This window comes from Equus asinus, chromosome 11, assembly GCF_041296235.1.
Source record: "Equus asinus isolate D_3611 breed Donkey chromosome 11, EquAss-T2T_v2, whole genome shotgun sequence".
In the NCBI taxonomy this organism is placed as follows: Eukaryota; Metazoa; Chordata; class Mammalia; order Perissodactyla; family Equidae; genus Equus; species Equus asinus.
In genome coordinates this window covers 19,324,919-19,901,634 of record NC_091800.1, presented here as the reverse complement: position 1 = coordinate 19,901,634, position 576,716 = coordinate 19,324,919, and the positions used below count along the sequence as shown (strand labels likewise).

At 37.4% G+C, this 576,716-nt stretch overlaps 5 protein-coding genes, 1 long non-coding RNA gene and 1 pseudogene across 9 annotated transcripts in view; 3 read left to right on the top strand and 4 right to left on the bottom strand.

Annotated features, from left to right (window-relative positions):
• Positions 1–30,283: 30,283 nt before the first annotated feature.
• NHLRC3 (NHL repeat containing 3) lies at positions 30,284–42,852 on the bottom strand. Of its 2 annotated transcripts, XR_006532380.2 has the most exons (8): positions 42,515–42,850; positions 41,933–42,085; positions 41,472–41,619; positions 39,156–39,356; positions 37,223–37,314; positions 34,481–34,593; positions 31,997–33,636; positions 30,284–30,665 (listed from the first exon to the last, which is right to left on the bottom strand). XR_006532380.2 is itself a non-coding variant. In XM_014830421.3 (7 exons), exons 1-7 carry the CDS (start codon positions 42,596–42,598, stop codon positions 33,384–33,386), a joined length of 1,044 nt encoding a protein of 347 aa, XP_014685907.1. In that variant the 5' UTR covers positions 42,599–42,852; the 3' UTR covers positions 31,098–33,383. The 2 variants fall into 2 exon arrangements, 1 of the variants encoding a protein (XP_014685907.1); XM_014830421.3 differs by lacking the exon at positions 30,284–30,665 and having other exon boundaries at positions 31,098–33,636; positions 42,515–42,852.
• Positions 42,853–43,657: 805 nt separating this feature from the next.
• Positions 43,658–70,178, top strand: PROSER1 (proline and serine rich 1). Of its 2 annotated transcripts, none has more exons than XM_014830419.3 (13): positions 43,658–43,796; positions 47,017–47,082; positions 47,761–47,829; positions 50,861–50,955; positions 51,977–52,070; positions 53,938–54,048; positions 55,847–55,930; positions 57,193–57,271; positions 57,895–57,990; positions 62,438–62,482; positions 65,788–67,573; positions 68,055–68,205; positions 68,835–70,178. In XM_014830419.3, exons 3-13 carry the CDS (start codon positions 47,812–47,814, stop codon positions 68,955–68,957), a joined length of 2,682 nt encoding a protein of 893 aa, XP_014685905.1. In that variant the 5' UTR covers positions 43,658–43,796; positions 47,017–47,082; positions 47,761–47,811; the 3' UTR covers positions 68,958–70,178. The 2 variants fall into 2 exon arrangements, with proteins under 2 accessions (XP_014685905.1, XP_014685904.1); XM_014830418.3 differs by lacking the exon at positions 43,658–43,796 and adding an exon at positions 43,891–44,029.
• Positions 70,179–85,681: 15,503 nt separating this feature from the next.
• STOML3 (stomatin like 3) lies at positions 85,682–97,867 on the top strand. The gene is made up of 8 exons (XM_014830416.3): positions 85,682–85,865; positions 86,807–86,889; positions 89,455–89,655; positions 89,737–89,809; positions 93,039–93,121; positions 94,630–94,833; positions 95,435–95,569; positions 96,889–97,867. The coding sequence occupies exons 1-8, from the start codon at positions 85,682–85,684 to the stop codon at positions 97,111–97,113; spliced, it is 1,188 nt and encodes a 395-aa protein (XP_014685902.1). The 3' UTR covers positions 97,114–97,867.
• A 10,627-nt stretch (positions 97,868–108,494) lies between these two features.
• On the bottom strand, positions 108,495–284,956 carry FREM2 (FRAS1 related extracellular matrix 2). Its single transcript, XM_044777268.2, has 24 exons — positions 279,539–284,956; positions 274,750–274,839; positions 210,795–210,941; positions 196,092–196,322; positions 183,864–183,989; positions 182,494–182,745; positions 154,556–154,705; positions 153,180–153,389; positions 151,266–151,463; positions 150,071–150,235; positions 149,327–149,509; positions 140,078–140,208; positions 138,021–138,179; positions 136,436–136,739; positions 133,827–133,958; positions 132,380–132,711; positions 122,136–122,328; positions 120,558–120,662; positions 119,048–119,175; positions 118,824–118,958; positions 117,942–118,068; positions 116,890–117,077; positions 116,532–116,678; positions 108,495–115,257 (listed from the first exon to the last, which is right to left on the bottom strand). Exons 1-24 carry the CDS (start codon positions 284,715–284,717, stop codon positions 114,745–114,747), a joined length of 9,525 nt encoding a protein of 3,174 aa, XP_044633203.2. The 5' UTR covers positions 284,718–284,956; the 3' UTR covers positions 108,495–114,744.
• Positions 284,860–364,624, top strand: LOC106826784 (thioredoxin-dependent peroxide reductase, mitochondrial pseudogene; annotated as a pseudogene).
• An 87,415-nt stretch (positions 364,625–452,039) lies between these two features.
• LOC123288713 (uncharacterized) lies at positions 452,040–527,013 on the bottom strand. 2 transcript variants are annotated; one of them, XR_006532222.2, is made up of 4 exons: positions 526,959–527,013; positions 523,585–523,672; positions 455,282–455,321; positions 452,040–452,946 (listed from the first exon to the last, which is right to left on the bottom strand). It is a non-coding gene; the product is annotated as an uncharacterized lncRNA (long non-coding RNA). The 2 variants fall into 2 exon arrangements; XR_011506865.1 differs by lacking the exons at positions 523,585–523,672; positions 526,959–527,013 and adding an exon at positions 489,120–489,246.
• A 46,512-nt stretch (positions 527,014–573,525) lies between these two features.
• UFM1 (ubiquitin fold modifier 1) overlaps positions 573,526–576,716 on the bottom strand; it is a 14,364-nt gene continuing 11,173 nt past the window's right edge. The window contains exon 6 of the mRNA XM_014834288.3: positions 573,526–575,664. Coding sequence (XP_014689774.1) covers positions 575,597–575,664 — 68 coding nt within the window. The 3' untranslated portion in view covers positions 573,526–575,596. The remainder of the gene's footprint in view (positions 575,665–576,716) is intronic.

The following is a 576,716-nucleotide window of genomic DNA, read 5'->3' as shown; positions in this document are numbered from 1 at the left end:
GGACAGCTAATCTTCAACAAAGGAGCCAAGAGCATATAATGAAAAGAAAGTATCTTCAATAAATGGTGTTGGGAAACTGGACAGCCACATGCAAAAGAATGAAAGTAGACCATTTTCCTACACCATACACAAAAATTAACTCAAAATGGATTAAAGACTTGAATGTAAGACCTGAAACCATACATCTCCTAGAAGAAAATATAGACAGTACACTCTTTGACATCGATCTTAGCAGCATCTTTTTGAATACGATGTCTACACAGGCATGGGAAACAAGAGAAAAAATAAACAAATGGGACTACATCAGACTGAAAAGCTTCTGCAAGGTGCAGGAAACCATCAACAAAATGAAAAGACAGCCCACCAAATGGGAGGAAATATTTGAAATCATATATCCAACAAGGGGTTAATTTCCAAAATATATAAAGAACACATACAACTCAACAACAAAAAAATGAAAAATCCAATCAAAAAATGGACAGAGGATATGAACCGACATTTTCCCAAAGAAGATATACAGATTGCCAATGGTCACATAAAAAGATCTTCTAGATCACTAATAATTCTTAGGGAAATGCAAATCAAAACTACCATGAGATATCCCCTTTACCTGTCAGAATGGCTATAATTAACAAGACAAAAAATAACGAATGTTGGAGAGAATGTGTAGAAAAGGGAACCCTCATACACTGCTGGTGGGACTGCAAACTGATGCAGCCACTATGGAAAACAGTATGGAGATTTCTCAAAAAATTAAAAATATAAATACCAGGGGCTGGCCTGGTGGCATAGTGGTTAAGTTTGCATGCTCTGCTTCAGTGGCCCAGGATTCACAGGTTCAGATCCTGGGTGCAGACCTAGCATCACTCATCAAGCTATGCCCTGGGGGTATCCCACATAAAATAGAGGAAGATTGGCAACAGATGTTAGCTCAGGGCCAATTTTCTTCACACACACACACACACACACACAAAATAGAAATACCATATGACTCAGTTATCCCACTACTGGGTATTTATCCAAATAACTTGAAATCAACAATTCAAAGAGATTCACGCACCCCTATGTTCAATGCAGCACTATTCATTATTTGTAGCCAAGACATGGAAACAACACAAGTACCCAACAACTGATGAGTGGATAAAGAAGATTTGATGTGTATATATACAATGGAATACTACTCAGCCATAAATAGACAAAATCACCCCATCTGCAACAACATGGATTGACCTTGAGGGTATGATGTTAAGCAAAGTAAGCCAGACAGAGAAAGATAAACACTGCATAATTTCATTCATATGTGGAAGTTAAACAAACACATTGATAAAGAGCACAGATTAGTGGTTAACAGAGGGGAAGGGGGTTGGAGGTTGGGCAAAAGGGGTAAAGAGGCACATATGTATGGTGACAGATAAAAATTAGGCTATTAGTGGTAAGCACAATGCAGTCTATGCAGAAACTGATAAACAATAATGTACATCTGAAATTACACAGTGTTATGAACCATTATGACCTCAATAAAATAACTGAAGAAAAAAAACCAGACGTCAAAGAAGAATCATTATGGAAATTAAAAGGTATTTGGAACTGAATTATAATTAAGATACTATGTATGAGTACTTGAATGGCCCAACTAAAGTGGTACTTAGAGGGAAATTCATAGCATCATGCAATAATGGAAGAATCTAAAAATAATGAGGCAAGCATACACTTGAGCAGTTAGAAAAAGAACAGAATAAACTCATAGAGAATAGAAAGAAGGACTAGAGGCCAAAATAGAAAACAAAGATATTATAGAAAGAATCAACAAAGACAAACACTGGTTTGTTGAAAAGAAAAATGGATAACTCTGGCAATACTGATTTAAAAAAAAAGAGGAGGAAATTGCAAATAAGCAAGATTAGGAATGAAAAAGAAGACATGAGTAGAGTATAGCAGATATTAAAGAAAGCATAAAAGAATGCACATTTATGGTTGAGTGTTCATTATGAAGCCCCAATTTATTCTCTCTGGGCTTCAGCTTTGCCTCACTGGCTGCTTCTTTTTTGGTTGGCTCTATCTGATATTTCGCTCTTCAAAGCTGAATATTCCATTTCTTAGTTACAATAAGCTCACCTTCTAGTCTATAGAGGCTTGTGCTTGTGGAATCTGTACACCTCTCCAGTCAATAGGGTTGCAGAGAAATACTTAAGTATTCAAACACAGAGGCTCAAAGGAAAGGAAACTCTCACCCAACCATAGTGTCCCCTTGTATAATCATATAGGTTGTCTTCCTTTCCTCATTTCCACCCCTAGTCCTCGTTGCACCATTGGCTAATACCCTTATGGCCAGTTAGAGGTTACTTTTTCCCAAGTCAATCTCTGTACTAATCTTGAGGGTGATAACAAACAATTTAATTTTGGCAGTTTTGGAGATCTGGAAAAAATAGATTTTCTTTCACTCTATGGTGCTGATGAGAGCTCAGAAACTGTAGCTATAAAACGAAAATAAGGTAGTTTCTGCAGAAATTCCTGTCCAACTGAAGGGGCCTACTACCATTTAACAGGGAGATTACAGAGCCAAGGGACATGGTTAGTAGATATCACAGTTGCTATCTCAATCTAGGTCTGTTGGGTCCAAATACTGCTTCTTTTTCTGTTACTTCCTTTGAGGTTAAATCTTGATTTCCTGTGATGCGTTGTTTCTATCTTTATGTGCTATTTTTGTTCTCTGTGTTTTTTGTGACTGCCATTACAACTTCCAAAATGATACCAACAGAGGTGTCTCTGAATAATTTTACACTAAGGAAGGCTGTCATTTATTGTTTTATAAAACTCTAAATGCATAGTGCCCTCATCAGGCTCTGCAGGCACATAAAATAAAACTTTCTCATAGTGAGAGCATATTTTCTACATAGTGATCTGTCCCTTCACTTGAAAAATGAGAGAAAGAGAATTGGACCAAACATTAACCCTTTCAGCCTCACTTGAATAATGGACAGAATAGTACAGGGATAGACATTCCCTCCTTCGGAAGTACCTAAATTATTTACTCTCAAGGATCACAGGGAGAGCTATCATGTCTGGTAACTGATGACTACCGGTTTCTGTAATGCAACAGAAAACCTAAAGGCGCACATTAAGAAAACTGAATTAACAATGACTTCAGTTCTACCTGAGTTTGAAATCAAGTCAATGCAGCTTTGTGTGGTTTAAATGAGAGATTTATACTAATCACCACTTTATTTTTATGCTATGAAATCTCTGTGCCTATAAATGTACTGATCTTCAAAATCTCAAGCTAGTGCAAGGAGGGATGAGGTCATTGTAGGGAATAAAGTAGGAAGTTACAATAGGGAAGTAGGGAGAAAATGAGTATTTTCCCTTCCCTTGCGGCATGCTCTCTCTTACTTTCCCAATTCAGTGGAAGAAGCTTATGGCATAAGGAAAATTAGGGTGAGCTCCACACCCATTCTGTAGACTCCCATCCCTTCCAGTGTCAACTCTTTCCAATTTTTAAACTCTACCTTCCTCTCAGCAAACATTTCCAGTTCTCTCTAGTCTTAAAACCAGACACATAAATGCATTTAATCCTGCATCCTTTCTAGCTAGCTACCAATCTATTTCTTTTCTCTTCTCAGGCAAGCTTCTTGAAAAATTACACTCCTTATCTCTCCTTCTTCCCCTCCAATTGATTTCTCAACCCACAGCAAATTGGCTCCAATTTTTCCTAATTGCTTAACTGAAATTTCCATTACCAAAGTTACTGAGAACCTCCTCTTGCTCAACTCAATGGGCACTTCATTTGACCTGGTCTCTAACATGTTTATGTGCTAACTCCATCTTCTTCTTGAAATTATTCTTCTGGCTGCTATAACTTTTGTCATGTTATTCTCTTTTGGATTTTCTCCCATCCTGCTGGCTGTTCCTTCTCATTGTCCTTTGCTAACTTTTCTCTCTTACTCTCTTCTTAAAACTTGCTCTTAGACTTTGGTTCTCAATCTTCTTCTATTATTCTTTCCACTCTCTGATTTATCTCATGTACTAGTTTAGTTTCCACTTCTTCCTAAGCAAAAATGTCTCCCAAATTCCCATCCTCAGCCCAGACCTCTATCCAACTGCCAGTAAGACATCTCGTGTTAAATATACCACAAGCATCTCAGGTTGAAACAATGTCCTAAATTAAGTTCATTGTCTTTTTCTCCAAAACTGTTGAGAATCTTCAATTTCTTTTTTCAGAAAACGAAAACCAGAAATCTGGAATCATTCTAAAGCCCTGTCCCTCACTCTCTTCATCCATTTCCTTGGAATCCAAATTTCATAGATTCTGAAGTCCATAAGGTCACTCATTTTTATTTTTTCCTTTATACCCAACTACCTTAGTTCAGATCTTCTTCATGTCTGGCCTAAACCACTTCAGCGACTTGGAGAATCCCTACCATTAGTGATCTGTGCCCTGTATCTTCCTTCCCAAATATCCTCCCCACAGTGACACTGTGACCTTCCCAAAATAGTAAATTTTACCTTGATGTTATACTTCTGTTTCACACTTCTCCATGTCTCCCAACTTCAGCAGTCCCCAAACATAAGTTCAGGGACTACTGTTGGGCTGTGTTCAGTAAGTTGATTTGAGGGATGGTATAGAGGAAAAGGAGAAATATGTATTTTTTAAAAACTATCACTAGAGGATTCTAATACACAACCAAGTTTGAAATTCTCAGGAAATTTCTGCATGGAAGTCTGGAGTGGCTGATGGTCTTCCCACCATGCCTGTGCCTCTGTGGAGGGGAGCTACATGAGAATGAAAGAAAGCAGCAGTGATGGATGGAGAGAAAGTTGAAACTCCTGGATACAGTTGTGCCTGGAGCTAACTGAAAACCCCTTCAACTTCATAGTTTGGAAGATGGTGGCATAGGAGGATCCTGAGCTCACCTTCTCCCACGGACACAACAAACCTACAACTACCTGTGGAACAATTTCCTCTGACAAAGATCCGGGAACTGGAAGAAAAGAATCTCCACAACACGAGACAACACAGAGTGGGGTGGAAGAGGCAGAGATACTGTGCTGCTGAGGAAAAAAACATACCGCAGTTCAGCACTTCATGGTTGGGAGTGATCTCAAAGGTACGGAGCTTTTCCTGGAGAAGTGGGGAATTCCAGCTCCACATTAGCCACCCCAACCCTTAGGTCAAGCACAAGAGAGACGAGATCCCAAAACATCTAGCTTTGAAAACCTACGCCCAGGAAGACCACACAACTTCAGGGGAAGGAAAACCTGCTCTTAAAGGGCCCATGCCAAGACTCACTTGATCCAAAAACCAGCACAAAAACACTAGATAGACAAGTGCATAGTCCACTGGTAAAAAAACACTCACTCGCTAAGTTTAGAGCACATCCCAGAGAGGCCAGAGGCAGCCAGGCCAACCCCCCAGGGACTAAAATACTGGCAGGAGCCATTAATGTGACTTCGTTCAGCTGTGCTGACAGAGATGCTGGAATGTGGAATCCTTCCTCTAGCTATTAGCACAGGGGCCCGCCCTGCCCACTAGAGCACCTGAGGCAATCCAGTGAAGCCAAGCAGTGCAGGCAGCCCAACCCAGGGACTGGCCCTGCCCACCAGCAAGCCCAAAGCCAATTTGTGTCACTGGCCCTTGCAAATAGCCATACAGGGGATACACCCCGCTCATCAACATGCCTGAAATGGTTGTGAAGGTTGTGCACTGCCACATTGCAGGCCTGCCCTGTCCATCAGGACACCTGAGGCAGTTGTGCAGCTCCATGTTCCTGGGCCACACAGCCAGCCTGTGCTGGGGGCCTACCCCACCCAAGAAAAAGCTACCAACAGCCACAGGGTGTATAGCCAGCCTCACCAGAAACTTTTCCCATGTACCAGTGCACCAGAGGCAGCTGAGTGCTACCAGGCCATGCAGTCAGCCACACTAGGGGCCTGTAGCAGTTGTGCACTCCTGTGCCTAGCAACCAGCCACACTGGGTGCCGGACTCACTCACCAGCAAACTTGGAGTAGTTGTGAGCTACCAGACCTCAAGGCCAGCCATGCAAGGGGCTTCCCCTTGCCCAATAATGGGCCCATAGCAGCCACATGTGGCCAGGCCTCACAACCAGCCAGACCAGGATTCAGTCCAGCCTATCTGTGCACCCACAGCAATAGCAGTCCTACTACAACAGAAGAGCCCATGCATCCTATGCATGGGACATCCCTGGAACATTTAGCATGGATGACAAGAAGGGAGCATTGCTGGGCCCCGTAAGACATCTCTTACATAAGGCCACATTTCCAAGATTGGGATAATTAGCTGATCTAGCTAATACACAGAAATAAGGACAGAGATGTAGGAAAAATTAGGAGACAAAGGAATATGCTTCAAATAAAAGAACAGGATAAATCCTCAGAAGAACTGAACAAAACAAAGATAAACAATCTACCTGATAAAGAGTACAAGCTAATGGTCATAAGGATGCTTACTGAACTGGGGGGAAGAATAGATGAACACAGTGAACACTTTAACAAAGAATTATAAAATATTTTTAAAAAATCAATCAGAGCTGAAGAATACAATAACAGAAATAAAAAGTTCCCTAAAGGGAATCAACAGCAGAGTAGATGACACAGAAGAACAGATCAGTGATCTGGATGACAGAGTAGAGGAAATTACCCAAATTGAACAGAAAAAAGAAAAAAGAATTTAAAAGAATGAGGACAGTCTAAAGGACCACTGGGAAAACATCAAGTATACTAACATTCACATTATGTGTCCCAGAAGGAGAAGAGAGAGAGAAAGGGATGGAGAACTTATTTGAAGAAATAATAGCAGAAAAATTCCCTAACCTGGGGAAAGAAACAAACATGCAGGTACAGGAAGCACAGACAGCACCAAATAAGATGAACCCAAAGAGGCCCACACCAAGCACATTATAATTAAAATGTCAAGAATTAAAGATAAAGAGAGAATCCTAAAAGCTGCAAGAGAAAAGCAACAAGATACATAAAAAGGAAACCCCATAAGGCTATTAGCTGACTTTTAAGCAAAAATCTTACAGGCTAAAAGGGAGTGGCACAATATATTCAAACTGCTGAAAGGAAAAAACCTACAATCAAGAATACTCAGCAAGGTTATCATTCAGAATGGAAGAAGAGATCAAGAGTTTTTCAAACAAGCAAAAACTAAAAATGTTCATCAACAGAAAACCAGCCTTACAATAAACGTTAAAGGGACTTCTTTAAGTAGAAAAGACATGGCCACGAACAGGAATAAGAAAACAAACAAAGAAAAAATATCACTGGTAAATGTAAATATATAGTAAAGGTAGTGAATTGACTGCCTACAAAGCTACTATGAAGGTCAGAAGACAAAAGTACTAAAATAATCTACATCAATGATAAGAGGGTAAGGGGCATAAAAAATTAACAGATGTAAAATCTGATATTAAAAATGTAAAATGTGGGGGAAAGAGTAAAGGTGTAGGGCTTTTAGTATGAAGTCAAACTTAAGAGATCATCAATTTAATATAGATTGCTATTTACATAGGGTATTATATATGAACCTCATGGTAACCACAAACCAGAAACCTATAATAAATATACAAAAAATTAAGAGAAAGGAACCCAAGTATAACAATAAAGAAAGTCACCAAATCACAAGGGAAGAGAGTGAAAGAAGAAGAAAGAAACAGAGAAAAACTACAAAATATCAAGAAAAAAACTAATAAAATGTCAATAAGTACATATTTATCAATACTTTAAATGCAAAATGACTAAATGCTCTAATCAAAAGATATAGAGTGGTTCAATGGATTAAAATGCAAACCCATATACACGCTGCATACAAAAGACACACTTCAGATTTAAAAACACTCACACAGTGAAAGTGAAGGGATGGAAAAAGATACTCCATGCAAATGGAAGTGAAAAGAAAGCTGGAGTAGCAATACTTAGACAAAATAAATTTTAAAACAAAACTATAACAAGAGACAAAGAAGGACATTACATAATAATAAAGGGAACAATGCAACAAGAAGATATAACACTTGTAAATATCTATGCACCCAGCACAGGAGAACCTAAATATATAAAGCAAATATTAATGGACATAAAAGAAGGAATTGACAGTAACACAATAATGATAGGGGACCTCAACACCCCATTTACATCAATGGCTAGATCATTCAGACAGAAGATCAATAGGAAAACACTGGCCTTAAATGATACATTAGATCAGATGGAAGTAATAGAATATATACAGAACATTCCATCCAAAAATTGCAGAGTACCCATTCTTTTTGAATGTACATGGAACATTCTCCAGGAAATATCACATATTGGGCCACAAAACAAGTCTCAATAAATTTAAGAAGATTCAAACAATATCAAGCATCTTTTCCAATTGCAAAGGTATGAAACTAGAAATCAACTACAAGAAGAAAACTGGAAAAGTCACAAATAGGCAGAGATTAAACAAAATGCTAGTGAACAACTATTGAGTCAATGAAGAAATCAAAGGAGAAATAAAAAAATACCTGGATACAAATGAAAATGAAAACAGGACAGACCAAAACCTACAGGATACAATAAAAGTGGTACTAAGAGGGAAATTTATAGCAATGGAGGACTACCTCAAGAAACAAGAAAAACCTTAAACAAATAATCTAACATTACACCTAAAGAAACTAGAAAAAAAGAACCCCAAAATCAATAGAAGGGAGGACATAAAAATCAGAGTGGAAATAAATTAAATAGACACTAAAAGAAAAATGCAAAATATCGATGGAACTAAGAGCTGGTTCTTGAAAAGATAACAAAACTGACAAACCTTTAGCTAGACTCACTAAGAAAAAAAGAGAAGGCTCAAATAAATAAATCAGTAAGAGGAAAAGGTACAATACCACAGAAATACAAAGTATTATGAGAGAATACTATGAAAAGCTATACCCAACAAACGGGATAGTCTAGAAGAAATGGATAAATTTGTAGAATTATACAACATTCCAGAACTCAATCAAGAAGAAATAGAGAATCTGAATAGATTGGTCACTAGTAAGGAGATTGAAACAGTAATAAAAAAAAGTCTCAAAAATAAAAAGAAGAGGCCAGGACCAGATGGCTTTCCCAGTTAATTCTACCAAACATTCAAAGAAGATTTAATACCTATCCTTCTCAAACTCTTCCAAAACATTGAAGAAAAGGAGACTTTTCTTAACTCATTTTGTGAGGCCAAAATTACCCTGACACCAAAACCAGACAAGGACAACAGAAAAAAAAAAATTATAGGCCAATATCACTCATAAACATAAATGCAAAACTCCTCAACAAAATATTAGCAAATCGAATATAACAATATATTAAAAGAATCATACACCATGATCGAGTGGGATTTATTCCAGGGATGCAAGGATGGTTCAATATCAGCAAATCAATCAATGTGATACACCACATTAACAAAACAAAGAATAAGTAACATGATAGGGGCCAGCCTGGTGGCGTAGTGGTTAAATCTGTGCACTCTGCTTTGGTGGCCCAGGGTTTGCAGATTCAGATCCTGGGCACAGACCTACACACTGCTTATCAAGCCATGCTATGGTGGTGTCCCACAAACAAAAAAGAGGAAGATTGGCAACAGATATTACCTCATCACCAATCTTTGTCTCCCCCGCCCCAAAAATCACATTATAATCTCAATAGATGCAGAGGAAGTATTTGACAACATCCAACATCCATTTATGATAAAAAAAAAAAACTCCTCAATAAAATGGGTATAGAAGGAAAGTACCTCAACATAATAAAGGCCCATATGTGACAAACCCACAGCGAAGATCATACTCAATGGTGGAAAACTGAAACCTCTCCCTCTAAGAACAGGAACAAGGAAACCATGCCCAATTTCACCCCTCTTATTCCTTATAGTATTGGAAGTCCCAGCCAGAGCAATCAGGCAAGAAAAAATAAATAAAAGGCATCCAAGTTGACAAGGAAGTCAATTGGTCACTATTTGCATATGACATCATTTTATACATAGAAAACCCTAAAGAATCCACACAATAAACTATTAGGAATAATAAACAAATACAGTAAAGTTGCAGGGTACAAAATCAACATATAAAAATCAGCTGTGTTTCTATACACTAACAACAAAGTAGCAGAAAGAGAAATCAATAATATAATCCCATTTACAATCACAATGCAAGGAGTAACCAAGGAGGTGAAAGATTTCTACACTGAAAAGTATAAAACATGGTTGAAAGAAATCCAAAAAGACACAAAAAAATGGAAAGATATTCTGTGCTCATGGATTAGAAGAATTAACACAGATAAAATGCCCATACTATCTAAAGCAATCTACAGACTCAACACAAACCCTATCAAAGTCCCAATGAGATTTTTCATGGAAGTAGAACAAAGAATCTTAACATTTATATGGAACAACAAAAGATCCCAAATAGCCAAAACAATCCTGAGAAGAAAAGAACAGGGGTCGGCCCGGAGGCGCAGTGGTTAAGTTTGCACGTTCCGCTTCTTGGCAGCCCGGGGTTTGCCAGTTCAGATGCCGGGTGCAGACATGGTACCGCTTGGCAAAACCCACGCTGTGGTAGGTGTCCCATATATAAAGTAGAGGAAGATGGGCATGGATGTTAGCTCAGGGCCAGTCTTCCTCAGCAAAAAGAGGAGGACTGGCAGTAGTTAGCTCAGGGCTAATGTTCCTCACAAAAAAGAAAAGAAAAGAAAAGAACAAAGGTGGAGGCATCATGTTCCCTGATTTCAAAGTATACTACTAAGCTGTAGTAATCAAAACAGCATGGCACTGGCACAAAAACAGACACACAGATCAACGGAACAGAATTGAGAGCTCAACAGCTAATTTTTGACAAAGGAGCCAAGGACATACAATGAAGAAAGGATAGTCTCTTCAATAAATGGTGTTGAGAAAATCAGACAGCCACGTGCAAAAGAGTGAAGGTAGACCACTCTGTTATACCATAAAACCAAATGCACTCAAAATGAATTAAAGATGAATATAAGACCTGAAGCCATAAAACTCCTAGAAAAAGACACATGCAGTATGCTCTTTGACATCAGTCTTAGCAGTATCTTTTTTAATATGTCTCCTCAGACAAGGGAAACAAAAGAAAAACAAACAATGGGACTACACCAAACTAACAGCTTCTGCATGGTAAAAGAAATAATCAATAAAATGAAAAGACAACCTATCAGTTGGAAAAGATATTTGCAAATCATATATCTGACAAGGGGTTAATATCAAAAATATATAAAGAACACATACAACTCAACAACAACAAAAATCCTGATTAAAAAATGGCCAGAGGAAAAACAAACAAACAAACAAAAAATGGCCAGAGGATCTGAACAGACATTCTTCCAAAGAAGATACACAGATGGCCAACAGGCACATAGAAAGATGTTGAACATCACTAATCATTAGGGAAATGCATATCAAAACTACAATGAGACATCACCTCACACCTGTCAGAATGGCTATTAAAAAGACAAGAGGGGCCAGCCCCATGACATAGGGGTTAAGTTCACTCTGGATGAGCCGCTCATACTAATGGGAATGTGACCCAAGTGGTACCCTGTAGCTCTCAGGACAATTGAGAACCACTGATCATTAGGATCGAGTCAAAACCCAGCAGGTACAGAGAGTTCCCTATAATCCAGCCACTGACTTAATTCTCTGTTCCATCCCCCACCCTCTCCAAGAATCCTTTGTTCCAACCATACTAAGCTACTTATAATTCCCTAAATTTGTCATGCTATTTTTGTATCTCTACATTTTTGCAGATGCTCTTCCCTGGTTCTGGAACACATTTCTCTTCTTCTACCTGGAAAACTCCTACTCATTCTTTAAACTATTTTCAAGCTGCTTCTTTGCTAAACATTCCTAGACTCAGGAAATCAGAGCTAATCACTGCCAATTTATGCCCATATTCTTCCTTGGACATATTTCTATTATTGCACTTACACTGCATTTAACTCTTTTCTTACAGACTTCTATTTCCAATTAGCCTGTGAGATCCTCAAAGATAGAGACAATATTGTTGACATTTTTGAGTCTCTGGTACCTGAAACAATATATCTGTTGAACAAATGAATTCCTCCAAAGAAAATCTTCCCCAAAAATCAAATGCCTAAATATTATAAAATGGAGCTAAATGGCAAGGATTAGTCTTTGACATAAATTAATTCCAATAAGGCAAAATCTTGATTAGTATCAACCACCCATTTTTCTGGTGCCTAATCCTTCCTCTTCAATCTGATGCTCAGATTCATGGGTCATTTGCCAAAGGGTATAGACATTTATCTGGTGAGACTCTGGAGAGTCTAGTGTTTACACTGTTTATTTTCCCAAGGACAAAACAAACAAGCAAAAACAACTACCTGAGTGATTTCCATCAAGGATCAACTGGTGTCCATTGAGAAACCTAGCCAGTACAAGCCAGGCACTGTACTTGGCATTGAGCACACCAAGATGGAATAAGTACAATGGAGTTACACCCAAAAATCTATTGGGGCATAAAGAGATATTTGATTACTGCTGCCTGAAAGACTATGCCCAGTCTATGAATTCATAGAATGTTAGTTTTTGGAAGCCAAAAGGTGACTTCTTAGATAATAAATGGTTATTGTTCACAACAGAACTTGTATAAACAAGATGGCAATAATGCTTTTGTTAATAGTTGTCCTCTATTTATGGACAGGAGACCAAGCTGTGATAAATGCCAATAGTGGAGACCACAGAAAGCCATGATGAAGTAATCAGTGGATCCAGACCTATGTGAAGTTGGTTATTGATAGATTTAATCATTTTTTAGATCAATAAGAGCCCTCTGCGCTAATTACATTTGGCAGTTGGTAAAAGTATTGACTGAGCCTGGATTCCTGATGTGAAAGTGGAAATCACAATGTACTTTCTTCATCAGTGAGTCATGTTGACTTTAAGGAAGGTAGAATTTCATCCAACCTTATTTTCATGAAAAAAAAAACTTTATTTTTTATACAAAAGGAAAGTGAATCCCCAGACAGATCAAAATAAATGATTCAAAGTCACATATTGGCAGTCACTTTCATGTTAGACTCCAAGCCCATCCTCTTTTCACTGCACCCAAGCTTGGATTGTCATAAATAATTGACAGGATTTACAAAAATTGTTAGTGAAGTCAATTAACTGACTGATCATTTCTGTTCCAAATATGCTGTGGCCCAGCAAATGGTGCACCAATATGCAAAAGCTCCATTCCATCGACACTCTTACTGTCTGAAGCTTCTTACGAGACATAATATATGAGTAATTCAGGAGGAATAGTAATTTTTTCAAGTGTGTCAGGAAAGCAGAGCTGTGGTTTAAAATTTCAGGCAGCTTCAAGAGGGGACAAGTAAGTGAAATTTCTCATTGTGATTTCTATCTTCACAGGAGAGCTTATGACCTGAAAGATGGAGAAAATGTCAAGAATTCTGCTTATTAGCTGTTAGGCACGTACCAGCCAGTAGTAGGAATACCCAGGCTCTGGAGACAGATAGACCTTGGTTGAAACCCAGCTCAGTCACTTTCTACACTTGAAACACTGGCAGTTTCCTTATAAATGAGAATGCTAATAGCTGCCTTGTGGGGCAGCTGTCAGGAGTAGAGGGAATAATATATGAGAAGGAGCCTGGGATGGGATGTTCTCCGTGAGCCTTTGTGCCCTTCTCCTTTCTGTTGTGAGGCCCCAGGCCTACCCCTCAGGCTCCAATCGATCTGCTTCCCGGTCTTCTCTTCTTCCTAAAACCCAATTTCAAATGAGGTGAGTGAGGCACTCAGCTTGGGCACAAAATTTGAGAGTGCCAAAGATACAATAATCAAGATAAATAACAGTTTAATGCAATATTTCTAAAAATCAAAAAAATGCAAAGGAAAAAAATCCCTAAAAACATCATAAAGACAATATCAACATTTTAAATTAAGCAAGGATTTAACCCTCCACTTGCACCATTTAGGCTTGATTCCCTCATCCTAATACCGGCCCTGTCAGATCGTGTCTTTATTTAAGCCCTGGGTCTCAGCAGCCTTTCCTCTCCTTTTGGAAGCCAAGGGATCCTCTAGCCTTAGGGCTCAACTGCAGTCCACTGGTGTAATGAGAGGCAGGCTCTCGAATGTTCCCCTTCCCTGTTACTCCCAAAGGCAAGAAAAAAGGCTCTTTTCATCTTATGAACTTCTTTGAAGAAATGAGGGATAAGACCAATGTGAAATAAAGAAGCCCGTTCTATCTGTTAGGAGCCACTGAACAGACCCTAGGACCCATGACCCTGGCAGGTCCTCTGGTAGAGAGAGTAAGAGGATGATGCTAGACTATCTACATCTCCACCCCTCACCAGCTCCACGACGTGGGGAAGGTATTTAAACTCTGCCCTGTACGAGCTGTGACTTATTAGACAGGTCCCTTTAGCTCCACTGCTTACTAGGTTGTGATCTTGGTCAAGTAACCTGAGCTCTGCCCTTATTATTCGTGCCACCTTGGGAAATTACTTAAGCTCTACTCATTACTAGTTGTGCCACATTGGGCCATTACTTGAGCCCTGTCCCTTACTAGCTGTGCCATCTTGGGAATTTCCTTAAGTTCCCTGTACCTTAGTTTTTCTCACCGGTAAAATGAAGACAATAAAGGTACTTATCTAGTGGTTATTGTGAGTGGTACTGATAGCTGATGTCGTATCAAATATCCCAATAACACTTTTGTTTAAAACTTGCCTTTCATATACTTCTAAACAGGAAAAGTAGTGTTCACTTTTGTCTGTATTAATTATAAGCTGTTGTTTCTACATAGATAGTTATAGGCCTGACATACCCAATTGGTGCAGGTAATAATCTTTATGTGCCTTTTTCAAATTAATTTAAGATTGACTTTAAATTTAATCTTCAGCCATTTCTTGAGGAGTCGGAGCCTTTATTGATGAGCTGAAATCTCCTTGTCCTCATTTTCTCAGGTAGAATCATCCATCATCAGTCCTATTAAGAACTTGAGAGGCTGAAGACGTTCTAGTCTATTTTTTGTCTACAGTGAACTTGTCTTCTGCCTCGAGAAATCATACCCTAGAGTGTACCCTGCATTACATTCCGTAAAGCCCATAACAAATTGGGAGACCGGGCACAAAGTAACTTGACAAAATATATCGAGAGCCGTAAATTAAGGAGGATCCAAAATGCCTTACTGTCAGAGCTACAAGTTGATGAGGTTGATGTCTAACGAGATTATTCCCTATACAAAGGAGAGGGACTTCTTCTAAGTCTGTGCCTGATAGAAGTGTTTGATATTCTGAACCTTAGCTGCCTGCCGTTACTATACTAATTCGGCAAGCTCATGTTGCATAATATATCAACTGATCATAGAAAGTAATTTTTCTTAGTGCAAATCATTCTTACCTATCACCTTTCCTATCTTTCACACATGCCCAAACTTCCTCCTCACTAACCAAGCTTTCCCACTTCTACCCCTTCCCAACCCTTAAGTGTTCTCTTCAAACTGTTTAGCCATATCTACACTGCTTTTCCTAATACTGTATTTCTTACTAGCCATATGTGCCCTGTAATCCCCAGTCCTTATTAATGCTGACTTGCTGCTTTATCTGCACTGCAAATCATTGCTAAAGAAAGTAAAGGAAATGAGAACACCTGACATATTCAATATTCTTGCTCTCTGATTTCAGTTGGCAATGAATTCATTCACTTTGTACTTCCTGGCATCTGCTAAACAACAGCTGTCCAAACCCCCTTTACTGAATCTTACACCCAAACGCTTTACTCACCACATGTACTTGCAGATCCAAGTTACAGAGCAAGTATTCTCTCACCTATCATTCCTCCACCTAAAAATACCTTTTTTTTTGTTTTGATCCTCCATTCTCCAATCTTCTATTTTTTAATCAAATCTATTGAGGTTTAAATTACATTCAATGACATTAAAATTACATTCAATTACATTAACTTACATACAATTCATTTTAAGTGGACAGTTTGATGAGTTTTGACAGACGTATATACTCATGAAACTACTACCAAAATGAAGGTATAGAGTTTTTCCATAACGTGAAAAAAGTTACATCATAACCATTCACAGCTAATCATCAACACCTATCATGGCTTCCGACAAAGACTGATGTCCTTCTATCAATATAGATTTAATTTTGCCTTTTCTAGGATTTCATGTAAATGAAACCATACGGTATGTATTCTTTCATTTCTGGCTCCTTGTACTCAGCATAATGTGTTTGAGACTCACCCGCATCGACGGATGTGTCAATAATATTTGTAAATAAAGTTCTAGTTGAATATATCATCATCCGTTCGTTTACGCTTTGCCTACGGCTGCTTTCATGCTACAAGAGAAGAGCCGAGTAGTTGGTACAGACTGTATGGCCCACAAAGCCTAAAATATTTACTATCTAGCCCTTCACAAAAAACGTTTGCCAGCTCTTGATCTAACAGAGAGTTTGTATTTCTTTATTACTCTTTTAATGTCTACAGGATCTGTAGTAATGAAACTACTTTCATTTCTGATATTGGTTATTTGGTTTTTTTCTTCATCAGTACAGCTAGGCGTTTATAAATTTCATTGATCTCTTCTAATATCTAGCTTTCGCTTTCTACTTAATTGATTTCCATTTATTTCTTTATTATTTTCTTCACCTATCTTTGGTTTAATTCGCTCTTCTATTTCTTTTTAAGATGGAATCATAGGCCATTGATTTTAGATTTTCTTCTTTCCTCACATAAATATTTAAAACTAATATCCTGCTAAGCACAGCTTTAAATGCATTTCACATATTTTGACTTGCATTTTCATTTTCATTTACTTCACAATATTTTCTTATTCCTGCTGTGATTTTTTTCCGTGACACGAGTTATTTATAAATATAATATTTTATTTCCAAATCTTTGGTGATTTTCAGATATTGTACTTTTTTTATTTTTAATTAATTCTCACATGGTCAGAAAATATGTTATGATTCCAAACCTTCTAAATCTATTGAGACTTGTTTTCTAGCCTAGCACATGGTCTTAGTGACTGTTCCCTGTGCACTTAAAAAGAATGTGTATCCTGCAATTGTTGTAGGTTGAGTTCTATAAATATCCATTTGATCAAAGTTGATAGTGTTATTCAGATCACCTACACCTTTACCGATTTTTTTGTGTGTCAGTTGTTCTATCAATTGCTGAGAGATGGGTTTTAAAATTTCTAATTACTATTTGGGATTTGTCTATTTCTCTTTTATTGTCAATTTTCCCTTCAATGTATTTCTGAAATGCTCTTTGATTTTTACTCTTTCTGATAAATTAATGTTTTTTTAATCATTATAAGCTTTTTCTCTTTATCCCTGGTAATATTTCTTGTTCTGAAGTCTACTTTGACTGACAGTAGTATAGCTGCTTCAGCTTTCTTATAATTCCTGTTTGTAGTGGAATATCTTTTTTCATATTTTCACTTTTAACTATCTTGTCTTTATATATAAAGTTCACCTCTTGTATTTTCTTTAATTCAGTTTGACAGTCACTGAATGTTAAGTGGTACTTAAACCATTTATATTTAATGTAATATTTAATATCACTAGGTTTAAATCCACCATTGTGTCATTTTCTATTTGTCCTATTTGTCCTTTTGCCTCTTTTCCAGACTTCTTTTGGAATTGACTATTTGTATAGCATTTTACCTGCTTCTGTTGGCTTATTATCTATGCATTTTTGTTTCATTTTTGGTTACACTAGAATTTGCAATATTCCTCTTTAAGTTGTCGGAATCTACTTTCAAATGATATTATACCACTTCCCATATTCTTAAAACATTATGTTTTCACTTCTCCCATTTCATCCTTTGTGATAGTTTTGTCATACTTTTTACTTCTACATGTTATGTAAAGACATTGATACATTGTTATTAGTCTTGCTTTAAACAGTCGTTTATCTTTAAAAGAAGCTTTTTAAAAAGAAAAAATGTCTTTTATATTTAAGCCACAAATTTTCTGTTTCAGGTCCCTTTTATTCTTTTGCATAGATCCAATTTTCTGACTGGTATCACTTTCTTTCAGACTAAAGAGCTTTGTTTAATATTTCTCGTAGTACAGAATTGATGGCAATGACTATTCTCAGCTTTTATTTGCTTGAATTCTCTTTTATCTTTCTTCACTTTTCAAAGAAACATTTATTGGATATAGAATTCTAGATTGACCTTTTCTTTTCTTTTCGGCAATCTAAAGATATTCCATTGCCTTATGATTTGCAGCCGTTCTTATGTTTATTCCTACCATGTAATAAATATACTCTTTCCTCTAGTTTCCAAAAACACATTGCTCATTTTCTTCTGAGCCCTTACTAGCAGCAGCTTTAAAATTCAAATTTTTATTAGATGATACAGGCTTTCACTACTGTGTTCAGTTCCTTCTTAAACCTTGCCAGTTGTGCCTTTAATGTCATACTTCTACCAATAGTCTAAGACAATATAAGCTTTTTTTTATTGTTATCATGCTCTTCAAAATTTTTCCAGCCTCTACCTACTATCCAATTGCAAACATATGCACACACTTTTAGGTATATGTTAAAGCAGCAGTCCACTTCCAGGTACCAAATCTGTATGTTTCCTGAAGCTGTGGTAACACATTATCACAAATTTGGTGGCTTAATACAACATAAATTTATTCTTCCACAATACTAGAGGCCAAAAATCTGAAATCAGCATCACTGGGCCAAAATCAAGGCCCATGCAGAGCCACACCTACTCTGGTGGTGCTAGAGGAGAATCCATTCCTTGCCTCTTTCAGCTTCTGTTCTTTCAAAAAGCTGCTTCTTTCAAGGCTGTTGGCATGCCTTGGCTTATGTCCGCATCACTCCAGTCTCTGCCTTCATGGTTACACTGACTTCCCTTCTGTGTGTCAAATCTCCCTCTGCCTCCCTCTTACAAGTATACATGCGATGGTATTACGGCCTACCCAGATAATCCAGGATAATTTCCTCATCTCAAAATCCTTAATGTAGTCACATCTGCAAAGTCCTTTTGTTGCATATAAGGTAAGATTCACAGGTTCTGGAGATCAGGACATGGATATACTGGAGGCAGGGAGGAGTCATTATTCAAAATACCACAACCACCTACTTATTTGCCTTCAAGTGAAATGGTTCCTGTCATCCTAGCTTCATTGAATGTCAGTTGGACACACAAAACCAGCAGTTGTGAGAAAATAACTTTCAAAGGTGGATCAATGAGGAGAAACAATAGGAAACCAGGTTGGAGACATCTGTGTAAAACGTAATGTAGGATATAGAATATTTTTGAAGTTTCTTTTAAAATTCAAACAGTGTTTAAAAAGTGTTTCAATATCTAGGAAAAAAACCAAAAGATTTTTGTCTATAATTGGATGAGGAGGAAGTGGGAGATGGTGTAAGAGTCATATCTTTGCGAAGAAAAATACGACACAAAAAAGAGAACAATGCTGAAAGTCACCAGAGGAGTCTGGATACTCCAGTGATTCCCAGAATTCTGAAAAAAAGAAACAAATCCAGAATTAGAGGGGGAAAGGGTGAAACAGTGACAGAAGAAGAAAGGCAAGGAGAAAGGAAAAAAGAAATAGGTCTCAAGAAAAGAGGCAAGGGCAGGCTGGTGGGAAAATCCTACCCACGGGCCTAAAATGGAATCCAAACAGAAAAATTGAGAGATCATTTCACCTGAGTAGGTTAAGCTGGTTAAGGGTATACTGAACTACTGATACAAGGTAATGAGATTCATTCATTTAGTCAACATTTGACAAGTGTTTACTGATCACCTACTACGTGCCAGGCACTTTGGTGCTAAACAAAGCAATCATCTCAGCCTTGATAAAGCTTATATAGTCCAGTGAGGGGAACGGGTGATACAAAAGCAAAAAATTAAATGAGCAGGATCAGAGAATTACAAAAGCTATGAAGAAAATAAAGCAGGCTAAGAGAATAGAGAATGGCAGGAGTGGATGCTTACTTAGAACAAATGCTCAGGATGCATCTCTTTGAAGAGGTCGTACTTGAGCAGAATCTGAAAGAGTATATGATTGAGCCAAGTAAAGATCTGGAGTAAGGCTGTTCCAGGTGGAGAGGAGAGCAGCTAGGTAAATAAATGGTGGTACTATCTACAGTGAGACAGGGAGAAAGGAATCAAATATCTATTTTGGACGTGGTAAGTATGAAATGACTATTACATGTCCAAGTGGAAATGTCAAGGAGGCAACTGGATATTCAAGTCCATAGCACAGAAGAGTAGTTTGGACCACAGGCGCTAATTTGGGAGTCTTCAGCATAGGGATGGTAAGCAAGTTCATAGGGCTGGATATGGTGGGGTGAGTAAATTTAAAAGTCAGGAAGAGAGATGAAACCAAAAATAAGGACACTTGGAGAGAACTGTTGAGGTAAATGGAAGTCCACGAGAATGGGGACCCCTGGAAGCCACATGAATAATGTTTCAAGGATATGTAATTTGGAAATTCAGACTCCTAACTTTACAGTCAATCTTAATCATCTTTACCAGTGAAATTTACTCATACTATATTTAAAATAATTCTATTCTGAATTATTAGGGAGTGATAGACTACATTGGCTTTCAGGAAGGAGATGGAAAAGGGCAAAAGGGAACCTGAAGGAAGTGGCCTAAAGAAATTTGCCTAGGAGAGTTGCATTCTAGAAGGGTAACTTCCTAGTTTTGCTTTATTGGGTGTGACTACAAAGCAGATGAAAATCCTTTTGGAGTATATAGGATAATATATCTCTCCCAAAATTCCACCTCATAAATGGTCTCATTATTTTCATATTGATCTCTTCTGGAATTTGTTTACATAATGCATAGTGCATTGGTTCAACAGGTAGACTCTGCAGCTGAACTGTCTGAGTTCAAATCCTGGCTCTCCATTTACTTTTGGGAGAACTTGATCTCTGTCTGTAGCTCAGCTTCCTCATGTGTAAATGAGAATAGTAATAATACATACTCACAGGGTTTCTGTAAAGATTAAATGAGAAAATACACAGTGTTTAGAACAGTATTCAGTTCAGAGTACTATGAACGTTGTTATTTAGTTATAACTATAGGACCATAAGGGTATCTTACATTCCTACAAGTCTTTCCCACTTCAAGTTATGTGATAATTATCTTTCATGTGGACTCACCCTCTTCATAACCACCATTTCAAAAGGCCACATAATGGTCTATACAGAAAAAACAGGTCATATTTTACTCATTGATGCTTTATAACACTGTCAGTGGCTTCTAAATTTTTGCTATTTAATTAATAAATATCACATTGTGAGATATTCCTTAGTATACTCACACACGTGTGCATATTTGTCTGGGCATCCCTCCAAGAGAGAAGCAGGTTAGCACAGTGGTTGGGGCACAGGATTTGGAGCCGGACTACCTGGGGTTTGAATCTCATCTCTGTCATTTACCAGCTGGGACAAGTTGTCCATCCTTGCTGTGACTCAGTTTCCTCATCTAATGAAGCCTATTTACCTCAAAGGCCATGGTGAGGATTAATGAATTAATGGATGGAACTGCTTAAAGCAGGGCCTGCTAAATAGTAAGTGTTCAATAAAGGTCAGCTGTTAGTTTATTTTGAAATACTTCTTAAAGTATATTACTTTGTAAAAATACAATTACTAGCTTAAAAGTTACAAAATGTTTATAGCTTTTAACACATTACTAAATTAAATCACCAAAACATCGTATGTTATGAACATTATGTGACAGTACCATTTCACAACATCCTAATCAGCATTTACTACTACAATTCCATTAAAAAATAATAACAATAATTCATCCGGGGTTTTCCTTGCATTTATCTTATTCTTAAAGAAAGGGAATATTTTTCCACTTTTATTTAATAGCCATATTTCCTTTCTTAAGATTTATCTATTCATGGACTTCGCCCATTTAATTATTGGTGTCTTATTTTTCTAATCACTTTACCTGAGCTTTCAAAATAGTTACTTGATGCTAATATTTCATTTGGTCTTTTGCTTGTCTTAATTCAGTTCCATTTAAGTCAACTTTCAGTTTTCCACATCTTGAGGTAGCCTTCTTTCATACACATGTATGATAATTTTCTTTAGATTTTGATGTCTTAAAATATACAAAGTACTTGAGTACAATGCAAGTTTTCAAAGACAATGAAAATCTAATTTAAGTACTAGATGTGCTTTGTGTAAAAAAGTATTGCCTAGGACAGAAAAGAATGTGAGACATGATAAATCATTAATGGGTTACGATCAGTGTACCTAATCTTTTAATCAGGAAATGTATCACTTGACAAGGAGGAAGGGCAGACAGACCAGCTGAGCTGACAGAACACTGCAGAAGTGACAGACCTGGGATCCATCCCAGCTTTTCTACTAACTTCTGCCTCTCAGATTGCTTGTCGGAAAAATGTAGGGGGTCAGACCAAATAGGTGGTATCTTCAAGACTTCAGTTCAGCTTCATGCTCTTCTTCAAACATCCAAATTCAACTCATCATTCCAAATTGAACTCAGATGTCACCTCATGTATGAAGCCTCACATGACTCTTAATGTTCAATTATTCCCTCATCTTTCCTCTAATATTCTTGATCCATACCTCTACCTAAGCACTGTTCAACACTTGATCAATATATATGTCTCCTCCTCTAAATCAGTAAACTTCCTGAGGGAAGGTACCACATCTTATTCCCCAAAACATTCAGTGCCTGCTATTCAACATGGTACTGGAAGTCCTAGCAGATGCAATTAGGCAAGAAAAAGAAATAAAAGGCATCCAAATTAGAAAAGAATTAAAATTATGTCTATTTGCAGACACGATGATCTTATATATAGAAAACCCTAAAGGTTCCACATACAAAAAACTATTAGAATAAATGAATTCAGCCAAGTTACAGGATACAAAATCAACACACAAAAATCAGTTGCACTTTTATACACTAATAAGGAACAATCTGAGAAAGAAATTAAGACAACAATCCCACTGACAAAAGCATTGAAAAAATAAAATAGTATAGGAGTAAACTTAACCAAGGAGGCAAGAGATCTACACACTGAAAAGATTTACACATGTGAAAAGATCTACACATCTACAACACGTTGCTGAAAGAAATGAAAGAAGACACAAGTAAATGGAAAGATCCTGCGCGCATGGTTAGAAGACTTAATACTGTTAAAATTTCAAACCATCCAAAGCAATCTACAGCTTTGATGCAATCCCTATCAAAACCCCAAAGGCATTTTTTTGCAGAAATAGAACTATCCTAAAATTCATACGGAATCTCAAAGGACTCTAAAATGCCAAAATAATCTTGAAAAAGAACAAAGTTGGAGGCCTCGCACTTCCTGATTTCCAAACATATTATAAAACTATTGTAATCAAAACAATATGAACTAGCATAGACAGACACATAGACCAAAGGAACAGAATAGAGAGCCTAAAAATAAAACATGTATATGGTTAAATGATCTTTGACACAGTGCCAAACCACCTAATGGGGAAAGGACAATCTCTTCAACAAACGGTCGTGCGAAAACTGGATATCCACATTCAAAAGAATGAAGTTGGACCATTACCTTATACCGTATACAAACATTAACTTAAAACAGATGAGAGATTTAAACATTAAGACCTAAAACTATAAAACTCCCCTAAGAATCATAGGGGGAAATCTTCATGACATTAGATTTGGCAATGATTTCTTGGATGACATCAAAAGCACAAGCAACGAAAGCAAAAATAGACAAATGAGACTACATCAAAAGTAAAAACTCCGGGGCCAGCCCTGTGGCTAAGTGGTTAAGTTCACACACTCCACTTCAGCGGCCCAGGGCTTTGCCGGTTAGGATCCTGGGTGCAGACATGGCACTGCTCATCAGACTATGCTGAGGAGGTGTCCCACAGAGCACAACTAGAAGGACCCACAACTAGAATTTACACCTACTTCCCTGGGGGCTTTGGGGAGAAGAAGAAAAAAATAAGATTGCCAACAGATGTTAGCTCAGGTGCCAATCTTCAAAAAAAAAAAAAAAAAAAAAACTCCTGCATATCAAAAGAAACAATCCAAAAGTCTACAGAATGGGAGAAAACAAATGCAAATCATATATTTGCTGGGGGTCAACATTCAGAACATATAAAGAACTTCTACAACTCAACAAAAACTCAAGTAACTCAATTTAAAAACGGACAAAGGACATAAAGAAACATTTCCCCAAAGTAGACCTAAGTCAATGGCCAGCAAGCACATGAAAAGATTCTCAACATCATGAGTCATTAGAGAAATGCAAACTAAAATTACAATGAAATATCACCTCACACGCATTAGGTTGGCCATTACTTTAAAAAAAAAAGAAGAAAATAAATGTTGACAAGGATGTAGAGAACCCTTGTGCACTGCTGCTCAGATTGTAAAACGGGTGCAGCTGCTATGGAAAGCGGTACGAAGGTTCATCAAAAAACTAAAAGGAGAATTACCATACAATCCAGCAATTCCACTTCTGGGTATATATCCAAAAGAATTGACAGCTAGATTTCAAACAGATATTTGTACATCCACGTTCACAGCAGGATTATTCACAATAGCCAAAAGGTAGAAGCAGCCCAAATGTCCATCAACAGATGAATGGATAAAGAAAATGTGGTACATACACACAATGGAATATTCAGCCTTTAAAAATAAGGGAATTCTGTCACCTGCTACAACACAGATGAACCTTGAGGACACTGCTAAGTGAAAGCAGCCAGTCACAAAAGGACAAATACTGTATAACTCCACTTCTCTACGTGGACTAGTCAAAATCACGGGAACACAAAGTAGAATGGTGGTTGCCAGGAACAAGGGAGAGAGGGAAACAGGCAGTTGTTCCATGGGTATAGAGTTTCAGTTTTTCAATATGAGAAAGTTCTAGAGATCTTTTACATTAACAATGTGAATATATAGTTAACACCACTGAACTGTATACTTAAAAATGGTTAGGATGGTAAATGAATTTTATATTGTTTTCTACCACAATAAAAATGAATAAACAAAAAAATCCTTCAGTGCCTGGCACAGGGCACGCATCAAAAGAAACAGCACATGAACAGAATTTCTCCTCCTCAAGGCTGATAACCCAGCTTTACTATCCTTATATTTAGATATAAGAAACAACCAAATGTTCTGTAATTACTCTAAGGAATAAAGAGCCCAATATTAATCATGCCAAGACTAACATCACTTGAGGAGAGGGGGCAGATTTCTTTTAAAGTTCAAGTGAAAAACACTGAACAACCCACTTATGGGTCAATTTGTTCAGTTACCTCCATTTTTGTAGCTACCTCAATCTGGTAGTGTCAGGCTAGGAGTGTGACCCAAAAGCCTGGGGTAGGGAAAGATCTGTGTTGTTTATACCCTGGCATGCTAGTCCAGAAACTCAGTTTGTAACAGACCTAGGAAATGATTTATTCTCATGGACAACTTATTTATACATACATTTATATATACAACTTATTTATAATAGCACTATCACATAGAGAGACAACCAGACGTCATGTCCTCCTGACAGAAGAACATACCACCACTTAGAGAAGTCTTGCCCCCCAAATAATCAAATCTTCATCTGATGAAGCCTCTAGCGCTACCTACCAATTTACAGGAACTACAGGAGACACAGCGACATGTTAAATGAATCCATGGGGATGAATCAACAAAATCCAGACTCTGAGAAACTATGGAAGAGATGACTGCTTTCTTTAAAGAACACATTATAAAGGAAAAGAAAGTGAGATCCAGAGCCGAAGCTAGGGAAGGTAAGAAAAAAGAGGAGGAAGAGAAAGAACCTTCAGATTAAAGGAAATTTAAGAAACAAATCAATACATGGAATTTATTTTGACCCTCAGAAACAATTTTATAAACATGAGGTAATGAGGTAAAACTAGAACACTGACAATATTTCATAATATTAAGGAACTCTTAATTTTGAAGGTGGTAGCAGTGAGTTTAGACAAATTATCATTACATTTTAGAACATGCTGAGATATTTAAAGATGAAATAATATGATGTTGGAGACAATTCAAAATAATGGGCAGGGAGCAAGTATGCAGGAATATCAACAAGATGACATGGTCTATGAGTTGGTAAGTGTTGAAATATTTCATAATATAAAGTTCAAGAAAAAAGGGAGTATTATTTGGACTAAGGTTTATTATCTAGGCTTTAAAATACAAATAAAGATGAAAACTAGTGTAATCATCAGTAAAGGTGTAATAACTCAACATTACCAGTATGAAGCTGTGATTGCATTTTATTGCCTTCCATTTGATTTTTAGGATGTTTGAAACAATTACTGCAAACCCCTCTGTGGAACTCAGAAATAATCTATGTGAGAAAAGTTTGCATTGAAACCTGAGCTGTTTCACATGAAAAATGACTTCTTCTCAGGGAAAAAAAAAATGATAGCAGAACAGGTAAGTTCTCAGAGGTGAGCTGATGAAATAAATACACACACACATAAATACTTAGCTTTTTGAGAACTGTTGTCCTTAGTTCTTCACAGACTGACTTCACTTTTATTTGGAAAAATATTTAACAGAAGATTCAACTAACTAAATATTTCAATGTGAATGATAATTTTTAATCTTTGAGGTTAGTCTGAAATATTAGAAACACTGCCAAAAGGTCACACTGGATAATCCATGAACTTAAGGGGTTGGTAGAAAAGGAAATTTATACCAATGAACAAGGAAATTGAGTGAAAAGAAATTATTTGTTATTATTATGAAAACCTAAAGTCACCTGCTGTGCTATCCAAATTTTAAAAATCAAGCAATAAAAATATTGAAAGGTGTGTAGTTATCTTTATTTTCAGAATGGTATAGCTAGAAAATCCAAATACCTATAATAGCTAATTAAAATTAGTAGGAGTTTAGTGAGATGAATAGATATATTTAAAAAGAATTGATAACTTGTCTCTGTACCACCAAAAGCTAATCAGAAATGGGAAAAAAGTCCTACTCTGGTAGCTACAATTAATAAATGCACAGGATAAATTTGACATAGGAATCTAAATATGTCTCAAAATAAATACACAGGATCTAAATTGAAAAAATAAAATATTAACAGACATAAAATAAGACAGAAAAGCAGTATGACACTTTTCTGGATACAGAATCTCAAAACCATAAAAAATATCCATCCTTCCCAAAATTAATGCAGATTAATTTAATACTGAATTTCCTAGGAATGCCTTTATGGGTAAGAAAACATCCAATTAACAGTGGCTTAAGTAACTAAAACATTCAATTATCTCACATAAAAAAGAAGTCTGGAGAAAGGAGCTACAATGCCAGCACAGTAGTTCCCCAACCATAGAAACCCAGGCTCCTTCTACCTCTTGGCCTCCCTTTGGAATACTGGTTTGCTGCTTTATAGTTCCAAGAAGACTGCTGCTATGACTTGAACTTGAATGGATAATTCAATGAAGAAGAGAGAGGGTGGTGGTGCTAAATACACCTACTCCTTTTTTTTTTAAATCAGAAAACCAAATGATTTTCCAGAAGTCCCCCAGAAGACTTCCATCTATATTGCACTGGCCAGAACCACATCATATGGCTACCCCTAGATGCTAGCAAGCTGAGGAAGCAAGCACCTAGCTCTTTTAGTCTCAGCAGTGGTGGAAAGTAAGGGAGAAGGTTGGGAATGGATGTTTATTTAGCCAACCAAGTGTTAATACACACTACAAATTCTAATCAGAATCTCCGTTTTTCATTCAAACTCTTCTGTCTCCTCAAGTAGAATGTAAATTCCAGAAAAGGAGTCTTTATCTTGCTCACCACCGTATTCCTGGTACCTGACATGGAGTCATCTATTGGATGAATAAATAGCTTTCATGCGAACTGAAAACAGCTGTTTTTAAAAACAGTCATTTCGGGGATGGCCCCGTGGCATAGTGGTTAAGTTCACGTGCTCTGCTTTGACCGTCCACGGTTTGCAGGTTCAGATCGTAGGCGCAGACCTAGCACCACTTGTCAAAGCCATGCTGTGGAGGTGTCCCACATAAAATAGAGGAGGACTGGCACAGACGTTAGCTCAGTGACAACCTTCCTCAAGGAAAAAAAGAAAGAGGAAGATTAGCGACAGATATCAGCTCAAGGCCAATCTTCCTCACAAAAACAAACAAAAAGGCCACTTCTAAATGACAGATGCCTTAGTGTATTACAACTATAGCTTTAGTTTTCAATATTGCGACTAAACACAGAATTATACAATAGGGAAGGTCATCTGGTCTTACCATCTTCCCAATTTAAGACTCTCTGCCAGAAGGCAGCACGGCTGCCCATCTCTGGCTTAAATACCACAAATGAATCTCTTAAAGTTTGGTGAGTGCTTACTGTGTCAGGGACTGGGTCTAATGCTCCACATCCATGATCTTATTTGTATTCATAATAACCCAATGAGGAAAATACTGTTATCTCTATTTCACAAATGAGAAAAATGAGGCAGAGTCTCAAAAACAATACAGAAAGTAAGTAGCAGGCCCTGGATCAGAACAAGGTCTACCTAACTCCAGATTTTGTGTTGTGAATCACTGAGTTTAACCATTTCCAGTATTAACACAGTCCATTCCACTAACCATCTGTTTGCTAGAAGGTTCTTTTACAGGCCTGGGCCAGTTGGACACTCTATATTTCTATTCACTGACTTAGTTCTGGAGGAAAGCTCATTAAGTCTGTTCACTCCACTACATGATCACCCTCTGAAGATCTCAGAATTATTTCCAAACTGTGTTATTTCGGTCACCTGCTTTCAGATTAGAGTCTGTTTGTAGGATTCTCTCTCAAAATGTAGCATCCAAAAGGAAACCCAACACCACCACCACGGTTACATCAATCTTCCCTGAGATTGCAACAAGTTTTCTCTTAATGAGGCTTGTAACATTTATGGCCAAGAAACTTTCCAAATCTTTTTCAAACAATTTGTTGCCAATCCAGGTTTCTTCCATGAATTTTTAAATGTACATACTTACATTTAGCCACGTTAAGTTTCAACGAATTGTTTTGATCCAGTTGTTCTGATCTATTTGGGCATAAGGCCCTTTAGATCCTCACTTACACACACACATACACCCCACAAAGGAAAAACGAGATAAATTTTAAAAATTAATGTTGATTAAAAACAAACATATACGTAATTCTTAAATCCCTTTAAGTAAAAATTACTACTTCAGTTAAATATAGTAAGCATCGAAACATTAAAATACCCCGTACACATACTATGAAGAAAAATCTTATAAAAATGTTTAACTTTGGGGACTGTGACCATTTGTACATAAAAGTCCTATGAAAAAAAATTTCATTAACACATATCAGTAACTGATTCTGGTAAAGAATGAATCTGAGACCCGAACCATGCTACTAAAATTTTCTTTCTTGAGAATGAAATGGTAAAACTGAGAAGCAGGTATGATATCAACTTGTTATGACACATGCAATTTAATCTACCTTTGTAAAGATTTTATTCAAAAGACTCAACCTACCTAGGACACGCTTGTTTCATGTTATGTATCTTTTCTTTATGAATTACATAGAAGCAGAATTAAATCATAATGTGATTTCATTGTTTACAATGCAGGAAACGAGTTTCAGAAAGTGCTATTTTTCATTGCTCAGGTTCCACTCAGTTCTTACAAAGGGAGTATCTACATGTCATTAAATATTTACAGGGATAATTTACTCTATAAACTCATGGATTCTATGGATAAATGCCTGGTACAGAAATGACTTGGCCTCTTTGTAAATAATCCATTTTTCTTATTTGTAAGAGTCAGCAACCACAAGGCAAAATTATTTGGGGAAAAAACAGGGAGAACAAGAATAATTCTCCGCTAGCATGAATGCATTTTCTATTGTGCTAAACTCATATTCAGGTTATAGTTTAAAATGGTTAAAATGAGCTATTCCCTTCTGGTTGTTGGTTTGAATTATCGAAAACATTTAACCTTTTTTTTTTTTTAATGTGAAAATGTCCAATCAAACAGTAAAAATTTCCAAAAACTCTTGGAAAATAGGTCACCTATAAACCAATTTCCTCAAAATGTAAGCAAGTTGAAGAAAAACTAAAAGTGGGACTCTACTGCCCTCTTTTGTATTAAGGATGTAACACAACACAAGTGCCAAACACGATCCCTCCTAGGAGGAATTAAAGGCCACGGCTGCCTGTCTTGTTTTCCCAAAGGCAGTGGACTCTAGGGCAGAAGCTACCTGCTTAACTGCCTTCACACAGCTGTTGTTTCATATATTTTTGTTGAATGAAAAAATCTGATGTATTCTCACTTTTTAAAAAAGTTTTTTATTTGATAACTACTGAAAATTTAGAGCAGAGAGGAAAACAATTTAAAGTCATAAATTTAGGATACCATTTTTTTACGACTCTGATTTATTTTGGTGAATCTAAGGAGCAAAACTCTGACAGTTTCCAGTTTTAATATTGGCTATCCAATCTATCCTGCTTTAAAATCCAATGATTTTTAAAGGTAACAAAAGGGAAAGAAAAGTTAGGACTTTATCACCTTCAGCTGAGCAGCCACACTGTCTGAAGATGTCATTTAATCTGTTCTGTGACCCAAGCACAAATTATACAGGTCTCCTTAGTTCACCATCAGACTGCACGCACGTCTTCTCTGAGGGACAAACAATCCATTTTAAAGACCCAATGTTACAGTGGAGGTTAGGAAAGACACCCACCATAGCCTTTGATTTTCTAATACAGAACACCCTCCCCCCTCCCCAGAATAGATCTAGAAAGTAGAGGAATACGGAGGTTTCATTTCTAACACAAAAATATAGTTAGCTAGTTATTACCATTGTTTGTACCCATCCACCATCTCAAAAGCCACGTTAAGCCTTCTAAGCAACCTTTAGCAATATCTGTGCACTTCAGCCTACACTTCACATGTGAATGAAGAGGAGGATATTCTCTCAGCACCATCCTAGGATTTCACGATTGTTGCTCACATCAATGGATAGATCACAATTGTTGAAATGACACAATGGAATAAGAAATTATAAACTGCTTTGGTAACAACAAAATCAAACTGGAGTGCCAAATAATATTACTTTTTCTTTCCAAAATTTTAATTTGTATTTTTTAATAGAAAATACAACACATTTCTCATCCATTTAACCAATTCATCCAAAGGAAAGAAGTGAAATACTATAAGTACGCTAGTAAAATAAACACTTAAGCAAGATATATGGAACCAATATTTTTAGCAAGTTTTATAAGAATCTGGTATAAAACAAAGTTAAATACCACATTTTTGAAATGACAAAATCAGTTTACCTAACCTGCATTCCTTCAAAGAGACATTTGCACTTCTCATCCTGGCTTAAAAACAAATGAAACCTCAAATTACTTTCTTTCATCCAAATCAATTTACTATACTCTAAACTGAGTAAAGTTTTGATACGTTTTTTTTCTTCTTCTTCTTCTTCTTCTTCCTCTTCTTCTCCCCAAAGCCCCCCAGTACATAGCTGTATATTCTAGCTGTAGGTCCTTCTAGTGGAATGTGGGATGCCACCTCAGCATGGCTTGATGAGCAGTGCCATGTCCGCACCCAGGATTCAAACTGGTGAAACCCTGGGCTGCTGAAGTGGAGCGTGCGAACACAACCACTCGGCCATGGGTCCGGCCCCTGATACATTTTGATAAAAGCAATGAATGCAAATTTAAGGCAAACCTGATAGTTGCTATCAGGTAAACAGCACATTTAGAAGGACCTTTGTTAATAAGATGGTTTTAACGTACTCAGAGCTATAGATCCTAAAGGGCACATGTGTACCTATTGCACATCTGATCCTCACAGCGTTCCTCAAAAACAGACAATGATGTTCCCATTGTACTGAAGAGAAAACTAATGCAACGTACGTAAGATCACACAGCTGGATCAGTTGCACAAACACACTTATCAAGGCCTTGGAATACAGGACAGCTTCCTGTTGGTAGACTTACCTTCCTAACTGCATCATGGTATAACCCGAGCATCAACACAAGTATGAGTTCCTCCAGGTCCAGGAAAACAGACTCCAGTCATGACAGGCAAGGAGGAGAGTCAGCTCCAGATTCCTCAACTGCTACAGATTTTACAGTAAAACTCCAAGATAAAGAGGGAGGCCAATATGAGAAAATGGGAAGAATGATCTGAAAGATCACAATATGGCAAGGATCCACCAAAACCTAGAATAAACTAGAAGAAACTGAAAAAATGGTCTTAATTGGGAAGCCAATATTCAGACCAAAGGGATAAAAACGAGACATGGAAACAGAACATAGGAAATTATTCATCTTAATAGCTCAAAGCGTTTGGGACATATTCCCACATAAATAATTTCAAAACTTCTTTGAGGTAGACAAATGTTAGGAATGAACTAAGTTCATGTAAAAAAAGAAAAAAAAGTTAGAAGAAGAAAAAAGAAAGGAGGAAGCACTGAGCACAGGCCCTATTTTTAAGGATATCTGTAAAAAACATTCCAGTTATTTGTAAAGATCCCTTTCAATAAAGTGCTGATTAGACTCTACCCACTTTCTTCCTACATTTAAAGGCTGAAATTAAGTGTCTTCCAGCTAAAGGACCAAAGTCAAGTTGGGCTTTTAAAAGCAAACCTACTAAAAGTTCACAGCAAGCTTATAACTTTTTATAACTTCTCTACTTGGAACCTGCTGTGTTTTCCTGCTCAGTTTCCCAAGTTGGAGCTCAAATCGACTTCCCCTGCGAAGTTGCCATGATTCCCTCAGTCAGATGTAACCCTCCTCCTTCCAAAAGTCCCACTATTCCTGTGTGCTGCTGTCACTGTGTTGTGTCTGTACGCTTGTGTCCCCACTGGACTATAAGCTACTCAGAAGGCACACAAAGAAAACCTGCCTCTTCATTTTTGGATCTTCAGTACCTAGCACTCGGTGGGCACTCATGAATCCAGAGCCCATCGACTCAGTCTCTCGAGCAGTTCATTTTACACAAGGTGAACAAACTGGAGGTTTGTAGTTCTTCCCATGAAACTCAATACATTACCCTGCAACCCATTTTTATTCCTGTTTTCTCCCCCCAGGGAGAATTAGTCTACTAGGGCAAATAACTAGGTCAACCTTAGTACCTCTTTATGACCCCATATTTTTAGAGTTACATTTCCTTCATTAAAATATCCCTATGCACTTACAAGTAAAACTAAGTTGCAAGAATGGCAACAAAATACACGATTCTTAAGGACATAAGAACAAATTTTTCTGACACTGGGTCAGCTACAAATAAACAAATTCTTGTGCTTGGACATTATTTTTAAGTATTTCACAATGAATTTGAGAATCTGAACTTCCACTTGAAACATCTCCAGGAAAAGAAACATTATGAACCAAATGACAGGAAATAGCTATTCAAAGGGACATATTTTTGTACTTGTTTTGCTCCAATTTCTGCTACAAAGATTGCTCCAGTCTTCCCACTGACGTCTAAAAGATGAGGTAAAACTTGATCTGCTAGTTGGATTGTGCTGATCACAGAACAGTCGCCGATGCTTCCTGCTGGGGGTGCTGCCACAAATAAGAGCCTGCTAAGGTTCAGCTGGGCTACAATCAAGTACTTCCCATCAAGGGTAAATCTATGGAGAAAGACAGTTTACATAATAAATTTAGGTAAAATTAACATAAACATTTACTTTTTCAACATTCTTATTCCCTACAGAGCAAAACAACAGGAGGGACCTACTGGCTGAAGAGTTCTTTTAAGGAGAATTTAAAATTGATCTAATACTGTTTATGAGGGAATGAGAGATTTGTGATGGTAGACACAGCCAAAGATTAGCTTAAACTTTTAAAACATAACAATTATCAGAGTACCACACAAAATGAAACTACGGGAGAACTGATGTCAGCCTGGATCTGACACTATAGACTCAAGATTTTTATTTTCATTTTATGTTTAAAAATTTACCAAACGTGGGCTGGCCCCGTGGCCGAGTGGTTAAGTTTGCGCGCTCCGCTGCAGGCGGCCCAGTGTTTCGTTGGTTCGAATCCTGGGTGCGGACATGGCACTGCTCATTAAACCACGCTGAGGCAGCGTCCCAAATGCCACAACTAGAAGGACCCACAACAAAGAATATACAACTATGTACTGGGGGGCTTTGGGGAGAAAAAGTAAAAAATAAAAATCTTTAAAAAAAAAAAAGAAAAAAAATTTACCAAACGTATCTCGAGGGTAAAGGCTGTGGGACAGGTCCGGCATATATTATCTCTGACATTTGGACCCCACAGTGCACTGGGAGTTAAACTGCTTTCACTCTGCCTGGGATTTGAAATACAATTACATGTTCTCTGCACACTTGTCTCCTTCCCTTTTTCCTTGCTTAAAATTAACAACAGATATTTTAACTTTCAGCTAGCTCTTCAGAGAAACTAACATAAACCAAATAAAACAAGCGCTTTAAAATAAAAAGAAACAATTACCTGACTGAAGAAGGTCCCTCTTCCGTGAAACAATTAGTCCATGCTCCTAACCACTCCCCAGTGTCTTTATCAAATACTTGAATTCTTTTATTTCCTCGGTCAGCAACCCACACCTAAGAAACCAAAAAAGTGTTTACTGGAAAAGATCCACATTATAATGAGAAGAAAGAAAAAAGAAAGGGGAGATGGAGAAGAATGAAAGTTTATTTTCATTAGTTTCACATACATTATCTCATTTAATATGTAGAGGACTCCTAAAAGCTCCATTTTCAGACAGGAAACTGAAGTTCAGGATGGCTAAACACCATGTTTGAAGTGAGCTTACAATAAATGGGAGAGTCGCTTACGCCACCTGTCTTAACCCAAAGCCTATAATGCTCTGTCTGCTAAATATTTGAATAACTAAAAAACTGGAGTGCTCCACTATAATGCAGAGGATTAGCAGATAATGAGAAGTGACAGCATTCATTCATTCCTCTTACAAGCATTCACTGTCTCTGAGTCCTGTCAGCTTGTCAGTTTCTGGGCCAGGTACTAAGACAAAGACAAAGAAAAGCAGCCCCGCTCCTCAGGAGCTCAGGCTGGGGAAGCCACGGATTCACTCCTATTGCAGCATCATTAAACCTCTACCCGCTGTTTACTAAGGCACGTCCAGAGTGCAGAACCACTGAAAGAGGAAGCTTGGGAGAGTTCCGTAACACACAAAGAAGAGGCCACCAATAGGTTTAACTTAGGTTTGCTATCAGCTGTAATGAGTCATTAAGTAAACTGTTATAAAACAGGAAGGTAGAGTCATTCTAAATGACATTTCATGTACTGTATTTGATGTATGCAACCTATGGCACACAAACGGTGAAACAGTTTTTAATGACAGATGGCTAGGGCCGTGGAGAGGTATGTAAGAAAGGACTGGAAGGGTGGGCCAACTCTGCTGACCTCTACACTTCCCTGCTTCAGGATCTCTGGACTTCTTGGGTTTATGGATTCAGGGCCTATTTCTTCAGGGTAACCCTGACTATATCTTTGTTAATGCATGTGAGTTTTGATAGCTACTGAACTCATCTCCAATCAGAAACAAAGACTCATTCTATCACTTTAGAAAGGTTGTTGACCCTCAAGTAAGGTAATTTCTCAAGATCTTTTCCTGATCTTTACTAAGGATGGGTTTCCTTAAAGATTTGGGGATTACTGTCTTAGATAAGTGATCAAGGAGGAAATATAGTTTAGACCCTAGGATTGAATGACACTTCATATTGTTAGCATTATCTTTCTTACTCAATAGATTTAGATTATGAGAAATTTTGTTTAAGAAACAAGTCTAACTCTGGAACTAATGAACTTTTCATATAGGGTTGGAGTGATGATTAAATGAGTTAACCATGTAAAGTGTTCACAATACAATAGTGTTGTTATAAAAATACAACTGTGCAGAAATCAACACTCTTGTTCTTCATCACTCAGTAATGGCAGAGTAACCCCATCAAATGATCTTCAAGGCCTCTCAAAAGGACATTCCCCACCATGGTGAATTTACCTGGGTCTAGTTCTTGCATGCTCAGAAACTTGATCTTGTTTTTATCCCACGAGGGGAGTAGTTAACCAGGCTCAGGAGAGTCGTGTGTAAAACCAGAACTCCAACTTTTTAGTTCCCAATTTACAGAGAAAGTTCGCATGTTCAGTTATCTTCCTATCTATGATGGGAAATACTTGAAGATTTTATGATCAAAACATTCTCATTTTGTCAACATAGGAAGCCAAATCATAATCAGAAGGCTGCTTGCCTAGCACAGAAGCAGAAGTGGAAATGGATTAAATTTCTAATGGCAAGAAGCCAAGATAGTCTGATGCATCCATTGTGCACCAAGACATTTAACAAGCAGGTACAAGATGACTACTATATGCCAGGCACTAAGATATAAAGGAAAACAGATTCAGTATGTGCCCTCACATAGCCTAGACTCTATTAGGGGAGATAATTAAATGATTATATTATAGTATGATAGTTACTTACTAAATTTGGGAAGTACAGGCTATTATAAGAAAACAGAAGGAGAAACCAATACAAAACATCTCAAGTCGGGGGTTAGGTTATAGGAAGGTAACCCCAAAGAAGTGTATGCTTCTTATGTATGCTTAAAGACGTATAAAAGCAAAAGAGGTGGTAATGGATAGGGGTGGATAAAAAAGAAATGGATTGAAATTTGTTGATTAAAGCTTTCTGTTCCCCAGACAGAGTGCAGCCAGTGAGAAGGAGTTTGCCTGGGTGGCTCTTTTTCTCAAGCTTCCAAGATTAACCTCTCCCATCCCTCTTTTGATTAATACATTCTAGAATTAATTTAATTTAGTTTAATTCTGGAATTAAAAATACATTCAAACAGTGTTTTCCTAGTAGAAAGAAGACTCTTTTTCTCAGGTAATTTTACTTAGGTGTTGTTTCATCATTTGTTCTTTACCTTTTAAGTGACACAGGAAATCTATTCTGCTCATTCTAAATATTTGGAGAGACCCTTCATTACAGGACTCAAACACTTATAACAGTTTGTGGATATATTCAGCCCAGAGGAATTGTCCAGACTCACTGAGATACACACATCCACTAGCATACATACATACCCAGAAGTCCAGACACGCACGTGTGCACCAAGATGCACACATACATGTCCAGGCACATACACCTAGGCACACACACACACACACAGACTCAGACACACAGGTCCAGATACAATGACATGGCACTTTTACCCGACCAGCTGAATCAAGTGTAACACTGTGAGGTATGTTGAACTTAGCAGGCTCTGTTCCGTTTTCTCCATGCAGCCAAAGTATCATGAAATCTATAAATGGTAAACATATATGGTCAGAGCAATATATAGAATACCTTATGCATTCGCATGTTATATTTTATGTCCTAAGTTGTAGACAAACTATTCAATTATACCCCAAGTTGGTTATGCTTTCCTGGCTTTCTGAATATATATCTATTTGCCTATTTCTTATGCTTTACAAAAAAAAATTTGTTCTCTACTTCAAGTAATTAATCTACTTCTTTAATGACTATCTCCACTTGAATTTTTTCATCACTTAAAATCATTATTTAGAGTTCATGTCAACCTCTCCCTCAAACTGGTTCCACTTCCCAAATAATCCGATATTTAGTATTACCATTCCTCTGAGCTTAAAAATTCACACGATGCTTTTATAGTTTATCTCCTTTAGTACCCCTGTAGTGGGTTGAATTGTGACCTCCCCCGACATACAAAAAAATGATGTGCCCAAGTCCCAGCCTGCAGTACCTGTGAATGTGACCTTATTGGAAATAGGGTCTTTGCAGATGTAATTAAGTTAGGGATCTTGAGATGAGATGATCCTGGATTTAGGGTGGACCCTAAATCCAACGACTAGCATCCTTATAAAAGAAAGGAGAGGAAGATTGAGACACAGAGACACACAGAGAAGAAGGCCATGTGAAGACAGAGGCAGAGACTAGAGTTATGCTGCCATAAGCCAAGGAATGTCTGGAGCCACCAGAAGCTGGAAGAGGCAAGGAAGGATCCCCCCACTAGTGCTTTTGAAGGGAGCATGGCCTGCCCTATAGATTTCAGACTTCTGGATTTCAAAACAGTGACAGAAGAAATCTCTATTTAAGCCACCCAGTTTGTGGCAATTTGCTACAGCAGCCACAAGAAACTAATACACCTATATTCTATCTGTCTCCTAAATTTGGTTCTTTCTTTCTTTCACAGAATTTTTTAGATTCTTACTTTATCCCCATCTCACCTCCCTCTAACACCAACCAAATTCAGTTACGGGGTGATAAAGTGACCAGACAGCCTCCAAATGACAGAGCTTATTGCAAATATATCCTGATATAGTATTGTGTCTTGTAAAAACTCTGCTTCTATAACATCATTTTCTTACTAAAAAACCTCAAAGTCTCCTTATAGCAAAATTATGGCTTCAAAATCCTCAGATCAACTTTCAAGGACATCGTAAATCTTATTTTCTACTATTCAAAAAGTACATCCTGAGCTCCTTTCCTAGAAGACCTGCTAATTTTCACCTGTAGACCTTGCGTGATAAGGCCTTGTAAAGGCTCCTCCCATCCCTCTCTTCTCCCAGCAAAACCAGTTGAGTTCAAGAATATTCCCTTCATGAACTCTTGTCCTACTTCTCCAGTCAAAAGCAGCCTCTCCTTCTAATCTGATTCTACTTCAACAATCAGTTTCACAGAGTAGCATTTAACTGTTTCGTCTGCAACAGATCTGCACCTAGGACACTACTGAGGACGCAGAGCAGGGAATACAATAAAACACTTGCCGATCCATCACCCTGCAGGCCACCTCAGCTCTGAGATGCCAGGTTCCTAACCTCTCCATTCGTAATTATACAGGATAACCACTTATTTCTTGAGCCCACTACAAATTCTCATACTGCCTCTAGTTCATTTTGAAGGAAACATCTAGATTTTGGTGAAAAATAAACAAGCCTAATATCAAAAGCATTTATTATTGGTCATTCCACACATCTGTTCTGATTTTTTCCTAGTAATACACTAGAGGCCTTTATACACAGCTTCATACACAACAGTTATAATATTATACCAAGTATCCAAACAAATTAAAGCCAACTTATTAAGTAATATTCTTACAATAGCACACAAAAACAAGCCAGGTACCTTGGGACAATTTGATCAATCTGTTATTCAATCCTCCATCTCCATCCACAATGTACATATCTCCTGTGTCCTCTACATATAATTCTGCAGGGTTATCAAATTGCAGGGGATTCAAACCAGTGCCTTTTTTGCCTGGGGTACCCAAGACTTGAACAAGATCACCAAAGGAATTGTACTTTTTGATAGTATGACCGTAGGATCCTACAAAGACAGACATGCACATTTCAGAAATATAACCACTGTATAAACATTTACATTTTCCAGGTAAGTTGAGCACAAAAATTTGATAGAATTAAACAGTAATAAAAAGTTAGTAGGTTCAGATAATTAAATGTTATATTTAACAAGCAATAGAGCTTCTTCATTAGTTACAGCCAAATCTGTTCATGAATTAAAAGCTCAAATACTCCAAGTAGATTCTAAATTCAAATAAATAAAACCAAAAAAATTGACTCCTTATACGGAAAGCTTATACAGAAAGATATTAAATTATTGGTACACTACTTTCTTTTTTTAATCTTAAGACCCTGAATAAGCATTACTTGTAAAAGGGAATCAAGAAAGAAATGGAAAAGTAACAATCCATATTTGAAAACTGTTATTTTAGTCATTCACGTGCAGATCTCAAATTTTAGTATGTCGGCAAATAAGTTCTTTATAATACATAATTTTTTAAACTATAATTTCTATATTTATTTCCTAGTGGAAATAAATTCAAAATTCAACACATTAACTTTTCTTTCCTGAGGAAGGAATAAATCTTTTCAAATCACTAGTAACTTATCTTCTCACTTACACTAAAATTCCTTTGAGTTAAAATAATCTTACAAGCATAAGTATAAAGTAGAACATTAATGAATGGGGAAAAACCATAAAGCAGTTAACAGCTATCATCTTGAAGGCACACCAAGAGCAAACTAACTGGTAGACATTTAAAAGATAAACTGGATACACTGAGCTTACTGGAAATAAAGTAAATCAGCTTGCATTACAATTCCATCTTGAAAATTGTATTTATTATTATACCTGATTTAGAGGCTTGAGCTAAAGTTTGTAGCAATAACAAAACATTATTAAAGAAAGTAAATTTCAAAGTTTCTACAAAATTCACAAAAAAATACAATGCTAGTAAATAACGTTTTTTAAAAATGGCTGATTTGTAGCCAAGTTTTTATTAAAGGGAACTTATTCCTTTGAAAAATGGGAAGAAATGCAAAAACTGTCTTCAGATCTGCGTGTGGAAAAACGAGCCATAATGGAAAGAATGAAGAGATCATGTGTGTTCTATTTATTTCTGGGAATCAGTGAAGTGTTTTATAAAAAAAGGATCACATGAATGGAACAAATCAAAAGTAAAGGGCTTTAACACTGAATCCTGAAAAAAAAGAAGTGAAAATAGTCAAACTTCCTTACAGTATTACAATGAACTCATAGATAATCTAGATTTTTGGGGTTTAACTGGAATGTTACCATCTAAAATACAGCTTGAAATAAATGGGGTATTGGCTGATGCTCAGAAGTCTTTAGGGTTCTGAACAGATGTGGTAATGGCACTTCTTACAAAAATTGAGACCTTGTTAATTCCAAAATGGTATCTGAATTAGCCAGAACTGGGGAAACAAGATGTCCTTCAAGCCATGAACAAAATTGAGCCAAGGAATACTAGAAATATTGCCCTTATGATCCCATTGCTTCCTGAGACCCTGAGATAATGCCAAGTTATCTCTGGTACCGTGTTGTCTTAAGCCACAAGCACATGCAAACAGCTGTCTCTAAAAACTGATCTCCACAGCTATAAATTCCACTGTGCTTACTTTGTTTTTCAGCACATTCTACTAAAACTATTTGATGGAACAAAGATTTCAGACACGCTGCAGTTAACACCAGCAGTTTCTGCAAATCTTCCACTGTGGGCAACAAAGCAGTTCAGGTTTCTTAGCACAATCTCTTTTGAAAGAGAACTGGTAAAGGAAAATGAGTGGCAAGGATTCCATTCATTCGTTTTTAGAGACTGACACTTTATTTGGCTTCATTGAAGAGGTTTATAATTTTTTAATCTTGGAAGAGCAAGTGATTCTTTAAGAGGAAAAGTCCCTTGATAAGCTAAAGGAAAGATCATAATAATTAGAGTTTCCTTGTTAAACGTCTTAACTCTACAGAAGTACAATATAAAGACTTTTAGAAACAAGTGATTTAATGAATCATTAAAGAAATTACAATTAGACTCAGCAACTTTGATGTTAAAATGTACAAGCAAGAACATGGGCAAAGATGTGATTTCTAGCAAGATAATTTAATAGACGTTACTACACATACCACTTCCTACATCTGTGATCCAGACGGATTGTTCATGTAGTGTACTGGCTGCAAATATACCATGAGGTGTGTCAACTGTATAATTCCAGGCTCGTAGGAAACATCCGTCCTCTGTGAACACTAACACCTTTGGGATGTTATCCCCTCTCTGAAGGTATACAAAAATAATTGCTTAGATAGAATCAGTTTTAAGGAATTAATCTTTATCTTGACAGAGAGAAACAAAAATTAAAGGTTAATCAAGAAATTCAGTAATGTTTAAAAACCCAGCTTCAAAACCTAACGATATTAATATCTATCAGACTCACAACCAAAAACTTTACTTGAAACCAACTCAAAATACAAATTCCACAACTGGCATTATATAAACCGTTATAGATGGTTACTTAGTACAGTAAAACAGAAAGGCTGTTATTTCCTTCCTGTTCATAATTTTTAAAAAATATCCCAATTTTACTTACTTGGGCTACATAAACCAATCCGTTGAGGGAGTCAACGGCAACACCAAACGTTGCTCCAGTAAAGTATTCTGAATACTCAGGCCAATCCACATCCAGGCGGTAAAGAATTTCCTCAGTTCTCCAGGAAACTTGAAAAGCAAAGTTCCTTAAAACCTTAAACAAAATCAGAAGATTAAGCTTCAGTTTACACTCTAGGTTAAAAAAAAGGAAAAAAAGGCTGATTTTTAAGCATGCTTTGACATCTGCCACAGAGGTGTTCAGACTGCTGGACAGAAACGATTCGGAAGAAATAGGCTTATACGTCTAAACACTAAGGCCACCCCAACACACACCTGCAAATTCGTTGAGGATGTAATGGGAGCTGGAAAAGAAGAGAAAATAAAGAAAACGGAGATGTACCAGATACAAACTGTTTAACACTAAGAGACAAGGCAACACGTCGGTGGTTCGGCCCCCGGTGCAGCTTTTGGCTGAAGGTAGTGCAGGAGCCAGGGTCCGGCACCTCCATCCCACGACCGCGGTGTCCCCTCCTAACAGTGCTGTCCACACAGCCGACAGCCATTTCCTCACTACTCAACTCACCGGAGAGCCACAGAAACGCGAATGCAGGATCAGACATGCAAGAAAAAACCCCGCGCCGGCCGCGCAGACCCAGAATTTCGCCATGACAAGACGGGAAGCCTGGCGACGGAGGAGGGTCCGCAGGCGGCGGGGAGCCGCCAGGCAGGCTCAGGTCCCAGCGGTTCGTTGCTGCCCAGAGTGTCGGCCAACCGACCGGCCAGAAGCTCCCACCTTCAATCCCTCCTCCCTGGATGTGCGGGTTCGATAACCCAAAAGGAGCACAGACCAGCGCGCAGCAATTCAGAACTCCTGGTTCCGTACTCCCGGCGCCTTCCCCGGTCTCCGCCCCCATGTCACGTGCCTCTGGCTGACCCAATGACCACATTCTCCCGCCCCTCGGGGCGGTCCCCGCTGAGGACTTCTCCTGTCCCTCAAAACAAGGGCGCCCGTAGATATGCCTTAACCACTCGATATTCATTTTTTTTAATTCAGATTGAAAAATCAGAAGCTAGCACACTCAAACCAGAGACATAGGGATGTAACCCTCAAAAAATGATTTCCAGGCTCTGGGAAGGATTTCAGCCGTGTCTGATTCCAAGGGATCCAGGCATCCTCCATGGATACCTACGTTCCCACACCAGGACCCCCTCCATGGGCTTTTAGGAAAGGGTGGCCTAAGCTGGCAGCGCAGAGTTGAGTTTACTCGGGCGCGACGGGTTTCATTACAGGACCCCCATGAGCTGGTGGGAACCGTAGGGGTAACCGAGAAGGGCTCTTGGCGCTGCTGGCCCTGCGGTATTCGGGAGCTCCCCTCTCCGAGACCGTGCCCCACTTCGCCCGGCTCCGGGTGCTCTCCAGCCGCCGGCCCGCTCCCGGAAGCCGTGGCAGCTGGTAACAAAGAGCCTGCCAGGCCGCCGCTGCCCGGGCCGCGCGACCCACGAGTCTGGCGGAGCTACTGGGGGTGAGCGCGCGCCAGGCCATGAGTCCAGGATTGTGGTGGTGAGGGGCGGCGGCCAGCCGTCGAGGCGCTGGTGCGGGTCGAGAGGCCGGTACCTCCCTTCTCACGCCCGCAGGACATCAGGTGCCTCTGCTCTCCCGTCCACTCCGCCCGGGAAAGCGGCTTCAAGACCTTCCCTTGGCGGCGCCTGGCCTTCAGCTGCAGGGGACCGACGCTCAGCACCGGCTGCTGAACCCCGGGTTTCTCTGCGGGACTCAGAGGACCCGGCTCTTCCCCGAGGCGTCCCGAAGCTTTGTGTAAAGAAGCTGGGGAAGCCTGACGCTTTTATTTTTAATAAAAGTTTTTGTAAGTGTCCATTTTTAGGAATTTTTGCAGACTTTGAAGTACTCTCTACCTCTTCGTATCCTTTCTCCTGCTCCTGGAGTCATTTTCCTCTTCGGCTGTTAAATATTTTTACTATCAGAGCTGACCAGGGATGAACGTTTTGTAATTGAAAGTGTAGCTGTTAAAACCTCGTCGAGATTGTAGTCAAGATGGACAAAAAGTCCTTTGAAACGGTGCTGGATGAAATTAGAAAGGTAATTACACTTAAATCCGTAAATCATTGTATGCGCTAGGAATTCTCGTGGTTTATTCTCTTTGAGGGACTGCGTGCAGATTGTCCACAAAGAGGTTTAAGGATTGCAAACTTGGTTGGAATTTCGGCGTATACTGTAGGAGGTGATATCTTGATACATTTCACGATACAAATAGAAATTAAGTTAACTCTAAACTTCCTGAGAACTAGTGCCCTATTGTGGAAATTATATTCAGAGAGTCCTCGGTTTCGAAGCTGGCTCTATAAATCTTTAATAGCTCTGCCCTTTTGGATAAGTGATTTAATATTTCTGAACCGATTCCCTCATCTTTCGGTAACACAAGAGTGACTGAAAACTAGAGGCAATACGTAGAAGGTTATTTATAATGGTAGTTATTATTCTGACAAGCTTTTCAAACCTGAGATAGACAGACAATATTTGTTGCTTGGACCGGACAAAATTAGTATCCTAATGAAAAATGTAGCGTTAAGTTTAAAGTCATATTCCTAGGAATGAACTTCAATAACTTGAATTTCAAAACTTTTTTTTCTCTTGCTTTCCAAGTTTTTGCTTCTTTTTGCGGCTGTTGTATGTAGCCTACCTCCCAGAAAGAACCAGACAGAAAAAAATTTTGGAATATAGCCTTGAGCCTAAGTACCTCCAGCACAAAAATAAAGTTTAATTAGGACTGGAAGATTTTACTCTTCCTTTCTTATGCTAGTACAGGGTCCTTTGCTGACAACTTCCGGGCAATTATCTCGCCCTTTCCCTATCTTTAAGACCCTAGACTGATGCGGAAAGATTTGTTCGTTGTGCTCCGGTGCTCATTTATTTCAGCTTATGAAATTATTAATAAAGTTGCCTGTGGACATGCTGTTTTTCTCCTTTCGCTGTAATAAAGGAAAATGTTTTTCTAAATCCTTTATAAAGGCTTTTTCAAATTCACGTTAGCTTCAAATTTACGTATTTGACGATATTGAATGTTCTTTTTTGAATAAAATTTCTCTTGCAAGCCCAGTTTGTCCAATTAAGATTTGCAATAAAACCTCAGCTCGCTACTAATGTGTTTAGAATTTGCCAAAATTTGTTCATGAGCTGATATTTAACTGTTTATAAGAAAATAATTTGTGCCTTTAGGTAACCCAGATTTCTACTTTTGGAAGATACAGGGTGTCACTTTGCACATTTTCTCCCTTCTAAGCTGTGAAAAGATCACATAGTAAATACTAATAAGGAGAGCAAGAAATTTTCCAGAGATGAAAATCATGTTCACACGAGATGGCAACTTAAGTCCTTATTTCTGGTCTGCAATCAAAATGTCTTTTGCTGTTTCTGCCAAATAATTAGATGCATCATTATTTTAGTCTTTTAAAATGAGATAAAAATATAGGCATATCTAAATATAAGAATTATTATTGGTTTTTTAAAAATTGCTCTTAGACTTTGTAAATGTAGGTCAGTTTAAAGCAAGTAATCTCTTCCTGCGTGTCATCGTAGGTCCATAGTTAATACTGGCTGTCACTACTGTCATTTAAAGCAAGGGCATGTAAGAAGACACTAGGAAAAGAAATAGGAAGGGGGAAGAAAGGGGAAAAGGCAATGTTGAATTTGCTCTTCAAACAGAAGGTAATTATAATGGCCAGTAACTATTGAGCACTTGCTGTGTATGCCTGTTCTAAGCGCTTTCTCCCTACATTATTTGATTTGATCCTCCTAACAACCCGTGAGGTGTAGGTTCCATACTCCTCATTTTACAGATGGCACATCTAGTCTGTGAGGTTAACTAGCCAGCCCAAGGTTACCCAGCTGGTAAATATTCAAACTCAGGCAGTCTGACTCCAGAGTGCCTGCTCTTGTGCCTGGGAATACAGCTGGACGCCTGAGGCACTGGTGAAACAATTGAGAATGACTTGGCATCAACACAATCCAGGATCTGGTCCAGAAACTTGCTTTTGACTGTTTCCAATAATGATAATGGTAAACTCCCGAGAGTACATTATCCAGAATGCCATTTCCCCCCCTTTTTCAGTGAAACTGCTGAGCACCCTGGATGTTTTTCTCCGTTGCCTTCTTATAGTATTTTCTGCTGGCAGAATGATGTATGTGGACAGTACAGTTATCATTGTTTTATAGTAAAAGTAAAGGGATTAGTTGATTTTTAATGATTAATAGTTACCGAATCGTGATAGTCTGATGTGTCCATCTCTAAGTTTGGCGAGTAGTTGCCAGGAGAGCATGTGTGATTTCAGGCTCTAGACAGGGCTGGCTCAAGGCCACCGAACTCCCTGAACTTCCCACTGATGGAGGCCCTGTGAGGAAAGGAACCAGCATTTACCAAATATCTCTTATGTGTCAGATCTACTCTTGATTCTTAATCCTCACAGTAACTCTGAGGCCAGTAATGAATGATATTCCCTTTTATGTCAGGAGGTTCTGAGGGTAATTAAAATGCCTCTCAAGGGCCCCAGTGCCAGTTAGTGGCAGGCATACAGTGAGTTCAGGGCCTCTCTGGCTCCTTGGGTTCTCATATCCTTGTAGAAATACTGAGAGCCTCAACCAGACCTTGTCTTATGTTTCTCTGCCACTTAGCACATAATAGGTGCTCAGTAAATAATTGTCTGATGAATGAGTAATGTCATACATTTAATCTTAAAAATGGCAGTTTGGTTTAATTTGGGATATTCGGAGACTAACTACATTTACAGTAATTCTATATGTAATTTCTATTAATGTCAAATCTTATCTATTGCAGTTCAATTCCCTTTCTTTGTAGGAGTGAATAGGGAGGCCCAGGAGGTTTTCCTGCTGTCTCAGTCTATCCCTTACACCATGGGACCTAGAATGTCATGTCACCACAGTGACTTTAGCTGCCTCTCCATGCAGGGCTGAAGAATGTCTGCCAGTGTTTGAATTGCTTAGGTAGTTCTGATATATGCATTTTACTGTTCTGTTTACATGTATTAATGCTGTTTTTCTATGTTTTTTAGGCTGTTTTGACAGAGTACAAATTAAAAGCAATTGAATATGTGCACGGATATTTTTCTAGTGAACAGGTATTCTTCTATTTGTTTAAACAAGAGTCTTTTTTTTTAACACTGATGTTCTGGTTAATGTCTGTTGGTGGTCAAGTTCAGAATTGCTCTTACTTTGTTGCTGTTTTTATTTAGGTACTTTAGAAGCTTTCGGCTTGGGTAGAGAACTTTACAGAATTTATAGCTTGGGTATTTTATAAACATACCCACTCTCACCACAATATCATATACATGATTTTAAAATGCAGTGTCTAAAAAAAGTAGTCCTTTATATTCCTAAGCTGACATTTTATCTCCATCTAGTACTTTTGCAACCTTTATTTTCTTTAGGTACTTTCTTTTTCCTGTACCTTTCATTTTCCTTTATTTCTAGACCAGTGCTGTCCAAGACTGTGATGATGGAAATTCTCTGTCTGCACTATCCATTATGGTAGCTCGTAGCTTCAGATGGCTGTTGAGCACTTAAAAATGTGGCTTGTGCCAGTGAGGAACTGAGTTTTTTATTTGCCTTGATTTCAATTTAAGTAGCTGTAGCTGGCTACTCTGTCAGCACAGTGTAAACTCTGGTGCCATGTTTATCCCTCATCGTCTGGGCCCACACAACGCATTTTGAATAGTAATTCAAAGTGCTGAAATAAATCTTTTAGAAATGTTTGCAAACAGATTGCCATTATAAATAAATTAGTTCTTTGCTTTCAGGTGGTTGATTTACTGAGATATTTCTCCTGGGCTGAGCCTCAGTTGAAGGCCATGAAAGCATTACAGCATGTAAGTAATTTTATTTTTTCTTGGAATGTAGAAATTAAGTATGTTGAATTCTCCCATAGTTTTCCATAATTCATCTCAAGTTGGAATTTTGTTTGCATTAGGAAAAATGACTCTAAATTTCGTTATACTTTGATTATTCAAAAAAACTGTTAAAAAATTAAAAATTCCCACCCAGTAAATTTAAATTGTATGTACTATACTATTGGATTGTATACCAATAAGTAATGTCTGATAACGTTTAATCTTTATTTTTTTTTAAAGATTTTATTTTTTTCCTTTTTCTCACAAAGCCACCCAGTACATAGTTGTATATTCTTCGTTGTGGGTCCTTCTAGTTCTGGCATGTGGGATGCTGCCTCAGCGTGGTTTGATGAGCAGTGCCATGTCCATGCCCAGGATTCGAACCAACGAAACACTGGGTCGCCTGCAGCGGAGCACGCAAACTTAACCGCTCGGCCATGGGGCCAGCCCCCTTTTTTTTTTTTTAAGATTGGCACCTGAGCTAACATCTGTTGCCAATCTCTTTTATTTCTTAATTTTTTTCTTCTTCTCCCCTAGGCCGCCCAGTACGTAGTTGTATATTCTAGTTGCAGGTCCTTCTGGTTCTGCTATGTGGGATGCCGCCTCAGCATGGCCTGATGAGTGGTGCTAGGTCCGCGCTCAGGACCCGAACCAGTGAAACCCTGGTCCATTGAAGTGGAGTATGCGAACTTAACCACTTGGCCACAGGGCCAGCCCCTGATATGTTTAATCTTAAAAACAACAATTTGGTTGAATTTGGGATGTTCTGAAACTCCGATTATGTTTACCGGAATTCTATATGTAGTTTCTATTAATGTCAAATCCTGTTACAGTTCTGTTCTCCTTCTCTTTAGGATTGAGTAGGGAGGCCCAGGAGGTTTTCCTACTGTCTCAGTATGTCCCTTACAGCTTGGAACTTAGAAAGGTATAATGTCATGTCACCACATGACTAATTGGCAGATTGAAGGAGAAAATATTTATAGGCAAGCAAAACATAGGATTTGGATTCTTAAGTGTTTTTACGTACTTCTTTCTATTTTTAGATATCTTCACTCTCTTCTATTTAGTCTGAGAAGAATAGTCAGACAGGTTTATACTTACATTCTTTAGACCAACACTGTCTAAATGACTGTTCAGCGATGGTGGAAGTGTTTTGTATCTGCACTATCAAATATGGTAACCATTGACTACATGTGGCTCCTGAGCGCCTAAAATGTGTCTAGTCTGCCTGAGGAACTATATTTTTAATTTTATTTAATTTTAATTTAAACAGGCTCATGTGCCTACTGGCTGCCGTATGGACAGCACAGCTCTAGAGCCTGGATTAACAGTCATCTAAATCAAACAGGATCTGGCTATATACAAAGATTTTCCTCAGAATATCAGGCATGGATAGCTTTAAGGGAATCTACAGATCCTTAACATCCTCAACTGATTTGCCTAAGAAAGTGTCTGGGTCTGTTGGTGCTCTCCTCTTCAGTAATTGCTTTTTTCTACTCTATTAAAAAAAAAAAAAAAGAGTTATCTCACCTATCCACCCACAACCTGGGGGTGAAAATTTTTCCCCAAAGACCAAAGAGAGAGTGCAGTCTCCTGAGGGAGAGCAAAGCAGAGAGCTTCTGTAAGAAATACTGACGGGGACCTTGCCTTGTTTTATCAAGCAGTCTCATGACTGAGCTCTGAGGGCTGTTCATCTGTCCATTTACCTTAGAATTAAAATTCAGAGGTTTGAAGGCCAGAACAGGAACAGCTTAATGCATTTATTTGAATTAAGTTGATTGATTGTTTTCACACTGAAGACTGATTTTGACAATTAGGTTATAAAATAGAATTTTCATAAATTAAATGAGCTAAATCAGTAGTTCCAAGGTTTTTACAAATATATAATAAATTTGTATATAAGGAAATCGAGTTTTTGCAAATATTTAAACTTCCAGTAAAATTTTTAGATGTCAATTTAAAAACATGCAAAGGGTATATATAGTTTTACCAATTCTTTTGGTGGTACATGAGTAAGTGTTTGAAAACCCCTGCTCCAAATTTTAAGAATCTATTGGGTGTTGACTCTAACTGATCTTTTTTTTTTTTTTTAAGAGTGGTCCTGAGCAAACATGTGTTGCCAGTCTTCCTCTTTTTTTTTCCCTTCTTCTCCTCAAAGCCCCTCAGTACATAGTTGAATATATTCTAGTTGTGGGTCCTTCTAGTTGTGGCATGTAGGATGCTACCTCAACATGGCCTGATGAGCGGTGCCATGTCCACGCCCAGGATCCGAACCAGTGAAACCCTGGGCCACGGAAAAGCGGAGCTGCGTACTTAACCCCTTGTGGCCCCTAACTGATCTTCTTACAGTGACTTTGCTTTTGAATTTCCACCACTGTTACCATAAATCTGTAAATTGGCAAAATCTTCTAGCTGCTTGTCAAAAATAAATGTACCCTAGTCAAGTAAATTATGTAACGTTCCCCAGAATCTTGGAGTGCCACAACGCACGTTAACAGAGGACTCTTAAGAAAGTTCTGCAGTAAAGAAACCTGTTTAACCCATCTTTCCGCTAACTGATGTGAGTGTAGTACCCTTTTTTAGTAACACTATTCGCTGTGGACCTCACTGTGGGAGATCCTGATTATGGCGTACCCAGCACGCTAACTGAGGAATGTCATTTTTCCTGACTTCTCAAGTGGCATATTTCCCATATTTGTAAATATCCACTTTCTCTATAACCTTTCTGAGGAAAGTAGTACGTGTAAATATTTTTTTTTCCCTATAGATGAAAACATTGAGAAATGTGGATAAAAAAAGAGCATATAGGAGAACTTAGGTCTTCAGGTGAAATAGTTAACTTTGAAAAAGGCTAAGTTTGATTCACATAGTTGTTAGGGCTTACTTTTGAGTAAGCAGTTTTCACCTCAAATATTTATATTAAGAACATTTAACTATAATTCCCATAAAAAGGAAATTTCTGGCATGAAAATTTCTCATGTTGAAAATAAAATTGTTTTTATTTTAATAGAAAATGGTGGCTGTTCACCCAGCAGAAGTGGTCAATATACTCAACTGTTTCACCTTCAGTAAAGACAAACTAGTTGCTCTTGAACTATTGGCTTCGTAAGTAATTCTTTTTCTTTTTACTTTACTGAAGAAAATTTGGAAGACTTTTTAAATGTCTTGTAACTCATTCGTGTGTGTTAATATGTCAGAATTATATTAATGAATGGAACTCTAATAAAATCTATGAGAGCATAGAGCTAAATTCTTATATCTAAATATCTAGTGTACTTATTACACATGGTTATTGCTTACAAAATAATGGGGCTTATCGAGATAATTTATTTTGATTTGTCTGCATTTCAGTGACTTGCTTTGCCGTCCTACTCTGAATAACTTGAAAGGCTTCTTGATAAAGCCATAGGTCTTAGAGTTAGATGGGTTCTGCCACATTCTGACAACATATATTTTGGCTTAATATGTACTTATTCTTTCTAGACCTTATTTTCCTCAATTGTAAAAGTAAGGATCTCACCTATTTAGTAGGGTATGTGAATTTAAAATACAGTAAGATATGTGAAAGTACCCGTCACAGCATTTAATAAATGGCTGGAATGAGCATAAGCTCAAAGAGGAATGGAACCTGCTCTTCTGCAGAATGGAAGAGTCTGTAAGTTGCTGTTTCTTTATAGCACATGCATTTTTAAGTCCCTTATATATTTATACATATATATTTATAGATGTCCACAAAAACACAGAATAAAGCAAAAGATAAAACTTCATTTTTAGATCAACCGTGATTTTTCTGCATTTAACACCTGGATTTGTTCTATTGCCATAGTTCTCCTAACACTCATTGAGAGGGTATATTTTCAAAAATCTCAAAGTATTGATTTTTATTTATAGTATTACTTTTGTTACTTGCAGGTAACCAGATAAACCTCAGTTCAATTATTGTATTTACCATTTTTATATAAGCATGTTGTTTACATTCACCAATTAAGAGTAAATAATCATACTTTGCTTCTTATGTCATGGGGAAAAGCTGATTCAAATATATTTATAGATAAACAAAAGTTGTTGGCCTCTGTATGTATGTTCAGTTTCTTAAATGAAAAGCTAAATTTTATTTCCTCGGTAGGAACATTGTTGATGCACAGAATTCTCGTCCCATTGAAGATTTATTCAGGATCAATATGTCTGAGAAGAAACGGTGCAAGAGAGTACTTGAACAGGTAATTTTCTCAAGATTTCTATATAAATGGTACATTGGTTTTTCTGAATGTTGATGAAGAAGAAATGTACCAATCTTACTCCTATATTAACTTTGATGAATAACCTGACTGCTGTTATGCGATGGGTTCAAAATGACATCCCTGCCATCTATGGAGGAGGAGCAGAGCTGGGTGAAGGGGATGCTGGAGGATGAAGAGATGGCTTGAGAGTGAGAAGCCAGTTTGCCACTCAGCTTGAGACTCATGCAGTGTTTATTCTCTGTCCCTTGGTAACTGCCCTGGCTGCAAACTTTTGTCTTTAATTTTATGTGTTTAGGAACTTTTAAAATTTTCTTTGTCTTCAGGCTTATGTTAATCAAATTCGTAAGAGATGAGTAATAAAGCAAAAATCCAGTTTATTTAAAATCTCTGAGTGAGAGAAATAGTCCTTGTCCAAGCTTAGAAAACTTGATTTGTCATTTAAAGTAGTTGTTTCTCAGGATTGTGGTGGCTGGAAACTGAATTAGTAATTGGAAACCTGCTTGAGGAAAACAGACTGCTCTCCCGGGGCCTTGCAGCCCACTCGTTTCTAATCCTCACACCCTCTGCTCAGTTCAGGGAGAGGAGAGAACTTTGCTTTAGTCCTGAGTTATTGTAGCCGAAGCAGGATGTGAGCCCACGTTTCTTTACTTGAGTAACTTCTTCATTGATTTTCTTGACTGAATTCTTTAAGGCATCATGCATTGACTGCTGTAGTTTTCTTCCTTATAAAACATTCTGATCATGTCACTTCCCTTCTCAGAAATAATCTAGGCCTGAGTGTTCTGTGGAATGGGCCCTTTGGTCAATGTACATTAGTGCAACTTTTCTGGGAGGTAAGCTTGAAGAGCTTTTAAAATGTTCATATCTTTTGACACAAAAATTCTGTTTCCAGAAATTTATTCTAAGGAAACAAATAGAAATATACTTATTCCTATATATAGTCATTCACCCTGGTGCTATTTATAATAGCCAAAATCGAGATGATCTTTAGGGTTGGAGCATTTAGTAGGGGGCTGGATTATATAGCTAGTTATGTGTGTCTTGAATGAATTTATAAAACCAGTATACCTCTACAACAAAATATAAAACATACATGCTTGTAAAATATAGCTATGTAGACATAAATTGATATTCGTATAATATAATATAGATCTATTGGAATGTATGTCACCTATTATAGTGTTTTCCTTCATTGAATAAATATTTAGTGAGCACTAAGTCAATATGTGTTAGGCACCATTTTAGAATCTGGGGATGCAATAATAAACAAGTTGGACCACAGTCCCATCCCTCAATACATGTCGTCATTATGTGGAACACCATATACCCAGATAACTCTTGCTTTTTCAACAGCACAGCTCTTAGACACCCAACATCTCCTGTTATTTGTTTGTTTGTATTTTCTCCACTAAGTTATAAACTTTTTCAAAGCAGAGACCACATCTCTTTCATCTCTGTCCTCTTTTTGCCTTGCCCATGACATGAGCTTGGTGTTTGTAGAGTTGGACAATGGTATTTCTTGGTCTTTGGAGAAATGGGACATAATAAATAGTAAATGGACTTTTTTGCACACAGTTTACAAAATCCACTGTGAAAATACCTTTGTATAGGAGTCTGTTAGTTGTGACGTTAAAAACATGTTACAATTTTGATAATTGCATTTAAATAAAGTGATTTTACCTACTAATTGGGGCATATTCACCACTGTAAGTGCTGATTGATATATGAACAGATTGAGTGTGATGCTATTAATTCATGTTTTTTTAGCAGGGCTTCCCAATATCCAGAGTAGTTAACTTTATGAGTTTATTTGATTTTTAGCCCCCTCCTCTTTTTTATGTTACAGGCTTTCAAGGGGGGCTGCAAAGCTCCTCATGCCATGATCTCTTCTTGTGGAACAATCCCAGGAAATCCATATCCCAAAGGAAGACCTAGTCGCATAAATGGAATTTTCCCAGTAAGCATACTTTTATGGCTATTTATGAAACTTCTTGTGGCTAAATATGAAATTTGTCATAGTAATGATATTTAAAGAAAATGCCAGTTGATGATGCTTCTACAAAGGAAAGAAATTTTATTATATTAGCAACTTAATTCACAGAATCACCATTGATTGAAAGTTCATATATAAACTACATTAAGGTATTTGTGTGAAATGTACAGAAGAACAAGCCAAACGTAAAAGAGGATGATTGTTTTCTTTTTGTATTTTAGAAGCACTGATTTACATTTAGTAAAGGTGCATTTCTCAAATTCTCAGTATTCCTCAGACAGCTTCATAGTTAAGTATGTTTAAGTATGTTTGGGAGACTGCATGCAGTGTTTCCTCCCTAGAGAATCATGTTGCATAATAAAGGCTCTGAGAAGTCCTGTAAGAAGGAAACTTGCTTTTGTACCATCCAGTGTTCCTCAAACTTCTTTGCAAAATAACTTTTTCAAAGAATGTTATATTTTTATTGTGATGTAACAAATAACCCTAAAACTTAGTGCATTAAAACAATAAACTCTGATTATCTTGTACAGTTTCTGTGAGTCAGGAATCTGAGAGAGGTTTAGTTTGGTTCTGGCTCAGGGTTTCTTGTGAGGCTGCACCCATCTGAAGGCTTCATTGGCGCTCAGGACTGTGCATCTGAGGTGGCTCACTTACATGCCTGGCAAGTTAGTGGTGGTTGTTGGCAGGGGGTCTCTGTTCCTCACCATGAGGACTCTTCCACAGCGCTGTTGAGTACCTCATGCTGTGGCAGCTGCCGTCCACCAGGGCAAATAATCCAGGAGAAGGCAAGCAGAAACTGTCTTCTCTTCTGACTTAGCTTTGAAAGTCAAATGCCGTCATTTTTGGAATTTCCTATTTGTTACACAGGTCAGCCCTATTCCCTCTGGAAGGTGACCATATAAGGGCATGTAGAAGGTCAGGATCACTGGGGACTATCTTGGAAGTTGGCTTCCATACTAGTGTGTATGTTAAGGGACACACACTGTTAGGGAGATGCATTGTAATAGTCTGTCAACTTATTCTTTTTTTTTTTTTTTAAGGATTTTATTTATTCCTTTTTCTCCCCAAAGCCCCCTGGTACACAGCTGCATATTTTCAGTTGTGGCTCCTTCTAGTTGTGTCATGTGGGACGCCACCTCAGCATGGCTTGCTGAGCAGTGCCGTGTCTGTGCTCAGGATCCGAACTGGTGAAACCCTGGGCTGCCGAAGCAGGGTGTGCAAACTTAACCACTCGGCCACAGGGCCGGTCCCAGTCAACTTATTCTGATCTGTTAATTATAGCAGTCTTGAATGAGGTCTCATTTGCCTTCGTACAGTATAAACTATCACACTTAATGCTTATAGAGAACACTGTTTTTTCTTGTCTGTTTTCAACTGTAATACAGGTACTCTTTCTGACTCTGAGCATTAGACATACTGTAGCATTGGAAGTCTATTTCTGGTTGCTCCTATTGTGGCGGGAAAAAAATGAGAACATACCTTGTCCTGCCCTTGTGTCATCCCCATGTGTATTGCGTGTTTCCTTCTGAGTGCCCCTGTGCAAGTTCTGAGGGGCCTACGGCAGAGGAGGCTTCCTCAGCCCTTGTCAGGGTCATGCGCCCAGCGCAGAATTGAGTCTGGAGTCCAAGTGCATAAACTCCTACCAAGTTAAGTCCTTTTCTTCAGTGTAACACAGTAAGGAGTGTTTTTGTTTCATTTTCACTTTGGGGTTTTTAAAAAAGTCTCAATTCTCTTTCTTTCTTTTTCTTTATTTTTTAAATAGGGGACTCCTTTGAAAAAAGACGGTGAAGACTGTACCAATGAAGGCAAAGGAATAGCTGCACGGATTCTTGGACCATCCAAACCGGTATGTTAGAAAATAAATCATGAAACAGTTCTTAACTCTTCCATGTAGCTTTCTGTCTGTTCAAAATATGAATTCTGGTTTGGTGTTGTAAAGTTCAAAGTATACGAGAAACTCTAGGAGAGTGAATGGTCTAGCAAAATAGACTATAATTAGTTAAGAGCATTCAGGGCCTTTTGAGGTTTAATGTTTTATTTTAAGATGAGACCAGTCAAATCGTTTTTATTTTTTTCTCCAGCCACATTCAGCTGTTCTCTTGGAGGTATGGAGTATGGAGAGTTCACTTTAACTAAGGTTGTGATTTGACCAAATTAGTATTAGTGAAATAGTATTAGTGAAAGAAGAATGGAGTGGGAGGATGAGAGTATTTTCAAGGGAGTGATTATGATGACTGATTGGAATATAAATGGAACAGAAGACAGCCCCATGAGTTGAAGGATTGTTGGCGTTGAAGTACTTGAGGCCTCCACACAGCCATCTTGCAGTCCCTGCCTGTCCACTGACAGGAGCTCCAGTGGCAGTTGCTTATAGCAAAAAAGTCACAGATCATAGTCCTTGCACCAGACTAATACATCGTACAGGGCCACCATTATGAGAGCTACAAAGAATCCGGATCCTTTACCACCAGTGGCTCCTCTCTGCCTTGAGGGCATGAGTGCGCACTCCCTCCAGCAGGCACATGCTCTCTCTCTAGATAAAATTGCAGTGTTTGGTGTTCCTTCAGCAATCTCTGGTTCTCTAGAGACCAATTGTTTGAATGCTCTGTGTTACTTGTATAAGTTCCGTCAACTATGAAATAAGATTTGTGGCTTTCAAAAGGCAAGAAGACTAAAATACCGGATTCATAGTTCCAATCTACATTCTACTAGAGTTGTCAGAATGTTGAATTCCAACGCCTAGCAGATTTCTTGTGTGACATGGGAAGAGGTAGCAATTCTTGGATTAACCTAGGCTGGTTCAGAGAGCAGTATGCTGTGTAGGATGAGGTCTGACCCTTCACTGGAGATGATTTAATGCTGAAATAAAAAATAAACACCTCCACAACAGTCTTTGTCAGGATCTACCACTGAAATTTATAGAAAATACATTGGTTAAAGCAAAGCAATTTCCCTCATTTGCCATGTGTTAGTCCAGTAGCATTTGATATGCTGGGGCATTTTTAGCCGCTTAGGACTAAATGTTTTGAAAGACAAGTTGTACTTGGTTTTGCCAGGAGACCACTTACTTGATTTTCTTGTAACTGCTGTACCTCCCTCCTCATCTAGCCTCCTTCAACATACAATCCACATAAACCTGTTCCCTATCCAATACCTCCATGCCGGCCACACGCAACCATTGCACCAAGTAAGCTTTTCCATTTTTGCTATTTTTCTTTTTGCTCTTTCTTTATTAAATTGAAAGTAAATGTTGGTATATGTACTTGGGAAACCTGGAGCACTTATGAAGTATGCTATGATGAGTTTAATTTTGCACACAGTCAGCTACTAGTGTCTTGGTCTACAACATTACAGCAGATAAAGTTTATTTAGGATAGTTTCCTTTTGATAAATGAATTATAGATTATTTTTAAGCATTATTTACTATTATGGGTTTCTGCTTTGGTAAATCATCTTGAATCCTGTTCTGGGAGTTGATGTTCAAAGATATCATTAATGCATTTAACTTAAAAAGGTCAAGTGGGTGCGCTTGACAGAGAGGACAAACAGTGTAAGTATGGCAGGTTCTGCCTGCCATGCCATTCACGGTGCTTATGCCTGCACTGAGCTTGCAGTGGGAAACGGGAATCTCCAGGAGTCTCATTGGATCTTTTGTTTTCACCTGACCCTAGACCCAAACCTCCGTGTAAAATACAACTCTTACATAACAGTTTTAAACATAAATCAGGTAGTTGCATTAATACAGTTTGAACTCCTAGCCACAGGATGATACTAAATTATATATTTTTTTCTGTTATGTTTTTATTTTAGGTGCTTATAACAATGCAGGTCTGGTACCATTAGCCAGTGTCATAGCTCCAGGTGTACCCCCTCCACCTCCATATACTCCTAATCCAGTAGGAACAGGTAAAACCATGTTATTATGGGGTGTTAAAAGTAAATAACTTATTCATCCACAAATGTACACTTGGAGGGGACAGTTGTTTGACATGGTGTGTCCTAATAGAGGAAGCCTGATGGTGGATCTGAGTGTGCTACACAGGTTCCACTAGAGCAGCCTAGGCCCACACGTATGAACATGAGCAGGTTGTAGAAATAAGAACTATTTCTCATGAGCAGGGAATTTTGACACGCTATGGAGAAGTATGATTGACTTAATGAATGTCACCATTTGGGCAAATTACTCCTACCATGGGGAGGAAAGGCTCATCAGAAGGTGCCCAGAAGGACTTAAACCCTTCCCTGGCACTTTCCACTTCAGCCTGTTTCTTGGGTCTATTGGGAACATGGGATATGAAGTATAAATATTTTTCTGTATGTTGCCAAACTGTTCTCCAAAAAGACTGTACCAGTTTATAGCTGCCAGTGAGAGTGTATGAGCGTATAGTTTGTTCACACCCTTTCAACATGGGATATTATCAGTTCTTTAACTTTTGCCCATCTGATAAGGCTGATTTAGCTTGCATTTTCATTTGTGTGTCTTTTATAAAAGTTTAATTTTTATTTTGATTAGTTATTGTGTATTTGATTCTTCTGAGTTTTGTGGGTTTTTTGCTTTCTTGTTTTTTGGGGGTTTTTTTGGCTGGGAAAGATTCACCCTGAGCTGACATTTGTTGCCAATCTTCCTCTTTTGTTTCTCCCCAAAGCCCCAGTACGTAGTTGTATCTTCTAGTTGTAGGTCCTTCTAGTTCTTCTATGTGAGTGCTGCCACAGCGTGGCTACTGGGACAAGTGATGTGGTTCCACCTCTGGGAATTGGGCCTGGGCTGCCAAAGGGGAGCACGCCAAACTTTAACCATTAGGCCATCAGGACCAGCTCTGATTCTTCTGAGTTTTGTATGTCTTGCTTAGGAAACCCTGCCCCATCCAGTATGGAAATATCGTCTATATTCTCTAGTTACTTTTATAGTGATTTTTTTTTTAAATGTATGGCTTTTAATCTACTTGCCATTTATTTTTGTATGTGTATAAATTAGGGATAGAACTTGAGGTTTTTTTTTGCTCCCCTTCCTAGGAACTCAATTACTCAATAGCATTTAATAAATTCTTTTTCTGTTTTACCAGCCAGAGTGGTTCTGTAGTTTGCAGCTGCATACTCTGATAAGAGTTGCAAAATATCTTTTCCAAAATTTATCCTTTTACTTCTTGCCCTTGTTCGTGGTTCCTTTTGCCCTTAGAGTTTTACATGTTTTGCATAGTCGAATAGAGACTATAAAAAAAAAGCTAGAACAGTGTTAGCTTGATTCAGATCTTCTTAACCCTAGGTAGTCTAGGTAAGTTAGAGCTTGTGAGACTCCTATTCCACCTGGAATTTATTTTCCTATAGGGGTGAAATAGAGGTTCATCTTAATTTTTTTTTCAGATAGCCAGTCTTACTAGCACCATTTATTAATCTATTTTTTCCACTGATCTTAAAAAGTACGTTTATCTTAAGTTTTCATATACACACATGATTCTAATTCTGGGTTTTTTATTCTATTCCAATCTAGTTATTTTATGTTGTGGTGATAACATATTGATTTGATTGGCAGATTTATACTGTGTTCTGATATCTGATAAGGCAAGCTTTCTCTCACTATATTGTAATATTTTTCTTATCTACTTTTGGAAATTCATTCTTTCATCTGAACTTTAAGATCATTTGAAACCATTGAATTTAAGTATATATACTTATATAGTAATTTGGGGAGAATTGACACTCTAATGATATTAAATCTTACCATTCAATCGTACTTAATGTTTTTGTTTTTTTGTTAAGGAAGATTCGCCCTGAGCTAACATCCATTGCCAATCCTCCTCTTTTTTGTCTTTTGCTTGAGGAAAATTAGAGCTGAGCTAACATCTGTGCCAATCTTCCTCTATTTTTTTGTACATGGGACACCTCCACAAGTGTGGTTGGTGAGTGGAGTAGGTCCATGCCCGGGATCCAAGCCCACAATCCCAGGCTGCCAAAACGGAGCGTGCAGAGTTTTAACCGCTTGACCACAGGGCCCGGCCCCATACTTAAGTGTTTTTCAGTATTCCCTGCTCTTCCCCACCCCGGGTTATTTTATCTCTTTAAAGAAGATTTATGGTTTTCTTCATATAGGTTCCTTGCCATAGGTTTGTCTCTAGGGATTTTAGAGGCATTTTTTGTTAGAATTATAAATGGAGTATTTCATTTCTAGGTGCTTATTACTAATTACCTATTCTAGTTTTCTTTTCTTGAAAGTCTCGAGTTTTCTAGCTATAAAATAATATCAGCTGAGTTATACTTTACTATAAAATGTTTCTTTTTTTCTTGGCCTTATTGGCTATTAATATTGTCCTAACCCCTTTTTGCTTTCATTTTAGGGTTTTATTTGGTAGGCTAGTTGGTTTGTAAATTATATTTATAGCTGGATGCTGCTTTCTAAACCAGTGAGGAGAGACTTAATAGGAATTTGCAATAATCATAAAAATTACATGTTTGTTCTTCTCCCCTCCATTTTATTTTTGTATTCGTTATTATTCTTTTATCCTAGTTTTTCATTTTCCTTACTTTTGTTTACTTCCATTAGTCAAATTGCTGTTTTATTTTGTAACAACTCTTCTCTCTCTTTGCTCCCACCCAAACTTAGAAATTTTATCTTTAATATTGCTAGTGATTATCTTCATATTCTTAATAGTTGTCAGTGTACAAAAAACTAAAGAAAGCTGTTCTGTTCTCCACTTTTTGACTTCCATACCTCCTCTCCTTTTTCATCAATTTGTGTGTTTTGTTGGAATACTACACATTTTTTCTTCCGTGCTTCTAAACTTACATGGGTTCTTACTGTTTCTTCTATTCTTTGATTCCCCGTTCTGATATGCTCATTCTAATTTTTTTTTAGTAGAAAATTTCTCTATAATTTCTTCCAAAAGGGCACATGTGTAGGGTTGTGGATGAGAAACCCAATTCCAGTTAATTTTCTTTTCTTTATTAGAAGCTTGGTCTTTTTCTATAAGCTTACAAAGAAAATACTTCCTATCTTTAGAGTTCAGAAATGTCTTTTAATCTTGGAGTTCAGATATTGCACCAGGGTGCTAGGGGTCTATCTTATCATTAATCTTTCCTAGAACTCTGTAAGCCCTTTGGATATGAAAACTCAAGTCTTTAAGGCTTAGGAAAGTTTTGTTTTTATTATTCCTTTATTACTTTTTCATCTGTTCTTTTTTCTCCTTCTGGCACTCTTATTTTGTACTGTATTTACCTTCTTAGTCTCTTACCTATTCATTTATAATATTCTTCTCTGTATTTTTGCCATTTTAAATGGGAGTTTTTTGTTTATTTCCAACTAAGTAAGTGAGCTGTCAGTAATATTATTCTGATTGTCGCCATTCTTTGCATTTATTCATTTGGAGTCGGATCCTTTTATCTGGAGTCTTCACCTGCTCTGCTTACTTTCTTGCAGTATTATGTGTGTTTGTGTTCCTAATCTGCATCACAAGTTTTAAAGTTCTTTCTCTTTTATTGGCTCTCCATTGATAGACACCATCCGTTCTGGTTGTTCATTTGTACTAAGTCCCTTACACAAGCCATGATCTTTCTGTGCTCACCATGTCAGGCTGGAGGCCTCCCTGTGCACCTTGTGCTTGTCACACTGCTTTCTTAGGCAGTTATTGTCAAGCCACAAGAGGTCATTTTTCTGTTGTGTCTTTGACTAATGGTCTGGTTGGACAGGTCCTTTCCCATGTGGGTGGGGAAGAGCACACTTTAGCTTGTCAGTCTCACAGGCTTCGAGTCAGCCTCAAGTAGGGTAGTTCTCCTTGACAGCTTCTAGCCTAGGACCTTTTTCAGAAGTGAGTGCAACAAGTGGGGAGGGCCACTTTCTTTCTGTTTGCTTGGGTGATCCACAATGGCTTACAAGATTGGTCCCTCAGATGGCAGTGGATTTTGCACTCAGCATCCACCTCCTGCTTCCAAGTCTTCCCACTGTTGTAGTGTTGCCCAGAGGTAACGGTCAGCCTAGCCAACGACAGTGGTTCCTCTCTCCTCTCCAGGTGCAGGCTACGCTTTCTCCTGGATGCCATGCTTAGGCCATCATCTTTCCAGAAAGTGTTCTTAAATATATCTATAAAATAACGATGTTTCTTTAAAACGTGATATGTTAAGGAGCAGTCAGTGGGAGGTTGGTGGGGATCAATTGCTCATAATCCTGTAAATCTTCGTATAGTTACTACTATGATTTTTGTTTATTTCCTTTTTTTGCCATAGGTATATGTTATTTTTCCTAACATAGTATATACATGCATATCCTGGAGTTTTCTTTTTTTGACCCCAATTTCTGATTATTATGGTGGTGAATAATTTGGTAAAGCTTGAAATCAACTTTTATTTGTTTATTTTTATATAGAAAATGAAGACCTTTCCAATCAGTCAAAACCCACACAGAATCAAAGTAAGTACCTGGTTTGATCCAGAGATAACCGATGTCTGTCCTGGTTGTCTGTTATTCACTGAGAATGATTTGAGTTGAGTATATTTGGAATCTTAATACTTTGGGGAATGTTCCTTGTTAAAGAATTTAACTAATCAATACTTACTAAAAGTGGCTTAATAGTGGTACGTTTTATACACACAACTTGAAATGCACATATTAACTGGATTTAAAATTAACTATATGCCTTTGTGTCCTATTTGTAAAATTTGCCATGTAATCAAAGTGCTATGTGGTATTATATCCACATTTGCTTTGCATTATGTGATATTGGAAGCCTCATTTCTTTTTGATATAAACATATATGGTGATGAAAACTGTTTTTGACAAATGCTATGTCAGATATCACTTTTACATTTGATTATTTCAGTAAGCATTTGGGGGTAGCATAACTTAATGTAGGAAAGAAAAGAATAAGGAGTGCCAAAGCAGAAAGTAGAATTGACAGATACTCAGGGCAAATCTTCCTCACCAAAAAAAAAAGCAAACCTGAAGATGAAATGTGGCCTACATAATACCCATAATGCCTGCAGATGGCAGCAGCACTGCAGCATTTTATTGTTGCCCTAGCTGAGGATATGTGTGGTCAGGAAGATGCTTTCTGTTGTGAAACAGAATCTCAGATCAGTTGTTGTGCAACAAAATAGCACGTGAATCTAATCATAGTGCATGATTAGTCATCTCAGTGGGATCATTGTATTCATTCCCTGAGAATGGTGCCTAAATGGTGTTTTTGAGCTGGTAGTTTCTAAAGGAGGTAGCAGAGTGGCGTGGGCAGAGCACTAAGTGAAATGTCAGGATGTCCAGTTTCTTATCCTGGCTCTGGCACCACCTAGCCTTGTGACCTTGGGCAGGTCATTTAATTTCTATAAAAATGGGATTAAAGAAACTTCAGTCTTTATACTCAGCTTCATTAATAGATCTGTTTTTGAAGGGAATAAATAGGTGTCATAAGTACCCTTGTTAGGAATAGCATACTTTGTTTTCCTGTGCTATGTTATGTTAGCATGATTAAGGTTTTCCCTTTTTGAACCACATTAAGAAACTAAAATAAAGACAAACTAGTATAGCGGATAAGAGCATGGGTCTGACAGACCTGGGTTCAGATCTCGGTTCTACCACTTCCTAGCTGTGTGACCTTTATTATTATTATTATGACTATTATAGTAAGATCTCACTTAATGAGATCTATCCTCTTAACAGATATTTAAGTACACAATACAATATTGTTAATCCTAGGCACAATGTTGTACAGCAGATTTCTGAAACTTATTCCTCTTGCATAACTGAAACTTGATACTCTTTGACCACCACTTAATAGCGACGTGATCTTTTAACAAGTTGCTTAATCACACCCAGCCTCAGATGCCCATCTGTGAAATGGAGGTGTTAGTACCTATCTCACAGGGTTATGTGGGGACAAATGACATGATGGATGTCAAGTACTTAGCACAGGATCTGACAGGTAGTGTTTAATGGTTAACAACCAAATTAGATGACAGGAAAGTAATATTTATCATGGTATGTTTTGGAGGTTTTTGAGTTTGTTTTTGTTTTGTTGCATTTTGACTATAGGCACTATGATTAACAGTGTGTGGCTTTTGTTTTATTATATAAAAAGATCTCCAACAGAGGCTACTATAAAGAACCTTGTGGGACAGGTTGGTTTTACCTTGCAATCTGTCATTAACTACAAGGTCCTCAGTGTGTAGTTAAATAAGGTAGTGAATTCTCAAAGGTTTCCTACCAATGTTGACCTAAATAATTTTTCGGTACATTATTTACAAACACAAAACTAAGTATATATTCCTTGTGCTTCTAGTTCTTATAAAACAAATCAAGTACAAACAAAAGTACACATCCATTTTCATATATACTCTAAATTTAAAATGATAGCTAGTCTTAATTTTTTGAAAGTAAGTTACTGCTTATGACACAAATATGGTACAGACTTCAGGCCTTTTGAGTTTGAAGTTTGTATATTTATATATTACTGTTGGTCAATTCTTCTACCATATTGCTTTCCTAAAACAACTGTAAAATTTGATCAGCCTAATATGGCTCCTTTGGCCATCACTTAGTACAAATGTATTGTATATACGCCATGTCCTCTTTTCTTTTCCTGTGGTGCCTGTCATGGACATCGTGCATTACTTCATTGGCCATGTCAGCTTCCTTATGTCAAAAGTCTTCATTATGCATAGATTTAAAAATTTAAGTCTTAGTCCATGAAAATGTCTTTCCGTTATCACTGCAAAAGAAACATTCTCTGTTTACAACTGAAACAGACTTCAATGTGAGTGTAGCAGCAGATGATTGTTATTATGACATTAGCTACCTGAGTCATGATTTCCATTTGGCACCAACAAGATCATCAGAGGCTAGCATCATCGGTAAATTGATTTAGAGAGGAAACTCAAATCATCCCCTAAAATGCTTGTGTTGATTATTGGTAGAGTTTATCAGAATAAAAATATTGTAGCAAACTGGAAGTCTTGAGAAAAAGTACTTGGATGGGTTTGGGAACTATAGTTGAGGTAATCATGATGTATCCTGTGCAGCAAACACTTACTAAATACAAGGTGCCGTGCACTGTGCTGGGTGCTAAAGCTCTGAAGATGAATTGGATACAGCTTTTGTCCTTAAAGGAGCTCCTGGGACACGCCAAGTAAAGTTAGCAGTTAAGCTAATGTAGAGGAGTCAGTGTGAGAAAATACTTGGGGGAAAAACTATGTAGATTGATAATTTGGAGTATTAAGTTCAACTCCTAGAGTGGCAACAAACAATACTCGAGAGGTGGGGTGAATCCTGGAATGCCTCGTATGCCACTAAAAGCGAAGTGATATCCGGAAAGCTCGTAACAGGGAGAAATGACTTGTATTATTACCCTAGACAAGTGGTTTGAAAGAATTCATGGTGAAGTCACCACACAACATTAATCCCAATTACAATAAATTCTTTGATTTTTTAAAAATTGGGAAGATATGAAAGGAAAGCTCATTTGCCAACTTCTCAAGACTTCCTCACTGAATTGGAGGACTGTTCTGAGCAGTGTAGAAGACAACTGGTTCTCCCTGAGGCTCTGTGGTGAAAATCAGGATAGTGGAATCTAGCAATTTATGCATTGCAATAGCCCTTTTTACCTGATTTTCACTGATTTTCTTTGATATTTGTTAAATACTACAAAAATTTTTATACATTTCTTTTTAGTTAAAATTTGACATTTCAGCATAATGATCAACTCTTTCCTCTTTTTCCCCCCACAGCATTTTCTACCCCAGCAAGTCAACTCTTTTCTCCTCACGGTTCTAATCCTTCAACACCTGCTGCAGCTCCCGTCCCCACTGCATCCCCGGTCAAGGCAGTATATCATCCAGCAGCATCAGCCACTGCCACCATTTCTGGGATGAATGTGCCAAATACTGTCCTTCCTGTGTTCCCAGGGCAGGTCTCCGCAGCCATTCACACACCTCAGCCATCAACGCCAAATCCAACGGTTATCAGAACCCCATCACTGCCTGCTGCACCTGTTACTTCTGTCCACAGTACAACGTCTGCTCCTGTTCCTTCAGTATTTTCTGGCCTAGTTCCACTGCCAGGTCCTTCTGCCGCTCCTGCCCCAGCGCCTCAGGCCACATCTACACCTCGGGCCACCCCTGCTTCCCATGAAACATTCGCTTCTACTTCTGCCCCTTTCACTGGCCTCCCCTTTTCTGCCACCTCTACTGCTCCTTCTACCAACAACCCAAATTCTGCTTCATTGTCATCAGTTTTTGCAGGTCTCCCTTTGCCCTTAACACCAACATCCCAAGGTGTGTCCAACCCAACTCCTTCTGTAATTGCCGGTGTTTCTGCTCCCAGTGTTGCCTGTCCGCTTGGTGTAAATAGTCCTCTTCTATCTGCTTTAAAAGGCTTTCTGACATCAAATGATACCAATCTAATCAACCCTTCTGCTTTACCTTCTGCTGTCACAAATGGTCTGGCTTCTCTGTCTTCTCTTACTAATCAGAGCTCTGATTCTCCTGCTTTAGCCGCTAACAAGTGCTATGCCCCGTCAGCCATTCCTGCCCCACAGAGGTCTTCCACTCCAGGATTGGCCATGTTCCCAGGCCTGCCCTCTCCTGTGGCTAACTCAACCTCCACTCCCCCTACTTTGCCTGTACAGTCTCCTTTAGCGACTTCTACATCATCTTCGACTTCAGTGCCAGTTAGCTGTGGTTCCTCAGCTACCCTTTTGCATGGCTCCCACCCAAGTAACTCAGACCTGCACATTTCATCAACCCCTGCTGTAACAACTCTGTCTGTCATGATCAAAACTGAGCCCACGAGTCCTACTCCCTCGGCCTTCAAAGGCCCATCTCATTCTGTGAATCCCTCTCATGGCACTTTAGGTTTATCAGGGACCTTGGGTCGTGCATATACTTCAGCATCAGTGCCCATCAGTTTATCTACTTGCCTTAATCCTGCATTATCAGGGCTCTCCAATTTGAGTACTCCCTTGAATGTTTCAAATCCCCTCTCCTCTATATCCCTTCCTCCACATGGTTCCTCCACCCCCATCACTCCAGTGTTCACTGCTCTGCCTCCTTTCACCTCTTTGACCAATAATTTCCCTTTAACTGGCAACCCGTCTCTTAATCCATCAGTATCTCTTCCAGGATCGTTAATAGCCACCTCATCTGCGGCTGTCACGTCCACCTCTGTCCCTCACCCTAGTTCTACAGCGGCCGTTCTCTCAGGGCTTTCTGCCTCCGTGCCAGTCTCGGCAGCACCTTTCCCCCTCAGCCTGTCCACCGCTGTCCCCTCACTTTTTTCAGTCACCCAAGGACCTCTGCCGTCTTCAAATCCCCCCTTCCCTGGCTTCTCTGTCGCTAACACCCCCAGCGTCACCCCTGCTCTCCCTTCGTTCCCGGGGCTGCAGGCACCCTCTACAGTTGCCGCGGTCACGCCACTTCCTGTTGCTGCCACAGCCCCATCACCAGCTCCCGTCCTCCCAGGATTCGCTTCAGCATTTAGTTCCAACTTCAACTCTGCCCTTGTTGCACAAGCCGGGTATGTGAATAGTTTAGAAATGGGATAAAATCATTCTTTACCAAACTTGTAGGTCATAGTCTTACTTTTAAGTGATTCAAATGAAAGTCAAAATATGATTGTTTGGTGGTGCTAAAGTATATTTTTCTGGGCTAAAACTTCACTGCTCAAAAAATGTTTTGTGGTTCTTCAAACCTGTTAAGATAAATATGTAAAATATTAATGGTGGCTCAGTTAATTTAGGACTTGTATTTGGTAATTTAACTTGACTATAAAACAGCAAAAAGTATTATATGCAAAACATAGACTTACTGAATTCAGAATAATTTATAATAGAAAGTAAGTTTTACATCAGCACATGACTGACTATTGTGGTTGCTTCCAACAGAAACTCTAAGATTTTTTTTTTTTTTTACATCTTAAGATCTTATGTTTGATAAATGTAGAAACTGTAGTTTTTATGTCTTACCTGCAGTTTGACCTGTTCTATCTGTTGTTTTAGCTTATCCTCTGGACTTCAAGCTGCAGGCAGTTCTGTTTTTCCAGGCCTTTTGTCCCTCCCAGGTATCCCTGGGTTTTCCCAGAATCCCTCACAGTCATCCTTGCAAGAATTACAGCATAATGCAGCTGCACAGTCAGCATTGTTACAGCAGGTAAGCAGGCAATGTCTGGCATAAATAAAATGGTAGCATATGGAACAGAGCTTCTGTAGCGATACCATTGCAATACCAATTGTGATATACCAACATTGGCAAAAAAAGTTATGAGAATGTTTAGAGATTTGATAATTAGTTCTTCCAAAGTTTTCAAATTATGCTTGTCTTCCTTCAGAAGGGTAACACAGGTGGTGGAATATATTCATCCGCATGAATCGTTTTTCCTGCTTGTAGAGTTTAAAGTCTCAGTTTGACGATTTCACAAACGGCATCTTTATACATGGCAGTTAAATTTTAGCTTGTCTTCCACAATTTAAGCTAAAATAATGGGCCATTAAAGTAAATTATATCTAGAAAACCTATTGATTTTTTTTAATAAATAGAAATAAATAAAATAAATAAAATAAAATAAAAAGAATATTAAATATTTTAATGGCATTTCTATGCATATCCTATATCTGAAGAAGTTTTAACGTTTTAATCTCAGGAAGCTGAGCAGACTTGTTTTGCCCCAGACTTTTTCTTTTCTTTCCTGTTCTGAATATCTAGTGTGGCACAGACGAAAGCAGGTACAGACCTGACTGAATCTGGTACTCTGCTAAACTGCGTGTTCTTCTTTCTGTTAGGTTCACTCAGCTTCAGCTCTGGACAGCTATCCAGCTCAGCCTGATGGGTTTCCTAGTTATCCTTCAACGCCAGGAACACCATTTTCTTTGCAACCAGGCCTGTCCCAAAGTGGGTGGCAGTGAATATATTTTAATTTGTATTCTCTTTTGGAGCAGCATCACAATTGCCTAAGGACTGCACTGAACAATGTGACAAATGTGAAGGTGACCAGAAGTCAGAAAATCAGGATAATCCTCGGGAAATTGGGAGAAAAGTTTAAAAACCACGGTTGCATTTTTTTTTAATGGTTTTAAGTATGAACACTCCCCTTTGTAAATATACTGACAGCAAATTGTATGGGAAATAGTATTAAAAAACTGTTTGGGGACTTTTCACCTCCCACCTGATGAAATTTTGAGTCGTGTACGTGATCTATGTAGGAAGAATACTAAAGAGGAGGTTGAACTCTTTATAGCCGAATACAGCCTTAAATCTGCTCGTATAGCATCCACTGACAGAAGTAATAGTTGTGCCTCAGACTTACGGGTTGCCTGTGGCCCTTGGTGTGCATGAGTGATTCCTGTTAGCATCATTGGAACTCTGTACTCCACATGTATCCACAAAAGGGAACTGGAGACCCACAGTTACTTTTCATTTCTGACATTAATGATCATATATATACTGCTGAATTTAACTCAATATATTTCAGGTAAGTGAAAATGGTGCTTATTATAGTCTTTAGAATGACTTTCAGGTGTTTTTGACTAAAAATATGTATCCAGAACTACTGTCTTACAGAAATACAAGTAAGGCTTGTGATAATTTGCCTTCAAAACTTTTTTCTTAAGCTCAGCAGTATCCAAATGAGTGAGGAACATTTGACTGACTCTTGGGCCACCTCTATTGCTCATTCTGCTCTGGAAGCTCCTGGTGAATGTTTACAATTATGGGATGTAGTATTTCTGTTTGTACTTAAAGTCAAATGCTCATCAAAAATAATTGTGTGACAACAGATAGAGAAGACTTGCTCTGTTGGTAGATATGCAGTGTGTACTCTATTTAAGCATCTGTGGTAGTTTAACATGATTGAATGTCATTAATTTAAGTGTAATAACTGCCACGTTGAGAGGAACGGGGGAGTAGGGAGAGTTATTTCCAATCCTGTGATTAAAAGTGTAAACTAGAATCTACTGTAGTACATTTCAGCATCGAGAAGTTTTACTTTTATAAAGATGGTGTCTGGAAGATGTTGCTAATGTATTTTCCTTCAACATGGGGAACAAACTTTTTAAGTATATTCATAAATATTCCTGTATGGTTAGTTTTTAACAATTTTTTAAAATAAACTTTATGGATATGACAAATATTTTATAAGCGTTTTATTAAATACTTGGATAGGCTTTTTAATTTTTTGTGTGTGCTAGATATAAGAACATTTTTGTCCAAATTTAGTTGAAACTCAATATATACTACTGATCGTTCATCCTTTACGTAGTATTTTATGTGAAAGTTACATTATTACAAACACCTGAATCGGACTATTTATGCCTTTAATTATCCTCAAACACAGAATGTAACCTCATGCGTAGTCTGATACCAGTTGCTAGAAGTTGGCATTTGTTCTTTTTTAAGTCTACACTCATAAAAGCTTTTGAAGATTATCTTGTATTGCTTATGTATGTTGTCCATTCACTCAGAAAAAAGCTATTGAGTAATCTTTCTATAGTGATGCTACTACCAGGTTTATTCTGTCCTATGAGCCCATTATCATGACAGCAAGGAACTGTATCCTGTTCATCTCTTAGATGTATTCCTGATGTCTTGCACATATTGGACACTTAAAGGTTTATATAAAATGAAAAGAATGTTTTGGAGTATTTGCATATAATTACTAGAGACTGGTTTTATCTATCTCAGAACCCTGTGAGATAAGTACTAGCAACCTAATTCATGAGATAAAGAAACCAAGGTGTAAGTCACACAATGGGAAGTGTAAATTTGAACCAGTAAATTTGGCATTTACTACCAATAACAGGCTACTTGTACCACCAAGTGCTATGAAAATACATAGGGAGGGTGAGTACCTTACTGCCTAAGGATGTCCAGAAAGGTTTCTCAGTGACATTAAAGTCTTAAAGGATGGGCAAGGATTAACATCCTTTTTAAAGCTGCAAAGTGTGACACAGTAGCATAGTAAAATAATCACATAACTGGATGTAGTTTGAATGATGTTTGTAGTTCAAGTGAATCTAAAAAACAAGGGAGGGACGTGATCACAAAAGACCCTGTAAGCTGTGCTAAGGAGCTGGGCATTTGTTCTGTGGTCAACAGTTTGGAAATTTATCAGAAAGCACTTTTTAAAAATCAGTTAGCCTGCAACAAGGAAGCTGGATTGAAAGTAGTAAGATGGATGGTTATTGCAGAAATCCAAAAATGAAGAGGATGAAGATTGGCTTTATGAAGAGGGAATAGAAATGGACCTCTCCATTGCCTTTCCATAGAGTCCCATGGTCTGTTTAGGATTTGCAAACATTGTTAATTCATATAATTGATTAATTTTAAGCCTTACCCCACGTGATTTGCCTGATGAGTTTAGTCTGTGCATTTATAAAATGCATTTAGTGTCACAGAATTTTTCAAAAGACTTTACTCCAAATCGAACTTAATGAGCCTTTGTTGTTTTTAAAGGTGATCGAACATTAGTAAACAATGTCTAATTTGGATCAGTTAAAAGATTAAATATTCGAAAACTTTGGCAAGTAAATTGGGAAGGATGAGCAAAATTAAAGTATCCCCAAGAGCTTTGTATTCAGGAAGGACATTATGATACTGACTTTAATTTACATTTAAACGTTAACATATGCCCGGTAAAATTTCATGGTAAAAGGTAAACGGCATCAGTGTTTGTAACTCCTAATTGATGGAGAGGGAAAATGGAATAAGAAAAAACATCCAGAAGAAGGCACAGAAAAGTTGAGGAAATGAGAAGCACACAGTAAGATGTTAGCTGTACTTCCCTGTATGTTGTTAGTATCACAACCCTTGTCAATGGAAAGGAGGCAGCAGCCTCAGAAGGCTTCACAGCCTAGTTCCACTGAACGTACTCTTCCAAGAGAACAGAAAGAGAAGACACGCCTCAACTCGTCCCTATGGACCAATATAACCTTGATACCAAAACTCAGACAAGACTAGTGTGAAGAAAAAATGCAAGTCAGCCTTATGTCAACCTTACCCAACATAATACTAAAACATCATAAAATATCAGCAACACAGAGCATTTATTCTTAAGAAAATGATATACCATAATCAAGTTGGGTTTATATCAGGAGTGTAAGAATAAAATAACATTAAGAAATCTAAAGTCCAATTCATCACATTAACAAATGGAGAAAAACCATTTTCTCAGTCTGTATAAAAAAAGTTTGGTAAAATTCAATCACCGTAATGAGTAAAAAACATGCACACACTTAGCAAACTAGGAAAAGAAGGAAACTTTACCAGGTAAAGAAAATCTATAAAAGTATCTAGCATACGTTATTCTTAATTATGAAATGTTAGAAAAATCCCTTTAAAATCAGAGACTGATCAAGTAAAATGTAATTCAGCATTGTACTAGACACCCCAGCTGGTGTAGTAAGGTACAAAAACAAACTGAAAGGTGTCACGATTGGAAAGGAAGATGTAAAGCTTAAAGAGGTCGATTTTACAGATTTACAGATATGCTCAAAAAGTTGCATTTTCAAATATGTGCAACAGGAGAAAACGATTCAAAAAAAATTCTAGATAATGGAATACTATTCAGTGTTAAAAAGAAATAAGATATGAAGCCATGAAAAGATGTTATGGAACCTTAAATGTTTATTACCAAGTGAAAGAAACCAATCTGAAAAGGCTTCCCTATGATTCCGACTATATGACATTGTGGAAAAAGCAAAAGTATGGACACAGTGAAAAAATCAGTGTTGCCAGGGCTTGGAGGGAGGGGCAGGGAAGGAGGAATAGAGCACAGAGGATGTTTAGGGCAGTGAAAATATATGATACTATAATGATGGATACATGACCTTATACATTTGTCCAAACCCATAGAACTTGCAGCACCAAGAGGGAACCCTGAGGTAAATTGTGGACTTTGGATGATTATGATATGTCAGCGTAGGTTCATCAATTGTAACAAATGTACCCCTGTGGTAGGGATGTTGATAATGGGGGAAGATGTGCCTGTGTGGGGACAGGGGGGTTATGGGAAAGCTCTGTACCTTCCTCTCAATTTTGTTGTGAACATAAAACTGCTCTAAAGAAATAAAGTCTTTAAAAAGAGAAGAAAACAGTGGCGTGTTACCCAGAAATAAATCCAACAAAAATGAATAACAACTTTATGGAGAATTTTTTTTTAACTTTATGGGATACTTTAAAGAAAACCTATTGAAATGGAGGTTACACAATCATCATGGTTACAAATAATAGATACTTTAGGATGTCGCATCTCTCAATCTCTGAATTCAATGCAATTCCAATAAAAATCCCAATAGTTTTCATTAAGTTTTATAAGCTTATTCTAAAATTTATACAGAAGAGCAAAGGATGAACAATAGCCAAAACACTTCTGAAGACAATAACTTGCTCTGTCAAATACCAAGACTTGTTATAGAGCCATAGAAACTAAGACAGTGCAGTATTAACGGGGGATAACAAACTGATAGTGGAGCATCATAGCCCGGGAAGTCCCACTCACATGGAAACAATTTATAATAGATCAGTTAAGGTTTGGGACTGTTAGAAGGCACTGTGATAATTGGTTATTTATATGGAAGAAAATTAAAACAAATGCCTACACTGCACCATGCACAAAAAGCAACTCTAGGTGAATTAAAGACTTAAATTCAAAAGAACAAATAACTCTAAAAACTTTCAAAGAAAATACAGGAGAATATCTTTAAGACCTTAGAAAGGGAAGGATTTTTAAACAAGGCACATCAAACACTAAATATATTGAAATTTCATATATTTGTATCAGTCATCATAAAAAAGATAAGCCACACTGGGAGACTATATCTGCCACTTCTGTAACTGTCAAGTATTAATATATATAGAAGTATATAGAAAGTATATATACATATCAAGTATATATATTTATGAAGACTACCTATAAGTCAGTAAGAAAAAGGTAAAAAAATATTAAAAACAAAAGACATACGTACCAAGAAGAAAACATGAATTGTAAATAGCCATGTGAAAATTGTTCGGCCTCCTTAAAATTCAGGGAAATCTAAATTCAGATTATTATGAAATACTATTTTACACCGACTAAGTTGTCAAGTATCAAAAGCTCTAACAATATCAAGTAGTATCAATGATGTAGAACAAGAGGAATACTTGTACTCTGCTAGTAGACGATTAAATTTATAAGAACAAACCAGTTTGGAAAACAATTTTGAAAAATTTTTCACAACAATCTTCTACAGTTGAAAATAATTCCAGCAATTTCATTCCTGAATGTGTACACCTTGATTTTAGGGCCTAAAGAAACTCTTGCACATATATGTATGCACCAGGAGACATGTACAAAAATAGTCATGGTAGCATTATTTGTAATAACAAAAACTTTAAAGTATTCCAAGTAAGTAAGTGAATTGTGGCCTATTTACACTATCATGTGTTAAGTAGACTGAAAAAGAACAAATAATAGCTTCATGCAGCAATGTGGATGAACCTTAAAATCATAATATGGAGCCATAAAAGCAATCCAGTATACTACATGAGTATTTTTACATAGGTCAAAGGCAAAGAAAGCTAAGTGATATTATTCAGAGATATATACATGTGTGATTTAAAAAACTTTTAAAAGCAAGAGAATAATCAACATAAATATGGATTGTGGTAATGGGGTGGTGGGGATGAGACTTAGGGGAGAATACTCAAATAGCTTCCATGATGTTGGTCATCTTCCGGCTTGAAGGTTGGGTAGTATGTTCATTGCTGTTCATTTTATTCAATAAATACACACATGTGCATTCATTATGCCATACGTACATACATTGTATATATTATTTCACATGTATCATCGAAATTTCCATAATAAAAATGTCTATTCAATACAATGCTTTCTAATGGGTAGAATATTGAATTGGAAAGAAGGGTATGCAGGTAGAGATGTTTAGTCAGCTGATACTTGAAAATATTTATTATTCTGGAGAGAAGTCTAGGCCAGATACGCAGTTTGGGAAGTTATCACTATAAATATCCTTACAGATCTGTTGATTGAATTTGTTCTTTGAAGATGTAGATATTCAAGAATTAGTTATATGAGAATGAATAAGATAGAATGGATGATGTTTATTGGTGAAAAGTTAGTGAAATCAGAGAATTCCATCATTTAAAGAAATGGCAATGTTTTCCTAAGGGAGTAGCAAATATCCTGGAACATACATGTGCATCTTAGCAAGAAATGATGATGGATGACATCTGGTGAAAGAGTCTTCCTGAAAGCAGAAGCTTGGGAAAGGATAAAGGTCCAAGGCCAGAATGGATTATCTCAAGATAGCATTTGTACTCTAAGATGAACATTCAGGGAAAATCAAATATATAATAGGGACGGCATCTTGTTTATATGTCAAGAGTGGGAATAGAGATAGGGCTTTTAAAAACATAGCTGTCCTCACTTCAGGACTTTCCCTAGTTCCAGAATTGGCAGAATGAAAGTATAGAAACACACAGAGAAATCTTCACTGGGAGTGCATTCCAGTAATTCTCTATCTGCTTTATTCCCCCATCCTCACTCCCCTATAGTGGAGGGGAGAAAATTCCATTAATGTGGCCCACAGATGATGAGAATTCATCATGTGAACCTGACGACTTATATTTTAGACAAAGGAGAAGGATATATTGAAAATGGGCTCATGTTTCATTCGTTTCCTGAGGCCCTCTTTGTTAGGGACCCAGCTTGTCAACTTATCATAGGTGTTCCTTACGTGTTGAAATCACTCTTGCTTTCTAGGCTGAGATATTTGGAACATTTTGTAGGAAGAAGAACAGTTGCTTAGTCATCTTCCAAGGGGATGTATTTGTTACAAGTGCCCTGGAGGCTCTCTCCAGCTGCCACCAGGGAACAATTATTGTTACTGTTGTTTTGAACCTTCTACCTCAGTCTGGTGGTGCTCGCGTAAGTGGTATGTGGCCAATATTAAGGGAAAATGTGTTTAGAAATTAGCTAAACGAGCACTTCCAAAACACTTTGCTGCGTAACTGTAGAGCGTCATCCAATTCAGGGGGAAAGGGGCTTCCTGTTCCAGGCAAAGATTGTCTACAGCTTAGTCACAAGAAATTATGGAAACAGGAAGTTTTCCTGTTGCTCTTTCCACGAGAGGTTAGTCCTCAGGTGATGATGACATGGTGATCAAGTAGAGACCAGGAAGAAACAAAATGGAATCTATGGATAGTACAGGACCAGGAATGGGCCTCAAATCTTCAAATTTGAAACAAAATGGAGTAGCAGGAAGAGAAGAGAAGTGATCAATGTTTTCAATCAATTACTAATGAATCTTCCATTTGCTTGAAACAACGGGAAAAGGGAGATATGGTGAAAATTAACACAACACTCTCATTTTAGAAAGAAGATAGTTGAGTCCTGAGAAATACAGCTCAGCTCTCATTCATGGTAATCATAATTACCATTTATTAATGCCAGTCATTACTTTGAGTACTTTACACGTAATATTTCATATAATTCTCACATAGCCAACTTTGGTAGAGACCATTATTGTGCGCATTTCACAGATGAAAAAAATGAGACATGAAGAGGTTAAATAAGCTACCCAGCGTCACACAGCCAGTTCATGATAGAGCCAGGATTTCTCTACACCCAGGCAGAGGGAGCTGTGAGTCCGCCTTCCCCACTATGCCTCTGCCACCATTTCCACATCAAGCCATAACCCAGGACGTGTGAGAACAGTGCAGAGGCAAGGATTCTGCAGCAGACGGTCACTGATTCTGCGTGTGCATGTGCATCTGTTTTAATCTGTGTTTCTGGTCCCCAACCTCCTTTCCCAGAGTTCTCATAGTCCTCATTAATTCTTCTAATTACAAACTGTGGATGACAGCCATGGTTATTACTGTAATTTGAGTTTGTGGAGAAGGCAACTAAGATTATCAAGTAGTTGGCAAAAGTAACCAACAATCTGGGAGGTTTTATAAGATGAAGTTGCTAAAAAGAAAGTAACTGGATAATTAGAGAAGAAAGACTAGAAAAGATGCCCTGGGAAAGAACAGAGTCTATTTTGTTTTCACATGCAGGAAAACAAAGTATTATTTGGAATATTGATATGAGAAAGATGAGCATCAGAAAACTAGAAAATCAGTGCTTTCAGTATTGGAATAAGTGCAAAATTGTCCTTGATTCCAAGTGGTATGATGAAAGGACTCCTGGAATAGCAGCCTGGGGATCTGGATTCGAGAAAGGGCTTTGCCATTTTGAGCTGTTATCCTTGACAAACTACATTGTTGTTATGATTAACAAGTATCTGTTGGGTATCAGCTATGTGCCTGCATTGTTCTAAATGCTGCAGGTGCCATGGTAAAAAATCACAGACCTAGTCACTCCCCTCATGGAAGTTATAGTGTAGGGCAAGGGGTCAGCAATTGTTTTCTGCAGAGGAATCCATAGTAAATATTTTAATCCTTGCAAGCTATACAGTCTCTATAGCATCTATTCAACGCTGCAGGTGTGGTGCAAAAGTGACCATAAACAATACGGAAACAAATGGATGTGGCTGTGTTCCAATAACACTTTATTCACAAAAATAGGTTGCAGACCAAATTTGGCTAGCAGGCTGTCTTTAGCCAACCCCTAGTCTAGAGGAAGAAACAGACATTAATAAAATAATTATGCATATAGTAACATGTGCAAAGGCCCTGTAGCAAAAAGGACATACATAGCTTTAGTGAGATTGATAGAAGGCAAATGGGATTGTCGCTAAGTGAGGGAGGGGAGTTCATGTGACTGAGGCCGGAAAGGGAGGCAGGGGCAGACTAGCAGGGTCTTTGATGGGATACTTAGGATTTCAGTCTTTGCCAAACTAACAATTGGCAGTCATTGAATTATTTTAAGTAGGATGGTGACATGATCACATTCAAGTTTCAAGAGATCACTCACTGTATTATGTAGAATGAATTGGTTGAAATGTTCTCATCTGAAACAGAAGGATGGATACGCCTTCCCCGTGTATCAGACAGGTCACTGTAGTGAATAAATTACAGAAGTTGTGCGGAAGTGTTTTATAAAATATAATTGATGTAGAAAATTACATAGTGATATTTTATGGGAAGCAACACCATCAGGTATATTCTTCTGAATTTTCTATATGAACAAAGGCAGTCCAAACTCAAGAAAGAAATCCTTTTGTTTATGTTAACTGGCTGCCTTCACCAGGGTGACGACTCCTTAGGGTGCACACGAAAGAAAAGGAACGTCTCTCTCTCTCATTCTGTCTTCTCCTCTTCTACTCTCCCAAGCACACCAAGGGTGCTGTCTGGAGCCTAGGCCTGGCTCCAAACCCATGAAAGTTGGCCAAGTATAAAAGCTTCTCAAGAATGAGATGGCTCCTGGGGCGTCCTCCCCTGAGAAGCAGGATAAAGAGAATTTAGTGGGTAAGTTCCTTTCTCCTGCTTTAAGTCAATTTTATCTATATTAGGCAAAGGAGAGTAGTGGCTTTATAGAGAGTTACAGAGTAAGACTGGGGTAGATTAATTCACATTGAGATTGGCTTCAATTTCATTTAGAGCCCAGGATTTGGGATTCATTGCTTATTGTGATTTTATTTTCTTCTTGAACCGTAGTCTCTAACTTGCTCTTTTTCTTCGGTGTTCAATACAATTTGTATTTATCTTTGCATTCATTTTTTTTGCATTAATTAGTAAAGACATATTGAACAGGCTGAAAATTTACCCATTTTCAAATATCATCTGATGATGCTGTGATTAAAAAAAAAGTTGGTTTGAGTTGTACCACGTCTGACACATGGAGAGAAGTTAAGGAAAATAAAACTTAGCCCATAAGCACCAACAACTACCTTGAATATTAATGGCTATTCTGTATTACAAAGCATTTTGCTTACATTGTATTTTTAAATCCTGCAATAATTCTGAGGTAGATGCTCTTATAATCTCATTTTGTGAAGGAGAAAAGTGAGTCTTGGAGAATTAAAGTGATGATGATGATATGCATGTGTCCTAACTGATGCTCTATACCTTATGTTGCCCAAGAAGTCATGGTGCGAGTTAGAAGGAGAGAATACATTTGGCATTATCAGTTTATAAAAGAAAAAGTATACATTTAGAGACATTTACCTGCACTAGAAAAGAAACTTCTCTTGAAGTAGGCCTAGCGACTTCGATATGTCAAAGGCAGTAACTATCTGGAAGTGCAAGGGAGGTCTTTTCAAGAGTATCCTTCATTATCTTTTTAAACAAGAAACGTCATGAGACATTTTCACTTCCATTTGACAGGTGAAGACATGAGCTGGGTAAATGGCATGGTTGAAGCTCTATCACCAGTGAGATATTTAAAAGTGTTCATGGGTTTACTTGGTTTTGATTTTTTAATATAATGAAAAACCTTCACTGTCACAGAACAAACAGAAATGGGGTTTATAATTTACAACTTCTGATTTCGTCTGCTTTTGGCAACTGATGAGAGATGTAATATCCATCACTCTCGGAGATTTGTGGGATAAGTTTGCCCTTGCGTCCTCTCTCTTGGATACATTCACGAGACATTATTCAGTCCTTCAAGCTGTACAGAAATGTCCACTCACAAATGTTGAGTGAATTAGATGAATAACTGAGTCCTGATGATCGCCTCCAGCAGGAGCCTTCTGCAGTCCTGTGCCACTGGCTTGTACCAGCTTTTGAAAGGCACTAGTAGTATGCATCTCTTCCTAACTCCAAGTTCAGTGACGTCACAAGGCTAGATCAGAATTTTTAGAATGCTGTGAATTAGGGCATTTCCCCCCAGAGTCTTAGTTGTTAAACATTTACTAGCAGACCACTACTTATTAGCCTTTGACATTCTCCGTCATCTCGTTCTTTTTTTCTTTCTTTTTCCTTTAAGAGTTGAAGTGAAGTTAATTGGAATCTCTATCATCTAAATCTTAGAAGTTCTTCTCAACATTAATATACAAAAGAATCTCCCTGGGGAGCTTTTAAAAAGATTCCTAGTCTTCACCTCTAGAAGTTCTGGTACTCTAGGTCTGGGATGGACTTGAGATTTGGAATCCAAATAAGTTCCCAACCTGGTGAGGTTGCCAGACGGAGACCACACTTTGAATAGCACAGTATTTCTTTTTAGCAATTCCGCATTTTTCTGAAAAATGTTCCTTGATGCAAGCTGTGTGCATATTTCAGAGAAAAAGGCAATAGGGAAGATGCTTTACTGGTGATGAAAAGGTAATGTTTTCTCGTAGGGTTTCACTTTAGATTTTATGTTTGATGCTTAAAATTCTTGATTCTCTAGAGAAAGAACCAGGGAGTTGCTGAGACTCTGTTTTACTGACTCTATCTCCACAGGCTTGGAAGTGAATAGAAAGAGGGGAGAATTGTTAACACTGCACCCCCAGGCCGTGGGAAGGTGATTGTTCTCATTCCACACACCTTTTATGTCTACCCTGGGAAGCATCTGGTCTTTCTTGCTCTGAATACACAAAGGACTTTATTTTTAATTGACAGATAGTTTTTTATTTTTAAATTGCTTTTTAAAATTATAAAGGTATCAAAAATTAAACTCAGAACAGTTGAAACTAGTCATACTTCCACGACTCAGAATTAATCACTCTTAATATTTTGCTTAATTTTCTTCCAATATTTTTTCTATGCATAAGTTTTTATTAATTAGGACAATACAGTTCTTACAATTTTGCTTCTTACTACTTCTTTCTTTTAACATTATACTATAACAATTTTCTCATGGTTTTGTAAATTTAAAAAAATATTCATAATATGATACTGTGTAGATATATCATGCTTTGCTTAATTTTTTCTCCATTGTTGTACTTTCAGGGTGTTTTTGATTTATCACTGTTATAAAGAACACCAGCATGAGACTGTTTGGGCATAAATCATAAGGACAAAGTATTTGTACTTGTTGCTGTTGGGAGTGTTGTTATTTCAGACAGAAAAGGGAGGGTGAGAGAGAGAATGATGCAAGGAAAACATTTTCTCTTAAGTTTCTTCTCACAATGGTAGGGTGAGGGTACAGTAAATTGGTACATATGAAAGAGAAAATGCAAGGCCATATGGTTTTCAGCTTAATTGACTCTCTTGAGAGCAAATGGAATCTCCTCTAATGGATCGTTATTTCCAGACAAGAAACTTCAAACACATCAATAAATCTGCTATGTTGCTGAGCATCATTCTTGACATTTCAGTGTATTTAGTGTGCCATTCACTTCATTCATTCAGTGAATGAATTCAGAATCTACTGTGTAGCAGGAGATGGAGACAGAAAAATAAAGTGCCTGCTCTCAAAGCACTAGAAATCTACAGGAAAGACATACAAGTTAGCTAAAAATTACAATTGTCATGGAGGAAGACAATTCCTCTACCCTCTAGGTCCTTCTGGCTGGGTTACAAATTAAATTGACATGAGACAGAAAAACAGGAGAAAATCAAACAAAGTTTAATAACATGTATACATGGAAGAAAACCAGGAAATCTGAGTGAGTCTCCAGAATGGCCAAAGCCGTCACCTTAAATACCATCTTCAGCTAAAGACAAAGGAGGATGTTGGGGGTAGGGGTGTCAGTTATGGGAAGTTACCAGAAAAAGGAGAGTAAACAAGCGTAAGGTTATTATGCAGATTTAAGTCCTTGTCTTCCGCATTGATAAGAGTTTCTAGAGACAAGGTCATCCCCCCCTCTTCCTGGTACAGAGAGGGAGACACCTTTACAGGTGGAGATTTCCCTTACAAATAAATGTCTCTTACAAAGGGTAACTTCTACTTGGTTTTTGAGAACTTCTCCCATGTCTGCAGTTTCTGAAAAGTAACCAGCCCAAAATAATCCTCATGCCAAAGAGACACACCTTGAGGTGGCAAATTCTACTCCCCTACACAATGCACTATGAAAGGTGATGCTAGAGGTTGTATTAGAATCTCAGAAGAGCATCACCCAAAGGTGGAGGTGAGAGAGAAAAATATTCCTAGAAAAAAAGGTGTTTGAGCTGAGCCATGTGGCTGGGTGAGAGAGGAGAATGTGGGATATGAACTGGAAGGCTGGAGGACACAAAGGCCCTTGCAAAGGCACAAAGATGTGCATGAACTTTGGTGCTTTCTCTACTGCAGGGAGTGTTTATGTGCAGTTAGCATGCAGCTTAGTCATCTAGATCCAGAAGTGAGAGACCAAAGCACGGCCCCTTGAAAAGCTGAATTATGGATGCCCATCAAGCCTGGTCTCTGAATGGCAGGCTTGGGAGTTGCTGCTGCATCTGACTGATGGAGATGGAGCCTCACTAGACTTCGTCATGGGGAGGCTGCAGGGCAATCTGCCTCTGAGAGGAAATCATGAAAAGGGGCACACAAGGGGGCTTTGATTGTGTTGGCAATGCTTAAATTGTTAAGCTGAAGGGAGGGGTATAAGGTATTAAAAACACTATTATTACATCTTTTTGAATATTCTATTTCAAAACATATCTTAAATATTTCTCAAAAGGATCAAATGGTAAAAAGGAACTCAGTTTAAATGCATCCTAAAGTTCATGTAACTACATCCGTAAGCACAGATCATCCTTCTGTGGTTGAGATGTACATCTGACAGTTTAGGAAACCCATAGGATTGTAGGATTTTTTGGTCATACGACCAGCGATGATGATAAGATCATCATCCGGCTCTGATTTAGTGGTTTTGCACCAAAGATCTAGTATCCCTCTCTCTCTTTTTTAAGGTTCTAAAAGTTATCTTAAAGAACTTATGAAGTCAGCGGCTAGATTACTTTAGGAGGTAGAGACCTTCAGGGGTTAGGGTTTTATTGTATGTTCTCCTTAAAAATGTAGTTCTTGCACATATAGCGGAGCCATCATCTGGATGGACCAGAATATCCACAACAGATATTTAGAATCCTACCTGGTAAAAGCAAAATAAATTTAAAATAAAACAAAATAGTGAGTAAATAGTCACAGCAAAAATTGCACCAAAGTTAAACAGTTAAGAAAGACTTTAGCCAAGAACTATTGCAATAGAGGAGAGAGGCCAGAGCTCAATCTAAACCAACTCCACTGAAACAAACCAGTCTAGGGTTTTTAAAGGCTGGAGTGAGCTAGTGGAAAAGTGCTGGAGAACCTTAGGGGGTGGTCATAGGCCATCTGTGTTTACTAATAAACTTACATCTTTATGAGTGGGGATATTTTTACAACTTGGAGCAAGGTGCCCACTGAAGTTAGCCTCCTACCCTCCCACAGAGAGTGGAAGATGGGAGTGCTATCTTCTTTGATGATTACATTTCAAAAGAATAGTTGCCAGGTCCTTGAGAAGATAGTCCTGGATTATAAAACTGGCAAAAGACTTTAAAAAATATTTATATCTCAAAGAGGCAGAGAAAGAATCTACAAGGATAAGTGTTCTAAAGAAAATGCTCTAAGAAAAGGGAAATCAGGGGCCTAGGGTCAGAATAATTGATTTAACATTTAATCCAGCCGAGGGAATTGTTAGGCTGTGTTGACCAAAATACAGCTCTAGGAAAATCCTAGGCAGTGGCTTGGCTGACTAGAGGGCCTCCTGATAGGGCTAACAATTCCTTTCCACGTAATTTACTTAATCCTCATAACTAGTTATTATCGTGTTAACAGAAGAGGAGATAAGACTTAAGCAGGTTAAGTGACTTGCCAGATGTCCTCTAGCTCTCAAATGGAGGTGTCTCAATTAGAATGTATGGCCCTTTGACTCAGGGCCTGCACTTTCCATCCCTGCTCAGCATTGTGTCTCGTCTGTCCACAGGCTTCCTTTGCTGAAGGTTTTCCATTCTTTCTCTCCTCTTCTTTCGGAGAATGCAGAGCAAACAGTGATTTTTCCATCCTCAGAAGTAGCCTGACCTTATATTCTCCTATCTTTATTTGAATTATTTATTGAGGTACAAGATACAATAAATGCACAAGTCTTAAGTGTTTGGCTTGAAAGATTGAATATACAAATAGACAATGACTGGACCATATATAAAAAAAGAACTTTGGTGCACAACCTGCAGCAGCCAGCCACAGAAACCAAACCCTTATCAACAATAACCAGCCGAAGAAGCCAGCCTGCAATAAGTCAGACTTGCAAGAAGAACCAGATTGTCAACTCCAATAACCATACAGGAAGTAAACAATAACTTTGGTAACTATCGGCCCAGAATGGCCAGGACTTGATTCATAACTAACAGCTTCCTCATTTTTTTGTCCCTGCTTCCAACTTAGGACCAGTCAGAGCACCCAAATGCACACTAACCAATCACATAGGATGCCCCGCTTCCAGTTAGCCCACAGCTCTCCTAGGCTCACGGCCTCCAGACAGGGCGCACCTGGAGTCTCCTCTTTTCTTCTCTAAAGCTTCCCCACTCCTCTGCTGCCTTTGTGTCTCTACCAAAATGCAGGTGATGGTGGATGACTCCCTTGCTACAGCAAACTCAGAATAAACAGCCTTTGCTTTTCTCATTTGGTTGGTCTTCTTTTATTTCCACAGGCTCCATATGTGTAAGTCTGTGTAACCACCCAGATCAAGATATGGGACATTTTCAGCACCCTAATAGGTTCCCTCATCTCTTCCTGGATAACATCCAACACCAGCAACCCCACTACCCAGAGATAGCTACTACTCTGACTTCAAATGTAATAGATTAGTTTTGCTTGTTCTTGAGTGAAGTGATACAATATAAGTGACATCATACAATGTGTACTCTTAGATATGGAATCAAAAAGTATGTACTCTTGTGTGTGTCTGGCTTATTTTGCCCAATATTTTTTCTATGAGATTAATCCATACTTTGCATCTGGCAGTAGCCTCGTCTTTTCTCTTTCTAGTAATATTCCTTTGTATGAACATACCACAACTTTATTTATTCATTCTCCTGTTGATAGTTTTGAGAGGTCCTTCATTTCTTGGATTTTGTGAATAAAATTTCAATGAACATTCTTGAATATGTTTTTCACTGCAATCAGCACCCATTTCTCTCAGGCATTACTTAGAAGTTGAACACTGAGTCATAAAGTAAGTGTGTGTTAGCTTCAGTAGATATGTCCAAATAGTTTTTCAAGGTGATTATATCAGTTTACACACGTGAGAGCTCCAATTGCTCAACCACCTTGCTAAAATGTGCTATTGTCAGTCTTTAATGTTTGCATTCTGGAAGCCATGTATTATTATCTCATCGTGGTTTTAATTTTCATTTCCCCAATGTGTAACATGCATCATTCTGTTTTGGTGTTTTTAGAATGTCGTAGGACCTAAGTGGCTATTTCTGCTTAGGGAGGAAATGGTTATTTACAGTAACAGAGATCTGTGGGCAAGGGTTGCACATAGTATTGATCTAATAGTTAAATACTGTTAACCAAGCCAAAGTCGTGAAGTAGGCAACCAAGTCACATGGCCTGTTTTTTTATTTACTAAAATTCATTTCCACTTCCAACACCATCTAAGTGGGGCCAGTGATTTGGAATATTCTCCTCTCCTTCCTGGCCTCACACAAAGTTATCAGTCTTGCCTGGAGTGTTTATCCCTAATCTGAAAGGATGTTCATGTCTCCACTGGTGCTCTGAACTGTGTATAAGAGCCAAGAACAAAGCTCCAGAGGCACACGTCTACAAGTGAAACTTGGTTTTGCTTTACTGCTGAAGTCAATAAAGGTAGACATGAATTACTGTCAGTTTGTGGAACTGGTGGGTACCACCTTACTTAAGGAGAGATTAAATGATGATGATGACAACACTAACCAGGAAGCTTTCTGGCTGCAAAATGAAGGGTTGGCCTTGGTGAGCTCTGAAGTCCCAAAGTCCTTCTCCCAGCGTCAGCAGCACTGGGCCTCAGCTTCTGTGGGTGATGGCTCTACCTTTTTCTTTGCTGATCGAGGGAAAGATGTTGACTAAACATTCTGCTGTTCTTTGTCACAGCCACATGCAAGCGGGAATCTCCGCTTATATCACCAGCTGTACACTTCCTGGAAGGAAGCACTGACCACACAGCAGAGCACTGACCACCCGTCCCTATGGGCTCATTCCCCTCTAGACTTGAACTCTTGATGAGAAATTCCTCGTCTTATTCTTCTTTGTATCCTCAGCTCTAGCACAGTGCCAGGCATACAACTGGTAAAATATTTGTTAAATGGATGAATGAGAAAGCTGGGTCAATTTGTTGTGGGGTGGCAAAATCCAGTTGCCCACGAGGAAGTAAGCGTATGATGATGGCTTTATGACATTGGGATAATTACCCACAGAAATTGCACATCTATGGATTTGGACAAAGCAGGAGATGATTAGATGTGCTCAGTGCTTAGTGGCTAACAGAGAGCTTGTTGGCCCCTTTTCCTTCCACCATCCCCTCAGCCTCAAGGAAATGCTCTGGCAGGAGGCCTGTGTAGGTTGAAGCACAGGTGGTATGGAAGATTTCCGAAGATCCTTTGTAATACAATCCCTGCATGTCCTTTCAGTCAGAATTGTAATCCTCAAATCCACTTCTCAGCACAGCATCCCGGTTTTCACTGTGGGAGGGGGTGGGGTGGGGGAAGGCTGGCTGAAAGATTTGCTCTGCTGGAAGCTGCAAAAGCAGCCTTTATGCTTCCCCCACTGCGCAGCTCTCAGGCTGAGCTGCTGGAGCCCTGCGGGGAAGCTGACAACAGTGCTCACAGCCTCACTTTAAGTGGCAACTAATGACATCCCACAGGCTCCACAATTCTCCCCGCAGCAGTGGCCTGGGTCATTCTAATGCTCAGGTGTAAATCTTGGAAGATTAATCACGTCCTCATCTCCTCTCTCCCTCAGAACATTTAGTACCTAACAGAGCCTCGCTTGCATTAATGATGCAAGGCCTTGATGGGACCCCCGAGGAGCTCCTGCAGGTCAGGGTAATTTTCTATGTGACAAACACTTGCTTATGCAGCTTGGTGTTAAGGCTGTAGCTACTCTGGAAATGTCTAGGGCTTGCTCAGGGCCTAAAACATAGCTGGTTATGCTTGTTAGATTCCCAGCTGCCTGTGTGCCCTGCATTGCTAAAGTCACAGCCTGGAGCACCTCGAGGCTCCTGAATACGACATACTGCAGTCTCAGCAGGGAGGGAACACACCAAAGGTGGCAGGAACTATGCTACCTTCTCAGTGCTTTTATCAAGATTCCAGGAAAGAGCAAGTTGTTCCGGAGAGGCGTGTACCAGCACAGTATTGCAGCCTCGTTTGTAAAGGGCAAAATTGCCAGTAATCTTAATGTCGCTCGACAGGAGAACAGCTAAGTAAACTGAGAGGCAGGTTTAGGATGGAATAGTAGACTACTGTTAAGAGGAATGAGGTAGATGTACATAATGGCACAGAAATATCTCCAAGATATATTCAGTTAAGAAAGAAGTAGAAACTTAGATACAGTGTGATGCCATTTCTCATATAATCTCAAATCTAAACCAAAATTTTTCTGATTGTAGATACATACATTTAAATACATAGGAATGACTCTATAAGGAAGTACAGATAACTATTGATATATATTGATAATACATGTTATATATATTGCTAATATATTGATTACTATGGAAGCTTGCTAGATAAAAGTGAACTGAGGAGAGGATGGTTGAGGGGACTTTCGTTTTATCTGTATGGCTTGGGCATATTTTTCTTTTTGCAATGAGAATGTACATATACAGGCTGTGTCATTAATAATAATAATAAAGCACTAATAAGTAAAATACAACAAACATTCTACGAGAATGCACAAAACGCCTTTCCACTCCGCAAAGCGATAGTTTGATCCATCTCAATGTGGTCCAAGGGTTTGGAAGGTGATATTTTAGGACTTTAAACTTTAGTGTATGCAGACAAGCCCTTATTGTTATTGAGTATATCTTTATGTGTATTTAGAGCCTATAAAAGGACATTTGCACACAAAAGTTTTTAATACTAAGTATGTATCTAAAACTTAGATACTTTTCATCTGTCAGAATGTCACAACTGAGAAGACCGGACATGTCTAGTGAGGACAGGGCTTGTGAATAGGCACAGTGTCACAGTGGACTGTTGGCAACGGTGGAGTTTGGTACAAAACCTTTGGAGGGTATTTACCGTCTATCGAAATTATAAATACTAATCCCTTGGACCTAACACTTCCACTGCTAAGAATTTATCCTATGCAAGTGCACAAAAACACACACTAAAACTCATTCATCACAGCATTGTTTGTTGTTTCCTAGAACCCTCCTAAATATTCATAAATTTATAGGCTGGGCACCACCAAGTCAGTAGCAGTAAAATGGATAAGTAAGGATGGATTTGAGGTGGTATTGGTTAGACTTCGTGACTTCTGCAGTTGGGTAGGGAGGAGGCAGTGATGGCCCTGTGTCTCTAACCTGGACAAGAGCGTGGATGGTTAAGGCATTCACTGAGATAGAGCCTAAGGTGTTTGTGGGATGATCTGGGAGATGTCTAGTAAATACAATTAGCTCCAGTGCTTGTGTGGAGAAGGTGAATCAACTGGAGGAAGTCTAGTGGGGAGGATGGGGTGGTTGTCAAGGAGAAGAGAACGAAATGAACAAGGTTTAAAAAGAAGGTGAAATAGTGAATATAACAAATTCTAAAGTAACAGGGTCGGCCAGACCTGCATATTTTACAAACAAGAATTCCAAGATTTGAGACTTGATTTGAACTTAGTCCCATGTTATTGCAAGGCAATACTCATTAAGGCAAAATGTCCCTGTTAACGTAATATGTGATTAGCAAAAAGACATCTAAGGTAATGAGCCAATGTAACAAAACTCCATGAAAAGTCAGAAATGTAAAGTATCAACGTCTGGCAAGTCTCTGTAATATCTATCAATCTGTAAACTGGAATAACAGTAGTAATACACATTGACTAATGCAGATGTTGATGTCTGGGCCAAGTGTCAAATAAAAATAATTTCATTTAATCCTCATCAAACACTTCAAGGTAGGTAATTTCAACCCCCTCCTACAGACAAAGAAATGGAGGCTCAGAAAGACTGAGTGGCTTACCTGAGGCCACAGCATTGGTAAGTAAGGGAGCTCTCATAGAAACTCATACCTAAAGACGCTTCAGAATGTTTTTCCTTCTGCCACAGTGTCTCCCTTTAGGGATAATAGTACTTACCTCTCTACCTCAGAGGTTGCCTTGAATTTCACCTGGAGCATTCTGCAGGCCCAGGGATCTGCCTTTTAAAATGGCACCTTGATGATTCTGATGTGGGTAGTCGATGGATCACACTCTGAGTAACACTGTTTTATATATTTTGAGAATAATAAACCATGGCATGTAATGGCAGTTATTATTGTCGATTGCTATGAGACTCTCCTTGGAAGGGACAGGTTTATTTTAATCTAAAACCTTGAATGAATATTTTTTGTTTGTGTGTGTGTGCATGTTTCCTGCATTCATGGGTATGTGTGGATTTAGGTTGCTTCCTGTCCCTTCAGGCTTGGCCAGCCCTCTGGGTGGTTTCCTCACCCACACGACTGGATGCCTGTTGTAAGAGCCCCATCACTGACAGGCTGATTCCTTCTCATTTCCTAGGCATCAACAGTAAACAGCTTGGTGTGTGTGGCTGGATCCTGTTTTTCCTTTCTTTGCTGCTGATGATCATTACCTTCCCTGTCTCCATATGGATGTGCTTGAAGGTAATACCCTGGGAAATAAATTGGGCTCTCTATAGGAGCTGATGAGCCATTAAGACTAAACGCTCTCCCTTCATCTCTTAGATCATTAAGGAGTATGAACGTGCTGTTGTATTCCGACTGGGACGCATCCAAGCTGACAAAGCCAAAGGGCCAGGTAGGACACCAGCGCTGCCCCGACAAAGATCATGGGCACCTCCTACTACTCCTCTTGCCAGCAATATTTTCCCTCGCAGTGCCTATTGAGACACAATAAAAACTCACAGGAAGCTGGATCCCTCGCCTTTCTGTACAATTGAAGGATGCTGTCCTCTTACGCAAGTTAACGGGAGTGACCGCTAGACCAGTAGTTGGAGAGTTAGGAAATCTGGACCGTTTCCTAACACTCCTTCTGAGAGTTTCAGTGAATGTGAGCAAAGAATGACTCTGGTTACATTGCTGGATGTCGCTTATTGCCTGGGCCACTAAGAGAATGACAGAAGAATGAGGGGAGGGAGTAAATGGCCGAGGGAGGTGATTAAGTTACTCAGGGAGAGTATTCAAGGAGGTGGTTGTTGATTCTCACTCTTTGAAAAGAGCTAATGGAAAAGTGAAAGGTAATTTCCTCTCCTGGCAAGTAGATTAATGGAAACAGAGCTGGAAGCCATTGTACAACTTGTCTGTCAAACGTAGTGTTTATTTCCGTCCTTTCTTCACAAACTTAGAATGAAAAATGTCCCAAACTGTTTATGTTGTAAAAGGATGGGATTTTTTTGGGGGGTGCAGTGGATTCAGGGGCTAAAACTCCCTAGAAGTAAGCTATTGACTTAATACCCATAACCTGAGGGTATATATTTAGTTGAACTATATGAAATAGCTTACATTTGTTTTTGACTGATAAAAATGGTAATTTCATATGATAAATTCTGATATTCTTGAAAAGACAGGCTGTCAAAAACATCATCTTAGAAGACACATGAAAAACGACAGTTATTAGCTATGCTTCTCTAATAACACTTATTTTCTGCCCCTTATTGTGAAATGTTTGCGTAAAATCATTCTCCTGCCCATGGACAGTCAGACCTCTGGGAGCAGGAACTTTCTTACACACTGGAACTGTCTGTCTGTGCTGCACTTGGCCGTGCACGGTGGCAGGCACTCAGATATCTGTGACATAAAAAAAATAAGTGAGAGTCTTCAAAGGAGAAGCTTGTGAAAGAGGCTTGGCCATTTCAAGTCATATAATCCTACTTGTGCAATTTCGTAAAGGATCTAAGAGAAAGAAGCCAGACGGGACTTATTATGGATGCTCTTAGGAGTTTGTCAAAACAGGAGTGTTAGAATCATCCAACTGAGGTATAACAGACAAGATTGACCTCTCCCTGGTTATGTTGCATCTGGTGGGGCTAAGACTATAAATGAGAATAAAATCGGATTTGGGAGAAGTAGAAGAGCCATAACCTGGAGGACTCTAGAGAAAAATTTATCTCTTTTAAATGAATTTTCCCAGAAGATTTTTCCACTAAATGTCCCAGGATAACTACTCTCGTCATACGTGTCTCTGGGGCTAATGAGTTACCTCAGAATGTCACAAACCCAGAGGGAAACAAGCCAAATTGCTAATGGAAAATCTCTCCACTTTACTAAATAGTAAATTATTGTTTAATAATAAAAGTATTAATAATAAGGGCTGCCACTTCTGGAGCACTTCATACATACCTGGCTCAGTGTTAAGTACTTTATTTCATTATCATGTTGAATCAAGCTTAATCTTCACTACCATCTTACATATGTATATATGTTAGGTAACTAAAGCTCAGAAAGTTAGGTGAATGTTCCCAGGTCACAAGCTAGTAAGTGGTAGGGCTGGGACTTAACTCTCTCTAGTTCTCGGGGCCGTGACGTTAACCAGTGACCTGGCACTGAAAAAGGAAGTAAATTAGGCAGTAATTCTCACCACAAGTCTCAGAAAGGTTTAGAGACCAAAACAAAGAAAGCCCCTTAGCAGTGTTTTCTGTTGATGCTACCAGCCTTTGCAGGGTACTCAACCTAGAAACTTATTTCTTCTTTGAAAATAATAACAATAGCATAAAGTCTTTCTGGTGAATGAAAATGGAGTGGTGTCCTTTTCTTGCTGCCATGCCTTGTGGTTCTAATCTTGGTAACTCTCGCTGGAGAGATCATTCACCAGGGGAGTGCTAAGGAGTCATAGGCTCCTCAGACGACTTTTCTTATCCCCATCCTTCCCCCACCCAGCCCAATCCAAATACTTCCCAACTCAGAGGGAAATAAAAGTACTTACAACTGGAGAGTGCCATTGTATTTGAACTAGAAGACAGCTATGGAGAAACTATAAGTTCCACAATATAGTGGTTTTAGGGAATCTGAAATCCTGGGAAGATTTTAATTCTAACATTCCTTCAGTACTACTGTAGAGGAATGAATGTTGACAGGCACTGATTTTCAAGGTCAAAAATCTATTACTCAATCGTTTATACAGAGACATTTAATACAGGGAAACTAATTTCCAAAATATCCTTTTAAATTAATGTTAAATTCAACACTTAGATAGAAGTAGATTGAGTATTTTATTTATTTATTTATTTTATTTATTTGGAAGATTAGCCCTGACCCAACATCTGCTGCCAATCCTGCTCTTTTTGCTGAGGAAGATTGGCCCTGAGCTAACGTCTGTGTCCATCTTCTTCTATTTCATATGTGGGACGCCTGCCACAGCATGGCTTGATAAGCAGTGCTAGATCTGCACCTGGGACTCGAATTGGCAAACCCCAGGCCACAGAAGCAGTGCACACAAACTTAACCGCTACACCACCGGGCCATCTCCTAGATTGAGTATTTTGAGAATAAAATCTAGAGGCCGGCCACGTGGCTGAGTGGTTAAGTGTACGCGATCCGCTTTGGCAACCAGGGTTTCGCTGGTTCGGATCCTGGGCGCGGACATGGCTCCGCTGGTCAGACCATGCTGAGGTGGCGTCTCACATGCCATAACTAGAAGGGCTCACAACTAAAAAATATACAACTATGTAGTAGGGGAGTTTGGGGGAGCAAAAGCAGGGGAAATAACAGGAAGATTGGCAACAGTTGTTAGCTCAGGTGCCAATCTTTAATCAATCAATCAATCAATCAAATCAAATCAAATCTAAAAATTAAATGTCAAAAGTCTTTAGCTTTTTACCAAAGGATTTTAATTCCTAGGGAACCACTTTTCTTTAGTCATTGACAGATGGGAAGAAATAATTTTCCCCAAAGTTGTAGGTGTACATATTGAAAATCATATGAGAAACGTCTATAGTCCCATGAAAATATTGTCTCTGATAGCTAGGAGATGATTTGTTGTAGTTACTTTCAATAAGGTGAAATTTTAACCCTCATTTTCTTTTTCATAGGTTTGATTCTGGTCCTGCCCTGCATAGATGTGTTTGTCAAAGTTGACCTCCGAACTGTTACTTGCAACATTCCTCCACAAGAGGTAATACTGGTTAAAGATATGTTACTAGAAATAAGACCAACATCTTTCCCATTACATGGACAATTGAAATTTTACAGTATGTTTGTAAACTCTAAGGGGGAGGATGAACTGAATTTCCATAGAACCCTGCTTCAGGAGGCCTACGTGGCTTCTCAAACTACTGGGCTTTGTTTTGTCAAGTGAGATTGAAGCCAGGGCAAGGGCTGCGTTGCTAGAAGACACGGAATGACCGAGTGTGAGAAAGCCTGAGAGAGGAGAGAGGAGGGATTCAGCTGGCAGAGAAGCTGGGATGGAGAAGGGCAGAGATGCTCAGAAGAGCCAAATCAATCATTGCACAGAAGAGCTGAGTTTAATTTGGCGGAGGGCAGTGGTCAGTTACGGTGTTATCCTCCCCATCACCTTCTCAGAAGATTTTTTAGTAATATCTGTTTCACTCATCTCTGCCTTAAATTTTTTTTGTGTTTGGATGCAAGAAAGCAGGGTGGTTGTGGGGAAAGAGCAGACACTGTCCAGGGCCCACCCACATTTGCGTTTCAAACAATTCTTTTCAATTCTTAAAGTATTGCAAATAAATGAACAGAAACAGTAACTGGGCAATAGGAGAGAGAAACAGTTACTAATAATCATGTCACTCTCCGATAACCAACTGCTGCAGGAAGAAGAAAGAGCATGTGAGTAGGCCCTAGGATGTGGGAGGGCAAAGGTGATGAGAAGAAAGGAAATCAACATTTGTGAGTAAATGTTAATTTTCTTCTCTCTGGTCCAGTAAACTCAATCAAGACTCAACAATGATGCCTTGCATGCCACCGGTGGGAACTGCCAAGTCCTTACTTTGGGGTTCAGCCCCAGCCATGAGACAGTTTGGGAGGCTCAGTGACCTATCCTGGGCTTTTTCTGGCTCCCTAATAGACAGTTCTAGGCAGGAGAAGGGAGTTCTAGGTTCTGCTCCTGTGGTTGCTACCAGAAATTTCTCATTTGCTCCAAAGCTCCTCTCTGTGTTGTTTAAAGTGATTCCTGCAGAGCCCCTATATAAAGCTAAACTGATTTTTCTTTATTTGAATACAGTGCATGATCTCTGGTGCCATCTATGTTTTCTATGCAGCACTGCTGTTTGTCAAGTCTGATAAAAACTGAAAACCAAAAAGATTTTGGTTAACAGGGAAAACAAATGAGGTAGCTCTGTTTAGAAGGTAGAATTCCAGCAGGTTCTACCGAGATGTTTTGAAACGAAAGTGCCTATTGTCGTTATGGCAAATCAGGGGCTTCTGCCTACGGAACATATGACTTCCCTGAGAAGAAGCGACGCTGAGAGGTACAGACCGCACATATGTAGGAATTTTGTTATCCACTAGGACGATTATATTCAAGCCAGGACGGGTTTTTGGTGGCTGCTGGCATGAGTTGTCATTAATGCCGTCCTCCTGTGGAGAGGCTCTCAGGCTGGCTGACACTTTGTCTATCGTTGCAAAAGTCATAAACATGTGATTTTCCCTGTTCTTGCTCTCCAGATCCTCACCAGAGACTCTGTGACTACTCAAGTGGATGGAGTCGTCTACTACAGAATCTATAGTGCTGTCTCGGCCGTGGCTAATGTCAACGATGTCCACCAAGCCACGTTTCTGCTGGCTCAGACCACTCTGAGAAACGTCTTGGGGACGCAGACCTTGTCCCAAATCTTAGCTGGCAGAGAAGAGATCGCCCATAGCATTCAGGTATAGACACCAAGAACTAATAGCCTACATCTTTAATTAATTCATTTTTTAACTCAGTGATTATCAAAAGTCAGCAGTTCAAAGCATCCGCCATGTGCATGCATGTGTGCATGCACACACACACACACTCACACACTCATACAACTGCTCTAAACAGATGGGCTTCAGAGAGGTAAACTGGCCCAATGATTCACAGGTGCAAATGGCAGAGCCAGGACAAAATCCAGATCTTTCTGAGAAGTCTATGCATTGCTGCCTGCTTGGTGTCAGTGACAAGAAAATTTGGGGTGTTTGCTCAAATCTCGACAGATAGCATATACTTCATTAGGGATAGTTTAGGAGTGAATCCTGCTGCGAGACCATCCACTAAAAGATCTATCGAGTTTTGTTCCTGAATCCTTCCTGGGATTCACTTCAATTCCAGGAAGTGAGCAATAAGAAATGCTCTTCCTTTTCCCAAACTGTCTGTCTCACTCCAAATGCTGTGAACATAAAACGAGAAGGAGAAGAGGAATTTACCTTGCAGATGTGAGACATATCAGAAATGTACATCACATCACCTGTCATCTGATCAATGTCCTTTCCTTTGATTTGGAAACAGACCATACTTGATGATGCCACCGAGCTGTGGGGGATCCGGGTGGCCCGAGTGGAAATCAAAGATGTCCGGATTCCTGTACAGCTGCAGAGGTCCATGGCGGCCGAGGCCGAGGCCACCCGGGAAGCCAGGGCCAGGGTAAGGACTACTCTGTTGACTGCTGCCTCGCCTTGGAGCACTCAAGGATAGAGCTTGAATGGAAGAGCAGGCCCCCTTAATTATTTTGATAAGAAAGGGTTTCTTTTTCACAGTTTTTACTGAGAATTTGCCCCTGAATTAAAAGGTAATGGGCGGCTTGATGTACCTCGAGGAAGCTTGGTAACAGGTCTTAGGTCAAGGGGGCACTTGGCAACCTACTCAGAGACTTAGCAAGGTAGGTCCCAACGCTGGCTGCCCACCAGCGTTTCCTAGAGAGAATTGAACTCAGCAACCACCAATTCCCAGGCCTCACCTCAGACTCCTTGAGCAGCATCTCGAGTGGGCCCAGGACGCTGCATTTTATAAAGCCAGCGATCCTGGTGTAGCCAACTTGCTGCTCGTCTTTTGAGCATCAACATTCTAATATGTTAAGTGTACTGGATGAATTGAGGGGTGATTATATACGATCCAGCCTAGAATTACAAACACCCTGGCCTTAAGTGTTCTTGCATCTGTGGGATCTATAGCCTTCATGCCTGTGTGGATGGGTTTTCTGAATTATCAGAAACCAATTAAGACTAGAAGACTTTCATGTACCCTCTTCAGAATCTTACTTGTGAGCCAATAAAGGTTTCCCCTGTGCTCATTCCTTATCCATCTCTGTTTTATCTGCTAAGCTCCAGCAGCTTCCAAGCGGTGTACTCAGCTATGACAGATGGGAGGGTGCTTTGCACACGGGCAGTGAGAGAACTGGAAGAGGAGCGGAGTGCTTAAGAGACTCCCAACTAGCAAGCGTTATCAGACTGGCACCTGCTGCTGCTTGTAATCAAGAGCAGAGAGAACTTGAGACAATGCTTACATTGTAAGAATGAGACTCAGTTGGCAACAGAATGAAATTAAAAACTCTCCTACGATAAGTAAAAATGACAGAAAAAAGCCAGTAGGAGGCTTTGCATTTCAGACTTCTCTAAAAACTCATGCAGTGGGTGGTGAGGCTCTGAAAGGAATTCAAGAGCGTCGCTAGGGTGGAGGGCCCTGTGTTCGTCTGGGTTAAAGACGGCGCTTTTATTTTGTTCGAAAATGAAATCTAAGGAGTCGTAATTTGTAACAAATCTCCCTGCTTCCTGCAACCCCCTCAAATTTCTCTAATCACATTAGGATGTGCAACTCTTATCCTTGCCAAAGAAGTAAGTAGATGAAACAGGTGCGGCAAAGAGGGGACGGGGCTGGAAGAGAGGTCTTGGTTGGACTGCAGAAAGAAAGCATGAGTCATGGTTGTAAACTTTGACTTCTGAACTCTTTCGTTTCTGTCTTTTTAGGTCCTTGCAGCAGAAGGAGAAATGAATGCTTCCAAATCTCTGAAGTCAGCCTCCATGGTGCTGGCCGAGTCCCCCATAGCCCTCCAACTGCGTTACCTGCAAACCTTAACCACCGTAGCCACTGAGAAGAACTCCACCATCGTGTTTCCTCTGCCCATGAATATACTAGAGGGCATCGGCGGTGTCAGCTATGAGAGTCCCCAGAAAGCTCCCCCCAGAGCCTGAGGCCTCCTGAGGTAGCCAGGCATCACTTAGGGAGTCTTTGCTGTGCAACACCCAGCAGTTGGAAGTGTTGAGGGTTTCAGCACTATTCAAGCAGAGTAACTCCGCAGCGGGAATAGCATTAGCAGGGAAATGCTATATAGGCTGATAAAAAAGTAAAGCAAAGAAGAGAGCTGTGTATTACTTTTGTTTTTAAGAACACTAACAACTTTGCATTATTCTTATGATAGTTAGTAATTGTCCCTGACTTATAGCGGGAACTTTCTTGCTGTAGGGGGAAGAAATCTTTGGGTGACTGTGACTAAGATTTCAGAATTACTTTTTAACAGTTTTGAGAAGCTCTGTAGACGATTTGTAAAGTAACATAAGTCTCATATTTATGCTAAATATTTGCTTTATAATTCCAAACTAATTATTTGCTAAATCTCCAATAATTACAAGAAAACCCCACAATGCTTAAAATCATGATTGATTTTGATGTTGAAGGCTAAAGAGGTGCTGAGGCTTCCAGGCAGACTTAGCACCAACCCCAGGGCCGGTTGCACTTGCACTCCTGCTGTGCTGCGCCTGCCAGGCTGTGCCTGCTGGGCGTGGTGGCCAGTTCTCAGCCTCCCGCACCTCAGTCAGGGGGTGGGACCAGACACGGGGAGGCCGCCAGCCCCAGTCAGCTTACCTGCTTACAAGGGAGAAGGCTTGTTAAAGGTTGAAATCAGTGGGGAACCTCATTCTGTGGATTGCTTGTTTTCACTCTACTTTTAGTCCCAAGAGCCATAAGTAATCAAGAATTGTTTGTAAACTCTGTTCTCCCACTCCAAGAAAAACCCTGTTAAAAATAAAGAAGCTGTAGAATGTGGATGTGACTTATTTAAAAGTTGCTTTCTTGGAGAGTATTCTGTTGCCATGGTGCAATTTTCTTTTGGGATCCATTTTGAGCAACGGGCTAGAATTTTTTTAAGTTACCACTTATTGAATGTCTGCTATGTGTCACACTGTGCTCAACCCTTTATGGATGCTAAGAAGTCTCCTTATTTTACAGATGAGAAAGTGATGTCCAGGGGTTAAATAACCTGTCCAAGATGCCTCAGCTAGTGAATGTTGGGTTAGGATTTAAAACCAGGTTCCGCTTCCAAAGTTTCTGCTCTTACACATTGTTTTACTTGGGGGAGGTTCAGACATGGGGGTGGGTAGAGCCCTTCCATTCCCTTTTTGCCTTCAATACCTATCTTTTAGGTTCTGGAAGTCTGGATGCCCACTATAGTTTCCACTGTGTCCAGGACTGTGAGAACTTGCACACACATGTCTGTACACACTCCCCACACACCTCCTGCTCCTTTTCACACGCCACACATACTGCCCATGTAACACCCTCACCTTCACATTCCCCTCCCCAACACACATATGCCCATCTCTGCTCATGGGCCCTCCATGTGCTCCTCTCACGCATATCTGTAAACACATAGACATTATCTGCATATAAATGCAAAATGGGAGTCATACTGCCTTTGGTTTTGCAATCCGGGTTTTTTTTCCATGAAACCATATCGTACTTGATGTGATTTTTGGACAATTCACAGCTTATGAATTGTTTAGTACTGTCCACTGATTCTATGACTTTAGCATTCATTTTTAACTCATTCAAGTTCGTATTTTTTCCTTATAAGCTCAATACTTGCATTCTCACAAGAACTGAGGACAGACAGAAACCTATCATAGCTCATCCACATCAGCAGAATCTGAGTCCATGAAGTCACACCATGTAGACAATTAACAGGTGACATTACATCTTATAAACTATGGTGCAGAGACTTACCACAGACTAGGGCATCTCTGGCATTGAGGACCACCTGAGGAGAGAGCCCTACTGGCACAGGGACATTTTGCTGGCTCACTGCAAAAATCTCTTCCTAGCATGTTCCAGAATTCCACAATTATTCATTCTTTTGGTTTCAGTAGTTGCCCTAAAAATGCACATCTTTTCTGTCATCGTGCAGCAAACTCTAAACCTTGGTTCTCCTTGGAGGTCTTAATTCTCTCGCTCACTGGAAGTTCTTTTTCAAAATGCACAGCCCAATCACAACCCTGTGGGGTGGGAATGGGGGTGTGAGAGCTATACCAGACTCTCTGGGGCTGGGGGGGGGGGTATAGTGTGAAAGTTCTCCAGGAGATTTAAATTAGTGCACCCCTTCCAGCATTCAAATATTCACAATATTTCAAAATATTGTGCATTCCTAAAAAAACTTAACTAAAGTTATTTTTATTCTTGGGATATTAGCAAGATAACCATGGTCTTTTGAGCCATATTCACTTTTTTTCCCAGCATGAAGAACAGAAATGAACTTTGTGTTTTTGCTTCTTTTAGATTGGGCAGATAAAGGGATGATATTGATTGTATTTACAAACTAGAAGGTTCCTCAGAATTCGGTTGCTAACTCCTTATTAGTATGGGATTTTTCTGCTTTTAAAGGACCATCATTTAACATCTAACATGGAATTCAGAGATGAAAGTTTCCGGGTAGGCCTTCTGGGTCCAAAAATGGAATCTACATGGCTCATATCTTGCCAACCCACTCATGGTAGTCAACACAATTTAAAAATTAAAAGATGTTTTAGACTTTTTATCAGGACAAAATTTGCTTCCTTTCCTTCTCTGAGGTATGGCCCAGGGAAATATACTTTCACACGTTAATGTACAGCCTCCTTGTCTCAGGTCTGTGCATGGATATCATGACCTTCTACTCCTAGGCTTGACATGTTGGTGGAAGTGGACCAGTAGCAGCAGAAGCAGAAGTAACAGCAAATGTCCAAACAAACTAGATACTGTTGGTACACCTATGAATCCTACAAGTTTCCATACTGACCTCGGTGTTCCAAGGACCTCGATGTTCCCAATACACATAGACAAGCTTAGTATTGTCCTGAGTTAGCTTTGTTTAATGCTCTTTGTTAGGAAACTTGCTGGTCAGTTGGGGTAAGCTTCCAGATCCAGGAGGGCAGGTGGGCTGATTCTTTCATGGAACCTCCTATGTCCCACTTGTTGAGATTCTGAAGACAAAAATCTCTCTCAACCTATGAACTGTGATTAAATGCACAAACTGGGAACCTGTTTTAGTTTAGGTTCCCTCAAAAGCAGGCCATGACACAAGGATTGGGTCTAAGTAATTTATTGGAGAGCCTATTCCAGGAAGTACTCTGAGGGAATGAAGTGAGCTAGCAAAGGGAGGTAAGCCAATTAAACTTTTGTTAACAAATAATTTACTGCTGTGGGCCACTGGGGTTCACATCTCAGAATTATCTCATTGAAGGACAAGGATGCTGTGACATATAACCACCAAATCCTATCCCTCATTGGTTGAGAACGTCAGAAAAAATTGTGAATGTTTGAACTGGGCAAAAAAGATTAGTGGATGTTTCACCTAGCTCATTGATCCAGGCCATCTCTGTCTATGATGGTCCTTGAGTTATTTTATGAGTCTAAGTTGTAGAAAATAGATAGTGATGCAGATAATTCTTATCCATAGACATGCAGTGAATGCAATTGACTATAGCCCTGTGGATATTGACCAGTTTGCATCTGTTTATAAATTCACCTCAGATTCTTTGTCTTCACACATATGCGTGGCACTTTGAGTTCTCCTTTGAACCAGTTGGAACATCTTATTAGTTCCCTCATCAAATAGTGATTTAAATAAAATTTTTGACCCTTGTTCATTTTATTTTGTATGAAAGTCATTATTTTACCTTTTTTTGGGAAACTTATCCTTTAACAACGGTAGCACCCTGGGGCATTGACTCCCTGGCAGGCAGCGCAGCCAGAGAAAGCCCCACGGAGAGACACAGGAAGCCTTTGGTATTTATAGGTACTATCTGCAAGTGATCTTCTGGGTAGGTCAAGGGAATGCATGGGGACCAACAATATCTGCTGTAGAGACTTAGCAAAGCTTTTAAAAAGAGCACCTTTTCCATCTCCCAAGACCAGGACTTATATCTATTTTGCATGTCTTTTCAAGGATCTCTTTTTAGTAACGGCACGTTGGATTATGGAATAAGAAATTACAAATTTTCAGATGTCTTTCATAGCCATGTTCATTTGCTTTACCAAAAGCAAATCTTTTATGATATAAAGTCTCCAGAAGGTAAGGGCCTTATAAACAGGGCTGTTATTCTGATCACTATTATATCGCTAGCACCTAAACAGAGTCTGGTACACAGTGGGTACTCAATAAGTAAGTATTCTTCTAGACACTGTGACGTGGGGTGCTCTCTACCAAGGTTAACTGGAAAGCTTTTACGTTTTCTTTGAAAAAGGGAAGTAATTCCTCAAAATAGGTAAGTGATATAAACTGGCACATTTGAAGCCTCAAGCTAGCTGTGCTTTCTGGAGCTATTAAAATTGACTAATGACTTCAGTGAGGATGATGGTAATAAAATACCACTTTCCAGAAGTCTTCTGTATCACATATGGTCTCCTGACAATAGAATTACAGGCCACTGAATGTTCAGACTTAACCTGATGAATGTTATGACAGAGAGATTTAGAAAGGCATTGTATGGTTCACACAAACACTGAGATTCATAGCCATCACCACTAGAAGAGAGAGATGCTGACAGGCCACTTCTCTGAGCATTCTCTGGCTTCTACATGATCTCTTCCCATCGTATAAGAGTAGGACAGTCCTAGGGGAATTGCTTAGTTTCCCTAGAAAACTTTAGTTTTCCTTAATCTGTTTCAAGCTCTGGGGCGCCAATGTTAAAAACTACACTTCCCAGACCTCCGTGCAGCTACCATTATGGAGGATTATTAAATTCATCCCACGAAAGGCACAGGTGTGTGGCCTGAGTTTGGAACCAAATTTTAAGTGTGGCGTGTGACACATTCATTTTGCTAGTGATGATCTAGCAGCACAGCGTGGCTCTGCATCCAGTAATTTTGGTGGTTACCTCTTCACCCCAGATAGCAGCAAAGGCAGTGTATTGCTGCAGCCAGAGGGGCAGGAGCAGTAACAGCAGTAGTTAAGCCAGCAAGGCTGTGGTAAGAAATGAATTTCAGAGGCTTCACAGAAAAGAGGTTCATTTCTTTCTCATACAACAGTCCTGCGGGGAGGGGCTCAGTAGGCTGGCTTTCCTCCATATGACCTTTCGAGGACCCATGGCAGCACATGAAAACCTCCCACACCTCCATGCTCTTTCCCTGGACTGGGATTTCCATGCCAGAGATTACCTTGAAAGTCCATGTCTTCTCTTCCTTCCATTCCCTTCTCTTGCCTCCTATTTTTACCCTCTCCCTCGGAGATACCAAGCATTTCCATGATTTCAATGGTATCTTCCATGCATATGATAAATTAGTTTCTGTTTTTCTTAAACTCTAGATATAAATTTCCCACCTTTAATAATGGAACTTTGTATCTTACTTCAAACCAGCTCATTCCCTGTTGTAGCATTGCTCTGAGGGGAGGATGGTTACGTTTACTGGGTACACATTTTACTAACCAGAGCATACAATACATGCTATTTACTTCTATACTAATTGGGGTAATTAAAGCTAACTGGTGCAATAATAAAACCCCATTATCTCAGTGACTTAACACAAGAAAGGTTTATTCCTTACCCTCGTGAAGTTTGATTTGGGGCAGGTGACCTTCCACCCTTGTAGTAACTCCATCTGGAACAAACAGCTTTGAAGGCTGTTATGTTGGGAGGAGATGGATGGAGAAGCACATGTCCCTTCCATTCACAGCCCATTACTCAGAACTGGTCACAGGACTCCAACCTAACTGCAAGGGAGGGTGGGGTATGGAGGGAGGCACTTAAATATTTGACGAGTACTGATTTTGTGTCATAGTTATTTCTCTGAATCAGATTAAATCTGCTCTGAGCCCCAACCTGTCTTTCTTCCATAGGATCATTCAAAACTTCCAAGCTTCTGAGGCCAAAAATGTGGGCTTCCTTCATCCCTGGTTATTACAATTTTTACCATGCTCTTCTGGCAATTCCATGTTGTTGAGCACTCATCCCCAGGGTATAACTGCTGGGCTGTGCTGCTCCTAGTGGGCTCTGAGCCTTCACAGAAGTGCTCCCAACCAGCTGCTGAATCAGCATCACGCATCCATTCCTCCACGCAAGGCTGTGTATGCAAGTGGGATGCCAGTCTTTGCCCTTCTGCCTCATGTGGTCTCTGTTATTGCAGAAAGCTCAAAATTGCAGTCAGGTTCAGCATTTCTGCTTTCCTAATATGTCATTCCTCTCTCTTCCTTCCCTTTCTGGGATCATAATGATTGATCTCTGAGAAGAGAGTCTGGTGGGGTTGAGAAAAGGATATGTTAAAAGCAATTAGTATTATTCCTAATACCTCACTCAACACTTATATTTATTAATGGCATCATCCACCTGGCCATCTAAGCTTACCTTGACATCATCTTTGACCTTTCCCTTTATCTAGCTTCTCATTCACAATGTCCTATTGATTTGAACTCCAAAATGTCTCACATTGTTCTTTGCCCTTCCTTTTCTATCCTCTTACCTTTATTACCTTATACACAGGTAACCATCTATCTTTTTTTCTAACTTCATTTTTCCCATATGTGTTATATAATATTATCTAGTACCTAGTTTATGTTAAAATGTCCCCAATTGTCTCAAAAATATCTTTTTTCCTACGAGTTGCTTGAGTAAGAAACCAAAGCTCTCACAAAGAGGGCGTTTGTTTCACAGGCCTCTTAAGTTTCCTAATCTACAACATTTTCACACTCCCCTTTTCTTTCTATGTCACTTATTGTTGAAGAAACTAGGTCATTCTAGAATGCCCTGTTTCTGAATTTTTTTGAAGTTTAACGTTTCTTTATTCCCCGAATTTCCTATAAACTGGTTAATTAGCTCTGGAAGCCTGAGTCCATTCAGTTTCAGTTTTGGCAAGAGCTGGCGTTGCTGGGGTCTTCCCCTTGCATCGCATCAGGGCACACAGTGTCTGGCTGTCTCACTTTAAGTGATGTTAATTGAGTCTCCAGTTGTAAAGTTCCCCATGAATATTTCTCGTAACATTTTTAATATCTATTTTGCCTAGATACATTATTCTAATTGAGTTACAAATGTTTTTTTTTTTTCTAATTCAGTCTTTCTCCATTAGCTGAAAATCTTTTATAAAGAACCGTCTTTCCTCAAACTGTTTGGTCACTCAACAAAAAATTGAGAGTCTACCATATACCTGATCACTACCAAGCTCAAAAAACTATTTTTTATATTGATCACGCTCCTTAGTTTTAGCCTGTGATCTCAAGTTTTTCAACATCCAGGCACAAGCTTCCTTTCTGTCTCATCCTTCATTTTGAATTAATACATCTAATTGATAAGCTGTTCAAAGCTGATCAGACAGCTTATAAATTAAGCCCACCTTCTGGGTTCTCTTTGTTCAAACCCAACCTATTCTTCAATCTCCATTCTCCATGGAGGCTTCTTAGTACACCTGCAGCCCCCTTCGTTGTCTCCATGGCACTTACATGTTTTGGTTATTTAGTGACGTCTCACACAGTTGTATTGAACTGCTACTTATTACTTAAGGTCTTCTAGAGTTCTTTACATGCTAAGTCTTTGTTTCCTCAATTGGACTCTATGCTCCTTGAGGCCTCTTAGTAGACTCGGTCTTATTGATTTAACAGTAACATATCCCTCCCTGATAGGTAAAATTTAGGTAACATGGGTCTTCTAAATTCAGTATTGAATCAGTATGTTAGCTTGCCAACAGGTGGAATCCAAATAGCGCTGATAACCATCATGAAATGTCAGAAAGACAATAAGGCTCTAGGAAGGCAAACAACAGAAGGACCGCCTCACATTTTTCTTTTTAATGAGAGGTGCAGCTTTTAGTAACAGAAAGAAATGTAACTGAGTACAGATTTGAAGATAGCGTAGTGTTTCATCTGGAGAATTTTTGTGAAATTTTATTTCTGTGAATCCAGCCTAATACAGAGCCCACACTCCTCCAAAGAAATCTCCCTGGATTTTATGAAGTTAATAAAATATCCAAACTTTCTCTAGGCCAGAATGTCTTGGTCTTCTCTAGGAGTCTGTCAAAATAAAATCTATTTCCTAGTCAAGTATCATATAACACCATTTATTCTCTCTTTCTAATATGTGTGAAATAGCTAAGAAATATAATAAAAACCTTCTTGCTGAAATCAGCTTACAAAGTCGTTGAGTCAACCCTGTGGCTTTTTCTGTGTTTTGTCCCTTTATTGAGTTGCTTAAGGAAATAGTAATATTTCTAGACACTTTCCTGCAAATAAAAAAAATCAGGACAGCTTGACTGATGCTGGGAAAGCTGGAATCTGGGAAACCATGGGGTAAAATTCCAGAAGCTCCATTTACCAATGTTACAGAAGAATATAAACTTGCCCTCACTATTCCAGGGGTGGGGCCCTACCTCAGCCTTCATCTCTGAACCTGTGGGCTTGCTCAATCATCAACAAAAATGCATGGCGCACAAAGATTAGGCTATTCAGGTCCAGGAAAGAGAACACAAGCATGAAATGTTTCCAGAAGTTTTTCCATCTTCTTTTTTAACCTATCTAGGTAAAAATTTCTATGACAACAAAATTTTTGCTTGCTTGCAACTTTATAACATCTCCGTTAGAGAAAGAAAAAACCCTCCTCAGAGCTCTAAATCACAAAAGAAAAATGCAAATTGGATGCTATCCCTGTCAATCATCGTAGGCATAAAAGAGGGAGGCAGGTACCTCTAGAGAGAGAAGCATAGTCCACACTACCTTCAGGGAGCTTGTCTCTGTGCTAATATTTATTTGTCTGTCCCTCCACGGAGTGGCAGGGACAGGAATAGGGTGTATAGGGATGGTCTTCATTCTTTTTGGACCTTTAAGTTAAAGAAGAAAGTCAACTCACTAGCAGAGTGTGGGAAAAAACAGCAATTCCGGGAAATATGATTAGTAATTAATCTTAGTTTGGGTAGAAATTCGAATTGGGTTGAAAATCCCTTATGACTGTCTCTTGGATATTTGGACCTTGCATTCATTGCCTGATAAAAAGAACTTATTAATTAAGTGGAAGTTTGGCAAGAGAACCTCCCCTGTTCATTGGCCAAAAATTCATTCACTGCAGATTTCCCCTGAAACATTTGAAAAGGCCCATCCAGCCACCTGCTTCTCCTTGAGTCTTGTTTCTCTGCTCACAACTCCTGGAGGACCTGCCATGGCTGGACTGATGGCCCAGATGACTGGACACAGCTGGGACAGAAGACTCCTCAGATACTTTGCTTTTCCTTCTTTGACCCTTTTCTGAGGGACTTGAGTACTGCTTGAGAGGAGGGAAGAAATGGTCTAAAATTTTACTAACTTGGCTTTGGTTTTGAGCCTTTGTCCTTACTGCTCTGGTGTTGGGTATAATTAAACATCTTGAAGTTGAGATAAAAGATCCTGGCCTTTCTTCTAGAGTCCACTTAACTCTGCCCTCCAGACAGATTCAATTCTAGCCAATTCCTGGAGACTTTTGCCTTTTCATATGCAAAGCAAGCAAATCCAGAACCCATAATGCAACCTTCTCCTTTGTTAGACTCTTTTAGGGCTCTCACACTCTGGGCTACTTTCCATCTTCCCTAATCACCCCAGGGCCATGTACTGGACAATTAGGGCAGCCCCTATTCCCTGGAGCCCACTGAAATTGTTCAGATCCGCTAATCCTAAACCTGTTCACCCTGCCTTGCCTGTTCCTTCCCACGGGAACCACCATAAAAGCCTTTGCCCACATTTTCCTCTTGTTCTCTCTGCCTCCTGACTGACCCTGGTGCTTCACTGTGTGACCTGCAGTGTAGTGTGTCATCTCTTGAGATCTGTGAGCATAATAAGCTATCTTTTCAATGTCAGTTGTCTCCTGATCTGTGGGCCTCATTCTACCCAAATAATAGTAAAACCTACATAAACAGTGACTTATGAGCCTGGAGTCCTCATTTCCCTAGGGGACTGCTTTTCTCTAATTCATCTACACTGAGCCAAAATCTGTTTTAATGTGCACAAAGTTCCCCCAAAATAACATACTGTGTGGGTTGTACCAATAGGAAATCACACATCTATAAATTATAAACAGAGCTTCTTTGATTCAGGACACTGCCTGTGAGGCCTTCTTCTACGACCCTTGGGTATTACCAGTGCCTCTCAATTTAGTGGTCTCTTTAGAATTCTAGCCACGTGGTAGGGGTGGTGTGGAGGGGATGGGGGTCCCATCCTCATCAAAAGTGGCGGAACGTTGTCAGGCCAGAGCTATTGTGTAGTCTAATGCAGCCTATGTGCTTCTGACTCATTGTCTTCTGAATGGTTTCAACTCTGAGGAAGGCCTAGGGCGATATTTTGACCTCTTTTTGCATATGGCCTTCTCCAAATATTCTTTCCCTGATGAGTACCTTGCATGCATCTCCTCCTGCCCCAACTTCCTTTGGATATAATCTTGCTCTGTCCAATAATCTTCTCTTCTACATTTTGCCACTTTGCAATTAGTCACATTTAAATTCCTAGAATGAGATCTTAAAATCCTGAAATGCTCTTGGGGCCATTGGGAATGGGATGTTCAATGATTACTGTCAAACTTCCTGTGCGGCAGTTTACTGGCTTGGTGTGGGGCTAGGGAGGAATCAGTACGGTGTCGGCTTAGAGTAGCCTGACTCTGTTCCTGATGATTTCTTTGCTAGTAAGGTCCACCTTGATTAATTCCAGTTTGGAGTGTTTTCCTTAAACTGGGTGCCTCTTCTCCCTAATCTTGGAAGTGTTGGAAGAGCTTTGAAGGAGTTCTTTTTCCTCCACTCCACTTTCTTTTGTGTATTTTGCCCTTTTCTTGGAATTATTCCTCAATAGCTGTAAGAGGCTGTCTTTGCATTTCCATCTGGTGTTAAATAGTAGTGGCTGCATATTAAAAATCTGTTCTTGTAATAAATTGAATGATTATCAACCTAGGTAAAGTTTGCATGAAGGTGACTAGTCTACCGCGGCAGTAAAGGACTCCCCGCCAATGGATCAGATCAGTTGATTCATCCCCATCAGTCAACTGGGCAGGGTTTCGTAACTGTAGCAGAGTTCAGTCACTCTGCTCCCTGGGACAAAGTGTTAGTCACCTAAATAAGTTGTTTATTCTAAACATACGTTGCCCCTGGTAGGCCTCTGGCTGTCTATGCTGAGCAAGCACTAAGATCCTGCAGGTAGAGCTTGCTGAGGGGCAATATGTTACCACCAGCATCCAGGTGGTAGTGGAAGCACATGTCCCAGTCTGGAAGCCTGCAGAAGCTCAAGCCTCCAGAACCAGCACGGAAATAACTGACAGTCATTGCAGGCTACAGGAATTCCACGCTTTTAGTGTAAATAAAAGTTATAGAATGCACCACAACGACATGGCCATTTTAACACATTTACATTTATATGGGCTTTATTTTCATTAAACACATGATATATTTTGAGGGAGAACAGGTATAGTTATGAAACACAAGTAGTAGCCGAATTATTTTAGACATGAATTAAAGACTGAATGGCTCCAAATTACTTGCATAATTGGATTCCCGTGGATAAACCTCAATATCCAGCAAATATGTAGCATCCTAGGATATATATGAAAAAACTAGATCCTGTTAGTTTTTGAAGAATTCCCGTGGGAAAACCGCAAAGGCTATTAAGTTCTGAAATAATTCCATTACACACAGATATGTCACTCAGTCAACAGATAAATATAAATTTACTGAGCATTTCAGAGGGTACTTGAGAAGGAAGCAAGTACTTGATACAGTTATAAAACACAGAACTCCTTGTCCAGGATAAAGTTTTCTTTTATAGACAAATGGGCTTAAAAAAATATCTTGCCAAAAACTTGAGTTCCTGAAGCCACAGAGAAAGACTCTGCTTTGTACTTATTTTTGTAATATGCTTAATTTTGGCCCCTACAGAAATGATCTTTTATTCTTACCAGTAATTGCCTTTCTATATTTTAAGTGACTTTCATTATAATTTTCTTTATTTTTAATGTTAGTTTTTCAAGTTACATTTCTCTCTTTTCTCTCTTCCTTTTTAAGGCACAATACTGACCATTCTTTTGTGAGAAGTACTCAAACATTGGGAAAAAAAATATCTGTAGTAAAAATTCACTTTGAGTGTTTAAGTAGTCACGTAATCAGTGTAGGCAGCTGGCTAATAGTAAAAGAGCATTTGATAATTATAATTTTAAACACTTCAATGCTGTTAACAATTTAACAAAATTCTTTTTGCCATTTATTTCATTGCAAAGTATTCAATCATCCAAAACAACTCTATATATGTGATCTTTGACCTTTTATTCTTACTCAATTAAATCCTTTAAGAGATCTTCTTACATCTTAAATGTCAATGTTGAACCTCCACTAAGAGAAATCGAGGCACAGATTGTCATCACATCCTTCAATATGATGCTGTTGATCTTTGTCCAAGGAGTTCTTTTGTCCTTCATCCAAAAGCCTTAACATTTTAGAAAGGAGGGATACTGCACAAACGCTGTGCTCACTCACCAGCTTTCAGACGAATGAGAATGCTAATTACGCAGTGAAAATGGTATTGGTTTGAAAACTAAAACGGAAGCATTACTGAAAGAATGAAAAACAAATCTCAGAGAAATAAACCTAGTCAATTAAAAAAAAGAAAGCAAGGAAAAAAGAAAGGGAAGAAAGGAAAAGTAGATGTTATTGTTAGAGCAGGTTTTTTTGATGCCCTTGTTCTTTAGCAAAACATAATACTGAAAAAAACATACACACAGACAAAAAGCAGGGAAAAGGAAATAAATGCACTTGAAAGACAAGGAAAGAAAACACAGTTGTCTAAAAGTTTGCAAATTCAATATTCTGATTTTTCTCCCAATCAAATTACATCAAAAGAAAGTCTCACGTTAGTGTATTTTGTTTTATCTACTTTAGTTCAAGAGAGAGAGTTAGCTTTCTTTCCCTATGTAAAAGTTTTCTGTGTAATCTTTCTGGTAAAAACTTTAGGACAATGCTATGCACTTCTATTTTAAAATCTCTTATCAAAATCAAAATAACTATCCAATCTCAAAGTCTTTTTTCCTAACATCAAAGGACATGAAACAAGGAGAAATAGACAGTGAGGGATCCCTTTAACTTGTGGATAATAATTTCTACATCATTACCATGCAATATGGGAATCAATCCCAGGAAAAATCTTAAGGAAATATATTAACCTTTGAACTAATGTCAAAGAAACTCCCACGATACTGCTTCCACAAAGATCACTGTTTATCTTTTTCAAAATCTTCATATGGGCCATTTCAGTTAGAACTATGTTTTTAGGGTCATCTTTTTCTAGAAGTGAGATAGATGTTGGTTGTTGTTATATGCATGTGTGCCTGTGTCCCTGTGTGTGTGTGTGTGTGTGTGATAACAGTAGTATTTATAGTTTCCTGCCAAATTACACATTTCTAAGCCTGGGCAAGTTGTACTGACTGAACATTTCAGGCCACGTGATTAGTGAAGACACGTGTTTTTATCCTTTTATTATTGCTTTCATGGCTAGAAAAAATGAAAGAATATCAAAGAATCATAACACGCTTGTTTTCAAATTAATACAATTATGTAAATTTCAAATTTGTAAAACATTTCCATCTTTAAAAATATTTTTCTTTTTCCTATTAAAGGACTAAATTGGTTTCCAAGTCAATATTAAATAAATATTTTCAAAATAGCAGAAATCAAATTTCCAACTTTTAAAATGTAAAGGTCATTACATTTTGTTCTGTTATTGTTACTTTAACCTTTCTCAATCAGGGACTATTTTAACCCTTAGCACTGATTTTTGTGAGGACAGGCTCTCTGTGATTTTTCACACAGGTCCATTTTCATTTTTCAAGTTAATCTTGGTGTTGGCACCCTGGAATAGAATTAGAGGTAAAAGAATTTGATAAAGAAGCTCTTTTGCTACTTACAAACTAAATCCCTTCATATCGAGCCTAGAGTTTGGTCCTTCTTATCACAAATGCTATGCAGTAGCACGGTAGCAGAATTCTAGCTGACCTCCCCTCATATCGTTCAAACATTGTAGATGCTCATGAGAAGTGCTGATGATCTTAAAGGACTAACGAAGAGTTTATGTGCTGTATCTCATTCTGGGAATAAAGTGGTTCTGTCTTCCATCAAGAGGAAACAAACATGCAGGGCCACCCACATCTCTGCAATGCACCTTCTCTGTGTAGGTCTTGGCTCCTGGACCAAGAACACACCAGGCATATCTATGAACCACAACTTAAAAATCTCTTGAGAGCAAGTAGAGTTCACACTTTTTCATCTAAAAGAACCCCACACGTTGTGGAACATTCTGATCACAGATCTAATACAAAACATTTCCAATCAGTAATTTAAGGGAATTGTCCTTCACAAACCCACCTAATGCAAATCTTGATCCCTTTAATCCAAACAAAGAACCATTTGATTACAACCTGCCAGGAAGTCTGGGAGAGTAGCTTGGTTTCTACTAATTTTTCGAAGTGGCTAATCCTAGGTGAGCCTTCAGTAAATGTTAACTGAGGGAATGAACTGGAATAAATAAAACCATTATTAAAACACAATGATGTATTCTAATGCTTCATGGTTCATATGCTAGGAGTGCCACTAATACTTAATATTTATTTTTGTGTTTTGGGTTTACTATGCGATATCACAAGACTTTGTTTTAATTGGGGTCAGAAGCTGCTGAGTATCTAAGGAAGTATTATTGCTTACATACTGTTCTCTGTGGAAAGTTATTTTATGCATTTGTTCTGACAGTACCAGAATAATTCTCTAAAAACAAAATATTGAAATGAGGGTCTGTTTTATTGAAGAATACAGCATTTTGTCTGATTCTTTTGTCCACTAAAAAGAGTTTTTTATGATTAATCTATATTAAATCACGTATTAAGTAAATAGATATTAAGAAAATGATTGCAGAAATGCAAGTACTTTATACTTGAAGCTGTATCTGCCTATTTCACACAGACTCTCTTTTTCAAGGTGAGGAAGGCAAGGAAGAAGAAAGAAGAGAGAAAGAGAAAAGGAGATGGGTAGAGAGGGAAAGATTTTTTTTAGTAGGAAAGAATAAACATGTTCCATATTTTATAAGCTCTCCTATTTACATATAGAAGTCTTGGGGCCAGCCCCATGGCCAAGTGGTTGAGTTTGCGTGTTCTGCTTTGGCGATCTAGGGTTTGGCTGGTTCAGATCCTGGGTGCGGACATGGCACTTCTCATCAAGCCATGCTGAGGAGGCATCCCACATAGCACAACCAGGAGGACCTACAACTACAATATGCAACTATGTACTGGGAGGCTTGGGGGGGAAGAAGAAGAAAAAAAATAAAAAGACTGGCAACAGATGTTAGCTCAGGTGCCAATCTTAAAAAAAACAAAAAACTCATTAGAATAACTCATTGTAGAGTGAAATTTGGTATAAAACCAGCCTGGCCCAAAAGCTCAAAACAGACGTTATAATGATGCTTCACTGATTACTATATTCAGTGACAGAGACCCTCAAGACCGCAGGATAGTCAGGCTTTGAAGCATCTTAAGTACTAGAGTAACAAAGTCGATTGAGAATACTTGCTCTTATAGTGTACGTAAACTGAACCCTTTGCTAAGTAGTAAAAAGTCCACGCACTATTTGAAGCTGCTTAACTCATGCTCATTCTTATACAAGTGATGAGGTAGCTAAAGGAGTAGCTAAGCATCTGCTAGTAGGCAAAGCAAAAGAAAAGGGGATAATTAGAAAGTATTAATATTTATTTGATAAATGAACTCCTGGGCCATACGGTACTCTATTTATATAAGTCCTTTGGGGGATGTTTGAGTTGCAGGTGACATTTGTAAACTCCTCAATGGAAGGAGACTACAATCTACTCTATTCTTTAAAAGGCTTTGAATGTTATGTGCAGAGCTGCCTCAAAGAAGAGAGGCAAGTATTAGACACTTTTTGCCTCTCTCTCAGCACCAGGTAGCTTCCTTTTTTCAATCAAGTGATGGTTGGTGCTCACAGACGCCAACCCTGAGGAGAGGTTGTCTTTCCAGAAATCTCCATGACTAGAAGTGAAAGGGGATCCCAGGCAGCTCTTGAGGGTTACTCTTTAGGGATAGTCCTTTTTCTCCATAACTTGTTTTTGTTTGAAATGCATTTACTAGCTTTGGGAAGATTGCTCATTAAACTACTGACATTTTCCCTTTCCAACCAAAATTTCTGCCATTTGGTGGAAGCACGTTTCTCAGAAAGGCAATGGGATGATTGCCGAGCAAACTCACTCAAGTTCTTTGCTTTTTAACACCGTAGGGAGCGCTACAAATTATATTTTTAGACTCTGAGATGGACCTTACTGCATCTGTTCACGGCACTGGAGATGCCAGAGACTGAAGCTTTCTTCTTTGATCAAAGAAGAATATGATCAACGATGCTGGCCACCTCCAAGGCCATCCCTGGAATGACAGTTGCAGAGATTCCCATGGTTTGGACCAGATGCTGATTAGAAAGCTAATAAAAATCTCCTATGGCCAGTTTAAGTTCTAGATATCGTTGCATGATTATGCTACTCTGAGGGCTAACTTCATGTATTATCTGTCAAAATGTTCTTTTATTCTAAAAAAAGTATGTATAAGAGGCACTTTGGTTAAACATATCATATATTAATAAATACCACTTTCTCCCCCCACCATCTGTAATGATGTTTCTCATTATCATTTATGGGTTCAATACTGCAAACATCTAGGCTCAGTTCTTAGAGAACATTGTCTTGTAAATGTAAATCTCACTCTATGGCATTTCTTCATCATCGAAGTGTCACCAACACTCTCATTTCCTACAAATGTTGAGCACCAATAAGGTATATGATCATGCAAGAATTTTGCTCTTTCTCACTATCTACCAAAACAGAGCAGTCTAGAATCAATCTCTTCCAGACTTAGCATATTCTTTGGTTTAATTTAAAATTAAATAAGCAAATAAAACAAGGAGGGTCTGAAGAGAATGAGAAACAATTCAAATCCAAGTTAGTGAGTTACTTTCCCTCTACCTTTCCTTCTATTCTCTCCCAAGTAGTAGAAAAGGTGATTTGTGGGTTGAGCTACCCTTAGTCGTAATTCTATGCTGTCTTCGCCTATTAGAAAACTTGTCATAATGAACAGTGTTTATCATTCTTCCAGACTATCAATTAAAATCTTCCTAGTAACAAACTGTTATACAATGAATAAACAATGTGATAATTGCACCTTCAAGGTTCATACTAATATAGCAACAATAGACTCCCCATAAACTTCTGAGAGAGTCTCTTAGCACCTTTGAATAGGTTCATCTCCACTGTGTAGAGAAAATGCATAAAATGAGAAATACATTCCTCGCCGTCCATCTACGGCTCCATGTATGTGTGAATACATTGTTGCTGCCTTCTGGGCAAGAGGAAAGATGTGGTCTGCAGTCTGAATTTGTCCTTTGATGCATGAAAGAGTAGACAGAATTCAAATCAAAGTTTATTAGTACAGTCAAGTCCTCTGAGCAGCTTCATCACAGAAGTCCCCAACTTTTCGCCATTTACCAGAAGCATTTGGGGTTTTATTGTCTTTTCTGATGCACTTGAGGAAAAGGTTGAATTCCACCTGCAGTCATCAAACCTCTGAGCTGTCGCTGGGGTGGCTCTGCGCGAGCATCATGGGCTCGCTGCTGCCTGAGCCCTTCGGAGCTTCCTTCCTCCTGGCACTCTTCTTGCTCTTGCACATCATCACTGGGAGGGCAGTGAGGCAGAGGGTGAGTAATCCCACAGCGATGCCTCCCACGATCATGACCAGGCTGACCTCAGAGCTGGGGCTGTTGAGCTCCCGGGGGAGGACACCATCAGGAGGAACTCGCCCTTGGGGGATCTGCTTCTTGTTGGTGCGGTCCAGGGCAATGTGCTGGATGTTCGTTCCTCGGTTGTTTTCAGCACCAATTTCCCATGCCAACGGGGGTGTGCTCCGCATCTCCCTCCTCTTCCGGCTCTTGGTATTTGCCGGGGGCTTCCCTTGAGTCACCAGCGAGTGGTACTGGTCTTCCACACTTCTTTTGCCAATGCCTCGGTTGGTGTTGTCTTTTGACCTTACTGTGTAGATCGTGTGTATGTACCATTCTCTGCCCAGAGCAACCTAGAAAACACAAATCTGTCCGTTAGAAAGTTAAATACTACACCAACCTAATTTGTGACTATTTGCAAAAGAAATCAATGCCAGAGATAATAAATGATAATTTAATTTTGTCTTCAGAATTAATAGACTTAATATTTTTGCATGTGTAGTATGTGCAAGGCTTCGTGTAAAGCACTCTAGAAAATATTCTGTGCACTCTTGAGGGAGCATGTGCTGGTACGTATTTGCTAATCTATGACTTGCAGTCACAGAATGTCAGAGCCGTAAAAAGCTTCAAATATCATATAGTCTAACTGATTCATTTTAAAAAATGAGTAAATAAGAATAGATAGTATTTAAGTGACCTGCCCACTGTCACTTAACTAGTTAGTGGCAGAGGCAGGACTAGGGTTCAGTTCTTCTGAACCTCAGGACTCTTTTCCAGTATGTCTTGCTGCTTGTTTACATGTAAGACCATAGAAAGGTCAGTTTTTCTGTTTTTCCAGGGCCTGCAAAGAGAGGGGATTTTCTGATGGCCCTTTGAAGCCTTCAGGATTTAGAAGAGGTCAAATGCTTTGAGTATTAACAGTAAAAATGAAAACAAAAAATATCATACTTCAAATTCTTGTTTGAAAAGATTAGAACAACAAATATACGTCCTTAAGTTTCCCTCTTTATGTTGAATAAAGATAAGACACTTCTCCAGCCCATCCTGGCCAGACAATTTTCAGTAAATATCATAAGGGGGCACTTGCTTCCCTGAGGATTCACAATGTGAACATATCTCTGAATTTGTCTCATTTGTCTGCTCAGTGTTGTTAGTTGCCTGTGTCTCTTCCATCTCTGGAATAGGATTTTCCATCTTGGTTTACGAAGTCTTTAAGAGTGGAGATTTATGTGCTCTGCACAACTGTTTCTCTAAGTCCAGCCATTCATACAAGATCACTTTGATAAAGATGGTCATGAAAAGTCCACAGGAAGGAAGTTTTGAACAAGAAAAGTAGAGTTCCCAACCATCAGACTTAAATTTATATTCTGGACTGAGTAAGGGTCTTTATTACACATAGACTTAAAATAATATTAATACATTAATAAAAATAATAATAGCTGGAGTTTATGGAATGCTTGTTACCTGCCGAGGATGGTCATGTGTGGTTTACGTGCATTATCTTATTCAATATTTACACCAACTAATGCAAACTGCCATTTCCATATGAGACATCTGAGGCATTCAGATGTGAAGTAACTTGCATGTGGTTACATAGTTATGGTAAGCGAGCTTCTTATTGGCCCACCTGAAAGAGGGGCGTTGAGTCAACTTTAAATCCATCAGATCCAGGCTGATTCACTAAGAGAATAGCTTCAGGGTCATCCACTGCCAGTTTGGCATTAAACAGAATGTTTCCGAAACTCGTGGCTTGTGTCTCTGGCTGAGCTTTATCCTTTAAACAATAAGGAAAATGAGGACTGCTGTAGATAATACCAACTTTTGCAAGCACAGAATGTTTTCCTATCAGTTTTGTGCAAGTACAAATTACCATAAAATGTCATTACTTAGATTCATTTAAAAAGATGCTGTTCTTTTAAAATAGAAAGACACAATGCTTAATGTTGAAAATCTGCCTAGCGCACTGTTTGGGTCAAAGCACTTACCACAATTTTAAATCTATATAAGAGTGAAGGGGAATCAGCTAAGCAGCCATACTCGGCATTCGTTGGACTATACTTGGGAACATAGCCGTCAGCTCCAGTGCACAGGAACACCTTCTCAATGCTGCAGTAAAAGGAATCACCTAGATTCTGGACAGGATCTACCATGACACGACCATAAATTATGTCACCTGAAACAGAGATGTGGAAATGTGATTTCTGTGAAGTGATAAGGTGTGCCTATGTGACACTGCAAATAATTTGTGACAATAATGACACTAGATAGTATTCCCTTCTCTTCCTAATCTGGCATCAAATGTTGAAGACCTTTTGTGTTGTCTTCAGGAGCTGGTCCACTCCCAGACCTCAGATAAGACCACTTCGTAGACTGACAACAAGTGACTAAAGATTTATTGACCCTCACATGCTCAGCCAGTAGTAGGAATAACATCAGGGCTTGGCCTATAATTTAACATTTATAACATCCTATTGTGGTTAAAGTCCAGTTTACATAAATAAATTAGTTGGCAAGATGAAGACCAATAAAGTGTAGAATAACTTTATAAAAGGAAACATTAATAAAAGCCAAATTAGCTTTATTTGATTTTGACAGAGGGTTGAAGGAAACCCCTGCTATTTAATCATCTATTTCACAGATATTACTGAACTCCTACCATGGGTGGTAGGTATTTTGCTGAGAATTCACCAGAACAAGACAGGCACAACCCTTGCCCATAAGGTGTCTACAATCTCATGTAGCTGCGCTATTTGAGTCAATGCAACTTGAAAAAACATTCAAGACAAAAAAGCCAGACTTGTTCCAAAAGTCACTCAGGTAGGGGATATAGAGGTTGACTTCTCCAGAATAAAAAACCTCCTGCGTCATATATCCAATTTCGGTGACCTTCCCAGCCCCACCAAAGTGATAAAGGCCCAGTAATATTCTCAAAACCATACAAGAGGTTATAATTTTACCCTTCACACATGATCCCCAAAAGCAAAGGACAACAGATACAACGGCAGACAGACAGGCCTGTCATTTGTAAAAGTGATACCTTCTGCAAAAGCAACATCACTCTCTTGCCCAAATCCCATGGATCCGTCAGACAACCAAAGACTCTTCTTGGAGAGGAGGTACATTTGGGTGTTCAAGCTAAACTCAGCTGCCACTGGATCACTGACCTAAAACCAAGTGTAAAAGTCCTTTTACGTGTTGTTGATGGTTGTGGTGGGGCACAGACACATTATTCACAGACACACACACTCACTGAACACTGACACGTAGCATACTGAACACAGCACTGCAATTTTGATGCCCAACCAAGTCAGCTTAGGGAATTGTAACACTGGCTTTGTCCTTCTTGAGAAGGCAAAACTAGCGAGGTTAAATCATTTTTTGAGTGGGACTAAATAGCATCGCTTGAGCTTATTTCCATCGATTTACCAGGGTATTTAAAGGACTTGTAAATATCATGGTCTGGGCAGGTCAACATCAGCATAAGTTCTCGGACAACAGGTGCCATCACATTTTTTTAAATACATAATGGCTATTAGGTACTTTGAAGTGGCACGAACTGCAGGATATTTATTTTCTTTGAAGATCAAGAATAAGATGAAGAAGCGCAGAAGAACTCTGGGGAAAATTCTTGAATCTCCAAGGCAGCAAACTCCAGGAGACAAGATAAAATCACATAAGAAAAAAGAATAAGCCTCGCATACTCTTAAACTATGGATTTTATATACTGAACCCACAACAGATAAAGGGCAATTCTTCCTTCCTTTCTTCCTCCCTTGCTTCCTTCCTGTTTGACTTTTTTTTTCTCAGCACATACGATTAAAGTCATTGTGTGAAAATTTTTTTTTTACTGATAAAAGTAAACCATGACTTTAACAAAGTGCGATGCTATAAGTCATGGGGAAAGAATTCTATGAGACACCTGTTGGAATCGGATGTCAAGGTCAAAGGTGACAGGTTCTCTGGGGTTGCAGGTGACTGGCAGGCGGTACTCCTGATGTGATGGAGTGGTGCATGGCAGCAGTTTGACAGTATAGGTCCCTGAGTAGTCACGTACCTTTGAGGAGAAGAGAGGACATTTAGAAATCTGAGGTGCATTCAGAGGCAGCAGAAAAGGAAAGTTAACTAAGAGCCTTAGTGACTTACTGCAAAGTCAGACACAAAGCTCCATTGCTGGATGGGCTGGTTATAGGTTGGTTCACTCCTTAAGAGACGCAGGGAAAATGTCAGGCCTGGATGATCAGCTGAGATGATCATTGAGCTTGTGAAGGACGCTAGAAAAAAATGCCAATAACAATAATGGTATAGCAGTTAAAAAGTGCCTAACGGTTTAGAGTTTTCAAAGTACTTTATGATGCAGTCTTTGGTTTTGTTCTTATAATAACCTTGCAAAGTAGCAGAGTTGGTCTAATTATCTTCATTTTGCAGATAGAGAAACTGGGCTGAGTGTGATATGTGACTCTCCCAAGATCACATAGCTAGGATGTGTGCCTTCTGATGCCTAATTCAGTGCTTTTTCCACTCTATAATTCTGTCAAAAGATAATTGTGCAGAAATGCTCAAATAGTTCAGGCTACTTTCCCGGGAGGCAGGGCAGAGCAATAAAGGCTGATGTGAATGCATTTATTGTGCACGGAAGCTATGAGCTGAACTTGAGTCTATTAGCATCCACACAACCGGGCAAACCCAATTTATAAATGGAATCTAACTTTAATTTGATTGCTTGCAATCGTGTCTAAACAAAGGTTCAGTTTATTAGAAAGGTAGACATGAGGAAGGAAACTGTGAAGACCAGGAAATGCTCATTTTCCAGGACTGTCAATTACAGTAAAGCAAAATGATTCTTTTTGGTTCTGTATTTCTTATACTCAGTCTCGTAAAAATACAATGAACCCTCTTTCTCTTCCCGAATTTCCAGCCCTATTCTCTCTGTCGTTAGAGCTCATGCCCAGCAAAAGGAAGGACGTAGAAGACAGTGATTGAACTATTTTCCCTTCCAATCTGACTTGAGTTGGCACACCAGTAAAATACGCAAACCAGTTTAGTAAGACTGAGAGTCAAATAAAAAAAAGGATTTCTAATGAAATGTCCTTTACATTAAAAAAAATGCTTAGTCATGGGACTTTAGTGACTGCCACCTTACTGATATTCAAAGCACAGTCCACCACAGTTAGTCAAATTACATAACCAATACTCGCTAAAGTAACTCATTAACGTGTCTGAAACTTGAGTGTGATTGTGAAGTGACACTTCTAGCTCTATTATAAAGTTTCTTATTACAAAGTTGCTTGCTGAACAAATGACCTAAAATTCAATTTTGTGTAAAATGGAAGTGAAGTAGAGAAGGGGATTGTTGTTGCTCTGCTCTTTAAGGAAAACTCCATTTAAAATGAACTCGGTAGAGATTTCCTTTAAATTTACTTTAATCATTTTGTACTTTCTCTGAAAACCTCCATAAATAGTGATGATTTCTGTGGCTTATGAGATGTAGCTGAACAATTATCAAGCCCTCATGTAGATAACTGTACATATGTAATTCGGTTGAAATTAAGGGCTTCTTCTAAGCTGGTAGGGAAACCTGCTGAAGCGTGTGTGAATACGCAAAAAGTATATCCTGTTGTATGGGGAGTGGCTATTAATGGATAATGGGGCTTACCAGGATGTGACAGCACAAACAACCCGTGGAATTGAGCCTCGGTCTTGAAGTTAACGACCAAGCGACCCTCTTCCCCGATGCGCATGCTGGTCGGATAGAGAGAACCTACAACGGAATAGCGCACAAGAGTGGAAATGCTGGTGACCAGGCACTCCTAATGTACAGGATTTCTTCCAAATATGAATTCAGATTCCTCTCATTTTTGAGCATTCTAGCCAAAGGCTATTATCAGAAGAATTTTGAGTGATGAGAGGCAGAGTATTTTTGTTTTATTTTGTTTTTTTTCTAACAAGAAAAGGCGTCTAGAAGGGAGGCAAAATAGAATTAGGTAGCACAAGTGAGGTCAATATGAAAGATGTATACAGAATGATTACAGTAGGCCAAGATTTTTTTTTAAAGCTTTAGTTTGCATAAATGAAGCTATAAATTGAGAAACCTGATGAACTTCTGGAATTTTGAAGATTTGGATATGTAGGTGGAAATGGCTTTGTGTTCTCCAGAATAATTGGAAATTTTATAGGCTTAATGAAACCCTGAAGCTTTCCCAAGAAATTCAGCAGTTTGACCAAAGTAGACTCCAGAAACAAGGAGACATGAGCTCCTTACATAGAAGTTGAGAACCACAGGACGGGTCCGCATCAAGATTCATGTAAGTGTACATTTTCTAAGGCAAGGTATGAAATTAAACCGTTTGAAATAACCTTGAATGATTGTTCAGGGTGATTGTATTACCCTTCACATAGCTTTAAGGTAGTTTAATCTGTTTAAGACAGTAGATTTTGAGATGCACTATCACAAATATTTTCCCTCGGGCTCACATAATGCAGGTGTGAAGCTCAGACATGCATGGAACCAGAACAGTAGGATATGCCTGAAAAGAAACAGCACCAATTCTACTACTGGGTTCATTAGCTTTACATTTGTGGACTTTGAATTATGATTCTGACATGGAGATTGAAACCAAGTTTTGCAGATGCCTATGGGCCTAACAGTTAACATCACTTAACACCATTGTTCCAAGACATTCAGCTAAAGTATCAGAGAATGTTAGAATTTTGAAACGGAAAAAATAATAGAAGTCTAGCTTATCTTTCAAAAGAAATTGAGTACCGTAAAGATTAAGCAAATTAAGCAATATGTTCAAGATCACACAGCTAATCAGCTATAGAGCCAGAACTAGAATCCAGGATGCAATTTATACTGGACTTTAAAACGCATCTCCCATTTTCAGAAACAAAAATGTGTAACTTTTCCTCTTGGGTTCATTTCTGTTTTTCAATTGGAACTTCTTCTATCCATTTTCTAGAACCTAGGGAAATATATAGACTATGCTGTGTAATGTATAAATCTGCATGAGATGTAGACATTATATTTGACAGCCATATATTATGCAAAATTTGAGCTACTGATACGATTCAGTTAAAATAGTTTTCCATTACAAAAATGAAGTTATCTTGAAATATTGAATATAAAAATACATTGAAAGTTGCTTCTATTATTTTAAGCTACAGTAAAAAAATCTTCTCATGTAATTTGAATAGGTAAGAAAATGAATTTTCCAGTTCTTTATTAACCCACCTTGGAGTTCTGCTTCTGGTGGGCTGCCAATTCCATCATTCCACAAGATGGCAGTGTCATACACAAACGTTAGACGAAGCTCTGACTTCAAGTCAAAATGCTGCCAGCCTCCTACCCCAACGGGGGAATGGAACACGTAGGAAACATACAGAGGGACTCGAAGAGTCACATAGGACTGCACTAGGTTTAGGACCTAAAAACATAAAATGATGTCTGTCAACACGATTCAGTGTTGTTAACTAAAGGAGCCTAATTTTGTATAAGCCATTTTCTCCTTTCATGTAACTGAAGATTTTGAGTAATCACTGAGGAAAGGAAATGACAGCATTTACAACATTACTGTCCCCTCACTTATTCTGGGGCAATTAAATAGTTGTTACTATATTCACTTCCTTTGCAACAAAGGATATGTAGCAGAAATCTTTAAGATAAACTGCACTATTTTGAGCATGCTATACTTATATAAGCCGTTTTGTTTTATAGCAGCTTTATAAAGATATAGTTCACATCCTATATACTTCACCTATATAAAGTGGACAAATCAATGGTATTTGATATATCCAGGGAGTTGTGCAACTTTCCACAATCAATTCTAGGACATTTTCATGACTTCCAAAAGGACTCCTGTACCCATTAGCAGTCAGCCCCCTGTTCCCTCCGCACCTCCATCTCTGGCAACCACTAGCATACTTCTGTCTCTCTGTGTTTGCCTATTCTGGATGTTCCATATAAATGGAGTCATACAGTATGTGGTCTTTGGTGACAGGCTTCTTTCACTTAGCCTAATGTTTTCAAGGTGTGTCCACGTTGCAGCATGTTTCAATACTTTTACTACTGAAAATCACCCCACTGTATGCCTATTCCACATTTCATTTATCCATTCATCAGTTGATGGACATTTGGGCTATTTCTAGTTTTTGTCTACTATGAATAATACTGCTGTAAGGTATTTTTTAATTATTATATACAGGAAGATGAAATAAAGCAGGAAAGATCTGGGGAAGCGAATATGTTTAGTAATGACATGGAATATTTAAGATGTCTCAGAAATAATTAGTCGAAATGAAGCAACTTGCTCAAAATTTATGCTTTCCTCTTTCAGGTATTTTGCAGGTGGATTGGGGGTCATGGAGAATAAACTAATATTTATTTATTGAGCACCTACCACATTTCAGATATTCTGTTAGGTTCATAATAAACGTTATTCCACATTTTCACGCTCTCCCATAATTATATTTATGCGTGGATGATTGGATGAACCGATGGATAGATGATGGATAGAAAGAGAGAGAGAAGAAAATTGAGACTGAACGAAATGCAGCAAATTTGCCACGGAATTTTATAAGCCTCTGGAGTGGCTCTGCCGATATTAGAATGCAGCTGTTGGCCCATACCTTTTCTGCTCTATCTCAGTTCATCATATCCCAAACAAGGTTGAGGGTAGTCCTAAGATCACCTAACAAAGGTTATCATATGTAATTCTCAAAATAGCTCTACAGAATAGTAAGACAAATACCACTGTCTTCTTCTACACAAGAGCAAACGTGGGTCGGACCACACTCCTCAGAAGTTCTAGTCAGGCTTTCTGATACAAGTCTAGTTGCCCTTCCACACTGAGCTGGCAACAAGAATCAGAGACATGAGTTAAGGAATAATTTAAGTCATGATAACTATAATTTGAGACAAAAGTAAACTCCTCAAATCACAAAAATGATGACTTGAATCATCAACAAATATACATAAAAAGAAAACCATCAATCAAACAAATTATTTGATTCCTAGCTGTGTAGTGGCTAGAATGCCCATTATCTGCTGACTTGGCCAGCAGGAGAGGGGCCTTGCAATCAAAGTCCTTGGAGATAGTTCTTTTCTATTGGTGGATATTATTGCAGTTATTGAGAAATTGATCTTGAAGTGCAGGTTAACACTCTGATAGTATACTGTAGAGTAAGTCATTCCATATGCCACTGGCATTATTAATATTTCATCCTGTGATTTTAATAAATCATCATTTTTAAAACATTAGCCCTTAGCCATGGATTTCCAATTAAACTTTCTAGGTTCTAAGAATAATTTTTGCCAACATTATACTCTATCCGCCAAATGTTACCGACTATGCTATTTTGGAGAGAACTATTAACATTCACTTCCAAGGAATAAGTTACTTAGCATCCACCTCCCACACTAATTCTTATTTAACTTCATTTGATTCTCATGGTGCCCTAGAGTTTGATCATTTGTGGACATGGAATCAGCATCTTATGGCATTTTCTTGTTCACCATGGCTGGGTCTTCTGTCTGCTTAGAATTTCTGTCTAGAGGAGCTGGAGCCTAAAGGGAACTATGTGCATCACCCAGGTCACCTAAGCATGCCTTCCCATAAAATTGAAGAATGCAACGCAATCAATCTAACTTCTACATGTCATCTTAATGAGCACTTAACTTTCTTTCAGTCTGTACCACAGGACTTTTTACGGTATTGATTTAAACTAAAAGAAATATATGTTAAGTCTGGTATACTGCTCCTAAAGAAACTGTGACATGATGAGTGAGTTTATATGTCCCTACTGATGCTTAAGTTTCCCCAGTGAAGGCAAAAAATACCTTAAATTCCATATTTAAAGGGAAAGTGTAAAATTCAAATGTGCTGGAAAGTTAACACACTGATATAAATTTCTACTACTACTACTAAGTGGCCAATAATGGGCAGTGAGTATATATTTGGGGAGGTACTGCCTACTGAAGGGACAAAAGAAAGTCTGCTGATCTGTGTCACATAGGTAGGAAAGCGGACAAATAGGAAGAAAGAGGCGTGCCCCAAAAGAAGAAGGATACTCATAATGTTGCCTAAGGTGAGAACTAGCGCTGAGGAAAATTACATTAGATTTAATTCTTCACTTATTTTGGGCATATAGCTGAAGCGATCCAACTTACATATTATCTTACTGATGTTTTAAAATTCCTGCAGAAGTAAGCAGTATATATGTACTAATAAAAACTAATCTAGATTTATTTTATTCTTTTGCAACTTTCACTTGAGCAACGCTGTATTTCACATGTGTTGAACTTAAGCCACGAAAAAGGTAATTGGCAAGCCAAAGATTATTCAGTACAATTAGGACTGACATTCAAGGGTCTAGACCAGCACTGTTCAATAGAAGCACAGTGTGAGCCACACATGTATTTTAAATTTTCTAGTAGTCATATTTAAAAAGTAAAGAGAAACATGTGAAACCAATTATAACAATATAGTTTACTTAATCCAGTATATCACCGAATATATCAAACCTATTACATTTTAAAGTGTAACCAATGTAAAATATTTTAATGAAATATTTTCTGTTCTTTTTTTGTACTAAGTCTTTGAAATCTGGTGTGTATTTTACACGTACAACATATCTCAATTCTGGCTGGCCCCATCTTGAAAGCTCAATAGCCACACATGGCTCATGGCTACCATATTGGACAGCACAGATTAGACTCTTATACCCAAGGTCTTTTAATTAGACCACACATATTGAAAACAATAATCATTTAAAAATATTTTACAATCATGCATCTACTCCCACCTTCATGCAAGATACATGGTTTGTGCTTACTTCAAAGATTGAAAACAGAGCCGGAGCTGTTAGAATTTTATCTGAGGGCTCCCACTGGTGGGGATTTCCCACTGGTAGGAATTTCTTTCTGTTGCTGCTTTTGTTGCCAGAAGTGTGTCTACATCACCAAGACGGTGGTGTCTGTGAATGTGCAAAGAAGGCTCATAGATCTCAAAAGCTTGAAATCTCAGTAAAGTGTATACTTAGCAACTCAGTTGAGGACATTGTCTTAACAAGTTCGAATTCTTAGCCAAGGTCTCTGAGTAATAGCAGTCTACACATCCAGGAACACTTGGAGGAAAGCGACTTTGGCTTCTGTCCAATTACAAGCCTTTCTGAAGGTCTGTGGTATCGGATACTCACGAGGGAGACCCCGGGATGAGGGAGGGTCAGTGCTGGTCCAAAAACTCTTTAGTATTAAGGGCAATTCTATGAGATATTTACAATAATAGGATTAGAAATAAACTGACCAATAATAGAACAATGGTTAAATAAGTTATGATGGCACACCCACAAGGCGAAGTATCATGGAGCTATCAAAAGTGATGTATCTGAAGAATTTTCCCTGTCATGGGAAAATGCTCACAATATGTTAAGTTAAAAAGCAGTATACAGGGGCCGGCCTGGTGGCGCAGCGGTTAAGTTCGCATGTTACGCTTCTCGGCGGCCCAGGGTTTGCCAGTTCGGATCCTGGGTTCGGACACGGCACCGCTTGGCAGGCCATGCTGTGGTAGGCGTCGCACATAAAAAGTAGAGGAAGATGGGCACGAATGTTAGCTCAGGGCCAGGCTTCCTCAGCAAAAAGAGGAGGACTGGCAGTAGTTAGCTCAGGGCTAATTTTCCTCAAAAAAAAAAAAAAGTATACAAAATGGTATAAACAATACTACACTGCTACTATTAAAAATGTGTATGTATATTGAAAAGAGACTAGAAAATATGTGTGCATACGGTGATAGTAGGATAATGAGTGAGATGTTTTTTCTTACTTTACACTTTTTTAGTTCTCCAGCTTCCCATGGTGATATCATCACTTTCATTTAAGAAAGTCACTTTATTGAAAAATTAATTGACAAATTTCACAAAATAGGAAATAATATGCTTCATGAAAGTTGTACATTTTGGATTCTTCTTGCTATTTCTTGCAAAAATGATTTAGCATGGCATACATGTAAAAAAGAGTAAATCTGTGTACTAAGTAAAAAATAATGGGATGAAAAGAGATGACTTCTAAAGCACCAAAGCTTTGTTTCTAAATCAAACACATAGCAAAAAGAAAGGAAAATTATTCCTTGAACCAAGCAACTAAGAAAAAACATGTTTACTCTTCCAAAATCATACCATGTCTTTTCATAAGTTCATTACAACTTCATGTTTCAAGTGCAAACTGTAATTGAAGTTGCATTTCTGCAGCTTTTTCATGCTCCTTGAACCATGTTATTAGTTGCCGTTTACCCAACAAAGTGAGAGTTAAGATTCTGACCTTGCAATACAGACAGCCAGGCCGAGGGAAGGTGGAATGAATTGAGGTCTTCTATTTTTAAAGGAAGTTGTTTTCAAGAGAAAAATTGCCAAAAATATCCAAGAGTTTTAAAAACTTAGTTTAACTTTAATAACTATTTCGCATCACAAGTATTTTTCATTGTATACCCAAACAATTTAAAATTTTATTTACAAAACACATCATACAAAAAGGTGGAGCAGAATTATCTGCTTTTCTTTTCCTGCTATTTATCTGCTTTTATATTTTAGAAATACTATTAAAAATGATTTTAACATTGAATATCATTAGAGAAATTCCAAGTTTCTTTTCCTTGGCAAGTAAAATTCTTAACTTTTATAAGAGTGAGGATTTGACTCTTATAACTCTACTTTGTCGAGGGTCCTCACCAGGGACCTAGTATGGTTCCTGGCACAGAGTAGGTGTTTATTGGATATTTCTTTAATGAATGAATGTGCAATGAATAAGATGGCAAAAAGCATAAATAGTCTTAATATCAGCTAAAGCTATACTAAAATAGTCAAATTGCATAAAACTTAATAAAACTTCCTTTGCTGTTAACAGATAACTGTCCTGAATGTTTCAGCTGATTCCTTCAGTTTGGCAACTCTTTTTATAAGTTAAATAAGCTGAATGTGGGAGGTTAGGGAAGGCAGAAAACCCTGTCAGGGTGTGTTAGAAGCCGCTTTTCAATCACTAAGAAAAACGCAGGGACTTGGCAATATTTCATGGCAGTAGCTTTAGCTACTAAGAACACATGAAGAAAAAACAATCAATTCTTCACCGTGTTGTTCCGCACAGAAGCAATTACCAGTTAGGAAAATTTGTTTGCACGGTAATTACCTTGATCTAAGATGCCAAGTCTAGAGAAGGACTGGAAGAGGGAAAGTAGCATCTGTTAGATGCGTGGCCAGAGCTGTGTAGAATTGGCAGCCGACAAATAGACCTGAGCAGTATTGGTTTCCTTCGGGTGCTGTTGTCCAATGGAATGGGCAATAAAACTATGAAGTTCCTCTCAAGAAAGTTTAGTCCCTGTTGATGGTTTACCTTTGTTTTTGCCCATTTTCCCATCCTAAATGCAGAAATGTAAAAGTTTGTAAAACTCTGTGCAAATCTAAAGGAGAAGGCATTCACCAAGCATTTAGCTGCTTTCCTTCAGGTGCTGTCTTGTGAAACCTGTTTTCATTTCAATCTGCTCTGCCAGTACTCAGAGGAAGCTGTAGACCACTGGCATTAAGGCGTGCATTTGCATAATTTCCCCAACAGTGGGTGTCTGTGTAATCTGGCACACATCTGCATGACCACTGTTGGGCAGCGTTCTTACATCAAGAACAGAGAGAAAAGTTCATTTGCCTTTCTTGTAATCGCATCTGTGACCGTATCCATTCCTCACATTCACTCAGTTAAGTGACTTTTAATTCAGTCAATTACATGTCCAGGTAAGTATCATGATGTGGATAAGAGCAAAGTCCTACAAGTGAATTGAATTTGGGCAAGTTATGTGAATTCTCTCTGCTTCAGCTTTCTCATCTCTAAAAAGAGGACAAAATTAGTACTTGTCTTGTAGTGGTGTTGTGAGGACAGAATTAGTGGAAGTATGTAAAGTACACAGAAGGATGGCAGGCACAAAATAAACGTTAAATAAATGTTAGCTAATACTGTTGTTATCATCATTACTGTTATTGTTAGTACTATATTGGATATTTTCTCTTCTTCTCTAGAACCCAAAACTAATGGGAGCAAAATCAGGGAAATATCTCAAAGAGTTAAATTTCTTCTACTTTAATTTGTATTTTCTTTTCCCTCACCTATATTTAAATAATGTGTGCTGGCCGGGGCAGGTGGGGATATAGGAAAACATCATTAGCTAGGGGAGAAGTAGAAGTTTAAACCAAAGGAAGAAAGCAGGGGAAAATGAGATGGCCATCTCTGAGCTTCACTCTAAGAGTAAGCAACATGTTTTATTAGATTGTATTGCTATTTAGTTCACCCTGAGGCTTTTAGAATTTTATAACGAAATCCTGAAATTTCAATGATTCACACTGAATCTGGTCATCTCTATTATGTTGATCATCATGGTTAGTCTATTAAACAATCCGGGGGCCAGCCCTGTGGCTGAGCGGTTGGATTTGCACTCTCCGCTTTGGTGACCCAGGGTTCGCCACTTCGGATCCTGCATGCAGACCTGCGTACCGCTCATCAAGCCATGTTGTGGCAGCATCCCACATAGAAGAACTGGAGTGACCTGCAACTATGATATATGGCTATGTACTGGGGCTTTGGGAAGGAAAAAAAAGGGAAGAAAATGGGAAGATTGGCAACAGATGCTTCAGGAGCAATCTTCCTCACAAAAAAAAAAAAAAAAACACCCAGGGCAGAGAATGCTACTCTTAAGATCTAAGCATCTCACTGTATGTAAATTAAAAGAAAAAAGAAAAGCAGAACAATCCTTCCAGAAGAAACTCACAACAAACTGGCCATCCTACTTAAGAAGGTAACATAAACCAGTTAAGAACTGGATGGCTCAATAATTCTCACAGTGTGCTCTCTGTTATTCCTACTATTATGTAACATAAGCCTTTCAGGCAGGTGAAACTTCACCGAAACCTGTAGTCGCCAGTTTTCACTTAAGGGAGTAGAACCATTGGCAGCTCAACTATAGAAGCAGAGCAACGACTTTTCTAGCTAGCAGAGGAACTGGGAAGAGAAAAACACCAAACTTAAAGAATTAACAGGGGAACTGTGGTTAAAACAACAACAACAACAAAAACCTGGGAACATAAATTCAGTTTAGCTGAGTGTTTTTTTTTAAAAAGATTTTATTTTTCCTTTTTCTCCCCAAAGCCCCCCGGTACATAGTGGTGTATTTTTAGTTGTGGGTCCTTCCAGTTGTGGCATGTGGGACACCGCCTCAGCATGGCTTGATGAGCAGTGCCGTGTCTGCGCCCAGGATTCGAACCGGCAAAACCCTGGGCTGCCGAAGCGGAGTGCGCGAAATTAGCCACTTGGCTACGGGGCCAGCCCCAGCTGAGTGTTTTATAGTACAGTTTGGATGGAAAGATGAGCACATTAGAGGGCAAGATTTGCATTCAAATGCCCTTGATACATTGGAGAAGTGGGCAGATATAATACTACAAGGCTTAAGCGGGATAAGTGCCAAGTTTTCAGTAGAGAAGGTTCTCTGGGTTACATATATAAAAGATGGAAAAGTGCTGCCATTTTTCAGAGAAGATAGAAAACATTCTGGAGGATGAAAACATTCTATAGACTAGATGAGACCCCCAGAGAAGCTCCAAGTACGAAGGGATTTTTACCAGGGAAGAACTAGAACTACAATGTAATCCTATTACTATATCCAATTTTATTTATGCCAATAGATTCTGTGACTTAAGCAAGATCCTAAGAGAACAGCCACCAGAAAGAAAGCAGGAATAATTAATAATGGATTGAAAACAAGCTCTGTGAGAAAGAGCTAAAGGAACTGAGATATTTGACCTATAAAGGAAAAGGCTGACGTAGCTTTAATATGAGTCTTTATTTTTATTCTGGGGATAGGGCTTTTTTTTCTTTCATGTTTCTTTCAGGTGGCAAAGATAGGCTGGGGAAGAGGGGCGGAAGAGGTAACACTGGTGAGGGCGTAAGTGACTTGCCCAAGGACATGCAGCTAGAAAACATCAGAGCACATTTGGGTCTGCATTTGCTTGGTTCCATTATCCAGCCTCTCTCCACTGTTCCATGCTGTCTTCCTGTTGGTGTTTTTATGTGGGACTTTTACTAATCCATACAAGTTTCTGAATATTTTTCTGCTTTTAGAGGAGGTGGTTAAAATAATGTCTCACTACCTTGGGGTCCAACGTTCCCAGACAAAATATATGACTGCCTACCTGACATAACACCAGCTGAACTTGTCAGCTTTCACAGCTTTGCTGTGGGATTAGACAGAGAGTGAGTTATCATCTACTTTTCTCTTGCTACTACATGTTTTATATTTTAACACCACAGGAATATAGCACAGAAAAAATTCGTCTTGGCTAAATCTTGAAAGACATGATGTATTTTGGGTACCTTTCAACACTTTAATGTATAATCCTATTTATATAAACTCTTTGTTCAGTCCTGATAGGACAGAGCATAGCTTTTAGTTAAAATACTCATTACAGCTCTAAACTACACCCTACATATTTTAGATTCTCTATTACAACTGCTATCAGAGCCCTTGCTTCCCTATCATTTTAACAACAACGTTGTTGATGATGATGGTAGTGAGGAGGACTGTGTGTGTGTATTTTATGTGTGAAAGTCTGCCTGTGCAGTATGAACAGGAGTAGAAACAACAATAAGCTTTTAATGAAAACACTTTAGATTATGTTAGTGATGAAGAAATGAAAGAGAGGGAGGAAAAGGGAGAAAACTGGAAAGAAAAGAGGAGAAATGAGGATAGAAGGAAAGATAGATGGTAGAGGAAGAAGAAAGACAGTAAAGGGAGAAAAACTAGACTGACTCTGAGGATTCTAAATCCTCATTTTATTTATTTATTAATTTTTTTGTTTAAGGAAGATTAGCCCTGAGCTAACATTTGCTGCTGCTCCTCCTCTTTTTTTTGCTGAGGCAGACTGGCCCTGAGCTAACATCCATGCCCATCTTCCTCTACTTTATATGTAGGATGCTTGCCACAGCATGGCTTGATAAGGGGTGTATAGGTCCGCACCTGGGATCTGAACTGGCAAACCCTGGGCCGCCAAAGTGTAGCATGCAAACTTAACTGCTGCTCCACTGGGCTGGCCCTGTAAATCCTCATTTTAGATGGTTTATGAGACATCACAGGCATATATATACATATGTATGTGTATATATATGTATATATATACAAGATATGATAATGTATACTTTGAAGAGTAATTAGTATTTGGATTTCTATAAAATCAGAACAGATTTCGAGCATTGCTAAAAAAATACATATATTTTGACACATTCCAGTAGACATGGATTTTCACACCACTCATGCCAATTCTCTGGTCCCTCTTGTACCTAATGACCTACAACACCAAGATGGAAGACTAGAGTCAGAATTTAGTCTAAATCCATGTAACTGAACAAAAGCAACCAGTTTATCCAGTGGCCAAAGCTCAGATGTTAAAAGTCCATACCTGCCCATCTGTTCCGATGGTGCCTCCACAGTCAGTGAGAAGTTCCGACATGTCGTAGTAGCTAACAAACTCCCATAAACAGGCCTCTAGGTTCAGGTTTCGGTAGAAGCGTAACGTACTGGAACCCCTGATAGATGAGCTGTACTGGTAAGGATACGTCTCTCCAACTATTTCTGGATTTTTTGTAGCATCAGTCAAGAAACCGTGGTGGGTCTTCACTTCAGTATAATCCAGGAGGTTGGAGCACTTGTGGTTTCCAACCCTCGTGCCATCAGGACTGAGGGTGAGCTCAAAGTTGGACAGCTCCTTGGTGGAGATCACAGGGAGCATGCCTACGAGGAAGCGTCACCATTGTTACCATTCTTGCCACCAGTAAAGGGCTTAGAACACTTCACAGTTTCCTTATCTCTTGAGATGACCAGTCTTATAAAACACTCCAGAGCAGTGATTATCAAATGGTGTCCTAGGACCCCTGGGGGTCCCTGGAATTTTTCAGGAGATCTGTGACATGAAAGCTCTCATCAAAATGATCCTAAGATATTATTTGACTTTTCCACGCTGATCCTCTCACTGCCATGGGTCTGTTTTTCCCGGATGGTTTCCTCCTCAGCCCTTTGCACCCCTGAGTCACATGTCCCACATGAGCCTAGGATGGCGCGGTCAAATGTGGGACCAGCATTATGCTGTAAAGTAAAGAGGCACAGATTCCTGCCCATCTACCCCCCCACCAGGACAAATTTGGGTTTGTAATAAGCAGACAAAGCAGAATTATGTCCTTTTTCTGAGAGAGAGAGTTTCTACCTTGTAGTTCTCAATACTTCCTAATATCTCCTCTCCCTTACCTACTTAAAATATAACTAACACACCAAGTAATAAAATTAATACTAACAACTTACTTCAGTATAAAGTGAACTGAGTGGAATACAACTTGACAATGTCTGCTGTGCATGGGGAAATGTTCATAAAGTGTGGGTAAGGTCACTGACTCACAAATTCTGGCTCCACTTCCTTTTCCAGAGAAAAGGAACACAAAATACAATATTGTTAGTTGCATTTTTCATTTTATTTTAGTGCCTAGGAAATGTCTTAGTTATTGCAATAAATACTGGGATAGCTCTATAAAATTCCAGCTACGAAATATCAAATACATGTTGAAGGTGAGCACTGAGATACGCAAAGGCTTTTCTGTAAGTCCACTTAGATTACTAACCAGTGTTTTGTTTCATTGTATTTGGACATGTATTAAATTTGTCTAATTTTAGAGAATGCTTAAATTGACAGACTTTTTAAAAAACTGGGCAGAAAGAAAGCAGAAACACTTGCAAGAAGCAGGAGCAGCAGACTGAGCAGTAATTGTCTGCTTGGTTATTTAGTGTGTTCAGTAAAATAAACCAGGTAGTGAGAAGCCCAAACCACCTCCACGGATTTGCTTACCCAAGTCACCTACCATCAATGTGTGGCATCGTGACAGTTAGCTTGATAAGGTTTGCGTACTCCGGGTCCTCGGGGCCTGTGTAGCGCAATTTAGCTGAGAACGGCTCTGCTCCCACGATCCCTGGCACCCGGGGCTGACAAAGACCTCAAGGAAAAATGAACATATTTATGCTAAAAGAAGATAGACAAGACCTAAAGAATATTTTTAAAATAGGCACTATTGAGCCTGCCGCAGAGGCCTAGTGGTTAAGTTCAGCATGCTCTGCTTCAGTGGCTCAGGTTCAGCTCCCAGGCACAGACCTACACCTCTCGTCTGTCAGTGTTCATGCCATGGCAGTGGCTCACATACAAAAAGATGAAGATTGGCAGCAGATGGTAGCTTAGGGACAATCTTCCTCAGCAAGAAAAAAGAAGGTGCTATTATTTTTCTACATACTTTAAAATTCTCTGTGGACTAAGGGCATTGCTGAGAGTAGACATCATAAGGAAGCAGAAGACCATAGTGTGAGAAGTACTCACAGTAGACAGTTCAGTGCCTACTTCTTAACATTTGAGGTATTTTATAAAGTTTGAGAAAAAATAGTTATTGTTCAATATAATTTAACATGTGCTGGACATTCTAGGTTATGAGTATATTCACAAAATCATTTTAATATAAAGTGTGAACAGACAGTAAAAATTATTAAAAGGCAATAGAAAAAAGTAAGTGTAGTTTAAGTGAATTGGATGTTTACCCTAGAATGATATACTTATGACTAGTTATAAAATATACATTATTTATAAGCAAATAAAACTAAAAATGCACTCACTTTTAAAACAAAGAATGTTTTAGAATCAGAGAGCAAAATGTATACAGTAGAGTTTTCTCTCTACATATAATTTCTTACAGTATGTGTATTATATTGTTATTACATATTATAAATTATAATTTATAATATACATACTGATACACACATACACATACTGATACACATAATGATATAAAATTATCATTTTATTTCTATCTATCCATCTATCATCTCTCTCTCTGTATCTATCCATCTATCTATCTATCTATCTATCTATCTATCCATCCTCTCTCTGAGGCCTTCAAGAATTTTGACATGAAAATCTTCCTCCAACATTTGCTTTAAGAGAGTTGTGATGTTTTCATTTTAATATCACAGTAGGGACCAAGATGCTGGATTATACTTTCAAGAGAACTGGGGAATATATAATTTCTTTTCTATTTGTACAAAACAGAGGGAACAGACAGGTACTTAGAATAAAATCAGAGGCAGGCCCCAGCACCTGGTCTGTCTGTTTTATTAATAGGGGAACTCATTTTAAGGCATTGTTTATTTATTTATTTTTTGGTACCAACACAATAGTTTGTTTTTAAGGCAAATTTAAAAACTATATGTTTTAATCCTAATAAAAGAACATGTTTCTTATACAGGCTATCAATACATATTGATCCTGAATATATCATGGTGGGAGGTGGTACATATAACTTTTCTTTATAGAACAAAGTAACTTCTAAAATGTTGTATGCATACGGAAGTTTTAGAAATAGAATCTTATAAATAGACTGTTCTATTAAAAATCTAATTTAAAAATTCTTCTGCAGAGTGAAGGATTTGTTATAAAGTAGATTTCCTGTCTTTTCAGTGTTGTCTCCTGCTACATCCTATTCTCCACCCACAATGTGTCTGGGCTCCTGGCCTGAACATCCCTGGTAATAACAAGGTATGGGCACTGGTCCATAGCTCTCTACCTGGATTGTCCTTCCCCTCCTGCCCCCAGCAAACTCCTACTCATCCAACAACCAGCTTGGAGTGCCTTGGCGTCACATATTGTCCTTGCACACCATCCCGCTTCATCTCCTGATCCTCTCTCCTCTCTCTCTCCCATGGTTCCCTACTTCTCTGCTTGTAGTTCCCAGAATAGTCCAGGTGCTTTCATGCTTCCGTGAGTCATTACTCATGCTCTTTTTCTCTGCTGTTTTCAAGATTCAGCTAAGCACCTCCTCTGATGAAACCTTTCCTGACCCACTCAGGGAAGAAATAATCACTCCTGTTTTTGCACTTTGAGCCTTGCCCAGACCTAAAATTTGTCTGTGTCCTCAACTGAGTATGAACTCCTCAAGGACAGGAATATTGCCTTATTTTTCTTATTGCCATCATAAAGTCTGGCATATAATAGGTGATAAAAATAGAATGAATAGGGGCCAGCCTGGTGGCATAGTGCTTAAGTTTGCGTGCTCCACTTCGGCGGCCCAGGGTTCACAGGTTTGGATCCTGGGTGCAGACTGTCAAGCCACACTGTGACAGTATCCCATATAAAAAGAAAGGAAGATTGCCACAGATGTTAGCTCAGCGACAATCTTCCTCAAGCAAAAAGAGGAAGATTGGCAACAGATGCTAGCTTAAGGCCAGTCTTCCTCACACAAACACAAAAATAAATAAAAATAAATGGAATGAATAAATATTTGTTTTCTAAATAATATTTTTGTAAAAATGGGATTTTATAGGGTATTAGAGAATACATGGGGGCATTTGGAAGAGGTAATAACCAGAGTTAGACATTTATAATATTCCCTGGCATTCCAGTGGTCTTCGTGTGAGAATGGCAGTGCATTACCTTCTTCTCTGCCGATGGTTATAATAGGACTCATCAGCTCCAGGCCCTCATTGCCATTGGCATTCACGGCGCGAGCCGCACACTGCACCCGGGAGCCAGGCTGAAAGTATATGGAGTCTAAAGTGATCATCTTGGATGATGTAAAAAAGGTGTCAAAGTCCACTTCTCTCATGGGGCTGGTCACACCATCAGGGCCAGCGGGAGCACTAATCAGCCATCGGTACTGCGTCAAAGTGTCATTGATGTTCTCACTTGCACAGATAGAGCCTGTCTTGTCATAGTCTGAATATTTAGGGTTGCAAGCCTATGGAAAACAAACAACTATGTTAGGGCCAGGGTACAGAACAATGTGGAAAGGATCCTCTCAAGTTCTCTCTAGTATAGTGTTTTCACTGCTGCTTTTTCCATTTCTACATGCTAGTCATGCAACTTTCAAATTCCTGTCCTAGCCAGAATAGCTTTTATGAACTCTAATCTTCCATTTCAATCAGCTTCCATTTCTACCTCTAACTTGATACGTGTAAAACTGCTATTCATTTCATCATCTGTTGAACCCTCGGAGTTGCCAAATCATCGTTGTTCTTTCTCCCTCTCTCCTCCTCCCCCCACCTCTCTCTCATCTTTCCCCTACATCCAGTGGGTCAGTGAACTTGGTTGCCTCTTTCCCAATGTTTCTTAAGTTGGTCCCTTCCTTCCCCTTCCCAGACCCACTTCCCAGTCTAATTCAGACCCTTTCTAGACAAGTGACGCAGCTGCCCTGCTGACACGCCAACATAATCCCTCTTTTCACACCATTCTTCCTTGCAAGAACTCCCTGCTACCCAATAAACAAAGCCCACATTCCTTAATACAACATTTAAAGACCTCTATGACTTGGCACCAAATTATTAGGTTAATTCAATAAACATTTATGTGTACCTATTATATGTAGGTCTTTATACCAGGGCTGTTGTTATGCAAAAATAAATATGTCCCAGTCTTTGCTCACAAGGAGCTTACAATTTCGAGTTAAGAGAAGGCACATAAAAAAGTGATGATAATATGCCATTTTTAAATGCTGTTCCTCTAAATGTATCTTATGTTGCAATCACTTCTTCCTGGAATGACCTTCCCTTATCTGACTCTTATCTTAAACTACTGAAATTCCACCAGACCATCCCAAGCCTTCCTTCACACGTGGAGGCGCAGCCTTAGCTAGTGTGCATCATTCTCATGATAATAACAGTCACATCTTGCCCTATAGTAGACTGAGTGATTCCTGTATATTTTTCTCTTCCTTATTTTTAAATTCCTTTAGTGCAGAGTTCAGCACATTTATTTTTCTATCAGTGACAGACCATGAGATAACATGAGATAACACACTGTGTACATCAGTTAATAAACCTCTGTTAGATAAAGGAAGAAAAATCGGAGCTTTATTTGATTAATGTTTTATTTTCCTTTCCAAAGTTCAAAACTTAAACCTTTTAGTATTTTCCCACTTTAATTTCTTCATGACAAAGCCAATACTATATTGGTTAATGTTTATAATTATTTTAAATAATTATTTTACAGTTTTCCTCAATTTTGTCAATTTCCTACTCACTGTGATACAGACGACAGGATAGCCAGACATGGGTCCAGCACTCTCTTTAGCTCTGGAAGTGTCATCATACATCAGTAAGGACACAATTTGAGGGACAGAAGGAAAAGTGACATCTGCCATACTGTTCATTTCTTCTATATACACAATAGCTTTGGTCATCTAGAAGGAAAAGATGTGATTACTGAAATATTTGACTCTTGGTGCTTCTATTGTACAGGACATTTCCTATGATGCTAGATAAATCTTTGGCCTCATTATGATGAAAACTGTCACATGCAGAGCCCCTGCAGAGTGACAGGCCCCATGTAGTTTGTTTCAGACAACACTGGCACGTTGGTCATATTTTATACTTCCCTGGGTTGCCCTGGGTTGGCAGCCTGAGTTGGCCACTGGTCCACTAGGTATTTGAGCTCTAATTTTTTTCTCCAAATTGTGATGATAGCTAAATCTGTCTGGGTGTTATGAAGTGGAAGATCCATGAAAAAGTCAATTAATTGACAGTGGAAGGAAAGTTGAAAGGCACTCTGAGAGAAGGCAGATCCTAGAGGTCATGTGATAGCAGGGCCGCACTGAAGTGGACGCCAGAGAAAAGCAAAGCTTTAATGAGCAGAGACCAGAAGCACAGCCTGAAGCATAGGCAGAGGGAGAAGCTGAGTCACAGACAGAAGAGGAACCTGTGAACATCTTGTAGGGTAGCAGAATTTGCCATCACAAGATGTGTCTCTTTGGCATGAGGATTATTTGGGGCTGGTTATTTTTTTAAAAAACTTCAGACATCATCAAAGCTCTGAAAGCGAGGTATCAGTTACCCTTTGTAGGAGATATTTACATTTATAAGGGAAATCTCCATTTGTAAAGATGTCTCCCTTTCTGTACCAGGAACAGGAGGATGACCTGATCTCTAGAAACGCTTATCAATGTGGAAGGCAAGGACTTAACTCTGCATAATAATCTTACTCTTGTTTACTGTCCTTTTCTGGTAACCTCCCATAACTGTCTCCCCACATCCCGAACATCCTTCTTCATCTTTAGCTAAAGACAGTATTTAAGATGATAACCTCAGCCCTTCTGGTGAGTTACCCAGTTTTCCTGGGCTTCTGCCATGTATACACGTTGTAAAGCTTTGTCTGATTTTCTCCTGTTTTTCTGTCTCATATCAATTTAATTTGTAACTCAGCCAGAAGGACCCAAAAGGTAGAGGAATTGTCTTCCTCCCCTAGAATCTGCTCCTGGGAAGGTGACACAAACACCTTGCTGATAAATTTTCCTTAGCTCCTGAATAAACTTCCAACATCCAACTAAATATCACAGTTTCCAAATCTATTTCCATGTAAATTCTTAAAAGGAGCTTTTATGTGTTCCTTTCGCCCAAAAGAGTTTAATACAATGCTCCATAAAAGTAACAATAAAAGACATTTTTTATGTAATTAAGACTTTAGTTTTAAAAGTTACTTTAGGTTTAAAGGTCACAATTCTGTGAAAACTATGTTTATCTTGAAGAAAATTTGTTTGCTGATATAATATAAATTAAAGAAACAGAAAAAAGTGTTAGGACTGTAGCATTTTGGTCATTGAGGTTCTGGACATCAATTTAATAAAGCTAGGATGAGTAGCTTTATTAAATTGGGAATTTAACAAGTGGGAATTTTAAGGGTTAGCAAGCTAAGCTTTGTGAGTTAAAATGTGTGTTTTAATGAGTTGTAGTACTGAATTAATTGTCTCATCTTTGTGCTCAGATGATGCTTTCTCACTGGAGGTTAATCTCAAATTCAATTGTTACTGAGACACGGGGAGGGTAAGTGGGCTGGTGTGGGGCTCAGTGACTATAGTTTTGGGGTTTCTATCAACAAGAGTTTTCAAAGAAAGAGATAAGAATTTCTTGATTATGATCTAACTGGAAGAAAATTTATTTAGGAGGTGAAAAGGGATTCTGTGCATCTCCTCTATATAAAGCTTGTCCAAAGTCCCATTACTTTATTGTACACTATGTGATGCTTATATGCATTATCCTTAATGAAATGCTGGCCACGAATTTATATCCACATTTTATTACTTACCTGCGTCTCTGCTATCATATTTTCATCAGGTTTTAGATGAACAGTGAAGGCCTCTCTCATCTCTCTTACCCCATCGAAGATTACTTCAATTTCAACAATGTGCTGGGTTTCTCCTTCTTTAAATTCAATTTCTATAAATGCAAAATCACATGTAAATCTTTTACATGTGAATATGAGAAGTTTTTGTCAAGCTTTTTTGACAAAGGCTCATAATGAGAAATACATTTTACATTGCGGCCCAGTATATTTGTGTGTGTGTGAACCAAGTGGAATAAAAAGTTTAAACATATCACCTATTCTTACTATATTCATTGCTCTCTAACATTTTCTATTCTATTCCATTTTATCCAGAAGAAAATTCTAATCAGAGGCTACTAAACTGACTTGTTGATCCACAGTTTGAAAAAATGCTGAGTTATGGAATGGAAAATCAACAGGTCGAATATCAGGACATAAACAGACGAAATTGCCTCTCATTTCCCAGAATTTCTAAACCAGTAGGACACAAGTCAAACAAATATGATCATAGGTATTAGCAAGTGTGAATAGTATTTACATTATATCTAGAAAAGCTGGATATAAAATTGTTGAGATTTTTAATATCATATTAAATTATATTTTTAAAAGACTTCTTTTTGCTGCTGATGTTAATCTCGAAAACTGAGAAATCTTTTTTTAGATAAATGTTAGTGGTATTTTTTCTCGCACCCTTGTCCCTCCTCACTAGAAAGAATTGCTTCATTGTCACAAAAACTAAATCCAACTATAAGAATGCTATTTTTAACCACCAATTTCAAAATTAATAAAACATTAAAAATTAATTGATTTTATTGAACTTATGAGTAAACAGCTGACCACACTATGAAACTTAGATAAACTATTTTGTTGGTTTTACCATACCTTTTGAGAAACCAGCTCAGAAGAGAAATAAAGAATATAATGAATAATCATTCCAATTAGAGAAGATAACAGATGCTGCTTTCTGATGTGATTGCAGTTCCAACATTATAATTCTAAATTACAAATCTTTTAAAATGTGGCGGAAGAAAATGTATCTCCAATGTATTTTTCTTTTCCTACTTCTATTTTTTATTGTCAATTATGAAAAAGTAAGCCAGATTCATCTTTAAAATTTGTTCTGTTTCTAGATACAGCCATGATCCACATTAGCCTTAGCACATTCTACAGTCTGGGCTTTCTCATACCCTGAGAGAGCTTATGGTTCTTGTTCCAGAGGATGAAAGTGGCTGATCATCTGGCCCACCACTTTGTTTGCTTTGACCTGTGTGATGTATTAAAAATTAGTTTCTAACATTTAAAAATCTGGGGATTTGATAGGAAAATACATATTTTTTTTTTAGTTCTATTTCATTTTTCTGCCTCCCAACTGGCTGTGGTCAGCTGGCTACGAGAAGAGTCTTTTCTCAGCAGCCAATGGACTTTCCAGTTCAATAACATTTCCATCACTCCATTTTTCCCTCACTTCACCCTCCCTTCACCCTACTTCACCCATTTTCAATGCTTGTCTTAACCCTGTAAGCATTCTAGCTTTGTAACCCTCTGAATTATACAAACCCAATCTCTAAGAAGTTAAAAAGTTAAGAATTTATTGTAAATTCTTAAATTATTGTTTTCTTAAAGTACACTTGCTAGATGATAGATGGTTACGTTTTCCCAATCACTTTAGTCTTTGTCATTTTAGAAAGTTTTAGCACAAAATAGATTTTAACTTCCATTCTGCATTTAATTTTTTCTGTTTATTTGCAAAGGACTTACCTCAGTTTAGACCATAAAAGGAGAAATTAGAATATGCTTCAGAAAAGATTACTAAATTTTTATTATAAACAGCATGTTGACATTTATGAGATAAAAGAGACATAGATTGATTTAATGTTATTTAACTTTTTTAACTTCATTTGTTGGTTTACTACATAGATATAACTTTATTTCTGTTTTAGCAAAAAGAATTGTTTTATTTCTAAAAAAAATTTCTCTTAATGGTCATATTGTCCATATTTAGAAGGTGTTTCCTTCATGTCAAACCTACTCATTATAGAAAGACTTATTTTTTATTTTATACTTTAGTAGCTAATCAGGGTTTTTTCCTTCTCTTTTTTGACTGTATGTGATTTATTTCAAACATATTATCATTCTTTACATAGAGAATAACCTGAGGATAACTTTGAAGCTGTATAGTAGTTTATCAAATTTTTACCATATATGCATAGAAAATACAAGCTCCTTGGTAGAAGACACTACTTTTTTCTATTGTCTCATTGAATTTATTATTGATTCAGTAATAACTATCAGTGACTTTCTAAATTTTGTTCACAAGTTAGGAGATAAAGAAGAATGCCTAAAGCTCTGTGATCATCAGGAACTAATGATTGTTGGTAGTGAGAGGTAGGAAGCTAGAAGCAAAGAGGTAAGTAGAACTCCAAATAATTCATAAACTTAATTTTGAACATCAATTTATGTCTAGTCTGTCAGCCAATAATTCATAGACAGAGAGAAGATCTGATTTGTTTTAATTACTCTTAAAAGTAGGTGGTGAGGAGAAGTGACTTCAGCATCATGGCAGTGAGCTCTTCTTTAGACTCTCCCTCAAAGATACAATGAAAAGGACCCTCATAAACCAACAAAGGACATTCACAAAACACAACAGATGTCTGAGAGATCTATGCAGTCATATGTCTGATAGTGGAGGTGCTGGACTCCCAGGAAGGCAGTGTAAGGAGGAAAGGGAATCTCCTTTCCCTCCTTGAATGTCAGTGATCTGGGACATGGGACCACATATGGCTCTGAGAGGAGAGGGGGAAAGGGCAGCCCTCTGTGGGAATGCCTTCATTCTTGGATCTGCCTCTCAGCCAGTGGGAATGCTCCACACCAAGGAGGACAAGCAATTTCAGGGGCGTCTTCACCAAGCCGAGCACCCCAGGAAGGCAAACAATGAATGCAGAGCAGAAGCACCTCTGGGATCATACATGAGAAAGAAAGTGCCCCTCCCCCCACCTGTCGAACAGCTCAGCTGGTCGACCAGACTAAGAAAGCCCAGCCAGAGCACCTGTGTGCCTATCTGTGTGAAGCATTGACAGCCAGCAGGCAAACACAAATGAGTCCAGTCAGCACAGCTTCCAAAGGACAGGCACAGCTGCCAGGGATCATGGCAGGCTCAGAATACACAGCACCTCCTATCCCCCACCAAGTGGCAACAGGTGGAATCTGAGACCAGACACTAGCACTATGCAGCAGCACACATCCACCCCATCAAATAGCACGAAGAGGTATATTAATGGTCCAGACCAGAAGGACAATGACAAGTACTCAGAAATCAATCATGAAGTCACAGAAATTTACCATCTAAATGACAGAGAATTCAAAATAGCTATTATAAAAAACCCAATGAGTTACAAGCAAACTCAGAAGGACACTTCAATGATATCAGGAATAAAATTAATGAACAGAGGAAATTCTTCACAAAGGAGATGGAAACTATAAAAAAAAAAAACAAGCAGAAATGTTGAAGATGAAAAGCCAAATGAATGAGATAAAGAAAAATCTGGAGTCCTTAAATAACAGAGCTGATACTATAGAGGACAGAATTACCAATTTAGAGGATAAAAATATAGAAATGCTCCAAATGGAGGAGAAGAGAGAACTAAGACTAAAAAGAAATGAAGAAATTCTCTTAGAAATACCTCACTCAATTAGGAAATGCAACATAAGCATTATAGGTATTTCAGAGGGAGAATTTAGGGAGAAAGGAGCAGAGACCTTGTTCAAAGAAATAACAGCTGAGAACTTCCCAAACCTGGGGAAGAAGCTAGAATTACAAGTAAATGAACCTAATAGAACCCTTAATTACATCAATGTAAAAAGACCTTCTCTAAGGCATATATTAGTAAAACTGGCAAAAGTAAATGACAAAGAAAAAATATTAAGGGCAGCAAAGCAGAAGAAAATAACCTACAATGGAACCCCTCTCAGGTTTCCAGCAGATTTCTCAGCAGAAACATTACAGGCTAGGAGAGAGTGCAATGATATATTGAAAATTCTGAAAGACAAAAACTTTCAGCCAAGAATACTCTACCCAGTGAAAATATCCTTCAGCTACAATGGAGAAATGAAAACTTTCCCAGATAAACAAAAGCTGAGGGAGTTCACTGCCACAAGATTCCCTCCCTACAAGCAATGATCAAGAAGGCCCTCATATCTGGAAAAAAAAAAGAGGAAGATTTACAAGGCTGTGAGCAAAGGGATAAATAGACAGAAAGATTCAGAAAATTGCAGCTTTCTATCAGAACAGGTTAGTAAACACTTAATTATAACATTAAAGACAAAGGGAATGAAAGCATAAAAAAAACCCTTATAAACACATCATTTTAATCACAAGCTCACAACACAAAATGGAATAAGTTGTGACAATAATAATGTAGATGGGGAAGAAGAAATGGATGGAACCTGTTTAGACTAAGGAAATAAGACGTTATCAGAAAATGGACCATCTCATGTACAAATTCTATTATACAAACCTCATGGTAACCACTAAACAAAAAATCAGAACAGAGATACAAATGATAAATAAAGAGAAAATGGAGGAAACCATCATAGAGAACCACCAAACTGAACTGGCAGTCAGAAATATATGGGACAAGAAAGAAGGGAAATACAGAACAAGTGGAAAATAGGTGATGAAATGGCAGTATTAAGCCCTCATATATCAATAATCACTCTAAATGTAAATGGATTGAATTCTCCAATCAAAAGGCACAGAGTGGCTGGACAGATTCAAAAACAAGACCCCACTATATGCTGCTTCCAGGAAACACATCTCAGCTCTAAAGACAACACAGGCTCAGAGAGAAAGGATGGAAGACAATACTCCAAGCTAGTGGCAAACAAAAGAAAGCAAGTGTTGCCATACTTATATCAGACAAAGTAGACTTTAAGATAAAAAAGGCAATGAGAGACAAAGAGGAGCAGTATATAATGATAAAAGGGATCCTCCATCAAGAGGACATAACACTTACAAAATATGTGCATCTAACACAGGAGCACCAAAGTACATAAAGCAACTATTAACAGACCTAAAAAGAGAGATTAACAGCAACACAATAATAGTAGGGGACCTTAACACCCCACTTACATCAATGAATAGATCATCCAGACAGAAAGTCAACAAGGAAGTAGTGGAATTAAATGAAAACCTAGACCAAATGGACTTAGATATGTATAGAACACTCTATCCAAAAACAGCAGAATATACATTTTTCTCAAGGGCACGTGGAACATTCTCAAAGATAGACCATATTTTGGGAAACAAAGCAAGCCTCAATAAATTTAAGAAGATTGAAATCATATCAAGCATCTTTTCTGACCATAATGCTATGAAACTAGAAATTAACTACAAGAAAAAAGCTGGGAAAGTGACAAATATGTGGAGACTAAACAACATGCTAGCAAACAACCAATGGAACATTGAAGAAATTAAAAGAGAAATCAAAAAATATCTGGAGACAAATGAAAATGAAAATACACCATACTACCTCATATGAGATGCAGCAAAAGTGGTCCTAAGAGGGAATTTCATAGCAATACAGGCCCACCTTAACAAACAAGAAACATCTCAAATAAGCAATCTTCAACTACACCTAACCGAACTAGAAAAAGAAGAACAAACACAGCCCACAATCAGCAGAAGTAGAGAAATAATAAAAATTAGAGAAGAAATAAATGAAATTGAAACAAAAAAATAGTAAAAAGGATCAAGGAAACTAAGGGCAGTTTCTTTCAGACGATGAACAAAATTGACAAACCCTTAGTAAGACTCGCTAAGAAAAAAAGAGAGAAAGCTTAAATAAATAAAATTAGAAATGAAAGAGGATAAATTACAACAGATGCCACAGAATTACAAAAGATTAGAGGGAATACTATGAAAAACTATATGTTCACAAATTGGACAATCTAGAAGAAATGGATAAATTCTTAAACTCAAACAACCTCCCAAAACTGAACCAAAAAGAAATAGAGAATCTGAATAAACCAATCACAAGTAAAGAGATTGAAACAGTAATCAAAAACCTCCCAAAAAATAAAAACCCAAGACTAGATGGCTTCTCTGAAGAATTCTACCATACATTCAAAGAATATTTAGTACCTATCCTTTTGAAACTATTCCAAAAAGTTGAAGAAGACAGAACTCTTCCTAACACATCTTATGAGGTCAACATCACCCTGATCCCAAAGCCAGACCAGGACAACACAAAGAAGGAAAATTACAGGCCAATATCACTGACGAACATAGATGCAAAAATCCTTAGCAAAATATTGGCAAACAGAATACAGCAATACATTAAAAGGATCATAGACCATGATCAAGTGGGATTTATACCAGGGATGCAGGGATAGTTCAACATCTGAGAATCAATCAATGTGATACACCATATTAAGAAAGTGAGGGATAAAAACCACATGATCATCTCAATAGATGCAGAGAAAGCATTTGACATGATCCAACATCAGTTTATGATAAAAACTCTCAATAAAATGCATATAGAAGAAAAATACCTCAACAAAATAAAGGTCATGTGTAACAAACCCATAGCCAATATTGTACTCAATGAGGGAAAACTGAAAGCCATCCTTCTGAGAACAGGAACAAAACTAGGGTGCCCACTCTCACCACTCTTATTCAATATAGTACTGGAGGTTTTGACCAGAGCAACTAGGCAAGAAAAAGAACTAAAAGGCATCAAAATCGCCAAGGAAGAAGTGAAACTCTCACTGTTTGCAGATGACATGATTTTATAACAGAAAAGCCTGAAGAATCCAATCAGAAAACTATTAGATATAATCAACAACTACAGAAAAGTTGCAGGGTACAAAATCAACTTATAAAAATTAGTTGCATTTCCATACTCTAATAACAAACTAAGAGAAAGAAAACTCTAGAATAACAAACTAACAGAAAGAGGACTCTAGAATACAATCTCATTTATAATCACAACTAAAAGAATAAAATATCTAGGAATAAATTTAGCCAAGGAGGTGAAAGACTTATACAATGAAAATTAGCAGACATTATTGAAAGAAATCGATGATGACATAAAGTAATGGAAAGATATTCCATGCACATGGATTGGAAGAATAAACATAGTTAAAATGTCCATATTACCTAAAGCAAACTATAGATTCAATGCAATACCAATCAGAATCCCAATGACATTCTTCACAGAAATAGAACAAAAAAATCCTAAAATTCATATGCAGCAACAAAAGACCCTGAATAGCTAAAGCAATCCTGAGAAAAAAGAACAAAGCTGGAGGCATCATAATTCTTGACTTCAAAATATACTACAAAGCCATAGCAATCAAAACAGCATGGTACTGGCACAAAAACATGCACACTGTTCAGTTCTGTTCTGTTCTGATCAACGGAACAGAACAGTAAGACCAGAAATAAAACCACACATCTACAGACAGCTAATCTTCAACAAAGGAACTAAGAATGTACAATGGAGAAAGGAAGTTCTCTTCAATAAATGGTGCTGGGAAACTGGACAGCCACATGCAGAAGAATGAAAGTAGACCATTATCTTTTGCCATACACAAAAATTAACTCAAAGCGGATTAAAGCCTTGAAGGTAAGATGTGGAACCATAAAACCTCTAAAAGAAAGCTTAGGCAGTACACTCTCTGACATCTGTCTTAGAAGGATCTTTTCAAATACCGTGTCTACGCAGGTATGGGACACAAAAGAAAAAATAAACGAATGCAACTTCATCAGACTAAAGAGCTTCTGCAAGGCAAAGGAAATCATGAACAAAAAGAAAAGACAGCATACCAACTGGGAGAAAATATTTGCAAATCATATATATGAGAAGTGGTTAATCTCCAAAATATACAAAGAACTCATACAACTTCACAACAAAAACCAAGCAACCTGATCAAAAAATGGGCAGAGGATATGAACAGACATTTTTCCAGGGAAGATATACAGATGGCCAACAGGCACATGAAACAATGTTCAACATCACTAATCACTAGGGAAATGAAAATCAAAACTACAATGAGATATCACCTTTTGCCCATTAAAATGGCTATAATTACCAAGACAAAAACAACAAACGTTGGAGAGGATGTGGAGAAAAAGGAACCCTCATACACTGCTGGTGGGAATGGAAATTGGTGCTGCCAGTATAGAAAACAGTATGGAGATTTCTCAAAAAATTAAAAGTAGAAATACCATATTATCCAAAGAACTTGAAATGAACAATTCAAAGAGACTTATGCACTCCTATGTTCATTGCAGCATTATTCACAATAGCCAAGACATGGAGGTAACCCAAGTGCCCATCAACTGATGACTGGATAAACATGTGGTACATGTATACAATGGAATACCACTCAGCCATAAAAAAGACAAAGTCATTCCATTCGCAACAACTGGACACACCTTGAGGGTATGATGTTAAGCAAAATAAGCCAGACAGAGAATGACAAACACTGTATGATTTCATTCGTATGTGGAAGATAAACAAACAAGTGAACAAAGAGAACAGATTAGTGGTTACCAGAGGGGAAGGGGGTTGAGGGCTGGGCATAAGGGGTAAAGGGCACATATATATGTGACTGACAAATAATCATGTACAACTGAAATTTCACAATATTACAAACTATTATGACCTCAATAAAACAAAATTTCAAAAGTAAGTGGTGAAATGGTCCAACAACTTGAAGAAGGAGATGCACAGATGAAAGGCATCTGTAATGGGCTTCTAAGGCCCAGAGAATTCATGTCTCAGCAGTTGCTATTTCACCCCTCTTTTAGTGCCCTCCACTAATAAAAAGTTTTCTAGCTTGAAGTTTTAAATTATTGGCGTTCTATAAACTAAAATAGACTATCATCTCAGCTATCATGCACATTTTCAATGTAATAGAATATTCCAGGAAAGTTATTATCTAATATCTGATTACCATAATGAAGTAAAACCTATTGAACGTTAAAGCAGATTCAAAACAGAGATCATCTAGCCCATCTACTCAAAATTTCCCTAATACATATACCCTTTAAGTAAAAAAAGAAAATCCTGGAAATAAATTTCAGTGTCTTTGTTTTTCTGAAGGAGATTAAATTGAAGGAGTATGTCTATTTTCATCTCAATTGGATATTTCTCTTCTTTTTTTCAAGGGCGCCAGCACACAGTATGAACATGACCCATCTGGAGACAGGCCTGGGAGCCCCCGTACCTTCTGAGACAGGGTGATAGTCTTCTCCAGAGGTGGCTGAGCCATCCTTGGTGTGGACTCTCACGGTGGAAACCTTCGACGTGTCTCCTTGGCGAATCACTGGAATTTTTATAATCACCGACTGTCCTGGTTCTTTGGGTTCGCTGACACTAAATTTCGTTTCTCCAAACTTAATAATTGTCTCTACAATTGTGGGAAATACGGACAAATTAAATTGTAAGGGGAATGCTTTTTCTTCATTTATGTTTCTTCCGTATGGGGGGAGCTTAATTATATTACAGTCCTGGCTTCTCTCTGTCCCCTCACCCCATATTACTGGTGAGTTAGGTGAAACTGAGCACGAATAGCCCACCTCCTTCCTTGGGAATTAACTAGCTCCCAAAGAGCACGTGCTCTGGGTAGTCTCCATATGCCAACAATTTCATGGGAGTGAGCTACGGAGAGTGGGAGGGGAGGGAGGACACTGTTGGCTTGGGACTAACTGCACCCGAGGGTGTATGAGGAGGGCAGGGCAAGTATGAATGCCTGGGATTCAGACTTTAGATATAAACCACATTCTCCAACATCAACTTCCAGTTTTGATGGTTTATTTCATTCACCATTTGGCTTAATCTTTTTCCTATTTCTCAAGTACTTTAAAACCCTAGACAGAAAGAAGGGGTTATTTTCTGAGCCACCTAAAACTTTAACATAGATGGATTTCAGTTCCCAATTTACAGTTGAGCACAAGAAATGATTTCTTACTATCAGCATCATCTCGGATCCTTATCAGAGTTTCATTTTGTTCACCAACTGCAGCCCCAAAGGGAGAGCTGCTCTGTGGGGTGCCGAGAACCAGGCGGAGTTCCTCTACCTCCTCATACAGTGAGTCGTCCATCAGCTCAAGGATACAAGGCTTCTCTGTCTCACCTGGAACAATAATAACGACAGCAGGCCAATCATATCCCATAGGCCGAAAAGGATACATCTGCAATTAGATGTGAGCGCCACAAGGGCAAGGATATTGCTTTCCCTGCTCTATCAATGGTGCAGAGAACACTGTCTGGCATGTAGTAAGCCTTTAATAAATATTTACTGAATGAATGACTACCATGTTTGAACATATGCAACAACAGGTCCCTATTTATACAGGGAATTTCTTCAATGTCTGTCTTTAAGTTCTGTCACTCATCTTAGAAAGCAAAGGGAAAAAAAGCAAATGCCAGTTTTGTTTATGAATTTCTAGCATTATGATCAGGAAGCAAATTTAGAAGGCTTGTGCTGGTTGGTCATTCTTAATTTGGCCACAGTACTAGTTTCTAATACAATTATTGGATCAAAGTCATCAAACATTTTAAGACTCTGGATACATGCTAAAGTGTGACATCTATATCCTTCCATTTCTGTCATTTGAACACTATCTCTGAGCACTGTGAAATCTATACATTTGATATGCCCTTACCCACTGAATAAGTTTTTTTTTTTTTAGGGGTGAGGAAGATTGGCCCTGAGCTAACATCTGTTGCCAATCTTCCTCTTTTTGCTTGAAAGTTGTCATTGAACTAACATCTGTGCCAGACTTCCTCTGTTTTGTATGTGGGATGCTGCCACAACATGGCTTCATGAGTGGTATACAGGTCCATGACTGGGATCCAAACTTGTGAACCCCAGGCCACTGAAGCAGAGTGTGCAAACTTAACTACTATGCCACAGGGCCGGCCACCTCCACTGAATAAGTTTTGAATAAACAATATAGCACATCACTGGAAACTAATCAATAAGCTGATAAAAGGACATTTATTCAACCTGTTACAATCTACCTTACCTTATGATCATTTAGTGCACATAGAGCCAGGTCATGAGCTTGTTGAATCAAGAACTTGTATTTCCCTAATATACATTTCTCACCAAAAAGTTGGCCTCCTCAAACTCCAAATAAAAATTTAAAGCCCAAACTTACCAGGGAGGAATGTGATGATCGAGATATCAGTATTTGGGCGTTCTTCAAAGTCCATCATCACTTGTGCAGACCCCTGTCGCGTGTAGCATCTCACTGAAGACCTGTACTGGACATCTCCACTCCTGTGGATCATTGCAACTATCTGCCCATCATTTTCATTTCCAGTATATACTCGTTCTTTGAATTGCATCTTAGGCACTGAAAAAACAAATACAGGTATACCTCAGAGATCTTGCAGGTTCAGTTCCAGACCACCGCAATAAAGAGAATATCACAAGAAAGTGAGTCACGAATTTTTTGGTTTCTCAGTGCATATAAAAGTTATCTGTATACCATACGGTGGTCTGGGAAGTGTGCAATAGCATTGTGCCTAAAAAAACAACATACGTATCTTAATTAAAAAATACTTTAGTGCTAAAAAATGCTAACCATCATCTGAGCTTTCAGAGTCGTAATCTTTTAGCTGGTGGAGGGTCTTGTAAAAAACTCAGTATCTGCAAAGTTCAATACGGGGAAGTGCAATAAAACGAGGTATGCCTGTAAATGTACAGATGAACGAGAGCAGAAATTTCCTTAAGGAAAATGGCATTCCAGAAAATATGGTTTAGTGGAAAGAACAGTGGAACAGAAGCGAGAAGAATTGGATCCCAGTCTTCACTTAGGCACTTGCCAATGTTTCAGCCTTGAGCAAATCACTTAACTTTAAGTGTTTTGATTTCCTTATCTTTGAAATTTTGCTCTGCCTATTTTGTGGAGCAGTTAGATGCAATGAAATACTAAAAAGGGGATAATACCAGCAACTTTAAGATATCTGTATCTATATATGTTGCTCAATCATGAGCTTTTCAGAGTTTCTTGATATGAATAGCAGTAAATATTGTGCACATAATTATAAGCACAGTTTACACAGACTGTATTGGAAAAATTGATGAGTATAATCTCATATATATATGTAAGATTTTTAGGTGACACCTATGCTGGGTCAATTAAATACAGGTTTCATTGACAGCAGGTTAGACTCCTCCAAGCAATGTCAAGATTATCACAGTTGAAGACTATTTAGAATTCCCTTGTGATGACATGTCAGAGAGCCCTGCCATGTGTCTAGCAGCTGGTTGTCTCAGAACAATGTTTTTGGCACCTTATTAGAGAAATTTCAGGAGTGTCTGGGTGTAAGGAGATGACAGAAAATGTCTTGTGCTGAGAAATGGAGAAAGACCATTGACACTGAAAGGTCTGTGCAACTCCATGAAGTTCCACTCATCTGTAGTAAAAGAACTCTTAAGACACAATCAAGATATCGAGGACAATCTCATTTTCTTTTTTTTTTAATTTGAGAGGAAGACTACATGCTTTCTTCTGAGACTATCTAATTCTATCAAAATGATCAGGAAGAGGAAGAAAGACATGGTCAGCTAGGGTATTGTTATGGGTTGAACTGTGTCCCCTCCAAACTCTTAAGTTGAAGACCTAACCCCCAGTACCTAAGAATGTGACCTTATTTTGTGATAGGGTCTTTATAGAAGTAATCAAGCAAAAATGAAGTCATTAGGGTGGGCCCTAATTCAATATAACTGGTGTCTTTATAACAAGGGGAAATTTGGACATGTAGACACACATAGAAGATGATGTAAAGACACATGCGGAGAAGATGGTCATCTACAAACCAAGGAAAGAGGCCTGGAACAGATCCTTCCCTCACAGCCCTTAGAAGAACCAACCCTATTGACGCCTTGATCATGGACTCCAGCCTCCAGAACTGTGAGACAAGAAATTTCTGAGTCCGTAGTACTTATTTACGGCAGCCTTAGCTAACTAATACAGATATATAAACTCTAGTTTATCATTTTACTAACATTTATATAAACTCTAGCTCATCATTTTACTTATCATTGTAAATTAATAAACACTCACAGTCTGAGACAGAGTCATTTATGGACACCGTGGCTTTGCTGGGCTCGCCGAGGGCGGCATTCATAGGCATACGAAGCACCAGTTCAAATTTCTCAATTCCCTCCAGCACTGGTTGTCCAAGATCATCCAGAATGGTAACACGAACAGTCTGCATGTTGACTCCAGGTGCAAAATCCAAGTTTCGACTGATTCCCACATAGTCTGTTCCAGCTATGATAGTAACAAAAGAATTATTCAATTGAGAATTGACTAAATTTGAACAAAATTATGAGAAGCGAATTATGTAGATTTATTTATACTATTTAGCAAAATAAAGACCAGTAGCTACAAAATAAAGATTAGTATCTACATTTGTTATTGAGACAGTAGATCAAAGACTAGGTTCTGACCTTTGTTCTACCTATGTCTAACTAAATTATTTCAGCTCTAGTTATTTTAGCTTTCTGTCTTATAGTTCCTCCATCTTTATTTTGGAATTCTCAGATAGAGCTAATAAAAATCAGGTCTAAAATAGTTAGCATATCAATCAAATATACAATTATCATGAATTATATATAAAATATATACATTTACATTTGGTTAACATTAGTTAAATATCTGTATTTATTTTCTGGAGCTACTACAAAACATGCATGGTGTAGATGAGTGCATGCATGTGTGTGTGTATGAGAAAGAGAGAGAGAGTTTGCATTGTTGGTAATTTAGAAGAAGAAAAAAAGAAATTTCTTTTCTTTTCTTTTTTATTGCTGTAACATTGGTTTATAACATTATATGTTTCAGGTGTACATCATTATATTAAAAAGAAATTTCTAATCCTATGCTTGTCCTAAACTATATGATCAACTCATTGGAGATGTAGATACCAGAATAAAAGGCAGGCATGTGCCAACTAGGATGGCTTTTATAATGAAGTGTGGAAAAAGCCTTTGCATTTGAAGTAGTTATGAAGACACTTGGCTAGCATAAGGAGGGAGCCAAGTTAGAGATGCGTACCAGCATGATACTTAAATGTCATTAGATTTCCGTGAGGGTGGCCGGTATGATTATTCTTATAGTACATACCATGTCATAATATTCAATGATGTTAGATTTACCAAGTGTAGAGAACCAATTCATGCAAATACAGCATTAGAATTTAGAGTCTTTGACTTATGTATTTGTAACTTAGCCTCTGATTCATGGCCCTTAAATGTATTTTCTCACAGTAGTAAACAGAGCCTCAATTTATCTACTCCATAGAAATAATTCCAGAAAAAACATCCGTTCAACCAGATTGTGTTAATAAGAGTAAAGTATTTTAGCTTTAAAGTATTTTGTGTCAAGGTAAATTGAACATTGTGGAACAATCAAAAGAGGTGATGGAAGAAACTGCTTACCTTCAGCAGAGGGAGGATCTGTTTTCCGAGATCTCACTGTGACACTAGAAGACCTGGACAAGTCAGTCCCCGTCCTCCACACCCGCACTTCCACATAGCCGGCACTCTCATCCACAGAGTACTGGACATCGCCAAAGTAGAAGACTGGTTCTGTTAAAAATGAAACAGAAACCATTTCTGTGATTTTTATTTTTCCACATCAAACTCAACGGACGTAGTTCCAAAGAAGAGTTAGCTTCATCTTATTGATTTCCTTATATCATCATATTTTTTCCTTTCAGTAAGATAACACCTCTTTGATCTGTAGATTTATATAATTTGATGTCAAAATGTCTCTGTTGAAAATATATATATATATGATAAAGTGCTTAATGGAACATTTTCATCTTGAGGCATAAGAGCTACTTTGTCCCCTGAATGTAGGATTATAAATGGCTTCTAAATATACTTCTTGTAAATTTAGCAGGTAAGATTAGAACCAAAATGAAACAAAACGCATAAAGTTGAAATTTTACAAGTTTGGTCTGACTCCTCATTTTATCATCTCCTGTTGCATCTTCACTCTAGAGATTATTTGCATCACGACATCTTCTGGTCCATTAGATTTGGCCTTAATCCAGTGTATTTGGGACTTTTATAATCACCACATGGTTAGCACCTACTGGCAGAACTAGACTGAATATACACAATGGCCAGTCTTGAAGACTTTAGGAAGACCAGGGCTAGACTGTAAGTTACCTGGGGCTTTGGGGGTACCCTACACCAACTGAGGTTCCAGTAGAGAAATAACCTCATACCAAGGGGTTTACATTTGCCTTAAACACAAATGAAAATGACACGACTTAGGTCATTAAAGTAGGACACAGACTTTGGAGACTTGCCTTTTTCTTCAGTATTGGTCATGAATTGAACTAACAGTAGTCACCTGTCTGATTCCACCCCTGACCAACAGTCTACCTTGCGAGACAGCTGCCAGAAGGTATAGCAGTTAGCTGACTAACAAAGAAAATGGAGAGACAATTTGGGTACTTACTTAAAAAAAATTCTGAAATATTTGTAGGCTGACAGGAAGTTACAGAAATAGTATACAGAATATATACTTTACCTATCGTGAGCTCATTGTATAAGCAACCATTAACAAGGATAAATCAATTGAGTGTATACACATAATAAGGCGAATAGCCCTTTGACTTGAGACATTTTAGTCATCTGTGTGTGGTTTTACAAGATTCAAAAGGACTGAGTCTAAAAGGACACGCAACTCATCAGTGTTCTTCAAAACACAAGGCCTTTAAAGTGATGACCGTCATTTTTTAGAGCATCTAATTGAATTACCAAACACACAAAATTAAACAAAACCCTACAATCATGGCTCACACCCAAAGGAAGTCCATTTTGTGCACGGCTCAAGTTATTAGAATTCTTTATTTTCCTGTCCCAAATAAATTATGTTTATTAAAACTCGAAAATTGTGTTTTCTTTGTTTCTTCCTATGGGGCGCATTATAAAAAGCATATAGGTCCCCTGAACTCTTGAATAATACAAAACCATCCTTGGAAATTTTGTTTAGGTATTTGGAATCACAGGGCCATAAATCTGACTAGAGTCAACTTCACCTCCTTCTCATCCTTTCCACGTGGATGGTGTGAGGGCACGTGCGTGTATGTGTGCAGGTGAAGGGGAGCTCTTAGTAACCTCAGTCAAGGCAGACCTCAAATACAAGCCAGTAAATTCCTGACATTTCTCATGTCTAAGCAGGGGCAAAGGTGAAGACAGAGCCCAGAAAATGCTTATTTTGACCAGATGGCCAAACTAGGCACATCTGTATGTCTTTTAAAAGGTTTTTATAATTATCATGGAGGCCTGATCGTCTGCATCCAACAAATGGTCTAAGTCTCTTCACATTCCTGGCAAACCACATCACCCTACAGATTAGGTTTCTGAGTTATGGAAGAGAGTTGTGAAATGCAGTGAGGGGGGACGTCCTATTTAATAATGATACCTCCCATCTTCCCACCTCCTTACTCCTCACAGATACACGCTAGGAGTGGAGCAGAGTAAGTCATGTAAGTGAACAGAACCGTTGAAGACCAAGGGGGCTACACATCGGAAGTGAAACTGCGTTCTGCACGTGTGTGTTCACACTCATTCTGTCAACTGTAGGTCAAGTGTTTTTATGTTATAGCACAATGTGTAGTTTATAAAAGAAAAAAAAAAGGGGAGTCCTGTGAAGTACTCCGAAAATTTTATCCAAGATGTTATTCAGAATAAAGAGTAATGATAATAGTTACGATATATAGCACATTCATTACATGCCTGACATATGTGCTTTATATGCATGTGTGTGTGTGTGTGAGAGAGAGAGAGAATGAGAGAGAGGTGGGGGGGCGTGGCACATGCAAGAGTGCAACAGATAATAAGAGTTATGTGAATGATGCAAACAACGTTATCATATTGCCTATTGTATACATAGTACATTAACGTTTGGCAAAAGAGAAGGAATGGAAAAAAAGAGTTTTAATCCTAAATCTCTCAATTTTACTAAAGCAGATAATAGAAGGCATTAGAAAAGATATTTATTTCTTTAAAATGAATGTTTTGATTATCGATAGATTTAAGTTATGTGATTTCTTTCCCTTCTGTGCTCACTCATAATGGCTGAAAAATTGGTCTATTAATCAATTGCAATCATTGTAAAGTATAATGTGATTATGATGAGATAAAAACAATTTAATTGGTTTTATAAGAAAAACAGTTCTTGTTAACTGCCCCTTTTTATGTCATTAATTTAAAAAAATAGCTAGACATCAGCACCTTTACAACTTTTCAGTTTAGTTGAGTGAGAACTGAAAAGAGTAAACATTATTATTTCAATTTATTAACACCTTTTCAAAAATCTCTAAAATTTAAATATTCTTTACAATTGTTACCATTTGGACAAAATCTTAGGTCATATGAATGAGTTAATCCTTCAAGCAGTGAGTTGAGTTATAGATATCACTCAAGATGAATGATAAGATGTTCCTGGAGCATTTTAATGGGTCCTAAGCAAGTAAACAGAAGAAAAGGATAAATGAGTGAAGACTGTCAATGGTTGAGGGATATCTATGCAAAATTCAGAAGAATTGCTTGTTCTGGCAAATTATTATAATTTATGAATAAGATTTTAAACTCACTCTCTTTGATAACATTTTTGTTTGTTTTTGTATAAGAGCTTGTTTTTTCTTAAAAGTTTAGTAAACTGTAGACCTTTGTCTATTAGCTTCGTAAATACTCACATTACAACTTCAAGTAAATTAGAAAAGCCTATTCAATTCAGTCTATTTAATCAGATCTCAAATACGCACTGTGCCTTGTAAGTTCACAGTCTTAATGGAGAAAACAATCAGTGGCTGATATTATTACCTGGAATGAGAGAATGATCAAATAAAGCCATGTATCCCCCAGCCCACACCCACAAGATACCATAAAGCAGTCATTCCTCATTGCTCTATCACCCACAGATGACACTCCAGAGTGCATGTTTACTCCCTCTCTGCTGAGGAAAGATAAGTCATGTCCAAATAGTGTGAGCAGTACAAGGGAGGTTTTAAATTGGCCTAGTGAAATAGTTTGAAATTCATCAGAAAAGCCAAACTTTCTTCTTTGTATCCTTTGTGGAGTTACACTTTTAACTAAAGGGCGAAGATCAAGGCATTGGCTCCAGAAGAGTCTATTTTAGCTCATTAAACATTAATACCTTTAATACGCTTTTCAAGGTTGGGAATACTTTCGCTACAAACAGCACAGATAGGATCACGCCTGTTGCCTACAAACGAAGTTGATGAGGAGGCTTGGCAAGCCATACAACACACACACCTGCAGCAAAGACAAAGGGAAAATAAGTCTTTTTCCCCACAGGGAAAAAGTGAACTCTTTTTTTTGGCTAAGTCTGGTCTAGATTGATGTTTACAATTACATTGTGTCTCATGAGATGAAAGGAAGAGGTGCTGGTAGTAATTGCTATCTGGAGCCAAATCTTATTTACGCTCATGTGCGTGGACCATCAGTCAATTAAGCTTCCTAGCTCTAACTAACATGTTTGCTTAGCATTGAATGAAATAAAAGCTTTTATGCTGCGTTTTGGTTCAGGGCTGAAAATAATACAAAGGAACCTCCCTGAATTACTTCCAACTCAGATCTCTCTTCTGAGCTTTGGGCCTTGATAACTGGTTGCCTACTCAACCCTGTGCCATGGGCGCCTCAAGGTAAACTCCTTTCAAACAGAGTCAGCTGAGTCACCTCCCCTCCCCACTCCCTGGTTTCTCTCTGTTTCACTGCCACTACCCTGGATGCAGCATCACCTGCCATTTGAATTCCCCCAACAGCCACTTAACCAGGCTCTTAATCAAAAAGCCCGGACCCCCAAAGCAAATCTCATCACGGTAATCCCTTTGCTGAAAATCTTTCAAGGTTTCTCATTGCTCTTAGGATTGTTCACAAACTGCTTAACATGGTTTACAAGACACGGAAACATCTGGTCTCAGTTTGCCTTTTAAATCTCACTTTAGCCCCTTTTCTACTCAATGATCTGGTGTCTTGAAGGTCTTAAGTCTGCCACTCCCAGTCTTTGCTATCCGCGCCATTGCTTTGACCACGCCTCCCTCCTCCTTTCAGGCTAGTGTTTAGAAGTCTCTTCAGCTGTCAAGTTCCCTGCCCTTCCCATCAAAGCCCGCCCCCCTCTCCACTGTCACTGCGTGCTTGTATCCGCCACTGTCCCCGAGCTCGGCAAGGGGAGGAATTAAGCCTCCTTTACTCACTGGCTTTCCCCAAAAGGTAGCATAATCAACATCAGGCAGTAGATGCTGAATTAACATTTGCAGAGTGAATGAATACCAAGTAAAATAGAATCATTCATTTGTCAGAGCAAATGAATAAAGACATCTTTGTGGTGGGCGAGTTAGAAGAGAACACTCAGCATCAGGCAGTGGAGTTAAGAAGCCTCAGAAGGAGGAGCAGTGGTTGTCTTTGGAGAATGACTTTGCAGGGCTGCCCTTCGAATCTGGAGGAAGTCCACGGGGCAAGGTGGTGGGGGGGGGGGCACTGAAGCTCAATAAACTCAAAGAGAAAGGGCTTTTTTCCTTTTCCTTTTTAATACTTTGCCACTAGGCCTTTCTAAGTTGAAGGTGTGTTAGAATTATCCAAGGAGATTTAAAAACACAGACGCTAGGCCTGCCTCCAATTTACCAAATCAGAAGTTCCAGAAGTGCCCCCAGGCGCAAGTGTTGTATTTTTTCTAATAGACTATATATTTTTAGAGCAGTTTTAGGTTCACAACAAAACTGAGCAGAAGGTACAGAGATTTCCTCCATAACCTCTGCCCCTAGGCATGCACAGCACCAGTGTTTTTAGACACCTTTGGGAGTGTCTGCAATTTGCATGTTCTAGCTCATTTCAGTGTCTTCAGCAAATAATTAATTGTTAGTTGCCACACTAATTGTTGAATTCAATATCTTACTTCATCCTCACAACCACCCTATGAGGCATGTGCTGTATTAATCCTCTTTTCACAGATAAGAAAATGGAAGGTTAGGGAGGTTTGTCCAAAGGCGCACATCAGGGAAATAAATGGTAGACTAGGATTCATACCTAGATAAAGTCTGTGCCCCTAACTAAGCTAACTAACCTTAAACAAGGCAAAAAAGCAGTCACAATACAAAGGATTCTCACAAGATTTTAATCGACATGATTTTTACTCAGCAACTCAATATATGAGAATTTATCATATAGAACTAACATAAACGTACAAAGATACATACACAAGAATGTTTATTGTACTTCATTTGCATTAGGGCACAATTGGAAATAAGTCAAAATCCACCAGAGGGGATTGGTTAAATTACAGTTTATTAATGAAATGAAATACCAGCCTATGAAGTTAACTTTTTTGGGGGGGTAAAAAAGCTAGTGGAGACATTGACACCTGGTTAAAGGCAGCTTTGTGATTTTATATCTTACACTCTCCACTTGGTCTCATCAGCAGCAATGATAGATTAAAAATTAAAGGTAATAATGCCATTTCTTTTTGGTGGCTTTGAGGATTTTCCCTTTTATTGTTAATACACTCTGTAAGGAAAGAGAGAGCTATGCCCAAAACAAGATAAACATCTCTGTGAATCAAAAATATACCAGAACATCATAGTGGTGAGTGGAGTCAAAAGTGAATGGTTCTGCTGGTCTCTAAGTCCAGAGATAGGCTATGAATCAACAAGTGAGCCATGGAGATCAAAAAAAATATAATTCAAGAGTGAGGGCAAAATATAGATATTTTAAGGCATCAGAGATGAAGGGGTTTCACCCACCTATAGATACACACTGAGAAATTGCAAAAAGCACAGAAAAAAAGCAAATTCAAAGGAAAGAACTGTGGACGCCAGAAACTTGGTTGAGCAATCAATAAGATATGCTGGTAAATCCAACTAACTACTGACCATAAGCACAAGTAATAATCATAATTGATATTTTTCAACTTAATGCTGAAACTAAAATTTGAGACAATAGTAAGGAGGTTATAAATGGAGGAATTCAGCGGGCATCTAAACTATCTTCAGTCTTTGTCTTATCCAAGACAGGGAACTTTGTTAGACGGGCAGAGAGTATCTTTGTTAAGATTACAAGTTTCCACAAAAAGGACAGAAACCAGCAGAGAATCAAAATAACAAAGAAGAAGGAAAACTTGCTTGACATAACAAGAAGCTGTGAAGGAGGGCGGAAAAAAGGGAAAAATCTATAAGCAGAACCCCCAAATAAAAATAAAATAAAGTTAAAATTATATTCCATAAATAAAACAAATGTAAATGAATTCAGTTTTCCTGTTTAAAACAGTTTGTTAGATTGGATTAAAAAACAAAACTACATATCACTTATAAAAGACAGCTGTAAAACAAAACTACAGGAAAATATGAAAATATAGTGATATAAAAAGCAAATATTAGGTCAAGAGGAACAAAAGCAAGTGGTGTAGTAATACTAACAAAAGTCCAAATATAATTTAACTAATATATATAACACAATTAAAATCATTAATAAAGATGAACTTTTCATAATACAAAAGGACAGTCCACTAAGATTATATGCTGATTTGATTTTGTATTGAAATATACAAAGCAAAAATTGACAAGACTACAGGAAAATATTGATTAATATACAATTATAGTGGGTTTTTTATTGCACAATTCTCAGAAAACAACTCTCAGTAATAATATACAAAATTACAACATAACTTTGTTTAGTGTATATATTTATTCCCGCACTCCAAGACAAAAGACTAGTATCTAAAATGAATAAAAACTCTCATAAATCTATGACAAAAATCCTAACAGTAAATGGAAAAATTGGAAAATTACATAAACATGCAAGTCTCAGAAAAGGAAACTTGTCTTGTTATTTGTACGTAATCTTATTAGTACTCAGGGAAGTGAAAATTAAAATAACGAGACACTATTTAATACTCATAAGATTGGCAAAACCTAGATAGTTCAACAAGACAAGAAAGCAGACATTCTCAGATGTTGCTGGTAGGAAGGTAAATTGACTCAATCCCTTGGAGAGATTTGGTAATATCTGGGAAAACAGAAATTGTCCATCCAGCACGACCCAGCAATTCTATCTTTAGGTATATATCTTAGAGAAATTCTGCTCATGTATACTCAGAAATATTTACAAGTATGTTTAATGCAACATTTATTTATATTTACAAAGCAAAGAGAAAACCGCATCAAAATGACCAGATCTTAAAAACGCAATGCTGATTTAAAAAAAGCAGCAGCAAATTGAAATAGATACATATCCAATTAATGATCATTGCTGCTTTTGGGGACTATGGAAGCTGAATGATAACAGAGGGGACTTATATTTTATGTATAGTGTTTGATTCCTTTAAAAGATCTGAAACAACTATGAAAAATGGTAACAGTGGTTAATTTTAGATACAGCGCATATGATGCTGTATTATTTTTTTACGTTTCTGTAATGAAATTTTTTTACATAGTAGTTACAGAATGGTATGCATAAAATTATTCCATTTTATTAAAATGTACGTATGTATTATTGACGCATACAAAAATAAAGAATATATGTCCAACTGCTAACTGGTTATTTATTAGTGATGGGATTATGGGAAAATTTTACCTCATCTGCTATATATTTCTCACATACATTAATTTGCATTTACATTTAGTTATTTTACATTTAACTTTTGTTTTCAAGTAGTATCTATTACTTTTTAAAAAGGAAAAACAAAGAAGAGAAAAAAAAACCTTCGATGAACTGCCTCCTATAACATCTTAAAATTGATACCATCTTAAAAAATTAGTTTTAGAGAATTTTGACTGGGTCTTTCTCTACTTTTCTTTCAAGAAATACTTTAAATATGTAAACATACATTCTTAAGAAAGACCTCATATGTAGTCTTTAAAAAGTATTTTCAAAATTCTTGTTGGAAAAATAAAGTTAAAATTATATTTAAGGAGAACGTTTAAGAGTATGTATCAGTTTAAAGGCATGTTTTGACATTTCTTTTTCTTGCCAACCATAATTTTCTCAGAGAGAATAAAGAAAAGTCAGTACATGTTTAGAATGCTGATAATTTAAGGACTGAATCTTTCCAAGATTTCAGCTGAGAATACATCATGAGCCTTTCTCCAAAAAGATGGTGCTATCAGAGAGTCTACTGTCAATCTAGTTTCACTCCAAACTTTGATTTTGTCTTTTTTAGGGTCAATACAAGTTTAAAATAAAATTTAAATGTCACAGTCATCAGAATTTTCCATCATCCAGTAGAATTTGAAGGCAGCTTCATGAATGTTCTTTATTCAACAAATATTGTTGAGCACCCTGACTTCTAGGACAGTGCTTTTAAACTTTGTATTTTTGTTTCTATTCTATATGATATCATATATAAAGGAGGGAAGGGAAGGAAAACAGGGTAAGATCCACTAATTGATTTCTTAACTCAATGGGATATAATTTACAATTTCCTAAACCCTATTCTTTATGGCAATGATTCCCAAAGATGGTCACAGATCTGTGTTGCAAGTCCCTGAGGGGTTTTTTAAACATAGATTCCTGGGTCCCACACCAAATCAACAACATCAAAATCTCTTGGAGTCAAAGATTTTAAACTGTCTCAGGTGAACCCGATGCCTACTGGAGTCTGAGAATCACAGTCATTGCATCAGCGCTTTGGGGGCCCCAGGGGTGGGGTTGGGGGACGGTGGAGGCGGGTGTGGGGGGAGGGCGGCGCCGGAGCGCAGCGAGACATCCCAGAGAAGAAAAACGTGAGCTTGCAGACTAAGCAGGGTTTGAAAGCAGCGAAAGGGAAGGGCATCTCAGGCATAAGGAATAGGAGGAGGAAAGGCTTGAGCACGAGTGGTGGGTTAGGAAGTGGGGTGGCTGAAGCATACGAAACTGCGGGACAGGGCAAAAGGTGAGGGCAGAAGTTAAGGTTAGAGCCACTTTTGTCTGTGTAAGTTCGTGCATTCCACACCAGGAACTACAGAAAATGGGGAGTCACTGATAATCTTTTAAGCTTGAAGTGACACAATCAAAGCTCGATTTGTACAAAGAGAACTACGGTAGATTGAATCAGGGAAGGACTAGAGGCAGGAGAACCGTTGAGGGGAATGTGCAATCCAGGTCTTAAACACGGACAGTGAAAGTGAGAAGACTGAGGACTCAGATCCAAGAAGCATTTCAGCAATAGTGACAATGCTTTGTGATCAATTAAATGTGGAGGGCAATATCAACGTGGACGATTAGGCAATATCCAGCTGCCCATTTTTAAATCGTGAAGGATATTCATATTGTCATTCATTGTGCCAGTGCCAAGATTGCTCTGTTACACAATCATTCTCCCTACTTTATTTGCTATCTTTCCCAGTACTCTTGTATGATATAATTCTTTAAAATCATCTAGGTGAGAATACCTACATGCTCTGTTCTCATCTGTGAATCCTTCTTTGAGGGCAGATGAAAATTCCCAATTATTCTTTGTGGTTAAGGACCCAGATGAGGCCATCTTCTAGATTTTCAGAGATGATATATTTAATTAAACTTAAAGGTTAAGAGTTAGTGTTCACAATTATTTGGGAATGCTACTAAAAAGAATATGTTTAGCCAACATTATATCTATTTTAAAAGACAAAAGCAAAGACAGTTGCAGAGGAACAACTTTTGAGGTTGAATCACTGATGGAAAGTAGTCAAATTGTGTGATGTGGGTAAAATGGATTTCCTTCCAAACTTATGTATTTCACTTATGTCTTTTAGTTTTCAGACAGCATTGACGTAATTCTTTTGACCAAAAAAAGCAATGAACACTGTACTAACTTAACAGGTGAAATTAACACACTGAATATGAAATCTAAAAAAAAGAAAGAATAGTGAATACATTTCACTAATGCCTCCATTCCTATACTATACTACAAATGACATAGTAGGTCCCAAAGTGCTCTTTTATGTACCATAGTGTTTGTATTTTTCTCTATTGTTAATAATAAACATTTGCCTTTTATGTAAGATAAAAAAATGAGGAATAATGATAAATGGTTGAGGGCTTCATAAGTTAATGGAAAATTTTGATATATTTACTTCTAAAGCCAAGTTAGAAGGAAACTTAGGAAGAGTTCCTTTATAATCATAGGCTGAATGGGCCTCATTTCTGAGAAGACTCGTATCATCAGCCGCTGTCTATAAAGGATATCTTACGCACCTCTTATTATCGATAACCAGGTATTATAGGCTATGGCATATTTAATTCCGCCATCTATCTATCCTTTCACAATTAAACAGCTTTTCTTCATAAGACTTCCTGGGTTATACTCCTCAGTGAATCACTTTCTAGTAGTATGGCCTTGGGCAAATTACCTAATATGTTTGTGTCTCAGTTCTTCATCTGTAAATTTGAGGATAATGACAAGACCTCATGGGTTTATTGTAAAGACCGAATGAGAGAATATGTGTAAAATGCTTGGAGCAGTGCTTGGCATGTCACAGGCTGTCAAGAAACATTAATCATTATTGTCACTACATAATGCAGATTCTTTCTAATCATGTCATATATTTTGTTACATCTAAAACTGAGTAATGATAAATCCTAGGCAAATAAGTGATATCTTGCATATGTGAAAAAGGATATTTACTAAAGCATGTCTGTGGTAGAAAAAGATCTGAAAAACGACCTACATGCTCATCGACAGGGGATTGTTAAATATGTTAGAGACATGCTGTGGAATACTATGTAGCCATTAACAAGAATTAGCAGGGTTTATATGTACTGATGCAAAAAGCTTTTCATGATGTTGTTATTTGAAATATGTATATCATCAGGTAATATGTATAATATGATCATGTAGTAATAACAAACATTTATTGAGTATTTTCAGTGTGCCTGAACTGTTGTAAACACTTTATATATATATTTTTATATAAATGTAAATAAACTCATTTAATGTTTCTAATAACCCTTTGAGGCAGATACTATATCATCTCCACCTTACAGATGAGGAAACTGAAGTCCAGCAGTTCAAGATCAATAGTCAATAAGTGGAAAGGAAGTCAGACTGTCTGCCCCTAAAATATGTGCTAGTTGCCACTTCACTATAGCAATAATTACTTCTAACCAAAATGAAAAGAAAATGTGTGCGTGTACCTGTGTATGTTAAATGACATATCACACCTAAGTGACCTCAGGCGAGAGGTGTGGGTTTGGTGAGGGAGATGACCAGACTATTGACATTTAGTTGATGTACTTCTGTTCAGTACTCATGTAATATTTTTGTAGTAAAAATATTAATACTAAATAAGTATTAATCTGCATAACCTACCTCTTTTAAACCTAAACTCAAAATATTAGATTTAAGAAAAATATTAATTTTAAAGCAGAAATTCTCTCCTCTCTTGTTAAAAATCTTTAAAACATTTTTTACTCAACAGATTCTGGCATCTTTACCAACTTGCTACAGTATTTCATAGTATTGTGGGTGAGTATGCTTTCTAGGGAACTGAGTAGTTACTGCACTTAAAAAAACACACTATCTAAGAGTTGCAAGGTCCTGCAAAGTTTGTGCCTTTCCATTCTTCCATGTAACTGACTCCCAGTTGACAGCTGTCAAGCAAGTCCTGCCTTCTCACACTTCTCACACTTCTCACATTGCACTTTTCAAGCTGTATTCAAGTGACTCACCCATTCATTCATCTCCCTCATTAGACAGAAACTTTCCCAAAGGCAGAAATCATACAGTGTTCATCCATAAACTCCACTGAGAAGCATGGAGCCTGGCATATGGGAGGTCGTGAAAAAATGTGCAGAAACATAAGCTAAGACTGATACTGCTTCCAGAGTGTCTAATCAAAAGCAATCATTTTGGCTCTAAAGCTCATCTTGTGAGAACACACCAATTAGTATTATGCTTAATGCAACAGTAATGTTACAATATAATAGCTACATTTACCTTTGCAAGTCACATCAGAGTCTTGAATCTTTGTTATATTGCCTATAGTGCTCACAACAGCCCGAAAAGGAAATTATTCTTTTTATCTGCTATTTGCAAACAAAATGAAATTGAGTCTTAGGGAAGTTAAATAATTGGCTCAAGGTCACATAGCTAGTATGTGGTGGAAGCAGGATTCAAACGTACGTTTTAAATATTACAAAATCTGTACTTTTTTCACTAAGTAGTACTTTCTCTATAATTATTAAATATCTAGAAAAGTGAACATTTTTAGCATATTTTCTTTAAGGATGTGTAATGAGAATCTGCTTGAGTGACAAATGGAGGAACACAATATTCTATGTAAGAGAAAATTAGAATATGTTATGAATCAATATTTTTCAGTTGTGAAGATAAATTTCTGCATTAAAAAAAAGATAATACCCTCATAGGAAGAGGAAAAGAAAATGAGAGGTCACCTTATGCTTAAACTCTTCATTCTTTTAAAATTGTTACTGCTCCGAAAATCACCAATGAGAAGGTATGTGTGTACATTTTATCCCTGCTGATTAAAGTGAATTACATATGTAAGATTTCAGAATCAATGGAGACTTTGACATCAGGGTGATTTATGTGGGAATCCCAACAGCTGAACAAAGAAGGATTATGACCAACATGGTGTCAAACACAATCTGTGTGAGGTCTCAGGAATAAAAGCATGTCGTCGACACTTGAAAAATAAATAATCTTGACCACAGACTGCTCAACAATTGACACTTGAAACATGCCTGCAGGCGGCAAAGGAAGGGACTCCAGAATAAATAGCTAACACCACTCCATTTCAAGCTGAGAGGAATGTGCTCCTCTTACAATAAATTCTTACAATAAATTGTAAGAATTCTCTTTCTGTTAGTAGCAGCCATCAACTCTGCTCCATTGCTTCCTAGTGTAGTGCACGTAAAAGGGTCCCAGGGGTCTTCCATCCTTCTGTGGTATGGTGGGGAAAAAACACAAAACTGTCCTACAAGCCAGGGGAGCTAGTCCCCTTTCAGTCAATGCCTGACATTGGGGAAGTCACCCTCTTTGGATCTTGGATTTCTTGTCTACAATATGGAGATAGTGCAACCCGGCCCATGCAAAATCAGATCACTAAGCTTTCAGGTGTATGCACATTCTTCTTGCCCTTCTCGGAGACTGTTGTTTTTCTTGTCCATGTGATACTAGGTGGCAGTTACTTCTGTCATTCAACATTCATGCAACCCCTTCATGCTTACTTTCTGCATTCTTTATTGAAAAGAAAACAGTTGCTTCCTTGCAAGGGAAAATAGAAAACCATTCTTGTCTCATAAATGGTTTGCAAACTAAGGAGAAACCACAGACCAAGATGATAAAAATGTAGGCATCGTGATTTTCATATGGTGTTAAAATTTTCTCAGTAATATGCATGGGTCCTATGATAACCCTTGTTTAATCATTTAAACTTGTGTTTTGTTTTAATTTATAGAGAATGAAAATCTATCTAATATTTTTAAAAAGTAAATAAAGGCACTCCTAGGGTACCTCTCCGTGCATCCTGAGTTAGGGTTGAGGGGCGGTCACGGCTGAGCCGTGTGAGCTGTGGTTAAAAGGTAGCTCAGAGAGGAGGTGGGTAATGGACTTGGACAGCTAAATAAATGGCTTATATGGGGAAACTTAAAAGCCAATTCAGGGCTATTAGTCTTCAGATAAACATAACGTCACTAAGAAGCTCTTTGGCATCTCTAATCTAACATAACAGCTGGATATAAGCTGGAGCAGGCAGAGCTTTCCAGAGCAATGACAATGCCTCCTTGCAACCTTTAGGTGGGAGACTAACCACTGGTTTTCAGAGAAGGATTTTGGAAAATTCAAGTAAGCTAAAAGGCACATATTTTGTTCTTAGAAGTTTCAGCATTTTATAAACACATTCAATGTATTTTTTTGATAAACAGAGCTCTATTCTTTTTTGTCCAATTCTTTTTCATATTCTAAAAATGGTAAGTAATGGTAAGAATATTAAGAAAAGTCACCCTGGCCAGCCTGCCTGCCTCCAGGCGTTCATCCATCCATGTATTACGTGTTCATTGCACATCTATTATGGCCCAGGCTCCATGCTCTGTGCTAGACATACTGGCGTCAGAGACACAGCCCTTGTCTTTGAAGAGTTTCTGCTCCACTAATTGAAACAAAGTAAACACCATTCCACTGTTGTTTTGGTAACAATAATAATGGTAGTTAAACATATTGGTGTTCTAAGTCCTTTACATACATTAACTTATTTATTCTTCATAAGAACCTTACGAGGTAGGTGCTATTCTGAGGAAACTGGGCACTGAAAGGTGAACCATCCTATAAGATGGAGTCAGGATCAGACACCAGGTAGAACGGCTTCCTAAGCATAGCCTGCCTCTCCATGTATGAGGTAATTCTAATGGCTTGGACTGTGCTACCTGATTTTACTACATTACTTATGTTACAAACTGCGTATATCTCTTCACTCTTTCTTCTCAACTTAAAATCATCATAAATAATCTTTCCCTCAATACTACCACACCTTCGTCAATAGCTATAAGTACCACTATTTGACCTTAAAGTTTCTCCTTTCTTCCTTTCCCTTGAAGAATAACTTGAAAGAGTACCCATTATTTTCACTTTTTCAGCTCCCATTAACTTTCACACTTAGTGGTACCTGGCTTCATCCTCCAGAACACCCCAGAAATACTCTCTCCAAGTTGACTGGTGCTCTTCTCTTTGCAAAATCCAACTGCATACTGCAAATCTTTGTTCTTTTTTTATCTCTGCAGAATTTTAGTGTGGACCACACCTGTCTTCCTGAAGCTGTTTATCCTTTTCCTTCTATGATACCGCTCTCCCCTGGTTCTTCTCTCATGTCTCCCTTGTTCCTTAATCATGGCTGTTTTTTTAAAGGACAAAATAAGAAGATGGTCATAGAGTGCTTAGCACATAGTAAGCGCTCAGTTACTATAAGTTATCACTATTATTAGCAGCTAGATTTTGAGGCATTGCTATGAGTTACCAGGTGAAGTATGAGACGGTGGAGTGGGTGACTTTCCAAGCAGAAGTAGCGGCACAGAGCTAGAACAGAGGATGGGTGGACAGACTCACATGCTTGGGGACTGCAGAGAATGTGGCATGGTACGGTATGCTGCTCCAGGTTGTGCTGGACCTTGTGTGCTACGCCAAGGGGTTGGAATCTTATTCTAGAAGCTATCACATGAGAGGTGTGTTCAGTTTTAAGAAGGGGAGGGATGCGATAAAATATGAATTTGAAGGCTCTGATCGATGGATAGGCTGCGGGGTGGGCAAACTGGAAGTGGAGAAACTAGTTAAATAGCAACTGCAAGAATCTGGGCAAGATATGAAGCTGGCTTGGATGAGGTGGTGGCAGTTCAGATGGGGGAAGATAGTAAGGATATACTATTCAGAGATTTATTTAGAGGAGGCAGAATCAAAGATTTGGGGTGAGGAGTGAGAGGAAGGCACCTGGTACTGGTAGAACTATTCACCAAGATTAGGAATACGGGAGAAAACCAGGTTAGAGCAAGGACTAACGGCTCTACTCAATTTTCTTTGTTTCTTCCTGATTTGCTTTGATTTCTTTCAGAAGCTAAGGCACTAGGTCCATGGTAACCCGTGTACCTATATTACTTTCCTTTCACTGTTTAAAAAGAAAAATAAGCAGCAGATTCCATACATAAGTTTATTATTGGGTCTTCAGTAATTATAACACAAGGTTTGATGGAGTTTTCCTCTCCACAGAAATGTCAAGGGACGCAATGTTTTGAACAAGGTAATGACGCTTTCCTCAGAGAATTAATCAAACCTCTTCTCCTGCTAATAGTTTATTTGTCTTCTCAGTATATTGAACTTGATCCAGTACATTTGCTATTTAGCTGTACTGACGTTTTAAAGAACTTCAAAATATGTATTCTGGACCAATTGCAGCGAAAACATGCAAGCTAGATTCATTGGAAGGAGAGTGATCCTCTGGAAAGTGGGTATAAAACTCTGTACCTCTTTCAACCCTGCTGTGGGGTATAGATAATATTTCACCAGTTTACTGAGCTGGAGACCATGCACCCTAGACCTGCAAAGTGTAAAGCCAACATTTATACTATTTATAATTTTATCTTGTATTTATAAGATCATCTTGCAGCGTTGAGAATGTGAAAGACCCTATGGCTTTGTCTTTTTAAAGCTTTCCCTGGCAGTGAGTGTGGTCCTGAAAAGTATCCCTCTGAATAAGTGTGATTCTTAAAAAGAATGAGCTTCTCGTTGGCATTGTGACCACCGTGCTTTAGCTTTGTGGCACACTTCCTGCGACTGTGAAACAGATTGTTTGTCAAACACCCTCAGGGAAGCTGAAGCTGAGATATATTTCAGTCCTATGAGGTGTAAATTGAAAGCTATTTTTCTCTCACAATGCCTATATTCTGCCTTTTTTTTTTTTCAAGAAATAGCTAATAAAGCTCTACCAACCATTTTCTTTCTTTTCACAGGACTGTGTTTGAACTCAGCGACTGCTGATCTGAACTGTGACTTGACTCATCCCTAACAGTGCAATTGTCTTCACAACTGAGAGGCTGTCCTGGCCCAAGGGGAGATGTGACAATGCACATCAATTTGTAAACTGCCGACTCTCATGACTCAGTCTTCCCAGGTCTTTGTGTGGAGGAGACCCGGCCTTTCCGGAACCCGAGGCCCCACTGGATGCCCCTTTGAGAGTTCCCATTGCGTGTGGAGCCTAGTTGTATCATTTGCCATTTTGTATCTGTTAGCCTGTTTCTTTGTGGGAATCCTCTAAAGACTGGGCCCGGCTTGTTCACCACTGTGTCCTCAGTGCCTTGAAGAGTGCCCTCCACTTAGCAGCGGTCTAATCAATATGTGAAGTGAGGGCGGGACAGATCTTTGGTCTCTTTTCTCCTAGCATAGCATCTGGCACATTAGAGATGCTTGAAAAATATTTAAAATGAATAAATGTATGAATATATATAACTTCAAATGTCTGTTTCAATACATCAGAACAAAGACCTGTTTCTTGGAGAAAGGATGAAGAAGATGCCTTACATGAAGGGAAAGCATGAAGGGAAAGTTTTATCCCTAACTTTAGGTGCTTCAAATTGTCACAAATGGCCTAAAGAAAAGAGGCACTTTGAGTTGTAGCCACATTTTATAATCCCAATATAGATTATTATTGGGATTATTTGTAGCATGACGTAGTTCACTGGTTTTATCAAATGATATTAACCGTATACTTTACTGGGCAATCTTGTATCTCTCTAGGTCAACAGCAAGGTTCTCCACATCATTTAAAGGAAGATTTTAGGTCAATTACAAGAAAGGTATGTATAAGAGATTTACAAACTAGGAATAAAGGGAGAATAAAAGAGATTTGAATGTCTGCTAGAGTAAGATAAAATGAAGACCTGTTTCTGAGGGAAAGCACAAAACCTATCTGTGTCCTGCGAAAGGTAACATCTACCTGTGAAGAGAAAGGAGGGTACATGCAGAACCTGGCCACCCTGTAATGACCCCTACTTCCAGGAGAACTACTTCCGGTTGGTGACAGATTTTCTAAGGAAGCAGACTAACAAGTTTCACATTTCTACTCTGACCAATTGGTATTTCAACAGTGTCAGAAAATAGTACATATATTCTCAATTTTTTCCCTTAATTTTTCATTCTAATACTGTAAAAGGAGGGGTTCCCATCAGTTCAGTGATGAATTTTATAAAGCACATATTTCAACATCAGACCATAGGTACATGGTGCATTGTCTGGACTTGCTGAATAAATAACCACACCTCTGCAAGTTCATTGCAAAATTTCACGGACTCTGGCCTCTCTTTACATCATGGCGCATGCAGGTCAAGACTCGGAAGTACTCTGCTTTCAGCCAAGTTGCTGCTTTTGGCTTACTGGCATTTTCTTTGTGCTTTACGATTTCAACAAAAGGATACACTAGACCTCTGTTGCTGATGAATAATTAGGAATTTCTGATGCTAACAATAATATTTATTGAGAGACCTTTTCCAATTATTCAGCCTCGTATGTATCTATTGTTTTTTCAGGGTAATATCTTTCAATAACTTTAAGTTTACAAAAGCTGAAGTCCCATATCTGAGAAATTGTTTTTCAGATTTATGTGATTTTTAGCACAAAATGGAATTCATCTGTGACTGAAATCTTGAGCTTCCTATAAAATGTTTAGTGATCTGCTTCCAGAGTTTTAGTGATAATAAATCAGCAATATTTATCCTCTGACATCTACAGGATGGTATTACATGGCCATCATTCACTCTCCTGTGTGGAAGAGATGGGAGTCAGGCAGATAGTGTTACCATGAAAAAGACAAAACACACACAAGATGGCATTTATCCACAAGGATATGACAAGAGAGCCCAAAGCTAGTCCTTCAGAAGGGCAACCCCTTCCCCAGGGCGGTTTGCTAAATGATGTGGAAAAAGCAATGCTGTTTCTTGTCCAATTGAAGTACCAGACTGCACCGGTATGCTTTCCTAATGACCTTTGAGGAATTATAATTGGTAAAAGGTGAACCAGAATAGTTCATGTATAAGAAATTAGCCTAATATTTGTAACTGTTAACATTTTAATTATTCTAGAATCCTCAGGTGCTCTATGCATATAAAAGTATACAGTTTGTTTCATCTTGTAAAGCTTTCTATTAGGATACTTACTACTATCTTTGAGTATTGTTGTGTAGAATCAGAAGGCAGCTGTGTATATTAAATACACACACTGCCCGTATAACATGAGGTGGAACCATAGTGGTTAATGCCATGGACTCTGTGGTCAGCCGGGCGAAACGCGTGCCAGTTGTTTGACCTTGAGCAAGTTACCTAACCACTCAGATGATGAAACTGAGGCATAAGATAACCTTGCTCATAGTTTGTGTCTGTGTATTAAATGAAATAATCAAGTAAAAGGCTTAGTACACCTAAGAAGGTGCTCATGCTAGTTAATTTTATTATATGGCATGTGTCATATCTACGAAGCCCTGAAAAATAAAGACACGAGTTAATTTAATACCATGAACAGTATAATCCTATTCAAAACTGCAGTCTTAATATCTTAGAATCACTCTTGCAGACTACACACCTGCAAATTTACACTCCGTGAATTTAAGAGCTTATTTCTGGGGTAACTGGCCCTATGTCCTGGCACAGCTCCACGTGCTCACTTTCTTGTGGGCCATAAGGTCATTCTTCAGTGTAAATTACATAAAACGGTTAGCTGTCCTCATAAAGAACTCTGGAGCCCTTGCCTTTTTTGGTAACGGCGGTGAACGTTTTTATGTGACTAGCAGGAGAGATTCAAGTGGCTGCTTGCCAAGCCTGTGTGTGTGCAGCGGAACAAAGCTCTTAATGCCTTTCCTGCTGCGAGCAGTGCATTGTATCAACAGCTTCAAAAAGACCAGGGGAGTTCACAGCAGCACAGTAGCAGGGTCCTACAGAGCTACTGACCATAACAGGTTGAGTCAAATGCACTCCCGTTGCTGACGAGCCCACTCCAGCAGCCTCGGACCCTTGCTCATTTGCCTGCATGTAAATATGTGCCCCTGCACCCCAGCCCCTTGTGGAGCTGCTCCCTGTTCACAGCTGGGCTCCTGAGCTCTGAGTCCAGCCGGGTCCAGAATGACGTAGAGAGGACTGGGCATTAGGACCCTGTGGGTGCTCCCCAAGTCCAAGCCTGGCAAGTCTCTCTTCTCTGGATCCTCCTCCTCACACTTAATGAATGGCTCACCCATTCACATGCACAAATGCTCTTTTTCTTCCTACCTTCTCCCACTCATGAGTTTGTAAAAATTGAGTTAATCCTGTAATTTTGCAACCCCTCTCCTGAAGCCATTACAATTTAAAAAAATGCTGTGAAGTGACCTCTTCATCATAAAATGGTTTGAATTTGACTGCAAGGATGTATAAAACGAGGGAACTAAACCACAGTATTTTAGTTTTTAGTTATTTTACAAAGAGGCAAAATTTAAAACCGGTTTGTTAAAAGGGCCTAAAGATGTACTTATTATTGGACAACTCCAATAATGTACTTAATTTTCCACAATTTTCTTGTTATATGACAAGTGATACTTAATTACTATTTGCAACTAAAAGCCAAAATAATCTGTATATTAATATTTAGTAGAAATATATTCTAATAACCTTTCATTATCCACTTTACATACTTATATTTATCTGTATTTATCATCAATATAGATAAAATCCTCCTGGTCCGTAATTGCCCCTTTTCACCCTCCCCTCTCTTTCTTCTAGCTCTCGTATATCTCCTGGTTTCAGTTATCACCATCAGCTGTGCAGCACAACTCTTGAACTCCAGCTTGGTTAGTTCCATATTCATAGAGGCTTTTGTCCAGTTCTATTTGCATATCCTCTAGGTAACTTGAACTTGGCATTTTAAACAGAATTTCTTGCCTTCTTCCTTTCCCTAGACTGGTTCCCTCTCCTCACCCCGTATAAAGACGGGTACCTCTATTCTTTGAACCTGTCAAGCAAAAAAGTTTTAGATACACATTTTTTAAACTCCCCACATCCCTCCTCCCTACACCAGGTCCAAGTCACAGTAGGTTTTTCTCAGCAGGGGATCGTTTCCTTTCCAGCCTCCATATCCTCACTCGACACTTCCACTTCCCTTTTTGGTTCCAGTTCTGTTCATTTACGCTGCTATCTAATTAACAACCTCCAAACACTGCTCTGATTATTGCCCTCTCTTGTTCCAAAACTTCCCGTGCTCCCTACCAAATAAATTCAGAACTCCTTATCTCCTTCAAAGGCATCCACAATGTGCTTCAAACCTATTTTTCAGACTCTACTGCCAAGGATTCCCATCTTTCTTTTCTTAGCTAATTTTTAAAGTGTTTTCATACAGAGCATGTTATTTGGTCCTCACAAAAATTCCGTGAGTTAAGAAATTCAAGTAATAATATACGTATGTTTCAAATGAGGAAAACAGGTAGAAGAAGAAAAGTGGAGTGGTCAGGATTCCTTGACTAGAAAGCAGCCAAAGGGTATTATGGCCCAGATCTCCTAACACACAGTCTAAGGAGCTGGGACTCAAGCTTTCTCAGAAAAGATGACCTGGCCAAACTGGGCTGCCCACTGCTCCCCAAAGCCTGTCTCTCCCTCCTGCTTTCACTCACGTAATCTTGGAATACTTGCGTTATTCTCCATTCATCTAAACCCTTTCTCTCTGTTAAAGCCATTAGCTGTCCCACCTCTGACTCACAGAACGATCATACAATTGTTTTTCATCACACTTTGCCTTCTTAGTCTCCTTTTTACTGTGTCAAATTATTATTGAAATAAATTATTCTTATTCAATCTCTCATATACTTTTCTTCTCCTGAATAGATTTTAAGCATTGTGAGACCCTGGTCTGTCTTAAATGTCTTTGTAGTTCCTAGCTGTTACACTTTGCAAGTGCACAACAAATATTTGCTGTGTGTGAGTGTGGTATGTGAGATTAGATTTTTTTACATGGCAAGATTTTTCATATATACTGTTTTACTTTACCTTACTTTTGTTTTCAAAGAGTGTAATATCTGCATCATTATATCTGATATCCTTCCCATGTGGAAAAGCTGGTATAATCTTTATTATTCCTGCACTCCTGCAATGCCTCCCACAGAGTAGGCACTCATTAAATATCCATTGCCTTTCACTGAATCCTTGGCATCATCAACTATATTAAATAGTCTATTAATGGCTGCAACGCATTAATATTCTGAGTAGTTAGAAATTCATTTCTCCATTTCTTGATTTCTAATATTGTTCTAACTCAAGCATATCAAATACAGAATGTATTTGTTTTGTCAAGTTGTTAGTTTAATTAAATTTGGTCATTACTTACAAGGACTGGCCTGGTATTACTTAATTGGAGCTGACATGAACGCAAATAATAGTATTCAAGAAGAAAAAAGATGGTGACCAGGTCTTTTAGCTCAGCATAAGTGAATAAAACACATTTCCCCCACACACCATACCATGATGTATTTTCCTAGCACTAGAAATGTTTTCTTCTTTGTGGTACTCCTGTTGTTGAGAAAGTTTTCTGATGTCAGTAAGCTTTTGAACAGCACCAAATTGAGTTACATTTACCATAGTGCTCATCATGCCGCCTTTTACACGCCCCTGGCTCAGATCGGGCGTGCTGATTTTCCCAGGGTGGTTGAGGAAGCCAGCCGCTTTAGCTAAAACCCCTGTGGGTTGTCACACAAAAGCGGAAAATGGATTCAGCTTGAATGTTCGTCCACTAACTTCTAAAGACAGGCAGCAAAGATTAGGGAGATGTTGTTAGCATTGACTTAATACTCTTTGTAATGAATGAAAGCTGTAGTATTAAAGTAACCTTTCCTGAAGTCCTGAGGACTAAAGACATAGATGCAGGATGTTTAGGATAGCTGCACAAAATGACAGCATTCTTTTTACGTCAGTGTGCTGCTCACGTGTAAGTCTCTTCCAAACACGATGAAGATTTTAGCTATTTCTTAAAGATGCTACACAGATTTTATCAGAATGTATTTCTGTACTTTGAGGGCTGCTCTACTCTCACACCATTAAGCATTAGTCAACACAGAGAACATCACTGGTCCCAGCTGCGATTTTCAGACATTTGCACCTAAGCAAAGTCCACTTGTGGTCTAGGTCTTGGTCCTCCACTCTGCAGGCACAGAAACATCATCTTACCATTTCACTGAGGAATAATCTGGCTTTGGAGGATCAACTGACTTTTTAAAATTCAGATTGCTCTGAGTTACAAACTCACAAAGGATTTTTTTCTTTTTGGTCAGGGAACAGCTGGTTGGTTGATTTATCATCTGGTATACCCATTACCACAGAAATGGATACAGCAATCAGCAAAGAGTATGGAAAGTTGTGTGGGATAGCTCACCCAGATTGTGTAACTGACTTGAACATTCTCCCTACTCCAATTATATAATTTTTAGTGACTGAAAAATTGGCCACCCTCAGAAACAACGTCTCCCTCCAACCAACGTTGATCTATATTTAGATTATTCTTTTCTAGATTTCTATGACAATTGCTTCCTTTCAGTTACATCATTAGGTATTATTTATATTTTAACCCCCTTGATGAGTTTCAGAATTCATTATAGCTTAGAGGAGAACACATGCAATCTAAGTTAAACAGACCTAAATTTAGGACATATATCCAACACTGTACATCTGTGTGATCTTAAACAATTTTTTTAGCCTCTCTGTCTAGTTTTTTCATCTATCAAATGGAGAAGATACCTACCTATTTCATAGAGTAGTTTTGAGATTTAACTGGATAATTCATGTAAAGCCCTTAGTACATAGTAAGTGTTCAAAAGTGACGACTGTTAGTATGTATCTCTATTATTGTGCATGAATGAACTTTGACTTTCTCCCCACTAACTGCACATTCTTTCTTCTCTCCGTGATGAACTGGTGAAAGTCTGCACAGACAGTACATTATGGCTAGCAGAAGTGTTTTCATTTATAAACTATGTACATGATAGGCAAAACATCATCATAAGATGTCAATTTCTAAAATGAAAAAGTATAGGTAAAATTAGTATCCTCACTTTGTTCACAGAAACAGAAGTTTAGAGACATTAATAAAATTTGACTGAAAAGCTAGTAAGACATGGAGTATTCCAACAAAGGTGATCACAAAGCAAATACTTCTAAAATAAGCTTTGGGTTTATCTTTCCTATTATTTAAAAGATGAGTGAAATATTTGCATGTTGAAAAAAATCCCCCAGATAGACTGGTTAAAAGCTCTGGTTAAGCAAGAGGAATGAAGATAATGACCCAGCTTGTCGCATGCTAGATATTACCGATTTAAGAATGTTTTATAGCATTCAGACACAGAAACATGTTTGATTCTTGGATTCTTTTCAGCCTTTTCTCTGCTGGGATTGTCATACCCTTATACTGACCTCTTTCCTCTTCGCCATTTCCCATTCTCTGCTTAACATTCATGAAATGCACTCATTTTTTTCAAAATATGAAAATTGAGTAAAATCAGTCCATATTATGAGTCATATGAAGGCCATTTTTGCATGTCCTCTTAAGCAGTCTTATCTTCTCCCATGACTTGTATTATTATCAATAGAGATAACATGTAACTTAACGTCTCTAGCACACAGCTCTGTCCTAATCTCCAGATCCAATCTCCATTAGCCTGCTCCATGTCCAGCACTTTGAAGTCGTACAGACTCTTCAAACAAACATGTCCTAAATGAACTCATTGTTTTGTCCCTAAACCGCTTCTGCTCCTGTTCTCCCTATCTCAGTGAACTGTACCGTTCTTAACCCAACTTCCCCGGCTAGAAACCAAGGCATCATTCTTCGGACTTTCCTGTCCTCTATCCCTTCATGTCCAGTCAATTACCATGTCATGCCCATCTTCCTCAGCACTATCTCTTGGATGCCTTCTGGTCTCTTCATCCCCATAAAATCACCCTTTTCTGGCCGCTGTCACCTGTCTCCTGTATTCCTCCAACAGCCTCCTGAGGAGTTCAATCTATTCTCTACATTTTAGCCAGTGCAGAGTGTTATTTCTAAAATGCAAATCTGATTTTGTCATTCTACTTAAAACCTGTTAGTAGTTTCCTATTTCTATTTCAAAATAAAACACAACTCCTTTAGCTGGCCTCCTGGCCCTGTAAGATGGACTCCTTGCCCATCTCTCCAAACTCTTCTTTGTTATTCACTCTTTTGAGCTCACGATTTTTGTAATATCCAAGCCTTCAGTTCCTTGGAGGCATCACACGCATTCAGCCTGTGTACATGTGAGTTTTTCCTCTAGGAAAACTTTCCTTCTCCCTTCACCGGGTTACTCTGATATTGTCCTCAAGTTTCCACTAGGAAATCATGTCTTTTTAAGAAGCACTTCCTCAAGCTGAGCTGGCAAAAACGTTCTTTCTCTAACAGAGCACTTAGTACATTTGTTTTATGCTCATCTGTTCTCTTTTCTGTGTACCCCCAAAGTCTGAAAAAGCCCATGAGTTTAGAGGCTATGGTTCCCGTTTGCTTTGGCACCTAGCAACATGCTGGTACAGAGGCGCTCAATTCACATTTTTTGAGTGAATAGATATATGAATGAGTGAATATTGGATTCTCAAAAATATTTGTTGAACAAATGAATAAATATTTATTAAACTGCAATGTGACATTATCCAGAGATTCCATCTCTTGATTTACTCCACCCGGGAATCTTTAAAGTGGCAAGTGTCTTCTTCCAAAGCTAAATATGTGCTGTACCTTATTAAGTTAAAAATTTTACATTGTGAATTTATTTAAAATAGGGGACACCACTGTATTTGATTATAGTTAATCGTGAATTTCTGGTGGATTTTTCTGTACGTGAGTGTGTTCAATGTGCATTTGCCTTGTTTCTTCCTCACAGTGAAGAAAGCTTTCTGAGGGTGGGCATTATTTATATACAGGACTTTTGAGCTATTAAACAGGGGAAGGGCAAAGGAAGGAGGAATGAAGGCGATTGCTGACGGCCTTCCTGACAAACTGCTGGTCCACTGTCTGCCATGGTACCTGCACCCTTAAAATCAAAGCCTGTGGCACCAAAACTCCCCAGCCCGCTTCTGGGGCAAACAGACCCCTGAGCTCCAGCTACCCCACTCATAATACCACCTGTGCTGTCTATACCAGGGAATGGGAAAGCTTAAAGGAAACACTGATAATAATAAAGTATTTCACAAATATTATGTGATAGTAGATACTATAACAATGGTTCCACAACCTTGTCACCACTAGGGATGGATTTTAGAGGCAATGACAGCACGGAAAGGTCACGTATTTGGGGCATGGATACTGACTTGGCTGTGTGCTAGCTTTGCAAACTCAAGTCAATCTCTGGCCTCTCCGAGTCTTGTCATATGTGAAAGAGGAATAATGACGTCATCCTTCGCTGTTGAAAAGATTTAGCAACGTACATGTGAAAATGCCTGGTATCTAATAATGGTTTCTTTCTGTACCTTTATATTTTCTCATGTGTGTCCCATAATCTGTATGGGAAAGTTTTTTTGCCAACAAAACAAACTGAACTAAAGTAATCGTTAATTATATTTTCTATTTTTAAATTAAATCTATCTTTGTCTTTCTATCTATCATAATAGAAATAGACATCTAGATAGCAGATAGGTATTTAGTGTGGACTATTAATTCTGTTTTGGCTGACATCCAAAATACTCGCTTCCTCTCTAAGATCAACTGGATTTAAAATAAAAATTCCGTACTTTATTTAAATACAGAATAGGATTGTTTATCAAACTAAGAATCCAAAGCAGCAGGGGATTATCTAAGTTTAAGGTAGAATCAAGACTTTCTTCAAATCCCTCTTGATAAAATCCTTCCTAATTTTCTTCACCAATGTTTTTAAACCTTTTCAGGAAAAAATGGACTTTATTATCTATTTCACAGGATTGTTAGGAGGAGGATGTACAAAGGACCCAGTGCTGTGCTCCACACAGAGGATGAGCTCACAAGACACGTCACTACCTTTTTAGCTATCACAGGCCCTCCTGGGTAGGTTAGTCTCAACTTCTTGAGTTTTCAGATAGTTCGGATGAGAGTCTTTCGACTCTCCTCCCACTTCTTTCCGAACCAAAAGATTCACCCACCCAGTTTTGTCCGCTTTCATCTACCATGAGGAAAGATCAAGAGGGAAAGAAAAATATGCAAGTCCTGGAGTCCTCTCTCTCCGCTTACTGCTCTCACTTCCCTCCCAAGATTCCTCTCAATCCTTCCTCTTGTTCTCTCTTTTCTCCCCAGATAGCACAAACTGTTTATTGAGCCAGGAAGATTAAGACCCTTTTGCTCCTTTTTTCCTTTCAGAAAGAAGGATTATCTGATGGTAATTTACCTTCCCTCAGGAAGGGTAATCTAACAGAAACCTTCCCCTTTCTGGAGCAGAGATCTGCCCACTGGACTTCGGTTCCCATATACTTATTACCTTTCTGGTTATTCATTTAACAACTTTGATGCATTTCTTTGTTAAATGAGTTGAAACTCTGAGATTAAAGTTACAAAATATAAACTTTTCAAAGCAAAGTGAAACAAACAAAAAGGAAATTAAGTTTAGCAAAATTGCTTCAATTCTTCACCAGGAAATTTTAAAAGTTTAATTACCTAATGGTAAATGATATTGTAAAAGAAACTGTACAGAGGAAAAAACACACGTAGATACGACTTTTGCCCTTAAAACCATTAAATTAAGAACACGAAATTGATTGATGCAGTCAACTTTGAAATTACTCACACCGTAAAATCAAGCATACAATAAATGTGCAAGCTATAATTCTTTTACATTCTTGTTTTTCTGTCTAGAAGGTTGTGCGTGATGTTGAGCTGCCTGGTAGGAGGAATAATTTTCAGGTAAATTAGTACTTACCATCGTCTTTGTCAGGAACGATTGTAACCCGAGCCTCTGGGAACTCTGATCCAATTCTCCCGCCCATGGGCATGCTCAGACGGACATGGAATGTTTCCTCCTCTTCATACAAGGAGTCATCAATAATGACAATGCGGCACATTTTCTCCCGCTCGTCTTTGTCGAAGCGAACAACGCTGGTGTGGTCCTCAGGTCTGGATATGTAATCAGAATAGGACAGCACGGATGTGGGCACAGTTCCGCTTGCTGTTCCTGGAGGCAGAGAGAATCCAAAAGGTGTTTCTGTAGAACATGTTACAAGGATATTTCCAGCAACAGTTATTTTCCTATGCAGCATTTTAATGGTCAATTGGTATATGTGAACACCCTTGGGAATTGCAATAGCACCTACATCCTGTTCCAGCATCATGAGTCAGCTTCATAATGGTCTCAAACATACAACGAATATGACTTTTTAAGTGTTTTCTCCTCTCCCTCCTGCCAGTGGTCTTTAGAACAACAGAATATTACAAAATAATAACTCCTATTGTTCAAATGCTTACTGTGTGCAAGCAAAGAGCCAATTTTGCATGCAAAAAGCATGCAAAAATGCAAAAAGCATTGCCTCATGAATCCTCTCAGCCACTCTAGTGGGTTTTACACATTTGGTAACTGAGGTTTACAGAGGTTAAAGCACTTTCTCTGGGACCCAGACCCCAAGGCTGATCCTGAAGTCTGCAATTTCAATCACAATTCTCTATCACCTTTCAACTCACATACATTAATGGAAATTTTAACAAATGTCTGCTCAGATATCAACAGCATATATGACTTTTTCTTTTGCATTCTTAGAAAATCTACCTGTATCCTAGAAAGATGTTTCCTATATTAATGAACGTTATATATTAATTTTGACTTTGTATTACATAATATCACCTTTCAGAGGATGCTTACCCATGAGCAAAACAAATATTGTGAAATTTGGTTGAAACGAGTTTCAAACTAGTTTGAAACTAGTTTCTTTTCCTTGGGTATGCATTTCTTTGCCTCTATTTTTGTTTTTTAACAATAATTTCCTTCTACTTGAGCAGGTTTGGTGGGGGAGGGGAGCTTCAATTTCTTGCAATCCAAAAGGACTTGAGTATTAGAATAAGTAACCAAGTAAATCAGAAAAATTCTTGATAAGCAGCAGCATTCCTTGCAGGCCCACTTAGAGGAGTCCTCAAAGGTGTAATAGTGAAGGAAGATTCTGGATAAATACTTTTTTTTCTTTATAAAAATTATAACGATAAAGCATACCCTTCATGGCATAATGTTACGGCTCCAACATGTTAAAGAGGTTTATTTCTATGTTTGGGGGGACATTTCAGTTCCTTCACAAATCGAGCTACCTTGCTGCGTGTAACAGATCACCATCAGCTCCTGGCTGGCGTCTCCACTTCTCCTAATGGGAATGAACAGTTCACCAACATCTTCTTCAATGGCGTATTCAGACTGGGGAATAAATACAGTTGATTCTAAGGGAAAAACACAATCACAGCCACTATTATTTTTGTCTGAGCTTCTTATCGCTGAAATAATCCTATGCAAATTAAAATTGCCTTAATGATTGATTTTTTTTCCCCGTCCTTCACAATGAGAAGAAGGAAAGAGAGGGGAGAAGCAGGTATAAAGTGTGCAGGCTCTGGACCAGTGAATTCTTAACCTAGAAATAAAATCCAGCATTGCTTTTATCTCCAGTAATTGCTTTTTTCTCAATTCATAAGTCCTGCTGACACACTTCCTTTAAGTCCGACTTTGTTCTCTGGGCATAGATTAACACCTTCCAATGGAGTGGCCGAATTTTAGACCTCAGAAGGCTCCCGTCCCCACTCCTTACAGATGAGCAAACTCAGGCTCACAGAGTTGAATTTATTTGCCAAGGAATCTTACTGATGGAGTCAGGATTAAAACTCAGATGTTCTAACGTTTACTCTCTTGTTCTTTTTACCCCAAATCTGTTCCTTTTGAATGATTAATGATCAAAAATATAATAATGCTTTTGTTCAACAAAAAATGCATTGTTCAACACTTGGTTTTGTGGGGTTTTTTTAAGCAGCAATTCTTTTAGAATTTATAAATCTATTTACTAGCTGTAAGGACCATGTCTGTGGTTTTCTCCCCCCCCAGAGGATAACAATAACACACCGTATACATTATATTTATATAATATTTTAAGTCTCAATGATTCATTTTTAAGGTAATTGAAAGGTCCACTAAATAATACAAATGGCATAATTAAATTGTTTAAAGATACAGTTCATTGTAAAAGTACGTTTAGTTCTGTAAAACATTTAGTTCAACAGTTTGACATGATAACCTCCAAACAGATACTTTGGTATTTCACTGAGAGTCTGTTTCACTGAAATTCTCACATACACACAGAAAACACTTCATGGTTATTTTTAAAAAGCAAGCCACACTGCTTTTGATGATCATAAAAGGTCACTGGAATAGCCGATACAGGCCCTTGAGATCCACGTTCCACCCTTTTCCATCCTTCCTGGTGCCCCAGGACCTGGCCAATATGAACCCACATCAGAGGTTTCCCTTGTGTTCTGGCTTCCAGTGGGTCAGCCAAAGGAGAGAACAGGCCGGAGCTTGGAGGGCAAGAGCAGAGAGAGGTTGGCATTCTTTCCCCTGGCTCCCCTTATAGCTCCACAGCTGGCTGCAACCCCCAAATAAAAGTCACAGTGCCTGCCATGGTCCTAGCTCACTCTCTGGGTTCCTCTAACTTCTTCTCTCCCCCCTCAGGCCTAGAGGTGGTAATGGCGCCCACGCTTACAGCCTTGGGGGCTTTCCGACACCTGGCAGATTTCCAGTCCTTGCTCTCACCTTGGTAAACAGTCATGTTATTAAATTCTTTTTAAACTACTCATTTTGAGTGTGTCATTTGTTTTCTCCTGGGACTCTAATACACTAATTTTTAAATTGGCACCTTAAAGAGAAAGATCTGTGGATATAAGATTTTATAGCTAATTATTCATTTATAAAACATCGATTGGGTGACTTCTACTTGCCAGACACTGTACTGGGAACAGAGGATATGGAAGCAAAAATAATCCCTGATCTCACGGAGTTTTTATTCTAGTTGGGGGTGAAGAGGAGGAAGAAAATAAGCAAAAATAAAAGGAAATATATAGTATGTCAGGAGGCGACAAATGGTATGAAGAAAATAGAGTGTGCTGAGAGGGGACAGGGAGGGCTGGGGCGGGGTTTGTGCCGTGACAGGTCTGCTTTATACAGGAAAGTATCTCTGATGGAGTCACATTTGAGCCAAGATTGCAAGGTGGTAACGAGATGCCCTATGCAAATAACTTAGCGAAGAGAATTCTAGGCCAAGGGATGAACAAGTGAAAAGGGCCTCAGACCAAGTTGCACCAGGTGTGTACAAGGAATGGCCAGGGGGCCAATGTGGTTTGAGTAAATTGGACAAGGAGGAGAGAGCAGGACATAGGGCCAGAGAAGTGGTGATGGGATGGGCGGTGGGCAGATCACGTGGAACTTTCAGAACCATTGGAAGGACTTTGGTTTTTACTTAGAGCAAGATATGGAAACAAACAAAGACCCCCAGTCAGATGAAAACAAGTGAAAGCTATTTACTCAGAGTTTGCTCTAGCTCGGGAGTCAGCCACTGTCAACTGAGTTCTGGCTGAGATTCAAAGGTAGGCAGAGGAGTGGGGAAGCTTTAGAGTGGACTAAAGGGAAGGCTCCAGCTGTGCCCCGATTGGAGGCTGTTGGCACTGGGAATCTGTAGGCAGGCTAACTAGAAGCGGAGCATCCTATGTGACTGATTAGAGGAAGATATTTGGTTTTCTCCGGTTAGTCTTAAATTGGAAGCAGGGACAAAAATTACGGAAGCTGTCAATTATCGATCAAGTCCTGACTATTTTGGACCGACTGCTACAGAGGTTGTGGTTTAGCTTCCCACTTGCTGTAGGTTGTGGGTCAGAATTGTATTTCAATATGTGGTCTGTCCGCTGTCTGTTTATATATCCTGTCTCTCAATATGACTATGCGAAGGCTTTGAACATGGGGATGCTGTAATCTCACATATTTTAGGAACATCATTTTTGGCTGCTGTGAGATAAATCGACGCTGGGGGGCAAAAGCTGAAGCAAAGGGCCTGGTTAGGAGGCTTTGCAACCATCCAGGGAAGAGATCATGGAAGATTGGATCAGGTGGTGGCAGTGGTGGTGGCAAAATATGGCTGTGTGTAGGACATATAAAGGAAGAGCCAAAAGAGTTTTCCGATGGATCAGATATGGTATGTGAGAGAACAAAAGAATCAAGGATGATTCCAAGTTTTGTTGTCTTGACCAACTAGAAGGATGAAATTGCTGTTTATAGAGGTAGGGAAGACTGTAGGAGAATCAGATTTAGGGGTGGAAATCAGGAGTTCCATTTTGGACATATTAAAATTGAGGCATCTTTTACATATCCAAACTGAGATGTCAAATTAGCCAGTTGGGCATACAATCCTGGGTTTCAGTGGCGAGGTCCAGATTGGAAATATAAACACGGAGTTCCTGGCATGTTGATGGTATGTGTAGCCATGAGTCAGAATAAAATCACTTAGGGAGGGATTATAGATAAAGAAGACAATGGATCCAGGAACTAACCCTGGGGCATTTAGAGGTCAGGGAGATAAGGAAGACTGAGAAAAGGAGGCTGAGAAGGGGTCCCCATCAGGAGGACAATCAAGGGCGTGTGGGTACTGGAGGCCGAGTACAAAAAGTGTTCCAAGAAAAAGAGAGGGATCAGTTGTTTCAAATGCCACTGACAAGTCAAGTCAGTTGAGAACCAAGAGCCTGTCATCAAATTTGGCAAAGGGAAGTAAGTCACTGGTAATCTTCACCAGCACTGTTTCAGTGCAGTGGGGAGGACAAAAGCCTGATGGAATGGGAGAAGAGAAACTGGAAGACAATAAACATAGACATTTTCTTCAAGAAGTTTTGCCTTAAATGGGAACAAAGTAGCATCTGGAGAAATATCTTATTTATTTTTAAGATGAGTGTTAGTAAGGGCAAAAATTACTCCTACTATCATGAAGTAGGATTTTACCAAACATAAAATTTCAACATAGAAATAATCATAACACTTCAGTACAAAGCAATACACAAAGTGCCATGAAATATTCAAGTATTCAATGAGTTTCAATGAGTGTCTTTTCATTAACTTACGGAAATTAACTCTGGTATCCTAGGTTTTGGCAGTCCTCGGATCATTTACTCCACGACATTAGTAAGAAATATTACAGAAAATTTTACTTATTAAAGTTTGATGTGGACTGAATGTTTCTGTCCCTCAAAATTTAAACATTGAAGCCCTAACCCTCAATGTGATATTTGAAGGTGGGGCCTTTGGGAGGTAATTAGGTTTAGATGAGGTTATAACGATGGGCCCTCATTATGGGATTTGTATACTTGTAAGAGGAAGAGAGAGATCTTTCTCTCTGTCCATGCTTATGCACACATGCACCAAAGACAGGCCGTGAGAGCATGCAGCAAGAAGGCAGATGACTACAACCATGAAGAGGGCTCTCACCAACCCCTGAATCTCTGGCACCTTGATCTTAGACTTCCAACCTCCAGAACTGTAAGAAATAAACAACTGTTGCTTACGCCACCCAATCTATGGTATTTTGTTATAGTATCTGAAACTGACTAAGAGTTGATCATACATAATATTTATTCTATACTGCTAATCTATACTGGCCAATTTTTTCTCAAATAAGTTATTCATAAAAGTCCCATGCATGAGATTTTAATTTAATACCTTGAGTACCTAAGTTTTGGATCCTCCTACGTCCTATGGCCCACGTAGTTTTGATTAAACAAGCCAGAACTTCTCACCAGTGCCAGTAGGGTTAAACTATGAATACAGAAGAAAGCTGGGTGTCCAGAGCTTGACCCTCACTCTGGAATCCACTCCTACACTTGGTCTGACAGAGAGTAAACAAGCCCAGCAGCAAGTTTAGGTCTGCTGTTGACCTAACTTCTGGCAGCAATGTGTGGTCTGTGGGAGAAGCTAGAAAAGGGTATCAAGAAAGACTCCCTGGCAGGCTTTCCAGTTAACATGATTTTTCAACTTCACTTTATGTATGCAATAGAAGCTTATATGAAGACTGACTCAAGTAAGCATAGTTCTTTAAGTGTAAAATCCTGAAAAGTGGCATTCTTGTTTATCCTTAAAAAGTTTTAGCTAATACAATATGGGGGGTTCTTACTATTTGCTAAGCCCTATTCTAAACACTTTACATGTATTGGCTAGTTTTATCCTTGCAACAGCTCTTTCAGGTAAGCGCTGTTATGACTGTCATTTTGCCTCTGAGGACATGAGGTACACAGAGGTTAGGTCACTGGCCAAAGGTTAGGCTGGTAGGTGGTGATTCTCCTATGTGAACCAAGCGGTCTGTGTCAGAGCCACGCTCATAACCACCATGCTCTACTCCTAAAAGAACCCTCAGGGCGGCAGGAGCATCACACACACCAGAGAAAAACAAAAGGCTAAACCGAGATGATGAAAGAGAGATACAAAGTACTGCCAAAACGGACAGATGGCAGGTTCAGCAGAAGCAGAGGAAAGGAAGCTACGAACAAATATTTTGAGAATTCCTTTAAAGATCCAGTGTGTTCATAGGAATTATATATATATTTATACATATAAAATTATAAAAGTATTATGTAAAGTATATAACATGTATCATATATATTTTAATAAAGCATTAAAAGTACATAACATACACAATAATATGTCTATGAAAACAATACCTGTATGATATAAAAGTATATAACATGTCAAATCCCATTAGCACATTAGGTTGCAACTCCAGCCATCTCCGGAAGGCATTCATTGAGAGACAAAGCAAGGGTGATGTTACAGAAACAGCAAACCCTCTGCTAAGTAAATACAGACAGAAAAAAATGATAGCAGGGGCATCCTCTCAAATATTAATGGTGGTTATTTCCACGTGGCAGGACTGCAAGTGACTTTTCTTTCTTTGAATCTCTCTGACTTTTTGACAATGAATATGTGCTACTTTCATATTTTCAGACTAGTTTCATTACTCTTTATTTTGAAAGATAAAGCTGAATAAAGTGAGTGCGTTCTTTATTAGTCAATGTGACTATATTGTAAAGAGGACTTTGGTAACTGCAGTTTTTATTTTTAGGTTTTGACTCTGCTCTAACAGACAAAAAATGACTTCTCAGAAATAAAGTAGTTGTAGTTACAGTGGAAAGAGAGTGATCATGCTGTTCTTTTCGCAATTGTACTGAACAGATTAAAAAAATAAAACAGACTATGCTAAAAACATAATAGAACAAAATATCTTCTAAAAATCTTCGCTATAATAAAACAAAGAAGGGAAAGAAGATGCAGTGTATGGATGAAGGCACAAAGTGTTCATCATCTTTAAAAAGTTTGACACATTCAAAAATAACTTGGAAAATATTCCGGTCCATCTTCAGGCTACCGCAGTGCCCTTGGACTGTCCAACAAGTAGTACTGAATGTGGAGTCCGTCAGTGATGTGTCTGAACAGCTCTCTCATGTTCCTCTGGTTATGATAATCAGTGTTACAAGTTCACATCAGGATACTATGAGGTTCAAATATTATTCTGTAGCACTATGCAAACATGCTGGTTAGAGTTAATCTTTGGGTAATCTTTGTTTCTACCATTAAATGTCTTTCTTTTGTTAACGTAGAAATTTTCAAAAAATTTTGCATCACTAAAATAATTTTATTTTGCACCACCTTTTTCCTTCTCCACCTTTTGGTGCCAGAAATGTGCAGATGTGGTTGTACTCTCATGTTTGGTTTTTTTTTGGTGAGGAAGATTGGCCCTGAGCCAACATCCATTGCTAATCTTCCCCTATTTTTGCTTGAGGAAGATTGTTGCTAAGCTAACATCTATGCCAATCTTCCTCTATTTTATATGTGGGACGCCACCACAGCATGGCTTGATGGGCACTGTGTAGGTCCGCACCCTGGATCTGAACCCATGAACCCCAGGCCACCGAAGTGGAGAGCATGAACTTAACTACTACACCACCAGGCTGGCTCCAGATGTGGGTGTACTTTTAACAAGTGTTTAGAATTTTTTGTTTCTCTTAAGATGATGACCTGTGCTTCATAGCAATAGAGTCCAAAAAGAAAAAAGCTTTGACATTCACTGAAGTTGAAGCCCTTTATGCTTTCTTTATCATTTTGGTGTCATCAGCTGCATCTGACTATCAATTCATTAATTCTACACCTTCAGTTTTGGCACACACATCTCATAATATGAGCTAGCCAGTGATTTCCCTATGTCAACATTGCCTGTGGTGCAAAATTTTTAAAACAATAATTAATGTTTGGATTTTATATAATAGTCAGCTATTTCATATAATAGTCAGTTTATGTCATCTGAATTCTACCTCGTGAAATGGGTTTCGTTCACTCAACACACAAAAGTCTGCCTTTTCTTTGTATCCAATAAGATTAGAGTTCTTGAGATATAAGTTCTACCTTCCTCTAGAATAGCGTGTTTATTCTCCACTATATATTATATAATATTAACCTAATCTGGTCCCACCCAAAATCCAAAGTGAATCAAATATTTAATCCACTAGTTCATGGCTATATTTTGGTATTATAAAGATATCAGAATGAGCCCATTTCACTCAGAAGTCTGCAGACACTTCAAGTATGAAAACTAAATAATTGCATAAAATACAGGCTTTAGATATCTATGCTAGGTAGCTGTGCTCAAATATCTATATTTGAGGTTGTCTTCTCCTAATAAAGTACATAAAACTCAATTCACTCTGGTTAGAAATTACATGGAGTAAAAAAAGAATGAGATCTCTATATAAAATAAGAAGTTTTAGCTCTCACATATTTTCCTCTTAACAGAAATGAAAATGTTTAATATTAATTAATATTGATATGCTTCTAAGAGTGAGGAGAGACAGTGTAATTTCTGACTGTTAGGGAACCTAATATATAGGAAGTTAAGGATCTTTGTCCCAGGTTAGATACCCCTCCTATGGGTGCTGATTGCTCCCTTATCTGAGCACATAGCATTCTGTGTTGTTAATTATAACAATTTAGTGGAATGTAATCACCTAATGATATGAGCCTTCAGGCTTAGTGTGCCTTCTTCACTCTAGCTCCCATATTCCTAGCTCTTAGCAGACTTCCTGGCAGATAGCAGATGCTCAAGAATCATTTGTTGAACATATAGATACATCATGCAAGGGATGAAGTGGTCTTGATTACCTTCCTAGATCACTGGGTTTTATTCACCTATACTAATACATTGAGGCTTGATAGATGAAGAGAAAGGATAATAGAATGAGAAGAGAAGGAACTACTTTGTTGTTCTTGTTTGTAAATAGGTGAAACAGTGTTGCTGTGGCAAAGTTTAATCATGATTTGACTCTGGCACTTATCAGCTGGGAGACTTTGCAGAAATAAATTCTTTGAGCCTCAGAGATCTCATTTGGAAATTGATAAATAAATCACAGAGTGGTGAACATAAGGTTTAAATGAGATAAGGTTGTAAGTTTCCTAATGCAATGTTTGGCTCACGGTGGGTACTCAACATGGTAGAGACTGGGATCATGATGACTATCTTACTCTTGGCCTGTGGAATAATCCTTTTTGACTTCTTAGGGTTGCGTTAGAAAAAAATGCAGGAGGAATAGTAGTGGCCTGAAATTTCCTCGAAGACCTCCTTGTCTCACGGAAATCCGCTATCTGCTTTGGACTGCAGTCCAGCCAAGCTGCAGAGGATCTTTTAACGGAAGACAATTGTTACCACTCAGTAGAATTTCGCAGAGGAGTGCCCATCCTCTCAGATGGCGTGTAATCTCACCTATCTCTGCCAGTAGTAAAGAAAACCAAACAAAACAGCTTCCAAGTGGTTGATTTTGGCAGAGACTAAAGGATGGCTCTATTTCTCAGGTTCTTCATCCAGAAAATGAGTTAAACATTTCATGCACTTTAAAACCTCTCCCAGCTGGAACTTTCTATGTGTATATGCAAAGGAAGGAGATCACGAATCAAACTGAAACAAGGGAGGATAGCAAAGGGATAGAGAAAAACAAAGGAATGAGGTAAAATCATGACAACAAATAGCAGATTTTCCCTGGGTGTGCACCTGGGAGCCACAAACATCCGGAGGCTTGGGAGGTATTACGCAAGTATTACAAAGAGAGGTTCACATCTCTGCTCAGCGTCTGTTCTCTTCTTATTCTATTACTCTATTCTTATTCTCGGTCTTCTATTTACGAGGAAATGGAATTTATTGATTTATTCAATAAGTGACGAGACCTATTTGTCTAGGAAGTTATTGATATCCATAATCATGGCAGGATGGTCTATCCCCTCCTTTGTGCTCCCACAGCATTTTGTTGAGTAGTAGGAAAAGTCCCTTTTCAGTCCTCCATTTTCATGCAAAAAAAAAATATGTCTGTTCTAGATAAAAATGTGGGCTTCTGAAGGCCATCTGACAGTCCAACTGTGCCTGGGTGGCCCCTCCTTGATTGGCAGGGGCAGGTAAGAATCAGCATGGCTATTGCCATTCAGGAAATTTAGCTCCATTCTATTCATAGCCACCCCAGGGCAGTCAGGCATGAGGACTAGGGTGCACTTGCGCCAGCTCTCATTGGTGTCTGCCCTTCGAGGCAGGCTGCACCCCTGCACAGATGATGCAGGAAAACATGACGACTGGATCCACTCATTAGAGAAGAGTCAACTCTACCCATTAAAGAGTAATGGTTCCCAACTAGAGGGTCTCAACCATCAGGAGGCATGAGAAGTATTACAGAGCATGTATATGAGCACAGAGTATTGTCTCAGGATAAATAAATACGCACCTAAGTGTATGCATTATTTTTGCAGTGGATGTAGATAATCATGTGTTGAATAAAATGTATAGTCATTTAAAATCTTTATCTAAATCATAACTATGCAATTTAAAAAATATAAATGGATAGAGAGTATAAGAGTAAAATTATGAACATGTGAGAATCCAAGATGAATGGATGTATATGTATGGTTGTGTCTGTGTAGCATTTATGTTAATAAGTTTTTTTCTCATAAAATTTGAGAACCAATGTTCTAAAATGTTTCACATGTTTGTCACATGTGAAATTGAGAGTGTCCTATAAACATCAAGCATAATGCTTACAAGGGTATATATGGCTACAAGGTAGTGAGGTAAAAGAGAGTGACTGAAAGAATGTACATAATGAATTAAGTACATTGTCTGGCACATAATAAGTGCTCGATGAATTTAGCTATTGTCATTATCAGTACTAGTTATGGGTAAGTAAAGTATTGGGAAAAGTATGTACTTGCACATGTTTACAAACTGGCTAATAAGTAGAAGCAGTTCCCAGACTAAAATAAAGCAGAGTTGGTTATTCCCTCTTCTTGCTCCCCAAGAGCTTTGTTCATACCTTGCTGTACCACACCACACTCTGTTGCAATCACTTATTTATGGTTCCCATTACACCACATGCTCTTTGATAGAAGGGATGGTACTCTATTATCTTCACATCCCCAATACATAGCACTGTACCCAGCACAAATATAAGCGAGGTACATCTTAATACATACAAAAAAATCTTGTAACATGTCCCAGAATTAGCATGCAGAGGGACAGCTTACAGGCATAACGGTTCCTAGGGCTAGTGAATTTATACGTGAAGAGTTATGAGAAAGTGTAGAAAGAAACAATCAACATTTCGAAATGGTTGGGAAAGTGGAAAAAAAAAGGATTACTTAATCTCTTAAAATGAAATCTAACATTATATTTATGATATTAGAAATAAAAACAGTATTTGTACTGAGATTTATGTTTTGTAGAACTCTTTCCTAAAAATACTACAACATGAGAGTAATTAATTTTTCTTATTTTGTGCACTGGGAAACTGAATCTTAATAAAAGCTGTTTGATTTGATTAAGGTCATACAACTAGAAATGGTAGAGTTGGGATTCAAACCCAGGTCTTGTAAGTTCAAGACCAATGGTCTTCAACAAGACGTGGACGCTACCAGGTATTATGGAACACTTGTCAGTTATCATAGAAATGATCATGGTCTGGAATGAATAGGGTTGAATTTCATCTAGAAAATTCTGAGACAACTAAGATCATCATTACATGAAATGAAATTGTGGCAAAGTTTTATTTGGTAGTGTATAAGAGTATAGGCTTATATAAGGAATGTGTATGTGTGTGTGGGTGTGTGTACTGTGTGTATGTATTTTGTTTTTAATCTCCCACTTCTCAGATGTATTATGGGTATAGAGCATAGAGTGTCACTCTGGGCTTATATATAGGAAGGCACAAAAGAGTTTAAGTCTTATTCCTTAAAGTAAAGTATGGCAATTATACCAATTTGCAAATAAAATACCAAGAAATGGCTTCAAACAAACCCTAACTAATGGCCAGTTTATATGTATTGAAGCTTGTTCAAAAGAGAGGAGCTTTATTATGCTAGCACTCATCCAAAACTCAGGACTAGAAGAAAATTTAATTATTTATTCCTAGATAATGCAGATAAAATTAAGTGCAATTAAACACTAACTGTTCTTTAAAGGAAATTATAAACATAATTGAACTTCATATTTACCTAAAGGAGAGATGTTGGTTAAACAAACACAGCCAGAGCACCAGTTGTCTCAGCCTCTAATTACGCTCAGTCTTTTAACCCAGAGATTTCCATATACGTCTACATTTCCTGTACTTGGTAGATTGTATCTTCACAGAACATTTAAGAGTTTTCTGACTGACAAAATAAAGTAGGCTGGCAGTTTAAAGGAAAGTCATGTCTGGCTTCTGACAGGATTTCAGCTTTACAAGAGTGTCTCCAAGCTTTGTACAAATGCCAGCCCTCAAAAAGCCATTCAACCTTTTGTTCCTGACCTCACTGAGACAAGCCAGGACTGTGGAAGCATGGCAGGGGGAGGGAAAAGGTCCAATTACACACAAAAGCAGTGAGGTTCACTTTTACTAACATCAGCCAAGGGTGTGCATTGACAAGAAAATGTAATCTAATAGAAATTAAGCGCAATGATTCAAGACACTATTCACCAAGGAGTGGGGGCAAGTTGGGTGGGTATTATGTAACAAATGTGGGAACATATGGCCAAATGAAAATCTTTGGCTGGTGATTACATAAAGGAAACTTGAATAATTAAGTGTAATATGGGGAACATGGTCTAATTCTTAAGCCATTTGTTTAAAGAATATTTTTAAAGACACTAAAAAGACTTTAAAAAGTAATAAATTAATTCAAGAAAAATGACATGAGCAATATTGCTTCTAAAGGGTAGAATTATAATAAGAAGAAGAACATGATGATAATTCTATGCATATTCCTAGTTCATTTACTTGAGAAAAATATAGCTTCCTTTCATGAATTTTTGGGTTCCCTCTCCCATCGGCATACCTGAGAATATGGAGAGATTAATCTAGAAAGTTCTCTGTATAGAAAGTCCAAATATTAAATTTAAAAATTCTTCTGTAAGGTATTTTGTCACAAAAACCCAACAGCAACACAAACAAGTTGGTGATAGCTCTTACCATCTCCTGGGTCAACGATCTCCACCGTGGTCACTGCAGGGAATTCCAGGGCAGCCAGCACGGGCTCTGAGAGAACCACCTGGAAGGTCTCAGACTGTTCATGTTCTCCGTCACTGATGATCCGCACTCTCCATGTGGCCCTGGTCTGGCCTGGGTTGAATTGCACTTGTTTCTGTGCTTTGCCCTTGAAATCTTTGTCTTTTTCTGCAGTTCCATCTCTTGTGGCAATACCTTCACAGAAACATAATATCATTTTCTTAATTTGACTTTCAACTGGAATATTAAGGTTTTCCAGGTTGTTAATCTTTTGTGTGTCACTTTATCCCGCAGTGTGAAGTAGATCCTGCTCTGATTCCATGAAGTGAATAATCGGATACGGGTCCTACAATAATGTTCTAGTGGAGGTTCATGATTCTGCTCTACTCTTGCCCCATTACGATTTTGCTATATATTCTTTGACCTAAGTTTGTGTTAGAACCTCTTGTAAAATAAGGCCTAGTAAATTGATATTCACATTGTACAATATTCTTACTGTTCCTACAAGTTCATACAATCCAAAAACTCCACATTTACCTTTGCATGTGTTATACTGCATGTATCATATTATAAGAAAAATTCTCTAACTAGAAAATCTAAGCCAATAAGAGACTCTGTGAATCTAAGAATTCTTTGATAATCTAAGTCATAAATGGCTAAGCATAATAATAAAAAATTATAAAATTCTCTAAACATTTAATGGAACTAGGACCCTTAAAAGAATCTAACTCAGTATTTGTCAGCATGACCATTGCCAAGTTCTTCTTTGTGGAACACTCCAGAATTCCATGAAATCATGTGAAGAGAATTGGAGAGCTAAATATATATGGTTATTATGAGCAGTATGTTTGGCTTACTCTGTTGGTTCACTCAAGGTCAATTTCAGTAAGCTGGAAAGGTTGAAGGATCTCCGAGTTTCTAACTACATTACAAGAGGATCTTCATCATTCCTATGCCAAATACTTAAATTATAGAATATGTGATCTATAAAGCAGTAACAGTCAACAAACTCAATATCATAGGAAAAATTATAAAATTGGAGTAGTACTTGTACACGTATATCCTTAAGTACTGGATCAGGACCTCTTAGTGAGTCAAGTTAATAGAATATTTTCAAATATATTTATTTAAATATTGGCATTTTCAGAGAAGTTGGTAGGAAACACAGATTTAAAAAGGGAAAAATATAATACTGTGACTATTAGAATTAAAAAGTCTGCAAATAAATTCTCATAACATTTCTCATTTAATTGAAAAGATTATCTTAGTTTTAGAAAATTTCTTTTGTTCTTCAAACCAGAAAGCAAAACTGGACCAAATAGGATCCATTCAACCACAAATATTCATTGAGTGCCTACTATATGCCCCACTCTGTTCTAGGCACTGGGGCTGTAGCAGACAATAGCAGACTCAAAACCCCTGCCACCATGGTGCTTATGTGAGATTAGTTTGAATATTTATTTCTCCATCTGAATAGATCACTGACTGTTAGTTTCATCTTAAAATGAAGATGAAAATAAATATTTCATTAAAATATTTGTTTTATAGATCTCAGAAAAATAACGGAAATCTAAACACTGCATTTTTTCAATAGCAGGTAAAACATAATTTATTTAATGGCAAGAGAAAAAAGGGCACAGAACCAGGACTTCCAGCACTACACGTTCTGATGAATGTTGCAGACTTCCTGTTAGCTCCCTGGTTCCTAATGCACACAGAATAGTTGTCAACACCTCTAGGATCCACCAAAATTCACTGCCAGAGTCATGATGAAAGGAACCATTCTCGCTGAGGTTCCAACACAGCTGCTACTCATGGGCCCATCCATCTCCAGTGGCATGACTAGCGAAAGAATGTGTTAGTTGCTTTCTGACAGCTACTGCCCACTTTTCTGTTTTGTTTTGTTTCATCGACAATGCATTATTTTCCTGGAGATTTAAAACAGTTAAAAGCAAAAAGGAATCAGTATAAAAACAAGGAATGTCTACTGGTTCCAACTAGTCATTCTTAGTAAATGATAGTCAAGTCATCCAACCTCATAAAAAATAAACTGTAATATCAAACCCCAACCATAGCTGCAACCCCCCTCCCCCCCATAATCTTTCTGGTGGGTTTCATAAAGGATTCTCAATCCGATGTAAACTATAAATGGACAATATCTTTGATTCACCAAGCAAAGAGGAATGGACTTCTATTTTATGAAAAACATTGTTGTCTTAAACTGTTTGACATGCTTCCCAAACATGAGATAAAACTAAGAAGGACATGTCATCTTTTTTTAAAAGGTAAAATTAAACTAAGATGGAATACTAAATTTGCCTTGGGTCAAAAATAAAGATTTCCTTTTATAATTAACACAAGTACCCACTCTGAGGGCAGTGCAACCTTGTCACTGAAAGGTGGTCCATGGACCAGCAGCATGAGCAATGTTTGGGAGCTTGTCAGAAAGGCAGAATTTCAGGCCCCACTCACCCCAGACCTACTGAAGCAGAATCAACACTTCAGCAAGATCCCCAGGGAAATCTTACATGCATTAAAACCCGAGGGGAAGTAGACACATATTAAATACCTCAAACCTCCACAAGGCCCTTTTACATAGGCACCCCATTTTCATAAAGGATGAAGAAAGGTACATAGATTGTGGAGGAGACAGAGGAGTCCATACCTTAATCTAACATGGGAGATGAGACAGTGAAGCACACTCAACGTTCAAAAAACGCACTTATCTAGAGATACAAATATTCAGCTGGCCAACCACACACATTATAAATAAAATTATTAGATGAGTAAAAAGAATTCTGGAAGTCCAAAAGTTTAAAAATTGGGCTTAAATGTATGCTTCTTTATTTCAAAAAGAATTAATTATGAAATAAGACATATTACCTCGATTCACGAAGTGAAACTACAATCGTGCCTTTTTTTCCCTCTGACATGGAGGTTAAGCAAGCTCCTTTTGGAATGAGAGAGTAGATTTCAAATTCTACCTCAGTCACCCGGTGGCTATGGGATCATAGGCAAGTTGATAACTTCCCTCAGTTGTAGGGGGTTTAAGAAACACTATGGTGAGGTAGTTAAAAGCATGGGCCCTGGAGCCAAATCTCAGCTCTGCCCCTTACTAGCTGTGTAACTCTGGGCATATTACAACCTTTCTGTTTCTTTACCTGTAAATTGGGGGGGGGGGTATAATGACACTCTTCTCATGGGGTTGACTATGTAAGGTATTGAGAACTAGGCCTGGCATGTAATAACTCAAGAAATGTTAGCTTTCATTATCATAACTTCATAGTCCATTATCTAACAGTGTTTGGCACATAATAAGCACTCGAGAAATATTAATTGAGCTGATGAATAAAACATTGTTTTAAGGAGCAAGAGAGATAGGGAAAGTATTTAACATGGTTAATGAAGTATCTTGCATTTAGTAAATGTTCAATAACTAGTAGAAATAAGATCTTTGAAATTCAAATACTTTTGTGATATGCAAATACATGTTTAATTTATTAATAGGTTATAATAGTTATAAAATGAATAATCATCTCTGAGAAAATACTTATACAAATTTCATGTAATTTATGATTTACTAACATGCTCATGAAGGTAAGTGACGTTCTGCCTTGAGCTATAATGCAAACCGTCTAATTCTAAAAGTCATATACGAAAGTGGAAGTTGTAAGCGAACAGTTACATGAAACATATTCATTGTAGAATGTCTACCAGGCTACCCTTTACTTTAATCTGACGTCCATTCCTAGCCCTGGCATGACTTCTATTACCATCTTCAATGATTGATGGGTGTGGGCCACACACAGAAGTCTTTCCAACTTTCTATCACTCCAGGTTACTAAGTAACTATCTGAGGTTAACCAAGTAGAGCTATAGAGCCTTCACAGACTTCCTGGTACTGATCCCTACACTTGTGGGAAATAATAGTTCATTGAAAAAATAACTTTCAGAAAAAAAGAACTCTCGTTTGACATTTTAGCATTTAGCTTAAAAAAAAGGCAATGGAGAGAAAATCAGAAAAGATAGTTTAAAAAATATTTTTCAATTATTAACTTTCCCATTGCTATCAAGGGGTATTTGTAAGTGAGTAATTAAGTATACCCATTGGGAGTGGGAATTCAGATAAAACACAAATAGATGAAAGCATCCTTAAGATTTGATAAGGCATTCTGGTGTTTAGTTATTATTTTCTCTGACTTATTTGTCATATTTTCAAGCACAAAGCTCAGTTAAAGGTAGTCTCTCACTGGCAATAAGTAAGACAGGATCAGATTACTGATTTGCAGAGCACATGTAAGTGTGCAGAGAGAACAGACTACTAAAAGAGAGAGAGCAATAGGAGTTCACTCTGCTCTAGAAGGTTAAACACAGAGAGTGTAAACGACAGTCTATGAACAGGCACATGCAAATAAAGAAGGTGGAAGCTTATTCCATGCTCATGGATTGGAAGAATAAACACAGTTAAAATGTCCATATTACCCAAAGCAATCTAAAGATTCAATGCAATCCCAATCAGAATCCCAATGACATTCTTCACAGAAATAGAACAAAGAATGCTAAAATTTATATAGAACAACAAAAGACCCCAAATAGCCAAAGCAATCCTGAGAAAAAAGAACAAAGCTGGAGGTATCACAATCCTTGACTTCAAAATATACTACAAAGCTATAGTAATCAAAACAGCATGCTACTGTCAGAAAAACAGTCACACAGATCAATGGGATAGAATTGAGAGCCCAGAAATAAAACTGCGTATCTAAGGACAGTTAATCTTCGACAAAGGAGCCAAGAATATACAATGGAGAAAAGAAAGCCTCTTCAATAAACGGTGTTGGGAAAACTGGACAGGTATGTGCAACAGAATGAAAGTAGACCATTATCTTACACCATACACAAAAAATAACTCAAAATGGATTAAAGACTTCAATGTATGACCTGAAACCAGAAAACTCTGAGAAGAAAACATAGGCAGTGCGCTCTTTGACGTAGGTCTTAGCAATACCTTTTTGACTACTATGTCTCCTCAGGCAAGGGGAACAAAGGAAAAAGTAAACAAATGGGAATACATCAGACTAAAAAACTTGTGCATGGCAAAGGAAACCATCAACAAAACAACAAGACAACCCACCAATCGGGAGAAAAATATTTGCAAATCATATATCTGATAAGGGGTTAATTTCCAAAATATATAAAGAACTCATGTAACTCAACAACAAAAAAATGAAAAATCCAATCAAAAAATGGGCAGAGGATATGAACAGACATTTTTCCAAAGAAGATATACAGGTGGCCAACAGGCACATGAAGAGATGTTCAACATCACTAATTAGTAGGGAAATGCAAATCAAAACTACAATGAGATATCACCTCATACCCATCAGGATGGCTATAATTAACAAGACAAGAAATAAGTATTGGAGAGGATGTGTAGAAAAGGGAACCCTCATACACCACTGGTGGGAATGTAAACTGGTGCAGCCACTATGGAAAACAGTACGGAAACTTCTTAAAAATAGAAATACCATACAATCCAGCTATTCCACTACTGGATATTTCTCCAAAGAACATGAAATCAACAATTCAAAAAGATTCATGCACTCCTATGTTCATCACTGTATTATTTACAATAGCCAAGATGTGGAAGCAACCCAAGTGCCCATCAACTGATGAATGGATAAAGAAGATGTGGTAAATATATACAATGGAATACTACTCAGCCATAAAAAAGGACAAAATTGTGCCATTTGTGACAACATGGATGGAAATTGAGGGTATTATGCTAAGTGAAATAAGCCAGACAGAGAAAGACAAATACCATATGATTTCACTCATATGTGGAAGATAAACACACACAGATAAGTAGAACAGACTAGTGATTACCAGAGGGGAAGGGGCTGGGGAGAGGGAGAAAGGGGCACATATGTATGCTGACAGATAAAAACTAGACTATTGGTGGTGAGCACAATGCAGTCTATACAGAAACTGATATATAATAATGTACACTTGAAAGGACACAATGTTACAAACCAATATGACCTCAATAAAATAACAAAAAAAGAAGAAGATGGAAGCAGAGCTGCCCCAGCTGCATGCAGGATGACCCTATAGGTGGACCAGCCCCCCTGGAGCCAGAGTAATCTTGGGAGATCAGCAGAACATAGCGTGAAAATTCCTCTTCTAAAGTTAAAAAACAAAAAATAGAGGCCAGCTCCATGGCTTAAGGATTGAGTTCAGTGTGCTCCACTTCAGCAGCCTGGGTTCTTGAGTTTGGTTCTGGGGTGTGGACCTACACCACTCGTCAACCATGTTGTGGCAGCAACCCATATATAAAGTAGAGGAAGATGGGCACAGATGTTAGCTCAGGGCTAATCTTCCTCAGCAAAAAAAAAAAAAAAAGCACATTTTAAAAACAAGGGGTAATTAATATCCAGTACCCAAACATCAGGGGAAAGCATGGGGACCAGGTGGTGATTGTGGCTGTGGCAAGGATATAATGTGTAGTATGAGTGTGTGTGTATGCGTGCATGTGTGGTGTGTGTTTGGTACGTGCAAGCGCATGCTCTTGTGTGTGTGTGGTATGTGTGAGTGCATGCTCTTGTGTGTGTGTGCTGATAGGGATCTACTGTTTAAGGCTTTTAAATTTCAGGGACCAGTAAAATTTCAAATAATCATTTTGGAGACAAACACAGGGTTTTCAATTTTTTATTTGGCCAACGTTTTCCTAGATCCCTACCTTAAGTTGATACTCTCCCTCCATGAAAGCTTTTACCCCATGAAAGTGTTATTAGCCCAGATGCTTATAAAACATAGGGTACCAAAAATAATATAATTCCTTGGGGTGCTATCATTTTTCACCAACATACCAAATATTTTGTGCCAATTATATTACTGCTTAAAATTACCACTATATGCTCCTTTTCTTCTTCCCTTTTTCCATTCTACTGTCCATCATTCTAACGCTTGCTTTGAACCCTGAGAATGAGTACCACACCCTACGGATGGCAAAGCAGAAAGCTGGAAAGAGCCTGGCTTGTCAAAAACTTTGTGGAGCAGATATAAATGTCATCATAGAAGAGCCAAGATGGCGCCGTGAGTAGTCCTCTTTGTCTCTCGTCCTTCGAGTCTACAATTATTTGGACACTTATCGCTTGACAAAGGATATCCAGACAGCATCTCAGGACGTCTGAGACACCCACGCGACTATACATCGGAAGGCGGATGGACTTTCCTCTGGGAGGAGGTGGAAATAGGTGAAAACTCTCCGACCCCGACGGGCAGCCTAGTGCCCGCAAGCAGCTTTCTTCCAACGGACGCCCCCAGAGGATCCACACACATCTAGGGCAGGAGCGAGAACACAACAGAGGAGCGACGGTGGAAACAGGTGACCAGAACCCTACCTAAACCCCCTGCAATTACTCCTAAATGCAGAGGGAAACTTTGGAGTTGCACACCTGAGCCCGCGGGGAGAGTCTCTCCCCGCCATTGGCGGGGAGACCCAGCCTGGTGCTCGGGGCGCCCGGAGGGTCCCAGAGAGAGACACGGAGGGCACGGAGATCTCCCAGCTGCCGTTGCCCGCCCTGTGGGACTAGGGATTGCCGGAGATCTCGGAGAGGACCGGGGCGGGGGGAACTTTCAAAGGCCGGTTCTGCCACCCGGAGGGGAAGCGCCGGAGCTCCGCCAGGCAGCAGACAAAACTCTCTGTCTGCCATTAGCAGAGGGGCCACGCCCAGCATTCACGGCTCCGGCAGAGGCCTGGAGAGAAGCCCTGAGGGCGGGGCAACCCCCAGCTGCCGTTGCCTGCCCCGTGGGTCTAGGGATTGCCGGAGATCTCGGAGAGGACCCGGGCGGGGGGAACTTTCAAAGGCTGGTTCTGCGACCCGGAGGGGAAGCGCCGGAGCTCCGCCCGGGCAGCAGACAAAACTCTCTGTCTGCCGTTAGCAGAGGGGCCATGCTGAGCATTCACGGCTCCGGGAGAGGCCCGGAGAGAATCCCAGAGGGCGGCGCGACCCCCAGCTGCCGTTGCCCACCCCGTGAGGCTAGGGATTGCCGGAGACCTCAGAGAGGACTGGGGCTGGAGAGAGTTCCAGAGACCCAGCTTAGTAGCCTAGGGGGAAACCCTACAGGCTCACAGCAGCCTTAGGGAAAGCCTCTGCACAGCACCAGTAGAAGGCACCCAGCCGCCAGCCACAAGGCTGGAAGACCCCAGGGCAAAAGCAGCATAGCTAGTTGTACTAACCACAGACTGTAGAAGATGCCAATAGCTCTCCTGCGACCCATAGAGGACAAGTGAGATTTGGTGGGTGCCGACAGCAACGGAGCGACAAATATAAGTGATCCCACCCCTGGCCGCTGGAAAAGCCCATAACACCGTTGCAGACCCCAAGGAGAGAGCACATCTAGGTGGGCTCCAACAGTAGGCACCTGCAGCCTGAAGCCCCCCTGTGACGGCCCCCACGGCAGAGGAGGGAATCCAAAGGGCCACTGTGGCTACGAAGAGGGGCCCAGGCCCAGTTAGCAACTACGGACAGGGTTCCTGGTTGGTGAAATATAAACAGCTGCTCCTCCCACCGCAGCAGCTGAAACAAGTGAAAGGAGCAACTAAACTCTATCTCCATGCGGAGGCACAAATCAACAACATCAAGCAATATGAAAAAATACATTAAATCTCCAGAACAGAAAGAAAGCAACAAATACACAGAAAACAATCCCAAAGAAAATGAGATATATAACCTAAATGACGATGACTTCAAAACAGCCATCATTAAGATTCTCAATGAGTTAAGAGAGAATTCTGACCGACAACTCAACGAGTTCAGGAGCTATGTCACAAAAGAGTTTGATACGATAAAGAAGAACCAAACAGAAATATTGGAAATGAAGAACACAATAGAGGAGATTAAGAAAAATCTAGATGCTCTGAACAGTAGGGCCGATAATATGGAGGAAAGAATTAGCAATTTGGAAGATGGCAATATAGAATTGTTGCAGGCAGAGGAGGAGAGAGAAGCAAGACTTAAAAGAAATGAAGAAACTCTCCGAGAATTATCAGACACAATTAGGAGATGCAACGTAAGGATTATAGGTATACCAGAGGGAGAAGAGAAGGAGAAAGGGGCAGAAAACCTATTCAAAGAAATAATGGCTGAGAACTTCCCAAATCTGGTGAGGGAGATGGATCTTCAGGTGACAGAAGCCAATAGATCTCCAAACTTTATCAATGCAAGAAGACCAACTCCACGGCATATAGTAGTGAAGCTAGCAAAAGTCAACGACAAGGAGAAAATATTAAGGACAGCCAGGCAAAAGAAACTAACCTACAAAGGAACCCCCATCAGGCTATCAGCAGATTTCTCAGCAGAAACTTTACAGGCTAGAAGAGAGTGGAATGATATATTCAAAAATCTGAAGGACAAAAATCTACAGCCGAGAATTCTCTACCCAGCGAAAATATCCTTCAAATACGATGGAGAAATAAAAACTTTCCCAGATAAACAAAAATTAAGGGAGTTCATTGCCACAAAACCTCCTCTTCAGGAAATCCTCAGGAAAACCCTCATTCCTGAAAAATCCAAAAAAGGAAAGGGGCTACAAAACCAAGAGCAGAGGAGATAAGTAGAAGGACAACAACAGAGAGTAGCAGCTCTACATCAGAAGAGATTAAACCATGGGACGAGAAACAAAGGAAACTGAAGAAAACCGGAAAACAAGACACAAAATGGGAGTGGTAGGCCCCCACGTCTCAATAATCACTCTAAATGTAAATGGATTGAACTCCCCAGTCAAAAGACACAGAGTGGCAGGATGGATCAAAGAACAAGATCCAACAATATGCTGCCTCCAGGAAACACACCTCAGCCCCAAAGACAAACACAGACTCAGAGTGAAGGGATGGAGAACAATACTCCAAGCTAATAATGAACAAAAGAAAGCAGGTGTCGCTATACTAATATCAGACAAGGTAGATTTCAAAGCAAAACAGATAAAGAAAGATAAAGAGGGACAGTATATAATGATAAAAGGGACTCTCCACCAAGAAGACATAACACTTATAAATATATACGCACCCAACACAGGAGCACCAAAATTTGTAAAGCAACTCTTAATAGAACTAAAAGAAGACATCAACAACAATACAATAATAGTAGGGGACCTCAACACACCATTAACACCAATGGACAGAACATCCAGACAGAAAATCAACAAGGAAATAATAGAATTAAATGAAAAATTAGACCAGATGGACTTAATAGATATATATAGAACACTTCATCCAAAAACAGCAGGTTACACATTCTTCTCAAGTGCACATGGAACATTCTCAAGGATTGACCATATTTTGGGAACCAAAGCAAACATCAATAAATACAAGAGAGTTGAAATAATATCAAGCATCTTTTCTGATCATAACGCTATTAAACTAGAAATCAACTACAAGAAAAAAGCAGAGAAAGGTGCAAAAATGTGGAGACTAAACAACACGCTTCTCAACAAACAATGGATCATTGAAGAAATTAAAGAAGAAATCAAATGTTATCTGGAGACAAATGAAAATGAGAACACGACATACCAAATCATTTGGGATGCAGCAAAAGCAGTCCTAAGAGGGAAATTCATCGCAATACAGGCTCACCTCACTAAACAAGAAAAAGCTCACGTAAGCAACCTCAAACGACACCTAACAGAACTAGAAAAAGAAGAACAAACAAAGCCCAGAGTCAGTAGAAGGAGGGAAATAATAAAAATAAGAGCAGAAATAAACGATATTGAAACAAAAAAGACAATAGAAAGGATCAATGAAACAAAGAGTTGGTTCTTCGAAAGAATTAACAAAATTGACAAACCCCTAGCCAGACTCACCAAGAAAAGAAGAGAGAAAGCGCAAATTAATAAAATCAGGAATGACAGAGGAGAAATCACAACAGATACCAATGAAATACAAGAGATCATAAGAGAATACTATGAAAAACTATATGCCAACAAATTGAACAACTTGGAAGAAATGGACAAATTCCTAGACTCCTACAATCTCCCCAAACTGAATCAGGAAGAAATGGAGAATCTGAATAGACCAATCACAAGTAAGGAAATAGAAACGGTAATCAAAAACCTCCCCAAAAACAAGAGTCCAGGACCAGACGGCTTCTCTGGAGAATTCTACCAAACATTCAAAGAAGACTTAATACCTATTCTCCTCAAACTGTTCCAGAAAATTGAGAAAGATGGAGAACTCCCTAACACATTCTATGAAGCCAACATCACTCTGATCCCCAAACCTGACAAGGACAACACAAAGAAGGAGAACTACAGGCCGATATCACTGATGAACATAGATGCAAAAATCCTCAACAAAATTTTGGCAAACCGATTACAGCAATACATCAAAAAGATTATACACCATGATCAAGTGGGATTTATACCAGGGACACAGGGATGGTTCAACATCCGCAAGTCAATCAACGTGATACACTACATCAACAAAATGAAAAACAAAAACCACATGATCATCTCAATAGATGCAGAGAAAGCATTCGACAAGATCCAACACCCATTTATGATAAAAACCCTCAGTAAAATGGGTATAGAAGGAAAGTACCTCAACATAATAAAGGCCATATATGATAGACCCACAGCCAACATCATACTCAATGGACAAAAGCTGAAAGCCATCCCTCTGAGGACAGGAACAAGACAAGGGTGCCCACTTTCACCACTCCTATTCAACATAGTACTGGAGGTGCTGGCCAGAGCAATTCGGCAGGAAAAAAAAATAAACGGAATCCAAATAGGTAACGAAGAAGTAAAACTCGCGTTGTTTGCAGACGACATGATCTTATACATAGAAAACCCCAAAGAATCCACAGGAAAACTATTAGAAATAATCAACAACTACAGCAAAGTAGCAGGGTATAAAATTAATGTGCATAAATCAGTAGCATTTCTATACACTAACAATAAACTAACAGAAAAAGAACTCAAGAACTCTATCCCATTCACAATCGCAACGAAAAGAATAAAATACCTTGGGATAAACTTAACCAAGGAAGTGAAGGATCTATACAATGAAAACTACAAGACTTTCTTGAAAGAAATAGGCGATGACATAAAGAGATGGAAAAACATTCCTTGCACATGGATTGGAAGAATAAACATAGTTAAAATGTCCATACTACCTAAAGCAATATACAGATTCAATGCTATCCCAATCAGAATCCCAAGAACATTCTTCACAGAAATTGAACAAACAATCCTAAAATTCATATGGGGGAACAAAAGACCACGAATTGCTAAAGCAATCCTGAGCAAGAAAAACAAAGCCGGCGGAACCACAATCCCCGATTTCAAAACATACTACAAAGCTACAGTGATCAAAACAGCATGGTACTGGTACAAAAACAGGTCCACAGATCAATGGAACAGAATTGAAAGCCCAGAGATAAAACCACACATCTATGGACAGCTAATCTTCGACAAAGGAGCAGAGGGCCTACAATGGAGAAAAGAAAGTCTCTTCAACAAATGGTGCTGGGAAAACTGGACAGCCACATGCAAAAGATTGAAAATCGACCATTCTTTTTCACCACACACCAAAATAAACTCAAAATGGATCAAAGACCTAAAGATTAGGCCTGAGACAATAAGTCTTTTGGAAGAGAATATAGGCAGTACACTCTTTGACATCAGTTTCAAAAGAATCTTTTCGGACACTGTAACTCCTCAGTTGAGGGAAACAATAGAAAGAATAAACAAATGGGACTTCATCAGACTAAAGAGCTTCTTCAAGGCAAGGGAAAACAGAATTGAAACAAAAAAACAGCTCACTAATTGGGAAAAAATATTTACAAGCCACTTATCCGACAAAGGGTTAATCTCCATAATATACAAAGAACTCACACTGCTTAACAACAAAAAAACAAACAACCCGATCAAAAAATGGGCAGAGGACATGAACAGACATTTCTCAAAAGAAGATATGAATATGGCCAATAGACACATGAAAAGATGTTCATCATCGCTAATCATCAGGGAAATGCAAATCAAAACTACACTAAGATATCACCTTACCCCCGTTAGATTGGCAAAAACATCCAAAACCAAGAACGACAAATGTTGGAGAGGTTGTGGAGAAAGAGGAACCCTCATACACTGTTGGTGGGAATGCAAACTGGTACAGCCACTATGGAAAACAGTATGGAGATTTCTGAAAAAGTTAAAAATAGAAATACCCTATGACCCAGCCATCCCATTACTGGGTATCTATCCTAAGAACCTGATATCAGATATCTCAAGAGTCCGTTGCACCCCTATGTTCATCGCAGCATTATTTACAATAGCCAAGACGTGGAACCAGCCTACATGCTCAGAAACTGATGATTGGATAAAGAAGATGTGGTATATATACACAATGGAATACTACTCAGCCATAAAAAAAGACGAAATTGGCCCATTCACAACAATGTGGATGGACCTCGAGGGCATTATGTTAAGCGAAATAAGTCAGTCAGAGAAAGACGAACTCTATATGACTCCACTCATAGGTGGAAATTAGTATATTGAGAAGGAGATCTGATCGTTGGTTACCAGGGAAAAGGGGGGGTGGGGGGAGGGTACGGAGGGGGAAGTGGTGTACCCACAACATGACTAACAAAAATGTACAACTGAAATTTCACAAGCTTGTAATCCATCATAACATTAATAAAAAAAAAAATTACCACTATATCTTCTTTTCTCTATGGTACACTTACATGAAATTGAAAGTGAGCTTAAATTGGAGTTGAAAAAAGGTTTTATTCATTTGCTTTTGACTCTCAATTTTATTTAAAAGAGGTAAAGCAGCAGAAAAGGATTAGTATTTAATATTTTACTATTGGTTACAAAAGAAAAGTCACAACACATACTTTTTCTTTCTTTCTTTCTTTTTTGTTTTGGTGAGGAAGATTGGCCCTGAGCTAACATCTGTGTCAAACTTCCTCCATTTTTGGTATGTGGGATGCCGCTACAGCACAGCTTGATGAGAGGTGTGTAGATACACAACCAGGATCCAAATCTGTGAACCCTGGGCCACCGAAGGGAAACATGCAAACTTGACCACTATGCCACCGGGCCAGCCCCACAACACATGCCTTTTGTGTAGTGTTGGGGTTCTTGAAGTTTTAATGACCCACAAGAGCATTCAAATGCAACAAACATATAGTAAATTACACTTCAATGCCTAATAGGTTATTGAATAGTTTTTTGTTTACTTATTATTAAAGCAACTTTCGCAAAAGTTTTACACTATTTCAGCAGACTTTTATCCGTAAATTATAGATTTGTCTAAGCCTATTCTAACATCTAGTGACATTTTAAATGTTTTAACTTACGAGTGATTACTGCCATGTTTGTAAAGTTATTTTATACCACAGAAAGATCATATGTAGGTAGAAGGTTTGAAGAAGTCTATATTTTGGTTACACATTTCCTATGTTTGCAGCCTTTTGTCTCTATGATTTAGCCTTGACACACAATTTTTGGCACGTTTCTTTAGCACTTAAAGAACCTTTAAATGTTAACATCTCCCTAAACTTTAAACTAGAGCAGTAGACTAAACATACTTTAATCATTGTAAAATTAAGAACTTTTGCTAGAAGAATGGGATTTTGAGACAGAAGTGCAAATTAAACTTACTTATAAATGAAGTCTCTCCCAAGTAACCTCTACGTTTCAAAACGATATCTAGAAATTTGGAGTCCTCATTGATCAGGTAATATTCCTTTTCGAAGGAGATCCATGCCCAATTCAGACGAAAATGCTGCTTGGTTAACCTGTTTCCGCCTGGAAAACAAAAATTTAAAGCTCCAAATTAGTGCTTTGTTGAATGAGTGATCATAAAAATTCCACAGACTACTCTAATGATGCGACTCTAAGAAACACTAAAGCTACTTGGTTTGATACACAACTCCGGAGTGCGTACACGGAGGTACAGCGACTGTTCAGCGACTGTTATACAGAAATACAATAGCTGACATACCCTCGACAAAATCCCGTGATCTTTCGGAGAGCAAAGGAGATGGGGAAGGAGCGTACAACTACTAGAAGCAGTTTGGTTCAATCATAAAATCAAGTATCCAAGTTGCAGGATGACTCACTTCCCACAAGGTGCCGCCGGAGAGCAAGTTTTTCTACAGGGGAGGCTTGCATGGCTCATTTGGGAAGTTACACACACAACTTCACAAATACCTTTTTCTGGTTCACTGAGCAACTGGGTGGAAGGCTTTAATTATAACCACTTAAGAAAAAACAAATATCCTTTCTCCGCCTCCCATCCCCACTATATTCCGCTCCATTCCTTCGAGCAAACAGACAGCTCTTTTCATTGATTCCCTTCTACTCTGGAGATAAGACTTTCTCCTCCCACCTTCCCACCAAAATGGAGCTGGGCGCCCATCAGGAGAAAAGAAACCTTGTGTGCTCTCTAACGTGAACGCTGCTGTGCTAGGTGAATGAAAGGAGAAATGCTTATCAGCTGATCACCCTGTCCTATCCTTCTGCTTCCTTTGATCTGCAGCAATTATTTCCGAGTAAGGTGGGGTTTATAAACAAAGGCGTCAGTAATTTCTTTGAAGTCCTTCTGTAAAAGGGTGGAAAAAAGCCCAAATAATAAACACAGCTAGAGGCACAATTTTAACTCTAGTTTCTTCTCTTCTGAGTTCACAGAGGGAGCGCTACAATAGAGAAAAAGAAGAGGCAGGAAAACATCAAGACTTTAATAGACTGAGGGCAAAAAGTCTACATAAGGAGAAACAATGAATGAATAAATACATGAAAAAACTGCAGCGACTTTGAATGATCAATTGACACGTGCTAAAGATTAAAGAAATACCTAGTACAGCCGAAATTATTGTAGAGAAATTGGTTTTCTTGTTGTTTCAATTGTAAATTAGCACAAGCCTTTTAGTTACATGGCAATGTGTGTAAGAGGCAAAAAGATGTCCATACCATTAGATCTTTTAAATCCTTCTGTGGGACTTCTGCTTTAAGAGAAGCAAAAATATATTTGCAAGGAACTATTCATGGCAAGATTTTCTAGAATAGCCCCTGAACTGAAAAACGTAGAGTTTACTTCATTGTGGTAGACGAAATCAGTGAAATGTTGTTCAGTGATTAAATAATAAATATGCAATTTTTGTTGAAATTTAAAAACACAAACAAATGGTCTTGATGCTGTGAAGGTAGCTATGTAAAATGGGGCTGTTAGGTGTTTTAAATTGAGGGGATTACAGACCTTTCAATTTTTTTTTAGTTCATGTTTAAATATAAGATATAACTAGATTGGAGAGCAGGAAGTCCACCCTGCATTTTGTCCTTCTGAACATATTATGCCTAACATCTCCTGGACACTGGGCGCTGTTCTGGAGAGGAGAGGCCGTGGGCTGGAGGCTCCTCAGGCCTGGAATGGAAGGCCCACTTCACTTCTTATCTGCTGTCTGACTCTGAGCAAGTTTCTTCTCTAGAACTCTGTTTCCTCATCTGGTGAGTCAAATGCAGTAACATTAATTAATGCCTGAGTCTGCTGTGAGGATCAAGCGAGATAACCCATATATGCACATGCACAGTGTGGTACATAGATAGCATCATTCAACAAGTGGTAGCTCGCGCTCTCCTGCCACACTGCACATGCTCAGCTCCACCCTGCATACCTACTGCCAGACTCTTAATCTGCCCTAAATCCCCTCGCACTTAGTTCTCCTTGTTGCCTTCCCTACAGCTGCTGCAAACATCCAGGCAGCCCATCTTCGCGGACCTCCAGTTTCGCCCTGACCTACCCTGTCTTATTCCCATTGCTTTCTAATCTGCTCACTCCGAGGTCCAGCCAAGAGTCTTGCTGCTCCACGGACTTGCCACCCCCACTCTTCCTGTCACCTCTGTCTTCTTGCCTAAAATGATGACCCCATCATTCTTTTGCTCACACTTTCCACTCCTCAAAGACTCCCTGTACCACCTCCTTCGGGAAGCCTCCTGCAGTGGCTCAGACCCTCTCATCTCTCTCATCAACACTTAGTCTTATTATCTTTAAAAATATATATTTTTTAATTATTATGTTTGTTCGGTTACTTGGGACATTTCCCCATGAAAGTAATAGAGAAGAAAGAATAGAATAACATTTAATCAATTAAATTAATATATAAAACATCTCTGATTTCTCAACTAATTATTACATGGAAACAACTTTATGCCACACTTCTGAGTCATTTAGATTGCGGCTCCAGCAAGTCCCAGATTTTATTCCAGACTTTCTGTCATGCTATCTCAGCCAGGCCTTGTCCATTCTGTCACCTACAGCTTCACATCCCATCACTTCTCCTCGTACGGAAACATCGAGTCACATCCAACTTCTCACCGTTTTCAGAACCTGATGGGTGCCTTTGCCCAGAATATCCGCAGCTTCCCTACTCCTCGTAACAGTCTGTTTAGGTCCAACACACCTCCCTACAGCTCAGGAAGCCCGGCTTAGCATGCAGTGTGTGCTTGTACATCTCCGACAAGAGTCCTTGTAATTCTGTCTCTACATGCATGTGTCTGCATCTAACCGCCTGAGCCCCCCCAGCACAGGCACTGGCCACGTTCATCCTTCTGGGCTCCAAGTGCAACGCAGTGCCTGGGACACCACGAGGACTGAAGACTCATTCCTTGACTGGAGAAACCTATGGAATAAGTATGATCTTTAGTAGTAAAGTGGCTACTTTGTGACTCCTGTTTATTTTATTCCTTTCTTCATAACAGTTTTCAGCTTACACAAACAAAGTGCATACTACAGTCCTATGTGACTTGTGTTAGTCCTCTGACCAGTTCAATAACACTTATGTTTAACAAATATATTGTATTTTATAGCTCTGTATACTTTATTCCTGACTATTTCCTTCCCCTATATCCAAGAATAAGAGATCACTGAGGGTATGGTTTCACTATTTCTCAAAATTTTGACAATTTTTAGCTAATTTTGAAATTTGATTCTAATCCTTTCCTGAGATCTTCCAAAAAATGTCATTCTTCTAAATATTAGGTTTTAAGAATATTGAGTCAATGAGGCCCTCCGTGGCTGCTCTGTGCACAACAGTGGGCCCCCGTGCAGGCCCCAGCACTCTCCAGCCCTTTTCCCGGGACTCATTCTCTGCGGTGCTTCCACAACCTCACATGGTACACGTGCCGATGTTTCTGTTTGTTCACATCCTGTCTCCCCCTACTGCAAACTGTGATGCAGGAGGACAGGGAGTGCATTTTGCTCACTGTTAGAAAAACACCTGTTAAATGAATTCAACACTCTGATGTTCTCATTGAAAGATGTTTGGTAGCGCTTTGTCTATCAGGCAGTATAAATGTCCTATGTAAATGCAACGTAGCTCTTTCGTACTGGATCTTTGTTAAAAAAAAATGTAATTGTTTTTAATGACATCCTCTCTGAAATGTCCTGCATACTTCTATTCTCAAGCACTGTGTAAAGATTTTAATTGATTGTCTATAACTGTGAATTACTAGAATTTGTGTTTATCTAAACGACACCTCCGGGACTTATTGAATGGTCTTGGGCGTAGCTCATTTTATCTCCACCTACAGATTTATAAAGCTGATTTTCTGGGTGGTGCTTATGTTCTGGAAGGATGAGGGTGCCAGGTTACTGGTTAATCAGGGGTTTCGAGTGACACACACTGAACAAGTTTGCCAGGATTTCATATGTCTGCCACCTTGAGATTTTATTTGAAATAAAATTCAGAAACAATACTGAGAAACTTTACCTAGTTAGACAGTGACATGCGCCAGGCTAACGGTTTTAGATGCTTAGCATTCACTCTTAATGGGGGATTTTTTTTTCTCTTTTGGTGAGGAAGATTGCCCCTGAGCTAACATCCATTGCCAATCCTCCTCTTTTTGCTTGAGGATTGCCCCTGAATAACATCTGTGCCAATCTTCCTCCATTTTGTATGTGGGATGCTGCCACAGGATGGCTTGATGAGCGGTGCATAGGTCCACACCTGGGATCCAAACCCGCGAACTCAACCACTATGCCACTGGGCCGGTCCCTAAATGGAAAATTTTTAAGTATATATTTTGCTAGAGAATATGAAGTTAAGTGTATAAAACTTAACTCTGAATAGAATTAAATACTAAATAACTACTGATTTAAATACATGTAAATTCTATCGCATTTCAGAATTTCTAAAACCTTAGGTACTGCTCAGCATGCAGGAGTGACGGAGGGATTGGAGGAACTAATCGGTAGTTTATTGTAACTCTTGTTATTAAAACTGACCTTGCTCAGTGGAATTCTATTTTCTCTAAAGAATGGGAAGACATGTTATTTCTTCACATATTACATACCGCGCAAACTCCTCCAAAACCTCAATAGATGGGAGTAAGCAATGTTGCCACTTTTAATAACAATAGCCACAGCTCACTGAAAGTAAAATTTCAGATAAAGTTAAACAACTTAAAAAAATGACAGGCTTTTCCTTCAATGTGATTCTTTGCTTTTCTAAAATAGATTCTGTCACCAATGATGCACAGGGAGCTAGTCTCAGTGTCTCACTGGAAACAAATTAAAGTCCGTAACTTGTGTCGCACATCCTACAACAGGTGCCTGACAGCTGATAAGCACACTCCCAAATGCTTTGTCCCCAAACTCTGACACCAAAGCCATTAAGGTTTTGATGAAAAGACCTCTTTTGAAGTTTTCCAGCTGGTCTTTAGTCGTCTTCGTTTTCTTTTTCAATGGGAACACAAGAGTTTTTTTAGAATAACAAAGAATCACATCGTTCAATTAACCCTCCCTAAGAACACAGGGCTGCCTGACTTCTCTAAAGACAAAGCATACATCTTCCATGTGAAACTAGTGTCACAATTTTGACTCATACTTGATAAAGGGTAATTTCTGCATACCCACTTAGCTTTGAAAATCTTTTTCAAAATTTTCTGACAAAATTTTTCTTGGAGAAAAATTAGTTACCAATAGAACATAATCCTGTTGGTAATATTTTTCTAGCTTGCTAAACTTCCATTTGCCCAGAATAAAGTTCAGCCTGGAGGCTGAATTGGAAATCAAATATACAGCTATTAAAAAGCTGGATATCACTCTTTAAATCAGCGAAAGAAATAGATATTTATACTAGAAAAGATTAAGCTAACAATATTACCTAACTTCTTGGGAAAGTTAGATAATTTGTCTTTTTTGTTTTTTGGGCTTTTTTTGGTGAGGAAGATTAGCCCTGAGCTAACTTCTGTGCCAGTCTTTCTCTACTTTGTATGCGGGATGCCTCTACAGCATGGCTGATGAGTGGAGTAGGTCCGCACTCGGGACCTGAACCTGTGAACCTAGGCCACCGACGTGAAGTGCACGGAACTTTAACCACTCAGCCATGGGGCTGGCCTGATAATTTGACTTTTAAATAGACTTATTCTATTAGAAGATAAGGATAGTTATTAGCAATCATGCAACTACCGTCAGCATCAAGGTTATTAATCACTGTGAGAATCAAAAATTAAAGTTGAAATAAGAAATTTATTTCATTGCCATTTCTTTGCTAGGATGATCTTCTTTAACTTCACTTTGCCTTAGAACTTTCCATACGAGAATCTTTGAGAGCTCCTGGAATGCTGTCCTGTGGCCCTTAAAGTCAGGTGGATTTTACTGTTTACTGAAAACCACCAAGTTGAAGCCAGCTTGCTCTTAAACATCCCTGCCCCTGCCCCCAGGAGTTGACATTCAACTGTGGGAGACGACACAAGTACATAGATAATGTGAATAAGCTAGAGATTGACAAGTGCTGTGAGAGACACTGAGAATGAGCTGTGGGAGTTCACAAGAGCAACAGATTACTTTAACCCAAGGGGATCAAAGACAACCTCACGGAAGAGATAGCGTTTAACTGGAGACTTAAGTACACGATGGTATTTGGACATTCGGAAAGATGGGAGGAAGGTGTTTCTGGAAGATTAAGTACAAGAACAGAGATAAGAAAGGCAGTAAAAAGGGAACTTCAAACAATTCAATTTGGTAGGAGCTCAGGACATTTACTAAATAGTTCTGTCTTTCTCTTTTTCCTATTTAAGTGATTGGATATTAAAGACAAAGAGGGAGTGGTCAGGATGGATCCAAAATCTGCTCTGGGAGGGGTGACAGTGGTGCTAATCCCACAAGTCACCCTGTGACCCAGACACCCAGAGATGAAGAACCTTGACCTCAGGGCAGCTGTGCCTTCCTATGACTGATGGAGCTCCTGAAGAACTGGGAGACAGACCCAGAAAAGTTGTCAATAGATTTTATAATTTTGTAGACAACTTAATAATTCCAGCGATTGTTTCAGTCCAACAGTAAGCTATTCAAAAATTGCTGCCAATGCAACTTTTGATAATTGATATATTATTTTCTCCCTCCATTCTGTACACACCCACCCACACCATTCCCACCACCATTCATATTCTGAAAAAGAGGCAGCACAGCACAAGGGGTCAGATCCAGAAAGAAATATAGAGAATATATATAGAATGGTATAGAAAGAGAATTAGCATGACAGAAGACCCAGAAGTGCAAAGAAATAGGCCCAGCACATGTTGACCTCTATTGGATAACACACTCATAGTCTTTCAGGCTATTCTCAGGAAAGGCACCTCTAAGCACATGCTTCATAACTAGAAGCATAAATGGAGCCATGATATCTTGGTAGTTGCCACATGAACTACATGGAATAGAGCTCAAGTATGGATTAGTTTGCACTCTGCCCTCTATTCTTCTGTAGGCTCCAAAGATAAATTGCTAGATGATGTGGAGGTGGAGATGGGCCTGACAAGTACACCAACATTCACCTTAGAAGCCAAGAGCATCACAATCTGCTTTACTACACGTAGTTTTGTTCCTTAGGGACATTATTTGGTCATATATAACCCATAATGGATATACAATGGATATTTGTACATGAGGTTACAAAGACTTGAATTTCTGTTCATCTACTATACCAGAGGCTGATACACAGTCTATCCTCATTATTCCTGGATTTCACATTTGTGAATTTGTCTACCTGCTGAAATTCATTTGTAACTCCAAAATTGATACCCGCAATGCTTCTGTGATCATTCGCAGACACTTGCACAGCAGCTTTGAAAAATTTGCATCACTTGATGCTCTGCCTTCTTGTTTCAGGTCTCATACTGTAAACCAGTGTCCTTGTCACAGTCTATTTAGTGCCAAATTTTTCACATTTGTGTGCTTTCTCTTGGTGATTTTGCGGATTAAAATGTCTCCCAATTGAACCCTCATACAGTGCTGCTGGGAATGGAAACTAGAGCAGCCACTACAGAAAACAGTACGGAGATTTCTCAAAGAATTAAAAATAGAAATACCATATGACCCAGCTATCTCACTACTAGATATTTACCCAAAGAACTTCAAATCAACAATTCAAAGAGACTTATGCACGCCTATGTTCATTGTAGCATTATTCACAATAGCCAAGACACAGAAGCAACCCAAGTGCCCATCGACTGATGATTGGATAAAGAGGATGTGGTGTATTTATACAATGGAATACTACTCAGCCATAAAAAGACAAAAATCATCCCATTCACAACAACATGGATGGACCTTGAGGGGATGATGTCAAGCAAATAAGTCAAACAGAGAAAGACAAACACTGTATGATTTCACTCATGTGGAAGATAAACACATAGATAAAGAGAACAGATTAACGGTTACCAGAGGGAAAGGTGGTTGGGGGTGGGCATAAAGGGTAAAGGGGCACATTTATATGGTGACTGACAAATAATAATGTATAACTGAAATTTCACAATGTTATAAACTATTATGACCTCAATAAAATAAAATTTAAAAAAGTATATCTCCCAGTCACAGTGCCAGAGTACTGTCCAGTGTTCCTAAGCACAAGAAGGCTGTGGCATGACTCACAGAGAAAAGACATGTGTTAGATAAGCTTGTTCAGGCATCGGTTACAGTGCTGTTGGCTGTGAGTTCAATGTTAATGAATCAACAACATACTGTGTATCAAATTAGGTGCCTTTAACGGAAACACACATAACACAAGGTTATGTATTGATTGGTTAATAAACTGTTGTGGTCAGAGGCTTGCATGGAATCTAACTCTGTATTTCCCCTAGGAGCTATCATTCAGTATTCGCAGTGATTGTGAGACTATAACTACCGCAAATAACGAGAATTAATCATATTTACTCAATACAAGTCACAGTAAGTTAGTCTTGGGACATGACAAAATGGAGCACAGGGAGTGGAAAAATGTTCCACCTCCACACACGTTTTTGCCTCTCTTTAATCCACCTTCTCCCCAGTACATGTCCAAGAGTGTGAACTGGAAAGAACCCTCACTCCTTCTCCTGTGGGCAGCCTGGCCGCCCTCCAGCCATCTGCCCCTGGCCACGACAGCACTAGGCTACAGACACAGTCGTGGCTCAGGCATGAAGGGTGTACTGGCTCCCACATGGCTACCTGCCATAATTTGAGAATATACAAAGAGAATTTATAGGATAATATTTAACCTATGGGAAAATAATATACATGGGATGAATTCTGATGTGGAATAACTCCTAATCCTGCTGGAAAAATCTTAGGATAATTTGTTCTATGGTCTCAGTTTAAGTAAAAGCCCTCATCAGAGATTCATGCCCATCTATGCTTGTTTGGGGAGCTGGAGTAACAGACCTCATGGAAGCTGATTTTCTTGGGCTATAGGGAGCCTCTGGAGAGAGAACTCATCACAGTAGAAGTGGATGTGTCAGGCACAATAGACTGTACAAAGTCTTAAACATCAGAGCAAAGTAGGGATTCACATGTAAGAGTGTTACTCATCTCTAACTCATGCCCAGGCTCCTGGATGACTGTTTGGGTCTCAGGAAAGAAGAAAATCCTAACTGGAAATTTAAGGAGATGCTCAATTGACCTTTCTTTCATACTAGGTTCCAAGCAGCATTCTTCTGGACATCCTTTTCCTTCAAAAAAGGTTAACAGGAAAGATACCACACAGCTCTGGTACCTACTCCCAGAGGCTCCTGAGGCCACAGGCAGATCCCTGTTATGGGAAGGCTGGACATAGCAACTGGGATTCCTGGCAGAGCTGTGGCAGTATTGTGGGGCTGGGCTTTTGCAGAGAACACCTACCCCTGGGCAGAAGCATGGGTTTGGACCAATCAGGTTTGGCACAACACAGGCACTGACCAATCATAAAAGACACTGGCCAAAAATAACTGGAACTCACTAGAGTGCAGGTGTAAACTGGCTGAATGTCAGCTTAGCCTTGGGGACCATGAAAATGCTTGGGCAGGAGAGCGGGACACAGTGAAGACCACGGTCAGGGTGATTTTGATAACATGTACATTATCTCAATGCATCTCACAATAACCCTGCGAGCTGGGCATTTCCACGGCCTACGGATGAGGTAGGTGTCAGGTTAAATCACTCACTTTAAATTCCTACAGGTACAGTATGTGACAGATGTAGGATTCAAATCCAGCCTTCCAGTATTCTTTCTATACTTCCTCTGAGTAATTAGATTACTTCAGTTAGCTCGATATTCTGTTTACAGGCGACTCTAACTTAATTTTAATGTGCTTTAACTTAATTTATAAATGAGTGCTATTGAAGAGAAGCAAAACTGATGATCTGAGTGCATTTCCCTCTACTATCAGCAAATCCTCTTGTGCTAATGAATAAGTGAGGCCGACAAATGGTAAGAATTAAGCGGGAACAAAAAGGGTAAGCAAGTCAGTTTTGAAATATTTGAGACTGAATCATAGAAAAATTAACACAAGCTAAGGGTGAGACCCTTTTGTTTTATGGATAAATTTGAGACTACAACCAAATGCCAGGGAAGCTGGAAGGAAAACACTTCTTCCAGGCTGAACGATGTGCTCCATCAGGCCAGGACTGGGTCAGAGCGGGCCTGCCAGAGCCTGCAGGAACCCCCCACATTTCTGTAAGCACAGCCCCCCCCAACTCCATCCCTAGAAAAAATGAATATGCTTATTTTCTGCCCCTGTAACAAAAAGAAAAGGAAAAGGGGAGGACCATGAGTTTATACCTCCTAACCTAGGGCTTAAAAATATTTCCTTAATCGAATGTGATTTAATTGTGCAACACTTTGCTTTCTTAATTAGAAGTTTAAACCCAGTGGAATGAACGTCTTCCCTGTTGGTATGCACGCCTGGGATATGGAATTCAGGTGTCCATCTACAGAAAACAAAGGAGAAAGCAAACACATCGACAACAGGCATGTTACAGGATGATCCCGTGCAGTCTATATTAAAAGCTAATTGAGTCATCTTCAAGCTGTAACATGAGTGGCCAAGGAAGCTTTTTTTCTGAAAGTGTAAGTGTGAAACTGTATTTCAAACAAGAATACAAACTAATTCCAGAAATAACTATGTTGGTGAAGAGTACAAATACAAACTCCCAGCATTTTGGAGCAGCAACGAACACTGGACAGCATCTTTCCTCACCGCTCATTTTACCAAGACCCAGACAGGCCGTGGTCTGAATAAGATGGCAAAGCAGCTATTTGCAGAAGAGGAATAAATTCCCAGGGTTTTTCACACCTAGTCTAGTGGTCTTTCCATTTAACAGACGGTGATCTCAAATATTGTTTTTAAGCATAAAATCACAAAAATTGTGTTTAAAACAATATGAAATTATGAAGTATATATATTTTAAATTTGGGGGGATTTATTTCTCTTTAAAGTAGCCCAGAAATAATTTTCTATCCTATTTTTTCCATCAACAAATAGAAGTAAAATCTAAAAAAAAAAACCTCTATACTTTCACAGAAACAATAAGCGCTTTATCAAAAGCTGAGTTAAGTTTGTCAAGAAGATCCACACCCTCTCCCGCCCCCGGGGAAGGGAAAAAAACACAAAAAAACCCACCTGGTGTAGCGAGACTTCATGCATGCACTGCCTGGAGCAACATACACATTTATTAGATCTCTGGCAACACATTCTTAAAATAAACTTAATAGCCTTCAGGTCTCTGTTCAAACCAGAGCCTAATTCCTTTTGTGGCGCCAGACAGCTCCCCCACCCCAAGGAGACTCTGCAGGGAAATGAAAGCAGAGGCTCTCCGGGCACCTCTCAGAATAACCGGTTTAGCACCATTTAGTTAATTCCCTGTGAAGTGAGGTCGTTTTCTAATTCCTATTTACATAACAGCACCATGCACATTACCATAAGACACAGCCATTACAATTAACAAGGATTACAGCTGGAGGTGTATTTGGGATTTTCTTTTGAAAATGTGTTATATCCACATCGAGGCAAAAATATAAAAGAAAAACTCCCCAGCAGTGCTTTAATCTGCCTGCTAAAAAAAGAGCAAAGCTTCTTTATCTTGATTTGTTTCTATTTTTACCAAAATTTAAATTTGATGGCTGGGATGGAGGGATTAAGGTAGGATGGGAGCACAGAGTCATTCTATGAATTAAAATATTGAGAGTGAATTTTAACTTAGAATCCTAGAATGCCAGAGCTGAATGGGAACTCCCTGAAGATATTTTTAGTTTAATCTGTTGTTGTTTTTAAATCTGACTTGGTAACATGTGCTTAGGTATTTTTTTTTCAACAGTAAAATCAAGATTTGGAAGTTTTAGATTTCTAGATTTAGGATTAAAAAGAAATATGGGGAAGTACACCTGGTTACCTGGCTTTTGCTCCTGTGACATACTAAAAAAAGTCTTGTCATTGAGGTCTGTCAAGGAAGGAAGCAGAAAGACAGGGAAGGAGGAGGGAAAGACAGAGAGAGAGAGAGGACGGAGTAGAATACCGTCAATGCCATATATTTGTTTTTCACATTTTCTTCTCATTTATTTCAGATTAGTTTTACAAAGCTGGCTTTTGTACTTAACTTGCAGAATTATTTAATCAGTTAAACCCTTTGGTAACTGCTCTGATCCCCTTAAATTTATGCCTGAGCTACAAAGGCAGCCCTCCTTGGTGATTTTACTGTCTCTGATTAATATAAAATATTTACATATTTAGCTGCCAAAAGAAAAAAAGCATAATGAATATAAAGACAAGTTCGTTTGGCTGTAGAACCTCAGAGCTCGTAGGAAAATAATGTACACAACACACAGCAATTTGTGTGTTTGGATAGAGCTCTGTGCTGAGCAGGCAGCATAACGATGGTTCACATATAGGTCATTCTACAAGACTCAGACTCTAGTAAGGAGGGTAAACCAAAGACCATACATAAACTATAATACAAAACGTAGGGTAAAATGGTGAACATATAATACCTGGGGCTCAGAGCGGGGATGGGAGGACATTCGAATGGGGAGACCATGAAAGGCTTGGCGCAAGGGGCACTGTGGAGGGACAAGGAAGCATGGTGCCACTGTCAGGGGAAGGAATTGCAAGAAAACAGGCACAGGAGAAGGCCAGAACTGTGTGGGCAGCAAGAAAAGAGTCCAGCTTTGTAGGGTTTGCAAAAGCAAAGTGGAGAAGGAGGAGATAAGCTGGAAAGTGAGGGGGCCAACAAAGGAAACTTGGGGCAGAGAAAGACATAATCTCAATTCTGATTTCAGAAATATTAATTTGGTAGACTTATTCAAGGATTTGTTAGAATAAAGGTGGACTAGGAATCAAAGATATCATTCACAAATACCCGCCAAATTAGGTTTTCTGCCAGTGGAAGAGAAAACTTATATGATGATACAAATGAGTCTATAAATACTGCCACAAGAAAAAATAAAAGTTTTGTCTCTAATAAAATAGGAATCTTTAGCATATTAACATTTGTCCATGAACAAATAAAATGGCTAAGCAGAAATGCCCACCATAAGCAGCCAATATCAAGAATACTTAAACTAGCAGAATGGACACAAACTTTTGCCAAAGAGCCCCATCAAAGAATTCTTTGTTAAAATTTTTTTGGCAACTAACTTTGTATGAATGGAAGTCAATAAAGAAGAAGGACTCTCTCCTCTGAATTTTAGCAAAAAGGTCTATGGTCTACACTTTTTAATATGTATGCATTAGAAAGGCACTGATGTCTCTTTAAAACTGGAAAACTTAGTGTTCTGTTTAAAAATAATTTACAGCTTGGATATTCTTGCTTTCAAACTAAAAGTAACTTTCCAGTTAGAAAAAGTTTGTGTGTTTAATCCACTACTCCTGTCTGTTTAAACAAAAGTGCTTTTTTTACTGAGGGACAAATATACTATTAGTAATCAGATGTCATTATTAGTAGTTAAGGTATTTCAGTAATCCTTCAATGGGCTTCCAGGTTAAAAACTTTTAAATAAATATTATCAGCAAACTTCATGAGTAATTTTCATAATAGGCATTATATAAAATAAATCAGGGTGAGAAACTAAGACTTTTATTTGAAGATCCTAAAATTTAGGCCAGCTATGTACTCAGAGGTTTAAAAATCAGGCTTTATTTAAATGTACATAAATTCTGAAGTTCTAACAATTTTTCTTTCTTTCTTTCTTTTTGTTTTGAGTCCTTAAGAAAATGGTTTAAAGGAAGGTAGTCTAAGAGTTCATTTATTCTGAGCAGTCAAAAAGAAACAATGACTAGATTTCTTGGAGGAGTTTTGGATGTAAGCGTCTATTTGGTAAAAATCCAAATGCATACCACAGGTAAAAGTTTCTCTGTCTCTCAAAAAAAAAAAAAAAATGAGGATCAGTGTGACAGGATTTTAGGTCAAGATAAACTGCATTTTTCTTCATCTGGTTAATATACAATGCTGGTAGCATTTTATGAATCTTCTGAGCATTTCAGACAATGATTACTGCAGAGAATTCATGGGTTGCAGAAACATTTTTAAAGGCTTCCTTGGAAAGCCAATATGTTGACTCTACAACTCATAACACAGTTTAAACTAGTATTCTCAGTGGGGAGGGGTAAGTGATTTTGCCCTCATGGGGACATTTGGCAATGTTGGGAGACATTTTTTGATTGTCACAATGGGGAAAAGGGAGAGGATGCTGCTGGGGTCTGGTGGGTAGAGGGAGGGAGGCCAGGGACCCTACATGGCACAGGGTAGTTGGACCTCTCCCTCCAACAAAGAATTAGAATTATCTGGCCCCAAATGTCAACCGTGCTGCTGAGAAACCCTCGTCTAACATTACATTCTGATGTATCAATGTATATAAGCTAACATCAACATATTATCTGACTTTTCTCTCTAAATTCCATTTTTTTAATGAATTGCTAATACAGGTAGTCAAATGATAAACCTGTCTCCTCTTCTTACATAAACATGCAGAACTTTTCAAGTCCATCATTGATGTGGGAAATTTCCTAGTACAGAGAGTTTATTCTCTTGTAGGAAATAGTTGAGCCAGTAGTTTTCCTACTCAGTCAGAATTTATGGCTAATCCCCTGGGAAGTTAGGGGCGAGGATCTCGGGGAATGCACCAAACTGTGCCCAAGTGATACTGCATGCATGATTTAGAATTTAGTATAAAATCAAATATGTGGGCAATGATTTCCATTCTAGAGCTTTCCAGCAGACTAGGCTTCACTAGAACATTTTAGAGTTGACAGTATGAAGTAAGACGGCTTCCTAAGGTTACTGCAGGAACGCGAAGCTGGGCATTGAACACAAGTCACCCAGCTTTCCATGCATTTTTCTACCTGAAAGGAGAAATGCTACATATTCAAGTGCACATGTATGCCAGTATGTATATCTGTGTGTGCACACACACACACAGACACACACAGACACCCTTTCATATGCTTTTATAAAAAATGAAAATACTGCTCAAAACATTCTCCAGAAATATAGAGCACACAGCCCCAAAATACATGTTTCAACCTTACTTTTCCAGCCCCAAAATACATGTTTCAAACCTTACTTTTCCTGTCTGTTAACAGGTATTAATTTTTTAAAAAATCACTGAGTCAACTAGGAGAGAAATAGCCTAGGATTAAGCTATGTAAACATAATTCTTTACTGTAGGAATTCTTAAGGCCTTTGATATGGGAACGTACACTGAGCATGTACAAGGAAGGGACAGAGCATGCAGCATTTTCCAATCTCATTTCGCGAGGGAACTCATTCCTGAGGGTACCATGTGAACCTCTGCTCTACAGAATGCACTTTGAGACAAGTCAGCGTGGAGTATAAACCATTTAAAATCCAGATATGACTAGAGAGTCTTGCACAGTATCAATCACATCCAAGTAACATAATTTTCAATTGTCCACATTTTATACCAAAAGTTGGAATTGTACTTCATAATCTTGAGGAACAAAAACCATAAAGTTAAGGGATGTCTCCCTCCTATCGGCTACACAAATTCTGGTTCAAGGTACTTCCATCTCCTAACCCAAACGGTAAAGTAGATATGTCAGCTTGCAGAATGCCAAGAAAAATAAACTAAGTTCAAGTAAACACAACTGACTACTGGTATACTTTTTCCCTAGAAAACACATTTATTGCTGGAGACACATGCTTTCCTTTTGTTGAGGCTTAACACTACAGTGCCCCAGCCCTGTTTTTTAATTAGTCAAATGTGGAATTAGATGTCAACAGAGACAAAGATTAGAATTTTTGGCAGGTTCCAAAACACAGCTAAAATCACCAACAATGCACAACGAGCCACGTCAGTCTCCCATTTCCAGTTGGATATTATTCCCTGTGGATATTTGAACCCTATGATCTGCCCGGCTCTGATAAGGGATTTAAAGGCTTACTCAGAAGAATGCCTCTGAAGCTATTAAAGCAACCAGCACGGGAAGAACAGGCTAAGCTGGGTTTTGGATAGAGGATAATGCTGTGACAAAAACGTTAAGGCTGATAAACAGATAAAAAATCTGAAAGCACATTGTTCCCTAGGCTTCCTCATCCCCATTAGTCCCCACTTCCCATGGGAACGTCAATAAATACAACAGCCTTGTACTCTTCAATTCTAGAAGGCAGCAGAAAGACATTTTTGAGTCATCAATTCACATCTCAACTGGTTGCTGTAATATTAACCAGTTCTACTGGAAAATACCTTTCATTCACTAAAGAATCAAATGAAAATGAAAATTGTTAATTAACTCCACTATTGGGCTATATATGTAGAGAAGAGTATATATATCAGGTGCTCTGAAGATTTAGGGCAAGAAATGAATACACACACACACACACACACTCTTTGGGCCCTCAAGAAACTGATACTGAAAATATTTACAAGAGAAAATACACACAAACAGAAAACCACACCTTGAGTACCTTTTAAAGAAGAAAAGGAAAACTATCTTTCAAGATTATAGAAAATTCTCGGAATGCTTTCTTAAGAGAGGAAAATCTCATAAATATCTTTTAGAACCTTACTGATAACAAAGTGAATGAGACAGCGGGAAACATCTATATTTCTTCTCTGTTCTACTCTTGCTTCTCTTTTCTCAACATGAGAGGGTCAGTATCAGTGGGGGATGGGAATCAAACCAGGAAATACCTGATAGAATTTATAGAAGCTGGACTTGAAAAATTTATATGAAGCTCTCACTCTTTTCATGCCAGCCCTCCAGCTCTGCAATTTCCCTTCTTTCTTCCTAACCTCAATTATAAACACCTTTACCTGAACACTATGTGTCAGGTATAGGACAACTTGTCTTAATGAGCTTATTCAGGCTAAAATATGCATAATTTTATCTTTTCAAGATTTCTTATAACAAAGGGCTCCTTGATATCAAATATTCTTCTAGTAGAGGAGATATTTTTAAGCACAGGTATTCCTTGAATCATTGCCTACTCTAGACCATTACCCTTAGCTAATCTTCCAGGGAGTACATTCATAAACTCACACGGTTGGCTCACTTCATCTTCCTACCACCACCCACTGGCCAGCCCCTATTCTTCACCCGGTCATTTCTAGGGAGAGGGTTTTGGCTAGAAATGTGATCTGGGTATTGTGAGTATGAACATGGACATTTTTATGTGTTATGGCAAATCTGGATAAGGACCCTATCACTCTTTACACTCAACACACCTAGACAGCATTACAGATCTTTCACTGGGAAGAGTCTGAAGACATATGGTAGCTTCTTTGGTGCACAGGTTTCTCTACTTCTGAACTTATTTGCAAAACATATAAAAAAGTTAAAAAGGCTTGGGATGTTGTTATGAAGGAAAAAAAGTCCATAGTTATTGAGCCTATGTTTAGAGTTCCTAGTTAGCCTAAGGGGTTTAAAGGCCAAGTTAGGACAGATGAGTAGAGACGAATGCAACTATAAGAGTTCTACAAAACTATACACTTGCACATCTAATACTGAATATTTCTGCTGTATGCAGTGAGGCAAGACTCCTAATTTGTATGGTGCAGGGATCATGAGAGTGAGAAATGGGATTAGATTCTGGACTGGCCTTGTCAGCTTCCTGGTTTCGATTTGTGCCCATGATATGTTGGAGAAAAAAAAAATCCAGAAGAAGAAGGGGGCATTTATAAGAAGGAGACACGGAAGTAAGCCTGGTGTGTTCAGGCTGCTGATTAATCACCACCTCTTGACCTTCATAAGCAATCATATCAGAATGAAAAATAAAGAATGATATTATGAAACGTTAGAGGACTTACCCAAAGCTTTTATTAAAAGTGAGGTTGAAGTATAAGTAATTTTACTTAAATGAGGTGTTTCAGGATTGGTTTTGCAGCCCAGATTGTAACTTTTTAAAAATTTTACTTTATTGAGGTCATATTGGCTTATAACATTATGTAATTTCAGTATGTGTTTTAGTATAGACTTCATCATCCTCACCCCCAATAGTCTAGTTTTTATCCATCACCATCCATATGTGCCCCTTTACCTCTTTTGTCCTCCCCTCATCTCCTCAGATTGGAACTTTTTATGAAGATGTGTCACAAAACATGAATAGCATGCTCAGCAATGCTTTTTTTTTTAAGGTAACTATAGTATTAAAAAACTTACTTCAGTGGTGAACATGATGTAGTCTACACAAGCATTGAAATATAATGATGCATGCCTAAAATTTATATAATGTTATAAACCAATCTTACCTCAAAAAAACAAAGAACAAAGAACTTACTTCAACAGAATTCAAAATAATTGGATCAGATTAAAACCTCATTAATTTACGAATATTTACTCCTCAGTCTTTCAGATTCTATATACTACTTATGTGTTCCTTATAGTTCTATTTTCCATACAGGCGTTACCTTATTACTTGAAGATTATTGAGCCATTCTTCCTAATTAATATTTTAATGGCAATGAATTAGTTTGCTTTAGAAAAAATCAAGATATAATCTGAATGTATACAGTTTTACTTCTAGTGAGAAACAGGTGATTCAGTGAGCTTCAATGTCACATTAGTCTCTATAAAACTAAATAAACAACGGCTGTGACTATCTGTTACTGCATCATGGCATCCGTGAGAAAAAGCACTATTGAAAATCTGCCTAATCACCTGGATGAGGAAGGTGGCATTCCTTTTTAATGACAGAATTGGCTTCTTTTATATGGAATTATTTTGGATTAAGTTTGGTAACAAGTTGGAGTCATTCAGAGAAAAACTAAAGGTTTGCCACTACTCTGTACTTGAGCTATAATAGAATATTTTAGATGTCTTTCTTCAGACTTCACAGAGGTTCATAGTTTATATTCTTAGCTGAAAATCTTTAAATTCAAAAACATCTTTGGGTTTACTCTGTTCATTTTAACTTTTTTCCACCTTTCCCTTTCCATTATAAGAATTAAGGGAATTTGTCTTTATATGTTTTGTTTTAAAAGTATTTCACTGATCTTCAGCAATATTTACCTGTAATTGTTTCTATAAAAATACATACATTGCTAGCTATTTTATTAATCCATTTATTATACAAGTAATTATGAGTAACCATGAGGGACTAGGCACCATGCTTGGTTCCAGGGACATGGATATAAAAGGCAAGCTCATGATGTAGTAAGGGAAAAGACAAAGAAAGACATCCTTACTGTTCTGTGTGGTAAGGATTGAGATATTGGAGGGCAAAGGGTACGGTGGTGGTTTAGAGGATGCACACAGTCTTGAAGACTCTGGAATGCAATTATGAACAACTGTTATTACACTGCTCTGTAATAAAGTGATGCCTCATGGCTTATTGACAGGTACAAGATTTCTATGCTTACACTAAATAGCCCCCATTGTGCCATTTGAGTTTCTGAGCTTGTTTTAAAATAGATGTTTCTCTTTCTTCCATTATTGTAAATTGTTTGCTGTCACTTATGTTATTAATGCTCCCTTGCTTTAGTAGACTCTCTATCCTCACCCTAATGTTATCCTTGAGATTTGCCAGGGCCTTAAATAGTGAGACAAACTGAACTACACATGCTCCAAGTGAACCAAATAGGAGAAACTTTGCCACATATAGTATTTTTAGAAATAGCATAATGGTAAAGCACGGACCATCCAGAAGGGGAAAAACCTGGGTGGAAAACTTGCTCAAGTACGTCAAGTATAAAGTTGGCTGGAGTACCCCTGGATTGTATAGCTTAAGTGTAGATTGGGAGAAGAGGAGACCCCCACATAGAAGCATACCTTTGAGTAACGTGGATGAGACAGTGCGTGGACTTAGAGGCATCAATTTTGTTCATCAAAAGCTTGTTTCATCTAATTACTCCTTCTTACCCCCCAGATAGATAAGTTTGCCAAGTATGTTGAGTTTTATACATGTGAAATGTTACAGTACTTGTGGTCCTAGCTCAATGTCTAAGTTATCCTAGAAACACTAGCTCAGACCTTGCTACATATAAAGGAAGAATGTGATTGCCGTGACCCTGGCAATTATACAATTGCAGTAACTCACAAATGTTGATTCTTGCCAATGTAGAAGATAGGGGACCAAGTTAAATCTTTATTTAAGTTCTAAACTCAAAACTCAATGGAAGGGGCCAGCTCGATGGTGTAGTGGTTAAGTTCGTGCACTCCACTTCGGCAGCCCACTCACCAAGCATCTCACGTACAAAAAATCGAGGATGATTGGCACAGATGTTAGCTCACAGACAATCTTCCTCACCAAAACAAACAAACAAACAAACAAACAACTCATTGGAAGAACCGTTGTAATGTAGTACAGAACAAGGGTTGAGGCTCACAGTTAGAAGATTACATATAGATCACACACAGACACTTCTAACCTCTTTGGAAGCCTGACAAAAATTGTAATGCTGTAAATAGTAAAATGACATATTCTCCAAGAACAAAGAGAACAGGAAAGAATGCAAAAGCAAAAATATTTGAAAACTGGAAAGCAGATGGACAAGTGTAACAGACTCAGAAGAACACAGAAAATAAAAAATGAAATCAGCATTGGGAAAAGCCCAGAGACCTAATTTGTACCTGAGGATCCTAAAAATGCACAGAAATTGATGTTACCAGGTAGTTCCTCACAGCTAGCCTCCGTTTTATGGCCAAATTCACATTCCTGGTACACTTTCTAGTCCATATAATTTCTCTATATGAGGAAGCTGATCCCATTTCCCATCTATAAATGGGATCATAAGAGTATCATACAAATGAGGGAATTCTGCCTCATGAAACACAGCAGAAATACCCATCATTAGATTTGCAAGGTCATGTTCTGTAGAACTCTCATAGTTGCATCCGTCTCTATTCATCTATCCTAAATGGGTCTTTAAAACACTTATCCTGAGTAGGAACTCTAAATATAGGCTCAATAGCAGGTAAAGATATTTAAAACCTGAACAGTTGAGAACACTGAGGAAGAAATGTTGACAGACAGGAAAATGACTGCCTAATTGTTATTGTAAAGTGCTACTTTGCCTTACTTATTTCAAAAATTCAAAAATATATTTTTAGTGGTTTACTCATAATGCATTTTCAGTCTTGGATCAACATGTATTTTTTTCATCATCAATATTTATTAGGTAAACAATAGAAAAAAATAATCAGAAAACCTCAGTGCCTTCTCTAGCTCCAGACAAGCATATTGGACTTCAGCCCCACATTCACGTACTTGGCTTAGGAAGACTTTACATTGGCGTTTTGACTAAATGATGCCCACTTTCACATCCTCACAAAAGTGCATGCAGAGTCGCAGCTACATAACCTTCCATGTGGATAATTACCTTCCATGACTGATGAAAGCAGCTGCTTCAACTCATGTAAGGGAACGAAAACAAACTTTTCAAAAGGTTAAGTGTCAGGGAGCCCATTAAGTGAAGTGCTGTTTAGGTAATGACCATCTCTGATTTGTGCTGTTTCTGAGGAAAAACTAAAAGCGAGTATCCTCAGTACCTTAATTAACTTCTGACCACAACTTCCTGGGAACAATAGAGGGCCACACTGTTAGTTGTTTGCCATATACTGCATTTTACACACTCAAGAGCTGACTTCAATTGTACATGTATGTTGATTTTTCAGAAAAATTTATTGCACCCAAATTTGTGGTATTTCGGTGACTCACTTCAGGGTACAAAAAAATGGTTTTCATTAGAGAGAAATTCTGCTTATTTGTAACTTGGTGGCCTTAATCTTTCTTCTGTTTGAAAATGTGTTAAAAGAGCACAGGATACTCCTGGCACCTGCTCATCTTTCTATTTCTTAACGTCTAACATTGCTTCCTCCCAGTCCCCTCCCAGTGCTGAATTCAGGCATGAGCCTCACTTATCTCTTTTGTGGCCATACTGCCCTGTCTCAGGGTGCTGAGGTTTAGTAGAGGAAATGCATGCTTTGGAGTGAGACAGACCGGGGTTTGAATCCCAGCTCTGCCAATTACTCTGTGTAACGTGGGATATCTTACTTAATCTCGCTGTGCCTCAGTTTCCCACCTTGTAACATGGGGATAAGATTTTATAGGTTAAGGATTTGGAGCTAATGAATATAAAACAAAAGTGTATATTCTTTTGTATAATTATGGAAGGTTTTGTGTGCGTGTGTGTGTGACGTGTATGTCCACTGAGTGTTGCCTTGTTGAACTGTGAAACTTATTCTTCCTTTTCTAGAGAAACTGTCTTCCTCATCACTGTTAGGGCAGGCAAGGAGTCAAGAGTTGTAATCCAATTCTCATTCCTATCTGCCTCTAACAATAACCACCAATAATGAAGCAAGCTTCCAAATGAATGCTGTGTGTAAAACTTTTCTAAACCCTTAGTACACAAGACCTCAATTTTTAAAGAGGGATTGCATACAACCGTGTTTCTATTTGCAATTAAAATTTTAATTACCATCAACCTTTATTGATGCCCACAGGGTCAATAACATTCTACTAAATTTTTCATCATGACTGGTGCTGTAACAAAATCAGAGAAGTGAATACAGAATGATCCATTTGTTTCCTTATGAGGTATAGTGCTTGCAAATAGAATACTGTTATTTTCTTTGCCTCTTTTGTTTTTGCAATGAAGGATAAGCACAGAGAGCAACATGATCATTAGATTCACCTATTGGCTCCAATTAAGCACATCCACAGTGCATGTATTTTCACGTTCACTTGAGAAGCAATAGCTCCTGATGGTGCACATACTGGTAAAGCCTCATTTCAAATTGTGCATGTTTAAAAACCTCACTTCACTTGCTGTCACTCATTTTTTACTTTGCTACCATTCTGTAATGTTTGTAAATCAAAATAATGTATCCCTATAACATGAACATGCAATGCGTAATGAAAATGTCATTTTAAAAGCATTTTTTCCATGCCTTATTAAGTATTTGAGCAAGCTTATTCTACTACTTACATTTCAATGAGTTACTTGTTTACTCATATAAAAACATATTAATGAAGGACATATTAAAAATAGATTACTGTAACTCTCAACAGGAAGTTTCCCAAGAGTTTATAAAACATACTTAAAAGTTTTTGTAAAAGTATGGAATTTGTTTGTCTTTGAACTGCCTTAGAGAATCAAATGAATAAATTCTAAAAGTGGAAAGAACAGTTGAAGAACTACGATCCATCTTGTTATTTTAGACAGACTTAAATGTAAGCCACTCTAAACTGAAGGACAAAATTGTGTTGGCATCAGCAGTCAACACCCTTTTCTGAATGTTCTCAGACCTGAAGTGTGTATGTAGATTGGAGGTTCTGATACAAATAACACATTTTCTAAGCTAACGAAAAAAGCAACTTTAAATTATGTCATAATATGTTCCAACCGCTTTATCATTATCAATAAACAAGTCCAGCCACGCATTGTCTAACCTAATAAGACCGGGAATCCATGTGTGCAGGGGATAGGTGCTAAAAGAGTGAACGCAGGAGAGCCAGGGAAGGAGGGATGAGAGGGGACTTCGTGGAGAAGTTGAGAGTTTAGTTGAGTCAGAGAGAGGGATGATCAGAGCAGGCTCAGGCTTTCTAGGAAGGAAAACAGCAAGAACAAGGGAAGGCATCTATCGGTGGGACAATGTGATTTCAAAGTCAAAGACTACACACTGCATCCTAGTCTCTTCACCTTCTTTCAACACTTTACCCATATTGCAGTAGGTTTTCTGGTCCCACTAAAATGGTGTTTAGCAAGGTCACCCATCAAATCTTAGTCATCAAATCCATGGGGCAGATTTTAGTGCTTGTCTTCTTTCATCTCTTCCCAATATTTGCCAATTTTTAAAGTCATATTCAATTCTTTTTGAAACTCTTTTAACAATAATAAGAGATGGCGATAATCATTACTACAACTATCACTAATTTATAATTTCTATTACTACTAACACTCCCTCTACCAACGGCAATTATTGTTTACTTACTGTGAGCTAGACGTTGCCAAGTGCTCTCCATATATGCTGCTACCTAATCCTCACATAACTCCTATGAGATAGATAGGTTATCATACCCATTTTCAAATCAGGAAGCTAGAGAGGCATAGAGGGGTTAGTTACCTTGCCTAGTGTGATACAACTAGTATTTCTGGAACCAAGGTTCAAAATTGACATCACTCTCTTTTAGTTTTATCCCAAGCTTTCTGGATGTCTCATGTCAGTTTCCTTCATGAGCTTCTCTTTCTCAAGAAATTCTTTAGCTATTTGCTTCTCCCCAGGGTTCCATGCTTAGCAATCTGCTGCTCTTACACTCTGTGTCTGACTGATCTTTATCCATTCTCATGGCTCCAGCTCCTACTTGTACTTCAATTACTTTAAAATCTGTAGATGCATCCAAACCACTTTGATCAGCTCCTGACCAAGACATGTCTGCCTCAATGTCCCACAGGTACCTGGAATTCACATATGTCCCAAACTCACTATTATTTTCTGCAAAGCCACTTCTCCCGCTACGTTCCGTATGGTAGAAATTAGTGCTTTCTTCCTCTCAGCTACCAAAGCAGAACACGGAGTCATAGCAGCTTCTCTCATTCACTCACCTCCATATTTAATCAGCCACCAAGTCCTAAACATCTCTGGAATTCATCCCCCCTTTCCTTTGCAATGGCAACTTCCTTGTGTCAGCCCCACATATTCTGTCTGCCATGGCTTTCTATCTTGTATATCTGCCTCCCATCTCACAATCTTTTACCCACCCTCCAACCTCCACTTAACTCCCCAATAATCTTCATAAAACACTAGCCTATATGATACCATTTCCATGTGAAAATCCCTCACTAGCTTCCTTTTGACTTGAGGATAAAGTGTAAAACCTTAAAACGACATATAGGAACCTTCATTGTCTGGCCTCTCCTTACAGAATGGGTATCATTCCCCTGGTGCCTCCATGCCAACTGGTCAATCACCCCACACCATCTGCTAGTCCAGAAACACGATGTGTTCAACTCTAACGAAGACGTAGTGAACCTCTATTACATACTCAGCACTGGTCTATACTCTTTCCTTCAGTGCTATATCCTGTTTTCCTAGAAAATTCTTGAGAGCCACTGTGTTTTAATTTACTATTAGTTTTGATTTTCAAATTACAGTTCAGAACTGGTGTGTACTCCACAGATCAAAACAAAGTTTTCTAGTAGTTTTATGTATGCATGATAATCTCTGCAACCTGCACTTTGCCATAGGCATTCAAGAGAAATATGGTAACATTGTTTTATTCTTTCCTTCAGGTTTGTCTTGGATACTGTTTTTAATTTTAAAAAAACTAAATAACAAAAACACGTACATTCCAACCATCTAGTGTCAAAATAATAACTGTTTAGAGGGCTTCTTGGGTTCTTAATTGTTCAAAAACAATCTATTCATTATTTTATTAATTTATTCAACAAATCTTGAAAATGTGCGATGTGTAAGGGGCTGTGTCGGAGGTAGAGGACACAAAAATGAAGGAAATAGAGCCCCCAAGGGAAAATGGACAGAAATACCAGCTACTGAAATGCCCACACATGCACAGGACTCTTGTGGGCAGGCGGCACAAAGAAGTTGCTTTGGATTAGTCACTAGTGGTTTCCAAGAGGAGACCATGCTGAAGTTGAATCTTAAGCAACCAAGAGGACTTAGTTTAAACAGAGACGAGAGTAAGGACATTTGAGCCAGAGAGACCACCAAATGCAGGGGCCACTAAAAGTAAGCTATGAGAGAGAAAGCAAATAAAAAAGAATTAAGGAAGGAAGAAGAAAAGTAAACAGTTCATATGTGAATTACCTATCTGTATATCTTCTGTTGAAAGTTAACACTATGTATTGGTTAATGGAATTTCCATCAAAGGGAAATGTGTTGGTTTTTAGCATCAAGATAAATTTCTTTCCATGATGGTTTTCCTTATTTATTTAAACTAGGAATATCCACTTATCTTTTACTTTGTCATCCCAATGAATGAAGTTTAACCATGAATCTATGGGTCTGCTTCTCCCATAAGCCACATGCTCACAACAATCTTGCTATAGAATATTATGTTGTATACCTAACAGGAATAGAGAAAACATACTGCCATAAACAAAGCCTTGGTAGGGAGTGTGGAAAAAATGGAAACATTTCATTGTAAACCATCAAAGAGGTTTCACATGTTGAAATAGCACAAAATCTTACAGTAAAATGTAAGTACATTTTTCTCTCTAGCTTTCCAAAAAACAATGCCCACTCCCTGGTTACAGAGAGCAGTTTTAATGATATTCCGATTAATAAAATCATGACACTTCTAAACACGTTCCCTTCACATAACCAGTCTCTCAACCCCTATTTCCTGGCATCTGCTTTTAGGCTCATTTATTTCCTTTTGAAACAATTTTCTAGCACCCTAAGGCCAGAAAACATAAGCCAGTTAGAACCACTTGCTAAAAATCATTCTTACAAATAAGTTACTTTCTAGTTAAAAATTATCTTTCAAGGCTTGAGATATCTTGTATCATTAAGTGAACCTCTGAGGCAAAGAAAAGCTTGACTGAATAAACAGTGCAGTCTAGTCTAGTTCTGAGGGCTGGTGGCTGGGGGCACTCAGGACACATTAACACGGTTTCATGCAGCCAAAGGGAGCCATATTGCGCACTATCTGTTCCCCCACTGACTGCTCCTCTCCGTTCCCTGGAGAAATGGGGACTCCAATTTTCATACCGACAGGACTTCTGTGACTTTGAGGAGGTCAGGTGAACTAAATCCCGCTCTCCTATTCTCATCTCTTGGAAATATGGGTGGAGAGAGCTGCTCCGATGGGGAGGCAGCGAGCAGTCAGTGTTACTTCATCGTTCTGGTGCTCACAGCTCCCTCACATGCTCACCTGCCTGGAGCAGTGTTTGCAGTAACAGAAATTCAGCTGCTGGGTCAACTCTAAAAGCCACTCCATTCTGACTAACCAAAACATTTTTGGGACTCGTCACAATTGTGTGTTAAGCTGTTTTGTAACAATTATTTAAGTTGTCCTAAGTAGCTCCTGGGCAAGCATTTTTAAAAAGCTCTTGCTACAATTTCCTGCTGTGATGACAGGTAATTACTATTTTGATAGCTGGATTTTTTCTTGTTGTTACAAAGAATAAAAACTGAAAATGGAATGACAAAGGAGTGGTTATCTTTTCACAGATATAATCAGAGAAAACCATCAGAGACCGGATAATTCCTTCCTTTAATGAATTGCACTTTCAAACACAGCTGTTACTGGATGTATGTGCTGCTCTCATAGGTTTTTGCTTATCTAAGTGAGGCCACAGAATTTCTCAACTAAAGGACACATTTATAATTTGCATTATAAAGACTGTTGTAAATTGAGATGATTTTAACATCTTTTACAGAAGGGTGAGTCTCAATTTCTAAGAATTATATCTAATATGAAGACATTAGAATTCTTCATAAACGAGAAAGTAGTGAGGAAGGATTTTCTTACTATACTTCAACCAAAAGGACATTTCATCACAGATTGAATGCAGAATCAGATTTGAGAATTCAGCTGTATCCTATCAAGCCAAACATTAAAGAGATTTCTAAAACTGCACAGCAACGCCACTCTTCTCACTAAGATTTGCATTTAGGAACACATATTTATTTATTTATTTTGGTGAGGAAGATTGGCCCTGAGCTAACACCTGTGCCAGTCTGCCTCTATTTCATATGTGGGACACATCCACAGCATGGCTGACGAGTGGTATAGGTGTGGGCCTGGGATCCAAACCCACGAATCCCAGGCTGCCAAAGTGGAGTGAGCGAACTTAACCACTATGCCACCGGGCCGGCCCCCATAGTTATTTTTAATAAAAATTTTATTTAATATGTTATGGGCTTATTGTTATATTTAAATGAATTAATATGTGAACACTTTAAAATTTTCTCAGTTTAAATTATGGTATATATCAATAGATATATCCCAGACAAAAGGTCTTTGAAGTCCTCAAGAATTTTTAAGAGTGAAAAAGAGGTTCTTTGTCCAAAAAGTCTGAGAACTGCTGCTACACAATATGCACACACAGTCAGTTAATCACAAAAGGCTCCAGCATCAAGGAAAAATCTTTTAACTGGCTATATGTATAGAAAATACTTCATAGTTGAAAAATGAATACATTTCTTTCTGCAGATTCGTGATAGCGTCTCCTTTCTCATATTGCCCTATGCCTCCTGCCAGGCTCAAAAATGAGTGTTGAACATGTAAAGCTCAGTAGACATATGTGACCATTGAAAAAAATAGAGTACCACATGCTACTTTTTATAAATCAAAACCTCTTTTGGACTGATTTCTTTCACTTAGTTTGCTCACTTAGAAATGGCTTTTTATAACAACATAAACAGGTAATCCTAAGATGATCTAGTTTATAATGTAAATGATTGCTTTCCTTGCATTCACTTATACAATCTAATTTAATTTATGTTTATTTATATGTATATTTATATTTAATTTATATTATTGATTTCTCATATTTGTTTCAGTGAGTTACTTTTTCTGGCTTGAGACTAGAAGATTCATTTTTATCATTAGTTGAGCATTAAAGACAGTTCTGTATAAGACATTTCGTCATATGTAGGCAGCTTATGTTTCCATAAGATAAATATCAGAGGTATTTTGTCCAATAGTTTTTTAAAATAACAAGACAAAGGAAAGGAATATGAACTAAAGAATGATATCATGCCTCTGTTTCAATCATTATACCACTTGCTGGAGCTACATATGGATTAAAGACTCTTAAAAACATTTTTTATTGCAAGAAAAATCTGCTACTGTAACGTTTTCCTAACACATTCCATTAGTAGTTAGTGAAAACATTTTAGTGGGTGAGTCAACCAGTGTTTTAACAAAAGGAATAGAAGAGAAAATGTCCACTTGCTGTAGATAGTGAGGGTAAGTATGATTTCAGGAAACCTGCCGTGCTCTTTCTATCCCTGTTCTATGACAGGCAAACACTTTCACGCACTTGAGCCTTTCTGTGGTCCTCCACTGTTTTGCCTTCATCGAATCTGCTCATCCTCAGAACGCCACTCCCCCCCCCCCCACCCCCCGGCAAAGTCCTCTCCAACAGATATTGCTCTGTTCCTACTCTCCAAGCCCCACAAAAAGTGGAGGAGGTGCTACTCCATTCCTTATTCCTCAGTGTCTCTTAGAAACTGGCGGTTCCACTGTCAGCCCTTGAAAACCCTTTCCCTCTTCAGATGCCACATTTGAGTCTAGACCTTTGAGATACCCTTCCTCTTGACTTGGTGACTCTTGCAGCTGGTGTATGGTGTTCCTCTCTCTGTCATCCACTGCCATCCTATCTAAGTACATCAAATACTCCATGGTGAAGCCTTCTTCACATTGTCCTTGTCAAAAATCCTCTTCTGGCATCAGTTTCAGCCATAACAGTTCTCTAACCATTGTCACTTACTGAAACAATATCCCAATAATACAACAACGTTTCTCACCATTTAGCAAGTCAGCAAGACCACCCTCCCCACAGGCTCCTAAGTTCTGCTGGAGGTTTCCTAAAGCACGTTTGATAATGTTCTCTGCAGATTCACTATGAAGTCAGAACTAAAGTTTGATGAGATTTAGCAATCATTTCATTAATTTCTTGTTAACGTCTATTATTACTCTTGTTAGGATGATTTCTTCCTTTTGAAACATCTATCTTCATCAGTCCCTTCAGCGAGCTTCTGTGATATTTTGGAAAGAATTACACAGCTAACATAAATTATGACATTTGAACCCAGTCTGTCTGACACTAATGTCAGTTCTTTCCCCATTTCTACACCACTTGCTGGCAGGGGCTATGTCTTAGAGATCTTTGAATCACCATATAGAGCCTAGCATAAAGCCTTACACACAAAAAGAATTCAACAGACAGTTCTTGAATCAACAGACAGTACACTCTAAAAATAATGGCTTTAACAACTAGACTAGTTTATTAAGTGAAAACAAATCACAAATTTTAATGAATATACAGTACTAAAGTTTTATTATTAGCAGCAATTTCTGTCAATTAGCAACATCCATGGATTAGCAAAACCTAATAAGGAAAACTTAACAACCTGGCAAGACTTGATAGGAAACATGAATTAAGTTCTGATCTATATGTAGTCAATATTAAAAACCTAATAGAAAATTACCTTAAAATTTTCCACTTTAAAGGACTACTAAGACATAAAATTTTCTCCAACTTAGTTCCTTTCTTTTAAGAGGATTTTAATGAAGCTTAGGCTTTAAGTACCTTTAATATTACATATTTCAAAATGGAAAGGGATAATGCATACTTACATATTCCACCCTTCTGAAGTCGCCACTTTAACTGAATGTGAAGTAACTGGTGGTATGAACTATTTTAACATTTCAAAGCTCTAGATGACACATCTAAAAGTGAAAATTCAGAATCATCTGCTTTATATCAGGTATCAAATGCTGTTAACTCATGGGATCTCTTTTTGCTTCCACTGTAATTATTTGCTTGGTTTCTACTGTACACTTAAAGTTATATTTTTTGACTTATTTTTTCACAGACATCAACAGTGCCTGCCTGATTGAGGCCATCTATTTGTAAATCACTCTACTCTGAGCAAATACTTTATTTTGCAGGTAGTAATGTAGGTAAGCTCCAGGAAGACAGACTTGTCTGTTCCTTTCAGAATTGTTTCCCAGTGCCTTGAACACAATAAATAAAGAGGAAAAGTGGTTATTGAAGAGTTTTCTTTTCTCCTTGTGAGAATTCATAATCTGTAGCTTGACCACTCTTTCCTGTTGGTCCAGGACCCTTCTGGTTTACATCAGTTGTCTTGGTGTCCAGTACGGTTAGTGCCCCCTTTCTCTCTCAAAAGTATCCTGGCAAGATAATAAGTTATATTGTCCACCTGACTCCCTCAGAAAATGACATAAAGGCCCATTTGTCAAGCAAGTGTGTCCAACTGAGGACTTGCTGCCACTTTTCATTGCCATCTTATCATTTCTGGGACCCCCCCCCACTGACATCTATAAGCTGTTTTTAAAGCCAATTTAGCTAAGAATAATCTTTAATCATTTACTTCACATATTTTAGTCATTACAATGCTCTTGATTTAATATCTAAAGTAGTTACTAAGTAAAATAAAATCAGTTAAGCAGAAAATCTTTATTTCCTACAATTTCTAGAACTTAATAGATTTCTCAGTCTTCTTTAGCTATTTTACTTGCCACGCTTATGGAGAGTTCTCCTATATACAATTTTTAACAGAGCACAGTTAATAAAAAATAAAAAAGGTATATAGAAATTGAACACTAAGTATTACGCTTTGTGTTTGAACTTAGATCCAAAAAGAAAATTGTGGATTCTTTAGTTTAGACAATATTTATAGGAGCATTAGTATTTCTCAGCAAAGATATAGGTGACAACTGTGGAAAAGAAAAACTTATGGAAAATTAGATTGCATAAGAATATTTTTATAGCCATTTTTGTGTATTTGAGCAAGGTTTTTATACTTCAAAAACTTGAAGAAAAATAGCGTCTTTGATCTTTCTCTCTAATATACAAACAACGATATTTTTGGCTGTTTCTCTCATCTTATCTGCACCTATAAGATGAAGGCAAGGAGGCTTATCTTGATGACAAATCACAGTCCAATAAAAACGTTTTAGTCTTGTAAGAATAAGATATAAACACATCTCAAAACACATAGGTGCAAATAATAGGTTTGGGGGAAGGTGGGGAGTGAGGGTGAGCTGCCTGAGGAATAGGTCAAATATAATTCTCTTACTTTCTTCTTGCAACTCTTTCCAAGAAAGTGCCAAGTTTTAATGAGAATCTCCAGCAATCCAACATTCCTTTCTCCCAGAATGGAGTACTGATTCACACTGATAGAAAAGCAAAAGCTCACAGAAATCCCTCCATCAAGTATGTGAGTGCCTTTACTAGTTGCCAAGGCACCAAGTTCACCTTCCCTGTACATATTCCATATATTAAGTTCTTAGATTCCATTTGCATTTTTACCGCTGAATAATGGTTAACAGAGAGAATCACTTTATAAACAAAAAGAAAGACCATTTATAATGAAGTGTACAGCAAATCCATCCTCCATTTTTTTTTAAACAAATGCACCTTAAGCATACTGGGACAGTCTGCTGGAAAATAAGAAAATTCCAGTTATAGCAAAGACCTTGTCACATTGCAGCTAGACCTAGGCCTACCACGAGATGTGCACAACAATGGAATCTCGCTTTATTTGACACCAAGCTAAGGCAGTGTTCTAATACTCTTTCTAAATTCTTGGCCATCATGGCTTCTTCCCGGTATCACTCCTAAACAATTATCCTAACAATTATTTAAAAAAAAAAGAGAGAACTTGCTCCTCATGTTTTTGCTGTCTTCATTTATCAACTTCATAGACTTGTAGCTTTATTCTGACAATTGCCTCTGTTTTATCATTTAACAAATCTGGATAAAACTATAGTTATCCAATGTAAGATACTTTACATTTACCACCAGACTAGAAGATAAGACTATCATTTTTCTCAATATTGCTAATTCATTATATGAAACAAAATTTTAAATACTCTATAATCATGCACCTTTGAAAGAATCATATTAACGACAGTTTCTCACAAATGTTAACCTTTAGGTATGACAGAGCCCACATTTAACACTTATGCAAAGGTCTGAAGAAAGCCTCAGTTCATGGATCACACATACTGTGCTTGTTGTAATGCATCACTCATGAATGAGGATAGGGTTTTTAAAGAAGTATTCTTTGGTAAAGAAAGTTGCATGAGAACTAAATCCAAGTCCTTTAGTAAGACTGAAGATGCCAGAAATAAAAGTAGTCCAAATTCCTAGTTTGGTCAAGAATTTAGTGATAATCATTAAAATAAAATTTTAAAAATCGCAATCCTGGTGATGTTGCAGTAATAGAAATTATATGCTAATATGTTTCTGAGGCTACGACAAATTCATATTATCTTTTTGGACAGCAATGTGGCAATATATTTCAAAAATGATATACAAGTTCTTATCTTGATATTATCTCATAAATAAAATAATTCAGAAGAAAGATGTAATATGCACAAAAAAATTCATCATTCTATTCCATAATGTGCATCGTGAGCTGTGTTCTTTGGAAGACCTATTCCACGGTATACTAATCGGTGTCATTTGAAAAGGAAAATGTCTGTGATCAAACGAGTATTGGAAATGCTGAGTTAAGGCTTTCTCTTCTTTAGAACTCTTAAACTATTGTGACTCTCTAAGAGGGGGATAAAGTAGGCAGCATTTCCCAAACATGAAACTCTTTCTTCATGGAATATCTCATTTTGTAAAACATATCCATGGAAATGATAGGATGGGGAGTCTTTGTGGATGTTCCTTCTCCAACACAAAGCCTTTGTTCCCTATTATGTGACCTTCTGATTAACCTACATGAGGAATACCAAAGCTCCCACTCGTCGTTAACTCACTCCTGTAGTATTAATGCTGTTCAGTGAGAAATGGTAACACTGGCAGTCCTGCCAATGACAACAGGTGCCCTGGTCCTTATGAGATAGAAAACGATCAAGTAGGGAGAAACAGGAAAGAAAAAGAATACACAATGTTCTGCATTATTTATGATATCATGTGTTCATCAGAGCAAAGCTTACCCGAGGATTCTGGCTGTGAATATACCGTGAACTATCTACTTGAATCTAAGCATATCCTAAACCTCTACTTGCCTAATTTTCTTCATCCAAGAAATGGGCCAACCCCAGATCCAAAGTGTGTTTGTAAGGTTAAATATGACTTGCCTGAAACTTTTGGCAATGTTAGTATTGTGTAACTAGCTACACCTAAGCCATACTCATATAATAAGCTTGGATTAGTTGTAATTATAATTAAAGAGGAATATAATTAATTTTATAGTTCTGAATTGTTCCATTTTTTTATCACTAAATTATATAACAAAATTATGAAATATTATTGGCAGAAGCAAAACAGGTCTGAAGAAAGAAAGATATTGAGAAGCTATGCAGTGCAAAAAACATGAGGACATGGCAACACCTATGATGTAGATAATAACTGCGCCATTGAAATTTACTTGGTGGCCATTCATTCATTCACTCACTAGGTTTTATTGGTAGCTTACTCTGTGCCAAGAGCCATGCTAGGTGCTAGATAAAATGGTGAACAAACATGGTACCTGCCCTCAGGCAGCTTACAACATTATATCTGTAAAAGAAAAGTTTTCAAATGCATTTGAAGAGCGGAATGTTGATCTGCATTTTTTATAGCATTTTAAATAAATGAATAAAACAATATACTACCCAGAGGGATTCTTTTTAAATTACTTAGATTTATGACATAGTAAAGACTTCTATATCTTAGACTGAAATCTAAAACCTAAAATACCTATGATTTAGAGGTGTTTTGGTGCAATAGAAGAAAATTTTTGGTTGAGTACAGCTGAAATTGTACCTAAGACATAAAAACTACCTCCAATAAGCTTCAGGGAATTAAAACAATACTTTCTTTGCACCTTAATTAAAGTAAGTAAAGATTCTTACTTAGGCCTGACAATCACCACCTTTCATTTGACTATTTTAATTAAAATACCTGGCAACTTGGCAGAAGTTTTACCGATTAACTGAACCACCACTTAACTCTTTTAGAAACATCTATCAGATTCCAAATTAAGGTGCAGCAACAGCGGTAAGTTCATTATATGCAGAATGGATACATATTTTTATTTCTTGCACCCACAATCATACATCTATGCTAAAACATCACATAAGAACAGTTTGGGCAACAGAACGGGGTGGGGTAAGCAGCTGCAATTTCTTTGTCTAAGCTCCCAACAGCCATGATCTTTACTAGTGCGGAGCCAAAGAAACAGTAAAAAGAATATTTCCAGTGTCTCTTTTGGATGCATTTTCTAGCATTTACCAAACGTATCTAGGATAGTGAGTAGTTCTCAACTTTTATCTATTCCCCTCCCCCATGCACACATTTAAAAATTCATATCTCTAGCCCTGTATTAACTATATTTTCTTATTTTCTGTATTTTTGATGCTCTGGCATCTGAGGTCCTGCTGACTCGGCAGAGACTCTCTCTCTCATGGCTAGCTCATTCCTACACAGAGCAAATGACCCCCCTGGCAGAATGCCTTTCAGAAGCAAACCAATCAGCCCAGAGCAGGTAGTCTGAACCAACTCCTCCATCTGGCTCTTACACTCCAGGGGCAGTATTCCTCTGCCCTAATCATCCCAGGGTCAGGCACCTGACAAGAGACAGCCCTTATACCTCAGAGTCTGCTGAAAGTATTCAAACCAGCCAGTCCTAAGCCTGCTTCCCCTGCCTTGCCTTGCCCATGGAAACCACAATAAAGGCTCCTACCCATGCTTTCCTCTTGCTTCCTATGACTCAAGACCAACCCTGGTGCTTCCCTGTGTGACCCAGTGTGGTGAGACATGCCCCCTTTCCTTGGGAACTATGAGTAAAAAATGATCTTTTCAATGGCAGTCATATCCTGATCTGTTGGCGTCACCATATGTGAAGAATAATAAAACTTACATCTTAAAACAGACCCAGACTTTTGTGAATTCTACACCTCCATCTGAAATTGAATACTTGACATCTCATTCATAGATATCTGAATCTTGACATGTTTAAAGCACAACTTCATTTTCCCCAAATTGTATCCCCCACATCAGTAAAAAACCTTGTCATTTATCCAACTATATGAGCCTGAAAATGCCCAAAATCAGTTCTCTATAGATCTGCAAAAGTAAATTAGATGAATTCCTTCAGTTGCTTAAAAACCTTCCATGATACCCAATGTATTTTAAATGGAATTGATGGTCCTTAACAGGGTACACTGCGCTGAATTATCTGGCTTCTGCTCAGTTCCTCCACTTGCCCTTCAGTTCACTCTGCTTCAGCTAACCTGTTCTTCTCTTAGTTCTGAAGAAGGGAAGCTCCTTTCTACCTCAAGCCTTTGCAGAAACTACCCACATTGTTCCTTCTGAGTGGCTCACTTTCCCTCAAGTCTTCCCAGGGCTAACTCCTTCTCTCCTATGATGGCTAAGCTTGAACACAGCTCAACTGGGGCCTTCTCTGGCCATACCTTGGAAAGTTTAAGTACCTCCTACATTTACCCGTTTTCCCACTATTCTCCATATCACCCACTTGTTTGTTTCCTTTTCTTTTTCGATAACTCATCACGATCTATAACCATTTAAAAATTTACCTGTTTACCTACCTACTGTTTGTATGTAAGAACTATGAAGGCAGGGATTCCTTATGTTTTCTTTATGTTCTAAATCTTGTGCCTAGCATTATACTTGACACAAAATTGTCAGATAATGAACAGTTAATGAAAGAATAAATAATAAATGAACTTACGTGTATGCATTCCCATTTGCCCACCCATATTACTGACTGTAGCTTATATAACATTGGCTGGGTGGATTATGTGCAATTCCCTGAAATCCTAGTTATAGCTTCATCCTTTTCTTTCCTTCCCTAAAAAGTATATTTCAAAACAAGTATAATTTGCATTTAAAATTTTTCCATCTCAGATCATGTTTCCTTTTCCCCCAGAAATATCCCTAGATACAGGTATGGAGCTTGTCACCCAGGTCTGTCCATCAAAGTGCTTTCTGGTTCGTGGATGGGCATATGACCTTAGCTGGCACGATTCAAGTAAATCTCAGATTTTTGTGAGAGCTACTGCAACAAAAGGCTTGCTCTTCCCACTGGACTTGACCGTGGATGGTGTGAGGCTGGAGTGCTGCAGCCTTCCTGCCATCACATGGCCCCGGAGAATGAGGCCAAACAACAAAGGTGAGCTGAGCCAAACTGAGAAACAGAAAGACCCCAGGTCTTCATGATGGTAGATTTAATCACCCCTGAAGTTGCTTATTCTGGCTTTCAATTACATGAACAAATAGATTTTGGCTTAAACAAATTTCAATTTTAAAAAAAAAATTTGTTTTAAATTTTAGACCCTTTTATTTCAGATGATGCTACAGGACCACCAACCTATAATCTTCCTGAGGGTGGATGATCATATTAAAATAATTCTATCCTTTTTTTTTTTTTTTAATTTTTTTAAACTATTTTTTTTTCCTTTTTCTCCCCAAAGCCCCCCGTACATAGTTGTATATTCTTCCTTGTGGGTCCTTCTAGTTGTGGCATGTGGGACGCTGCCTCAGCGTAGTTTGATGAGCAGTGCCATGTCCACGCCCAGGATTCGAACCAACGAAACACTGGGCCGCCTGCAGCCGAGCGCGTGAACTTAACCACTCGGCCACGGGGCCAGCCCCAATAATTCTATGCTTTTAACTTTTTTCTTCTTGGGACTGAAAAAATATTCCTTTGCGCAAATATTGTACTCAAATTTAAGGACCTCTTACGAATATGATTAATCCTAAAAGTTTTCACGTACCTCTGGGTTCCTGTGATTGTTATTTAGTACAGGATAGAAAATATTGCTGTGGGAATTATTATAAATATGGGAACATCTTCGTTTAATAATTATGAAGTTTGGAAGAATGAAGAATATGTGATAAATATAGCATATTATTGTTTGCCTTTAGTTTTATGAGATTAAAACTCTTCTACAAACACATATATTCTTTTTTAAGTGGTGTTTCATTTTTTCTTATGGAAGAAAGGCAAATTACAACACCAAGAAGGAAATTCACTAGACTAAAAGCTATGTTTTTCTCTACAGTCAGGAAACAATTACCTTTATTTAATGATTTATATATATTTACTAGTAGAAAAAAAAACAAACCAAAACAATCCCCTCAAATACATAAGAAAAACTATGTTTTTCTCTACAGTCAGGAAACAATTATCTTTATTTAATGATTTATATATATTTACTAGTAGAAAAAAAAACCTACCAAAAAACCCCGCTCAAATACATAAACCCAATGTTTTCAATATTCCTGAATAATTTTATTTTAGAAACATAGGAAATAAATCACATCATTTTCTTCCAGGCATAATTAGAGAAGTAAAAGGAAAATAATGTATTCTTTTCAGTGTCATATGCTCCGAATTAGTACTTAATATTCAGCTAATTGTCGAGTATTTATTGAGTAGTTAGCCTAGGGTAGCAATGTTTCAACTCCATGTATCAGTCACTTGAACATGTGTCAGGTGTCGTACCAGACACTTTACATATTTATCTTTTTTAGTCCTTAAAACAATACTGAGAGGTAGATATTCTCCCATTTTGCAGATTAGAGGCTAAAGATTACAAAAATTTATTTGCCTAAATCGAGCAGCTAGTAAATGACTAAACCAGCATTAGATCCTAGATTTTTCTGATTCCATAGAGTTCCATTCTTAATCACGACACCATACTACCAATATTTTGGAAGGATTATTCCAAGACCTTCAGAACCGATTTTTAATTTTAAGTACAACAGAATGGCATTTTTCATTTTAGAGTCATTATCAAGGGTGGATTAATGCTAGTCAACAATGTTGTTCCTTATCATGATCCTTAATTAAGATTTAATTGACTCTAGGTTGTGAATGATAATCTTTTTTTCTTATATATCAACAAAGAATAAGGGAGTTGAAAAAGAAGCATGACCTATCGATTTTTAAATTCTAATTTGACAAAATTAAAGAGATATTTGCCATTTTAATACAATTTGTACAGAAATATGTAAGAGTCAATTTAATTCAGCAAATATTTGTTGCAAAACCATGTACAAGGTGTAGTACGAATTACTGAGGTGAATAAAGGTGTATCTCTGTTTCCAGACCGAGTTAAGAGTGAGGGATGAGGTAGGGATAAAGAGGGAGCAGGAAGGTATTCTAGGCAAATGGAACATCCTGAAGAAGAGCACAGGGATTAAAGGATAGGGCGTTTTCTGAGAATATAAAATTCGCCAGATGTTGACATATAGTTTTGTTGGACTGGGAATAGAATAAAATAAAACTGAAAAGATAGATTTGATCAATCTCATGACAGGGCCTTGAATGTCACATTGAGAAGTTTGTACGTGATACAAGAAGGCATCAAGGCCCCGAGAGAATGCTACACTTTAAATATATGCGTTGGTGTGTGTGTCTGTCCTATTAATGATATTTTGTACACAAATATTATCAGTATTATCATTAATTAAACTCTTGCATAAAACTCGACTCTACTACCTAAGTACAATTTCATTAAAATTTCTCTTAAATCCCTTTGTCTTTAATTAAATTTTAATATTTTCGTAGATTTCAGAGCAGGACTTCAGAAGCTGCCAAGTAAGCAAAGCCCAAGAAACAATTAAAGCTGCAGAAGTCTTAATCAGCTTGATGGAGAACACAGGAGATGGAATACAAAGGTTTGTTTGAGACAGAGAGATCATAAAAAGGCTTCCTTTAAAAAACAGGAAACCTATAATGTATGGTAACTGTTTAAAAAAAAATTAAAATGACGACCTGCAACTAAGACAGACAACTATGTACATTTTGGGATTTAGGGGGGATTTGGGGAAATAAAGCAGAAAAAATAAATAAATAAATAAAAATGAGAGAAATATCCATTGACTATCAGCTGGCTTAGGACAAATGATCTAGATATTAATGGCTATTATGTGAATTAATATTTAAGCAACATATCTTTATATGAATCGATTTTAGACAGAGCGAACTATTCCTCCTTTAGTTATCTATGTTATTGAGGGGAAGGGCAGGGATGGAAAAGAGCTGAGGGAACATTTACTACTCTTTAGAGTTAATTGGTGTTTTTGATCACTTCTAACAGAAAGAGCCCTGGGAGACACAAATGAGTGATGATGCTACTATTATAAGGATAATTCGTATTTTACATAAAAAAACTAAAGTGCTTTATAACCTCTGGTTCTTTAAATGATATCTTACAAATGATAGTGATAAAAATTTCTAACTTTTGGGCTCTGGAATCCAATACTCTATCTCTGGTGTGAATTCCGACTGTCACATGCTGGCTGTGGGATCTTGGTTAAGCTAATTTATCTTTCTGAGTCTCTGTGTCTTTAAACTATGAAGTACTTTATCTTATAATGTTCTAATGGGAATGAAGTGAGATAATGCATCAGGCTCACAGCAGACATTAAGCCAAGGTGAGTTCCCTACTATAGGCATAGCTGACTTTCCATCCAACGGCCATTCCTTCTTACTGTCCCTCCCAATGCCATCCCCAACTAGTTACAGATATAACAAATAGGACAGGAGCAACAATTTAAGGGGCAATCTTGGAGCATGGATGTGCTGGGTCATCTGACTCAGCAAGTGAGTAAGTCTAAAAGAAACACAAATCTAACTCCAGAAACATTTAGAATTGTAATGAACACAGTGTAGCTGAGCAAATAACAGGGCTTCTACCGCTCTTGGTTTGCATCCTGCCTCTCCTACTTCCTGTATGGCCTTGGGCAAGTTATTTAGTTGTATCTCAGCCTCCTCATCTGTAAAAATGGGGATAAATAAATAATGGACTTTCCTCTTAGGATAGGTGTGAGAATTAAATGAGCTACTACATACAAAGCACATGGAGCAAAGCCTACATTCCAGCCCTACAGGAAGTAATGTGACCGATCATTTTCTCAATTCTCTCAGAGTGGTGCACGGCGAGTATCTGAAGAAGTCAATTCATTTCATACAACAAATGCTTTCAGGCATTAGCGATTAATTCTCTCACGGAACCCTGGTTGAGAAGGATAGATATAAAAATAACAACAAGTATTAGCTGTTATTGAAATTCTCTTTAGGAGATAGGGAAAGGAGAATTACGTCATACCACACACACAGCAAGGATCCTAAAAATCCTTTCCACATATTTCTCAAAGAAAAGTTTTTCCTCCCCACCCCTCCCCCAATTCACCAAAAGCTAACACAGGAAACATAAGCAGGGGCAGGGGAGGGATTGTGAATATCCATAATTTAATTCAGTATTTCCAAAAATTTCTTCTTATCACATTTGACAAAATGAAAAATTTATGCATGCGTTAAGCTCTACATGGTGCTTACTATGTGTCAGACACAGATATTAACTCATTTAAGATGAATAAACACATTGACTGTGGCACACCCCCATGGGCATCTCCAGCTGGGTTTTAAATACTTCAAAGCTTAAATTTTCAACATCCAGCTAAAACTTTTTGCAAACCTCTTCCACAGATTGTCAGAAATGAATAATCTAAAGTACTTGAACTCTTGTGTTTGATATTAACTCTGGGTCATAGATTGAATGTTTAAGGTCAAGTAGACAGGCAGTAGGATGGAAAAAATACTACCAGATATAAACCCTGCTTGATTATCTACATCATCCTGTTAGAAGAGAGGTTCTAAAATGTGCTTCCAATGTCAGCAGCATTGGCCTTGCCTGAGCCCCACCCCAGACCTACTGAATCAGATAGTCTGGAGGTGGGGCCCATCAATTTGTGATTCACCAAGCCCTCCAGGATCTTTAGATGCAGACTAAATTTGAGAAGCACTGCTCAAAGAATCTTGACCTAGCTTAGTCAGTTAAATCAGTGCTAAAAAGGAAAAAAAGAGATCAGAATTCCAGGCAGGATTTAGAACCTCCTCTCCCCAAGTCAGTGTTTCTCAATCTTGGCTGCATTTTGAAATTACTTGAGGAGGTAAAAAAAAAAAAAAAAATACCAAGGCTTGTGTCCTGGCTCCAGAAATTCAGATTCCTGGGACTGGCTTGGGTTTTGGATTTTTACAAGCTCCCCAGGTGATTCTGATACCTGACCAGGATGGAGAATTTATTCCTTCTAAGCTGTAGGTGTATACAGGAAGGATGGGAACTGTCATCATCTTCATACTGTGTATTTCCAGGCTTTTATTCTCTGGCACTAGTAGCTTTTGGAACCATAAGGAGAAAATGAGCCTGTATTTATTCTACTAAAATGTAAGGTAAATATTACTTAATTTACCGTTACTTAGGATAGTACTTGGCAAATTTCATCAAAATGACTGGATTCATCAGTGCTAAAATGTATTGTCAAGAGCTAGACTAGTCTCAGAAATAAGAGTTCTGAAACAGTTGATACTTTTTTCCTGCAGCTTCACCATCTGTCGATCGTTTATTGCTTGAATATGCATAGCCTGACCAATTGCTCTTTCTGATAAACTTTGCTATTAAATTGCCTTTTCGATCAGTATCAACAAATGTCCTCTTTGATACACTCACCTTTGGTCTGCCACAGGTTTGGGGACTGTTCTGCATTAAGCCTCAGCTTGTCACTGTCACACAAGTGACAGAGCTCTTTGGCCGGCGTTGCTCCTCTCTAGCCCGGGGGGCTATCTCTGCCGATCCAGCGCTTCTCAGAAGAGCTATCCACTCTGCTCTCTTCATCCACGGCTGCTCCTGTGCTCTCTCTCACCCTCCCTGTCCCTACCCATGCTCTCCACTGCTCTCTTCCCCCTGGCGTCTTGTCAGTTTCTCACTTTCCTCAAGTTCTAGGGACATCTGGACTTAGTTTCAATGTCCTGTCATCCAATAAGCATTTTTTTATTCTGCACCTACCAAACATGATTACTTTAATAATTATAGCACCTCTTTTCACCAAAACTCATGATCAGAAATATCTCTGTCCACTTCCACTCTTGAGGATACCTTGAATAGGACAGGATCCATATTGAGGAGAGTAATATACATCTTAGAAATAGGACTCTTTCTTTTGGACCTCAACCTTCTGGGTAACCCATCTCCCTTCTCATCCTAGAGACATCAGGAGGCCCCAGGCTGTCTAGATTCAGTCTTTCTCCCTCTCTTTTGAACCTGGTTGCTTTGTCCTGGTTTCTTTATTGTCTATCATTTTGCCTCATGAAGTATTTGCGAAACACTTCTCAGCATCTTCAATTGGCAGTTCAGCTGGACTGAGGACTTTAGCTTTCTGACTCTTAGGCTGTGGGCTGGAAACCTACCCTTACCTTGGTTTAGCTCAGGTTCAATAATCCTGCCTGGGTCCATGGGACACGCCAAGTCCTAATTTTATATGGGTATGATTCAGATAACTTTTTCTTTAAGTCATTTAGATCATTTTGCTCTGAATTTATAAACCCAGGCATTTGGATGTCAGTATCTACCCAGAATAAGAGACACAATTGGTATCTGCTAGAGCATGTGTAAGCATTATAGCTGTAAGCAATGTGGCTTGTACATACTAAGAGCTTAATGAAATTTTGTCCAACTGAATTGACTACATTTAGCATCAATCTCTGTAGACAAATCTCCATCTCCGTTCTAGTTGATAGTGGGCCAGTTGATTTTCTTTAGAGTTAAACTGTCAAGTATCAACAAGACAGCAGTAAATAAGGATTAAAAATACATCAAAGTCATAACGTTGTTTGTACATGCCTCATATGCTTAAGTAAGGGGGAAATACTACCACTAAGACTAGTTCTGGACCAAATGATGTAACAGGCTAGAAAGAAAATTGGCATCATTAAACATCCCTTTTTAATGAGCTTCTTTAGTATCCTTTTCCTTTACTTCCTGCCCCTGAAATGTTCTTTATGTAATCAATAGGCTGTTGATAAATCTTACCCTGAGAACCTGTAATATCTGAATTTTACATGGGGGTTCTTGATGACTTTTGCATAGGAACTTCAAAGAAACTAATTCTAATGATGGAATTTCAGTTATTATGGCAGGCAGTGGGTTAGCTATTTTTGCATAGGAGGATCTATCTTGTGCCTGTTAAATTCCAACAATATGTGGACAAATTTGGTCTTGACTCATTGCTTGGCTTATTTCCTGCAAATAGGATGACTTTGGTAGGCAGAATAATGGCTCCCCAAAGATGTCCATGTCCTAATCCCGGAACGTGTGAATTTGTTAGTTTACGTGGCCAAGGGGAATTAAGACTGCATATTGAGTTAAGGTTGCTAATGAGCTGGCTATAAGATAGGGAGATTATCCTGGGTTATCTAGATGAGCTCAATATAACTGCAAAGGTTCTTTTAAGTGGATGAACAAGGCAGAAGGTCAGCATTAGAGAGATTTATGAAGATGCTACACTGCTGGCTTTGAAGATGGAGGAAGGGACCACAAGCCAAGGGATGCAGGCAACCTCTAAGAGCTGAAAAAGGCAAGAAAACAGATTCTCCTCTAGAGCTACCAGAGGAACACAGCCCTGCCTACACCCAATAAAACCATGATTTTAGCCCAGTCAGACCCATTTTAGAATTCTGACCTTCAAACTGTAAAACAATAAATTTGTGTTGTTTTACGTCACTAAATTTGTGATAATTTGTTACAGCAGCAATAGGAAATTAATACAATGACTCTGAGAAATTTATTTTAATTCTTTGAGTCTCACTTTCTTCCTAAGTAAAATGGGGATAATAGAAATCATTGCTCTTAGAATTTTCCAATGAGTTGACTTGGGTAAATTGCTGGCCACAGAGGAAGTATTCAATACACACTGTTTCCCACCTCGTCTCTATCTGTTGAACCACTACCCACCTGCCACCATAAATCTTGCAATGATGGCTATATTCAAAACTGAAGGCAATTAACAGGTTTCCATAAAATCTAAGATTTTATAGAATTATCTGTTAAATGTATTAGTGTAATTTTTTATAGTTAAGGAGGGGGAGGAGAAAAACTGGTAGAACAAGAGCCATTAGCAAGTACTAAAGAAACTGTTTATATACAGCTTATCACTGGAGGATGTAAAATGACTTCTGAGCCAGTAGATGCTCTGAATAAGCACGTCGGGAATTCAAAGTTCAAAAGATCATTATAAACCATACTTTCTCTCCATTAATACTAAAAGGAAAAAGGAATGTTAAAGGAGGTCTTTGTCTCATCAACTCTTCAAAGTGGCAAGAATGCAGCTTGATTCCACCTGTTAGCAGTGGAAGAGAGAATATAGATGGATCCAAAATTATCCTCTCACCCCTCGAGTAGGGGTGCCATATTAGTAACATTAATTGCATTGAAGTCACTCAATAATTCATTTCTTAAAAATATAGACTTTTAAATAATGTCTGCAGTTGTTTAGATAAATAATAGAATATAATTACACAGTGAGACACAAAACAATCATTAAAAACATTGTAGATTTCTATTCACTATTCTAGAAAGATGTTCTAAACGTGCTTTGACATGTGAAAGCCAGCATTCAGACTAGTATATGTTAAATGATGCTTTTTTTTTTTTTCGGTAAAACACACAATATGAAAAGATACACAGTGAAATGTTAATCATGATTCTCCCTGTTTAGGGAGATTATGATGATCTATGTTATTTTTAGTTCTGAATTTGCTAATTCTCCTACAAGGAATATATATAAAGAAAATCTCTTGTGTAAAAAGAAAACCTTAAGTAAATCCTATTGATGAAAACTCACTGTAATAGTCTTTCAGGTAGTAAAATGAGAATATTTTCAAGGAAAAGCCCTTAATTTCCCACATATTTATAAAGATAAGGACTTAACCATCTTTACCTGCAAGGTCATTTTCTCAAGTGAAGCTAGAATCATAGAAAGTTAGAATTAATATCTAATCCAGTCTCACCCTATCTAAGAATCAGTTTTAACACCTTTAACAATGGCCTTTCATTGTCTTGACTTGACTTGACTACTTCGAGTGACAGGAAGATTATCATAATGTGACAGCTCACTTTAATCTCAGGCAGTGCTTCAAAGCCAGACAAATCATAATTTTTTTCCCTGCTTCCAGACTTTGGTTCCAAACTTAAGGGATTTAAAGTCATTTACAATAAAAGCTCTCTTAATCTGGAGGCACGGCATTGGGAACAAATAAAAAGAACATTTAATTCAAATTTATGTGTATATGTGTATGTGCAAGTATGTGTGCGTGCATTTGTGTGTTGGGAGGGCAAGAAAGAGCAGATATGGTTCCTGAGGCAACAAGATGGGGAAGGATATGAGGAAAGGTGAAAGAGAAGGAAGATACAAAAAAATGTCTATGCTGAGAATATGCTGTGTTGATGTCATGGAACCAAAAGATGCGTCCTAATGGTTCTGAGGCTGTGGGAGTAGCTGGACGCAGGCTGATAAGAATTTTGTTTATGCATCTATTTTTAATTGGAAATAGCAAAGCACATTGCACAAACTTCTAGTAAGATGGATCACAGGAAAACAGTAAAAGCTGGTAGTGAAGAAAAGGTAGTAGACCTTTGTAAAGGTCTTTGTCATGAGCAAGAAAAGGAGACTCCCAAATATTCAAATCATATGGAAAGAGCTTATTTCTAGGTTTCTTAGGGACCCATTCAGCCCAGTTAGGCAGGACGTGAAAAGGAGAAAAATGTCACATCTCCCTAAATGTCTCCTTAAACTATTTTAAAATAAATCATTTACTCTCTTGTTAAAATTGTCTTAAATCAATTCTTCTTTTTTTTTAAAGATTGGCACCTGAGCTAACAACTGTTGCCATCTTCTTGTTTCATTTTTCTTCTTCTCCCCAAAGCCCTCTAGTACACAGTTGTATATTCTAGTTGTGAGTGACTCTGGTTGTGCTGTGTGGGACGCCACCTCAGCATGGCCTGATGAGTGGTGCCATGTCCCGACCTGGGATCCAAACCGGCAAAACCCTGGACTGCCAAAGCGGAGCGCGCGAACTTAACCACTCGGCCATGGAGCCAGCCCATCAATTCTTGATTTACTATGTAACTTTGGAACTTAAAAATTCTAAGCACAAATTATTTCAAGTAAGAATTTATATTCATGTAGCACTTTATAGTTGGCAAAAAATTTTCATTGACATTACTTAATTTAAGCTTAGATTAAGGTTAAATATTGCAAAACGTATTTTTTTTATCCATATGTGGGAAACTGGAGATTAGAAAAATTAAGAGATTTGACAAAGTTACAGATAATAAATGGTCAAGGCAGGATTTAAACCTGTTTTCTGGATTCTAGATCTTGAATTCCTTCTACAATACCATGGATTGTAAAAGATAAATGTCTTAAAGCCAATTAATAGGGGCATTATGTACATTTAAATAGCACTACTTGGGGCCAGCTCCGTGGCCTAATGGTTAAGTTGGTGCACTCTGCTTCAGCACCCTGGGTTCAGTTCCTGGGTGTGGACCTGCCCCACTCGCTGGTAGCCATGCTGTGGCAGCAACCCACATACAAAGCAGAGGAAGATTGGCACAGATGTTAGCTCATGGTGAATCTTCCTCAAGCAAAATAAATAAATAAATAGCACTATTTTCTGAAAAACAAATGCCTTCTACTAAAACAAAACACAACTTGGTTCATTAGAAGTGACTATTGGCAGATTGAAAATCTGATTAGGATCTAGAAACAAATCAGGGCTATTAACTTTCCCATAGGCTTCCCTGGCAAGGCTCGGTGTCTGGTGATCTCTGAATTATCCAGTAAGGGTCACACACATCTCCTTCTGCTCCTGGATACAGTCTATTAAGCCCTCTCACTTTATCTAAAGAGAGATTCTGCTTTTATCCTCTGGGCAATGGCAAAGGAATCCTGCCTACAGCTCCTGAGTCCTTCCCCATTTTGAACCATTCCTTTTGGTATTTCGTCACTATTGAAAGCATCGCAAAATGGGACAGGGTTTCTGGAGTGCAGATTTTCCTTCCTTTGTTGGATTGGTTCTCCTTATCTCTCATGAGAGGGATTTGGTAAGGCATGTTTAAAGAAATATGGCTTCAAAATTTTAAAGATGAGGCTGTAAAAACTACTCTGAAACCTACAAACATAAATTTTGAGCAAAATATTGGACTAATCTCACAACTTTGAGCATTAAAGATACAATTGAACGTTTTTGATCAACAAGTGATAACTTCACTTTCAGGTGCATTTCATGTTTCTTTATCTGATGTAATTTTAAGAGAGGTTCTTATTTCCCCTATGTCCTATGGATGCATCTCTTAACCCAGGATCCTAATTTCATTTCCATCATTGATAAACATGGGGCTTAACACTTCATGTACCCAGATATTTTTATGGAGCAAGTTCCTTCATTTGAATATATTCCTTTTGGTCACTATACACACAGCACTATGCTTTGCACTCCTCAAGACACAAATAGGACTGTGATGAGGGATCCGCCCTGAAAGAGTTTATCATCAGAAACACAACATCAACAACTACAAGGCCCAATGCGTTATAATAAATTCTTGAGAGTGGTATAGACCAGAGTTTCTCAACGGTGGCACTATTGACATTTTATACCAGATAGTTCTTCATTGTAGGGGGCTGTCCAGTGCTTTGTAGGAGGTTTAGAAGCATCTCTGGCTTCTCTACCCATTAGATGCCAGTAGCATCTCCCACACCCTGAGTTGGTAAGTCAAAAACGTGTCCAGACATTGTCAAATATCCTCTGGGGTGTCCCAGAGAATCCTCCGCAGTTGAGAACTATTGGTATAGACAGAGGAGGAAGAGCTTGCTTTGGGTTGGAGACACCTGACAAGATTTCATAGAATTTAAGGCTTATGAGTGACACTTTAAAGGCAAGTAGAAAAACATGAAATTATACTTTTAAAAAAGGGATAGCATAAATAAATGTGTTGACTTGTCAAATTGTTAACAAGTATAATGATGAGAAATCTGTTTGAGGGAGAATATAGGTGGACAAGAGGAGATAAAAAACAAGAGATTGGTTGTGGCTATAGAGTGGTTGCCCTTAAATGTATAGCCTCGGTTAATGACTATATAGCATAATCTGGTCAGTATATAAAGGAAGAAAATTGAAGCTTTTGAGCAGATGATTGACCAAACAAAATGATGCCAAGGAAAGATACATCAACAGCATTAGTATATATCATGGACCCATTACATTATATGTTTGCTTTCTTTGTGTCACGTAGTCCTTTTAACATTGCCGAGAGACTGCTACATTAGAACTATGTTTTCATTTTTACAGATGAGGAAACAAAAGATTAAGGGACTTGTCTGATGTCACTCAGTTAACAGGCGGCAAAGCTGAGAGTTGGACCTAAATTTTCTGCATCCAAATCCAGGGTTCTTTCCATTAAATTACAAAGGCAGAGACTTCCTCTGTGAGGCATTTTGTTCAGGAGGAATTTGAAGTTGGGCAGACTGGAGAGGGGAGGTGAGTTAAAAACTACTAGAAAACTTCCATAACTCAGGGTACTAGGGTGGCACCCACAGGAGGCACAGCAAAGAGGGTCAATGAGATAGTACAAATGAAGAATAGCAGGTTTTGAGGACTAATTAGATGGAGGATGGAGGAGGAAAATTAAAAGATGTTTAGATGATTGCGAGAAAAGACATACCATTTAAAGAAATGGGGACAGAAGAAGAATGGCATGTAATACAGCTGCCTAACTACTGTGAGAATGAAATGCCAAATTAAGCTACTACTTAGGATAAATTCAGAATGTAATAAAATATTTTCAGCCTTTTTTTTTGAGGAAGATTAGCCCTGAGCTAACTGCTGCCAATCCTCCTCTTTTTGCTAAGGAAGACTGGCCCTGAGCTAACATCTGTGTCCCTCTTCCTCTACTTTATATGTGGGCCACTTACCACAGCATGGCGTGCCAAGCAGTGGCATCTCCGCACCTGGGATCTGAACCAGCGAACCCCTGACCGCCGAGAAGCGGAACATGAACACTTAACTGCTGCGCCACTGGGCCGCTTACAGCCTTTTTTAGGTTATTGCTTAAAAGGCCAATTTTGGAACTAGTAGCAGGAATATGTTAACTTATTAAAGTATAAAACTGGTTCCCAAATGGTGATATACTAGGATCCCACAGAAGTCTGTGTGTGAGTGCAAGTGTGTGTGTGTGTGTGTGTGTACACCTGCCTGCCTTAAAGTAACTGATGCGCTGTCTGAATTCTAATTAATAAAGATACTGAATGATCACTAAAATACTAGAAGGGGTTTATATGGATATATTATCCTTGGGGAAGAAATAAGAATATGGCAGAACCTATATTAAGCTATGCTAGTAAGGGCAAAGGAGCTTTAATCATGAATTCAGTTGTATCTTCTATTTACAATAAAAAAAACCTGGGCCAAGTAACACAATCACCATGGATTAAGCAAGCATCTAACAAGGCAGAATCATGTTTTCCAAAGCATTGCAGAAAAGCCCTTAAACAGCATATATACCAAATGCTTCCTGTCGGCCCCGCTTGCATCTAAATACTTAACCCTCAGTCTCAGAAATCCACAAGATAAGCCGTTTTTTAAAAAGCTGTTTGTGGTCACTGCTGATATTTGTGAATAGTAATAACAAAGTGTCAAATGCTCTTTTTTAATCCAAGTTTTATAATTACATGGACTCAATTCACTTCAGTTTCTAGAATAATTTTTAATTTTTTTTAGTAAGCAAAAAGACTTTTTAAAACTAACTGTACATAAATATAATAAACTGATGATTTGATCAACGCAGCAAACCTTTAGGAATCTTCTATTTAAAAACAATCCTTTCTCTGAAGTCTCAAAATCAAATGCTATACAGTATTTATAATTCTAAAGTCTCTACAACAGATAGTCTTCACCACATTCACTGCATATATTTATACAATGAATATTTAATCAAGCAGGTGAAAACAGAGATTCATAAAGATGGACATTTTAAAAAAAACTGATTTATTTCTAGATACTTTTACCTGATCACGTCTTTTAGCAACATCATTTATTTAGAAAAAATCTCCAGGATAAACACTTTGCTAATCTACTCTATCTTTTACAATGTTTCCTTTCTCCCAAATTAAATGAAACAGATACCAAGTGTCATTTAATTGACTTTGTACCTTTTCTTATGGGTATTGTCTTTTACTGTGTGCATCCTTGAGGCAGAGATGGAGATGGGGAGGGGGCCAGCAGCTGTCTCTGCTTTGTCAAGTGATGCAAGAAAAGGGGGAGTGAAGTAAGACTATTAAGATAAGGGTATAAACTCATTCCATTTTCAATGGTGTCTAGAACATAAATCAATAAGGTTCAACATGCTTATTATAATAACTATGTCAAAGAAATGGCAGCATCTACAAATGCTGAAATGTCTAAAAGCTAAATCTCTAAACTAGAAACATATCCAGACACATACATGTAAGAAGAGAATCTCCATTTTATAACAAGCAAGACAAAGAATTTGATGTCACCAGAAAAGCCTATGCAAAGAATATTGGGAAAGTATGTGTTCATATGTACCTATGTGTGTTTGAAAGATATCTGAAAGTAAACACACGCTTCTGTCTATTTTACATTTTTTTAAATGGCTAAGATTATTCTATTTTCCTTCAGATTCCTCTCTTGACTTCTGAAGTTACTCCACATACAACTTTAAGAGAAAATAGAAACCAGCAGTTATTTACATTCAGCATTTATTCATGACTTCACTCATTAAGTATTTAATGACCTCCTACTAAGTGCCATGTGGAGACTAAGCCTGGGACAAGGAGACATGAATATGACCAAAGCAGCTCCTGCTGTGGGGAAGCTTTAGAAACACAAATGTATGTGGAGGGTTCCTGTACAGAGTGGGACACCCCCAGCTGGTATACTGATTGTTAAAACGGCAAACACATCTGTACTGATTAATAAGTAGACAGAGAGATTATTTAAAACTTTGCAGAGTCAGAATTCAAGCCCAACACGTCTAGAAGAGCTCACATTATTAATCAAGATATTACGTCACCTCTCATTGGTCCTAAAGTACTAAGTTCCATCTAATTAAACCTTGCATTCCAGTGAACAGTTTTTGTGACTTCATCTATAAATAGAGATATTGAATACATGGGTCTCATATATTTTGCAAGACTTAGGACTAATTTGGACTGATTTCATTCAAAAAAAGCTGAGTCATATTTAGCACCATGAACAGTATCATTGATGGTAAGAGCAATTTTCTACCAATTGAGGTTACAAGTCACTCAGCAATAACCAGTTTAAGAGCAAAGTCATTGGAGGAGTTTGATCCCATGTCAAATCAAGGCCCAGGGAGGGTATCCTTCAGCTTGTGAAAGATGCTTTAAATAAAAGGTGACTCAAAGTAGAAGATTTTAAAATTATTAGTGATTTGATGTGTGATTTGTACTACAACACTTATAAGCACTTTTATAAAACATATATATACATATATTATACTGCATAGTGTATTACCAACCTTCTACATTATACTATTATTATTTGTGCTGCCACTTATATCACTTGGTAAGCAATTATATATATATGTGTATATACAGATACATACTCCTATGTATGTGTATATATTTTTACAATTGACTTAATTATTTACATTATTATATAGACCAATATATGGATATATAAATCAACATTTTCAATGTGATCCCTGGGTACAAACATGAGTCATTATGGGAACACAGAGGAGATACTGTGTGACCCTCAGGGCAGGGGCAGAAAGACAGGGGCAGAAGAAGTCAGGGAGAAAATGTGCTCTCTGAACTGAACCTCACACAGAGACAATGGTAAGGACCTGAAAAGAAAAGAAAGGCAGGAGGGCATGAAATACCAAAGCACGTGCGGGCATCCTGAGCAGGCCAGGTGGCTAGATGGATCCGCCTTGCTCAGCTTGTACATCAATAAGAGTCTGAATTTTATCCTGTGCCTAATGAGAACATTGAAAGCTGGGAAGTAAAGATGGTATCACATTTGCACTTCAGAAAATTAACTGTGGCAGCAGAGAAGAGGATAGAAGCTTTTTTAAAGATAATTTAAAAATCACATTTGCATTTTAGGTAACTATGGAAACAGTATATCTGCATCAGAAGAGATAAAGAGGTCCATTAGAAGAATTAAGTTAGAAAAAATTTATTCATTTAGTCAATGAACATTTATTGAGGCATGAGGATACATCAATGAAAAAAAGAGGTAAAAATCCTGGCTCTGAGGGATATCACATTGTATTATAATGGGGGAAAATGGCTAACATTTATACGGTGCTTACTCTAGGGCCAGTCATTATTTTAAGCAGTTTATATTTATAAATCATTTAAGATAAACCTCAGTGTGGTTCTAATGGGATCAATAGCCATGGAGTTAGTGACGAAATTGCATTCAACAGAAACTCAGGAAGCAGATAAAACTGACTTGATTTAGTGACTGGATGGACACGCATGGTGAAACAAAAAGATTCTGGAGGTTTAGGCAGCAAGAACAACTTTTTCTGAAATGGTTAATAACAATGTCTTAAACGGTTAAATGTAGCCTACCTTTCTAAATTCTACAGCAATGAAGCCATGCACTTAATTTTGGGCTATTGTTACATAAAATAAAGTAAATCAAGAGAAGAATTGTGGGAACACAAAATGGTTCTTTTCTGACTCCTGGATTTCTGAAGTCTACTGACCAGTTTTACCACTTTAATTTCAATTTCTGAAGTGGCTCTCTTGAGCTATGCTTGAAAACACTGTTTTCAGTGTTCTCAATTTATGCCTCTAACAGCTCTATAAGTGGAGCTGCAGGTAGCAGGGGGGCATTACCAAGATGAAATGATTAGACCTGTCTGCACTCAGGAGACCAGCAAAGAAACGCAGAGAGAGCACTTCTGCTCTCTTAATCAGGAAGAATGCTCTCTTAAAACAAAAAGAGAGGAATTGCGTCCTGGATTCCTTCATCAAAAGACACCACGAAGGGTGCTATTTTCCAAGCTTAGTTCAAAATTAACATGAAGAATAAAAAATAGTTCTAAATTGAAACCAAACACAGCCATATAATTATTTTCCCTTAATCTTTTTCTTTTAATTTCTTAGTACCAAGAACACTAATACCCTTTGCAAAAAGTGAGTCTTATGTTAAACGGTATTTGGCCATAACTGAATAATTTATTCCGGAAACTTCTACTGAAACAACAATGCAAGAATTTTAAATGTAAACCACCTGAAGATACACTATTTTCTTAACATGATATTTATTCTCTCAGTGAAAAATTGTTTATATACAGCTGCTTGGCAATGGAGTTTTTGATTCTTAGGGGCAGAACAAGATGAATAAATTAATGATCTTAGTAAATTTATACCAACTTTTCTAAAACAGAATGTTAAGGAAAAGAAATTTTTTCTCAATTACACGAACGTTTTTGCTCTCAGGAAATATACATTATGAAATCAATTTATATTTGTGAAGCAAGAACCAAAATACCTATATGTGTTCATGTGTGGTTCACTTATTCATCACTTTATCAGGAAGTTAAACTTTAATAAATCTTATTTTTTCTTATTTTCAATCAGGATTAAGTATGACATTTGTCCTTTGACCTCTCTGGGATATTGCAGAAAGATACATGGCTTTAATACTTATCAGGTAGAAAGTTTGTTATTACAGCTGTTAAATAAAATCCACATATTATCCAGTCATTATTTATAAGAACATTAGAGGTCCAAAATTTTAAAAAGCAGATAGTTTTCCTATGCTGTCACAGGAAAATAACATTTTACATTCGTATTACATGGAATCAAGAAGTACCTGCTTACTACAGTTCATTCACACAAGCAATATTCAGTTTTTAAGGAACATGTTAGGAGTAACATACATATTCACAGCACTTGTTTTCCAATGGCCTTAATGGAGAATTTCAAAATATATGCTCTTCTTATTACCTAAGTTTACTAGTTTTCTCAAAGGTACATTTGTTTAATTGCTTTTTCCCTTACAATATTGACTAACTGGAACATCTGTCAGCTGAGGTGACTACAATATTCTACATATACTAAATACATTTAGTTGATTCCAAGACCTGAATAAACAGGGTATTTTACCAATGTCTTCATTCTGTTGTGGCTCAGTGTATTAGACTTGGAATCAAAACTATCCTTTGAACCACATTCTTTGAACCAGACTTTTGGGAGTGCTATATTTTGGTAAAAGCAGGTTACTATATTAAACCTTCAAGCCTATAAAATTTATATTTCCAGTCTTTATAAAAGAGAACTAAAACATGCAAACTGAGCTCAGGAGATACAGTGTATTCCACTCCCATTATTTGACTATAGGGAAAATTCATTACTAGTTTAGTGAAAATCTTAGTTTAGCTACTTAGTAATAGTGAAACAACTTTGGAAGCATTCTCAGCCTTAAACTCAGATATGCAGAAGTATTCATCATTTTCCCACTTGTATCCCTGTATCTCCCATCTCTCCACCAAAAACAGTCAGACAAACTTTACACACAGCTGCTGTGAGAAAGGCAAGAGGAAGGAAGAAGAAAAGGAGAAAAGGAGAGAAGGAGAAGAAGGGGAAATAAGCAAGAAAAATAAAGCAAAAAAAAAAAAAAAAAGAGAAGAAACACAAAGAGGAGGAAAAGCTCTGGAAATCCTTATAGCAGCAGCTTCAAAAGCAGCAGTGCTACCTGCCCAGCCATTACTATGTGACAGGAACTGTGCTGCATGAATGATCCTATTTCCATGAATTATCCTACTTAATCTTCAAAAGAAGTCTATTAGCTAGGGCCTATTATTGTTCCACTTTACAAATGAAACCAAATCTAAGAAAGGTTCAGTCACTTGGCTCAGGGTCACGTCACCAATTTATTCCAAGGGGCAGAACCAATATTTGTTCCAGTTCTGACTCCAAAGGCTGTGCTCCTAATATGATGGAAGGGAAGATAAGAGGGTCAAGAGACCAGCCTTCCTGTACACACATTTCAAAGAAGTAAGACCTCTCATAATTAATATGTTCCAAGTGACCTCTTAATTTCTTCCCTTAAACTTTTCCCAGTCGCCCTAGTCTTTTCCATCTCAATGAATTGCACCACCACTCTCCACTGGCCAAGAAACCCAGAACCATGCTTAAGCTCTCCTTTTTCCCTCATCCCATAATCCAATCCATCAATAAATCCTATAGCTTGAGATCCAAAATTATACAAGCCTGTCGTCTTCCTTCTATATCACATCTGTCTTACAACATCAGCCTCACATTAGTCTCCCTGTTTTCCTTTTGCTGCCTCCCCTTGACTCTCTACAGCTGCAAGAGCCATCTTCTCAAAACATAAATCGGAACATGTTACTCCTTTGCTTTAAAATGATTTGGGGTGTTTCCCTTTCCCTTAGAACAAAATTTAAATTACTCCCCTGGGTTTATAAGGCTCTGCACAGTCTGGCTCCAGTCTAGCTCTCTAGCATCTTGTGCTGCTCTCTGCTTTGTTTATTGAGCGCCAAGCATGTTGGTGCTCTGTCGGTCACCTGAACACACAAAGTTCAATGCCTTCGCACGTGCCTTTCCCTTTGCCTGGAACATTTCTTCCTCTCTTTTCCCTGTGGCAGCTTCATCTCATCCTAAGTCTAAGCCTAAATATTGCCTTTCAGAGGCCTTTCCTGATAGTTGCATCTCTATCTTGGGTTTAATTATAACCTCCATAATAGTTTAAACAGTGTATAAATGTTTTGTCTACTATTTTATCATCTGTACCTATCATAATTTCAGGTCAGAGATCATAACTGTTATGTTCATCTTTGTTCTCAGATCCCAATAGATGCCTGAAACCTAGTGGGTGCTGGAAAAATACTTGTTGAATAATTCAATAAATAAATGAATAGGAAATCTTTTTTTAGCAAGTAAGATTCACCATAGAAACTCTGAAACTTCTCTTAATTGCATTCTTGCTCTCTACTGTATTCTCACATGTTCTGGCAAATATAGAATCATACCAATTACAACTGTGCACTAGACCTTTGAATATGACCTTCTATTTCTCCTAGCCACCCAGAGCAAACTTCAAGAGACAGAATGGGATTTTATCAAGTTATGTAATATATACCACCAATAAATATTTGATTTGAGATTATGGTATTTTAATGACCTATTAAAGATCTGCTTAGTTGTATTTTTTTTTTCCAGGGAAAGATTCACCCTGAGCTAACATCTGTTGCCAATCTTCCTCTTCTATTTTTTTTCCTCTCTAAAGCTCCAGCACATGGTTGTATATCCTAGTTGTAAATCCTCCTAGCTGTTCTATGTGAGCCGCCACCACAGTGTGGCTACCGACAGACAGTGATATGGTTCTGCGACCAAGAAGTGAACCCGGGCCACCAAAACAGTGAACGCCAAACTTTAACCACTAGGTCATCAAGACTGGCTCAAGATTTGCTTAGTTTTTACAAGGTAATTATCATTTGTTTTGAGAGTAAATATAGACTCATGCTAAACCTCTAGAAATGTGTATAACAAGGATTCATATTCACTGAAAGATTTAACTATTTAAGAAGTTTCCTCTAAACTAAAGCCAATAAAAGTAGTATATCCATGTGATATATAATTCTGGGAGTCACACTTTTAAAGGCAGGGATCTGGCACAGAATGACCTGGAGAGTTGAACTGTTCTGCAGTGCTCAATGAAAACAGAAAGGCTTACAAACGTTTAGCTACAGTAGCCAACAGCCCTTCCCAGCATCTATATTCTAGTAGATCTTGTGCTCTTTTACAGATTAAATATTTGTATCAGTGCCTGACATTACCTCATCGTCTTATTATAACTCCCTAAGGCACTGGTATCTTTCCTCTAGTTCTCATGTCACTAGCAATTAATTTTACTGCCCAGAATGCTTGCTTTTTTTCTCTACGCTGAGTATGTCTGTATAGCCTTAATACTTGTACTCAGCTCTCATTCTCCAACTTACTGCACTTTTTATTTTTCCAGCCCTTGCTTTAAATTCAAGCTAATTATCGTAATGACTTCGCCTTAAACTCTGAAGTTACTAGTTACCTTCAAGAAAAAACCTGTGTTCCTTCTAACTAGAATGAAGTGTTTCCCATCTCCTTGTGTCTGAGCATTCAACTGTCAAATACGGACTAAAAATCCAAAAGCCTCAACCTTAACTGACATTTCATACACAGAAATGACTTTGCAACTTCTTCTACTATGTCAAGATGCTATTTATATCTTTCAATAGCATATGAATTAAGGATCTTGGTGGATGGAAAATTGGGCACCAAAATGCATAATCAAAGACAGAGGCAACAAATGTCTGGCTATGGACCAAATATGTTAGATTGGCCAACACAAATATCATGTCTGATGCCCCAGTTTCAGTGCCAAAACTAGGAGATGGAAGTCTCTTAGACTGGGCACCCATGTCATATAAGAGGTCAAATGAGGAAGCCGCCAAGGAATTTTCAAAACAGAGAAAAAGTCAGGCTCCTCCTATTCATTATATCCAACTAGATGGCCACATATCCTAATTCTTATGCCCGTCAAGAAATATCTTGGATCTGATGCCGAGGCCTTGAGACTTAAACAAACAAACAAGAAAACTAAGAAAATTTTACACCACAACTTTTTAATGAGGCCTGAGGATACTTTATGCTAACGCATATAATTTCTCTACCTGCTATAATGTTCTCCTATATCACACGAGACAAAAACTTAGGGTAACTAAAAATACTTAAGGTAGTGGTACTGACTTTAAAATTTCAGTGATTTATAGAAAATTTTTATTTCCCTTTATGTTTTAAAATTGTATAATTATTTATATAAGATCCTGTCCATTTTTTTTCTGAAAAGAATTAAGAATAACGTGAGCTCCAAACTGGTAGTTAATGTGAATCTCTTCCATCCTAAGTATGTTTCACTGAAGATTTCAAAAGAATTTTCACAGCAGTTGGTTTCACATGTTTAAAAATGTGAAAGCTTTACTAACAATCTTTCTTGGTGCCACGGGGATTTAAATTAATGCTAGGATAAGGGGATGTTCTGCAGGAATGCAAAGGGTCCACTGGGGATTGTTTATAGGAGCTTTTCTTAGAATACTATTTAACTGGTCCTTATATAAAAAGGGAACTTCTTTTTCCCACGTATCCATTCATTTTAATATTAATTAAATATTTGCCATGTGTTCAAACCTGGGTAGGCACGGTGGCACAAAGATTAATGACACTTTTTTGAGGTGAAGGATTTCCTTCTCTACTAATGGAGGTCTTCACAGGAGCAAATAATCAGAATACAACATTCTTGCTGTAAAAAAGGGCAGGAATAGACGCACAAAGGAGGGTGTGGCTAACTTTGTCATCCTGATGCAGGGAGCAACTTTGGAGAGGAAATGACATTTGAGCTGGGCGCTAAAGAGTGATTAACAGTGATTAGGGTTGAGGGTGGGGCATAGCTGGAATAGTTCTGAAACTGGCTTTCACATCACAATAAAGAGCCAGAGGAGTTCTTGGAGAGAAAACTAAAAACGGACAACAGCACTTTCATGCTAGAATACTCTACCGGAAAATTACAGAGTTGCATGCTGAGAAGAAATTAGATAAAAAGATGTTCTATTATGAAGAGGATAAAAGAATACATGGCCTTTCCTTCCCACAAAATTCTGGAGTAGTAGATCTGGAATTAGAATTCAAAGAGACAATTATCAAAGGAAGATGTATTTTCCAGCTCTGTATTATTATATGAGTTACCCTCATGAAGACATAAAGGGGGAAACAAAAAGAAATGGAAGATGATTTAGCTAAGTCTATAGGTGACTGCTACACATACTCACAAATACACAAGCTCCCTGGACGAAGCCATAGATAACTGAAGCACAGTTCCTAACTTCAGGGTTTGACCTCATAGATTGTCACTATGAATTCACAAGTCTCCATTGGTCCTAGAACACCTGGATAGATGGCCTATTTTGATATAACATGTTCGTCTTCTTCACTAATATTCCAATAAACATATTTCATAACTAAATGATCATTTTAAGAATCACACTATGATAGACTTCATAAATTTTAAGGGCTTCATAATATTTCTTTATGCTGTTGCCATTACTAAAAAGCTTTTTCTAATTTTATTGGATTTTTAGAGTAATTTCCAGATTACTATTTTTTTACATGGTGGCACCTGTTTCATCATAATCCCCGTATTAAGTGACTTTTTCTTTCTTTCTTTCTTTCTTTTTTTTTTTGAGGAAGATTAGCCCTGAGCTAACTGCTGTCAATCCTCCTCTTTTTGCTGAGGAAGACTGGCCCTGAGCTAACATCCGTGCCCATCTTCCTCTGCTTTCTATGTGGGACGCCTACCACAGCATGGCTTGCCAAGCAGTGCCATGTCTGCACCTGGGATCTGAACCGCCGAACCCCAGGCTGCTGAAGCTGAATGTGCGAACTTAACCACTGCACCACTGGGTCGGCCTCTAAGTGATTTTTAAAGTTTCTTTGTAATTGCTAAAATAAGTATATAATGATACCTGAAGTTTGATTTGATTTGTGTTTATTTAAACTTTAGAAAAATAAATATTTTTCCATATGTAGTTTTCAAAAAAAGAATTTCAGTATGATACCAAAAAAGAATATTATAAATTTTAGGACATAATGACCTTTAAAGTAGTGTAAAGTAAAAGTTCACACTCCAGAAGACACAGAATTTTTGTTTATCAGTAGATCCTACTCTCATTTCACTCTCATCTACTAAACATTCCTAAAAACTTGGTCTGGAGAAGCCAGAAAAGTTTGAGTTTCCCCCCCTCGTATGCCTTTCCTGAATAAGTGAAGAAGCTACTGTTTGGAGAAAGAAGCTAGGACTCAGATAGGCCTCTAACTTCATGGGTATGCAATTGAGGGAGGTCAGTTACTTATTTCTGTGACTCAGTTTCCTCATCTGCCAAATAGGAATAATAAGTGGGTTTTTTTTTTTTTACAAAGCTCACAGGAATGCTATGAAGGCAAACTTACATAAATAACAACAAACCATATATAAGGTTTAAGATATAATTGAAAGAACCCCTAAGATATAAGGATCTGTGTGTGCCTCTGTGTGTATGTGTGTGTGTGTGTATGCATGTGCTAGATCAACCAAGATTTAAGTCCAAACACGGTGGAACTCCCTGAGGTGAAAATTCTGACACAATCTATTCTTCAAATACTGTAATCTTTACTCTTGCTATTTGGTAATTGTCTCAAAGCTCTCTAAAATCCAAAAAGCAGTAACTCTGTCCTAAGCACCACCCCAGTTTTTGGTGGGTGGTCCTAATCCATTAGCACATCACAGTGGGTAGTCAGGGTCTTATAACAATATAGTTAAATCTGAAACAAGAGATTTTAGCTTTCCGTTTTCCTCAATCTCTTCTCCTACTTTTGACTCATGAAACCAAAAGTTATATTTTAGTTTTTGGGTTATTCAAGGATTATGTTTGCCCTGGGAATTTCTTTAGATAGTCACTGTCCTACAAATCAATCTTGTTGACTTGAAGAAGGTGAATTTAGTGGATTGGATAGAGAATTGCGAGTAGAGAGTTCTTAATTTTATGCCATGGTTCTTTGACTTGCTTCCCAGATGTGAAATACGAGAAGCAGTTCACATATTTCATGGGGATGGTTTATGGATATGCATACTATCATTGTATAAAGTAAATGATAATAAATCACTATAGCTGAATTCAGTAGACTACCTACTGGTCCAAAAAGTCTGTCATCACCTAAATAGGAAGAGTAGGTACACTTGAGAGAGTTCTGTTACTTCCTGGATGGATGGATGCTTTGGGGAAGTTATCTGGCTTCTCTGAGACCTAGAGCCATCCAAATGAAAAACAAGAATAATGCTTGTTCATAGGATTCAAGTACCTGCCATAATTCCTGAGACACAAATATCTTTGAGAAGTGTCAAACAATATAAATGTCTTGATAATCATGTCCTCTATTATATGAAATTTACATTGTTAAATCTGAAATTTTGAAAATAAATGTTCATATTACAGCCTACAAAAAGAGATCTTTTCTAGAGTATATTTTGATCAAAATTATTGACTGTATTACTGGAAGAGGTATATAGTTCGGTCAGAAAAAATTCAAAATTCTTAGGATAATATTGTTTTTATACAAAGGAAGGATATCTTTATTTTTTGTTTTACCACAAATACTGCAAATATTTTTTACTTCTGTTTGGCAAAATACCCCACACTTCCCTGAGAGGAGAATTTCATTCTAAATACTCTGTAAGTTTAAATAGTATGGCACTTCTCATTCAACCATTAGAATATTTTTCAAGACAATGCAAAAATCCTAAAAGTAACTATCAGATTAAAACAATTTTGAAACATATATGCAGTTTTTTATTTTTTAATTTTGCAGGTCTCTGTGTTTATTCTGTTAAAAGGGAGTTTTCTTACATCAGGGGAATTAAGATCAATTCTGTTTCACAGATAGCTTGCCAGAATGAACCCCATAAGAAATACCCCAACAGTGGGGAGGAGGAGGATAAAGAACAGTATCTCTGGATTTTTTTCTCTCACATGAGACTCTACTTCTGAAAAAGTTCCTGAAGTGATTTGGTTCCTATTTCCATAAACACACGCTTTAGTGGCTCAGCCACATTTTCAGCAAATCCAAAAATAAACCCAGTCTCTTCAGCTAGTCATTCCTCACTTAATATTTTGAAATATGATACTCCACGATGTTTTCTGAAGTTTGAATACAGACCAAAGTTTTAAAGTAAATGCTACCATTTCATTATAGATAGATAGATAGATAGATATGCATAATGAGGGGGAAAAACCCATAATATTAAAAAAATACAGGATACAATGTCTTACAATTGTAGCCATTAGACTTCAAACTTTTTCGTAATTTTAAAGTATCATACATTTGCTATTGAGATTTATTCAGTTAAACGAGAGATAAACATGGTGCCTTGAACCAATAATTTAGTCCTTAAATTTTGATATACTACACAGATTTGAATTATTTCAGAGTCTTACTCTGAAGTTTACTGACAGTAGAATTTCCCATTTGAGCAGCAGGATTCAGCAAGCAGATTATTTTTTTTATAAGCTGTGTTCCTTCTTAGAACTTCATTTCATACTAAGATTCCTTTTATCAATATGTAGAACACTAAACTATGATTTGGTTGCTATAAAAATAAATGCATTAAAATTATTAAACATCTAACTTACAGTAGAAATTAAATAGGTCAATCCAAGTTAACATACTTTTTTGTCTCTCTGGCATATACCCAGTAGATTTCATTTTTCAGAGCTGCCATTATTGGACATAATAATGTCCAATATTGTTTGGCTATTTTAAACAAATGCTAATGCTTCAAAAAATATGAAGGGTACACATGTAATGGCTTTGAGATAGATGACATAATAGTGTGTTGTTGTAAACAGCATCATAAGGAAGCAGATGACTGAATCCGAATCACTTCTTTTCTCCCACTCTGTTCTCACTCACACATGTTCCCCCACTTCCTGTGTCCTGTTCACACAACACACACACGTCCTGAGGTTCTTTTACTTCTCCTGAGATCATGCGAGAACAAAAACATCTTTATGACCAATCTGGGAGGGCAGCTTTCTCCTGGCCTACAGGGTCAGGAAGAGAGTTGAAAAGACTGAGCGGCAGTCAAGGCTATCAGGGAACAGTGACAATAATACTGCTCAGGAAAGAGATCACAAGGCATACCCTATTCTCTGCTGTATTCCTCAGACTTCACCAAGGAACATTTTAGCTAGACTAAGTCACAAAATCCCCCAAACTAAGAAAATCATTAGACATAAGGAGATTGGTGAGATAAAACATACATTTATTTAGCACTAATTCCTGGGTGAAAGTAACACATTATCTATCCACTAGCATTAGTCCACACTGCACCCATGTGCAAATTAGGAAAGGGCACCTTGTACTAATGTGTACATGAGCAGACACACCCAAGTAGACACATGGCTTCCAAGCGGATCTGGGCTGAATTCCATCATCCCCTTGTCACCTTAAGTGGCAGCCTCATGCAGAGCATAATCTGAACAACTGGACATGGGAATCCTATTTATATAGATCTTTCTCTTTAGTGATTTACAAATCATAAGAAATAACTAATATAACTAGAATATTTATGTACAATTATTGCAGAGTAGTATTGTGTCAGATTGAGAATGTAAGCTTTTCTATAGCAAATATCAAATGTATTCAGTATAAATTAAGGTGAGCATAAAATGACTCGATACAGATTCCTGGTAATGAAGTTGTCAAAGAGCAACCAATAAAAGTCACCCTCCTTGTTTATACTAGCAGGAGAGTGGAATACTTACCACCATCTTCAACTGTAAAATGGAACATATCACTTGTGGCACTAGCCCCTTCTCTTAAAACATAGCATATTTTCATGTCATCAATGTCAGCTAGAAAAGAACCAAAGAACAAGGTGATTAATTCCTAGGGCAAAATTCGTGACTCATTTCTTATGGTAAATCCTATTGGCTGTTACTTTTCTGTAACCACGTTTAGGTTTCCTTCTTCTCCTAAGAGAAACTGTGCTATCTTATTTCTCATGCCCTCAAGCCCCTTGATTTCAGCTGTCCTGTGGAAATCTGATCCCTTATGCAGATAAATAGAGTGCAAGAATTAGGTTATAATAATAGCAAGGTGTTGCCCCTCCCAATGGTATCTGCATGTTCATGCACCAAAGAAGTGACTGTCTAAATCAGGAATGTCAGACTCCATGACAGGTGGAAAGGGAGATATTTTGAGGCATGGCAGATTTCCTGGCACTGTTGAAACCACACCCTTGGCCGCCCCGTAGGACTGGCCCTAAGAGGAAAGAGCTTCCTCTGCCCTCCCTCAAGCTGACTTTTCTTACCCCTTGTGGTATAGCGGGCTGATTTTAAGCTCTGCAAATTTCGAAAGAAAAAATCAAGGAGGCATTTTTTTAAAAATCCCACAGGTTGAAATAACTGTCAGGACCCAATGTCAGAGAGAACTTAGAACAGAAAACAGCTAATAACAGCTGAAACCTTACTCATAGTAAACGTTATTCTGCTTCAGAAACGTTCTTTCCATTGCTTCCTACTCTAGATCAAATTCACTGGCATAGTTTGTTTTCAGTATTGACTAGTATACAATTTTAAAAATTTATTCATCCATTTTACCAGTTCTATTCCTTAATGATGCCACACAGACAACATAATAAAAGAAAGATTCCGTTCTGTGATATTCACAATAGATCGTTACTTGATCTGGGCCCATTAGCAAGCAGTTATTTCCATGGCTATGTAAAATTAAAATTGTAGATAAAAATTGCTTCAACAATGGTACATAATGTCTGTTTGTCTTCTGTGTGCTCTATGGTTTTTTCATCTTCTAAGAGCTCAATTAAGTTCATGCCATGGATTTTAAAGGTATTATATATAAGGAAATGATTTGAAAGAATAGTCTTAAGTGATACAAGGTATGAGAATCAACAAATTATTCCATAAATTTCTAGAGCTCCACTTTACAGGTGTGAAACGTACACTCTACCTTGGCTCATACAGTTTTGAAAGGTGAGTTGCTTAAAATCAGACATCTGAAGAGGGGGAAATCTGATTTAATAGTTAATGGTACTTCTTGCTAATAGAGGTACTTGGAGGTGAAGCAAGTTCCAGATGTTTTGATCTCCCTCAGCATTTCATTTCTAACTTTAATTTCCCCAATTACCACCTAGTGTCATTTTTATCTTTCTGCATCGCTACCTTTTCTAGAAGACTGAACATTTCAGGGATTTTTTAAAATCTTAACTTCCCATAGTCCTTTGCTCAGGGTCTAATATTCAGTAAAGGCTCCAGTGTTTCTTAATTTATAATGAAAGAGCCCACAGGTCTGGTGGCCCACACGTGCACGCCCACCTTCGCAGGTCTGATATTTCTGCAGGGCTAAGGAGCGAAGCGCCCTGCACAGCTCTTTACCTGTTTACTCTTACAACTCTTAACTTTTACAACCTTTAATTTGTCACTAAGGAATGAAGTGAACTCTGTTCTGACTACACATCCTGGGCATAAGGACAATGTCCTCTGGTCACATGGGGAAGACACTTTTTCAACGTTTCCATTCCTTCTTTAGTTTTATAAGAAAATCTAAAGGCTCTGTTATGAGCTAAGAAAAAACTGTTTAGTATAAACATGTTTGGTTTCATTGAAATAAACTACAACTTCAAAACTGATTTTTAAGAACTTTTTTTAAAGCAAAGAGTATATAAATGTAATTATATGATGCTCACGTCAGATTTTCCCTCTAAGTTGGGGCATGCAATATTGATTACCTGGAACAAACTAAAACCTTTTCATTCTCTTTAGAACTCTGTTAATAATCAATGGTTTGAAAGAGAGACTTTTTAAAAATCTCAAATAAATAAAGACTTTGATCATACCACTGTTATTCTACAGGAATCTCTAAAAATAACATAAATATATTATAAATATATATAAACACTCACTTCTTAAGACACAGAAGTATTAGGAAGATAAAAGCCTGGTAGCCAAAATGTCATTTTTTTAAAGTAAACATTTAACAATTAACTAGATTTTCTTTTAATTGTTAAACCTGCATCAAATTTATTTCAGTTTATCTACACAATCATTCCATGAGGTTTTTTAAAATTCTAAATTCATGAATTCACACCTGGTGACCACACCCTGGCTCAAACTCTGGGGAAATTTCTGAAAGTGATTTATAAATTATCTCCCACAAGATATCACCATGTACTTATTATAGAGAAAAAAAATCCAGGTAGTTGAGGCAAGAGACTTTGACCTGGGGTGGAGGGGCCAGGGGCACCTCAGCAGAGAGGCAAAGTTTGAAATAACGAAATATTTCCCTACTTTGTCTAATTCTACCTTGTTAACTTTTCCTAACAACAAAATATAATCAGTTTTAGGAATGAATTCATTTTTTTCTCCTGGAGACCATTTAGTCAATCAATTTGAGAATAACCTTCTCTGACCACGTGCACCAAATTGACTCAATTCAGTGCATTGAAAATCCATCAAAACATAGTTTAGCTTATCCCTTCATTATAAAACAAAAACAAAAAGACAGCGTAGTCCTCACTCTAGACACAGTTTTCATTTCCCCTCTTGGGAGAGCAGCATCGTAGCCCCAGGATGGAGCTTTCTCCATTTTCGCTCACTTATTTAATCTCCATAAATAACTGTTATGAACCCAGCTCCAGCCTCAGCTTGTTCAGAGTGCTGTGTGACTAAAGACCAATAGGTTTCCCAGTCAATGTTTGGTTTCTTATTGGAATGTGATCATTTCTCTTAAAAAGATAATGTTAAAAATGTATCTTCACTTTTTATAATAAACTTATAACTACTCTGTACTAATGACAATAAAAAGTAATCATGGTGAGTCAAAGTCAGTGAGAGATAGAGCAACAGCCTGTAATGAAATAGCATAATTTTAGGGTTCGATATTTAAAAAATAATTGTCTAATATTTTGAGCTGTTGGACTTGGTCCACAGCATTTAAATTAAATCATTTGCCTATCTTCAGCCAAAAATTCCTTTTCTAAAAATCTCCAAAATCAGATTCCTTTTTCAGGTCAGAGGAGAGATTTGAAGTAACATTTTCTATCCTCTAGTATATTCCTCTCATGCTCTTCACTTTCCATGAAAATAAACCAGTCTAAGATTGCACGGCATCTCTATCCTCACAAAGCCTTCCCATGAAGGTTTCCTGCTGGTCTGGCCTGACACTTGGCACTCTAATGTTTTCCCGTCTCTGCAGACCCTAGGATAGATTCAGGCTTCCAGCCAAGAATCAGGAGGTTGGAGTGTGGGGCTATTTGCCAGCATCTAAAACAGAGAAACAGTTCACTTTAACACTACACTTTGCAACCTCCTTGTTTATTAAAGCATTTGTTATCTAAGAGTACGACACTGCCACAGAAAAGGGACACCCCCACTGGGATGCTTTGGGGCTAAACTCCACCTCCATCCACTGAGCCCACATCAGGTAGATCTAGTTTCCATTGACATGGTGAGATTTTCATGAAAGCAACCCAAAGCCCTTTGTAATGAAAGTCACACGTTCTAGAGAACAGAGCCCTAACTTGGAATCCGGCACCCTGAATGGGCTTCTCCACTCAGTCGCTGGCTAACTCTGCAGAGGTCAACTGCCCTTCCTGTCTCAGACTGTCCACACACAAAGAAAATTCAGGTTAGAAAAACGCTTTAGCCTCAAGAGTGCGGATGCTTGAGGTGACCAGTTGTTTTGTGTTTGAAACGGTACAGAGAGGAGGTTTGACATGAGGAAATAATTCCCTCTTTCTACTATTAATCTTGTTAACATACTTTCATGTTCTTAATAATGAAGTGGATGTCTATTTTGGTGATGGACATGCCTTCTTATACATCATTAAGTGTACTCTCTCTTTTTGTGTGTATCATAGTAACATGCCTTGTCCATATATTATTATAAATCTAGATAGGTGTTTACCTCATGTCTTTGTACAGGTGTTTACCTAAGGCATAAAATATTATAAAAGAATTATAACATCTGCAAAGTAAATATAAATACATCTTTTAATTTTAGTTACAAAGTTCCTAACAACTATACCAGTATTAGAACAATGTTCTCAAAAATTAATCAAAGTAATGTAAGTTTGAAGGCTCCATTTAAATGGTAGGTGATAATAATAATAATAAGTGAATACATAGCCCTCAGAAAGCACATCTTTCTCTAAGGTGCTAACTGCTTCCTGCAGCCCACAAAACAGACTGCTTAGAGGACTGATGTGGCACAGGGAGCAGAGCTTGAAAGCCTGTTTCAATTTGAATTCACCAAAGCCTGGCTCCTGCTTTGGTAGCTTACCTTGCCGCAGTCAAAATACACTGATACTCCCTCTACTGCAGGTCATATGGCAAGTGGGACAAATGGCAAGAAGGAGGCTGCTCTCTCAGGAAAGAGAGTCCCTGTAGTCTCCTCTTCCTTTTATTTCCCTTCCTTCTCTTCTCTTGGACTCTAATTTGATGCTCTAATTATGAAGTTTTCAGGGACAGCTATATCCTCAGGAAATAAGACTGGAATGTCCTTTGGTTACAAAGAAAGAAAAGGGAACCATACCTTGTGTAAACTGAGTGACACTGTGGTTGCCTTTGCCCAGGTTGAGGAGGTATCCATGTCGAGGGGCCTCTGTCACAATAAACCTAAGAGAAAAACGTAAGCTGTCTCTGTCCTCCACTTTCAATATTTTGCTTGTGATCATGAACCCCAAGTGGCCAGTGGCCAGAGTACGGAGTGTAGAGGCCCCTTTGTTCACTGCAATCTGGGGGACACTATTGTCAACGGCTAAGACCTGGATCTTCATCACTTGGGGTCTTCTTGTTTCAAATACTGTGTCAGGAAAAACATAGAACTCTGTATGGGAACCATCAGTCACTGTGAAGGAGAAGCTGTCTTCACTTGACTCAGAGCCATCATGCCTGTAGCTGATTAAATTTTCATTCAAGTCTTGCTTGGTGAAAACCATGGCAGGTCTAGTGTTGTTGAATAAGAGTTGACCATGAACAGGCACCTGAGTGACGGTGAATTTCAGGAGTTTGTCAGGTGTATCTCTGTCTTCGACAGTGAGTTCAAAAGGAGTGATCAGCTTGTTTTCACCTTCGCTGACAACCAGGTTATGGATGGTGACCACTGGCTTTTTGTTGTCCACATCACTAATGGAAATACGGAATGTCCGGAAGACAGGGTTATGTCCATCAGTGACTTGAAACTCAAAACTGTCCATCTTCACCTCATCATCAGCTGTGTGGATGTAGTAGATTTTGTTGCCAGCCAGCTGGAGCTGAGTAAATGATGCAATGGACACTCCAGGTTGATCTGTGCATTCCAAGTGACCTCTCATAGGAGCCCTGGTGATGGTAAAAACTAAGTTTTCATCAGGACTGTTCAAGTCACTAGTGCTTAAGAGGTCTGTTGTGAGGGTGACCTTACCACCTTCTTTCAAGGACACTCCCTTACTTATCACATCAGGGAAAACAATGTCAATGCTTCCAATAGACACATAAAAGTAGCGATCTATGAGGGGATTTATTCCATCAGTCACATCAAATTTAATTAGATCCCGAATGCCCTCTTGCCCAAAATGGACATATTGAATTAAGTTTCGGTCCACTTCATCCTGGGTAAAATTCATGCCCAGTGTGATATTTTCAAAGGCACCTGTAGGTTTTTGTCTCTGTAATAAGCCATGTCCTGGCCCATAACGAATAATATAAACCAGGGATTTGTCTTCAGAATCTAAATCAGTTGCCATTAATATTTTGTTGTTGATAATTTTGGTTTCCCCAATTTCTATTTCTAGTCCATTATTGATAGTCATTCTGGGGGTCTCATCATCAACAGGGATAACAATAATGAGGACCATCTTTTCCACAGAGTGCTTACCATCTGTTAGTTTAATCACAAAACTGTCTTCCTGGGTCTCAGAGTCATCATGCTCATAAATAATGCTGGAACTCTCTATGATCTGGTCCAAGGTGAAGCTTTCGACCAAAACTGTGCCATTTATCAGCTGGTTCATGATGTGACCATGAGTAGGAAACTGGGTAATCGTGAAAGTTAAATCATCTGGGGGAATGTCAGCATCAGCAGCATTGAGGATGGGCGTGTCAATCACCAGACTCATGCCTTCCATCACCATAAATTCTCTCATAAATATCTCTGGCTGTTCATCATTGGTAGGAATGATTATAATCGGGAAAAAATGTCTCTCTGAAAAGTTAATGCCATCAGAACAACGAAAGATAAACCGGTCCTCCACAGGTTCCACTCCTTTGTGAACACTCTGGACATAGTTAATATGACCCTGCCTGAGATCTTTCAGAGTGAAGGCACTTACGGCAATCCCTGCTCTGGATTTTTCAGAGCCTGGTGCTGGTGAAATGTTTTCAACATAACCTGAGGTAGGCTGAATAACTATAGTGCACAAGATGTCATCATTTAGGGAATCAATATCTTCAGCACTTATATGCACTGAGGTTATAACACTTTTATCACCTTCCATTACTAGAAACCGCTCACCTAAAGAAATTTCTGGGGCCTGGTTGTCGACAGGGAGGATGGTCACCCACACGGTAACTCCTTGGATAGTATTACCACCTATTCTCCATTCTTGAGACATATCCGACAGACTTAGGTTGAAAGAGTCCTCTTTGGGCAACAGACCTATCTCACCACTAGTGTGGGCATAGACGACAGAACCCTCCAAGATGTCCCTTTGGGTAAACTGCTCTGCTGGAACTCCGTTGACTAGGATTTCTCCATATAAGGGTGGATCTTCCAAGAGGAAAGTCAACATCAAGTCATCAGTGTCCTCATCAGTGCCCTTGATAACACTGGCAGTGATTTCAGTAGCCCCATTTTCTAAAACATCTAGATAGGACCCCAGAGTGCCAGCAGGAAGGCGCTGCATGGGCATCTCCTCCTCCACTGGCCGAACATTCACTCTGAGAGTGATGGGCACCACGTGGTGTCTGTCGCTGACCTCCAAGGAGCAGCTGTCAGTCAGAGACTCGCCCCCATTATGGGCATAAGAAATCTTACCCTGTTTTATGTCCTCCAAGTGGAAAATCCCACCTACATGCAATATTTGTCCAGATACCTTTATGTGGCCATGTTTGGGCACCTGTGTGAGAGTGAAAGAGATGTGGGCTACATCAGTGTCCACATCATTCACACGCAACTCAGTCTCACTCAGGATGTGGTAGCCCTTCTCTTGAACAGTGAAGCCGGTGTTGAGGATCTCAGGTGGTTGGTTGTCCACTGGCTGAAGGTAAAGGGTGAAGGTTCCTGGAGCCACATTCCCAGCTCGGTCCTCGACTTGGAATTGGAACTGGGCCACTCGGGCTGCCACTCCCAGTTCTTGATCTGGAGGTCTGTAAGCAATTTTATGGTGGTTGATCTGGGCTTGTGTAAAATGGGCCACCACAACTGAAGGGTTATCAGTCAGGACCAAGGTGCCCAATGGGGCTGGTGAGTGGTTTTCATCTGTGTCCATGGGGGGCTGAGTCACCGTGTAACGTAGTTCTCGGTCATCTGTGTCCAGGTCAGTATAGCGCAGCCACTTCTTCCTCAGCGGTGTGAGCTGGGATTCCTGCACCACCATCCGAAGGGGACAGCCACTGCCCAACTCTGGAGGGAGGCGATCCACGGGATGAATACGTATCACAAACCTCTGTAGGCCAGACTGATTTGGGGGGTCATGGTTATCCTGGACTCGGAATGTGAACTGGTCCATCACTGGCCCAGGACTATGGGGCCCAGAGTGCCTGTAGAACAGCCTCCCCTCCCTTATGTCCTGCTGCCGCCACTCTGTCACTGTTTTCTCATAGAATTCTCCCTGTTTCCTCCAACGGCCCCTGACAAGCTCCTCCTCCTCATGGGGAGGATGGGTTTGGCGGAGAAGCAGATGCCCTGTGGTTGAGGAGGGCGACTCGAGCACAAAAAGTAGCAGAGAGTCATCTGAGTCCATGTCAGTTGCACTTAGAGCGAGTGGCAGGATGGGCACTGTTTCACCCTCTGCCAGTGTCAGCCCCGTGTTGGCATTGAGGACTGGTGGCTGGTCATCCACAGGCACTAAGGTGATAGGGAACAGGAATTGCACCTGGTGCCTGCGTCCTCCATCCACCATTCGAAGTACGAGGTTGTCACTCAGTGAGCCATCTTTGTCATCGTGATGGTAGACGACCTGGCCAGCTGCTAGCTCAGCTACCGTAAACGTCTTAGGGGCAGAGCTGCCACTGGAGGCACCCAGAAGGACAAGGTGACCATGCCGGAGCCCAGCTACCACCTCCAGCTGCACTGCCTCCAAGTCGTCCTCATCACTGATGACTAAGTTTTGTGGTCCATTGCCTGCAGGGCCCGTGAGGGGCCGAGACTGGCCTTCGTAAAGAATGAGACCTGTGTTCCGGGTGACCACTGGCGCCATTGTGTTCATGGGCTTCACCACTACCATGAAGGCAAAAGGATCTGAGGCTGCTCCTTCCGGGTCCACCACCTCCAACTCCAGTTCAAAGAGACGCTCCTGGTCAGAGTCCTCAGAGGGGGGCTGGTAGGCAATCTTCAGGAAGCGCAGATCCCTCTGAGTGAAGGAGGAGAGGGGCAGGCTGCGATCATCAGTGCTCACTAGGTAGCCCTGGCCAGGCTGGAACGGAGAGGTGAGATTGAAGATCAACAGGTCCGGAGTAGACTCAGCATCCTCAGCGGCCAGCATGTCTGGGGTCAGGGCGGTGAGTACAAACTGGTCCACCTCCATCATCATCATGGCCACAAAACTGGGTTTGGGTGCGGTGTTCTCGGCTCCTCCTCTGATTCTGACTAGCACCTGGAAGTGCTCACGTTTCAAAGCAGGGCTGCCCAGAGGAGATCCTCGAGCGCGCAGCTCCACCACCATGGGCACCCAGTCCCTGTTGGGTGAACGGCTGGGGGCTGTGTGGCGGTAGCGGACGCCTAGCTCCTGGAAAGCTTTGCAGTCCATCAAGAGAGGCTCCTGGGCGCCCCCCTCGCTGGCTCGTCCCGGGACCTGCGGGTAGTGCAGGAGTTCCCCGTAGCGAGGCAGCGCGCCCAAGCCGGATAGGATGCCCACGCGACACTCCTCCGTCTCGGGCTGGTAGGCGAACTCCAGGCTCCGCGCGTCCAGGGCATTGCTGATTCCCAGCAGCTCCTCCACGACCAGGGGCAAGTTCCGAGTCACAACCTCCAGCTGGGTGAAAACCACCTCCACCTCCAGCACCAAGGGTAGCACTGCCGCCCCACCCGGCGCGTCATAGCGCAGCTGCAGCCGGACGCGATCCCGCGATGGGCTGCGCGCGCCCAGGTGCGAGTAGCGCACCTCTCCAGGGCCGAAGTCGCAGGGGAAGCGCTTGGGACTCAGGCGGCCGGGTCGCTGGGCCAGCGCATCGTTGTCTAGCACGGCCACCGTGCAGCGGTCCCCCGGCTGCACCTGCAACACCAGGTCGTGCAACGGATCCAGCCAGACCTCACGGCCGAAGGGTACACGGAGCCCACGGTTCGCCAGCACTATGGCCTCCTCGGCGGGGACCCCTGCAATCCCCGCGAGATCCGGGGATAGCAACGCCAGGCCGGGGGCCGGGAGCTGTGCGGGGACGCAGCTTACCAGTGACAGGAGAAGCAGCAGCACCAGCAGCAGCCGGGGTGGCGGCAGAGGCATCGGCTGAAAACTGGTGGGGTTGGCTGCATGGCGCACGCGGGAGGAGATCGCAGGGGTCCCGGCTCCGTGCATAGTCCGGGTGTTAGGGATCAGACAGGTCAGCCTGAGATCGCGCAGACAGTCCACGGGAAGATAGCGAAAACTCCTCCGGAAAGTGCCAGGAATTCGGCACGCAGCCTGCGGAGTCCTGCTGTAGCCGAGGCTGGGCCCGGGGATGGGCGCGTTGCGCGCGCGGGCCGGGCCGGAGCTGCCGCGGAGGAGCCTAAGCCGTCCCGGCCGGTCGGGCTCCGCCGCTTGCAGAACTGAGTCCCTTCACTCCTTCTTCTCAAGTCCCGGGACCCTGGGCTTTGAGGGAAATCCCTCCCCTTGCACCCCCTTACTCCAGTCCTCCCAAGAGGCCAATCGTCGGTCCCGGGAGGAGGCCCCGAGTCGAGGGTTGGGTAGTGATTTCTGCCAATCAGCTTCCAGGGGCCGAGGCAGGGAAACCGCGGGGAGGGGAGGAGATAGAAGGCGCAACAGGTTGTCCTGGAAGTGAGGGGACCAGCGGCCTGGAGCTGCCCACCTTAGCTCGCGCTCGGCACTGGGCTGCTAGGATTGGGGCTCCAGCGGGGGAGCCGGAACACGGCGCTTGGCTGGATTCACTTCTTCGGCTGCCTGCGATCCACGATTATCCATTTTAGCTCCCATTCCCCCAATTCCCTGGAATCCCGCGCAGAGGTGGCTGCTTCGCACCGAAACTTCTAAACAGAAAGGAAGGTTAGACGCAATGCCACTTGAGTTTGTATCGAAACCCAGAGCAGTTTGGGGAGAAACGGACACATTTGCAAAAAAAAAAAGGACGGCTGGAATTAAAAGCCAACGCTAGCGCAGCTTGCGCCTCTCCCTCCCTCCCCCTCTCCCCCGCTGCTGCTGGCTCCTCATAAATTACAATGGGCACAGCGCTTGGATTGGTGAGTTTTTAGCAAGCCCCTCCTTTGCAACCAAAGTTCACAGAGTAAAAGGAAAAAAGGGCATTTGGAATGCGTGAGAAATGCAGTCTGATCGGAATAGGGAGACTCGCACCAAAGAATAAGTTCTAGGGAATGTAGCCCGAGGCTCTCCCAGAGCCGCCGCCGTTAGGGTAGCTGTCATTAGAGACGTTCCTTTTCTCTTCGTAGTAATTAGACCAAGTACAAACTAAACCCACTTGTCAGCATCACATTTCTTTGCATGCCAGGAGAATTGATAAATATCCGGAGGGCGAACTAAAATAGGTTAACTCCCGTTTCAGTCAGCCGGTTTTGAAGTCAGAGCTTGATCTCTTCCTGCCCCCTTGTGTTTGTCCAGTTTCAGAAGTGTGTAGATTCCCCTTCTGAAAGGTTTTCTGACTGCCCCCACCAACCCGCCAAAAAAAAAGAGCAACCTCTCACAGTGAAAACCCAACCATTTTCAGGTTAGCTTCTTGAGCAGTCTTGCTTATACTGATCAAAATGATCTGTCTTGCATAATGTTCTTTTCTCTGCAATAATACCAATCAGATTATTAATTGGAATATGGAATTGGAGTAATGGTCATTCTGCTCTTTTCCTGATTAAAGATATTTTAGATTTGAGAAAGACTGGAGTGTAAGAAACTCTTATGCCCCTTTAACTTTCAGTGTAAATTGAAGCTATAAGATGCATATGTGGGTGCCTTTCAGTAAGAAGCATTTATCCTTTTAACCCTTTTGTGCCTTTAGCCTGAGCTCCTCCGGTCCAGGATTTTGATCCCTGCCTGACCCATTGAGAGCTCTTTTCCAGACCACAGCACAACCTCTGTACATAAGTGTTACTGGGAGATGTCAGATTCTGCTTCAGGAAGCCGACTTGGCAGTGTCTGCCCCTGGGGGTCAAGAGATGGAACGTTTTGAAATCTTTCAAAAAGAAGCCAGAGAGAGAGAGACAGAGAGAGAGAGAGAGATTAATTTAAAGAAGCCACTCATCCAAACAAATAACACTTAATTAATTGAATATTAATTGAGCTTATTCTATATATTTTGTACTTTGGGGGAGCTTTTAACTCCCTCTTACAACTGGTGAATACATTCCACAATTTAGTACGCAACGAACATCCAGGAACATAGAAAGGATATGGCTAATATTTTAAACATATGAGAAAATCCCCATCCAACTCTTAACCAATTTCCAATTTGCTTTGGCATCATTATTTCATCATTTATTGTGATTATTATTGCACACAGAATTCAAATTGCAGTGGCAAGGGGAAAATTCTATTATTTCCTGTTAACGAACAAAACAAATAGGAAGATGTCAAGTGAAATAGAACATCAATTTTAGAGTATGGTTCTTTATATATTTCAAATTCTAGTTATGTGTTTTGATGGCAAAATGTCAGGTGGAAGCAAAGTGGCCCCATTCAGCCATTGTGACTCTGGGAATGTTCAGACCAGAACCAGAGCAACAGCCTGAGCCCTGAAGCTTCGAAGTGGCTCTGGGGTTTTCCTTTCTTCCTTTTAAAGTCCAGCTCTGTTTGACTTGCAAGCAATGATAAGATCAGCATTTGAAGTATGGTAGGATGCCTGAAGGGCAGAGTTCAATGTTTGTTTCACGGCGAGAAAAATGGAGGTCCACATTTATTTTTAGGTAGCCTAAGGAGATCAATAAACTATAATCTTTTTTGACTTTTTAATTTAGCCTACCTTGATTTAAGTGATGGAATCAGTCTTAGGAATTATTATTATTTTTTCGGTAAATGTCTTAGTTGTTTGGGTTTCTTTAATCACATAAAAGCAACACGTATTGTTATTTTGCATTGATGACCGTTGATAAAATAGTGAAATATTAAATTCCCGTCTGAAAGCAAATCTTATTGATGATGATGATCTCTCTTTAGGATAAATACCTTAGTGTTAAAAGATTTTTATACCTAAATTAGCAAGAAATAGTATTTTATGGCCAATGTTCTCAATATTATAAGAGATAAAATAAGTTGGCAAATTTGTAGTTTTTAAAATCTGAGCTTAATTCTTCATATCTTACTTTCTTAAGCCTTTAAACGCTTCCTGTCTGTACTGTGAGCAAAATGTCCTTTAAAATAAATTCTTAAATTTGTTTAGCATATGCAAAACAACCAAAATGTCTCCTCAAATCAACTTAAAGCTGAAAGCATTGGTTGTTAAAAGTCAGATGATTTCTGACCTAAGGTTAAGCACCAGAGAACTTGTTTCCTTAAATAAAGGAGGTAATGTGATGAATTTAAGATGAAAGGCAAGATATTCAGGCAGAAATTGTATGGCAGGTCTGGAACTCTAAAGTCTTACCGGAACTAAAGAGACACCTGGTTAAATTTGGAGTGTTACAGAGTCATTACGGAGTTTATTTCACTTTCCTTGTGTTCCTTTACTGGCTCGTATGACTCCAGTAGAGGAGACTGTCTCATAGGCACCTTGGAGGTACTTACAGATGAATGATTGAAGCTTTATGCCAAATATTTTTAATAGTTCTCAACAGAATTTTATTCTCCGATATCTCCAAAACCGTGGCTTGCCTATAAACACCAAACTTGACTGATTTCAGAGCAGTGCTGAAGGGGTAAATAGCTCTGGGCTGACTGACTAAGAGTTGGACTCCAGCCTGGGCTCTAACATCCACTAACTATGTGATTTTCAGCAATTCTCTTTGTTTTGCAACTGTGATCTCCTCAACTGTAAACCAAGGGACTCAGGCTTTATGACAAATTCCCCTATGGTACCCCTTTGGTTTCGGTGTTTGGTGCCAGACCAAATTTATGGATGACCTGCCATTTTGCTTCCTCATGTTCTGTGGTCAGAGGCCATAGTTTTCTTTCTTGCCAAAAAGACAGACTCTGTTAATAAGAAATGTGTCGAGGCCAGCCCAGTAGCCAAGAGGTTAAGTTTGTGTGCTCCACTTTGGCGCCCTGGGGTTCACCAGTTTGGATCCTGGTCACGGACATACACACTGCTCATCGAGCCATGCAGTGGTGGCATCCCCCGTAGAAGTAGAATTGACTTACAACTAGGATATACAACTATACACTGGGGCTTTGGAGGGGAAAAAAAAAAAAAAAAAGATTGGCAACAGATGTTAGCTTAAGGCGAATCTTCCTCTCCAAAAAGGAAACAGAAATGTTTCACTGCTACTCAGTCAGAAAACTTAGAACCCAGAGCTCATATCCATTGTCAACAGATCAACTGTTCCATTAAAAAATATATGGAACAATTTTTGCATTTATTGACATGGGCAACTTATATACAACATCATTAAAAAACTATTTTTTAACCAACGAGAAAATTAAAATAAAACTCTAGAATATAAAATTAAATTAAATTTCATTATGAGGATAGGTGAATTTTCAAGATGGATTTATTATTAGGTAATACACATAGCATCACAAACACCCAGATTTTCCAGACAAATCTATGCTCAGATGGGCATCTACTATGGGGAAGAAGAAAGCACACAGGACTAGGAGCCAGAAAACCTTGTTTGGAAGCTGTTTTTCCCACTTGCTTGTTTGAACCTAGGACAAGTCATTGTCGCCATCTTTAAAAATGTGATTGGAGAGGAGGCAGGGAAAGTGAAAATACTGCCTTGACTATCCTTATGAAGTTACTGGAAAGATAAAATAACAAAATTCTTTGTATTTATATGTGTATATATACATATATATGCAAAGTGGAAATGAAGAAAAATGGTCATTGTTTTCAAACATCTTTCTATATCTATAAATATATAGGTATGTTTACTTTATATGCTATTTAGATAGATAGAGATATATTCCAAATTTTTACTAAGTAAAGATGGCAAACGGTTTCTCTTGGTTTCTTCTTATCTTGTTTTCTGGACTTATTTCTTGATATCTTATTAGTGAAAATTGAAACGTTCAATTATGATTATAATAACAGTATATATTAATTATATCTATTAATTGTTCTATTAGTTTTCCTCTCTTGCTTACATTTCTAATCTGTCTAGTTGCTTTATCTTTGGTTAAAATCTTGCTTAATTTTTCCTATTTTGTAGAAAACAATCTCCCTCCGTAGCAATACTCCTCAAACTATGCACACATCCCTCTCTTTCTGAATCTTTCTGAATCATCTTTATCTGCTCTTTCAACTTTCTCACCAAACAGGTTTATAAACTTCCTGTAGGATGACATTCATCCCACAAGTTATCTTGACCATGACTCCCCTTACTCTCCACAATCAATCATTAAATTGGAGGGAATCTGTCTCCACAATGTCTTTCACAACTCTCTTTCCACTCCTATCTGTCATCATCCTAGTTCAGTTCACCAATGTTTTTCATTTAGCTTTCTTCAAATCCTATCATCATTACTGTTGTATCTGCCCTTTTCTACGTTACTCTCGATAAAACAAAAGCCCATCCTTTATCATAGCATTTCCCTAAAATCTTTTCTGGCTTCCCATTGCCTATCGAATGAAACACGCTCTCTTCCTTATATTTCATGCTAAGCTACACATTGTTTTGACATTGAACTTGCTGTCTTGCTTCTGGAACTTTTCTCATCTCCCATGTTTTTACTTTTACTTATTACTTCACTGTGCTTCTCCTAGCTGTGAAGTTCTCTGTATCTTCCTATGGGAATCAATCAGAAATTTGAGAACTGTAAGAACCTTATAGACCATTTACTATAACTTCCTCATTTCATAGATGAGGAAATTGATCCAAGGAGGTAAAGACCTGGGAGTGGATCTGGAAAGGAAGAGAGATTCCTGCCTCTGACTGCAAGGCCAGTGTCTGCATCTTATTTTAAGCTCCAATTCAACTTTTTTTTATTTATTTTATTTTATTTTATTTTATTTTATTTTTTTTATTAATATTATGATAGATTACAACCTTGTGAGATTTCAGTTGTACATTTTTGTTAGTCATGTTGTGGGTCCAATTCAACTTTAAAGGATCATGTCAAATACTTCCTCCCCCAGGAAATCTTTGTTCACCTACTCAACTTAGTACAAGCTATGCATCTTTTGACTCTGTTTCACCACCCTCCTGCCCCTGCACAATACGTCCTTGCGTATTCTCTTATGTGATCACTCGTATGGTATATTGTGTTGTATGCATCCGTGTTCTTGTGCCCTTCAGTGTTTTGAAAGCATCTTGAGCACACAGCCTGCATCTTGCTCATCCTTTACCTCCATAAAGCCCTTAATAAGTACTCATTACATGAAATTAGACCTCATTTTATCCTTTCCCAAGCAATTTCAGTTGAAAGAACTCAGCTAGATTTCACAACAGCTTTGAGAGGTAGCCAGGTATATTATTCAGTTTTCTCAGTAGTAGCTAAAGTAGACTTTAGCTGAATTAATCAAAAAGGAAATGAGAAGATATTGGGTCACTCCCATAATTTCTGGGGAGGCAGTAACATAAGGCTCAGAAATGTGAACATGAACCAAAAAGCCTAGGCTACTAGAAGCAAAGTTTCTAGTTGGTAATGGTCTGCTGGGCACTGGACCCTGCAGGTAACACCCCCTCTACAGCCAACACTGGGTGTGAATCAGCCTCCCCAAAAGCACTGCTGTTGCTCTTGGACCCAGGGCATCACTGCAGCCACTGACTGAATGCATTCCCTCTCGCTGTCATTGTAAATTCGAAGGTCCAGGCAAGACTGGATTATCCAAGCACAAGTCACGGACCCACACCCCAGCTGCCAAGGGCGCAGGGAATGTGTCTGGCCTTTCTGACCTCCTGGTGTTGAGTAGCTCCCTTACCACTGTGGGATTTTCTCATCTAGAAGAAAGAAGTTCACATTCAAGGGAGCCAAATACAACTACTGCTCATCATAACAGCTTAGGTAGCAACATTACCATTTTATAATTGAGAAAACTGAGACATAGCAGAGTTCAGTGATTTTTTAAATGAAATTAAATTAAATCAAATTAATTAGAATTCAAGTAGTCTGACTACTACTAGTTTGCTCTTTCCTTTACATTCTGAAATATGCCATTTTTTTACTTTTAAGAACATTTGGCAAAACTTGCTTTTTTCACGCTCAGTGAGAGTTCCTGCGCCCTGCAGAGAGGGGGAAGTGGTCCCTGATAACTTATCTGCTGACAGGCTCTGGTAATGGGGATTACTGGGTGCACTCACTTGGGAACCTGCTCAGTCCACACGGTTGTGAAAATTCTTCTTGTTGAGGAAGTAGCAAATGGAGGAGGGAACGGAGTGAGGCCAGGTCAGTGTGGCTGCAAAGGCCTGAGCTGAGCCAACAATTAGAACTCTCTGAGGCCTGAGGTTCAACATAAAAGCCTTGACTTGGCACCATTTAAAGTAGTTAGTTTTCCCAAATATTTGGCTGTGTCATGTTAAGATCTTTTTTTAAGCCAATAATCCTGGGGCATTAATATCCATGGATTTTCCACCTGTAAGTTTTCAAACAAAACTCAGAATGAAGTGGAATTTAAACACAGTTCAAACAAGAGATCACAACCCAGCAGAAGCCAGAAGAACTAAACAAAGAACAAATAAGGGAAAAAGCTCTTCTCTGATGGGGATTTATTTTTATTTATTTTTTTAATTGAGTTAATGATAGGTTTAAATCTTGTGAAATTTCAGTTGTACATTAATGTTTGTCAGTCATGTTGTAGGTGCACCACTTCACCCTTTGTGCCCACCCCCCACCCCACCTTTCCCCTGGTATCCACTAAACTATTCTTAGTCCATAATTTTAAATTCCTCATATGAGTGGAGTCATACACAGATTATCCTTCTCTCGCTGGCTTATTTCACTTAACATAATTCCCTCAAGGTCCATACATGTTATTGCACCTGGAATGATTTTGTTCTGTTTTACAGCTGAGTAGCATTCCATTGTATGTATGTACCACATCTTCTTTATCCATTCGTCTGTTGATGGGCACTTAGGTTGCTTCCATGTCTTGGCTATTGTAAATAATGCTGCAATGAACATTGGGGTGCATAGGACTTTTGGGATTGCTGACTTCAAGCTCTTTGGATAAATACCCAGTAGTGGGATGGCTGGATAATATGGTAGTTCTATTTTAATCTTTTGAGGAATCTCCATACTGTTTTCCATAGTGGCTGCACCAGTTTGCATTCCCACCAGCAGTGTATGAGGGTTCCTTTTTCTCCACAACCTCTCCAACATTTGTTACTATTAGTTTTAGATATTTTTGTCATTCTAATGGGTGTAAGGTGATATCTTAGTGTAGTTTTGATTTGCATTTCCCTGATGATCAGCGATGATGAGCATATTTTCATGTGCCTATTGGCCATCAGTATATCTTCTTTGGAGAAATGTCTGTTCATGTCTCCAGCCCATTTTTTGATTGGGTTGTTTGATGTTTTGTTGTTGAGTTGCAAGAGTTCTTTACATATTATGGATATTAAGCCTTTGTCAGATATATGACTTGCAAATATTTTTTCCCAATTAGTGGGTTGTTTTTTTGTTTCAATCCTGTTTTCATTTGCCTTGAAGAAGCTCTTTAGTCTGATGAAGTCCCATTTGTTTATTCTTTCTATTGTTTCCCTTCTCTGAGAAGGCATGGTGTCCTAAAAGATCCTTTTAATACTGATGTCAAAGAGTGTACTGCCTACGTTTTCTTCCAGAAGCCTTATGGTTTCAGGTCTCACCTTTAGGTCTTGATCCATTTTGAGTTTATTTTGGTGAATGGTGAAAAGGAATGGTCAATTTTCATTCTTTTACTTATGGCTTTCCAGTTTTCCCAGCACCATTTGTTGAAAAGACTTTCTTTTCTCCATTGTATGCCCTCAGCTCCTTTGTCAAAGATAAGCTGTCCATAGATGTGTGGTTTTACTTCTGGGCTTTCAATTCTGTTCCATTGATCTGTGCACCTGTTTTTGTACCAGTACCATGCTGTTTTGATTACTGTAGCTTTGTAGTATGTTTTGAAGTCAGGGATTGTGATGCCTCCCGTTTTGTTCTTTTTTCTCAGGATTGCTTTAGAAATTCGGGGTCTTTTGTTGCCCCATATGAATTTTAGGATTGTTTTTTCTAATTCTGTAAAGAATGTCATTGGGATTCTGATTGGGATGGCGTTGAATCTGTAGATTGCTTTAGGTAGAATGGACATTTTAACTATGTTTATTCTTCCAATCCATGTACATGGAATGTCTTTCCATCTCCTTATATCATCATCCAATTCTCTCAGAAAGGCCTTGTAATTTTCATTATATAGGTCCTTCACTTCCTTAGTTAAATTTACCCCAAGGTATTTTATTCTTTGTGTTGCCATTGTGAATGGTATTGTGTTCTTGAGTTCTTTTTCTGTTGGTTCATTACTGGAGTATAGAAATGCTACTGATTTATGCAAATTGATTTTATTCCCTGCAACTTTGCTGTAGTTGTTGATTACTTCTAACAGTTTTCCAATGGATTCTTTGGGGTTTTCTATATATAAGATCATGTTGTCTGCAAACAGTGAGAGTTTCACTTCTTCCCTCCCTATTTGGATTCCTTTTATTCCTTTTTCTTGCCTGATTGCTCTGGCCAGGACCTCCAGTACTATGTTAAATAAGAGTGGTGATAGAGGGCATCATTGTCTCATTCCTGTTTTCAGGGGGGTGTTCAGTTTTTGCCCATTGAGTATGATGTTGGCTATGGCTTTGTCATATATGACCTTTATTATGTTGAGGTAGTTTCCTTCTATGCCCATTTTGTTCAGAGTTTTTATCATAAATGGCTGTTGGATCTTGTCAAATGCCTTCTCTGCATCTATTGAGATGATCATGTGGTTTTTATTCCTCAGTTTGTTGATGTGGTGTATCGCGTTGATTGATTTGCGGATGTTGAACCACCCCTGTGTCCCTGGTATGAATCCCACCTGATCTGATGGGGATTTAAATTTTAAAAAAATTTTATGGGATGACTTTTGTAGATTTCTTATAGCAATCCTGTTTTTTGATTATTATTAATAGGCATCCATTGAAGCATCCATGGTCTCCTTGCAAGATATGACATGAGATTTAACAAAAACCTCTCTGAAAGAGAGCGCTCTCTCCTGGCTGCTTTCACATGGATTAAGTTCCATAAAACAGAGTAAGCTAAGGGATAAATTTAAATTTAAAAAAACTATCTAATTTTAATATGAGATTAATAGAACATATACTTCTAGAGAAAAAAAACCAAACCTTTATTTTAATAGCTTCAAAAGAAAATTATAAAGTCATTACAAAGAGAAACAATTACAGATTTATTTTCAGGAATCATTATTTAAGATGAATCGGTTCTTGAGAATGATTTAATTGGTAGGCCCCTTAAAATTTTCCAAAAATATATTTTTCTTTCCTTTCTCATTTATTAATCAGTCTCTGACCCCATTTTTCAGAAGTTTCCCATCCTTGACGTAGAATGATGCCAGCCTTGCTCCTGCCAAAGCCCTGCCTAGGATCTCAAGTGGTGTTCCTAAATCACTTCCCGGAGGCTTGGCCCTCTTACCTTTTGGCAGGTCTCCCAAATTCCAGTTCCCCATCCCCTGCCTTCCTGTCTAGACTGCAGCATTTAACTTTTGCCATCTAGGACAGATGGTCACTTGGCTGCAGCTACAAATCCTCCGATGACAGAAAGCCTGCTACTCCATTTGGAAGTCAAGCTCATCACTGAAAAGCTGTCATTATTAGAGTCTATCCTTCTATAAAGCTGGAAACGGCCTCCTTGTGATTTCCATCTATTCTCTTCTCTGGCATGAGATGGATTCTATCTACTCCTTCTTCCACATGACAGCTCTTCAGGTATTTGAGGTCAGCAATCACGCCCCCATCATGTTATCTTTTCTGCAGACTAAATGTTGCTGCTTCACTCAACTATTCCATGTGACACGTTTCCCAGACCCCTTGCTATTTTGTTTGTTCTGTTTTTCAGTGTCTCTTTTCAAAGGTGGCACCAAGACGCAAGCACAGTAGCTTTCTGGGGAGTGGGTAACTGATAAGTGACTGAGCTGGGATTTTAACCCAGGTAGCACAGCTGCAGTGACTGGCTTTTCCTAGACTGCGCAATCTTGTCTGTCAACATTGGGCCTCCATTGTTTGTGGCTCAAAGATATTTCAAAGTAAAGCAAGCTACGTTATCCTGCTAAATGTATTTGGAAACTGCAGAAGGAAATTAACTGCAAAGATCTCCAGCTCCATTTTTGCCCCTTAAATTCTCAGGAAAACAAGCATAACAACAGCAACTAAAATTAAAAGGGAAAAGATAAAAAATAGAAATGCTAAGTTATGGAGGGTATATACACTGTTACCACACTTGTTGGAAAGGAATTTGTTGTTAATATATTGGCTAGTTTCCATTGAGGAGACAATATATTTATCCTTTCAAATAGTTATTGCAATTTCAAGAGTTTATTCTAGGAACTAATCCAAAGTTGAAATGAACTCTATATAAATAAAGGCGCTTATGGTAATATTACTGATTTAAAAAAAATCACAAAGAAAAACTAAGAGTCTAAAAGGAAATGGAAAGAAATGAAAATGTAATATATTGGTTCATTATATTAGTATGTATCAAAATGATAATTATGTGAGATAGTGACTTGGAAAGTTTATAATATTATGTATACTAGGATTGTAATATATAAAAGTAAAATATACAGAGAAGAACTGGAGGAATATGTAAAAAGGAAAATCATTATTGGGCTATACTGGTGGGTTTATGGCTAACATTTTTTTCTTTTTAGTTGCCACATTTGTTGAATTTATAAGAAAAGAAATTTAAAAATTAAAAAGTTTATTTAGATTTGTCTTAAAAATTACATGAAAATCTTTCCAAAGGTGAACTGAAGCCCCACTCTTGAACTGAATTTGTACAATAATTCAACACGCTTCAGCATGGTTCCTCAAGACAGATATTGAGCATGCTACAAATTGTCATTCTTCCCCTCCATTCTCTTAAGATATTGGCTTCCACATTAATAGCAATTGTTATAATGAAAACAGCGTATACAATGTGCTTTATCAATGTGCTAGGTTTTAAACACTGCTGCTAGAAATGTATACATTTTCTTACCTATTATAAAATGTTACGTGGACTACCTCTAACACATTTACAAATAAGTCTTTGCTGTGTTAGGAAAGTGAGTAACTTGTAATTGAGGGCACAAAATGAAACATGGTATTGCTTCATAACCAGTGTTAATGATCATATATCTATACCCAATAAATATATTTCTGTATGAATAAAAATTTTTCAGTAAAAAATATTCAAAATAATGTTATTTATTGGGCTTTAAAAATCCTAGGAATATCATTTATGTGGCACACTATCTTCTACACAGAGTAATATTGGAAATGATTTGTAGATGCTAACTCAGTTACTTAGTGATTTCTAAACTTGAGTACCAGAAGGGCTTACTGTATCTCTTTTCTCTTCCTAGCTTTAAACCTGTTTTTGTGTGTGTGACCTTAAAATGTTATGTAATTTCTGTCCTTCATTTTCTTTGATTATCTTTTAAAAAACGGTTTTTCATAGAACAAGTTATACCATCATAGCCTCATGGTAAGGATTACTATATGTATGTTACTTTAAAAGCAGTTTTTTAAGTATAATACCGATATCCCAAGATTTTCAGTAAAAATTCATATACTATCTCATTCTTTGCAGCCAAGGTCCATACGGAGGTTGAATTATTCAATGAATTAGCCAATCTGAAATACTTAAACGTGTAGATGTAATATATACTATTTAATTTCTTACATACAATTAAAATTGTGAAATTAGATTTACTATTGAAAAATTTGAACTCTGATTCAATTTAGCTTTATCAAGATGTGTTATCACAGACATCCATCTGTATGCACAAGAAGTTACAAAATGAATGTAAAATGTAGGGCTTAGAATTAACTGGGAACTCGCTTTACACAGTAAGGTAGGACAATGTCACCTTTCTATAAATGAGCTGATACTTTTGAGTCACAGACTATGGCTCTGTCCATACCTGTTACCATGACTTTAGCAACTTCAGGTCCCAAGCAAATGAAACAACACCAGGAGATCATTTCAGGTTAATATGCTTATTAACAAGTGCTTGTTATTACTATTCATAATATTTTAAACTAGGTTGCTAGGGTCTGATGACTAGGGTGGCTGCAGGAATAAAGAGAAATAAGAAAGGTTAGAACATTTGGAAGTAAGAATATGTTCATAACAAGTAATTGAAGAAATAATTTTTGAGTGCTTACTATGTGCAAGGCAAAGCAGCTGAGATTTGGATGGATAAAGGAAGGAGGTAATTTCTCATTAATGAAAATAGAAGTTACATACAAGAAAATGTGTCCATCTCACTTTAAATGAACAAATTCATTTTAACTTAATACTAAACCTAATATTAAATCTAATTAATTAATTAAATCTAATACAGTTTTAAAAGTAACTTAACTTGAAACAAATTTTCCTAATTGTTGGTTGATTTTCTTGTAAAATGTAATTTTGTTCTTTTTTACTACTTGTAAGAATGTTCATGTTTCTCACCTTCCTTGTTTTACAACTTAAGAAAGCTTGCTAGAAAAATTGGAGATTGGAAGAACAGGAAAAGTGAACTCTAGCAATTTCTGGATTTCCTTAGAGTTTTCAAATTCATATTGATTTGAACTTAAGGCACCTGCTGTTTTCCATAACTTACGTATGATACTTATTATTGACAATTTCTTGGAAGAAAAAGTAGTTTTTTTACTTACCTTTCAATTATTTTCTCTGATGTTTTCTGACTTAATGCATCCAAATCAGTATATAACATTGATAAGATTAATAACTATTTCTTGCATGCCTATTATTCATGATTTTGAGCTTAGAGACGGTGATTAAAATCTTGTCCCTACCTTTAAGGATTTGGCCATCAAATTGGACAGACCAGACCAGAATACTTAGAAGGAAATTAAGGAAAAATTAGAAGGGAATTAAGAATAATGAATACTTAGATAAAGAATATTACAAGGTAAACTAAAGACTGTAATTGTTCAGAAAAAAAACAGAACGTATTTGAAGTAGGAAATGGGAAGATTTATTGAAGGAGGTGGGCTTGAGGTGGAAATTGAAGGACGAATTTGGATAATTGAAGTAAAAAAGGAGAGCCGATAGGCCAAGGGAGTACGTGAGAGAAAGTTCAGAGTTGTGGCTAAGCCTACACCTTAGTAGTAGATAGTCATGGTGAAATTGGCCTATTTAGTGGTATAAAGAAAAGCATTGGTCCATAGGCTGTAGTCGCTCATGCTAGAGAGTCAATAAAAAAAATTGTATTAAGATTTGAAAACTAAACGAACAGTAGCTGTTGGAGAATTTGAAAGTGATCAATAATTAAAGTAGTATCTTAGGAAGATTATCTGGCAGCTAGCTCTCTGTAGGGTGAATGAAAACGTACTGCCTAGGGCGTCATTACAATGGTATGAATGGGATGGAATGAATACGGTGGCTGCAGAAATGTGGAGAAAAAGGATAGGCTAGAACGTTTGGAAGTAATAATGTGTCCATAGCAAGTATTTTGAAGAAATGACCATTGAATGATTACTACATGCAAGGGACAGAGCATAGGGAAAGAAGAAGAGAGAAGAATCAAAGACAGCTTGAGGGTTTCCAGCTGGAAGAGAGGAACACTGATTTTCCAGGGAACAGAAGTGTAACTGTTAGGGCTCTAGCATGTGGGAGGACTCACTGGGCCCAAAGAACTGGGACTCAGCGTGACCTATGCAAGAGATTTTGCCCCAAGTTTTTTCCAAAAAAGCGTGCTTTAACATACATGTGTACACACCCACATCTACCAAACTGTCATCAAAGAAAGGAAGGCTCTAATTATACATAGAAGGCTGCTAAGTTTCTTTGATCTATTCCTGGTATGAAATTGTTGAGCTCAAAGATACTCATAACAGGCTCTGGTTATGGAGCATTGTTGTAATGTCTCAAACTCCAGTGAGCATTTTTCTTACAGCTCTCTGACCTATGATTTTAGACTTTGAAATAATTTAATTACAATATTTTAAAATATATGCCTTGCCACTTAAATTCCAGAAGTTAACTTTTTCTTTTGATTATGTAGCCAAACTAATATTTTTTGGCACATTCATACTTATTCTTCCTAATGCCTCAAGATTCTTGCATGTTCTGGTCTGTCTGTCTGTGTATTTGAGTACAGCTTTGCAATGTGGGTGGATGGTTTTTGTAAAAATGTGAAGTTAAGCTAGATGCATCTTAACCCAGAAAAAAAAAATATATCTTGGGTTTTGCGTTTTATCTAGAAACATATTGGTTTTATAGGTATGCTGATATAGGTGTATGATACTGTAGAAGATTATCTTTTTCACCTTAGGCCATGGTGGCATATCTGACTCTAGCTGCTTTCTGTTTGTGTTCCCCAGAGCATGCAGCTTACAGTACTCACAATGTTATTGTTTCCAGACAAGCTACTGTGGGTGCTTAAAAATAATATTTTAGGTGCTGATTCTGCTATGCTAGCTCCCGAAGTAGGAGAGATATTAAAGGAATAATAGAAATACATACATACACATATAATATAAAAACATGTATTACATATATTATATTACATGTAATAGAAATATAAAAAGTTTATAAAACATCCCTTATTTTGAGATGATATTACTATGATGTCATCTGGGAGTTCCTGTCATTGAAAGTACTGGTGTGTTACAACTATAAATATCAACATATTTCACAAGGCTTCTGGATAATATTAGATAGGGGAAAACCAGGCTATTAAAAGAACTAATTAATGCCTCCAAATAAAAGAAGACTCTAAATATGGTTTCTTTCTTGGAATATGTTGCATGCCCCTAACATTGGTGATGTGAATAAAGGAAAACAGTTATTGGAACATCAGAATCCATTTGACTCCTCCAATAAGGTGGAATCAATTCTTTGTCCAATATCATGGAAATAACATATTAGATTTTAATAATACCAGAAAAATCTTAACAATTGTATGAGAAATGGTGGCTCCGATTTACTTAATTTCTTAAAAACTAGCCATAAAAATCAGGAAATCCAGGAACGGTATATCAAATACAATATTCCACTTTGCTGATGGCATTCATCACAGAGTCATACATTACATGTACAATGCTAATCAGCTGAAGCAAGGATTCTGAGCTCTGTGCTTATCCCTCCATAGGTTGAGTTAAATTCCAGGGAGTACCCAGGGCCTACTGGTTTCATGAGACACTGAATTCATCATGGTGTAGCTCCTCCTGAGGTGGAGAATGACAACCAGAGCCCATCACAGAATCATGGAAACACTTAAGGTAACAGGGTGATGTGTCAAGGCAATGAGATGTAATACTTCCTTTTTGGGGGATGGGGTGGGGTGGTATGTCCTCCTCTTATTATAGGATGATAGGACAGAACATTAGGATTGACGCAGACAGTATCTAGTTCATAGCAAGTACTCAGTGAAGATTCATTGAATGAATATTGCATAAATGTTCTTGATGCTTAAGTCATGAAGATAAAAGAAAACCAAAACCCTGTCGTATGAAGCTCACCATTTACCTGGGGAGAATGACAAACAGTCCAACAGTGAGAGACCAGTGGGTAAATATTCTAACACAGCTATGCCCTGGGTGCAATAGAAGAAGGGTGGAGGGAAACCTCATCTCTGCCTGTGGGGACAGCAGGGCAGGAAGTTTTCATAGTGAAGAATAAAACTGAGTTGAGTCTTGAGGAAGGGATTTGTACATGTCCATCAAGTGGACAGGCTGAGGGGCATCTCATCACTGAACTCGATGCCCTTGTGGCTGATTCAGGTACTTGCCGCTGGAGCTCAACTGGACACCTGCCCTGCTGAGCCACTAATTGCAGAAATGCCTTAGTTCCTGTTCTCAGTTTCCACTTGGATTGATACAGCTGGTGCCCTCTCTCTCCCTTTCTCACGTACTGATGCTTTGCTTTAAGCTTCATTTGCTATACTCTAATTTTCTGCTTAACTCAGCTCATGTCCTGTCTGGCCTGATCCTCTGCTCTGAGCCCTATTTTTGACAATTGATTACTTTTACTTTCCCAGTTTCAAGAATGAGAGAGTATGACAACTGTCACTGTCAGAAAATTCCAGGGTGACAGGTGTCCTGCGACTTGAGAAAACACTATCATATTTAGGGAAAAATGTATTACACTGAATTAGAAGCATTTATCTATGCATTCAAAACAATTAATAGGTGCATACCTCTGTACTTGGAAAGAGTGAATTGTTGAGATAGTTCTTACTGGAGAGTCAACTGTGAATTCTTTCTTTTAGAGTTCCTTTTCTTCACCTTGCAAGTTAGAATATTGTCCAAAAACATGTAATAAGTGACTCTTCTGTGTCACACACTGTTCTGTGTGCAAAAAGATAAAGCTACTTAATTGACCTTCACCTTTGCTTCTTGTGCTAGTTCAGTTGTTCTCAACCAGGGGTGATTTTTACCTCCAGGGGACATTTGGCAATATTTGGAGACATTTTTAATTTTTCGCAATTGGGGAAAGGGGTGTGGTGCTACTGGTATCTAGTGGATAGAGACCAGAGATGCTGCTAAACATCCTAAAATGCACAATATTTCCTGTACAACAAAGAGTTTTCTGGCCTGAAATGGTAATACCCCCACAGTTGAGAAACCTTGTTCTCCCCTTGTGTATAGGATGCTGTTGGTGCCTCGCACAGATCCCCAAGGTTACCTATCTCCCAGCTGCTTTGAGTGTTGATTGATAACCACTCATTCCCATCCCCTTTTCTGAGAATTGCCCTTGGCCAAACAGGAAACACCTGAATAGACAGGCTAAGACTCCCCTCACAATGTGATTTGGATAAAATCAAATGCTAAGTATGTGTTCCAAACTCTCCACTCTCTAAGTGGCTTGGTGGTGACTTGTTAACTTAGTAACCTGAGTTTCTTTTTATTCCACCTGATCATGGGTAAAAGTTAGATTGTGTGTGCATAGAGACACTACTGTCTCTGAATCATTTCCTCTCTTATGGACCCATTCTCCTCCCTTAGAGAACCAGAAAAGGATCCCATTAGAGTTTACCCTCAGTTATTTTGAGAATCTCTGCCGGTGTCTCACATCTAATCACAATCTCTTTGTGAAGGATCTTTTCTTTACCTTTGCTATTGGTGTCACCTGTGAGACCTCTGATTTTTTGCCCAGAGGACCATCTCCTAGAACGTTCTAGGTGACAACATGATTCTGCCTTTCAACCACCCATTCATCCACCCACCCACCCATCCATCCCTGCATGCATCCACATATTTATTCAGCAAATGCCATGAGTGTATTTTTTTGCTGGGCAGAGAGACTGCAACTGTAAAAAACACAGATTCAGCCTTTGCCCTCGTGACAGCGATTGTCCAGTGGTGGAGACTGTTAAGAAATCAGACTACTGCAACATAGACTGTAAAAGAATTATGAGACGACCGCCAATATGAAAAACACAAAGATGAGTTTCTTGTTTACTGTAGTAAGAGAGAACTATGCTGCTCAGGCATAGCATCTCTGAGCAGAGCAGACTGTTGCTCTTAAATCTGGTTTAGGGAAGGAATGGAGTTCACAGTTTGGCAGATTTTCAGGTGGATAAGTAGGCTGTTGACATCATGTGTAGAAATATAATTACTCACATGAGACTGCTGTGGATTGGTTGGCACTCAGGCGAGTTTAGAGGACTGAGTCTGAGTTTATTTCTGATTGGCTGATTCCTGATTGGTGAGGAGCTGTTACTGATTGATTAGCTTGCAAATTATGTTCCCTGAGGCAAGTTGTCATTGATTCAACTGATTTTAGAGTTCTGTTGGCTACTCATTACCATAGCTCTAGAACAATCAGCCTTTTCCTGGGAATAGAGAATGATTTTTAAAAAATTCCCAAAGGAGGTTCATCCCATGATGGGATATATGAAGCATCCTATGGTGTCACTAAGTTGGAGTTTGTGGGGTTCATGAAGATTTTCAAGAGGAGGTGACATTTAGAACTCAGAACTGCAGGAGGAATAGGAGTAAGCTCAAAGGAGTATGCAAGGAGTCTTGGAGCCTTGCTCCTTAGATTCCTATGTCTTAGTCTCTAGATTTAGTAAATTTTAAGGCTGGTTTTAAATATTTATATACTATATAAGAAAATAAATTCCCCTTCTCCATTTTTTTTTCCTTAGGCTATTTTGTGTTGACTTTCCATGAATTGCATCTAAAAAGTCTTACTAATAAAGGATAAAATTTAACTGTTATTAAATAGTTCCATTGAATGAAGGCTTTTGCTACTTAATTTAGTTCATGGGAAGTACTTGGTCAGTCCTGGGTAGAGATAGAAAATCTTTTAGCATCACTTAGGACCCACTTTCACCAGGATACTAACTTAACCTGAACATATCCTATGCTTTTGATTTTATATATACATGTTTTATCCTTGCTAAGTTGCCTCAGTCTTCAGTGTATTTGTGAATTGAATGTTTAGAAAAAAAGGAGGACTGAGTTCTTTGTTTTTCTGTTTTCTGCATCTTGGTTATGACTATAGAATTACCATAAAAAGTAGAGGAGAGGATTTTACTTCTCATCACTTAACTCTAAAATCTTTTTCCATGATCAGCTTAAGTCAGTTTTTAGAGTTGTCCGTTTTTAGCACAAAGATATAATAATCTGAAAATGCTCAGTTTTAGATGGATTGTAGATGAATATCTTTTCCAAAATTGGGCATTTTTTAAGATATTAAACTCATCATTGAATATTAACTATCATCATTCAGGATGCAAAGTGAGATGTATAATAGAAACTTGGCTGTGTAAGTGACATCGCTGCAAACAGAGAGACACACCATGTACTCTCAGATGCACTACCAGGAAAGAAATATATGATATATATGTGTTTTTTTGAGAGAAAGGGACTCCAGAAAATACTCGAAGTAAAGCTTTGACTTCAGTAAAACCAAAGAGCTGGAAATATAAAGAATAGGAGAGACATCGGCAGTCAGCGGACATCAGTACAGCCATCACTGGGCTGGGGAGAAAGGACTCACCCTGAGTCATAACAAGCAAGGGCCTGAGTGCACGGTTCCTGCAAGTTTTTTGGGGTGGGGAGGTGACTCTTTGGCGGGGGAAGAAGTTACTGTCACTGTAGTTCTACTTTATCCACATCAGCTAGCACAGCAGGAGCACAATTGATAATTCTGTGTTTTTGCCAAGACTTTTTTCAGCTAACACTTTCCTTGTATTTCTAAACAAAACCAGCTTTTGAGTTTGGAATAGGACCTTTTGTGCGGACCTTGTTATTTATTGTTTATGGCAGTACTTGCTACATTTTTGTGTAGTTAACCTTCATGGCAATTTTATCAAGGCTTTGACCCCGTCCTTGGACAATGCACATCTGCCCATTCCCACCTAAGTTTGCTTTCCGTTTTAGGGAGTTCTCGGATATGAACTTCCCACCCCCCAAGTTCATTCTTGGAGTCCAGCAGTTCATGGATCTTAGATCTAGAACACTTGCTCCATGGAAACTAAAAGAAGAGGCAAAAAGAAGGCTAATGACTGAAATTTCAACATAGAGATTAAAATGGAATAAGGCCTGGAAATAGAAAGAAGTGACAGAGAAGGCCAGTAATAGAATCTTTTTAGATTTAATCCCTCTTCTGAATCATAAAATTCATCCCACATTGTCTTAATTTCCTCTGAGTCTTTTTCCTTCCTTTCCTTTCCAGAAAGTTTTGAATTTTAAAACTATTAAACTAAGGTTGACTGATGTCAGAACAATCCTTCTAAATAACCCTTGATTCTTCATAAGCATACTCAACACACAGTCTGTTTGCCCTGGCACTCAGCTTCAGTGTGGCTCATGCAAATGTTCAAATGGTAGTGAAAAATGGAAAAATGCTCTGTGGACATATCAGGAGTTTCTTCATTAGGGAGTATGTTGCCTTTGTTGCCCAGCTTTCATTAATCTTGATGAATTCATTAATTTATTTCAGGACTGTGGGCAGTTTACTTAACTTCAGGGCTGTTGCCTTTCCCACAAAATGGGAAACCCTTTCCCTTATATCACCTGGTGGCTGGCACTGTGTGTCTGTCTTTGCGTCTCAAGGGTTTGAAGGATCTAAGATTTCTGGTACCACTGCAGGCAAAATACCATTGGCACATATTTGACATAATTCATTCTTAGGCAGATTTTATTATGTAAACAGCAAAATGACACACCATCAAGTTTGAACATGTAGGGTGCCATTATTCTCTCTCCACCCCTGCGTGTCTCTTTCTACCTTAGGCTGAAGAAAAGAATTGCTGACAGTTTGAAAAGGAGAGCCGTGTTTCTAGAGGCAGATAGAACGCAGGTGTGCTGCACACTGTGGGGGATGCAGCAAACGCTTGTTGATGAATTGTGAGTCTGCAGCGAGTTAGCCAGGTTGCAAAACTAATTCTTGCTTCCAGGGACCGGTCTTGAGTTTGTATTATTCATTCACTCAAGCATGCTAGGCTCTGAGCATATATGGTTGAATTAAAATAAAACCAAACCAAAACTAAACAAAACAAAGCAAATTGTCTCTGTCATAGGAGACCTTACAATGAACACAAGACAAAGGAAAAATAAGCAAGTTGTAAACTTTATCGCATTATGGAAGAAATGCAAGATGCTATGACTTTACTAAAATTTCTCCCTTTTATAGTGTGGAAATGCAATGACATCTAGAGATTTAAGGACAGAGTCCATAATACAATCCCAAAGGAAAAACACTTTTTGCACGTTGGTTTCTGTATGTGCCTAATAAAGGTAGGAGTGTTTTTGCTGCTGTTTTGGGATCTAACATCTGCAAGCATTAGAGGCTCTAGTAGAGGGACCACTCTGACAACAGCAGCTAGAGGTGGGGAGCAGTGCAGCAGCCAGACAGACGTGGTGAGGAGATTTCAATATTTCAGGGGAAAAACTGCAAGTGAGTCAAATGAGGGAAGAGTAACAAGGATAGAAAGATTTGAGAGAAATAGGGCAGCTGAGTTATTGTGCAATTTAAAGAACTGAGAAAAAATTGCTATAACTCTAAGTTTCTCACTTTCAGTTTTTGAGGACATGGCAGTACCACTTTCATTTACAGGAAAACAGGAACCTGAAAACAGAGAGTGGCAGGAAAGGGAAGGCACACTCTTTTATGGAGCGCCGCTCATTTAATTTTCATGTGATGTCAAAGGCTAATTTGCTCATTTCAAACCATGTTCTTTCAGCCTGAGGGAGTTGTGGATATAAAATAACTTTGATACTCTACCGCTTAATTTTGTAATCTGTTAAATTCTCGATTTCCTCATAACGTTGGTCTCTTAGACGATTGTGAGAATTAAATGAGGTAATGAGTATTGCACCCGAGGTGGAATATAGACCACTTAAGCTCTGCTCCTCTTGTCTTTCCCCCTTTTCTGCTATAGACTTCACCAATGTGTTTAGTCAACATCAGACTCACACTGTTCCTGCTGGCATTCTATGGAGATGTGTGAGTGTGTGCGGGTGTGTCCGTGCATACAGATCATAGATTTAAACTCCCTGAGGGATGATTTTTGTCTGTGTCAGGAAAGTCCCTGGCATAAATATGTGCTCAGTAAATGTTTTTTGATTAAATAGTTCTGCTTAGTTTTATTAACAAATTCTTTTATTGGCTTCATAATGTCCTGAATTAACACAAAGAAAAAAACAAGCAAAGCAAAACTCTATTGACATTATTAGTGAGAAATATCAATATAAGCCCATCACCACCCAGAGCAGCTAAATTTTAATATTTGAGGGAAGCTGAACAGCATCCCTAACAGGAGAGTGCCGAAGTAGAGTCTGTTCCTATCTGTGTCTTCCAGGTGTCACACAGATTGTAGGGAATTTCAGCGTTTCTTTCAGGAGAGAGGGAATATAAGATGAGAAGAAACAAATATATGCATGTGTGTACATAAGGGGGGATAAGATATGTAAGTTAGGCTGCCACTGCCCAAGGGTATGGGATAGCGTGAGAAGAAGAGATGAATGAAGCCTATCCCTGCATCTTATCTCTGGACCATGCACACACCTGGGCAGAAGGACAACAGTTTCTCAGAAATTTATTCTATTTGGAGGATTGGAAACATTTTGTGTCTCTTCAAAGGCTACACAGAAGCCCACTCACCTCCTCCTGACTTGTACCCTTACCCTCTACACACATTCAGGGCTGGAAAACCCCAGAGGAATTCATCAGTGTCTCAACACCCTGTGAGAAAACTTATATTCTGAATTTCTTTGGAAGAGGAAGGAAAAAAATCTTCAGAGTAAGGAAACTACCTCTCAGGGCTCGTTTCATGAGAGCTAAGCTTTTGCATACGGGGAAATGACATGAAAGTCCTACAGATCACAAATGCAGAAAGCAAGTTTCTCTTGTCCCTCCTGTTCATCTTTCCATTCCTAGAACCTAGAATAGTGTCAGACACATCGTTAGTGTTCCCAATTTTTGTGAATGAATAAATTTCACCCCGTTGTCCTCACCCCCTTGAGTGATGATGGGACAGAGGTTAGGTGCATCACATTGAGTGTTTATCATATAAAATCACCAGCAAATGTTGAAAAGCACCATCATGTGTCTGAAAGATAGCCCTCCAAAAAGGCAAGCTACATATGAATGTTAGCGTGTAAACCTACAGTTAACGCCTACAATGAAAAAAAATGTATTTTCCATCTGTTCCCTTTGGGAGAAAAACTTCCCACCCAGCTTTAATGTGAAGACAAAATTGGTTCAGTTATTACTTCCAGAGTGGAAAAGGTTAAATACGCTCCCATCTAAGTTTCTCTGTGTCAGCTTTCTTTTTATCTCAACTGTAAGAGTTACTGCCTCTAGACAGCTGGGGTCTTGCCCAGGTCTTCAGTTCAATGATTTATACAGACTCTCATAGTAAGAAGAGGGTTTGGAACTGATTCAGTAATCAGCTGCATTTGTTTGCAAAGCGTGGTTGGCAGATAAAATAGAGCGCTTAGAAGAAAGGACGGTGGAAACTTCTGCTCCCTGTTCTCTTCTTCCAGAGAGAATAGAAAGAAAAATACTGCACGCCTGTTTATTTAAAGCATTTTTTCAGGGCCTTATGGAAGAGGTTAGAACACATGAGGCTATTTCAGTTTTTAATTTTCTTTCCCTAATCTATTCACTGATAAAGAGCAGAGCTCAGTATAAGATATCGAGAGTTTCCAGATTTGAAAAGTCTAGACGAATCAAGATTTAAAAGAGGACAATTAACGTGCTTGCTAGTGTACACTTTTTCCATTCGCTACCCTCATCCTCAGCTGTTTTTCATGAGGGTAATAAAACGTGACAAAGCCTCAATCTTGTTATCAACATTAAAGTTGAAGGTAGCTTTGCAGACAGCTCTTGGGAAAGAGAGAGCCTGGATCTTTGGATAATCCCTTTATTCTTTGGGTGTATGCCAAGAAGCCACAAAACTGACTTTCAATCTCAAATTTCAGTTTAAATTCTAGGTTCTGTGTGAGCCCCAAATAGCTTGGATAATTTGTTTTTTCTTCTGGGTTCCCAGGGACTAAAGAATGAATAAAGAGAATGATTTAAGATGTTTTGTATTGTTATATATTGTCTTTCTTGTTTCCAACATAATCTATTTTTGTATATTTATATCTGTTTCTGTATTCATTTTATTGTAGCATTATCATCCACATATGTAAAAATACAATATTACAATGACTTCTTAATGTCTTACAAATACCCAAAATATCTTAAAATATTCAATTTTCAAAAATAAATACTCAGTCTTTTATAAATTTCTCTTTTTTCTCTAGCTCACCTAGCCTTTCAAAGGCCTTTGGACAAAGCCAATCATGGTGTAATGTCATATCTATGGAGGCTTGGCTCTGATACATGCTGCCACTTCAGAAGTAGCTGCCAGTGCAGGGAGGAATTCAGTGATGGGCAGGTCTACAGGAAATAGAAATATGTAATATTGTAGGTCTCCCTCTAGTACTTGAGTCCAAATTAAAGCTCCTAAAGGGGTAGGGAGATTTCAGATTCAAATTTAATAAGAGCTAAAGTAGACAACAAAGCTTAAGTATAGTCAGTTACAGTTCATTCCATGGCTTCAATTCCAGAATGGGAAATGGACATACATTTAAGCATAAGTCCAAGCATATGGACTGGGCATGCATGGAAGGTGAGTATGTAGTGGGAGTGGGAGGAAACGGGGCAAGGGTGTGGATTGGAGAAGGTGGCAGGTGAGGGATATGCATACACTTCGAGCAGCAAGATTAATTATGCTCTGCTCCTGCACGTTGGCGTGTCTAAACCTATTGGAATGCAGACTGCCATCGTGAGGGCTGGCTTGGTATCTGAGTTGAGCAAAACCTGAAAATTCAATAAAGTTAATGCCTGCAGAAGAGAGGAACTGGAGAAATTAGGCACTAACTAGTTCATCTTGGAAGCAACCCAGGTCAGAATATATGACTTGGGTGTGTGTGTCTCTGGGTGCATGTGAGGAATGCCCTTCCTCCACTCATCGTTTGTTTTAATATCCTTCAACTCATATAAATATGTAAATGTTATATCTGTCCCAAGTGTGATAGAACAAAAAACATGATAGTCCGTGAAATAGAGAAACCTCCGTGTGGTTCTGTTTGTTTTGTGACAGTGTAAACAGCATAATATTTTCATCAAAATAGAAACTAAAAATCATGATACACCATGTGCCATCTCAGAGATGTTTACTCTTAATGCATCAGCCCACGTCCCATTAATCATGAAAATTCCTCTCCTTATTTTGGGTGGAGGATGTTATTATTTATACCTTTTGATGCTTCTCACCTGACTCAGTATTCTCCAAAGAAAACAGATCTCTACTCTACATCAGAGACTTCTGGTTGTCACAAGTTTCCATTTTTTCTTCTTGGTCGGGTATAAAAAGCACATTTGCAGCTTCCCTTGAAGTTAGGTTGGTGCCGTATGACTGAGTTTGGCCGTGGGATGTGGGCGGAGGTGAGGTACCTAACTTCCAACCCTGGCAATTAACCCTATGTGAGAATCTCCTCACTTTCTCCCACGTGGGGATGTTGAAAAGAAGAAAGGGGCCTGGATTGCTGATCCGCTGCTTGGAGTACTGCTGCCCGGATCACATCCAACTACTGTGTGATCAAGAAATCCATTTTACTGTGATAAACCACTAAGATTTGGGGGCTTGGTTTAGCCTAGCCTAGAGTCAAGAGCGACAATCTCACTTGTTAGAGGGACATACGCAAATTTACTGAGATCCATTCTAAAGAAAAAATCATCAATGTTAGGGAAGGGGCAGTTACACATTATTCTTTTGGATGAACTGGGAAACAACAGATTTGAATCCTAATACCAAATGCAAATAACCTCATATTCTCTAGTGAATTCTTTATTTATTACTGCATAACAAATTGCACCAAAATTAGCAGCTAAAGACAATAAACATTTGCTATCTCCAGTTACAATCAAATGAGATTACAATCAGAATGTCAGCCAGGGCTTTAGTCATCTAAAGGCTTCTCGGAGCCTGGAGGATCCATTTGCGAAAAAAATCTCACTCACGTGGCTATTGACTGGAGGTCTCAGCTTCTCAACCGGAACTCTTACTATGACTGTTCACAATGTGGCAGCTAATTTCCCCCAGAGTGAGGGATCCCAGAGACAGAGGTAGAAGCCATATTGCGTTTACAACCTACTCTTGGAAGTGACTTATCATATGCGATACAATTCTGACTCTAACTTCCCTGAGTTTGGATACATTCACAGGTTAAGGGCACAGTCTCCTACAAGGTTGCCCTCAACTTCAGCCACCAAGCGCGGAGGTGCCCATGGCACCTGCACTTCTGATGAACCTGCTACACATCCGTGGGTTCTTACTATCCCCCTAGGTGCAATAATTCATTAGAATGACTCACAGAACTCAGGAAAGCATTGTATTTACAATTATTATAAAGCATATAAATCAGAAGCAGCCAAATGAAGAGATGCAAAGGTTCTCAAACGCAAAGCTTGCACGTCTTCAGAACACATCAGCCTGGCACTATTGTTGTGTATTACTACCCAAGGAGCTCACCCAGCTTTTTTGATATCCATGGGTTTTATTAAGGTTTCATTCTGCAGGCTTGATTGATTGAATCATTGACCACTTGATTGAAGTCAGTCTCATCCTTCCCTTTCCTCCCAGGAGATCAGACTGATCTGTGGCTCAAAGTCCCAATGCCCTAGTTACCTGGTTGGTCTTTCCAGCATGGCCCACCCCCACTGTGAGTCACCTCATTGGCATAAGCTCAGGTGTGATCTGAGGGCCCCACTGGGAATAACAGACAGTAACCCTAACTCTTTGTCCTAGGTACCAGCAATGAAGGACAGGCAAATTGTTTATTACACAACACCATACTTCTGCCATATTCTATTTTCATACAGGCCAACCCTGATACAGTTTGTGAGGGGGCTAACCAAGGGCACAAACACCAAAAGGCAGGAATCATTGGGAGCCATCTTAGAGATTGGCTACTTGACCTATACAAACAAAATCAAATTATCCATATATCATATTTGGATTTCTTACAAAATATTATTGGGATTCCTAAAGTACTTTCACATAGTTGGCCATCAATAAATATTTTTTGGTGTAAATTAAAATATAGCAAATCAAAATGTAAATTTTGTCTTTTGGAGAAATGAATTATGTTTAATTTAAAATTATATTAATTACACTTATTTCACAGATACAAGTACTTCAGAAAGAACTAATGGAATTTTAAATTCGCATTGGTGGGGTAAATTTTTTTCTAACAATGTTACATTGAATATAAATCAAGAAAGTAAGCTTTTGTTGTTTTTTCTTTTTGAGGAAGATTAGCCCTGAGCTAACTGCTGCCAATCCTCCTCTTTTTGCTGGGGAAGACTGGCCCTGAGCTAACATCCGTGCCCATCTTCCTCTACTTTATACATGGGACAGCTACCACAGCATGGCTTTTGCTAAGCAGTGCCATGTCCGCACCCGGGATCCAAACTGGGAAACCCCGGGCTGCTGAGAAGTGGAATGTGGGAACTTAACCACTGCCCACTGGGCTGGCCTCGAAAACAAGTTTTTAATAAGAAAGCTTTGTAATCTATTCTAAGAGAAATGAAGGGGGAACAAAGATCAAATTAAGGAAAAAACCAGGATCTTTTCTTTCATTTGGCCCTCATTTTCAGATCAATATGTCTGAGTTAAGGGACATTTTTCTGCTTAGTGCAATCAATTTTGCTTCCTTTCTAATATGACATAGAAATTAACTTTAAGCATAATCTTTTCACTTAATTACAAAGTAAAAGGATTTAAGGAAAGTTTAAGAACAACCAGAATTAATCTTTAACCGAAGTTAAAATAGCAGCTCAGTCATGTGGCTCAATAATTAATGAATACAGTACATTTAAATAAATGTGGCATCTTTATTTCTTTAATCAGGAATTTAAACCAAATGACTTTAGATACTATCATGTCAGATGCTTACAAAATTTAACTAAGTGTGCCCTGTTTGAAGATGAAGTTGTAGATTTAATTTATTTTATTCCCTATGGACATATTTTTTGTGGTCCTCTGAACGGAATCTTTTCCTCATTGGAGCTTACCGGTATAAAACTTTGTTTAATTCCATTGACTCTTGTTTTGATAAGTAGCCTTTGAAAAATAACCTAAAGGACCAGAAAGGAATATGCTTTTTTATAGAAGTTATGTCTTATCTTGACCTTTACTGATGAATAGCAGAATTATTATAAAGTCAAAACAACCCATTCTTTGCCTTTTTTCCTTTGTGCAGTAAAGTAAAATACACAATGCAATAGAAATCCCTCAAGAAATACAACTTCAGGGTTTAGAGTTGTCTTTTTAGGGAGTTATCTAAAACATAAACTAGCCTATTTTTAAGTCATCTTGGATTGACTCTCAGCAATTGTCTGGCAGCGTAGATGAAACATGGATAGAGGACGTTAGGGGCCAGTGGGGCTTATAAGAATTATTTTATTTATATCCATGAGAAAACAAAGATCAAGGGTATTTAAAAATAAATCAAGCAGGCAGTGGAAGAACCAGACAATTATGACTTGATGACAAAAGAGGCATTTTCTTGCCGGGATATTCAGATAATGGATTATTAGTTCCCATGAAAACAGGATTCATGTCTCAAGGCTTCTCAGTTTAACTGTAGTCACTGAGCTGTTTGGATTTAGTAGATTCTGAGATATATTGCTATGCATCTCTTTAAGATTTCTTTGCGAGAGATATAAAGAAACTCTAGTGGAGCCCAAGAATTTAAAAATCTGTGAAAAATCTCTTTCTTTCATCTGTTATCATTCTGATGAAATCTAGGCATCTCCCCTGGGAAATAGATTGGTCCACAAGTGCATGATGGCATGAATTGCAGCGGCAGGGATAGGAAATAGAGTTGAGTCTAAAAACTACTTTAAAAGACATCCCATCTCTGGTCAGGAAGAGCTATTCTCAGAAGAGTAGATTAAATGATGGTATCTGGGCCAGAACTCAGACCATCTAAAAAAATCACTAAAGGCAGCAACAACTATTTTTTGATCACTTACTATATATAAAGTTCTATACTTTGTGTAATGAAGAAATAAAGAGGCATAAAAGACACCTTTTATACTTTTAAGGCATTTTAACAATGGGTAGAAGGATAATTCATGAGTAAAAATAATTAAAAGTGGAGCGAATGATACTGGAAATAGGGTTAATGTTTGAGTAAGTCTATAGGCAGCGAGATCTCTGAAGTAAGAGAAGAGAGTTCTCTGATTAAAGATGAGAGAGAGATATTTACACCGGTTTGATTGGGACAGAGGAAATCTGAAGGTGATTAGGGCCAAGAGCCTGAAAAGGTAGGTTTTGGGGATACTGTGTAAGGTTGTAAGAGAAAAGTGAAGAAATTTAGTCTTTTTCTTTAGAAAACAGGAAGTTCTGAAAGATGAGTATTTGCAAGGGATTAATAAGGTGGCAACCTTGAGAATGAGGTGTAGGTAGAGAAATGGAAGTGTAGAAAGTAGGAGGCTACTGGAGTAATTTAAGATTAAGAAGACAAACTTTTATGATGGCGATTATAAAACGAATCATATGAAATTACTGATATTTGACCATTTTCGATGCACATAAATAGAAACTTCATATGGTTCAATCTAATAAGGTGAAGAATCATTGAAATTTAATATTTGAACAAAATATGTGTAGATGACTTGGAAAAAGATACTACCACAAACAAAAATAAGAAAATCAGGGAAGGAAAGCCAAATGGTATGCTTTTATAGATGAAATGATGAGATCAAATTGAAAAGTCCAATTCTAAATATATTGTAGTTGAAGTGCCAAAGTGGACATGTCCATTGGCAGTTGAAGATCAGGACTGGAGCTCAGGGCAAAGTCAAGGATGAAAATGTGGATTTGGAAATTCACCCTCCAGGAAGGAGGCTGTTGAGGCCAGAAGAATGAATAGGATCTCTGATGAAGGGAAGATAGAGTGAGAAAAGAAGATCAAAGACCCAAGTTTAAAAGTGAGGAGCAGATAGAGAATCAGTGGTCAGAAGTAGAAGGGGAAATGGAGTGGTTCAATGGGATCAGACACAAGGTAAAGTGAACACTGATTATTGGATTTGATGATTAGAAGATGACTCATAATCTTTGGGGGAAGCCAGTTTAGTAGTGGAATGGAGGTGAAGCCAGAATGTTTAGGAAAAAGGAGGCCATGGATAAAGGTGGTAATAGCCTTCTATGGAAAAGGGGACGGTACCAGCCTATAAATCTGCCTAGATAGAGCAAAATTCACCTCACTCCATGACTTCCACCCCTAAAGAAGGATGAAGCGGTGATCTTTTGCAATTTTGTACATGTTTGGGCTTGTCTATGGCACTTAAAGTCATTTCCCTAAGAGCACTCCAAAATATAAATAGATGAAACTGTCTTAAAGAAGTTACAATTTACGATTAATGACAGCCATGTTTACCGTATTGCTGTTGATCATGTTCTTGTGTATTTCCACCCTGACCTCAGCTGCCAGGCCTGCAGCACTCACATCCAGGTGCAGGATCCTGTGGAGGCAGTTTGTATAGTGTGAGACTGCCAGGGCCCTGGGACCAGGCATGGAGATAAACCCCACTTAAGCTGGCACACGCAACTGTGGCCTGGAAGAAACTCCTTCTTGTTCTCGTTTTTTTAAAACTCAGAAATTCACTCCAATGCCATCCATAGCAACAATCATCACTCAATAAATGACCTTATCAATTTCAATTTATATAATCTCTTTTCTTCTTCTTCTTCTTCTTCTCCCCAAAGCCCCCTGGTGCATAGTTGTGTATTCTAGTTGTGAGTGCCTCTGATTGTGCTATGTGGGATGCCGCCTCAGCGTGACCCAATGAGAGGTGTCATGTCCATGCCCAGGATCTGAACCTGCGAAACCCTGGGCTGCCGAAGTGGAGCATGTGAACTTAACCACTCGGCCACAGGGCCGGCCCCAATTTATATAATTTCTTTGTAAGACATTGTCATATTTTTGATTCCATGGTTATCACTCCCATTTCTATCTTCTACATGTTTTAATTGTTTGGGTTGCTGAAAACTATTTTGAGAGATTTTATGGGAGGAACTACATCAGCACCATGTGGAAATCACACATAAAGCTTACCACAATCTGGAGAATGTGAAGATAATACGGAAATTAACTAGATGACATTCACGTTGGCATATTCAACTGTACATTGAATCCTGATTTCCACCATTGAAATCCTTTAGGGACTGCTATGCTAAAGAACATGGTCATAAGTTATTTTTTCCTGGCTTTGGTATGATTATGTTTGTAACTTTAGTATTAAACTTTTCATCTAGACTCAAAGTAAACTTTAGTCTTACATAAACATATAGCATTAACAGAAATTTTCTCCTGGTAGCCATCACACAGAAATAGGACTCTATAGACTTTTTCTCCTTTATGCATAATACCCATTGTGATGCTGCAGAACTAGAAGGCCACACTCTCTGCCTCCTGAGCTACACCATGATCTTGACTGTTAGGGAGATGGCTTAAGACAAGCCTGGACCAGAGCCGGAAGGAGTGGATGGGAGACAGAAGGGCATTCTACTAAATGTTTATGATAATTGTGTTTTTCGAAAATAGACTTATTTCTTACTTTTATTGATGAATGTCTAAAGTGAAGCATGGAGATAGATTCAACATTTTCTTAACATAAAAAGAAAGAGTTAAGATTAAGATATGACATTTTACCATGAACAACATCATTAGAATTTACTCTTGAGAAGAGAGATGTACAAACGGAGTTCAGATACGGGTAAAATAATTACCTTTGGTCTTTGAAGAGTTTATAATTTAAGCGCCTAGCCAGAGCACATCAGTCTAAACAAAAGCCACAGAAATCTATGTCATGGTAAGGAAAAATGCAATTTAAAATTAACAGAAGATGAACATAGTTTCTTCTGCCTTTCAATGGGGGAATATGGGGTCAGTAATCATAACTGCGCCATTCAGTCAACAAAATCTACTGACTGCCTACTGCATGCTGGCTGCTGTTGTAGACACTGGGAATGCAACAGTGGAAAATTCTTGCCCTCATGGAATATAACATATGTACTTATGTTGCTCCTTCTGTATGCCGGGCACTAGAAATACAAAGAGGGATGCTTCTCAGCCTTAGCATCACAGTCCCGGGGGAAGACAGACTTAAAAACCCGGAGGTAAGTGCAGTAATACAATGTACCAAACAGAGACACCGTTACTCAGAGAAGGTCGTTGGAGGGAGACATTTATTTAAGAATATTATAGGAAAATTGCTGCCTTAAATGAAGCCCGTGAAAACTCTTTAGCTAAAAGTCTGGATGCTCAGAAAATACATATGGTATAGGACATCAAATTTAACTCTCGTTTCAGTTTTGAGATTGGCAAAGCCAAGAAGGGTGAGCGTCAAGTCCCCTTACGGTCTAAGGAACATCTTATGCAGGCCTTCTGTTTATGCTTCCCCTTGGGTGGTATTGGTTCAGCCATGCTGAATCAATTTGTTCTTTATTTGTTCTGTGTAACAAAGATGCCCTCTAGGAATTACAAATAGAGAATTTAGTTTAATGGACTCCACTTGACTATTCCAAGGTTTTTCCATCCTTGGTGTGCATGCTGAGTAAACAGGGTCTTTTAACAATAATGTCGTAACAAAGATTAGTTTTGCTTGGTTGTTTTGTACATAACCAAGGTGCTAATTACTGTGAGAAGAGAGGTTGATAAATTCCACCACAGTCTATCCTTCATTACCTGGTTATGCCCTTCTGGTTACATAACCATTATTGGTTTCTTTAGCTAGACACAAATGTCTGCCGGGGTTTTATCCGGTACGTACCAAAGAGAAGACCTAAGCATCATAAAAGTGTTCACCCCGACCTTTTCTTCGGTGTGCTTCAAACAGTTCCTTTAAATAGTGTTTGATCTTTTTTTGGTAAAGTTCCACAAACCAAATAAAAATACAGCTAGTCTAATTTTACAAAAGGCATTTGTAGTTATTACTTAGTCCTCACAATTATTTTAGAAAACAAAACATGTGTCTTGGTTACAAGAAACAGCTGCCACCTGGAAAGGAGGAGCGGACTGCTGTTCTTCACTCTTGGCATCAGATCAAGGTTCCTATTCTTTTCCCAGTAACTTTTCCCACTAGATCAGAATGAAATGGTGAAAACCATTGCATAAGAAACAATGATTTCTTCCATTAGTGTTTTATTGGTGGGTGTACTGGTAGAAACAAAAACTTCATTTGATCTTTGTTGCGTTTGGTTTTTCTTTCTTAGATGACTGGGATTTAGGGGACCTGCTGCTTTTGTTTGTTTGTTTGTTTGTCTTGGTAAGGAAGATTGGCCCTGAGCTGACTTGGGTTGCCAATCTTCCTCTTTTTTTCTCCTCAAAGTCCCACTACATAGTCATATATCCTAGCTGTAGGCCACTCCAGTTCTTCTATGTGGCATGCCGCCACCGCATGGCTTGATGAGTGGTGTGTATGTCCGTGCCCAAGATCTGAACCAGTGAATGCCGGGTCGCTGAAGTGGAGTGCACAAACTTAACCACAGGGCCAGCCCCAGATGATTGGGATTTAAATATCAGCTTTTTTGGTCTTTACACCGAGTGGGCAAACATAGTAGTGGGCAATACTGCTGGTGTCCTAGCACCAAACTGTCCTATAGTCATTGTATTCTTCACCACCAGTGCATATGCAGTTATTAATGCAGAAGCAGACATCAGATTCAATTGTCTTCTATTAACACTAGACATTGAAAGATTTGCCAGAAATTTAAAACAATGCCAATTTTCTCACTATTTTTTTGCTTCAGTTTGGAAAAAGTAGTTATTTTTCTCAAAAATATGTTTACTTATGTTAACATCTAATGGGTTTATTATTGTTATTTTTAAATAAATTAATAAATACAACCTTTAAAAATTTCTCAGATTTAGTTTCTAATACAGTAAACATAAAAAAGATATAATCTGCATAAATAAAAGTTCTGTGAGGTCCTCAATAAATTTTAAGAGCATGAAAGAGCCATGACACCAAAAAGGGTAGACGTGCTTTTTCAGTATTTTGTGGGAATAACCAGGAGAGAGAATTTAAAAAAAGGAAAAAGTGGAGAAAATCAGGAGGGATCATCATGTAGCTATATGTCAAGATTGTGTAAATGACTGGAACATTGGTTAAGATGTCATTCTGGCCTTGGTGTTGGGAGTTCCTGACATCCAGCTAAGGTATAATTCATATTGCAGAGGTATTGATGGATAATTCAGGAGAATAATTTGTGAGCCAACGTAGCATAGTGTAATCTTGTGGAAGTTGGAGTCAGAGTACCTGAATTTGAATTTGAATTTGAATCTCCCCCTTCACCATATACCATTTGTGTTCTCACTAGGAAAATTATTTTATTTCTTCACGTCTTGGTTTCTATTTGTAAAATAGGAATAAAAAATATGACAAATTACTGCTTAGCTGAATGCATAATTGTATGGATTGAATGAGATGATAGATTCAAAGTGATTAGAAGTATGACGGCATCATAGCAATCATTCATTAAATGATTCCTATTCAAAACCACTTCCCACTTACTGTGTTCCTCTGCTTGCTTTCAGTATTTAGTATTTTAGTTGATCACTTAATTGCCAATGTAAACCTCCGGTTTTGTTTTTTTTAATTGATGAAACACTTCTCTAATGCTCTCTAAATGGTATGTAAGTACACTACAAGAAGTGTTTAGGATGTCAATTACTAACGCTTCAGATAAACAAACCTGGAAATTTCCAACGTGTGATTCCAATAAATCAACACCATGTAAAATATGCCTAGGAAAGTAACATACACACCAACTTAATAGGCAGAGAGACCATGCCTAATACCTAAATCCTTAATTTTCTTAATGTTCATAAATCTTTACAAATAGATTAGGACCTTGAGACATTTTTCTTGGGTTAGGGAGTTTTGGGAAATAATCCAAGATTTATAATACCAGAAGAGGAACATTCTTCAACAGTGGCAGGGACGAAAAGATTAACATAGCAAACAGGGATTTCATAACGAAGGTTATTCATGTTAGGATTTACATTAAACTAACTTGCCATGTGTTTACCATTTTTCTGTCTTTACTCCTAGTGTTCTTTTTACTCCTTTTGTTTCTACTGTCCTCACGTCCAGGAGTTGGCAGAATCAACTGTCTTGATTGTAAGAAATGGGGACCTTGCCTTACTTTACACCAGCGGAGATGTATCAGGAGAGAAAATAATCGGAGGAAAGCATCTTCATAAAGCTGACCTTTTGACATCAGTCTTTCAATTTGTTTTGCTTCATAGAATTTGCTCACAACTAACCTTTCATGCATAAAAACTTCTGCTACTTTACAGGAATAAGGGAAGAATGAGATTTTGTGCCTTATGGGGAGAACAGATCTGCCTTCAGAGATTCATGGTAAGATCTGCGGCGGTTCATTCCACAGATAGGTTGCATTCATACCTATTCAATCCCATAAAGACAAAAGGAGTCCTTAATAAAGCTGGTCAGCTGCACAGACATTGTCAGCTAAATGTAGAAGTAGACAGATATTGTTTTATGCTATTAATATATTAGAAGGCTAAATGGACCCAAATACATTTTTAAAAGGGTTCTGTGCCCCAATCCATCATTCTCTCCGGTGAACATTTTTTTAGGTCACTCCCAGATTTCTAAAGAGAAACGTAAGATTGTATTCGAATGTTATCTCTAGTGGTATTATTAAATCTGAGCTCTGGAGGATCAATTTTCTGGCCTTAGATTTAATAACAGTTTACTCAGTCTTCTGACTGTCTAGTTGGTGAAGCAATGAGACCAAACTGTGTGAGATTTATTGTATAACCTTTCTTCTAAGGATCTTAAACTATTTTATTGTTAATTGATTATTTCACAGAAGTATGGCTTTTAAAATTCCTTTTGCTTGAACTTTATTCCTTATTTTTATTCCCCCAGTTTTAATTCACATCTCTCATCTGTTTCTTACCTTTTTTGTATATTTCTTTTTCTCTGTTCACTTCTCTACTCTGTCTTCGTATTCATTTAGTTGGACTCCTAATTTTACCATCTATTTTTATCTCCTAAATGCTGGCCAAATTTCTTCTTTCTTTTCCTCTAAGCTACCCTTTAAGAAAGTATTTAGTGGTAATTAGTTTAGACACAAAATTGTATTACAAAGATAATTTAAAATGTTTTCTTCTAAGTTAAGAAAAACAGAGGCATGGTTTAAGGTTAGGAAAAGATTAGAAATACTTTTGAGTGTCAGTGGAAGAAAACTTCTTTCAGAATGTGAATAAAGGTGACCTTCTAATTTTCTAGTGTTTCTCAGTAGTATAAGTATTTGAATGCTGACATTCATTTTGGATTTGAGAGTTTAATAAGCAAATAATCAAAGCTTAGCCATAAAGAGTTCATATCCCTAGTAACTAATGAGTATTTAATAAATGTTTGAACTGAACTGAATTGTTTGTTGAAGTCAGAAAAGAAATTCCACATGGGCAGTCCTCAAGTATACTACTGTATCAGAGCTCTGGTTCAAGGTTCAAATGCAGATCCTTAAGCTCAAATGGAATGATTAATGGCTCTCGTTGCATAAATACATAAGCTAGGAATGCTGAACGTTGGGTACATGCCTTAAAACCTATGGAGGTAATGACCTGAAAGGCTCTATTGCAATTTTGTTACTTGGTTATTGTTTATATGTTACTTTAAATGAATTAAAGGGCAATTTCTTCGTTATGACTTTCTGATTACAAAATATGAAGATGTTTTGTTTAAAACATTTGAATATACAGTTTTAGTTCTCTGTTAATATAAAGCTTTCTGAAATGATTTTAAGGAAATTTATTTTTAAAAAATATCCATGGTCTCAGAATCTCTTCTCTAGAGTCCAATTATAGCAAGTTCTTTGTCACTAAAAAAATAAGAGCCAAGATAGAAATTTTTATATAAAAGTATCAACATTATCATTTGATGTGCATCCCTGGTATCAGAGAGAGTCAATCAGAGAAGCAGACCCAGTAGGAGATATGCATTAAGACATTTGTTGCAAGGAATTGGCTTATGTAGTTGTGGGAGTGCTAGGCAAGTTCCACATCTATGGGGCAGGCTGTCAGGACAGGCAGGCGCGAAACCTGGAGCTGAAGTTGCCATCTACGGGTAGAATTTCTTCTTTATGGGAGCCTCAGTGCTCCTCTTAAGCTGTTTCAACTGACTGAATCAGGCCCACCCAGATTATTGAGTATGACCTCTCTTACTCAAAGTCAACTGTTTACGAACGTTAATCATATCTACGGAACACCTAACAGCGACACCTAGATTAGTGTTTGATTGAATAATGGGGCACTGTAGTCTAGCCAAGTGGACACCTCAAGAGACCATTACACCCAGAAACACTTCAGTTTACTTTTAATGACCCCCCTTATTTATTGCCTTATAGTGGGTTCTTTTTGGTCCTTTTGCTGTCTTATAGTTCTATATTGTGTTGATGCAAAACGTTTTTGTTTTTTTTTCAGAAAGGCTTATTTTTCCCAATTAAGAGCAGTTGTTCAAAGCCTACTCCCTCTGCTCATAATACTGTATCCCAGCTAGACAGCATGATCATTAACTCAGAATACATTAAGTCTCTGCTGAAGCCTTATGTTACATTAGGTACTTTTTTTTTTTTTTGAGCAAGTTTAGCCCTGAGTTAACATCTGCTGCCAATCCTCCTCTTTTTGCTGAGGAAGACTGGCGCTGAGCTAACATCTGTGACCATTTTCCTCCGCTTTCTATGTGGGACGCCTACCACAGCATGGCTTGCCAAGCGGTGCCATGTCTGTACCGGGGATCCGAACTGGCGAACCCTGGGCCGCCAAAGTGGAACGTGCGCACTTAACTGCTGCGCCACTGGGCTGGCTCCTCATTATGCACTTTTTAAGTAGGACTAAATATATAGTCAATTCGTTCTTGATATTTGTAACTTAAGAACAAAAAGTGAGCGTAAATACATACCTAAACTTAAACAAATAAAATGTATCTCATGTTTTTGTAAAGGACCTTATGCATATATTTGAAGAGTAATGAAGAAAGACATGTATTCATTGCTTGTTTCTGGGAAGCATCCTGAGCTTATAAGTGGTCATTTAAAATCATGCAGTCCTCAATATTTGTTGGGTATCTACAGTGTATAGAAGTGGGCTCAAGACATCTGGGAATTTACAAACTAACTGGAGAGACAGATCACATTCATTTGAAAGATAAATAAGAATGAAGTCAAAGACATGTGCAAACAAGTCCAAGAACAGATTTCCTATGTTAGTATGAGGTTATATTTGCAATTTTGTGGTAAGAGTTGAATAGCACAACATTGAGTAATGCAAACAGACTCAAAGGGTTTTGTTTGTTTTCTTGTATAAAACATGTCAACCATAGCAATCTTGGAGGGCATTTATAATAAGCATTACTGTATCTATTAGTGGTGAGAATCATCCAAGGGCAGGAGGTCAAAATAGTCATCTACAATCAATGTCAGCTAATCATATTACAAAAGCCAGGACGACAATCTTCTACACCAATAGCATTTGTACCACAGTTCATTTGACATCTGTGTGTCTCAGGGATTTGCTTAGAAATTTAAGACATTCTTGCTCAGCAGTTAATGGATTCCACGGTCTATTTCAATTCATGTAAGCACTATTTTTATTAAGCAATTCCTAATGCCCCATACTTCACAAATTACACTCTGTTCCATCTTTAATTTGCCCCAGCCCACACACACACACGTGCGCGCGTGCATAAACCACCCATGCATGCTTCTTCCTCCAGGTTTTCCACATCTTCCTGATATTTCCTATAATTTCTTTGTATTTAGTATTCTGCTGGAATCTCATTTCTTCCATGAAGTGTTTACTATAAACTCAGTGTATAAATTTGCTCTATTATATGGGTTTTATATTTGGTATTAATTTTATTTTGGTTTGGTGTCTCATTCATACAAATATAGTTATGTGTGTTCTTTCTCTGATAAAAATACTTAAATGTTTTTAGTGGTGATGATGTTTCGGTATCTATTCCATGCTAAAAATACTACTGTATTCATGGGAAACAGCTATTATAGAATTTAAATTATTAGCATATGTATTTAAACACTATTTTCTTTGGGCAGAGACTGGATATCCTGTATACTTGGTATTGCAGGTTATAAAATTAACGTATAAGAATAAAGACACTAATAATTGGGGCCGGCCCCATGGCAGAGTGGTTAACTTCGTGTGCTCCGCTGCAGGCGGCCCAGTGTTTCGTTGGTTCGAATCCTCGGCGCGGACATGGCACCGCTCATCACGTCACGCCGAGGCCGCGTCCCACATGCCACAACAAGAAGGACCCACAACTAAGAATATGCAACTATGTACCAGGGGGCTTTGGGGAGAAAAAGGAAAAAAATAAAATCTTAAAAAAAAAAGAATAAAGACACTAATAATAATTAATACTAGGGCCGGCCTTGTGGCTCAGTGGTTAAGTGCGCCCAGGGTTCGCCAGTTCAGATCCCGGGTGTGGACGTGGCACTGCTTGTCATGCCATGCTATGGTAGGCATCCCACATATAAAGTAGAGGAAGACGGGCATGGATGTTAGCTCAGTGCCAGTCTTCCTCAATGAAAAGAGGAGGATTGGCAGCAGTTAGCTCAAGGTTAATCTTCCTCAAAAAAAACAAACCAAAAAACCCAATAATTAATACCAATTTCAACACATAGAGAGAAGAAGGAACTTTCTGGAGTGACAGGAATATTTGATTTGTTTAGAGTGTGGGTTACATGAAAGTATATATTTGTCAAAATTCATCAAATATTACATTTGGAGTTTTGCATTTCACTAAATGTAAATTACACTTTAGTAAAATTTATAAATATAAAAGAGTGGAATACTGGAAGAGTTAAGCTGAAAAGAAGGGATATCTGATACCAATGTGTATTATTGAGGTGTTCCCAACCTTGCCATGGACCAAATTTAGAGAAACACTGGAAGGGAATTACTAGATTGAAGTGGTACGGCTTTTCAGTTTTCAGTCTCCTGGGCTAGCTTTGTTTTCTCCTAAATGTTGCTTCGCTCTCGTCAACAGCAATATCGAGAGGAGCTCTCTGAGTGGAGGAAATATATCCAGGATATGACAGAGGAATAAAAAAGGGGTCCACTGGTTTGGATTTTAGAAATATGTTTATTTCACAAACAATTTTCAGAAACATAAGATCTAATTGGCTGCATATAAAATCTAGTAAAATAGACATTTATAATGAGCATGAAGTTTATAAAAATACGATTTTCTTAAATTTGAAAATATTTTTATTAACATATAAAACTAGGGCAGACTAGTGCTTGCCAGGAACATTTAAAGCTAGAAGACATCGTTTATCTTTAGCCCTCTGCCTAGAATAATTTCTTCTCACTTTTCCTTGTGGCAAACTCTTAATCATTCTTAAAGACACAGAAAATATTACTTTTCCTGTTAAATATCCTAGATTTTCACTGAGGTAGCCACATCTTTGCTTCCCCCAAATTTCCTCCTCTTTCTCACAGAGCACACATGATATTTTTATGTAATTATGTTGGATCACTTTTGTTTCTCCAATTGAACAGCAAATTCTCAAAGATAGACTATATCTTACTTCTCTCTTGTATTACTGCAAGTCTGTATGCAGTGCTTGGGACAGAGCAAATGCTTTAAAATATTTGTTGAGTAAACCAATTTTTTAATTGAAAAACATATTAGGGATGATTTTTACAGTCTTTCCAGCATAGACCAAAATAGAATGCCTCAAAATGATAAATTTTTTTGTGATAAAGCTTGATATAAAAGGAGAAAGTGGATGTTTGGCTGTTGGGTCAGATTATTAAAAGCTCTTGATTGATAATTTAGTTCAAACACATTTATTTCTTGTGGTAACAATACACCCTCTAAAAATACATCATCTTGTTTCCTTGCCATACCATTCCCTGAACTCTGTGCTTTAAATCAGACAGAATTCAGCGGGCTCCCATTTTTTCTTATGCTTGGCATGCCCTTCTTGGCTTAGGAAACTCCCACCTACTCATCAAGACTAAACTCAAATATCTTCTCTTTTTATAAGTCCTTACTAGACCTCCCTGGAATACTCATCTGTACCTTCCCCTAATATCCAGTAGTAGTTGGATATATTTTAATACACCCTTGTCACTTTGCGTTTATTTAATTATTCATTACTACTATCAGATGGTAATGAACTCAAAGCTCAACAAATATTTGTTACGATTAGAAGAAAGGAGTCAATGGGCACCCATTTCTACTCCTAATATTCAAAATAAATAACTGGGAGATGAAAATCATGGCAAGGTGAATTTCCTCTCAATCTGTATGAGCCTAAAAAAACAGCAAGAGATGAAATTTAGATATAATTATATAAACTAATATTGGTTTCTCTTTGGATTATAAGACCTTGGCCAATTTATTGTTGTATCCCCAGGACCCAGGATAGTGCTTGACACATAGCACAAATCAATAAGTAATTATTGAATTAATAGATAGATACACATATGGGGGAGTTACAACTGAGATTCTTAAGGTTGATTTGTTTCATGATCCCATTTGACACATTTCCATGAAATACAAATGAGTGTAATGTCTATGTGACCGTCAGTTCTAACACTATCCTGAAAATTTCACAAGTGCTAACCATTGGGTCTCCAGCACTTACAGATGTTTATTAACTACTTTTTGAATATTGTTAAATGCTGAAGTCTAGGCATTTACAGAATAGAGTTTTGCTTTGGTGTAAAAGATAAATTCTTACTTACATCTTCTTTCTAGTTATCTAAATTATCTTTCTAATAAAATTGAATTAATATCAGTCCATTAAATGGATTATTTGACACATTGAAGAAGGGATAATAATACTTTAAGTCAAATATCTTGATAGTCACATAACGAAATAAGGTATAATATTTATACATGTTATTTAAAGTTAAATGCTTAAAAATTTTAGAAACTGGTAGTTAATTTAATTCATCCAGAAAAATGTATGTGTATAGTCCAGTGTAGTGCTTAACACATTCTTATGATTGAGTTAAAAAAGATAATTTACTTAGTGGCAAAAGTCTACATTTAGAATTGCAAAGAACAACCCCAAAGAAACAAAATCAGAAATATTCCTTTTATCTGGAATGTTTTGAGTTTTCCTTTAATACGAACGTCGTGGCTGGGTGTTAGCTACACTTATTAAAACTATACGCCCTTTTACACAATTTCTCTTGTCAATTCTTCCTTTAATTAACTTCATTGGAAAACAAATTAGTTTCTATTCTGAGTTTTCTCATCTAAGGAAGAAAGGAGAGGATCATATAGTTGCATCTTGTAAGATCAGAAAGCAGAAGTACATTGAAGATAATTGAATGTATTTGCACCAAATAGCCTGGGATCTGTAGGAGTAATAAAATCTGTTAGATTTAAATAAATAAAGTCATCTAAAAAAAGTGAATTTTGATTCTTTTATGAAAAGTTCAAGAGTAGTCAGCTGTTTGATTCTGTGGATTTTGGATGCTGAGGGTAGTATCTAGAGCATTGGGATGGCTTTGGATCATCTTCTCCCTTCTACAATCAGGAATAAAGGATTCAGAAAAAGTGAAACTTCTCATAAGGAAATTTAATGGGATTTCTTATTACCTGCTAGAATGAAAGATGATTGGACTAACTGCAGGAAATATTAAAGGATTCTTTCTTAAAAAGTGAGTACTTTAAAATATTTTCAGGATTCAATTGGCTTTAAAGTGATTGAAGACCTTCACAAATAAAAAGTTACCACTGAAAGGAAATGATGAGGCAGTGGAGTGCCTACTTGAAAGCACCCTTCTTGGGGTACTGAACTTGCAACAAGTCTACCTGTTCGTTATCAGTTGTGAGATGTGGTCATTCAACCTGACACATGAAAGTGAACTGTCGTAAAGAAATAACTATTTTCTACTTTCCATGCCTTGAATATTTTATCTCTTTTTCAGTCTATAAAAGTTACACAGTGTTACAACACTAACCACCCACAAAATGGTTACATAATTTCTTGTTAAAACTCTTAGCATTGTCCAAGTGGTTAAAGTTCGCATACTCCGCTTTGGCGACCCAGGGTTTCACGGATTTGGATCCTGGGCGCAGACATGGCACTGCTCCTCAGGCCACGTTGAGGAGGCATCCCACATGCCACAACTGGAAGGACCCACAACTAAGATATACAACTATGTACCAGGGGGATTTGGGGAGATAAAGCAGAAAAAAAGAAAAAAAGATTGGCAGCAGTTGTTAGCTCAGGTGCCGATCTTTAAGCAAAACTCTTAGCAAACAATGGGGATTAGGTGGTCAAACCTTCACTTTGGTGTCTAGATTAGCAAATTAGCTCAGAAGAAGAGCAAAACAAAACCCAAGAACTCTGTCCTGCAATGTCCTACTGATTAGGATCCTAACAGAAGTGAGTGTGGAGAGGATTCAGGGAAATGAGGCAGATCTTTTGGAAAAAGTGATGGGCAGAATTGACAACACCACACCACTTTTGCATATGGAAAATAGCACCGCTATGGGTGACATAGTTCACATGGAAAACTACGTCATGGAAATGCTACATGACATCAAGACAAAGATAGTCACTTATTCTTTATCACAAACTATTCATTTAATATGTTCAATCCTTACAGATGCCTTTTGAATGAAGGTAATTTTGAATAGTTTGGCTGATTGTGAGTGTGTGTATGTGTTGAGGGAACAACACAAATATAGATTAAACCAGGGTCACATAGCACAGGTAATAACTAGTCCTCCTTGCCAGCTCTTATTTACAAGCTTTGCACAACCTTGGGCAAACAACTTCTCTGTTTCTTTAACTGTAGTAGTACCTACCTCACAGGTTCTTAGGACAATTAAGTCAGTCAATAGATAGAAAGTGCACATGCCAGCATCTGGCACATAGTAAGCACTCAACTATTTACTATTGTTATTAATTTCTCTACCTCCTTACATTTGGCAACTCTGCAGACTATTCTCTATTATCCAAGAATTGCTAAATGGGAAGACTTTTGAATCCTACCTCTCTTCACCATCTCTATCCAGTTGATCATCAAGTTCTGCCCTTTAATCTTCCACAATCTATATATTTTCTTATAGTGTAGAGTTCTTTGCAAATTGAGATTTTACCTTCTTTACACATCATGATTAAGAATGTCAACAGCCCAAATGCAGCAACATCCCTTGCTCCTTTTTTCCTTTGCTCTCAAATCCATTTGTGTATTTTCAAATCAGTTCTTCCTGGAATCCAGACAAATTCTCATCTGTCCCTGAGATTCATTGTCTTTGCTCCATTCTGAGACTGGGATGCTGCACTGTTAACATGTGGGCATTGATACTGCCTCTAGCCCTTAAAAACAAAACAAAACAGAACTTTGTGTTTAAAAAAATTAAGATAGAAATAACATGATTAGAAATTAGAACAATACAATAAACATACAATGAAAAGTAAATCTTGCTTCCTTTGCAATTCAAATTTTCTTTTTAAGAGCAAATATTGTTATCAGTTTCCTCCCATCCTCCAGAAATATTCCTGCATATGCAGGCATTTATACCTCCATTTTTTGTGTTCAAATGACAGAATATTGTATACACTATTTTGTACTTTAATTTTTCAATCCTTGTTTATTTTGCACTTTGACGTAATTTAACTTTTATTTTAACCAATATTGTAAAGGTAAATGGTTTCAAAAGTAAATTAGGGAGCTGGCCTTGTGTTGCAGGAGTTAAGTTCACAAGTTCTGCTTCGGGGGTCCGGGGTTCACTGATTCGGATCTTGGGTGTGGACATGGCACCACTTGGCAAGCCATGCTGTGGCAGGCATCCCACATATAAAGTAGAGGGAGATGGGCACAGATGTTAGCTCAGGGCCAGTCTTCCTCAGCAAAAAGAGGAGGATTGATGGCAGATGTTAGCTCTGGGCTAATCTTCCTCCAAAAAAAAAAGTAAATTAGTTCTACTAGGTATAAAATGAAAAAATAGGATCACCTACCTTAGTTGTGATTTTCACTGCTCAGAGGTAATAGTTCTCAACTCATATAGCTGCTTCTTTGGTATTTTCCTCCATATTTATAAATATAATGCTTCTACTAATACTTCTGGATTTTTCAGTTGAAGGTATCAACTAGATGGCTTTTGAAACCTTGTCTATCTGAAAAAGATCTTTATTATACTTTCCCACGTAAGTGATAATTTTGGTGGTTAGAAATAATTCTCTGAGCTTTTAAAGCATTGCTCCATTGTCTTCCAGTTTCCAATGCTGTTTTCAAAAGCCTGATGGCACTTTGATCCTTGATCCTTTGATTTTGATCATTCTTTTCTCTCAGTAATTTTTCTAATTATCTCTTTAAGCACAGAGTTCTGGAATTTTTCTGATGCTGTGTTTTCATGCAGGCCTTTTATTGTTTCGGGAACTCCCCAGTCTTTTCTGTCTGGAAACTCACATGCAGGTCTGGGGAATCATATCTCCTCTCTAGTTTTTCTTGTTCCCTTTCTGAAAGTCTTCTATTTTGATGTTGATCCCTAATTTTCTTCTGTAATTTATATTTTTTTCTTTTTGACTTTTTCTTCTGTTTTCTGGGAAATTTCTTCAGCTTTGTTTTCCAACTCATTTTTAAAAATTGTTTATTCTTGTGTAGGGGAGCAAAATTTGCCACTCCAAAATGTGTCTCTTTGGCATGAGGATTATTTCATGCTGAGTATTTTGCAGAAATAGAAGACTTAGGAAAGTTTTTCTTTTTACTTCCCCCTTATCTGCCTAAAAGAATTTAGATAGAGGGCCTGTTTCAGGAAGAGAGCTATCACCAGAGATTACTACAGAGAACATGAGTGAGGTGTGCTCAACTCGGGGGGAACGTAGCAAGGCCTGCTTGTTCAAAGTCCTCTTTGTGTCCCTTGGTCTCTGCATAGCATGGCAAACACTTATTTACCAAACATTTGCCCTTAACATCTTCTTGTAAATTGGTAAATTGTCTTCCTCCCCTTTGAAGTCCCAGATCCCTAACACCCTTCTGTTTAGTTTGGGATGGCTATAAGCCTTAACTGCCAGACTGCCCATGGGTCTCATATTCTTATGAGGCCCCTGTATGTACATAATTAAATTTGTTTTTTTCCTCTTACTCTGTCTTATGTTAACTTGATTATTAGACCAGCCAAAGAACCTAGAAGTATTGAAGTGTCGATGAAAATAATCCATAACCCATCTATAAATGAAAATTTGGGAGAGTTTATTCTGAGCTGAAATCTGAGGACCATGGCCCGGGGCCTTTCTTCCTAAAGGAAGAAAGGGCACCGAAGAAGTGGGGTGCACAGAGTGGTTATATACCCCCAAACAGGATGTTTCACATATGATTGAAATGTCCCTCCCACAATAGTCACAAGATTGCCCTGTCAGCACAGCGCTTGATGGACACAGCAGGTAGTGGGTCTGCTATCTCAGTGGGTGTAGCAGGAAGCAAGTCTGTTGTCTCGAGCTGGGTGGTCACAGGTGAGCTCAGCAATCAGTTCCTAGCCTAAGGAAAGATGCTTAATCCTTAAGGAAATGCCAACGTTGGGAGGGGGAGGGAAGTTGCACCTTTATCTTAAGGCCATTTGTTCTTGCCATAGTAAATGTTTTAAAGCAGATATGCAATGCGTGCTCAACAGCCACAGTCAGGCCCTTTTGGAAAGACAAGGTCAGGCTGAATTAGGTTTACACCAAATGGCTTCCTCATATACTCCAATATATCCTATTACTTGCCATTTTTATTTGTCAGAAGGAAAATTTTTCCTTCCTGACACCCGCTATCTTATTTTCAAATTCCCTGAGTTCTTTTATATTATCAGAATACTCCTTTTTAAGATCACATTCTATTTCTAGTTTAAGAATACCACATATTCTCTTATGTCTATATCTTATATCTAACTGTGTTTGTTCTATAGTAATACGCTCTACTGTGGTTGTCATTGTCATTGCTGTTTTCTCAGCATTTGTTAGTCAGGATTTCCCTTCCAATTTACAAGGTTGGTTAAAGGGTAATATATCAGGGAAATAAATGGCAGTCAGCCAAAACTAATTTTTTTCTCAAAGGTTATTGCCAAAATAAAGCTCCGGAAATCACATAAAATCTAATAGCACAAGCTGTATAAGGATATATAAGTAGGTCACTTTCTTTGTAACCCTTTGAAATTTGTAATAAATTTAAACTTCATATATATGAACATAGACTTTGCTCAAAAGGATTTAAACTGTTCAAACGAATCCCATCTAAAGTACGTGTGGCTAGTGAATCAGAGAACATGCCAAAGGGCATCCAGCATCTCTGGCAAATGTCTGTTCTGAACGGCATGTCATTAAGAACAAGTTGAGCAAGTTAGTCCACTCTCCATCAATGCATGTTATCAACAAAGACCCATTAAAGTTTAACTCCACATGATGGGACATTTGTGGCTGAGCACATTGAGGGCATGTGTAACACAGGAAATGCATTTTCAGAACAGCTGCCAGCACACATTTGGTAAACAATGTTTGTGTCTACTCTAACAAGGTTGAGAGATAAGACATTTGATATAAATAGTGATAATCTTCATTTTAGAAAATTTTAAGTGCAATTTCAAATGAAGGAAAACCTGTACACAATAAAAATATCACTTATTTTTAGCATAAGTTGCTATTCTGAATGCACTGCTTTCCAAGAATGATTTGAGTATAAGGATTTGGGAATGAGGAAGCCTTTAATCCATATATTGTTATTAAATTATCATCACAACCACAGATAGGTATTTCACATTTGATATAACTTTGTTAGTCTCTTAAAAATTATAAAATATCTTAATGTAAAAATTTAACCAAATTTGACTTATTTTTTAAAACATTTAGTCATTAATAAATGTATTTCATTTCTATTCAAGTCATAAAAATAGTCAATGAAAATAATTTATTCTGCAATTCTGATTTCTGAAATGCTAAGTTAACTGAATGCTTAAATAAATTTAAGTTTTGATTAGACCTTTGATGGTAGGTAAATACAACTTAAGTGATAGAATTACAAAAGATCATTGCAGTGGAGCCTAAAACCCAAATGCAATGATGATGAGAAGGGAGAAGTGAATTCTGAGGCCACAGTCTTTCCCCAGGGCTATTGCAACTAATGATTCTGTTTTGTCTTTTTTTTTTTTTTTTAATAACAATGAGCCAAAACATCCAGAGGCACAGATTATACAGTTTAAGTTCATTAGGTAGCATTTTATCTTTAAGTCAATTAAAAGCCCCTAGAGACATCCTAAAAGGAGCAGCATATTCCAAACAACATCTGAGAAAGGGGCGTGTAAAAGATGAACCAGATGGAAGAAAATTGTAGGTCAGAAGCTGAGAAAATGATAACAGAGGTCCAGACTCAACATGGTTAAACCCCAGAAGGGCGTCCTTGATGAGATAACATATAAGGTTGCAGGAATGATTATGAAAAATATGAGAGAGAAATGTGGTAGATTGAACACATGTGTTTTCCTCTATTCCTTCCTGAAACGGCACTAAAATGATGATAAAGGGATTTTTCTTAAAGCATGCATCCGCAAGGACAAACAGAAGAGAAGAAGTGGCAGCAGCCAAATTTTGGCAGCTAGAAAACACATGAATGAGTAGGAACTGACTTCACAGACTAAAGGTAGCCAGGACCTGAATTAGAAGCAGACAAAGGCCAGCAGCAAGACCATCTGAGCTGGAGAAACCCAAAAACCACAGCATTGAAAGTACTATGTACCTCTGAAAATAAGGACTAAGTTAAGAATAAAGCTAAGATGTGCTAATGTCCATGTAAGTAGCAGTTAGCCCCCAGCCAAGCAACCACTCAGGAAAAAGACAAATGAACCTCTCAGAAATGTTTAGTTAGGGATAATGTGAGGCCAGACACCAGGCTCTACTGGCAAGGGAGTTAGCCATTGAAACTGAAAAGTGGGAATTCAGTGGAAAATATTCATAAGAAAAGTAAAATCTCCTACCACTTTGCCCAGTCAACTCTGAGAAAACACTGACTGACATACTTTTCATCCTTCCAGGCAGAATTGAGAATCCCTTTCTGGGGACATCAGTCAGATCAAGAGAGAAGACATACAGATACTGACTGTTAAGGGCTTCTCCAACAGAATAACCCAGCCAGATCACCCCACATACCACCTGAGAGGCCCCCTCCAACACACACACGCACACACACAAACACACACACAGAAGTTCTGGTCAATTTCTAACATGAAAAACAAAGGCCAAAGTAATAATAAAAAAAAATAACTCAGAAAAGAATAGAGAAAATGCAAGTAGCAGAAGAAAACTTCCTCAAACCATAAGATCCTACATATTTGGATTCTTCAATCTAATGAGACTTAGGGGGAGGGTGGGGATGTGAGGGAAGGATGACCTATAAATGAGGCACTTTTGCATACTTTTTTTTTAAACAAATATATCTATGCAACTGCTCTGTGCCAGGCACTGCCCTGGGCCCTGGGGGCATTGAGACAACAAAGATATGAAGCTCACATTTGGTTTAGGAGGTGGGTGGGTTATAGACGTAATCTGCTTTTTCATGTTCTTATATTGGACCAAAGTCAAGTCCATCATATATTTCCAGTGAGAACAGAACCAGACAGAAAGGACAAGAAATGGAAAACTAGAAGTTTTTCAAGACTTAAAAAATGATTTTATCTATGAGTTCTCAACATGGATAAAATCTCTCAGATTAGAGACTGAAAATCTTATTTCCCCTTAGGGTAACAACCATACTAGTAAATGATAGACCTAAACTGAATTAAATGCCCTCAGGATTATAGGAGTTGATGCAAATGCTGTCCACTTTTGAAAACAGCATGAAGAAAACTGTTCTTCTGAATCTGCTTGTCTTACCTTTCTTTAGCCAGGGGAACTTGAGAGGCCGTAAAACTCCCACATTCTTGCTCAGTAATCCTTCAAGAGTCGGGACCTAAACCCAGGCACACCTTATTGACCCTCCTACTCTTCTCTGTCCAAAAATAAAACTATTTTCAATTCAAGGCTTTTCCCTGCTGTGTGACCATCTGAGAACCTTAAATAGGAGCAACGTTTAAGTCTTCATGACATCATTACCTCCCTCCCTTTGCACTTTTTATCCATTCTGCATCATGAGTTTCAGAGGGTACAGCTAGCACTGAATGGTCTGTCTAAAAGAGATGAATAAAATTTAGTCCAAAAACATTTTTGAGCAAGGAATATTTGCCAGAAACAGTGCAAGCTGTTGGGGACATATAGGGAACCAAACAAATATGTCCCTGCGGTTATGAAACTTCACTAGTGAAATAGACATTAAACACATAATGGCATAAGTAATTGGCATTGTAAAAATCCCTATAAAGGAAGCACACAGGACACTCTGAGAAGGCAAAACCATGTGACCAAATTTAGATTGGGGAATCAGGCAAGCCGCTTTTGTAGAGATGATTTTTCAGTTTTAATTTGAAGGATAGTAAGACATCATCTGTCACGACAAGGTAACATAAGAGGAAACTTGGCTTTGATGTACTCATGGGACATATTATCTTTCTAGGAAGCCAAATGTGAAAATATTGTTGCTGATGCAAACCTTCTTCAAAATTATATGAAATGAAAATTCTCGATCCGTAGAGTGACTCAAAGTGGTGACTTCAATTAAAGTGATAATAAAAGGAGGATTAGTCATCACTTGAATTTTGTTACCAAAATAGCTTAATGCCATCTGTAGCTCTCGTTAACCTCACTGTGGAGTTCGGATAGCCTTATGAATAAGGAAAACATCTCTCTGTTACTCCGATGATGCTTGATTTAAGCTCAGTGCTATTTATGGTGTTTATAGCCCCTGCAGTGTGTATGCCTTTGTCTTATCTTTGCCAGAAATAACCTTGCATTACACTCCATTGATATAAAGTCTTTGTATTTTATGTGTGAGACTAAAACAAAGAAAGTGTCTTATTTTAACATTCTGGTTATTTTTCCCATACAAAATAATTCACAACAATTAAAAAAAATGAGTAACAATGAGGCAGTGTTAACAATGAGATCCTGAGGACAATGGCGGGCTACTTGGGGGTGGCTTGAACTGAATGCTAAAGATTTAGCATTTTGGGGTGCAAGTTAGGAAGCAAAGAAAACAATTCTAGCATGGAAGAAAGAACAGGTGCAATGTGCCTCACAAATAAATTCTCACCCCAACTCCTGCTCTTTCTTGCTTTGCATTCAAAAGCCATCAAAATTCAAAATTTCATTCAAAATTTCATTCAAAAGCCACCACATTCCTACTTTCTAGTTTACCTCTTTCCTAAATTTCCATCTTCCATTTTGTCTCATTTATTCTCACCTTTTTCAAGCATCTCCATGGCTTTGAAATCAGATTCCTTTACCCTGATTTTAATATTGTGAAATACCTGAACCATAAATGCTATGTTCTTTAGAAATAATGTGTGTGATAATATTTATGGCATAACATGTAGTGATCAGTATCTTGAACCAAATAAATTAATTCAGATTCAGTTTGGAGAATTTCAGTCCTGTTTTTGGTGAGTTAGTAGCATTTGGAAAATACGCAAGTTCCTGATTTAAATTGTTGAACTAGATGCTGTGATTTAAAAACAACATTTATTTTACTAATTTTTTTTTGTCAAAACAGGTGGAAGACAGTAAACTGTAGCTCCTATTAACACCTGCTTTGGAATCAGATGAACCTGAGTTCAAATAAATGGGACAAGAACCTCCATCTATTACTTTATCATGATGACCAAATCATTGGGAGTATGTGCAGACTTAGTAATGTGCAGGAAAAGCCTGCCCCCCAGTATTTGCAGGGCTTGGGCCAGAGCACAAATGGAGACTCCCATCTCATATGTTTAAGTATTTATAAATTATAAATGATGCTAACAAACTCTTAAATAAAAATGTCTTCTACCCTTCTGCTTTAAATACATCTTCATAATGATAATATTCAAAAATACATGTAAAGGTGTGTTTTTTATATGACCCCAAATTGGCAAAATAGCAGACAACTGAGTTTTTATCATTATGTGTCTGGAAGTTATGCTGATGGGTCAATGAGGTTTATGTGAATAATAAAATAAAGACATACATAATTTATAACTATTATTTTTATTCTACAAAATTTATTTTTGATGTCGTTTTAGCAAAATCACTAATTATGTTGTTGTAATCAAGATTTTCATGTAAATTGTGTTCTACTGTCAGTTATGATCTAAGGAGCAAAAAATAAAATAGAAGGTATTTCTAGCCAAAGGATACATATTTATGTATGTTTTCATAAAAATCTAAGTTTTATTTCAGTTTTCAGAGAAGTTATTTTTCTTCTTCTCCAAGCCAAACTTATCTTTTAAAATTCAAAGGTAAAATGCCAATTATGATTAGTTAATATCAAGTGTTTAAATCACAATCATTAAATATAACTAAAAATTTAAAATTCATTCTTTTGAATATGTAATTGCATCTTATTAAAATTTTACAAGAACAAAATTATTTGCAATTCTAGTGTTCTGTGCCATCCAGACACCATTTCACAGAACAAGCAGTGTGCTGCAGCATTGGGGTGCATCTCTATCTGTTCAGCAATGTTCTGTTGGCAGCTTGAAATTAATTATGGGAGAAATACTTAAACTATGAAAATTGGCCCAAACTAAAAATTGGGGTCTTTTCCCCCAGAGAGCCAGTTATTAAATATTTGCCACCTTACTACTAAGTATAATGTTTCACTCACAAGAAGCCTAAGATGTGAGCAGAACTTCTCAGAGGTAGGAAGTGGTCAACTGAATTGACTGCTGTGAAAGGTTGAGTATGATGAATGAACAATATCTGTAAATGTGTTGACAACAGAATTCTTAATTCTTTCACAAGAGAATTTCAGAGGACAGGTGAGGAGGAAAGACAGACTGGCCTGTTTGGAGAGTAATGGGGAAAGTGAAGAAGCACAGATCTGAGGTATAAATAAATCTTTCATGAAGTGTGGCCACAAGGGAAGCAGAAAATTGCCATGGTAAATGGAGGGTCATTATAGTTCATTTAAGGTGAACTATCACTGACAATCTATAGTATTTTACATTAATGAGAATTTAACACTTGGGATAGTTGAAAAGCAAATGTTTATTACAATCCATGTCATAAAATTTTCTGATGGGAAAAGCTTCCTCTGGCAACAATAAAATTGTGTTACTTAGACCAAGGAAGACCTAAGAGGTTGGAACTGTATTCAGAATATTTATATAAAATTAAGCATCATTTCAAAGTACAAGGTACAGCTAAAAGTAGTTTCATCTTAGCTGAAACTGAGTTGCATAGCCCTTTAATTATACATTTGTTTTGATCTACATTAAAGAGATGGATTTTGGAATTGAACTGTATCAAATTGACAACCAGTGTCTATACAGACAGAGAAAAAACTGAGTCAATATCTTAGAAATAATGACAAACACTATTATTAGTAGTAATAATACCCCTGAAGTTTTAAATTAATTAATTAAAATAATGAAGATAATAGGTAACATTTATTGAGTCTTACTGTTTCCTGGAACTGTGTCAAATACATGTATCTCATTTTCTCTTCATAGTAGCATCTCCAAAGCATTATGAAGCGATAACTGTTAACTATTCCCACTTTACAGATGATTAGAGAGTTTAAGTAACTTGATTAAGCGCAAGAAGAGCAAATTTGAACTCCAGCAATCTTGCTGTTTCCAGATCATTCGTAAAAGAATGTCTGGGCTTTTCTTTTCCAGGTCAAGGAATTGGCTATGATTTTTCCTCTGCTATAAATCATAAGATCCTTGAGTATAGAGATGGATTTTTTTCGTCTTGTTATCCCATCACTTAGCAGCATAGTTTCTGTAAACAGCACATACTTAACAAACATATGTTGTCCCGAAGTTAGTTTAGTGATAGAAACTGCCTCAATTTTTTCTATTATTTTTACATGAAAATACAGGAGCTATACAGCATTAAACCTAAGCAGCAAAGTCAACATTCAGAAAAATCTGAATGAAGTTCTAAGTCTTCGAGAATGTTGCTATTGTAGCCCACCTGGGAACTTTGCCTAAAATCTCAGTTCCACCCCTGTCATTCCTGTCTGAATATTATGGCCTCCTTGCAAAGCTGCATTGCTAGAAGCTTATCTTCTCAAACGTAATCCATTGACAAATGAGACTTTGAAAAAGACTAAACATTCCTTTAAATCAAAGACAAAAAGGTGATCATATTGAGCTTAAGAGAAAAAATATGTGGCTGAGAATACTATTGATACAGTGTCTGTGAGATCGCTCATGCATTATGGAATCTGTGCATATTAATTTCCAATGTGATTTCTCCTAGCAAGTGAAAAAGGATAAGTGTTATATCTGAACCAAAATTATCTTCTATGAGTAAAAAGACTCCAAGTTAAAAAAAATACTGTGGTGGACAAATAGGAAATATGAAGAGAGAAGTCAGTTGGATAGGCTCCATCTGTTCATCAGTTAAGTTGGGTCCATCATTCATTAAAGTATTTATTTCAGAAGTTGAAAGGAATTTCAGTTATGATTTAGGTTGCCATGTATCCATGTTACAACAGGATGACTTGGAGTTTCTCTGATACCTGAAGAATGCAGATAGTGCCCGTGAAACCTACAAGGAGAGTCTGGGAACAGATCAGGGAAATTGGCATTTGTGTAACTTCTATTAGAAGCCAGATATGTACTAGGGTTGCTAACATAAGCTGTCTCATTTCATTTAACAATATTCCATGGAGCCCGTAGATTTCACAGTTGGAGCACATATGAGTGGTCATTTCAGTTGCAAGGATCAGTGAATCTCTCTGGCTAAGACAAGGAAGGGTCTAATAGTTCTAAAAGTTGTATAAGACCCTTAGGAACAGTTTCTAAAGCATCTCTCCACTCTACCTTTGACTCAGCTCTCTTAGGGTCTGCATTTCCTGGATCATCTTGTCACTTCCCTCTGTTGTCAAATCAAACAAATCATTCTCTACTCTGTCCATATTTCCTCTATCTATGGTTTCTATTGATTAATAATTCAGCTCATTCATAATCATTATATTGTTTACAACTTTTATTTTCTTCATGATCTTTTAGTTTTTCTCCCGGTTACTAAATTTATTTTTGTATGCTTATTTAAAGTTCCAAGCAGGAACAATCTGACTGACATAGCTCTTTCTTATTTGGGCAGAGGTTTTTTGAACTCAGGTTACTTCATTACCATTGGCGAGCCTATAGATGAACAATCTTTAAGACAGATTTCCCAACCGCAGTCCAATCAGTCGGGATCAGAGAGGGTGCCAAAACAATCCAATGGGGAAAAATAGTCTCTTCAACTAATGGTGCTGAGAGAACTGGACATCCATATGCAAGAGAGTGACATTAGACCCTTACCTGACACCAGATACAAAGATGAACTCAAAATGGATTAAACGCCTAAACATAAGAGATAAAAATATAAAACACTTAGAAGAAAATATAGGTAGAAATGCTTATAACCTTGGAGTAGGCAATGATTTCTTAGATATGACACCAAAAGTACAAGCCAAAACATGTAAGTCAACTGGACATCATCAATAGTAAAATCTTTTGTGCTTCAAAGGACGCCATTAAGAAAGTGAAAAGACAACCCACCGAATGGGAGGAAATATTTGAAAACCATATATCTGATAAGGGAGTCGTGTCTGGAAGATATAAAGAACACTTACAAATGGGTAATAAAAAGACAAATCCAACTAAAAAAAATGGCAAAAGATATGAGTAGACATTTCTCCAAAGAATATATACAAATGGCCAACATGCACATGAAAAGATGCTCAACATTATCAGACATCAGGGAAATGCAAATCTAAATCACCAGACACCACTACTCCTATTAGGATGACTATAATAAAAAACATAGACAAGCAGTATTGGTGAGAGTGTAGAGATATTGGGATCCTCCTACACTGCCGGTAGGAGTGTAATATGATACAACCATTTTAGAAAACAATTTAGCATTTCTACAAAATGTTAAACATAAAGTTACAACGTGATCCAGTAATTCTCCTTTTAGGTAGGCACAAAAGAGAAATGAAAACACAAGTCCACACAAAAACTTATAAGTGTTCATAGCATTGTTATTCATGACAGCCAGAAAGTGGAAATAATACAAATGCCTATCAACCGATGAATGGATAAATAAAGGATGGCATATTTATATAATGGAATAGTTTTCAGTAACAAAAAGAAATGATGTATTGATACATACTACAACATAGATGAACCTTGAAAACATTATGCTAAGTGAAAGAATCCAGTCATCAAGGACCATGTACTATGTAATTCCATTTATAAGAAATGTCCTGAGTAGACAAATCTATGGAGACAGAAAGTAGATTAACAGTTGCCTATGCCTGGGGTAGATGGGGAGGGGTGTTGAGGGTGACAACTAAAGGATATGTTGTTTCTTTTTGGGGTAATGAGGATGTTCTAAATTTGATTGTGGTGATGATTGCACAATTCTGTAAACATAGTGAAAGTCACTGAATCATACACGTTAAATGGGTGAAGTGTACAGTATGTGCATTATATCTCAATAAAGCTGCTTTTTAAAAAAATTACCCTCTTTGAAATATTTATTAAATATTACCTTTAATCTGTTCCTCTTCCAGTTGCCGTCGCAAAGTCAGCGACTTAAGCTGGAAAATTGAAATGCATCTTAAATTCTTTCCTCTCACTCATGCCTCAATCCACTTAGACCACATCTATTCATTTTCTAAGTCTCTTAGATTTGACCTCCATAATATCTCTAAATCCTTTCTTTTCACTCTATCTTTATTCCCACTGTCATAATTCAAACTGTAATCATTTTATTCCCTGGATTGCTGCCTCCTTCTCCTGTCAGTTTTCCTTGTTTCTAAGCTGGGCCTCCTCCATGCTACTGCAATGATGATCTTTTTACAACATGATTATGCCTGTAGCAACTGCTTAACATGGCATCAATGGCTCTTTAGAGCTTTCAGGATAAAGTTCAAAATCCCTTAGCTTAGCGCACATGGCTCTTCATGAACTGGTAATGCCCCTTTCTCTACTTCTCCAAGCTAATCCATCTTTCCAATCATATGGAACTACTTGAAACATCGTGAACTTGCCATTTGGTTTTATTTTTTTAAATTATTTTATTTGATTTTTTAAAACTTTTTTGGTAAGGAATTTTGGCCCTGAGCTAACATCTGTTGCCAATTTTCCTCTTTTTGCTTGACGAAGATTGTCCTTGAGCTAACATTTGTGCCAAACTCATCTATTTTGTATGTGGGACACTGCCATGGCATGGCTTGATAAGTGGTATATAGGTCCACACCTGGGATCCACCTGGGATCCGAACCCATGAACCCCAGGCTGCCGAAGCAGAGCATGCAAACTTAACCACCAAACCACTGGGCTAGCCCCGCCATTTGGTTTTAAATCTGCAGGTCCTAGCACATTTACAAGCACATCTCTGTTGAGTAAACAGGTGAAATAAATGAGAATTCATTACAGATACGAATGTTACCGTGTTCATATATTAGAAACTCTTCTCTTATATGTAGTAGTTTAATATCTAGAGTCTTTAGACTCTAGCCCCGAAAAGAACCAAATCAAGCATCACGTGGGTTGAGCATTTTTTTTATTTTAGTGTGTCATCATGAAATAGGTATGTATTGGGGTGGGGTGTGAGGAAGAAAAGGAAAAAGGTTATTGAGAGAAAGAAGCCAGGCAGAGGTAATAGTTGTTATGGGTGGAAGAGGGAAACTATGTGTCACCCAGAAGCTGTGTCCTCTCTGAGCTTTGAACAGAGCCAAGTACATTGCCAATGCTTTGAAAATATTAATATCCCAAGGAACAAATTGTTACTCACTCTAAGCGAATTTACATTGTACTAGGACATTTTTCAGTTTTAGGGTGGTGTCTTATGAAACTAATCCTTTTAATCTTTTAGGTGTTTCTATTATCAGCAGCATAGATCTTTAGCTTATGTTAATAACCAGATTGTTTAGCTGCATCTTGAGCAATATCCAGGTTTGCTCTCTGTTCGTTGATTCTGTGTTGTTTTTCTTGAGTATAGTAATGACTAATCCCAGAGTGGTTCCAGGGGTGACCTATTCTGGTCAGGTCATGAAGATTGATACCGAATTTTGATAAATGGACTTTCAGATGACTGCAATGTCAAGATGGACAATATTTCTAGCACATTTTTTTAAACTCCCTTTTACTAACTGACTAACATTGGGTTGTTCCTTGATTTGCCAAGAGTTATGTTTTCATATAGCCAAATCAATCAGAATCAACTGTATTTGTGTTTTATTTTGTTTTGTTTTTAGTGATGAAGACGGGCCCTGAGCTAACATCTGTTGCCAATCTTGCTCTTTTTAAAAAAGTTTTCTTCCCAAAGCCCCAGCAAGTAGTTGTATATCCTAGCTGTAAGTCATTCTAGTTCCTTTATGTGGGACACTGCCACAGTGTGGCTTGATGAGCAATGCGTAGGTCTGCGCCCAGGATCCCAACTGGCGAACCCCAGGCTGCCAAAGTGGAGTGCGTGAACTTAACCACTTGGCCATGGGGCTGGCCCCCAGAATCAACCATACTAATGATCATTTCAGAAGTATCTTCTAAATATTTCTATGAACCAAGAGTCAGTTTAACCCAAACAGATGATCATCAGATGTCTCTCACTTTTAATGCTGGCAGACTGTCACAAAGTTAGAGTAATGGCTCTCTTTTGATAGTTTTGTACTTTATCTTTGAAGATTTAGAAAACTGAAATTCAGAGACATCGTGTAAAAAGATAGTTACCCTTTGTATATACAATAATAAGACAGAAGAAACCATTAATTAGACAGATGAATAGGAGAAAATGTTATTCCAGGCAACTGAATGGGATTTTTCTGCTAGTTCTCAAAAACTGAGACAAAAGGTGTTTTTTTGTGCATTGCCCTGAAGGCAAATAAATAGAGATTCTCTTATAGCAGAGAGGAAGTCAATTTTAGAGCCAAGGGCTTCCTAGTCTATTCCTTTCTATCTTCACACATTAGTATATGACATACTTGAGTAACTGTCTTTCTTTTCAATGTCAGTGTCTTTGAGTGTCTAAAGAAAGAATCATTCTGAGACATTGAACCTCTATAATTAGGACTGATATATCAATAGCAAATATCATGCAGTCTCCATTCCTATGACACTGGGGTAAGGCTCTTTCAAAAACATTTCCAAATGTTTGTGTTATCCTTGTGCTCTCAGCATGAAAATACACACAGGCACACACACATAGACTCTCTTTCTGACACACACGACTTGTGCCCCACACACCCACACACATTGTTTTTAATACAAAGTAGTATTTCCTGGGAAGTCATAGTTCAAAGGGCTGTCTCCTGTCTTTCTCCTCCAGATTTCTTGAAAAAGTTCTCAGAAACCACGACATCAACCAAAAATCTTGATCTTGTTTGACCCTTTTCAAAAAGTAAACTCTTAAAAAAGTTATGATGGCTCATTTAATTCCCATCATTTGAATCTACTGAAACATTTGAACATATTGAATATGAAATTGTGGAAAGCGAGTATGGGATTTACCTATTTTTTTAATTTAAAAATTAAATTTTAAATTCAGAATATTGCTATTCTTGGACACTTACATCTTTAAATTTTTTATTAGACATGGAAATATTCAGCTTGAGACAGTACTTCTTTTCCCTTATTCTTACAGCAGGGAATCAGTGGAGAAAAATGAAATCTTAAAAAAGTGCCTGGTCCAACTTAGAAATGAGGGCTGTTTTAATACTATGTGAAACTGGTACTTCCAGATTCCGGCTGCATAAGTGAGTTACAAAGCAAAGAACCAATTGGTTAAGAAAAATTATCTGATTCAGCTCCAACAATAGAAATTTATCCTACTTACATAATGTTAAATTTACACTGATGTTTTGCCCTTTTTTGCTTTTATACTCCCTTTTAAAATGGCCTCTAAATATCAATAATTTTTAACCTTCTCATTTATTTCTCTCACAAATTTCATAATTGTGAAGTTGCTGCACATTTTTCTAATATTTCGAAATGCTCATATAGTTATGATCTCTGTGTGCCATTTTCTACATAGAGAAATCAAATGACTAACAACATGTATTATCTACCCATTCAGCCGCCCCCCCCACTGTCCATCCAACACTGACAATGTGCCACACACTGCTTTGCACTGGAGAGAAAAGGAAATATGAGGGGGCCGGCCCTGTGGCTGAGTGGTTAAGTTCGCCCACTCCACTTTGGGGGCCTGGGGTTTCGCTGGTTCTGATCCTGGGCACGGACATGGCACTGCTCATCAGGCCACGTTGAGGAGGTGTCCCACATGCCACAACTGGAAGAACCCACAACTAAAATTTACAACTATGGGGGGATTCGGGGAGAAAAAAGCAGGAAAAAAAAAAAGAGAAGATTGGCAACAGTTGTTAGTTCAGGTGCCAATCTTTAAAAAAAAAAAGGAAATATGAGACAAGTCCTTTCTGGAGGCCGACTGTGAACAGTCAAGCATAATGCTATTTGTAAATGGTAACAAATATATGGACAAAGTATTAGGCAGCAAAGAATTACAATTCAATGTCATTATCATTATGTTCAAATTTATTTTTGTTTTTTATTGCTCATGTCACTGTTTGACATAATATTATTTATTTAAAAATTTTATTACTTTTATCCCAATAAAATATTAGCTCCATGAGAGTAGAATGAAATCTCTCTTTATAATTGCTGTAGCCCAGTATCTAGAAGAATGCGGGTCGCATCGTGGTTGTCCAACAGCTATTTGTTGGATGAATGAACAAATGAGTGAATGAATACAGATGTATGCAATCAGGTGTGGAAGTATTTGCACTGGCGTGGTGAGGCTGTGGTGGTATTTGAGCTCTTATCTTCTTAGAAACAAGCAAGCATTCACCGGGTGGGTAAAAGAGGAAAATATCACAGGCAAAGGGTGGGGAATAGGCAGGTTTATGGACATAAGGAAGATCTGGTATGTTTGGAAATTGACAGTCATGTTTAGTCTAGCTGAAAGAGAGGGTGTATCAGAGAATGAATTGGGTTATATTATGGTGGAATAAAGAAAAGGAATGAATAAATTAAGGGATTTAATGATAATGCAATGTATGGAGATGAACATTTTATTTATCAAGTCCCTGGAGATATGGTTGGTCATAATTTTTATCTACTATTCTGCAATTTTATTATTTGTTCTTATTCTATTCTCCATTTTTTCCTTGTAGTATATTTTTTAGTTATTTGCCAATTCCTTGGTCATCAGGGAAAGTTAAATCCTTTTGTCAGAGGAACAAATCATCAGACAAAAGCCATGTACGGTTTTCAGATTTCTGAAAGAGGTCTGTTATTGACAGAGCACAAATGCCCTCACTCACTGTTACTTATTTCATCTAACTTTATGTGTCAGGTACTGTTCTAGACCAGCGGTCAGCAAGCTTTTTCTGCAAAGTTGAAGCTTTACAGACCACATATGGTCTCTGTCCTAATTGCTTGACTCTGTCCCGGTAAGGTAAAAATAGCCATAGACAATATGTAAGTAAATAAATGAGTGTGATTGTATCCAATAATACTTTATTCATGGACACAGAAATTTGAATTTCACTTATTTTCATGTTTCACGAAATCTTCTTTTGATTTTTTCAACCATCTGAAAATGTAAAAGCTTTTCTTTGCTCATAAGCCACATAAGAACAGCACATTTAACTGTGTGTGGGCCCTAGTTAGCTGATCGCTGCTCTAGACACCAGGAATAAAAAAAAAAAAAAATTAAAAACCAAATGAAAAAAATGTCTCTACTCACATGAAGCTTACATTTTAGTTGGAAGAGGCAGCCAATAAGCAAAGACAGTTGTACACGCTATGAAAAAAGTGAAGCAGAGTAAGGAGAATAGGGATTGACAGGGGTGTGTGTGTGTGCCTGTGTGTGTGTGTGTGTGTGTGTGTGTGTATGTGTCTATGTTAAATAATGTAGTCAGGAAAGATTTCTCTGACAAGTGGCATTTGACCTCGTGAAATGAGGCCGTGAGCCATGAGGATACCTGGGGGAAGAGGGCTCAAGGAGAAGAAACAGTAAACGTAAGTTCCTGAGGCAGGATCATGCCTAGAATGTTCTAAAAACAGAAAAGAATAGCAAGGCAGATGCAGCAGAGTAAATGAGGAGTAGAGTGGTTAACAGTAGGAGATAATGAAACTGGTGTACATCAAGAAGGAAAGACAGAAGACAAGGACATTACAGACAGTCCTGCCCTCCCTAGGTCCAGTCATCCCTGAAGCCAGGACTCGCCTATGGGCAATAAAAGGCCCTTTAGCCATTAAGATGGTTTAAATTGAGTGCCTTTGCGAATAAGGGACTCATGTTGTATCTCTAAATATTTAAAAATCAGAAATTGCAATAACACATATATGCTGTTTGACGGCTGACATTTCTAGATAATTTTGAAGCTCCCAGTCACAGGCATAAACTCCAAGTCTTATTTCTCTGCCTCAATCTTTCTCTCTCTTTCCAGTCTTAAGATTCAATTATTTTATTTTAAATACAAGGAGGATTTGGAAAAGGAAAAGTATAATGACTGAATCTACAGCAGGTACTTATCAATAGATGGATGAAAAAAATGAACAAAAGAATGAATGAATCACTATGTTAATTTTAAAAAGTGCTATTCATTCATAAGGGAAAGTAGTATCATTATTCTTTCTTTTTGGACACCATTCATGAACATACTCTAAAGCTCTCTCTTTTTTTTAAGATTGGCACCTGGGTTAACATCTGTTGCCAATCTTTTTCTTTTTTTTCCTCTTTCTTCTTCTCCTCAAAGCCATCTCCCTACCCCATCCTCCGTGGTAGGTAGTTGTATATTCTAGTCGTGAGTGCCTCTAGTTGTGCTATATTGGACGTCTCCTCAGCATGACCTGATGAACTGTGCCATATCTGTGCCCAGGATCCAAACTGGCGAAACCCCGGGCCACCAAAATGGAGTGCGCAACCTTAACCACTCGGCCACGGGGCCAGCCCCTAAAGCTCTCTTGATTAACATGGAAGACACCAGTTAATGCTTATTATGTACAAATATGTGTACACTAATACATGATTGCCTCCGGTCCACTACTGATCCTCAAAGGTAGTATCAGGACCAGTAAGGTGACAAATTTTATGGGAGAAGGAACTTAGTGCAGTTAAAACATATATTCTCACAATCATTTATTTTGTTTTATTATTCTTTAAATTTTTTGCTGAGGAAGATTCTCCCTGAGCTAATATCCAATGTCAATCTTCCTCTTTTTTTTTTTTTTTGTTTGAGAAAGATTAACCCTGAGCTAATATCTGTACCAGTCTTTCTCTATTTGGTATGCAGGATGCCACCACAGCGTGGCTGATGAATGGTGTAGGTCCACACCCAGGATCCGAAGCTGTAAACCTGGGCCACAAAAGCCATGGGGCTGGCCCCTCATTTATTTTATTTTAAAAAACTGTAGTAAAATATACATAACATAAAATTTACCATTTTAAGTCTACAGTTCAGTGACATTAAGTACATTCACACTATTGTGGACGATCACCACCATCCATCTTCAGAACTGCTTTTGTCTTCCACAACTAGAATCCTGTACCCATTAAACACTAACTCCTCACTCCTCCCCCCTCCCAGCCCCCGACACAACCACCATGCTACTTTCTGTCTCTAAGAATTGAACTACTCTAGGTACCTCAGTAAGGTAAATCATATAGCATTTGTCCTTTTGTGATTAGCTTATTTCTCTAGCATAATGTCCTCAGGGTTCATCCATGTTATAGCATGTGTCAGAATTGCCTTCCTTTTTAAGACTGAATAATATTCCATTGTATGTATATACCATATTTGGTTTATCCATTCAGCTGCTGATGGCCACTTGGGTTGTTTCCATCTTTTGACTATTCTCAATAGTGCTGCTATGAACATGGGTACAGAAACATCTGTTGAGTTCCTGTTTTTAATTCTTTCAGGATATATCCAGAAGTGGAATTTCTGCAGCATATGGCAATCCTATTTTTTATTTTTTCTGGCAATCATTTTTATATCCTCTTTTTTTCATTTTTTGTATGTGTATTTTTCTTTTTAATTCATTGAGGTTGAACCTTGAATCTAATGAAATAATACCTCAGTTATTTTAAGGGAATGATTTTAGGAAGTAAATGCCAAAAAAAATTCTTGTTGGCAATTAGCAAATCTCTTGCAAACTATACATAATCCACTTGTTTCATTCAACCAACCCATTAGAACTAGTCATGGAAGTAGAACTTCATCCTGCTAAGAATCTCTGCATGTGATGTAACAATTCTTGGAATCTTGAACTAAAACTGAAAAGAAAAATCAGGCCGTGCAAGATAAATTGAATAACATTTAATTTTTGAAAGGGATTTTTTTTTTTTAATGATTGGCACCTGAGCTCACATCTGTTGCCAATCTCTTTCTTTTCTTTTCCTTCTCCCCAAAGCCCCCCAGTATATAATTGTGTATTCTAGCTGTAAGTCCTTCTGGTTCTGCTATGTGGGATGCCGCCTCAGCGTGGCTTTGATGAACCATGCTAGGTCCACGCCCAGGATCTGAACCAGCGAAACCCTGGGCTACTGAAGCAGAGCGCACATACTTAACCACTTGGCCAAGGGGCTGGCCCCTGAAAGGGATTTTAATGGATAATTTTCGTGAAGAGGGATCCTTATTATTGCTAGAACTGGCTTTCAGCTGACAATACTGTTTTTTCTGAGCCTAGAGCTCAGTTGGATAGCACAAGTCTGCCCTTGTATTCATGCACATACAAACTGCCGATAATCGTAATTATTGTGAATGCAAGCCACAAATGTTTATTGCTTACTATGTGCCAGCTATCATGCTAAACATTACACGTTGCTGTACGAAATACAATGGATCTGCAAGGCAGCCTTTTACAATTGTCGTTGTAGCAGAATCTGCTTCTGTTTACCGATATTCTTTCCTCTTAAATGACAGCGCTTCTGCCTTTTAGCTGGACATACTACTGCCCAGTCAGAATGCATTTCCAAGCCTTCCTTACAGCCCCATTGGGCTAATAGAACAGGAACAGAAGTGATTTGTGTGATTCCTGGGTCATGTCCTTAAAAAAGAAACGTGTGTGTACTTCCCTGGCCTTAGTGAGAGCTGGAGCAGCCCCCTGGAATCCAGAGGCAAAAACTATGTGCTGAGGATGGCAAAGGCACCTGTCCGGTCTGTTAACTCTGGACGATTACACAAGAGAAACAAACTTCTAACTTGTTTAAGACATCACATTCTGGGGATTTTGTTTTAGTACTTAGGCTGTAAACTACTAAAATTTATTTGCAGATGAGGAAATGTTAGTTAACCTGTCTAACTCACTCAACCAGGTTTGGAACACTGCAGATCTGAGCCCAAAGCCCATACTGTTAATAGCTATGCTAGACAGCTTCATATCTGGGAACATCACATATACCACATTCCTCTACCACTTCAATTTCCACACAGCAAAAGCGTGGGCTTGTTGCATACATCAAGGCAGTGAGAGAAACAAGGTGCATCTGGTAGGGAGGAGTGCAACTAGTCAGGATGTCTGGGATGTAACAAGGTTGTCATAGTGGCCAGTGCCCAGATTTAAGAAGTGGAGACAGGACTTTAAAAGCAGTACTGCATGGCCAGGGAAATGAGTTGAGGCCATAACTATTAGATCTTAGTCAGTCAGGATCCATGAACACTTCTGCTTATAGCACCCACATGCTTAAAATTCTTCAGTGTTTTCCTATTGTCCTCATGGTGCAGACCTAAAATTCTTTAGCTTGCTATGCAATCTCTTGCCTAATCTCTTCCTAACTTATCTCTCTAGGCTCATCATCTCTCCATCCTACCTCTGTGCTTCCTATGGCCCAAGAGCAGCGAAGTATTCTTCCTTGAATAAATGCTTTCAAAACAGCTTTGTCTTTGCATGTCTCCTGTGATAAGAATGGTCTCTTCTCTGAGCCTTCTCCCTTTGGTAAACTCTTATTCATCCCACAAGTCTCTATAAGTATTACTAGGCTTGTGAAGTCTTTCCTGACTCTCCTAGGCTTAGTTAAGGACTGCTTCTCTGTGCTGAAAAGTATCATCCACAAATTTACATCATAGCCCTTGTACTGTGGTAAAGGACTCTGGGCTTTCTAAGAGTAAGAAGTTAAATTTCTAATTCTAGAGCTCAGGAAAGTGCTTGGCAAATGAAGGTGTTAGATAGAAGAATGAAGGATTATATTAAGGTATGGCTAGTAGATCAATATCAAATATAAAATGAGTAACTTATTATACAATCCACATTAGAGATGAGAAAAGGAGAAATAGTTATCATATTATTGTCTTACTTTTCATTTGTACATATCGAATATTGAAATGCATTAGCACTTTCATATGTAGCAAAATGTTTAGATTAGCCTGCCAACAAAAAAATGCTATCTTTGGACAGAAAAAACAATTTGACCGGTGAAGAGAAAACACACTATTTGTTTATCGAATATTACTATTCAAGAAGGAAAAATAAAGCAAAACAAAACAGTGTGATTGAATTCCAATATGTGAAGAAAACAACTCTTTCTGGACTTTTCAGTTGTATTTGGTTATTTGGGTGTTAGTATAAAAAATGGAGTTATTCTGGGTTCTCTTTTAGAATTTCTCTCATTTCTGTAAGTTAGAAGACGTGGCACTACCAGCAACTTAACAAAATACTAATCAACAATGTCTATAAAGTATGTTGTTAGAAGCTGTCCACTGGAACCCTCCTTATGGAATGAGAGGTATTGATAATTAGTGGTGTTAACTAGTGTTAATTAGTTTGTAACAAAGAGAGTTGAAATTCTTGATCCAACAAAATCATCTTTTCAGGATGCACTTTCTATTTTGAAAAGAGATGCATGAAAGTTGCTATATCCCAGCTTCTGTGCCTTAATGATCTTTCCTTTCACTGGAGCTGCCCAGGTCTTACAAGTATAAAGACTGACGTTTCCATTAATACCAGAAGCAGCAAATACTGGGGACCTGGTGAGTATCCTATATTATAGCGTTGCTGGAAAGGATACTATTTGCCTTAGAGGGCTGCATGGGGGAAATGGACCATGTGCCTTTTTTTTTCTTTTGAAAAAGATTAGCCCTGAGCTAACACCTGTGCCCATCTTCCTCTACTTTATATATGGGACACCTGCCAGCATGGCTTGCCAAGCAGTGCTATGTCCACACCCGGGATCCAAACTGGCGATCCCCCAGCCACTCAAGTGGAATGTGAGAACTTAACCACTGCGCCACCAGGCCGACCCCCCATGTGACTTTTTATGGTACAACTAACTCTAGGATTCTGACCTTGGATAAGGATAGAAACTGAGCATTTGATTTTTGTGAATCTCAATCTTTCTCATGAAGCTGTATCAATCAGAGATCTCTTTTGAGGGACAGCTAATAAAAATTTATACAATTAAAAATTTAAAATGCCAATATAATAGAAAATATAAAAGTTAAAGTAAACTTGAACATTAACACAATTAGTTAATTTTTTGAAAGACCTCCTTTTTGAAAATACATTGTGAAAATTTTCAAAAACTTCTGCAAAGTTGAAGGAATTTTACAGAGAAGACCTGTATATCTACCACCTAGTTTCTACCAGTTGTCATTCTACTATACATGCCATACCATCTTATTGAGGCATTTTAAAGTAAATGCAGACATCAGTATACTTTTCCCTTAATACTTTGACATGTGTATTACTAATTAGAGCTTAGTATTCTTTTTACATTTTTAATGCAACATTTATATAAAAGGAAATGCAGAGATCTTAAGTATACATTTCCTGAGTGGTGATAAACATATACATCTATGCAACCAAAACTCTTATCAAGATATAGAATGTTACCAGCTCTTTAGAAAGTTTCCTCATGGCCCTTTGTAGTCAACTCCTGCCATCACTCCTGTAGAAGTAACTGCTGTTCTGATTTTTTTCCACTAGAAATTAGTTTTGTCTGTTCTGGGACTTCATGTAAATGTAATCATGTGATTTGCAGCATTTTGAGTCTGGCTTCATTGACACAGCATAATGATTTGCGATTCATCCACCTTGCTGCCTGTATCAGTAGGTCATGGCTTTTGATCACAGAGGTATATTTGATTGTATAGCTATGCCACAGTTTGTTTATCTATTCTCCTATTGATAGACACCAGGGCTCTTCCTGTTTTTTGGATATTCTGAAAAAGCTCCTCTAACATTTCTATGTTTTTGTGAACATGATTTTCTTTATATTTGAAACGATGGAGGATATTGTGATGGAGATTACTGGGAGGCAAAAGTTACTCATTGGGCAATTCATGACACCTCTGTTGGTACCCAAGGAAATTGTCTGATTTCCTACATAACAGCTAGGACCTGCATCTCTTGTCTTGTTCCTGCAGCCTCATGCCCCAGGACTGGGACTGACAGCTCATCTCCATTCCTTAGTTTCCCCAGCTGCAGTACAACCTCCATCTGATATAACCAGCAAATTCACTTCTCACTCTTAAAGCTGTAGGCAGTCCTAGTTCTTTAGACTGCATATTGATTTAGGCTCAGAAACAGCCTGGGGAATGATCTCCCTTGTGTGGGACTTGGTTTAGAAGTTAGTCTTTTCTCTTGTTCTCTTCTACCTCCCACTGCCAGCCTGACATTTGGTAGACAACAAGCCTTGGGTTATAGAAACTCCTTCTGGATGCCCAAGTGTAGTGCCAGGAATCCTAGTCCCATAGTTTCTAACATGTAGAATAACAATTATTTAAATAAGTCAAGAAAAGTTTGAGAGAGAATAGCAAAAGCATATGGTAGCCATTAGAATAATGCACATACGAGATATTCCTATTCCATGCTTATTTAATTAATATATGTGAACATAAAATAAATTAAACCTTAACTGTTTGGATAGAGTAGATAGAATGCTATTTCTGTTTTCTGCATTTATGTCAACAGCACTTATAATAATGCCTTGTGTATATTAGATGTTTGATGAATGTCCACCGAACTTATTAATAAATGAATGAATGTTAAGTAGGTCTTCCCGAAACGGCACAAGCTAAGACACAGCAAACATTTTTCCCTGTTATCTGACTGTGGCGGTAAGCTGCAGCTGGTCAGAGAGCTGACAGATGCTGTGAAAGATGCAGAGGTATCAAATGTCAGAGCATGTTTGGGAGCAGGCTGTTTCACATGTCATGTATCAGGTGTGAGTGGATTAGAGAGACTGTTCATAGCAGTTTAAAAAATATAGTTTCTTTTCATAGTCCTGTCCAACAGGAAAAACCATGAAAATAAACAGCATTGAAGTTATTTACATGAGATTGAAGCTATAACTGTATATAATGATAGTACTGAATTGTGGTTAATTCTTTCAACTGATTTGGTAAGTGAATGCCATACAAATGCAGAGAAAGATCATTCTTTGTGAATCTTATAAAACAATAAACATGTTGTGAATTAAAAACTGAAAACAGCTCAATTACTACCCCCAAAATTGTTAATATCACCTCAGATTGAAGACTTAAACACAGTATGAGAGGCCTAGCAATTCATTGGAATACAAATAGGAAAAGGGAGGGAGAGAAAGAGAGGCAAAGTTCCAAGCATGCCCTCAGCAAAAGAGAAAGGGAGTTCTGATAAAGTGTGACAAGAGATTTTAAACTCCTGAGGCATGCAAACAGCCAGAATCAATGCACCACTGGTCTTGATCGGGACAAGATTACATCTGCCTTTCCTGTATCCCGTCCCTTAGGTGCCTGTCAGGAATGCCTCTATGACTATGGATCAAAAGGCAACATTCCCAAATAGGTGTATAAGTAAAATGACAGTGGTCGTAATATATATTAACCAGCACACTTACAAGCACCAATACTTATCACAAAGAGCCTAAGAATTCAAGACTCTGTAAAGTATAGATAGACATAAATTAGTTCAAATTAAATCTCTAATTTTCTGTAAATTTTCTCTATATTTCTATATATAGCCGTATGTATTTATATTAAGCTAAACATGAGTTCATACTGATGTCTCCAAAACTAATCCATTATCATGCACATAATTCTAGCCTTTTTCCTTGTGGAATAAAATATCCTACACATAACAGATTTAATTTAATTAATTAATTAATTTTTTTTGAGGAAGTTTAGCCCTGAGCTAACTGCTGCCAATCCTCCTCTTTTTGCTGAGTAAGACTGGCCCTGAGCTGATATCCATGCCCATCTTCCTCTGCTTTATATGTGGGACGCCTACCATAGCCTGGCTTTTGCCAAGTGGTGCCATGTCCACACCCGGGATCCAAACCGGCAAACCCCGGCCCCCGAGAAACAGAACGTGCGCACTTAACCGCTGCGCCACCTGGCCAGCCCCCTATAATGGATTTTAAAATCCAAACCCTTAATTTAAAATGCTCTAGGGTCGGCCCTGTGGCTGGGTGGTTAGGTTCGAGCGCTCCACTTTGGTGGCCGGGGGTTTCGCAGGTTTGGATCCTGGGCGGGGACATGGTGCCGGTCATCGGACCATGCTGAGGCGGCGTCCCACATGCCACAGCTGGAGAGACCCACAACTGAAAATACATGACTATGTACCGGGGGTTTTGGAGAGAAAAGGGAAAAATAAAATCTTAAAAAAAAAAAAAATACTCTGAGCACTTTAGAATGGACCTGAGCTTGTGTGGGGTCTCTAGCAGAGGGAAATAGTCATAGCCATTTGCCTGAATGAAGCTCTTCTGCTGACTAGGAAGAGTATCCTCTTCTGTAGAGTATAAACTTTCTGAAAAGATATATGGTCAAGTAGCTCATCTCCGGCAATTAATCAAACTTGTTGATTATTCTTTCACATTACTGTTTCTTAAACCTAGAAACCCATCAGAATCAACCTGTGGATTAAACAAAAGAAATAGCAAAACGAAACAAAGCATTCTACCCCAAAGTGATCGAATCTGATTATGACTCCAGGGAATGGTCACAGAAATATGTCTCCTAGTGAAAAACTCTATGTCCATAAATTTGACAACTTAGATGAGACTGACCAAGTCATTGAAAGACACAAACTACCAAAACTCACACAAGGAGAAATAGATCATCTGAATAGGACTATACCACTAAAGAAATTTAATTAATACTTAAAAACTTTCCAAGAAAGAAATCACCAGGCCCAGATGGGATCACTGCTGAAGTCTACCAAACATTTAAGGGAGAAATTATACCAATTCTCTACAATCTGCTCCAGAAAATAGAAGGAGAGGAAATACTCATGCAATGAGGCCAGCATTACTTTAATACTAAAACAAGATAAAGACATCACATAAAGGGAAAACTAGAAACCAATATCTTTTATGTACACAGCTGTAAAAGCTCTCAATAAATATTACTAAATTAAATCCAACAACGTGTAAAAGAATCATATGTCACAACCAAGTGGAGTTTATTGCAGGAATGCAAGATTGGTTCAACCTTTGTAAATTGATCAGTAATTCATTATATCAAAGTAAAACCATGTGATTGATGAATATATTTAGTACCTTGTTATGGTGATGGTATCACAGGTATATGTATATGTTCAAACTCATCAAGGTGTGTACATTAAAAGTGTACAATATTTTTGTATATCAATTATACCTCAATAAAGCTTAAAAATAAAAGAAAAAACATGCAATCACATCAATAGATATGGAAAAAACATTTGACAAAACCCAACATCTGTTCATGATAAAAACTCTCAGGAAACTATAAATAGAAGATAACTTCTTCAACTTGACAGAAACTTGTGTTATTAAAACAGGAAAGAAAGGGAAAAAAGAAATGAAAAGTAAACGCTGACCAAGTAAGACTTGATAAAATAGTGAAGTTTTAAGATATTGACATGTTATTGATATCAAGGATGGTTTGACTACATTGAATAATGAGAAATATCAATTACATTGGTTAGGTTGCTTCAACAATTTGTTTCCAGTGATATTTTGTCATTATATTATCTTTGCATCTTGAAAATTTACTTGATGTTGTATGAGGAACAAAGGTATCCAGTCAAATAAGAAGTTAGTTTATTTCTTCCTTATTCTTAGCTAATGTGAATATCTTCTAGCAATCTCAATATTGGGACTTCCAGTTGTTATAGAAGTGTTAGGAAATAAAACCAGAAAAAAAATTTAAACTGTTTTGAGAATTACTTTATTACAATCTTAAGAAGTTGTTCATTTGAAATGTTTATATAAAACTAGCATATGGGCTCAAGTACTTCGGTTCCTGCTCTAAAAAATTAAGAATTCTCTTTTTTTGGTCAGAGGTAAAAGAGCATTTGTTGGAGAGATGAAGAAGATTCAGAAGCCCTTTTCTCTACTTCAACTCTTTGGTCCATGAGGAGGGGAGACTTTCCCATCTCTCTATTCTCATTTTTATGGCTTTTTCCCAAAGCACAAGGAGTTGACAGTTTAATTCACTTACCCTTGAAAATATTGGGATTTCACATCATAGCCCACAAGTCAGAATCCTCTGACTCGTGAAATAGCAGTTTAACCTGTATTTCTACAATATGTGCTCAGTTTTATTTTCCAAATAATGCAATCATAAGTTAGGGGTGGAGGGATGACTGACTTTGGGAGGAGGATAATGATTTAAGCCTTGGATATACTGGGCTTGAAGTAATTGTCAAATACAGTAGATAAGTCTCAAAAGCATAATACATATGTAGGAACATCTCAAGAAATCTGGGATTAAAAGTAAGGGTCGGAGATACAAGATTGAGTTTCAAGACAGTAAAACCGTTTTGTAGTTGGAAGTCTTTGAATAAAGAAGTTCTAATCTTAGACTCTGGTCCCAAAGAATGTAGGGAAAATATAAAGGAATGTAAGAGCTTTTTACTCTGACTGAATAATAAAAAGTGGTAGCATCCTAGAATGCTTCTGAAATTTAGAGCCACGGAGGTATTCAAGTATCCTTTTTGCTTTTGCCACTGAGAGTTGAATTGTGAATGCTTCATTTTGTTTTAAACTTTGTTACAATTTGTATGTATTTTGTGACCCTGAGACTTGATCTACTTGAACGATCTTGTATAACAAATCCTTGGGAACTAAATGAAGGAGCTGAAGAGAGTCGTACAAATTTGAAGATCAGTACTTTAGAATCATTAAGGTCTTCTTGCCTCCAGACCACCACAAACTCTACAGTCATTATGGGAAGTGTATAAGGTGTATAATAAGTAAAGCTTATTTCAGTTCCAACTCTACCACTTTCTAGCCATATAATCTTAGGCAAATCACTTAAGCCCTGTGAGCTTCAGTTTCCTCATCTGTGAAAAGAGGATATAAATATTAATATGTTATTAAAATACCACCCAGTTAATAAGAAGTGTTACAAAACTAGAGAGGAATTGTTTGTAAAAGAATTGTAAACCTGAATACAGCATGTGAATGTTAATTGTTGGTAATTCTAAATGATTTCCTGAGAAAGAAGTTAAATATGTTTCTTTGTTAAATATTCCAGCCATTTAATATTCTGTAAGGGACCTGAAAAAATGCATACACATAAAAATACACTCAGGAATTTCCTTTAAGAATTGATTAGACATCTCAGAAAACTCTGACCTCAATATTTCCCTGTGTACATACATCTCTCTCTAGCACTACATTTATTGTTTTCTTTCTGAAATTGCATCATCATACGGTTTTTAGTCAAACTGCGTTTAGCAAGACTTACCAAATCTGTTCTTTCTATTTTTTCTCAGCATTCTCTGGGCATAGCCTTTGGGTGATAATTGCATCTTTTCTACATAAGGCATATTGCAAGCTCAGTCTGACAGGAATTTATTTATAAGGTCCAGTTAAATGTTGGGATGAAAGTCTTCAAAAGTTAAAGGTTAAGTATCACAGTTTCCTTAGGGAGACAAAATGTATTAACGATATGTAATGCCAGCATGAGGCAGAATTCGAGCAATGCCTTCTCAGGACAATGTGCTAGAGGATAAGAGGAAACATGTTCAAGAGACAGTCACTAGACCAGTTTGGCTGAAGCACAATGTGCCTATAGGGGCTGTCAGAGACAAGATGATTAAAACAGGATGAGTCCAGGTTGCCACAGGCCTTAAATACTGTGCTTAGAAGTTTGAACTTAGACTGTACATTTATTTTCTAAGTGGAGGAATAATATGATCAGTTGTAGGCTTTTAAATCAGAATCCACTGATGAATTAAGTGAGAGTCAAAATAAGAATCTCTTCTTTCCCTCATTGGCCCTGCAGTACCTTTACTTTTTATCATCCTCACTGTTTTCCAAGGTCTTCAAATGAGAGCCCCATAAAAATTGGCTCTTTTGTCAGCCCTTCAAATCTCTCTCTACGGCGCACACTGTAGAACAAGCTTCTAAAAGAAAAAGATGCAGTGGGTTAGGCTCTCTACTGAAAAATATTAAAGCTCTCTGTAGGTAAGACAGAGGCAGGGTGAAGGAGAGCAGCATAGAGGCCCTCATGCAGCCAGCAGGGCATAAGGACAGGCTGCATGTCACTGGAACCATGACATCTGTGATCAAGGAGACAGTAACTTTGAAAGCCCATTATTTAAAAAAAAAAAAACTTGAAGGTTACATAGTACTAAATAACAAGGCTATAGCTTATGAATTATTTTTTGGATAATTTTTCTGTAAAATTTGATTACTTTTTGATAACACCTTGTTGAGTAAATATTTGAGATAATAATTGTAGCAAGGGTAAAGCAGAAAAAAACTTCTAAAGGTATTTTACTGAAGGGAGCCATAATTGGGCAGAAAGAGTTTCGGGCTGGGAGGCAGGCAGTTTGAGTTTCTGGTTTTAATTCTGAATTATCTTTGGGTAGCTTTAAGCAACATGTCATGCTCAGTTACTTCTATAAAGAGGAAAAAGAGGATGAGATATGGGGACACTATTGATCTCTGAGATCTCTTTTACTTAGAAGGGCAACAAATTCTAGGCTTTTATGAGACTAAAGCCTCAAGCACTTTAACATTTTTGGAATGTTTAACTGCTTGATGTTATCTCCATATGAGAGAAAGGAACTTCTCAGTACAACATTGTATTATTTCACTAATTTTGATGTTTTCTTGTCGATTTCATAATTTTTAAAAGAAACTTTATATTTTTAAAGTTTACTGAGCACAAGTTTGTCTTAGTTCCTTTTGAAGTGAATCAAGTGTTTCTCTATTATTCTAAATTATCTGGAAATTCCTGGAAGAATTTCTGCGACATATAGCACGGTATTCCTTGCATTCTATCGGGGTACAGCATTCATTCTGAAGATGAACAATCCATGCAGCCGCTGCCTCCTCAGTGTTTCTCCTTTAAGAAAGGAACATGGCTAGTTGTTTGCTGTCCTAGTATAAGTATTTAGAACAAAAGGACAACAGGAACAACATTTCACTTTTTTTTAACAGACTTTATTTCTTACAGCAGTGTTAGGTTCACAGCAAAATTGAACAGAAGGTGCAGAGATTTTGCATAAACTCCCTGCTCCTGCACATACATAGCCTCCCCCATCAGCAACATCACCCACCAGAATGGTACGTTTGTTATAACTGATGAACCTACATCAATACATCATTACCCAAAACCCATAGTTCACATTTATGGTTCACCATTGGTAGTGTACATTCTATGGGTTTGGATAAATGTCTACAACATGTATCCCCCATTATAGAACCATACAGAGTAGTTTCGCTGCTCTAAAATCCTCTATGCTCTGCCTGTTCATCCCTCCCTGCCCGCTGACACCTGGAAACTACTGATCATTTTACTGTCTCCATAGTTTTGCCTTTTTCCAGAATGTCATATAGTTGTAATCATACAGTATGTTGCCTTTTCAAACTGGTTGCTTTCGCTTAATAATATGTGGTTAAGTTTCCTCCATGTCTTTTCATGGCTTGATAACTCATTTCTTCTTAGCTCTGAATAATAATGCCTTATCTGGATGTACCAGAGTTTATTTATCCATTCACCTACTGAAGGACATCTTGGTGCCAAAGCAGCGAGTGACAAACTTTAACCACTAGGCCGTCAGGGCTGGCTCCCCATTTTTTAATTGGGTAGTTTGTTTAATTATTGTTAAGCTTTGAGAGTTCTTTGAATATTTCGAATAACAGTTCTTTATCAGACATGTATTTCATAAATATTTTCTCTCAGTCTATAGCTTGTCATATCATTCTCTTGACATTGTCTTTCACAGAGAAGAAAGTTTTAGTTTTAATGAAGATCAGCGTATCAATTATTTCTTTCATGGATCCTGCCTTTGGTGTTGTATCTAAAAAGTCATCACCAAACCCAAGGTCATCTAGATTTTCTTATACATTATCTTCTAGGAATTTTATAGGTTTATTTTTTACATTTAGGTTTGTGATCCATTTTGAGTTAATTTTTGTGAAGGGCATAATGCTTGTATCTAGATTCATTTTTTTGCATGTGTATCTATAGTTGTTCCAGCATCTTTTGTTGAAAAGATGATCTTTTCTCCATTGTGTTGCCTTTACTCCTTTGTCAAAGATCAATTGACTATATTTATGGAGATTTATTTCTGGGATCTCTATTTTGTTACATTGATCTATTTGTCTATTCTTTCACGAATAACACATTGTCTTGATTATTATAGTTTTATAACAAGTCTTGAAGTTGGGTAGTGTCAGTCCTCCAACTTTGTTCTTCTTGAATATTGTATCGGTTATTCTGGTCTTTTATTTCTATATAATTTCTGGATTCAGTTTGTTTATATCCACAAAATAACTTGCTGGGATTTTGTTTGGGATTACATTGAATCTACAGATCAAGCTGGGCAGAACTGATGTCTTGACAATATTGACTTTTTTTTCCCATGAACATAGAATATCTCTCCACTTATTTAGGTCTTTTTTGATTTTATTCATCAGAGTTTTGCAGTTTTTCTAATGTAATCTTGTACATATTTTGTTAAATTTATACCCAGGTATTTTATTTTTTTTGGTGCTAAAGTAAGTAGTATTGTGTTTTTAATTTCAAATTCTACTTGTTGATTGCTCGTGTATATGACAATAATTGACTTTTGTATATTAACCTTGTGTCCTGCAACCTTGCTATAATTGCTTATCAGTTCCAACATTTTATTTCATTGATTTTTTTGGATTTTCTACATAGATGTTCATGTCATCTGAGCAAGGACAGTTTTATTTCATACAGTTGTTCATAGTATTCTTTTATTATCCTTTTAATGTCCATGGGATCTGTAGTGATGTCTCCTATTTCCATTCCTGATATTAGTCATTTGTGTTCACTCTCTTTTTTCCTTAACTTGGCCAGAGGCTTATCAATTTTATTGATCTTTTTAAAGAACTGGCTTTTGATTTCAATGATTTTCTCTATTAATTTCCTATTTTTAATTTCATTGATTTCTGCTCTAATTTTTATTATTTCATTTTTTTTGCTTACTTTATATTAATTTGCTCTTCCTTTTCCTTGTTTCCTATGGTGAGACATTAGATTATTTTTTTATATCTTTCTTCTTTTATAGTATATGCATTTAATGTTGTATATTTCCCTCTAAGCACTGCTTTTGCTGCATCTCACAAATTTTGATAAGTTGGGTAACATTTTACATTAAAAAAACTTTTTTTCTACATAAAGGCTAGCACAGCGGCTAGCCAATTGTAGGCATTCAATTAACATTTGTTAAATTCTTCAATTGCCTGTATGAGTGAGTGAATGAATGAATAAGTGCCTCAAAAACTTACTGCTTTTCTTATCTATGAAAAATTCTGAAAGGTTACAAAGAATTGATCACAACTAGTATACATCCTGCAATAAAAGATGGTATATTATTTTCATCATTGACTTAGAAAACTAAGATCCAGAAACATCTTAGCAAACCAAAAAAAGAAAAAAAGAAACCCACAAACAATTTCAAAGTCAGAGCACTTCCTCATTAAACAAATTCACGTACCCTTGGCGATTGCTTTAGTTAGAATACTATCATTTTGACATTTGTTGATGTTTAATGTGGGAAGCTGAAATCTTAAATCCTGTGGGTTGAGGGGTATATATGCAATTTCACATTTGTAGCAAAATAAAGCAGGTACATTATTGTCTAATATATCTGGATATTCATGTTCCTCAATTCATGTATTTTTGTTAAAGTATGGAAATTAGTCCTACTGCTCGACATCAATGTTAAAAATATATTTAAAATATTTAAATTTTATAATGTTTTCTGTAATAGTATTCATAAAAATTTATATAATGTACTATAAAACATTTTTGCTAAGAAGGTTTTTTGGGGTTTTTTTGGTGAGAAAGTTTGGCCCTGAGATAACATCTGTTGCCAATCCTCCTCTTTTTGCTTGAGGAAGAGTGTCACTGAGCTAACATTTGTGCCAATCTTCCTCTATTTTATGTGGGATGCCACCACAGTGTGGCTTGACAGTGGGTGCTAGGTCTGCTCCCAGGATCCGAACCTGCAAACCTCAGGCCTCTGAAACAGAGTGCACAAACTTAACCAGTATGCTGCCGGGCTGGCCCCACTAAGAAGATTTGTAATTTATAATATTCAAGATAGGTTAATTGCAGTGTCAAAGAACTCCAAAGTTCAAGTGGCTTAACACAATAAAAGTGTCTCATCTTCTTCTCCTGCTGCAGAAAAGATAATGGCACTGTGGGAAATACTCTGAGTCTTGGTGGCAACCAGTAAGCACCAGTTCTTGGGAGCATTTCTGCTTCTGCCACCCTTAGGCCTGATACTTCTGGAAGAAAGTGATTGATTGACAAACATATAGTGATCTTGTTCTGGTCAAGCAAAATTTACCTTTAGCACCAGTTCCTCAGATCATGCTCCTGCTGTCAGCCAGTGTGGACCCTCTTTTAGTGGAATAGCTGCAATGGAGAATTCAAAGAACTAAGCTTTCATGACTTTTAAGGGGAAATATTTGGTGCTTTTCTTTTATCCTTTGGATTTCACCTTTATGTGTCCTACAGAAATTGTTGCCTTTGGTGATTAAGCCAATGAATTTCATGATGTGAACTGTGAAGTTGTTGTAGTTTTGGTGAGTTCTTTCTTTGCCATCTTGACTGATAAATATACAAAGGAAGAAAGGCAGTTTGGGCCACAAGAACATTGAAGTCTTGTCAGATCTGACTAAACAAATTTCCTGAGACTACAGTGTGCTGTCCCTGAGAGGTCTTGCACTAAGAGGTCTCTTCATGACTGACCCCAGTGGAGATATGAAGCATTCGAGTATGAATATCCTCCCAAGGCCAAAGCATAGAAGAAACCTTCTGCTTGGTGAAGGCATTCCAGTGTGTGGGGGCCCATAGAGAAGTCTATCTTGAAACTGGACGCTGGATTCTCCTACAATCAAGCTGAATCTAACTGCTTTCCAGGAATTTTTAGAAAAGGTAAATCAGTAGCTCATTTCATGTGCACCTGAAGCTTCTCATACCAGAAAAAGGACTACAGGTGTACCTCACTTTTAGCATTTCAAAAATAATTACTGATAGATGGCAAAAAATCACTTATCCTTGTATTCATAAATATTACTCTAAATGTTTTGCTTTTGCAACATTGGCTAAGGCTTTTTAACTCAGTTAGTTGCTAATATAAGGAGTCTTCTATTGGTAACCTCTTAATGGCTAGCTGGTTTCTGTAGTTCTCCTAGTCTCTTGCCTACCTCTGGGATCATATCTTTAAGGGGAAAAGGAAACATTTTTCTTTCTTAACCTTACTTGAACTTTTGTGTACACCAAGTTAATATAATAAGCATTGAAAGCTTCTGATCAAGAGCCTTGAAGTTTTCTTCTTAAATTTCTTTGTATTAAACTCAATTTTATTTTCAGGCAACAAAGATCATAATTCTAAGTTGTTAGCATCAATGGTCTAATTTAATTCTTGCAATGGCTATATATGTGATTGAAAGAAATGTGAATTGTGTTTTTAAAAAACACTTTCAGGAGCAAAGTGACTTAAATGATCAGACATGATCCTCAGCTCTGAGTTTTATAGTTTATGTAGTTATTTTACTTATTTTATTTATGATACTATATTTATTTATTATAGTAATTTTAAGCTTATTTTAAGCTAGATGAGTTAGTCTTTTAATACATTTCTAGGTATTGATTGGGTATATTTATAAAGGATATTTATTGAATCTAGGGATTTGCATTTTGAAATCATTGAAGTCCTCAATGTAAAGTACATAATACAAAATAAACATTTTAAAAAATGTGCTCCCATCACAGTCCAGTGCAGAAGGACAAAGCTTCGGCTGCTTGCCTTTATCCAGAAACTCGGGCTCCCTGCTCTGTGCCTCTGCACTCTAGAGTGTCAAGATCCTATCTAGTTATCTGGACGGGGGGAAAAGATGTGGAGGATCTCATCAAGGTTTTACAGCCAGGTGATCTTCATCTCCAACTTCGCAGAAATCTAATCACATGATTCATACTCTCTAAAATTTGAGAACAACAGTCCTTATGCTGTGGTACGGACTGTATTGCATCCCCTCCAAAATTCATAGGTTGAGGGCCTCACAACAAAGGTGACTGCGTTTGGAGATAGGATCATTAAGGAGGTAATTAAGGTTAACCGAAATCATGAAGGTGGGGTCCTAATCCAATAGGACTGGTGTCCTTATAAGAGGAGGAAGAGAAACCAAGGATGTGCACAGACAGGGAAAAGACCATGTGAAGACACAGGGAGAAGGCGACTGTCTGCAAGCCAGCGAAAGAGGCCTGAAGAAAAACAAATGTGCTGACACCTTGATCTTGGAATTCCAGTCTCTAGAACAGTGAGAAATAAATTTCTGTTGTTTAATACCCAGTATATGGTACTTTGTTATGGCGGCCCTAGCAGATTAATACTCTTTGTTACCTTAGTCACTCAGAAAACTATGTATTGTCCTAACAAAAATTTTTTGACTTCCCCTTATATATTTCATAAATTCTTATCTTTCCTTCTATTTCTACTACTACCTTATTTATAAGTCTTGTTCCATATCTGTCCCATATGCAACCTGACATTCTGCCAATCAATGCCAGGCTGCTAGAAAATTCTGTCTAAAATGTATATGTAATCATATCTCCTTATAGCTTACCACTCTGTCAATCAATACCAGGCTGCCAGAAGGTTCTGTCTAAAACGCATATGTGATCATATCACTTTGTAGCTTAAAATCCTTCAATGGCTACCTAGACTTTTAGATAAAATCCAAATAACCAAGTACAGGTATCATGACCTCACGATCAAATACATGCCTGCCCACTTCATGTCATTTTCTACCACCTCCACAAATAACCCATGTGCCAGCCATGTAAAACTGCCTGACATTCCCTGAACACAATCACTATTTTTTACCTTATAGATGTTATCTTCACAAGGGAAATCTCTCCATTTCTGTACTTGACTAGTTCCTACTGGTCCCAAGGTTCAGCTTAGGTTTAATCCCCTGGAACATCATCTCTGAATTGCATTCTCCTCCCAAAGTTCTGATTTAGATCTCCCTTCTTTGAGTTTCAGTAGTAAGGTCTATTCTAACACTTCCCATATTTCTTCAGTGTTTTTAGCTGCTTTCCTTACAGACTGCAGCCTTTCTAAGGGCAGGGATTCTGTCTTTCAGAATAAATACCGAATAAAAATTTTTTGCATGCATGCTTGCATGAATCCATGATCATTTATTTGTGCATCCATGGCTTTTAATCAAAAGGAAAAATTCACTACAGAGATGGAAATAAAGCTCCATCAAATTATAGGGATAAATCCATTCAGATATCCAGCACTTTTATTCAGGTTGTCTTTGGTTGGATTTCAAAACCTCAAACAAAGATTTATTACCACCTGCTTTCCTTGGAGCATAATAATTCATGTTTGTGTTGGAAGTTACTGTATCATTTTCTTTGAAGAAGCCAAATTCATTCATCCATCTCATTGGGCAACTCCATGAATGGAGAAAGTAGGAATGTGTGGTCTATGCGATTTTTTTAAAGCGAGTGGTGTGTTTTGTTAAATATCACATCCATTACCACCCACTAGAGTCAACCACAATTCAACAGTAATGAAGATTTTTAGACCACCTGGGTTAGTAGTTATGCTCACCTCTTTTAGACCAGGTGAACCTAAGAAGGAGAAATTAGTGAACAAAATGCATGGAATTATTCCAAAGGAACAAATATTAGAAACAGGTGTGAGATACTTCCTAGGGAAAATGAAGCATTAATTCATTCTAACTGGCAGTGGACCATGTTATATTTCCTGAAGAATTAGCTGCCTTAAAACATTTTGACAAAGGAATTAATTATAAATATTGCTTTTTCTTTTTTTGTTTCTAGCCAACTATTTCAAAGCAGAAAGAATGCATAAAAAAATTTTAGTCAATTATAAAACTGCAAAAAATGTTTTCTTCTCCATTTATTTCCCAGTTAAATCATATTCTCTGAGCATAAGCTTATGCGAAGCATGTTTTTCTTACATGGAAAGCTTATAATCTGTTTTATACTTGTCCTATGACTCAAGTCTTATAGCAAAATGTCACAGTATCTAAAGTTTAGTTTTACGTATTTTTTATGCCCTGCTTGATTCCTGAAAGGATTTGTAGTTGTGGCATTGAATAAGCTGCTCGTTGAATACCTTAGTTTTAATTACTTTACATGTCATTTAAATATTTAATTTAGTATCTGGGAGAAAAGCACTTATTTTTCCAAAATTTAATTATTAATTAAAAATTACCTGTTTGATTAGAACCTAGTGGTTATAATCTTATAATGTCAGTAAAATAGTAATCCCTGTAAATATTTACATCAGAATGACTATCTCTCCAGTTCCTCTCACAATTCTTCCTAGTGATCTACTAGCAAATGTTTGCTTCCCTTTGTGGCAACTTTGGGTTTTTCTGGTTCAGAAGTCCAAGTTCCTAAGGAAGACGTGCTTCCACCAGGAGGTACAACAATGGTTTCATAAAACTGGAGGCTGAGATTTCCAAATGTCTACTTTGTGCTCCTCATGATATTGAACCAAACATGTACAAAGAAGGTTACTGACTGGCTGGGGTGATTGGCACTAGCCGCTGCAAATCGAGCTGCTACTGCAGAATGGTTTGAATAAGATAGGAGCACACAAAGTTTGAAAGGCACAAGGCTTGGCATGCCAGATTGAGATTTCATACCTTAATTCAGTAAGCTTTGAGGATCTGTAAAAGGATTTTATCATTAGAGCCAGTATAACCTCAAATTGCTCAATTGTTAATCTTTATAGAAACTTATTTGAGATTACCACAAGAAAGTCTTTAGTTAGAATGTGGTAGGTCACCATTGAACATCATTAGAACTGGATTAATTTGGGATTTTGTGAAAGAAACGCGAAGAGAACAATTGGTCTATTTCCATTCTGTGCATATATCATTTGATTTTTCTGCTCTGAATTGTTCTCTCTCTTCTACAACTTTTGCTTCTACACTAACTCATTACATTAAAAAGTCTAGCTTTGTGAATTCACTAAGTACCATGTAAAAAGTTCTGTACAAATTTTTGATTCGTGACATTCCTGTTTAGAGCTGCTGTTCAACTTAATTTTCACTTAGTATTGCTGGGTAAATTAACTCTGCATACTTAGTAAAATTCAACTAACATACAGTAACTGCATTTTGGAGTTTTCAGTTTATGAATGTGCATCAAACATAATAATGACATGCATTGCAATGAAATAAGCCTAAAGTACAAAAAATGGAAATATTTAAAGGACCTGAGTCAATTTCTGGATAGTCATGATTGTATTAGAGTGTTCATTGTACTCACGTTAATTTCTCTGATAATATTTTAACGTTGCTGCTACTAGCAAAGAATCTCCTAAAGATTTTGGTACAGCTATATTTATTTATGTTTTAAAAAATACTTTAGTAGGGGCCGGCCCGGTGGCACAGAGGTTAAGTGCGCACATTTTACTTCAGTGGCCTGGGGTTTCCCAGTTCGGATCCCGGGTGCGGACGTGGCACCGCTTGGCAAGCTGTGCTGTGGTAGGCATCCCACATATAAAGTAGAGGAAGATGGGCATGGATGTTAGTTCAGGACCAGTCTTCCTCAGCAAAAAAAAAAAAGGAGGATTGGCAGCAGTTAACTCAGGGCTAATCTTCCCCCCCACAAAAGAACTTTATTAAATAAGTTACTGTGTGCATTTCAGAACTCAGTAAATGGAAGAGGGGGGAAAAGGATATCATCACCATCACATGACCATTAAAATACCATATTTAAAGGAGAATTTGTGACTAGCATATCCTCTTTCATCTACTATCCCATGCCATTTTTCTATTCTTTTTTTTAAGAAAAAATCTTTTCAATAATTGTCTGTGGATTAGACTTGAATGTAAGATCTGAAATCATTAAATTCCTAGAAGAAAACAAGAGCTTGATTGGTCTTGGCAATGATTTTTTGGAGTTAACACCAAAAGCAAAGGCAACAAAAGTAAAAACAAACAAGTGGGACTATATCCAACTAAAAAGCTTCTGTATAATAAAGGAAACTATCAACAAAATGAAAAGGCAACCTATAGAATGGAAGAAAGTATTTGCAAATCATATATCTAATAAGTGGTTAATATCCAAAATATGTAAGGAACTCATACCATTCAATAGGAACAAATGAATAATCCGATTAAAAATGGGTAGAGGATCTGGATAGACATTTTTCTAAAGAAGACATATAAATGTCCAACAAGTACATGAAAAGGTGCTCAACATCATTAATCAGCGGGGAAATGCAAATCAAAACCAAAATGAGGTATCACCTCACACTTGTTAGAATGGCTATTATCAAAAAGACAAGAAATAACAAAGGTTGGCAAGGATTTGGAGAAAAGGGAACCCTTGTGCACTGTTGGTAGGAATGTAAATTGGTGCAGCAACTTTGGAAAATAGTATGGAGGCTCCTGAAAAAATTAAAAATAGAACCACCATATAATCCAGCAGTCCCACTTCTGGGTATTTATCCAAAGGAACTGAAATCACTATCTTGAAAAGATATCTGCATCCCTATGCTCATTGAAGCATTATTTACAATCGCCAAGTCAGGGAAATAACCTAAGTGTCCATAGATGGATAAATGGATAAAGAAATTGTGGTATAAATATGCAGTGGAATATTAATCACTATAAAAAAGAATGAATTCCTGCCATTTGTGACAACATAGATGGAACTTGAGGGCATTACGCTAAATGAAATGTCAGACAGAGAGATAAATATGGTATGATCTCACTTACATGTGGAATCAAAAAAAACCAGTTGAACTCATAGAACAAAGAACAGATTGGTGGTTGCCAGAGGTGAAGGTTGAGGGGGTGGGGGAAATATGTGAAGGTGATCAAAAGATACACACTTCCAGTTATAAGATTCATGAGTTCTGGGGATGTAATGCACAGCATGGGGACTATAGCTAATAATACTGTATTGTATATTTAAAGGTTGCTAAGAGAGTAGATCTTAAAAGTTCTCATGAGAAGAAAAAAAAATTTTCTAACTGTGTGGTGCTGGATGTTAACTAAACTTATTGTCATAATCATTTTGCGATATATACATATATCAAATCATTAGGCTGTACACCTAAAACTAATACAATATTATATGCCAATTATATCTTAATTTAAAAAATTAAAAATTGGGGGCTGGCCCCGTGGCCAAGTGGTTGTGTTCGCACGCTCCACTGCAGGCGGCCCAGTGTTTCGTCAGTTCAAGTCCTGGGCGACGACATGGCACTGCTCATCAAGCCACACTGAGGCAGCGTCCCACATGCCACAACTAGAAGGACCCACAACTAAGAATATAGAACTATGTACCAGGGGGCTTTGGGGAGAAAAAGGAAAAAAAAATCTTTAAAAAAAAATTAAAAGTTAAAGACACCACTATCTCTGATAGGCTGGCCAATAACGGATGTACATTTGTCCAAAATTTAGGATAGGATGATTAAAAATGATCCAGATTCAACTCTCAGAATCTTGCATTTCTGCTGGTCTGCCAACTACCTTGATTATGTTACTAAATGATGTCCACTGCCTGGAAAAAAAGAAAAATTGTGCTTGCTGTCTGCATTTTCCTTCTTCCACTCCCTGGAATCAACTTCAGTCAGATTGTTACCCCAACACTCCTCAAAACTGCTCTTGTCGAGGTCACCAGCGACTGCTCTATTGCTGAATCCCTCATCCGTTATCAGGCTGCTTCCCAACACAGATGGTCACTCCTTTGTTCTTGGTCCCCAGGCCACCATTCTCTCTCATTTGTTCCTGCCTCACATCTCAGGCCCTTCTCAGTCTTCTAGTGAATTCTATGTGTTGGAATGCCCTAGGGCTCATCCAGGCTCACTGATTTAAATAGCACCTACACTGATGACTGTCAAATTTATACCTGGAGTCTAGAGACTACCCCCAAATTCTAGACTGAAATACCCAAATACCTATTTGACATCTCAACTTAGGTATCTAATAAGCATCTAAACATCATGTATCCAGAGCTAAATTATTTCTCCTGCCTTTCCCTCCTGCTCCCTCTGCCGAAGCCACATTGACCTCCTTCATGTCTCTTGTACCTGCCAAACATCTTTCTACTTCAGAACCTGCTGTTTCCTCTGCCTGCAATGTTCTCCAGCGTGTCAGTCAAAGTCAAAGAGAAGCTGAACAAGTAGGATAGAAAGTTCTTTATCACAGTAAATTGGCAATTGTGAGGGCTGGCTGAGCAAGTCTGAAAGTCAGGAAGGGAAGACTATAGACAGAACGGAATTTGACAGGTATGAGCTGAAGCTGTTGTCCACAGGCAGAATTTCTTCTCTCTTTCTGGAAAGTGTCAACCCTGCTTTTAAGGCATTCCAACTGTGTAAGTCAGGCCCACCCAGATCATCCAGGATAATCTCCCTGGTTAAAGTCGACTGACTATGGACTTTAATTACATGTGTAAAATGACTTCATAGCAGCACCTAGATTAGTGTTTGAATAACTGGGAACTGTAGCCTAGCCATGTTGACATATCAAAAAAGCCATTACACCCAGATATCCTCATGGCCCTTCCCCTTATTTCCTTCAAAGTTCTGCTTCTATGGTATCTTATCAGAGGAATCTCCCTTGGCTATGTTCTATTGATAACATGCCATTCTCAGGCAACTCCCACTCCTACTTTCATTATTCTACTATTTTTTTCTTGAGGCTCTTACCTCTATCATCCATTTTACAAACCTGTACAAACATGAACCACATATATGATGGTGGTCTCATAAGATTAGTACCATATAACCTAGATGTGTACTAGGCTATACCATCTAGGTTTGTGTAAGTATACTCCATGATGTTCACATAATCACAAAATTGCCTAACGATGCATTTCTCAGAACATATTCCCATCGTTAAGCTACACATGACTGTATTTTTTTCTCCCCTTACAGATTGCAAGCTCTGTGAGAATCTTTGTTCTGTTTTATTTTATTGTTCTATCCTCTGTTACCAAACAAATTCTGGGGCAGGGTAGATAGTTGATAAAAATATGTTAAATAAATTAATGAATGATATGTAAAAAAGAATATGTAATTTAAAAGTACAGTTTTGAAGATAGTTATTGCTTTCTCTGAATTTACCATTTCCTTTTTTGAAATCAAGATAAGACAGTAACAAAAATAATTTTCTACTAATGACTATGTATAATTCAACTACACAGACACACAGTCTTTCGTTGATGCCTCAAATGACCTGAATTAAGAATGTTATGCATAACTGCATTATACAGACTATCTGTGACCCTGACCTGTATAATGTTTTGCTCTCCAACATACAAATTGGACTTTAAGAGAACTAGATAAGTTCAATCATCATAAACCAAGAAACTTAAGGTTAACTCAGTAGCTTTTTTTCCTCATTTCTGACCTTTTGCCCAAACATGAATTTTTGTGGATCCCTGCATGAGAAGGAGATTCTTGCATTCCAGCTGTCTTAAAACTGCTCTGAGGTTTCCTGAAATCAGCTCCATTCCACTAGCCAGATGTCGACAGTCCATGTCCATACATTTGTTTGTTGATTTCTGGTTTGTACTCTGAACTCCCAAATTATGTGTAGATTCTTCTTAGGTTTTGAGAGATATAAAGGAATCAGAGCTTCTTTTTCTTACTGCTAACCTTTTCTCCTCTCTGCTATTTCTCTTACTTCCTGAGAGCATCGCTTGGCACTCTCTTCTTACAGGTGGTCTTCCATCTACCACTAGCACTAAGGTGCATTCATGACCCAAGCCATTAAAGGCAATCATGAAAGAAATCAATGTTCTGATCATTCATTTAATCATTCTTGTTTGCCAGACCCTGACACTTCCTGGAGACTAGCATTCACGTTTTTATAGCTAAGATGGAGTCAGGTACAGATTCTCAACATACTTGTGATGATAGTATTTTAAGCAATATGTCAAAGCATTCTTTGTACACCCTGCTGTCATTTGGATGCCTTGCTGCTCTGTGTCCTGGGAAGAGGGCAAGGGTCTCCTTTTATTGTAGGCTGACAAGAAAAGCAGAGTAGAAAAATGATAGAGGGGACTCTGACTCTGCTTGTGACCATGGATGTAAATGCTCCTTCATAGAACGATTCATTTATTTACACTGCTCAAAACAAACAACACATTTTAAGGAAAAGCTGGGAAATGCAGACAAACATTTCAAAACAGGCTGTGTCTTCATCCTCTGACCTAATGTTTTAATATGTCAGAATAGTATCTTTCACATAAGAGAGCATAAATAGAATGAAAACTGGTCAGACAACTTGCCCCTGTCAGCTTTCAAAAATATGTGAAATGACTTATTTGCTGATGAAATTTTTATTTTCTTTTCATGTGTGGCTTTGCATTCCTAAAGAGGCTCTGAGAATATTGCCCTTGTAATAGGAAATAAAAATTAGCTGCTTTGCATACATAAATCAAATTTATTACATCCGAACCTTATTCATCTCTGTAGCAAAATGTAAAGCAAGACATCAACTGCTCAATTATTATAGATATTAAACTTCTGGTTAGTAGAATATGACTTATCTTTTTATTTATTTATTTATTTTGATTTTTTTTAGGAAGATTAGCCCTGAGCTAACATCTGCTGCCAATCGTCCTCTTTGTTTGCTGAGGAAGACTGGCCCTGAGCTAACATCCGTGCCCATCTTCCTCCACTTTATATGTGGGACGCCTACCACAGCATGGCTTGACAAGCAGTGCCATGACCACACCCGGGATCTGAACCGACCAACCCTGGGCTGCCAAAGTGGAATGTGCGAACTTAACTGTTGCACCACTGGGCCAGCCCTGTTTTAATTTTTTTTAGTAATATATGTTTTTTATTTAAAACTATCCCTATACATTCTAAAATGTAATACAGTGAATTGTCTTAACTGACTATTCAGGTCTCCATGATTTAGGGACCAAGTGAATGTATCTTAATTCTGAATATTCTCTATAACTACATTGCAAGATTATTTTAGTATGAAATTAAAGACAAAACTCTATTAGAAAGAAAACTGTAGAATCTCTGCTGGCTAGTAGACACAATGTTTTAAATAGGTGACGTGTTCAGACTAATTTCTTAAATTTCATGTTTTCCTGACTTAAGATAAAATTGTTAAAAAGGAAAATTATCCTGATTGTAATTTTTATTCAAAATGACCAGACAAGGAACATCCCCATAGCAGCATGATTAAATTACGGATGGTCTGCCAATTTTACCACATGTTGTTATCATATGAGGGAAGCCATCCACACTTCATCCAAGTGGGATCATTTATTTCCTTTGCTACATCCTGCTTTTGAATTACATACACTCCAGACATGGATAGACTGTGTCCGTGCAATGTTTGTTTGTTGTTTCTTGTCTGTTCTCAGAACCACAAACTATGTATAGATTGTGAGAGATGGAAATGAGTCAGATTTTTTCCCGCATTATTTACATCTTCTCTCGTAGGACTCTCTTTGAATTTGCTTTTCTCTCTGCTTGGAACATTCTTACCCCAAATAATTAAATTGCTTGTTCTCTAATCTCCTTCAGCCTTTGCCCAAATATCACCTTACCAGTGAGACCTTCCCTGACTATTTTATTTTAAACTTTAAGCCTTTTCTAAAGTATAGTTTTGACAAAGGTAAAAATCATGGGTCTGATGCAAATAAAAGTCAATAAGTATTACAGGTTTTACTTAACTCATTAGTTAATGAGGGAACCAATAAGATGTTCAGACAAGTTCAAAAGAGAATCTGAATGGATGTATAAATGCGTGGGTATGTGTATATACATACATACATACAGTCATGAATGCTGAAGTGAAGTTGCTAATAAATGCAAAACTAGCAAATATTCCATCGAACAATACAACGTTTGGGGTGATCCTTCCTATAAGGTAGAAATCAATGGAAACTCCACCAGACAAAATTTATTTACATTGCAATGGACAATAGTTATTTTCATTACTACTATTTTTCCACAAGGTACTTTCTACCCCTACAATAGCCTTGTCCACAACAATCAATGAAAAGAGCACATTCCTATGTTCACAGGACTTGGGGCTAGAGTACGAAGGAAAATCTTAGCCTTCCAGACTTCTCTTCCCACCTCAGCCCCCTTCTTTAGTAATACACAGATACATGCCTGTGGACACCCCAGGCCTCAAGGCTCCAGATGGGCACATACCCTTGACTCTGCGGATCACTTGCCCCAAGAGGAGGTGCATTACCAGTGAAGGAACAGAACAGGAGCCTCTAAAACTTGGAGTCCAGAGCAGGAACCCAGTTGCCCACGGCCGTCTGCCATGCTGCATGTTCTACTTATTTACTTCTTCACTGTCATCCTTCACTACTCTGTAAGTTCCATGTGGTCAAGAATTGTCTGTTTTATTCACACCTGCCGTTCTAGCTCCTGGAAAGATGTTTGACAGATAGCAGTTGTCAATAAATAGGATTGAATGAATCCTCATCCTCAGCACAGTGCCTGTCACATATTCACAAATACATATTTCAGGAAAGAATGACGATTTGAACAATAACAGTGTCAAAAATCTAATTCCTGGAGGGTAGAAATTTTTTAAAATTTAATTTTACAAACTAAGATCTGATATAGTGATACATAATATCTTTTTTTTTTTTGAGGAAGATTAGCCCTGAGCTAACTACTGCCAATCCTCCTCTTTTTGCTGAGGAAGACTGGCCCTGAGCTAACATCCGTGCCCATCTTCCTCTACTTTATATGTGGGATGCGTACCACAGCATGGCTTTTACCAAGCGGTGCCATGTCTGCACCCGGGATCCGAACTGGCAAACCCTGGGCTGCCAAAGTGGAACGTGAGCACTTAACTGCTGCGCCACCAGGCTGGCCCCACATAATATCTTTTTAAAACAGCATATTGATATATATAATTCACATACCATACAATTCACCCATTTAAAGTATACAATGTAATAGCTTTTAGTGTATTCACAGATATGTGCAACCATCATCACAATCAATTTTAGGACAACATAAAAGTTTTTTAACAGATTTTTAAAAACTGAAATATGGATCTTCAATCGTTCTACTGATGAATATATAGATAGAACAGGGGCCATTTTGTAGAATAAATTTTAGTTATGTGTCTGCATAACTGTAGCTAAAGGCTTAAAGTTTGCAACCTCTTCATAAATTTTCTGAACAATGAAAATTGCTTGGAAAAAAGAAGCATCTCAAGTTTTAGATGACCTAATTTGAGGTATTTTGTAGTCTATTGTGTCTTTACGATTCTTAAGCCAATAATTCCTATTTGTCCACCGCAGGTGCTATTTCAAGGGCTATGAGATGATGCCAAGGAGTTATTACTTCAAGTGGTCTTGAAAATTTCTATGATTCTTTAAACGAAACAAATTAAAAATTATCTTTAACAACTGCAGTATACTTTTAAAAATGAACAAGGAAAATGTAAAATATTTGGGCTAATATTTTTGATAATATTCAACCACCATCTTTATTTCTTGTAGCTGCTTTCTTGTTCCTTAATCACCCTGTGGCCATCCCTCATGGAAAGTGAAGCATTCATTCTTTCAGAAAACTCCTGACACAAAGAAGAAATTTCTTTGAGTTTTAAAATCAGTACAGTTTTTTGAGTTCCTAGGAAAATTGTAGCCTAAAAGCAAGTCCTTTTGATTTGTAAAAATGAGACTTTGTTAAGTCAGGAAATGTTTTCCTTTAAATCCTGAAAGCCAAGCCTGGGGTACTGGAGCACAGAAGTCTTCACAAAGAACCGCAGAGTAGGAAGGATGAGTCACTAAGACAATTGCTTCTTGAAAGGCAGCGGAGAGCCCTCAGGACTAGGGGAGTTGAGAGAGAGAAGAGCCAAGGTCATGAATCTTCTGTCAGATCGGAAAGCCCAGGAAGTAGGATTGGGCTTTCAATCAACTAACTCACTTAGTCCAAACTCTCAGTTATATGGTGAATACAGTGGGGTAGGTTCCGGTCAGTTAAGAACATCAAGTTTAATGCTGTTCTCTCGTGGGTGCTGCCGGGGAAGTGTGCAAGCCTTTCAATTACATGGCATCCACCAGAACATGGTGCAGGAAGCACCAAAGGCATTGATGCACAATTAAGAGGGAGGGTGTCTAGTGGGTAGGCCTGGGGGCAGCCCACCAGGACTACACTCTCTAGTGTGGGGACAGAGAGAACAACTGAGCATCTGCTTTCCTAAGTGAGGGTGCAGAAGTGATTAGAGCCTGAGTGTATTGAAAGAGGCCACAGGGATGGGGACCCTACCACTGAAGGTAATGGCAGGCTCCATATTCATGAGCATGAGGTGCCAGCCCCATACTCACGAGACCTGCAAAATACCAGATCTCAGACGTGCACAACAGATGTGTGAGTTAGAGTCAGAAGAAATCTGTTCAAAATTTGGTTATCAATTTCTGTCTGACAATAAGTTTATTATTTAAATTCTGTGAACACACCTCTTTTAATTTAAAAATTGAGGCTAATACATCTTCCTTATAGAGTTGTTTGTAAGATTTAAAAATGAGGTACATGTGTTTGTGTACGTGTGTGTGTATGTATGTGTGTGTTAGAAAATATCTAGCACTGTGCTAGACACGCCACAACTAATCAAAAAGTTAGCAAGAGAGTCAGGGCTAGAATCCTGAGTTGCTCCAAGCGTACCTCTGTGAAGAAAGGCAAATAATGATTTAATACACTTAAGCGATTAAGCCATCTAGTCCATTCTTCACCACAGATGCTGAAAGTGGCAATATGTATACCTTTAACCTACCTCTTTCCTTTCCCTCTTCCTTTGATGAAAGTGATAGTGACATCTATGGTGGCCATAATTTAGAGAATGCTTAGGTCTTGGATTTCACACAAATGAGTAATTCAGCCTTGAAATATTTAAGAGTGTCTGTAAGACAATTACAAGATTATCTTTCACTAAAAAGCAAAAAAAGCAAAAAGGAGTAAGTGTAAGAGTCATAATTAATGTATGCAGTTACCTAGTGTGTCATCAACAGCATCTCTACCTCACAGAATTTAGAGCTAGAATCTGCATCACATGGCTGCAGTGGCACTCACTGTGGTAAGTAGAAGACAAACTATCCTTTTAAGACCTCTCCTGTGGTTTCAAATGCAAGTTTGAGCAAAGTTTGTTTTTGGCTGTATGTTCTATAACATAGTGAGACTAAGGGGAACCACAAACCCATCATCTTGGTGCCTAAACCTAAATAACATAAACTCTCCTTAAAACTTAAACTACAGTGGTAATTAGCAAATAAAAGCCAAATGACCTGGAAACTGAGATGGAAGAAGCAGTCTTTTCTTTTTAGAAATCCATGAAAGGATTTAATAATTAAAAGCATGATAGAGGAGGAGTCATATGATACAATTTATCTAACTTTGTTCCCTGTCCCTTATCTTCTTTAAAACTTACATTAATGTCCCTACCTCATCCAGAAAACATTTTTGTGTAACCCCACCTAATTTTAACCCTGCCTTTATTTAGGATTCTTTAACATTTACGTACACAGCTTGTACTATTCTCTATTGAATCCTACTCTGTAAATATGTTGCTTGGTAAATATGTCCCTTAGTTATTTTATGGATGTATTTCCTGCCCTTTCTCTTTGATTATATGCTTAATGAAAAAAGGAATAGTTTCCTTTTTTTAAATTCATTTGGTATGTATTTAAATTTAATAGACTTTTTATTCAGAGTACAATCCAAAATTAATTCATACATAAGGCAGAAATATATTTTGAGAACTTCTATAATGAAACTCATTCATATTTATTGAGCACTGAAGAAGAGTTCGTCCTCTGTTAGTTTCACTTTTAAAATTATCTTAAATATAACTTTTTAAAGTAATACAGAGTTTTGGAACAAATTTCTAATATTATGAATAAGTAAAAAGTTAGAATTTCTCCTTCTCCAATATCACTCCTTAGTTAGTAGTCTGGTGTATGGTTAGAATTATTTTCTTTGCTTTTTTCTTGTTTTAACCCAATACTATTCTGTTCTGCTACTTGCTCTGTAAAATCTCATTGGATGACATTCTCATCTCCAGGTACTCTTTTTCCTCTCAGTAGCATAAAGAATTGACAAAACTGGGAATAAATATTTTATTTCTAACAATTTGTCTGCTTAACATGTTCCTTGGATCCTTTAAATTGAAAGAAAAATCAGCTGGGAATTATCTTTTGTCAGAGAATGAAAAAAGAAACATTTTGTAATTGGAGTAATAATAACATTTATTTCCTTTTTTTTTTTTTTTTTTTGGTGAGGACATGTGGCCCTGAGCTAACATTGTTGCCAATCTTCCTCTTTTTTTTTTTCTCCTCAAAGCCCCAGTACATAGTTGTATATCCTAGTTCTAAGCCCTTCTAGTTCTTCTACGTGGGACACCGCCACAGCATGGCTTGACGAGAGATTTGTAGGTCCATGCCCAGGATCCCAACTGGCAACCCTGGGCCCCCAAAGCAGAGCACGTAAACTTAACCACTACACCACTGGGCTGGCCCCTGTCACTTTTCTAAGAATTCTGTTTTCATAGACTTAGAATACGAGTCACTAGCTGCAAATGGCACCCATAGTCATCTGGCCCACTCAGTCATTCAGTGTGGGAATCCATTCTACAGAATTAGTCAGCAGGTCATTGTTAAGCCTCTTTGAACTTCTCTAGTGATAAGGATTGTATTACTATATTACCTTCCAAGGTAGTCCTTCCTTTTTCAGAGATATCCAAAAATTAGTTCTTGTTTCTTTTTGGTTTTTGGCTTTTTTAAATTACTTGGTGTTTCTCTACCTGCAGCTTTTATTCATTGGGTTTATTTTAAATCAGTGTCTTATTAGACAAATATAATCCTTCTTTTCAAGGCATATTTGAACATAATCATCATCTCCCTCCTGAATATTCATTTTTTCCGAGATAAGCCCCCCCCCCCAATTACTTCAACAGTTCTTGATGTCGTGTGGTCTCATGTTCACCAACCTGGGGATTTTCTCTTGCTTATATTTCTATTTGACCATTTTCTTCTTAAAGTACAATACTGTAACTGAAGATAACAGTTCAGATAAACTCTAAATGCTTTCAAGTAAAGCAAAAATTTCCTCTGTATGTTTTACTTCAAACTCCTAATTCGTTACAGAATAATTTTATGGTAGAGATTTAAGATTTAGATTAAATTCACTACTAACACAATGTGGGTACCTCCTTTCATCATTTATTTCAGACATTACTTTGTGACAATAGAGTCTTTTTAGTTTACAAAGAACCTAAAATTCAGGTAAGATGATCACACTGAGATATAGTTAAAGCAGAAACACACAGCTCCAAACGCTGCTTTCTTATGTAGAACCACCTGCTTTTCTTACAACATCAAAGGAGACACTGAAATGTGAGCTGTAGATATGAAGCTGCCAAATGTTTTGATAAGTTACTTGTCATTTCTTTAATTTCACTGGAAGGAGTAATGTGGGAGTGTGAGAATTCATGCTCCAAAGCCGGCCTTTTAGCAACATATAGCATAAGTAGAGAGAATCGGTTCTGATAATGTAAGAGGGAATGCTATGTTAATGCCTTTCTCTAACACATCCTGAGATATCACTTCTTTCAATGCGAAGACAGTAAAATAACACTTGTAATGATTGGGCCAAAGTCATCATGGACTCAAGAGATCAAAAACTTCAGACCTGCAATTTATTACTGTAGGCTACAGAGTCTTTACTAATTCATGTCAAACTTGGCTTGTGGACATTTGTCTTTCTTTCCACTTTTTAGTAACGTATAGTAAATATTCAAGATTTACAGTGTCAAAACTGTGATTAATACTGAGTACTGAAAAATTCTTATCTAGTAGAAAACATATTTTAACAAATCTCATGTATGGTATTTTGAGTTGGCAGTTAATGCTTTGAATCTTTCATCATCATAATTTTCAAGTTAAAGTATTGAAAATTATGTTATTTGAGTTAATGGTCTTTTATTGTGGCAAAAGAAACATTCTTAAGAGAATCACATGTTTTTCCCCCATTGGGAGAATAAACTCAAAAGACGAATCAATTTAGAGTTAATAGAGAAACTTTGGAGCTAGGTAAAATCTTAACAGTCACCTAGTCCAAACTCTCAAGTATACAGTGAATAAATAGGAGTACAAAAGTTTCATAGTTTGTCCAAACTCACATGGAGGATTAACAGAATTTAGGTTCTATGATACCTAATGTAGTAAACCTTGTTTTACAAGATTGGAAGACAGAGGGAAATTAAAGATGTTTAGATAATCAACACATTGAATAGAAACACAAAGCATGGAATCATCTTTTCATTGAAAAGATAAAATAATCCTTTATTTCAAGAATTTCTCAACTAAATAGCCTGTGGCAGAGAGGAAAGAGAATGGGCTTCATAATTATATATAATATTAATCTTGTCTTGCCATTTATCGCTCATGGGTCATTGGGCCAATTAATTAACCTTTCTGAGCTTGAGTTTCCTGATCTTTTATAATATTACTACTCTCCCAAATAATTGAGAGATTAGATAATGTACGTAAATAGCCCAGGAGAATGCCTAACATGTGGTAGGTACTCAATACACAATATCTTCAATTATCTTAGTTTATCCACAATTGATTTTTCACTCTTGCTAACCTTATTAATCAACAGTATAGCCATTGGAAAAGAGATGTAATGGTGAAATTGCTAGAGAATTTTGATTTTTACTAACGGCATCTTCTAAGATAACAAACCAAATCTGACCTAAAGAAAGTGCTAGGAATATTTGATATTTCTGTGTCAGAGCTTTAGTAGACTTCACATTCTGTTTAATGTGCTCTGTTTTATTATGGTGATGATGATATAATTATGATGTGGTCTATAAGCAATGGCTTCTATTTCTTGAAATATGGTCAGTTTAATTTCCATGCAGTTTTGTTTTTCAGCTGTGAGAGTTCTCCTCCTATGTGGATAACTAAATTAGAAATCCTTTCCTAGTTATACGTCCCTTACTGCAGGGTAACTCATCTTATCTCAAGGAAGGATAGAGACGGAAGAAGCCATGGCAGTTTCAACAATCAGACATGCACTGAGGTTTACTATGTTCCATGCAGTAAGCAAGTTGACCCAGAGTCAACAAAGGGAAGTAGGACCATAAGAATAACCTGAAAAATAAATTCCTCATTTAAGGGTAAGCAAACACTTTTGGAGAGCTATTGGACCGTGAGACCTGGGCATGACATTTAAGCTCTCTGAACTTATCCCCTCCTCTCCTACGCTCACATCATGGTTATGAGTTTTAGGGGTTTGTGAAAGTGCTTTGTAAGTTGTCTAATATCGTTATGTAAATAAAATACAATACATCAAAATCAAATGTCATAGTCAAAAGGTATAATCAAAAGGCTATAAATATTCAAAAGAAGACATGATTAATTATGACAGGAGACATAGGGAAAGGCTTATGAGAAATTGAACTTGAAGAATTAAATACAACTTTGAAGGAGGACGAGGTAGAGGAAAGGTAATCCATGCAGAATGAACTCTGTGATCAAAGAGAGAAGGGCATGAACGTGTGGGGCATATTCCAGAAGAGTGAACAGTTGTGTCACTGGAGTCTTGAGTGTGTAGGAGACAGAGGGATATAGAGATGAGACTGAGAGTAGAGATGGGTATCGGATAACAAGAGCCACACTAATGATATCCACACTATTGAATCGTACATCATTCTGTAACAAACATGAGGCTGTTTCTGAGTTAAGGCCATGACAGCATTGCGTCTGTGTTTTGGTGGCAGTGTAGATGTTGGCTAGGAGAGGGGAGAGATTCTGTTGTGGGATATAGTGATCTATTATAACAAAGTATTAACAAATATTTGAACTCAGAGTGTGGTATTGTGAATAGAAAGAAAAAGAAAAGTAAAATTGACTGGGTTCAGGGTTCCATTGAATATAAAGGAAAAGTAACCAAAGATGATTTCGAGGTTCTCACTTTGGTGGAAGGAGGCTATGGAGGTGCCATGAATTGAGATTAGACACATTGTAGGAGGACGGATTTGAGGAATTAGACTGAAAGTTCCTCGAGTGCAGGGACTGAATTAGTTATTCGGTCGTCAACATAGTCCAGTGGTTGACATGTATTTAGTACTTTGTCATTTCTTTTGAAGAAAGCAGTGAGCAAATGCACGAAGAAGGGAGAAGATAAGTGTACAGTTCGGGACATGTTGAGTTTGTGCTGTCATCCATGTGAAACTAAGGCTCCTCCGAACTTCTTCGAACTCCCAAAGCATATGTTTGAATATCTGTCTCAAGCGGTTACCTTAGCTATCTCAGCTTTATAGCTACTTAGGAATAGGTCTAGTCTCTTTTACAAGACTATAAATACCTGGGGGTCAGAGTCCATATCTGATCTCCAGCTATCTATTCAATAGCCTTTCAAAAATAAATGTCTAGAAAATAGTTGAAATATTGAGTCTGAAGCTTAGAGAGAGGTATTTCATGTCTTTGATTTCTCTATATGTTTCTTTAACTTAGCAGTACTTTAATAATAGTTGGTGATTTATTTGGTGTGGTTTACACTTGACCTTGCTAACATATTTAGCAAGTAGCCTTGTTCTTTTTGTTAATGTGTAGTGATATATGTATGTTATGAGACATAATCTGCTAAATACCATTAGCTCATAACAACAATTAACGCCCTACATGCCCGCCTAAAATCTCTGAGAAGGTTATTTATGGAATTTCTTAGACAAGTACGTTTTCGAAAGCATTTCTTTTTTAAAACTATTCTCACAATTTAGGAAACTTTGGAAAGGAGACTAACACAAAACAAAATAAATTTCGTTTGGATTCCGTGTTATGTTATTATCTTTGGAGCTGACCTTGTCTTGACACCTTTACAGAAACTGGTGTTGCTGGATTCTCTTCAACAAGGTGACTTTGATAAAGGCCATGCCTCCCTTCAAGCCCTAAAAGTTGGTCTGGGGAAAGAAATCATCCAGAAATATGATGATGAAAAGCTCAGCTCATAAATCCAATAGGCATTTTGTCAGTAATGCAAAGTCCATACTGATGACTACTATTCTCAAATTCTGAAAACAAAGAGACTAACTTAGGGGTTAAACTTATAATTATTATTACTATTTTTTTACTTGACAAAGATTAGCCCTGAGCTAACATCTGTGCCAACCTTCCTCTCTTTTCTATCTGAGTCACCACCACCGCATGGTTGATGAGTGGCGTAGGTCTGCACCTGGGAACTGAACCTGTGAACCTGGGCTGCTGAAGCAGAGTACGCTGAATTTAAGCACTACACCATGGGGCCTGGCCCTTATCATAATTTTCATAGTATATAAAGTGATGCCAATTTAAAGTTATTTGTTTCATTTCTTACTGCACAAAATTTAAATTTCTCAAGTAATTTGTAAATTAGCAACTTTCACAATTCAGATTGCTGTAGTCTGAAAATTAGTAGACATCACTTATATCAGCACAGCAGAAGGACAGTACAGACATAGAGTGGTGTTTTAAGGTAATTTAGGTAATCATCCTCCAAGGCAGGCCCTTACCTTGCCCTAATTTTAATGGGAAGAGTTTGGGCCATTCAGGTTAAACTAATTGCCTCAGTTGAAATCTAGCAACTGTGCTGAGCTTTGGAATTGAGAGTTGCTTTGAGTTTATTTTATCTCACAATCATAATGCTTGTGAAAGTGAAGGTTTTCATATAAATATTGATACCATTATATAAATTAGCATGCTTTACTTCAGTATTCAAAAAAAGATTGTCTTTTTTTTTCAAGTATCTAGAATTTATTTTTGAGTTAGATTTTAAGATTGCTCTCTCCAGCAAAGAGGCTGACACTTGAAATAGAAATAAAAGGAAAGAAGCGATATAATTTGAGACATACCTGAGAGGATTAGGTTTTACAGGCCCAATCTTCCTTAACATGGTTATTGCACAGAAAGGTCAAAGCAAAACTGCTACCCTCTTTCTTTAACTTTTTCTTAAAGTGATTAAAAAGTGCCTTGACTGTTTCTTATGCTATCTTTGTCTCTGTCTTTTTGCTACCAACTTTTATTATGAAAATTTTTAAATATGCAGAAAAGTTGAAAGATTATTATAATAAACTCACATATCCTATTTCTATATAGCATTCAATCACATATTCAATCTTTATGAAAATTTTTTTTGTATTTGCTCTATCATCTATCTATACTATATATACTGTATCATATAAAAGTAAGTGGAAAACATCATAACACTTCACTCAAATACTTGACCATGACTCTTCTAAGAATAAGGACAATCTCCTACATAATCACAATATCGTTGTTAAGAAATTAAATAATAATTGTATGATATCATTAAATATCTGGTCTTTATTCAAATTTCTCCCATTGTTCTAAGAACGGCTTGTGTAGATATTTTGTTTAATCCAAGATCCAGTTGAGATTCAGGAATTGCATTTGGTAGTTATGACTCAGTTTAGAAGTAGCCCTTCTCATTCTCTTGCTTTCTCTCTCTCTCTCAAATTTTACCTTGTGGAAGGAGACAGCCCAGTTTTCTTAGAATATCTTACATTCTGGATTTTTCAGGTTATTTCCTCACTAATCATTTAACTTCTTTCTGAATCCTGTTAGGTCTAGAAGCTTGATTAGATTCAGGTTAAATGTGGGGAGAAAGAATATTTCACAAGTGGTGTTGTGTACTTCATATAATATCAGAGGAAGACTCCTACTGTTAAGTTGTCTCGTTTTAGGTAATGCTTATTTTGATCAAATAAGATGGTGACCACCGTGTCTCTTCCTTGTAAAAGTACATTTTTCTGGAGGCACTTAGTTAGCAATTGTGGGTGACATTTTACCTGTTGCCAAACAATCTTTCACCTATTGGTTTTAGCATCCATTGATGATCTGTATCTGTATCAGTTATTACATTGGAGGTTGCAAAATGGTAATTTTTTAAAAATTCTATTTCTCCTTCTATATATGCTAGATGGTATTCTTCTGTAAATAAGAACTTTCCTTCTTTCTTCTTTCTCTCTTAATTTTTTTAGTATCGTTATACTATGAATTCCCAATTTTAATTTATTCACACGTTAAAGAAATTACATTCAATATTCTTTTTGATGCAATGCACATATTGTCCCAAATTTGGCCGGCAGTAGCCCCTTCAGGATAGCTCCTGAGCCCTGTTATACATGATCTCCTTAGTCTTTGAGTATTTCCTTATTTTTTGAAGTGAAATATCCCAGGCTTACTCTCTACCTCTCTTGCCCAGACCTGGAATTGGTCATTTGTCTAAAGAGTTGAGAGTTTTTTTTTAGTGGGGAATGGTATAATGGCAATGGAAATGCACCACTCAGATCTCCTGCTGTGGGAAGCAATTGACTGACAGTACCAGGTGCTGCTCATCTGAACCCATCACCAAATTCATGTAGAGGCCAGGCTTCCGATGGCTTCATCCAGCCCAGGACTGAGCACAGTAAGGCTATAAAGACAGGCTCATTCTGCAGGATACAGGGCTCCTCTAACAGGTAACTTTTGCATGAGGACTCTCAATTGGCCTGGCTAATCTTTTCTTGGAAACGTCCAAGGCTCTTCCTATAGGATCGCTTTCCTTCCCTACCTCTTTCCCTCTGCATACCTCAGGCCTGTATCCTGTTTGGAAGACTCTCCCTGCCTTCTTCTGCTCCCTCTCCTGATAAATCTCTTGCACATCTAATCCAGTTTTGGTGTCTTCTCAGTGGATCCGACTTAACGTGATGACACTTAACAAAAATCTGGATGCTAGGGTTGATCATTGCTATAATGAGTCATTGCTTCTGGGTTTTTTCCATGGATAGAGCTAGGAAATCTACTTTTCAAAAAATATGAGTTTATATTGCTATTTCCAATTCAAATTTAACAATATAGTTTAATTTTTAAATTTCTTTGAATCTCTTCTCTTACACTGAAAATCAGGATCTCTGGTAACTTTAAGATATTTACTTATTTGCTTTATCCTGTAATACAACTGAAATAGTTTCAAAATTACATATCAATAGCACTACTTTCACTAAACATAGAGTCAAGTTTAAGATTTCTTTACAGTTATTTTTACCCTCAGAATACATGCCACAAGGGATCTACAGAGTACTATGCTCAAAAGTCACTTATCATAAGTCTTTTCTCCATATGTCGATGTTAACAATGTTGTATACAACTAGGTTCATTTGTTTTCAGTTTGTGTTCAATTTTAGAGTTTATTTTTTCTTTTTGATTTAAATTTAGTGTTTCAATATGTAAATCATTTAGAGGTTTAAAAGTCAAAATTATATTAAAAATATACCTAAAGCAAAAACTTTTTCCACTCCCTATTTCCTTCATCAGGTTTCTATCCACATCCTATGGTTGACCATTTTCATTAATTTCTATTTCTCTTTCCTGTGTTTTTTTAAACAAAAACAAGCAGATTTTATATATATATATATATATATATATATATATATGTACATGTATATATAAATGTTTATTTTTCTTTCAGTCTCACACAAAAGGAAGCAGACTAAATACAATTAATTGTGTATCCTTGAAAACACTCCATTTTCTTTCCTAGAGGCTTTCCCTTTTCTTTCATATGGCTGCTTAGACCTTCCCTCCTGGACATACCATAATTTATTCAATCCCCACTACTCTTACAATAGTCCTGTCATAAATAGCATTGCATGTAAATTATTTACATGTTTATGAAGTAGATCCTTAGAAATTACAAGTAGATTACTTGGCAAAAGGTATATGTGCCTGTAACTTTATTAACTCTTAGAAAATTCTCCTCCACAGGGTTTGTACCGTTTTCTCTTCTGCAAGCATGTATTTGAGTGTTTATATTCTAAAGTTTTACCACAGTTGCATTGCCAAGTTTCTTAATATTTTTTAATCTAATAGGTGAGAAATGATATCGTAGTATAATTTGTTTGCATTTTTCTAATTATGAGAAAGGTTGATAATTTTTTCCATACATCCAAGGCTTTTTGCTTTTATTTTTCTGTAAACTGTCTGTTCATTTTTGATTATGATGTTGTCATCTTCTTGTCTATTTTTAAGAGCTATTTGTATCTCAGGGAGATTAGCCATTTTTTTCTAATGTAAACTGCAAATATGGTCTCAACTTGTCATTTGAACTTTGAAATTTTATAATGAAGTCAAATTTACCAATCTTTTATGTTTTCTCATTTTTGAGCATATGTATGATTTAATTATTTTATATTTAGAGCTCTAATGTAAGGACTTTATTCTTGTGAATAGTATGAGATATAGATATAATTTGTCTTTTTGTACATGGCTGTGTAGTTGACCTAATATCGTTCGTTAGGAAATCCATCCTTTGTCAGTGATTTGAGATGTCCTTTATAAATACTAAATGTCTGTGGTAGGCAGAATACTAGTCTTTCAAAGGTATCCATGTCCTACCTCCCAAATCTGTGAGTATGTTACTTTACAGGGTATAGAGAATTTGTGGGCATGATTAAGGTTAAAGACATTGAGGGGAGGAGAGTATCCTAAATTATCCAGGTGGGGACAATCTAATCACATGACTCTTTACAAGAGGAGACTCTTTCTTGGCTGTTGTCAGAGAAAGCAATGTGATGACAAAATAAGGGTCAGAGAGGTGCTATATTGCTGGATTTAAAGATGAAGGAAGAGGTCCGCAAGCAAGTAATATAGGCAGCCTCCAGAAGCTGGAAAAGGCGAGGAAATGAATTCCCCCCTAAAGTCTCCAGGAAAAGGTGCAGCCCTACCTACACTTTGGTTTAGTCCTGTGAGACCCACGTTGAACTTCTGACCTACCGAGCTGCAAGATAATAAATTTGTGTCGGTTTAAGTCACTAAGTTTGTGGTAATTTGTTGCAGCAACAATAGAAAACTAAACCATATGTACTTTGGCTATGGAATTTTTGTTTTGTTCCACTAATGTCTGTCTTTTTGTGTTTAACATTCTGCTCTCTTAATGTTAGATTTTGTGGTATGTTTTAATATGTGACTTAATTCTTTAAACTTGAGAGAACATTTTAATTAAACTGGACTTATTATGCAACAGTAAACTTCATAGTGGGTTGACTTCTTACTATTTTCTTATAATGTTATTACCAACTGAATTGTTTCGAATGTTAATAACGTGAACCTATGAAGCACTATGTCTAAGAAAGAAAGGGTTTAAAGCCTGAGCCTCAAATATGGAGCTCACTTCTTTGAGGAATCTTATGGGAAAATGCAGTATCAAGGAAAGTCAGAGTGAGGTACATGAAAAAAATACAAATGCCAAGAATAATTAACAAAATAAATTTAAAATCACTGGGCACCTATTTCCCAGGTCTTATGCCAAAGATAAAACAATGTATTCCCCATAACTTGAGCTTTCAAGAAGTTCACAGTCCAGTGGGGAGACAGGTAATTTCAGTACCATGTGATCAGCGCTATGGCAGATGGGAAAGAATCTTAGAGAAGGTGATGCCTGTAAGTGGGGAGGCATTGCCAGACGAAGTGAAAAGGGAAGGTGATGGGGAGAAGGAAAAGTGAAACTCTGTGTTATGATGGGGAAGAGGCCAGGAGCACCTGGGGAGAGGACAAAGTTTTGCCATGTTAGTGGATTTGGACTGTAATTCGAAGGCACACAGCAGAGAGAACAAGAGACCCACCAAGAACTTGAGAAGATAATAAGGATACCAGGAGAATGAGGTGTCTCTGAAGTCAGTGAAGAGAGAGTGTCAAACATTTCAGAAGGGTGAACTAAGATAAAGAGTATCAAGTATCCACTGGCTATAGCAACAAAGAAATCACGGATAACCCTGGTGAGTGATGTTACGATAGAGTGGTGAGAGGGAAGCTGGTCTGCAGGAGGCTGAGGAGTGAATGGGAGGTGAGGTAGTTGATGAAAAAGAAAGAAGGGCAGTAGCTGGAATGGAAGGTGCGGTCAGGAGACGTTTTTCATTTGTTTGTTTTTAATGTAGAGAGACTGAGGATGCTTTCATGCTGGTCACATGGAGCCAGTAGAAAGGAAGAGGCTGGGGTAAAGGAAAACAGGACGGAAAGAGTAAAACAACCAAGCATGGATAGAAGGAAGGAAGAATCTTCAGTAGAATGAGAACCCTTTCCTCTAGAGAGAAGCAGGAAAATATGGGTAGAGATGCTGGGCAGTTTGTAGATGGCATGACAAGAAAGTGAAGAATTATTCCTCTAACGGACCCCGTTTCCTTTGCAAAGTAGGAGTTAAGGCCATTTGCTGAGGTTCAGACCTGGAAAATAGTAGGTGTTCAGTAAATATTTCTCACATAAATACATATGTACATACATACACACATATGTAAATACATAAATAAATAAATGAAAAAATAAATGCGAGAGAGAGGAGGACAGTTGGGTAGTAAGTTCTAGTAAAGTTAAACAAGATTTTCAGCTCTAGAGAAAAAGGGAACTTCCCAGGATATGAGACGATGGCAACTGAAGGCCCAGTTAAGACAGATCCCCTATGAGTCAGACACACTCATGAGCAGAGGTTGTTGTTAAAAGTTTTTGAGAGGACATGACCTCTGGTTGACCTTGTCCTTGGAATGTCAATTCCGATACATGTGACTGAACCCAGTTAAGGCCTCTATATAAACTCTTAAGATTCTGGTGGGTGCGTGCTAAGATCTACTCATCTGCTGGCTGCCCAAGACAAGCCTTGTATAAGTTCCCTTGCTTTTTAAACCTGCCAACTATCAGTCTGGAGTGGTCTGCCTCTTTCTTCTGTCTCTCCTTGCCCCCTGTGTACAAGGGGTCATTTTAGATTTCACCCAAGGAATTCCCCACTTTGCAAACCAACAGTTGTGTGATTGTTTTCCAGCTGTGCCTAGCAGCCTTGGCATTGGTAGCTGCAGTTTCACAAGCATCTATGATTGGAAGCAGGGCAAGACAGCTGAGGAAAGAGGCAGGCCAGGGAAAAAGCAATTGCTCCGGGATTCCAGCTTCTTTGAAGGAAGTAAATACAGGTAAGGTTTTTAGGTTTGGGGATAGCGGAATCAGAAGTGTTGATGAGGTAGAAGAATTGGTGTTATATGAATAATAGAACAAAATAGTCATAATTACAGTAGGTTGTAATTAGTCTGAATCTGAGAATTATGAAGAGCCATTCTGGGAGGTGATATTAGCTAGCTTGGAATCACAGCTGGGGTACCTGTAGTGGAATGGAAGACAGAGGTGAAGACCCTTGGAGATCAAGAGGCTGGTTTTCCGGGAGATATGTGTTGTCAACAATGATGTTATGGGCCAGGATGATGACAGGACTTGGGAGGAAAGACAGACAATATGGCAGGTACTGAAGTCTTTGATGAAGGGCTAAGTGTGGAGCGGTGTGAGGTGGTGGTGGGGAGACTGATCAGCTGATCGAAATTGTTAGGCAAATTATGAACATTTGTAGCTTATCTTTAATCTAAAATCCAAAAGTCTAAAAGTTCAAATCTTGGTACATATCTGAGAATAATCTCATATAACTGGCAGCTAGTTAGAAAACCTTTCCAGAAATTTAAGACCCACCACAAATTTGTTCTCTAGTTCTATTGCTCATTGGTCTGAAAAATTGGAAGTAGGAAAAAAGCAACCTCTGAAAGTCAAGTGAAATATGTGTTTTCTGCAAAAAGCCCGAGTGGACTAGCTTTGTCTGGGTACAAGATGAAGTTTTAGTGCTTTACACTTAATTATAAGCAAAGTATACCAAGGACACACTTGCCCCCAGTGTTAATGGTGAGAGCTTCCTTCCGTTGTTCTTTCCAATGAAGCAGCCACGCACAGAGCCCAGTGCTTTCTCTTTACCTGTTTCTGAGTTCACTCTGAAACATGATTGATTTCCTTATGTTTGGAAACTGAGTTCCTAGCACAAGAAAATGTGCACTTATCAGACAACAAGAATCCAGAATTCACCTGCACTTGGTTGAATTTTTGAGAGTTAGGGACAAAATCTTAGGAAGCACGCAATAAAGTTGGCTCTTTTCCTTAAGAATTTGGAAAGTGTAAGGGAAAAAGGAAACGAAAAGAAGAATACCGTAAGACGGGTTAGGATAGGAAAAAGGGGATTTATAAGACCTAGAAATATTGAGGCCAGGAGTAAAATAGAGATGTGTTTGCTTTAGTGGAAAGGAAATTAGAGTCTTGAGTTCAAATCTTAGCTGTGATACTTCCCGACCATGAGATCTTGAAAAAGTTATCGAAGTTCCCTGAGCCTCAGTTTCCTCAATCTTTGAAGTAGGTGTAGTAACACTCGATGAATAGGGTTACTGTAAAGATGAAAACAAGAGCCTTTAGGGGAAGGGCCTAGTGCTGAGCCTGTCATATTGGAGGGGCTCGGGAGTGGTTTGCTTCCTTCTAGGGATGCTTTAAGGTCATGGAAAGGCTACTAACTTTTCGCTGAGAACTAGTTAGCTGTTATTTTTTAACCATTTTAACCATCTGATTTTTGTTAAACTTGATTGATTTTCTGTTAGGAAAGACCATATAGCATCAGGTATAGCAACCCAAGACAGCTAAATTCCTATTGTTGAATACTGTGGATACAGCAGCAGTGGCCCAAATCAGCCCCAGAAGGGCTGCCTTACTGATAAGCAGGTGGAACCGAACACCCAGCCAAAGAGCTTTGCTTTCTCCTTCTGCCACCACCTGATTAGTCAGTGCACATTCCTGCCCAATCTCGTTGGAGATTTGAATTACACATTGTTTGCTAAACCTGACGCTTGGCCAGAGAGGTACTTAGTGGCACTTATGAAAGAACTAGCGATCAAATGACACAACTTTGCCAAAGCATCATTATCTTCCTGTTGAGTGATATTTCAAGCCTCGCTGTGCTTCTGGTTCCTTTGAAGTATGTGGTCTCCAAGTAGGGTTCGCCTAAGATGACCATGTTTGAAGACTACGAATAATGACTGGAAAGCATGAGGTCGCTGCACACTGCTACCTTCCAACAGAAGGGGAAGGGGGCTTACTTTGAAGTTGGGAATAAGTGCTAGTCATTGATAGCAAGCCTCCGCACGTGGAGTGTTCTAGGAAACCCCTACTTCAGATTCCATTTCTTAAAATATCACTGAATCACTTATACTTTGTTATTCTCCTTTTATACTTAAAGAAATTGGTTATATATTTTTAAAACCTCATAGAAAGGAAAAATAATTAAGTATTTGATATCATTTGTATTTCTCCATTTAGGATTTTTTAAAATATTAAAATGCATATAGTAGAAAATTCAACTTTAATAATGTTGATGAAGTAAGTAAGTCACTTACTTGGGAATAAATAAAAATTTAAAAAAATATAGATCCAACTATTTTGTCCTGAATTTAAGATCAGTTGTTCACAGGAGATATTTCCATGTCAGAAATGGAAATATGCCCTTCCTAGCTAATATCTTAGAATCTTCTCTTCATCTTGACTTATATTTTGCAAAAATTTAATGTGTCTACCATGTTCCAAACACCATAATAGCTATATAAAATAAAATAGAAAAATGAATGAGAAACAGTCTCTGATCCCTAAGTTTATATTCTGATGGGGGAATAAAGACACCAAGAACAAGTCAAAATTCAAGAAGCAATGTATTTGAGTTATAGACACAACATTAAAGAAAGACAGAAGAGAAAATTCTTAATTTCCCTTAGGGAACCAAGGAAGGCATCCTTGAGGAGGTGAAATCTGAAGTAAAATTTTAAGGCTATATAAAAGGTTATGAGACAGATAAGCATGTGGTGGTGGGTAGTGAGGAGAAGATAATATTCTGGGTAGAGGAGAAAAAATCCAGAGTACATGTGTTTTTGAGAATATCAAGGAGTTAAAAAACACTGTAATGAACCTTGTGACTGAGAAATGGAAGATGAGTATGAGTACAAGGATAAGATTGACCAATCATTTTCTAAGTTCTTAATTCCTAAATGGCTGGTCATTTATGGTGACCAGCAGAGGGCCTTCTCTGAGTGGAGAGTGTCCAAGGGAGACCTCTTGGTCAAGAGAAACACGTGGTCTCTCTACCACAGGTACGTGGTCGTCAGCCTCCCCACTTATTTTAGGAGAAATTGACAATGAGGTTGCCGTACTTAAAATCCTTGTAAACTCTTTTGTGTTTTCATTTTTATTTTTTAAGTAATGAATTAGGATATTTTCTAGATGAAGAACTAATTCTCCACTGCATTTCTTTAGAAATATACTTTTTAGCTTTATCTTGATGATTAGAGGCTGTAGAGGATATGTTGTGGGTACATATGTGATATTGCTGGTGTACTATTATAATCACATCAGTGCTAAATTAGCAATGTCTTGTATTATTTATGAGTGGTTATGACATGTACTGTTATCCCTTTCACACACAATTTAAACTGAATAAATAAATAAATAGTTAACCTTTATTTACTATTTAGCGTCTAACCAAAAATTTGCTAAGAATTTTATAGTTAGGATCTGACTCAAGTCTCATTTTCCCCTGATTTTAAAATTCTTATTATATATAGTTATTATATATTATTATTATTACTCATTTTACAAATAGGGAAATTAAAACATAGACTGATTGAGTACATACCCAATGTCACAAAGCTGGTGTGTTCCAGAGCTGGGATTGGAACCCAAGTTTTTCTAAAGTCAGAACTGTGGTCTTAACCATTATGCAGTATGGAATTTTACTGTCACTTCTAGGTACAAAGATAGCTATAAGACTTGAATTGTATCCTATTACAGTGGGCAAGACAGGAACTCACTTCCAGGTTATCTGATTCCTAATGCCATGCTCTTTACACAATATGCCATAAAATACATGAACAAGACAAGAAACAAACAAACCTACAATTAAACAACCCCCCAAAATATTCACTGTGTATTTATTTTATCCTGAGTTCTATCAAGTGATAGACCTGGTTATAAATAAATAAATTCTAAATAGCTTAATTGGATAATGATACTCTTTAAGAATGGGACAATATGCTAAAATTATTCATAATCCCTTTTTTGTTTTGCTATTTGGGATCTTTATTTTTAATGATTTCTGTCTTCATATCCAGTTACATTCTTATTTAGAAGATTTGTAAAGTGAAAACTCAAAAAGCAAATGTTTAGTGTAAATATCAGACATAAAAATGATATATTTAAAGATCAGACAATTTACTAGTACATTCCTTGTTGGGGATTTTGTAAATGCCAGAATAAGGCAGCAAGAAAATCAATTAAACGACTTTAGTCATAGGAAAAACAACAAGCTAAAGAATACAGAAGAACAGTAAATCATATTTAGAGGCTCTTCAATTAGGTATCACTGTTAGCCCACTCTTGTTCTATAGGCTGGTTCAGCTGGATGTATTGATCATTGGTGGCTATACCTGTCTATAACTGTCATTCAAGACCCTAATCTGCTTCTTTTTTAAAAAGACCTTCAGGAATAGGACATCATAAAAGATCTCCTAATCATAGCTAAGGCTTACGTAATGCTTACTATATGCTAGGCACTATGGCAAGAATTTTACAAATATTAATTTATTTAATGCTCTTAAGAACTTTATGAGGTAGGTAATGTTGTGCACCCATTTTACAAATGAGGAAACTGAAACACAGAGAAGTTACACAGTTTGATCAAAATCACATAGCTAGTAAATGGTGGAGGTGAGATTTGAACATGATAGTTTGCTTCTAAATTCCAGGTCTTAACCATTATACTCTTTTCCTGTAAATGGCAGTCTGGTTTCAAATATTAGTTTCAACTTTGACAACTATATAAAGCAAAGTTAACAAAATGAAGAAAATTTTCTTGCTTCTAAATAGAAATTCTAAGTAGAATTTCTTTCAAATCATGATAACATATTATAATGCTGAAGTTCTATAAAAAATGAGTACTCACAATGTATAATTTGATCATCAAATATTGGTTTCAGCATTGGCAATACTTAGCAATATTTAGATACTCTTCTTAATTTTGGTTCTTATAAAGAAATGCCATAGATAAGAAGCCGACTTAAAATTTACACATTTGCAACTCAGGTGTGCAGAAATTTAACATTCTCAACAGTTCCAGTTTGCACCCATGACAGAAAAGGCTGTATCTGGTCATTTAAATTAAATTCATCTCTTTCAATTTAAAGCCACTTTTTTCACAGACTTTCTCGATAATTTCAGGAGCCTCTTCTCAAGGGCTTTCCTTCCTTTCCTCTTTCTGGAGAAGGAAGAAAAGTTGGGAAACATTGTGACAGCTGCTGAGAGGTGTCTGTCCTGTAATCTCTGTTACCACTGAGATGGGTCTCCTATCTGGGCTTTTCTGTTGGCCTCTGTTCTTGCAGCATCTGCTGCTGTACTAGGACTCACGTGTCCTTGAGAGCTGATATTTGTGTTCCAATCCTTGGCCCCTAGTCTTGTGGTTCGGCTCTTTTCTGCCTTCCTTGACTTCACCCTCTCTCAATCAAAGGCCCCTGTTGTCACTTTCTTGCTGTCTCTGTTCCCTCCACTACCTCATGTTTATTCTTTACTCAAATACACTTCTTGCCTTCCTTGCAAACACACTGTCTTTTATGTCTCTTTTACTGAGGTAGAGTTATATATGGATTAAGAACAGAAACTCTAGATCCAGGCTGCCAGTGTTCAAATCTCAGTCCCACGACTTAATAATTTCATGAGCCTGGGTTAATTGCTTGTTATCTCTGAGCCTGAGTTTTCTTATCTGTAAAATGGAAGTTGTAATGGTATTTCCTTCATAAGGTTGTGAATATGAAATGAGTTAATATAATTAAGCACTCTGAACAGTACCTGACACACTATTAAATTCATCATAAATATTAATATCATCGAATATAGTGTCCCCTATGCTTGGAATGGCATTTTTCCATTTTCCCTTCTGCCTTTAAGATACATCTCAATGTCATCATTTTTCAGAAGACTTCTATGAATAACACCCAGAGTTTTTTTTGTTGTGGCCCCGTAAATATATAGTCCATAACTTTGATATGGCCTTTTTGACATTTTTATTTGTATTACTTACTTCCTCCATTAGACTGACATAAATGAGAGAACCATATTTATCTATGTGTTTTCAGCATTTTTCACAAGGTATAGCAAAGAACAGGCATTCAGAAATATTTATTTAATATACAAATATGGTGAATTTCCCTTGCCTTCATTCAGTCTAAAGTAATAAGTACTAGCTTCTCTGGAGTGTATACATACACACTCCTTGAGAAATTGTCCCTCAGATGACTCAACAATGTGCAAACAGTAAGGCATCTTCTGTCCTTCCGCTCCCCTGGACCTCATATCATACGAGCGTCCCCCGCTCTCGCTCTACTCTAGCCACTCTTGCCTCATTCTTGAGCAGGTCAAGCACATTTCTCCAGGCCTTGGAGATGCTCTTCCTGCTGCTTGAATACTCTTCCCCCAGGGAGACTCACAGCTTGCTCTACATTCAACCCAGTTATCTACTCAAATGGGAGCACCACCTCCCTACCCTTCCTGTATCCAGCACTCCCAGGAGCCCTGCCCTGATTACTTTTTTCCCTGAATCATTTAATATATTATTTAAAGTATCTGTTCATAGTCCATGCCCTTCCACCAGAATGTAAATTTCATGATGTCCAGGGCATCATCTGGCTTGGAGCAGTGTCTGGCAGGTAGTTATTAAATGAACAGATGAAAGGCAAATAAATGAGTGAAACAAGGTGTGGAGATTAAGAGCATGAAACCACTTCTCCTCTCTGAGATACCCTCACGACAGCACAGTTTGCAGCAGTCCTGCAGCAAATCTTTAACTCTTCGATTAAGACCCTATTCTCACCAACAAACTGACATTTGAGGTTTAAGAAATGACACGATGTCTGCTTTCCCTGCTTGCCTTGGTCTCTTCCCCAGCATCCGTCTGTGATCAGTGGAGACAATGTGCTTTGTATTTCTCCTCTACATTTTTTTCTCCCACCAGATGGCACTATGCCTTCAATATTTAAAGCTACAGCTATGTTTGGATTAATTTTCTTTGTTCTTCTCTATACTATGTGAGCCTTCACACTTAATGAATGGGTCCCATTTCCAAGATACACAAACGTTAATGACATATGCTGAACTAACAGCCCTAAATACTACTCCTCTAAAATGAAAAAGCAGCTGAGCTACATTATATTTTATGAACTATTTATAACAAATACGAAAGCAGAAAGTACATTAGTTCACATCAAAGAAACTTGATTTATGTAAAGACTAAAGTGCAAAATGTTACCACATCCTCACATTGCAAAACTAAAGCGATACAGAGGTGATAAATCAGGACTGAGGTGGAATATATGCATATACACACACTGTATGTTTTACATGATATAATATCCAGCTAAATTTGCTACAGAACTGACTCCTGTAACTTACATTGTGGGGCATCCCAATTGCTGGAAAATTTCATGGAAGTTCTACGCTCACGGATGACAAATTTGGCATCACTGCTTTTATGTAAAGAGAGAGGCACATTAGGTGTGGGCTTATGCTATTCAGATCCAAGTTCATGCGTACATACAGAAGAAATACAGAAACCCATATGATTGTCCCCTAACTTACATGGAATTGTAAATACCATGGGTAACACGCTTTCCAAATCTTTGGTTTACTTAAAAAAATGTTTTCAAAGTAGTTGTAATAGTTCCCAGGTTTCATAATGTATTTCACAGACAGCAATTTGAAAATCTTTGAAAGGATTTAAAAATGTCTGGCTTAGAATCATCTCATTAAGGTGTAAAACCAATGCTTCTTGGAAACTCTAAGTTATACTTCATCTTACTGCTACTTTCAGAACTAAAATTTCTTTGAAGGCAAGTTTGTAGTTTCTTATAGATCTCTCTGTCAGCTTCTCTCGACGCATGTTTGGTCCATGAGAATATTAAATACTTTTAGTATATTTCTGGTAAATATTCTTACTCTCCTGGGTAAGAAATACAGATTCTTCTCTTTTTTAGAGTAATAAGAGTTTTAGATTAGCCTGTTGTAAGTCCTTCTTAAATCAGTTGCTTGATAGTTAATAAATATTTTATCTTCTCTGTATATTTAAACTTAATTCATATATTCAACTTAAATATGAGGAAGAAAACTAAATCAACAGTACATGGTGCAATACTTAAATTAATGCTAATTTTTGTCTGCCTTAGTTTTAATTCATGTATATAGTGCAAAATGACTACCACAATAGGGTTAGTTAACACCTCCATTCCCTTAACATTTTTATTTTGCAGTGACAACATTTAAGATTTATTCTCTTAGCAACTTTAAAGAATATAATATAATATCTATGGTCACCGTGCTCTATATTAGGTCCCCAGGACTTATTCATTTTATAACTGAAAGTTTGTACCCTTCACCAAATCTCTCCATTTTCCCTCTCCCCTCCAGCCCCTGGTAACCATCATTCTACTGTCTGTTTCTATGAGTTCAGCTTTTTCAGGTTCCACATATAAGTGATATCATATAGTATTTGTCTGTCTCTCTCTGATTTCACTTAGCATAATGCCCTCAAGATCCTTCCATGTTCTTGCAAATTATAGGATTTTCTTCTTTTCTACAGCTGAATAACACTTATATACACATATGCATACATCTCGTCTTCTTCATTCATGGATTCATAGATGGACACTTGGGTTGTTTCCACATCTTGGTTATTGTGAATGATGCTGCAATGAACATGAGAGAGTGTATCTCTTTGAGATCCTCATTTCATTTCCTTTGGATATATATCCAGAAGTGGGATTGCTGGATCATATGGCAGCTCTATTTTTAATTTCTTGAGGAACCTCCATACTGTTTTCCATAGTGGCTGCACCAGTTTACATTCCCATCCACAGTGTACAAGGGTTCCCTTTTCTTCACACTTTCTCCAGCACTTATCTCTTGTATTTTTAAAATAGACTTTTTAACAGGTGTGAGGTGATATTTCATTGTAGTTTTGATTTACATTTCCCTAGTGATTAGTGATGTTGAGCATCTTTTCATGTATCTGTTGACAATTTATGTGTCTTCTTTGGAAAAATGTCTATTCAAGCCCCTTGTTCATTTTTTAACTGGATTGTTTGGTTTTTTTTTTTTTTGTTATTGAATTGTATGAGTTCTTTATATATTTTGGATATTAACCCCTTATCAGATGAATGGTTTGCAAATATTTTCTCCCATTCCATGGGTTGTTTTTTAATTTTCTTGTTGTTTCTTTTGCTGTGCAGGAGTTTTTTAGTTTGATGTAGTCCCACATTTGCTTTTGCTTTTGTTGCTTGCGCTTTTAGTGTCCTTCAAAAAATCGTTGCCAAGGCCAATATCAAGGAGACTTTTCCCTGTTTTCTTCTAGGAGTTTTATGATTTCAGGTCTGATTTAGTGGTGATTGTACAATTATGTTTGGTGAACTTTGCTAAATTGTGTAAAAGAACATACTGCAACACAAGAATTAAAATGAGGGTGACTTCTAGGTTTATTATAGTGACTTGACCCTTTGAATAATCTTTCAGGGGAAATAATGAATAAATATTTATAAAGATTTGGAGGTGATAACTGTATCTTATTGGTTCCAAAAAGATATATAAAAGACAGAGAAAGCAGTGACGGAAAGTTGTCAATGGCACTTCTTTGATATCGTATTTCATTGATCACCCTTGAGCAGAATAGCCATATTCCTAGTTGACCACAAATACACAAAACACCCAAGGGAATGTTGGTTTCTAGGAAAGGAGATCCTAGAAAACTTCTTCCTCTCTACCCAACCTCAGCCTTTTTCCTCCTGCCTGTCTTATGTTACTGGGAAGATGAAAGAATGCTCATCTAGATTCTAGAACGTAGGCCGACTGAGATATATAACCTAGCAGTCAAATCCTAGAGGGAGAATTATAAATACAACTATACTGATTTAATATATACGTGCAGACATTTTATTTATTTCTTTATTATTTCTTTTTCTGGCCCTCTTGGGTGTGTTTTTGCAAATCACAGGAGTAAAATATGAGGCTGTGGTTTGGCTTTGAACTGTGAATAGACAAAGGAGCTCATTTTTCCATCTTTGGTTTGAGGTTCTCTAGGATAGGGTTGCACAAAACTTTTCCCAGGGTGCATTTTTGCAGTTTTCGCTCTTCCCTTGCTAGGCTGTTCGACCTTTGCATGATGGTGTAAGTGCTGCACCCAGTTTGTCTGACTATTCAAACATATCGTTATATGCTTACTTAGCAGTTTAGAATAATTTTATTTGAGGCAATTTTCATGGTATTCCATGTTTAATATGCTCTTACTTAATACCGAAAGTTCAGCCAAGAGAATGAATATTTGTGGAAGCCTAAGAACCACCAGACCTCAATTCCTCTACAATAAATTTTTTTAAAACTTACTGTCATTTTTTAACAGTAAAAACTTTCAAACAAACTCTTATGAAAGACTCCAAGAATTCAAAGTGAATTATTATTTCCCTGGAACCCGAGATCTTCCACTGGAACGCCTTTTGAAAACCATTGTTGTAGTGATTCTGGAATCTTTGGATTGCCCAGAATAACTGACTGCTGCAGAGCTGGACAAAATTGCTCTGGCTTCCTGTTGAACAGCTTTAATTGGATTACACATTGCCAAGATTATATTGGCTTATGTTGAGAGATAAGAAACAGCCCTGTATGTGCTGCTTTAATCTTGAAATTGCTATGCGTTATATTGCAGGGCTTGTTACCTATGAGATTCACTTTTCTTTCTAGTCTTACTGTAGGGAATAGTTTGTTTATATCTGATAGATTCTGTAGATAATATGACTGATTATGTCTATGGAACCATAGAAGCATATTTCTGTTTCTTTGGCAAAATGTAACTAGGGTTTGATGGTTTGTAGCAACCTGATGTTGCCGAGAACGTGTCTTTCATGTTTTCCTTTCTTCTTTGCAGGGTTTCCAAATCTTAGGTGGGCTGCTTCTTAAGATCACATTTTTTTTATGTGTTAGGTTAAGTTTCTGATGTTTTCAGCCACATCACCTAACTGAGCCATACCAAGAGTGTGTGTGGTATGCATGTGTGAATGCACACACACATGCATAAATACAAAGCACACTTATTAAATATGTACACATATATTGCATACATGATACATCCACTTATATAAGTATATGCAAATATTTATATATAAAGAAAAATGTGAAATATTAATCATTGTGATCTCTGATCATGACATTATAGTTATCTTGATATACTTTGTTATATTTTTTAATTGTCTTCAAAGACATTTTATTTTAAATCATGAAAAGTGATACAGAATTTTAAACTATCCCTATATTATTTGAAAATAAATATAATAGAAATTTATTTTGTGTGTACTATAAAGAAAGATTGAACTTACTATTTTTCTAAATAGTTAATTAGTTTTCCCAGCATCATTTTGGAAAAAATCCATAATTTCCCTATTAATATAAAATGCCAGCTTTATTATATGCTAACTTCCTTTTATTGTTTATCTGTGCTAGAAGCTGCAAATTGTCTAGCCCAGCATCCATTCTCTGCTTCTTCCATAGAAAGAGAACTCTAATTTTTTGCTAGGCAAATTGCCACATAAATGAAACTCTGTACTTTCTAGTCCTCCTTGCAGCAAGATGTGTCATATGACTGCGTTCTGGCCAATGAGATGTAAGCAAGATGATCTGGGCCATCTAGAAGGGCTGGTTAAAGGAAACTCACTCATTGCAGAGGAACTGCTTTTTTGTTCCTTTGCCTTTCTTTTTTCTTCTCACTTGCAGCATGGAAATGCTGGATGATGTGCCAGCAAATGTCTTGGACTAAAACATACCCTGGAGGATGGAAGCCACACTTGGAACGGAAGTCACACAGTGAGAGTGTCCAGATAGAAAGCTTCAGTTTTTGATGACAGGATGGAGCTCTAAACTCTCTAGTTCTGGATTTTTTTTAATGTGAAATAGAATAAATAGGTGTCTGTCCTATTTACACCTCTCTTTCCGGCTTTTCTCTTATTTCCAGTTTCAGAAATTCTTCCAATCATTTTGAGCTATTGTATTCTAACCATTGAAGCACTTTAATGCATCTTAGTGCTTTAGATATAACTGACAGTGTAACTTCTCTGCAAATCTTTTTGAGTATTGTAGCCCAGTTTTTCAATTACACAAACTTCAGTAATGTTTTATAATCACAAAACATTTATAAATTTTTATTATAATTTTATGTTTCTGGTAATTATTATAACATTTTGTTATAATTATTGTGTTCTATTATTTTATTATAACTATATTATAATTTATTTGTTATATTAAGGAGATCTGGTATATTTATATTAAGTTTTCTTCATTTGCTAGTCATTTTTGTGTTCTGATGAAGTTTTTGTACTTTATTTAGATTCTGAACATTTATTTATAAATTTTTTGTAAGGCATTTATATATTTTATTCACTTTAAGTGAATAAAGTGTTTTCATTTAGATTTTTCAAGTAGATTATTGCTGGTACATAGGATACTATCAAATTTTGTATTATTGTGTAATTTGACACTTTTTTAAGTTTGCTTATGAGTTTTGATTACGTTTTAGTTGATTCTCTTAAATTTACTTGGTAGACAATAACATCATCTGAAAATTATGATAATTTTACCACTTTTTTCCAACAATTATTTATCTGGATTTTTTTTCACAGTATTACATTGATTAGAACATCTAGGCCATATTTGATAATGGTGATAGTACACTCCTTTTGCTCTTGACTTAAAAAAGTTCCATTTGTCCAACACTAAATATTATGCTGCCTTAAGATACTATTCTTTTTTTAAATTGAGATTCACAATAGTTTACGTAATTGTGAAATTTCACTTGTACATTATTTCTTGTCTGTCACCACACAAATGCTCCCCTTAACCACATGAGCCCACCCTCCACCACCCTTCCCCTGGTAACCACTGAACTATTTTCTTTGTCCATGTGTTTGTTTATATTCCACATGTGAGTGAAATAATATGGTGCTTGTCTTTTTCAGTCTGGCTTATTTCGCTTAGGATAATACCCTCCAGGTCCATCCATGTTGTTGCAAATGGGAAGATTTTGTCTTTTTTATGGATGAACAGTATTCCATTGTGTATATACACCACATCTTCTTTATCCAATCATCAGTCGATGGCACTTGGATTGTTTCCATGTCTTGGCTATTGTGAATAGTGCTGCAATGAACAGAGTGGTACATATGTTACTTTGGATTGTTCATTTCAAGTTGTTTGGGTAGATACCCAGTAGTGTGATAGCTGGGTCATGTGGTATTTCTATCTTTAGTTTTTTTACTGTTTTCCATAGTGGCTGCACCAGTTTTCATTCCCACCAGTAGTGTATGAGCATTCCCTTTTCTCCACATCCTCTCGAACATTTGTTGTTTTTTGTCTTGGTAAATATAGCCATCTGACTGGTGTAAGGTGATATTTCATTGTAGTTTTGATTTGCATTTTCCTAATGATTAGTGATGTTGAGCATCTTTTGCTGTGTCTGTTGACCATCTTTATATCTTCCTTGGAAAAATGTGTGTATCCTCTGCCTATTTTTTGATTGAGAGTTTGTTTTTTGTTGTTGTTGAGTTGTGTGAGTTCTTTATATACTTTGGAGATCAACTCCTTGTCTGATAAATGATTTGAAAATATTTTCTCCTAGTTGGGGGGCTGTCTTTCCATTTTGTTGGTGGTTTCCTTTGCTTTGCAGAAGCTTTTTAGTCTGATGTAGTTCCATTTGTTAACTTTTTCTTTTGTTTCCCTTACCTGAGTAGACATGGTATTCAAAAAGATATCGCTAAGACCAATGTCAAAGAGTGTACTGCCTGTATTTTCTTCTATGATTTTTATGGTTTCAGTTCTTACATTCAAATCTTTAATCCATTTAGAGTTAATTTTTGTGTATGGTGCAAGATAATGGTTACTTTCATTCTTTTGCATGTAGCTATCCAGTTTTCTCAACACCATTTACTGAAGAGACTTTCCTTTCTCTACTGTATGTTTTTGACTCCTTTGTCAAAGATTACCTGTCCATAGATGTGTGGTTTTATTTCTGGGCTTTCAACTCTGATCCATTGATCTGTTTGTCTGTTTTTGTGCCAGTACCATGCTGTTTTGATTACTATAGCTTTGTAGTATATGAAGTCAGGGATTGTGATGCCTCCAGCTTTGTTCTTTTTTCTCAGGATTGCTTTGGCTATTCAGGATCTTTTGTTGTTCCATATAAATTTTGGGGTTCTTTGGTCTATTTCTGTGAAGAATGTCATTGGGATTTTGATTGGGATTGCATTGAATCTGTAGATTGCTTTAGGTAGTATGGGCATTTTGACTATGTTTATTCTTCCAACCTGTGAACATGGAATATCTTCCAATTTCTTTATGTCTTCTTCCATTTCTTTCAATAATGTCTTATAGTTTTTAGTGTGCAGATCTTTCAGCTCTTTAGTTAAGTTTATTCCTATGTATTTTATTCTTTCTTTTGTGATTGTAGATGGGATTGTATTCTAGATTTGTTTTTTTGCTAGTTCATTGTTAGGGTATAGGAACACAACTGATTTTTGTAAGTTGATTTTGTACCCTGCAACTTTTCTGTAGTTGTTGATTATTTCTAATAGTTTTCTGGTGGATTCTTTAGAGTTTCCTAGATATAGAATCACATCATCTGCAAATAGCAAAAGTTTCACTGCTTCCTTTCCAATTTGGATTCCTTTTATTTCTTTTTCTTGCCTAATTGCTCTGGCCAACACCTCTAGTACTATGTTGAATAGGAGTGCTGAGACTGGGGACCCTTGTCTTGTTCCTGTTCTCAGAGGGATGGCTTTCAGTTTTTCACCATTAAGTATGATGTGGCTGTGGGTTTGTTGTATATGGTCTTTATCATGTTGAGGTACTTTCCTTCAATACCCATTTTATTGAGAGTTTTTATCATAAATGGATGTTGGATCTTGTCAAATGCTTTCTCTGCATCTATTGAGATGATCATGTGATTTTTATTCCTCATTTTGTTAATGTGATGTATTTCATTGATTGATTTGTGGATGTTGGACCATCCCTGTGTCCCTGGAATGAATCCCAATTGTTTGTGGTGTATTATTCTTTTAATGTATTGCTGTATTCAGTTTGCCAATATTTTGTTGAGGATTTTTGGATCTAAGTTAATCAGTAATATTGGCCTGTAGTTTTTTCTTCTTTCTGTTGTCCTTGTCTAGTTTTGGTATCAGGGTAATGTTGGCCTCATAGAAAGTTTTAGGAAACATTCCATCTTCTTCAATTTTGCAGAAGAGGTTGAGAAGTATAGGCACTAAATCTTCTTTGAATGTTTGGTAAAATTCTCCAGAGAAGCCATCTGGTCCTGGACTTTTGATTTTTGGAAGATTTTTGATTACTGTTTCATCTCTGTACTTGTGATTGGTCTATTCAGATTCTCTATTTCTTCTTGATTTAGTTTTGGGAGGTTGTATGAGTCTAGGAATTCATCCATTTCTTCTAGGTTATCGAATTTGCGGGCATATAGTTTTTCATAGTATTCTCTTATAATCCTTTGTATTTCTGCAGTATCTGTTGTAATTTCCCCTCTTTCATTTATAATTTTATTTATTTGCACCTTCTCTCTTTTTTTCTTGGTGATTCTGGCTACGGGTTTGTCAATTTTATCTTCTCAAAGAACAAGCTCTTAGTTTCATTAATCCTTTCTACTGTTTTTAAGCTCTCTATTTCATTTATTTCTGCTCTGATTTTTATTATTTCCCTCCTTCTCTTGACTTTGGGCTTTGTCTGTTCTTCTTTTTCTAGCTCTGTTAGGTGCATTTTAAGACTACTTATTTGAGATTTTTCTTGATTATTGAGGTTGGACTGTGTTGCTATGAATTTCCCTCTTATGACCGCTTTTGCTGCATCCCATAAGAGTTGGTATGTTGTCTTTTCATTTTTGTTTGTTTCCAGGTATTTTTCAGTTTCCCCTTTGGTTTCTTCAATGATCCAATGGTTGTTCAATAGCGTGTTATTTAGTCTCCACATATTTCTGACTTTCCCAGTTTTGTTCTTGTGGTTGATTTCTAGTTTATAGCATTGTAGTCAGAAAAGATGGCTGGGATGATTTCAATCTTTTTGAATTTATTGAGATTTGCCTTGTTACCCAACATATGGTCTATCTTTGAGAATGTTCCATGGACACTTGAGAAGAATGTATAATCTGCGGTTTTTGTATGGAATGCTCCATATCTATCCTATAAGTCCATCTGGTCAAATGTTTCATTTAAATCTACTATTTCCTTGTTGACTTTTTGTCTGGATGATCAGTCCATTGAAGTAAGTGGGGTGTTGAGGTCCCCTATGATTATTGTGTTGCTGTTAATTTCTCCCTTAGGTCTGTTAAATAATTGCTTTATATACTTTGGTGCCCCTGTGTTAAGTGCATATATATTAATAAGTGTTATGTCCTCTTGGTGAAATGTCCCTTTTATCATTATATACCACCCCTCTTTGTCTCTCATTGTCTTTTTTAACTTGAAGTCTGCTTTGTCCAATAAAAGTATGGCGACACCCGCTTTCTTTTGTTGGCCATTAGCTTAGAATATTGTCTTCCATCCCTTTACTCTAAGCCTATGTTAGTCTTTGGAACTGAGGTGCATTTCCTGGAGGCAACATATTGTGGGGTCTTGTTTTTAATCCATACAGCTACTCTGTGTCTTTTGATTGGAGGATTCAATCCTTTTACATTTGGAGTGATTACTGTTATATGAGGGCTAAATGCTGCCATCTTATCTCTTGTTTTCTGGTTGTTCTATGTTTACACTGTTTCTCTTCCTTTGCATTTCTGACTGCTATTTCATTTTGTTGGTTTTCTGAGCAGGATTTCTCAGTTTTCTCTCTTTTTAAGAATTATAGGGACTGGCCCTGTTGCCCAGTGGTTAATTTTGCGCGCTCTACTGCAGTGTCCCATGGTTCCACCAGTTTGGATCCTGGGTGCAGACATGGCACTGCTGATCAGGCCATGCTGAGGTAGCGTCCCACATGTCACAACTAGAAGGACCCACAACTAAAAATATACAACTGTGTACTGGGGGGCTTTGGGAAGAAAAAAAGAAAAAAAGAAGGTTGGCAACAGTTGTTAGCTCAGGTGCCAATCTTTAAAAAAAAAATTTTGGCTCTGCTCTGATTTTTTGCTTATTGGTTACAATGAGGATTATATGAAAGATATTGGAGATGAGATAGTCCATTTTCTTATAGCCTCTTATCTCCATTAACCTAAGCAGATTCCTTCTCTTTCCTCTCTGCTTCTGAGTAATTGCTGTTACAAATTGTTCTGTTTTTAATTTTGTGAGTTTGTGGCTAAGTTGAAGTGTTTATCATTACTTTTGATGCTTTCTTTCCTTTTCTCTTTTAAGTAGTAATTGAGTCTTTGCCTCCCTATTCTGGTAGATGCTGCAGGTTTCTGATCATGTCTGTCTATTTATCTCCTTGCTCAGAGCTTTGTAGACCCTTGCCTTTTTGTTGCCAGTGTGAGAGCATCTTTAATTACTTCTTGTAGGGGACGTCTAGTGGTGATGAACTCCCTCAGCTTTTGATTATCTGGGAAAACTTTTGTTTCTCCATCATATCTGAAGGAAAGTTTCACTGGACAGAGTATTCTTGGCTGAAAGTTTTGTCTTTTAGTATTTTGAATACATCATTCCATTCTCTCCTAGACTGTAGGGTTTCTGCTGAGAAATCTGCTGAAAGCCTGATAGAGTTTCCTTTGTAGGTTATTTTCTTCCACCTTGCTGCTCCTAAAATTTTCTCTTTATCACAAACTTTTCCATTTTTACTATTATATGCCTTTGAGAAGGTCTTTAAGAATTTATGAAGTTGGGCATTTGATTAGTTTCATTTATCTGTAAATCTGAAACCATCTCCAGATTTGGGAAGTTCTCAGCAATTATTTCTTTGAACAAGCTCTCTGTTCCTTTCTCCCTCCCTTCTCCCTCTGGAATACCTACAATCCTTATGTTGCTTTTCCTAATTGAGCTGGATATTTCTGAAATAATTCCTTCATTTTTTAAAAAATCTTACTTCTGTCTCCTCCTCCACCTGTAGAATTTCTACATTTTTATCCTCAAGAAGACAAATTATTTCTTCCATAAGATCAGTTCTATTTCTCAATGATTCTAGGTTATTTTTTATTTCATTAATTGTGTTTTTCATGTCCAGAATTTCTGCTTGATTTTTTTATAGTTTCAATCTCTTTAGTGAAGAGATTCATTGTATTGCTGGCTCCTTGAATTGTCTTTCTATGTTTTCTTGTAAGTCACTGAGTTTCCTTATGACAGCTATTTTGAGTTCTCTGTCACTTAGATTGATATTTCAGTGTCTTCAGTGTTGCTTTCTGGATAATTTTCATTTTCCTTCTGATCAGAATTGTTGCTGTAGTTTCTCATGGTGTTTGATGAACGAATCTTTTGTCGAGGCATTTGCGGTATTCCTAGGACACAGATTCCCCCTGTTACCATTAGAGGGTATTATGGGTGATTGCCCCAGCCTGGGGTGCATTGAGGCACTTGTGTGGACTGTCTTTGTTGGGCAGGGCTTCCTTGCTGGGCTAGGGCTACTCTTTGGTGCCTCAGGAGCACTCGTAGCTTCCCCTCCCTGCCAGAAAGTGATGACCTGTGGGCTCAGAGCTACTGCACCTATTCCTGCAGCCACCCGGGAGTTGTTGCCTCTTTAGGGGCTCAGCAGCACTGTGAGTGCTCTCACATATGCATGGGAAGCATTTGCCTCAGCATGTAGATCTGCTGAGGTCTCTGTTTACAGTTCATGGTCCATGGGGCAACTGTACTTGGTGGGCAGGGCTTCCTTGCTTGGACCTGAGCTACAGCTGTTCCTTGGCAGCACAGGGGTATGGTGGGCTCCGCGTCCCGGCTTGGAGAGTGACTGCAAGTGCAGGCTGAGTGTTACTGCTGCCTCCTTCTACAGTCTCCCTAGTGCATGTTCCCACTTTTCAGGTTCTTGCACCAGATTGGAAAGCATTCATGTGCATGCGCAGGGCTATCAGGAGAGAACAGGGCATGCTCACCCATATCTGCCACTTCCTGGGGGGCTAGTCCATCCACCCTCAGATGTATGGCTATGTGTGTCTCTCAGGCATCCTGTTGTGCTGTGTGGGCTTCCACTGTTGGTCAATGAATGTCCATTTAGTTGTAGTTCAAAAGAGGGAGAGACTAAGGGAATAGCTAACTCTGCCATGTTGCTGACATCGCTCCTAAGATACTATTCTTTACCATATTGGGGATGAGTTGTTCTGTCTTGGTTTATCATGTTTTTACTTATACTGAATTAATTGAAGAAAAATTTCTACAATGCATTCATTTTTATTGTCCCCTCATGGAACTTCTACATAATGGATATTGAGCATTCTGAGTCTCTTTTGTTTTATTTCACATTTTATTTCATTTAATGCACATTTCTGAGTACCAATTATTTTTTGCTTTTCACTGCTTTAGACATAATATTCACCAACTATTTGACCATGACCAATTAACATTATTGAGTCTTTTTTTCCCAAAAATTTTCTTCAATTTTCCAATTTGATGCCTCTTGTTCACAATGTTGGTTAATATTTTTTTGTGTGTGGTGATATTTATAATGGAGGGTCTGAATTAATCAGTATTGGTGAACTGAGTGAATTTTCACATGGTTCCCTCACAAATGGACAAGATCTGAAGGCAAAGAGGGTCCCCTTAAAGAAGTATGGATCTTATCTTCTGGGTCAGGAGGCTCCTTTTAAGTTCTTTTTAATTTGACTTTGAGAAAGAAAAAAAGTCAATACATATTAGAAATTCAGAGATATTAAGCCAGATGTCAATATCTGATCCATGTTAAATCAGAAGACTACATCTGAGCAATTCTTGATCCAGAAAAAGAAAACTTGATATGTTTCTTTTGGCTTATCATCATTACCATCATCATCATCATCACTATCATCATCACCTTATTATCATTACTATGAGTATCATTTACTGTTTGCTTATATTTACCAAGAAGTTCAATGCTTGCTTAATATTAAAAATGAGATGGCTGTTATCTGAAATTGTGTGGGTTACTATTTTAGTCATTCTGCACCAAATAAAGGAAAATGAAAAATGTAGCTTTACTTTCCTTTTCTTCTGGCAGTTCAATGACATTCCACCTGGGAAAAGAAAAAGCTGGACTTTCTATTCACTATTTGATATAGTAGGCATCCTGTGCCTGGCAGAGCCATGTGTGTCAAGCTGTAAGCCTATTAAACATAATTCCATGTACTTCCCTGTAGATATAGTCTTCAGTACTTGGCAGTCTTCCCAGAGGAAGATGATGAGATTCAGACACACATCTGATTGCCTCACCAGCCTGCTGCCACTTCCAGCCTAAACCATTCTGAATTGGAGGATAATGGTCTGGTCTTGGTTCTCCAATAGGCTACTCTTTCCCACATGAACAGGTCAACATTTTAATTATTATTTTTTTCCTCTGGCTTTATCCACTAATTTAGCAGAAATAACTTCCTTTTTAGTAAATCCCACCTTTTCCATATTCAACACTGACAAAAAAGGTCTTCCTATTCTTATTGTTCTGATGGCTATTTCAGTAGAAGTATTGGAGAGGAGAGAGTAAAAATGGGCATTCAAGTCACATTGGTTCATTCAGCAAATAAATTTTGAGGACCCACTCTGTTCCAGGTAGAACCATTCGTATTGAGATATAGTAGTGGGCAAGAGAGTGACCAACCTCATTTGTAAGGAGAATTCAGCTTCTTGAGTTCTTACCTGGAAATTATCCCATCTATTCATTTTGAATTTTATCTTATCTTGGATTATCTGTATTTAATGTAGTTAACCTAATTTTGAAACAAAGTAATTTATAAATTAAAAAAATTAGCCATGTACACATGAAAGAAATTACACATGAGGCCTATAATTCAAGCACAATAAGCCTTCACTAAGAATCTTTAAACACTGAGATTGACAATCTTTTTGTAATTCCATTCTTTACCTGTGTACCATGACGTATTTGAAAATCCCTGTCCCTTGCAAAGTGGCTTCACTACTTATTGGACACTTTAATCACAAGATAACATCATTTCTATATTGTATTTTTCATTTTAAAAATTGGGTGACATACGTGGTCATCTCAGAACCTTTCACTCAAAGTTTTAAAAACTATTGATATAACTATATTCTTATAAGACTTAGAGGCTTCTGCAGCAAAAAGAAAAAGGCGTAGGTATGTTTCAAATACAATAGCTTTATTTCGATATGCTTATCTGAATAACTGGATCAAATTCTTACTAAAATAATAGCTATGCAGTATTTTAATAAACATAATACATAAATTTACAGTATTAAAACACAAGTCCTATAGTATTATGCTATTTCAAAGTTCTGGTGCAAATCTCCTTCCATTTATTCAGTGTGTGATTTTTGAATAATAGACCATCTTTCCTTCTCATGTTTGTTCAAATTACAGATCTAATACATACAATTCGGCATTTCCTCATCATTGTCTTTTCTCACATTGGTGCTCTGCTGCCATGTCATGTCTATGTAGCTGCTCTCTGGAAGTTATACAATGGATTCATCATTTTTCTCCTGAAATTTTTTCTTTGTTTTTGATTTAAAGTAGGAGCTTTAATAGGGTCTGAGTAAATTGCCACAGCACCCGTGACAACTTCAAGGCCTCTGGTTACAAGTCACTTGCTTACAGAGAAGCTCTATTCTCTCTAATACAGTTTAGGTGCCTGAGATCTTTCCATGTTGATAGTCTCTATTGATGCAGCCCCATAAATGCCTGAGAGTAAATCAATTACTACTTCGTTAGATGCTCATTTAAAAAATCTTGTAAAACATTTGGTTGAATTGTTAAATATTGACTTATTTATGCACAACTCATGTTCAAGGCATTATGGGTTATTCATATCAACACAGAAAATCAAGCAAAGGCAAAATACAGCTCCATAGTCCTGCCCTGGACAGAGCAGAGGCAGGAGGAACTAATTTATGTTGTGATTGAGTCCAGATTCTAAAGTCTGGAAGGGCAGCTATTGGCCAGGGCAAAAGGTAGTGATGGAATTTTCAACCAGGTATTCATTATTTATCAAACATTTTTTGAAATCCATTATGCCACATACTCTGTCCTGTAAGTTGTGGATGGAAATGAAAAATCAGTCATTCTTGGACATCAGCAAGATGGTGAAATAAGATGTCCTTTACTTGTATCCCCTCCTCAACAACAATAATTGGGCATCCATCCATGGACAAAATTTCCTTTGTGGGAGCTGCAGGATCCATGTAGGAGACTGTGAAACCCTGGTGCTGTCCAAGACCAAGGAAAGCTGTTTGAGAAGACAGGCTTGTACTCAGGAGGCTGACTCACTGACTAGAGTCCCAGCTACAGACCTGGAAACAACTCTGTACCACTGAGGACTTGGTAACAGACCCATTTGGCTTTGATTCTGTGATCAGCACCATAAGCCAAGGGACTCAGGTGGAGTCATACCCACCTGTGTATTGGGTAATAGGCCTACAGACCTTTGGACCCTGAAGTGACCTATGAACTGGCTACAGCCCCTCTCAGCTGCAGTCCAGGATGCCCTGGAGATAAGCCTGCCAAACTTGGTCTGATTGTAGATTCTGAAATGGCCCTGTAACAGGGCTCCAGCCCATCCCAGACACAGTCCATGCACAATTCTGCTAGCACAGGGACCTGGCAGAAGACACTACGATCTGCACCCTTGGAGATCCTGAAAGGGCCCTATTCTCAGCTCCAACCCTCTCACAGTCACAGTTTGCCAGCAGTCCTGGGGGTTCAGGGTCCCAGTGGGAGACATTCCCATCTGCAACCCTGGAGATTCTGAAAGCCTTCTATACTCAGCTCCAGTCCCTTCCAGCTGCAATCTGTGAATAGTTCTGCATAGGGACCCAGCAGGAGACACTCTTGGCTGTACGCCCAAGATCCTGAAGGGCTATATACTCAGCTCCAGCCATCTCACAGCCACAGTACACCAGCAGACCTGCTGGACCAGGGACCTAGCAGGATACACTCCTGTCTGGGCCAAGAGACTTTATGAAAGGGCCCAATACTCAGCTCCAGCCCCTCCAGCTATGACAGGGAGCAGTCCAAGCTGTCCAGGGTCTGGTGGGAGCCATGCCCATCTGTACCTCTAGAGCCAGGTCTGCAAACCTCAATCTTTGCTATAGAGCCTGAAACATCCCTGGGGCTTGATTTCAGTCCCTCTCAGGTATGGTCCAGATCAGTCCTGCCCATCCAGGGACACATCCAGCGACCAGGCAAGAGCCCTTTCCGGGACCTGGTGGGAGCCACACTTGCCATGCACCTGGTAATAGGTCTAGCTGATGAATACAAGGACACGACTAAAAATTCAACAGAGAGCTTCAACAGCAGACTTGATCATGCAGAAGAAAGAATCAGTAAACTCAAAGACAGATCATCTGATATAAGTCAGTTAGAGAAAAAAACGGAAAAAGAGTGAAGAAAGCCTATCTAAATTATGATGCCGTCAAGCTTGGCACCATCAAGTGAACAAAATTTTGCATCATGGAAGTCCCAGAAGGAGAAGAAAGAGAGAAAGATGCAGAGAGCTTATTTAAAGTAATAATAGCTGAAAACTTGCCAAGTCCTGAGAGAGATATGGACATTCAGGTACAGGAAGTTCAAAGGACCTCCGATAAGATCAATAAGAAAAAAGTAAGTAGAAAATTAGCTGAAGGAAGAAAATAATAAAGATTACAGCAGAAATAAGTGAAGTAGAAACTAGAAACAATCAAAAAAATCAATGAAAATTAGAGTTGGTTTTTTAGAAAGATAAAAATTGACAAACATTTAGCTATACTAGCCAAGAAAAAAAGAGAGAGGACTCAAATAGACAAAATTGTAAATGAAAGAAGAGACATTAAAACTGACAGCACAGAAATGCAAAGATCGTAATAGGCTACTGTGAACAATTATACACAAACAAATTGGATAACTTAGAAGGAATGGATAAAATCCTAGAAACATACAATCCACCAAGACTGAATCATGAGTAAGTACAAAATCTGAACAGACCAATAACAAGAAGATTGAAGCAGTAATCAAATACCTTTTGACAAAGAAAAGCCCGGGACCAGATGGATTCATGAGTGAATTCTACCAAACATTCAAAGAAGAATTAAAGTCAACTCTTCTCAAAATCTTCTAAAAATTTGAAGAAGAGGGAACACGCTCAAATTCATTTTATGAGGCCAGAAAGAAAATATAGTAAGTAAGCTTCTTGACATGTTTTTGACAATGATTTTTCAGTTATGGGACCAAAAGCACAAGCAACAAAAGAAAACAATGAAAAACTATATCAAACTAAAAAGCCTCTGCACCGCAACAGAAACAGTCAACACACCTACAGAATGGGAGAAAAAGATTTGCAAACCATCTATCAGATGAGGGGTTAATATCCAAAATACATAAGGAACTCATACAACTCAATATGAAAACACAAGTAAAACTGATTAAAAAATAGGCAGAGGACCTGAATAGATATTTTGCCAAAGTAGACATGTGAATGGACAACAGGTACATGAAGAGATACTCAGCACCACTAATAAATAGGGAAGCTACAGACAGATATCCCTTCCCTCCTGTTAGAATGGCTATCTTTAAGAAGAGAAGAGCTATTGAGTCTCGGAAAGGATTGAAGAAAAGGGAACCCTTGTGCACTGTTGGTGGGAATGTAAATTGGTGCAGTCACTATGGAAAACAGTATGGAGGTTTCTCAAGAAAATAAAAATAGAACTACCATATGATCCAGCAATCCCACTTCTGGGTATGTATCCAAAGGAAAGGAAATCAGGATCTTGAAGAGATATCTGCACTCCCATATTCATTGCATCATCATTCACAATAACTAAGACATGAAAATAATCCAAGTGTCCATCAATGTGTGAATGGATAAAGAAAATGTGGTATGTATATTAAATGGAATCTTATTCAACTGTAAAATAAAGAAAATCTTGCCATTTGCAACAACATGAATGGATCTTGAGGTCATTATACTAAGTGAAATAAGTCAGAAAGAGAAAGACAAATACTGTGTGATATCACTTATATGTGGAATCTAAAAAAAGATGAACTAAGAAACAGAGAGTGGAGTGGTGGTCGCCAGGGGCTGGGTTTAGGGAAATGAGATGTTAGTGGAAGGGTACAAACTTAGCTAGTTCTGGGGAGCTAATGTACAGCATGGTGACTATAGTTAACAATACTGTATTATTTGCTTAAAAATTTCTAAGAGATTAGATCTTAAATGTATCACCCAAAAAAAGGTAATTATGTGAGCTGATGGACGTGTTAACTAATCTTATTATGGTAATCACTTCACAATATATGTGTGTATCATATCATCACGTTGTACACCTTAAACTTATACAATGTTATAGGTCAATTATATCCCAATAATTGGAAAAAAAATTCAGTCATTCTCCTGGGGAAGTTCCCAGATTGCGAGTGGAAAGTGAGACCAATAAAGAAACAATTATAATATAGCATTCAAACTGCTACAGGAGGTACAAATTCCTACAGAAAGGTAGAGGAGAATGTCTGAATTCAGACAGAGCCCACTTCTTAGTAATCTGGTAGGAATTTCTCTTCTGGTGAATCTATCATGTACCCTTATGCTGATACCCAGACTGGAGCTGAGGAATTGGCTTCAGTTTTGGAAAAGAAGCAAGTAGGAAAAGCCTGATAACTATCTCCAAACTAGAGTCTAGAATAGGACTTCAGTCTCAGAAGGGCCTTGGTACCAGGAATAGTAAGTGATCACAGCAAAGAATAAAGACAAGATTAAAGACAAAATGTACAGGAAGGGGTAGTACTTAGGGATTAAGAGGGAGACACACAAGCGTAGTTCTCAGTGTCTTTGGGTCCTGAGTATACTCACATCATCTTCCTTAAGGAGAGATGGGAAAGGCTGGAATCCGGAAGTCACAGTTGTCTCATGGATCTCAGATTTGGAGGTCAACTTAATTTTATTTCCCAGTAGATAGTAAGGATATGGCTACTGCTGATTTCTTAGTTAGTTTCTTGGTTAGGTCAGGACTGTCTCAGGAACTGGAGTGTGACTGAACCTCATGTAAAGGTTTTTAAAAACCTTTAAAAACCTGGATATGGCAGGTGTGAAGGAAGTAAGCTGAGCTGTCTCATAGATATTTAATGAGTTATAAAAAAAGATGTGCTCAAAAATGTAATAAGTTAAAAAAATTCTATTTATTTATAGTTTAGTTCTATGAGGACTTTTAAGTTTTATCTTAAAATATTTAGGTTGAGTATCCTTTAAAAGTTGTTTATATGGCTATTATATTCTATGAAGGTGAAATATATAAATCACTGCAGAGTTTTCAGGAAGAATCCAAAAATACTTAACTGGCTAAATGCACAGAATATGATTTATCTTTATATCAGGGTTTCTCAACCTGGTGCTATTGACATTTTGCACTGGATAATCTTTTCTTGTGGGGGGCTGTCCTGTGCATTGTAGGATGTTTAGCAGCACTCCTGGCCTCCACCTATTAGATGCCAGTAGCACCCCATTCCTCCTCAGTGAGACAGTACAAAAAAAATATTTTCCAACGTTAAAAAAAATTACTCCTGGTCAAGGACCACTGCTTTATATTTTAGAGTTTGAATAGTTATATGACATTATGTTATTTGCTCCATACATACATTTCCTAAAGATTTCTCAATTCCTTTCCTATAGGATGACAAGATTTCTTTTGAGATGAAGGACATTTAAAGGTGTCATCAATACTCAACAGTGGGAAATATTTTAAGAACAACCACCAACACCACTACCCTGGAGACACTTTTCTATCATCCTACATGGGCCACCACAAAAATAAATCAAACAAGTAAAAGAAAGAAAAATAACGACACAGACCAATTAAGAAGACTGGTTTATTTTTTAGGAGAATTCACACGGAAGCTTGATTTTTCCATGAACAAATCAATCAACCAAATGTGTTGGAGACATTGTCATGTTCACCACACAGACCGTAAATGACAACCCCAAGGATATTGGAAGAGCCACGTGAAATCTTTGATGAGCTTTGATTTGCAATACGCCAGCTTGCATCTTGTCCTTGACAATACAGTAAAAAATAAGCAATTGATGTTATAGATTACATTTCATGGTATGTCATCTCATTTTTATCTAGCCTCATGCATTTAACTTTTTGTTAAGTTACTCATCAATTGGAAGTACACTACCTAGCATCCAGAATAGTGTTTTGCACTCAATAAATATTTGCTAACCGCTCCACGTCACAAGATGCCATGGCATTGCCAGGTTCTCTTTACAGTAAAATTAAATTCTTTACCAACTATTTTCAGAAGAAATTATTTGTAAGATTTTTCTCTTTTAGTGTTTGTAGTGGATGTCTTGATGCACAGCCTTAATGAAGCACTCATTCCTCCAGGTGCTGGGAGTGCTGGCTGCTGATGTGCATACAGCTGAGGACTTCCTAGGACTTACCCTCAGCCAAAAGAAGCTGGGACAGAAGCTGGCATCCAATGGTGGTTGATTTAGAAATACAAAGTTACCTCAATCTGGAACATTTTTGAGGGGTCATCGTAACAGCTGTGTTCTCTGTGGGAGGGACTGAGATCTTTGTTTCAACTGCACGCTAGTTCAACTTCTCCCTCTGCCCACTCCTGCTTTCTTCACTCCCTCTCAGATGCTGTTTCCCTGAGCATGCCCCAGACAGCTTCCTGTATGCAAATGTCCATCCCAGAGTCTGTTCTCCTGGGAACCTGATCTACAGCAGTTGGTGCCAGGAGTGCACTATGAAAGAAGAATCTAAAATGGGAAATTTGGAACCTAATAACCACTGGCCTAATGACAAAATGCACCTTTACTGGTAATCAGTGGAGTATAGATAGCACCTGGTGTGCCACAGCCGAGCGGTAGCTGAAACTCTCCAGTGGTGAACTGGGATAAGCTACTGAAATGGTTCTCAATGGTGTGTTATTACCTCCTGCTCAATCCCTAGGATATTTGACAAAGTTGGGAGATAATTTTGCTAGTTATGACCGGGGGTAGGGTAGGAGGAGGGAGTGGTGCTTTTGTCATCTAGTGGATGATGTTAAATATTCTATAATGCAGCCCCTCTCCCCCAACAAAGAATTATCCTGTCCAAAATGTCAATAATGTCAAGGATGAAAAACCATGCATTTGCTGGCAAAATATTTCAGGTGTTTGAGAGGTCGGGGGATATTAGTAAGTATAAGAACAATAGACCGAGATGTTACTTACTGCGAAAGTTTGAGGATGACTAATCATCAATTTAAGGCAAAGTGTGAGAGTCAAGAACCCCTTGGCAGCATATAAAGAAAGTCACATCTCCTGCAGTAAACCTTGGCATCAGGCCCAGGGCTTAATTATAAGGTAGTTGAACTCCAGAGTAGTTTGAATTCTCAACCTAAACAAGTCTGCTCTGTCAATTTTAGAGCCAAGATCAGGAGAAGTGGAACCTCAGGCTTGGGATGTGACATTTGGGTTGACTCACTTGAAAGCCTTGAAGCCCAGATTCCCCCACCTCTCTTGGCCTGCATATGACCTCTCTTATGGCACTCTGCCTGCTTTCCCCACTCACTCGAAGATGATACAGAACACTGCCTTATAAGACAACATGTGCTCCCCTTAGGATTTACTCCTCTCTCCCTTCCTGACAACCAGATCAATGACTAAAATTGTGTAATGACAAAACCCAGCCAATAAAGTACTGAGTTTGCTAGAGGAGAAAAGGGACTACATGTGGAAGAAGTTGCAGTACCTAGACAACTTGAACAGAATTGTATATGTGGGACTTGATCCTGATGATGCTGGATCAAGGGGGACAGACTATAAATTTGGATAAGTGAGAGATATTAATATCAATGTACTCTTCTGTAACACAGGATATAATATTTGAAAAGGCCCTTAGGAGATGGTGCTAATCCACTGCTAGGCTGGCTCTAGGAAGCTTGGAAAATGGAGACTGTCATTAAGTGAAGCAGAAATGCCAGAATTGCCATAGTAGATGGTGGATGAAGGGATCAAACGGCCCAGAGAAGTGGGAGGGCCACAGTGGATATGTTCCACTCGACGAGGCTACTGTTATTGCTGCCCCCAGTGCTATCAGGGAGCCCAGGTCTGTAATAACTTCTCCTATCATCAGTCCTGGCCTAGATAGGACAACCACCGCTGATAGATTCTCTGCAATGCTGGTGCCCCTCCTACCTTATTGCTTAACAAACAGCGTCTTCCGGGCTGGTGGATTTTCTGAATTTAAGTGTCAGCTCGAAGCCCATGTTCATTCTTCTACATCGAACTGCTTCTTAAATAACAACACCAACAACAAAATAATAATAAACCAGATAAAACAAACAAACAAAAAACCTCAGCAAGTTCCTCATCCTATGCCATCATCCTATAACCCTGAGGCAGTCATGCCACTTAGAGGACCGGAAAACCCATCGCGAGTAGACCCAGGCTGCCTTTTCATTGTCGCATCATTGGAGAAACCTGCTCCTGTACTTTCTCTCTTGAGGGTGAAAAAAAAATCTCCCCTTGTCTTCACATTCTTTCACAGCTACTTCTATTTGTCTATGCCCATATTCCTGGGTGCTCTCCTGGCCTACTCTGCCTAACTTTTAAGATTAGAGGAGAGTAAGCATTTCAAGACATTAATCTCCTATACATTTCAAGATGTTAATCTCTAGAAATTTCATATTAGGAAATATCTTTAATCCCAGTCTACTGATAGAATCTACTGTAAGTTGAACTTTGGTAAACTTTATAAAAAGGTTTCAGCACTATAGCTGGCTTTTCATTGAGAAATACTTACTCATACTTTAACTTTCACTGTCTTTCTAAGGTTTTGAATTCCAGTTTTGTACTTTCATTATAGATCTCCCTATCTCTATGGTTTTCTAAAGGAGTTTCTTACAGTTTTTAGAAAATGTTTTTATTTCATATGGCTTTATTGAAATTTGGGATGGCATCTCCTGGCAAGGCCACCTAGCACCCACTTCCATTTTTCTCTGAAGCCAGCCAAAAATGAATAGAATTCACACATTTCACTCAAGTAAACATATTTCGGCCAGAAAATATTTTGCATGTTGGCTTACCATTAGATTTAGGTGTAAGATGTGTTTTATCTGATTTCATATTCCTTTCAGTAGAGCTTCACAGCTTTCTGAAACAAAATGCTCTGAATCTTCATGTTGAGCTCTGGTCGAGAGATTCTATGCAGCAAAGCAGAAGGAAACCACATGCTTGCTACATCTCGTTGAATGGAATATATTTCATTACTTTGTACATTATGTTCTCCAGATGAGAGGGAAAAGCTATAAGAACATTCAAATATTCAATAAAACTGGGGAGAGCGAGTAACTCATCAATGTGTCCCCAACAATACTGCCCCACCAAATAAATAGGATAAGTCCAAAAAATAGATGAAAACAAGAAAATATTATGAAATACTACATTCTGTGGAAATGAGCTGAAAAGGAAAAATGACTATTTGAATATATAACACAATGAAACAATAAGATTGTGAACCAAGCTATATTGAGAGGATATTTGAAAGCCTAGATGTTGAGTGTTTAGGAGGAGGGAACATAGACACAATATAATTCCACACAATACTGTGTATATATTTAAATAAAGATTCTATTCTACTTGTGAGCATCTTGGACCAGTTTTTGGTGCCCTTAAGTTATTTTGTGTACAATAAGAGATCAGAGATGCTTACCAGTTTCTACTTTCTTTTCTTTTTTTTTTTTTAAAGACTGGCACCTGGGCTAACAACTATTGCCAATCTTCCTTTTTTTTTTTATTTTCTGCTTTATCTCCCCAAACCCCCCCGTACACAGTTGTATATCTTAGTTGCATGTCCTTCTAGTTGTGGGATGTGGGATGCCTCCTCAACGTGGTCTGACGAGCAGTGCCATGTCCGCACCCAGGATCCGAACCCTGGGCCGCCGCAGAGGAGCAGGCGAACTTAACCACTCGGCCACGGAGCCGGCCCCGGTTTCTACTTTCTTAAGTAACCTCAAGATTTACATAGGATACATTCATTCATATTGGAATCTGAGCACTATTTTTGAGTTTGACTGAAACTTTCAAATTCTCTAAGAAATGAATCAACATTTATTTGCTGCTTATTCACTTATTCATCAAATACACAATCAGCCTTTCATGTGTAGTTATTATGTAATAGGCACTGTGCTACACACAAGAAAACAAAGCCAATAAAATCAATTTTGACTTTACGACTATATGAAGTCTAATTTCCTAAAACACAGGCTCCTTTATGGAAGTCTTTACTGAAAATCTGGGGATAACTAAGAAGAATTACAAAATAAAAACAATCTAAAGGAAATCAATAATAGAAATTTCTCATTTCTTAGCCTTTCTTATCTCTCAAGGTCAGCCTTACTCTTTTCTCCCTAATTTTTTCACAACAAAAACTTTTATTCTTGCCCCTTTTATGGATATTCTACCTTTTACCAACAGAATGTGACCTATTCCTTCTATCTATGTGACTTCTCTACCGGGATAATTGATGAGGACACAATAATATGCAGTAGTCCACTTTTATAGTGCAGATTCCAAAACCTGGCTTACTTAGACAAAAACAACTCATTGGGATTGCTAAAATTTGTTACAGTCATGCTATCCATTTTATAAAATAATAAGATTTATAAGTTGGATTAAAAGTTAAAGGAAAAATTGGATTTTACAATTGTAACTTTATTGAAACAAATATTAATTCTTAAAACCAAAAAAAAAAATAAAATAAAAGGAATAAGTCATTGGATTGAGGAACATGTTATTACAGATTGCCAGGTAGGCTTTCCCGAAGTCCAGCAGAACATTCTGTGGTGTGTTTGGCACTTCAAGTCCAATAGAATAGTGCTGAGTATTAATATTCCACCAGATGAAGTGACAAAATACCTTGTCACTCTTGTTGCAGTCCTCTGGGAGAGGACTCCTGGGCAAGCATACAGTGTTCACAGGACTTATACACATAGATCCTCAGAGACATTTTAGAAAATTCATATAAAATAAGTATTGCTAAAGGCAATAAAATCTCTACATATTTCCCTATCCATAATAGAAATGACTTTTTATGTTATATGCAAAACCCAGACTTGCCAAGAAAACCCATTAAGATGTACTTTCTTTGTTTATTGTTAAATAAAAGGACCTTCTATCCCAGATATATGCCCTCAGCGGGATATAGAACTGCCAGAAGCTACGAAATTATGTATTATTTTTAATGATATAACAAACATTTATTGTATACATTCAAAGCATAGTTGACTTTTCCCAAATGTTCATGATGCATTAGATCATCTGCTGTGTGTTTCATTTAATATTCACAACATATCTATAAGTTGATTATTAGCCTGGTTTTACACATTTGGAAACTAAAGCTTCTAGGACTAAAACAATTTTTCCAGAATCACACGGATAATACTAAGTGCTGAAGGATTCTTGTAGACCTCTTATTCAGAGTTCCCAGTTGTTAATAGTTTACCATATTTGTCTTATAATTCTCTCTCTTTAAATATTATCATTATATTTTTGAACCATATTAAAGTAAGTTTCTGACATGATGCCCTATTATCCTTACATACACAGGGTATAATTCCTAAAAAGAAGAACACTATCCTGTATACCTCCATCAAAAGTAGGAATTAAAGGGGCCGGCCCTGTGGCCGAGTGGTTAAGTTCAAGCACTCTGCTTCAGTGGCCCGGGGTTTCGCTGGTTCGGATGCTGGGCGCGGACATGGCACTGCTCATCAAGCCATGCTGAGGCGGCATCCCACATGCCACAACTAGAAGGACCCACAACCAAAAATATACAACTATGTACCAGGGGGCTTTGGGGAGTAAAAAGGAAAAATAAAATCTTAAAAAAAAAATAGAAATTAAAGATTGATTCAATGCTATAATACAATCCATAGACCCCCTTCAAATGTCTCCAATTGCCCCATCAACATCTTCATATCACCCATTTTATTCTGACTTAGGATTCAGTGTAGGATGATACATGGCACTTAATTACTATGTCTCTTTATTCTCTTTCAACTTGAAAGAATTTCTCTATTTTGCCTTGCCTTTCATGACCATGACAGTTTTGAAGACTATAGGTTAGTTACTTTGTAGAATAATCTCAATTTGGATTTTTCTTTTGTTTCCTCATAATTATGTTTGAGTTATGCATTTTTGACAGAGTATTTCAAAAATAAGGCTGCATTCTCAGTGCATAATAGCAGCAGGCATATGATGTCAGTCTTTCTCCCTACTGGAGATGTTGAATTTTACAATTCAGTTAAAATGGTGTTAACCAGGATTGTTCATTGTAAGCTATTTTATCAGTATTTTGTACTTATTAAAAAGTAAATGGGAAGTTCTGACACATAAAGAGCTTGGAAGTCATCACTCTGGGCCTAACAGGGAGAAAAAAAGTTGAACAAACTGAAAAGCAACAATTTTTCTTAGGTCCATCTGAGAACTGAAGTCACAGGGCAAGTCACAAACCTGAAATCTAGAGAGACATGTGAATAAAGAGAATTACTGCCAAGATCAGCTCACAGGAAAAGAATTTACTGGAGCCAGTAACTGGTAAGAAAACGTAAAAGATAATTTTGATGAATTGCTGTAGGCTGAGTGTAGACTAGTTTGAGAAAGAAACACTCTTGGGTCCTAGTCTTTAAGGATAATATCTATCATGACCATAGATGTAAGAAACCTCAACACATGTTGCAAATAGACTCCAACAATGCATAAAAAGAATTATATACCCCAACCAAGTAGAATTTATGTGAGATATTCAAAACTAGTCCAATGTCTGAAATCAATAAAAATAACTGAACACATCAACAGGCCAAAGAAGAAAAATCATGTCAACTGATGTAAGAAAAACATCTGACAAAATCCAGCTCCTATTCATTATAAAAACTCTTAGCAAACTAGGAATAGAAGGAAGCTTCCTCAACTTGATAAAGAATATCTACAAAAAATCTACTGCTAATATCGTGCTTAATGGTGATAAATGGATGCTTTACCCCTAAAATTTGGAACAAGGCAAGCATGTCCCCTCACGACTTCTATTGAACATCATACTGGATGTCCTAGCTAATGTAATAAGAAAGAACAGGAAATAAAAGATATACATATTGAGAAGGACAAAGCAGAATTGTCTTTGTTTGCAGATAACATGATTGTCTATGTAGAAAATCCCAAATAATCAACAAAAATACTCCTGAAATGAATAAACAATTATAGTCAAGTAGTATGATACAAGGTTAATATGCAAAAGTTAATAGCTTTCCTAGGTACCAGCAATGAATATTTGAAATTAAAAATAGAATACATTAGTCTCAAAATAATGAAATGCTTTTGTATAAATTTAACAACACGTATAAAATGTAAGTGAGGAAAACTACAAAACTCTGAAGATAGCAATCAACCAAGATATAAATGGAGAGATATTCCGTATTCATGAGTAGGAAGATTTACTGTTGTCAAGATGTCAATTCTTCCCAGCTTGATCTATAGATTCAATGTGATCAAAATCCCAGCAAGTTGTTTTATGGATCTTGACAAAATGATTCCCAAGGTTATATGGAAAGGCAAAAGACTCAGAATAGATAACACAATACCGAAGAAGATCAAAGTTGGAGGATTAACGGTATCTAACTTCAAAGTTTGCTATAAAGTAACAATATTTAGGATAGCATGGTATTGCCTAAAGAGTAGAAAAATAGATCAATGCAATAGAATATAGATCCCAGAAATGGACCGATGCAAATATAGTCAACTAATCTTTGACAAAGGAGGAAAGGCAATTCAATGAAGAACAGATAATCTTTTCAACAAGTGGTTCTGGAGCAATTGGACATCTCTATGCAAAAAAAAAAGTCTAGACACAGATCTTACATCACACAAAGTTAACTCAAAGTGGATCAGAAATCTAAATGTAGAATATAAAACTTCTGGAAAATAACATACGACAAAATCTAGATAACCTTGGTTTTATGATGAATTTTTAGATACAACAACAAAAGGACAATCCTTCAAAGAAAAAATTGACAACTTGGGGTTTATTAAATTAAAATTTTATGGTCTGTGAAAGACACTGTTAAGAGAATGAAAAGACAAGCAACAGACCAAGAGAAAACATTTGTAAAACATATATCTAATAAAAGCTTGCATCCAAAATATACAAAGAACCCTTAAAACTCAACAAAAAAGAAAACAAGCAACCAAATTAAAAGAGGTATGAAGATCTGGACAAATACTTCATTAAAGAAGATGTGCAGGTGGCAAATAAGCCTATGTAAAGATGTTCAAACTCATATGTCATTAGGGAACTGCAAGTTAAAACAAAAATGAGGTATCACTACATGCCTATTAAAATAGCTAGTTTCCAAAAAATGGAGAATACCAAATGCTGTAGAGAATGTGGAGCAACAGCAACTCCTATTTATTACTGGTGGGAATGCAAATGGTACTTTGGAAGACAGTTTTGCAAATGAGTCTTACCTTACTACACAGCAATCGTGTACTACCCAGCAAATGGAATTTAACACAGCATGAAAATTTCATTGAGATAGTTTTTTATTTCATAAAAAACCTTAGATAAGCTTTAAGAAACTAATGTTCGTTAAATTTTGCCAAAGAAGAATATCCACCATTATCTGAAAAGGCTGTTAAAATACCCTTTCATTTTTCAACTATGTATCTGTGTGAGGCTGGATTTTCTTTATGTAGTTCAACCAAAACAATACGTCACATCAGAGGAAATGCAGAAGCAGATAGGAGAATCCAGCTCTCTTTTATTAACCCCAATATGAATAAGATTTGCAAAAAAATTAAGCAATGACACTCTTATCACTCATTTTATTTTCTTTTTGTGAGGAAGATTGGCCCTGAGCTAACATCTGTTGCCAGTCTTCCTCTCTTTTATGTGGGATGCCGCCACAGTGTGGCTTGATGAGCAATGCTAGGTCTGTGCCCAGAATCTGAACATGCGAACCCCTGGCTGCTCAAGCGGAGCACACGAACATAACCACTATGGCACAGGGCCAGCCCCCCTCACTAATTTTGAAAAAAATATTTTAATTAAAATTATGTTATGTCAACATGTGTTTATTTTATTTTTAAATAAGTCATAAGTATTTTTAAAAAGTGAGGAGCTACTTTAAGGCTAAGTACATGTTCTGTTTCTCATCACTATCACTCATTTTTTTAAACATCCATTGATTATCCTTTCCTGAAGTAATTTTTAGTGTGGTGGTTGCCAAAAGGTGATATTCTAAATTCACCATTTTTTTCTACATTTATTGTTTGACATTTTACTGTAATGTAGGGCAATCCTTTCCTATTTCCTTCATGTACTTATTCACTCATTCTCTTATCTGTTTATATCGGCATAAACTTACAGATTCCTATTTTACTCAATGGGTTATAATTAATTATTATCATTATTCATTTTGCTGCTCAAGTTGTCCCAGGTTTGGACAGTAAAAGCCCTTTTAAGGTGATTTCTTTGCTCCTTGAACACATCCAAATATTTTTGAACCTTTCTTTTCTTCCTGGTACTACACAGTATTCCAGTTCCACCTTATACTTTTCTTTCTCTGGAATCATCGATTTTCCCAAGGAGTCCTGGTTTTGTCTAGTGGAGAATAATGTTTAGAAACCAAGATCAGGATGCTAGGCATGCTCATTTCTACTGCACTTTCAAACTTCCTCAGTAGGCAGAACTAGAAATATATATATTCCTAGTTATATATAAATAGGCATATGTATATGCCCACTTAGATCTACATGTCTTTCTATACCCATCCAGCTATATATATTAAAAACCATGAGTTTACAATTCCAATCCAACATTTCAGAGTTTATTCTCACCTTCCCCATTTCTATATTTGTATTTTCTCAAGCAGTGAGAATTCTGGCTCCTATGATTCTCAATATATTCACTTAGTTTTTATATGCCTATATATAACCAATTTTCTAACCATACAAGACATCTCCTCTGCCTCAACTTCTCCACGCAGGAAGGTTGTTTCAGGCCAGGCAAGGCCATATCCCACAATGTAGTTCCTCTGATTATACGTTATTCTAGCATGATTAAAATCTTCCTCTCCCATTGTACTCTGTCATATGAAAAGGAACAGTAGAATAAGTTATTCTCCTTCTGTTCAGTATGACAACCAATAGTTATTATGTTTTATATATATATATATATATATATATACACACATATAACTCATATATATGTTATATATATATAACTCATATATTATAAAAATATTATATATATATATATATAAAACCCGAATATATATATATTTCATGTCAGCTGCATAATTTGTGTCCCCAGTGCAAAATGAAAATTCAGGACCCCAATGTGGATAGAGAAGTCAATCTCTCCTTCCTATTGGCCACTATCACAACTCACAGCTGACCGGGTGACCCCCTAAGGGGTTGCAACCTATAAGCTGATACACACTTGGTACCTGGGTCAGTGGAGGCAAGAGAGGCTTACCCTTATCAAACATGCTGTGGCACTACCAGCCCATAACCATGTGCTTCCTCTAGACACCAGAGGGCACACACAAGTGTCCCTAACCTTCCCCATGATCCCTGCCTAGGCTCCTGATGGGGTTGAAGGGCAACAAGAGGAATTCAGGCCTCTCCCACCAACATTGCTGCTGCCCTGGGTGGGAGGTGGCAGGGAGCAGGGAGTGGAGGCCAGGAGGAGAGGCAGAATAAGACCTAGGGTATAAGATGGTGGGGATTGGGTAGTCCAGGACTCCTTCCATGGAGTCAGGAAGGCGGCAGGAGTGGGGACCATGTGTGGAGTTATGCTCCAAGTCCTGGTACATGCTCCACTGTCCCATTGGTTTCATTTAAAAAACACAAATTTAAACATAAAATTATTAAGAAAATGATGATGGTGAACACAGAGCACTACACTTCAAGTGTAAGGGCCCTTTTGAAAATAGAGACCTGTGCAACTGTACTGGTCACACGTCCATGAAGCTGGCCCCATACCTGTCATACAGTGAGGGAAAATACTCATCTTTGCCCTGGTTCCTCAAGACAGAATGGCGGTGGCAACATAGTCCATGATAATTTTAAGAGGGAGTTAGTGGAAACAGTAGGAAGTGGAGCCATATGGCATGGAGCCAAGTGGGAGACAGAAGGCCCAGGTAGTGGGATGGATGGGGAGGACATATCTCATCCTAGGACTTCCTGAGAGAGGTTTCGAGGTCCTGTTATCATGTGGTGCGACCCAGAGCACCAGAATTTGTAGTATTTATGTAAATGTGACTGCAGTTGTAGTCGAAGGATGTTCAAACTGGAGTTAGTTTGAACATTTGTGAATTTGCACCTCAGTCTTTACTACCAGTCTGTTAGTTTATCAGCAATTGAGATCATCGACGGTTCTCCTCTGTTTCTGAAATCCCTGGTATGTGCTTGTCACATGGGTGGTGCTCAACAAATGTCAGCTGAATGAATCAATGATTGAAGAATGGAAATAAGCACCCACACATGTTCAAACATCACCTTCAAGATAATTCAATCTAGTTAATATTCTACTTGGTTTAATTCTAGTATTATGAAAATGTTTCCTTTTTTCCTTGCTAAATTCTGGGGCTCCATAACATTTTGCAGGTGGGTCTAGGAAAAGAATCATTATTTTAATTTTTTTTAGGAAGTAATTTCTTCTGAGAACTGAAAAACCATATGCAAGTCAAATTTTGGAACATCCATCATCATTTGCAGTCTGCATGCATATACAACAAAGTGAGTGCTACACTAACAAAATAACGAGGCACCAAATCCAACAGTTACTTAGTATCAAATCATGTAATGGCTAGCATTAACTCATCCAGTGCTATAAGTCTTTCTGGATAACTTGGTCAATAACTTTCTCATGCACTCTTTGGAGCAATAGGATAGGAGCAAACTGGGAATATGAGAACCTCAGCTGAAAGTGTGGGTCCTTGGAGCCTGCACGTATCTCAGAATCCTATGCGACAGCAGCATCTATGATATTCCATTTCTATCTCTGACCCATTTTTTAATTCCCCACCTTGGAAGAGATTAAGGTAGAGACACTAGAACAGAATGTTGGGAGAAGAAATTTGCATTCCCTCCTTTTCCTTTGCTTCTTTTGGGACTTTACTTTTGAGATTAATGGCAGTGACAAAGACTCTTCATTGAGTGCACCTCTCAGAATTTTATCCCCAGATAAAGCTGGTCCTAGGAAAAATTCTGCACTTGATGTTTCCTATCAGTAATCTCAGGCTCCCCTTGGTCTCTCTTTATCCTGACTTGGGCACTTAGTGTTTTAATGGCTTTTCTACTATACTTGATCAAAGTATGTTCTCCAGTTGTAATGAATAAAGCAGCTAACAGAGTTAAGAGAGCTGTTCAAGGTCAAGCTCTGTAGCTTACTGGTTATTTAAGCTTGAGAAAAATCACATTATCTCTCTGAGTTTCCATTTCATCATCTGTAAAACTGCTATATTGATACTATCTTGTGAAATACGGTTACAACATAATACTATAATCAGTTCAAATATGAACTATTTAAACATTTTCTACACACACACACTGAGTGATCCTGCTTGATGGGTTAGTTTTTCTATTTTTACATTAAATTTAGTAGAGAATTATTATCTTTTATTTTTGACTAAATAGATAAAAATATCATGGTAATGTTCAGCAAGTAACGTGCACTTACGAGGTTGGATATATTGAATAAGAGGAGTTGGAAAAGGAAACATTGAAAAGTGTATGTGGCAGCCTACTATTCTCATTTCTGCAGGCTTTGTGGCTCTTGAAGTTTCAGACTCTGAGTTGACATGAAGAATTTTTGTATCAGTACTTTAATGATGCAACCAAACTATGATAAGGGAAGCAACAAATTCACAATTACCACCCAATATGCCCAGATCACGTTTTGAACTTGGTTGATTCAGCAATTACGTTTTGGTGAGGGAAAAAGGATATTGAGCACTTGGGATAAGTGTGAAACATTAACTGTTTTAAGGTAAAAAATGGGGGCCGGCCCCGTGGTTGAGTGGTTAAGTTCACACACTCTGCTTTGGCGGCCCAGAGTTCGTCGGTTTGGATCCTGGGCGTGGACCTACCCACCACTCATCAAGCCATGCCGAGGCAGTGGCCCACATGGAGGAACTAAAATGACTTACAACTTGGATATACAACTATGCACTGGGGCTTTGGGAAGGAAAAATAAAAGAGGAAGATAGGCAACAGATGTTAGCTTAGAGCCAATCTTCAAAAAAAAAGTTTACATTGTGAAATAAGTGGACTGAAAGTGAAAATTCCTGTCATCCCTAGAACTTGCCTATATTGATTTTGTTTGGGGCTTTCCTATTGTGGGTCTCAAAATAAAAAATTATTCTTTCATGCCTATGTGAACGTTAACATATAGATAAAAGACTCAAATAACAGTAGTATCAGTATGTAATGTCTTTGTTTGAAGGATGATGTGATAGGTAAATAATATGTTTAAAACTTAGAAAAAACTTGAGAGAGAAGATTATTTGAAATATCTAAAATTAGGTAATAGTACCCCATCAAAAAAGTACACAAGAGAATCTCATAATTTCCTGATGGAAGTTTCATAAAAATTGCCTGAGTTTGCTTCTCTTGACATAAGTTACCAAATTGTGAAACACTTTTCTACTATCATAAGGAAAATCTTAAACTTTAAATTAAACATCAGATCATCATCAATTACCAGCTGTACCCAATCCTAGGAAGTTGCCTACTATCTATGAATCTACAAAAACATTCAAATTGCTTTAAAGACATTTTAATTTCTTTAATAGCTAAAGGAAGAGATGGAGAAGTTAACACTGGAAATTTATTCATTTACTCCATTTATTTGTCAGCAAGAAAGACGGTACACTCAGATGGGGTATTTCAGTGTAGTTTAATAAAGGAACCATTTAAAGGGTGTAGGCTGAACTAAAAAGAAACAATGAGGGATGACATACCAAGGGCTAGCAGTAGCAGGAAGCTATTAGCATCCTAGACTGAAGAGGAAATGAGTATTGGAACCCAGAAAGAAATGTTACAGTTGCTTTCATTGTGGCTGTGCTTATAGGAGAGGCATGCCTAACAGGTGCTCTGGCTTTTGGTAGTGTGGCCCAACCACTGCCAGTCTGCAGCCTGGCAAGGGTTAGCCCAAGGATAAACACTTGGATCTCACTCTCCTTCCTCGTGCAGATCTGCTGCTAACACTTTCCATGGGCCAAATCCAATTGGAAGTTAGAGGGAGCCTGTGCAATTCAGGCAGTTCATCCTCCCAGGGCACAGAGTGGACTGCAGAAGAATAGAGTGTGGGTATGGAGAGAAAATAAAAAATCCCTTGCATACTCAACTTCATTTTGTTAAAAATATGTCTCCTTACAACAAATTCAAATCCCACAATGCATATTTCCCTTTGTTCATCTTTAAGAAAAATATACCAACTTCTGGTTCAAGATACATTACTTCTGTGTTTCATGCCAAATTTTTCAACTACACTTCAGCCTTTCCTCCCTGTCTCTGTTTATACATATCTTAATCTTTTCCCAAATAAGGCATAGATACTACTGGAATTGCTCCAACTTCTCTAAAAGGAGTCCTCACTTCTTGAAACAGTAATTTTCAAGAAAAGTTCTCAGTGTCATAACCTCGATGATATTTCATGACATAAAATGCTAGCTAACCACAAATTTGCTAGGGGTTAGTTTTCTATTATTATTTTTTTTTCAAAAGACTGTGTTCACAAGCTCACACGTATATTATATTGAGGTTTGGGTTATTGTTATGGAGACTGAGAGATGCTCTGTTTTCTCAGAATGATAGGTAGAAATATAAACACATGTACACTGAATAATGCATTTGTTTAGAAGAATTTAATAAATTACCTTTGAGGGGTTGTTCTTGTTTTGTATTGTTGAAAGCAATCCGTGGATACGTTACTTCAATTTTAAGGGTATATTAAGACAATATGAACAGAAAAAAATAACTACCCACTAATGAATTTGCAGGTGGAAAATATCTTCATTGGATTTTCTAAAAGTTAGGAAATAGAGATTATGAATTACTTGAACTTGAAAAGAGAAAACATATTTGGCATCCTTATATCTTCTCTCTGATGCAGTAATTCATTAAATTGCTTTATAACTAATAAATAGCAGTGACAAAGAAGAACCACATTTCCCCTTTTCATCCATGTGTAAAATCAGTTCCATTTTCTCCATGGCCCTTGAGGAGTGACTAACAGCAGTAATGATTTTCTTTCCTTGCTATCTGAGAATGTGTTTCTGTTTTCCTTTAAACTTTGATGTGGAAATCACTGCTTCTGTGCAGTTGGGAACTCTAGCTGGAAATAAAATTTGACAAAATACTGAACTGAGAATTAAGCAGAAAATAGCAGATGAAGTCATTTTTATTAAGTCTAAGTTTGGTGAAAATGGAAAATACAGTGATGGATTTTGTGTATCTCAAATATTTCATTCATCTTAAGTCCAAGATGAAGTCCGCTTTTCTGCTTTACATATGATAACTTGTAAGTTTAAGGCAACCATCAATTCTTTAAAAACAACTTTAATGAGTATTTCCTCTGCCTAAAAGGGCGTAAAGCAATCTCACTGTGATCTTAAAACCCAATAAAACTATTAGATGTAAAGTGATACAAATAATTTTTTTCTTTTTGATGAGGAAGATTGGCCCTGAGCTAACATCTGTGCCAAAGTTCCTCTACTTTGTATGTGGGATGCTGCTAAAGCATGGCTTGATGAGCAGTGTGTAGATCCATACTTGGGATCCAAAACTGCAAACCCCAGGCCACTGAAGTGGAGTGCACCAATGTAACCACTACGCCACAAAGCCGGCCTCATAATTTTTATGAGATAAAGAATTAGTGTACTGTAGTCTGAAAAAAAAGCAAATGATATGGTCATGATAGAAAATTGCATACAATTATGTATTGTAGTGTGCTTTTAAAGCCATGGGTTAGGATATATTCGCCATTGAATCCACCATTAATCAGTCAATCAACCAAGAATTAACCATTAAGCCTCTCTCTTGTGCAGAACACTCTGTCTTCTTACCCTGGACTAACACGGCAGGTTGATAATTTGATGCACTTTATAATGCATAGAAAAAACAGTAACTACTACAAATGCAGTCTTTGATAATAAAAAAATAAGAATAAAAGACCACATGACCATAATCAGTAATTATTATAATTAGTTTTAATAATAATTATTTATTTTAAATTTATTTAAGAAATTTTGCATATAATTTAAAGAATATTAAGTTAGAATCAATGAAATGTGGATTTAAATTCAGGCTTCAATACTTACTGCCTGTGAGGCATTGGGTTATTCCAGTTTTCTGGGTCTCTTTTCTTATCTGTAGCATACTGTAAATAAAACTTACCTCATATGGTTTTTGTGAGGATAAAATGATATAATACCTCTAAGAGTGCCTGGAACAAAGTAGAAATGCAATAAACTTTTGTTCAGTCCTTTCCGCCTTCCTTTTTGCTTTCTCTAAACTCAGAAGCCATGGAAATGTATAAAAGCAAATTTGGTAAAAAATAACTCTTAAAAAAGGGCAGCTATTATGAAAATGCTAGAACTACAAGAGGAATCTAATAAAAAATATTTCCATTTGGTTGTTTATTTAATGAATACTGTAATATTTCCTAAGTGCCAGATACATATCTAAGCACTTTACAAATATCAATTCATTTAATCCACATGACAACACCATGAGGTAGGTGCAATTATCATTTCTCATTTTATAGATGAGGAAACTGAAGCACAGAGAGGTTAGATAACTTGCTCAAGTTTACACAGCTAAAAAGTGCCATATTAAAAAAAAATAGCCACGTATTCTGTTTCCAGAGTTTATAGTCTTAACCAGCACATTGTGCCACCTACTTATCTGAGGATAATGATGATAACAATAATAATAATGGCTAACATTTACATTTTACTTAGTATGTGCCGTGAACTATCTAAGTACCATATATTACAAGCCTATGAGATAGGTAGAATTATTATTCTGCCTTATAGATGAGGAATCTGAAGCATAGAGGTGTTAAATCTCTGTACTTTTCTAGAGGAGGAGGCTTGCTTATACAACTTGTTTCGGTACCATAAACATTTGATTAGATGAGGAACTGTTTTGATTCAAGTCTTATCCATGTTTATGACATCCACTTGACGATCACTTTTCCATAACTAGAGACCAGTTGGTCCCGTATGCTAATACGTTTTCACCTTCTGAAAACCTCTATTGGTCACTAGCAGAGACAATGGACTCCGTTTGCACTTGACGTGATATTGTTGCTATAGCAACCTACTACTCAGGGAAACCTCTGCCATTCTCTCCTTATAGAAACCCAGAAAGCTCCGTTTTACCCTTAACAAGCATGTCTGGGACTGCATCACTGATAGATCATTTTATGTGTATCTGTGGATTGAGTTTGTCCCAAAACAAGTCCCATTCAACCCTTAAAATGTTTTTCAATCTGTTTCTTCTACCCCTCGCACAAGCTGTTCCTGCCCTAACCATTTATCTCACAGCTGGTCCCTCTGCCCTCAACTCTCTTCCCCTGCTCTCCAATTCATCTTCCCACTGCTACCAGCACTATTTTTCTAAAACACAGGTTGTGATTTTTCTAGTTTCTCTCTATTTTCAAATATCTACCATGGGATGACATCGAAGTCTCTTGATATGGCAAAGTAGTCTAAAATAAGTTAGAGGGGTAGGGATGATGTACCAGTAAATAAACTAGGATGCATAGTATACTAATGTTGAGCTAAAACATGATTTATTTGACATTGTAGATATCACTAATCCAAAGGAGACAAAAATGATGATCTTGAAATAAATTATCTTAGTAAACAGTAAGTAACCATGAATTCAACTGTAAATTATACACATGAATTATTCCTACCTCAAACATTTACACATCATGGTTAGTTTTTTAAATGTTTATCTTGAAGTAGAAATGGATTGTCAAACTTCATGGCTAAATTTTTGAGTAAAATAACTATGAGCAAATGACACAATGTAAATAATAAGTTGATAAAAAATAGGTTTTTATTAGTCAGAAAAGTAATTTAAGCAATCGATGTTTTTCAAATGTCATTTTAGTTAGAAATTGTAAGTAGGTAGTAGGGAGGAGTTTTCATATCTTTGGAAAAGTGCTTCTACAACTTTGTACAACCCACACTCCAACTCTGGCTGTGAAATTGTTTCTCAGTTTGAGTTTTAAATCCATAGAACAAGTCATTATGACAAAATGAAAAAAGGAACCTGTACCCCATCATGTTCTTAGCAAAACTATACAGCATAAACTCATGCTACAGGGTTCCAAATAGTCCAAGCTATTTCGGAACAACAGTGTCTATTTTTCATTTTGAATTACTGCAATTTCAGTAGCAGCTGTTGCTCTGAAAATTATAATGGTCAACGTTTAATCAGCACAGTGTTCTTTTCCCCCCTTCATCAATCAATCATTTGCTTCAGTTACCATAAAAATCTCAAAGTTTGGTTAGCAGTGAGTAACTTTGAAAGCCTCATTAGAATGTGGCATGACCTACCGATCTCCCAGTATTTCCCACGACTTCCTCACATGCAGTCTGGGCTGTGTTTCAGCAGTTCCCATACATACCATCCTCCCTCTGCTTTCCCTTACTTCGCACATCTAGAAAACCATCTGTTTTTCCCCTACTCTGTACAAACACTCTCTTTTTTGACATCAAAAGCTAGTCTCACCTCCTCAAGAAAGTTATCTTTGCTTATGCCAACTTAGCTTTTATGATTTCCACATCTCTGGATTTCTCTGTCTCTAAATTTCATCCCTTAAATGAACAGTACTTACTGGTCTTGTCTCCCCAACGTGATTGCAAATTTAGTGAAGCAAGAAGCATCTCCCATTTTTCCAGCTCATTTGCAGACTATAACTGTGTCTCTATAGGAGAAATTTCTTGGTGTATCGTTGTGTTCCCATAGAATCATGTTCATTTCTCTTTGTTTTGAGTTTCCATAATATTTTGTATGAACTTAGCATGTTATTCTCAGCATCTAGAACTTGTATACTAAAGTTATTTGTAAATGTCTTAGCCTTCTGTAAGCAACTTGGGATTATTTGGTCATTACAATCATTCTTGGAGCACCTACAATATGGTAGGCAGTGTGCTAGGCACTGGAGACAACAAATGAAGAAACTTCTGCCACCAAAGAGCTCATAGTCTAGTGACTTCCCAGGGATGAATGACAGTCTCATGAGGTGGGGTGGGGGCTGTGGCAAGCTTGTGGGAAGGGCTAGGAAAACTCAGAGAGAACCACTGAACTTGTTCGGCATGGGAAGGACATAGGGATTGAACTGGGTATTAAAACAAGGGTAGATACTTAGCAGTGGGAGAGAGAGTTAGGGAAAGGGTATTTAAGCACAGTACCTCCCCCATGACAATGGGTTTGCTTTCCATGGTTTCAGCCATCTATGGTGAATCACAGTCTGGAAATATTAAATGGAAAATTGCAGAAATAAACAATTAGTAAGTTTTAAATTGTGTGCTGTTCTGAGTAGTGTGATGAAGTCTCGCATATTCCTGCTCCGTCCTTCCCTCGACATGAATCATCCCTTTGTCCAGCATATCCACACTGTACATGCTACACTCCTGTTACTTAGTAGCTGTCTCAGTTATCAGATCGACTATCGTCCTATCACAGTGCTCGTGTTCAAGTCACCCTTATTTTACTTACTAATGACCCCAAAGTGCCAGTAGTGATTTTGGCAATTCAGATACGCCAAGGAGAAGCTGCAAAGTACTTCCTTTAAGTGAAAATTGTACACTGAAGTTGCTAAGATCTATGGTACCTTTTACTACAGAACATTGTTATAATTATTTTATTTTATTATTAGTTACTGTTGTTAACTTCTTACGGTGCCTAATTTATAAATCAAACCTTATCATAGGTATAACTGTATAGGAAAATGCATAGTATATATAGGAATCAGTACTGTCCATGGTTCAGGCATCCACTGGGGGGCTTGAAACATATTCCCCATGAATAAGGGGGTCTACTGTAGAAGCAGTAGCTCATGCAAACTCCTGGATCTGGGGAACAAAGCATGATGTGCTCAGGGAACAGCAAGCAGGTGGGTGAGAAGAGCAGGTAATGGTGAAAAAGAACGTTGAAAAGATGGTTTGGAATCAGAATATTGGTAACTGATGAAGGTATTCTAATCAAAGATTACTTGATCTTCGAGGAATTTGGCTATTTATTACCATCCAGGAAATTAAAAATGACGTACATATGAGATAAAAATGACATGTACATATGAGATAAACTAACAAAAGGATATACGCATTAGGATGCCAAAATGAGCTCATTCAGTGATTTTTAAAGTCATTTTAATCTTTATTTTTATTGTGAACTGTGTTGTACATAGAATAAAGGATATATAAAATGCATGTACAGCTTATAAAATTATAATAAAATGAGTGCGTATAGGTTCACCACTGAAATGAATAACTAGAGCAAGCACCAACGGTGTCTTTGAAGCCCGCTGTGTTTCTCCTGAACGCATCCTGCTCTCGCTCTCTGTACCTCAGTGGTAACCTGTTCCCTGACTTTGCAGTAATCAGTTAGGCGCATTTCCTGCAATGTATTGTTCCCCCGCAAACAATGTCGGAAATGATTGTTTAGGTTTGGTTTTAGCCTGACACAAATAGAATCAGACCTGTCCTTTACTTTTAGTGTTGAAAGAGAAAAAACCCACATAATTGACTAATTAATTCAAGTTTGACATTTCCACTGAATATTTTGGCACCATCGAGCCACCAAGAGTTTTCCCCAAGGATGGATGAGTCTTAAGAGCCTTCCAGTTATTGATTAGTATGAACAACTCTTGGTGTGCACTTTGAATAATAAGTGATTTTGATTTGAACTGTTTAGATTTAACCTATAGATACAATGTAAAATATGAGTCTAAGCTTTAAAGACATTTCATTATCATAACTTATGTACCATTTTTTCCTTTTTTCAGAATTGAAGGCAAGAATGTATAATTATACTTACATTTACACTTAAATCCAGAAATACTGCTGTCTCCTTTGTTATAGAAATACTGGTTTCACATATTTTTAATGATTTCAGGTGCCAAAAGACATTACAAAACAATTTTGTCAGTCTTACTCCTCCAAGACAATGACATATCTGTTCTGTAACTATTTTTTCTGACACTTGCCCTTATTTGTACCTTACTTGGTTGCCTAATTAAGGAAGTTTAAGACTAGTTTTATAAATCAAATTATTACTGAGATTCCTTACGTGTACAATACTATAAATAGGCATATGTGTGAACCTTTAAGTTGCGTCAGGTCCTAATCGTTTTGATTTCAGTGAAACAGGAGTGACAATTGCTTAGGAAACAACTAGCTTTTATTAAAACTGACATATTTGTCATTAAATTAAGCATCTCTTTGGCAGTTTATTTTGTAATGTTAATAATGATCATTATTTTGACTATAGAGTATTTAATTTCCACATTTAACATTTGGTAGTACTGTTATGTAAATGACTGACTCATAAAATATAATCCAAATTGTCAATGTGCTTGAAATCTCATGGCGGATTTAAGCGAAGTAAACCAATTAAGTGAATATAAGATCTAAATGAATGAGCATGTGAATCAATAATAAATAGAGTTTATCAGTAAGAATATTGATAAATCAGAGCATCTCATTCTATATTGATGCTAAATTATGTTTTTTTTGACTTTTTATGGTAATTGCCAAAATGCCCTCTCTTCTTTTTTGAAAGTAGGATACAACTACTTCGTTTATATTAATGAAACATATAAAACGTGTTGTACACTTGGTCAAAATTGAAGGAAGAAACATTGTGAATATCATAGATTACAACATATCCACTGCTTATCACAGCATGTTGATCTAATATATTACTAGAGAATCACTTGATTGATTACAAGTTACAAACCTATCAGTTTGAGGACTATTATAACTAGTCCTCAGTCATAGACAGCCAGATGCCCTATTTCTATCTGGATCATTGGTTTTCTAAAGATCCAAAAGCTGCTGCTAAGCATTCTGTATCCTCCCCGAATTCTAATGAAATGAGTTAATCACACAAACATCCTGTGATTCAGAATAAAATCAAACGTTCTCATATCATATATCCCAGGTTTAAATCCTACCTCTGTCACGTACGACAAGCTGTGTGGTCTTTGGATAATTGTTTAAGCTTTTTGTGGCTCAGTATCTTCATCGGTAAAGTGGGAAAAATAGTAATATCCGATAAGGTTGTTGTGAGAATTAAATGAGGTAACATGCGCTAAGCCCTTGGAAAAGAATTCAGTATATAACAAACACTGAAAAAGTCAGTTATTTTCATCCCAAGCTACACTTAAAATTCATAGGTAAGTGAATGAGCCTGAAAACATTTTACTTGAGATATCAAAGGGAATCATGAGCAGACGTGGGTATAACCAGTAAGTACCCAGAGTTCTTGATCTTAATAATGGGCCCCTTCTTTCTCTTATTTCTGAGAATAAAAAATTAGATTTCTCACAATACTAGGAATTATGGCACTGGACATTTAAAAATTAAGCTTTATCCATATTTTGCTTACTTAGTATAGAAAGAACTTCATCAATGTTTCAACTCTAACAACTTTTCAGAATGCTAGGGCAGGCCTATCTTAGCCTTGTATCTACACGATTACCCTGTGTTACCAATAGTGGACACTCAAGAAGTGTTGCTTACATGGGTAATTTCTTAGTTCTGGTCTGTCTGCTTAGCATGATGAGCCATGATCTGAAAGCATTTCTCGTTTCCTCCTCCCATTGTCCTGCAGATGATTAGATCTACCAGTATATACGTGTAAATGGCTTTAATTTTTACATTATTCTCATCTACCCCCAAATTCCTGATTTTTCCACGAATATCATGTAATTTCAGCTAATTCTATAAAATAAGTGCAAAACCAATACCTTGTCATTGTGATAAACAGCAGAATTTAATGACATCAAATCATTGCTTTGGAGCCCACATTCATTATCCTCAGAGTCCAATAGAGTGTGCTGGTGCTCTACACGACAGTAGCATTGTAGAGGAAGCAGTCAAAGTGTGTCTGACTTATTTCAACTACTTGTTTTGCTTAAAATAATTGAAGTGAAAAATGAGACTATATTCTTAAAAAACAAAACAAAAGATCAGATACTTTAATTCTATATAGTGCTTAGGCATATGCAATGTGAATATACAAAAAAAGAAAAAAATGATAATTGTGAGTGAGTTTTCCTTTTTATATGGGTTTACCATACAACATCCTATCCTGTGGATATAAAATTAAAGCTCTTAAAAACTGTATACTTTTGCTCAATCATATTCAATCTTTAAAGCTTCCATATTAAAAATAAGTATGTGCCCCCATATTTTTAATAGGCTGGAGCTTCATAAACTCATAAACTACTTACAAAACATAAACTAAAATCAAACTATTTCTTTTGATCTTATTTCAATAATAAAAACTTCTCTAGGGATATCATTGAAGAATATATTCAATGCATGAAATCTAGTATTTATTTGTCAAAATTAACATGAAAAACATATGAAACTGTCATCAGCAAGCAAAAAAGCAGGTTGGAAAAAAATCATCCCCAAAATACCCTACATGGTTAGTTTATATTCACTTTTTATTTTTCATGAAATTGTCCAGCATGTAGGCAAATTAGCTCTTCAGTTGCAGTTTAGGAGCAAGTATCTTTGTGATCCTATTTTCCGTGCCTGCGTGCATGTGTGTGTGTGTGTGTGTGTGTGTGTGTGTGTGTCTGTCCTATGGGAAATTGGCCATAAACATTGATGAAAGAGAACACATGCCTAGGGGACTTGGTAGCCTGGCAGCATCTCTGCATTTGTGATTCTGTGCAATATGGCAATAATTTTCAACTCAGATGCAGTAGCAGACATTTGTCATTCTTTTTAGCTGCCCAGTGTCTGAATTCTTTGCCTATATTTGGGATAATATTATGACATCTTGCAAGTCTTGGAGAGAGCAGAATCAACCTCATATGATAGAAACTGAAAATGCTCGAGGCTCACTTTGCCATCCTTCTTTGCTTCTGGGCGTAGAAGCTCTGCCAATCACAAACACTTATTGCAGAGATGGAACTGGGGGCCCTTTGGGCCCAAAGAAGCAGGAAGTTGTGAGTCTGTGGTGTAGTGGTAGTTCTCAGAGCACCAGGGTCCACAGCACAAACTGTAATACTCAGGGTTCAGAGTGGAAATGTTTCCTCACCAGATCAGTTCTGTGTATGATTTGGGCTATTGTTTCCAGCTATGCAGCACAAAGCCTGGCTCTTTAGCCCTCCTGTTGATTCTGTGGAACACTTAATTTTTTTTCAACTCACATCAATCAAAGTCAAATTCTGTTGCTACTCAATAACACATAATGGTGATATACTTGTCATTTTTAAGTAATTCTTCTCAGCAAAAGTAATTTATAGCTCCTTCCCTCCATTATTGTGGGACATAGAATTTTAATGGATTGCACAAATCAAAGGGGACCAGCATGAACACCCAGGATGGCCAGAGACATACAGCTTCAAGCAGTCAGTGAGCAAAGCAGTAGTCACGCGGTGATTAAAGCAGGCTGCTAAAGCTGCATGGAGCTGGAGAATGCAAACCTCAAGAGTTGACTCTTAAAGTGAACTTTGAGCAAGTTCATGAGCAGAGTCTGAGAGGAAAAGACCTTGAAATAAGAAAGCAACATAATAAGCAAGATAATGTGGGACAAGGCTAAGGCACATATGTCCAGCAGAACTAAAAATGAAAGGAAAAGAGAAATATCAACTAACAAACTGTTTTCTGATTGTCCTTTGGTGAGGAAATATGAAAGTTTATATCAAAATCCCACAAAAATTATACATAAGTTTACTGAATGTATTTTAAATGTAAAGTGCAGATAGTTTTAAGTTTATATAAATTTGATTAACTAATCTCCAATACAGTGCTTTCTAAAAATCAACACATAAACAAATGAAGAGAAGGAAGGAAGGAAGGAAAAGAAAGAAAGAAAGAAAGAAAGAAAGAAAGAAAGAAAGAAAGAAAGAAAGAAAGAAAGAAAGAAGGAAAGAAGGAAAGAAGGAAAGAAGGAAAGAAAGAAGGAAAGAAGGAAAGAAAAAGAAAGAGAAAAACAACAGTAGATAACTACCAATCTTATTCTCTGTGGATTCTTCTGGAACAAATGGAAGCTCCTGAGGGTTTTCCTCTTTCTCTGGCCAGCGACCACATCTCCTCCTGGCGTAGTACACAGCAGTTGCCCCGAGTGCAAGAGTGTGACTTTTCTTTTGGGTTTCCTCCTTCCTTTGCAATGTAAGCATTCTGATTGGCTCGCCCAGAAGCAGATTCAAGGTCTTTCCTTATATATATCATCTTATTTTGAATTGTACTTCTGTTTATTGAATCTGATTTTGAAATATGTATCTTTCTAGCTTCCCTAGAATATCATTTCGCTATTCGAAGAAACTAAACCTAATTTCCAGGGAGATGTTTGGGCTCCTTGTTGCTCACCTACTGACTTACCATGGATGCTGCATTGGTGTTGTTAAGTAACAGTGAAATTTACCAGCCATGGCTCTTATCACAGCTATTCGTAAATATGAAATATCTATGTAGGTATTTCGTGTCCTTTATCCAGTTCTCCTGTGTAGGAGAACAAAGGGGTCTATGCAGTGGGGATATTCAGGAGACAGAATAGACAGTTTGGTGGACAATTAGGAGAGGGAATAAGATTGGGGAATCTTGAATGATTTACACATTCAAGATGAACAATATGGGAGAAAAAAAGAACATGTCTGTTGGGGAAGATGATGTATACAGTTTTGGATATGTTGAGTATGAAGGGATGAAGGGAAAGGTTTTGCTTCCTACAGCAGGAAACAGTCACAATTGACTAGCAATGTCCATTATGGGCTCAGTGGGGATGGGTTTAGGCACAGGTTGTATAAAATTGCCATCATATAGTGAAAAGATCTGGAATTTGAAGTCAGATAGATTTGGCTTAAATTCTAGATTTTCAGTTTGTTTTCCGTTAAATGCTTTTACAGGTATACCTTGGAGACAGTATGAGTTCCATTCCAGACCACTGAAATAAAGTGAACATCACAATAAAGCGAGTCACAAGAACTTTTTGGTTTCTCAGTGCTTATAAAAGTAATGTTAACACTGTACTGTAGTCTATTAAGGGTGCAGTAGCATTATGTCTAAAAAAACAACAAATGTACCTTAACTAAAAAAATACTTTGTTGCTAAAAAATGTTAATCATCTGAGTCTTCAGCAAGTTGTAATCTTTTTACTGGTGGAAGGTCCTGTAAAAAATGCACTATCTTTTAAGTGCAATAAAGTGAAACACAATAAAACAAGGTATGCCTGTATATTCTTATAAAAATAATTATATTTTAAAATATATGTGGATTCATTTTACTTTTATATTTATATATACACAAATTCTAGAATGCTTTTGTAATTTGATTCATTGGCCTTTTATATCTAGGAGCTTCAGATGAGATACATGTCTTTTAAAAACAAAGTGGATTTTGATATCATAATTCAAAGATATTCCATTTGGTATCCATTTGAGGTAAATCCTATCTGCAAGCTGTTTCTATTTGACATGAAATTATTGAATTTTGCTTTCAATAAAAAGAAAAAGTGACATTTTGAGTGCCTACAGTAAAAATTTGTTTTCCATTTTATAGTGTCCTGGAAAAATATTCTATCAGCACAAAATTTGAAATAGTAAAAACCGATTAATTTATCTATATTACCTAGGATAAATCATTGGACAGAATTTTAAAAGCTAGAGAAATTATATAATCAAATAGTTGAGTCTTTTTGTATCAAATTGCCTATTAAATAAGTTATACCAAGATCTCCATTTCTTTTACCTTTGCCGAAAGAAATATCCCACATATTACAAGGAAAGAGGGAGAGATGCTTAGAAAATCCGGAGAGAGGTCTCTTTTAGTAAGAATTATTCTTACTGATTGTTCATTATTCCTATGAGAGAACAGGAAAGAGGTCTTAAATGAGGTAATAAAATTATGATCAAATTTTATATTAGTTAGCTTTTGCTGTATTAAAAACCACTCTAGGGGCTGGCCCCGTGGCCGAGTGGTTAGGTTCGCGCGCTCCGCTGCAGGCGGCCCAGTGTTTCGTTGGTTCGAATCCTGGGCGCGGACATGGCACTGCTCATCAAACCACGCTGAGGCAGCGTCCCACATGCCACAACTAGGACCCACAACGAAGAATATACAGCTATGTACTGGGGGGCTTTGGGGAGAAAAAGGAAAAATAAAATCTTAAAAAAAAAAAAAAAACCACTCTAAAACTTAGTGCCTCAAAATAATGACAATTTATTAGCTCAGATTTTGCAGAGTTGAACTCAGCTGGGCAGTTGTTCTGCTCTGGGACAGCCTGGTCTGATATTATTCCAGCTTACTCATGTTTCTGCAGTCAACTGGTGGGTTACCTAAGACTGATGAGTCTATGATGGGCTCAGCAGGGATGGCTGCGAAAATTGGACCCTCTTTCCACATGGTTTCTCATCCTCCAGCACGCTAGCTTGGGCTTGTTCAAATGGCACTGCAGAGTTCTAAGAGAGAGCGGAAGCATGCGAAACCTTTTGAATCCTAGGACTGGAACTTGACACATTGCCTACTCTGCATTCCATTAGCCAATGTGATCTCTGATTCAGGTTCTGTGAAAGAATTACATTCCACATCTTGATGAGATGAGCTGCATAGTCACTTTGCAAAGGGGTATGAATACAGAGCGGGGAATAATTAGCAATCTACCACAGATGTTATCATTAGATTTGTCCACATCATGGAATTAAGATGTGATTGTCTATTACCATCAAACTTGTCTTTTTTTTTCCAGAAAGGAGGAAATTAAAAGGGTCAGAGTGCCTACATCTTTTGAGGCAGTCAAGTGACAGTGCCACAGGACTAACCATGGGTCTTAGAGACCATTGGGGTCATTCCTTTATCCCAACAATGTTTGCCAGCTCAAGCATGCAGGATGACTAGACTGTTTGAAACAGGGCTGAATTCAGGAAAGGTAATATCTGGATAACATTTAGCATTGCCTTTGACAGAGAATGAAGGAATTAAAAAATAAAATAAAAAACAGCAACAGCAAAAAGTAACAAAGCCCATTGACAGATTTCCAGCATTTGGAGTTTTGACATTTATATCTCGTTGTGTTTGAACGAACCAAGCAGGGTACAACCCCCAAGAAGTTAGATACCTTGAAACTTGGTAAGTTTTTAAATTACTTCGGCTTAGAAAAGTTGTGGTTAGTCAGATTGATTTCTGAACTCCCATTTTTATTCAATATACATCAAAATGTAAGCTCCTTGAAGCAAAAGTCATATTTATCTGTTTGTGTCTATATTCAGTTGTCCAGGATGGGGCTTGATATGGCAGTTTCTAAGAAAAGAATTAAGTTAAATTAACTGATACATGAAAGGAACTTTGTTCCTCAGCAAGCTGCTATTATCTATATTTTGAGTTTATGACAAGACCCCAAATTACTTGAATGAAGGTGTAAGTGGCCAAATAGTAGTTTAAAATAATCCCCTTCCTAAGGGTATATTATTTGTCTTGGAATTGCAGTATGTTATTTTGTTTCTAATGAAAATTATAAAATATTTAAAAATCATAAAGATGCTAAACTTTTAAATATAGGCAAATACTGTATATTTATTATGTGAAAGCGTAAGTGTAGGATAGTTCCCAAATGTTAAAAACAGGTAGGGAGTGGACAGGGAAAGAGAAAGAGAAATTTTGATAATGGTAATGTTTTTCTACACTCAATAAAAAGATAATTAGAGTTAGATAAAAATATTTTTGCCAGTTGTCATTTTAGAATAGGTTCACAGAATACAAAAGCATGTTAAAGCCTATTTTACAGATAAGTGTCTCATGAATTTAAAACAAAATTCAAGCACAAAACATTTGTATTCTCTCTCTGGCATCGCAATACTTGCTACCAACTCCTGGTGAAAAGCTGCAGAGTGGTGTGAGTTGAAGGAAAGACCTGAGCTCCTTGTTTGACTAATGAGTACTGGTCCTCTCCCACCTAGAAGACGGAGGGGACCATTTTTCTCGTATCAACAGACATTTTCAAAGAGAATATAGAGTGAACCCGTGTTCAGATGTTTGGGACAAGGGGGAATCTATGTTTTTGACTTAGATAAAAACATTTTTACAAAGCCAAAATATGCTGCATTTAATTTTTAAAATTACAGCTGACTTTTCATGTCACCACAAATTCCCGGTTCGTCTCCATCATTGCCCCATCATATGTGCATAGAGACACCCAGACACATGATAGCCACGTGGAGCATATTCATAATTTGAAGTTATACTGTTAACCTTTCCAAAATCAAACCTCTTTAATTACTGTTTCTCCTTTGAGTTGTCGAGAAGCTTTTTACTGCTGCTGATGTTAAGCCCTAGTAACACTTAGTAAAATGGCCTTTCAAGTTTAAAAAATGGCTTTGATTTTTCAAATTATATGCAGAAAAGGATAAATGAAGGAGAATTTGGTGAAATTTACTGCAAGTTTCAAAAGTCCTTTTTATAGGTACTGTTAATACTAAATTGAAATGATTAATGCTTAAAAATTACTACATAATTAAATATTGAAACGGAAAAGTGTTGAACAGCTATTTGGCTAAAGGCATATTTCTATGACATTCAAGTTTGTAAAAGTAGATTTCAGGTTCCAATAAATATCCTGGTTCACATGTTTGGCAGAAAATGCTCACATTTTCTGATTTGGCTGAGAAATTACAGAAGTCCCTCTTTTCGAGCCCATTGCTTTCATAATATTGCCATTGCTTTAAGAAGTACAAATACCAGCAACTCACCACTTGGCTACATGACATGACATTGCCTCTCGTGGCTGCTGATTTTTTTATTTTATTTTTTTTATTTTGGCCCTTTGGCTATCCATTCACTGTTTTCAAATTATTTGTTGACAGTTAACTATTCACCAGGAACAAGGTGTCTTTTGAGATCTGGCCAAATTGTCAGTTTCTTGGTAAAATTTTACCTGACCAACCCAAAAAGGAATGGGGGGTGGTGGTGGAAGGAGAAGTGGAAACTAGGCTTTCTGTGCTTGGATTGGCAGTTGTCAGGCTACCTGGAGGAATGTCTGCACTGTATTGTTCATCTAGGAACATACTCTTTCATTGTAGTCCCTTAAAGGCCATTACTTGAACATAATATTTTCCTAAGGAAGAAGAGATAGAAAAGAGCGGTAGAAAAGAATTTTAAAATAGGTTTCTATGGGTTCTCATCCAATGAAAAGAATTTGTGCCTGTAAAGAAATTAGGTACACTAGTATCAGACATCCAACCCTTGTAAGCTTAAAGATTTTTGTGTACTTTCTATATATCCTATATTATTTTATTTTTGTCATTCTCAGCTTTTTGATAAATGCCTTTAAAATATGTCAGCCTATCTCAGTGAGCTGAGAGGAAAAAGAGAAAAGAAATTTTGTTTTTGTCTCAACTCGTGTGGAAGACAGAGGTTGTCCCAGTTACCATTTCTGTGTTACAAACCAATCTTAAACTTAGTGGTGGAAGACATATATTTTACTACGCTTATGGATTTTAACGTTTAAGAATTCAAACAAGGCACAGTGGGGATGGCTGAAGTGTCTCTGTACTAGGATGTCTGGACCCTCAGCTGGGAACACTTGAAGGCTGAGGGTGACTTCATTAATGGATTGAGGCTGAAATCACTGTAGGCTCCTTCACTCACAGGTGCAATGCCTGGGCTGAGATGCCAAAAGGCTGGGCTTACTTGGGGCACAGCCTGGAGCACCTACACTTCCACTCTCCATGTCCTTGGGGCTTCTTACAGCATGAAAGTGTTTTCCCTGGGGTAATGTCCCTTCAGACGTCTGGAGAATGAGCATTCCAAGAGAAGCGGGAAGAAAATACCTGGCTTCTATGTGTTCCAGTGTATTTTTGTATAAATTGAAAATAAAGTATAAAGTATTGTATACCAAAAGCATAAAGTTTGATGATCTAGTAAATGACTGCAAAAAAATGAGTCAGAAAAACCTTATGCCTGATGAATACATCACATATTTAACATATTATTACTTATTATATTATAACATTATGAGACCAAAATATTAATGTCGTACAATTTTGAAGTTTATGTTTTTACTCATGTATCTCAATTCCTCCTCTTATATTTTATAAGTAATGAAATATTTTTAAGGAAAAAGCTTTCTATTATAGTACTTTTAATAGTAATTTCTTCCTGCCTTTTGACGAAGGGCCTCCACATTTTAAACATCATTCATTTGCACTGGGGTTCTGCAAATTTTACAGCTGATCTTGCTTATGCCCCATGAATCCAAGCAGTTTCCAAGTTATACTTCTAGAACACCTGGCTTCAAAAACCTCTCTCTGTTTCTCTTTCCACTATGTTATCACTCCATCACACAGATGATTGTGATAGTTGCCTAAATATTTCCCTAGATGCCAATCTCTTGCTTCTATTAATCACACTTTTTTCTAAATCATATCCCCGATCTTCTTATTTCCCTGACCCAAAGTTTATTAGTTTCCCTTTGCTCACTGAATAAATCAGAATCTTTTGCATAATTACCTGACATCCTCCATGACCCGATTTCATTTGGCCTTGGAAATTCTTTCTCCCACTATTTCTCTTCAGAAAACCCAGGGTCCAGTCAATCAGAGCAGCTGTTGTTCTCAAGCTCACCAGTCTTTTCCCACTTCCAATTCCTGCTACTAAGTTCTGCATGTTACATGTACTAAAAAGTTGAGGGAATAAATGCACGGATGAATAAGTAAGAAAATACCGTGAAAATATGAAGAGAATCATTTTCAGTATGCTTAAATTACCTCCAAAAAAAGTAAAGAAAGTTAACCCAACTTTGAAACAAGGGTTTACCAAGCACAGAACAGGGAGTCTTTTTAATAAGCAATTATCACAAAAGGTAACAAGATCAAAGTTTAGTGAACTGAACCACTTTTACTGAGTGATTGGGTTGGTTTTTTATTATATATTTTAAGCCTAACATCTTCTATTTTGCAGTCCCAAATTTAGACTAGGATAACATTCATTTAAATATGCCAGCTAAAATGCTTGTTTACCAAACCGTAATCACCTCTATCTAGTACTTTTCATTTATCACTTCTGTGTAGTAAGTTCAAAATCTATATCATTAATGTTGGCCATCCTGCTGGATTCTAGTCTGTGGGTTTCAACTGCCTTTCTCACTACTCTGCATTGCTTCAAACCTAAAAGAGTAATAAAGAAAAAGTCCTGAGAATTTAAAGAGAGTTGATGTAATCAAGAGCTATTTATGGAGAAACGATGTTTGGTCTGAGACTTAAAGACTGGGGGAGAGTTTGACAAGGACAGACGAAAGGGAAGAACATGAGCTAGCAACTAAGATTTGTCATGGTCTTGTATATGGCCAATGGTCCAGTCTTCTTCGATGGTTAAGATGCTTGGAAAAACAAATACAGAAGGTCTCTGACTTATGATGGTTAGAATTAATGATTTTTTGACTTTACAATGGTGTGAAAGCAATAGCCATTCAGTAGAAACTGTACTTTGAATTTTGAATTTTGATCTTTTCCAGGCTGGCAATATGTGGTTTGATCCTCTTTCCTGATGCTGGCAGTGGCAGTGAGCCGCACCTCCCAGTCAGCCAGGTGACCACAAGGGTAAACAACCGATACACTTACAACCATTCTGTTTCCATATGGCCACTCTGTTTTTCACCTTTGGTACAGTATTCAATAAATTACATGAGATATTCAACACTTTATTATAAAATAGGCTTTGTGTTAGATGATTTTGCCCAGTTGTAGGCTAGTGTAAGCGTTCTGAGCATGTTTAAGGTAGGCTAGGCTAAGCTATGATGTTTGGTAGGTTAGGTGTATTAAATGCATTTTCAACTCATGATAATTTCAAGTTACAATGGGTTTATTGGGATGTATCCTCATCGTAAGTTGAGGAAGATCTGCAGAAGGCATACATCATAGAATAACTTACACGCTGTGGTTTAGAGTCTGTATTTCGTCTGTATTCATAGTAAGACTTGGAAAGACTTGAGCATAGTGATGCCATAATCGGAAAGATTTTTATAAAGAAATATTCTGACACCAATATATAGGATGAATTGGACAGTGAGAGACATGGAGCACATGTGTATTTATTAATTGTTTCTTTAATTTTCAAAACCCTGTTATTACTTTGAAATTCACCACCAATTTCCTACTAAACCACCACAGAAGGCATCATTTTGAAGCGACAGCTTTACCAGAAGGCTTGTCATTTTGCTCAGTAATGCAGCATAATATAAACTCAGAATGAATAACTTTGATTAGAACATTAAATCAGTGATAGGAAAACATCTAGTCAACCCAGTGATTTCCCAAATAGAACAAATGGGTTTTCAGAAAAAAAGACTTCTGGATCTAATTTATTTAGTTTCTTATAATCTCCAAATGATAAGTCGTTTGCATTAAAACCTACCATAATCTATTCAACATAGTTGTAATAACACTACCTGCAGAAAATGAGAGAATGTAGAATACAGAACAAGGAAGATATCCAGCAGTGAAGGTAAACAAGCCAAGAGCAGTAGGAGAGAGCACAGTCCAACTAAGCCACAGAGTTTATATTTCAGCCTCTTCCTTCCAACTTGAGGGTAATTTTATCAGTTAGTGTTTGATCTGGAAAAGAGAATCCACTCTGGGTGTTTCAAGCAATAAGAGATTTATTACAGGTGGTTTCAAAGCTTTTAAAAGAACCAGAGTTGTAACACATAGGCAAGGCCAACAATAAGTCCTAGTTTTGACCAACTTTCAAGGAATCAGGAAGTTGCCATGTTGCCAGGTACAGATCTGAAGGAAATGCTGAATGGTCACAGCTGTGTGCACCACCATTCAGTGGAAGCTGCTGAAAAATCTCAGGCCAGGTAGGAGCAAGCTTTAGTCTGTCATTACTGAAAGAGATAGTGGTTTCTGCTTCTCTTCTGCCTTCCCGATCTCCTGCATGTGCTTGTTAAGAGTAATGTAAATGGTGTTCTCAGGCTCCCGTCCCTGCAATATTAGAGAGAGCATAAAGGGGCACGTGGTGAGTGATGGTTTAAGAAAATGATCTATACATACCTATCCTCCAAAATCAGACTGGTGAGTAAGGATGATCTTTGACTGCAGTGCATGGTATATGATAGTGTTTCAGTGTTATTCATCAAACTAGAGAATCTAGCTGATAGCAATGTCTATTTTAGAGCAATACAGAAAGAAGACACATAGTGGAAAAGAGTTGCCCTGAAACGTCTTCTTTACCCAAGCTCACAGGAACAAACCAGAAGTTTTATGGTTTAACATGGAATTTCACAAAGGTTGAGAATCCATCTCTCAATAAAATAAGAGCAGGTAGAAATGGGCTTACATTAAGCTACTCTATCCAGATGATTGTGTATTTATTCAACAAATATTTACTGAGCATCTTGTGTGTCACAGGCATAATGGATAATGTGATTTTAATGGGCAAATAATTTAGACGTAGTATTATTTACTTGTCATTTTTCTATTTTTAGACATTTAGAGAGCTTTCATTTATCCTCTATTATAAATAAAACTCTAGCAAACAACATTGCCTGTAAATCTTTTTCTTTCTGATGATTACTTAAGGCCTCGGCAGATGGTTATTTGATTGAAAGGAACAAAAATTTCCTCAAGTAAAAACATAATGGCAAATAAATGAGACATAATCCCTTTTCCCTTAGAGCTGTCAGATTAGCCTTTGAATTGTCACTCCTCCCGTCCACGTTTATCTAGGGCATCTGCAGCCTTGATACATTCCTTTCCTGTAGTATTTGGGACTTCATCAGTTATACACTTTTTTCCTCATTTTTGCATTTTCCCGCATTTCAGCATTTTCCTTTCCATTCACCTCCCCCCATCTTATAAACAAGGTCAAGTTTTTCCATTTTAAAATAACAATCCCTCCTTAGATCTTATGACCTCATATACATCCTATTTATTCTCTCCTCTCCTCTTAGGCTAAGCCTAAATTCTCCTGCTCACAGTCCCCACTTCCTCATTTCCCACTCACTCTATAATCCATAGAAATCTACTACGAATATTCAATATTCCAGCTTAACTGCATTGGTAAAGGTCATACATGGCTTCAGTAATCTCAGACCCAATAAGCACTTTTCAATCACTGTCCTTCTGGACCTCTTTGCTGTATTTGCCACAGTCAACTGGCTATATTGTAACACTCTATTCTTGTAAATGATGAAATCTTTTCTGGTCTCCTTATTTTTCTTGGATCATTTCTTCTCAGTCCTTATATGGGCTCTTCCTTTACTGTCTTCTTAAAATTGGCCTTTCTCCTTGGCCTCATTCACTGTACCCATACATCACCTAATATGATCTAGACTGGCTTCAGTGAGTTAACATACACCATAAAATTGTAAGGCAGGGAGAAGGATCATAGCTTTCATTATTGTCTCAAAGCAATTCATCAACAACTGTTTAAAATCTGCTGAATGCTATTCTATGAATTATCTATCAGTTATTCTTATCTTGTGACATTTCCAAAATCCAACTCAAGTCTACTCTGAGATCTAGTTTCAATTTATACTGCTCACTTTTCCAGGAATTCATTTTCTCAGTCCCTTTTACCTTTTAATTCTTGATCACCTTTCATGACCGAGTTAAGTATCATCCTCTCCAAGAAATCTTTTTCTGAGTATCCATGTTATTCTAACTATCTCCTTGCTGGTAACACATCATGAGTTTAATAGTCTCAAAAAGTAAAAAAAAAATGTACTGTATAATGATGGATCACCTTTCTTGCTTGCTTGCTTTTGTCCTTCCTTCCTTCCTTCTTTCTTCCTTTCTCTCTTTTTCCCTTTCTAGCACTGCTGGATTCAACCTCATGACCAGCATTAAGTAACATAGCTGCATACACTACATACTTACGTAAAATATTAAAGTAAAAACAAATGGTAATTTTTGTGTGCTGCCATACCACTCTGTTGTGGAACTTCATGGCAATTACCTGTTAATATGTCAACCTTCCATACTGGCCAGTATTTCATGTGAAGGCTGGGTCAGTGTCCTAGTCATCATTAAAGTTCCAGTGATCAGTGTATATTATTTAATGAAGAAATGAAGCCTGACTTATTTTTCTCTTTTATTATATTTTTCAAATTGTGCAGAGAACCTTTGTTATATTATATGGTGTTAGTTGCACTATTGTCTGTTTTAGAATGATATCAGGTTGTTACATTTTTTATTCAAAAGAAATAACTAGTTTGTTTCAGCTATGACATATAAAGAGTTCGAAAAGTATCTCCTTGTCACTATAACAAGAAAAAAATTGAACAAACTGAAAATCAATGACTTTTCTTGGACTCACCAGGGGATTGAGTTCACAGGACAAACTGTCACTCCAAAATCTGGAAAGATAAACAAATACAGAGAGTCAAAGCTGAGTACAGAGAATCACAAATGAGATTGACTTATATAGAGCAGATGTTGCTGAAGCTATAACCTGATAGGAACACCTAAAGAGCAATTTTGATGAACGGCTGAAGACTGAGTGTGAACTAAGAATGAGAATTTCTATTGACATAGTCTTGGGGTTACCTCAAAGAACCCACCCAGATTCTCATAGTGAAGATCCAAGAATAATACCCTCATGTTTCTTGCAGGGGGAGGAAAAAGTAACTATTTCAAAATATACATTGTATTTTCTACAACAAAGGCTTATTCTTCAAGGCAAAAGACCTTGCCAGATTCTTATCCAGCCTGAGGGAAGGGCGATTTTCCACTTTAGTAGCCTTTGGCCTTCCTGTCTCACTTGAGAAGAGAAACAAAAAGGTTAAGAAACACATGGGAAGGTCACAGTCTGGGGACACAGGATGACGAAAAGACTGTATTAACTTAATCATTACATTATATAAGGTTTCCTTCCCTCACACCTTACAACCAGGTCAACAGGGCTCCAGTATAATAATGGTAGACTACAATGGAAAGAGCTGCAAGGTACAGACTCTACTTAAGAATGAGTTCTTAGGGAGACCAAAGGACCATGGAGTAGTCAAAAAGAAGTAAATAGGGGAACTGAAGTCTCTAGGACTTACAGTTAGAGCAATCATTAAATACATCTTGAATGCTAGAAAAATTAACATAAAACCTGAGAATAAAGGCCTATTTACCTCATTTTCTATTACCTAATACATCATTTCTAGCTTTCAACATAAATTACAAAAGACTGAGGGCAGCCTGGTGGTGTAGTGGTTGTTTGCACACTCTGCTTTGGTAGCACAGGGTCCGTGGGTTCAGATCCCAGGCATGGACCTACACACCACTCATCAAGCCATGCTGTGGCAGCATCCCACATGCAAAGTGGAGGAAGGTTGGCAATAGATGTTAGCTCAGGGCCAACCTTCTTCACCAAAAAAATTTTTAAAAGCATGACAAAAGATAAGTAAAAAATGAACCTGAAGAGAAAAAGCAAGACAGTGCCAGTTTCAGATATGACACAAAATTTGGAATTAATAGATACAGAACTGAAAATCCTATTATCAATAAGTTAAGGGCTCTAATGAAAAGTAGGCAAAAGCAAGCAAAGATGGATAAAGTAAGTAGAGAGATGGATACTTTAATAAAGAATCAAATGAAATGCTAATAATCAAATACATTTTAACAGAAATGAAGAATGCCTTTGGGGGCGGAGGGGAAGAATACCTTTGTTGGATTCAAAGACCAGACACGGTTAAGAAAGGAAATGTGAGTTTGAATATATCTCAATAGAAACATCCCAAAATGAAATACAAAGAGAAAAAAATAGCAAAAATATCAGAAGAAAATGTCCATCAATTATGGGACAAAATTTGCAGAGTGTAACATATGCATAATATGATTAATAGAAGAAGAAAGAAAAGAACAAAAGAACTTTGAAGTAATAATAGCTGAGAATCTTCCAAAATTAATTACAGATGTCAAATCAAAAATCCAGAAGGCACAGATAAGAAAACAGGATGAATACGAAAACAATTCCACATAGGCAAATCACATTCAAATTGCAGAACATCGAAGACAAAAAGAAAATCTTGAGAGTAGACAGAGAAAAAAGCAACCTTACTTACAGAGGAAAAGAATGTAAGTTATAGCAGACTTCTCATCAGAAACCATACAAACAGGAAGAAAGTGCATTGAAATATTTACAGTAGTGAAAGAAAAAAAAAAACAAAAACAATCTAGAATTCTATATGCAGTGAAACTATCCTTGAGAAGTTTCTCTGACTAATAAAAAACTGAAGGAATTTGTTGTAGTAGACCTGCCCTGCAAGAAAAGTTAAAAGTTTTTTAGGGGGAATAGAAGTTATATAGGTCAAAAACTAATACCTATATAAAGAAAGAATATCAAAAAGAAATAAATGAAAATAAGTTAATTCTTTTATATTTCTTATTCTTAATCTAAGAAACAATTCTTTGTTCAAATAAATACTAGTAAAAATATATTGGGTGATTGTAGCTCATGGGTAACTTAAATGAATGACAGCAATGTTACAAGGGATGGGAGGAAAGAATTGGGAATACTCTTTTATAAGTCACCAGCACTCCTTGTGGAGTGGTATAGTATTATCTGAAGTGGACGTAGATTATTTGTAAATACATATTAAAAACTCTGGGAAAACCATTAAATTTTTAAAAAAATAAATATAATTAATATGCTAAGAAGGAGAGAAAATGGCATGATATGAAACATTTAATTAAACCAGAGAAAGTAGAAAAACTAGGGATGATAAAAAAGAAGTAAAGAAAAAGTGTAACAAATAGACAACAGTTACAAATATGATAGCTATTAATCCAACTATATCAATAGTCATCTTAAATGTGAATAGACTAAATAAACTTATTCAAAGGCAGAAATTGTGAGAGTGGATAAAAAACAAGACCCAATTATATGTTGTATACAAGAAATTCACTTTAAATATAAAGACACAGGTTAAAAGTAAAAGTATTGACAAAACTGTGTCATGTTAACACTAATCAAAAGAAAGCTGAAGTAGTTATATTAATTTCAGACAAAACAGAATTCAGGGCAAGGAGAATTATCAGGGATAAAAAAGGGCATTACATAATGGTAAAAGGGTCAATTCTGTAAGAAAAAAAACCCTTAACATGTATATACCTAACTACAGAACATAAAATGCATGAGGCAAAACTGATAGAACTGCAAGGAGAAATAGACAAACCCTGTTTTATAGTTAGAGACTTCAACCTGACTCTTAGTAACTGATACATCCAACAGGCAGAAAATCGGTAAGAATATAGTTGAAGTGAACAGTACCATCAGCTAACTGGATGTAATTAACATTTATAGAATGATTCATCCAACAGTGGTAGAAAACATATTCTTTCAAGCTGACATGGAATATTCACCATGATAGAACATATTGTCAGCCATAACACACTTTAGCAAGAATAGAAATCATACAAAGTATGTTCTTAGACAACAATTAATTAAATCAGAAAATAGAAACAGAAGAATTGCTGAAAAAACCTTCCAATATTTGGGGATTAAACAGCACACTTCTAAATAACACATTGGTCAATGCAAAAGTCTCAAGAGAAGTTTTAAAAATGTTTTGAACTAAATGACAATGAATATACGACAATCAAATTTTGTGGGATGTAGCAAAAGCGGTACTTAGAAGGAAATTTATAGCATTAAATACATATATTATAAAAGAAGAAAGATCTAATCAATAATTTAAGCTTCCACCTAGGAAACTAGAGAAAGAAGAACAATTTAATCCTAAAGCAAAAGGAAAAAATAATTAGAGTATAGGTCAATGAAATTTAAAGCAGACAATCAATAAAGAAAATCAATGAAGTAAACAGGTGAAAACATCAATAAAATTGATGAACTGCTAACCAGGTTAATGAAGCCAAAAAGAGAGAAGACACAAATTACTAATGTTGAAAATGAAAGAGGAGTCATCAATACTGATTTCTTAGACATTAAAAGGACAATAAAAGATTATTATGAACAACTCTTTGACAACAAAATTGATAATTTATTTGAAATGGACCAATTCCTTGATAATACAAACTACCAAAACTCACACATGGGAGAAATAGATCATCTGAATAGGCTTGTATCCATTAAACAAATTGATCAAGAATTAATAATCTTGCAAAATGGAAAGCATCAACTCCAGGTGGGTTATAGATATTTTCCCTGTAAGAATCTTTGCCACAGTTTCCCCACAAGGGGTTTCATTACACATTGGCTGTAAAGGCAATTTTGTGTTAAAAGATAAAATGACTAGTTGATTGACAGTTTTGGTTTCATCTGGTTATAAATGGTTTCCATTTGCTTCATGTGGTTTTCATTTGGTTCATGTGTTTTTCATTTGGTTACAAATATGCATCTCAGTATTTGGATGAGACTGATACCTCTCTTAACGAAGGAAGACATTTTAGTGAAAAAAAAAAAAGCGGAATCCAGGACAGGGAGATGAATCAACAAGGAAAGAAATAACAACAAAACATGTATAATACTAGGAAGGAAAGACTTGGAAGACCAGTGCTTAGCTAAAAATCCACAAAATAAAATCAGTTCTTTGTGCCTTATTCTCATGGACCTACACACATTTAAATATTCAAGGGCTTGTATTCAAGCATTTTGTATTTTTATTTTTTGCAGTAAAGTTTTTTTAATTTTGTTATCCATTTTTCATGCTTCATCATGAAACCCATTTGTAACCAAATGAAACCAAAACTGTCAACGAGTTATTTTTATCTTTTATGGCAAAATTGCCTTATGGCCAAGTAGTTGCGTGGTGAAAATGTTTGCAGTGAAATTGCCTGCATTGAAACTGCTTGGGCAACGATACTGAAGGCAAAACCAGTGGCGATGCCCCAGATGGTTTCACTGGTGAATTCTCCCAACAATTTAAAGAAGAAATGGTAAGAATTCTGCACAGTCTTCCAGAAAAGAAGACTTTCTTCCTAACTCATTCAATGAGGCCAATATTACCCTAATGTTAAAATCAGATAAAGACATTCAAGAAAAGAAAGATCAACATATCTCGTGAACATACATGTAAAATACTTCAACAAAATATTGGCATATAAAATGTATCATACAGGGTACATAAAATCAATTATCAATACCTATGAAACACCTCAGTTATCCATAGTAAAAAGATCAGGTTAATGTTTTAATTCATAAGAAAAATTAAAGTTTCATTGTATTCAACAATTTTAATCACGTATGCCCAACATATTGTTCACTATTTATGGCAGAGAACTCAAGGCCCTCACATATATTTAATATTCCATAAATGTTATTTACATGGTTCTTGAGGAAGCACAATTCAACCACTCTGATTTTACTTACTCTAAGTAAGTAGAGAACTTGATGAGAAGTTGATGTGCTCTGAAATCTAAAATCCAAAGCAGGATATAGAAAAAAATGATACACAAATTGGACAAATTCCCTCTATAAACTGAGAATTGGTAATACTAATTATAAAATACATATTTTTAGGCTGCATATATCAAACCTATTTGTCTCAAAGTAGCAGATTATAATAAGTAATCCATCTGCTTCTTTGCACTCAATCCATTTAATTGTTATGGGTGTCCCAAAAGCAGAGTAAGTGTTAGCATAATGCAGTTCATTTGTAAAAATGGTTAATAGTTTAAGGATTTTTAAAATGGACTGTTCATGGAAATGTAATAAAATATTGGGAAACAATGACACGCTTTCCTGATTGCTGACTCTTTCAGTTGCCCTCTTTTTAACTCAAACTACTTGCTGCAGATAAATTCATAACTCACATCTTTTCTTTCTTCTTCAATCTTATCTTTAATTGCTTAAAGTTGCATCTGAAGCTATGATGCAAAGAGGCATCTACTGACCTTGACAACCCCACATAACTTAAAGGAGTGAAGTATCAGTTTTTTTCCTAGCTATCTGGTCTATTTACTCATCAAAATGTCAGAGAGCCAATGGCTGCTTTTAGGACACTTGTATCTTAGATTATATATTTGTCTTCATCACTGTAGCCAATTCATTGGGAATGCCTAATATCTTTACCTGACTGTATTAAGGCAGCTTTGAAATAAAGAATGCATTTTTAAAAGATTAAACGTAATAGTGACTTCTGGTTTTTATTAGATATTTTGATTGCATTGTGTCATTTTATATGCCTTCAAAATAAGCCTTCATTTGTCAAGGAAATATTAAAATGCATATTTTGTTTTTTGGTTAATGATAAAATACATTTGAACACACTCAAATAGTTTGAGGAAAAAATATCTTAGTGGAAAGAATAAAAATCATGTCTATTTCAGACAAATTTATTTGAATTTAATGAAAAAAATCTTAATAGAAAGTATAGAAATCATAATGACTCTTTCATATCAAATTTATTTGAATTAAACATGATAAGCTAAGCCAACCCTTTTAACAAGCGTTAGAAAATGGGATTTTAATGACATTAGTACCTTTAGTTGCAGCTGAATTCGTTTTTCTGTCTCTCTCTCTCTCAAGTTCTGGGCTAAAGTTTGCGGATGTACAGTCTTGGGAGGCCATCTGTCTATTTGGGTGGAGAATGCCTGGAACTGTCTGTAGAGGTGTTGTTTTCATAGGGTTCTGCTATAATCAGAGTTAAATTTTTCTTTCAGAATCAATAGACATCTTAGAACTGTCCATCAACCACTTGGGATGATGACCCTCTGGAAATTCTTTAAGGGACCTCCAATCCTTAAGTGGCTCTGTCTATAAGTCTTGGTTTGTTTCTTCATAGGAACATTAGCCACTGTTGTTATTCTAATATTTAATCCTGTTAAGATTTTCTTTATTCTATATAGGCTAATTTAATATTTAATCTCAGAGGAATTCATGTGTGTATATTTTATCACATCATCTTTCTAGTAACTTAATTTTCACTCAAATTCTCTTTAAATTTTAATGAGATGCCTAGGGCATAGTTTCAGAAAAGAAAATGCATATAATGTTTTAGACTAATTGCCCTGTTTTCCTCTCAGAAGGTAGGAGGGCAGATATTATGGTAACCATAACCTATTATTAACTCCTTCAGGGCAGATTCTGGATTTCATTCACTATTATATTCCCAGAACCTTTGTACAGTGCATGTCATACTTAGTGCTCATTAAATTTGTTTTAATTAATTGAGCCCTCCTATCAAGGAATCACCAAGACGACAGCAATGAAAGGCAGCAATATATGTCCTACTTGGAGGGAAAACTCAACATGCATAGAGGTGAGCATTGGTCCGATTTCCCTTTGTGACCAAAAAAACGGTTCAGGAATAGCACAGTTTTAGATTCAGATATTGAATATGGATAGTTGGCAATTTTATTCACAAAATAGTTAACAAAATAATCAAAACCAACATTAATTTGTATGCGATACAAAAGACACCACATGCATAGTTTACATCTGTGAGTGAACAGCTGTTCAGCTGCAATAATGATAGGAGATTTGCATATGGTCCTTCATTCTCTCAAGGTAATTTGTAGTTCAATTATGAATCAATGAACACAGTATATCCAGTCATTTGACAGAGGCGGGAATATGCTAAATTAATAGAATAAGAGAGTTAACCAAAAGACCAAGGTCATGTATATGGCTATATAAAATCAGATATAAATTTATTCCAGGGGAAAAGGATAGTCATTTTATAGATACATTAATACATTCAAGCCATTAGGGACCTATAAGAATAAAATCCTACTTCCTAAAGTTCAGTCATTTGAGTAACACATCTGCATTTTGTTCTTATTGAAATGTATGTCTATGCATATATACTACTATCAGGAATTATTAACATTTTGTAATTTTGCTGTATATTTTTTATGAAAGAAATTAAAACACTGGCATAGATGTCGCTTTTGTCTTCTCAGTCCCAGTTGCTTCACATTATCCCCAAGCAATCCCTATCGTGGGGCCCACACGGTGGCACAGCGGTTAAGTTCATGCTCTCTGCTTTAGCAACCTGGGGTTCACCTGGTTGGGATCCTGAGCGTGGACCTATGCACTGCTTATCATACCATGCTGTGGCAGGCGTCCCACATATAAAATAGACGAAGATGAGCTCAGATGTTAGCTCAGGGCCAATCTTCCTCAGCAAAAAGAGGAGGGTTGGCAGCTATGTTAGCTCAGGGTTAATATTCTCAAAAAAAAAAAAAAAAAGTAACCCCTTTGGTGAAGGTAGTAACCTGTGAGCCACTCATATGGACACATATAGACATAGGTTATTAATTGTATCCATTCTCCTATGTGTAGACATAACTTGTTCTCACTTTTTTATTTCAAGAACTGCTGTAATGAATAGTCCATAAATGTCTTTTGGTACAAATGGGCAGCCATTTTCAAACATACTAAACATTGACAGACTGTTCCAAAGTGGTTGTACCTCATCACCTCCCACCTGCAATGTATCAGATTTCCTTTTTCTCCATAATCTCAAGAAAATGTGGAGTTACCAAAGTCTTAAAAATATTTTTCTGTGTGTGCCAATCTGATTAGCATGCAATGGCATTTCACTGTTTTTTAGATTTTTATTTCTTCAATTATCAGTGATGCAAATATCTTTTAATTTACATATTAGCTATTGAATTTCCTTTTATTCTGAATTGCCTTTCCAAATCCTTTGATTATTTTTATATGTATTAGGTCATTTTTTTTCTTGATTGTTAATCAATTCTTGTCTATACTACATGTTGCAGATAGCTTTTCCCAGACTGTGACTTGTGTTTTCACTTGGTTTATGCCTTTTTATTTTTGGCAAAAGAAGTAGATGTATTTTGATATAGTCAAGATTAACTCTTTTTCTTTTGTGACTTGTATTTTTGGGTCCTTATCTAAAGAATCTTTCTCTACTCCAAGATCGTAAATATATCCCTCATTCTATTCCAACAGTTTAAAGTTTATTTTCACATTTAGGTCTTTCATCCAGTATAATTTTTGGTGTGAAATAAATTTCTACATATTTTTTCAAAGGAAAGTCAGTCATCTTATCACCATATATTGTATGGCTCATCCTCTGCAATAATTAAAATGTTCTGTCTGTCATACATCGAGTCCCTCATCTGCTGGCAGCTGTTTCTCGGCTCTCTAATCCTTTCCACTTTTAATTAAAACTACACTGATAAAATACTATATTAATTATTATAACTACATACTAATGCATTGGTGGGGCAAGTCTTTTATGCTTATTTTTTTTAAATGGAACTTTATGCCTTTACTCTTCTTTAGTCTTTAGAATTAGTTTCCTTGCTTTCATGAGACACCCTGCAGCAATGTCGATTTGAGGGTTTCATCAAGTATATAGATAATTTTGGTGAGAAGTAACATTTAAAAAATATTACTGCATCTTCCCATTTAGGAACTCATCTAGGTACTGGGAATGGAACTCAGTGGTGAAGAAAGAAAGACAAAGTCACTGTCCTGATGAAATTTTTAATCTAAAGGGAGGAGACCATCAACAAACAAGTAAACATCTAGAACATTGGGTGGCAAACAGTGCTTTGGAGACATAGAAAACCGAATAAGGGGGATATATCAAATGTACCAGGACAGAAGAGAGCAGCATTTTAGGTAAGAAAGTAATGATAATAGGATATTTGAATGCAGACCCAAGAAGTCAGGTGTGTTTTGGGGAAGGGTGTTTTAAATAGAGGGAACCACGAGTGTCAAGACTCTAAAGTGTAAACTCTCCTGGTGTGTTCAAGGAATAGCAGAGAGATTGGAGCAGAGTGAGTGAAGGATAGCTCAGGACCAGGGACAGTGTGGGCCAGACCTGGGATCCTATAGAACTCTGTTATGGACTCTGGCTTTATTCCAAATGAAAAAGGAAGGCAACGGTGAGTTTTGGACAGATATAGCTGTGTTGAAAAAAGATCCTTCTGGTCCGTCGGTGATGAGAATATATTGCAAAAGGAAAGAGATCAGCTGGGTGAAACTAGTGAAACCATCCAGGCGAGAAAAGATGGCCTCACTTTATGTCCTTCAATAACGATTTTTCAAAAATTCCAAACTGTTCTTCTGCAACTGCTGTTACATATTGTGCTTATAAACAAGATGTTTGTTTACTACATGTTCCTTATTTTGTTATTCCTGTTGTATGAAAATGCCCATAAGGTTTTTAAAAATGTTAACCTTGTAACCTACGAGACTACATCACTCTTTATTAGTTCTAATAATTTATAGAATTGTTCCTGGCTTTTTCAAGTAGACCATCATAGCTATTAGAACTAATGATAACAAAGGCTTAGTTATCTTAAGTACTTCCTTTCTTTTACTTTGACTTTTTATTTTGTAGGAGTAGTAATTTGTGGTTATTGTTTTTGGTGGTGGTTGTATTTTGTCTCTGCATTTCCTAGGTCCTCTCTTGATCATCACCCAAATGTGATATATGAAAGTTTCACTGATAATTTTGCAGTTTGTTGTGAATTTTTGATAATATCCTTGATTAGATTGAGGAGGGTGTATAGTCCCAATTTAATAAAAGTGAGCATCATAGGCAAATGTGGAATTTCTTCAAATACTGTTTGTACGCTTCGATGTGTTCATACGTTTTCCCCTGTCTTCTGCTATAACGAATATTTCATAGACTGGGTGGCTTAAACAACGTTTGTTTATCACAGTTACGGAGGCTGAAAGTCCAAGGTCAAGGTGATGGCAGATCTGGAGTCTGGTGAGTCTGCTTCTTGGTTTGCAGGCAGCCATCTTCTCATTGTACCCTCGCATGGTGCAGAGCAGAGCAGAGAGAGAAAGCTCTGGTGTCTCCTTTTATAAAGATGCTCATTCCATTCACTAAGGCTCCACCTTCTTGACCTAATTATCTCCCAAAGACCTTACCTCCTAATGCCATCACATTGGGGTGTAGGGTTTCAACGTATGAATTTTAAGGGGACACAAACATTCAGTCCATACCATTCTTTTCATTTGTTTTTATGGTGAATTGCAATTACATTCTTTTTCCCATAATGAGCCATCCTTATATTCCCAGGATAATCTATTTGGTTATGACACATACTTTTAATACACTGTTATATTTTATTTTCTAAAATTTTAGTCAATATATTTGTATTTATGTTAATAAGTTAGATTTGCCTTTGGTCATCTTTTCTTGTTTTGTCCTTATTTAGTTTTTATATCAAGTGCATTCTTCATAATGCTTCATGAAGTAAGCATGCATGCTTCATGCTTCATTAAATGGCTAGTTTGATTTGTTATTGTTTAATACGTGAAAGTGGTGTGCAAAAAGTAGAAATTTCTGTTCCCTTAAGTCTTGGCAATATTTTTTTCTCTGAAATTGTCTGGAATAAACAAAAATAAATAATTTTTACTATTCTAGAATTAAGAATTTCTATTCTTCAAAGACACAGTGAAGAGAGTGAAATAACAGGCCAAAGATTGAGATATTTGAAACATATAAAACTGATGAGGGCTAATATCCAGAAAGTATATAAAATACCTCTTCAAAATTAATATGAAAAAGACAATGTAATACAAGAGCATGCACTTAACAAAAGGGGAAATCCAAATAGTCACTAAACATATGGACAGTTGCTCAACCTTAATAATAATCAGGAAAATGCAAATTAACACCATAATGACACCACTATTCCCCATCAGGTTGAAAAATTTAAAAGTCTGGTAATACCAAAGTTTGGAGAGAAGCAAGACTTTTCAAACACTGCTTTTTGGAGCGTAAATTGCCACAACTATTTTGGCAAACAACTTGAAATTATGCATTCCAGTCTTAGATATTTAACTATGGATATATGCACCAGGAATAATGTAAAAGAACATTCATGTGAACTGAAGCAGCATTGTTCACAGAAGCCCCCAGACTGGAAACAAACCAAATTACTATCCATGGCATAATTCATAAATAAATTTTTGCATATTCCTATAATAGATGACTATACAGTTATAAAAATAAGTGAACTATAGCTACTTACAACCAAATGTTTGAATTTTAAATATGCAATATTGGGAGAAGAAGCCAAACAGAAAAGAATACATAGATTATAAATCTATTTAAATAAAATTCAAAAATGGCCTTAACTATTTTGTTCTGCCATCTATTCTTACTGTGTAACAAACTACCCCAAAACTTTATGGCATAAAATAAAAACTATTATATTATGCTTATTGATTCTATGAGATCAGGAATATGACTTCTCTATTTTCCATTACATCTGGGGCCTTGAGTAGGAAGACCTGCACGGCTTGGGTATCTCAAGTGGCTTGGAGCTGAACTCATCTGGAAGGTTCTTCCCTCATGGGGAAGATGAGTTCCCACCGGGGGTAAGATTAATGGAACTGGGTTCAGCTGGACTGTTGATCAGAGTGCCTACACGTGGTCTTTGCATGTTGATGGAACTTCTCACAGTATGAAGACTGGTTTTCTGAAAGGGGGTGTCTGGAGAGGGAGCAATTGAAAAGACTCAAGTGAAGACTGTTTGGCCTTGAAAGTCATATAGCATTACTTCTGCCATACTCCATTTGTCAAAGTATTCATAATCCTGCAGGAGCTACCAGATTTACACTTACATAGCTGTGTATATCTGGTAGCTCCTGCATACCAGGCCTTTTTTCTCACCTCTTATTTTCTTCTTCCTTCTTGTGTTCTGTTCCATTAATAGTGTCTCTTCATTTCATTTACCTTCCCTATGCCTTGGCTGATTTTGAGTCTGAAGTTCCAGCTTGTTTTACTGTTAAATGTTAATTTAAAAAACACTTTGTGGAGTTTTCAGTGTTTATATCTTCCCCTGCAGAAGATAAGTAACTTAACATGTTTTGACCACCCCTTTATGCTCTTACCTCTCAAATTCCATATTATTGTCATACACAAATTTAGTTCCGAGTTTCACAAACATAAAATTAGTGGTAGCATCTACAGTCCACGGTTCACTAGACTTACAGAGAAATATCTAGGTGTTTGTTATGATCTGTATCTTGTACTAAGTTCATTTTTCTTCGTTTTGAATAAATGCTGAGTATATTTTTTAATGATTCTTTCAGTGATGGTAAGAGTCATACTGATTGGAATTTCCCTTTGGATTTTTTTCTTTACATTGGTTCAAGTTTTAAGAATTTTACGTAAATATATTTAAAAAGGAAGCATTGTATCACATCCTTCTTCTTTGCCGTAGATAGGTGGTAACCTTAAAACTAATATAATGAAAGTAAAGTTGCTTTAAATTTTAGATTATTCTATTATCTAGTGAAACACTGAGATTTTTCTCTTAAAGAGGCATATTAGCAAGTGTTTAAAGCCAAAAATAACATCAAAAAAGGAGGCACAGGGGCCGGCCCGCTGGCCGAGCAGTTAAGTTCACGCGCTCCGCTCCAGTGGCCCAGTGTTTAGCCGGTTCGAATCCTGGGCGCCAACATGGCACCGCTCATCAAGCCACGCTGAGGTGGCATCCCACGTACCACAACTAGAAGCACCCACAACTAAGAATATACAACTATGCTCCGGGGGGCTTTGGGGAGAAAAAGGAAAAAAATAAAATGATTAAAAAAAGGGCACAGAAGTATATATGATTTAATACTATTTAGATAAGAAAAATGATATATATTTGAATGAACAGATAGTGGAAAAATTATAAACAAAACTAGTAATAATGGATGGAAAGCTGGCATCCATGGACTGAAGGTGGGCAGGGGTACAAGGGCAGATTAAGGCTTTTTTATTTAAGTTTGAATTTATGAAAAATATATATGTAACGTCTCTTCAGAATTACATTAAATTAAAAATAGGAGAAAGAAACTAGCATCAAAGTAAGACTGTCTATTGACCTAATAAGTAAGGAATGAAAAAGAACTGAACACTTAGTAACTTTTTTCTCACTATGTGATTCAAAGCAATTTAATGCTGTCTATACACCATCTAAAATTATCTCAGAGTCAGTGACGTGCATCCAATATTTCAGAAAATACTGTAGTGAGAAAAATCTATTCGGAATTAACATCATTTTGCTCAAATAATCAATGCTTCTCTGTAATTGGCTCACTTACAAGAAATATTCTCCATTGTCAGAATTTATCCCATTGAGAATACAATTATGCTGAAGATAGAGATGCATTCAAAAGATTTAGAAACCCCTAGCAAGACTCATGTAAGAGAAATACTAACCTCTCCTAAACTTTTTCGCTATAACTCTCACCATTTTATCCTAAATCTTGTGAAGTATATGATAAATGCAGAACAATTTCTCATGGAGTTTTTGGTTGAATTCATATCTAAAGAGGATTGAACTGGCTACAATCTAAGGACTGATAATAAAACATCCTAATCATCTTCATGAGATGAAATATCCTCTTTTCTTTTTTATTAAATGGATACAGCCATTTGATAAAAATTTGATTAAAAGCTTTGGAAGAATATTCCAGCTTGCTTTCTCTTAAAAATAAATCTACTTAACTCATTCTTACGTTGTCTTTAATTACTCTTATCTACTTTAGCAACTCTTATTTAAAATTTTCAATTTGCCTTCTCTTTCAACTTGACTTTCAGAAAGATTTTGCTACTGATGAGCACATTGTATGGTGAGATGTGGTCTGAAATAAGTCTCCTGACATTTGCTTTAATTAGACAAGCCAAAGCTAAAAGTCATGATGTAAAAAGCATCATTTGGGTGAGATTCATAAATCTAAAGGAAGCCACTTTGTACAAAATATGCCTTAGACCTGGGTCTGTTGACATCTAGTCCCATGCCTCAATTTTATATCTGTTCTTGCATTCATTGTTAATTGTTCGCAGACTCAAAGAACATTAGAATCTCAGAAACCATTTATTCTTGCCCTCTTATTTACAGACTCACAGACTTTACAATGTTTAAGTCGCTTACTCAAAATTACAGTGGGTCAGTGGCAGAAATGAGAAACTTTCACTATTCCCTATTAGATAAATTCCTGGGACACAAGCCATGCCCTGGCAGAGAACAGGCATCCTTTTGCAATGTTTCCAAATTGTGTTCTCCAAGCAGCTCTTTCCAACCTTTTTCACATTATGACACACAAAGAAAATGATAACATTTGTAGAATGCCCTGAGTTGTAGATAAAAGGCTGTTTTTACAGGTAACTGGCCTGAGGAACTCTGAGGGAGTAGGCACTGTCTTGACACACCTGTACTCAATTTACCAGCACATACAGGTAGGAATATCTGCTCTGACTGAGAGTGCTAAACTTCTGCACATCTTTTTCCACCATTCAGCCTCCTTAGGACGAGAACCCTCTGATCAGTACCCAAGGGGTTTGGAAGGGAGCAGAGGGAAAAAGAGGACCTATTTAGTTTGCTATACCAAGTAGTTCTGAGGCTGTTAAACGTCAAGCCATAAACACATTTCCTTTTTTCATCTTTTCCTCCTCACTTCCAAGAAACTTCATCAAACAAAGAATGACTCTCCATTCTATCCCTTCCACATACCAAGGCAGCTCTCTGGGGCTTCCTTTCCTTCAAGGAAGGAAATGTTTGGGGCTATGGAGAAGTAGAAAAGTGAACCATTAGAACTGCAGAAAAACAATGAAGATTTGGACTAATGTAAAAAATGATATGGAATGACTTCAGTATCATGGTGGAGTGAGCTCTCCCTGCTAAGATACAATGAAAAGTACACTCATATACCAATAGAAGACATTCACACAACACAAAAGACATCTGAGAGACCCATGCAGCCATATATCTGAAGGTGGAGGTGCTGGAACCCCAGAGGAAGTGGAAGGAGGTAAGGGGATCTCCTCTCCCTCCTCAATGGCAGTGACCAAGGGCACAGAACTGTGTGTAACTCTGAGAAGAAAGAGGGGAGGGGCCTCCACACAAATGCCTTTACTCTCCAAGTTCCCTCACAGGCCATGGGAAAGCCCCACACAGAGGTGACTAAACTATTGTGGGGGTGTCCTCATCAAGCTAGCACTCCAGGAGAGGACATAGTGAGAGCAGAAAGAGAATGCCTCCAGGATGGCACAGGTGAAAGAAAGCTCCCATGGCCCATCCAGCACTCCAGCTGCACCGGTTGGCCAGAGTGACCATACATATAGAAAAGTAGCAGCTCTGAGCAAGCTAGCTATGGATCATGGCAGGCTCGGAATATGTGGCTCTTGACCTCTACCCAGTGATGGCAGGTGGAAGCTGCAACCAGATACTATCACTATGCAGAGGCACAAACACATGCTGTAATACAGTATGAAAAAATATATTAAATCTCCAGGCCAGAAGGAAAATGACAAGCACCAAGAAATCAATCCTGAAGCCACAGAAATTTATAATCTAAATGGCAGAGAATTCAAAATAGCTATCATAAAAATCTCAATGAGTTACAAGAAAATATAGAATGAAATCAGGAACTTCTGCACAAAAGAGATTGAAACTATAAAGAAAAACCAATCAGTAATGTTGGAGATGAACAACACAATAAATGAGATAAAGAAAAATCTGCACTCCCTGAATAACACAGCTGATATTACGGAGGAGCGAAGAAGCAGTCAACGGACAGAAATATAAAAATGCTTCAAATTCTTCAGAGGAAGAGAGAGAACTAAGACTAAAAAGAAACGAAGAAATTCTCTGAGAAATATCTGACTCAATTAGGAAAATACAACATAAGGATTATAGGTATTCAAGAGTGAGAAGAGCAGAATGGAGCAGAAAGCTTGCTCAAAGAAATAATAGCCAAGAACTTGCCAAACCTGGGGAAGGAGTTGGAAATACAAGTGAAAGAAGTCAATAGATCTCCCAACTATATCAATGTAAAAAGACCTTCGCCAAGGCATATAGCAGAGAAGCTGGCAAAAGTCAACAACAAAGAAAAAATATTAAGGGCAGCAAGGCAGAAGAAAATAACTTACAAAGGAACCCCTATCAGTGTCGTGGTGGATTTCTCAGCAGAAACCTTACAGGCTAGGAGAGAGTGGAAGGATATATTCAAAATTCTGAAAGACCCAAATTTTCAGCCAAGAATAATACTCTATCCAGGGAAAATATCCTTCAGATATGATGGAGAAATAAAAACTTTCCAAGATAAACTAAAGCTAAGGGAGTTAATTGCCACAAGACCAACCCCCTGCCCCATGCTCAAGAAGGCCCTTATACCTGAAAAAAGAGAAAAGAGTACAAAGCCTTGAGCAAGGAGATAAATAGGTAGACAAAATCAGAAAATTGCAGCTACCTATCAGAACAGGCTAGCAAACACTTAATTATAACATTAAAGATAAAGGGAGGGGGAAACACCAAAAATAAATATGATCTCATCATTTTAACCACAAACTCACAAAACAAGACGGAATAAGTTATGATAATAATAACTTCAAAGAGGAAGAGAAAAGGGATAGTATCATCTTAGTCTGAGGAAATAACAGGTTATCAGAAAATGGACTATCTCATCTATGAGATTTTTTATGCAAACCTCATGGTAACCACTAAACAAATAATCATAATAGAAACACAAATGATAAATAAAGAGAAAACTAAGAACACCATCATAGAAAACTACCAAACTGAATTGGCAGTGTGAAATACACAGGATGAGAAACAAAGGGAATGCAGAAGAACTGGAAAATGACAAATAAAATGGCAGTATTAAGCCCTCATATATCAATAATAATTCCAAATGTAAATGGATTGAATTCTCCAATGAAAAGACACAGAGTGGCTGGATGTATTAAAAAATAAGAAACAACAATATGCTGCCTCCAGAAAACACATCTCACTCTAAAGACAGGCATAGGCTCAGAGTAAAGGGATAGAAGATGATACTTCAAGCTAATGGCAAAGAAAAGAAAGCAAGTGTTGCCATACTTATATTAGACGAAGTAGATTTCAAGATAAAACAGGTAAAGAGAGACAAAGAGGGGCAGTATATAATAATAAAAGGGACACTCCACCAAGAAGACACAACACTTATAAATATATATGCATCCAACACAGAAGCACCAAAGTACATAAAGTAACTGTTAACAAACCTAAAATGAGATATTAACAACAACACAATAATAGTAGGAGACCTTAACACCCCGCTTACATCAACGGATAGATCATCAAGACAGAAAGTCAACAAGGAAATAATGGATATAAAAGAAAAACTAGACCAGATGGAGTTAATTGATATATATAGAACAATCCATCCAAAAACAGCAGAATACACATTCTTGTCAAGTGTACATGGAACATTCTTAAGGATTGACCTTATGTTGGGAAACAAGGCAAGCTTCAATAAATTTAAGGAGACTGAAATCACATGAAGCATCTTTTCTGACCACAATGCTAAGAAACTAGAAATCAACTACAAGAAAAAAGCTGGGAAAGTGATGAAGATGTGGAGACTAAATAACACGCTACTGAACAACCATTGGGTCATTGAAGAAATTAAAGGAGAAATCAAAAAGTATATGGAGACAAATTAAAATGAAAATACACCATACTAACTCATATGGGATGCAGCAAAAGTGGTCCTAAGAGGGAAATTCATAGCAATACAGGCCCACCTTAGCAAACAAGAAAAATCTCAAACAGGAAATCTTAAACTACACCTAACAGAATTAGAAAAAGCAGAACAAAGCCCAAAGTCAGAAGAATGGAAATAATAAAAAACTGAGCAAAAATAAATGAAAGTGAAACAAAAAAAGAAAACAGTAGAAAGGATCAATGAAATAAAGATTTGATTCTTTAAGAAGATAAACAAAATTTACAGACACTTAGACAAATTCACTAAGAAAAAATGAAAGAAGTCTCAAATAAATAAAATTAGAAATGAAAGAAGAAATTACAATGGATACCACAGAAATACAAAGGACTATAAGAGAATACTATGAAAAACTGTATGCCAACAAATTGGACAATCTAGAAGAAATGCACAAATTCTTAGACTCAAATGACCTCCAAAAACTGAATCAAGAAGAAACAGAGAATGTGAATAGACCAATCACAAGTAAAAAGATTGAAACAGTAATCAAACATCTCCCAAAAAAATAAAAGTCAAGGACCAGATGGCTTCTCTGGTGAATTCTACCAAACATTCAAAGAAGATTTAATACTTGTCCTTCTCAAACTATTCCAAAAAATTGAGGAAGACAGAACCTTCCTAACACATTCTACGAGGCCAAGATCACCCTGATATCAAAGCCAGACAAGAACAACATAAAGAAAGAAAATTACAGGCCAATATCACTAATGAATATAGATGCAAAAATCCTCATCAAAATATTGGCAAACTGAATACAGCAATACACTAAAAAATCATACACCATGATCAAGTGGGATTTATACCTGGGACACAGGGATGAATCAACATCCACAAACCAATCAATGTGATACACCACATTAACAAAATGAGGACTAAAAACCACTTGATCATCTCAAGAGATGCAGAGAAAGCATTTGACAAGACCTGACATCCATTTATGACAAAAATTCTCAATAAAATGGGTGTAGAAGGAAAGTACCTCAGCATAATAAAGGTCACATATGACAAATCCACAGCCAACATCATATTCAATGGGGAAAAACTGAAAGCCATCACTCTGAGAATAGGAACAAGACAAGGGTGCTGACTCTTGGCACTCATATTCAACATAGTACTGGAGGTTTTGGCCAGAGCAATTAGGCAAGAACAAGAAATAAAGGAATCCAAATAGGCAATGAATAAAAGAAACGCTAGCTGTTCACAGATGACATGATTCTATATATAGAAAATTCTAAAGAATCCATCAGAAACCTATTCGAAATAATCACAACTACAGCAAACTTGCAGGGTACAAAATTAACTTACAAAATCTATTGCTTTTTTATACTCTAATAATGAAGTAACAGAAAGAGAACTGAAGAATACAATCCCATTTACAACTGCAGCAAAAAGAATAAAATATCTAATAAATTTAACCAAGGAGGTGAAAGAACTATACAATGAGAACATATGACATTATTGAAAGAAATCAGTGATGACATAAAGAAATTGAATGATACTCCATGCACATGGATTGGAAGAATAAACATAGATAAAATGTCCATACTACCTAAAGCAATCTATAGATTCAATGCAATCTCAATCAGAATCCCAATGACATTCTTTACAGAAATAGGACAGGAAGCCCTAAAATTCATATGGGGTGACAAAAGACCCCAAATATCTAAAGCAAACTTGAGAAAAAAGAACAAAGCTGGAGGATCACAATCCCTGACTTCTAAATATACTACAAAGCAATAGTAATCAAAACAGCACAGTATTGGTACAAAAACAGGCATACAGATACATGAAACAGAACTGAAAGCCCAGAAATAAAACCACACATCTGAGGACAGCAAATCTTTGACAAAGGAGCTAAGAACATACAATGGAGAAAGGAAAGTCTCTTCAAAAAATGGTATTGGGAAAACTGGACAGCCACATGCAAAAGAATGAAAGTAGACCATTATCTTTCATCATACACAAAAATTAACTCAAAAAGGATCAAAGGGTTGAAGGTAAGACTTGAAACCATCAAACTCCTAGAAGAAAATATAGGCAGTACGCTCCTTGACATCAGTCTTAGAAGGATCTTTTCAAATACCATGTCTACTTGGACAAGGGAAACAAAACAGAAAATAAACAAACAAGACTTCATCAGACTAAAGGCTTCTGCAAGGCAAGGGAAAGCAGAAACAAAATGAAAAGACAATCCACCAAATGGGAGAAAATATTTTGCATATCATATGTCCAAGACGGGGCTAATCTCTATAATACATACAGAACTCACACAACTCAACAACAAAAATCAACCTGATCAAAAAATGGGCAAAGGAGATGAACAGACATTTTTACAAAGAAGATATACAGACGGCCAATAGGCACATGAAAAGATGTTCAATAACACTAATCATGAGGGAAAGGCAAATCAAAACTATACTAAGACATCACCTTACATCTGTTCGAATGGCTATAATCACCAAGACAAAAAATAACAAACGTTGGAGAGGTTGTGGAGAAAAGAGAACCCTCATACACTGCTGGTGGGAATGCAAACTGGTGCAACAACCGTGGCAAACAGTACGGAGTTTTCTCAAAACCTAAAAATAGAAACACTATACAATCCAGCTATCCCACTGCTGCGTATTTATCCAAAGAACTTGAAATCAACAATTCAAAGAGACTTCTGCACCCCTATGTTCATTGTGGCATTATTCACAACAGCCAAGACATAGAAATAACTCCTGTGCCCAACATGATGATTGGATAAAGAAGATGTGGTGTATATACACAATGGAATACTATTCAGCCACAAAAAAAGACAAAATCGTTCCATTTGCAACAACATGGATACACCTTGAGGGTATTATGTTAAGCGAAATAAGCCAGACAGAGAAAGACAAACACTGTATTATTTCACTCATATGTGGAAGATAAACACACAGACAAATAGAACAGTTTAGTGCTCACCAAGGGAAGGGGGTTTGGGGGGTGGGCACAAGGTGTGAAGGGGTGCATTTATATGGTGACTGACACGTAACAATGTACTACTGAAATTTCACAATGTTATAAAGTGTTATGACCTCGCTAAAAAAAATTTACAAAAAAATGATAAAAATTAAAAATGACAAGATAAAAACAAAAACACTGCCATAGTAGACAGCTGACACTTGAGTCAATTCTTGTAGGTTGAACTGATTCTTAGGTGTGTTTTTCCAGACACTCTACTCAGATCTTTCTCCTAGGACTTGGATCTGCCATAATCTTTAGATTTCCTTAAGCTTATTTTTTTCACTTTTTATGCTTAGTCATAATTCCCTTTTAAAAATTAGGCAATTATGTTATATACTGTGTCTAAACTTTCAGATCCATAACAACTGTGAATGGAGAGCAAATGTATGTATTAAATGATATTTTGTTTATTTTTTCTTACAAAAAATGCCTATTCACTTTAGGAATACAGAGTAGCAAAAGGAAGAAAATCACTTTAATTAATCACTCCCTCTGACTCAAACATAATTAACATTTCTTCAAATATTTTTCTAGTCCTTTTATTTATATTAATATTTAAAAATAAAACTGCCGTTTAAAAATATTCTAGATATTGTTTTATAAGTTGCTTTCCTACAACTTGTGAATATCTTTCCAGGTTATTAGTTATTCTTTTGAGCACAGTGGTTCCCAATTTTTTTTCCATTCCAAGACATTTGAAGGTGTCAAAACATGCTTATCTGTAACAGTGGATTACTACAATAGAGACATTTGGGGGAAAGTAAGCTCCCATTAATTTTCCACATAGTATATCAAAGTCAGAAAATAAGAATGGTGGGGGCAGGGTATGTATAAAACGGATGGAGGCAATGCTCGGATGGGCATCGTTGTAGCTGTTTTTGTATACGTTATTATTTTGTTATGATAAATCACAAAAATGGATTTTCTGGGTCAATGCTTAAAAATATTTCATGTGTTTGATATTTTCCTTTAATATTCTTGATAAAGTTGTGCCAGCTTATACTCTCATGAGGTAAGTAGGAAAGTGCCTGTTTTCTTGTATTCTTGTCAACTCTAGGTATTATTATCTTTAAAGAAAGATATTTACCAATTTAGTAGATGAAATGGATTCTGTTTGTTTGAATATAAAGGGTGAATTTTCTGTACTAAAGTACATTTTAATTTCTTCTTTTGCAAGGTTTCTATTTATATTCTTTCAGGGCATTACATGATTTTGTTATACATATAAACATTAAATAGAAAAAAAATTTAAATCAAAGAAAGCCTTCCTTATCATGCATGTTACTCTCAAAAAGATAAAAGTTGACTTAAATTTGTTCTTGTAGGTTGATTTCAGATTGAAGAAAAGCAAACAAAAATGCTCATTTAAGCCTCTTCTTGCATCAAGATAACAGTAGTAATCCTTATTGTTTCAATCACATCACATTTGAATTAGGTGTTAATGTCGTATTATAGTGTTGTCTTTTAAAAAAATGTTTAAGTCAAGTTGTTTCCCAGGATAACAATTCTCAGACCAATATACGTGTATAGTGGAATGGCACAAGTAAGTGAATGGATGCAGGTTGGAGGGAAGTAGGTTTGTCACCAATCCTGCTGGAATAGAAGGCTATAGACAAGCATGGGAGAAGGTCAGAATAATCCATGTGGTATTGGATTATAGTTGGAGACATCAGTATAAGCTCATGTTTAGCATAATGGAAATGCAGAAGAATACATATAGAAATATTTATAAACATGTACATATACATAGGTTACTATGCACACAAATATTTCTTTCAGCTAAGAAGGTCCAGAAGCAATGCCACTCCTAGTAGTATACCTAGCACAATGAGTATACCTAGCACACAGATATTTTTCAAAAACATTCTCCAGTAAAAGGAGGCTCCTTGGAGAAATGACTGATTCTAGGGTTGGGGTAGGGAATACACAAGATAAGTCTGGAGCAACTTGTAGCAAAAGAAAATAAGGAAGGACTCAAAAAACACTTAGTGATGGGAATATGTCAAGGGGCACAGGAGCCATCTGAAAGAGCTCTCAATGGCCAAAGCTGGAACAAATTGAGCAATAAAATAAATAAAGAAGTGTTGAATTATAACTCAATGTATAAAATAAATATTCATGAGTCCGCACTGATATAAATACATGATAGAATAAATAAAGGATGGAGTAAAATAGATAAATTTCCTATGCAGAGAATTCCAGGTAATTTATATCAATACTCTTCCCTGAAAGATGTGGAGCATAACTCCCATTTCTTCAGGGTCATATATATGGTGACTTCCTTTCAAAGAGTATGGAAAAGAAGAGGAAAGAGTAATTTACAGTGGAGAAACTTGTCAAATTCCAGATAATCAAGGTCAATATCACTGGTGATAAGTCACATTGACACCAAGTATCCTTGATGTGACATGATGGGAATTGCACTTTACCTTTGTGGTCTTCCTCTCAAAGCCCCATAACCCCTGAAAAATATCAGACAAATCCAAATTGAAGGCTATCCTATTCTACAAAATACCTGACCAGTACTCCTGAAAACTGTCAAAGTTATCAAAAACAAGGCAAGTCTGAGGACCTGTCACAACCTTGAGGGCCTAAGGAGACACGATGTTTAAATATAATAAGGTGTTCTAGATGGGATCCTGGAACAGAAAAATAGCACTAGGCAAAAACTAAGCGAATCTGGATGAAGTATGGACTTTAGTTAGTAATAATGTGTCAATACGGGTTCCTTATTTGTGACCAATGTACCATACTAACATATGTATGTTAACATACAACATGTTAACAGTCGAGGAAACTGGAGGTGGGGTATATGGGAACTCTCTATACTATCTTTGCAACTTTTTTGTAAATCTAAAATTACCTTAAGTATAAAATGTATTCTATTATTATTTCTTTATGTATATTATTATTTTATTATTTTATGCATAATGTATACAAATTTTTCTATGGTTATTTCTATTGCTGCTGTAAACAAATTACCAGAAAGTTAGAAACTTAAACAATATAAATTTAATATCTTATAGTTCTGTGGGTCAGAAATTTGACTGGTGTCTCACTGGGCTAAAATCAAGGAATCAGTAGGACTGTCTTCCTTTCTATAGACTCAGGGGGGAATTTGTTTCCTTGCTCACTCAGGTTATAAGCAGAATTCAGTTCCTTCTGGTTGTAGAAATGCTGTTCCTGTTTTCTTGGTGGATGTCAGCTGACGACTGTGCCAAGCTTCTAGAGGCTTCTCACATTCCTTGGCTAATGATCCCCTTCTCTCATCTTCCAAGCCAGTAATTGTAAGTCAAGTTACTCTCACATTTCAAATCTCATCTTTCTTCTTCTGTGCAGTCTCTGATTTTACTCAGGAAACACTCTGATTTTAAGGGCTCCTGTAATTAGATTGGTCCTAGCTATATAATCTAGAATAACCTCTCCATCTCAAGGTCTGTAACCTTAATCACATCTGCAAAATCCCATGACATATTGAAATATTCTGGAGACAAGGACATGGGCACATTTGGGAGCAATATTTTGCCTATCACGTTTATTAAAAATAATACATGCCCAGAATCGATCTCAGATTAATTAGATCATCATCTATTGCAGTGAGACCCAGATATTGGTAATTTTTAAATTACCCAGAAAATTATATGTGCAAAGAGTTGAGAATCTATTTTGGAAGCAGCAGGTTGTCATTCTCTTAGGCACAAGCAGTGGAGCTAGTCACTCAAGTGTTTTCTATCTCTTCCCTCTCTCTAATTGCACAGCTAGTTTTGGTAGCATAGTCTCCTCATAGACAGTCAACATCAAAGTCATCAATCAGTATTTCTGATTACTGAATGTGAGGATCTCTTTGGTGAAAAGCCAGTAAAAAGTATAATAATTATCTTTGTTTCTAAAAGGATAAAGGTAGGTCATGTATCTATTAATTCATAATATGGTATTGTTTTCTAAAAATCTGTATACATAGGAACTAAAAGCTCCTTCAACCACATACTCATTAAACTTAAGTCACTCTCCAGGGAAAGAACTGGCTCATTTCTTTTGATTTCCTGAATACAAACGTAATAAAGATTCTGAAATACTGTTCAGGGCTGGAACATGGAGACCCACAGATACAGCTGTTTTAACAAACCCTTTTACTTTAGTGGTGCTCCAGAGACTGAGATTTGAAGCCATATTTTTTTCTCTCTCACACGTTCCCTTACAGGTGAAAGGAGCTATTTTTCTCTGGTATAACCCATTGCTTCCAGACACAAGCCAGATTGAATTAAGGTGTGCAAGTAAATGCATCCAAACACCACTCTACCGTTTTTCTTGGTTGAGTATAAAGCAAAGAAAATAATAATGTATAGTGAATTTTCAGAGTGACAAGGAAAGAAATAAACTTTTTTTATATCCTGATTTTTACTTCTTCTTTCTTAGCCTTCATTTACCTTGGTTTTGATTTTTGAAAAATTCTGTAAATATCTAAATTCTTTCAGGATGCTAGGCCTTTTGCTATGAGATACTTTAGAGAAAAAAATGTGTACAATAATTATAGTTCTATGTATTATTAATGAAAGATAACTAACATTTTTTTACCATCTATATGTTATATACATATATTATCTCAGTTAATTCTCCTAACAATCGTGCAATATAATTATGTTCCACATCTTATTCATCATCAGATCCTGCCATCTTCACGTTTCAAAATATATAAAAGATATACGACTCCTTCTTATCACTGTCACACTGGTCTAAGCCATCATCATCTATCTCCTACACTACTGCACAAACCTCCTAATTTTTTCACTGCCTCAATTCTTGTGGCCCTAGAGTAAACTCTCCACAAAGCAGCAAGAATGATCTTTCAAAAAATTAACTATGTCACTCTCCTGCTAAAAATATTCTAACGACTTCCCATCCCTCTAATATAAAATCTAAGGTCTGTACCCAGGTGTAGTAGGCAAAATACTAGGATGGCTGTCAAGATAACCACTGTTGGTGTACATGTCTTATATAATCCCCTCCTCTTAAGAGTGGGTAAGACTCCTGAACATGATATGACTGACCATCACTTTTTTGATGAGGTTATGTTATATGCAAAGGTGAAGGGGTTTTGCAAGTATAATTAAGATCCTAGATCAGTTGATTTTGAGTCAATTAAAAGGGAAATTACCTTAGAGTTCCTGACTTAGTCAGGTAAAATCCACTAGAAGGAGGACTGGACCCCTCTTGAAGATAGATTTTTACTCTAGCCTTGAAGAAACAAACAGTCATTTTGTGAATTGCTCATTGAGGGAGCCACATGGAAAGGACCTGATGGCAGGCTCTAGGAGTTGAGAACTAGCAAGAAAATGAAAAATTCAGTAATATACTGCAAGGAGATGAATTCTGCCAACAACCTGAATGGACCTGGAAGCAGATTCTTAGCCAGTAAAGCCTTCAGATGAGAATGCAGCCTGGCCAACACCTCGACAGCAGGCTCATCAGACCCTGAGCAGGGGACACTGTTAAGCTGTGCCTGCACTTTTGATCCATGGAAACTGTGAGATAAGTTTGTCTGATTTTAAGCCACCGAGTCAGTAGTGATTTGTTACACAGTAATAGACACTAATACACTTGACCTACACATGTTACCATGGTCTTGTCCACATTGTCAGTTTCCATCACCATGTTTGCTTTAGCCATGCTGGTTTTCCTGTTGTTGCTTGAACACACCAACATGATTCTACATCAGGGACTTTGCACTTGCTCTTTCCTCTGCCTCGCCTTCCTAGAGAAATCCCACTTGACTATTTTATCTAAAATAATACTTAAATCATTTTCTATCCCTCTTATTCAGCTTTACTTTTCTTCTTAGTCCTTATTTCTACTTGGTATTATATATTAATTTCTATATTCATACACCAAAATGTAAGCTCCATGAGGTTGGGGACTTTGTACCCTTTATATCCAAATTTTATCCTAGAACAGGCCTCAAATTGCACCTGGTATAGAGAAGGAATTCAAAAATATTTATTGAATAAATAAATTTTATAGGCTAAATAATTTGTCCAAAGTCACTTAGCAGTATACAGTGGGGTCAGGATTTGAACAATGACCTCTCTGACTCAAAAGCCCATTCTCTCTCAACTACAAAATTCAGGTCTCAAGAATCATGTAAATTGGCCCCAGAGTGAGAGATACAGGGAGTGTGGGGAGGAATCTTCTATGTGCTTGAATCACAGTCTCTGGATTGTGTGGGTTTACTTTTCAATTTTTGGATAACTTAAAAGCAAAATATTACACCTCTTTCTTCAGAAAGAAAAAGGTTTTCTCATGTCTATTAATACAACCCAAAATCAAATAAATATTTATTTATGACATTGATTGAAATTAGTGAATTCTCTAGTTGAGAGAATAGCACCCACTGCAGGCAGATTCTGTTCCAAAATTCCTTTGCTATGAGAAAGATGAAGGTTCCATCCCCCATGCAGCTGCCTGGAAACAGCCCACTCAATAGAAACCCAGAACTCATCAAACAAATCATGGTATCTTTGGTTTTCAAACTGGATAGAGTAGCTTCTGAAGATACTTGCTTAAGTCCCAAGCTGTAATTTGAAAAACAAACACAAGCAAACAAGTAAATCCTCTGCCCCATGTGCTTTCTTATATGCAAGCAAAGCAGTCAGAGGATTGTCAGAACCATGGATAGCACTGTGGCAGGTTGAGGGGTGGGTGGTTTTGCTATTGATTGCCCTGACCTTGGTTGGTAACAGCAGCTCAAGCAGGAAAATACTAACTGAAGCGTGGGAACAGTAGGTTTACAGAACAGATACATCTTTCTTTTATCGACCAAGAGATGCCATAAAATAGGTGCCAGGATCTTGAGGAGTGTTTCAGGGTCTGCCCAATTAGGCTACCGCTTGGAAGAGACCACGCTTAGTTGTAAATTTCCAGCAAATAAGAATACTAATAGCTTATGTTCCTTGAATATTCACTACATTCAGGTACTGTTCAAATCAGTGGTGTGCTGGATCTGGCACATGATGTCTCCCAAGAGTCAATTGGCACACATCCCCACTTCCAGGTTCAGTGATGTCACATGGGCAGTTTGAAATTGGTCAGAGTGGGAAAATTTACACCATGGAAATTGGAAAATTCTTTAGTGGGGGGATTTTTTCCCCTTAAACGTCAGTTATCAAAACTTTACCAGCAGCCTCTGGTTCTAAGCATTCTACATATATTATTTCATATGGTCTTTACTGCAAACCTATTGTTATTATCCACATTTTGAAAAGAAAGTGAGACACAGAGAAGTTGAGAAGGTTAGCCAGGGCCACATAGTTATTAAGTGGCATAACCAGGATTCCAACCCAAGAATTCTAACTTTAGAGCTCACACTACATTTCTCTGTCTCCACAAACACCAATAAGATTAGGGATAAGAGAAGTTCTATTTCCTACTTGTCTTCAGTAATTTGCTTGATGTTACTCACACTGAATAAGGGAGTAGTCTGTAGCCATCAAGATTGCTTTGGGTACCTGAGTTTGAAAGAATTGTCCTGATTCTGAAACTGACAGCATCAACAAAACAGAGCAGCCTTCTATTTTCAACCAAGCCTTAGTAATACCCATTCATAACCATCCCAGGGTGAGAATGCCTCAAACACTCAGTGTCCTGATTTAGGTGGAATCCAGGGCTACAGAAACATTCAAACATAACCTTCGTTACCCTTGTTTGGAACATTAATAAAAAAATTGCCTCAGATTTATTTATAGAAATACCAATGTAAATAGCTATGCAAGTATAATTCTCAAAAGTGACTTTTGGCAAGGAATAATCAGTCACTACTTGGATCTCCTCATTAAAAAATATACAGCTTTGGGGCTGACCCAGCGGGGTAGTCGTTAAATTCAGGTGCTCTGCTTGCATGGCTCACGCCCTGCAGGTTTGGATGCCGGGCGCGGACCTAGCACTGATCATCAAGCCACACTATGATGGCATCCCACATAACATAGAGGAAGACTGGCACAGATGTTAGCTCAGCAACAATATGCCTCAAGCAAAAAGAGGAAGAGTGGCAAAAGATGTTAACTCAGGGCCAATCTTCCTCACACAAGAAAAAAACAAAATATATATACAGCCTAAATCTGAGCAAGTGAAGAAGATTATGAAATTCTTTATTCAAGAGTTAGAGAGTCATGGTTAATACTACATCTGCTTTCTAGAAGAGAAGAAAGTTATCATATAGAGAGATTATGGGGATCTCAAGCCCCACTTCATAATTTCTTCATAAAATTATGTTGAATTACTCAACAAGTGTTTGTTAAAGAAATGAATGAATGGATGAACAAATTTAAAATCCATAAGAATTCAAATATAATTCTTTTCACAAAGACAGCATGTTTCAATTTTTCACTATAATTCTGAAATCATATGAAAGTTAGTTCCCAAGAGTATTTTTAACAAATGCAGTTAATCTACTACAATGCTTCTTCATGGATGATGCTTACTCAATATTAGTAGTAAAATGGGTATGTGGTTAAAGGAATTTTCAGGTAAATGTTTCATCATGATTATGACATTTTTCCATATCCAGTTTGAAAATTGAATTAGTTTATTTTTCCTATCAATGTAAATTTGCTAAAGCTAAGTATTTATTGTGTTTATACAATTTTCAAGGCAAATGTTCATAACATTGTGACATTCATTATAGAAAGAAACCATCACTAACTTTCAGAATTGTTTCATTGGTTTCCTGGCCCAGAATAAAGGGCTATTATATAGAAAAGCCCATGTGGAAGCACTGGACCCCCCTTCTCCAACTTTTACAAGACCCCTGTGATGGTTAATTTTATGTGTCAACTTGGCTAGACTACTGTTCCCAGCTGTTTGGTCAAACACCAGTCTAGATGTTCCTATGAAGCTATTTTTTGGATGTGATTTACATTTAAATCAGTAGACTCTGAGTAAAGCAGATGACCCTCCGTAATGTGTGTGGGCCTCATCTAATTAATTCAACACCTTAAGAGAAAAGACAAAGAATCCTCAAAGAGGAAGGAATTTTGCCTTCTGGACTGCCTTTGGACTCAAGACTGCATGAAGTCTCGGCAGAATTTCCGGTATGCCAACCTCCTCTAGAGATTCTGCATTTGCCAGTCCCCTCCTCAAGCCTTGAGCTGATTCCTTAAAAGAAATTTCTTTCTAGATATACATCCTATTGGTTCTGTTTCTCTGGGGAACCCTAGTACACCCCTCAACTCTTACAAAATAGAAATGAAAAGCAATCCACCATTGCTTCCTTTTCTCCTACTCCTTGTGATTCTAGAAGTCTTGTCAATCACACTTCCAGCGCCTCTGACCACAAGTGTGGGCCTGTGACCTAGGTGGGGCAGTCAGTCAGGCTTTCTTTCCAGGGAATGTGAACCTTGAGCTTCAGGACTGAAGCAGTGGAAACAGCCATTTTCCAATAGCAGCTACCTAAGAAGCCTGACTTTCAGTTGAGATTTTGGAGGCTCCTTTCTGTCTTGTTCTTCCTGAGGCTGGTGTTTTAACTTTTCCTTTTTTATTCTGTGAGCTATTCAGTATTTCGTATGAAATGAAGTCTTTGTACTTTTACTTTTATTTCAGTTAGCCATAAGTCAGTTTCTATAGATTACAGACAAAAAAGCCTAATTTATGTGGAAATTGATATGAAAATGTTTGCAAGCAAGGCTGTCAGAACCAGACTGCCCTGTGTTTTCATCTCACTCACTGGCAATAGTACTTGATGCACTGTATTATTCTTCTATTGTTGCATAACAGATTACGACAGATTTAGCAGGTTAAAACAGCACTCATTTATCATCTCACAATTTCTCAATGTCATTTTTCTGGATACTGGTTACCTGAGTCCTCTTCTTAAGGTCTCACCAGGGTGAAATCAAAGTGCCTTCTAGGGCTACAATTCCTAGCTGAAGCTCCAGGTCCTCTTCCAGGCTTACTGTTTATGGGGTAGAATTCACTTCCTTGCAACCTTGTGACTGAGGTCCCTGTTGTCTTGCTAGCTGCCATCAGAGACTGCTCCAATTTGCTAGAGGCAGCTCGCAGGGCTTTGTGACATGGCCTCCTCCATAGGCTCTCTCATACTTCCAGTCTTTCTACCTTCAAGATGTGGTAAGACACTTTTAAGGAGTCACCTCAAGTCAACCCAGATAATCTTCTTTTTGATTAATTCAAAATCAACCAGTTGGTAACCTCATCACAGAAGTGACTTACCATTCATATTCACAGATTCTGCCTATATTTAAAGGGAGAGGAATTACGCACACCATGAGTGGCAGGAAGTAGGCACATAACAGAGTAGTGTTCTTAGGGGTCATGTTAGAATTCTGCCTACCACAAAAAAAGTTCTCTAGGTTTCTGATTTCCTTTGTGAAATGAGGAAAATAAGTGCCATTTTTTTACTGATGTTGTAAAGATCAAATAAAATAATGTATGTAAGTTGATTAGAAAGAACTTGGTTCGTAGTAAGTACCCAGTAAATTATTATTATTAATCAACAGTATTCATTGAATTGAATTAAATCTTTAGGTTGTATGTTAAAATTTCCATATCCCATTGAATGTTCAAATGATTTTAAAGAAATACATTAAAAAATTTGATATATCACACAATGCTTAGTGAAAATTCCCTCTTAGCATGTTAAAATTCTAGTTAATCTGTAAAATGTATTTCATTTTACTGTTAGTTCACCTGTATAGCATTTTAAAAGCATTTAAGTGTGATTCATTTCTTTACTCTCATTCCTTAACACGTTGGTTATTAGATTATAATAGTTCCTAATACAATGAAAGATAGTGAAGCATTTTCTCCTACAAAACAAATTTTCTTCGTTCAGATTTTTGTTTTGCTTCAAATATCATGCTCCTCTCTGTGCTGGATTTATGCTCAAAATCTTTTAAAACTAAAAGTATTCTGCAGCTTTCCCCTATACCTATCCACATCCCTCTTGCTGATTTTTTCAAGTTACACTGATTTTCCTCCATTCATTGTCATTGTCAAACCCATCATATTTCAATCTGTTTTATTCTCCTGTTGCTAAGAAACAAAGTTGCCTCATTATGTAGGGTCCTCATGTTCCAGCTTTGCTAATCGGTTAGAAATACATTTTCTTAGTGAATTATTTTCTGGATAATAACATTTACTCCTTATGTTGGTCTACCATTGATGTGATGACAGTGTTTTTGTTATTGCCATTAAACTACAGTACAATGAGCTACAAATTTACCAGATGTTAGCTTTAGCAAAGAAAACCAATGATTTCACTTGCTCCATTAAGACCCAATCATTTGCACAGGATTTATGCTTTTAAAATTTTCCACATAATGATTATTTTGATACATTCTTTCATCCAAGAATTTAATTTGATTCAACACAAAGAAATGAAATAAGCACTGCCTTAGCGGTCCTAAGGATATGCACTTTCCTTTGAAAATGTTTATTCTTTTCAAGCAATACTAGGCTTCTCTGATAACACAGAATCAACAATGGACAAACATTTTCCCTAGAGTCAGAGGTGGTATCCAGTCTATCCATGTTAATGAGGACGAATGGAACTGGGATGTAGAGATGGACATCAGGGGGCTGTTACTGATTCCACATCATATCAGTCAAGTCACTTAACCTCTAGGAGTACCAGCTTCCTTACCCCCAAAGTGAAAAGAAAAATAATAATACCTCTGGATCTATCTAACTGATTTACATGAAGTTATACCTTTGAAATCTCTCTGCAAATAGATACCCCATGAAAATATTAATGATATAAGCATAATTATGACAGTATCACTTGGGCCAGAGGAGGAAATAATTCCAAGATCCTTCTGAGTTTTCCCTTCCAAGGAAAATAACAAAATACATGTCTTGATGAATAGTGAGCAGGTAGTGTTTTAAACTGTTGGAAAAATACCTCTGTGACTCTACTTGGCGCTGGAGGATGCTGAGAAATTAGAAGTGTATCTTTTAGGAGCTGTCCTGTGAGAGTTTTGTTTGTGCAATATGTTGTGGCCTCAATAGTTTCTGTAAAGGTTGATCATATGGTCCTAATTTTGTCACTGGGATTTTAAATTCTCCTGTGTATAAAGCACCAACATTTTTCAGTATTTCTGGTTTCCTAAGAATGATAGAACTGAGAACACACAGCTTATGAATCCTAGGTATTATTAATCACATAGGTATTAGGTGACATAATGTGTTCCTGTTTACAAAGAATGGGAGGTTTTGATATGAAAGGTACTTTGAGCTCAGAGCTTCCGTGTCTCTCTGGTCTAAAAACAAGCAAGAATTAGTCAATTGAAATTAGCTTTAAACAATTATTTCATAAATTTTTATTATAGATAGGAATTTTGTTTGAAAATGGATTATTTAAAAGAATATCGTAGTGTCCATAAGAATTCCTTGTACATGGCAGGTGTCATTAGTTGCTTATTGAATAAAAGAACAATTAAATATAGATAAATGGTTTAGAATTCAATTGAAAAAATAAAAAGTGACAGGTTTGGAAGATTAAACAAGTGAACACAATAACCCTGAGACAAAGATATAAGTGCAATTTATTTGAGTAGTGATCCCTCAGGCAGCAGTAGAGGAGTAGGAATGTGAGACAAAGGAGGACGCAAACCAATGAGTAGGTTGGACAACTGGGGCTCACTTCTGTTTGGGGATTCTAGTAGTCCGTGTTTATACCAGAGTGATGAAGACCACAGAGTACTTATCTACCAACCCCCTTGCACATTACCTGCTCCCAGGGTCATGAATTCCCTGACACTTCCAGATGGCTCTGCACATGGGTCACATGGTGACACAGGCTGTCATGGCCAGAGGAAGCTCTCAAGCCAACTTGCAGGTGCTTGCAGTAGGAGGCCCTAGAAAGTTAGGGAAAAGTGAGTACTGATGGCTATGGATAGGACACCAATAATATCTGCTGCACTCATTCAAATTACCACCTAATGAAATCTGTCCATAACCAGTATCCTTTCTATATTGTTAATTAAATTAGAATGAAATTATTGAATATTCTTTCTGGTCTATGGTCTTTTGGAAGACTCTCACATAGCAGAATAAGTTCACCCTAAGACATTTTCTGCCTGAGCTCATTATACCCCACATTCAATTTGGGATCAAGATGTCTCCAGGTCCATTTATCAACACCAACTGCTGTGACTTAGTAACATTATTCATTAAATGAACATATATTTGGCACCTTCTATATGAAAGTCATTCTGCTATTACTGCGGACATGAATGTAAGACAGAGTCCCAGCTTTCAAGCAGAGGAATAGCACTTATAAGCACATGATTTCCATTGAAGCATTGAAGATACAGATAAAAATTTGAGTCAACTATTGTTGGAGATAATTTCCTTAATTTCTCCTCTCCTTCTGGAAGGAAGATGTTCATCCTAATATATTGCTATTTCTTTTTTTTCTTTTTTCTTTTTTTTAATTGCAGTAACATTGGATCATAACATTATATAGTTCTCAGATGTACATCGTAACATAGTTCAAATTCTGCGTAGATTACATCATGTTCACCACCCAAAAACTAATTATAGTCCATCACCACACACATGAGCCTAATCACCTCTTTTGCCCCCCTCTCCCCCCTTCCCCTATGGTAACCACCAGTCCAATTTCTGTTTCTATGTGTTTGTTTGTCGTTATTTTTATCTTCTACTTATGAGTGAGATCATATGGTATTTGACTTTCTCCCTCTGACTTATTTCACTTAGCATAATACCCTTAAGGTCCATCCATGTTGTCACAAATGGTCAGATTTCATCATTTCTTATGGCTGAGTAGTATTCCATTAGGTACATATACCACATCTTTTTTATCCATTAGTCCCTTGATGGGCAGCTAGACTGCTTCCAAATCTTGGCTATTGTGAATAATGTTGCAATGAATATAGGTGTATCTTTATGCATTTGTGTTTTCAAGTTCTTTGGATAAATACCCAGCAGTGGAATAGCTGGATCATATGGTAGATCTATTCTTAATTTTCTGAGGATACTCCACTTTGCACTCCTACAAGCAGTGTACGAGGCTTCCCTTGTCTCCACATCCTCTCCAACACTTGTTGTTTCCTGTCTTGTTAATTATTTATGGACAGCTAATATTCGACAAGGGAGCCAAGAGCATACAATGGAGAAAGGAGAGTCTCTTCAATAAATGGTGTTGGGAAAACTGAACAGCCACATGCAAAAGAATGAAAGTAGACCATTCCCTTACACCATGCACAAAAATCAACTCAAAATGGATTAAAGACTTGAATGTAAGACCCGAAACCATGAAACTTCTAGAAGAAAACATAAGCAGTACTCTCTTTGACATCAGTCTTAGCAGCATATTTTCAAGTACCATGTCTAACTGGGCAAGGGAAACAAAAGAAAAAAATGAAGAAATGGGACTACATCAAACTAAAAAGCTTCTGCACAGCTAAGGAAGCCGTCAACAAAGTGAAAAGACAACCTAACAATTGGGAGAAGATATTTGTAAACCATATATCAGATAAGGGGTTAATATCCAAAATATACAAAGAACTCGTACATCTCAACAACAAAAAAACCAACAACCCAATTAAAAAAATGGGCAAAAGTTCTGAACAGAGATTTCTCCAAAGAAGATATACAGATGGTCAACAGGCATATAAAAAGATGTTCAACATCATTAACTATCAGGGAAATGCAAATCAAAACTACAATTAGATATCACCTCACTCCCGTCAGAATGGCTATTGCTATTTCAAATGCCATTTTATAGGGAACTGGCAGCAGCAACATCAACTGATTCATTTGTCATAAGGAATGAAGCATTAAAATTGTTATTCTTGTGTTTTACAGGAAGTGTGCTTTTCAATAATTTTTAGGAGGAAATATTTTCAGTATGAACAAAGGGCTCGTAATTATTTCTTTATATCTTTGAGACATTATTCATCCAGAGTTACCGTATATAAGTAAAAATAGTCAATTTAGTAGAGAAAATAAGGACAGATTTAAAGAGGTTGAGGGACTTTTTTTTTAATAGATTCTTTTTGGAAAGATTCAATTTAAAGGAAAAAAAATGTGCCAATCTCCAGCTTACTTTTCCATCATTTTGGAAAAGAGAAGGTGATGTATGTTTGCTTTTGGGACCCTGGGAGAGAGGTATGTAAGGCCTGGTGATTGCATAGGGAATTGCTTTGCACCAGAAGAGATAGAGAAAATCAGTGAGACCTGAGGAGTAGGCATCCAACCATGTACTGACTTCTGGTGAGATCTAGGGGATAACGGCTTTGGCTATGAGCATGCCTTACCCTCCTAGTGATAGGCAGTTAGGATAGGCTTGTCTGAAAGCCAGACAAGACGGCAGAACTTGTGAGAGCTGGTCTGATACATGAGGGTTTGAGACTATGAAAACTCATACAGAAGAACCGAATGGGGTGTCCAGGTCCTAGAGGCTAACGCAGTGTTTTTTATTATAGACTGGTTCACTCCACCAGCAGAAAAATCAAAGTGGAGGACAACTTTTGCTTTTGAATATACTGCCTCATTTTTTCCTCTCTCTCTCTCTTTTCTACCTAGGTAAGTCCTATGTTCAAAAATGTTACAACAATCAAATTCCAGTTCTGATAGGTAACAAATGCCATTTTCTGCCCACTTATTCCCCCATTGAATAGTTCCCTTTCACCCCACCAACTAAGAGCTTAGGAAAATAATGTAGTCAACTAAATAATGCTAATTTTAGATAAAGCAAACACTGAAACAAACCCACCAACATCTGGATTGAATGGATTTTATACTTTATTTATGTATTCTCTGATATTTCTCCATGGACCAGGAGAAGATGATCCCTTCACACTACCTGCATAATACTAGATATTTTCCAATGTTGACGAATGTCATAAAAGGAAATAAGAGACTGACTTGAGATTTAATGAGTTTTCTTTTCTTAAGTTTGAAATGTAATCAATTCAAATATTGATTTTTATTTATTAATCTGTTTCTCTATAAAGACTTTTCAAAAATAAAATATCTGCATATATTTTAAAAATCTGAACTATTTTAAAATCAGAAGAGAATAGGTTTTATGTCATCCTGCATTTTGTAAACGATTTTTTTTGATGTGTCACCATGGCAACATTGTGTTTTCTCATATAGAAACATTTCCTCTGAGCAAACAGATTATGCCAAATGCTTGGTTCCTAAGCAGTGTAAAAACTCTCACTACTGCCTTGGGATATTCTGATGGAATTTAGAAACAAATACTACTCATTAATTTCCTCCATTTTAGGAGAGGGAAAATTTAAAAGAGTATGGAATAAAATGAATTGTTGCTTTTAGAAAGTTTATAGCAGTTGTATAAACACATTTCTATATATGGAGTATATCTATATACATTTTAATTAAATACACCTTAAAATGTTGCAACATCTTAAAGAGCAAGTCAAGGTGAAAATCATGCAATTTCTCAAGTTTAAGTACAGAGGTATAGTAAATTATTTGCATACTTGCTTATACTTTTAATTGCAGTATTATAATCTACTATAGGCATTTTATTTAATTGAATGTTATACATGAAAACCAAAACAATGTTATGCAAAAACTATTTTTTAATCTTTCTAACCAAATAATTTTTAACGTGAAGTTAGTGTTAAGAAGGAGGAAAGGAATATATACCTTTAAGCCCTTGAAAACTCGAACACAGGAAAAATAATCTCATAGATAATAGGCTTCAATAGGTAGTTCAAATGAAGAATAAAATGGTTATAGTTTTTAGAAAGTATTTAAGACTGTGCCTTTTTTTTCAAGTACAAATGATCTTCCCTTTGCCAGCATTTGTATACATCAATAACTTATTCATGTATTCATTCATTCAACAAATCTTTTTGGATCATTTACTTTATGTCGGGCGCCATGCTATAAAAAAGAATAAGAGGTAAAAGTGAAGAATAAATCTCCCACCTTAATGGACCTTTGATTAAAATGATACATTGATAGGATAAATATCTTTAAATAAGAAGCAAATGGAAACTATTTGATATTTTAAAAATCCAATCTGTAATCTAAAATGAGCTTTCAACACATGGTATTTTCTCTGTCCCTGTCTCTGTTTCTCTCTTTCTCTCTCTCTGCCTCTATCTCTCAGATCCATTATAAAATTCTTAGAAAAGGCTTTGGAGTCACTGTGGACTTAGGTTAAAGTGCCAGATCTGCCACTTAGTACTCAAGTGACCTTGGGCAGTAAATAAATTTCCAAAATGTATTTTCCAGAGTGTATGTTCTAAAAATGACTATAACATTCTCTGTCATGCTATAAACTCTTCCACAATATGAACTGGCTGCTCCTCATCAACATGTGGAGGCTAATTCTCCTCCCCTTGAAACCTGGGCTGGCTTGGTGACTCACTTGTGTCCAAGACAATGTGATGGAAGTGATGCAGCTTTGACTGGTTGTCTTAGAATGGTCACTCTGGGGAAATCCAACTGCCCTGTAAGAAATCCAAGTACCCTGAGACTACCATAATGGAGAGATCTGTTTAGGAACATTGGTTGACAAGCCCAACTGAGCTCAGTCTTTCATCAGCGGAAATGTGAATGGAGTTGTCTTGGACTCTCCAAACCAATCTGTCCACCAGTGAAGCACCAATAAGTGACTTCATTCAACAGAGCCAAGAGCAAAAATATCACCCAGCCCTGTCCTGTCCAAATTCCTGTTCCACAGAATCTGTGAGATATAATAAAGTGGTTTTATTTTATGTTATTAAGTTTTGGGGTAATATAACAGCAATTACAATTGGAACACTATCATTATTACACTTGCACAGTACTTATTGCAATATACCTAGAAAATAAATTTTCTAGGATGAAAAAACTTTAAAGCAGAAAGCATTTAGGTAATTCCTTTGAGGGATATAGCCCATTCACTGGAAGAATAGCAGATTAACACTAATACCTAGACAATAATACTTCACATCTTTTGTCACATAGACATTTCTGTGAAATAAGAGAAGAATGTATATTACATCTTATCTGGGGAATAAGTTTCATATTTTCCGCTGGCTCAGTAAAATATTTCAAAATATTTGTCCAGTTCCTGACACATATATTTTCCCGGTGAGAGTTTCTTATATATAGACAAAAATCACGATGTTTCTTTATTTTTCCTTCAAAATCATTGCTCTTGACAACTTAAAGTCCTCTATTCTTCTCATAATGAGAGGAAGCATTACTTTGCTTCACTGCTCTGAGCCACGCAGCTGTTAGAATAGAATGGGAAACATAAGGCCGATCTTAGAACGTATTCTCTATGCTAGAAAGAGATTTCAGTAATTGTTTCCCTTGCGGATGCAGTACTTTCCAAAGTACTTATAAAGAATTTTCACTCTACTGAGTATTGTTTGTGAGAAAAAAGAAAATATATTCAGTATGAATCTGAACTTTTAACACTTGCCTTTTAGACACTTACACAATTTCCTTATTTACTTTTAGTTTTTGTTTATACTCTACGCTTACAATTAAATAAAGATCAATATATATATTAAAAAAGAATAAAATACAAATTAAAAGAAAATGTTAAAATTTTCATATGTTCCTTTGCACTTATACTAAATTCTTGTTTACATCAATATAAATTTTAGGTAACTTAAATATTCTTGGGATGATGGTCTGGATTGGGAATTACAAACGGAAAATCTTCATCTCAAATTCTTAACATTGTTATTCACTCTTTTGGGCTACTCTTCCTGCTGACATATGCAGAAATTACATTTCTACTGCACAAGGGTTATGTTTATTCCCACTCCCAAAATCTGCCCTCACTTTTGGTCCTTCTTCAAATCAGGAGGTATGACTGAGTTTCGACACCAACATCTCCTGCTTAATTACAATGCTACACTGCTTTTTTCTAGAAGAAGTTATAAGTTGATCACTAACAATTTCCTTTAATTTTATTTCATCCATAACATATCTACCAATTATTTGTTGAGATTGAAAGTAGTCAGAGGCCCACTTCCCTGGTTTCATGAATGATGCACTTATTTCCCCATTCTTTGTTCTTCTTGAAAAATTTTCATCTATCTCTGCTTGGAAATAGAAGTTTTCCAATCAGGAATATTTAGGGTCTCCTCATTAAGGAGTTTAAAATGAAGGAGACCTTAGATTCTCGATAAGGGTTTCCCATTAAATGATTCTGTCTTTCATGTGATTTTCCAGTTAAGCTAAATTAAGCAGAGTTCCAATGTTTTATACAATAATATTAAAAGTTGTTATTGGTCATAAAAATTTTAAGAAAGCATACATAAAGCATATATAAGCAATGTTATTACTTAAATGACTGTGATTAAAAACAATATCCTCATTATGACTACATCGTTATCTCAATTCCCTCCATTAACTAGGTAAAATGTTATTATCTAATGCTTTGAAAGGATTAGTGGGCAGAATCTTTTATTTTTTTTTCTTTTTGAAAGCTTCAAATTAAATAGCACAAAGAATGTATTCTGAGTAACTTAAAAGGAAAAGATATGCTGATGCAAACAGCATGAAGACTCAGCATGAGCTCCTAGTGAACAGCAGCTTGTCAGCAATTGAAGGCAGTGTTCAACGTTGATTGGGTTATTTATAGATCCTAAAGTCCATTTATATTCTATGAAAAGTACAAGTGTAGAGAGGAAGCATTCCTAAGGTGCCTTTAAGGACCAAGCAAAAGGAAATTGTAAGCTTGTGATTCATCCATGTGGATATAATTGGTGAGGGAAAGGATGAGCTGGATGAGAAAATAAACAGAAGTGTCAGAGTGGTGTTGAGAAATGACCCTGCAGACAATGGGCTGACAGAGTAGGGGGTGTTAGTAGTGACAGAGCTTCTGCTCTTCCAAAGGTCCATACGCTTAGCCAAGTCCAAAATGAGAGTATATTGGGCAAGTCAGAGTTCTTCATTGTGGGTTTCTATTGTCAAGGCTATTCTTTTAAACTAAATAATCCCACTTCAAAAAGCATCCTTCTATGTTTTCACTTGGGAATAAGAGACTAAAGAAAATCGGTTCAGGAATTCCACTTGTTATAAGTCTTATACCTGGTTTAGAGCACGGTACTGCTAGTATTTACTGACTTGAGTCAACAACCACTAAAATGTCAAGAACTAAAGGGAAAAAGTAAATCCAGTTAGATAAAGTGGAAATAAACTGCCCTCTTAATGAATTATATAAATGATCTAAAATTGGATTGGAAATATAAGGAGTCAAAAACTCACTGAGAAACAACCAAATACTAGAAAGATTGCTTTCTTTGTGTGCTTGTGTGGGCATGGCTAGGGCAGCCAAACTTTGGGCTACAAAATTAGAAATATATCTTTTACTGGTTCTCTAATTAACTAAAGTAAAAGGCTTCTCAAAGAATCTATCAGATATGTCTAATGTATTGACTTCTTTCTTCACAGGTTTTCATCTAAATTACAGCTGGAAAGATGAATGTTCCCTCTTTTTAGATATTATAAGGCAATAGATTTTATAATATTTCCTTCTGGTATTTTATCAGGACCAAAGACTGAGTATCATTTGAAATATTTTTGTTTAATGATATAGTTATAATTAAAAAATATATATATATATATTTTTTTTCCTGAGGAAGATTAGCTCTGAGCTAATATCTGTGCCAATCTTTCTCTAATTTATATGTGGGTCACCACCACAGTGTGGCTGACAAGTGGTGTTGGTCCATGCTTGGGATCTGAACCCACAAACCTGGGCAGCCAAAGTGAATGTGCTGAACTTAAGCACTACACCACGGGGCCAACTCCTGATTTAAAATATTTTTAGGGAAGGATTTGCAATCTGATTGAATTTCCTAATATGATGACTAGTTGTATGTTTCAACTTAACTTGGCTAAGGGATGCCCAGATAGCTGGTAAAACATTATCTCTGGGTGTGTCTGTGAGTGTGTCTCAGGAATAGATTAGAATTTGAATCAGTAAAGTAAATAAAAAGATTCGCTGTCACAAATGTGAGTGCACAACATCCAATCCATTGAGGGCTCAAATAGGACAAAAAGACAGAGGAAGGGCTACCTCTCTCTCTGAGCTGGGGCATCCATCTTCTCCTGCCCTTAGAAGACCTTTTGACTCCTGGGCTTATACAAGTGACCCTCCTGGTTCTCAGGCCTTTGGACTTGTACTGAATTAAACCACTGGCTCCTGGTTCTCCCATTTGCAGATGGCATATTGTGGTGTATCTCAGCCTCCATAATCATGTGAGCCAATTCCCCTAATACATCTTATATATGAACGTAAGTATGTATGTATCTATCTATATGCAATTGGTTCTGTTTCTCTGGAGAACCTTGATTAACACAACCAACATTTTGTAACTTTTCCTCTGAACTGAAATATGTGTACCAATGGACACAATAACTGTTAATGACTTCTGGTTATTGAGATGAGAGAAAAGACTTTCTTTAGAAATAATTTTCAACTCGCCAAAGCTGTAAGGAGTATAAAATAAAGTTTAGGTGGCTACTATGATAAAACTAGTTTAGATGCTAAATGAAGAGAGAAAAAATTGTCAGTGGAAAGTGAATGAAGAGTATCCAAAAGTGTCATCTGCTGGAGAGAAAGCAAATACTTCGGTTTCCAAGAATCCTAGATTCAGGAAAGAGGAAAGATCATATCATCTCTGCTTTTAATATTTCTTGGAAGATTGCCTAAAAATCAAGTGGAAAGAAGACAGATCTAAAAGTTGTAGCCCTTTGGCCATCATATTTTTGGAATATATTTATAGTAAGTTAGAACATAAACTTGAAAATTGAATCATTCAATTTTTCAAATCAATAACTATTGAAACGCTGGGTAAAGGATTGTTGGTGGGTATACTGTATTGATAAATTCAGAGAAATTTTCTATTTCTATTGCTTCTCATAGGGTTCAGGATCTTGGCTTTGTCTGAGAGAAATAGCTGATAATAAAAGTATCATTTCAGTGCTTTTGGTCGTCTTTATAACTGTATCTGACTAATGACAGAAAATCATTTTTATTGTCAAGATTACTAAGAATTAGTTGGTCTAAAAGGAGATAACTTTGTAAGAGTTATAAAACAACAAAATAACCTAAGTAAGAAATAAATAACCCGCTTGTTTATTATATGAGATCTAAAAATTGGAGTAAACCCATGAATGGTATAATTTACACCCTTATAACCAGCCAATTCTTTTGGTCACACTGATTAATTTTTTAAAAAGTGAAACATGTTAGCAAGCTTGATGATATATAATCCTTTAGAATAAATGGTAATTCCAATTTTTTCCAAAAGAATAACTGAGGATTTCACCAAAATAATCTTTGAAAATGCTCATTAATTTGCTGCATCTTGTCATTTAAAAATGTAACAGAATGTTTGGTTGCTACATGTCCCAAATAAAACACATTACTATTAATCATTTTAGTTTATTAAAATGACATTTTACAATTCTAGGAACAAGAAACAGACATACATTTCCCTATTCCTTCCACCCAGTACAATTAAAAACTCTGCACGTTATATGCAAAACAACCATAAGAATACTCTGAAGGATAAAGAGAAGAAGGCAGACCAGCCAGGGCACTTGGGATGTGAGAAGTCACACACTGGTGAATTCTCTGGAGTTTCTTTTTGTCTCAGATATCCCAGACTTGTCGCTGAAGAAGTCAGTAACCTGGAAATAAATAGGGTACAAATAAAAAGAACTCCAGTAAACTCCTGAACTCTGTAGAGCAAGGACTAGGAAAGGGACAAGCTAGCAAGACATAACACTTTTAGACAACAGCTCTACTCCAGGCAGAGAACACAGGTGAAACTGTGCCCCCACCCATGCCAGCAAAGGCCAAGTGAGGAGACTAGATTTGCACCCTCACCAGGCTATAAAGTGGTGCTCCAAAACCTCTTCTTGGGTAGTGTTAGAGAAGGTCTAGTAGGGAGCCAAAATTTTTGTCTTCACTGGCAAGTAATGAGGCCCCATCCTGGCACAGACAGTGATGACGGCATGGAAAGTCTGGGCTGCCTCTTCCACTTGCCTGTAAAGTGGCAATCCCTTCCTGATAAGGGGATGTCAGGGGAGACCTAGTGGAGAGTCAGGACTATCACCGAGCAGCAGGTAACAAGGCTGCTCCCACTGCAGTGTTCCAGATTATGCAGGAACCTGTAAATGTCACTCCCACTCTGAAGTAATGAGGAGCCCTCCCCCTTGGTGTCAATGGAAGCTAAGCAGGCAAACTGGATTTTTACCTCTATCCTCTTATCCCGTGGGAATGGTCTCAGACAAAGCTAGCTATATCAGAAGGTCTAAATAAGATCCAGAGTATTATAACAAAATTTATTTTAAAAGTCTGTTTCAATCAAAACTCACTTATGATTGAGATCTCAAACTAAATGATAAAAGACAACAGATTCCAACACAGAGATACTAGAATTATCTGACAAATAATTTAAAGAAATCATGATAAAGTTGCTTCTATGAGCAATTACAAACATGCTTGAAACAAGTGAAAAAAATAGAGAGCCTCAGCAAAGAAGTAGAAACTGTCAGCAAAGAAAGAGAAGATATAAAGAAGAATCAAATAGAAATTTTATATGAAAAATACAATAAGTACAATTTAAAAAAAAAAAAAAACACCTCTCAGTGGATCAGCTCAACCTAGATTGGTAAGATAGAAAGGATCAGTCAGCTGGAAGGTAGAACAATAGAAATAGCTCAATCTAAACAATAGAGAGAAAAGAAACTAAAAACAGAACTGAAACTCTGGGACTACAGCAAAAGATGTGATATTCATGTCATCATAGCCCAGAAGGAAAAGAGAAAGAGGGCAGGGCTGAAAAGTTCTGGAAGAAAAATGTTCCCAAATTTGGCAACAGACATAAACCTCTGGATTCAAGAGGATGAGTAAAACCCAAACAGGATAAACTCAAAGAAACCTATGCCAAGATATATCATAATTAAATTCCATAAAATTGAAAACAAATGAAAATCTTGAAAGCAGCTAGAGAAAAATGACATCTTATGTATAAAAGAAAAAAAATTCTAATGACAGTAAAATCCTCATTGGAAACCTAGGAGGCCAGAAGGAAGTGGCACAATATTTTTCAAGTGCTGAAAAGGAAATGTCAACCCAGAATCCTATACCTAGTGAAAACATCCTTGAGAAATGAAAGAGAAATCAAAATATTCTGAAATAAAGGAAAACTAAGAGAACTTGTTGCCAACAGAACTTCTCTAAAAGAATTACAAATGGAAGTTCTCTAAACAAAGAAGAAATTATAAAGGAAGAAAACTTGGAATATCAGGAAGGAAGGAAGAATACGATAAGCAAAAACATAAATACAAAAGATTTTCCTTCTCCTCTTGAGTTCTAAATTGTCTGATAGTTGAAGCAAAAATTATAATACTGCCTGTGTGGTTCTAAATGTTGTAAAGGAAATATTAAATAAAATTATAAACAAGGGTAGGCAAAGGGACATAGGGGTAGGCAAGGTTTCTATACTTCACTCAGACTGGTAAAAATACGACTGTAGACTGTGATAACTTATACATATAATATAACACCTAGTGCAAACACAAAGAGATACACTCAAAAACACTATGGATAAATCAAAATGGAATTCTAGAAAACTGTTCAAGTAACCCTGTGGAAAGTAGGAAAAAGAAAGAAATGAAATAGAAAACAAAAAAGAAAATGGCAGACTTAAGCCTGACATATCAATAATTATATTAAATTAAGTGGTCTATATACACCAATAAAAGACAGAGATTTCAGAGCGGGTTAAAAAGCATGACCCAAGTACATGCTGTCTATAAGAAAATAACTTCAACTATAACAGTATAGTTGGCCCTCCTATCTACCGGGTTCCGCATCCATGGCTTCCACCAACTTTGGATCGTATATTATGTTTAATATATGAAGTTGGTTGAATCTACAAATGCAGAACCACAAATACAGAGGGCTGACTAAGGGACTTGAGCATCCCTGCCTTTTGGTATCCATGGGAGATCCTGGAAGCAATCCAGGGATACTGAGGGAGAGCTGTACAGATAGGTTGAAAGCAAACGGATGGAAAAAGACATACCATGAAAATTTCAATCAAAGAAGGAATGACTATTAATATCAGATAAATTAGACTTCAGAGGAAAGAAAATTACCAGAGACAGAGAAGGATATTATGTAATGATAAAAGGGTTTGTCCACCAGAAAGATGTAGCAATCCTAAATCTGTACGCACCTAACAAGAAACTGCAAAAAACAGTGGAATTGAAAGGAGAAATAAAAAAATCCACCATTATAGGTGGGGACTGAAATACTCCTCTCTCAGTAACTGATAGGACAACTGGACAAAAATTCTGTAGAAATATAAAAGAACTCAACAACACCATCAACCCACCAGGGTTTAATTGACATCTTATAGAATACTTCATTCAACAGTAGAATACAAATTTTTTTCACATGCTCGTGGAGCATTCAACAAGATAAATTATCTCCTGGGCCATAAAACAAATGTCAATAAATTTAAAATATTTGCAATCATAGAATATGTTTTTTGACCACAGTGGGATCAAACTAGAGGTCAAGAATAGAAAGATACCAGGAAAATATCTGGAAATATATATTATGTCTGGAAAGTTACTGGAAAATAAACAAAACACTTCTACATAATCCCTGGGTCAAAAGGAATTCCCAAGGAAATAAAAAATACATTGAACTGGATGAAAATACCACATATAAAAATTGAGGGGAAACAGCTAAAGTGCTGAAAGGGAAGTTTATAGCAGTAAGCACTTATATTAGAAAAGATGAAAGCCTCAAATCAAGAAGCTAACCTTGCACCTCAAGAATCCAGAAAAATAAGAGCAAAATAAATCCAAAGCAAGCAGAAAGAAGAAAATAATACATGAAAGAACAAAAGCCAATGAAATCCAAAACAGTACTACAATAGGGGTAATTAATAAATTGAGCACTGTAACTATTAAGGATTTCATAATTTAAAAACCCAAAAAGGAAATATCCTGGAACTGATGCTTTCACTGGAAATTTCCACCAAATGTTTATAGAAGAATTAAGACCAGTTCTACACAATCTCAGAAAATAGAAGAGGATGGAACACCTTCCAGATCGTTTTATGAAACTAGTATTCTCCTGATACAAAAAGCAGGCAAAGACAGTACCTAAGAAAATCCCCCAAACAAACAAAACTACAGATCATGAATATAGGCAAAAAATTTCTTAGCAAAAAGATTTAAGTGACTTATAAAAAGAACTATGTATCAAGACCAAGTGGAGTTTATTCCAGGGATGCAAATCTGGCTCAATATTAGAAAATCAATCAATGCAATCCACCATATTAGCTGGCTAAAGAATAAAAGTCATATGATTCTATCAGCCAATGTAGAAAAAGCATCTGACAAAATTCAACACCTATTCATGATAAAAATTCTCAGAAAAATAGCGATAGCAGAGAGCTTTCTCAACTTGGTAAAGAACATATATGAAAACCTATGGAGAAAATAATGTTTAATGGGAAATACTGAATGCTTTCTCCCTAAAGTTGGGAACAAGGCAAGGATTTCTGTTCTCACCACTCTGATTCAACATAGAACTCAAAATCTAGGTCTAGGCAAAGAAGTGTGTGAATAACCATACATTAACAAAGTGTGGTACACCTACCATGAGTTCTACTTAGCAATAAAAGGAATAGACTACTGATCAACCCAATAACTCGGATAAATCTCCAGAGAATTATGCAGGATTAAAAAAAAACAATTACAGAAGATTATATACTGTATGATTCCACTGATATAACATTTTTGAAATCACAAAATTATAGAAATAGAGAAGAGATTAGTGGTTACTATGGATTAAGGAGGAGATGGAGGCAGGAGGGAAGTGGGTGTGGGCATACAATGGCAACAAGAAGAATCTCTGTGGCGATGGAAGTGTTCTGTATCTTGGCTGTATCAATGTCAGTATCCTGGTTGTGATATTTAATTACAGTTTTGCAAGATAAGATCATTGGGAGGTAGTGGGCAAAAGGTACATGAGATTGTTCCATAATATTTTCCTACAACTGCATATAAATCTACAGTTTTTTAATTTAATGAAAAAAATGACATATTCCCTGCTCAATGAAATTGTTCTGTGTCCTACAGTTTTTCTAATTATTGTTGTTTTTTTTACTCTATTCTTGCTAGATAGACATGCATTGAGAAGCATAAATAAACTTTTCTTCACAGACAATACATGGCAAACATTTGAAAAACTACTAAATAAATTTAGTAATACTAGAATCTCAAGCTATATAACTGTGAAATATGCAGGGAGGAAATTATATGATATTTGAAATTTTTCTTTAAAAACATCAGTAAAAAAGAAGAGAATAAAAAATTAAAATACAGTAAAATCTTGATAATTATAAAATCTGAAGTATGAGTATATGGAGGTTACTCATACAATTTTTTCTGCTTCTGAGAATGTATGAGGATTTTCACCAAAAAGTGGTAAATAGCAAAATATGGAGGATTCAGCTCAATTCAAATTCCTGGGAATTATGCAACTATGCGTCTGTGTATAAGTTATGATGCTTAATGTCAAAGTCTTTTTTTATGCTAAATGTCTCAAACCATATTTGGATGTTGGATGGGCATGGTGATCATAACAATCGAGGTTTATATTTTTGGAATTTAAGAATGAGGGAAGAGATATAGAACACAAGATACATGCTTCTCTCTTTTATGTGTTCAGCTTCTGGAATTGAAAGGGTGATAAATAAAAGTTTAAGTGGGTAGATACTAAGACTCATGATGTTTTAATTACTATTATGTTTTGATAGCGTATTAATAACTTATTAAAATCATATCCTTTTTTTCTTTTGGTGAGGAAGATTGGCCCTGAGGAAACATGTGTTGCCCATCTTCCTCTTTTTTTCACTTGAGGAAGATTGTCCCTGAGCTAACATCTGTGCCAATCTTCCTCTATTTTTCGTATGTGGGATGCCACCACAGAATGGCTTGATGAGTGGTATGTAGGTCTGCATCTGGAGTCTGAACTTGTGAACCCTGGGCCAGCAAAATGGAGCGTGCGAACTTAACCACTATGTCATCGGGCCAGTCCCTAAAATCATCTCTTAATTACTGATATTGTCGTATCAACTATAAGTGGTGTTTTAGAAATAGCACTGCCTGTTATTTCCATTTCTAAATATTCATTTCATTTCTGCCTTCCTCTGATTTCCTGCTGATTTACACAGCTGCCAACCAAGGATTTTCAATGCCATATGAACGTTGAGATATGTTAAACTATTCAATCTGTTCTTTAATTTAATTAGATATAAATTCTAACTACAATAGAACAATGAGTTTAATTTTCTCCCTTCTGGAGTCTAAAAGAGAATCTCGTCTTGGGACTCTGCAAACACAGAACTCGCTGGTGTTCTGCTTTGTAATTACTATGTACTTTGGGGACAAGCTGGCCTATATGTGAAAGTGCGCATGTTTGATCAGCTGTCTGGAATAAGATTTACACCATTTTGTTGAACATCATAGGACAATGGAGCATTCTTATTAGTAGCAATTATGTATTATTTGGAATTTGAACTCTGGGTAAATATTCCAGTTCATTGATCTTGCTTTCAAACATCTCTTCCTACACCTCACCCCAACACTTCAATAACCACATCACACCCAGAATTACAGTTTCAGCCACCCCTCTTAGACCACTAATTTCTGGCTTTTCAACTCATGAACTATAGTTCCCCCACCCGACACTTAAACAATTTGTCACCTATCAGGATCTCCAATATATTTATTCTATTATTTTTTCATTGTCTTTGACCCCCTCAGAGGTGAAAGAGGAGAGAGTTTCTTTGCTCTCCAGGTAGTTCAGATTTCATGAATCATCACTAAACTTACTTTGTTGCCCTTTCTCCAACACGTTTTAATCACTTTGAAACTCCTACCTTAGTTGAATGGAGCTTTTTGTATATCCTGCTCCTCTAATGTTAATCCCAATATGGTTGGAGAAAAGATAACCACACTGAAAGGACTCACATTAAATTATGATCATAAACCTTAGGTCTTAGCTTTTTCTAGCAATTTGACACTTCCCCAATCAATCTACTACCCAACTTGACAGAACATTGTTTCATAAGTTCTCTCTCCTCAAATCTTCAACATTTTCCCCCCCTCCTGTACTCTCAATCAACAAAATTCGGAAATATTTTCTGACAGGCACTGTTCTAAACTTCTGGAACACACTGGTGAACAAACAGGCATATCCTTTCTTCATAGATCTTATATCTAAGAGAGAGAATAAACAATAAACATGATAAACCATATAGTACCTTAAAAGTTTAATGTATTTATCTAGCCCCATGGTTTTAAATAGTACCTATACTAATGGCACCTAAATTTTTATCTGCAATTCAAACTTCTCCCTTGAGCTCCAAATTCATATACATAACTTCATCCCCAAATTACCACTTTGGTATCCAAAAGATGTCTCCAATTTAACTTGTACAAAACAGATTTTTGCTAATAAGATACTTGTAGCACAATCAAAATATAGCACAGCTTTGCATATGTTTAGGAAAAAATCAATGTGAAATTCATCCTTTACATTGCCTCTATTTCCTTAATAGCCAATTATCAATAAACGAGTATAGACTGAGGGACTTTGTTATTGGTCCATCGTGCAAGTCTCCTCAGAGTCTCTCAGTTTAGTGTATTTGCAAGAATCTCAGCTTCTTACTGCACTTCAGCCACCACTGTGGCAGACTCACTCTGCATGGACCAAAGGAATGCTGCCACACCCAGAGCCCATGGCTACTCCCATCTATTCTAACTTGGATGAAATGCCACATCACAGGTTGCAGGATCTGGCTTCCTGAGCAGTTTGTGAAGGGTTGGATGATGCAAACTCGGAAGTTCTGGGGGATTATCTTCCTTTAGGGCAAACTTTGACAAACGGCAAAGAGGAGCTGGGAGGAGATGAAGCAGATAAATTCCTTGTCCTTCCTCCTTCCAATGGTTTGTTTTGAGGCAGCCCCTGTGGAAATATCCCACATAACTGAACTCTTAGCTAAGAGCTAAGAGCAGGTGCCCTTGCTGTTGAATGGCTGTGTCTTTCTACAGTTCATTATGAAGCAGTGACCAGCATAGGAAAACATCACCTTGTACTGCCTCCCATCCTTCCCAGTCCCATTTCTCCTTTTCCTCTCTCTTTTCCTTAGGGTTGCACCTCCCTAATAAAAAACCCATTTCTGAAATATTAAATGCTATGTTTACTTGGTTAGCAAAAGTATCACATAGTTAATATTCGGAACTGAATACTGTGTTAAAGATTAAACTCTTCCTTTTACAAATAAGCAAACCAAGTCCCAGAGAACCTGCATGATTTATCCAAAGTCAAGAGTTTAGCTTCTGGGACATGAGAGCTTTATTTCTTGTTCCTACAGGAAAAAATAATTTCGCTAGAGCGTGACTTGCAGGACTCTTGAGATACATAAAGAGTTTGGTTAGTATAGCATTGCTATTTTACATAATATAATCAAAAATATCTTTGACCATGGTGAGGCCAATCTATCATCAGACAAGAATAAGATCATTACGTGTTTAGATTTTGTGCATTGAGACCCAGATCCTGATTCAATGAAATTAGTTATTTCAAACCAAAAGCAAAATTTTCGGTACTTGTTCGATACACGCATATATAGAAATTAATTCATCTTTTAATATAAAGGATTACTGTTGAAAATGCTGAATGCTCCACTGTTTCTTTTCTCCTAATCTGAAATTGTTGAGAGAAAAAGAATGAACACCATAGAGTCTTCCATATCCATATTTATTAGGCAAAAGAAAAACATTTATAGGCACAGTTATGTATAATTTAATACCTGGGATTTTCAAGTTCTATTTAGAACTGAATAGAAGTGAAAAATCAACAGCTCTTCTTGAATCCATAAGAGAGTGGAGGACAGAAAGTAAACAACTGCTGCCAACATTGAAGAGATAGGTCAATACAAGGAGTCATGGCTAACCGGAACAGATACTCATGAGAGGAAACTGCTGTAAACCAGTTTTTACAAAGACACAAATAGAAACACAGAACGAGGCCCAAAAATAGAAAATGGTAACAAATGTGGTAGATACTAATTCAACTATATCAATAATCACTTTGAACATCAATGGTCTAAAAGCACCAATTAAAAAACAGAGATTGTCAGACTAGATCAGAAAATAAACTCCAATATGTGATGTCTACAAGAAAACCACTTAAATATAAAGTCAATATAAATTAGAAGTAAAGGGATAAAAGTACATCATTATAACACTAACCAAAAGAAAGCAGGAGTAGCTATATTAATTTCAGACAGAGCAGATTTCAAAGCAAGGAAAGTCATCATGGATAAAGAAGGGCATTATATAATGATAAAAAGGTCAATTCTCCAAGAAGCTGTAGTAATTCTTAACCTATATGTGCCTAACGACAGATCATCTAACTACACGATGCAAAAGCTGATGGAACTTCTAGGAGAAATAGAAGAATCTACTGTCATATTTGGAAATTTCAACCCTTCTATCAAAAATTGACAGATCCAACAGGCAGAAAATCGGTAAGGACATGGTTGAGCTCAACACCATTAATAAACTGAATATAACTGACATGTGTAGAATACTTCATCCAACAACAGGAGAATACATATTCTCAAGCTCACATGAAACAGTCACCAAGGTAGACCACATTCTGGGCCGTAAGAGACACGTTAATGAATTTAAAGAATAGAAATAATATAATGTCTTCTCTCAGACCACAATCTAAAATAAATAATCTAAGCATCCCCTTAAGAATCTAGAAAAAGATGAGCAATTTAAATGCAGAGTAAGCAAATGAGAAGAAATAATAAAAATTATAGCAAATAAATGACCTTGAGAACAGGAAATCAATAGAAAAAAATCAACAAAACCAAAAGTTGTGTTTTAAAAGATAAGTAAAATTGATAAGCCTCTAGCCAGGTTAAGAAGAATAGAAGATATAAATTTCTAATATCAGAAATAAAAGAGAGGACACTACTACACATCCCACTGACATTAAAAGGAATGTCAATAAAGGAATACTATATACAAATCTATGCCCACAAATTTGATAAACTAGATGAAATGGACCAATTCCTTGAAAGACACAATCTACCAAAACTCACACAAGAAGAAACAGTCAATCTGAATAAGCCTATATTTATTAAATAAATTTAATTAATAATTACTAACCTTTGAAAACAGAACGCACTAGGTCCAGATAGAGTCATTGGTGAATTCTACCAAGAATTTAAGGAAGAAATTATACCAATTCTCCACAATCTTCTTCATAGGACTGAAATACTTCCTAACAAATCCTATGAGGCCAGCATTTTCCTAATACCAAAACCAGACAAAAACAATATAAGAAAACTACAGACCAATGTCTCTTGTGAACATAAATGGAAAAATTCTCAACAAAATATTAACAAATTGAATCCAACAATGTACAAAAATAATTATACACCATGACCAACTATAAAAAGAATTATACACCATGAGCATACATGCAGGGCTGGTCCAACATTTGAAACTCAATTAATATAGTTCATCACATCAACAGGGTAAAGAAGAAAAATCAGTTGGTCATATCAATAGATGTATAAAAAGAATTTGACAAAATCCAACATCGATTCATGATAAAAACTCTTAGTAAACTGAGAATAGAAGAAAACTCTCTCAAATTGATAAAGAATATATACAAAAAACCTACATCTAACTCCTTATCTAATGGAGATAAACTAGAAGTCTTCCCATTAAAATCCGGAAGGACAAAGTGTCCCCTTTCACCCACTCCTTTTCAACATCATACTAGAAGTACTAGCTAATTCAATAAGACAGGAAAAAGAAATAAAAGTTATACAGATGGGGAGAGAAGAAGTAAAACTGTCTTTGTTTATAGATCACATGATTGTCTATGTAGAAAACCCAAAAGAATCAACAAAAACTCCTATAACTAATACGTATTTATAGTAAGGTTGCAGGATACAAAGTTGATATATGAAAGTCAGTAGGAACTCTCATAGATTGCTGGTGGGAATGCAAAATGGTACAGCCACTTTGGAAGACAATTTGACAGTTTCTTACAAAAGTAAAGTCTCTTACTATATTATCCAGCAAATCACGCTCCTTGGTATTTACTCAAAGGAATTTTAAACTTATTTCCACAGAAAAACCTGCACACGGATGTTTATAGCAGCTTTATTCATAATTGTCAAAAGTTGGAAGCAACCAAGATGTCCTTCAGTAGGTGAATGAATGAATAAACTGCCTAAATAAATCCAGACAATGGATTATCACTCAGCACTAAAATTAAGTGAGCAACCAAGGCATGAAAAGACATAGTAGAACCTTGAAAAGATCTGTGGTCACCTGAAATCAGGAGAGAAGGGAGCAGTGAATTGTGAAGAGGTATGTGAAGACTTTGCAACGTGATGTAAATGTTTAAATCTCGATTGTGGTGGTGGTATTCACAGTTGTGTATATCTTTCAATATTCATCAAATTGTGTATTTTGAATATAGACCATTTGTTACATGTGAATTTTACCTCAATAGAGTTAACAAAAAGAACACTATCCCATGGCCAGGTAGACAACATACCAAGGATGAAGAAAATGTTTCAAGATTATAAAACATACCATTTGACATAATTCTATTTGTAAAGGGAAATTTCCATATGCTAGAAAGTGATTTAATAAATGCAACATTCAATCTAAGTTTTTAACATTCATAACATAAAGAAATAGATACATATCTACTATTGCTGTATAAATCTATTTATACATACACACATAAAGACCTGCAAGAGAGAGAGAGCACAGAGACATAGAGACATATATTTACTGAGAAAACTCCTAAAGTCAGGTTCATTCCTAAAATGAAAAGCAGACACATTCCCGTTAAAATCAGATATGGACAAAGATGCTTTAATCACTATAGTTTAATACTCTCCTGGAATTATTAACAGGAGAAAAAAATAAGTACAAATATTAGAAGGAGGAAGTAAAATTATCTTGATTTGAAGCTGACATATTACAACTAAAAAATTCTGGAGAATTACCTGTAAAACATTATGAAGAGTAGCAGAATCCAGCAGATTATCTAGGTACATTATCCTCACACAGACTTTATAGTTTTCTCATATAAGCACCAGAAATTTAGAAAGGAGATTGGGAGAAAAAAATGATACTGGACACTCTCCAAGATACAGTAAGTGGGGAAAAAAAAAAAACAACCCAAGGTGCAGCACACTATCAAATGCTACCTTTAGTGTTTAAAATTTTATAAATATTATTTTGCATGCATAATTTATCTCAGGAAGAATACACAGGAACTGTTTAATGGAGATAATTTGTTATACAGCTTGTAGTGTCTTCCCAAGATGTGCCTATCTTATCATGAAAGGTAAGTTCTTGGAGTTGTTGATCCTCTAAGTCCTTGCTACCTGCCATGTTGGCATCACTTGTGAGCTTGTTAGAACTGCAGAATCTCAGGCATCACCCCAGAAATATTGAATCAGAATCTCCATCTTAATAAAACTGCTTGGTTAATTATATGAACATTAAAACTTGTGCAGCACCGCTCTAAGTAATCAGTTCATTTAGTTTGGTTGAGAGTCAGGTAGAATTTTTTTGAGAGAGAGCCAGAAAGAAAACAACACTTTCAGGAGTTTATACAAATGAAAGAAAATCCAGAGTCATCAGTAGAGAGTGTTAAATAAAAGAAGAAAGAAAATGAGAAGAACCAAGTTCCTTCTTTGATTATGTATTTCTACCAATTACTATATTTTCTTGCCTGTAGATAACTATTCCATCTTTCATGTTGGTGCTTTGAAAAGGAACAGGCCATTTTGAAATAATTGCTTTATTTATTTATATTTTAGATAAGTCTTTTCCAGAGAGTATTTTGCCTCCAATTATTTGAACCAGCATAAAATAAAAACACAATAAGTTCTATTTTTCCTTCTTTTGGGATATCTAGAATCATGAATTTCAATGATCTATTTGCATAGTAAAGAGTAAATTATTATTTTCAGCTGTATCAGCAATAAATATTTAGAGACGATAAATAATTATCATGCTAATCAAAGAAAGTAAAGTTTCTTTCATTATATGAGTAAGGGTGTCCTAGATTTCCCCAATTATAAACTATATTTCCATTTCTTCTAGAAATAATTTTAGAACCAACAGATATACTTTTAAAATTTGACGTTTTGGAGAGTTAGCCAATATAAGAAATATTCAAAAGAATCATGTAGTGCCCAATCTTTGAACATGAAACTAGGTTTAGCAAATCACTGACTAGTTAAATATAAACTACCGGAAAATAATAAAGTGGCATAGGGAACTGATCCGGAGTATCTTTGAAGAGAACTTGGGCTCTTAAAAAGCACAGCATGTCTGGCAGGCACGTTTTCTGTTTGTGAAGGAAGAGTTTAGTGGGGAACAATAAGGTATAAAAGACATTTAATATGAGTAATAGGAGATAGATCAGTCATGTAAAAATCAATGTTTATTTCTCGGAAACGCTAATATAAATTGCAGCAGGGCTGACTCACAGAGTTTTCCATTGAAGACAAGCATCAAACTGGGTACCTTGTTCAAATAAAGAATTACCAAGACTCTTTTGTTGAATGATAGGTATTCAAATACAATGTCTGTTGTGTATGAAATGAATTTAAAGTGTTTGAGAAAACCACAGGGAAATGTAAGTGATTTAGAATAGCCAAAAATCCTGAAAAATAGAACAAATTTGGAGGGTTCACACATCCAGATTTCAAAGCTTACTGCAAAGCTACAGTAATTAATATAGTGTGGCACAGTGTGGCATAAAGATAGAAGTACAGATCAGTAAAATAAAATGAAGAGCCCAGAAAGAGTCCTTACATTTATGGTCAATTGATTTTTGACAAGTGTGCCAAAACAATTTAATGGGGGAAAGAATAGACGTCTAATCAAACATTGTTGAGATGATTGGATTTCCACATAAAAAAGAATGAAGTTCATCTCCTCCCTCATATCCTACACAAAAAAATTAACTCAAAACGGATTACAGACCTAAAAGTAAGACCTAAAACTATAAAACTCATATAGGAGTAAATCTTTGTGACCTTGGGTTAGACAAAACCTTCCTAAATATGACACCAAAAACAAGTGCAACAAAGAAAATGATTGATTGATACATCTGAAATATTGCTTGTAGAAATGCAAAATCATGTCATCATTTTGGAAAACAGTATGGCAGTTCCTTAAAAGGTTAATCATAGAGTTATCATTTAGCCCAGCGATTCTACTCTTACATAATAAACCACGGAAACATACCACAAAAAATCTTTTACAGGAATGTTCATAGCAGCATTTTTCATAATAACTAAAATATGGAAACAACCCAAATGTCCATCAACTGATACACAGATCAATAAAATGTAGTGCATCCATACAATGGGATATTAATTGACAATAAAAATGGATGAAGCACTGATACATGCAAGAACATTGATGAACCTTGAGAATATTATGCTAAGTGAAAGAAGTCAGTCACAAAGGATTATATATTGCTGGTTCCATTTATCTGAAATGTGCAGAACAGGCCAATCAATAGAGAGGGACAATAGATTAATGGTTGCCTAGGGCTGGGGACATTGACGGCAAATGAGGAACAAGGTTCCAGGGTTTCTTTTTGGGCTAGGAAAATGTTCTAAAATGGATAGTGGTGATGGTTGCACAACTCTATGGCTATACTAAGAGCAATTAAGTTGCACACTTTAAATGGGTAAATTATATGGTATGTGAATTATATCACAACAAAGCTGTTAAAATGTTTTGGGGAGCTTATGCTAAATCTTTTTTGCTTGTTTTATATGAAGTTTAAGGAAAAAAGGATCTTTCAAAGACAAAGGAGAAGAGTCTGATTTTACAAACTTAAAGCTGCCAAGAATTTAAAATAGATGCAACAAATGTAAAATATGACCCCTACATTCATTGTGACAATACCTTTACCCCGCATAATTTAATTTTCAAATATTTACACCCTCTTTAAAATGTAGGAGCACTGAATCAATATGTGGAAACACTTTAAACTCTTTAGAGAATTGTTATCATATAAATCTTTTACAGTATGCAGTCTCAAGTATCTGCTTCAGAAAATAATCTCCGAAAAGTGTTTCTGTTATGATAATTTCTAGTAAAATATGAATTTCTATTCCATTGAGCTTATGGTTTTACATAATTAAAATACATACGATTACTCTGAGAGACTATTACATTTCTGAGGCTTGAGGAACAATAAGAAATATGACATTACATTAATGTTTTCAACCAGTACCAAGTGGAAATATATTTTTAGCTGGAAATGCACTAATTAGTCACTGATATTGTAGAGTCAAAAGAAGAATTTGACTCTTAACCAAAAGGAATTCATATTTGAAAGATAATTTCAGCTGAAATTGGAATGTTACATAAGAATAATTACACTGAGGAGCCAGCCCTGATGCCTAGCCGTTAAAATTTGTCATGCTCCACTCCAGTGGCCCAGGTTTAGTTCCTGGTCACAGAATCACACCACTCATCTGCCAGTAGCCATGCTGTTGCAGTGGCTCACATAAAAGAACTAGAAGAACTTACAACTAGAAGATACAACTATGCACTGAGCCTTTGGGGAGGAAAAAACAAGAGAGGAAGATTGGCAACAGATGTTAGCTCAGAGTGAATCTTTCCTAGCAAAAAAAAAAAAAAAAGAATAAGGATAAGTGTACTGTGAAGTCAAATGAGTGGCAGTTATTTACTTGTTCATGGCCAGATTCAGGGCTTGATTCCTGGGCCTTGGTGGCTATGAGTTTGTGGCATTGTCTTTGAGCCCTATTCTCTCCAGCTCAGAATGTCTGCTGTCAGACTCAGAGAGAGGGGATGGTGGAGGAAGGCTATTGGTAGCTTTAGCTCTCCATTGGGAATCTGGGTATGCAACAAAAAAAAATTGTTGAGTTCTATGTACCAGGTGTGTGCAAAATGCTCGCAATAAAAGTAGTCATGACTTCTAGGAGCTCTTAGATTATTTCAAAGAGAGGTCAGAACAGTAACAAGATCAAGTCAGGTGAGCTCCTATAGGTTCCTGTAAGGATTTATTCTGAGGGAAACGAGGAGCCATTGCAGCGTTTTAAGCAGAGAAGTAACATTACCTGTCTTTCATGTGTAAGGGACAGCTCTGGCTGCTCAACTGAGAACACATTGCAGAGGAGCAGATGTAAAACAAGGGGGCTATTACAGTTATCTAAGTGAGAAACGGTGTGGCTTTGACCAAGGCGATAGCTAAGGGGTGGTGAGGAATGGGTATCCTGCAGAGAGATGGCTTTATATATCTAGGATCATGATATACCCAGAATCTGCTTTATATGGATTCCGGATACAAAGAAAGATGAAAAGAACAGGAAAGGCCAGTGCCAGGCAGCAAACAGTGTCTGGGAGTCATTCCCACAGCTCAGTTTCAGATGATGGCAGCAGGAAGTGAGCCAAGAGACAGCATGCACAGGTGGCATGGCTACAGTGTGCTGGGGGTGCAAATAACTTCCGGATATGCAGAGGCTCTGAGAGGCAAAGACAGGTTAATGGGAGAGGTGATGGCCAAGAAATGGCAGGGACTCTTGACACTTAGTTTCCATGGGAACATTTAGTCACCTATTCACCAGTCTCAGAAAACAAGAATGCATGTGGATCATAAAGAATGAGAAGAGTTGCTGGCATCTTAGGAATAATGCCTAACTACCCCACACCCTCCCACAAACACATTCTTTCCAGGAACCACAGGAAACTGCGTTGACAGAAATTACCATTCCAAAGAACATGCTGCAGCACTGAGGTATAGAATAACAGGTGTATTATTTTTCTGCTTCCTAACTTTTCCTCAGACTACTGCATTTTTAATTAAGAACCTCAAAACCTTAAATTTTGAAATCACGTCTCTAGGTACTCAACAGTCCAGGAAATTGGGTAGTATTCTCTCATCATCTATACAGTCAGCATTACAGTATATGCCTGGCATTGTGCAGTGTGTAAAAATGAAAAGAATCATCACAAAACTCAGTTCCTGCCCTTGAGAAGCTCAGAGTTAAACTATAAAGAAACATTAAATGGCATATATTCAATATGGAAAATAAGTCTCCCAGTCTATGTCTGGGCAAAATTCATCCTTGGCTTGGTATATGAGATATATATATAAGATTATAGTTTGCAGTAGGATAGGAGGGTGGCCAAAAACATCACCTGAAACAAGACAATTTTTTAAATAAAGTGATCATAGGAGAAAAATACTACTGCTAAAGTGAAGGGATAGTAAGTCTTTTCCTCCTGAACTTAGAAAAATACTTCATAAATAAGGATTTTGAAAAAGAATCTAAAAAGATGTAAAAAAGGGAAAAGATTTAGGAATTAATTTTTTAAAAAAAGATTTCCTAACCTTAACTCTCAGCCACAGATTTTAGGCATCATGACTTGAACAAAAAGACATGGAAGCCTGAACAAACATGAGCAATTGTCCCAGGGAGATTCATTCTGAAAGGAATGAAATTAAGATTGACCTTAAAATAAGTAGCCTGGATTATCCAGGTGGGCCCACTGTAATCACAAGGGTCTTTAAAAGTGGAAGAGAAAGGCAGAAGAATGTGGCTGAGAAACGCAATGTGGAAAAGACGCAACTGGCCAGTGCTGGCCAGGAATGCGGGCATCCTCTTGAAGCTGGAAAAGACAAGAAAACTGCTTTGTTCCTAGACCCTCCAGAAGGTATGCAGCCCTGCTTACATCTTGATTGGTCCCATTTCGGACTCCTCCAGAACCATTAAAGAACAAATTTGCATTGTTTTAAGCTACTAAGTTTGTGGAAATTTTTTTACAGCAGCGATAGGAAATTAATACAGATAGCCTTGTGTTAATATATTGTATATAAATTGCCTGTTTATATAATCTTCACTTCTATGCCCTTCACCCACCCTGAATGCATAGTTATTTCTGACCAGAACTTATCCCCAGCTTTGTGTGGGGTTCTAGCATGGTGTCTAGTGCCTCGCAGGCACTTGGTAAAATATATGTTGAATCAGTAAATGAATGAGAGACTATTCCAAGTTTACTTTATTCATTCCAAGTTTATTTTTTTCTACTATGTAATTTTTATGGCCTCATAGTGTGTAATTGACAGCGCTCCCACTGACAGGCAAAATAGAGCAGCCAATTTGGGAGCTTCACATGGGTCACCAGATTCTGAAGTTGAGGGTTACAAATACCCATTAGGAGTCCACTTCCCTGCTGCCTTTCTTTTCTTATTATTACATATGAGGACAAAGTTCAGCTCTTTTAAATCACTCCAGTTGCCATTTAAAAGGCTCTCAGAATGAATGGGCTCTGGAACATAAGCCCTGAAAATATAGTCTGAAACAAAAGCCTGTGAAAACTTGCAGAAAGCTTGATCAGAAAGCCCGAGGGGCTTTAATCTGGAGTTATAAATCTTGACATTTTCTTTTTCCTTTCTCCACCAAACTACTCAGCTCCAACTTAATGGTTTTCAGTTATTACTACTTATAATCATGCATCTGAAGGGGCCCCTCCCTCCCACAGTACATTGAAACACCTCGTCTCACAGGTAGTGGGATTGGGAAAATTGGCCTTTTATTCATTTTAGCTGTTTTTCATCTGAAATTATTCATATACTGAAAACAGTCACTCTGTTTACTACTCACTGTCATAGAATTCTTCATAATAAAAAATAATTCTGAGCACTTTGGACATTTAACACCTTATTCAAAGCATTTCACACACTTCAAAAGATATTTTTCATTAGAAAACAGAGAAAAGAAAGAAAAGCAAGGTAAAATCTCATAATCCCACTACATTATCTTAAATTATGTAAGTAACCACTTTAAAAATTTTTGTGCTCACCCTTTCAGACTTGCTCCTCATTTCAAAATTTTAGTCAATTATCTTCAAAGTGTGCCTTGAGGTTGGCATGTAATCTAAAATTATTACATTTACTTAGCTATTGAAAACACTTTAAGGATAAAAGTCAAAAGTGGAAGACTAATTACTAGATTAATTTTGAGAAAGACTACAGTGGCCTTCTGTAACTAGGAACTTGCCAGGCGTTATGCCCTGGTGTTAGGAGGAGCTGGCCTGGAACCCCTCGTCGGCCTCTGGTGTTCTCCCATTAAACAAAACAATTTTCAGAACCCCGCATCAGAGAAGGGCACTCTGTGACCATGATGGAGCAAGACAAAAGTAAGACCACTTCATAACTATGTCTGGGAAACATAAGAAAAAAATTTTCCAAGCCACAAAAATTCCCCCATCTTGGCTAATATGAGTAATCACAGCTTCTTTACTAAATGCACCTTTGTCTTCATTCTAGTCTACCCTCATTCTAGATAAGTTTTATTGTGATACCCAGTTATAGAATTATCCCCACTTCCTGACAAAGGCTGATCCAGAGCAAAGTCCTGCTTCCTTAAATCCTCCATGAAGTCACCTAATAGAAGCCCAGATCCTACACTAAGTCTTTCTTCAGACCCTCTCACCAAGATGTGCCACATTTCACCATGGTGTGCATTCTCTGTCAATGCAACTAGCAGCCAACCCAACATCATTCAACCACATGAGTGCTTCTGGTGGTCTTTGGCCAGGGAGCATTGACATTTTAGAGAAGAACTTCAAATAGATCATGAAACCTGATTGTTCAAAATTGTATGCTATTCACATATTCAGTTAAATTTTTTGAGCGTGTGCTGTGTCAAGCTTAATTCCAGGTGGTGAGGTTTCTACAGGGAATATGACAAAGTTCTAGTTGTTATGGTCTTTACAGTATATTGGTTTTGACAATCATGTTTTAAAGAGATGAAATGTTTCCTCAAAGTATGGAGGAAAATCCATTTAACGTAAGAAGTTGTTTCTTCAGGGTACTTGTGTATGATTTTCTCTGTGTGGCTCTGTTCCTAGGCTCTCTTAACCAAGAAATATACACTGGAAAGAAATTATCCTACAGCATACCCACAATTGTAAAGAGAAGTTATAAGCCAAATGTACGTTAAAGAAAGTTTCTATATGTGTTCTGTTTGTGGCAATGTGCTTATGTTTATCTACAGCACTGTATCATGCTTTTGCTGTTCAGAAAGAGATTTTCTTGTAAATTCTCTAAGATTTTCATCATCTAAGCATCAAAATATTTATGTTTCAGTCATCTTAAGTATCCACACCATACAGCATTTTACATACGGGTTGATTTTTTAAAAATGTTTACTGTTCTTGAATGTTATAGTTTTCATTGTAGGTCCCTTCAAATTGTATGAGACACTCCTTAGGAGTATAAAGTAGGACTATTGCTTCAGAGAGAGAACAGGATTTTGTCTGATGTCTCCTCCTGAATGTTCCATGTTAGACCAGCAGTCCCTTTTGCCAGTGACTTTTCAGTATCATGGTGACTTGCTATATTCCTCCCCATAATTTTGTTTAAGGATAAATATTTTGTTTTAAATCTGGAACAATAATATTATCTACAATTTCAGAAGAGTGCTCTTTAGCCAAGATATGTTAGTGGGGAAAATGTAATTAGTAACCCAAAGACCCTCTCCACCTGCCCCCTTATATATTGGAATGTAGATTACTTTCTGGAGAATTTTATAACTTCATTTCCAAGTCATACTTTCAGCTGATATTGGGGTCATAGGAATCTCACTGGAATATAGTGGTCCTGAATTTACAGAGTGGGACTGACAATATGGATGTACTGTTGAATACTTTTGCCCATATAATCCATTAATTTTGTCAGCCTACCAACATTTTGCCTTATGATTACACTGAATGTAAAGAAAAGTACCTTAGTTAGGAAGATGGAGTCTATTATAAAGAAAATAAGTTGCAGGTGTGCAACAACTGATTTTTTACAAAATAGCTCTCATCTGACTAAGGACAAAATAGGATCTTTCAACCATTTTAATTTAAAAATTCTATTTAGAATTTGGGGCACTTGTAGGTAATCTGGTATTAGTTCTTCATTTATCAATGATAAAAACAGTGAACAAATTAATTGCTAACATAAAAGAGCTATAATCTCTCATAATTATACTGATTTTAAAAGTCCATGTGGGCAGACTGTTATTAAGTATTGGCACAATTTGTTCCTGAGTAGGTGGCAGTGCTGTGCCCGATGCGTCAGGAAACAAGACTAGATCCAAACTAATGCAAGAAGCATTTTCTTTATCAAAATGTATTTAAAGTTTCAGGAGAATTAGCTGCAGTGCCAGACTTGCTTTTAGGATAAAAATCAGACTCCTTAGCTTGTGCAGGAATAAAGCCTTTTATGATCTCCCATTTGTATAGCTTCAGTCTCAGCCCCACTGGCTCTCGAGTTTCACACACTACCGTAGCCGTATTGACTACTCACCATCCCCTCACTCTTCTTCCTCAGACTTCAAGATTTTTAGCACTTTTCTTCTTAGCCAGGACAACTCCCTCCTCTGTTCTCCAACTATCCTACTTATGTTTGCAGATTCAGTTCCAGTATCATCTCTCCCAGGAAGTCTTCCTGAATCTCCTGCATGCCCTGCTCTGTGTTCCATAGCACGCTGTGTAGATTACTATTTTAATAATTATCAATTGTTTTCAGGTGCCGGCCCAGTGGCGCAGTGGTGAAGTGCGCACATTCCACTTCGGTGGCCTGGGGTTCGCTGGTTCAGATCGCGGGTGAGGACATGGCACCGCCTGGCACACCATGCTGTGGTAGGCGTCCCACATATAACATAGAGGAAGATGGGCACAGATGTTAGCTCAGGGCCAGTCTTCCTCAGCAAAAAGAGGAGGATTGGCAGCAGTTAGCTAAGGGCTAATTTTCTTCTTCAAAAAAAATTGTTTTCCGTACTCACTTCCTTCTCTGTCTCCCCAACTGGATTGTAAAAACCTTAAGTGCAAAAACACTATCTCATTCATATTTATATTCCTCCTTCTCAATAATTTGAATGAATAATTTAATTAGTGAATTTAAATAAATGAATGAATCTATATTAATAAATGTTTCAATTCATTAATCTAAATAACCCATCTACAACCCATTTTTAAACAAAATAGCTGAATAGCATCTGCCTAATTTTAAGGGATCTAAACATGTGTATTGATATACTTAAAGTTTTTTTCAGTTGACACTAGGATAGGAGCAGATATTTGTACATCCATGTTCATGGCAGCATTATTCACAATAGCCAAGAGGTAGAAACAACCCAAGTCCCCATCAATGGATGAATGGGTAAGCTAAATGTGAGATATGTATACACATACAGACACACACACACACAACGAAATGTGATTCAGCCTTTAAAAAGAATGAAATTCTGATATATGCTACACCATGGATAAACCATGAAAACATTATGTAAGTGAAATAAGCCAGACACAAAAGGACAAATACTATTTGACTCCACTTATATCTGGATTGGTCAAATTCATAGAGACAGAATGTAGAATAGTCGTTACCAGGGACTGGGAGAGCGAGGACTGGGGTGTTATGGTTTAATGCATATGGAGTTTCAGCTTGAGATGATGAAAAAGTTCTGAAGATGGATAGTGATGATGGTTGCACAACAATATGGGTGTACTTAATGACACTGAATTGTATACTTAAAAATGTTTAAAGTGGTGAATTTTATAGTATGTGTTTTACCACAATAAAAAAATTGTATTATAACATGTTACACACATACACACACAGAGTCTCTAGGTGATAGAGACATATGTGCATTAGAAAATTTTTGGCTGGGTAAAGTTAGAATGGAGACTAGATAGCATCACCCTCTTGGAAGTCTTCCACTCATTTGAGGAAAACTTGCTTCCTATTGGCCACAGAAAGTCTGGGAATCTGAGACACATGGCCTGGGATGCTCCTTAATCTACGTGTGGCTCAAGGAGTTCATGAGAAAAACCTTGTTCCCGGCCTATGATTGGGATATGTATTTTTTATATAGGAATAAGATGCAGAAAAGACATTGGAGCTGCTGGGAAAAAAGCATCATGAGTCAAGAAGTCTAGCAGGATAGGTCACGCTGAAAACAAGCCTCAGTATTGGCAGGAGCAACGCCTGCAGGTATAGTGGAACACTGTGCTCGGCCATCTCTTTTCCCTTCCCAAGGTATCTTTGTGGATTGAGAAGTAGAGGGCCACGGTATAAAGGAAAAAACAAAAAGTGTCACAAGAGGATCAATAGCTCTCTATGAGAATCAATCTAAATGAACCGGTCACGAAAAGTGAGAGGAGTTCTCCTACCGAAAGGAGAACGAGATGAGCCAGTGGCCTTGTAGTATAAGGTTGATCCATGTTTGTTCAGTGGTCAGAGGCATCAGGAATAGAAAACAGCCCAGGCAGCAATACTATATAGGTCCCAAGGGCAGCAGAGCAATGGTGATCAAGAATGTCAAGAGCAATGGATTCCATGATGCAGGAACTGGAGAGCTGCTGGCTACAGCTCAAATTACATATAAGAACCAAGAAAAGCTTGATCATTTTCTAATTAAGTGTGGGGGCTCAGAGTATTGAAGTATGGGGTATTGCTATAAATGTGAGCTATTGGAACTCATCAGTGTGTAAAACAAGAACTCATGAGAATTTATATGGTATAGATATATTTGAAATATTAAGATTAGAGACAGTTTCCATAAACTGTGATTTCATATAAATACCAACGGCACTTTCTTTTAGTCTCTGATTAATGCTTAAAACATTGATTCTATCTCACCTATCTCCAAGCCCAAGGCCCAAGAAGTGCACAAAGAATCCTAGGAGTTAAGACTATAAGACAATTATAGAAACTATATATCTCACTTTCAACCACAGAAATTGAAGCATCTATTTGAATTACCATCATCGTCTGTTTTAGAACTAATTTTACTTTGAGTTAAATGGGTATGTCAATTTAAATCCAACAAAGAGTGGGAATTAGGAAAAGGCTTTTCTTCCAGATAACAGGCTTTAAGTGCAGCCTCCAGAGGATGTATTCCATTCTACTCAGCAATTGAAATTGTTTAAAGTGGAAAACAAGAGATTCCTGCAATAAACAATCCTCCAAATATCATCTCCAGACATATTCCACTGGAACATTGCACAAAGGAGAAATTAACTAATGCTTTCTATCCACAAAAACAGAAATTGTTCACTCTTTTTGCTCAGGATAAAGATGTTTCACTGAGCAGGACAATGCTTGAGTTGTTTAAAGGCAGAAAGAGAGAAGAAAAGAGATAAAAACATACAGTAGGAGCAGGAAAACAAAGAATTTAGAGTGGAAAACATATATAAATAGAATAGATACCTGTCAGGGCAGCTATTCAACAATTCCTTAGTCTCTTATAATTGTCCATGCTTTCTGATTGATCAGTCTGGGGAAAGACACCTGGTCCAGAGTGGGTCAAGCAGATGCTTTCTTCTCAGATTGAAACAAGGGCCAAAGAATGGAACTGTTAGTCATTGAAGACAGTCTAGCAAATGATCATATTCTAGAAACAAAAAATGTCAGCTATTCCTGTGCTTAAGTCCCTATAGCAATCCTGATTCTTTCTCTTCCCAAGTCTCGGTTATTCAGCCTTTTCTGTTTCTTTGAGATACTTCAGTATCCTTCAAATAAATTTCTCTTTCCCTCCCCCTCCTCTTCTTTCCTTTCTTCCTTCCCCTCCTCCTCTCTTAAGATTGCTTGAATTGATTTCTATAGTTTGCTTCCAAGAGAGCCTTAATAAATATAGTAGTTATGGCATAAAATCCTTGAAATGTGGAGCAAATCAGTAAAACTTCTCAATAGGTGCTTGACAGAGACAGAAGTCCTTCGGAAGATATTAGCCCACATCAAGAAAAGGCTGATATGCTAGGACAAAAGAGTGCATCAAGAACCAGGAGCCAGGCTAAAGCTCAGACTAGAAGGGCCTGAGAGCTGCAGAAATCTCCCCCTTAATCTATCTCTTTGTGCCTAAATCAATTGTTTAATCTTTATTATACACAAGTTCAAAATAGAAGTCAGGTGTTGCTGAACCAGTAATCTCCAAACCCTTAAATGGACCCAAACAACCAGCATAATAGTCAGATATTTCTTCCAGTTCTTTTAAGAAAAAAAGGGGAGTGTGTTTGGGGAGGGGGTGCCTTACTGATGAGATGCTCCTCTGATTGAATCAGCTGTCATTCAAGCTGGTTAGAGTTGGAACCTTGAAGAAAGCATTCCAGCTGAAATAGTGCCTATAAAAAAATCAGTTATGAGAGTGAACAATAAGATCTTAGGCACTGAGGAATAGACAAGAGCAATTACTGTTGAATTAAATTTATGTCACTGATGTTAGCTGTTATACTCATACAACTACTATCTACTATATTGAAAGTCATAGGAGCTACAAGACACAAGAGATTATACCCCTAGGATGGGGAGACTAGGTCTAGAAATATCACCCACTGAAAATGAAACCAGAAATTAAGGAAAAGTAATTCAACTTTGTCGAACATTCAAATATATTATTCATATAATCTCATAAAAGGATTTTTTCTATCCCTATTTTACGAATGAAGAAACTCTCAGAGAAGTTAATTGACTTACTTAGGGATACAAAGCTACTAAGTGATGGGGCTGGGATTTGACCAGATCTGTTCAAATCTAAATCCCATGCTATTCACATGGTCTGCAAGAGTTTAGTTATCATCAGCATAGTAACCGAAGCTAAATGTTGATTTGTACACATTTAGACGATGAAACTAAAATACTTACCATGTATCTATTTTGGAAATAAGTCACATCCTCAGAAAAATGAGACTGGAATGTAAATGGGATTTTTTTTTAAAGCTGTAATATAAATACATCATGAGGTTTTTTAAAGATAGCGTCATAAAGAGGAACTTTAAAGAGAGATTGGGAGAAAAAGTACTATTTAGGATAGAGCCAGTGTTTCTGAATCTAGTGGTTGGTGCTACATATAGAAATTATTTAATGCTAATATTACCTCAAATGTGTGGAGTGTAAGAGGAAAATGCTAATTTTATGTGACTGGAACCAAAGAGTGGTGAGATTGTATATTGATGAATGTCAGGGATGGATGGTGTTTTGATTTACCTTGGGTAAAATTAAAGGAGAAGGAGACCATTCTGTTCATATTTGAACCTCTCTACAGTCTTGAACATAGACTTTCAAATGGTTGGCAGCTAACAATAAAAATTTGGTAAGAGAATGCAAGTGGATGTCTAATCATAATTTTAATTGCATTTTCAACAATGTGAAGTCCTCAAGAAGCAGCAATAATTTCTGTCTTGGGATAAACTCAGGTTTCATATTGAATTACTGAATTTTCTACAGTATGAAGCTCTGTTTTATAAGTTCCATACACAGTCATCACGGATTCTCCACTTGGCAATTTTTTCAAAGGCCAGGGTCATAAAATAAAAATGTTCTCGACTGAAAAGTGCTTGATTTTATTTTTCTGGTTTTTCTAATGACTAATTTATATTGAGAACACTTTTGATTGATTAGACAGAAAACAGGATGAATGAAGATATTGTTTTCAAGTCATTTCTGGGGTCTTATATGCATATAGCATCAGTGTTGTAGTAACAAAGTTGTTTTAAGTCTTTAAAGCTGCATTTCCACTTTGTTGTGAACTGTAAAAAAAAATCTTATGTTCCACAATTCAAATGTCATTAAATATAAACAACAGAATGTATGTTCATACATTTATTTTAAGTAGTACATAAAACTGTACACCAACGTATAGGTGAAAGTACAATATTTTGATAAAATATAGCATTACACATGTTTGTTTAGAATTTTTAAAAAACTGTCTTGGCTAAATTAATTCTTCAACCCAATGCCAGGTCATTGCAGAAAAAGTGCTTCCCTAATGCTATACAGCAGTCCTGCAAGAAGTGCAAAAATTGTTCAAGCTGCCTGCCAGCCTTGAACATATAATTGGGTAGCCACATTCATAAAGTAAAAATAAAAGACTTTTCTCCTGTGATATACATAGATCTTTGGGACTCTGTGAAAAAAGAAAATCTTTCTTATGTCCGCTCTTGTAATATATTAAGTACTCCCTCTTTTTATATGAGTAGTACTATATTATGTACCCCTTAAAATACATTTACTTTCTTGGAGTTTTATTTTTGTTGATAATCTACTGTTTTTTAAATCTTACTATTTTATACCAAAAATGCATATTCACTATAAACTATTTAAGAAATGAGAAAACGTCAGAGAGAAAAAAATGTACCCATCAAAATTACATTATGTAGATATGGTGAATATGATTTAAGACATCTTTCCATACAAAAGACATAAGAGATACACATGATGCACTATACATGTTATTTTAAATTTATTAATAAATCAATTTCATTTTACAGAAACTTAACAGAAGAAACAAACATGGAAATGAAATTAGGTATCCCTTCATATTGGTTTGAGATATGGATTTATACCACTTATGAAGCCAAGGAAACCCAAACTGAGAAATTTATTTTAAACTTGTCCTGGCTTATTGGTATCCCAGTGTATCCTACAGAAGCAAAATCAGTTGAAACGCTGGAGGGAAGCACCCTCATCTCAAGTTTCACATTAATCTGCTGATAAAACTGTCAACATGAGCCCACAGGCCAAAATTACAAAATATGTAGGCAACAAGCCCCTCATAAAGTTAGCAAGGACAAAAAACAGTAGAATTAAAACTTCAAGATTTTCAAATAATGAATTTATCACGTAGATTATATAATATATAGGAAATGTTGAAGAAATCAAAATTATAATCAAGGAAGAAGGTATTACTCAACTGGAGTAGATGGCCTTGATAAAGAACCAAACAATGTTATTACAAATGAAAAAAAATTGTATAATCCATGATATTATTTATTTAGTTTTTGCTTGGGAAGATTTGCCCGAAGCTCATATCTGTTGCCAATCTTCCTCTTTTTGCTTGAGGTAGATTTGCCCTGAGCTAACATCTGTGCCAATCTTCCTCTATTTTGTATGTGGGTTGCCACTGCAGCATGGCCACTGACAAGTGGTGTGGGTCTATATCTGGGAACTGAACCCAGGCCACAGTGGAGTGTGCCAAACTTAACCACTAAGCCACGGGGCAGGCCCTTGAAATAATTTTTAATAAATGGGTTAAACATCAAATTAAACATAGGGGAGCTGAAAGATAGAGATAAATAAGTTACCAGAGATTGAAAATACCAGAAAATAAATGTAGACACAATGGGGGGAAAGAATGCAAAATTTTTAAATACCTATCATTGGAATTGCAGATGAAGGGAATAAAAAGAATAAGGTAGAAGTAACATTAGAAGAGTTAAAATCTGAGAGGTACACAGAATTGAAAAGAGAAATAAATACTCTGGTTTAGTAAGAACAATAAGTGCAAAACAATATAAATAAATATCAACCACTAGAGGCAGTGTAGCAAAATTGCAGAACACAAACTGGTTATAAAACTAGCAAGAGAGAGAAGACAGACAAGCAACTAAAAAACCATATCATAACACCAACCTCAGATTTTTCAACAGCAATCCAAGAAGCCAGTATACAGTTGTATAATGATTTCTAAATGCAGAGAAGAATTAATTGTATTAATTAAAATAATGTAGTTGCTATAACAGCTAAAATCAGAAATAACAGTGAGTTACCATAACAGAAACTCTCTCTTGTTCCTGTAAAGTACAAGTGGATGTTTGACTTGTGGCTCACCTCACAGTGATTCAATCAGGCTCCCTTCTCCTTGGGCTCCCTCACCAGCCCAGGCCTTAGGCTTTCGGTCAGGAAACAGGGGCAAAAATGGGTGTAGAAGGGAAATCCCTTCTTAAACACTTCAGGCTGGAAGTGAACGGCTTCACTTCTCACAATACATTGGAAAGAACTAAAAATATGGGCCTACCTCGATGCAAAGGAGACTGATCAATATAATCCCTGTGTGGGCAGCTACTTTCTGCAACAATTCTGTCCCAGAGAAGTGTGGCAGGCATCCCTCATGGATAGCTGACCATGTCTGCCCTAACTGTCAACCTCCAATCTTATACCTAGCTAAATTAATACTAAAGAATGAGGGTGAAATAAAGATTTTTTTCAGGCAAACAAAAAATGAGTTTATCCCCAAACTACAGTGGAGGGACTTCTGAAAATGTCCTTTATTGGTACAAAATTTCTGCAAAATTTCCTACTAATACTTTAGTAGGAAAGAAAATTATTCTTGATGGAAGATCTAAGATGCAAAAAAAAGTGAACAGCAATAAAATTAATAAACGACTGGAAAAATCTAAGCATATACTAACTATATACATAACACTAATAATATCTATTTTTCAATGCAAAAAAAAACTGAGGCGGAACTAAAATGCTGCTACCAAGAAATAAAAAGAAATCAACAAAGATGAATATCTGAAGCATTATTTTTAATGAAAGAAGGCAGATACGAAAGATTCTGTAATCCATTTATATTAAATTCTAAACAAGCTAAACTTACTGTGATAGACATTAGATCAGTGGTTTCCAGAGGCCAGGAGGAGACTGACTACAATGAGACATGAGGAAATCTGGAATCGTGGAAACAGTCTATATCTTGACAAGAATATGAGTCACATGCCTGTATTATGAAATACTGATTCTTCTCACTATATCATATAGCCTTACTTCTTTTTTTTATTTTGGTGAGGAAGACTAGCCCTGAGCTAACATCTCTTGCCAATCTTCCTCTTTTTGCTTGAGGAAGATCGTCCTTGAGCTAACATCTGTGCCAATATTCCTCTATTTTGTACATGAGATGCTGCCACAACATGGCTTGATGAGTTGTGTGTAGGTCCATCCATGCCTGTGATCCAAACCAGTGAACCACAGGCTACCAAAGCCGAGTGTACGAACTTAAACCGCTATGCCACCAGGCTGGCCCCTAACCTTACTTAACACCACTTTTTTTATAAGGTGGACTATTCCTGGTGTGATAGAAATGCAGTGTACTCATTATCACAGTAATTCTTATAAAGATAGATAGCTTGTATTGCTTGGCACTATGCAAAGAAGTTTATATGCATTGTTTTATATAATTTTCACAGTAGTTTGGTGTTTTCATCCACATTTTGCATGTAAGTGAAGCAGAGTTCAGGAAGATTAGATAATCTGTGTAATTCCTATCAATGAGTGTTTGAGGCCATTCATTTCTAAGAAAGTCTTATATTTAGATTTGGAGACATTCAGAAATATTACCTAGGAATCTGTTAGGTCCTACTTCTATAGAGAGGTTTAAAAAAATCTCTAGCCAACTCCTTTAGGTGTATTTACCAAAGAACTGATTTCTTTGATGATTGATGTTGCTTCAACTAGGAAATTGTTTGTGTGGGGAAAATAGAGTATGTTGAAAAGGGTCTGTTAGTCACTATCAGAGGAATGACTTGGCCACTCTGAAGTTAGAGAAAAGAAAAATAGCTTCTAGATGGAAAAAAAGGATGACTTAGGAAATCTAGGATAGTGCAATACTATGAAATATTTCCAATGAGCCAAAAAAGAATCTATGGGCCAAGCAATTTTTGAGGACTCCTATTAAGGTGATGGGTTTCTGCAAGAAGGATAGACGACTGCAAGAAAACATTACCTTTCTCAAATATTCTGCATTCTAACACGGAACGTGTGATGAAAAAGAGTAACACATGCATGCTATCAAAATATTCTCTCTGTCACTTTTATGTATTTTATATTTCTACACGATAGAAGAAAGGGAAAATGCTGACCAGGCCAAGATTAGGTGAAGAATATCTAGCCAAAAATAAAAATTTTCAGGGTTATTTTAATATAAAGTCTCAAAGCATTTAAAATTTTATTTCAGTTGTGTATTATTGTTCATTGAATAGTTCTTACAGAGTAGAAAGAAAATTTCTGACTGTGAGGAAAGCCAGTTTACAGATTTAAAGGTGTTACTCTGTATCCACCGGCTTGCTGCTGAGCTTGCCATGACGCTTACTCTTTCCCATCTTTGGTGCAATCACTCACTTGTTGCCCCTCCTCCCACTAGTGAGGAAAAGAGTTTTAAAGAGTACCACGTAATTGCTGAGAGCGTTCTCAGGTGAAAAAATGGTAACTTCAGGAAAGGAAGCACCCACCAAGTAAAAATCTTCATAGATGTTCACAATTTAAATCATTCCTGTGAAATTATTGGATGAAATTAATTTAGGGAGTGATGACACAGATCCGTAATTACCATACACAAAGGTCGAAAGACAAAGATCTTCCCTATAAGGAGTTTATCAGACATAATAGTTTACCTTCATTGCATATTTAATATGTGCCAGTCAATGTGCTAAGGACTTTATTGGCATTATCTCATTTAATTCTTGCAGGTGAGATTCGTATGACAATTTTCCCAGAATTTATAACTTAATATGATATAAAGAAAACAAAGCCATTAAAATAATTTGCAATGCAAAGGCACATACATAGGCTAAAAATTAGTGCTACGAAGATTAAAAGATCATACAGAATAAAATTAGAGGCATTGTACTAAATCCAGAAGATGAGAATTGAACAGAATTTGTTGCAGATAGAAGGAAGGGCACGCTAGTTCTCAGAGCATCAGTAATTACAGACAAGAATTATAAAATGTCAGGCTCATTGGCAAAGGCAGAATTTCATTTCTGAGGTGTTTTGACTACTAATCTGGAATACCAAGACCTCACAACTCATCAGTTAGTGAATTGTTGCATTACTTTGGCTTCATAATACAAAATTAACTCAGTGAGCACAAGCTAATTGGCAGTTTATGACAAGAGAAAACTTTCATTTCAATTGGAGTAAACTCAACAACTTTCTCTGTCTTATGAAAAAGAATAGATGGCTAAGGTCATTTTCAATTTAAATAAATTTATTAGAATCAGGGAGATTACCGTAGACCCATGAAGACCAGTAAATCCTTCCTTTATTTTCTTTAGTAAAACATGTCAAGCACTCTAAATCGAGTGCTGACACTGCTCCTGGGCAAAATAACTAGAAAATCTTAGAGAAAAAACTAAATGAAAATCATCTTTTTCCCTGATGGCCACATTGTTTTGGTTATCTTCATTGGAAACTCTCTGTTTGGATAAATTATTAGGTGTTTTGAAATATGTATGTCAGAGTATCTATTTTTCCCTGAATAATGAAAAAGAGGTAAATGGAAATTTCTCATAATCTCTCTCTACTGATATTTTATACAACATAATTTTAAGTGAAAGATTATAGAATTACTTCTATTAATTGAATCGCAAAGTGAATACTTGATGAATTCAAAAGTATGGTGCAGGCTTATGGCTTAGTTTTGCCTGTTTTGAAATTTTATATAAGTGGAATCATCTATCTTCTTTTATGCCTAGCTTCTTTCACTCAGGATTATGTTTTTTGAGGTGCATTTATGTTGTTGCATATCTTTTTTATTGCTGAATGTATTTGTGTGGATATGCCACAATTTGTTCATTCTCTTGTTTGATAGAAATTTGGATCGTTTCCAGTTTGGGTTCATTGTAAAGAAAGCTGATCGATAATACTTGAGCAACTCTTTTGTGAGATATATCTTTATCTTAGGTAAATATCTAGGAGTAGAAATGCTAGATCATAGGGTAGGTATTTGTTTACTTACTGCCAAACTGGTTTCCAAAGTGTATCATTTTATATTCCCTTCAGCAATGAGAGTTTCATATCTTCCACAACGATGCTAATAACTGGTACTATTAGATTTTTAAATTTCCATCCCCCTTAGAGTATGTGATATAGCCTTTCATGGTAATTCCAATTTCCCTGATAATTATGTTAGGCATCTTTTCCTGTGTTTATTGGTGATTACTATATCATCTTATTTGAAGATTCTGTTTACAACTTTTGCCTATTTTTTTTCTTATTGAGTTGTAGTACAATATGTATTTTCTCCCAGTTTGTAGCTTAAATTGTGAGTTTTTAAAATAGTCTTTTGAAGAGCAAAGTTTCAAATTTTGATGAAGTCTTTTTTATCGATTCGTTTTCTTTTATGGTTAATCCTTTTGTGTCCTGTGTAAGAAATTTTTCCTTAAAACAAGGTCACATACATAGTCTCCTATTTTTTCTACAAGCTGTGCATTTAGCTTTTATGTCTAGATTTGTGATCACATCAAATTCATTTTTGTGAGGCAGTGCTGAGATTTGACTTTACTTGTATGATTCTCAGTTGTTCCAGCACCATTTGTTGAAAAGACAATTCACATGTAATTACTCCAGTCGTTTTGCTGAAAATCAGTTTACTACATAGGTATGGATCTATTTCCAATTTCCATTGACTTCTTTGCCTATCTTTGTGCCAAGATCACATTTTCCTGATGACAATAGCTTTATGACAAGTCATAAAACCAAGTGGTGAAAGCCTTCCAACTTAGTTTTTTTTTTTTTTCCAATTGCTTTGGCTGTTACACATCCTTTGCATTTTCATACAAATACTATAACTACTCTGTAAATTTCTACAATATATCTGCTTGGATTTTCCTGGAATTTCACTGAATATATAAATCAATTTAGAAAGTACTGACATGTTAAAAATGTTAAATCTTCAATTTTACAAAAATATTTCATGTGTGTGTTTATCTTCTTTAATTTCTCCTAGTAATATTTTATACTTTTAAGCGTAGGAATCTCACATGCATTTCATTAAATTTATTGCTAAGATAGTTCTGTTTTCGATACTATTTTAAATGCTCCTCTTCTAACTTCATTTCCCAATTGTTTGCTGCCAGTATTTAGAAATAGAATTGATTTATAAAATTTTGACCATAAGTCATATGACTGTCATAAATTTGCTTATGAGTTCTAGCAGATTTTTTGTAGAAAAATCTACTGCCTTAGAATTTTCTTTCCAACAATCATATTATCAGAGAATGTAGACAGGTTTACTTCTTTCCAGTGTTTATTTTATGTATGTGTGTATGTATGTATTTACAAATGCATGTTTTGCCTTTTGGATTCACTAAGATATCCAGTGCAATGTTGAATAATAATGATGAGAGTGGGCGTTTTTTAACTTTTACTGATCTTTGGGAAGTACAAGCTCAACATTAGCCATTAAGAATGATGCTAGCTTTAGGTGGTGTTTTGCTTTAATAGACGTTGTTTCTCAGATTGAGAATGATCTCTTCTAGTTTTTGTTGCTGAGAGTTTAAATGGATATTAAATTTTTCTGAATGCTTTTTCTGCATCTATTGTGATATTAATAGGAATTTCTACTGTTCTATCTTCAACTTCACTGACTCTTTACTCTGTCATATTTGTTTTTCTATTGAGCCCATCCAATGAATTTTTTATTGTAGGTACTACATTTTTAGTTCTAAAATTTCCAATTTTTAAAAAGTGCTTCTATTTCTCTGCTGAGAATTTTTATGTTTTATTCATTTCATATGTATTCAGCTTTACTTCATGGAATACAGTTATATTAGCTGCTTTAAACTCTTTGATAGAAAAATTCCAACATCCGGCTCTTTGCCCAGATTGTTGCCTCCCTTGAAAATTTGTCACCTTTTCTGTGTCTTTTTATGTCAAGCAACTTTGGATTACATCCTGAATATTTTGAATATTTTTTGTAAACTATAGATTCTGTTAAAATCTTCCGAAAGTTGTTGCTTTCATTGTTGTTTTATCAGGTAATCAACTGAGACCACAAATTCTATCTTGCTTTCTGTGGGTGGTGGTTCTAATCTCAGTTTAGTTTCCGAAGCTTTTGCTATGCTGCTTGGTTCTGTCACACACGCAAAAATCAGGGGTTAGTCTGAGACTGGGGCCAATGTTTAAAATCTTAGCTCAGTTCTCAACATCTTTGTTATGCTGTTCTGGGTCTGTCTCATTCATGCACAGCAAGGAGTGTGCCTGATGCTTGTGCAAGTTCATAGATAAAGTCAGGGAATCCCCCTCTTCAGCTCCCTTCTCTCTGGAATCCCCTCTACCCCCACATTCTGCTACAATCTGCTCCTCTTCCAGGTTCCTAAGGGTCAGATATATAGGAGTTCTACAGAAGTTTTAGCTTCCCATATCACTATTCCACTATGCAGTTGTATAAAAAATAATAGAACACACACACACCCCACACACCCGACCTGGGCTGCTTTCCCCAGTTTGACTACCTTCTCTAAGCCATCTACTTTTATTCATATCTCAGAATCCTTAAGTATAATTTCATTTTATATAGAGTATTTAATTGTAGTCATGGGAGAGATACATTGTAGTGGACATGTCTTGCCATGGTGAAGGCAGAACATTGTATCAACACTTGATTATTTAAAATGTCTTCATTTTGCCTTAATTCTGCATGATAGATTTTTGATGTGGACTTCTTGGTTGCCAGCCTTTTTTGTTTTTTGGTTTTTTTACCACTTTAAAAATGTTGTTTCATTTTATGGTCTACAACTTTTATGATGAGAAGACAGCTCTCAGTTTTATTGGGGTTCTCCTGTATGTAATGTATCTCTTTCCTCTGTTCCTTAATAAATATTTTTCTTTATCATTTCTTTTCTGTAACTGACAATGATGTATTTAGATATGGCTTTTTATTTGTCCTGCTTGCTGTTTGCCGAACTTCTTGGATGTATGGATTATTATTTTTAAACAAATATGGAATTTTTTTGGCCTGTATTTCTTCATGCATTTTTCTGACCCAGTCTCTCTCTTCTTTCCTTCTGTGACTTCTGTTACAGGTATATTAGATCATTTGATACTGTCACACATATTAAGACTCTGATTAATGTTTTAAATCCTTCCTCTTTCTCTCCTTCAATTTCTATAATTTTTACTAGCCTGTCTTCAAGTTTAATAATCCTTTCAGTTGTTTTATCTGTTCTGCTATTAATCCCATCAATGATTTTGGAATTGAGGCAAGGCATTTTCAGTTCTAGGGTTTCCTCTTTCATCTTTTTTAGACTATCTAAATCACCCTGCTTTTCTCCCATTATATCTATTTTTTCCTGAAGAATCTTTGACGTATTTGTAATAGAGATTTATAGTCCTTGTCTGCTAACTCAATGTCTTAGCTATTTGTGGGTCTCTTTTTTATTGATTAATTTTTCTCTTGATTATAGGTCATATTTTCATATTTGTTTTACAGGTCTACTAATTTTTTATTGTATACTCTACATTATGTGTGGCACATTTTAGCAACTGTAGATTAATTTATCCTCTTTTGGAGAGGGTTTTGTTTTATTCTAGAAGGCAATTAAATTATTGAATCACCTTAAATGTGTAGAGATTTTGTTTTATTTGTTAGGATGAGTCTATTTTGGCTTTTCCCTTAAATATATACCTTATTCTTTGGATCTAGGCTATACTTCTGTTGCATAGAGTTTCAACTCTAATCTCAATGTGTTACAAATACACCAGGATTTGAATTGCAAATTCTGTTTCCCCTGTAATGGGCAGCAGCTGAAATCTCTGCCCACCTCTCTCAGTCTTCTACCTTTATTTTCCCCCACTGGGATTCTTGGGGACCATCCATGCAAGCACAGTTCAGAGATCCACCAAAACTCTGATGAATGTTTATGTGCATATTTGAGGGCTTCTTCTCAGTTCTTTCTCACTGGGATTATTCTCCCTAACTTCTAGATGTTCTGACAGTCCCAAAATCCATCACTTGGCTTGATTTCTGCCTAAATTCTAGCTTCCCCACACATCAGGTTTGGAACATTTCTTCAAGGCAAAATCTAGATAAAAAAGATATCACTACATAAACAGAGATAGGTAAATGGTTCATGTTGTCAGTTGTCAATTCTTTCTTCATTTTGTGGTCCATCATTGACCAATCTGATTTGTGTGTATGTGTGGGTGAGCATGTTGAATTTTGTGAATATGATAAATTTGACTTTATATCAAATAAATATATGTATTTAAAATTATATAGTAGTCTAGCTTATTAATACATAGAGACAGCATAAACTAGAAAAAAAATCAAAATTGATTATAACTTTATGTGTTGCAGAAAGAGCATAAAGACTGGAGTCAATAAACTGTGTTCTACTTCTGGACTTTTCAAAAAAATAGCGGCATGATTTTGGGGAAATCAATTAATCCATTTTTCAAATGAATACATCCTCTTGTACTCTAAAGGATTATGACTTTTCTGCTCTCGCACCATTGCCTGCATAGGAATAATTCAATTATTCATTCAAAAATATTTTCTGAATGTCTACTATATATATGTGCCAAGCACTGTGTTGGCACTAGAAATAAAACAGTGAAAAAAATGCTGGTAATTTCCTTCATCGTGGAACTAAATTTAACTTCTAATCTTAAATCTAATATGCTGGGAACATAAATGGATACACAATTTTGCAAAGGAGTCATGCATTATATATCAAGGATCCTTTTTAAAAAATATATTTTTGACGGAATAGTACTTTTTTTGGAGTTTAAGTAACTAATTAAATGCATTAAAAGATTTATTAATAATAGTAAATGACAAGAAAGAACTTACATTTTCATAATAGAGCTATGATTAGTAAAGAACGTTATGATCATATGACAATAAAATGCAGTCATTAAAAATATTATTTATATAGGATGTTTAATGATGTGGGAAAATTCTTATGATGATTAAAAAAAGTCAGATGGCTTACACAGTTCGACCTCAGAGATGCAAAACGATATGTACAGAAGGCAAAAAATACACAAAAATGTTAATAATGTATATTGCTTCGTGGTAGAATTATTGATAAATTTATCCTCTATTTCTTATTTTTCTAAATTTTCTACAATTTTATTCAGGCATGACTATTGTTCAGACTTTTAATAATAATGTACTATTTCTTGTATGAAAGATTTTTCATTTCATTTTTATTTTGAATCATTTTTAACATATCACTAAGTGATTTACTGCTTTAAGTAAAATAAAAGTAGCTTCTCAAGCATATTAGTTACTACAGTAAATGGAAACAGGCTAAACTTCCATCTGAAGAAGCCAATACTGTCATATTGTTTTTAAAAACCAAATGCAACTCTATATTTCTTACACAATAACTGTATTGAAATAGTAACAATGAAACAACAGGAAGAATTATTATAAGTTTCAATAAAAATAAGGCAGGTGTGGCACAAATCATTGGAGCAAAAAAAAAATACTCAAAACAAAAATTAAATCGGGGCAAAGGGAGACATTCTACATTGACAGACTATAATAATACACGATGGAGATTTAATAACATAGCATCAAAACATGTAAAGAAAAAAAACCTGTAAATGCAAAGGGAAATTAGCCGAAGCCACCACTGTGAGAAACTTTAACACAACTATTTTAGCTCCTGACATCAATAACATCAATAACAAAAAATACATATAGACAGACGATTGAATAATATACTTCATGAATCCTAACATTTTAACCCTGAATCCTATGGGGAATGAATTTTCTTTTCAAGCATCCTTGAATCATTTTCAAAAGCCATTTTTATGTTGCACCATAAGGAAAATTGCTTTATATTCAAGGAAGCAGAAATTATAGAAGTCATAGTCTACGTATTATACAAATAAACAAGAAGTTAGTGACTGCAGGTAACTAAAGTCTCCAGCAATGCCATAAGTCCCAGCAACAGCAGACGGGGACGCCTTTGCTCAGATATAATGCCTTGAGCAGCTTATTAGAAAGGGCATTTACTGTAAAAGACTTGTAGAAACTTGGACATTTTATGTGAGAAATGGATTATAAGGGTTCCAGGCCAAGAAGGAAAGAATGTAATGTTGACTTTGACTGATTTTGTTAATATGGATGAACTGATCAGAGATTCTAAATCCAACAGGCTAGTTCAAGGAGCCAGGCGTGGCATCAATAGTTTGAGCAAATGATTGGCTAAAACCTGGCCTGCACTGAGGACTCTATTAAATGAAGTTGAGATGCCAGTAGAGAAGGGATTCTTAAAAGCTTAGGGATCTTAAAATTTTGAAGTAAACTGCTTATCAATTTTTTAATTGGAAAAACCCAAAGGAAACCGAAGAGTGACAGAGGCTGGAGAGCAGAAATTAACCACCAAAGAAAAGGTGGACGTTTTTATGTAAATGGCCATCAGCTCCAGAGTAGTATCAGTATAATATGACCCACAAAAATCTTGGTGTTGGTATCCCATAGGCTTACGGTAAACAAGCAGATTACTAAAGTTTCCTTTTATATGTAAAAGAAAAGAACTGTTAGGTGAAGATACTTGACTTGAATCAGTCTGAAGGAATTGAATAATCTTAGAATTCCCAGAACTGATTCAATACACAGACCCAGAACCCTGTGAATAAGGGGAAGAGATGAGTTTTCTTGAGAAAGAACACTGAAACAATGTCATAGGTGTGTAATTGAACCTTCCTCCTGTAGCACCTCTCCTGGTAACTGCTGGGAAACTGGGAAAAGGAAAATATACAGACTTGTGGAAATTACTAGACGCTGCCTTAAACTGACACTGTTTCCTGAGTTCCTAAAATGCCACTGAGTCTCATCAGAGTGATAGCTTATGGAAGTCAGTTTTGGTCTATGTCTTTCTCACAGTGAGTCAACAGGGTCCTTAAATCCACTCTGAATATATAGTTGGACTATACATACTCCGTAACTGGCAGAAGCTCCAAATGGTTTTCTAAAACATGCAGTGAGAGCCAAGCGGAAGTTTCTGGAGCAACCTCTCCCTATTAAAAAAAGTAAATCTAAAGCAACTCTTGAATGCCTGGGGGAACTGCAAAGTATTGTAAAATGCAGGAGTGGGGATTCTTCTCAGATTCTCGCTTAACTTGCCTATTCGGTTTATGCAAAAGACAAATGGATCTTAGATAATGACAGTAGAGAATTATGAATTTAATCAGGTGGTGACTCTACCAGCATCAGCTGAGTTTCTTTACTGGAGTAAATCAGCACGGCTCCTGCTATCTGGTATGCAACCTATTACTTTGACAAATTACTTTTTCTCTATAGTAATTAGAAAAATTACACCAAAAGTAGTTTGTTTTTATCTGACAGAGACATCAGTACAGTTTCACTTCCTTACTCAGGGCTATATCCATCCTTCTCCCTGCCAGAATATAGTCCACAGGAATTTTTTATTATTTATGCCATCTGACAGAACATCATAGTGGTCTGCTAGTCACTGATGACATGCTGATTGCACCTGGTGAGAAGGTTGTAGCGAATACCCTAGATGTCTTGTTAAGACACATAAATATCAAAAGGTAGGAAGTAAATCCCATTAAATTCACAGCCTGCCACCTTGGTGAGATTTCTAAGGTCTGCAGTCTAGGGCATACATGTCTGGTAGTCTTGGGGTCCAGTGGCCCAGTCCATTTAGTCTAGGGCCCAGTCCAGCTAGTCCAGGAGTTCCTCTAAGTGAAGGTCAACTGGTTACACTTTGTACAACCTGCCACCAGGAAAGAGACACAATGCTTTTTGGGCCTCCTTCAGTCTTGGAGACAACAAGAATTGAATGTGCTGCTATGACCCATTTGCCAATTAGAAGGCTGCTGCTTTTGAGCAGGTGTCAAAATAAAAGAAGGCTCTGCAACAAGTTCAGGATTCAACGAAGTCATTCTGCTACTTGGGCCTTGTGATCCAGTAGATCCAAAAGTTCTTAAAATCTCTTCTCCTCACCAAGGCTTATTTTGCCATTACCACTTCTGAATGCCTAGCCAGACACTACACCGAGCTTTCAATATGGCCCCAATACCTGGGGTAGATAGCCAACTGGCTGCCTGTAGGTTGAGTGCAGTGAATCCCTACTATCTTGGAGTGGGACATAATCCATCTTCACTGTAATAGACACATTAGATTCTATCCAAAATCATGCCTCCAGCTCTCCAATTTGTAGCCTAACTAAATTTCTTACTTACCTTCATGTTATCCCACATAGCATTGCTTTTCACTTTAATGAAATAAGCTAATTCCAAATGTATTCATTGATCTTACTATGTGCTCCATCATCCATAACCTTCTGTCTATTAGAATAGTGGAATGGCCCTTTGCAAACTCTACCTGACCAGGTGAAAACATGTTCCAGGGCTGAGATCATATCCTATACAGTGTCTATATGCTGAAAACCAACAACCTGTATGTGGTACTATTTCTCTCGTATCCAGAATACATGAGCCCAGGAATCAAGGTATAGAAGTAGAGTGGTTCCTCTCATCCTTAATCCTAATGTCTCAATTTTTTTTTTAAAGTTTGATTCTTGTCCCCTTAACTTTATGTTTCTGTAGTAAAGAGGTCTCACTTCTCAAGAGAGGAATGCTTCAATTTGAAGACGATGATTTCAGGGAATTGGAAGTTGGATATTTTGAGATCTTCATGCCAGTGAACAAACAAAGCAAAAAAATAAAAAGGAAGACTATTATATAGGATGCAGTGATTGATTTCAAACATCAATAAGAAGTTGGTTTGCTATTACAAAATGGGAGAAGTGAGGACTGTGTCAAGAATATCTTGTAGTACTTCAGTGTCAAGTAGTAAAATTATTGGAAAATTATAGCACACACACAAAAAGTCATTTCCTTTAAAGACTTGGGCCCTTCAAGAATGAAGATTTAGCTCAAATTATGGGGAGAAGAATTCTGACCAGCTGAGTGATGGTTGAGGGAAGAGGCAAAATTGAATGAGAAGAAAAAAGACAATATTAATATTAATCATGACCTTGAAACCAGTTAGAGAAATGAAGATTTAGCCATTATGCATATTTCCTTACTTGTTATGCCTACATTTGTATATGTTAACTGATATTTCCTCTTTCTCTTTCTCCTACTAAGTAATAGAAAGGAGCATTGGTGGTGGTTAATATTAAAATTTAATCTTTAGAGTGTAGGATATCAAGGCATTTGATAGAACTGAAAAAAGGAAGTATTACTCAGATGAGGGTATTGTGACTGGTAGGATTTTCTGTCAACCCTTTTTTGGAAAAGGATGCAATTTTCTGTAATTTTATCAGGACTAGTTACATCATGATGTCATTGCTATTTTTGCCATTTTGAAGTTAAATATGGATAGAAGTTTGTTAAGGGGGGCTGAGATGACAAAGGGGTGGACTGTTCCACATACGGTTCCTGGTTACTCAGCTCCATTTTTCGTGTTTTCTTTTGTATTGCAAGAAGCTGGAATTCTGAAAACAACAATTCCAAGACTCCCTAGGAAGATGGATTATGATTAACTTCCACCAATGGAGGCCACAGCAAAAGGATTAAAATATGAGGGGAAGTAAGATGCTATCCTGTTCTATAAGGAGAAGTTGCAGGCAACCGAAGGTGACTCAGGGCACCAGAAAACTCCACCTTTAATAAGTGCCATCATAGTTCCTGCTCAGATACAGCAATGGTGTCACCAGCAGCATAAGCAGTTATTACAGTTTCAATAACTTCAGCAGCAGCAGCTGCAAGTAGCTCCTGCTTTGCATCAGTGGCAGAGCCTCCAGCCGCTGGGCATGAAGCAGGGGCTTCTGAGCTCCATCCCAGGGGTAAGAGCAACTTCCTGAGCTCTGGGTGATACCTTCTCCCTTTCAAACTTTCAGTCTTTCCTACATATAACTTTCTGACTCCTATGTTCCATCTGTTTCTCCTTTACTTACCTTCAGTCACCTTTGTTGCTAGTTCCCAGAATTAATCCCTGAATTATCTAGAGTGAATTCTGCCTTCCTGACTGAACATTGATTGATATTTACAGTTTCTAGCTACAGAAGAGGATTGGGGATGGTGATGGGTAGGGAGGGAGGGAAAGAAACAAGTTAAAGAGCCTAGAGCAGAAATCTTCAGAAGAGTAAACTTTCTCTGTACAGCAAGATATCTTGATGAGCCTTTTGGTTGTGTAATGATAGCCCTGGGCACACAGCAGGGTGGGCTAAGAGTGAGATCATAATAAATAATGCTTGAGCATAGTAATGAATAAAAGCATTTTGGTATTTTGCCAATATTCAGAGATAGAGGCTTTGAGGAAGTCAAGAATTTGAAGAAGAGTTACCTGAGCAAGAAAGTTTTGGGAAAATAGTGAAATTCAACACCCAAGAATGAAAAGTAGCCAAGAAGTTGTTCATGGTGAGAATGGCAAATGGACATATGCAACAATTGACAAAAGGCAGAATAGCTTTGTGTCCCCAATATTATATGTGCTTAATATTCAATGTTAAATTCTTTCTTGCTGTGCAGTAATGTAACATCATTCTCCCAGATGTATTACACGATCCTCCCATTCTCACTACATTTTTAAGTAAATCCATTATCCATAATTACCTAGTGCTTTGGGAAAAGCAAGGAATCAGTGCTATTTTCCAAATTTGGGTTGATAGTTGGAGAAAAAAGACCATCCTCAAAGAGGCGTAATGTGAAAAGGATTATGCATTCCAAGGAAGCAGGAAATCAGAACAAGAAGGAACTAGAAGAACCATAAGCACCACTAGAAACCCACAGATACTAGGAGAAATAACAGGTTTCCCATTGTGCCTGGGGAACAGAGATTCAAGTTAATTTGATTTGAATATTAATTAATAAATATTAGGAGATGCTGACCCTGAAGTCACACTTTCAAATACTTATTTGAAGAAAGAGAAAATAAAAATTCTATTTTCCAATTTCATAAATCGTGAAAATGGCAATTATTTCTATAAACATTTATGGGTTGCCCTACCCCTTATGTGTGGGCTACATATAATGATTTCCTTCCAAAAATCACAGTATGGAGAGGTGAATAAAGAGTAACTTTGTAATGGAAAACTTGACAAACATTATTTCGGCCAGGTGATCAAAGTTAACATTAACAGTGATAAATCACGCTGATATATTATGTACTCAGTAAACGACCTGAAGAAAATGGTACTTTATCTCTCTAGTTTTACCCAACAAAATGCATAAAGGCAGTATCATCATGATAAAAACATCAATTAAGAGACATTCCATAAAACATCTGACCAGTCCTCCTCAAAAGTGTCAAGGACATCAAAAAGAAAGAAATCTGAGAGACTGTCCCAGCCAAGAGGAAGCCTAAGGAGACATGAGAACTAAATGCAATGTGGGATCCTGGAACAGAAAAAGGACATCAGGTAAAAACTACGGAAATCTAAATAAACTATATACTTCAGTTAATAATAATGTATCAATATCAATTCATTAGTTGTGGCATATGTACCACATTAATGTAAGAGGTTAATAATAGGGGAAATTGAATATGGGTGTATGGGAGCTCTGAGAACTATTTTATCAATTTTTCTGTAAATATAAAGCTATTCTAAAATTTAAAATATTTTTTTTTGTAAATTATTTTTTGTTTTTCTTTTTTTGAAATTGTCACTGAACTAACATCTTTTTTATATGTGGGATGCCTGCCACAGCACAGCTTGAGGGGCCATGCATAGGTCTGCACCCAGGATCCAAACCAGCGGATCTTGGGCCACCAAAGCACAGCATGTGAATTTAATCACTGGCCACAGGGCTGGCCCCTGCTTTCTTTTGTGTATGGACCACATTGTTCCACAGAGAAGTAGAGTAGGCACTCCAATATGTCTTGCTGTGGAGTTAGAGGACCTCTCTTTAGAAAAATTCTGTGCGTTTCCTAGTTGTCATGAATCCCTGTAGCAGAGTCTAATTATCACAGAATGTTCAGGAACCCTTAAAACAAACATTGTGCCATATCCTCTGATTTTCACAGGACTCGGGGACCTCATGAAAAAGAATGTGAATCCAGTAAGAATGTGGAGTTCAGACAAATATTGAATATTCAGACAAATACTGAAATGTCCAACCATATGAGTTGCTCTCAGTTCCCTGCTTTACCTCCTTTGCTCATCCACGACTATACCCTTGTCACTCTTTCTATGTCAACCACCCTGGCCAGCTGGATCTTTCCTCAACCCTCCTGACAAACTTGCTTCACAGCCCTGGCTGAGTTATGGACTGAGATTTGTACTCACTCCATGGATTTCACATGCAGTTAGTCATCCTGGGCGTTTCTGGAAATGATAGGACTTTCTGTTAATCACAGACTTGTGTTTCAGAGCATTGAGATTTGGGGAATTATCGTTAATGAGACCACTGCTGTGTGTATTGATAATCTGATAGTTCCCTGAATATTTAACTTATATCTTTACAAGACCACAATATACTTTAGCCTCCTTTGATCCTGCACCTCATATTGTCAATCACAGATTCTCACAATTTATTGTTTATTTCACCACATTATGTACAGTTTAGCATCCAGCACAGAAAAACTTGCGTATTTTCTTTCGTTTCTCTGAATCAACATTCTTTTACATGAACTAAACTAGATGTGAGGGTTAGTTCCTATCCCTGTTGCCTTTTAAGCTTTTATTCTCATCAGCATCATGCATAAAACAGAATGATGGCTTTTATGTCAAAGACCCTTTGAATGCTAATAGTTCCTATCCATTTGTGACACTATGTGTCTTTGAAGCACCACAATATCAGTCTTCTAAATGAAAAATAATTAGAGGATTTCAAATTAAATTATTTAATCCAAAATGTATAATATATAAAAATGTCATTGTATACCATGATAAAAATAAATCAATGTAGATACCTTGTTTGTGTGTGTGTGGTACGTGCCTGTGTTTCATTTGATATTGACTTTAAATATCACATATCATATCTCAAACAATCCACAGTGCACTGAAGAAATCCATTTTTTGTACTCAAATTCTGTTGCTTCTAAAACCAATTGAAAAATATGTACCATTCACCAAAACTAGAATTTTGTTGTTGTTGTTGTTGCTGAGGAAGATTAACCCTGAGCTAACATCTGTGCGAGTCTTCCTCCACTCTCTATGTGGATCACCACCACAGCATGGCTGACAAGTGCTATAGGTTTGCACCCAGGAACTGAACCTGTGAATCCCAGCTGCTGAAGCAGGGCACATAGAACTTAACCACTATGCCACAGGGGCAGCCCCCTAAAACTAAACTTTTTGTATAGTCTTTCAGGTAAAAGACTAGACAGATATATAGATAGAAGCATATGAAATTAACCTGACTATATATATGTTTTATATTAATTAACTTTATATAAATCTGACTATATTTAAACACATATTTTAAAACATTTCTTCTATCTAATTTTTTTTCTAAAGATTGGCACCTGAGCTAATAACTGTTGCCACTTTTTTTTTCTTTCTGCATATTCCTCCCCAAATCCCTCCAGTACATAGTTGTATATTTTAGTTGTGGGTCCTTCTAGTTGTGGCACATGGGACGCCACCTCAGCGTGGCCTGACAGCGGTGCCATTTCTGTACCCAGGATCTGAACCAGCGAAATCCTGGGCTGCCACAGCAGAGTGTGCCAACTTAACCACTCAGCCATGGAGCTGACTCCTCTTCTATCTTGTTTGTATTAAGCTTTCTTAATATGGCTTTTATGGTGAAAATGCTGCCTCAAATGTGACTGTTCAGATAAATCATGGTAAATTAGATATAGTGGATGTTCTATGATTCTATCCGAACATAGTGTGGTCATTTAGTATTGGACATATTCATAAGTTCCCTTCTTTTAAAGAGTTGTAACCATGATAGGATCATTACAAATGAAACTTCTTAAGTGGCTTCATGGATTTCTTGCTGTGAAAATTCAACAACTAAGGAGTAGTGAGATGACAAATGAAATAGCTAGTAGATGACCAACTTCAAAGACACAGAAGTGCATCAGGGATCAATGTGGCATAGCTGTGGTATGTTGGAAAAAAACTGCAGTGGACAGATGCAGTGGAGGGGGAAGACTTCTTAGCTGACAATTGCTCTAAGGGTAAGATTGAGCCTGTATGACTGAAAATATTAGATTGGATTAGAATGTAAAAAATCAAAGATCCAGACGCTTAATTTAATCAGAATGTAATTTCTGAATGTTTGACCTTATGTAGAGCTACAGACTAAACCTCTGGATTAACTGCGCGCTGTCTTTTCACACAAGTAATTTGGTGTCCTGCTAGAGATGTGGGAGTGACATAAACATCACCTTTCTCCCAGATGGTGAACAATCACAATGCATCTCCCTCTTGTTTACCTTTCAGATAAGCTGGAATGTGCACTATCTGGTCGCAGACCTGTAGCGAATCTCACTTGAATAAGCATGTCTCAGAATACCATGTTTATTCGAAATGAAAACACCTACCAACTTAGTCAATAAAAGCCAGGCTGTTTTCTTTAAAACTGTAAACATTAAATAGAATTTTATTCTATGTATTCCTCAGTGCAATTTCAATTGTTTCCCTTGAATAATTATTCTGTATTGCAGAGGGCTTAAAGTGTGGTCCTAGGACCAGTAGCATCTACATCACCTGGGATTTTGTAAGAAATTCAAATTTCAAGCTTTGTCCCAGATCTACTAAACCAGAAACTCGGGATTGGAGACCAGATATCTGCGTTTTAACAAACCCTCCAGGTGATGCTGATGCTCCCTAAAACATGAGGACCATCACTGTAACAAAAGAGACTAAACTTCCAGATCTGCTTCTCATCTTCAGATTAATTGCACTTGTAACTCTTTGAATAAAGAGAAATAGTCTTTTTTCTCTTCTATGTCTCCAGAAACAAGCTTTTTACCCACTTTAAACCTCTATGCCCTGCTAACAGTAATATAAGCCCTGCTAACAGTAATATAATAAAGCATTTTTTCCCCTTTCCATTCATCAAGAGTTTCATTTCCTTCATTATTTTTTGTTTTGTTTTCTCACATCTTCTGGATATTTGGGGAATCCAGGCCTGAAAGCATAATTCCAAACACAGGCCATTTCTATATGAAAGTGCTGAAATTTTGTCAAACATAATTCTGTTTTCAGCCAATCACTGAGCAAACTTTTAAGCCAATTTTAACATCAATATTTTATCTATCTTAACAAAAATATATGCAAGAAATATCTCTCCCTCAAAGAAAGTTGAGAGTTCTAATGCTTAATTATACGCCCCAGTCTTGGCTAAATTATTATAATCTCTAAGGTTGGCCTCAAACGATGGCCACACCAAGTACAAGATGTAAATTCTTCTGTTGCTCTGGAATTGTAGAATTATTCCTCCTTGGCAGTCCCTCCAAATGGTATTTACTTGGTCACTGAAAATAAATGAACGTTAATCTAAGTCTTGCATGGGGTAAAAGACACATGCATTTCACAACTGACTACTGATGTTCTTGGTCCTTTCTTAACAAGAAAACAATTAAGAACATTGTAAGACTTTGCACAGCACTCAGGAAAATAACTTTGGATTTTAACTCCATAGACAGACTCTTTGTACAGACTAATCTTCCGTAGTAGCAGAACTGTTATTAGTGTTTCTTCAAAGATTATATTTAAACAATTCTGGCCAAATGATGACAAGCAGGAATAGACTCATGAGAGATACCATCACAGCTCTAAATGGTGACAAGCAAGGCTAAGTCTCAACCCCTTTTCTGCTTACTTATATGACAACATACTGCAGTTAGACCATGAGATAAGAAGCAAGAAAGCCTGGGTTCCAGTTTTGATTTAATCACTTACTAGGTAGGAGGCACTAAGTGTAGCAGAGACTGGAAGTTGATCCTCTATAGAGATTCACTCTTGTTTTCATAATAATGAAATCCCCCGTTTTCAGCTAGACACATGGACCCCATAACAAAAAGATTTTCCAGGCCCTTCGTCAGTCTGGTTTGGCCATGTGTGATCTTGTCAGCAAAAGGAATTATGATTTCCAGAAACTACTCTCCCCTTTCTTTCTTTTTCTTTCTAACCGGGATGTGATCATAATTGCTGGACCTTCAGCAGCCCCCTTCATAATGAGGTGACTTTGGGAATGAAAACTTACCCTGCAGAGCAATAAGATAAAAGAATCTTGGATCCCTGACCAGCAGCCCTGGACTTGAGAGAAAAATATAAACATAAGGGCTTAAGAAAGAAAGAAATTTTATTTTATTTAAGCCAAAGAGTATTGTGTTTCTCTTTTAATAGATCCTAATCTCAACTAATAAACTAGACATGATATTTAATCACTTTGAGCCTCAGCAGTCTTACTTGTAAAATGCAAATAATATCTTATTTACAGAGTGACTTTGGGGATTTATCAAGGAAACATACGTAAAAGCACTCTGAAGCAACATACAAATGTAAGCTCTTATAATGAATTGCATAATATTTCACAGTAGCAATTTTATTACAATAGAAATCAGAAGCACTAACACTTTTTAAAAAATATATATTAATAACCTTTTTTCCTAAGTAGAAACATACGCAAGGAGATTTTTGTTCAATAATTATTAGAATAGTTTGACACTAAATACATTTGAAACAAAGTCTTTGCACTTAATATTTTCCAATATTTCTATGAACAGTTTTCATCATCATTATCTAAAGGTGAGTTCTGAAAACTTTATGAGCTTTATTTTCCAGATAATTTATCCAGGAATATCACAGGTGTAATTCAAATAATCAGTGATCTTGCTCATGTTCTTGTATGACAAGGCTTTTGACTCACAATAAATGCCTTGAAATATTTGGGGGCAAGAATTTTTATGCTATGATAATAAAACTCTGAGATTTTGATTACACACTGCTCCAAGAGCTTGAGAAGAACCAAAGCTCATCTGGGAGGAAGTCCCTGGACTTAGTCAGAGGTACTCCTGTGACCCTAACCGTACAGAAGCAATGCTGCCGTAATTGGACTCCAGTTTTCATGAAACAGAATCTTGTGGCTTGTGAAGCTGTTTGTGAAACCTATGAAGCTCTTAGTAAGCAATAAAATAGCACATAGACACTTACGGCATTCTTCAGAAAAATCAACTCTGATTTTATTGCAAAGAATTTCTCCCACTCTTTGAATGTATAAAATACTTGACATCCATATGTGGTGATTTGCATCGCTGCACTCAGTGAGAGCAGGAGAGCTCAGCCTTCCTGTGTAGGAAAAGGAGGAAGACTTTCACAGAGTTCTGATCCAAGACCACACTTTCTGTCTTATGAGGGGAGGTTTTTATTTGATAACCTTGTTTGGTTCTGGCTACACCATTTTTGAAGATATTTCTTATTGTTTTATCAAGGATTCATAAGAAAAATTTCTTATTGAATTAAATGCTATGCAAGTTTTTTTTGAGATGAGGATATATGTATATATTCAAATATACTTTATGTTAAATGTTGGTTAAATATATAGCTTAATTAGAAAAATGAAATTCAGCTATTCTATTTTTTCTTTATTCTTAGATGCCAGGAAACTCAGAATTTAGGTTTAATATTAGACTGACAAATAACTCACTTCAGGTTCTGAAGAATACCTAATTCACTGTTCTTTTAAATTAAATTTGCTATCTTTTATCATTATGGCATTGTTTTGTACCTTAATTAATTTAACATACACTTTAAATGCTTTCTAGACATAGATAGAAAGCTGATTAAAAATTATTTGACAGAGTGAATGGGATTGGATAAAGTTGTCATATGCTGATTATTGACTTCAAAAAAAACACATCAATAAGAAAAAGGCAGAGATCATTGGGACTTAGTTTTGTCTGAGATTGAAAGGAATATAAACCTTAGGAAAGAGAATTAAGTTCCTAATATAGAAAAACATAAGATTGTTTCAGTTTTACAAAGGAAAATTCAGAGAGATCTCGTCAAGATGGCGGTGTGAGCAGACGTTGAACTCGTCTCCTCCCATGAACACAACTAGGTTACAACAATTTTTGGAAGAATTACCCCAGGTTGAAAACTGAAAACTGGATAAAAAGAACCCCCACAACAAGGGACAATCCTGACAAAGGCAGAAGAGGCAGAAATTCCTGCTGGAGAGGAAAAAAGCCACCTTTGGGAGCAGCAGAGCTTCTCGGCTGGCCAGGCGGGAGCCACCCTAAGGTACGCAGCCCTCCCTGGAGGAGTGAGGTCCGGAGCGGGGGCAATACTGCTATAAGCATCCTTCAGACTCAGCCCAACTGAGATGGGGGTCTTACTGTCTGGCTTTGCTAGCTATTAACTGCAGCGAGGATACCCCCAGAAAAGCTATCAGCCAAAAGCCAAAAAGACCTGGGTCTTAAAGGGCCCATGCACAAACTCACCCATTGCGGCAACCTAAAATCACCAGAGAGAAGGCTGACAGTCCTTTGGTGAAAAGAGACTCACCTGGTGGGCTTTGGGGGCATCTTGGTGAGAGGAGGGACCTCTCTGGAGACTGGAACATTGGTGGGGGCCATTGTTCTGAGCTGGTCCAGGTGTGTTGATATGGCCCCAGTGTGGGCCATTAAGGTTCATCCCTTGGGCTGTTGGCCAGGGGTCTGCCATGCCCACTAGAGCACAGATTTAACTAGTTCAACCAGGATAGGCAACCCGCCCTAGGGACTGGCCCCACGAAACAGCAAGCTCTCAGGCTACTTTTCAGCCTCCATTGACTGAGTGCCTTGATCCTCTACAGGCAGGCAAGGGTGTCTGCCTATGTGGGGCAGGGCCTGTGTGAGGACCAGGTGAACTGTGGGGGGCATTGGTGGAGAGGTGGGGGCCTCTGCAGTGCAGTGACGGGGTATGCTCCAGGGGGTTGAGAAGTGTGCATGGACCAGGACTGTGTTGATGGTGTATGTGGTCCTGTGAGGGGTGAGGCTTATCAGCAGCAGAAGACTTGTGCCTCACAAATAGCCATAAAAAGGATCAGCCCCACCTTCCATAGCCTGAAACAATTGAGTGTCCCTGTGCCAAGGGCCAGCCCCACTCAGCTGCACTCCTAAGAGAACTGACAATAGCCTTGTTGGCCTGAGGCCTATCACAACTGTACGCCCCTGAGCCTAGCAACCAGTTACACGGGGTACCAACCCAATTAAGAGGAAAACTGCAATAGGAGTGTGCTGATAGACTTTGTAGCCAACAGTGCTGAGGCTCCCCAAACCGGATTTATAAGCAGCTGGGCAGGGAAGGAAAGATCAGACTCCCTGGGTACCTGCAGTGGGACCAACTCTACCACAGCAGAAGGACACAAGTGGCCCACAAAGGGGTCACTCCTGGTTCTTATGGACTGGTGACAAGAGGGCAGCACACTGCTGGGCCTCATAAGCCATCTCATACATAAGGCCACTTCTCCAAGTTCAGGAGACATAGTTGACTCACCTAATACAAAGAAAATAGCACAGAGAAAGAGGCATAATGAGGAGGCAAAGGAATACTTTCCAAGCAAGGGTACAGTACAAAACCCCAGAAAAAGGACTAAGTGAAACAGAAACTAGCAACCTACTCAATAAACAGTTCAAACAAAATATCATGAGGATGCTCACAGCTATGCAGAGAAGAATGGGTGAGCACAACAGCAAAGAACTGGAAGATATTTAAAAAAATCAGAAATCAAGAATACAATACTTAAAATGAGAAATTCACTAGAGGGACTCAATAGCAGAGTAGAGGAAGCAGAAGAACAGATCAGCGAGCCAGACGAAAGACTAGAGGAAATCACCCAAGCAGAACAGAAAAGAGAGAAAAGGAATTAGACAGAATGAGAACAGTGTAAGGGAACTCTGGGACAATATCAAGCATGCCAACATTCGGATTATAGGGGTCCCAGAAGGAGAAGAGAGAGACAAAGGGGCAGAAAATTTATTTGTAGAAATAAAAGAGGAAAATTTTCCTAACCTGAGGAAGGAAACAGACATCCAAGTTCAGGAAGCACAGAGAGCTCTAAACAACAGAAGCCCAAAGAGGCGCACACCAAGACATATTATAATCAAAATTCCAAAATTAAAGACAAAGAGAGAGTCCTAAAAGCAGCAAGAGAAAGGCCACAAGTGACATATAAAGGGAAGCCCATCAGGCTATCAGCAGACTTCTCAGTCGAGACCCTACAGGCAAGAAGAGAATGGCAGGACATATTTAAAGTGCTAAAAGGAAAAAACCTACAGCCAAGAATACTCTATCCATCAAGGTTGTCATTCAGAATGGAAGGAGAGATAAAAAGCTTCCCTGACAAGCAAAAATTAAAGGAGTTTATCACCAAGAAACCAGTTCTGCAAGAAATGCTGAAGGGACTTATTTAAATGGGAAAGCAATGACCACAAATAGAGATTAAAAAAAAAATCATCAACAGAACAAAACAACAACAAAAAACCAGCCAATAAAATCACTTGTAAGGTAAAAATATAGTAAAGGCAGGAGATCAACTACCTGTGAAGATAATATGAAGGTTAAAAGAGAAACGTACTAAAATCACCTATTTCAATGATAAGAGGGTAATGGACAGACACACACTAAACAAGAGACTATATATGATTTGAAAAACATATAATGTGGGAGGAAGGGAGTGAAAAAGTAGAGCTTTTAGAAAGAGGTCAAGCTAAAGAGTCTATCTACTCAATATAGTCTGTTATATGTATAGTATATTAACAGGATCCTTATGGTAATCACAAATCAGAAACCTATAGCAAGCAAGAAAAAAAGTAAGACAAAAGCAATCAAACATATTACTAAAGATAGCCATCAAACCACAAGGAAAGAGAGCAAGAGAAAAAGAAAGGAACAGAGAAGAATTACTTAAACAATCAGAAAAAAAGTGAAAAAAGTGACAAAATGGCAATAAATACATATTTATCAATAGCTACTTTAAATGTCAATGGACTAAATGCTCCAATCAAATGCCACAGGGTGGCCAATTGGATAAAAAACCAAGACCCATGTATATGCTGCATACAAGAGACACACTTCAGACCTAAAGACACTCACAAACTGAAAGTGAAAGGATGGAAAAAGATATTCCATGCAAAAGGCAAAGAAAAGAAAGCGGGGTTAGCAATACTTATGTCAGACAAAATAGACTTTAAAACAAAAACTGTAATAAGAGACAAAGATGGGCACTACATAATGATAAAGGGAAGAATCCAACAAGAAAATATAACACTTGTAAATATCTATGCACCCAACATGGGAGCACCTAAAAATATAAACCAATTATTAACAGACATAAAAGGAGAAATAGACAGTAACACAATAATAGTCGGGGACTTTAACACTCCACTTACACCAATGGATAGATCATCCAAACAGAAAATCAATAAGGAAACACTGGCCTTAAAGGTCACATTAGACCAGATGGACTTAGTAGACATATACAGAACATTCCATCCAAAAACCACAAAATACACATTCTTTTCAAATGCCCATGGAACATTCTCCAGGATTGATCACATATTAGGCCACAAAACAAGTCTCAGTAAATTTAAGAAGATCAAAATAATGTCATGCATCATTTCTGACCACAAAGGTATGAAACTGGAAATCAACTACAGGAAGAAAACCAGAAAAGCCACAAAAATGTGGAGATTAAACAAAATGCTACTGAACAACGAATGAGTCAATGAAGAAATCAAAAAATTCCTGGAGACAAATGAAAATGAAAACACAACATGCTAAAATCAGAAAAAGAAGTTCTAAGAGGGACGTTTATAGCAATTCAGGCCTACCTCAACAGAGAAGAAAAATCCCAAATAGACAATCTAAAAGTGCACCTAAAGGTACAGGAAAAAGAACAACAAGCAAAGCCCAAAATCAGCAGAAGGAAGGAAATAATAAAAATCAGAGCAGAAATAAATGAAATAGAGACTAAAAAAACAATAGGAAAAATTAATCAAACCAAAAGCTGATTCTTTGAAAAGATAAACAAAATTGACAAACCCTTAGCTAGACTCATCAAGAAAAAAAAGAGAGAAGGCTCAAACAAATAAAATCAGAAATGAAAGAAGAGAGATTACAACAGACACCTCAGAAATGCAAAAGATAATAAGAGAATACTATGAAAAGCTATACACCAACAAATCGGATAATCTAGAAGACATGGATACATTCTTAGAAACATACAACCTTCCAAAACTGGACCAAGAAGAAGTAGAAAATTTGAATAGACCAATCACCAGTAAGGAGATTGAAACAGCAATCAATAACCTCCCCAAAAATAAAAGTACAGGACCAGATGGCTTCCCTGGTGAATTCTACCAAACACTCAAAGAAGACTTAATACCTATCCTTCTCAAACTCTTCCAAAAAATTGAAGAGGAGGGGAGGCTTCCAAACTTCTTCTACGAAGCCAACATTATCCTGCTACCAAAACCAGACAAGGACAACACAAAAAAAGAAAATTACAGGCCAATATCACTGATGAACATCGATGCAAAAATCCTCAACAAAATACTAACAAATCAAATACAAAAATACATTAAAAAGATCACACATCATGATGAAGTGGGTTTCATTCCAGGGATGCAGGGATGGTTCAACATCCCCAAATCTATCAATGTGATACACCACATTAACAAAATGAAGAATAAAAATCACATGATCATCTCAATAGATGCAGAGAAAGCATTTGACAAGATACAGCATCCATTTATGATAAAAACTCTAAATTACATGGGTTAGAAGGTAAATATCTCAACATAATAAAGGCCATATATGACAAACCCACAGCAAATATCATTCTCAATGGAAAAAAACTGAAAGCTATCCCTCTAAGAACAGGAACCAGAAAAAGATGCCCACTGTCACCACTCTTATTTAACATAGTATTGGAAATCCTAGCCAGAGCAATTAGGCAAGAAAAGGAAATGAAAGGGATCCACATTGGAAAAGAAGAAGGGAAACTGTCACGTTTTGCAGACAACATGATTTTATATCTAGAAAACCCTAAAGAGTCCACTAAAAAACTTTTAGAAATAATAAAGGAATACAGTAAAGTCTCGGGATACAAAACAAACGTACAAAAATCGGTTGCATTTCTATACACTAACAATGAAGTAGCAGAAACAGAAATTAAGAATATAATCCCATTTACAATTGCAATGAAAAGAATAAAATACCTAGGAATAAACTTAACCAAAGAGGTGAAAGATCAGTACACCGAAAACCATAAAACATTGTTGAAAGAAATCGAAGAAGACAAAAAAATGGAAAGATATTCCGTGCTCTTGGATTGGAAGAATTAACATCGTTAAAATGTCCATACTTCCTAAAGCAATCTATAGATTCAATGCAATCCCTATCAAAGTTCCATGGACATTTTTCACAGAAATAGAACAAAGAATCCTGAAATTTGTATGGAACAACAAAAGACCCCGAATAGCCCAAGGATTCCCGAGAAAAAAGAACAAAGCTGGAGGTATCACACTCCCTGATTTCAAAATATACTACAAAGCCATAGTAACCAAAACAGCATGGTACTGGCACAAAAACAGACACACAGATCGATGCAACAGAATTGAGAGCCCAGAAGTAAACCCACACGTTTATGGACAGCTAATATTCGACAAAGGAGGCAAGAGCATACGATGGAGAAAGGAGAGTCTCTTCAATAAATGGTGTTGGGAAAACTGGACAGCCACATGCAAAAGAATGAAAGTAGACCATTACCTTACACCAGGCACAAAGATCAACTCAAAATGGATTAAAGACTTGAATGTAAGACCCAAAACCATGAAACTTCTAGAAGAAAACATAGGCAGTACGCTCTTTGACATTGGGCTGAGCAGCATATTTTCAAGTCCCATGTCTGACTGGGCAAGGGAAACAAAAGAAAAAATGAACAACTGGGACTACATCAAACTAAAAACCTTCTGCACAGCAAAGGAAACCATCAACAAAATGAAAAGATAACCTAACAATTGGGAGAAGATATTTGCAAACCGTATCTCAGATAAGGGGTTAATACCCAAAATTTACAAAGAACTAATACAGCTCAACAATAAAAAAACCCAACAATCCAATTAGAAAATGGGCAAAAGATCTGAACAGAGATTTCTCCAAAGAAGATATACAGAGGGCCAACAGGCATATGAAAAGATGCTCAACATCATTAGCTATCAGGGAAATGAAAATCAAAACTACAATAAGGTATCACCTCACTCCGGTCAGAATGGCTATAATTAACAAGACAGGAAACGACAAATGTTGGAGAGGGTGTGGAGAGAAGGGAACCCTTGTTCACTGCTGGTGGCAGTGCAAACTGGTGCAACCACTATGGAAAGCAGTATGGAGTATCCTCAGAAAATTAAGGATAGATCTACCATATGATCCAGCTATCCCACTGCTGGGGATTTCTCCAAAGAACTTGAAAACACAAAGGCATGAAGATACTTGCACCCCTATGTTCATTGCAGCATTATACACAATAGCCTAGACATAGAAGCAACCTAGATGCCCATGAAGGGACAAATGGATAAAGAAGACGTGGTATTTATACACGATGGACTACTACTCAGCCACAAGTAATGATGAAATCTGGCCATTTGTGACAACATGGATGGACCTTGAGCGTATTTTGCTGAGTGAAATAAGTCAGAGGGAGAAAGTCAAATACCATATGATCTCAATCATAAGTAGAAGATAAAAACAACGACAGAAAAACACATAGCATTGAAGATTGGATTGGTGGTTACCATAGGGGAAGGGGGGAGGGAGGATGGCAAAAGGGGTGATTAGGCTCACATGTGAGGGGATGGACTATAATTAGTTTTCGGGTGGTGAACAAGATGTAATGTACACAGAATTCAAAATATGATGCACATCCAAAAATAAATAAATTAATTAATGAAAAAAGATTAATAAATATTTGCAACATTCTGAGTGGAAAAAAAGAAAAAGATAAAAATTCAAATAAAACGTAAGATGCTTATCTTGGAGGCAAAAAAAAGAACTGACAAATCCTGATATATTTTCAACTAATTGGGTGACTCTGGGGAAACCAGCTAACCTACTGGGATCTCAGTTCCTCAGCTCCAAAATGAAGAGGTTGGACTAGATGATTTATGATTATTTCTCTACCACCAAAATTCCCCAACTTCACAACACTACACATTTCCATAACCCCATGAGACAACAAACTTCTATAACTCCATGACACAACAAAATTCTGTAACTCCATGATGTAACAAAATTCTATAACTCATGATACAGCAAACTAAAACTCCACTTCTATAATTTCATAATTCAACAAACTCCTCTAACCCTATGAAACAACAAAATTCTAAAACTCAATCATATAACAGCACTCTCACGTATGGATACAACCAGAGAAAATGTTAATCTTTCATTCCTGGAATGACCTAATTTTCTCCTAACGAAGTGTATGGAGTAAGCTGCTTCCTTGCTCACCAGTATTTTGGATAATTGCTGTTCGCTGCCTTTGCTCATGTAATGATGGAAAAGAAGTTTTCACATAGGGGAAAAAGATAATTAGGTATAGTTATTCTCTAGTTTGATCATTGCTTAGAAATAATAGTGAATTAATTAGATTGTCCAAGATTGGAACACTGGGAACAATTATTAGTCAGCCTGGATTAATTCATTTTTAAAATTTTTCTTCTGAAAGGTTGTACCTGTAGTCCTTTTACAAGAGTTGCATAATGATCCTTTCTTTGTCTGTAGGGTGAAAAATACATTCTTAATATGTAATTCATTTATATTATTTTTTACAGAGCAGAAAGATAAAAAAGGATAAAATAAACACCCTCCCCCCAAAAATACTGACTATACTAGAATTCATTTCAAACATTTGGGTTGAACACTTTAGATGGAGATGTAAAGACTCACATTTAAGTTAACTTCTTCATTATATTTTCCCCAATTGCTCCAACTTATACACTTTTCTCCCTCTCTCTCTTTCTTTTAATGTTTGTTTCCCTTAAAATTCAGTCTACAGTGTTCAGCATCTAATTACTCTCCAAATAAATCATAAAGTTAGTTCTGGTGCCGTAATTTAAACAAAAGGCTCTAAAGAAAAGGGCCCCTGTTTTATGTACTCATTTATTTATCATTTATCATGCACAGATTTAATAAACATTTACTAAGCACTTGCTAGGCATTGAAAATATATATGATAAAAAATTTTCTGTGCTCAAAGTTCATAATTTTATAGGCTTTATATCTTAGAAAATATTGAATTAATATGAAGTGCATTTACTTTTAATTTAAAAAGAGGAATACATATATGTCATAGCATCCCAAAAGGACTTAGCAAATAGAAAAGTGTTGCACATTAGTAGGGGTTAGTAAGATAGTTGGTGAAATAATGAATGAATTATATAGTAATTTGAATAATTCTTCATCAATGAGTTTAAAATATAGAATCATCTCTTAATTAAAGGCAAAATATATTTTAGTATTATAGAAATTTATTTAGCAAATTTCCAATCTACGAATTCTATATATAATGAGAAAGGAAGTTGAAACACTAGTTCTTAGATGTCTTCCTTGTTCCTCCATACCCATATTAGTGAAAAGAAAAATCTGAATTGTTGTAAGCAAACCTTTCTCATGGTATTGAGTTCACCCTCAAAGCTACAGTCCCCAAGTGACAGAATCTCTGAGGTTATGTATCTTTCTCTGCCCAACAGACTCTACCCAATACAGCTTGCTTTTCCCTCCCATGTGCCTTCCTCTAGGGTTCCGTGACTTAGCCTCTGCAAGGACAGCACACTCATACAGAAGTGGTGGACACATTTGAACAGGAAGAAATCAGTAGGCCTCATGTAAGTTCTGGTTTTCTCACTTAATGGCTCTAAGGATTTGGGTCCTGGTTTACTCATTTGTGAAATGGAAATAGTAACACAGTTGTGAAGATCAAGTGAAATTAAGCATGTAAAGATACTGTGAAAGCCTGTAAATAAACCAATGAAACTTAAGATGGTGTTGCTATTAGAACTTCAGCTCCTAAGAGCCAGGGTCTGTGCTTTGTTCAGTTTTTCTTTTACCCTGCATAGCATCAAGTACAATGCCCGGCCCAACATAAATAATCAGTAAAAGTTTCCTGAGTGAATTAAGGATCTTTACAAATAAAATGAATTTCTCCATCTGGAGCTTTAGTCAAGATAGATTAGGTCTTGTTGTGGTGTGATATGACCCCAAAACTCTCAAGATTTAACCAAAATAAGTGTGTTTCTTCTTCATGCAGAGTCTTCTGCTCATCCAGTGACTCAAAGACAGCCATCCTCCTTGGAGTGGTTAGAAATCTACACTGCTTACAGTGTATGATTCCTCCATCTAACACAGGCCTCTTCCAGAGAAAGAATGGGAATCAAAGGAGGCTTTTTCTATGCCTCACTTTGGAAGTGACAGTGACACATAGCATTTTCATTTCTATTCCACTAGACTGTAACTAAATCCCATGGACCCACATAACACACTGAGTGTGTCTCCTATATGCCAAAACAGAGAGGATTCACACTGGTGATAAATTAGAAATGCTTGCCCATCAGGAATGATGCTCATGACAATTCACTAGGACCCTTTGGAAGAAAGTGTACGGAGTTTTGAGGAGGTCTTACTCTAATCAACCCTAGTTTACTATAGAACGACTATTTTGTAGATAATCATCTTTCCACCATGACTGTTAGTGTGCATTTTCTTGGATCCTGAGAATAGGGGAAGACATTTTTAAAAAATCAAATAGGAGAAACAAGAAGAGAGAAAATAAAAATTTGTTTGGCCAGGAAAATAAAAAACAGCATCCCACGAAATTTAATGTATGATTCAAAGGTTTTATGGGAATAGATGGTGAGGGAATGAAAGATGTTTGTATGTTTTGAAATGAGAATACGAATGTCTGTTTTTTAATCATTTTTACAGACAATAAAAATACAGCCCTTGTTCATTTTGTTGAGAAGAAGGTGGGGCAGGGAGAGACAATGCTAAGGCAAAAAAATTAAGCTAACTTTTACTGAGCACTTTTCCAGGTAATTCCACATGTACTGGTTCATGCTTGGTGTCGTTAGTTTTTAAATTTATTTTACTGAGAAAGAAACAAAAATAACCCAGAATTTGAACCAAAATTTGACTGTCTTTAAATTATGCAACATTCCTTCTATGTATAAAGAACATTTTACAAGAAACATAGAGTAACATCTCCAGCCTGAAAAGTAAGAGTGACTTGGTAACAAGGATTGTTCTCCATGTTTGGAGACAGCTGTGTCAGAGTTGGCCAAAAATAAAGGATATAATCAAAGTACAGACACTTTGAATCAATTGTCCTCTATAAAATGATAAAAAAAGAATCAATGTTTGGAAATGAAGACTAATATTTACGAAAGAAATTTGATTTTTACTTATATATAAAAATGAATGTACAAATAATGGAAAGTCAAGGTAAAGGAATTCACAAACACACAAAAGCCCATAAATGCTCTGATAATTCCCCTTTAGTAAAAAGATAGATCCATCCCAATTTATTACAATAAAATCTGTAAGAGGAAGAGATTTACAGCACTGACAAATTGTAACTGCTTCTGTGACACACAACTTAATAAAAATGTGTCTTACTTTCAAAGCTGAGACTGAAATAAGATGTTCTCTCCTTTTATGATAAATCACTGTATAGATAGGTCAACTCAGGTAACCTTTTACTTCCCACTTTTCTTAATAACTGTGTGCTGATTAGTCCCAGGATATGGACTTTAATGTGGTGAATTTACTTGGAAATGCAATATACAAAGAGAATTTATAGCTAAAGCTATTCAAAGATTTCCAATATCTTTATAGGCAGATATATTTATCTAATATTAATATGCATGTACACATATGCATGTGTATTTGATATGTATCTGATAACATTTCCTGATCAAGGACTTAGTGGTACTCCAAGTTGTCTCCTGTCTGAAGTACTAAATAGCATTCTTGGCAGCATGAACCCATTTTAAAGGTCAAAGATATACAACTTGGTTCTTTATTTAGCACTAAAGAAACATTCTCTAGGGGCACAGTATTTCTAACACCACACATTCTCAACCAGTTTCTCTTGAACTTGGGCCCAGACCAAAGTGAATTTTTATTGCTGTCGGCATTCTTTGAGCAACTGGCAGAAGAAACATTTTCCTTAGAAATTACACAGAAGAGTCCTATCTGTAGTGCTATGCTTAAGATGTTCTGTGGAATCACCAGTCTAATAGATACACTTCTGGTAGCCTTTAAAAACATTATCAGGATTGTTCCCATCCCAGATGAAGATTGGTTCCCATCCCATCCCAGATGAAGAAATGAGTAATTAAATAACTGATCTTGCCAGATGAGTCAGTCAGGATGGCACACTATTGGTCTTCCAGCAAGCCATTAAATTGTCTCTCTAACATGATTTTACACCAACAGTTGCAGAGACCAGAGAAGGGCAGTGTAGTAGCAAAGAACATAGGCTCTGTTGTCAGATTTCATGAGTGCAAAGCTTGACTTGCACCTCACTTATGGTGAGACCTTTAGAAAATTGTTTAACTTTCTGTTCATTGATTTCTTCATCTGTAAACCACGGATAAACATAATACCCGCTGTGAAAACCCGAAGAATTAGTCAAATCGGACTCACCACAAGTGGTAAATCTCAACCAGTACCAATTTTACCAATACTTTAAAAGATAGAGGCAATAGCAAGACCAGGTAAGGGTTTTTTGTTTTTTTTTTTATGGAGACATCTGAGACTGTCAATGTAGAATCCCAAATGTCCTTTCTCTTACATAAGTTTCACATCAACATATAAGTTATCAATGATTCATCTCTTTTTCTCAACAGATTCTGCTGGTTCTACATTTAAAATATGTTTCGAATAAGATTACTTCTCATCACCTTCATTTCTGATCCAAGACATCTTATTTTGCCTGCAGTGATACAAGAGGCTCTAAACTGGCATTCTTCCTTCCTTACACTCTTCCTCTTCCACAGTTTAACCTCCACACAGCAACCAACATGTTCTTTAAAAATGCAAATCAGATTATATTGCTCTCCTACTAAATTCTTCCAATGACTTCCCATAACACTAAAACAAAATTCAAAGAACTCAGCAGAGCCCTGTACGATCTGGATGCTCTTCTGAACTCATTTTCCCCCGTTCTTGTCCTCAACCCCTCTACTCCGGTCACACTGGCCCTTTTGCTGTTCAGCTAGCTTGCCAAGTTTGTATCTGCCTCATGGACTTCGGATTTGCTTTTCACTCTGCTTGGCATGCTTGCCTCTCCATCATGAACATGGTCATTCCTTCATCTCATTCATGTTTCTGCTTATATGATATCTTCTCAAGGAAGCTGTCTCTGACCACCTTAATTAATACCATTCTTCCCACTATTTATTATCCTACTGTCCTGCTGCACTGTTTGTTGCTAGCACTTATTACTTCCTAAGATTATTTTAGCTATTTTTTTGTTATTTTTATTTATTACTCTGCTAAAATCAAAAGTCTCTAAGGGTCAGGGACATACTTATTGCCCATGTCTCCTCAGTGCCTAGAGCAGGAATTAGAATATACACATATCCAATGAATATTTGTTTAAAAAGTGAATATCTGTCAATTTTATGCAAATACAGACAAATTTGAAAAGAAACATAAAACACCAACGGCAAAATAACCTGAAAATGAGTTTACAGGAAATTTTCACTTTGTTCTTTACACATTTCAAAATTTAAAAAACTTCTCTGAGCATGTATTAGTCTATAATAAAAAATAATCACTTGGTTAAAGACAAAAAAAACTGATTAAGTGGGATTCATTCCAGGGATGCAAGAATGACCCAACATTCACAAATCAATCAAGGTGATACACCACATTAACAAAATGAAGGATAAAAATCACATGATCCTCCCAATAGATGCAGAAAACCATCTGACAAAATTCAACATCTTTCATGATAAAAACTCTCAAAAAAGTGGGTATAGAGGGAACATATCTCAACATAATACAGGCCATATATGACAAGCACATAGCTAACATCATACTCAATGATGAAAAACTGAAAGCTTTTCTTCTAAGATCAGGAACAAGATAAGGATGCCCAGTCTCGCCATTTTTATTCAGCATAGTACTGGAAGTCCTAACCAGAGCAATTAGGCAAGAAAATGAAATAAAAGTCATCCAAATTAGAAAGGAGGAAATAAAACTGTCTCTATTTACAGATAACATGATATTATATATAGAAAACCCTAAAGACTCCACCAAAAATCTGTTAGAACTAATAAACAAATTCTGTAAAGTTGCAAGGTACAAAATTAATATGAAAAAATCAGTTGCATTTCTATATACTAATAACCAACTATCAGAAAAAGAAATTTAAAAAAATCCCACTTACAATTGAATCAAAAACTCCCCCTAGAAACAACAACAAAAAGACAAAAAAATGCATCTAGAAGTAGCTTCTGACCTAGTGAAAAATATTAGCTAATTTGATACTCAGCAAGCAACTGAAGCATTAGGAACTGTGTAAGGAAGTAGAAGAAAAGAGAAAACCTCTGGCATTTTCCTCCCAAATAAATATTTAGAGGTAATATATTAAACATTTAGGATCTCCAAAATCTTAATATATTCTCCACAACAGTTATTCTTTTGGTATTGAATATACGGTAACAGTAACTTTTAAAATTTAGAGGTTAAACACATACAAACACACACAAATGGAAAACATTCTTTACAGAAAATTTGGATGATATAAAAATTAAAATCACCTAACCACTGTTAAAATTTAAGCATATATATAATATTTATCACATTATATATACAGCGTTATATCCTATTTTTATTTAATATTATATCATAAATATTTTCCAATGGCATTACTCTATTTTTTTGTATAATATACTTTCATACCTAAATCTCTATTGTTGAACGTTTAGGTTATTTCTTTTTTGTTTTCTGCTTTTGGTGTTATAAATAATGCTATGATGAATATCATCGTACAGAAACCTTTGAGCATATCTCCAATTGCTTTCACTGAACAAATGACTAGAAATGGGGATATAGGGTAAAAGGGGATATTTAAGACTTTTGATAATATTACCAGTGGCCACCCAGAAAGATGGAGTCGCTTTACATTTACACCAGCCCTGTGTAAGAGTGTCTATTTCTTGCATCTTTGACAGTTCTGAGTATCATCCTTAAATCTTAATCTTTGGCATTTTGATGGATGAAGTAGCATCTTATTGTATTATTTTGTATCTCTGATTTCTGGTGAGTTTGCAAATGTGTAAATATACTTATAAGTCATTTGAATTCCTTTTTGTAATGAATTTTTATTCATCAATGAGTCTTTTTCTTATTGAATTGAAAATACCCTTACATATTAACACTATATATACACACATATATATATATACCACCATATTTATTTAAAAACAACTTTTTTCCTGCTTGACTGAAATTCCTGGAGCAGAAATAACTAAGATGAGAATAAGAAACTGCTCCAAATTAATTATCAGAACTGGAGTTGATTTGACCACAAGCAATTCAACAAATTTTAATCTTTTTCCATGTGCCAAGCACCACACTGGGCACAGGGTGAGGACACACAGACCCTGTGCTCCAGTCACACACAACACACAGGGACACAGGTGCACAACCAGCTAACTATGAAAAACATGCTAAGGCTGGAGACATTTGCTTACTGTGTGGTTTCCCTGGTGATGTAAGGGGAGCCTGTGTTGGTACTGAATTCTCTTCCAATTCTTATTTTGCCCAGAGGAAAGACACACACACAACAAAGACACCACACAGATAGACACACACACACACACACACACACACATATCCCCCTCTCATATATCCTTTTTAGAGGTCTTTCTCCTACTTTTTACATAAAAGGTTGCTTGGCAGGCAAAGAGGAAAACAGAGAACCAGCCAGGTCTATTAGAGACATTATTTCCCTCATGCAGCCCCTTTGAAATTCATGTCCTGGAGCCACTGTTCATGAAAATACAGCCCTCAGCTTCCCAAGTTCTATCTGGCCTCCTGCCCCGCTAATCACACAGGAACACAAGCCAGGCTCAGCTCTTAGGTAATCGTTCCTCATCCCACTGACTTCCATGGAATTTCCAAAGAAGTGAACCAAGGGCACAGCTTCACTAGTTTGCAGATTAAAAAATAATAAAGCTTGTTTCTAGCAAAATGCAAAATGCAGGTCTCTCTGTCAAAATAAGAAAAACATTTAAATACTTTGTAGGCTTATAATAAAATATTCATTCAGTGTTCAGAAGATAAGCAACATTTATCCCCGGAAAAGGTAGGGACACCTTCGTTTCTGACAGTTTCTGGCCCTTTCAAAAGTTTTCTCATTTATACAGATAATGAAATATATTCATAGAGATTAAGAGACACAGTAATCAAAAGCAACACTGGAAATGAATCCAAATATTGAGATCCCTGGCACAGAGCTCCTCTCAGCACATGATGGTGGTTGCCTCCCGTTTGTGTATAAGAAAGATAGGTTTGGTTTGCAATTTATCTATCCAAGATGAGGTATATAGGCCATGTGGGGGGATATTAGGTGGATGGTGGAAGGAGAAGAGTGAAAGGTGGGGGATTCAGTGTGGACTGGAGAGGACATTCCACAACAGGCCATGGCAGAGATAGTGATGTCCTCGTTCAGGCTGGCCTTTGTCATCCTCATCATGGTGCCATCCTCCTCTAACACTTCTCTTGCTCTGCTCTACCACAGCCTCCTGACAGCTGTCACTGTTGTCAATCTTATTATCCTCAGATCATCTTCATACAGAGGCCAAGGCAATCTTTGTAAATCTCTTACTGACAGGGTCACACTTTGCTTAAAACCTACTACCTACAAGATATAGTTTAAGCTAATTGACCTGGCTCCTCTGTGATCTGTCCTGCCTCCTCTCCAGCCTTGTTGTCCATTGCCCCTTGCCTTGAACTTGATGCTCCAGGCTTAGTTAATCCTTTTAGGAGGCCTCCTGTATCCTGTTACTGGGTTAAGCATCCATCTTTGGAGCTCCTATATGTTATGCCATTACTATACTTAACAGATTTATTAACATTTTCTAAAAATCAAAGTCTTCGTTTTGTGTTTGATATATAATAGGCACTCAGGACATGTTTGTTAGGTCAGGCCATTGAATTTGGTAGTCAAAAGCATCAGACCCTAGAGCCAGAATCTCTGGATTTGAATCACAGCCCTGATGCTTGTTAACTGTGTAATATTGTGCAAGTTACTCAACCTTGCTGTTCTTTAGTTTTTATGTCTATAAAATGGGAATAACAATATTCTATAGGGTTACTGGAGGGTTAAATGAGTTAATATTTACACAAAACACTTGAACCAATGGCTGGCAAATACTTGCTATATAAGCTATGTAAATATTTGCTATTACGTTTGTGGATAAAGGAACATAAAACATATGCCTGCCTTCAAGGGGCATAAAAATAACTGTTAGAAAGACAAAACATATATATATAACAAAAAAAGATAACTAATAATTCAATTCGAACTACATTAGCACTAAACCCACAGACTGCCAAGAAGACGTTTTGAATTTCTGAAGAGCATGGGGAACATCAAAAATTCATGGAGGTGGTGGGGCTGGAGCGATGAGCGAGATCCAGGGTCAGTGTTCTCAGTGGAGTTCTATGGGCATTTGGCACAGAGTACTTCTCTGTTGTAGGGAGCTATCCATACAGCATGGCGTTGCAGACTGTCAAGCAGCCCCAGCTTCCGGGGACTTAGTGCCAGCACCACTCCCATTGTGACAACCATAAACGCTGAACACACTTCCAAGCATCTCCAAGGAGAGTGGTACTGCACCTCATTAAGACCCTTGCAGTTGGAGTAGAGATGGACATTCCAGGCAAGAATAACATGACAAAAGGATGGATATAAGAATGCCCATAAAGCGTTTATGGATCAGGGTGTAGGGTGAGGTGTAGCAGAGACACAATTCTGACAGAGACACCAGGGACCAGAATGTGAAGAACCTGTTGACAGGTTAAGAAATTAGATTGGCATGCTCTGCACATTCTCTTCCTATGCCTAAGTTGCTGGAAACAAATGGAAGGAATATAAGCTTTGGAGTCAAACAAACATGGTTTTGAACCCTACTTCTCCCATTTACTTGGTGTATAAGTCATTTCATCTCTAGCATCCATAAAATAAGTACATAAATGGATCACTGCGAAGAATTAAGAGGTACATTAGATTAAGCACTCAGCAAAGCGTCTGGAACATATGACACGCACCAAAAACTCGAGTTCAATTTTTGAAGGCCCCCTTCGTTCTGCCCTCCTTCCAGGTTAATGACTTGCACCTGGACACCTTTCCACTTCATGTTATTTTTAACTCTAACTAAACACACCTAATTATCAAGTTTAGAGATTGAGAAAGAATGTATTTTGCTCAGAATGTCTGGAACAAATTATAGTTTCAAGGCTCAATGGAGGATTCCTAGGGGGTGCTGCTCTTGAGGGGGCCCCCTGAGAGTGGTTTATTTAGAACGCTTATAACAAAGCATCACAGAGGGGTGATTATCCTGCGCCTAGAATCTGCTAAGAGGAAGAAAACGATTACTCCGGCAGGCAGGATGGATGTTCTTTTTTATATGTGGCCTATCATAATTTTTTCAATTTTACTGAAAAGAAAGCCTTTAGAAGCAAATTTTTAAAAACCTTCTATTTTGAAGTCTCTTCAACAAGGAGAAATGTACCTGTAATTGGCTCTGCTGCTTCCATTTTCTATTTAATGTGAAGCCTCCACGGTAACTGCTTCTCCCTGTTTACGGTTTGTTCTTTTAGAGGATACTTTTGGTGCCCACACTTTTTTGTATCAAATGGGCAGTTGAATGATGGGTAGAGCTGCTTGAAGCTTTGTAAGCAGTGTAAACAATGGAAAGCAGTCTGGCTACTGGAAAGAAAAACAGAAAATAACTTTTCATTTGTTTGAATATGGTTGTATGTAGTTAAACATCCAGGCTAAGAAGCCTCATAAACGCCATCTTTCAGCCACTGTCAGAGACTCGAGCTGATACATATTGCAGGAAGAAGACACGAAGAAGCACAGGGAAAAGAGCAGGATCTATAAACCAAGGAGAGAGGCCTAGAATAGATCTTTCATTTACAGTCATCAGAATGAACCAGCCCTGCCGACACGTTTTGTTTGGGGACTAATTATTTAGGTGTCCGAATTACCAGCTGGAACTTCTGTGCCTTTCAGCTGCCTACCTTTAGAGAGTTGCTCTATTCTTTGTGTTTCCCAGTGGGGACTGAAGGAAATAGAAACTCAGTGTCATTTGCTCTTAGCAGTACCCACCAGGAAATGGATGGTTGGGAGAGGTTAAAGTGAAATATGGGGATAAATGATGCATTTCATTTTCCCTTCTATTCTAATTTATTCAATTGACTTTTTAAAAAATATGGAGCTTTATTCAGACTTTTTATTGGATTCATGAATTATAATTACACTTGCAAAGATTTTTTTTAGGACACATTTTGTAATTCATATTTCACCTACAGCCTTATCTAGAAAGCTGCCACTGATACGTGGCCTGTTTTAAGTTGAGTTGTGTCCCCCCTGCAAAAAAAAGATATATTGGAATCTTAACTTCTAGTGTGTCAGAAGGTAACCCTATTTGGAAATTAGGTCATTGCAGATGTAATTAGTTTAGTTAAGATGAAGTCATTAGTGTGGGTCCCATTCCAATATAACCAGTATCCTTATAAAAAGAGAAAATTGGAACAAAGAGACAGATATTATAGGGGGAAGAAGATGTGAACAGAGACAGAGAAAAGACCACCATCCATAAGCCAAGGAGAGAGGCTTGGAATAGATCTTTCCTTTACAGTCATCACAAGAACAAAGCTTGCTGATGCCTTGATTTCAGACTTCTAGGCTCCAGAATTGTGAGATGATAAATTTCTGTTGTGAAAGCCACTCAGTTTCTGACACTTTTTTACAGCAGCCTTAGCAAACTAATACATAGGCTTACAGTTTAAAATTGATATGTCTATCTTTAGATATTATATTGTTCCATTGATATTGATTTTGACACTCTAGATATTTATTGTAAGAACAATTTCAGTTGAAAAATTAATTCGAAGACACTGTCATTCTACTGATAGCTTATTTCCAGTGAAGTTCCTAAAAGCATAATTATTTGCCAGCATCTGTATCTGTCCTTACTGACATCACCCTATACTATATTCAGCCTATTTAAGCATCTTCCTAATGCGTTTTTTTGGTTCCCACCAGGAGGCATTGAACAGATCAGGCCCCGGACTTCCAATTTCCTCCTGCTTTTTAGCTGGGACAGCAATTGCGTCAAATTAAATTTCTGATTTCTGAGCACCCCCGAGACACACCTACACCAATTTACCTATCTCTCTTGCCACCTCATACCCCAAAATGCCCACTATGCCTTGACCATTCTATTACCCATGAGATTCTTGATTCTTGACCAGCCTTTCCATTTAGAATTTTTAGTTCCATCTTCATTCCTGAATTCTAAGCTCTACCTGTTTTTGTCCCTTTCCTTTGGTTACTACCTTGCTTCTTGGCCTTGCCTCTTTTGTTTTACTTAATGGTTTCTCTATTTCCAGATTCATTGACCTTGGCCTCAGGGATCCTGTCCTGTTTACCAGACATTGTTTGAGTTGTCCAATGTAGGCTAAAGTTTTGTGAGCAGGAAGCAGTAATGGGGGTTTGTCAGGCCTTAAACAAAGGACAATAACAGCCAATGAGACCAACAAAAGATGGCTCAAGTAATTAGAAACTGCTGCCCACAAGCCCTGCTCCCCGAGCCTCAGGAGCATGAACTTTTAACTCCAAAGGGCAGTGAACAGGTCTAATTCCTCTTTGCACTCTTGGTAAATAAATGCCTGAATAAAGGAATGAAAGAGTTTCAGAACAGATAGATAGGAGAAGCAGCATGAAGAAACGTGGATGAAACTATAGAGGCTTCTATTCATGTCACTCCCCTTTCTCACTGGCTTTAAGATATATGGAAGGGTTAGACAATAGGTCAGGAGGAATAAGGAAGTAGGATGCAGAGAGAGAGAGAGAAGAGGTGGCACAATGGGAAGTACCAGCTTTCTGGGTTTTGAACTAGGCTAACTTACCAGGGTCCCAATCAGAGAGGCTGTATATTGCATCTGCTAAGAGTGCATGCCCTGGGGCTTCCTGGATAGGGTTTGAGTTACACCTTTGCTGAATATTAGCTGTGTAACCTCAGGAAAATTACCAAATCTTTTTGAAAGTTCCAATTTCTTAAAGTATGATAAAAAAATATTATTGACCTCATAGACTACAATGAAGATTAAATAAGAATGTAAAACATAGATCATAGTGCCTGATCCTTGCAGGACAGTTGGTCCTATCCAAAACATTCATAAGACATTTGGTCCATGCCAAAAGGTCCTTGAAATCTGGTTCTATCCAAAATGTCCACGAGCATATTTGGTCCATGCCAAATGGTTTTGAACAGGACCAAATATCAAAACTTTTTGGTGTGGACCAAACATCTCCATGGGTGTTCTGGACAGGACCAAATGGTCCTGCAAATATCAGAGACCTTTTGGTGTGGATCAAATGTCTCCATGGGTGTTTTGGAGAGGACCAAATATCAAGGACCTTTTGGCATGGACCAAATGTCTTGTGGATGTTTTGGATAGGACCAAATGTCAGCTATCATGCCTAATACATAGTAAAAGCTCAATAAATATTAGTTGTCCATGTGCGCTATTTTTTTCAGGAAGAAAGAAGCTAATAGTGATTATTTCTTTACAAGACTTTCCCTTTAAGGTTCAAAGTGCCAGATGTATCCCACCCACATACCAAGAAAACAAACAAAAAATAATTCACTAATTCAAAAAATTTTCTTAGGCATCTTCTAACACTATGTCAAAACTGAGAATGTTGAATAAAACTATCTAGCAGATAACACAAATTTATGGCAGAAGTCACAAAGGATTAAGACCTCTGTGACTCACTCTATTCATTGTCTCTTAAATTTCATTCTTACATAATTTGCACACCTAAGGATAATTCAAAAAGCCCTAATCTGTTCATATGTTTATCAAGAAAATCAGAGAAGCTAGCATCTCCACTTAAGACATCAAAATGTTTGTGGTACTGACAACAAATATCACATACAATTTATTTCTAAAACAGCTCATCAGTTGTAAATTGTGCATTTAAGAATTTATTAAATCTACAGTGTTACTCAGCCAAACAAATATTGACATGATGTATCATCACAATATGCTCTCAATAACAGCTTTTACATTGCTAACAAGTTTTGCCAGAAAATCAGAGATTTACGCCAAAAACTGCTCTCTGCATTTGTCTGCCAACCTTGGCCAGGGTTTTGCATCCAGTGACAAAATTACCACAACACCCTCAATATAGCAAAGCAGATAATAGAGCCATAAAGCTACTTTTCAAATGTTCACAAATCTGTTGTTATAAATGTATATATATATTCACTAAAAGAGAGTTTATAAGTGTGTTTATGTAGATTATTGAATGTTAACATTTTCAAGCAAAGAGAGATCATAGAAATGTTTAATAGCAAGCTGAGGCCCCTTCCAGAAGTGTCTTTCTTCATTTTGGAAATATACGTCAACGTAATTCTAGGAAAATAATGGCAAATGTGATTTGAGGGAGTACTTTATAACCATATAGATCTACCTAGAGACAATCTCATTCTAACTTTGGACACATTAACTCAAATCTTGGCTTTCTTAAGAGTAAAGAAATTAAGACTGGTATTTTGTAGAGAAATTAAGGAGTAAAGAGATAATGTGTGTAAAGTGCCTAGCACCATGCCCAGCACGTTAAAAAAAGGGTTTGATGCACGTCTGCACTTAATTACTCCTTTAGAAGATTTTGCTGGTTTTGAAATGTATACATTTTGGAGAGCCCAAGACAAGAGAATTAGTCTTAATCATATTTCATCTCCAGTATTTAGCAATGTCCATGATACAGATAATAAATATATATTTGCTAAAAAATGAGAGAATATTTGGCACTTTTAAGAGTGATCAATTCATTTCTGAGATAAAGTGAATTCCCTGCTACAAAAAATTGGTGAGGAGTCTGAGTATATTGGTTAATCAAATATTTTGGTTAAAGAAGTTATTAAGTATGAGCCAAAAATAGTTGCAATTTTCAAAGTTTCCCTTCTTTCTTTTATGTAGTCTTTCAAAGTATTTATTATCTACTATGAGGAAGGCAATTTGGAAATCCAGTTTCAGTCATGATCTTATGCTTTTTTAATAAAATTCATAGTTTAAATCAGAGACAAACGTTAGAATTCCATAATTGCTATAATGGGAAAATGTACAAAATGCAATGGTTGTTTAGACAGCTAACATCTAACTCTGCTTGGGAGGAGTGAGGAAATGCTCCATGGCTTTTAAACTTGAAGAATGAGTCCTAGGTTTGCCAGGCAGACAAATGGACAAAGTAAAGGCATAGCAGCATAAGAACATGGCACTTCAGAAATATTAAATACTTGTAGCTCAGTGTAGCTGCAGTGTGAACTGGAGAAGGAAACTGTAGGAAAAAGAGTAGTGATAATAGATGACTCTGAACAAAGACCTGTTCATGAAGGACCTCATGTCATGAAAAGTACAGATTTTTATTCATGATTTTAACTAGTGGAACTACATACTTCCATGTCAAAAAGCTCATTACAAGAGCGTGAAAGAGGAAATGGAGAGACTAGAGACCTTTATAGTAGCATATACAAGAGGATGAGGGCTTTAATTAGACAGTGAAGATGGCTATGAGATGTATTTTGTAAACAGAATCAAGAGAACTTTGTGATTGGTCTGCTATGGGAAAAGAAAGGAAAGAATCTAATGAGTTCCAAATATCTGGCTTAGACAATTTGGAGGATGTGCATAATAGATTGGATAGACTGGGCCTTCTGAAAATGTTTATTTCAATTATTGGCTTAAATAGCCTGATTTAAATAATGATATCTATTTCCAGCACTATCAGAGAGTAGTTCCAGAAGTTCTGTACTGGAGGGGCTTATGGGCAACATCTGGTTGGAAGAGCAGGTTACTAGGGGACTAATCTTGTAGCTGCATCTGCAAGATACATAAGATTAAAAAACATCCATTGTCTGATGGGGCTGAGGAATACAGCATAGGGTCATCGTACTGCTCCCACTATGCCACCCTGTGGAGTAGCACCAGAATCATAATTACCTTTATTTGATTGGTTTTTACTCAATGTCCTATAATTTTACCATATTTACACCATGTATTAAAAAGTAGTGCCATTCATAATAATTATATATTCAGTACTCAGAAATGAGAATTTAAGCCTTACACATTTTATATTTTTAAATTTATCATTCAATACAGATTTCATATATTGTGGAAAAAAGACACTAAAAAATACTCCCAGTATGCTGAGTATGCTGAGAGTTCCAAAGTCACACAAGCAAATTTCAAATCTCAACCTCTTTAAGCCTCTTCTTCTGTAAACTGCGGACAATAATTTGGCATTGTTATGAAGAATGAGATAAGTGAAAGTATCTGTCAAATTATTTGACACATAGTAGACATTCAATACGTTTCTTCTGGATGAATTACATACATAAATCATATATATGTGCAACTGCAAATTACATATATAACTACATACATATACACACGTGTGTGTCTATATATATGATTCATGTATGTAATTTGCAGTTTTATAAATAGCCTTGGGAACGCTAATATCAGTCAGTTAACTTTGAGTTGCTCTAATAAAGTATATTAATACCTCCAACTCACAAACATTTCAATGTCCTTAGGTAAAAGACATGGTAGACATTTCTAATATCTTAATTCAGGTAGAGGGGACTTAAATAGGACTGAGTTTTCTTCCAAATAAGAAATTTTAAGAAATATGCAAAAAACTATTGGACTTGAAACACTTTAAAAGGTACCCCCAGTGAGTGAGAGCGTTGGCTAGCATCTTTGGCACTTAGCCAGCTACCAGAGAATCAAGCAGTAGAATGCAGACTTTACAGGATTCTAGAATATATTCTAGTTACTTTGACCCCTTAGATTTAATTGTGTTAATCTACAAAGTCAAAAAGTTGGCCTTATCATTCTCAAAACCACCTAAACAGCAGAAATTACCAGGACTACTTTTGTAAACAGAGATTCTTATGCATCATTCAAGATTTAATGAGTCAGATCTTAAGGAGTTGTTTCCGGAAATCTGAATTTTTAATTTCCTAGGTGACTCTGCTAATCACCCAGGTTTGGGACCAAACAGCCTAGACAATGACATTTTTTTCCTGAAAATGGACTGGTATTAGGAGGTATATACTCATTTTTATGACTATTAATCATCTTTGCCCATTTTTTTTCTACATTTGTTATACACTGACTCAACAGGTGTTCTGATTAAGAGCATTAATAATAAAGAGCAGACAATACAGTTTATGGTAAAACAAAATGTATTTTCATAAGACATTAATTAGGTATCAATAATGCACTTAAACTACAATACTTCAAAACATTCTGCACAAAGAACTTACAGATCACATTTAGTAACAAAATAGCTAGTTCTTTAAGAAAATGTTTTTAATTTAAGAACTTACTACAATGAAATTTTCAAAACCAAAGAACAAAAATATTAAACAAATTACAGTACAGGACATCATAAACTTATTTATGTAACACAGCAAGAAGCTTTTGTGCTAGAAATAGAATGGGGGGAATCTAAATTAAACAAAAAACTCAGGGAATGGGTATTCACAAATTTCTGGTTAACTGACAGTTAATATTGTTAAGGACCCGGGGGTCTATGAGAATCAAATTTTCTTTATAAAAATAAAAACTTTCGAAAACATCAGAAGTATACTCTTCAACCTTAGCAAAGACTTTTTTCCTTTACAATTCAGAATCCTGCTATTTATCTGTCAAATATATGAACAATATCTGGTTAATTTCTTAAACTTAACTACTACTGTCACCCTTCAGATGCTGATTCTGTTGCATTTCCTTACAATTGTTTTCCAATGAGCCTAGGGCCTATGATAGGGAAGATACTGAAACAAGATAAAAGTTGATCATAGCGCTATTTCATTCATGAATAATTCAGCAAGTATTTACTGAAAGCCTACTATACTTCCAGGTCTAGAAAGAGCAAGACAAACACAAGGCCTGCCTCCACAGAGCCCACCACCTGGAATAGAGCCGGGTGAGCACTCATTCTGAAGCACTACGAGCCTTCATTTCATCTTCCAAGATTTGCATAGATACTGATTCCTCTGTAATGGCAAATACAATCTTCCCTTATGCACCTCAGTCTTTGGATTCTCATAAGGGGAACTTTGAAATCTGTATTCTGACAAAGCCTATACTTTTTTTTCTCTACTTGCCTTCCACTCCTTATGACAATGTCAAGTGTTTGGTTTTCCCCTTGAGTTCCCCCCAACAAAGCCACTGCAGTTTCGCCTACCCAGTTGGCATTTCTGTGACACTTTGCTTGAGCTTCCTCTTCCCCTTCACTGTTGGCTTGTGTTACTAGAAGCCGGTCATCCCCATCTTTCCTTTCAAGTCATTCATTTGAGCGACTAATCTTAACACTTCCTTAAATGTTGGGTCTTCAGTAAGTATAATTAATCAGCATTTCCAATTAGCATTTCCTTGAACTTTGTTGTGAACTTCAGATCTTCTTTACAATACTCTCTTCCTGAACGCTATTTAGAAATATTATACTCAAAAAGACAATGGTTTTTGAGGAATCCTGTTTTAAAAGATGTATTAAAAGAGACTGGTAAAGGAATGCATAACTAAGCAAAGGATGCTCCGATTTTATTTTCAATCTCACCATTACAAGTATTGAATTCTGCAAGATCATAGATAAAACTCTTTGGTGTGGGATATCAATTTTATACATAAGGGCTAGATCAAAAAAATCAATTTCTGGCTCTTCGATATTATATTAAAATTTGTATGACTACATAAAGTTTGAAACTTAAAAAATACTAAGTGATAAAAAGTTAAGATAGTTACGTATTCATTGATCTGTCTATATCCTTTATCATAAACAATATATAATTAAGAATTCAACTTTTTTGAGTCTGGAAGTCAGACACTGTCAAGCAAACTGCCACATACTATCCATAATCCTTTTAAATTTTTAACTCAAAGACAAATAGGAAGATTCAGCAAATTTTAATTTTCCAAATGTTCTCAGAAAGAATTATCGGAAGCATCCTCCAGTTACAAAACACAGCTGGATAATCCATTTACCCCGAACGAACTACCTGTGTGTGTTGTGAGGTAGCAATGAAAGACTACGATCTTCTGTGGTGATACCCTCAATGCTTAAGCATTTCCTCTTCACATGAAGAGTGTGAACAACAAGAAGGGGCGGAGAGTCACCTTTCATTATTTCATCAACAACTGGTGTTTTCATAGTATTTTAAATGACCGATTTCAGTTTTACAACAATACCAGTATTTATTTTGAAAGGTAATCCTATGTTCCAAGTAGTGGGTATTAACAACTTCCAACACGATCTCTAGGAATAATTCGCAGTTCTGAACCATGCTTTAGAAAAACATTTCCTATACAAACAAACAAAACAAAGTTAGGTGTTTAAAAAACAACAAGTTAACTTAACATTCCAACAATTACTATATATAATATCAAAGTGGTGTAAAGTAAGTCGGTACAAAAGCTCAAACATCATCAGAACGCAATTCCACACCTTTCAAGGCCTGTTCCTATTCCTCTCACATCTTGACAACCAACCAAACGTCTGAAAATTTTAGCTACGAACGCTAGCCACGAAAACGCTAACAAATACACTCAGCAAATAACAATGTAAATTAATTTAACCACCAATACCTGCTTTAATGCAGAATAAAATACCTAAGCTCAGAAAAAATAATAAATCTAAATAACTCTAAGTGACAGAAGTTTAGAAACCCTGCTCTGTTTTGGCTCAATTGCCTGCTGAAATTTTCTTCATGTGCTATGATACGCACAATTCAGCTTTTAAGGGTGTTACAATAGGCAACAGGTGAGAATAAGCAGTGACTCGAATTAATACAAACTACTGAACATTTCTAGAGTAAGGAAAAACGAAACCTTTAAATCTAAGTTTAAAGACATCTATATAATAAAATGCCTCATGATTTTCAATGAATAATCTTTTTAATTTAATAAAATTACCCACTTAAAACTACTGATTTAAGTAAAGAAAAATTACAATTTTGAATCCCTCTTCATTTTCTATATGTCTGAATTTCAATCCCAAGGTCTATGAGGACAATATAATTTTGTTATAATACAGAAGCACTTTAGAATACAATACTTTAAACATAACTACTGCTTAAGATTGAGATTACATTATATTAAAACATGCTTAATTTCAAAACATTATAACTAGATTATAACCAAAAGGAGTACATCTAAAAAATGTAAAAGTATCTGTCAAAAAGTTTAAAATTACTTTTACCCTGCTTGCTTGTTAGGACATCAATAATATAGCACTGTATAATGTTAAGTTTGAAGTTCTGAGTGTGGACCAAGTCCCCTGAAATTTAAATGACTGTACTTCTTTAAAATAATAATAATAGCAGCTAGCACTTACTGACCGCTTACTAAGGACCAA

What these genes read in the sequence shown, in the direction of transcription:
- NHLRC3 (XM_014830421.3), bottom strand. Translation starts at nt 42,598, where the DNA reads ATGGCGAAATTCTGGGTCTGCGCGGCCGGCGCGGGGTTTTTTCTTGCA. An exon ending in CGCGTTTCTGTGGCTCTCCG is followed by an intron (nt 42,086 to 42,514) that starts GTGAGTTGAGTA and finishes ATTTTGTTTAAG; the next exon opens with GTTTTAAGGAACTTTGCTTT. An exon ending in GATCACAGATGTAGGAAGTG is followed by an intron (nt 39,357 to 41,471) that starts GTATGTGTAGTA and finishes CTGTCTTTGTAG; the next exon opens with GATCCTACGGTCATACTATC.
- PROSER1 (XM_014830418.3), top strand. Translation starts at nt 43,985, where the DNA reads ATGGACAAAAAGTCCTTTGAAACGGTGCTGGATGAAATTAGAAAG. An exon ending in TTCTTGGACCATCCAAACCG is followed by an intron (nt 55,931 to 57,192) that starts GTATGTTAGAAA and finishes CTCCTCATCTAG; the next exon opens with CCTCCTTCAACATACAATCC. An exon ending in GCCCTTGTTGCACAAGCCGG is followed by an intron (nt 67,574 to 68,054) that starts GTATGTGAATAG and finishes CTGTTGTTTTAG; the next exon opens with CTTATCCTCTGGACTTCAAG.
- STOML3 (XM_014830416.3), top strand. Translation starts at nt 85,682, where the DNA reads ATGAATTACTGTCAGTTTGTGGAACTGGTGGGTACCACCTTACTTAAG. An exon ending in CTGGGCCTCAGCTTCTGTGG is followed by an intron (nt 85,866 to 86,806) that starts GTGATGGCTCTA and finishes TCTCTCCCTCAG; the next exon opens with AACATTTAGTACCTAACAGA. An exon ending in TGACAAAGCCAAAGGGCCAG is followed by an intron (nt 89,810 to 93,038) that starts GTAGGACACCAG and finishes TCTTTTTCATAG; the next exon opens with GTTTGATTCTGGTCCTGCCC.
- FREM2 (XM_044777268.2), bottom strand. Translation starts at nt 284,717, where the DNA reads ATGCACGGAGCCGGGACCCCTGCGATCTCCTCCCGCGTGCGCCATGCA. An exon ending in TTTTACAGTTGAAGATGGTG is followed by an intron (nt 210,942 to 274,749) that starts GTAAGTATTCCA and finishes TTTGTTTTCCAG; the next exon opens with GCGGAAACAGGTTAACCAAG. An exon ending in TGATGTTGCTTTTGCAGAAG is followed by an intron (nt 117,078 to 117,941) that starts GTATCACTTTTA and finishes TCTCTGTTTCAG; the next exon opens with GTGACATAATTTATGGTCGT.